The 576,716-nt window shown below is 45.8% G+C and overlaps 5 protein-coding genes, 2 long non-coding RNA genes and 2 other non-coding genes across 14 annotated transcripts in view; 5 read left to right on the top strand and 4 right to left on the bottom strand.

The window, feature by feature from the left end:
- Window positions 1-53,988, bottom strand: part of LOC126517972 (pancreatic triacylglycerol lipase-like) — a 116,117-nt gene extending 62,129 nt beyond the window's left edge. For both annotated transcript variants that reach the window (XM_050167807.3, XM_050167808.3), the window contains exon 1: window positions 53,202-53,988. In XM_050167807.3, the coding sequence (XP_050023764.1) occupies window positions 53,202-53,310 (109 nt within the window). In that variant the 5' untranslated portion in view covers window positions 53,311-53,988. The remainder of the gene's footprint in view (window positions 1-53,201) is intronic.
- Window positions 53,989-73,119: 19,131 nt separating this feature from the next.
- On the top strand, window positions 73,120-81,474 carry LOC140213982 (uncharacterized). Its single transcript, XM_072285186.1, has 3 exons — window positions 73,120-74,531; window positions 74,739-76,664; window positions 81,454-81,474. Exons 2-3 carry the CDS (start codon window positions 75,651-75,653, stop codon window positions 81,472-81,474), a joined length of 1,035 nt encoding a protein of 344 aa, XP_072141287.1. The 5' UTR covers window positions 73,120-74,531; window positions 74,739-75,650.
- Window positions 81,475-110,347: 28,873 nt separating this feature from the next.
- On the top strand, window positions 110,348-411,374 carry LOC126517967 (multiple PDZ domain protein-like). 2 transcript variants are annotated; one of them, XM_055064300.2, is made up of 35 exons: window positions 110,348-110,516; window positions 114,961-114,999; window positions 118,985-119,130; window positions 120,586-120,879; window positions 123,605-123,840; window positions 158,084-158,253; window positions 160,381-160,610; window positions 160,793-161,101; window positions 162,165-162,276; window positions 163,151-163,591; window positions 170,309-170,388; window positions 176,704-176,877; window positions 186,034-186,247; window positions 188,326-188,612; window positions 191,986-192,255; window positions 222,058-222,181; window positions 224,627-224,816; window positions 226,460-226,573; window positions 230,429-230,610; window positions 237,744-238,117; window positions 243,970-244,074; window positions 246,199-246,258; window positions 246,859-247,038; window positions 250,832-250,919; window positions 358,738-358,943; window positions 361,538-361,632; window positions 363,202-363,271; window positions 366,059-366,115; window positions 367,598-367,771; window positions 370,307-370,451; window positions 387,806-387,948; window positions 388,392-388,475; window positions 393,979-394,185; window positions 395,427-395,638; window positions 404,142-411,374. In XM_055064300.2, exons 2-35 carry the CDS (start codon window positions 114,978-114,980, stop codon window positions 404,509-404,511), a joined length of 6,165 nt encoding a protein of 2,054 aa, XP_054920275.1. In that variant the 5' UTR covers window positions 110,348-110,516; window positions 114,961-114,977; the 3' UTR covers window positions 404,512-411,374. The 2 variants fall into 2 exon arrangements, with proteins under 2 accessions (XP_054920275.1, XP_050023748.1); XM_050167791.3 differs by having other exon boundaries at window positions 387,674-387,948.
- Window positions 121,353-121,426, bottom strand: TRNAS-AGA (transfer RNA serine (anticodon AGA)). The gene has a single exon. It is a non-coding gene; the product is annotated as a tRNA-Ser (tRNA).
- TRNAT-CGU (transfer RNA threonine (anticodon CGU)) lies at window positions 140,022-140,094 on the bottom strand. The gene has a single exon. It is a non-coding gene; the product is annotated as a tRNA-Thr (tRNA).
- Window positions 351,077-355,583, bottom strand: LOC126517976 (uncharacterized). Its single transcript, XR_008609618.2, has 2 exons — window positions 353,646-355,583; window positions 351,077-351,144 (listed from the first exon to the last, which is right to left on the bottom strand). It is a non-coding gene; the product is annotated as an uncharacterized lncRNA (long non-coding RNA).
- A 1,213-nt stretch (window positions 411,375-412,587) lies between the features above and the next one.
- LOC129381557 (uncharacterized) lies at window positions 412,588-440,054 on the top strand. The gene is made up of 2 exons (XR_011891227.1): window positions 412,588-413,605; window positions 437,936-440,054. It is a non-coding gene; the product is annotated as an uncharacterized lncRNA (long non-coding RNA).
- Window positions 440,055-466,073: 26,019 nt separating this feature from the next.
- Window positions 466,074-550,308, top strand: LOC126517969 (deubiquitinating protein VCPIP1-like). 3 transcript variants are annotated; one of them, XM_055064423.2, is made up of 16 exons: window positions 466,074-466,211; window positions 497,685-497,956; window positions 505,429-505,874; window positions 509,652-509,982; window positions 511,339-511,581; window positions 513,640-513,849; window positions 516,503-516,590; window positions 518,528-518,671; window positions 524,375-524,508; window positions 527,234-527,445; window positions 531,104-531,355; window positions 535,547-535,769; window positions 536,831-536,899; window positions 539,172-539,371; window positions 541,486-541,917; window positions 549,683-550,308. In XM_055064423.2, exons 2-16 carry the CDS (start codon window positions 497,719-497,721, stop codon window positions 549,758-549,760), a joined length of 3,300 nt encoding a protein of 1,099 aa, XP_054920398.1. In that variant the 5' UTR covers window positions 466,074-466,211; window positions 497,685-497,718; the 3' UTR covers window positions 549,761-550,308. The 3 variants fall into 3 exon arrangements, with proteins under 3 accessions (XP_054920398.1, XP_050023752.1, XP_050023751.1); XM_050167795.2 differs by lacking the exon at window positions 466,074-466,211 and adding an exon at window positions 487,614-487,859 and having other exon boundaries at window positions 527,249-527,445; XM_050167794.3 differs by lacking the exon at window positions 466,074-466,211 and adding an exon at window positions 487,614-487,859.
- Window positions 550,309-556,926: 6,618 nt separating this feature from the next.
- Window positions 556,927-576,457, top strand: LOC126517974 (probable rRNA-processing protein EBP2 homolog). Of its 2 annotated transcripts, none has more exons than XM_055064736.2 (8): window positions 556,927-556,995; window positions 563,992-564,078; window positions 566,240-566,445; window positions 567,463-567,676; window positions 569,947-570,022; window positions 570,938-571,037; window positions 574,214-574,358; window positions 576,336-576,457. In XM_055064736.2, the coding sequence occupies exons 3-8, from the start codon at window positions 566,267-566,269 to the stop codon at window positions 576,384-576,386; spliced, it is 765 nt and encodes a 254-aa protein (XP_054920711.1). In that variant the 5' UTR covers window positions 556,927-556,995; window positions 563,992-564,078; window positions 566,240-566,266; the 3' UTR covers window positions 576,387-576,457. The 2 variants fall into 2 exon arrangements, with proteins under 2 accessions (XP_054920711.1, XP_050023767.1); XM_050167810.3 differs by lacking the exon at window positions 556,927-556,995 and adding an exon at window positions 561,433-561,664.
- Window positions 576,458-576,716: the final 259 nt, after the last annotated feature.

Below are 576,716 nucleotides of genomic sequence, written 5' to 3'. Positions count from 1 at the left end.
TATTTCAGAAAAACGTTTTTGCGTTTTACATGTATTTGAATAGGCCGCGTCAGAGTTTGGCACGAGCTAAAGCTTCCAAGAGGAAGCTTTAGCTCGATAATAAAATTTAAAGAATTGTATTATCGTTTTTCGTTTTAGAGTTAGAGAGTTGTAAACATTATAGTTCCTTTTTTGAAAATTTGCGATATTTGTCAATTTTTAATAAAAAATTGACGACCTAACTCGAGAATTGGAGACCAAAAGTCACTAGATTTTAAGTTCTTCATTTAAATGCAACAAACCTCGTCAAATTTGGTGCAGTGGTTGCCGAGAAAAAAGAATTCTCCTTTTACATGTATTTAGATAGGAGCACCCGAGCTTAAGCTTCCTCTTAATACGCCGCATCTCATGCACTGTCTAGGAATTCCGTTGGTCGCCAAACCTTTTTTTTTTTTAAGACAGCTACACTTTAAACCGATTTACACCCTTAAGGGTCATTAAGGGTGCAAATCCATTTACAGTCAGTATACCAGCGTCTGTCGCCGAGTATTTCCTTGACTGATCTAATAATAATAATAATAATAATAATAATAATAATAATAATAATAATAATAATAATAATAATAATAATCGTCTTGTTGCTGCCATCGTCATCATAATCATAATTACCGTCCTTTGAGTAGAAGCATCATTCGGAAGTGTTGGAATAAATAAACTGCATAAAAAGCAAGGGCTTGTTGTAATTCAGTCTGTACACTGGGAGAAACACAAGGGCGGCATAAGACGGGTACGCAGAATACCTTAAGGTTGTAACTTAAGTGAAACTAAATTAAACTATGCCTTACAGAGGCGCAAAAATATGCTAGAGTGTATAAGCGCGACTGAACGAGTATGTAGAAAGAAACAGATATACAGAGACAGCGCTCGGGGGTACGGTATATATTTATCGATGCGTGCGAAAATAAAAACCTATAGTTGAATGTGAAGCCCTGTCTCTGTGTATCTGTTTCTTTCTATGTTCTCGTTCAGTCGCGCTTGTACACTTTATCATGGATTCTAACCAACTAGGCCACCAACGTGTTTTAATCAAAAATATGCTTTCTTTTTCTTTTCTTCTTCAAAGGAACATGGAAGTTGGGATTACATTTCATATCAACAAGAAGGTTGCAGGAAATGATGTCGAAGGTCGAAACCAGCGCCGCTGCAATCCATTTCACTTAGATTCTCGTCCAGGGCCGGGCATTTTGCAGCGATGCTTCGTGATTCGTCAAGCGACGCCACAGGGCAGCTGGTTAGTCTGCCTTCCTTTCTTACATTTCTATCTTTCTTTCTCACTTCACTTTACATTTCCTTATACTCCGCGTACGGTCTTCACGCATGGGGCTGGTATGCAACGATTAATATTTATATGTAAAGACGTGTGTTGCCACACGAAAAAAAAAAGTTGTACTACATTTTGACCGAATTCTCTATCTATCTATCTATCTATCTATCTATCTATCTATCTATCTATCTATCTATCTATCTATCTATCTATCTATCTATCTATCTATCTATCTATCTATCTATCTATCTATCTATCTATCTATCTATCTATCTATCTATCTATCTATCTATCTATCTATCTATCTATCTCAATGTAGTGCTTTAGCGTATACCCACACTCTTTTTCGTACATTGTGTCAGCGCCGTAATTCTATCGCCATCTTCCACCAACTGATCCCAGAAGCCCGCGATTTCACACGTCTCCAACGCAACAGCGTAGATCACGCCACTAACGACACGCTTTTGGCTAACGCGGAAACACCCAACTCGCGCGGTGAGGATTTAGACCCGGCGGCGATCGAGTTTAAGCCGGCCTATTACTATTCTATACGTGGTTATAGACCGCGCGCTGTACCGGGAAGCTCTCCTATTGCGGCGCCGGTAGTCTTGGCGCACGCTTTCCTTCGATTGTAAAAACCGATTGAAGCGCGCCATACATACACCCAAAAGTTTCCATATCCCGATAGCGACTCTGATAGCCGGTCCTACGTGATCCCGCTCCCTCCCCATCGTCCTTCGCGAACGCTTGCTATATCGAAGCAGTTTATGTAGGCAAAGCTGCTGTTACGAGACGTCGCCTCCCGGGTAAGTATATACCGTTGATGGCCGAGGGCCGGGGTTTTTTTACGCCCGATAATGAAATGCGGCCCGTTATCGGACTGCGCCGCTAATGCGTGTGCCGCTCCCGCCAATATAACGTGTGATACGTGTACGTGCACGTATATAACCCGTTCGGAGCGCGCATATGTAAAGGGTCACACAGCGCATACAGGTCACACGACACGAATGTACGCGGCGCTAGGAAAACCCACCGACCAGTCAAGAAATCGAGCGCAACCCTGCCTGCCTGCCTCGTTTCCCTTTCGCTATTGCATGTTTGTCCGATCTGTACGCCTGCTAACGCTGTGCGCTGGGGAAAGGGGAGTGCGGAGGAAAACAAAAGAAAGAAATTGTGAGCGACGATGATGAAGGGGAGTGGTAAACGTTTAGTTAGGCGCTGTGGTGAAGCCCGCCGCCTGCGGCACTCAGGGACGCGGACTACGAGCGAAAGTAACTACGGCACGGACGGAAGGAAGCGCGGATTAGCGAATGCCGTGTTGTTTAACAACTGCTCATTCTGACTGACAACTGTCGAAGCTGTGTAGCCGCTACGCGTGTCCGCGCCCCTGGGTGACACGACCAGCGCAGTTTATCACTAAGGTATATCTTCGCTTGTGTAGCATGATAGTTTATCATGTATGAAGTATGCGGTGATGCGGGCTTCGCAGTTTGCAGATTTCGCTGAATTAAATACAACTTGCGTCGCGCCTTCTCGCGGGCGTAAAAGTGCCTTTCTGTCACATGAATGTTCGTGCCGGTGACGTGAAATGGAGTTTGAAACATTTAGCGTAAAATATTGATAACTAAAAAAAAAAGAGGCAGCAAAAGCGTAGACGTGTTTTCTGGAATAAAGCAAAGCCCAGCATATGATTCTGACGAAACTGCCTCTGTTTTTCAAGTTGACGCAGAGCCCAATTTGTCACGCTCCGAAGAAAGCGTGATGCATGTAATTATCTCTTTCTGACTTTTTTTTTCATACTTCTTGGGGATGGTGGGGAGGGCAGTACATATATGTTAGAGCAAGGGTACATGTTAATGTTTTGTTAGTGTTTCTTTTTTAGAGGAAATTCTTAGTTTCCTAAAAGTGAAAAGAATCATTCATTCATTCATTCAATTTGTTTATGAATCACAAGAGATGGTTACAAACTCTGTACCGATAGCCTACATTGGCTAGTAGTCGGTCCAGTGAAGAATATGTGAAACAGGTCAATAGTAAATATATATGTGTACCAATAATAAAATCTGATAAAATATATAAAAGGCATGTTCATAATCGCATCATTACAACATGTAATAGGTAAAATAAGTAGAATACACGACGACAGCAAGCGGAAAGGACTTCTTACAAATCTTGATATTACAAATGAAATGATATTACAAATCCTATACCTAAAATTAAGTATAGAATGACGCGGAATGACCTGGAATGACGCGTAAATGCACCGAAATTCTCGAGCGCTTTCGAGGGAACACAAGTAGCCACATGTCCAAGCGCGGCTGTCTGACCGGTTTTGCAAGTTACGAATGTCCGAGAATTACCTGTCTGTTGCGTAGGGATTATAGGCAAGTGTGCTGGTGGGGAAATGTATGTGGGTGTACTGTACAGGAATGTTCTTTGTGGAGTAGTCAGTCTTGGCGTCGGACTTTTTAATTATGAAAAGACCTGCATTGCGCGAAATGCAATCTCCACGGTGTGCAAAAGCAACATGCCCGCTGGTTCTATTTCTGTTCCCAGCTGGTGCAGCAACACTACACGCTTTGAGCAACTTGGTTTCGGACGTTCTTATTTGCAGAAGTCGGAACCGACAGTTTCTAATGGCTCACTAGGCGTTACGTTCAAGGACCCGTGCGCGTGTTGGCTTGGATCCGCACGCGTCAAAAGCCGAGGCACATATCCTTGAGTTGTCGCAGGAATTACTTTGCACGCACACGGCGGTGATGGCCGCTTCCGAGCTAGCAGTCCTAGAAAATAATTATGCATTCAGCAATCCATTCTCTGCGACTAGTTGAAGAGAGAGAGAGGGGGTATCCTCATTTCGATATCGAGTTTCTGTTCCCGTTTCCAAAAGACTTTTGGCACGAGAAACGCAGTCACCAACAAATTATTCGAGGAATCGATACATCCGTTCTCGTATATCACAGAAGAAAAAAAAAATCATACGGCGCTTTTTTTGTCGTCTGCTACGTCAAGTGCATTCGATGTGCGCATAGCGTCGTCTGTGATAGCATTTTTTGTTTTCCTAGAAGAAAGAAAATTGGCATCGGGAGTGGCGTGGCGGCTTCGAAAACGCGCGGAGAACCGGGTGCCTTCGTCTCGGTTCGGTAGTTCTAACCTTCGCGCGCGTTCAAAGACCCGCGCGGAAGGGGGCCCACACCCATAACCGGCGCCGCCGCCTCATACATATCGATGCCTCGAAGACATTTCCTTCGGAGGCTGCAGAGTTTGCCGTTATCGCCTCGCGAATCGCGTGCAACTATCAACTAAACTGCACTTGCGGGCCGGATCACTGTACAGCGCAGCTGAACGGTGCACAATGCGTTCGAAGCGAGGCCGAGGTCGAAGAGCGCCACCGCGAAGTTACGCCGATGGCACGCCCGTCTGCTGCGGCGCTCCCGCAATGGGCTCGTCGTTAATGCGCCGTCTGCAGCAGCGCAGGAATCAAGACCGTCTGGCCGTAATTGATGGGAGGACGTATTGAGGCCGACCTGCAGTGTGTGTACCCTGGGTGAGGCTGGACACCGAGGCGATGGAATCGCAGTGCGCGCATTTGCGCGACTTTTTTCGAGGACGTGTACGATTCGTCTGTCGTCGTGAAAAATTTTTTTGCCCCGACATCAGTGAGAGCCATGGAAGCTGAGTTTACTGGGTGTGTAGTGTCACCGCGACGACGATGGCCGTGGTTGTCGTTATCGTGTCCTTAGGATACTTCCTCGGCCTCATCCACGTTGTAGAGTGACGAAAATCGAAACTTTCCTATAAAAAGTAAATAAATATAAAGCGGAACCTCCCTGAAACGTGCGTGTGTGTACGTGTGCGCGCGCGCGTGTGTGTGTGTGTTAGATTTACTCCCCGAAGTTTCGTTAAGGGCAAGAATAAATGCAGGCATTACAAACCAGGGAAAACGCTGCCCGATTCCTGGGAGCAAGTGGGTAAGAGCATATCAATATTATTCGTATACACATATGTCATACATTCAGCACCTGCTGCCTTTTTGAGTGAGCGAAAGCTTGTTGCTTTTCTTGTAACCGCATTTATTACGCGAAATGAATTGGACAATGTCGCATCGCATCGAAATTCCCCCCACGTTGCACACACGTAAGCGGCGATGATACGTCACAAGGTGAACTGTAGCTGTGACGTTTAGAGGACGTTTTCTCATCGTTCAAAGAAGGGTCACAGGTTGAACTAGTTGGTATTCCATTGATTTTGCTGCAAGGGCGTGTAGAGCGAACCAGTAAAACAGGACAAGCGACAAAGACAAAACGTCGGACAGGTATACCTTGGAAGGAAAGAGAAATTCTTTTAGAGACGCGCATGGTATAATGCACGCCAACAAGTGCCGTTGTACGATAAAGAAAAGCATCGCACGTCTGAAGAAGTATGCCCGTGTGCACTATACTATTTGTGTTTCTTTCATTTTCTTTCTTTTTCCCTTCCTTTTTTTTTTGATAGGAAAGTGCAAAGAACAAATTATGCAAGGGAACCCCAAGAATGTTTCTATTTGTTGTTTTTGGTTATGTGGTTTCTTTCAGAAGTGTAAATAATGCCTGCCAGCGAGAATGTGCATACTTATACGTTCGTCACATAACTTGCAAACAGCTCTTTGTAATAGAATGTTCCTGTCACTGATTTGACTTGCTTGAGTACAAAACGTGTGTCCAGAAGGAGACCGTGCATTGCCTGCGTTAATTGTTTCTAAAAGTTACAATAATAAAATGATCCCGAATTTCGGGCTGCCAGACAACAGAAACTTGACCTCTCCTTACAAAACCGAGGAGAGGTAAAAAGAAATGATAATAAAAGAATTAATGAAAAATAAAAATGAAAAAAGCAGGACATAAGATCCGAAAACGAAGGACCATACAAATGCCGCATGGTATGTATAATATACTCCAAATCAAGTCAATGAAAATCAGGGGTTACACAAACGCGTTCACTGGTACTGGCGTTGCGCGGACATTTAACATTCGTATGTAGTTACAGAATGTATAGGGTTACAAAATTGGGGCCAATGGAGGGGAAGCGCAGTCGAGGACGGCAGAAAATTAGGTGGAGCGATGAAGTTAGGCAATTTGCAGGCGCAAGTTGGCATTAACTAGGGCAAGACAGGGGTAATTCGAGATCGCAAGGAGAGGCCTTCCTCCTGCAGAGGACATTAAAAAATATGATGACGATGAAGAATATGACGATGATAACATTCGTGCATATATATAAATATGCCCAAATAGGTTCGCCGTGAAACAGACCGCGACCAATCAACAGTAAGCGACAGCAGCTACGTCAAACCCCGGAGGGTATAGTATAGCCAAGGAATACTTCGCTTTAGTGACGTCATACGGGCAAGGCTGGAAACGTGTCTCTCGGGCGGTGGCACAGACATACATATGGATGTGTCTGTCTAAAGGTGCGGCAGTTACTCCATCAGGTGCTAGAATGTCTCGCGAGACGTTATGCATTATGGACGTTTCACGCACCACTGGATGTCGCGGATGTGTTGTTCTCGCTTGTTTATTTCTCTTTATTTGGCACCGGTGCGCAAGAAAGGTCGCGTGAACCGAATTCGCAGCAAGCGACTGTCGCGAAGCGTGTGGCTCTAATTGAATGTACGGGCCGCCGCTGGTCTTGTAGAGAATCAATGAGGAAAAAAGAAGAGCGAGCCTGGAACCAAGCCTGCAACCTAATAATTCCGTGACACGGCGGCCGCCGCAAACCCATCTTGTTTTCAGTTATATATATATATATATATATATATATATATACCGCAACTGGGAGGTAGAGTCTCGGCTCCGATTTTAGACCTTATATTTATTAACGCTTTATCCTCGCCTATCCAGGCTAATGTAGGGTTGTATGATGAAGATAGCGTCACATATAAATACTTCAACTGTCCCATTGATCACAACATAATTGATAGTGCTCTAAGATCAGTGTCAGAATGATTAACCTTGAGACAGACGGCATTAAATGTTGTCAACTCAGCTTTACTGTGACTAACAAGGAAACAGAATGGCATAGAATTTTTCCTACGCTGTCGGTGACGCTCAACTAGCTCTTTTTGAAGAGTACATGTACGTTGGTTTAATCATATCAGATGACCCAAGATCGGAGGCACAGCTAAACAATGTAATATCATCAGCATTTTCAGAGTCTGTTGTATCTTAAAAGACGTCTCCATTCGCCGCCACTGAAAACAAAGCTCCTGGCGTATAGCACCTTTGTCAAGCCAATGCTTAAATACGCGAACGTCGTTCGGATCCCGTCTACTAATAAAATATTTAATAGACTAAATGACGTTCAGAGAAAAGCTGTAAGGTTTCTATTTGACAAAGACCATTAATCTGATTTCCCCCCTCGGAATTAATTGGCGAAGCTGGAATCCTTACCTTACCTATAACCGCGCTAACCAAAAAAAAAAAAATGTTTCTACTTTTCCCATAACCAGCTTAACATTCATACTTCCAGTCACCTATCCAGCCCGCACACTAGACACCGCCACAAGCATCCCCAAACTCTTCAAGAATACCGATTAAAAACTGACTACTTTAAGTATTCATTTATTCCTAAGGCAATTAGGGTATGGAATAATCTGCCCGCATGTATGACTATAATTTGGACAACTTCCGGTCATCACTCGAAAGCCACGTATGCGTGTTTCGTGGAGATGAACTGCAACCCTGTAATTGGTCGCGCGCATCTTTTGTATGACGTGTTTAATAAGATGTATTACTGCTTCATACATTTTACTAATGTTCTTACTATATGCTCCTAACTTCGTGCAAAGCTCGATTAATAGATGAAACAATTTATTCATTTTGCAGCTACTCGATATTTCCTTCATATGTTTGTTATTTGCATTGTACATGCTTCGTGTTAAATTAGAACTATGCATTGCATGCAACTTATTTATTTTGTACATATGCTCGCACTGCCTTTAATATGTTGTGTGTGTGTGTTTCTGCTCTTCCTGCTATAACGCCTTTCGGGATTGTCAGTATGTATCAAATAAATGAAAATGTATTATTAAAATGAAAATAAACTATATGCAAGCTGAAGAGGACGTGACCGAACTTTGAAAGGAGCAAGCGCTACGTCGTTCGGTTACGACGGCACTGACAAAAATAATACTGACGAATTACGTTCCGGCGTTCGAAATTGTCAATACGCGAACGTAACACATAGCAGTTGCGCTATGGCATTGTCTGCAATCAGAGTTTGTGTGTTTGCTGCAACGGTATATATGTGCCCTATGTACGCGATATCTATGTACATTGGTGCTAGTGCATGTTGTCCCATCAAAAGCCTGAGCTGCGACAGAACTTTAACTAATCTGCACCCTTACGGGTGTAAATTAGTGTTTACAGTGAGAAAGGCGCCCCCGTGACCTTGTGATCGGAATAGTTACGCCCTCTCAGCGGAGCCAACATGGCGGGTATACTTTGCGTGTGCGTCTGTCTGTGCCTGCCATTACACCTGTCGCCCGAACGCGGATGAGGTCACTGACACTTGATGACATCTCGAGAAGGAAGTTGCATATCTATACGCGCGCTTTTCGGGACAGGGTATAGTCGCCGCGAGGACATTTAGTTCTCATCATCATAATCATCATCATCAGCCTATTTTATGTGGACTGCCAGGGCGAAGGCCTCTCCCTGCGATCTCCAATTACCCCTGTACTGCGCCACCGATTCCAACTAGTACTTATGCGCACTTATAAATGCGGATTTGCGTCCTGTCCTAACCAGTGCCATTCCATCGCACAGTGAGCTACGCGAAGGAAGTGAACTGCTGGCTTGGCGCTGTTATGGGCCTAAAATAAAAGATCACCTAAATAACTAACACTAGTGAAAGAGTATGCAAGCGTCGGTACAATTTTTTTTACGAAGCGTGTGAAATATTGTGCTGTAGAGAGAAAACATGCCGACAAAACTTCTTATATCGTTCTATCTCCCACGAGCTTATTTGCCACGTCCATTATACTGGGTGCTCCTCGTAACATGTGCGTACACTTAAATATATGCGAGTGCCACGTGGACGGCACCAAGGTAATCTTGTTTTTGGTTCGGGTCAGGCTATTTCTTCTATTTCGCCTGATTACATAATTAGTTATCATTAATTAATCAACCGCTCAAATATTATGTTCAGATCAAAAATGTACATGAAAAAAGTTGTAGACTGCCCTGAAAAATTCCCGATTAAGCTTTCTGTTGCTTAATACGTGCTATGCATACAAGTCTTTTTTTTCCAATCCTGAAAAAAATCCCGCAAAATACGAGAAAGCTTTCTAACTTTTTTTTCCCCCCGACCCGTATGTTAATATCTGTGAAGCAAACCTTTCCTGAAGCGGTTAAATAAAAAGCCACGCAACCGATTTTATTTTGCACAGCGCTTTCCACCATAGTAATTACCTTCCTGCCCTGGAGACGGCAAGACCACTTGACCCACGTGACCACGCGTTATGCTGTAACCGGCGCTGACCCCCTTTGCTATGACACCGTATCCACGGGTTGGCGCGCTGCTCCTGGAGATCGTGCAGCAATGAACTGCACTTTAATCGACGAAAGACCGACAAACCCGGAACCGTAGGAAAGTAGGCACAGAAAGGGTTGCTTCATTAAAGGAATTGTGCGCCTGAAGACCTGTATTTGTTGCGATGAGGATGTTTAGGTATCACGTGTTTTACCAGTGCGCGATTCCGTGGAAAACAAGAAGGCGAGCAGCTTGGACACCGGGAAGGGTATAGTAAAGATGGTAGTGCTGTCCTACCTATAGCGTATGAGCCGGTATGATTTATACGGCAAAGAACCCGGCAGCGGCAGTGGTCCAGGAAGTCCCCCTGCCATGGTGGCTTTGCGGCTATGACGTCGCACCGCTAAAAATTCTGTGCTCTAGGAGGACGTCTGCCCAGTCCCCACCCCCCACCACCTTCGTCAACGGTCAAGTGCGTGCTCCCCCCTCCCCCCCGAAAAATATACCTGGATATACACGCCACTGATCCCAGCTTTCCTCTCTTCCGGTCTTACGCGGAATGCGATCTGCGAGGAGGCGGCCTTGCCTGCTTGTCCGTGAGCGTGATCCAGCAATAACCGTGCCCTGCCGTTTCTTCCTTTATTTTTATTTATTTGGCCCCTTTCGGAGAGTTCTCGCGGCACTGCCGACAGGTTGCTGACGCCGCGTGTCAGAGGGCCTTTCCATCATACTTGCCAGTGTGCTGGCGCGCGGGCAGGCTGTCATTTTGGACGTGCCCTCGACGTCGTCTGCTCGCCGTCTGCGCTGCTCCTTCTTTCGCCCACCCTCCCTACTTATCCGTTTGACGTCTGCTTCGTAGTCACGGAATAACGCCTACCGGCCATCAGAATACTCTACCAGTGACGTCAACGCGAACGGTCGCCGCACATTTTGCTTTGCCTTGTAAAGACTCTGCGATAGACGGTGCTGGTTTCGGTTACTTGGTTACGTTTTGGACTTGAAGACATCGCTTACGTATTGTCTGTACACTCGTCCCTGTCTTTCGCGCTTTTGTTTAGTATTTATTAATTAATTGTGGGTAGTTCACACAACCGCCACGTCATTCATTCGCAGTGGCTTAGACACCGAATGAGTCCTTGAATGGAACTACTCAGGCGAAAGCCTTAGGTGTCTCATAAGTCGAAAAATCCGATGTCCGGCGTTATGGCACCATAATTCGTTACACCAAAATTAATGGGGAGTCCAACCCTCGACCTTCGGTGTTAATTAGGGCGAATTAAGCCATCAATTTCTTTGTAAGAAAGCGTGAAGCCGAGGTGAAGAAGCGTCAGAATGACCTGCGGTGTTAATTGAAGCAAGGTTAATTAAGTCGCACTAAATTAAGATTGAGTAAATTAAGACACTCGAACTGCAGGCGACCTTTGGCGGCAATTAGAACAAAGTTAGTTAAAGCACAGTTAATTATTCTAGAATTAATTAAGGCACTCGAGCCCACGACCTTTGTTGAGAGAAAACAAGCAATACGAAGCAACAACGCGTTCGAATGAATGTCAACCAATCTAATTACTGTCTCGCGAGCGCGTAGGCTTTCGCCCTCCTTGGCGCACGCTAAAGCGGCTGTCAACCTTTTTTTAATCAGTTGCCAACAATTAATTAAGGGAAAATTAGACATCCACCCAATCGTAGCAGTTGCTGCAAAGGAAAGCCATACGGGTTCCACGAAAGAAAAGCCTCGCAGTTGAATAAATATTCGTCCTGGTCTGGGACTCGAACTCCGGACCACTGCCTTTCCGGGGCAGCTGCTCTACCGTCTGAGCTAACCAGGCGGCTAGAAGATGGCAGAGCGAAGTCGAATTCGTCATCACCTCGAAGTAAAGGCAAGAGTTTGACGTAATAGTTCTGCGGAAACCCGCAACGTCGAGAGAAGGAATTAATTAAGGGAAAATGAGACACCCACCCAATCGTAGCAGTTGCTACAAAGTGACCAACAACAATGTCTTTCTAAATTCTCCCTGCGACGTGACATATTTCCACTTTTTTCCGCGTGACAAGAAGTTCATATTCGTGGGAATAACGGAAAGACACCAAGTACCGATTAAGGTACGCGCCAGTGGTGACGTCACTTCCGTTGCACCTGTTTCACGGTGAGTCGCATACAGCCACACGGGCCACTGGGGCGTCGAAGAGAACAAAACAAAGCCGATGCCTTCTGCCGGGTGCAGACGGCGGCCTTCTGCCGGGTGCGCTGTTCTTCCGCGCGCTTGCCGGGAGCGTGACCTCCTCGTTAAGACGTCGCCCGTCGATTGGGGTCGGGTGCGGCCGACGTGGCCTCCCGGAGGTGCCACGATGAAACGGCGTCCCTGTTAACGGGGGGCGCAAACCCCTCGGGCTGCGAACGATTACGGACTGCTATTATCGACCGGGGAGTCAACGCGGGAGCAACTCCGTGCGACCTCTGAGAACACGTCCACTGCTGTTTGCTTGTATACAGCGAGGGCACGGGACGAGGCTTAGCGAGGGCATGGGCGTTTCGGCAGCAAGACGACGCCTGCCCCCACACCGACAGGAAGTGAAGGGAAAGAGTTGTGAATAGCTTTATTTGCGAGGCAATGGCTTGCGGATATGGGGTTGCCAGCCGTCCCAAATTTAGCGAGGAAGTCCCGACTTTTTGAGTGAGTGTTCCGAGCCCCGACTTGACCTGCAGGCAATCTTCGGCGCTTTGTTATTTTTTTTTTGTCATGGTTGTAGTTCACGAGATGTCGTGGTTGTAGCAACACGAGATGTGTTGCTGGGCGATATAGTTGGTTCGGGGTACAAAGTAAATATTAAAGAGCGCAGAAGGACATCCGACTGCCGTGGTCTTCAGTCTTGTGCGCGACTTATATATACACATTTTTGTGTGCTCTCTTGAATTTACTAGTTCTGGTGTAAGCACTAACCGCTAGCAGTACCTCTATCTGTATTGTAAGCGGCGTTAGCCGGGCAGCTGCAGCACCTTTCTCGCACTGCGACGCGGTAGGACGGAAAAAAAAAAAATTGCGCAACTTAGTTGTTACGCGTCGATTGCGGCGGCTCCTGGCACTGAGAAGGCAGGTCGTCGCCAGCGGCCCACCTTGCTTCCAAAAGAAGTGCGTAATGACTCATCGCGGCGTGGCCTCGACCGAGCGTACACCAACGCTTACGTGCATTGCACGTCGTCCCTGGGGGACACGCTTCTCGAAACCAACTCGACCAGGCAATTCTCTTAAGAACGAGGCGACGCTGCAGAGGCGTCGAGTTTTCTGATCGCGGAATTCGACAAGGATTGCGCACCATTCCATTCTTCCGATGACTCGGTAAACGTCCACCGCACCACTTCTTTTCTTGCGGCTTTTTATCGGCGAATTCCGTCTCTGTCCTTTAATCTCCATCATCTCGCCCTAATCTGTACAGCGGCCTAGTGACTAATACCGACCTTGTTTGCCGCCTTGACGTGAGTTACTACACCTGCAATCTCGCAAAGAAGGTGATATATTTTAGAGCGAAAGTCTGCAATAGCACGATGTAGATTCTGCGCGAAACCTGTAAGAAACAACGCTGAGAACTTAACAAGCCTGTCTGCGTCTTTTGTTTTGTTACGCGCTCTAGATTTCCTGACCGTGGCGCCATTGCAATCTCTCCCCATAAATGCTGAATACAACTGTGCAGCGATCTATGGAGTCAACGAAACGCATTAAAAAAAATCATGATAACAAACGCAGTCGCCGCGTTTGCTGCGTTTTCTTGGGGGTGGTGGGGGGGGGGGGAGGGAGTGGGGAGGCAAAGCAAAAGCGCGCGGTTGCAACTTTCCTTCAGTGGGTCATGGCTACTAATTAGCGTGTTTGCACGATTCTACCGCGCCGCCGATCGTAACGTGAAGTCTTATTGCCGCCCAAATATCCAGAAAGAATAAGTTCGCGCCGAGTCTACCGCGCACATCAAGTAACAAAACCTGAAGAAGAAGAACAACTTTATTGAATCAAATCTGAGTGGTGTATATGGGTGGAGTCGACGCGTTGCGTCTAGAAACGATTTTATGGGACATAACAAAGGCAAACAGACACGCACACAGCTGAATCTCAGCGGCCAGTCCTTATCATAGTCCGAAGACACCTCGCTACTCGCTGTACGTCGACCACAGAAAGTAGTCTTCAGTTCTATTTAACGCATTAGAAATGCCGCACTTCTTGAAGGCTCGCGTCATTGACCACCGTCTGAGGGAGGACACTCCACGCATGGACTCACCTTGCGATAGTGTTACTGCATATGCTACCAAAGGTACCTTTCTTGGTACCTACTAAAGGAAGAACCCTCCCTTAGAAGAACCCTGCCTATACGATATACGGTGCCGAGGAAAACATACGTCGTCTTGAAAAAGGCAACTTGTCGAAACGTCGGCTGCCGCTTTTACCTTGTTCTCGTTTTGCTCATCGTCTTGAATTAATCTTCCGCTTTCCCAGAGGTACCATTGGTAGCGCATACAGTAACTCTACCTTCCGATGTCTCCGAGCGTCAATTTCTATTCAGACGGCAAGTTCAACGGTAGTTTGGCTAGCCACCTTGCATTGGGCTTCTTCTCTTTTTAGTAAAAAATCGGTTTCATTTTTGATTTTGAGTAGAATTAGTCACGATTGTGGCGCGCATGCAAATTTGGACGCACCTGTTATTAAAAAAAAGTGCGCGTTGAAATTGTGTAAATACGGCATTATCGCTCTTAACTTTCCTGACTTAAAGAGGGGACTCAGAGGTAGGAGCGAAGGTTATTCATTATATAGTATACGTATTTCGCTTGACATTTGACATTCAATGCGAATTTATTCTTACACTTGCGCAACATCTATATACCGACTGCGCAATTGAATAATTGTTTGATTTGTAATTAGTTTATTAATTAATTGGTTGATTGACCAACTTTAACTTCCCGAAGTAAAACAGGAGCTGTGAGAGAGGCCACAGAGCAGGTCCCTACGGTATTTTCTGGTAGACGGCAATCTGATTAATAAGATTTGAAACCTAGATTTCTATATGGACTCTGTGTGAATTGACTGTTTGATGCCTGGATTCTACTTGACAGGTTAGGCTCGCGTGTTATGCACGTATAGTAGCGTTTTTATTGTACAGTGTACACGAACTCTTAACGCGGGTACCTATAAGGTCGCTATTCTGAGTTTAGTTTGTTTTTATCTTATTTACAGTTATTTTTGCAGACTTAGTATGTTTTGTGTGTCTGTTATGTGTGTGAGAGAGAAAAGAATTTAAAGAAATAAAAAAAAATCTTAAAATTAAAGATACACATACGCGTACACACGATAAACACGAACTGTTTCTGAGGGCACTGTCACGCAGTCTGCGAAGGCGTTCCTAGTGTGACGCAGTGTCACCGTACCATCCTGCGTCACACAGTGTGCAGCCACGATTTGTCAGAAAGCCCTGTGTCTTTTAAGTACCTCTTCCCCTCCCCCAGTACAGGGTAGCCAACCGGAGATAATCTCTGGTTAACCTGTCTGTCTTTCCTTTACCCTCTCTCTCTCTCTCTCTGTGACGTGTCTTCGTGCGTACTTCTTAACTGTGTAATTTGATGACCGGCCCTTACGTAACATACCTCCTCATATGTGTTCAGTTATTAAAGAAACAAACAACAAGGGTCTAGGTTAATTTTGATCATCTGGAACTCCTTACGTGCTCTTTACGAGCATTTTTTTTTCATTTCACCTTGATCGGAATGCCGCGGCCGCGGCCTGGAATAGAACCCGCGACCTTGTCCTCAGAAGCAGAAAGTGATGGCCGTTGTCAACTCACGGCGGTTACACTTGTGCGACAGCATGAATTCACCCGCCGCGGTTGCTCAGTGGCTATGGTATTGGGCTGCTGAGCACGAGGTCGCGGGATCGAATCCCGGCGACGGCGGCCGCATTTCGATAGGGGCGAAATGCGAAAACACCCGTGTACTTAGATTTAGGTGCACGCTAAAGAACCCTAGATGGTCGAAATTTCTGGAGTCTACGACTACGTTGTGCCTAATAATCAATAAGTGGTTTTGGCACGTACAACCCCCATAATTAAAATATATATAGAGAGAGAGCATGAATTAACTGACGGACGCATAGTAAATCAGCATCGTACCCGGAAAGAGACGCTCGTTCGAACCTCAGTTACCGCCCTGATCAGTATGCTGACATGACCGTAATATGCTAATCATGATCTGCTGATCTGATTGGCTCACCTTTGTCACCACCAGCGCCATATTCATTCGACTTGTCCAATGAGAATTTCGCGGACGTCGCTACTTACGCCCTATAGACTGCTTATTTAGAGCCCACGTGAGCACCTGCTAAAAAACGCTATAGGAACAGCGACAGCACGCGCGCTCAATAAATAAATCAATAACTAACTAAATAAATAAAAGTGTGTTCCTGAGAAACAAAGGTTTCAGTGCTCAAAGGCGTGTTTCAGCTTGACTGAGGTCCAGATCTCCCTGTTACATGGCAACATTCGAGCGTGGAAGAAGAAGAACAAAACTTTATTTGCAGAAAGGGCTTCGTTGCCCCTAAAACGGGGTAACGCCGTGTGGCCAGGCCCCTATTCCAAGGCACCGCTGGCCCTCGCCATCCTTTCTACCCTCCGGACCAGCCTGAGCTGATCCCCGAGGGCTGAGCTGGATAGCAATGCCTCCCACCTCGCTCTCGTGTTATTCTCTTCTTGCTCTTCGGTGTGAGCCGTGCACTCCCATGTGATGTGGTAGAGTGTCGGTGGGCTCCCACACCACGGACGTATGTCCTTGTATGCTGTTGGGTAGTATGTGTGCAATTTATGGAGGTTTCTATGTGTCCGTTTGGAGCCTGCTGACGTGGCTGAGTCCACGGCTCAAAGGTTCCTATGCGGTGCTGGGTAGAGCCTTCTCGATTCCCTGCATAGTAGTGCAAGATTGCTCTATAACTTGGATCGATGGGTGTCAAGTCCTTCACGATGTTGCCATGGGCAGCTCGGCAATTAGCAAAACTCGAGCCGCCTCATCTGCATGGAGGTTCCCAGTAACACCCTCGTGTCCCGGGGGCCATGTTATTGTTTGGGTATGCCTGACATTGAGTTCTCTGCTTATTTCGGTAAGTATCCGGTGTGCCCTCGCGCCGATTTGTCCCCTCTGATAGTTCCTGCATGCGGCCTGAGAATCTGTGATTATTGTCAGTGGAGCGTCGCGCTCTATGCCTTCTCTTATAGCTAAGACGATGGCTATCTCTTCGGCTTCTATAATGGCTGCTCTGGAAACCGAAGCACAGGCTGTGATTTTGACAACTGCCACCATATTCTTTGCGTTGGCCTGATATGGTGAATCATCCGTGAGTATCGTAGTGTTCAAGTACTTTGTTGTTTTGCCTATGTATTCTGCTCTAGCTTTTCTCCTTCCTGCGTGTAATGTCGGATCCATGTTTTGTGGTATTGGTGATACCTCATACAAATCTCAAATCTGGCAGGTTAGACCCTTGGCGTTTTGGTATATACGTGTATGCATTCCCCATGGCCGACTTCTTGAAAAAGAGCTCTGCCGACTGTCGTTTGCGCCAATCGACTCCTCTGCGCTATGAGTTGGGCCTCAGCCAGCTCATGGAATGTATTGTGGAGGCTGAGGGCGAGAAGCTTCTCATTTGAAGTGTTGCGTGGCAGCCTCAGGGCTGTCTTATATGCCATCCTTATTATTTTATCAGCCTTTTCTTCTTCCTCCCTATTCATGGTATGGTAAGGTTAGGGAGCACATTAGTCTGCCAGTGACCAGGCTTTTCCCTAGTCTGAGCGGGTCTTGTTCCACCATGCCTGTCCGATTATGAGCCACATATGCTATCATCCGGTTAATCTGTTGCTTTGTTTTTCTGATCGTGTTTAAAGTGTGCAGACATCTGACATTCGATTACAGCTACATCCCCAACACCATTACTATTGACCTCTCAGGAGTAATTTTCCCTTCCAGCCTGATCTCGTGTTTGAGTTCTGATTTCTCCGCCAAGCACTGGAGTCCTCTTTGTTGGGTATAGTTTTCTATTATGTACAACGCATAATTTTACAACGGTCCCGTAGTATAAGAAAAATCGCAGTACAAGTAATATTCACTCTAAGGAAATCTGTTCAGATGAAAAATGTGAAATATATAAAATGTTCCCAGTGATACTAATCTTCCAATGCGTTGAAAGTTTGTTCTGACAAAACAACTTGGTTAGAGAATTCCGGTTATGAAAAGGATCACTTTTTTTATGGATGATTTAGTAGAGATTGTACAGAAACGCAATGACTGTTCAATGCGCAACAGTCCAGAGAGGAGCCGTCGGAAACTTCGTTCCTTCCGCATAGACTCTGGCCGGGTAAGTCACGCCGGATCACGATGTGAGATACGCTTCAGATGAAATAAATGGAATGAATCGTGTTCACCGCAAGCACGTTGCACCAGCCAGAGGGCGCTACGACACTCTCATCGGTCATACCAACGTCGCCGACACCGGCTGCTATGGATGCGAAGATAGCAAGACGACATTAAAAACGACAAAGATTCGCGTTTCGTCGTTCGTCTGACTTACACACCGAACTTCGCGCGGACGAAGCTCGGAAGTGTTTGGGCTTCCAATCTCGACAGCAAGCATGCCGGGTCGTTCGGAGCGTCTACAGTTGGGGAGTCACTCTCACATTCTGGTGCGCTCTTGTGCTCGTGATAAGCGACCGGAGACGGTCACAATTTCTTTCTCCATGATATCACGGCGAACGTTTATCGCGTCCCTAGCTCCCATTTTTCCTCCACCGCTCGCTATAGGCTCGTGCGTTCTGGTGCTCCTGCAACATGTGGAAAACTTCAGCGCAAGGGGGCCTTTAGCCTTCGACCAACTCTCGGCGAGGTGAGTGGCCTTCGGTTGGCGCCTTCTCTTAATCGAGCGGGTCGGGCTGAAATTAGGAGCGGCGGCACGGAATGCGGGCGTTCCGGAAAGAACGGAGCGAAAGCCCGTCCCTGATTGATGTTTGATCTTGAGCTATAAAAGAAAAGATAAGGAAGAAATAAATGAAGCGCGAAAGTGTTCCTCGCTGCTGTCGAGCCACGTACGTACACCATCTCCAACGAGCTTCCGGTTTTTTCTTCACCCCAGTTTTTTTGTTCCGCTGTCCTGCGCGCCGTCGGACGAGCTTGGGTAACGTTCTGAAATCTGTAGGCGTACGCGGGGGACCCGGACTACCTATCGCTTTCCGTCTCTCCCTCCCTCCCCCCCCCCCCCCCTCTCTCTCTCTCTCTCTCTCTCTCTATCTCTCTCTCTCTCTCTCTCATCTTGATTTCTCAGCTGGGTGCCGCACACGCAAGCGCGGTCTCGGAAAAGAACCGCGATTCCGTGACGCCCGCCAGCCCGCTTTGGCCGCAGCACCTAAATGAAAGCATCGGCCGCCGACCGGCATTGCCCTGGATATAAAACTGCGTTATCGCATCATCGATTAACTTTCGGTTGAAACGCGCACGCAGAGCGGTTGGGTTGGCGGCGGCGGGCGAGGCAGTGGGGGTGCGTTTTAGCCGCCGCCGCGCGACGTCGTTGGGCAGCGAAGGGGGTGGCGGGGAGATGATTTGTTCTCCCCCCCCCCAGCTAGCCCCCACCGGGCACGTCATTCAGCCGCGCCTTCGGACTGCCTTCACCTCGCGGGGCTGCCTGCTTCAGCGTGACGAAGACAAGCGAAACGGTGCGCCCAGAAGCTGCCGCGGCGACCCCATTTTTTTTTTATTTTTTATGTTTACCGCGCGGCGACAGCTGAAGGAGGGAGGAGGGGAAGGGGTTGTTTGTTCTTCGCGGTTTTCGCTGCCCGCCACGACTTTGATTTGGTTTTCTCCTGTCGGACATGCGCTCGTGTGTGTGTGTGTGTGTGCACCGAATTTTCCGGACTATAGCAGCGGCGGTGGTGTTGCTACGGGCGGGGTTAGCGATGACAAACTTGGCCGGCAATGGCTGGGCTGGATCGCTTGTTTTCGTGTCATGAATGTATGCGTTACCATGAGTGTATCGATCCAGCTGTTCTTTTTTTTTTTCAACGAGTATGTTGTTTTAGCTAATATCTCGTAATATGCTAGTTTAATTTTCTTGCTGCTTGGTATGCTGTTTAACCTGGCTCTTACTTCTCATCATGGGTCTCCCTACTGTCTTCGGACTGTAGGATCCTAAAGTCTGTAATATAATTTTTTTTTCGTGCACTTGCACTGTTCTGCTTATTGTAATAAATTCGGAGATGTGGAGTAAAATGCACGGACACCTCCGCGTGAAACGAAGCGCGTGGTGTATATATATATATATATATATATATATATATATATATATATATATATATATAATCAGCCTGGTTACGCCCACTGCAGGGCAAAGGCCTCTCCCACACTTCTCCAACTACCCCGGTCATGCGCTAATTGGGGCCATGTTGTCCCTGCAAACTTCTTAATCTCATCCGCCCACCTAACTTTCTGCCGCCCCCTGCTACGCTTCCCTTCCCTTGGAATCCAGTCCGTAACCCTTAATGACCGTCGGTTATCTTCCCTCCTCATTACATGTCCTACCCATGCCCATTTCTTTTTCTTGATTTGAACTAAGATGTCATTAACTCGCGTTTGTTCCCTCACCCAATCTGCTCTTTTCTTATCCCTTAACCGTTACACCCATAATTCTTCTTTCCATAGCTCGTTGCGTTGTCCTCAATTTAAGTAGAACCCTTTTCGTAAGCCTTCAGGTTTCTGCCCCGTACGTGAGTACTGGTAATATATATATATATATATATATATATATATATATATATATATATATATATATATATATATATATATATATATATATATATATATATATTCATGAATGTGCCGTGGAACTTGTTCGGAATAACTCGACTCGTTTCATTCTCTCTAACTACAATCGCACTGATCATCGCCATAAGGTAGGTATTCTATTTTGTAAAACGAAAGCATTTTCCCAATCTTTTCTTCGCGCACAGCAATCGAGTGGAACCACCTTCCTGCTGACATTGCATCAATCATTGATAACCGACGTTTTCGCGAGACACTAACCACCATTGTTTAAGGTCATGCCTGTTTGAAGTTGTTATTGTAACTCACTGTATCTTGTTGTTCTCTTTATGATTGTATATTTTCCCACTCCCCTCTGTAATGTCATTGGCCTTGAGGGTAAATAAATAAATAAACAAACAAACAAACAAATAAATATATAAATAAATAAGGTTGTCCTCGCGACCAGGTCGAGCAGCTAGATGACGCGAACAAGCATCGTGAGCAGCGTTCGCTTGCACACCGAGAGCTGCTGCGAGTAAATCAGCTGGAAGATATCGCTCGTGCCCAACCCACGATCATTGGAGCTGATTTCGCGCAATGTCATTTGACACGCGAATGAGCTGCAGGCGCATTCGGACGTCGTTGCGACCAAGCCTATTCACGATTTGACATAAATTGAATCGTGTATGGATTTGGGCGTACGCTTACGTTGCGCGGAGTTTTACAAAAAAAAAAAAAAGATGATGATGAGGAAGGGAACAAGGACGCGTACTGACGAAGCGCTTCGTCCGTCCGCGTCCTTCTTCCCTCCTTCTTCATCATCACCAACCTAATAATGAACGTGCACCAACTAGCCCCTTTCATCGATTTACTTAATGTATAGGTTTATACACATTGCATCAGCCGGAGGACGCTACGACATTTCCAGTTAGCACCCCAGTATCGCCCACACCGGCCGCTAGAGGCGCGACGAAGTAAATGGGACGCCATTACAAACGACAAGGACCCACGCTCTATGGGCTCGTCTGATGGTTACGCACCGAGCTTTGCCGAGCTCAATGCTCACGAATGTTCGCGCTTCTGATCTCGATCGCAAGTATGTTCGGGGCGTTGTATGCAGGTCATCCCCGCTTCGACATTTTCGCATCTGGGACGTTCTCGTCTCGTGATGAGCAGTCGAAAGTGTCACGGCAGATGTTTATGATGTCCCCACCCCCCATTTTTTTTCCGCATCTCGCTAGGCTGTGGGTTTTGGCGCTGCTGTGAACTCTGGAAAGCTTCAGCGCAAGCTGCGCACATATCGAATTGAGTTTCCTATAAAATCCACTAGAAGCAACTCTGGCGCTGCGATCATTCACCTGCCAAGGCGATGATGGTTATAGCGCGTGAATTTGCCTGATCTTTCGTGTTTGAGGCTTCAGATGTTGTCGTATATATATAGCTTCGTTTATTACGCAGTGTCTACCTTTGTTGGTCGGAATTTCTAAACGCAGAAGGCAATGAAACTCTGCATGCATGGATAATTTCTGCAAATTGTTGCGCTTCTAGTACAGCAGTGTGTTGAAAAATGATCAATATTGCAAAGCTGCGAAGCCTTATTTTCGAAGCCAGATAGCCAAAATTTAAGGTACTATATACTAACCATCATTCCCCGTGGTGGCTAAACTGTCATACTTACGACGTGCCGTGTACACCAGCGCAAGAGTTCTCTCTAGTAATTTTTGGAGGAAACTCTATGATCCACACACTCTCAAACAAAGTTTGAGCCGTTTGGGGCGCATCTTGACCTACAAGAATAATCGCCATCTGCCTTGCTTGCGTTTCCATTTCTTGAAAACTCAGCGCTGGCTACTTTCCTGACGAGAATGCTACGTCACGCTGGTAACGCGCATGCCGTTCGCGACTACACTCTTAGGCAAAGTTACACCCTTTGGCTTGCCCCTTCTGCCACACAACAATAATCGTTATCTCCCTTGATGCGTTTCCTTTCCTTAACGCTGCGAGCCCGGTACTTTCCAGTAACGAACGGCACGCGCGTTATCAGCATAGAACAGTTTGCACCCTTTGGAATGCCCCTTCTGATAACGCGCATGCCGTTCGTTACTGGAAAGTTCCGGGCTCGCAGCGTTAAAGAAAAGAAACGCATCAAGGCAGATAACGATTATTGTTGTGTGGCAGAAGGGGCAAGCCAAAGGGTGTAACTTTGCCTAAGAGTGTAGGAAGTACACTCTTAAGCAAAATTACACCCTTTTGCCACAAAACGATAATAGTTATCTGTCTTGTCCGCATTTCCTTTCTTTAAGGTACATTCCAGTAACGAATGGCATGCGCGTTATCAGCGTGACATAGCATGCTCGACAGGAAAGTAGCGAGCGCAGCGTTTTCAAGGAAGGAAACGCAAGCAAGACAGATGAAGATTATCGTTGTGTGGCTAATATACAACCCAAAGGGTGTACATTTGCTTAAGAGTGTACCGGGCTCGCAGCGTTAAAGAAACGGAACGCAAGTAAGGCAGATGACGATTATTGTTGTGGGTCAAGATACACTATTAAAAAAGTTAACACCCTTTGGGGCGTATCTTGTCCCACACTTTTAGGCAAAGTTACTCCCTTTGGCTTGCCCCTTCTGCCACACAACAATAATCGTTATCTGCCTTGATGCGTTTCCTTTCTTTAACGCTGCGAGCCCGGTACTTTCCAGTAACGAACGGCACTCGCGTTATCAGCATAGAACAGTTTACACCCTTTGAAGTGCCCCTTCTGATAACGCGCGTGCTTTCGTTACTGGAAAGTTCCGGGCTCGCAGCGTTAAAGAAAGGAAACGCATCAAGGCAGATAACGATTATTGTTGTGTGGCAGAAGGGGCAAGCCAAAGGGTGTAACTTTGCCTAAGAGTGCACAACAATAATCACCATCTGTCTTGCCCGCATTTCCTTTCTTTAACGCTGCGAGCCCGGTACTTACCAGTCATTAACGGCAGGCGCGTTATCAGCGTGACATAGCATTCTCGACAGGAAAGTAGCGAGCGCAGCATTTTCAAGAAAGGAAACGCAAGCAGGGCAGATGGCAATTATTGTTGTGGGACAAATAAACACCCCAAAGGGTGCAACTGTTTTAAGAGTGTAAGCCCCAAAGGGCGCAAACGTTTTTAAAAATGCACTGTAAATCAATTTACACCCTATAGGGTCCTTCATGGTGCAAATCGGTCTATAACTCACACCATTACTCCTATAAAGTGTGCAAGGGTGCGAGTTATAGACAGAAAGCACCTTACAGGGCATTCGCTTTACAGTTATACAGTTACAAATCGCTTTACAGGGCATTCTCATCAGTTATATACGCAGTCCGCTCATGTACTTTCATTTCTTTTTTACAGAACTGTGTTTCCCCCCGAGTGTCATTTTATTTACTCCTGTGCTCTCTTCAGTGTTTCTCGTGCTTTCACTTTTATTTGCCCTGCGAATAGGGCGTATAGCCGGAGGCACCTGCCAAAGGCGCCAACCTCTCATTTGCATTCATATCAAGGAAAATAAAACAGTTCGAAACACGCGCCATTTAAGCTTTCAAGAATGCACTATAGTCAGGGCGCACAATGGTCTAGAATATGCGGTATGCGTGTAAGCGTTTCTCGGAGCAACCTCCGTCACTCTTGCGTCCCGCAGGTGCGTGTATCTCTACATCCGCCGCGCGTGCGCTCTTTCACCTTGCACTCTTACCACCTTGCGCTCTTACCAGCTCGCGCTCTTACCACCTTGCGCTGTTGGCTTAATTCGTAGATATATCGCTCAGCTTTTTTTTATTCGTATCCGTGGCCCACTTCTCCGGGTATATAGCCCGGAAAATGAAGCGCTTTGCAATAGCGGACAAAATGTTTTCGTGTCCGACTCCCCTGCTGGCGACGCTGACATTATCGATAAGCTTGGTGGAACAAAAACGCCGAAGACATGTCCGCGCGCTCACATTCCCCGCTCAATTAAAGGAAACCGCGCAGAGCGCGGAGGGCGAAACGGAATGGGAACTCTCCAATACGGCATCAGCCGGAGTCGATCCTATCGTGTCGCGCGTTAAATGTCCCGTAATACATCGCTCCTTATCTGTGCGCTGCCTTTTTAGTCTTCACGGACGCAGCTGCGAAGGAATGTCGACTAGAGTTTGCACGTTTGATAAAAAGAACAGCAATGAAAACGCAGTGTGCTCCTTAAAGTTTTTCCAGTGTCCTTGTTACGAAGCGGTTTCCGCAATTCTGCACGATGGAACTACAAATACGCTCGGTTTCTAAGATATCGTATCGTGTTTTTTTTTTTCCGGGAACAAGAATGCCAAGCACAAGATCAATTTTAATGACCACGCATTGCGCAAGCACTGCGAGAGGCAACTAATTATAATTCTGCTTCCGTCTTTGACGATCCAATTGCGTCGAGTGAATTCTGAGAAGCTTCCATTTCTGTCCAGAGACACTTCTGGCATATGTAAGCGTTATAGGGTAATTGCTTAATTACCGCCGCTCTCTTTTTAAGGCTATAGGGATATTGCGACGAGTGTCCTCGCTATGCGCTCTTCAAGCGATAAAGCAAGAAAAAAAAAGAAAGAACTTCTAACAGTCACAAATTTGGCCAACGCCTATAGATTCCACGGCATTTCGGCATTGAGAGGTTTTCACATATGCATCGTGTGTCGCTTGCAAATGCGGAATGCTAATAACTTTAGCGAGCCGTTTCACTTCATTCAAGAGTCGTTCAAGGTATACTGGGTCTCTCAATTTGCTTACCATCGCACTTCGTGTTTGCACTGATTCGTGAAGCCTCTTGTCTGGAGCTATACTCGTGTATCAGATGTTCCTGAAACACTTGTAACCGTGAAAGGTTTTATTTGTGATAACATACTTTGATTGTGCTTGCGCTGGTTCGTGTCATTTTGTCTGAAGCCTTCTGTGCCTCATATGTCTAACCCTGAAAAAAAAAACGCGTAGTGGGCAGGAAAAGACGCAAGGGAAAGCGCGCACGTTGTCATTTAAATATTGCGAGGGGGCACGTCTGTGGCACTGTTGGCAAAAGAGTCCAGAACTTGCGGTAGCAAGTATTTCACGTCGCACTTCATGTCACAGGATCTTGCAAGGCTAGATCTGCCTACAGCCTGTAATATCGTTATCATTCTCTTCTTACAGTTATCTTGCAATGAGGCTGTCATATCTTTTTTTTTTCCTATGGAAACTAAATGTGCCGTAGCAAGGAACTTCAAGAGGAACTTCAAGAATATGTGTCAAGTCCATATGCATTTAGAAGAAATCCTGAGCTTAGCGCCAGAAATACGCCTTCAAAATCTCTGGCTAAATGCATTGATGCTCCACTTGACACTTATCGGCAGTTAGTTTTTCCAGGGTGCTGATAAGTGATAACTGCGACGTCAGTGTACCTCGCCCCTGATATAGAGGACGCATTTCTATACGGTTCTAAGCACATAATTTGTGATTAATGGCTACCGCTTCACCACTTACAACCCAAATTTAGTTTGACACTTGGGAGATGTCTTAAGGAGAATAATTAGAAAGTAATCAGCAAATCGTTGTCTGCAATTGTGGTTAACGTCCACCTCTTCACGTAATTCCAACTGATATATGACAGAATCGCACAATCCGCCAAAAGCAATTTTTGATGGTCAGTTTCCGCTAAAGAAATACTACTGGGTAGAGATCGTGCGAAAGCAGGTGAAAGATAAGGTCGGCAAACGCGCAAACACGGACACAGCGCCACACGCTCGCAATTCCATAAAGTACCTATATAAGCGCGCATGCGCGAACATGCACACATACGTGCAACTTAACTCTTTGACTGGTCGATGACGCATTAACTCCTCCTGACAAAGGTTGCACTACCTTGTCATAGTCTATAAATAATAAATAAATAATACACGATATATTTTGCAATTTCCTTTTAAACTAGAACAGTGAAACTGCTAGGCATTCCTGGTATAACAATCTTTTTTAGAAAAAGAAAATGGCAAAGAAATGAATGCAGGTTAAAAAGACGCTTTTCATCGATTTGTCGAAATTTCTTATGGCATGCAGTTAAGGGCTAAGATGCGCATAAATAGACAACTTTAGCGTTTGCAACCCAACGTAAACGCATAACGTGTCACGTTGCCATCAGTGCGCATGCTCTTCACGTTATTGCGTTTCGGCGGTTTACCAACGCCAGGTTTACGTGCGATATGATAACGTAGGTTATTTGGCGAGTTTAACGTTCGAATGTTTACGTACGCTAAGACATAGCGTTGTCGAACACGGCGGCACTTATATGACTCCTACTTCAGCGTGAATTCTCGTGATGTCGGCGCTCTGACTCGCTTTGATCGCCAGTAACCATTGTAATGAGCTTTCGCTTTCACTAAACATGTCCCTTGTCCTTGTATGCGCTGTAAGTGATGTTTGAAACAATGGAATACTAAATATCCCGTACCCAAACCTTGCTTCACCTGAAAGGTTAGTTATGAGCGCATAGCGCGTGCAGTTTCTGAGATCGTTCGGCGACTTTGGCGCCCGTATACGCCTAACGAGACGCGTCCACATGGAGGAAGGAAACTGCGCGTCCGCATAGCAACAGCAGTATGGTTGCTAATGGACCGTCTTGGCTTGGATACGTTTGGCACGAGCGACCAGACGGCGACCTGTTTTATAACGTTTTCTTTACGTTTGTGTTCCCGTAAGGCAAACTAAAAGACTTGAAAGGACACTCACCGTAGCGTCCCGCCAGGGTGCTTACGTTTAACGTACGTAAGGCGACAAACGCTATTCTAAAACTGTCCAATCTAAAACGGTCTAATGCGTGCGATCGACTAACGTTATACGAGCATGAGCGTTATGGGAACACGCTCGCAACAACTTGTGCGGTATCTGATGAGGTCCCCCTGCTCTGCAGTGGGCGGCAGACGGTCGCGGAACACCAGCCGGCAGATTGACTAAGCAGCTAGCACTTCTCGAGAAAGAAGAGCGTACCCCCCCCCCCCCCTCCTCATTGCTTCCAGTTTGACGTTCTAGTTACGCTCCATGGCATTGATAAACGACGGCCGACGCTATATGAGAGCTCGTGCCCACTCATTTCCGGGCTCCCAGCGCACCCGCTCGGTGGTTAGCGCTTAGCGATGCAGATGCGGCGCAACATATGTAACGTAGCGCTTCTCCCTCTCTCTCTCTCTCTCTCTCTCTCTCTGTCCAGGTAGGTCAATAGCGCGTACGCGAGAGCCTGCGAACGACGACGCGTACTCGCGGAAGCGGTCGCCAATAGGCCGTATTACGTATACACACGCACGGTCCGCGCTGGCTGCAGCGTCGCGGTCACTGGAGCGAGCGGACGTTGACGCTTGTGCAAGTTTATAGCGCGCGATGCGTTTAAGCGCGCGGTGGGGGCGAGCCTTCGGAAGCGCCTGCGCGCGCGTTCATATTGTTTGCTCCACAATCCAAGAAGACGCGGCCGGAAGGCGGGGGGAGGGGCGGCCGACGCGGCTTATTCCAGTTTTTGCCGGACAGCGCAGCAGTCAGGACTTGGTGTTCCTGTTCAACCCTCTTTCCATCACCGGTTCAGCAGCAGCTGATGAAACGCGCGATTGCGCTCACTGGGTCGTCCAGTGGAGAGAGAGAGAGAGAGAGAGAGAAATAAACCACGCGAAGAACAGCAGACGCTGCAGCGAAGAGCGATCCCCGCCCCATCATGGCGGCGCCTCACCCATTGCTGATCGCAGCGGTTCTCGAATCGCGCAGGCGATCGAGTTCTCTCTCTCTCTCTCTCTCTCTCTGTTTCACAGTGTGTTTGGCCCAAGCGACTTCCTGCGGTGACTCAGTTGCACCCATATAGCGTTGTCCTGCTGAGCACGAGGTTGCAGGTTCGAATCCCATGCCGCCACGACCGCATGTTTCGATGGAGAGCAATGCTATAAAACAGGCAGAGTGAGCTCGAGATTTGAACCAGGTTACAGAATGACCCATCGATGGGGATAAATCCGGAACACCATATTCCAGGAACCGCAATTTACTTCGTTGCGCACTTCCTTCCAGCAGAGTACGGTATTTCTTTTTTTTTTTAGCAAATAGGTTCCTTCTTTTTTTTTTTCATTCTCTTCAACCTTGATCATGATCAGCCCGCACGCAGCCGCGCCGTTGTTGCCGCGGGCGTTCGCTGCTCGTCGCCGATAATGATTCGAAAAGAATGCAATCGGATGATCGAAACAATCGAAACAATCGTTACAAGGTGCGGTGACGGGGCACTGGGTGTATCTCCATACGCTTTCGTTTGTAGATCAAGTGATTATTGTCGTGTAATTTCATCGGGCCTCCCGATTCCACCACCTGGCTGCGCCACTGGCTTTATATTGATTCAGGGATGTCTAGCATTTTGAAGCTGCACATCCAGGATGTAGACCTAATAATTATGGCTTTATAACGTTCTAGCCTCGGCGCGCAGAGGTGTTAGCACTTCCCTCGATCGAAACGCGGTCGTTTTCACGCCGTCGCCGCAGCCGAGGCGTTAAGAATACTTTCGAGATAAGAACATGAGCCGGTTTTCGAACCTTAGGCCTACCGCTTTGGCAATGAACGGTCCTAGCGACTGCACCGCCAGAATATTTTATTTCGTAGTCGTGTCATTTGTTGTACTGACAGTATACGCGCAGTGCCTGAAGTAGGCATGTCTCTGCGACCGTTTATTGACTTATAGCGCGCCTTACTATTGTTCTTTCCCTCCAATTCTCTCTCGATCTTCCTCCCTACGTTCCCTTTCCCTAGTACAGGTCGGCAAACCGGACGCGCGTCTGGTTAACATACCTGCCTCCTTTCATTTCTTCCCTTTCTCTTCCTGCGATGGCTGCGTGCATATCTCAAGCAAAGTTCAAGGTCTGAGAGAGAGATTGCCTTTATTGAAAGCCGGAGATATGACTGCCTGGCTGACGGTCAGGGTTGCTACATATTCCCAGGTGTTATATGTAAAAGTTATGATGGAAACACACACACACACACACACACTACTCATAAAGTTTTACTAAGGCCATAGCCAGTACCTCAAGTCGACAGGTCTCGGCAGCGACCGTTTATGGATTCGACAACCTCCTCCCTGAGCTCTGAGAGAAGCAGTGCTTCGTGAGGTAACCGTTGCAGGGAGAGAGAGAAACGAAGTTGGAAAGGTAGGGATGTTAACCAAGGACGTGCCCGGTTGGCTACCCTCCACTTGGTGAAGGGGGAAAGGGAAAGCACGCTGTATGCGGTGCGCTTGACAGAGATAGAACCGCGGCTCAGCAGAGAAAAGTCGAGCGAAGCCGCAGCGTCGTCAAGTGTGACTCAGAAAACAAAAGTGGTTCGGCTGGCAACGTATAGAGAGCTCCGCCTTCGAGTGGGCGACGAGCATTTGCCGTGCCTCCCTCCTCCCTTCAACTGCCCTCTCTGCTGCCAGTCGGTTAATTGGCGCGAGTTCGACTTCGAGCGCCGTCCGCATTCCGCGCAAGTGGTCGCGCCTGTGTGACACCGCGATGGCTCTGTCGGCGGCGGCTGCGTGTGCAACGCACCGGTGCGGTTTGCGCACACCGGGATTTAGGGCCGATTTACGCTCGAGCCGCCCATCGCCGCAAGCCGCACCGCACGCGTGCGGTCGCGCAAAAGATTGCACGTATCAAACACTTGTGCACAAATTTCGGTTTACAATGTATAAGGTATACACTGCGCACACAGTGTAAATGGTAATTTGCGCACAAGTGCTGGATACGTGCAATTTTTCGCGCGACCGCAAGCGTGCGGTGCGGCTTGCGGCGATGGGCGGCTCGAGCGTAAATCGGCCCTTACACTCGCGCGCGGAGGTCGGCGTGGAGAAGGCGAAGCATTTAGGAGATGAAACCTTCCATCGCGATTCAGTCCAATCGAATAACGAGGTAACATTACCCGAAGAAGAAGAACAACAATAATAATAGCAGTAGTAATAATAAATAAGCAAAGACGGTGCCTGCACGCAGTCTGGGTGACACGCAGCTGGAGCAACATTTTTGTAACGATTATTTTTCTCAGTCCCCTCCAACGTTACTAGTAATGTTGTTCCCCTCCACCATTTGCCTCCGAGGGCGCGTTGTATATAACAATTTGTCCTCCCTGTATTGGAACATAATTGAGAACGCAATCCAAGCGACGAAATACCCGATGGTTCAGTTTGGGCACTCGCGAGGCCTGTGGACGCAGTTTGATTGTTTATCTAAAGCTGGATCTGTTGTTTTTTTGTCCGCTTTTTATCGCGTTCTTTTTCATGACGTCTTAACCACTCCACATGATGTAAAGAGCGCAAGACCTGGAGACGCAGCACAACGGACCACAATCAGCTTTCATTAAACTCACTCTCCATTCCGCTACAGAGGCATTAAAAAAAAAAAAAAAACTCACTTCTTCATTTCACATTGCACACAGCCCGCGCCACAGCTACGTAGAGCTCGGGGAACGGCGTGCGGCAAACGCGCGTTTAATGGGCGCCACCTGCTCGAGGTCATCGGGGTCGCCAGACAACTTGCTTCCCAGCGAGCGCGCGTATGTGGTCAGGTTGACAGGCCGCAGCCAGCCGCAATGTCCCCCTGCGTGGCGAAGGCGCCTATTCCGTCAGCGGCAGGCCAGAGGACGTTACGAGGGACGTCATCACTTTGCAAGCTGGAGGCTGCGGAGGCTCACCCGGCATGTGGCGGAACCGCTGATTGAATGGAGCCACGAAAGGCGAGTCGCAGAACGAAAAAAGCACGAACGGTGGCTATTCGAGTCCATCTGGCAGAACATTTATTAGACAAGCTGTCCTGGCCCAGCGCCCAATAATGGCATATCGACGTTTGAAAGGAAAGCGCTTTGGCTGTCGCCGTAGCTGGGGCTATATAGCCCACGTGTGAACTTCCTCCTATAATGTAGCAGGGACAGCGGCAGGTTGGGAGCTTTGTGGTATACCTACGCCGTGAACTTCAGGTGCAGAATAGGCTATTGTTGGTTGGATTAGACTACACGGCAGAAGACACGACGTAGACACGAAACAAACAAACAAAAAAAGGATTGAACACGGCGCAGTGTTCGATTACAGCGCCGTGGTCGAGGTCTCCGGATGCCATGGTCGGATGCCATCATCATCATCATCATCATCATCATCATAATCATCATCATCATCATCCTGGCTACGCCCACTGCAGGGGAAAGGCCTCTCCCATACTTCTCCAACTACCCCGATCATGTAGTAATTGCGGCCATGTCATCCCTGCAAACTTCTTAATCTCGTCCGTCCACCTAACTTTCTGCCGTCCCCTGCTACGCTTCCCTTCCCTTGGAATCCAGTCCGTAACCCTTAATGACCATCGGTTATCTTCCCTCCTCATTACATGCCCTGCCCATCCCCATCTCTTTTTCTTGATTTAAACTAAGATGTCATTAACTCGCGTTTGTTCCCTCACCCAATCAGCTCTTTTCTTATCCCCTAACGTTGCACGCTTCATTCTTCTTTCCATAGCTCGTTGCGTCGTCCTCAATTTAAGTAGAACCCTTTTCGTAAGCCTCCAGGTTTCTGCGCTGTACCTGAGTGCTCGTAAGACAGAGCTGTTATACACTTTTCTCTTGAGGGATAATGGCAACCTGCTGTTCATGATCTAAGAATGTCTTCCAAACGCACCCCAGCCTATTCTTATTCTTCTGGTTATTTCAGTCTCATGATCCGGATCCGCGGTCACTAGCTGTACTAAGTAGATGTATTCCCTTACCACTTCCAGTGCCTCGCTACCTATCGTAAACTCCTGTTCTCATGCGAGACTGTTAAACATTACTTTAGTTTTCTGCAGATTAATTTTAAGACCCACCCTTCTGCTTTGCCTCTCCAGGTCAGTGAGCATGCATTGCAATTGGCCCCTTGAGTTACCGAGCAAGGCAATATCATCAGCGAATCGCAAGTTACTAAGGTATTCTCCATTAACTCCTATTCCCAATTATTCCGAATCCAGGTCTCTGAATATCTCCCGTAAACAAGCTGTGAATAGCATCGGACAGATCGTATCTCCCTGCATGACGCCCTTCTTTGTTAGTAGTTTGCTGCTTTCCTTATGGATGACTACGGTGGCTGTGGAGCCGCTATAGATATCTTTCAGTATCTTTACATACGGCTCGTCTACACCCTGATTTCGTAATGCCTGCATGACTGCTGAGGTTTTGAGTGAATCAAACGCTTTCTTGTAATCAATGAAAGGTCGAGTACTCTGGATTAGTTCTGGCCCACGTGGGTTTTGCTATGCGCGGCGCGATATAATTTCTGCGTCCCGCTTCGATCCGAACGCGGCTGCCGCCACCGGGAGCATAATCCACATGACCTTGTGCTCGGGCACACCATAACCACTACCGTGACGGTTCCTGCTGTCAGGCCAAGTGAAAAGCGTACTGTCACGTGGCCTAGGGACTCGCAAGCCGCCCTCCAGCGTCGTGGATTTAACGCGAAAACGGTGCTGCCATGCCTCTACCCAACTCAGCGCGAAGGAGCCGAGTCGCTTTGCGACTCGACGTGAATGTCAAACAGGTGTCACCACCTCGTCCGGCTCTCCCGCGTTACTTCTGCTGCTAGTTCGCAGGAAGAGCTCTCCGTTCGTTCCGATAAGTGGCGCATGCGCGTAACTATCGAAGCGCAATCTGCCCGCGCCTAAACCGACTTGACTTCACGTCCTCGAAGATCTTTCAAAATACGCGCGCGGCCTTCGACGAACCGCTGACACACTTTCGCATCTTCACGTAACTGTCTTTCGTCACTTTCTTTCTTTTATTCCATCTTTCTTTCTTTACGATAGTCGACCGCGGTCGCTAGTGTGGACCACCCCCCGCTGCGCGCATGCGCGAGACGGAACCGCAATCGGGACGAGATTCGCCACGCTTGTCGCTGCTCCACTTTCGCGTCACCGTGGGCGTGCGCGTACGTTGCGATTATCGTCGCTGACCGTAGCCGGTTCGTCAACACTTGTCGCGGAAGCGAAAACAAAAAATTCAAACTGAAAGTGCGCGACGTGACCGCTACACCGGGAGAGACCAACACGAAGGTGCGTGTGGCGCCCGGTTCGCCTCCTTCCGCCCTCCCCCGATTCTCACGCGCCGACGGAGGATCGAGCGCCTTATCGAACAGGCGCGAAGCCTAACTTCACCAGACGGCGCATCGTTTGTCCATCGCGTCGAGCATAGATGAGGTCAACCCGCGCGGGAGATCTCGCTGTGTCCCAGCGTCCTGCATATTCAGTGGGCATTGCCTTCGGGGCACTGTCCTCACCCCGCGTCGCCAACGTCCATTTACCACTCGAAACCGTACGAGAGAACTAGGTAGACTGGATAGACAGATGAGACAAGAGAGCCGCGGGGAAAACACGGCAGGGCGCAGGAGAGGGCGCTGCAGCGCCGATACGTTGTAGACTCTAGATACGTTGTGTGCGGTGCTGACATCTGTGCATATACAATGTCGAGGGCATTTTTTGTGCTTTACCTCAGTCAAGGAACGTGACTTCAGTATGGATCCGCTGCCCTAATTATTTCTGAGCATATCCGGCGTATATATAGCGATGTACTTTGTATTCGCGAACGGGGAGGTTGGTTTGCAGGCTATGAATTACAGCAGGTAGACTGGATGCTTTTGCGGAGAGTTGTGAAGGCCTAGAAGCGACGTGCATCGTGTTAGTTAATTAATGTAGGAGCAGCGAACAAATATAATGTTTTGTCAGAGAATGTAAATTAATTGCAAAAATCGTTATTCGGCAAGCTTTTCTTTTTTTAGACGCTGTAACATATCCCGTACGAAGAGCAAATTTAATGACTGTGCACGAGGAGCCTGACTCACAACAAACTATTCCAACAAAATATGAGATTTATGTCAGTTATATACTTTGATAGCATACATATGTCAATGCATATTTAAAACAATATAAAGTATAATGGCTATGCAGATGCATTATTATCTCTGATCAGGTGTCAGTGCTCATTCGATGCAGTTCTAGAGGACGTTGTCAGAATGTTGTCATCTGAATGGAGAAAATCGGGGAGCTATGCCACTGTACAGCGGGCTATCATTATATATATATATATATATATATATATATATATATAATGAAGTTCTCACGACGAGGCTTGCATAAAGTAAAATGCCCATCGATATTTCAATTGGAAAGCTTTCCATTATTTCTTTAGAGTACACGTCGGAAAACACGTGTATCAGCGTATAATGAGCCCACCGACGATTTCTGATGAAAATAAAATCCCCCCCTGGGCCCAAATATATTTTCCTACCTTTCCTTTTGTGGCATTCATTCACTTGACGAAGTGCGCTCCCAGTTAATTGCCCCATTCTTTTCATTTACCGCCCTTCTTTCTCGTTCTAGCTCCATTCTTTTTAAAATCAATTTCTTTCCGTTTCCTTTTCTATACTTTGGTATTCATGTTTCTGTTAGGTGTCACTTTACATTTTCCACTTTACATTTTCCTTTCTTTTTCGTCTTTCATCGCTCGCGTTACTTCGTTTTTCCTTCTATCTACCGTGCTCGGCTAGCGGCAAGCGGAGGCAAACCTTACGTTTATCAGCAATGAGCTTGACTGGGAGTGAAAAATTAACAGAGATCTGCAATGTCTTGGATGTGTCCGTGCGACCTCCGCGCTACACAGCTCTCGGTTCACCGCTGGCAATAAAGTGCACTATTATACTCCGGCGCTATAGCAAATGGCGACAGCACATATGTATTCACGAGTGCAGATATGTACTTCGGCACAAGGCTGTATTCCCCTCCAGAAGGCGTCAAATCCTCTCGAAAAAAAGAAAAAGAAAACGAGAATGAAATCAAAAGTAGGCGAAGTACGCACAAAGCACGTAGACCCCGACGGCGCAGACTTACAAGTGGCGTCTATCAAAAGCCGGAAACGCGAAGAAACAGTGGCCCGTAATTTTCTTTCGACACGTATACGGAAAAGAGGGAGAACTTCGCCTGACGCGCCGCCATTTGCATGCCAGGCAGCTCGGGAGGCGCGCGTTCGTAATCTGCTTAATCTGGCCATAGATAATCTGCAGGCGGCACGTATAGAGAGCCAGCCTGCTCGTTTGCACGCGACCGCGTTGACCTTGTTGCATACGCCGCTAACGCGAACGCCTATAGACCAACGCGCTCGCGTGGTTTCGTTGGAGAAAGGAGCTTCTCTCCAATTTATTGACGCGAAAGCGTCAAATTAAAGTGGCCCATTGAGAGAAAGAAAGAGCCGGCCTCTGCAGTCTGTAGCATCGAAACGGCACCTGAATTCACATTGGCTTCGACGCCACGTCACGAACGCGTCTCGACGGAGCCGAGCGGGGGAAAGGGAACATCTATTGCATTAGTGCGCCAGGTGTTGCGTGAGGGGAGAGGGCGTTGCCGCGACGCCACGTCACCCCTCGCTCTCGGAAGCCTGCGCACGGTTCGTCTCTCTCTCTCTCTCTCTCTCTCTCTCTCTCACCCCCGCTGGGCTTATCTTCTGCGCGCCCCTGCCGGCGTTAGTGGCCGCTGCTGTTTTCCTGGGTCTCTCGAAGCGCGGGACGTCGATGCCAAGTGGCGCTGGCACCGCAGGCTGCTGCTTGCTGGTTCGGGCAGCACGTATAGCTACAGCACATTACTCGCAGCACAAAACTCGAAGGACCGCTCGGCGGCGTTCAATCGGCCGCCTTCCTTAAGATTTGTGAATGCTCGTAAGAAGTGCTTGGCACTGTCCTCGGATCTCTGTGCCCGTGTATCTGCTCTTCTTTCTGCAAGCTCCTTATTCTCCTCTTTCTGTCGTGTTTTCGGAGCAGACAATCCTTCTGTTCCTCCTCGTTGCCACTTCCCGACCCGTACGTTCCTCTTGCAAGCCTATTTCTTTGCAATTATAATCTTGTGTTCGCATATCCCCCATAATATAGTAACTATTGTCCTAACCATAGGCCCCTGGACTTCATTGAACATTGCAAAAATATACGTGTGCTATGAGCATAACTTCGAACGCGAACAAATCGAAAGCCACTTCAGGCTACGTCATTGTGTTTCCAACTTTGCGTGCATTTGTATACAATGGCTCGATTCGAACCCCACAATGTGCATTTGGGTAAGTACCCTGCTTAATGGCCGGCATCGAAACGATTGCACATGGAACTTGGAAGTCCCCTTGCGGTTACAAAGAACAGGTGTCCAGGTTAGCTTTCGTTCTTTTTTTTTCTGTTTCACGTTTCAATTTATGCTGATCGTATACAGTGCTCAGCGATTCACGCGATAGTCGACCCGCACTCAGCGGCCCGCGCTTTTTTTTTTTTTTTTGCACGCCGTTGGTGAGTGCTGGGTTATCGCCGGGGGCCAAATGGCAGTCACAATGCGCCACAAAGGCGCTCGCTTTAATTTTACACCACAATGCACCTGCTCGGCGTAACCAGCTATCAGCGGTGGCTCGAAAAGCGGCGGCCGCCAAGCTGGCCGATTATCGCGCTTGAATCGCCGAGTACTGTATACATAAATAGAATGCATTCTTCACACGTCTTATGCCGCAGGGCACACTTTCGATTAAACAAAAAAGTGCATTTGAAAGGCGTTGGCTCGAATCCATGCGCGCCAAAGTTGTCACGCTTCTCCGAATGGGACTGCCGGGCACCGGGTGCGCTTATTGGTTAGGTTTTTTTAAAAAAAAGTGATAAATAGAAAAGGTTAGGTGCGCAGAGGTTGCCAGCAACTTGACCAAGACCGCGGGATGCTGGATCAATCAATCAATCAATCAATCAATCAATCAATCAATCAATCAATCAATCAATCAATCAATCAATCAATCAATCAATCAATTAATCAACATTTGTTTGTGCTAAAAGAAATGGAAAGAAACCTTTACTACTTAAATGAAAATTAACGTATGGAATAAAGCGCACAAATTCAGAAAGATGGGAGAACGCACAAGTAAATCTCTATTTGGAAAAAAATATCTCTACTTTATAGGTCTTGCGACTAACGGTTCACGCGTATTTCACATCTGCACTTCCTAACAGAGAACGCGAGGGTCCGAGGAAATGCCCTCAATGATCACCGCACCGAACAAAGACTATGGGCTCCGTAAAGAAGCTGTTTACAACTTAGGCACTGCATGTCACGCAAAGGCTCTTCGTAGGTTCCGGGATCCGCGCTCAGTTCGAAAAGCGCATTAGAAGTTATTATTATTATTATTATTATTATTATTATTATTATTATTATTATTATTATTATTATTATTATTATTATTATTATTATTATTATTATTATTATTATTATTATTATTATTTAGCAATGTCTTATATACTGTGGAGGTGTTTCCCGCAGTTTCCCAATCGCACAAAAAAAAAAACTTGTGGGCAGGCGCACATGCGTTAGCAGGGCGGAACAAGAGCTACAAATCGTGGATATGTGGTATCAAACGCGGGTATACGTATATGTTTGCAGTCTAGGTGAAGGCAAACACGTGTAGTCCGACAAGTCGTATAAGACGCAGAAGTAATCGGTTGAACGACTGAGTAGGAGGGCGCGTATGTCAATGGAAGAAAAATGTGTACAGTCGACCGATTCTTTAACCGTAAACCGCGCGAGCGTCGACTGGCCTGCCGACGAATGCCTGTTAACGGCGCGAAGCGACGCGATCAGCAAGAGCAAGGGAGGAAGGAAAAAGGGGAGAAGGAAGGCAGGGAGGTTTAGCTTAACCGGTTTGCTACCCTACACATGGGAGCGGGATGGGGAGGATGAAAGATGGGAAGAAGAGATAGAGAGCACATAACACGGCACACACATCGTTAGTTAGTCTGTCACTCTTGCGCGGTACGTGACATCACTGTCACAGCCGCTTGTCCAAGCCCGTCTCCTTCGTAAACCGAACTAGTCCCTTCATCGCCTTCAGCTGCGATGTCTTCTGTCGGCGATATGTGAAAATAGTTGCAAGTGAGATCAGCAAGAGATCGACAAGCCCTTCCTGATCCCGTCGCCTCACTCTTTTAGAAGGCACTGACCGGCACTGACAGGCTGGTCGACGCTCGCTCGCTTGGTGCTGTTAAAAGATCGGCCGACTGTGCGTAGCACAGCAAGGCTGTAAATTAGATGACGCGAAGGAGGAAGACAATCTGCGGCTATTTGGCTTACGGCTCAGGTAACGTTCGGTTAATTGGATATCTTCTTGGAAGAGGGCTCTGACGAATATATGACGAGGAGAATGTAGGCTAAACAGTCTCGCACGGGCCACCGTGCAAACCCATATCTCATCATAAGGATCTGGTATAAAAGTTGAGGAGTGCATTGAGATAGTTTGCGTTTCCCGTGACCTTACGCCATTCCGTCCCGTGGCAACGCTCTCTTTCGTGTGACGTCACGTGGAGGAGAAAGTGCCGTCCGAAGGGCAAGGGTTAAAAGGACAAACGAAAATCGGATCCCCCAGTTCCCCTTCTTCTCGTTCGGTGCACAGCCGGATCGAGTCTCGACTCGGGCATCTGTTGGCGTCATACGGTTTTGGATTTTAAAGAAACTTGGGAGAGGCTTAAGCTTCTCCCTTAAGAGTACAACGCGAATGCAATAAAGGGTCTCTGACTGCTTCTCAAGCTCTCGTTTCTCACCACGACATCACACATACACATGCATCCAGTCGTTTAATTTCATTGAACCGCCACATGCCTTTACTTCAGTTTAATTACTTCATTCCTAATTGACATACCCACAATTACCATGCATGCGTCAGTACGTTTCCCTAAGATACCTTACCAAGTCATAACACAACTCGCTAATCGGTACATCACACATACACACACATTCATTTGTTTAAGTACGATGAACCACCCCAACACTGGCATTAACTTCAGTCTAATTAGCCCGCGTTACTTTGGTTAACCTCCCTGCCTTCTGCTTTTCTCTTTCCTCCTCCTCCCCCGCCATACTCATTATTACCATGCACGCAACAGTACATTTCTCTAAGACACTTTACTAAGTCAAAGACCACAAGGCATTCACCATGACCCCGCCTAACACGTTCGGACCAACGAGCTTTCGTAGCCGTTTCGCATTCCGAAAGTCCTGGGTTCGATTTCGACCCAAACCCCATTTTCCTTTCAGTTCAGTTTCGCCCACTTGGCTTCGTCGCTTTTGCAGCCAAACGCACTGAGCGTTTTCTCGAGGCTTTCTAAACCCTCCACGAGCTGGCCGAGTAATGCGCGTCCACGCTGTGACGTCACGACGGTGGCGGCGCCAACGGCAACGCATGCGCCGCGCTCTCAAGGTATCGACAACACACACACACACACACACACACACACACACACACACACACACACACACACACACACACACACACACACACACACACACACACACACACACCACACACAGGAGTAAGAAACACCCGTGATGCGTGCTTTAGGTGTACGGTATATAGAATCTTACGTGTTCATAAGAGGGTAAACTGTGCAAGTAGCCTAAGGCCTTTCACACCGGCGACTCGGAGAGGTCGCGCGATTAAGTCGGTCGAAAATGGTCGCTTTGGTCAAAAAGACGACTGTTTTTATGTCAGACGCTCGCTGCGCGATTTTTTTCACTCACGGGACTGCATGTCGCGAACCTACTACTATAGACAAATCAGCGGCACAGGAGCAGGATGTCAGTATAAGCTGACGTTTGAGCTCTACTTCTCTTCACCGGCCGGATCCAGTCCGTCATCGCATTCACGCACTTCATTGTACCACGCGTGTGTAGTTCTAATCGGGAGCGTTTCGGCGAGATTTCCGGCTTGTCCTACGCCATTTCGGACTGCCAAGAGCCCCCCTCCCCCCGATCATGCGCCCTTTCCTAAATCGCATCGCCAGGGAGCGTTCTCTCCATTCGCGGCCGCGTTTAATGAGAGCAAGGATACGCGAGCTGCCCGCAGCTGTTCGCCGCCGCACCAACCTGAAATGCAGCGGACTCGAGCAACACTCGAGACGGTGGCTCGAGAAAAAAGGAAGATGGAGAGAGAGAGAGAGAGAGAGAGAGAGAGGGGGGGGGAATGAAAGAAACAGTCGTTGGAGACTGGGCCTGGCATAAAAAATTCTCTCCGGGGAAAAATTTCTCCGCGTCCCACGGCCTGGAACAAGAACGCTCGCCAGCGCGGCACTTTGAGGAGCGGCCATCGATGACGCCTTTAGTGAACGTTGGCGTTGCAATAGTCCCGCCTACCATGGGAATCGCGGATAGCACGCGTACTTGTGTATTGTTCGTGCTTGTGGGGTCGGTCGGTCGTTCTCGCGGAAACAATAATCGGGTTTTCTATTTCTACATTCCCAGTCACTTGGGAATGCATACACGGTGTTTCGTTGAAAAAGAAATGATCTTGTAAATCCGCAACGCGGTTTGAAGCCAGAAGGACAAAGTTTAGCCAAATCCGTGTACTATATAAACCCATCATTCACGTGATGGCTCAACCGCGATGCTGGAGCCTACGGTGGGGAGGGGGGATGCGCCTATTTTTGACATCGTCGAATTCCGTCATATTATCGAATTCTCTAAATGGCGGTATTTTGAGCCAATGAAAGAGGCCGTAGCGTCCCTCTGGGCCAATCAGGGCTGTCAAGATGGAGGATTCGACAATTTAACGGAATTTGACGATGTACAGAGTGCATATATAGCATGCCCGTATAAGCGCTATAGCGCCAGAGTTCTCTCTCGCAGGAAACTCCGTGGTGTACGGGGACTCGTGCATGAAACCTGTTGTGAAATTCTCGATTTATACTTAGTTTATCAGGACTTATTTGCGTTAAATGACGGTCCCGGACCTTCAAACCCCGCGAAAAGGATACTGACATGCCTCGGAACGCCCTCAGTAATTTACTATAATACCGAAATGGTGGTTACGTGGGAGCAGGACATTGCGACGTTTCGGCACTTGAAGCAATAAAACGACGGACACCGACCAAAAGTAGTACTAAAAAGGAATAAATGTAAAAGACGCTTCGGCTTCCCTACAGAAGCCTTGTTCACAATGGGATGAAGGAAAGTTCACGGAAGCTTATGTATACTTCAGAAAGGGACGTAAGCACTTGCTTTCGGCACCTGCTCCAGCTGGCTCGGCGATCTGTTGAGCTGCAGCATCGGGCCACTATACACCGGAGGTTCGCAAGCCTTGTGTGTGTGTGTAGCGTGCCAGCCGGGCGCGCTTCGGTGGATGCCTTTTATTATTCACGGGATAAGAACGTATAAGACTGCCGCTCCATTTTTTCTTGCTTCTTTCTTCGCTGTGCCTCCTTTACAGCGTCCCACGGCGCCGGCGACCTCGTATCGCGCCCCTGTTTGCTCACGCATCGGCGGCGCGCGGAAGCGTTTGTGGAAGGAGGAAGGAATGCGAGATGCTTCCGGTTTCTCGTCTCCTCTTAGACACCTCCCCCCTCCCCCCCCCCCACCCCTCCCCGCCCTGCACTACATTTTCACTCGCATCTCGAAGCACCGGTATCTGTGGCTTCGAACAGCAGACAAGTCTCAAGCAAGCGCGTTGTTATGCGACTATAGTTGAAACCGAATATAACGAACCCGGATAAAGCGAATTACTCTCTATATCGAACACACGAAACTTATTAACCGATGCTCGCGTAAAAACATCTTTCTGCTAACGAACTGGACAATGGTTATGGACAATGCTAACAATGGACAATGGTTATGTCGAACTCGGGAACTTTTCTGCCACCCGTAAAGGCGCTTGCGTGCCAAGCACGCAACGTTCTGAGTAATTGTATTCACAAAAAGATCTTACGTTGGAATTTTTCGTAAGAGCACATTTTAGCCATTCCTGATGCTCAACACATCTTTAGAGAGGGCTGTCGGCTAATGGCAAAGTACGCTTACGAACGAAAAGCTTTGTGAATGTGGCCCGAGGTCTGCGCAACCTCACGCATCGGGAACGCCATTCTTATATGACGCTGAGAAAAAATTCAAGGCGCAGGCAAAATTTACCGCCTACTGCGCGCAGTTTTGTTTTTCAACAAATTGATTCCTCGCTTGCTTCTCTTCTCCACTGGAGTTGACTTATCCGCATGTGGCTAACAAATTTCTAAAAAGTTCGTTTATGTGTGCTACAGGCGAGATTGGGCATCTATAGATGTGACGAAAAGGCCACGGGGTTAGCCCAAACACTGGGTTTTACTTTGCGTCGCGCACGCCTCCTTCGTCCTCATTCTCGCTGTCATCCTGCTCAACGACCGTGAACCGTTGCATAGAATTACCTGACACATCCAACCATCTCGAGATCGTAAGTCTGTTCGCTATAACCGAGTTCGACTATATACCTCGACACAAGCCACGCAACGATGTAACAGAGAATGAAAGGAAATAAAGAAAGGAATAATAGAGTGAAACGTTGCGATTCAGTTAGGTTAGTAACGCACATTGCAGCCTCGTTATGTAAGAACGAGCGTCCCGCCACATTGTGGCCCGTTGCGCAAGGACGGCGTGATGGAAGGTCCGCGGCAAGGCCACCGTCTCACCGCAGAAGAGCACATGACGTGCATGTGTCTCGTGGCACGCACTATTAAGCTCGTTGCATCGTACCGAGCCATTACTCATGGAATTCAGAGGCTGTTTTGCTCGCAGAACGAGAGACAACTACGATTGCGCTGGGTAAGCGGGGGGGAGTTACGAAACAAGTTCGCGGATAGTTTAGAACCCGGTATAGGGGGCGGGTAAAGTCCTGCCGCCCATCGAAAGAGGGCAGAGATTACTCTACTGCTGGCGCATCCATTGGCGAAACTTCTGAAGACACCACTTGCCCGCTGCTCAGAGGTTTCAAAAGAGACGTCTGCTCGGCACCGGCTCTGCTTTTGTCTATTAGTTCATTTGCTTTGTGGCTTTGACAGCCGGCGGCGTCATTGATGCTGTCTCAAAAGGTACGCATGTCTGCAACGTTAGACCCGTAACTTTGTGCAACTGTACGAACCGTGACCTCTGTTTAAGTTTTCCTTCGCTAGTTCGTAATGGTGCCCGCATATTTGCCGACTTACTTATCTAGGGAACAGACAGTCGGGCTGGTCAATTGGTGACGTTTCGTAGTATAACCAAACCACACAAGACACAGGAGAAAGTGGGGGGAGGGGGCAAGGAGGGGGGGGGGACTAAGCGTATGCCGTGCATAGCAAAACTCGTGCGATGTTTGAAAAACAGTGGCCGAGCAAGACACGCGTCAATCCTGGGACAAGGGTATTTGTCTTAACAAGTCCTCGTAACGGCCGCCAATTTATAGTAGACAATCACCCTGAATTATTGTAGTATGTGCTTGTAATTGTTGAACACTTGTGGGTTAACTATATATCGCAGCTTCATCAGCCAGGAGCCACCGCTTCGATAATGTCATTTGTCTTTTTAAGGTTAGTCCATCCCTCTTGTCGAAACGGCTCTGCGGACGTCTTTTCTATGACCATTGTCGATTACTTCAAGTTGCCATCTTCTCGGGACCTCTTGTTTTTATTTCAGGCGTTATACATAAGCCGACGTATAGGGCAACGCCTCCGTTTCCTCCGAAACTCTCTTTCGCCTCACTTTGGCTGAGTAGAAAAAAAAAATTTAGGAAGCGCCACTGAATGGAAAGCACTACGTGCCATCCGAGACAGCGACTGCACCGCTCGGACGTACGGTTCATAAAGAAGCCTGCTACGGTGACGCTTACGATCAAAAAAGATGCGTCACATCCGCCGCCACCACCTTGAGTGGCGCTGGTTAACACTCTCAGGGCTACATCCAGTACATATACTCAAATACCGCCAAAAATAAAAGTAAATGGATGGACAGCTGCAGCCATCTGCACTCGTAACGCGAACTATGTGTTTTGAGCTCCCACTGGGAGGGGACACAAACACAAACTTGCCCCCCCCTGCTCCCACCGTGCGGGCAAGTTATCTTTTCGTCCATTTTCATTTCCCATTTTTCTTATTATTTCTACATTCTAACTAAGCGTAACAAATGGTTTCCGCTATGCTTCCTCTGGCTTAATTGTCTGTTGTCTGCGTGGGGTTGTAACTTGCAAAAGCATCACTCACCTCCGCCCCCCCCCCCCCCCTCCCCAACCCCTCAGCTCCCCTCATAACTTGTTCTTGAAAGGCAACTCCGGCGATTTTTTTTTATGTCCACTGAGGTTACTAAAATTTTGCATATATGTTCTCTTTTGCATTCTGATTTTTTTGTGGCTAGCTATATGGCTGCAAGTAATTTAGTTTTCCTAAAAAGTGAATTTTAAAAGTTGGTTGCGTTCCGGACTCATGACTTTCTACTAGCCACCCTTTGTTTGCGACGCCAGAGTCTACACCCGACTCTCGCAGAAATCGTCGCTTAAATCGCCGGTGTCTAGTTCGGAAACTCTGTAAAAGCTCCCTGCGTCGTCGGGAGGCATCATTAGCTTCGCTACTTTGGTGTAAGCGCCACGTGTGCTGCGCGTTTAGCACGCGTTCTGCGTGTTTACATTATGGTAATGTAGGACCTGACGTCATTCACTCATCGTGACGTCACACGAAGCAGCTACCCGTTTCGGTATCTCGTTTATTGGTTACTTAAAATTATCGGTGAAGTTCTAAGCAAATTGAACCACCCTACAGGTGACAGGACTGTCAATACCACCTGAAAGTGACAATATCCTAATATGGTTAAAAAGAAAACGCCAGAGTTGCACTTAAATGACAACTGCCGCGATGTGACAACCATAGACGACAGAGCGTTCGCTCTCTTCTAACGCCAATCTGTACCGACAAGGGGTGATGTTATACTGCGGCATTTCACCTATCCCAACCGCACCGCCGTGCAGTCCGGCTTTGTCCTCTAATGCCGCCATGACGATGACAGTTATGACGGTGGCGCGAAGGCCAACGAAAACAATGAAAACAATGAAACAGCGACCCAAATGTGGGGAAAAGAGTATATGACGTCACGCCGCGTGGCTTGTGTCCTATATAGCTGTTCCCGGCCGTTACGTTACCGGTCTCAGGAGGTGCACCGTTAAGGGAAACCTTGAAATCACCCGCCGCGTATGAAGAACGGAACGGAATGGAAAGAAATAAGCAATTTGCTGATACAAATGATGGGTGGACGCCATGGCATTATGGCGTCGTGGTGTGGTCACTACGCACAGCGCTGATTGACGCGCCAAGTGGTATGCCGCATGATGACCGCGTTAGATTGCCCTGACGTCGCTCACGAACGACAAATTTCGTTCTGCGTTCGTTTGTAACTGGGTCGCGCTCAAGCATTGGCGTTAGATGTTCATCGCGTGTTGCGCAAGTTCAAGATTCGTACCGCGACTACTCAACGGACAGCCACTTGTTTAAGCAAAACAACAAATGTAAGGGCGAGACACGAAAGGTGGACGCGAGAGCTCGCTCAAAAAATTACGGATACGTTATAAGAATCGCAAGTCTGCGATAAGGCCGATGCCTGGCTAGTTTAAATGCATATTTGAACGGGCCAGCGTAAGCTGTACGGACGCAACAAATACAAGAGAGGGACCGCGCGGGAAGATTGTCCCTCGGTTGCCGTGTTTCGTGGTCCCTCATCTCTGTGTCGCGTCTGCGTCTTGCGCTGCCGTTAAAATATACGCTTACCGTTCTCTTTGATTGTCTATTTATATTAAATTTGGACATTGCCAAAGAAAAGTTCAAGCAGTTAGCTTAGTTCTCTGTAAGGGGGGAGGGAGGTTATTTGGAAAGGTACACAGGTCGCCCTCGGCCTTTGACCTGAAGCTTTGAACTCAGCGATCAAATTCAACAGCGGTCAGTAATGCTTCGCTCTATGCCCAGGAACGTCAGCGCTTTCTTGCTTTATCACGAGCAATGTGTTCTTTAGCACACACCACAGAAGCGTAGACAAGCTGAATGTTTTGCAACAAAGAGCTCTCTGGTACGCGGCCGTAATATACACGCAGTGCAGGTAAAAGTTGTAACGAATGCACATACTACCCGCGTTATTCGCAACACACTGTTTGTATGAACTCCATCCCTAAGTGCGGTATCAGATCCTGAAGTCCCTGCAACTGAACACTCACCCTGACTTTCGGGAAAACGAATGCGTTTGGAGTTGATCGCAGTTGTACAGCGACCAACACCTGCTCATGCACCCGCGTCATTCGATGAGAGTAGCCGTCTTCTTAGCATATACAGGATGCCCTAACTATCATGCACCAAGATTTGAAAATATGCAAATGCCACTTAGCTGGACGGAACCGAGGCAATGTTATTTGCCGTCGCTCGGAGCTGCTCAGGTTATATTTATCATTCTCACGGGCATCGGCTGGTTAGTGTGAAGATCCGTGTGCGAAGCCACGAAGCAGCCGCAGTCTTCGATGGTGTCGAGGGCGCTATTATTTTCGCCTCATTCACCGAACGTAAGGACGTCTGCTCGCGCTGCGCGAATGCGTTTTCTAAACGCACCGCTACAAAGTTACACGCTCTTCTCCGACGGTTGCGCAAGGCAGGGCCTCTGCATCGCCTAATCGCTCCGTTCGCCAGATGACGAACGGTGTATTGCAGAAATAAGCGCCGGCGGCCGCCGCATCTAACCGTGTCCTTGAAGAGAAGGCAACGGATAAAGAAAAGAAGAAATGACCACGGAGATTTGGAATGACTGGCAAAGGCCCGAACGGTTCACGATCGTTAATGAAAGCGCCATTTTTTTTTCTTTTCTCTGTAGCCCGGCTTTCCCGCACGTAGAGGCCCGAGGCGTGGTCCGTTGTCCGTCGGCGTGACTGATCCCGAAATCAGGACGTCTCAGTCACGCGTACCTTTCACCGAAAGGCAATCGGACCGCCGTGCATCGAGCGGGGCCCTTTTTTTATTGCACCCGGCGCGCCTTCTCATTTCCCGCGCCTTTCTCCGTGTCCAATGGGCGCAGGAATCGCCAGCGCCACCTGGGCACGACAGCGCCACCTGTGCGTTCTGCCGTGCCCTCTTTGTTGCCGTCGATGCCGTTCGCTCGATCGACCAGAACACGGCAATCTAAAGATTGTTCTTTCTCTCTCTCTTTCTTCCCTTCTCTCTCATTACCGTCCACCTATATCTGCGGACGAAAGGATAGGTGTGTTGGGGGGGGGGTGGGGGGGGGTGAGGGGTTATAGGGGTGATGTCGCAAGACAAGTGGACAGTTCCTGTCGTGGAATTGTTAAATTCGTGCGTGCGAATAGTTTCTTGATTTGCGTTACGGTTGAGTAGGTGGCAGTAAAATTGCAGGAAGTCTCAGCATGTTATGTCTGCTGCCAACATTTGCGATGCCTGCGACTACCCGCTAAAAGAAAGCATTGGGGTGGGATGCCCAGCTTCACGTAAGAACGTTTTGCCCCCGACAAAATTGGACTTTTCGCGCTGTCCCAATGATGACATGGCTAAAATTTATGTCGACCTGTAGTCGAGTATACTTGACGGCGGCCTAACAAGTGTGTACGAGCACTTGCCCTCTCTGCTTCCGCGCTTTACAAGATAGCTCCGAAGGGAGTTCGCCACCGTGTTGCGTCAGGGGGATTAACGAACGCAATTGGCTGGCACTTCTGTACAGATTCTCTTCCATTCAGAGTGTATTTGCCATACACTTCACTCTTATACTGTCACCGACTATAGTTACCGTAACGTCCCTCGAAGTGTTTGCGTTTAACTCGCGTAAGGCCCCTTGCGCTATATCCTAACACTGTTAATTCAAGTCGATCGTCCTTTCTTTTAATGTGATTGGCATCGTTAAGATAGTTCACAGAATTTCAGGTCTGACTGACTGTGTGTGTGTTTGTGTATCTAACCGTTTTCCCGCCAACTTTGGTCGCTTGAAATGCCATGCTCGAATGGGTAAAGCATTCGGCTGCTTTGATGACGGAACTGAGTTCGAAACCAGCCGTCGTACCAACTCGTACCACTGTCTATGCGACTGCCGCTCTTCGTTTAACTTCTTTCATCCGAACTTGAGTCACTGTGCATGTGTTGCCCTCCAATTACCGCCTTTGACACCAATTTGGGTCACTTGGCTTGCGCCTCTGTGTATGTGCCGCCTCCTCAATGACAAAAAAAAAATTAAAAATTCAGGCGTGTCCGGCGTTCAGCGGAATGGAACCCTCGGCATATATACATTCAGACAATCCTGTCTCAATGCATATTCACGCACGCTCCTAGCACTGACTTCACGGCCACGCCGCCAGATGGCGCAGCGTGTCCAGAGAGAATCGCGATAGAGGAGCCTGGATGCAGTAGACGCCTCACGCGTGGCGCGTTTCGCCGATGGCAGTAAGGTGTGTCGGCGCACTGCTTCATTGCTATAGCAAATCACATTGATGCCGACATTCATCGTGAAGTGCGTTTCGCCGCCATTCTTTTTTTTTACTTCACACTTCGTCGGGGCCCGGGATGTGTGTAGGCTTCTCTACAAATGCACTCCGAAGGATTTGTCCTATGCCTCGGGTGTGCCGCCTCAGGCCGCGGTTACGAAGGACGCCGGCTCAGCGACTTCGTCGCTTGCAGTAGGCCGGTTCCTGTTGCATGCAGCGGACTGGCCGCCGCGCAGAGTGCAGGGCCAGTCTCTGCGGCGGCTCCGGGTCGCCGTAATCGGTACGAAGGCCGTTGACGATTATTTGCCTCAGTTTGCGCGCTAATAGGGAGAAACGCACACCGCCGGGCGTCGGCCTTCGCACTGCGATATCGTCGGCGCTTGTACGGTGAGCAGTAGACTTTGGTATCTATTTTATTTTTATTTATTTTTTTTGTGTATGTGGGGGGTACTCTGTGTTGCATAAAGGGTCTCTCGTTCGTTATTTCTTCCTATTGGTTCTCGAATTCGTTTTCGCATTCGCTCCACTGACCTTCGCTGCCACAGAAATACGGAATCGTGCGAAAGCGGGCCATGAAAACTTAACCGGAGGGGCCACGTAAACGAAGGGTGTCAAGGTAGCTGGGCTTGAAGGATGCAAACAATGACCGAATTGCATCAAGGGCGAAGGAACAAGCCCAGAAGCATCTTTAGGATATGGTAAGTTCACAGAAGACCATGGAATGGTGACGATGAATTCGTGTGCGTGACATTATACGCGTGGGGCCGGCATTGCGTAAGCATGAATCTATAGGCACTGCAGTGAAGATTTGCAGTCGTTGAAACTTCCAACGTTCAGTGCTGCTTTGTTTTTTTTTTCTGAAGATAATTTTATAATAACAAAAATTTGCAGCTACTTCAATTATTATGTGCAATATTTTATTGCTTGCAACTATACTCTTAGTCACTTTTGCGTATGTTTGTTACAAAAATAAAGTTGACTCGCCATGCGGGTCCTGAGAAAGTGGGTGTCCTGCGTAGCTGTTGCAAAACTGCTGAGTGGGCTATGCAATGCTTTACTGATGGTTCAGATGCTTGTTTTGAGCTTGTTCTTTATTGAAACGTACGCTGTTCTGTGGGTTGTATTCTTTATTTCAATGAATGTATGCACTGTTCATTTCGCTTTTCTGAGTGCTTGTAGCCTAGGCATTACGAGGTGGGTGAACCATTGCATTTTTGCTTGCTTGAGGGGTGGAGAAAGGAGGGGGGATTATGAGCCATTATTGATGATAATTTCTGCTCTCGGACGGACAAGAAAAATGCCGTCCACCGAGAGGCTAACAGCTTCGCTGTAAAAACCGGGGCCTCACTTTAACTGTAACTCATTTCTACTCCTAAAGTGGGAATGACGAAAGATTGCGTGATTGACTCCTGTATGGCGAATGAGCGAAACAGTCGCAAGGAACAGCTGCCGAAATGTAAAATGACCCCTCAACTCAAGCCCCAAGAGAGGGCTTCAGGGAAGTCCTAAACATTTCTGTGTTTTTTTTTTTTTTTTGGGGGGGGGGGAGGTGATTACACGGTTGTACAGTGGAGCCCCGATTAGAATGAACAGACTTATGCGCTAAATATAGTTCGATAGCTCAGGAAATTGCATGTACCCTAACTCGCTTATAACGAAATTTCGCGAACTTTTATGACGCATTCGTTATAATATACCGATGTGTTAATTATGTCCGGTGGAAATAATTGTGGATTGTGCGAGCGCCAATGACTGTGTAATGCTGTCCTCGCACGTATTCCTACCGGCGCATTCCTTTTTCGCTCTCTATACCTTCTTTCCATTCCCATTTTCCCTTGCCTCAGCGTAGGGTAGCCGACCGCCCTCATGACTGTTTAACATCTCTTAATTTTTATCTCACTCACTCACTCACTAACTCACTCACTCACTCACTCACTCACTCACTCACTCACTCACTCTTTCATTCCGCTGGAGAAAATGAGCAAGAATGGACGGAATCTATTCATTCAAAAGCAAAACTACAACTACGCGTAGTTGGGAGTAATTTCTGCCTATTCAGAGAAGTAATTCAGAGAATGAAAAATGATGGTGTTTACATAAGCTATGGGATGATCCGTCCAACCCGGCGTGGTTGCTTAGTGGCTTTGGCCTTCCGCCGCGAAGCACGAGGGCGCGGGATCGAATCCCGGCCTTCTAAGGGGACTACATGCAAAAACTCCCATGTTAACCGTGCATTGTGCGCACGTTAATGAACCCCAGGTGGTTAAATTAGTCCGAAGTTCCCCACTACGGCGTGCCTCATAATCAGGTCGTGGTTCCGGCTAAAAAAAAAAAAAAAACAGAAGTTAATATTTTGGGGGTGGTCGGTATAGTGGAGAACTCCGGATTAAATTGGCCTACCTGGTGTTCTTTAACGTGCGTCCAGAGCACGGCACACTACAGCGTTTTCGCATTCCGCCGCCCTCAGAGGAACTCCTATGCCGCGGCTGATCAAACGAACCCGCGACCTCGTCGTGCTCAGAGTCAGAACGCCACATGCCACTGAGCCAACCCGGAACTTGTTCGGATTAATGGAACATTGCCAAATACCCACTAACCATCGCTCTTCATAAATCGCTTTAGCAGTTGTGTCGCCAAGCGGAGGATGAAGTGCAGGGCAGAGTGTTGCCGTATTTACCGCGCGGGGTGATGCGCAAAGCACTTGGCAGTGCCAAAACTGGTTAACATTGCCACGCGACGGGGAAATACCGCTGGATTCTTTTGCAGGCCGGTTTCCGGGACCGGCACGCGTCTATAAGTAGAAACAGGTAATAAAAAGTCCACTTATAACTATCACACAGGCCAAGATTCTGTGGCATTGACTGTACGGCTCTTCGCGTTTCGCCAGCTGTAACTTGCGTGTCCGCTTGCCAAACAGTTTAACGTATGCACTTCGCGGGACAAGGGCCCCGATGGCGCTAAGGACACTTTCTTCGTATCGGGAAATGCGCAAGCGTAAAACAAGTATACGGTCTTAAGCAGGAGCCTATATCAATTCAATAGGTTTTGAAAAAAGAAAAAGAAAAGGTACAGCGCGAACTGTGGTTAATAAAACCAGCTCACAATAGTGCATAACGCTGGTTCGGTCTAGTTAATAATCCGTAGGTAATACCGTTTTAGCGCAGAATTCCGCAAGAAAGCACGAAGAGACACGAACGGGACACGCGCTACGGCAATGGTGGATACGCGAAATACGGAAAGTGGGCTTTTCCACACTGTTCGGTGGTCCTACACAAGATGGCCAACTTTCGGCTCGCGGCAACTTTGAGTCGCCGAAGCTAGGCTTGCAAACAGCGAGATTGTAGCAAGGAAGCCATGGTGTCTAGGATAGCGGCGCCAACGTTCTGCTTTATTTCCACTTCTAGGGCGACGTCCGCCATCACGTACAGGTAAAACAAGATGTGCGGGAAAGCGCGCTTGCAGAATTTCGGGTATCTCCTTTTAATTTTTATCTTTAACATGTTCGTACATCCAGCGAGCGTAATATCTTTTTTTTTTTGTCTTGAAGGCGTTTCAATAGCTTATTTATCTTGTAGTCCTGCTTATGAACGAGTCATGGTGATCCGAGTGCAGGAAACGGGAGGGATCGCAGCCCTACTGTTAAAAAAAGAAAGCTTAATTGTGTACCACTGCTTTTCAGGCAATATGTAGATGCATAGGAAGCAGCTTGTTGTGTACGTCGCTTTGATAACTCAGAAGTTATTGTTTGCCCTTCGAAGACTTTAGGCGCTATTTCGTCACGACCCTTAGCCGCGGCCAGGCCCATGTGAAACGATCCGAGAAACGCCGACTCATCTTTCTTCTTTTTTTTTGTCTATTGAAGTGAATCCACATTGCCGCTGGCCCGTTATTTAGCGAGGTTCTGAGGCTAGTAGCATTTGAGCAATATGATATGCGGTCACGCACATGCGACAAAAAAAAAAAAAAAAAAAAAAAAGATCTTCCCACGAAGGAACAATATGTAGCAGGTCCGTAAAATAACATCAACATTATGCAGTGAGAGACATGTCCGTGTGAAATAGCTGCTATCAATTAAGTGGCGTACGTATGTCGCGTGCGGCTCACTAACCCCTTGAAATCACGACGAACAGGCGTGCCCATCTGAAGTTGCCAGATGGCAGACGCTTTAGAGGCTTGCTTCGCGGAGCAACGGAAAACGCAACTCTAGCTTACGTTCGATAATTAACTCCGCGCACGTGACAGATGCCTAAGGCCGCGGAATATTCTCTTTCGAGTGCAATACACCGGGATAAAGAAGTTTCAACTCACTCTCGGTCGAGTCCACTTGCTTCTCAAGCTCCCGACCATTCTGTGCAGTGACGACGGCGACGGCCGCTGTGGCGATGACCATCCAAACCAAACTCCTAAGGCACGACATGGCGTTTCGTTGCGTTCCGTCAGCGACGGAAAGAGAACGAGAGTTCTTTTTTTTTTTTTTTTTTTCAGGGGATCAGATGCCGTTCGGTGGACCACTGAAAAGCGTTCACTGATCTAACCAACAAGTTCCGTGCTCTCGAAGACGCTGTCACTCCGGACACCGGACGAGGAGTCCCTACGAGAACAGCTCCCGTCCCCGAAAATTCGCTAAACGGGAAGAAGGCGCTGCGCCGAGGCCTTTCCGGCAGTGCGCGTACTCGTTCAACTGCGCCGGCGAAACGGGCCGACAGATGAAAAAGAAAAGAAAAATGCAGTATAATGTCTCCCTCCTCCTGGACGCTGTCTGGGTCAGTCCTGGAGCGGTCGCGCCGACGCGAGTCTAGCAGGCGCGGCTCTGCACCACCGGAGAGGAAGACGACGTTTCGCTGGGAGAAGAAAACGGGCTCAGTCGAGCATCACCCGGGCGCGAAGGAGTAGATCGCGGAGACTGCGGCGGGACGTCCGGCGGAAGAGAGCGCGGTCGACGTGTTCGTGCTTGGCGCGAAAGCGAATCTGACGGCGGCTCTTGGGCGTCGGTGGTCGGCCAGGTGCGCCGGGCGACCGGTCCGGTGGCGGAGAAGGCTTTCGGGGGACCGTTCCCCTCTCCGCCGGCGGGCACCTCCGCCCCGAGAGACTTTCTCCGCCGCACGCTTTCTCTCTCTCTTTGATATCGGCCTCGGCTACCGGTGCTACCGGGGGAGGAGGGAGACGCCGCCGAGGCCGGCAGAGGATTAGATGGAACGATCAGATTAGGAAATTGGCAGGCGCACTGGGTGGAGTCGAGTGACGCGGCGCGGAAGGAAAGTGGGAGATCGGCTGGAAGGGCCCGTCGTCGTGGCAGTGGATTAAGCAGCCTGGTGAACGTGGTAATGATGATGATGATGTCCGGAAAGAAGTTCGAGGTGGTGGTGTACCGGCTGCGACTGTGCAACCGGCACGAGAGCGAATGACATACATGCCAGGAAATTTTTTTGTTGCCTTGGGCGACCGTGTCATTGCATAAGGGCTGTTCAACTGGTAGACGGACTTCCCGACCTATCGGTGACTGCTTCGTTCGCTGTGAACTTTGTTCGCCGGGTTAATCGGTTTTAGTGCTCCTGGGGGCAGTTGAGCTAAGCGTGCCCGTCTAAAATTTTATCACGTAACAGTCAATGGCAAGTTTCCTCGCTCGTAAAGACTGAAGGCGTGGGCATCGCAGGTGTTCGGATGGTTGTCCAAATAACCACATCGCGATTCCACGTCTTACAATGCCCGGAAGTCCAAGGCAGCCGCACTACGCGACGTGAATCCAGATTGAGAGTCGTGCCTACTCCCCGACACTGAGAGCAGTGCGCGAGTAACCTTGGTCCTCGAACTTTCGGTCCTCGCCTGTTACGCGTTGAGACCCTCGATTAGCTTCCGTGCGCGCAACTTCGTCGTAGAACTGGTGTAGTAGGAACTACAGTTTGCCTATAGGCAGTTTCCTTTTAATGCGAAGCGGTAACTCACGCGTATTTTCGAAGTACTTTCGCGTGTTTCTCAACACATTGGTCAACCCCGTCAGATTAACCGGTTGTCCACGTGCCTCTACGACAACTTCCACCGCTTCACTTTTCTGCCGATCAGGCACGGACGTGCAAGACCTCGTTCCCCCACCGTGTTACTGCCATCAAATGTTACTCATAAATGCGATCGTTACTCATTTTCCACTTGAAGACCTGAATTAAGAGAATATTAATCCATTTCATTAATATGTAATGACATTCTGACTGTGTTTCTTTATTACTTGAAGATTCACTGTGCTACTGGTGTTTACAGTAACCCACCCTTTGCGTAATGTTCCCAGTCAGTGGGGTCTTTAAGGTAATGAAACGAACTGAAATAAATGCCATGGATATTCTGAAGCTCGCTTCACGAAGCGTGTGTCTGGCCGCTGTCGATTTCAGCAGTGGCCTCCGAGCTTTCTATTTTGTTTCTCACGGTGTCCGCAAAGTAGCGCCCCCGCACACAGAGAGAGTAATGACCAGCTAAAATTTCTAACGTAAATATATTGTAAGCTGCATAGTTAATCACGTTAATTAGTATGCAGGCTGCCCTACCAATGTGGTGTACTCTTTCTCGCTCAAGTGCAGCCGAGTGTACATAGGGCAAACTGGCCGGTGCATCAATGTAAGACTTGGGGAGCACGAATTGTCCTTGGACAAGAATGATTATGCGCATGTATCTGCCCATTGCAGACAATGTAAGTGTAAGCCTCTGCTCAAATAGACGACAATTTTGTTTAAGCTTACTGATGTGTCCACCAGATTACTCGTGGAAGCAGCCCTCATTGAGCAAAAGGGCACGTGGGGCATTAGCCACCCTTCGATCGCGCTCTCTCAGCAGGAATTAGTTTACCTAGATAGCTCGATACGGTAACGGATGTCCTGTATCCACGTGGCCCGGTTGTGCGTACCTCGTTTGGTCATGTGATCGCCTGTGTCGCTTATATTCATTGGTGTGTGTGTTTCAGTAAGCTTAGTTGTGAGTCAGCGCTGGTCCTGTGTCCTTTCACTCCGTCGTCTTGTTCGCGCGGTTACCGTTATGAACTCAATAAATTAGGTAGAGTGTGTGACCAGTTGTACCCGCCTCGTTTCTAAGCGGATCTCAGTAAATATAATCAGAGTCCATCATCATAATCACCACCGTCATCATCAGAGAGGGAGCAGAAAGGCATGGTGGTCAGACATACTATGCGCAGACATACTATGACATACTATATCCACTGCAGTGTGAACGGGAGACCCAACTGGAAACTACGAAGTGGTTTAGGGGTGGCAACAGCAGAAAATCGCAAAAACGTGAACGGTGAAAGTCGTATACAGTTAAACCTCAATATAACGAAGTCGGTAAAATCGTCAATTTGCTTCGTTATATCCAAATTTGGTTGTATTCGAATCCGATCATTTATGCAAATAAATACAGTCGCCGATGGATTTTCGTTACGCGGAAGGAGCCGCACAATTTTCTGAATTATAGAGCAATCGCAGAAAGCAAACTTTAATGTGAAAAAACTCATTTTGTTAATTTGAGAGTCAGCGACGAAAGCGATGGTTTCATGCCGTGTCGGCGACATCTTCACATCGGCAGTACGAAGCGAAGCCAGTTATGCTTTCACGTCCACTAAGCCCCCGCCGCTGGTAGTGTCGCCCGCAGTGGGACGACGCTATCATGAAAAACGCCGGCAGCGAGAAGCGAATGCTTCGTCGGCTTCTCGCTTCAACCCGTCTCCAAAACTCGAGATTACGCAACCTCCAGTACTAAATGCGCGGAAAGACAGTGCACAAGGTGTCATGCGATCTCGGCACGCCCTTTCTTTGCACACACATCAGATTACCTCTTGTCGGGGACCGAGGGGTCGCAGCGGAGCGCCAGAGTAAGAGGACGCACGTAGCAGGCTTCTACAACCGAACACGTAGCAGGCTTCTAGAACCGAACCGAACAGTGCCGTGCTTGCGCATCGAGCACGCGCCGCCTATCTTTATTTCCCTGGTCTCTCGCAGCCGACTGAGAGCGCCGACCTTAGCGTTCCCGCGTTGCGACGTCGGTGGGCGCTACAGGGCACCCCGCCCAGACGGAACGGCAAGATGTACGGGTCGACGAGGTAGATATGTGGCTATCTTGGTGACGTGCGGATCGGTGGATACGCTGGCGACATCAGCGGGGTGCCCCGTGGAACGCTTCTCGATGTAGGCCGGTTTCAGGCAGTCTAACGCAACGACCTCTTCACAACCATTCAGTAGGATGATGGCGGACATCAACGTCGTGTGGAGGACCCAGTACGGACCATCGTGGAAGGGCGTATAATAGGCGCGTTTACAGCGTCTCGTCTGAGAAGAACGTGCATTGAAGACGCAAAGTCCGGATGCGCAAAGATGCTGGGGTCAGAAGATCGAGGCGGGACGGGGTGCAGTGGGTGAATGCAGTCATGTAGGCATTGGAGGTACTGCAGCGGCTGGGGCGAGGTAGCCGAAGGAACGAACAAGTCTCCAGGAAGCGGCAGGGCGGTGCATCGCAGACGAGTCCGGCAGCTGAACAGCCAAGGTCGCAACCAAGGACGGCGTGTAGGCCAAGAAGCACCATAGGAAGGTGGCCGACCCAGTGGTCTCGATCCGGGCGCGCACTGAGGGCAGCCTTTAGCTGACGATGGATCCGCTCAGCCATGCTGTTAGCAAAGGGATAATATGACCTGGCACTGCAGTGCTTAGTGCCAAGAGAGAGAGAGAGAGAAAGCAAGGACAGGAAAGGCAGGGTGCCAAGCAGGCTGTTGAGGGTAGGAAGAGAGTACATTCCAATTGCCGGCCGCGATCAGTTTGTAACAATGCTGGGGCATCCGAAACGAGACGCCCGTGCTAAAACGAAGTCTTTGGCGACCGCTTCTGCAGTGATGTCCGGAATGGGCACGGCTTCAGGCCAATGGGGGAAGCACTCAATCACTGCCAGAATGTACCGGTAGCCGTGAGAGGGACGAAGCGGTTCAAGCAATCCAAGACGGACTTGATCAAAGCCACAGCCTGGTGGTAAGAAAGACTGTGTGGGAGTTTTTGTGTGTCGGGTCACTTTGACGGTCTGGCAAGCGAGGCACAAGCCGCTGGCGAACATCGGTGTTAATGCTCGGCCAGACGTACCGCTCTGTAAGGAGGCGCTGCGTGGTTCGGATGCTGGGATGGCAGATGTGAAGTGATTGGAAAACCGCACGACGAAAGCCAATCGGAATGAAGTGGCGAGGTGCAGCCGCTGACATGTCGCACCAGAGTGAGCCAGGTACAAACGGGCTAGAAACGAGTTGCGGACAGAGGGAACGGGGGTGGTCACTCAGTGCTTGCAACTCAGGGTTTTCCATCTGCGCCTGAGCTAGGCGTTCTCTGCAGATGTAGAAGAGCCGAGGGAAGTGATGCGTGAAAGTGCGTCAGCTGCCATCATTGTCGATGCCTTTTATGTGGCGGATATCCGCTGTGAACTCAGATATATAGGCCAGTTGACGAAGTTCATGTGCAACGTATACTTGGAAGGGTTCGTACGGATGACGTACCCCAGAGGCTTGTGATCGATTAGAACGCAAAATGGCTGGCCCTCCAAGAAGTGCCGGAAGTGCTGCCTTTTGGAGTAGATGGCGGGCAGCTCACGGCCAGAAACGCTGTAGCGAATCTCGGCAGGTTGGAGCTTCCGAGAGAAGTAACCCAGTGGGTGCCACTCGGAGTCGGTTTTCTGTTGGAAAACAGCGTCGATGGCCACGCTGGAAGCATCCACCATGACGCGAGTGGACTCGTTAGTCCTCGGGTGGATGAGAAGTACTGAACCGGCGACTCTTTGTTTAGCAGTCCTAAAAACAGCTTGAGCGCCGGGAGAACAGGAAATCATGGATGAGGAGCTCTTGGTTGTGCGTAGAAGGTCATTCAGTGGGTGTAGAAGCTCGCTGCAGTGCGAAATAAAGCGGGATGGGTCGCCCATTTTAAAGCGAAAGCTTTAATGGCCGCGAACTTGCGATTTCGCCGTGGCCGTGCTCAGAGGAGGCACATGACGTCACACCGCGTTCCTCGTCGTTGCGTTCGCCTCCGCTCGCTTCGCCAGCTGCGTCGCATGCCTGATAAGATGTCGGAGTATAGTGAAAAGGAGAGCTCGCGGGCGCCGCAACCACAGTTGAGACGGCAGTATGGACGGCGGCAATTCTGATAAGCAGGAGGAGGCCTGAAATCGACATCGAAACGAGATGAAGAGGAAACGAATCGCCCAGGAAACAGCCCAACAGCGCGCCGGCTCCTGCTTTCACCTTGTTCTCGTCTTGCTCATCATGATAAGAGCTCTTAAATTTCATAAGTGCTGTGCAACTCTCGCCGTGGTTTTGAGCTCACATTATGAAACCTGGCATGACATTAAATCTACTAACAGTGTTTTACTTAATCGTGTGGTAATAATAGAGCTTTTAAATACGATATGACTACTCCTTTCTGTTCGATCTGTAATCTAATTCGAGAATTCCCTGTTCAGAATGTTCGAATATAGGGGATAACAATACTCACTAATGTCATCCGGTAAAAATACCGATGCATGTGGTGACTGTTCTCAATGATTTTCTGCTGCAGAGTAGATGCCGTGGTTCCTACTTGAACGCGCCAATTTCCTGAGTTAACACATGGAACAGCTAATCTCTGCACAATAATTTACAGTCGTTCAATACGGATGCTTCCCTTTTAGTATTGATCAATTTATCTAAACCTGCTTTCTTTGTTTTGTTCTTTAATCTCCAATTTAATAATTTTTGTATCTCCTTAAACCCATGTGAGGCGCTTTATTATTACGCATTGCTTCTTCAATGAATTCGAAACGATGGTCCACCGGTTATCTGCCCTACGCATTACATGGCCTCGTTTGCTCTCTGATCCGCACCGCTCTCTTCCTGTCGCTTAACGTTACGCCTAACATTTCTCGTTCCATCGCTCTTCGCGCGGTCCTTACCTTGGTCTCGAGCCTGTTTTATCCATCACTTATCAGTTTAATATCAATAGTATGACTAATATAAATAGTACCAACATCAATTAATTTCGTGATCACCCTTGCGGCGTCTGTTACATCTTATGCGCTTTGCTCCCAACTCAGCATTTCGTTGCGATTAGAGGCTACTCATGCTCGCCACATGTGATGCGCTGGCTCTAGACCACGACTGACAGGTGTTGTACCGTATATACTCGCGGAAGAGTCGCACTTTATTTTATTCGCAATCTTGACGAGGCGTTGCCCTTACACTGGGGTGGGCCATGGCCATCTAACTTTTTATGGCCGTCTGTAATACCCATGATTTCGTTGTGCAAAAAAACGAGCGCTATCGTTTTCACAATGCATTTATTTATTCAGGCAAGTACGCCACGCAGTCGGTGTCTGTCTATAATCCTCAATACGGTCGCTGCCACCGCTGCTCTGATTCGGTTGGGTAGCACACTCATTGATACAGTCGTCCTCAGTGCTTTTCATTGCGTTAGGTATGATTGTGACGTCAACGCTTTTCTTACAACGACGTCCGACGTCCACGCGCTCAGAATCTGAGAGCATACATACAATTGTTGCGACGCTCTCTTCAGTTTTCGAATTCCTTATCTCAAAATTTTTTTTTCTAATTTTGGGCTACCAAATTGGGAGTGCAGCTCTTACGTGGGTTTGACGTCCCCTTATTCGAGTATATACGCTATTCACATTTTTGCGTGATGTTAGAGAGTTAGTGAACTAATAGTGAACTAGTATAGAGTTCAAGTTCTTCTTCTCTTATGCAATTGTAAAAGGTTATAACTTTTTAAAATTTGTTTCTGCGAATATCTTTCTCTTGATTAGTGTTTCTTCTTCAATTGAAATTTTGGGCAAGCATATCCCCAGTCAAACTTGCAATTTTGTCGCGGTTCGTATATTTTCTCACCGTCACATACATCTTCTCGCGTAAGTCACCCATTAAATGCAGCCCGTGCTCATGCTCTTACTGTCACTTTCGCGTTTTCTTTTTCTTTTTCTTTCTTTTTTTTAACAAAGAGCCAGAAGACTAGAATGACCTTGATTACGATATTGTGGCCGTCACCAGTTCATCTACCTTCACGGAAGAAGCTACACCTCGCATCGCACATTCTAACAAAGGGAACAACATGTAATATTCTCTAATTCTCGTTTTGTGATGCTCCAAGAGGAATCTTTTAAGCTAATTAAAGAAAAGTGAAAACGGGCAGTGGAAAATTAAGCTGATGCGAATAAATGGAATGCCAAGAAATGACGTAGTTCCGAACGAGTACACAGAACCGTCAAATGTCCAGGAAGAGGCAAAGCCCAACAGGCACAGCGAATGACTTGTGAACGATATCTGCAAAAGACACTCAACTGCGTCGGCCCCAGTATTGTAAAAGTAAATAGTTTTCGCGCCAACAGGCAATGAGGTCGGCTCAATACGAGGTGGATGAACGGCGTGGAATATTCAGTTACGTTGTAGCAGTGAATCAAGCTTATGTAATAGTAAAATTGGCATTCTTAAAGGAGCACCTTGTGTGACTGCCCTCGCGTGTACATTGAACACAGTCGATCGCTCGCGGATGCGCTTGGAGGAGGAGGAGGAAAAATTTTATTGAATATTCAGAGGGAAGAGAGGAACAAGGAAAAGGCTAGGGTGGGAGGGAAGCTGGGTGGGTGCCTATTCCAGGACACCAGTGATCCTGGCTACTCTCTCCACCTGGTCCAAGAGGCTGTGCTATAGTTACACCAGACGAGCATCCTTGGTGTGTTAAATACAAGCACCCTTGTCTGGTTAATTCCCGTAAGAAAGGGTGTTTGGCTTAAGTAGAAACGAAATGAAAGAGAAATGTCGCCCTTAGAACGTTACACTTGCCACTGTTTATGAGTTGTTTATTACCATTTTTAGGCAAAAGGAATCAAATGACAAGCAATTCATCATTCAACAAGCTTGCACGGAAAATGCGCGGAGGTGGATGCGAACCCAGGAAGGTCACGTGGAAGTCGGGCACTTTATCCATTGCGCCGCACAGAAGCCGTGTTTCGACTCATGAAAGGTTGATGTCATTGTGTGTAAATTGTTTGGAAACTCAAATTGCGTCATGTTATAAGGAACCTCGCATAAGTTCACATCTTGCATCACAGCAAATGCGCTTGTTAGTCTTGAAGCCTAGGATTTCTCGTAGCTGCAAGGACAGTTTTCAACGGTAGGGAGCGGTAGGTATACGGACACCTCTAGTATATAGGGCGTTAATTGTTTCCTTAGGGTGTTAATTTTTTATTTTTATTTTTTTTTCACACACCCTTACTAGTAGGGTGTTTTTAAGTAAAACTGGCACTAAATTGGTGTAATTTAAGGTGTAAAGAAACACCCTTTTAGCACTCTTAAGAATTTTACAGAAACGTTTTGTGTATAGCGTCGATCACTAGCCGTCGTATTGGAATGCTGGCTTCGTAAGCCATCGCAGCAGAGGTCGACGAAGGCGCTGCTACAGTTCTTAAGGACAGCGAAACTGCACAAACAGCTTTAATCTTGATTGGTTATTCGTTGTCCTCATGTGATGCTGTGCTGTGATCACGTGCACGTCTCTGCTTCTGTATCTCTCTGTTTCCTTCCTATCGTCCGACCTCCCTCTGCCCAGTCCATTAGTACAGGGTCGCAAATCAGATTAACTGGACAGATTTTCGGTTCTGGTTCCATTTCTTCTCCCTCTGCCCTTTAGGGCTTTCTCTCTCTTTCACTCAGGTGGAGAAGAGGCTTGGAACGCTAGAAAGGACGCAAACATGAAAGACGGATGGCGACACCGTCTTGAAATTCTTGCAAAAGCTCGCCGCGAATTCGTGGATATTGACAACGTGCATTCGGGTCTAATTTAACTGTTTGTAGTTAAAGCAGGATTATATTGTTCTTCAGGCGAACCAATGAATCAGTCTGGCAAGTTTGGAGAACGTTTCCTGTGTCACAAAGCGGCGCAAATACGAGAATATACTTTCAAATCCACGATATCACACTGGCGTACCAGAGCTGATGTTCTGTCGAAAAAAAAAAGAAAGGTGTGGCTTAATTTTCTCCAGTAATCTTCAACCTTCTTGGAGCCAAATGAATCACAATGGAATTTCGAAGGCATACATTTGCAGTGAAAAAAGAAAAACGACAACAAATAACTGCTTCCCTGGGAAAGGGAGCGGGGAGGGGGTGGGGGCGCCGAAGCATAACCAAGATTCTTTTCGTTGAGTCTCGGAGTATTACAACATTACCTATCAAAGCTGATTTAGTGTTTCTTACCAGCGTCCCTTTAACAAAGGCCCCCGTATCGGTTAACAACGTTGGTTGTGCGGCGGCCAACAACCGTTTAACAGAACCCGGACCGTTACCCGTGTTCTCTTGCGGCCTCGTAAATGTTGCTCCCTTCTATTTGTCCTGGTGCGCATAATTACCAGCTATGAGGGACCATTACACAGGCTCACGCATACTTGGTCACCTGCTCCTCCTATACGGCACATTGCAACGCGCCTGTCCCGGTCGCGTACGCGAGGCACTTCCGAAGCGGGGTGTTGTTGTTTCTGTTACGCACCCTCAGGAAGTGATCGTGACTCACGCAGCACGTGACTAGCGGAGAGGAGGAGCCCCGCTCGCGCCACCACCGTCGCCGCAGTATAGCCATATGCGTGTTCTGCGGTATAGCCCCCGCGGTCAAAGCGCGGCGTCACTTAGCGAGCCGGCGGCCACTTTGCAGCCAACGACGGTCGGGGGCCGCGGTCACGAAGTGCATTGCCGTCGTGTAACGGCCGCCTCGCAATTACGACTGCGCTTGTGTCGTGTCCGTTTGCAGCCGACAGGAACGACCGAAGCGCGCCGCCCTCGTCCGAGGTGCGACAAAAAGAGAGCGAACCACATACGAAGCACGTGTCTTACTATACTGCCCGCCGGTGGAGACACCGACGGTGATAAATGAAGGCGTATTGTAACCCCTTCCCTGCCCCCCCCCCCCCCCCCCCTCCGCCGTAGACTTATAGGTCAGCCAACACAGCCCCCCTTACCCTTCTCCGGAAGTTGTCGTTCTGGGTTGAACGCACACACACACACACACGCACGCACGCACGCACGCACACACACACACACACACACACACACACACACACACACACACACGCACGCACGCACACGCACACACACACACACGCACACACACACACACACGCGCACGCACGCACGCACACCATTTTATTGCGTCACTCCTTTACAGAAAGCAAAATCTAGAAGAACATGCGCAGTGAGCACCATGTGCAGGAACCACCAACATCTGATCACCCACCAGAGCGCACTCATGCGGCAGAATCCAAAAAACCACATTCAGCGCTGTACAAGTTTAAAGGAGGCTCACTAATGCACTGTGACCCCAACGACTGTATGAAGAAATCTTGCGATAATTCTCGGGTGATGGTATCACGGCTCTTTTTTCAAAATCCTAGTATCACGAAACATACCTTTGCACTTGCATGTTTTACAATGTTGAGCCAAACGGGGACCTGTGCCTGTCGGTATGGATGGCTCATGTTCTCTAAGGCGCTCGTTAACACAGCGGCATGACTGCTCTACATACACTTTTCCACGTGACAATGAAATCTTGTATACCACACCGACGCTGCAATCTACAAACACTTCGCCTGGTTCTTTTCACATGTAATGTAGTTTTTTACTTGTTTTAGAAATACGGCTGCACAACGTTGACAGTTTCTGAGGAGTGTATATATATATATATATATATATATATATATATATATATATATATATATATATATATATATATATATATATATATTGTGAGCGCAAGCTTTGTAGTTCATCATCTTCGTCCTATATATACCCATCCTAATAATCATCATCAACGTTTTGTCTAGTTGGTACTGGTTGACTGGCTCGCGCGGTCGCGTTGAAATACAAGGGCTCTGCCTTCCTACCGGGTGCCAGGAGATACACGCCGAACTACTCAAAACATGTCCCATCAGCGTTTCAGCCGGTGGACCGGGCTTCGTCAGTGACTTGTGACAACAAGAGAATGCGTCAAGACGCCTCTGTACATCTTCCTCGGCTCCTAAGCGCAATCTTTTAGCGAACGGCTCTGATCGCGTGCGAGATAGAGGAGCCTCGTATGGGGGTTTGATTTCCGATTTCTAAGCCGCCCGGAGGTGCACCTGGTTTAGTGGCGTTTCGCGACAAGCCGGCACGGATATGTCGTCAGAGAACTTCGGCAGGTGTGCACCTCCGTGGGCCACGCTAGATGGCATCGCCGGAGGAAGTAGATACGTTAAACCATAGCCGGGTCTGGAGCGTGCGTGAGCACGCGCCACGACTAACCGTGGTTAAGCGCCTTCGAAATGAGCAAGAAACGCTGAGGCTCCCGTTAGATCGCGCTGACTGGGACTATCTCCAACCACGCGCACGTCACCTTGCGATCGGTTTCTTCGATCTTACAGCGCAAGCTAGCTAGCATCCGCTTTTGTTGTCACTTGGTGTGGTGCAAAAAAGAAAAAAGTTTTTTGTTGTTACGTGGATACCTTACTTCTTCTCTTATTGTTTCGTGAAAAAAAAAAAGAATTCGCTCGTTATTCGGACAGAAAGAAATAAAGCAAGGAGGAGGAAATCCAACGAATTTGAGTAAAGGTAATAAAAGTCTGGTCAACTATACCGCGCGCGCTGGAAAGGATGGGTCGGCTTATAGTAACGCGGGAGAAGAGAGCGATCGTGAGCGAGCAGTCGCTCAACACAATGCAGCGTCTGTTAGGCAGCCCCCGTACTATTTAGGAAGCGGCAGCGCGGATGTCGGTCACAACTTCCACCGCTGTCCGTTTTGGCCAGTGCACGTACAAGCTAAAGCACCTCCATACTGCATGGAGCGGCTTTAGTATAAGCTACTGACCTCTTTATCCCATCCACAGCTGGTTCTATCTATGATCTTTACTGCTGCACACTTCTTTCTGATGCTTGCACCTGTCCTCTGTGTCTATCTTCCTTTGCTGTTCTTGTCTTCCTCCTTGTATTCTCAACACTCGCAACGCGTGATTAAGCCCCGCTTTACTTCTGTTCTTCTCCACACTGTGCGCATCTCTAACATTAGTAACGATAATTATTTCTTTATGGACTTTTTAGCAAGAACAGGGCAGCCGAACTACAAATACTTGTGGGGCAGCACTCGGCAGCTGAATACATCAGCGTCTTATGTAGACAAAAAGATCAGTAAAAAAAAATAAAGAAAAAATAAAAGGCAACATCAAGAGTGCTATCAGAAATGTTAGATGTATTTCTTGCTACGCAAAACCAAAGCCGCCACCTCGAACAGAACCTTCTTCAGTCTATTTTATTTCCGCTCTCCGCACGTGCCTCATCCGCGAAGCATTCAGTGAGCCACCAAGATCCTAACGCTCGGACCCCCTCGCCCGCACCGCCCCACCTCTGCTGCTTTTATATCTATTAATAATTTCGAGGAACGACGCTGGTTGGCGACAGGGTATGTACGGCCAGGTGCGGGTATACAGCGGCGATGGTGTCAGCACACGCGGTCGCCCGGTCGTTCCTCGGAAGGAGATAGGCATCTAATAGGGCCACGCGCCGGCTCGGCCTTGCTGCGGGAGAGAGGTGGCGTCCCCCTTTCACACGGCGGCGGCTCTCTCTCCCTTCCTGCGACAAGCCGCCGCCGCCGCCGCTGCTGCCGCGCACATGCGAACACAATGCGGGCCGCGGAGCGGCACGGCGAAGCTCTGGGCGATTAAGTGTAAACCCCATGCAAGCGAACTTGCGCGCGACAGCGACAAGCGACGCGATGGAGATGGCTGTCGCGTTCGCTCGTCGCCTACCAGTCGTACCCCATGCGAGCGATGACTTCGAGCGACGTTTCCCCGGTGTTATCGGTACGAGGGCAGCAATACAGGCGCCGAAACTAGCGTGACGCGTGCTTTATTAACTAAAGTTGATGTGTTTTACTGTAAAAAGCAGCATAAAATATTTCTGAATGTCTTCCAGTAGGCTCTTATCCTTGCACTATAAAAATTCAATCGTTCGCTCGTTCCGTGCCCCAATCGGCAGTACTTGAGTGATGTATGTACATTCAGTTGCGGCTTCGCGCTATTGGCTAGTCGCTCATAGCACTTCCTGGCGACGAGCGACGAATTCTAGATTTGCAGAGCCGAGCGATCGCGCGGCAAGACCGAGCAATCTGTTCAAGCGACGGCCCGATCCGTCGCTCGTCGCTGTCGCGCACAAAATCGCGCTCATGGGGTTTAGCCTTTACTGGGCGAGCGGGGAGGAGGACCAGCGCAACGATGACGACGGGACAGAGGTCGGCTGCTCCTATAGTAGCCGCCGGCGTAATTTTTGTGCCGCCACAGAACGTACCGGTCTCCAGCCGTCGTCGCCGAGTCACCCACCTCACGTGACTCTCCTGCACCCCGCTCTGTGTATGCAGCCAGCTCGAGAGCCGCGCAACCAGGACAAGACGACAACAAAATCTCCCACAACTTCGACAACTCGCGTCGGGTGATGCGAATTCGAGATGTAGCGGTCGTGCCGAACGACGAAGTATGCGCCCTGGGGCCCGACACCGACGAATTAGTAAGAGGCGCGTGGTGATTCATGCGGACGACATCGGGGCGTCAATCGACCTGGGGGACCCCGTATCTTGTGAGAATTCTTGTCCTCTGACACTATTCGTTTTCTCGCTTAATCCGTATACCGCCTAGAGGCCGATCGCGGGGATAGCGGGGGAGGCGCAGCTTCGTGCGGGCCGATGACGAAGGACAATGCTGGGAATGGAAAATAATCGAAACAAAATACGGCTTATGCTTGACCTGTGATCTCTTGCGCGATAGGTATCGCGCTTACTCATGAGTAGAGACCGTTGCTTTAGGCAAAATGCATATTTTCCCCCCTTATGTTTTTATCGTGCGTCTTTAACATATAAGCACGAACTATGGGTCTGGAAACGTTTTTGTGGCACGTTTATCGTGCGTATAAATCCCTATTTCCATGTTGGTGCTACGCTGAATTTCAGTTCCTAAAAATGCCCTTTTCCGTGTTTTGCCCTAGCCTCAACAATTTTATATTGTTACATAACCCGCTCGGAAACTAGGATGAAGGCAGCCGATTATTACCGCAGACACTTGGCTGGAGTAAAGGCTGTTATTAACACTGCAGCTTTGGCAGTAGACGAGAGCGTCGCTGTGAAAAAGGGATCAAACGGCTCTACGGGACGATACACTTGAAGGTGGCTTTGCGTACTTGTGCGTTCGCTTGAATCATCTAGAAACTTGAATGTTCGGGCGACACTCTGACCCTGAGTGCAGGGCTCATTCTGGACGTTCTGAAAAGGTTGGCCACCGACACCAACGGACCCGTTGCTGATAAAGAAATTTCGAGTCTTCAACCTGCCTCCCCCCCCCCCCCCCCCAAAAAAAAGATAAAGCTACTCCGTCGTTTTCAGTTATGAAAGAACTGTCAAAGATTCTGACCGACGAACATGTCGCAATTTCAGAGGACAGTGGATCATCCAACGTGCCGAAGCACACGTAATTGCCGCTAAGTTCTGTGGATGTTGAACTTTCCTTTTCTTCATACGAACTAATGCTCAGCGAGAGGAGGCAAAATATGAAGGCCAAAAATCTTATTTTGACGCTTGCTTGTCACTGCTTTCACAACTTCTCCCACGGTGCGCAGTGACACTGGACTTCAGATAAATATATTTTAACCCATATGCAACCATGCCCGATTCTGTTTTTTGAGAAGCGCAAATTAATTTCACAAGACAGGAGCTTAATGGGCTGCGTTCTTTAGAAAATAATCGTTTGTCCTCAGATGCAGAGCGGAAGTTCTTAATAAATGAGCCTATACATAGATTTCTAAATTACAGTTATTGGCGCCTATATATGCCCTAAACCGCAGCTTTAGTGCCTTTCTTATATAGGCGCCTAAAACAGCCATTTTTAGTGTCTAAACATCCAGTCTCTACGCATGAGTAACGATCTCTACTCATGAGTTACTCATGAGTAACGAAGACCTGTATTGATACCGAATTGCACCCTTTCTTTACCTGGAAGAGAACAGTGGTAACAGCACGAAACCTTTTTAGAAAGTTGTATTTTGTCGCAGCGTCGCAAGATGTCGCTACCAGTGCTGCGCGGTATGGGTCCGCGGTTGTACTTCTGCATCGTGATCTCTGTTAGTAACTAATGAAACATGAAACCGTGTCACCATTGTGAGCCGACGACCATTCTTGTGAGCGCCACTTGTATACACATGCCGAATTCGCACTTCGCACTAGTTCGTCAAAAATTTCCAAAACGTTCCCCTGAAAGAAACTGCGGGTGGCTAAGAGGAGGATGCGAGATGGGTGCAGTTGGAGAGGAGGGAAGCGTATAATGTTGGGTAGGTGGTGTTGGTTATGTGCGACGCCGGTTGATTGGTTGTTTCACTGATGACGTCATCTCCGCCGCGGCGAATGCAAGCCCGCGCTCGGTCGCGGCAGAAGGGGTGTCACAGAGGCTTTCTGAGATGGCGCGTTATGTAACACTGCAGAGACAGCTTCAAGTGGAGTGGCTCGTCGATAAGTGGAAAGTGATGCAGCACGTGAAACTGCTTTAACCGAATGACGAGTTGTTCGACGGCTGCTAAAGGCGGCCAAGACAGTCGAACAAGGAGAAGCTTCTCACTTCGATAATCGTCGATGCATTCCCTACTCGCGATAGCAAGTCATACATTGTGTGTGCACTGATTCGTGAAATGCCTTGTCTGGAGCTTTTTGAGTGGCGTATGTACGTTCCAGACGTCATGTCACGCAAAACTTTACTTTTGATATCAAGTTAAACGGAGTGTTTTTGTACCGATTCTTGTTATCTTGCCTGAAGTCTCTTGCGTGTCGTGCGTCTAAACCTTGGAAAGAAATCCGTCGAGTGCGTTCTTGACGGCGCCATACGCAAGCAATAAGCATAAGCAATAAGCAGGAGACGTTCAGAGCATTAGTGGGAAAAAGGCAGGGAAGAAGTCAACAGAGCCAGGGTCGTTACAGGAACAGGTAACTTTACAATGTAGAGCCAGAGGTTTAAACGAAGAGAGAAAAAGATCGAAGGAAGATAGGCAAACTGCCAGACTGCAGTAGACGTAGTAAAACCTGATCAACTCTAGCACACGCTAGTGACTATATTTGTCGCCGCTCCGTTTCGAAGGAGGCGCCAACACAAATCGCTACCATCACGTATATCTGTGCCTTAGGGGGCGGCTTTCCCGCGCTGCGTCGTGGCTTCTCGAACTTGGAGTTCGCTCAACTCTGCTTCCTCTGCGAGCGTAGACAGCGACTCGTCGCTATACCTGGCGTAACTAAACGTGCCCCCCTCGTTTCGGCTTGCATTCGAGAGGACCACGAGCGAGAAAGGAAACCTGGCGCGCCGCTCTTCCACGATGGCAAAGTCGTGAAGGTAATGCACGAAACACTTCCGAGACATTGCCCGAAATGTCGTAACGAGCAGCCACGTTTCTTCTTCACCTTTGCCGTGTTTCGAAATAGTACTCCGCGCTATGAGCATTCGTAATAGCCAAGCCTGGCGCGGCGACGACCGCATTCCGATGAGCGCGATAATGCGAGAGAGCACGCAAGTGTGCGGGTTCCTTGCGTGCGCGCGAAAGGATGTCCCTTCGGGGTCAGAGTTAACCCCGAGCATTCCAATGCGGAGCCCCTTCTTTTAGTGTTTTAAATGTACGCAAACGAGAAGGTAGGCCTCTTGAAAGAGACGCTGATCATCATCATCATCATCATCATCATCATCATCATCATCATCAGCCTAGTTACGCCCACTGCAGGGCAAAGGCCTCTCCCATACTTCTCCAACTACCCCGGTCATGTACTAATTGTGGCCATGTTGTCCCTGCAAACGTCTTAATGTCATCTGCCCACCTAACTTTCTGCCGCCCCCTGCTACGCTTCCCTTCTCTTGGAATCCAGTCCGTAGCTCGTAGTGACCATCGGTTATCTTCCCTCCTCATTACATGTCCGGCCCATGCCCATTTCTTTTTCTTGATTTCAACTAAGATGTCGTTTACCCGCGTTTGTTGCCTCACCCAATCTGCTCTTTTCTTATCCCTTAACGTTACACCCATCATTCTTCTTTCCATAGCTCGTTGCGTCGTTCTCAATTTCAGCAGAACCCTTTTCGTAAGCCTCCAGGTTTCTGCCCCATATGTGAGTACTGGTAGCACACAGCTGTTGTACACTTTCCTTTTGAGGGATAGTGGCAACCTACTGTTCATGATTTGAGAATGCCTGCCAAACGCACCCCAACCCATTCTTATTCTTCTGGTTATTTCAGTCTCATGATCCGGATCCGTGGTCACTACTTGCCCTAAGTAGATGTATTCCCTTACGACTTCCAGTGTTTCGCTACCTATCGTAAACTGCTGTTCTCTTCCGAGACTGTTAAACAGTACTTTAGTTTTCTGCAGATTAATTTTCAGACCCACCCTTCTGCTTTGCCTCTCCAGGTCAGTGAGCATGCATTGCAATTGGTCTCCTGAGTTACTAAGCAAGGCAATATCATCAGCGAATCGCAAGTTGCTAAGGTATTCTCCATCAACTTTTATCCCCAATTCTTCCCACTCCAGGCCTCTGAATACCTCCTGTAAACATGCTGTGAATAGCATTGGAGATATCGTATCTCCCTGTCTGACGCCTTTCTTTATAGGGATTTTGTTGCTTTCTTTGTGGAGGACTACGGTGACTGTGGAGCCGCTATAGATATCTTCCAGTATATTTACATATGGCTCATCTACACCCTGATTCCGTAATGCCTCCATGACTGCTGAGGTTTCGACTGAATCAAACGCTTTCTCGTAATCAATGAAAGCTATATATAAGGGTTGGTTATATTCTGCACATTTCTCTATCACTTGATTGATAGTGTGAATATGGTCTATTGTTGAGTAGCCTTTACGGAATCCTGCCTGGTCCTTTGGTTGACAGAAGTCTAAGGTGTTCCTGATTCTATTTGCGATTACCTTAGTAAATACTTTGTAGGCAACGGACAGTAAGCTGATCGGTCTATAGTTTTTCAAGTCTTTGGCGTCCCCTTTCTTATGGATTAGGATTATGTTAGCGTTCTTCCAAGATTCCGGTACGCTCGAGGTTATGAGGCATTGCGTATACAGGGTGGCCAGTTTCTCTAGAACAATCTGACCACCATCCTTCAACAAATCTGCTGTTGCCTGATCCTCCCCAGCTGCCTTCCCCCTTTGCATAGCTCCTAAGGCTTTCTTTACTTCTTCTGGCGTTACCTGTGGGATTTCGAATTCCTCTAGGCTATTCTCTCTTCCACTATCGTCGTGGGTGCCACTGGTACTGTATAAATCTCTATAGAACTCCTCAGCCACTTGAACTATCTCGTTCATATTAGTAACGATATTGCCGGCTTTGTCTCTTAACGCACACATCTGATTCTTGCCTATTCCTAGTTTCTTCTTCACTGTTTTTAGGCTTCCTCCGTTCCTGAGAGCCTGTTCAATTCTATCCATATTATAGTTCCTGATGTCCGCTGTCTTACGCTTGTTGATTAACTTAGAAAGTTCTGCCAGTTCTATTCTAGCTGTAGGATTAGAGGCTTTCATACATTGGCGTTTCTTGATCAGATCTTTTGTCTCCTGCGATAGCTTACTGGTTTCCTGTCTAACGGCGTTACCTCCGACTTCTATTGCGCACTCCTTAATGATGCCCATGAGATTGTCGTTCATTGCTTCAACACTAAGGTCCTCTTCCTGAGTTAAAGCCGAATACCTGTTCTGTAGTTTGATCCGGAATTCCTCTAGTTTCCCTCTTACCGCTAACTCATTGATTGGCTTCTTGTGTACCAGTTTCTTTCGTTCCCTCCTCAAGTCTAGGCTAATTCGAGTTCTTACCATCCTGTGGTCACTGCAGCGTACCTTGCCGAGCACGTCTACATCTTGAATGATGCCAGGGTTCGCGCAGAGTATGAAGTCGATTTCATTTCTAGTCTCACCATTCGGGCTCCTCCACGTCCACTTTCGGCTAACCCGCTTGCGGAAAAAGGTATTCATTATACGCATATTATTCTGTTCTGCAAACTCTACTAATAATTCTCCTCTGCTATTCCTAGAGCCTATGCCATATTCCCCCACTGACTTGTCTCCAGCCTGCTTCTTGCCTACCCTGGCATTGAAGTCGCCCATTAGTATAGTGTATTTTGTTTTGACTTTACCCATCGCCGATTCTACGTCTTCATAAAAGCTTTCGACTTCCTGGTCATCATGACTAGATGTAGGAGCGTAGACCTGTACAACCTTCATTTTGTACCTCTTATTAAGTTTCACAACAAGACATGCCACCCTCTCGTTAATGCTATAGAATTCCTGTATGTTACCAGCTATTTCCTAATTAATCAGGAATCCGACTCCTAGTTCTCGTCTCTCCGCTAAGCCCCGGTAACACAGTACATGCCCGCTTTTTAGCACTGTATATGCTTCTTTTGTCCTCCTAACCTCGCTGAGCCCTATTATATCCCATTTACTACCCTCTAATTCCTCCAATAACACTGCTAGACTCGCCTCACTAGATAGCGTTCTAACGTTAAACGTTGCCAGGTTCAGATTCCAATGGCGGCCTGTCCGGAGCCAGGTATTCTTAGCACCCTCTGCAGCGTCACAGATCTGACCGCCGCCGTGGTCAGTTGTTTCGCGGCTGCTGGGGACTGAGGGCCGGGGTTCGATTGTTGTATTCATATAGGAGGTTGTGGCCAAGTACTGCACCAGGGTGGCCAATCCTGCTCTGGTGAGAGAGTGCGTTACCGGTTCTGGTCACCGGGATCAGGCCGCACTCCAGGCCTGTTTGTGCAATTTTCTCAACACACGGTTTTTTTTTTTTTTTTGTATTTTCCGGTGGAGAATAGCGCGGCACCGGGATTTGAATCACGGTCCTCTTGCACTGGAGACGGATACTCTACCGTCCCCGTAGGAGTTAAATTAAAAATTAATTTATGGGGTTTTACGTGACAAAACGCCTTTCTGTATATGCACGCCGTAGTGGAGGACTTCGAAAATTTCGACCACCTGGGGTTCTTTAACGTGCACCTAATTCTAAGTACACGGGTGTTTTCGCATTTCGCCCCCATCGAAATGCGGCCGCCGTGGTCGGGGTCCGATCCCGCGACCTCGTGCTCAGCAGTCTAACACCATAACCACTGAGCAACCACGGCGGGTCCCGCAGGAGTTGTACGCCTCATTTAACCTACAGTGGTGCCCTACTTGGTCAGTCAAGGTGGACCAATCTGAGCTCGGTTATACCGCATGAATGGCACTCGGCTGGAGAACCTGGTATTTATGACCTGCACATGTGAGTGTGAGGCCATACATATTTGAAGATATATATCTCTTTTTTTTTTTTTTTTAGGAGGGTTCTCGTACAGTGATAAAATAAAGGAAAAGACATTAAAAGAAAGAAAAAAAAAAGAAAGAAAAAGGGGCGGAAAAAAAAAAGGAACATAACAGGTGATTTGAACTCGTGACCCTTCGATGTTGCCCGGAAAGAAAGCTCAGTCGGTTGGTTCGTCAGGCCCCAGGCTACTTTCAAGCGCCACAGCTCCTGCTCCGAGCCTCACACTTACGTGGAAAGAGACTCATGTTGTCCGCGGTAGTCGGTAGTCGCACACGACAAACTGCCTTAAAATATTTAGACTTGAGGGAAAGCTTCGTTAGCAAACGATAGCACGGCAATCAGCACTCGAATATAATTATAACCCTAATACTAATTGTAAATATTCATCTCATCTATGGGATCTAATGCGCGCGCTGTTGCTTTGTCTCTGCGTGTAGTAGTTGAGAGAGCCAGTTTAAGGGCGGAGTAGTTGGAAGGCATACTTTATAGGAAAAATGGCCGCTCAAGGAGAAGAGCGAACTCGAGCGGCTTTAGAGGCTAGGAAAACTGCCTTAAAATATTTAGACTTGAGGGAAAGCTTCGTTAACAAACTATAACACGGCAATCAGCACTCGAATACGACGAGAGAAATTACTGAGACGTGGAAAATTGCCTTGAAAAAAAATCTGGTTTGCTAGACAAATGCTTGTATGTATTGAACCTCTTAAAAGATGAGGGGTGAAATATGCGCTCACCGAGAGGGCATCTTCAGCACGAGACATCCCCAAGGCACCTTACAGAGATGTGGAGAGCTTCGCGGCCGGAACGAAGCTCCCTCTCCGCCGGCCAAGAGCGGGAAACGCGCTTTCCGATCGCTCAAGGTTGCGCGGACAAAGCATAATTCTAGCGTCTAGGAAAAGCTTAACCAGGTGCGATGGCGGCACGCATGGCGTGGGAAGCTAGCCGCCAGAATAACTATACCAAGGACTGCTGCTGATGAGGGCGAAATACCTTCGTGTAATTATAATAACCCTAATAGGACTACTTTCGAAAAAAAAAAAAAAAGGAAACGGCCCAGAGGGCTATACTACGAGAGCTATGACTGATAGTTTTCTATATATTGTGGGAATTTATAAGCTATTCTTTGTCATCTGTACACGATCATCATCATATGGGGTTTATATGGGGTTCTTCTTCATCATCGCTTGTGGGGCTGGCTCTCGAGTGTGCTCCGTGCTGTGGGCGTGGTCGGTTCGCCTAATCTGGTGACGCGGAATAAAAGCCGTGATTACTGCTGCGTCACAAGTGGTGGAGTGTGCTCTTCGGTCCCCCGTCCTCTGACTCCCCGCTCAACCTCCTGGAGCTTCGATCGGGTCGCCGATAGTGCCAGCTGTCCGCCAACATGTCGCAGGACGAGCCAACAGGCACTTCTACTACCACCATCTCGGCCTCGACTACCCCAGCCTCTCCGTATTGGGTTGTCAGTGGGCACCAGCGTGATCCCCATCTGTTTGCTGGACTTCGCGGTGAAGACGTCGAGGATTGGCTGGACGACTATGACCGAGTGAGTTCGGCTAACCGTTGGGACGATGCGTCCAAGCTACGTCACGTCGCCTTTTATCTGACAGGCGTAGCGAAGACTTGGTTTTTCAACCATGAGGTTGATTTCACGAACTGGGGCGCTTTCAAACAGCAGCTCCGCCAAATCTTCGGTACACCGGCTGTTCGTTCTGCCCTCGCAAAAAAGACGCTCGACACTCGCAAGCAACAACCCGGTGAATCTTATACGTCGTACATCGAGGATGTGCTTGCTCTTTGTCGACGCGTGAACACGGCCATGACCGAATCAGACAGGGTTCGCCACATCCTCAAAGGCATCGGAGCTATTGCTTTCAATGCTTTAGCCATCCAGAACCCCGCTACCGTCGCTGATATCGTCGCTACTTGCCAGCGCCTTGACGAACTCGAATCAGTACGGTTGCAGCCGGACACCACTGCAAACACTAGCGCCGACGACCCTACGTTACGAGCAATGATACGCGCAATAATTCGAGAAGAGCTCCAGTATCTTGGCTTAGCAGCAGGACCTATGCCTTCTCATGCCTCCGATACCAATCTGCGAGATGTCATCAAGGAGGAATTGGCATCCATGGCTGGTGCAGCGTACACGGACCCTCTAACACCTAGGGCCCCATCGACGTACGCACAAGTAGCCGCAGCTACTCCAGTCATCGTCCCACCGATGCCTCCAAAACCAACACCGGCTCACATCGCTTCCATGACTACCAGCGCACCTACCCAAACCAGCTATCCGCAGTGGCGTCCTCCTCGTCCCATCTGCTACTACTGCGGCTATCGTGGCCACATTGCGCGTTTTTGCCGCAAGCGCCAGCAAGACGAGCGTCGCGGATATGACGTATACGAACGGGATGACTTTTCGCCCGGAGCTACTTTCCAACGTCTAGGGAGCTTCCATGACCAACGCCGTCCTTATGGTCCACCGCGCGGACGCTCTCCATCGCCTACTGCAGCATCCGACACAGCTTACCGTCCTGCGAGACGCCGCTCGCCGTCACCCCTTCGCCGCTCTACGTCCCCACTGAGACCTGCTTCTCAATTCGCCGAGCGTCGTCCGGAAAACTGAATTATGCAGCTTTTGGAGGAAAAGCTGCATCGAACGACAGGACAGAAATTCCTCCATCGCGTCCGTGCAATGTGATATTGGTTGTAGTAGAAGGTGTACAAGTAGAAGCTTTAATAGACACTGGTGCTAGTGTTTCCGTCATTCACAGTGATTTGTGTTCGCGACTTAGGAAAGTTACGACCCCCTATGATGGACCTACGCTACTCGCTGCTCAAGGGGCCTCCATTCGACCTATCGCTATGTGCACAGCTCGTATTTCCATCGATGGACTTCTACATCACGTACAATTTGCAGTGCTAAGTTCGTGTGCCCAGCAGCTCATATTGGGATGGGATTTTCTTTCTACGGCCTCCGCCTCCATCTGCTGTGGACAACGTGTTCTCCACATGAGCGACACGACCTATTCACTTCATGCAGATGACACACCCCTTCACTTCGTTGCTGCAGAAGATACCGCGCTACCTCCTCGCCATCAAAGCATTGTTACTATCACGTCTGATGTGATTGACTGCGGCGACGTGTTCGTCTTACCATCTGCACGCTGTCTTGCAAGAGGGATAGCCTTTGCATCAGGGCTCGTTAGGTTTGATCATGGCGCTGCACGTCTCTACGCTACAAACCCGACATCCGAAAAGATTCTCATCCCTAAAGGCACTACATTGGCTTGCGCCACTGCATCAGAGTCGATATCTGTTATTTCCTTTAAACCAGCTTCCTCTGAAGGTCCTTGTACCGGACGGGCCGCATCTCCTTCAGCTCTTGCAGCTGCCATCAGTTCCGACCTGACAGCTTCGCAGTCACAACAATTGCTTGCTTTGCTCCGAAAACATGAAGCTTCCTTTGACGCGCATTCATCTTCGTTGGGAAAGACTTCGATTACGACGCATCGGATAGAGACAGATGGTACATCCATCGTGCGCCGTAGACCATATCGCGTATCGCTAGCCCAGAGGAAAGTCATTGACGAGAACGTCACCGACATGCTCCAACGAAACATAATACGCCCCTCTGCTAGCCCTTGGTCTTCCCCCGTTGTTTTGGTTCGCAAAAAAGACGGCTCTGTTCGATTTTGTGTCGACTACCGAGCACTTAACAAGATCACACGCAAGGATGTATACCCTATGCCGCGAATAGACGATGCCTTGGATTCCCTGCAGGGTGCCGAGTACTTCTCCAGCATCGATCTGCGTTCCGGCTACTGGCAGATACCTATGCATGAGGACGATAAGGAGAAAACAGCGTTTTCAACACCCGATGGGCTCTACGAGTTTAATGTCATGCCATTCGGCCTTTGCAATGCGCCCGCAACGTTCGAGCGCATGATGGACACCGTTCTTCGTGGCCTAAAGTGGAAGACTTGCCTATGCTATCTCGACGATATCGTTGTTTTCTCGTCAACCTTCTCTCAGCACCTGCAACGTCTGGATGAAGTTCTCACGTGCCTTGCCAACGCTGGACTTCAGCTAAACACTAAGAAATGCCATTTTGCGAGCAAGACAATCAAAGTTCTAGGTCACATTGTGAGCAAAGATGGCATTCGTCCTGATCCTGACAAGGTTTCCGCAGTTCAGCACTTCCCTCGTCGCGAAAAGACCAAAGATTTGCGTAGTTTCTTAGGCCTCGCTTCCTATTTTCGGCGATTCATACGGGGCTTCGCCTCAATAGCGTCACCTCTGCACAAATTACTGGGTTCTAATGTTCCCTTTGTGTGGTCTCCCGAATGTGAATCTGCGTTCACCCATCTGAAGCGCGCTCTCACATCTGAACCAGTACTACGCCATTTTGATGAAGCTGCTCCTACCCTCCTGCATACGGATGCTAGTGGTCACGGAATTGGTGGCATTCTCCTACAGCGAGACGACACTTTAGGTGAGAGGGTCGTCGCATACGCAAGTCGCGTTCTGACAAACGCCGAAAAGAATTACACCATCACGGAGCAGGAATGTCTAGCTATCATTTGGTCTGTGCAGAAGTTTCGACCTTATCTTCACGGCCACCACTTTACGATCGTTACAGACCATCATGCATTATGCTGGCTTTCGACGCTGAAGAACTTGTCTGGACGACTTGGTCGGTGGATTCTTCGTTTGCAAGAATACGACTTTACCATTACCTACAAGTGCGGAAAAAAACACCAAGATGCAGACGCACTTTCTCGCTGTCCGCTTCCTACGACACCATGCAATGGAGCTCCAACTACCATCCGTGACAAGCTTTCGCTCGATCCCTCCTCAGATGCTTTCTTGTTGGCCGCTGTCGACGAGATGCCTCCACACGACAACAAATCCTTCCAATTTCATCAACTTGCCGACTCTTACTGTCGGCGCATCATCGACCACCTTCAAGGAGCTTCGCGCCCGCCTAACGCCCGCCTTCGTCGGCAGCTGACGCAATTTAAGATTGACAACCGCGTCCTATACCGTCATGTCTATCACCCTGACGGTCAACGCTGGGTTCCTGTTCTGCCACGCTCTCTACGTGCTTATGTCCTGCGGGCTTCTCACGACGACATGACTGCTGGTCACCTTGGTTTCCAGAAAACCTATGACCGCATCAAAGGGCGCTTCTACTGGCCTGGATTGTCCGCCAGTGTAGCGAGGTATGTCGCTTCCTGCGCTCTATGTCAGCGTCGAAAGCTCCCTACATCAGCTCCAAGCGGACAACTGCAACCGCTTCCTTGTCCGTCGCAACCATTTGAGGTCGTTGGAGTTGACCTATATGGCCCACTTCCTGTGACTCTCACCGGTAAACGATGGATTGTGACAGCCGTTGATCACTTGACACGCTACGCCGAAACAACTTGTGTGAGTTCTGCCTCAGCCTCTGAAGTTGCTGCATTCATACTTCAATCCTTAATACTGCGTCACGGTGCTCCTCGCGTCCTTCTGAGCGACCGTGGAAAAGCATTCCTCTCGCAACTACTAGACGAAGTACTCAGAGCCTCCGGAACCACCCACAAGACTACCTCCAGTTACCATCCGCAAAGCAACGGCCTCACAGAGCGATTTCATCGCACGCTGTCAGACATGTTAGCCATGTACATTGACCCGGATCACAGAAACTGGGACGCAATTTTACCATTCGTGACCTTTGCATATAATACCGCCGTTCAACGCACGACCGGTTACTCGCCATTCTACCTTGTCTATGGTCGTTCGCCCTCTTCCTGTCTTGACGTCTCTTTCTTCGCGCCAACTGTCCATCAATGTCCTTCCTCCTGCGAAGAATATGTGTCCCGCATTCTGCGTTGTCGCCAGCTCGCCCGCATCAACACCGAAGCACGGCAACAGGACCGCAAGCAGCATTACGACGCCTCTCATCGCGTCGTGTGCTTCCGCCCTGGCGAGGAAGTGCTACTCCGGACACCAGTTCGTACTCCTGGCTTGTGTGACAAGTTTCAGCTTCGGTTCATCGGCCCCTACAAAGTCTTGGAGCAGACTTCTCCAGTGAACTATCGCGTGGAACCAGTTATTGTTCCAAATGACCGCCGCTGCCGCGCCGCTGAGATTGTTCACGTTTCCCGTATGAAGCCTTTCACGAGACGTTCACCGCCCCTTTGAATTGCGGCCAGGATGGCCGCTCTCGCGCGAGGGGACATTAGTGTGGGAATTTATAAGCTATTCTTTGTCATCTGTACACGATCATCATCATATGGGGTTTATATGGGGTTCTTCTTCATCATCGCTTGTGGGGCTGGCTCTCGAGTGTGCTCCGTGCTGTGGGCGTGGTCGGTTCGCCTAATCTGGTGACGCGGAATAAAAGCCGTGATTACTGCTGCGTCACAATATATATATATATATATTCATCTCATCTATGGAATCGCATGCGCGCGCTGTTTCTTTGTCTCTGCGTGTAGTACAGTTAAGAGAGCCAGTTTAAGGGCGGAGAAGAAGAAAGAAGAGAAAAGCAAAAAAACTGCAGCGCCGTGGTTTTAAAGCGCACCCGTGGTAGAGAAACGGAATGCGATATAAGCGTGCGTAGCCATGATACGCACACGACAAACTGCCTTAAAATATTTAGACTTGAGGGAAAGCTTCGTTAGCAAACGATAGCACGGCAATCAGCACTCGAATATAATTATAACCCTAATACTAATTGTAAATACTCATCTCATCTATGGGATCTAATGCGCGCGCTGTTGCTTTGTCTCTGCGTGTAGTAGTTGAGAGAGCCAGTTTAAGGGCGGAGTAGTTGGAAGGCATACTTTATAGGAAAAATGGCCGCTCAAGGAGAAGAGCGAACTCGAGCGGCTTTAGAGGCTAGGAAAACTGCCTTAAAATATTTAGACTTGAGGGAAAGCTTCGTTAACAAACTATAACACGGCAATCAGCACTCGAATACGACGAGAGAAATTACTGAGACGTGGAAAATTGCCTTGAAAAAAAATCTGGTTTGCTAGACAAATGCTTGTATGTATTGAACCTCTTAAAAGATGAGGGGTGAAATATGCGCTCACCGAGAGGGCATCTTCAGCACGAGACATCCCCAAGGCACCTTACAGAGATCCCCAAGGCACCTTACACCTTACAGTCTGACAGGTCTGCGTCTGCCTGCCTGTCAGACGCTGATCACAAAATCCTAAATGCGCAACTCGGGAAAGAATGAAGGAAAAAATGAAAGCAAGACAAAAAAATATCAGCAAGGGGGAAAAAGAAAGCAAGCAGTACACGCGCGAACAGGAGTCGCGAGCACAGAAATATTGTGGGCCTCCAACCCCGGTACAGTGTAAAATAATTTACGCCCTTAAAGGTGATAAAGCATGTAAATTTGTACATAACTTACACCCTTAGGGTCTGAGTTATATAAATCCCACCCTAAGAGTGTGAGTTATAGTCACATTTAGACCATTTGTTTTCTTTAGTTTGAAGAATGTAAATGATTTTACAGTGTAGCCTGAGTACATTTGGGACAGCCGCCCATCACACAGAAAGAAAAGGGTGGGTGGGGGAGGACACTAATTATTTTACGTATTAACAACAGGGCCGTATATACAATGCTCAGCAGACAAATTGGCCAATGTCACTCACCGTCATGACTCGAGCGCGAATCTTTAGGCGCTATAGGAGTTCGGCGGCTAATTAAAACAGACAACAAAAATCTCATTTTAGGTAGAGTAGGGGCCGTAATAGGTGTTATAATTGGTCCCACACCGTCGCTTGCCTTCTGAATTTAATATTCGTTGCCGGTTTTCATGGTAAGAAACCTGAAGTATAGCGTTCCACTTGTGGGATGGCTGCCTTATTGTGCACGCAATCGATTCCCAGCAGGGCTCTGTTGGGCACACGAGATGCCGCTTCTTTTCATTTTTGTCAAGCTGCACGCTGCAACAAATGTGTTTAATACATCTGTTCTGACAAAGTGAGCCGGCATAGCGCATGTTCAATAGCCATAATTTCCTGCTTACAATCCTATCAAGCGGAGCAAGCGCTATAAGAACACAAAATACGCCAAGAAAGCCGCTAAGCGGTTAATGGGAAAAGCTAAAACTCATACCTATGGATTGAAGTCAACAAATGTTCCAGTAAGAAAAGAAGCGTTGAGTACTGTACATTTAGAAAAAATGTTTTTCATGGTTATGTCACAGCCTGTATCACATGATTATAATCTCTAGGTTTTGGTGGTCAACACGTTACCTCTTGTCACTGAATGAACTCGTCCAATGGATGAAAAGCAAGTGCTCAATATAGACACAGATGAACTGCGCGTTTTTTTTTTATTTCCGTATTTTTGTGGGCATGCATCACGCTCTCTGGGATTCTGGAGTGTCCCGCTGTGGGAACCTCGGAGATTTATTTGAACAGGAAAGAAAGGACATGCTTCTCGTTTAACACGTACAGAATGCCATATCGCGCAAACTTGTTCGACAGCTGCATGCGATCCACGTGGTATGCATTAAAGTTGTATTATGGTGCGGTATAGCTGCGTCACACAACTCGTGAACTACCCACAAGAACTGTTCCGTAAGCGTTTTCTTCTTCTCTATCACTGGTTTATACATCGCAAATATGTTCTTCATTATTATTTTTTCATTAATACAGCGGGGCGAGCGGAACAGCTCACCGCTTTGCAGGTGAACCGCCTATGCTTGAATTCTTTGCATACAACCACAAAAGAGCGGAATCGCTGAAGAAGGGTACACCGTGTAATGTGCAGTCCACAGTGGCTCCAGCGAATTTCGTGCGCTTTCGCCTAAAATACCCACACGCAGTGTGATCGGCAGTCAGTGTGCACTCTTTCCAATTTACAGCCAACAGTGTGCATCTCTCTCGAATTTCTGCGCATTTCTCTCTCAAATCGCCGCCTGCAATTTGACACGGAGTTGCGCGCCCACTGCTCAAGGAACAGATTTATCTTGTTTTTTTTTCTGTGCCATTGGCTAACCAGGGCCAGGCAGATGGTAAGAGATCCTAAAAAGATCGATAAGCGTTGCAACCTAAGTCTTTCTTTGCTAGGTCATATTGCCACGTGCGTTATCAATAGCAGTCTGCAGCAGCGTTACCGTTCTTACGATCGGCCTACGGGGCCCGGCGATCATCGGAGAAGCGACCTCCGAAGCCTTCCCAGCCGCTGCGACGACTCGCTTTGTAAGAACAACAATGCGCCGCTTCAACAGCCCGACGGTGCCGGCATGTCTAGTGACGGTCGGCGGACCGAGTATTGTTAGTTGATTCGCCGTCGCCTTCATGGTTGGCTTGGAGCAAGAGAACTCCTGGAACAGGGTTTTTTGTGGTGCGATCTCATGGGCCCCAGAAGTCGTCACAGTCAATGGACAGACGCGGCGGCTACTGACTGCGGGGTCAGCTCTGGGATAAAGAGGCGCCTGCTCGGGTCAAGACCCCTTTCTGTAAGAACCCTCTCATCTCGGTGTGTTCAGTGAAACCAAAGTGCGGAAGTGAGTGTGTGAACCCTCCCCCTCAAAGGCGGGTCGACCAGGGTGACTTTGGACGCTCCCATTGGTCGAAGGTTGAATGGCTGTTTTCCCTCACCTAGGGATCTAGGGAGGACAGAGTGTTTTTAAGCAGCCGTTGTCGGCTCTTCAGTGTGCATTCTCTTTCAGTCATGCTAGACTGATGAAATATAACTTTCTCCAACCTTCATGTAGATAGGGTAATTAAATCCCATATTCCTCGTTGTCGATGAGAACAAGCCGTTCCCTTCAACAACGTCCTTAGCGCGGATGAGTCGGACGACGGCATGGGCCAGCTACCATCTATTTCATGCCCGACCCCAACTCTTACACCGTTAGGTCTTGTAGGAAGAAGAATATGCTTTTGAAACAAAATGAGCCCCCCCCCCCCCCCCTAGAGAAAAGGCATTTACAGGCGCAAAAAGCCAAAGTATGCATGTATGAACACAAAGTGCTGTAATAGGCATTTTTCGGTAATGTAAAGTCAGTGCTAAGCCATTTTCTTAAACCATAATTCAGTTAACTTCACTTCAGCTGCTCGCGTGTTATAGGCGGTTTACGGCAGCATAGGACGCTGCGATACAAGCAAGGTCTAAGTGCCTTGTAAATAAAATCCGCCATTTGCAAAACAATTTATACTTCGACAGTATTCTTATTCGATTGAGTAAGAGGAAAGTACAAAATAATTTCACACCGTTGTGTATGTCATGAATCCAGCTAGCTTGTTCCGTCATATATCGGAAAAGCCGAACGCATTTATATGTTTTTCAGGACGGTTATTTTCGTTTCACATTTAGTGGCATATTAAGCAGCGGCATATTTTCTTTCAGCACACCTCTCTGAACATCGTATTGGGCGTTCTACAAAAGTGACAGTGTGCGAAAAGAAACTGGAGCGTTCCAAGTCACCGCGGATACGCGCAAGGTGCAACAGTTTCTTTTTGGCCTCAGTCCTTGTGTGGTGAAGGTCAGTCATGCTCTTGTTAAATCGAATCATTCTTCACAAGTAAAAGCCGATATCTTTAAATGGACTTGAACTTTCTAATGCACAAATGTTTCCAGGTCTTCAGAAGTGTGGAATACCATGTTCCACACTTCTTAGTACTACAGCATAGCTAGTCACCTAGAGATAGATATCCTCAAAGAACCGGCATTGAGCGAAAATTCAGCACTGTAATGAATTGGAAATATGTAGCTTCGTTTAATTGGAAAACTTTTTTTAATGAACATTAAGTGCTCCGAAAACTATGTTCCCATTCCATTCCATCTACATTCCGGAATGTCGGGCTCCCATCGCATTTCAATTCATTCTGCCCGACCGGTGTCATTTTTACATTCCCACTTGTTTCTTGGTGTTTTAATGTATGGAATCATTCCAAAATCATTCCAACTCCGGAGTTGCTACTCTGCGACTCTGATGGACAGTTACGGTGCGATCTACAGTAATTTTCTTTCTTTTCTTCGTTATACAGGGTGTTTTAGCGAACACTTTCAAAAGTTTTTAAAGGTTGCCTGTAGCAGATAGCTCAATTTTAGTTTATGAGCCGGTCTACTCTAGGCGATGGACACTACTTGCACAAAATATTAAAATACAAAATCGACTAATTAACAAGACTTACTAATTAACCTTCTAGCTAATTATCGTACGACTCATATTGCAATCTACAAATTCTAGCAGTAGACTTTGCAAGCGGATCCACTTGGAACGAATTCTCAGGACGTCACCAATATCGACATATAAATTCCCGAACTTTGCGGAGAAATGTATTGGTGTTCCACTTGTGTGCTTCAGTGCATGAAACGACGCCTTGTTAACAAATTAATTGGAACACTAATGCATTTCTTCGCAAAGTTCGGGAATTTATATCTCGAAACTGGTGTCATCTGGAAAATTCGGTCCAAGTGGATCCGCCTTGCGAACTCCCCGGCTAGAATTTGTAAATTGCAATATGGGCCATAATATAATTATTTAAAAACTTAATTAGCCCATTTTTATTAATTAGTCGATTTTGCATCTCATTTTTTTTTGCAAGTATTGTCCGCCGCTTATGATATCTAATTATGATAATTATGATATCTGCCACAGGCAACCTTTAAAGATTTTTGAATGTGTTCGCTGAAACACCCTGTATTTGAAATTGATAACCAAGTACTACTACTACTACTACTACTACTACTACTACTACTACTACTACTACTACTACTACTACCTTCTTCTCATATCCCTACGTAGCTGCGGAATTGTTTCTCCTGCAGACATAATGGTTGTGCAGTGCAGCAGCACATACAGGAGCTCCGTAACCGGCGGGGGACACTGGGTTCTCTTGCACGCGAAAACTGCCCCCTCCCCTCCCCCTCTGCGCCAACCTTGAGGGTCGACTGAATCCGGCGTACTCTCTCTACTACAGTCAATTACCCCTTGGCTTCACAATGACCAAAACGTTTCTGTAGGCGAAATGAGCCGTTTCCCAAATTGGCTGGTTTTCCCAAACATGGTGGGAAAACCAGCCAAAGTTACTTGGTCATGTGCAGCGCCGAGCTGCAGAGGAAAAAATAAACTGATCGCTTCCGCCATGCCGCTATATCCACACGACCAACACAGCTCGTCGCCTGTGTACGCTAGACGGCTCAGCATCCGTGTAAGAAATAACGAGCACAAGTTAGCAGCCGACTCTCAAAAAGTAACCTGAATATTTTGTTGGTACTTGATGAAACAAGTAACTGAAGCGCTAAATAGACAAAGAAGCTCGCAAGTGCGACAAAAAGTTGTACACGCCGCGGCTGCCCTAATAAGAAGCTTCGTTTATTTTTTGCTGCGCAATAAAAAAAATCAATAGACTATTCTTATTCCTTCATTGACAAATCGAAGGTTGGCAACTGGCTTCAGAAAAATATAATCGAAACCATGGAAAGTAGAAAATATACACTAGGTTCGTTTTTAGACGTTCAGAAGGCATATGATTCTACACATTTCGACTTATTACTCAAGAAATCATCAAGATACGGAGTGCGGGATACTGCATTAGACTTTCTTAATAGTTATTTGCATGATCGATATAGGTTGGTCAAAACTAATGACGCTCTGTCGATGCTTGCGAAGCTAAAACAAGGAGTGCCACGGGGATCTATACCGGGTCCATTATTATTTCTTATTTATATCAATGATATTGTTGAGAGAGATAGTTCCGCTCAAAATATAATGTATGCAGATGGCACTAATATCTCTTCTCTTCAGATAATCTACTGACACTACAGTGTTCTGTAAATACCTACCTTGTACACCTGTCTAACTGGTTAAGAAGAAATAGATTACGCTTAAATGTCTCGAAAACAACACGTCATAGTTCGTCCTGTCAATAAACCTGTCCATAACAAACTTAGTGTAAAATATAAGGACACTTTAATAAATCAACTTCAAGAGCAGGAGTTTCTCGGGAATTCGGTTTCACGAAGACCTGAGCTGGTCTGTGCAGATAAGGAACTTAAGTATGAAACTGTAGCCCGTACAGTTGGATGCCTGTACAAGATCATCATCAATATCATCATCATCATCATCATCATCATCATCATCATCGTCAGCCTGGTTATGTCCACTGCAGGGCAAAGGCCTCTCCCATACTTCTCCAACTACCCCGGTCATGTACTAATTGTGGCCGTGTTGTCCCTGCAAACTTCTTAATCTCATCCGCCCACCTAACTTTCTGCCGCCCTCTGCTACGCTTTCCTTCCCTTGGAATCCATTCCGTAACTCTTAATGACCATCGGTTATCTTCCCTCCTCATTACGTGTCCTGCCCATGCCCATTTCTTTTTTCTTGATTTCAACTAAGACGTCATTAACTCGCGTTTGTTCCCTCACCCAATCTGCTCTTTTCTTATCCCTTAACGTTATACCAATCATTCTTCTTTCCATAGCTCGTTGCGTCGTCCTCAATTTACAAGATATCTGACCTCATACCTCTCTAAAAAGGAATATTTATTTGTTTTCCCCTCTTTTGCTCCAAGTTAACATATGGTTTATTGGTGTGGGGGACCACTACGCAAAACAATTACAATAAACTCACTACCTTACAAAAAAAAAATTTTGCGCTGTTTTGAATCTTTTTATGGAAACGTACAGGATTTAAGAACAGCTCCTCGGTTCAAGCAACATAGTATCCTAAGGGCGGACCAGTTATATTATTTGAAAGTTTTGCAATAAATGCACCAAAAGAAACTTCACGAAAGTAATCGCTTTGAAAACGCTCAATATCTTCGAAGGCACCAAAAGCATCGAACCCCAAAAATAAGAACAAACTATGGAAAGCAAAGAATGATCTATCAAATACCTGCCATCCTAAACAAGTTTGAAAGAATGCTAAACTTTTTATGCACACCACGTGTACTTAAACGCCATGTTATGGAGAGACATTGTTGTCTTCTGGTATAAAGCACAATCAGGAGTAAACATTTTCTAATTTTTTTGCCAGTAATACAAAACGTGTGTAACACAGAAAATGCACTGTAAATCTTGTTTTATGTCCCTCTTATCCATTATGTGAGAGGTTATCACAATCTATAAGTGCAATGCATCTCTTATATTGTGTTTAAATTTAAATAGTGTCATGCAATGTGTGATCTGTTGTGTACTACTGTGCAAGTGGCCTGTTTTCGTCACTCTAGAACAGTGTGTAAAATGTCGCGTTGTATATCTGCTCTTGATCAGCACATTTTTTTTCCAGTGTTTTGTAACTGCATCGCTCCGAACTTCGTAGGGTCAGAGGCCTCGTCAGGCACCAACAGCTTTAGCTTCTGTCCCTTCATCAGACATTGTATTCGGTCTGCTGTGAAAACTGAAATAAATGTTTTCTAAAAGTGCACGCAGAAGCTGTTGCACCATGATAACCCAGCATTATTGAAATTTCGCATTGAAAAGCGGCCATAAGACTCCTTTGCAGAAATATAAAGTGTGACGCGGCGTGCCTGGCGATAATGCGTACGTGCGGTGCTACCGTCAGAGAGTATAACCGCCTGTCAGTAAAAGTACGAGATTATTCTCGCCAACAGTAGGCTTAAGCTATGTAGCACCACATTAGTGAAGTGTGGCAGGCGAAACTGCGGCTAGGCCGCTAACCGCGGTTGACCGCCAACCGAGCTTGGCAACCTCGGTTTAGTGTAACCGACGTTTCGGAAACGGGCGAAATGGCGGACGGCACTTCTCCCGAGTGGAGCGCTGGCGCTTCCCAGATATCTCCCAAAAAGCGTATCATGTGGCCTGGCACGACAACTGAGGCACTGATACGCATTTGGGAAGATAATCAGGCCGCTCGGCGCTCAGGTAGTCGAAACGCGTGCCTCTACACAGAGATGACGGCTACGCACAAATGTCAAAATTTAAGAACAGCGCAATCAGACTAGACATGTAAGACACACAAACGCTGTGTGTTTGTGTGCGTCTCACTTTTTTGTCCAGTTTGATGGCCCTGCTTTCAAACTTATAACTTCAGTATTTTAACATGTTCTTTTTTGTGATAATTTGAGCAATGGGAAATCGCAGTGTACATACATTAACACCTGAAAGCACTGCCTTTTCTCTTTTTTCTATTCATTTTTTTTTTGTAATTGCAAGCGTATAGTTCCAAAGTGCATTCGCCTAAAGTTGTACTCCCTTTAATTATGTAACCAATGTTTGTTAGCTTAAACGTTCATTTGTTCATTAAGAATTTTGTTTACCTCTTCGTTCAGTGGACTTATTTCTATTTTATATTTACCCATTTGTGGCCCTCAACTATGACTTTTTATATAGTTGTATGCCCACCAGGCATGCTCACAACTCAGAGCAGGAGTATCGAAAATTATTAACCTACGCGCGTAAAACGCAGTCTTCCACGTTAAAACTCACAAACATGACAATTGTTTTGCTGAAAAATAACATCTTTATACCACTGTAATCAAATGTCGAAGAAAAATTTTTCAAAATGAAGCCTGTATGCAAGAGATCACGTGACGCGTCATCAGACCATTGACCGCGATCGGGATAGCCCGTGTAACTCTGGCGGACTGCGGTTCGCGTTAACCACGGTTGAGCGAGTTAACCACGATTGAGTTTAACCGCGGTTAAGCTGCCCGTGTAACTAGGGTACCGAGGCGCCGTTTCGCACTTTAACGGTAAGATGGTGCTGAGGGCTACGAATCTGCGTATAGACTCTTTAGGTTACTTGCTCGGCGCGATCTTTAGCGATTGAGTCGCGAGATTGTGTCCCTCGTTGACATGGACGGCGGTGACTTTACGCGAGGCACGCAAAGCAGTTAACTTTTTTTTGGCCCATGTAATACTGACACTTATTAAATTAACGCAAAAATTGAATGGACAGTTGTGCTTCGCGAGCAGAATATGAAAGCGGGAGCAAACAAAGGAAAATGCAGCGACCCCAGCCGGAGCGTAGCAGACGAAAAATGAGTGACCCAGCTGACATCACCTCGATGACGGCTGGATGCTATGAACGTCCCTTTTGAAACGGAATGGTGGCGCTATTTTTCTTATTTTGCCGAATGTCCTTTTTCTTCTGACCGACAATGTACAGCGTCAAACTTTCTGAGCAATTATTGGGAACGTCGTTTATGTACTCCTCTGTTGTTTGTGGTCTTCCTACTTTTCTGCCATCAAAATTCCAACCGCCTTTTACAGATCTCTATTGTGGACAGGTTTACTTTTCTCATAATCCCTGAAACCCACTACTACAACGAGGCCAGCGGAGCCTATGCTGACAACCGGGTGTACATTAATGAATGAGTTAGCATTATTAGAGTGCTTCACGAATTTTCCGGGGGCTATCTATCTATCTATCTATCTATCTATCTATCTGTTTTCCCACTTACCTAGGTCGCTTGGTAGCCCGTTGTCGAATGCGTAGCGCATCGGGCTGGCGTTTTGAGGGAACAGGATTCGAAACCAACCATCGGAACAACTTGGGTTGGCGAGTATGTGGCATTGTATACATACGTGCCCCTCTTCAACGAACCTCTTTCACACCCAAATTGGTCACTGTAGGGGCGGGACTGGATAGGTGCCGGTGCTCGAAGAAACTCTTGGACGCCGACTTGGAGCACTGGGTATGTGCCAGTAGGTGTGTGCGGCCTTTTAATGAACCCGTTTGGCGCAAACATACCTTGTTACCTGGGTAACCGGGCATGTACCACGGGGAATGTGCCGCTCTACTATGACGAAGAAAATCGCTTAAATTTCTCCACTGCTGAGCGGAATCGAGCCCACGTCACAAGGGTTCCTCGAGCACAGCAACCCGACACATTAGCAGGCTGAGCCACAAATGCACTGGGTATGTGTCGCTCTTCAATGAACGCCTTTCACGCCGACGATTTAGGAAGCTGCGCCGTGAATACGCTGGATACATGGCGCTTTTCAATGAACCTCTTGCCAACTTGTTCGAATTAAGCGAAAGGTCGAATTAACCGAGATTGAATTAGCGAGAGTCGTCTGTAGTAAACTTGGCCGATCCGGGAGACAGCGTAATCCGCGATCGCGTTAATTGTGTGGCTCGCGTGCTAGGGTGCTTCCTGCGTCTTGCTGATTTGCCAGGCAGGCAACGTGATCGCTGTGCTGCAATATGTGTTGCTGAAGATCTGCATAAACAGGTAAAAAAAAGTTTTTATCTTTTTTTTGCTCTCTTTTTTCTTAAATTTTTCTCCTTTATGTCAATGGTAATGCGCACGCCCGCAAAAAATATCTGCCTTTCAGTAAAGAACTTCCTCCTCTCCATAAAACATCACAAAGAAACATACGCTCAAAGAAACACGCAGGAAAAAAAAAGAAAGAACCTTGACAGAATGCTCAATACGCATGCATCAACAGTACAAATATAAAGAAAAGCACTCATAAGGGCAACTTCATTATCTAGATTTGTGCACTTGATGATGCATAGCGAGCGCGCATGCGCAGACGCTGTTCAACAATGCCGTTCTCCCTAGCAATTATCAATCAACGGATGCAGTACTGCGACGCGTCACGTGGGCCCATTTCACCAGTTACAGTTCGCTTCGTAACAGTACGCTTTACAGTTCGCTTTGTTTTCTTTCAAAGTTTAAACTTTATCGCCTTACAGCATTCATCGTCTGGTACAACTAGGATATGAGCAGGTATCACCGTAGTGTGTCACGATGTGGTCGTTCGGTGCGCAACCACTAAATACATGTACGACGATGACAACTTGAAGCGCCGAACTGCATTTGCTTCGCACCTGTTACCAGGAGCCCCATCTGACGATGCGAGCTGAAGTTGATGACGCGGGGTATTACCTTCGAGATTGCCGCGCTGGTAGCTCAACCTGCCAGCGCGCACAGATCTCGCATGCCGCGTGCGGGGCTTCCAAGATCTTTGGTTGGCGTCAGTCACGGGAGTCGTGCTTATTGCTGCCGTTATTGCTGCCGCTAGTGTAACAATGACACATTATCGTGTACATCTGGATCGCGTCAGCACTAGTAACGGAGACGTATAAAAACAAAATTCACAACAGAGGATCAACAAAATTTGGTTATGGGAATTCATCGTGGTTTTTTTCTCGTTTTCCTTTCTTTTTTCTTTTTTAACCTAGGTAGGACAATAGGCAGTATAACAGCAAGTGTTTGGTGGCGCAACCCACTGCCCCGTTCCAAAGAGGATGCTCGTAATATCTATCCATCCATCCATGCGAAGCAAATGCAGCTCGGTGCTTCAAGATGTCATCGTCGCACCTCCTTTCCCTCATTAATTCCTCGTGATGTTCTTTCTTTACGGACATGAACAGAGAAGGAGATGCTGGCACCAACAGACGTTGCCAGCCGCTCCTTTTCACATGAAGAGCATGGAAATGTAATCGCAAATTCCACAACATCGCAACGCTAAAAGAAATACGTAAAATTACACGATAAATCCTCGATGCACCAAATGTCGCAACGCAAAAATACAATTCGGATGCATAAGATACCGGCAATGTCACACACGCATCTGAATACATACATGCATACACATACATACATACATACATACATACATACATACACACACACACACACACACACACACACACACACACACACACATGCATGCATGCATGCATACATACATACACACACGCACGCACGTACATACATACATACATAAATACATACATACACACACATACATACATACATACATACATACATACACACGCACACGCACATACATACACACATACATACATACATACATACATACATACATACATACACACATACATACACACATACATACATACACACGCACACGCACATACATACACACATACATACATACATACATACATACACACATACATACATACATACATACATACATACATACATACATACATACATACATACATACATACATACATACATACATACATACATGCATGCATACATACATACGGCTAAATGCACGGCACAACACGCGGAATTAGCAAGGAAGAACGTAGAGGAAAACGTTCGAGAAAAGAACTAAGTCACTTTGTGTTTTACGTGGTTTACTTTATTTATCAAGATTAAAGATTTCTAAATTTATTCTCTTAACATATACCTAAAGTATGATCGTTTCTTGGCCAATCTCCTTGGGTGTATAGGTTCCAATGATTTTAAGGCCATCATCATCATCATCACGAGTTCGACGCCAGCTCCGATTTATTTGCCAAATACATGTGAAACGAAGAATTGCTTGAATGAGACAACCACGTGACCGATTTGAATAAAGTCTGTTGCAGTTCAGAGAGCAAGTCAAATTATAGTGGCTCTATAGAAGGTTAATTATGATTTAGTGCCTATATTATTTTTACGAAAATTCTACAAAACTGGTTACTGTAAAAGAGGAATCAACCCTGAAGTTTAGAAATAATTAATTCTGCAACAAAGCAGATATCGCAGTTCCGTAAAAATAGAGGAATTAGATATATGAACTTATAGTTTACCCGAATTCGACACAACGTCTACGAAAGATTTGCAAAAGTCCTACTCACAAATTAGGGGTATATTTGAGAGCTGTGTGTCATACATCAATTTTGTTCGCTTTATATGTATTATTAGGCATGGTTTGCAGAATTTTGATATGGAATTTTTTTTGCCGAAGTTAAATAATTTAAAACTCTATATACGTGAGCATTTCTTAATTTTGCAATTTTCAACAATATCTGTAGAAAAATTCAGGGCCTCATTAAGAAATCACTTACTGTAGTCACTAATTGCTTTTAACTTTTAAATGCACAAAGCCTCATAAATGTCGGTGCAAATATTGCCGAGAAAAACAAATTCTCCGTTCCCATATCTCCTTAGATAGGAGCTTTAGTTTAGGACCAGCTCTGATGCCGCATATGCAAATGCACGTAAAACGTCAGAAATGATTTTATTAGACAAACACTAGACCGATTTGTTCTTGTAAGTTGTTGCATTTGAGAGAGCAATAAATTCCAGTGCCCGTAAGAACCGGTATTTGATTCAGGACGTAAAATATTTTACAAAATTTTCAAAAAATTCCAAAATTGAAAAAGATATAGCAGCGTGAACTTCACAAAGCTGTAACTCTGTGCCAAAGTAGATGTAACACTTCTGTAAACTGCATTCGTTAGAGCATCTAAAACGGGCGAATTTAGTACTATAAGAATCTCCAGAATAAGTGAATTCGTGACTTACGAAAGTTCTGCGAAAGTCCTGCTCACCTATTAATGGTATATCTTACAGTGGTGCACAGTGCGTCGATTTTGCCCGTTTTAGGTGTAGTACTAGGTGCTGTTCACAGAATTGTGATATGATTTTACTCTGATGAGAGACAGGGCTTTCAACTTGATCGTTTCGTTTTTCTAAATATTGCAATTTTCGAGATTTTGTTATAGAAACATCGACAGCCTAAATAAAGAATCAACTTCTTAAAGTGACTACATTTAGCTTTTTCTTTTAAATGTAACTAATATCGTCAAATTTGGGGGAATGGTTGCCGATAAATATAGTTTCTTCTTTCCCATGTATTTAGATAGGAGCCTGCGAGCTCCTGTTAAGGCCGTGTTGTCGCTGCGTTTGCGGAACTGGTTTGCTATGGTGCGAAGGCGACTGCGCCATTGTAATGGGGAGGTAGTCCATCCGAATATTTAGTGGCGGTGGTGATGGTGGTGGTACGATGATGATGATGATGATGATGATGATGATGATGATGATGATGATGATGATGATGATGAGTCTTCAGAACAGTGCTCGTGTCCACTATGGGGGATGAGGCCAAGAATCCGGTGGTTGTGCGCACAGTTGGTAGTGTTACGTTTCGCCTACGACGCGCGGTATAGCCGGCGCGGATGCAACGGACGCCGGGGCTTCGTTCAAAGCGGCGGACATTTTGGCCTGTTCGGAACTGCCGCAAAGCCTCCCCGCCAAGCGCGTCCAGGCATGTTTCAGTGCCACGTGTCTTCGTGTGTGCGTGTGTGTGTGTGTGCCCACGCTTGTCAAAGCGCGGCAGCCGGGGAGAGGAGCTCCCCAAGTGTGAAGCGAGGAGGTCTGACAGGCGCCGGCTTGGCGGATGCGTCACTACACTCGTCTCAACCTGTCTCTCAGCGTGTCCGTGCCCAGTCACGTGCGCATCTGACGAGACGTTCCTCCTTGCCCTCAGCTGCGAGACTATAAAAGCAGCTGCCCCCGGACGCCGAGAGAGGCTCCGATTTCTTCTGTTGAGTAACGTGCTCTCCCGTCTCTCCACTTCGGTCGACCTGACCGCCCGCTCTTTTGCGATGCTAGAATAAACAAGTTGTTCTGTTACCAGTCGACTCATGCTTTGCCAGGACCTTCGGATGCTTCCAGTTGTGCCCCAGGCCGCCAGGCCAACGCTACCCTTGGGGCTTGCGACCCATTTGCAACAACGGGTGTCAGCACTGAGGTTCCAACAACTCGTGCCAGCGGTGCGATTTCCAACAGTAGGTTAAGAAAATTCAGCTTCGTAATGTCAAACTGCGAATGAGTCGGCTGTAATTAGACAGGATGATTGGGCGATTACAGCGTATTTTAAAACAAATAAAAAGAACATTCATTGAACGTTTTAGAATGGAAGGAATTTAGAAAATTTACAATAGGAATAGTGAGGAAAGTAAGAATCAGTGTGTTATGAGTTTTTGTTGCGTGGACAAAAATCACGCACAGCGTCAAAAACGTCCATGTGGCTAAAACCCATTGTTGAGGCCCCAAGGAAGACTAATGCTCCAACACTTAAATTCAAGCCTAGTTTACTAAGCGGCGCTTCAAGAAGTCTTGTTTTTTATTACCCACTGGTGACAGGTTAAAAAATAATAATCAATAGATTCAATATCCTGGCATAATTTCCATAGGGCCGATATCACCGTGCTAGACAAATATAGGTTTAGTGGGGGAATACGGTATTGTAACTTAGTAATCGTAATCTCTATTTTTCTAGATGGGCACCAATAATACTTCCATTGTAACCTAAGATGTTGTAATTCTGTCATGGAAGTTTTTTGATGATTCGGCAGAATCTGCACGTACGGAAAATTTTCGTTACCTGAAGTGTTCGTGTCCGAGAAGCGAGCTTCTCCGCGCGAGCGCTCTTATTGTGGGAAAGCCAGACCTAACGAAGCATTTTCAAACGCACGTGCCGACATGTTTCGTCTCGAGGTCGATACATTAACATCGTGCTTAAGGAAACCTCCACATACGCATTATGACGCGAGTATAATTTAAAATTTGAATTCACTTTTCTTAAAGTCAGATCACCAGAGGACAGCTGTTTCTTAAGACCGACGGAAGAACGAGGCGAGTCCCAGGGATAACTACGTGAATGCAATTTAGGCGCACCACGGACTACAACAGTTCAATTCGAGCCCTATAAACAAAATCGAAAGCATTTTTTTCCTTTTGCGTCTTGAATGCTTATCGCAATAAATATGTTGTTCAGAGTGTGACAGCTGAGGTTATACGGGGTATCTTGCAGTTCCGTTATCAAAGCTGTAGTAGGCCACGCTGCTCGCATGTTAATTCGCAGTGAGTAGGGCTCACAAATGTAGAAAAATCCGATTGCATGGGAACGGTGAGTATGATATCCGGAGAACGACGGCCAGTTTTCTCGGGGAAGGAGCCATGTTGAGCCAGTATCAAGATCAGGCATCGTCGTGTTTTTCCTGGCAGCCTGTACCTTCTTGCACTTCAGTGCGAGTTGGTTCGGTTTCATTTCCACAAGACCAGTAACAAACACCGGGAACCCCCACGGTGGCGCAGTGACCGCGGAGCTCTGCGGCTGAGCACGAAGTCGCGGGTACGATTCCCAACCGCGGCGACCGCATTTCGATGGGCGCGAAATGCGACAACGCTCTTGTGCTTTAGAGTTTGGCGCCGGTTAAAGAACCCCAGGTAGTCAGTCAGCCCAGCACAGCACAGTCCGCCGTAGCGTGACGTGGACTCGACGCCGCACGCGCCTCGATGTGCTTATCTCTGTACTCCGTTCCAGGCATCAGGTGCAACGCCGTCATGAAATGCCTTTAGCTCCCGTTGTCGGAGGCCTTCAAGCGACCTTGAGCCAGAGCCGTCATCCGGGCACTCAAACGCGGAACATCCGAGCAAGTTGCGAGAAGGAAACGAAATCCCCCCCCCCCCCCCCTTCCTTTGTACAGGACCACATTACATAGGCTATAGTTGCTTCCAAACAAGTAAAAAAATATATTGCTTACGAGTTCTTCCTAATGTTCGTTCACGATATAACTCGAGCTTATTACGCTGAAGCTTTATTTGTAATTTCCAGTAGCGGCGTTCTAAAGGCAGATACAGGGCACCATGCACTTCAATTCTGGGAAATGGATTTTGCTGTGGATCTACTGCGCTCGCCCAGTTGTTGTATGGAGCGGCGCCGGACGCGTCTGATGCGCTCCTTTGCCTTCGTGGAGGAAGGAAAAAGTTAAGAGAGAGCGCTGCGTCACGCAGCCAGCCTTGACAAGAGTCCGTGAAGAAAGTCCTTTGCTCAGTGACTTCTTGCGTCGAGATCGCAGAGCAAGCGTCGGGATTCGCTTAGACGTTTGGTCGTGTCGCCTTCAGACGGTTTGCTTCTTCTAGCTGGGCAGCGTCCATATGGACCAGTGCACCGTATGGCGTGGTGCGGTGTGGTGTGGTGGGGTGTGCCGTTGCGAACGTACACTACACCCATTTTAAGATTGTGGCTGGTGTCATCTCCAACCAATCTGCTTTGCCGGTTGCCATTTCGTGCTTACACCTACTCTCGATTACGGGAGAGCCAGTTTTATTGCAGTGGCTGCGTCAGCACTTAGGATAGTTCGATGTTCTTGATCGCAATTGTGCGAAACTCTTCTATTGAATGAAAGAAGTTGTAATCCTTAGAAACAAATGCACTGTGGTATGCGGCGCCTAATTCGTTGATTTAGATCAGTTCGTTTTTCGTTGCGTTTCTTTCCGGGTTTTTTATTGGCAGACCGTAGCGGTAGCCGCACGCGCACGTTTGCTCGAGCAAACGCCCTTGGCGCGTAGCGGAACATATGGAGGGAACGCGCGGAGGGATACATTTTCGTCGCCGAACTTCTTGCGTAGCTGCCACAGCGTTAACGGAGTACAGAAATCTACGCGCGACACAAGCACAATATGCGTCTCTTCCACCGCGCTCTGTTGACAACAACGTTCTGGCGTCTGCCCGAGCAAATACAGAATAGGACTGTATTGGAGCGGACCCTCGCACTATCACAAGTTTAGCTGTTTTCTTCGTAGTGAATCAATCATTATTTATGCTAAAATGAAGATTTTTATTTCAGCCGACCGACAGAAGAGATTCTGCGAACGGGCTCTTTATTCAAAATTCATCAGAACTTAGATACCAGCACTTAGTTCTGCAGAACGCCAGTGATGCCATCAGTTCTGGGTGCTTGGCAAAAGCGGTTAGACACAAGGAAAGAAGCCTGGCCATGCCAAGATTCCTATTCTCATTCAACGTGATCAGACTTCAGCGATAAATTTGAAACTCAGCACATTTCCTTAGGCGGCAGCAAGCACCTACACAACGGACACGTGAGGTGTCCGTTGTGTCACGACACGCGAGCACTTTTTTGCCTCACATATTCACAGACATGTACACGTTCGACGCCAACAAAGATAATCGAGCTGTTTTGAGGATAATGAAATGGAAGGTTTACTGACGCATGCGTCCCCAAATATGTGTCTATAGCTTCTATAATCAAGCGCGTCATCTCACACCTGCTTCTACTCATGATGACTATTTCTTTAAATCTGGGTTTAGATTTGCATCTCTGGAAATGGATGGCAAGAAAGCCGTCGGCGGCCAAGTTATTTAGTTTGTTATTGGGTTGTCGTAGCGGGTCATTTATGCATCTACCTGTTTGACCAATGTAGGATCGTCTACACCCGAGAGGAATGCTGTATACCACACCCGCGATGCATTCAATGAATTTGTTTGTGTGTTTCTTTTCGCTCGCGGTACGGGCGATTCTTTCTGGCCTTGTGTTTCTACACAGGCTGACCAATTCATTAGGCGCCAAAAATACAACGTTGATGCCGCTCCTTCCAGCAACTCTTCTTTAATCAATGGGAGACGCCGTGTATGTAGGGGATGACAGCAACCTTTATTTTGTTTATGTCTGTGCTTGTACCATGCACCTGCTCCGAACTGCTTTCCTGTGCCTTCTTAAGCAGTCCTTCTGCAACTGACACAAGCACGTGGTTCAGGTAACCAGCGCCGCTTTAGGTGCTGGCATGATTTTTCGCTGAAACAGATCTTCGCGATTCCCCTCTTCGCAAGCTAAGTATGCGCGGAATGAAATGGTAAAAGTGGCTTACTTGCCTTAGGTTCGTAACAACAGCAGGTTTTGTCATCGGCCAGCCCAAACTTGATGTCAAGGACTCTAATCCTCCCGTCACATGGCATTTCAAAGGTCACTTCTAGTGGGTTAAGACAGTCACGAATATAGCGGTAAAAACGGAAGCACATTGATTACACGTACAGACGTCGGCACTCTCAGAGTATACACGGTAAAAATGGTTTGTCCCATAGAGTTTCATATTACTATAACTAGAGGGATATCTGGCGCTGAGATTATTCAACTATCATGGGAATGATGGGAAGCACAGGCTACGGATTGGTATTCCCTTGATTGGCCAACTATATACTGTACAGGTATTTTTTGGCAGTTTTGCTTTCGCTCCAAGCGCAATTACTATATATATATATATATATATATATATATATATATATATATATATATATATATATATATATATATATATATATATATATATATATATATATATATATATATATATATATATATATATCCGCACAGCGCGCTGGGCCAGCGGCTGTGCGGATGTTTGTGTCGCGGTGGGGTGACGAAACCCTGACAAGAAAGCGACAGCATCGTAAACTTCGAAAGAACGTGTTTTGACCGTTTTAACTTTCGTTTGTTAGCGCCGTATAGCATTACGTGCTTTATCAAATTTCAGAAGAGCAAAAGAAGGTGCTACTGATACAAGCACGATACTACGAACATGTTCTCTGCTTAGAACCCTGAAAGCACGTAGAAAACGCGGCGTGTCTACTAATAAGCTTAGGTGGGGCGTTCATTAAAATGCGTCGCGATTCTACATGCACTGATGCTTTCTTGTGGGATATCCGATCGAGCCGGCGTTTACCGGTCCACCGGTTATACGCCCTACGCAATGCATGGCCTGCAAGGCTCGATTATTTTCTCTTAATGTCAAATAGAATATCGGCTTTCCCCGTTTGCTCTCTGATCCACACTGCTCTCTTGCTGTCTCTTGCCGTTGCTGCTAACATCTTTCGTTCAGTCGCTCTTTGCGTGGTCAGTGTGCAGATGCAATTTACTGCTTTGCTACAGCTGTTTGGCTTCTTGTACATACTTATATTTGCAGTGCGAGCCTTAAAGCTGTAAAGTTTAGCTGCACACATGTGCTGGGGTTTTTAATAACCTGCCAGTAACATTTCTCTACTAGCGATGCAAAGTGCAATAGAAATACGGCGGACTGCTTGCGTTACGCATTTTGTTTACTACATAAACAATTGTACTTGTAGTGGCTGGACGATCAAGTTTGATTGAGGGCTTCATTACGCATTGCTCGTTTATACATGTGCTCATTGGAAGTGTGTTTCAGGACATTTTCGAACACAAACTTACTTGTGGTAGGAAAGGTTGCTGCTTCCTGGCTGTAGTCAGCTGTTGCAAAATGGGTAAGCGAAAAGCCACGCCATAGCAGCTGCTGGTGCGAGCTTAAGAAGAAGCGGTACGTCAACATAAAATATAATGAAGCATACTTGTGGGAGGCCACAAGCCTACCAGATAGCACTGCAGCAGATGTGCTTAAAAGTACTTGAAGACGTTTAGCAATCGTGACAGTCGACGCAGCCTTTCGAAACAGCGAGAAAGTTCGCAAGTGCCTGTCGTCTGCGAGAAAAGTCTCGCGTTCGCAGTGAGCAGGCGTCGTAGCAGGCGACACTTGTAGCATTCCTCTCAAAGGCATAACACTTTCTAACAATACAAAATTTTTATTTTACAAAATACACTACAAAATAACAATACAAAAAAATTTTGATGACTATTTTTATATAAGTACACGCAAGGTTGTTATTGCTGTTGTAAAAAAGAATAAATCATTATTCGCTGGTGCTAAATACGGAACAGAATCGCAGAACAATGCATACACTGATGTTCCCTGGTGGTGAACCGGATTATAGTGCCTAGAATATATTGTAGGCACTATAGCTGCATTATGGTGGCTAACCGCATGCATGAAGTGCTTCGATCTCAAAGTCACACAAAGATTATGTAGTGTGTGGTGCATCATATACGATACTGCAGAAATAAAATTAGATTTTGAGTGAAAATATTTTTGTATTGCGCCGCAAGCAAACGCCAGAGTCTAAAGATCGATGTCAATCCGAAGCCTGTACTTTCTATCATTCCCATGTAGGCTGAGGCAATGTTCAGGAGAGCCCCGTAGACACTAGCGCCAACTTCCCTCTAGGGTATTTATTTAGAAACTGTACGGTTTATGCTATGGCACACACCGTTACCCTAAAGACTATAAAAAAATCCTATTATAACGACAGCAAGCTAAAGCTATACCTGAAGGGAGGAACTCCGTAGTTGAAAACGGTGTAATCATTCTGACTGCCTGGTACACGCCGAATTATCTCACACGCGAGTTTGACAGTGGTAGCTAGTAATGTTTATTTTATGCAGTTTTTGTGTCGTCAGTCGCGGCTGTCATCATAACGAAAAAGAAAACTTCGTTTGACCCCACCGGGGATTCGGTCTTAGCCTTTCAGGGTTTCAGGGTGGGCGTGTTACCCCATCGGTCTAACATACACCCCTTATGCATCCATAAGGGCGCTACGCTCTTAAAAAACTTTGCACCCTTTGGGGCTTGTCCCACAGTAATGACCCCACCCCACCCTATCGACCGGGCCGGACGGGACCGGCCGGGGCTGGGGCTGGGCTGCGCGGGGCTGTCTTCATGTCCAGGAATTCTGGACATGAAGACAGCCCCGATTCGTTATTCGAAAGTTTTGAATATATTCAAAACTTTCGAATAACGAATCGAATAGTGTCCAATTCGATTCGGCCTTCGAATCGAATAGTCGCTATTCGTAAATGCGAATATTTTTCGAATACTTTTCGAATATTTCGAAATGTCAACTGCGCCTAAATAAGCATAAGATTGGAGCAACAGCACGGTAAATTTTCACTCCCTCGGGCATAGTGTAGACATAAAACATGAGAACCTGCGCAGTAGAGCAGGGTATACGTCACTTGGGCAGCCACATATTTCGCACGCTGTACAGCGTTCATTCCCACTCTGAAAAGCCCTCTGCTTTCGAAGAAACTACTCGTTTGCTCCTCATGTTCCATTTGTACTTTTATTAAACAACGCTTCATAGCGTAATTTGTAATGACAGAAACTTGCTAACTTTAAGACTACTTGGATATGAACATCGTTTCATATTAATTGTGATAACTGCTGTTCATTATTCGAACACTATTCGAAGAGTAGTAGATGCTTGATTCGCTTATGGCATTATTCGATTCGTATGCGATTCGGTCTCGAAAATCACGCACACCCTAAAAATTATATTTCAAAATATCGGCCGAGTATCTAAATGTTTCAACCGCCTACATCGAGAGGGTAGTCCCTTCTAACAACATGTGCATTTGTGGCACTTAGTCGGAACATTGGTGGTGCGTTAAAGCAGTGTTTTGGTCGGGGATGGGTGGTAAACTCACGCGACTGGAACAAATCGTTTTGCACCCTCCCGACAAAGGACGTTGGAACGGTAATGGCAGAAATACGTTGGTTGTCAGAAATACGTGAAAAAAAGAAAGCCATGGCCTAGAATATTTTCGAACCACATAAACTTATTAGGCAGGAAGTCTGGAACAATACAACAACATATCCTAGACGAAGATAGAAACAAATTGGAAGGGGACGCGGTAATAAATTATACATCCGAAAAATATCAGCCGAATCTTTCTCAGGCAAATGACCAGGTTGTATTTGAGGAAAAAAAGAGCGTGAAAGTGAACCAGGTGGAAATGGAGCTGCTGCTGACAAATTTAAACTGGAAGAAAGCTGAAGGGAAAATTCCTAAGCACACAGCCGACGAGACTAGACGAGGTTCCCGTTATGTTGATTAAGGAACTAGGACGAAGAAGTAAGAAGGCTCTGTTGAAAGCAGTAGAAAAAAGTTAAAAAAATAGACCAATACCAGACAGTTGGCGACAAAGTAGAATGAATTTAGTTTACTGAGGTAAGGGGAAGAAAGGTAGAGTTCACTCCCATAGAACTCATATACAATGATTGGCTCAAGTGCTTTCGCTGCCCTCGATAAAAGTAGATTTACCTTAAAAAGCCATGATGCGTATTCTTGATTATATTTCCTAAGCTTATTTCTTTTTCTTTTCTTTCCCGCATGGCGGAGTACGCCATGCGGGAAAGTTTACGAATGTAAGCCGCGTTATTCTCTTGTATTCTTCTTTCGTCCACTCGAACTTGCAGTTTAGTTCTGTTGAATGGAACTCTATTGATTTGACCAATGTTGCGAAAATTGAATGTGTTCAGCGACGTTTCATTCGTATCCTGTGCGATAGATTTCTCGGACGCCGTGTATTTTATGCTTATGAGCGTATACTGCGCATGTTTGATATTAGACCCCTAGAAACAAGGCCGAAATACCCTGATTACTTATTCTTATATAAACCAATTCACAACCACTTCTCCTGTCCGCGGTTACTGTCATCTGTAACGTTCTTCGTGCCTCGCCCTAACTTGCGTAGTCCTAGCATTTTCTACCTGAATTCCTCTTGCACCTCTAACGCTACAACACGTCTTGTAACACAACAAAATGTGTTGCGTCATAATCCTGATATATTCAGCTCTACTATTTGCTCATTATCTGAGTCCTGTCTTTGATTAATTCAATTTTTTGTTGCACTTTGTACCACTGTTGTTGGAGATACTCTGTTTTGCTTTTCGGTTTTACGTTTTTTGCGTAACACAAGTGCACCAATAGTAAGTCGTAAGGCTGTGCTTGGGCACTTTCAGAAAATAAATAAATGAAATGAAATTAAGTTAAATTAAATTAAATTAAATAGATGGCCAACGCGGCGTGGCCACGGAGAGCAAACCGCTGAACGATAGCCATTTTTCAGAGCGCTTCTCCTAGTTTCTCTCGAAGTCTATTTTCGAAAATATTCGTCAGCACGACCTATCGGAAGTTCACCATAGTTGTATCAGTGTCATTGAGCGATGAATTCCAAAATAACCTTTCAAACGACTGAAACAAGCGCGCGCATTCATTCTCCCACGGCGCCCGGGGGGCGCTGGCCCGAATAGCGGGCCGTGCGCAACACGCCGGTCCTTCGTAGAAGAGTGAAATCCGAGGAGGATAGAGGAGGAAAGCGCGCGCTAGGAGGAGAGTGTCGCTACTTTCCTGAATAGAGGGGTTCTAGAGCAACTGCGGCATGAACTGCGATCTCAAGGGCGCACGGCAGAGAGTATGCGCAACTTGCTGTGAAAGGCCACATCTAGGCTTTTGTTTTTGAAACCGCGCGCCGGTCTCGAAAGCTGTCTCGCAAGTTAGTTGTTCGTGTCAAGGAGCTTTGCATTGCAGAGGTCAGCTGCACAAGTCCCTGCAAAGCGGCATCACGCCGTTGCCGGTAAATTTGAGGATGAAACCAGAGTTTCGAGATACGAGTTCCCAAAGCGCGCGACGAAATGCCATTGGTGTTCCCGTTATTTCGAACTTCATGCGTAAAAAGGCGTTTTGTTTAAAAAGTAAGCGGAAGAGAATGGTGCAGTTCAGCCGCAAGTTTGACAGGCGCTTACCTCGAAACTGGTGGTAGCTTCAAAATTCGTATATCGCAACATTTGCACTAAAGTAATTAGTTAAAAATTATTAGTAATTTTCTTTAAAATTCGATTATGTATTTTGATTTCTAGTGCAAGAAATGTCCGCCTATTTTAGCAATCCAGCTCAATGAGTAGATTTTGGCTATATGCCAAAGGCGTCTAAGAAGCAGAAGAAGAAGCTTTATTAAAGAGTGGTTCAGCGGTTTCTGTTGTGGTGGCCTCAGGTGGCCTTGGACTCGGGCGGCATCTTCGGCTTGCCGGACGGCCCAGAGCCAAAGGCGTCTAAAAATATTTTAACGTTTAAAAAGCACCTGTTATATTTATAGTATAAATTTTTTTTTATCTTCGGCTTGTCCTTTCAAGGCGCATGTCTTGCTCACTTGCAGACCGTTAAGCTTCAGTTCTTTTGATTATAGATACCAACTTTTCGAGCGAGAAACTATTCGTAATATTGCAGTTATCTTCAATTAATAACCACATACATAATACACAAATTTGGAAAAAATTCCTTAATAAATGTATTGTTTATAACATCACATATAACGGGTTTCCCTGTTAACCTTGAGTAGTAGTATGTGGACTCTATGTATTTATTATCGAACACTCCCTTGCAGAATGTGTGTTTCACATTCACGTGTTAGTAGTTGCTTTAAAAGAGAGATACGAGGGCGAATAAGAAAACCTTTGCCCTTATTTTTTGTTAGTCAAAATAAGGTACATACAGGCAATTACAAATATACGTACTATTTTATGTGCCTTACACTATTCTTACACATTGCGCCCACACCGGTTCAGACATTTGTCCCATCGCAGCACTAAATTGGAGATGGCCCTTCGGTAGAATTCGTCGGGCTGACTGTGGAACCAGCGTCGGACTGCTGTCATGGCTTCATCGTTGCATGTGGATCGCTGCCCTTCCAGGAACTTCCGCAGCGGACCGAAAACACACCTTTCCCCATACGTGAACTGCATTCTCATGTGGATTTCGATGGACTTTTGTCCCTTGCTCCATAGAAAAGGAATCACACCTCGTTTCTCGCATGCCGTGGACGTGCGAAGCACAACCGCCGTCTTGAACAACTGACAGCAGCGCCGTGCCGCGGAGCTAGTGGCCGATTAGGCCGGGCAGGTCCAAGAAAGGTCCACCCAAGGAGGATATGGTCCACCGCTGGGAATGGATGTGTTGAATTCGCATTTACAGCCCTAATTTGGCTAAAAATATAGGGACAAAGACTTTCTGATTCTCCTTCGTAAATTATAAACAGTCAAATATAGTATCTACAAGTCTACAACGGCGCGACTGACCTTTTATTTCAGTATTAAGAATGTGATATTGTCATTAATACACTTCTATAGGCGTAGTAATTGTGAGACTCTGGCATAAGATACCGATTTGTATTACCCTACCCAGGCACCCTCTCCAGACACGTCACATAAGGTGGAGTCCTTGCTGAGGCTGTCTGGCCTCCGCCATATCCGGCATGCTGATTTTGCAAATTTTGCAAGCTTATTTAACATAAGTCAGCTGCATGTACAATTACAGAGTAAATACTTCCGGGACTCAACAAATTTGTTAAAGGGTACCTACCTATTCTTATTAAGGGAAAAAAAAACGCCTTTATGGCAGCTTCTATTTCTATAGCGCAATAATACATAAAGCAGAAACAACTGAAATAGATAAAACAAGAAAGCACATTAGTAGTCCGTGTCAGCAAGTGGACTGAAAGTCACTCACAATGCAGAACCTCACTGGATTGTCTGCATGATTCGAGATTGTCGTAGGTCTGTAGAATAAGAGGGTGCTCACTCACTCACTCACTCACTCACTCACTCACTCACTCACTCACTCACTCACTCACTCACTCACTCACTCACTCACTCACTCACTCACTCACTCACTCACTCACTCACTCACTCACTCACTCACTCACTCACTCACTCACATCCTCTCAGACTCGTCGACAGTCACTCTCGTTGGTACTCGCGTCCTTTCAAAATTACCTTCACATGTTCGTCAGTTCGCACTCTTATCAATCGGTACTGACTTCTGTTCATATCCACGTCTGTTCACAATCTCCGTCACTCGCTAACGCTTTCCCTCATGCCTGTGAAATCAGAGTGGAGGGAGTATATAATAGTCAGTGTATTTGTGAGCGAGTACGCTGACGTGTGGACATTGCGTCATTTATATAGTGTTTTTTTTATTACTATGCCTTAAAATAGCTCCCCTAAAGAATAGAGAAAATGAGAGATATAGATGTATAAGTGGGCGGTTTAATGCACATGACGCCCGTGGTAAGAGTTCCATCGATGTTATTGATTCAGAATTATTGAACACGGTCCATGCCTTATACACTCTTTAAAAAGTTTACACCCTTTGGGGATTATCTTGTCCCGCAACGATAATCGCTAAGTGCCTTGCTTGCGTTCCCTTTCTTGAAAAAATCTGCGCGCTACTTTCCTTTCGAGAATGCTGTGAACGCGCTTGCCGTTCGTGGCGAGGAAATACCGGGCTCGCAGCGTTGAAGAAAGGAAATGCGGGCAAGATAGATGACGATTATCGTTGTGATACAAGATAAGCCCCAACATGTGCAAAATCTTTTAAGAGTAATTTGTCCTATGGAGTATGATCAAAATTTGCGCTATTTAAGGTATAAGTACTCCTGTCCTTTGCGAGCGTTCCCACTCTGTGCATGTAGATACGTGACTCCGCAGTGCTTCAAGCAGGTAAGCGCCGGAACACACAAACACACAAACACACAAACACACACACACACACACACACACACACACACACACACACACACACACACACACACACACACACACACACACACACACACACACACACACACACACACACACACACACACACACACACACACACACACACACACACACACACACACACACACACACACACGCGCGCGCGCGCGCGCGCGCGCGCGCACGCACACACATTTTGGTGGTGGACCAAAATGACGCTCTACGGATTGCAGCATCTTTGAGAGCGAGTAATCGACGCCATCCTAATTGAGAACATTTGCTCTGCCAGCTGTGTTCCTTCTGGCCTCGTTACAGAGAGGACAGAGTATTCGGAGCACAGCCGTGTTGAGATAGATATAGTGATTTTTTACGGAAGAAACTGAGCGTGTTGACCACTTTGTGTCACCAGGTTCTGCACAGTATAGAAATTGTTCAATGATAAAAGAACGATAACTTGAGGGTGATATGAGAAACGTTCCAGCAATAAAGCACATTGTAAACGGGCCTAAACGTCAACAACAACGAAACGGTTCGTTCTGCTCTTTCGGAATGTAAACAGTACAAGTCAAACAGTCTATTAAATCAGTTGAACTTTACAAAATAAATAAATAAATAAATAAATAAATAAATAAATAAATAAATAAATAAATAAATAAATAAATAAGGATATACTAAAATCGCTTTCAGCAACGCAGGTTATTAAAGCTGTAGTTACGCTTTACGCCATTGCCAAAGCAACTTTTCTATGCCGAAGGACGATCATCAAGGCGATTCTGTGGATGATGGCGAGTAATATAGTGGAAAGAAATAAAACCAAGTGGTTAAGTACGAGAAACATATAGCAACGTTATCGGTGTACTTTTAATTACGACGCCGTGCGTGTGTGGAAATATCGGCGCACGTTTATTTTGGGGTTTATTGATCGTCCTAAAAACGGTACATCTCGCCGAGCTTCACCGTCGGATGGTAATAGCAGGCAATTATTGGGGGAAAAAATAAATAAAGGAAGTCGAGATGAAATACGTGTGCAGAGAAAAAAAGCGAAGTCTAATTTTCCCCGTTTCACGTGGCATTATATACAGTTCTCGTCAGCTCACGCTCATCAATTCCAGTTATAAAAAAAAAAAAAAAAAAGTTGTGAAAGTTTGGTGCAGTTACGAGCAGATGCACTTGTGGGCAGAAAGCATCGGGGGCGTTTTTATTCAACATTCAATATTTTCAGCTTTTCAGGCTTTAATTTTATGTCCTCATAAGTCTATATTCATATCAGTACATGATAATAACTAATAATAGAAAATATACTCGCGTTAGACGGAGTAAACCAGGCTAACGCAAATGCTGAGATCGTATGAAGCGTGATAACGAGGTGACTGAGGTTTGTTATGAATAACCGTACGTTTCAACACGGAACTGTTGGTCTACAGAACAATGCCGAATTGTGTATTGCTGAACGCCCTTACTATGGTATTACGCGTGACGCATCTCTGTAGAGGAGTCGATGCCATATTGCGGTAGCGCAAAAAAATAGCCGCACGACCGAAACCTTGTTTATAAATAGCGGCCGGAACACATATCGCCAGCATAAGATGTTATCGATCGCCTTATAATGCATATCTGCGATCTGGATGCGTGCGTTAACAGCATACTGATGTTCTTCCCCGCTCTCAAAGCTGTTTTATTACGCGATCAGCAAGTGAAAGGACCTCAAAACATAAACAGTCTTCGCGAATCTTTTGAGTGCCTTGCGAGAGCGCCACGAACTTAGTTTGCTCCGAGGGCAAACCGAGGGTGAACAGTAATTCTTTATAAGCCTTTGTGTTTATTAAAACACAAAATTTATCGTAGAAGCACAGTAAGCTGGGAGGCTTCGTACGATACTGCATCATGGAAACCAGCGTACAAACACAGGGACAAAGAAAAAAAATGACGACACTTCGTTGTGCTCGCAACTAAGTTTAATTGCCAAAACCAAAGAATATATGCATGAGAACTCGTGAGGTTCACGCTGAGGTGTGCGCAGTTAACATGTAAATTTATGCTGCTCTTTTCAGCGTTTATTGAACGTGAGTTTATAGATGAAACTGTCAACGCCGCTCCGACAGCCTAGCAGACGACAAAGAAACAGTGTCACGTGGGAACTACAATTTGACGCCATTAGACATTACACATTACATAAAAATATTACAAACTTTGTTTTCTAACGCTTACGTGGACAGTATTCAACTAGACCTGCTACGCTGCTCTTCTAAACGTGTTCGAATAGTTCAAATTGCGTGCGCCAGTTTTGTTGACGTAGTCAAAACGTCATAGTAGTGTTATTTTGACGGCAATTTCCGCGCTTTCGTGAGACGAGTCGAACTCGCCCGCGACATTCGCCGTTTCTGCTTGTTTATTTAGGTTGTGCCCGCAGAGTAGTGTAGGTAGCCTTATTGTTTTCGAGTTCGCTTTTGTTTGCCGCTTGTCGCACGCGCTTGTCTGCCGTGACACCTGTGCTATGCGGTGCCGAGTGCTGCTGGTGGCGGTACTTGCGCTCGGAACGGTGAGTACCATCCTTTCATTTTTCAGACCGCGCCTGTTCAAATTATGTGGCCGCCAGCTCCCCACGACCGAATCTCGCGTTCGGCTCCGTGCTACCTGCCTTTCGTACCGACGCCGATTTCGACAAACCTGCCGGACCAACTCGCAGCAAGCGACGCGCTCGTGTTCTTTTGTCGCCCGCCTCTCTGGCGATCGCCACCATCGACAACCGCCGCGAGCAAGGATCGCACGCGCGTATGCGACAAGTGTCAGCGCAGTGCCTGCCAAGAACAGCGCACGCGGGTGTCTCGAGCGCTGCACAGGCTTCCCTGTTTACGTTTTGTTCATCGCGTGCGCTTTTGTGCGCTTGGGCCCAGGATGCAAGCGGGGCCACATAAATGCAGTTCATTTCCGGGGTCTAAATTTATTTTCACGGGAGTTCCAGTCCTCCATATTCCGCGGTACGCGAACGGAACAAGCTGTTTAGTGTGCAATTAAAGGTGCGAGTGTATCTGTGCCCGGCGTATCACTAATTGACATGGGGACGGTGCCGACAAGTGCGACATGCCGGCCGGCCACCATCGGGTACCGCGAGTCCGGTGGTGTCTCGAAAACCGCGGCCGAATTCCACGGTACACGCCGACCTAGAATATCGTTTGCGACAATCTTTCCTGTCGACGGTCACAGCGTCTCTGCGCGTCTTTTCTTTTTTTTTCTGGGTTAGGCTGGGCTGGGTCTTCGCTTGCCGATGCCGTCTCGCCTCAGGCGCCCGCGATGTTTCCCGCCTACCTCGATAGTCTAGGGGCGCTTAATCGAAGTCAGCGGAGTTCTGTTTTAATTTCTGACGTGATTGGCCCCCATTTTTAGGAGCATTTGGCAAGACGTTCCAAGTTAACATGTTCCAATTCGTTCATGTCGTTCATTAACTTATATTCCGTACGTCGCGACATAGAATGCTTAGAATTTTTGCGCAACATAATAAACATATCTTATCGCTCTTCGAACCCATCCTTCTTATCTTTCGTCAAGCCATCTTTCACGCGTAACTTTCATGAACTCAGTGTACTCCCCCCCCCCCCCCCCCCTTTTTTTTTGCCCGCGCAGATACTTTTAATAAGAACAGCTTCTTTCCCCGCGTTGTCAAACTGTAGAATTCCATACCTGGCTGCATTCGTTCACTCCCAGTAAAGGAATATAAATGTGCTGTTTTTAAAATTTAGTGCGAATTAGTTGTGCTTCTTCGTTTCATCCAATGAATGATGTGTCATTTCCAAAACACATGTAAGCACATGTAAGCACAAAAACACATGTAAGCACTGCCACACCTCATACCATCTCTCCTCTGAAGATGGAGATGGTCAGGCTCCAAAACATCGGGTTCCTCAAATAAATGTTGGTTGGCGTTTTCCTTCTCTTTTATTTAGCATCGAATGAATTCGTAAGCTAAGTTTCATTTGCTCTGTGAATGAAGATCTGCTAGCTTACTTAAATTATGTATTTGTTTTTTGCTCAACACAAAATTTATGTCTGTATTAAGGAAGGCAACCACTTTCCTTGTATAGTGTCAGATGTATGTTCTGTTTAGGGTACACCACATAGACATGCCCAATAGCTACGCTTTGAGCTTCAAATGAAAAATTACGCTAAAATAGTTGCTGTGTGTAGCACTCTGTCCAGCTGGAACAATAACAGTTGCTAAAGTCTTGTTCGTACAGATGTAACCCTGGTTGTAACAACATGTCATTATTAAGCATACATGTTGTAACAACGTAGCACTATTAAGTATACGTGGCAGTGCCTCCAGGACACCAAAAATGGAACTAGGGGGGTTTTCTGTAAGTGTCCACCTAGTGGGCTGTCCATTTCAGCTGCTGTTGAAGTGCTGATTGGCTCAGCTGGGGTACGAGCGAGAACGAGGCAGGTGCGCGCGCAGCCTGCCTCCCTTGCTCATACAGCTGCAGCCAATCAGTGGCAGACGAAATCTGCCACTACTTCTACAGTCCACTAGTCGGACACTTACAGAAAGCACTCTTGGGGGCCTGTATTCTGGAAGTGTCCGCCTAGTGGGTTAACCATTTCGGCTGCCACTGATGGCGGGAGCAGTATGAGTGCGGAGAAGGCAGGCTCGGGGCGCCATCCTTATTCTTGCTTGTACCCCCAAGTAAGCAGAAATGCTGATCCAGATTGAATCCATTTGCTGTAGAAGGACCCCTTGGTATAGTAGGCAGCCAATCATGAAAAACTCACTGTAGTGGACAGCTGTGGCTTCTGAAAAGTATTCAGGGTCTGGGAATACATTCCCCATCAAAAAGGACACCTGGGTTGCTATTTTGTACTGAAACCTTTTTCGGTGATAATGCCTTTTCACATTCACGAGTCCTGTTCGACGCTCTGCCCTGGGTGGCTACTCCAGAAGACAATAAGCGCTGAAAAGCATTGTCATAGTAAAAGGTACAGCTACAATATAGCAGCTATGTACTGCTGATAAGACAATGCAGACAGGAACAGAAATGACAGCATGGGTATTAACTTCTAAAGTTTATTCAGTACATACCTGCAATAACATACACACGTGGTGACATGCACAGAATGGATAAAGGAGATGACCTGGTGTACAGAGTTCATGTATGTTAACAGGAATGCGCAAGGCTGCGAAGATGCTTGCACTACTGCTATAGTTTAGTTCAGTGTTCTTTCATTTTTTTTCTGACTTTCAAAATAAGAAAACGGGCACAATACTATTTCAGTAGAACGAGCATACTTGCCCCCTGGGAGCATACTGGATGTGCGTGCCCATCCCTGGTGATGACTGACTGCATGCACTATACCTTCTCTCATGCTTTAGCCATGAGCACTTGCATTCCTCTTAGCATGCCTGAGCTCTGTACAACCGCCAAGGTTATCGGAACATCTAGTTTCATCGCCTCGATAGCCACTCATTGTACCATTTTGTATGCCATGTAATTTTTATTCTCCATTCTGTGCATGTTGCCTTACGTTTATGGCTTTACGTTTGTGCACCGACTAAACTAATTGAAAGTTACCACCCGTGCCATCATTTCTTTTTCATGTTTGTGTTTTGGCTATTTAGTGGTAAACATGTCTTTTAGAAACTACTAATTAGTCCAAGGACATGTTCTTCCCTACCATATAAGTTTCCTGGTTGAAGCTGAAACTTGTAACATCTGTGCATTCTCAATTTTCTGTGGAACCTTCAGGCAGAAATAAAAATTTCCCTTTCATCCCTTATCTGGGCCAGTAGAACGTAAAACTATCCCAGTCTGTTCTTATTCCAAATCGACCATTAGCACTCCGTGATAGGTCAAAATGGCTTGGGCTCTGCCCATATGGGCATTGCACGTGCTCATATTGACTGGACCCGAACCATTCTGACCCATCAGGGAGGGCTAATGACCGATTTGGAATAAAAACAGATTGGGATAGTTTTACGTTGTACCGGCCCTGCTCTATATTTAGCTTGCATACTTCTCTCTACGACTGCACCGATAAAGATTACACAATAATAATAATAATAATAATAATAATAATAATAATAATAATAATAATAATAATAATAATAATAATAATAAATGACTGGCTAATGAACAGCTTGTTCTCTGAGCTGCGAATTCAGAGCAATATGACCAGATAAATTCCTTCCATCAAGGCAAACAGTCTTCTCAAAACGAGTCCAAATAGGCGTGGCTTGTCTGAAAAGTAGTGTAAAAAAGTTTAATATTTCATCTGAATGCTATTTTACGACATTACGTGATTCAATTGCAGATGCACACTATATGCCTAAAATAGTTTTATGTTGTCATGTGTTGCCAAATTTTTTTTATTGAGACCAGTATTAATAAAAGAGCCTCTGTTGTCATATGCTGGCGATGGCTGCTGATTTTAACTTGGTTAAAGTAATAATAAAAGGCTAGTGAAGAATACTTACCCTGTTAATTCTTCAAAAAACAGATTTGTTTATAATATTTCTAGAAATGTGAGAGTATAGTTAGTTACGATGTTATCTCTTGGTGTGCAGTGACAGCGATAACTTTTGAGCTCCAGTGAGAGTTATGCATACAAATGAATTAGCAGTTGTAGAACACAAACTTCCATCGAGTGAGAATGTCAGTAAAGGAAAAATAATACTTGGAGCCTATTTATTCATTGCAATGCAATTACAATAATAGAGGAATTACAAAACTGACAAGGCCTAAATGACCATTTTTATTAGCTAGAAAGTATAAACAAGAACAAGCAAAAAGCGACCAGAAAGTTGTACAATTAGTTTGGCTAAAACGACAAATTCCAGTCACTTATAATAAGCTGAACTGGTCACATTGATTTTAGTGACCGTTCCTGTATGTTGGCATTTAGCTTTGTCCTGAGTGCTTTGTTATAGTGGCATTTCACTGTAGCACACAACATTGTTGACTTTCACTCGCATGTGTGTGTATTGCATGTTCCAGAGGGAAGCCACCTCAGCATGATCACCAAGGAAGCAACAGGTGAGCTTCCTCATAGATTCACTTGGTAAATCACTAATGAGTCATTTGGCTCTTTTGCCATGTATGTCACCTGTGCTCCCCCTGGTGAGCTGTTGAGCATCGAACTATAATTTTTTGTAGATTTTGGGACGACCTTAGCACTTGACATTCGATAGTGCTGTACTTGTTGTCCTAAGGGACAGCACCTGATAGGCTGACTTGCGTCCTCATGTGACGATGTGCTTAGCAAACATGATGAGCTGCCTTCTCTCGAGGTTGAGCTTGTGCGCTAGGGACAGTGTTGCCAACCTCTGAAGCCAGTTTTCCCTTAACTCGGATAAAGAAATTTTCTATATTTACCTAGGTTGTTGTAAGGTGCGACTGTTCATTCTATCAATAGGGTTTCTTTAAAGAAATTTTTTGTTATGCAAATAGACTGCAAATTTTATAGCTCAGATTTATTTCTAAGGTTGTCTTAACATAGTATTTAAATAATAAAGTCGCTGCAGTCAAGCTGAAATGATGTTGCAGTATAAGCTGTGCTAACAACTCTTGTATGATAACATATTCAAAGAAGAAGACATCAGCACATTTATGCTTTGCTCTACATGTAAAACAAGTTTGAACAACATCAAAATGCCAAGATTGGCACGAAACGTAATTAAAATTGTAAGGAAGGTGGGCTCTTGGCCGCCCTTACAGAATGCAGCAGTGTCAGACCAGTGTGCTACTTCGCGATACAGATGTAAACATCTGCAACAAATTTTTCTTGCTTGCCATGATGTGCTGATTTATCACCACCACGCTTGCATACCTATACATCACGTGCAGCAGAGCACACAGATATGTGGCCTTTTCTTTCCTCAATGCCAAAACTCGTGCAAACACATTACCAATAGGACTCTACAATGTCACTCTGTCCAAGGTTGCTCTGCCTGTGGGCAGACCAACTGTATGTTTTATTGCATAGCGCCATGACCACCTTGTCATGCTCAGCGCTAGGTATATGTATCTGCTTATGCCAAGGTCTGCCTGTGCTATATTGTTTATTTCGCTGGCTACAGATAATTATTTCATTCAGAGGGCCCACAAATAATCAGCACACCTAGAGGTACCAACGGCAATAGTGCAGTAGCTGTGATCCCTTAATGAGCTGAGGACTTCCGCATATTGTTGTTTACTTCGCGAGATTCGTTCACTGCACCTCGGTACAATCGTAAGTCATACTTCACATTTGCAGGTAATTTGCGCCAACTTAAATCATACCATGCTGTCGTAACAGCAGTTCTGCGCAGTCATCATGGCATTGCAGAAGTGGTTTATCATGTCCGAATTTTTCTTTCATGTCCTAGTGTAAATTTTCCCTAGATTTAGACAAATGTTTATTTTCCTAAACAAGGCCTGAATACCCCTAGTTCTAGGGAAATTTATCTAGGGTTGGCAGCACTGGCTAGGAAGCGACCACCATTATGTGTGTTTCCTGTAATGATACAGGACTGCGACCTAAAATGCTTTCATTTGCGCATAAATTGTGAGTATTCCCTGTTTTGTGTATGTACGGGGATTATATGTCTATACGTGTATGCATATATTTAACAGGCATTTTTTTCTTATGTGGAACACACAGTAAAAAAAACCACCCCAGTTATACTTAGGTTATCACTGTTTTTTGCAGCTAGACTATGTGGCTAGAGTGAAGTTCGCAGCAAGAAAATGTCAACAATAGTTATGCTAATGAACTGTATGTGCTAATTAACATTCTAATTGCTCACTCCAGGACAGATGTTGAAATTGAGAAATTGAAGCTCGGGTGTATTAAAGTCATGTCTGTTTAGAGAAATCCTTCAACTAGTGCCACTTTTGATATATTTACCTTCAAAATTCTCAGATCATGAACAGCAGGTTGCCATTATCCCTCAAGAGAAAAATCTATAACAGCTGTGTCTTACCAGTACTCACGTACAGGGCAGAAACCTGGAGGCGTACGAAAAGGGTTCTACTTAAATTGAGGACGACACAACGAGCTATGGAAAGAAGAATGATGGGTGTAACGTTATAAGGGATAAGAAAAGAGCAGATTGAGTGAGGGAAAAAACGCGAGTTAATGACATCTTAGTTGAAATCAAGAAAAAGAAATGGGCATGGGCAGGACATGTAATGAGGAGGGAAGATAACCAATGGTCATTAAGGGTTACGGACTGGATTCCAAGGGAAGGGAAGCGTAGCAGGGGGCGGCAGAAAGTTAGGGACATCTTAGTTGAAATCAAGAAAAAGAAATGGGCATGGGCAGGACATGTAATGAGGAGGGAAGATAACCGATGGTCATTAAGGGTTACGGACTGGATTCCAAGGGAAGGGAAGCGTATCGGGGGGCAGGGAAGCGTAGCGGCGTAGCGAGCGGCAGAAAGTTAGGTGGGCGGATGAGATTAAGAAGTTTGCAGGGACGACATGGCCACAATTAGTACATGACCGGGGTATAGGGAGAAGTATGGGAGGGGCCTTTGCCCTAACCAGCCTGGTGGTGGTGATGGCGATGATGATGATGATGATGATGATGATGACCTTCAATATGAGTGTAAAAATGAACTGACGGACCATGTTAGATTGTCTCGAACTGATTGGGGACCGGTTTTAGGAAGCCGTTAGTTGGTAGCGCAATGTATGTTATATCACATTTTAAGGATGAATATCTTGGACAGTGTCATTATTAGCCTTAGGAATTTATGCTAAGTGGGCATGACTTCACTACAGCTCAACTTTGATTTTGCAATTGTAGCATGGGGCTGGAAGGAAATAATGAAGTTGCTAATTAGGACATCTTGGGCAATTAAAAAAGCATAATTAGCAGAGAACATTTTATTGCTGCTAATGTCTGAATAGCCACGTACCCCAGCGGTGTGAATGGCAGGGCCCTAGGTATAACAAGGTAAAAAAAAAAATAGATGTAGTGTTCCACAGAAAAATCACTCCGTATATCAGCTCTCAGGTTTTCTTAACCACCGGTAAAGTTAGCATCAGTTAATTTTATTTATGTGGTATTCTCAATGCTATTGCAGTCCATTGTCACTGAAAAAGGGGGCAGCACTCTCTGTCAAGCTGCATGGTCCAGTAGCTTGTCCTGTCTTTATTCCTTCCTAGTTTGCCATCACTTTTGGCACTTCATCTTTTGGAAACCAGTAGCTTCTATGCGACTGCTGCTTCCTTGCAAGCATGGAAAATAATCTGAATCTGCTTTTTTTAGCCCTCACAGTACAGCAGGCTTCCTTATCTCTCTATTCTTTCTTTAAGAAGTGGACTTGCAACTGAAAACAGATTTTGGTATTTGTAAATGAAGGGGTCGGAAGCGACCACTGCTTGCCCACAATGCACGAGGCCACAGGCACCTGAAATTTGCACATTAGAAGCCGTTGAAAGATGCATATCCTGTCTGCCACATTTTTTTGCTGCTAGTGGTCAGAAAAAACATTCATGGTAAGGTTTGTAACTGTGCACCCAAGACAAGGATAATTGAAGGAATAAAACGACGACACAGCGCTGACTTTTATTCCTTTAATTGTCCTTGTGAATCCCAACCAACTGGCCCAACTTGCCGTTCTGATGCAGAAAGAAGCATGTTGTGAAGATATATGGCAGCAATACAAACTGCTGGAAGGGGGGGGGGGGGGTGACTAATATGCTGAAGAGGGCTATCGTTGGAGCTTTCTCTGCTTGCTTCCATGACCTCCAGAAACTGTGACAGTTGTGCATAGCTAGCCGAGGGGACCAATTTGACAAGACCCAGGGTGATTTGTTTGGACGCTGAATGTGTGATATTTTACTAGATCTGTCCTGGAGTTTATTTGACAAAGATTATAGATGCTCATTTCTCTTTTCTTTAGCAGAAGCAGCACCTATTTTGCATTCAAACTTCACTGCGCTCATTTGCTTGGATAGATGTAGAGATGTGTGTGCATGGAACATCTATTCTGTTGCCATGTTGCTTCTCACCACTGCTTGTCTGATGCAGCGGCAGTTGCTGAGGCGGTGAAAGCCCTTGAGCGCTTCCGAGAGTCCCTGAGTCCCGCTGCAGCCGCCGAGCATGAAGAAGACCTCAATGCTCTGCTTGGAGTGCTGGCAGCAGACCCAGTGCTGGGTCGCGTTTTGGCACTGCAGGTGAGTCTGGTTTCTGATTGGCCTCCTCTCTGATGTTTACTGCTGGGCTTTTTTTTCCTGCCACAGTAGCTGTGTATGCCACTTGTCGAGGACTTGCAGCACTGGTATCTTGTTCATTGTATTGTCATGGCAACCAACAATAAAGAGACTCTAAAAGCCAATAAGGAAACTGCAGAAAGGTGCAATGTGGGGCAAGTTGGTTCATCTTACAAGATGTGGGAACAGTGCAGAAAATCGGGGAGACATGAAAGACACCACATGAGCACTACGTGGTGTCTTTTTCTTGTCTCTGTTGTCATCTTTTGTGCTGTTCACATGTCTTAAGGGGTCTAACCAATTCTGATTAGACAAGCATTTTTTTTAATGCTCCATTTTCTCGCATTTGAGTGGAAAATATCTGTTAATACTGGAGAAAGTGAAGGTCAAGCTTTCCTTCCTTGAATATTACATCGAAACCCATGCACTGGTATGTCAATGTGATGTAAAAGAATTCAAAGTATTTTCATGCATTTGGCTTGTTTTGGTGTAGAGAAAGTTACCAAAACTTGCTAGGTCGAGTCTTCAGTTCCTTTGGATAGCAGTGTTACCATGCTTTACTGATAAACAATGGACCAAGCACAAGTAGACAGTCTCAAAATACATGTCAGGGTGAGCTGGAGTGGGAACTCCAGGGGAGCGTCACCAGCTGTCTTTCGGTCTTGCAGCTTTTCTGACTTACCTAGCTTCCACACAGGATGAGAGCGGCTGTTTTGCTATTGTAAAATAATGAACTAATACACAACTTGACGTTTCTCTTTAGTGTTGCTTTTAAATGAACACTGTCGTGACATCTCCAGCTTCTTTTTTTTTTTTTTTTTTCACGATACGAAGGTCCCGAGCCTTGAAGCCATGGCAAAAAATACTGCCAAGCTCCAGATCCCACTAAATAATATTCTATAGTAGCTTTTCTATGAGCCAGCTTTGGTTTTGTTTTCTAAAAAAGCCACTGCGTCGTGTTCAGAAGGTAGTCACGTGAGAACAGGACCTCGCAACTTTGTTGGCACTTGCTTCCAGGCGTGTTTGGTAATCTGTTGTGCTGCTACATTGGGTTGTGCAATGAGTAGCAGCATGGCTGACGATTGAGCAAGCCGGAGTGCGTGCTGAAGCATAACAGTGTCCTGTTCCCATGTGACGACCTTCTACATTATGACGTCACAACAGATACGCCTCCTGGCAAACAAAACTGGTTCCTAGAAGAGCTTTAATAGCAAATTATTTGAGGTGCTTTGTGGCTTACCAATATTCTTTCCAGGGTTTCGAGATCCGGGACCTTCGTATGACGCAAAAAAATAAATAAATGTAAAGTTGGAAATGTCATGCCAGCACTGGTTTAATTATTTCTAAAGAGGCACACCCTCCAGTGTGTTGATTTTCTTTGCCATCCATAGATTGCAACGCATGCTGCTTGTCTCGCAGGACTCGCTGGCCCAGCTGCGGCGGCACTTGCAGCGGCACCCATCGCTTCTGCCCAACGACTTCGACTTCTGCCCGCAGACGGGCGCGCTCACCCTCGGGGCAGGCGCTGTGCAGCTGGGCGAGGATGAGATCGACCGAGAGGTCAGGGACGAGGAGGACGAGGACGAAGAGGAAGACGATAACAATAACAACAACAACAACTCTGACTCCTGCGAGCCGAGCTCCGAAGCCGACCAGAGCCTCTCACATTCGGCGTCTGCCGCTGGTGGAGCCGTGTTGCACTACTCGCCTGAGGTCAGTTCTATTCCCACCTCCATGCCTGCCAACTGTACTCAACTTTCCGTAATGTTTTTGAATTTAGACTCGCTCTATGATTTTGCGCATATTTGTTAAGTTCTATGAAACTTGTTTTGAACTTTAGTTCCTGAAGTTGCCAATCATAAATCATCATCTACAGTGAGCACAAATAGGAAACAAGCAGTGTTCCTTCCAAGTATGGAACAAATAGCCCATTTGCTGCCCTGGTGCGCTAAACCCTCTAACTTGATTATTTGATCTTGATTTACACCAATAGTGTGGACATTGTCCTTTCTTTTTTTTAAATGAAATGTGTGTGCACGAGAGGTTGGCGTCATGGTTGATTCCTGCTACTTATCTGTTATTATTGAAGGGAAAAATCAGACATCCACCCATTCGTAGCCATTGCTACAAAGGAAACCCATACGAGTTCCTCGAAAAAAGAAAGTCTCACAGTTGAAGAAAAATTCGTCCTAGTCCGGGACTCGAACCCGGGACCACCGCCTTTCTGGGGCAGCCGCTCTACCATCTGAGCTAACCAGGTGGCTAGCAGATGGCAGGGTAGAGCAGATGAGCCAGCCAGGCTTCACCGAGTCAGCCAGGTGACAGTGAAAAGCATCCAGGATAAGTGGTGATGCCAGCAGTGCTCCGGGCTGCTGGCACCACACATACTTTACCCATTCGAGCACCAGAGCTTCGTCCATCTACCCCCCCCCCTTTTTTTTGACAGCAGGCAACATTTCTTGGCAATTTGTCCTCTTTCGGCAGTCTTCCATTTGAACACCATGTAGGGTGGTAGCTTGCGACTTTCTGCCGTGCAGGACAACATTACAGTGATCCGCGTCTTCTCATTTTCACTTGAACTCACGGAAACTTGCCTTCAGCTGCATCATTAGTGCTGAGGGCATTACCAGATACACTAGTGTTTGATCAGCATTGCTGATGTGACCCAGATGAAAGTTGGCCGACTTTCGCACTGAAATCACGGTACGCTGAAAGGCCACAGGCAGCTCTTTGCAGCTTTCTTGCAGCTTCTGCGATACTGATGTGCGCAGACGTAAAGAAAATATAGCCCGGCAATAAAATGAGACACCTTGTGCTTGCTTGCCTTGTAGTCCGTCCGGAGAATGCCTTTTTCTCTAGCAATCTCTTTTTGCCTTTGCTTGCAGCAGCTCGATGTTGACAGCGAAGTGTGCAGCTTGTTGCTCTTGAACGTAGGGTGTCAGGTCCAGTTGAACTTCAGGAAACACTACTTTTTGGGCCCCTGGAAACTTCTCAGGTCGCTGCACACCAAGGGGCATTCCTTTTGCTTCCTCCAGCTGCAAACGTTGTTCTCATTCGCACCAAACTGCTGCCCTGCAGCACAGTTGCCGAAGGTTTCGGCAGCTATGATAATTTTTCTTTAAAAAGTAGCAGAATACTGCTTTCGTGGTCCTAACACCATGCAAAGCTTGGCTGTTGCAAAGTCAGCGTAGCTACAATGGGGACTGATGATGGCGCAAGAAACCGAAACTGAATTTGAGCTGAAGACTGTTGGGATCCACATATAGTACGGGGCGAAAATTTCACTTGGTATAATTAGAAAAAAAAAAAACTCAGACTATAGTGGGTTTCTACAGGAATTATCTGCAATTCTTGTCACTTACAAAAATATTTTTTAAGGTGCTGACTGCACGCTTTTGCAGTTCCATTGTTGGCTGTGGCCCCAATATTTTGCCCAATAAAATAGTCACTTGTCCAGAGCACACAGTTTATCTCATGATCTTTTTCGATGCCGAGCATGACTACTGCATTGCGACAAGAGATGTTCAAGATCTTTTTCTAGTTCTGAGCAAGAGCACACTGCACTTTCAGCTTGTCCTATTTTATGCAAAAAACAATTCATTAATCCAGTGCCTTTACGTAATTGGTGTATTACTCTTTCGAGAGAACATGTAACCGTTACTTTAATACTGAACTATGTCTGAATCAGTTTGAAATAAAACGGAGTTATGAGGACCATTTTCAAGCCAGCTCTTTCTCGATAATCGGACTAAATGTTGACGTAACCTTTTGCGAACATCACTATGTGAGAGAGGTGTCAGATGAGCCTCATCTTCGTTGTGCACCGCGGGTGCTAAACTGTCAGCCTCTGTGTTGTCTTGAATGCCACAGTGACTAGGAATTGACTGAAACAGCATTTCATGTTGCAAGTCTATCGCCTTTGTATAAATTTTTTGTACTTCATGTACTAGAGCATGATTATTTTTGTTCATCTGGTGGAATTATTGCTCAAAAATTGTGCTTGAGAGTCGATCAGCATGACCCATTATAAAGGGTGCGGTTGTGAGACTATGACAGTCAAGGCAGACATTATGGCCTTCAGTTCTGCCATGGTAGAGGTGAGTGGTAGTGAGCGGTAGACGGTGTGTAGAATGCACACGTTGAACTTTTAGATTGACATGAGCCATCTCTCTGAACTAGAATGTAATCTCCGTAAGTGTAGTAGATATGCGACAGTGCTAATTGTTTCACAGCTATTCCCAGTAGGTCACGTGTACGAGAGATGCCCCATACTTTGGTTGAAACTTCTGGAATTGATAGCAGCCATGACGGATACTTAGCTTCTGCTGGCCAAAGCTGTTTGAGTTCTGTATGACCACTTGCATCATGGTTCTTATTGGAACCAACAGTGTGTGTAAATAAATAAATAACAAATAAATAAATTTCGTATTTCCTGCAGCTGAGTGGGTCGTCTGTGGTGCACTGTGGCGGGCGGGCGGTGACGACGCCGGGCTACCTGGAGGAGTTTGAGCGGGCGATAGTGAGAGGTGCGGCGGGACGCCAGGTCCTCCACGTGGAGCTAGCCAGGCCGCCTGGTGCCAGCTTGGGATTCAGCGTCGTTGGATTGCGGTCACCATCGAGGGGTGAACTTGGGATCTTTGTCCAGGAGTTGCAGCCGAACGGCATTGCGCAGCGGTAAGTGCAAGCGGGATTGTATCGGAGTAGACCCGTGAGTAGACCCGTGCTGTATCGTGTACACCCAGCTTTCTTCCTATGCGTTGTATCACTACATATAGCAACAACTACGGCAACAGCAGCAGCAACAATGACAAAAAACGTGATGTGGTCATACTTGCTAACTCTTCTGAATTTTCCGTAACATGTATGAATTTCGAGTAGCCTTACAATTTTATGAATCTTGCTTTAAATTTTATGAAAATATTTTATTTGTGAAAAAAAAAAGTGAAAATGTAGTAACACTACAACCTGGTACCCTGCGCCGCCACGAGAGGGCAATATCTATGTGTGGTATTATCATCATCAGCTGCAAGGTTGTAGTGACTTCTGTCGTCTACTAGGAGGGTCACGAATCCATATTCAAAGCTCGATAGTGCTGATAGCACCTCTAGCACCTCCACAAACCTGTTGCCCATGCTGTTGGCTTCATTCGTGCGGGCACGTGGGTTTGGACTTCAGTCAGCTTCAGTCACTGCAGTGTTGGCCTCGCCTTTTGTGCGGCTAGCTGCCACGTCGGACGCAGTGCGACTTCGGCCTGTAGCGATTTCGCAGTGCAATGGCGGACTTGAAGCCCCGACAGTACTTCCAAGCGTTCTTGAAATCGTACAGGGCAGAATTTCCGTGCTTCGTGCCGTCGAAAAAAGGGAGAAGTTCCGATTCTGCACCATGTGTGCCTGTGATGTGAACATCTTGCATGGCGACAAATCTGACGTCAAGGTCCACATCGCTTCGATAAAGCATCAGGGATACGTGCGAGCCACGTACAGCCAGCCAAGCCTAGCAAGTTTTGTACGCAGCGACAACAACCTCGGTGTGATTCGTGCAGAATGCTTCTTCACGGCATTTTTAGTTGAACACAACATACCGCTGAGTGTTACCGATCATGCCGGACCGCTTTTCCGGAGGATGTTCGCCATGTGTGAAGAAGCGAAACGCTGCGCCTGTGGACAAACAAAGACTACATCAAGGGTGCGATCTTGTACGCGTTCCAAAATCGAACGGAGGCGGTCCGTTCTATACGTCTCGAAATAGGCAGTCCGTTCCGTTGCGTTCGTCCGATAGCACACAACAAGGAATGATTGACAGCAGATATCACATCACAGTTGACGTCATGGCATTCGTCACGGTTTAAATTGACCAATCGTGTGCGGCTCGGTGGAACGGAACGCCTCCGTTCTATTTTGGAACGCGTACAAGATCGCACCCCAGTTGTTTGGGAAATGGCCTGCATCGCGGAGACTCCATTGCTGGATGATCTGAAACAGCTAGTATTTTCGATCGCTGTGGATGGCAGTAACAATAGGGATACGCAGCTTTACCGTATTGATGCGACATATTTAGTTAAAGAAACGAGTCGAGTCGAAAGCCGCCTTCTTTGCTTCGGGGCAGTCCAAGGGGAAGTGACGGGTCACAAGATTGCAAATCTGGTTCTGGATGAGATCAAGTCTTGGCATTTGCCTGTTGGAAACCTGTTGGCTATGTGTTCGGACAATGCCAATGTCATGATTGGCAAGAAAAGCAGTGTGTGTACTGTATTGAGAGAGGCTTAACCAGGTTTGATAGGTGTTGGTTGCCCGTGCCAGCTCATCGACTTGGACGCCTAAAAGGAGCTTCATATCTTCCTGTGAAGGTTGATGAGGCTTTGGTTGACATTTTTTTTACCTAGAGAAAAGCTAGAAATAGAAAGATCGGCTTAAAGAGTTCCAAAAAATGCATGATGCCGAGGTCAGAAAGATGTTGAAGCATTTGCCGACACGTTGGCTGTCGTTGGGAAAGTGTTTGAAGAGGCTGCTCGACCAGTGAAAACCACTGCTCAGCTTTTTTTTTTATTTGAAACAAAGTAGTGCAACAAGCAGAGCTTGTTTTTGGAGTCACACCGAATTCCGAAGACTTCCTCACAAACCTTCAAGAACCCTGCACTGACCCCAAAGTCTGCTACACATCTTCACAAGACTGCTGCAGGCCTTGGGAAAGAAAGCACCAATGGAGATGAACTCTCGCTAAAGAGGAAAGGAACTCATTCCGAACCTCAAGCAAAAAAACTTAAACTTCATACCGAAAATTGTGGGGAGGCCAGCCACGTGAACCGTGAGGAGCACCTGTTTCATTTTTTGTCATCGGAGCTAAACAGGGCATGCTGTATTTTTCTCCAAAATGTTATACCGCTTTTTGAGAAGCCAAACTGCCTTCTTCAGGCACAGGCTCCTCAGATTCATCTACTGAGGGGCCTCTTGAACCGCCTTTTCGAGGATCTCCCGACTAGATTTGTGCGCCCAGGTGTTGTCAAGGCATGTCATTCATTGCTGGAAGTTGACTGCGGAGCTGCAGAGAACCAGAAAGGTGATGAAGACAGTCATTGGCAGCACAATTTACTCTGTGGTTGAGACACTGAGCTGCATTGAGAGAGAGCAGTTCTTCTCTGCTGTACATCTGTACCTAATGGCAGCATGCAATTACATTCCCCTCAAATTCCCGCTAGAAGACGTCAGTCTCAAGATGGCTGAATTCGCTCAGGTACAAGCTCTGGAAACTTCTTCATTCAACAGCGTACATCATTTTATTATAGCGTTCCCTGCTATTCTACCCCAGCAGAGTGGTGAATCAAAAGAAGAAGCAATCGACGCACTTGAAGTCGAGTTTGCCAACTTGCAAGCATATCAGGTTCCAGCCAATGTGGAACGAGCCAAGGTGCGACATGCGGTGGTCGCATTTAGGAAGCGTTCGAAGTGTCGACGGATCGCTCAGGTTCCACAGAATTTCAGTGGTTATGGTGGGTATTCTCTCCATTCCCCACAGCAATGCTGAATGTGAGAGAATCTTCAGCACTGCGAACAAAACTCGAACGGAGTTTCGCTCATGTGTGTGTGAAAAAACACTAAAAAATCTGCTGATGGTCAAGGAGGACCAGAGTGGTAGTTGCTTTGAGCGGACCTACATGGAGAAGTTTCTGAAGCAGGCGAATTTGGCAGCAGCGAAATAATTGCAAAAATAAATTGTGCCCCAGTGGAGTTTTCGGTCTTTACTCTCCAAGACATGGATTTCACTTGCGGTTGTGAAAACGTGAGTAAGCTTGTCGCAAAAGGTAAATCTCCTTTAAAAAAAAAGTGCTGCCCTCCCCCCCCCCCCCCCCCCCACCTCCCCCGCCGTGGTAGTTTTACCAATTTCCAAATCTGCAGGTTGGCAGGTATGTGTAGTAAACCTTAGAGTGAACTAAATGCAGACCAAGAAGAAAACACGTGCTGTGGAGGTCTCTTATCTCGCAGGAGTGCCCACCACTGCAGATTCGGGCTTAGCGAGCCACAGGGCCGCATAGGCCGTCATATCGCTTAATCTAGTGTGCTCAGGCTGCAAAAGGGGGTGGGGGGCACCGAGCGCTACATGCGCTAGAAAACACAGTATTGCCCTAAGTTAACAGAAACAGTTTGTCTCTAGTAACACCCAACACGGCACGGACACCCGGTGCTGGGCCGGTGCTTGCACAGTAATCAAAGGGACTCCCGCACCAAGGGGGAAAAATACAGACAAGGGTACCACTAGCACGTTGCTGTGGGAGGATGGCACCTCAAGACATAATGCGAAGAAATGTCTCCAAGGTTATGCTGCTTGCTTCCACGATAACCAATGAGCCCACTCTCAAGTGCTCGGGCAGTCTCCGTTAGTTTAAGACTTGATGGATATTCCGGACTTCATAAATGCACTGTCAGGGTTCCCATTGAGCTACTGCATTTTCGTGACCGATTTCTTGGACGAATTGAGGCCCTAAAGTTTGATTTTCTGGATGAAATCACTCATTCGGAGCCTCGCTACGTGTTCTTGGAGGCTGCCAGGTTGGATTTTTCGCTGGCTTGGCTATTTGTGGCCTGCTCTATAGCCTTCCAAGATTTGGAGGCGCATGTGATTGTGTTAGAGATAAATTGGAAAGGAACTGTGCTACTCGTGTAACTCATTGTGAGAATAACCGGGTGTATCTATCTAGTACACTGTCGCACAGCAAAGGGATGAGACACCGGGAGCTCAACCGTGAGCTGAGGGATAGCCTCTGAGTTTGGTGCGTCATAGCCGCCAAAATTGGAAGTGGTGGCTTCAACATGATCGTCCAAAATGAAATTTTAACTGCACGTCACGGTGACATTCAGTAGGCACCATCCATTGTGGGCACCACCCCGCTCCGCCTTAGCAGTGCCAGGCATTGAAGGAGGACCGGTAGCACCGCGACTGCAATCACAGGCGATCTTTGATGGCCAATAACTGTGCTTCTGCTGAACGCATTGAAGCACTTTTCGTGGCCAAGTATTTCTTGAGATAGTCTGTTTTAACGTCAGATGCATTTCTTGACTTCAATAGAAAGTGGTTCAGGACCCCTGCATGATTGCCATCCCTGACCATGTCAGTAGCGGCCACATATTGATCTGTAGCAGCTGTGGTGAGCAGTAATTTGGTTTTGATTCGGTGCAATGTATGCGCAAAGCCACAGACGTGATGGAAAACATCAAGGGTAGAAAACATTAAGGATGGAAAACAATTCTACCATGGCCTGTGTGCTCGTGTAAAACCCACCGTACATTGCGATATATGATCCGACACCAACCAGCTCACTGCAGGAAACAGTCGGTATGTTGACACGGTAGTTAAAAGCACATACCATGTCTACTCAGATGACACAACCATGTGCTGTTGTCGCACTGTGGAGAAAATCGGTGAGGTCCTTCTGCTGTGAGCACTTACCAGTCATGAGATGATGAGACTTGCAACTTCCATGCTAGCTTTATGCAAAATATGATACAAAATCTGCAAATTTTCCAGTAAATAGCAGCATGTTGATGTTGTACGCATTTATTTATTGCTTTTTTTAGACATTCAATTATTTGTCATTCGGTTAATTTAGGCATTTCTTCTAGTCTCGTGAAATTTGAATTAGAAAGGTTTTACCGTACTGAAAGGCGGGCGGGAAAACACGCAACACAGGTTGGAACGAAAAGACTTAAAACTCATGTGCGTGTGCTCAAGAAAAGGCAGCACCAATCCATCAATCAAAACATGTGGGGCCACAGGCGAATATCAGCCGATTAGCCTCTGTGCGAGATAATCGAGGGCTGACTTAGACACATGCTGGCACTATTAAGGTATGCCATGTCTATGTGCGTAAGGTGCACTTTGTTCTTATGTCTGAACAAAACTATACTGTCTGCAAATTTCGGAGTGCTCTTTCAATTGGGACAATGTAACCAAGAATTAGACGGTGTTCACTGGTCAACAAATGCTTATGCACAATTAATCTCCGATTGATGCAATGCCCTGTTTGCCCTACATGAAGGCGACTGCAACCAAAGGAATTTCATAAACTACGCCTATATGGCATTCGGCAAACTTGTTGGTACGCTTTATATAACACTTGTCTGGTCTTTGAAGGTTTTCTGCACTCACGTGTGAACTGGGAACTGGGTTATACAGTTGCCAGTCGATAACTCGAACAGCTCTGCAGCACTGCCTCTAGCCCCGTAGACTTAATGTAAAATGGTTGTTGGTCATGCCAACAATTTCGGCAATTTCGCAACCTTTTTGAAGCTGATACTAGCAAAGCCTAGTTGATCTAGTGATCATGGACTGTGCCCAAATCACAGGATAAGACAAACCACTAAGTCATAAAGGCTACATTTGGGATTGCACGATTTGTTCTGAGAGTTCTGTGGCATTCGTATCACCCACCGCTCATGGATGGCTGATCCCGGTGATAACGTGGGTGGAGCGCCGCTTTGACCACCAATGAACAATGAAAAGGAATATCATAAAAGGCATTGCTAGAAAATCGCGACCACGAGCCCTCTAGGCCACAGGCAAGCGTATGTGCGCATAGCAACTTGTTGACAAGCTCGGGCTGAATTCTCGGACGATGCTTTCGAAGATAATTTGATTTTTGCAATACAGTGAAACCTCGTTAAACCGTAGTCGGCCGGAGCTCGGAAAAAGTACGTACTAAACGGTAGTACTGTTTAACCGAAATAGCACGACATCGCCCACTTACCTGTAGAAAACGGAACTCAGACAGAGTGCGATGAAAGGGGAAAAAACATGCAGTATTTATTCACTTCGCGCGACATAAGTGTTATTTTCGTTTGATGCCGCGGCGGCCTAGCACGACGACAGCAGCCTCAAACTTACTCAAGCTGCGTGCCAGCTTCTCAGCCAGCCCCCCTCCTCTCGGCAAACACTCGCACGGCAGATTCCTCGTTGGCGTTACGTATTCTCCGTGCACGCGCGCACTAGTGCTGCATAAGTTCCGGGGCGCCTTTTTCATTGCCGGGTGCAGGAGTTCGGAAAACTTTTCGTTTGGAATAGTTACGTTATCGCGCCCCTGTTCTCGTTGCGACGATTGCATTCACGAGGCTGACGTAACGCGCAGCTTCTGCCACTGTCGGGCCTGAATCGCCCGTGCTGTCGCTTTCCGTGTCGTCCTCATCACTGTCGCTAGTCGACACTTCGGCAACAACAGAGGCAACGATGGCGAAAAGTCGAACCTCGTAGCCGACATCTCTTCGCGGTCGCAGCAGCGCTGCCGAGCAACTTCGCATTCCAAATGCCACACACTGTAGTCAACAACAGATCCATGTCGCGGGCCAGCGCCGACTTCTTCGTGTCACGTTCGATAGCACGGACGATGTCTAATTTTTCTTCTATGCTGAGCACCCGGCGTCTTTTTTATCCGAGCTTCGGCATGACGCGAGTCCTCGCTTGCACGACGCCATAACGCTCTCTCGCTCTCTGGCACGGCGTCGAAATGATGTTGATGTTGACGCGGCTTCACGTGCAAACGCACAGGGCGCTTGGAGGCCGTTGTACCGATCTCTGAGGCTTGTTGTTCTGCCGGACCGCCCGGTGGAGACGACGCACCGCCGTGTTTGCGCGACGAAAAGTGGAAACGCTACGTTTTAACCGATGCGTACGCAATAAGCTGGTACGGTTTATGCGGATACTAAATACATTATGTTCAATGGCCGCTGAGTCGGGGAATTGACTTTACTACTTTTAAACCGAAACTACTGTTTAAGTGGGTACGGTTTAACGAGGTTTTACTGTATGAGGCATTTTCGCTGGAGCGCCAATATTTCGCATGCCTGGCACCGGACACGTCGATGGGCTGCAGCAGTTCTGCACTGTGATAAGATAGCGGGCCTGGCACTCTGCCAAGAATGCCGTCGCTCGTAGACACTGATGCATCTTGTGCGAGTCACGCAAAATTGAAGGTATCCCTGAAAGTGCCAATCCAAGAATACGGCACACCTTTTCTTGGCCACTTCTGGAATAAAGTAACTTATTTTCTGACCAATCCGGTATTTTGGACTCTTGATTATTTGGACCTTTTTGGTGGTTCCCGTCAAGTCTGAGCTATCCGTCGGCGACTGTATCAGTAGTTCGTTATATATAGACTCGTCCTTCAAAATGTGTAAAATCTAAAAAGAGTCATTCTCCTACCACAGTCTTATTACAAAATGCTAAAGTTCCCTCCGCAAAAGTTAAGCCTTCTCGCTTCGTGAAGCAATGCCTGTTGCATGCTTACGAGCAAATTGAACTGTCTTTGCAATGAACTGAATTTGCCATTATCAAGAGAATCCATGCATGATGCCCGCGAAGAACTTCTCCAAGGTATCTTAGTTCAGTATGAACAGCGTAGTGGCCGTGAAAGAAATCACTATTTCACTACTTTCTGTTAGTGGAAAGCTTAAAATGCAGTGCCGTCATACTTCTGGAAGTTCCGCGTTGTTTTCTTCTGCAGCACTAAGATAAAGCTGGGATTTACCAATTTTCCGCCTCAAGGTAGCAGTAAGGCATGTTTGCACATAGTTTTCACAGTTTGCACATTTGCAACAGCAGCAATAATAAAAATAACATCATTCTATAGAATGAAATTTGGCATCATAGTTGTTTCAGAACGTCACCCGATTCGGGTCACCTGTCATTTCGAAACCGTGAGCGCTGTCACCATCTTTCTTCGAGAGGTTGTGAATATTTTGCAATCAATCGGTCCTGGGTGGATTCTGGGGTGGAGTTTTTTAGGAAACTGTACGTAATTCTGCTACGAGAAGAATGTGTTCTGGCTGGCTCGAAGCAGAAACTAGACTCTAGCAGAAATGCTGCGGCATACTTGCTGTATATTTAAAAAGGTTTTGTTTTTATGGCCTTACGGCTGCACATCAGTCACATGAGGCTCAGCGTGCCGAAAGCCATGAAGTTAGGTTTCCTCTGCCGCTTCGGTTGAAAATATGCGAAGGTCGTAAGGTTGAGTGTCATCATGATCGGTTATCAGCAACGACGTAAACAAACTGTCGACGAAGGTTGTGAAGGTCGATAGCAACGATGGCATTGCTTGCTGCTGCCGAAATCCGTGCACGGTGCTCGTTCATCTAGGAGGTCATATCTTTGTTGCGGTTGGACTGGAGCTGCGCACACACGCCTTGTGCAAGGCCGCTCTCGTTCTTCAGAAGGCCTGTTTTGATATCCCTTGTTCACTTCATGTGCACCGAATTTTTGCCGCGACCATGTCTTTAGTCTTCTTTGTAACAGTATGGCTCTTTAAAAAGTGCGCATTATACAGCATAGACCGATTATAACGCAAGTTGCTGGGGTTGCGAACATCTGCACTGTACGTGGTACTGCACTATAACGAATACAGAATTTTGCAAAAGCTGCACGTTCAAAACATGTAGACAAGAAGCCACATGTTTTCATGGATATAAATTTACGAACATTGAAAGGTTAAAATCACCGTTAATATCTTCACATGAAGCTGACAAAGTAACAGAGAAGAAAAAAACGATATAGAAGATAGTAAGTTGCTGACTTATTTTTGAGACCTGCTCAATTAGATATTTGAAATTAATTTTCCTTGGCTCTGCCACCAACTCCACAGTACATACTAATGTAGAATGGCAACGGAAATTTCACACATTGCGCAGTGCAACATTCAATTTCCAGCACTGATTTGTGTGCGTGATGTGTAAAATATGACGACCGCTATAGAAATTTCTGCCGCTCCAGTGTTGCACATGCCGCCTGTGCCCTCACATCTGTTGTCAAGGTGGTTGCCCCGCTTTCTGAGTGCCGTGCAGATAGTGCGAAGTGTTTCGCTGGCTCGACACCGAACTGCAACTTTAGTTGCAGGCTACCGACGAGGCAGTGCCGTTAGACCTTACTGGCAAGGGTGTCGGGCGGCATGCCGTTGCGAGAAGGTTGCCCTTGATAAGCTTATACCCATAGACAGTTAAATGGAGACTGTGCTCATGAGCTGAACTGAGGGCAGCATGCTTGAAGAGGATCGTGAAAGAAAGTAAGGCTTGCAGACATGGACACAATAGAAGAGAACCAGACAACACCAAAGTGAAGACGCGACATTTGTGTCGTCTGGTTCTTTTCTCTTGTGTCTGTGTCTGCACGCCTTACCTTCTTTTATGATGATTTTCTACCATCTAGCTCAACTTTCTGTGGTGCTTGAAGAGGAGTTCGGATTTGAGGGCGATTGGCAGCGGCAACTATACTGTGAATCACTACCAAGCTTGTATGTGCGCATACTGGTGGGAAGCTTGCATATGGACATAATGCCTATACGCTCCAAAACTAATTTGTGGACCACACCTTAAATTGAGGGAGTCATGGAGTCAAGACCGCAGGTGTGATATTTGCACTTCATCCTCGACCGCCACAAAATTTCGCACAGGTGTTATTTTCAATAAGGCACAGCATACAGCAAAATTCTGGAAGCTATTTCTCTATAATGTTGGAGTCATGAAAAACTAATTACTTTCCGCATGCAAACTGAATAGCCAAAGAGTGACAACGCGCATGAAATCTGTGTGGAGTTCATGCTGCTGAGGAGCGGCCCGAGCAAAGGCTTCTCCATGGTCCACATGGCCTAGGCAGCCCATGTCTGCTCGCAGAGTGCATTCCATGTAGACTCATGTAAGGGCCGCACCCCCAACTTGGCTGCCCAATATTTGGTAAAACAATTTCCAGCGGTGAAGCAATCGCGTTCTCTGTCCAATGCTGTGGGTGCGCATTGGCAAATTTTTTGCCTACTGCTACTAGATGCATGCTGCTACTTGATGCATGCTGCTACTAGATGGCGGGAGCTGGGGTGTGCACAAGATGGTGCACACAAGTCCCCGGCTGGGCCGGCACCATTTTGACCAAAAGGTTTGGTCCTGTGTGAGAGCCGCACCTCATAAAAATTGAAATAAAAAAAAGTAAAAGAAAAAGTGCAGCCCTTACAAGAGTCTAAACGGTACATACGATGTGCTGCAACATCTGCTGTGGTGTATTTAATTTCCCATTCCTTTTTTGTTTAATCTGCGTCTCCTTCGCATTCTTCGTGGCCACTTTACTGACTCTCCCCTTGGCTGGCGCACCTCGTTGAGAAGTGCACGGGCTACCTTGCGTGTCTGCGGAATTTGCCAGCAGTCGCATTATAACCACAATTTTGTCTCATGCAGCTGCATTATAAGCGGCAGTGCATATTCATGGGAGTCCTATGGGAGGGGCTGTAAACGAGACTTCGAAAAGACAGTGTTCTGGGCGGTTTTGCACTATATGCGCTTATGTTTTAAGTTGTCTGAACTGTATACGGATGCAGTTTTAAAAGGTAGGGTAGGAAAATCATAAGTGCACTGAAATATGGTCGTTATGACCAATATATTAATCTGTCTGGGATAATTATATGTGGGTTTGACTGCATGCCTTCTCAAGCATGTCAAAATACTGGCTGTGGTAACATGAAGAAAACCTGCTTCTAATAAACACGTTACTTGCATGCTGAAGCTGTCGCTCATTTTGTGCACATACGACTTGGTGAGGGCAGACTTAATGCATGACATGTCTATCCTGTTCTTTAGAACTTGGGATGTTGTTAGGCAATGTTTGTTTTGTCTGTTTTATTCGTACTTTTGTCTGTGTTAGCACCCCTGCTTTTCCATAACAGAAGTTACTATGAACTTGCTTAACTTCCTGTAATTTTACCGCTTTTTTGGATGGATGGAATTTATTAGCATCTCTCTTATAACGGGATAATGGCCGGTGCTATCAAGCTCATTATTTTTACCTTTCTTTGGTGCTTATCATCGGCCCACAAGACACATATTCATGTTAAATCATCAAAACTGATAAATATATATTGTCATAAAACCTGTTGTCCTTTCATTCTGCGTATTCCTTACCTTTATGTCACCAATACTCCAGCCGTCTTTTGCTACCCTCCACAGCAGATTCGTTAACCCTTTTTGTATTCTTAAAGCCCTAGACCGTGGACAGGCTAACTGTTTTACAATATAGCGCCATCTATGTCTGTATGTGTTTTCTTCTCTGTGGACATCTAGTTTGCACTATGGTTCACTACACTATGGTTTTGCTACACTATGGTTTACCACACTATGGTTTACCACACTGTGGTTTACCAATTCCCCCAAACTGCAACGCTTCTGAAAAGAAAACTAAGGGGCTCCTCATGTAACACTTGTGGGAAATGTGTGCTGTTGCAGCGGGGGTGGGTTTGGGTTGCTGTTTAACTTGATGGTGCTATACTTATATGCTTCTTGCTGCTGAGGGCTTTTCTGGACCTCCGCATCTCGACACCAAAGTGAGGCGCTGTCTCCACCTGTAGCTTCCTGCTTGCATGGATGCTTTTCCACTCCAACTACGTCCAAACATGGGATGCTTTGCTCGGGCTTCCTTGCTACATTTTTGCATTGCCTCTAGCTCTCCCTCCTGACACAGCATGACGATGACAATGGCATAACAATGATGGCGGGACAACTACAATCATGTGGTGATGACCCTCTACTGTATGATGATGGTGACACGATGTTGACAACAATGATGGCAGTGAAGCATGATGACTACGAAAACAATGACAGTGACATGATGGTGACTGACAGTGACGTCATCAGGATGACAACGTCTGCAACGGATGATGATGGTGTGATGAAGGCGATGGTGATGTCACATTGACAATGGCATGGCAATGACAATGGAACTCATGTTGTGCCATCTGTCGATGCACTATGTACATGCGGCCCTGCTCCTCCTTGGCATGCACTTTCTGCACTAGTCCAGACTGTTTTGTTGATGATATCAGCGCTCGTGCCAACCACTCGGGATGCTCCTCTCTCAGCATGTCATCTCTCTCTTCTCATGCCATTGAATTGTGCACCTTTTCATAACTCTGAAGCCCACGCACGTACCATTGAACGCTGCTGGATTTTAGAAATGTTGGAGTGGGAACAGTGCAGTGTTCAAATTGTCCTGTTCTTGGAATTTTCTGGCCAGATTTGGCCTTTGTATTATTAAACGCTACATATCATCATTAGTGCTTAACTGCTATGTGGCCAGCAGCTTCAGTGGCTGTTCTTTATGCGGCCATAGATACATAGGACTAATGCAAATGCTTTAGCGGGAAGAGGGAAAATAGAGGAATTCCAGATCAAGCTACAGAAGTGGTATACGGCTTTAACTCAGGAAGAGGACCTTAGTGTTGAAGCAATGAACGACAATCTTATTGGCATCATTAAGCAGTGTGCAATAGAAATGGTGGTAACTCAGTTAGAGAGGATACCAGTAAGCTATCGCAGGAGACGAAAGATCTGATCAAGAAACGCCAATATATGAAAGCCTCTAAGCCTACAGCTAGAATAGAACTGGCAGAACTTTCCAAGTTAATCAACAAGCGTAAGACAGCTGACATAAGGAAGTATAATATGGATAGAATTGAACATGCTCGAAGGAACGGAGGAAGCCTAAAAGCAGTGAAGAAGAAACTAGGAATAGGCAAGAATCAGATGTATGCTTTAAGAGACAAAGCCGGCAATATCATTACTGATATGTATGAGATAGTTCAAGTGGCTGAGGAGTTCTATAGAAATTTATACAGTACCAGTGGCACCCACGACGATAATGGGAGAGAGAATAGTCTAGAGGAATTTGAAATCCCACAGGTAATGCCGGAAGAAGTAAAGAAAGCCTTGGGAGCTATGCAAAGGGGGAAGGCAGCTGGGGAAGATCAGGTAACACCAGATTTGTTGAAGGATGGTGGGCAGATTGTTCTAGAGAAACTGGCCACCCTGTATATGCAATGCCTCATGACCTCAAGCGTACTGGAATCTTGGAAGAACGCCAACATAATCCTAATCCATAAGAAAGGGGACGCCAAGGACTTGAAAAATTATAGACCGATCAGCTTACTGTCACTTGCCTACAAAGTATTTACTAAGGTAATCGCAAATAGAATCAGGAACACCTTAGACTTCTGTCAACCAAAGGAGCAGGCAGGATTCTATAAAGGCTACTCAACAAATGACCATAGTCACACTATCAATCAGGTGATCGAGAAATGTGCGGAATATAACCAACTCTTATATATAGCTTTCATTGCTTACGAGAAAGCGTTTGGTTCAGTCGAAACCTCAGCAGTCATGGAGGCATTGCGGAATCAGGGTGTAGACGATCCGTATGTAGAAATACTGAAAGATATCTATAGCGGCTCCACGGCCACCGCAGTCCTCCATAAAGAAACAAAATCCCAATAAAGAAAGGCATCAGGCAGGGAGATACGATCTCTCCAATGCCATTCACAGCGTGTTTGCAGGATGTATTCAGAGACCTGGATTGCAAAGAATTGGGGATAAGAGTTAATGGAGAATACCTTAGTAACTTGCGATTCGCTGATGATATTGCCTTGCTTAGTAACTCAGGGGACCAATTGCAATGCATGCTCACTGACCTGGAGAGGCAAAGCAGAAGGGTGGGTCTAAAAATTAATCTGCAGAAAACTAAAGTAATGTTTAACAGTCTCGGAAGAAAACAGCAATTTACGATAGGTAGCGAGGCACTGAAAGTGGTAAGGGAATACATCTACTTAGGGCAGGTAGTGACCGCGGATCCGGATCATGAGACTGAAATAATAATAAGAATAAGAATGGGATGGGGTGCATTTGGCAGGCATTCTCAGATCATGAACAGCAGGTTGCCATTATGCCTCAAGAGAAAAGTGTATAAGAGCTGTGTCTTACCAGTGCTCACGTACGGGGCAGAAACCTCGAGGCTTATGAAAAGGGTTCTACTTAAATTGAGGACGATGCAACAAGCTATGGAAAGAAGAATGATGGGTGTAACATTAAGGGATAAGAAAAGAGCAGATTGGGTGAGGGAACAAACGCAAGTTAATGACATCTTAGTTGAAATCAAGAAAAAGAAATGGGCATGGGCAGGACATGTAATGAGGAGGTAATGGTGCCACGGCACTTGCCGAGGCACCAGTGGCTGTGGCCTCCTAATGTAAGGTCCTCGCACCGAATGCTAAATAATGACACAACAGAAAGAAATATGTATCTCACTAATAGTGTGCATTTACATTAGTACCACAACATTTGCCGTGGTATCCAGTGGCTGTGGCATTGTGCTGTTGAGCTTGAGGTCGTGGGTTCAATCCCAGACACAGTGGGTGCATTACGATGGGGAAGAAAGGCAAAAGAATCTCACATACTTAGACTGAGGTACACATTAAAAAGCCCCAGCTAGTCAAAATATTCCCGAGTCCTCCGCTACGGCATGCCTCATAATCATATCGTGGTTTGGCACGTGAAACCCCAGAAGCCATTGTACTTTTCGGTTCAATCAGATCCATGTCTGTGGCTGTCTACGCACTGTGACATATGACTCTGCATAACTTTATGGTGGAAGCACCTTAGCCATTACCAGCAATTCCGTTGTTGGCTGAACTTCTGTGGTGGCTGCAAGTTTTATCGCTCATACAATGCAAGTCATCTGGAATAGTCTATTAATCCCTGCATAACGAGCGTATTGCACTGCATAGTATTGTCTACCGCATGCGCTGCAGCGCATGGTAACACAGACATAAAAAACTTGCTGTAATTTTATGTATTTAGCATAGCAGGCGCCTCGAAGAGAAAAAAAAAAGAAAAAAAATGTGCAGGACAGCGAAGCCTTGTTCCAGCCTCGGCAGTCCCCAACCTTCTACCTCCCGCTTTACATTCCTGTATTTAGGTAAACCCACGCAGGTTGGGCATTGTAATGAATAAGTGGAGGCGCAAACCTGCACGGCCTGCATGGTGCAGCCATCTGGTGCTGCAGAGCTCAACCAAGCACAGCTGAGATTGCAGTAATCAAGTGCATTTTACTTTTCTGCTAGTGTAACTTTTTGGCAGAAACACGATTACGCTGCTGCCGCGAAAATTTTCACCAGCAGCGAAGTAGAATACACTTTGTTACTGCAGTATTTGCTGTGTTTGCCTGGTTGGGCTCTGCGCCACCACGTGGCTGCACCGTGCAGGTCGTTCTACACTCTTGAAAAAGTTTACACCCTTTGGGTGGTATCTTGTCTCACAACAATAATCGTCGTCTGTCTTGCCCGCATTTCCTTTAACGCTGCGAGCCCGGTACTTCCAAGTTGCGTTACGAACGGCTTGCGCTTTATCAGGGTGACACAGCATTCTCGCCAGGAAAGTAGCGAGCGCCGACTTTTCAGGGAAGGAAACTCAAGCAAGGCAGATGGCGATTATTGTGTGGGACAAGATAAGCCCGAAAGGGTGCAAAGTTTTTTGAAGAGTGTAGAAAGCCTCGGATGTCCTCCATAGCAGTGCGCGAGGAGGACATCGACTTACCCTATGTCGTTCACGTTTGCGCCTCTGCTCATACGGTAAAACGCCCAGTCCGCTTGCGTTTACCAGAATACCGGACAGGCCAAAGCTCTATAATCTCAGTTGCTCTCCTGAGGCCTCTGCTTGCTGGCATTTATTTTTCGCAAGCTAAATCATCTTTTAGCACCAAATGGCACAGAAAATGTAAATTCTTTCCCGCCACATGCGCGAATAGCACTCGAGGTCCTTGGGCGGTGGTCACCTCCTTTCCTTCTCGCCCGCTGCTTTCTCTCGCGCGCGTTGTAGCGTCGGCGGAATTCGAAATACGCCCCTTCATCATGGACGAGAAGAAAGGGAACCGAGGGGCCCGATGTTTATTAATCATATCTTAAGAAGCCAGCAAAGACACCAAAAGCAACACAGGGGAAATTACTTGTACTTACTAAATGAATCTTAAAGAAATGATAAATTAATGGAAATGAAAGTGGATGAAAAAAATAAACTGGCCTCAGGTGGGATACGAACCCACGTCTTCGCATTACGCGTGCGATGCTCTCACCAATTGAGCTACCGCGGCGCCGTTTCGTGTACGACCAAGCTTTCATGCTTATATGTCACGTGACTGCTCACGTGCTTCGGTGCGTAGAACTATTCCGGAGATGGGGCGCGTATAGCGATATTTATGGGGCTGCATTTACCCCGAGAGAGAGAGAGAGAGAGCGCGATCTTTTAGCTTGTCTGTATACTCGTATCACGATTCGTGGTGGCTAGCTAGCGCTTTGAGACGCTGTGTTAGACAGCAATGTCTGCCTTCGGAATCTGCACGTATCTTCTGCTAGACACTTCCAAAGGGGGTGACGATGGCCTGTAATGATATTGCATATATATATATATATATATATATATATATATATATATATATATATATATATATATATATATATATATATATATATATATATATATATATATTTTGCGCCGCGTCAGTGTTCTCGCCAAAGGAAAACCATAAGATGGCGTGGCACGTTGATGGCTACGTCGCTATACTGACGCGTTTAACTAGTATAGCCGAGTACAGTATGGTAGGTTACTGCAGTATTAGCTTTGTGTATTTACTACCTGGTCTGAATCTGCGGCACAAGGCGTCGCTACCAGCAAGGGTGCGCCCGCGAGGTGGGCTTTTTTTTTTAGTTTTTTTTTTTCAAGAACGAGCGCGCGCATCCCTTTTATCCCGCAGAGCCGTTCGCGCGAACTGGACTCGACGCTCTTGGCGAATGCTCCGTTCGTTCTTCCCTACCTGACTTTCCCGTTTTCCCTAACCAGCGTGCTTGTGCGTTTCCCTTCGGGCGACGTTTATCGACCCTTCGCGGCGGCTGCGGCTGAACGGGCATGCATAATTGGCGCGCCATTCGATTCTGTCACTTGCCATTTGGTACGACGTCGCTCTGCAGTTGCTGCAACGAACCGTGGGGGGGAGGGGGTGGGAGAAAAAGAACCTCGTTGCACGAATGCGGCCAGAGTACCTGCTACTCCCTCTTCTAGATTTTTCTCTCTTTTTTCTAGTCTCTCTCCCGCATTCATTTTCCTCTCGTTGTTCCTTTGACGCCTTATTTATTTATTTATTGTATCCCCCATGGCTGCGTTTTCTCGTTCTGCCACTAACCCCAGGCAAACACTGCGTCTGATTCGTCCTTTGCTTGACTGTTGCGATCTCAGTGCTGAAGAAGCTTGCGCAGTTCTTTGTATATATCTTCTAGAAGGATATAGTAGTTACCCGAGGCTTCTGTTCGCCACCTTTATTCCCGTCAAAGTTTCTTTCCTTATTTCTGGCGTTCCGCCGTCTCCCCACGTCCGGTCACCTCAGTTATTCGGAATTAATTTCATTTGCTCTTTATCGTTTCCGCCGTTACTTCCGACTGGCCGGACCCTTTCCGAAACTTTCGCGCTCGATGCCATCCCCCCCCCCCCTTTCTTTTTTTGTTTGTCGTCTGCTCCTCCGCGTCGTCTGCTACTTGCGGCGCCCGCGGGCAGCCATCTTGATTACGAACGCCGTTAATTCTCTCGCCGCACCTGCGGCACCCTCGGCCGGCTTTCTGCGGCTGCAGTGGTTTCCTCGCTTTCGGTTGTCTTCGTTTATTCGCGCCCGTCTGCAGCTGCTTCCAGCGTGTGCCGCATTTCGGCGGCGGCGCGAGTGAGAGTCTCTCATTTCCGCAGTTTTTTCCGCCCCGCGGAACCACCACTTTCCGCTCGCGCGTCTCGATCGCAGCGTTTGTTTCAACTTATGCATTTCTTTTTTTTTCCCCCAGCGGCACCCATAGCCGCTTTCTTCCGCAGTTCGTTGTATGGTAGGTCTGTTTCGGAGGCGCGTTTGGTCGAGCTATATAGTTTGTACAAAGGTGCGTGGTTCGGAACAGGCGAGAAAAAAGCAGGTCAACGAGAAGGAGTAGGCACGAACCTGGCGCTGATTGCCAACTGACCTTTTCATCGGGAATAGCGGGGAATAAATTGTTTAGCGTAGCACGTCAAGCCACCACGCGAGTGAGAGCGATCAATATCGACGAGATTCAGGCACAGAGATCAACTAAATTGAGAAATCGTGTTTTCTTTCTTCTGTTTTTTTTTTCTCTTTTTAAGCGAAGTTTCTTTTGCGCACCGATCCGGCGTTTGCAGATATTGACTTGGCTGCTGGGTGCTGCTGCCGCTGTCTTGGAGGATACCTCATGCGCAGAGCAGCGCCGTTAATAACGAGTCGGCCCGTATCACGTGTTTCGCGTAACCGTAACCAAACGTCAAGATTGAACTGGCACATTTCAAACGAGTAATGAGACCAACGGCATATTGTTCGTAGTCGTCCAGAGAAACTCAGGCTACTTTTCGACGTGCGATTAGTTAGCTAATTAGTTACGTCGTAAATGTGTAATCCGCGGTAGCGTGAGTCTCGAGGGGGGGAGTGGGGAGGGGGGGAGGGGGGTCTCCGCGTCCTGCCGTATTGCCCAGTAGGCACGCTGTCGCTATGCCGCAAAACACGTTGCATGAGGTGAATAATTTGTGGCACTTAAATAACCGCTTCACTAAAACTTTGTTTCACATAGATTCCAACATGGACATTGTATCTGCATAATTTATTTGTTCATTTCAGTTTATTCAAAAATAAACTTCATCTTCAACTCAAACCGTGAACGTAACTTAAACTGTTCTTTATTTATTTACTTATTCATTTAAGGTTCATCCTAATGATACGTTTGTGAACGCTGTCCGATTCTTAATAATTATCCCCCTTAATTTCTAAAAGTAATAACTAAGAGTGATCGCTATGTGTGACGGTTGTGGTTACTGTACTACGAACCCAATGTATACTAGCTATCGCGGCCCGTTGAACGAAAGGTAGTGCACAAATAGGCTTCTCCGCATAAAGACCCTTACGGTGGAGAAGCCAGCTTTAAAGGCACTGGTAACGCAACGCACAGGCTTGCTTGCCGAGATGAGGTTTGTATAATGGCAGTCGCTCGCATGTAAAAATTAATACGTGTTGCCTGGTCATATACATCTTATTCGAAAAATTCTCTCTGATTTCACCTTCAGATTCCGGCTTTATTTGTGGGGACTGTGGTCTTTTATTCTTCAAAGATCGAAGGGTCACTGTGCCATTTTCGTTTATAGAATCGACATTCGCTGGCGACACGCGTAACTGTCTTGGCTTGGCTGTGTAGCGCAAGGCCTTCGTGTCGGTGCTCTACGCACCAGATCAGCTGGCGTTGACTTTCCGCAAGTACATCTGGAATTTATTTATTCGTTCGTGTTATTCTATATACAAAATACTGCATAGTCTACAAAGTTGACGCAGTAAGGTCGAAACAAAATGGAAATTGGAGTGTAGTGATCACAAGTATAAAGAAAGATAAAAAGGTAAAACGGCGGTAGGAACACCTCCGTGTGGCTGTTAATAATAGTATAAGAAATTCTATAGAGCTTTTGCAAAATATTTAGCAAATATGACACGCTACTCAGGTAATTTATTCCAGTGCCTAAATGCAACGCCTTTCGCGCAAACCTCTTCGTTATTATTTCTTTTTCTAAGTTGGGACATCCTGTATATCGACGCGAGTTCATGGTTTTATTTTTCCCTTGACCGTTTTTTTCACTGTGTAACCACTCTTACACGATTTCTTACAAAATTACATGTGTCCGAAATTTCTAAAGTGCTGTCGCCCTATTCTATAGCTTAAGAGTCTTATCTAATCAGATTGCTTCCGCGACGCGAATAGTGGGGTGTATGCATGCATTCTCGAACATACGCCATGTCTGATCAGGTTTCGACCATAAACCACTGTGTTCGCCGCCATCTTTGCGCTTTGAGTATTGCTTGTTGTTGCTGGGCAAAAGATTGCTCAATATATATATATATATATATATATATATATATATATATATATGTATAAACTAGCGCTTTCGGCAATTTCATATTCTTCACCGTCACTATACAGGGTGATAATTAGGGGGTGCTTTTTTTACACCGTACATAATTTTTTAAAATCACTTGTGGCATTGAAGTCCTTGAGTTGAATTACTTGTGGCGGACATTGCTCGCAGGAGAAATTGAAATGCTCAATTGAATAATTAACAATAAATTTTGCTATGTAACTTTCTAATTAATTCAAAAAAGTAATCAAATATTTTTAATTGCTTACTTTACGGAACGTATTGCAATTTACGAGTTGTAACCGGTGAGTTCGCGTGGCATATTTACTTGCAGCGAATACTTAAGTGTGTGGCGCCGGTTTCGAGATATGCGCTGTCAAACCAGCGTCAGAAATGCGCTGTTTTTCCGCTTAATTTTTTTGCGATAGCAATTATATGGCCACACCGAGCGGATTTTTGCCGTCGTCGTCGTCGTGATGTTCCGTATAAAGTCCAAGGGCGATAACACCGTCGCCGCGCACCGTATGCTGTATGTGCGAGCGAAAGCGTGCGACGGTGAGCCGACAATCCCAGCTCAAATCTCGCGCGCGCAAGGGAGGAAAGTTGGGAGAAAGCGCGCCGTCTTCCGTCGGGCCCAAGGAACCGGGGGAAGGGGGGGCGGGCTGGGGGCGGGGCGTTGCACTTCAGCAGCAACTGCGCATGACCCCTGCCGCGCGCGGTCGGTATCTTGAAAGCGATCCGCCGACGGCTCCTAGCTTTGCCGGTGCTGTGTTCTCGCCGCTTAGTTATCGTTTGAAGCGATACACAGCACGAAGGTCGCTTCACTCGCTGCTGCTGCCGCTCTTCCTCGCGTCAGCGTTCTGACAGCGAGTGTCCGCGGTCATGAGTGTGATGTGTGCATGTTTGCCTGTGCCTGCTGACACCATGCTTGTTAGTTTAGTTAGTAATTAGCGAGTGCTTACAAGAATGTACGGCCGATAAAACTGCTATCATTACTTATTATGGCTGCCTACTAATTTGCTATCGCAATCAGTGCTTCGCTAAGCTTTCGGGCGAAACTGCTATTTTTGGAAGGGAAGCTTCGTTTTACGCATTGAAGCGCAAGAATAACCGGGATGCCAGTGCATTTTGTTGCCAACTTTGGGAATGAACAAATCGAAACGGGTGTCGCGCTTAAAATTCGTACCAAGTGGATGTGCCTTGCAATATGTGCCGTAAAGTAAGTAATTATAAGGTTAATTAGTGAACTTTCGCTAATTAGTTAATTTTGCATTTCGATTTCTCGTGCGAGTAATGCCCACCGCTTCGAGTAATTCAGCTCAAGCACTACAGTTTACAATGTCTGCCACAAGCAATTTAAAAAAATTCTGTATGATCAAAAAATAAGAAAGAAAAAAACGCCTGCTGTAATAAAACATCACTGTCCCGAGTCCACGGGTCGTTTTTCTGTTGTAGACGTCGTTCGAGCGACCGAAAACTGTACCGCGTGGCCGGCACCCGACGGATTCTCCATGCCCCCTTATATAGCGCTACCGCGGTAAATCCGGGGAAGTCCCGCATGGGGAGCGTTACGCTCCCTCGACGGGTTCCTTCCTGCCGGCGTCGGCTCGCTGGACGCGATGGGGAAATCCCGCCGCTAAGTGTCGGGAGTGCGGAGAAAAAAAATAAAAAAGCGACGCGAACTTTCTCTGTCAGGAGCCCTCTGTAACCGCTTCCGGAACGAACGTCTCTCGTTCATGTGTGTGTTTGACTAGTGGGCGCTTCCACGTGGTTCGTTGTACCGCTGCATAGGCGCATCTCACTCACTCGATCACTCACTCGCCCGGCCGCTCACTCACTGACTTATATATATATATATATATATATATATATATATATATATATATATATATATATATATATATATATATATATACGCACACATATTGCAGCAAGTATGCAGCTTAAAGGCACACTAAATAATAATAATAATAATAATAATAATAATAATAATAATAATAATAATAAGCTTTATTTCCATCAAAACCATGGAGGGGCCGTGGGTAAAAGCTGCTGAATAGCTTGACTAGAGCCCACGGTTCCCTCTACAAGGCAGTACAGGAGCATACATGAAACATATAGGAATCTAACAAAAGACAAACGCAAAATTTGTTCGATTTAATGCATTACAAGGAAATCAATATTAAAATTGTTCAAAGACATAACATATGTGGCGCAGTTCGCGAACTGTAGTACGACCTAAATCAATTTCACATTTATTCAGATTATTAAGAAGTTTAGGCAAAATATACGATAGTGTACCCATAGAATAGTTAGCACGGGGAGTGAACACCTTCCAGTATTCAGACTGGCGTATAGTATAGGATGTGGGCTTTATTTTCAGCTTGGCTAGGTTGCGAAAAAAAAATTGCGATTTTCTTTTAATTCGCGCTTAAAGGCAACGATTAGTCTATAGCTGCATAATTTCCAGACAGGCATTATATCTGCTTTAATGAACAGAGTATGTGTATGAGCATTGTAAATGAATATATTAAGCCGAGATCGGTGGATTATCTATATAGAAATCTGTCATCGTTTTGTGTGTGTGCCAATATATCAGTTTGTTGCGGAGAAAATTACCGCCTAAAGTCCCGTTATATATGTACTGCTTCTTAATTTGAACCGATCGCGTCAAGAATCAAGATGGAGGTGCTGTTGATGGAGGTGCTGTGCTGGTATGCCGCTGTTGCGTCATTTGGGAACACTTCCTTTAGCTCTTCGTACGACGCGTACTACTTGGCGGCTGCAGGCGTTCGCACGCAGGCACCCACGCACTCACAGAAAGAGAGACTAGACTTGTGCATGTTACAGCAAAACAGTAACCGATTACAATTACTTCATCGAAAAATGTAATTGATTGTAGTTACCAATTGCTGCCTCATGAATGTAATTGAAGAATTACTGAATAGTAATCGATTACTTCTACGTTACTTTCCTACGAACTTTTATTAGCATTAGAGAGTTTTAGATTAGGGGACGCAAGCGGCTTGCGTCCCCTAATCTAAAACTCTCTAATGCTATGCCTGACCATGGCGGAGGTCAGACCTGCGACGCGGCAGAGGGTCTCTGGATTCGGACAGGCAGCCATTGGAAACTGTACCTGGCAGTGTTCCACACGCGGACCTTCTCTAGCGAGGCTAGCTTACCAGGGCTCGTTGAAGAAGTATCAGGCATTGCCCGAGATATTATTGGCTTTAGTCAAGTTAGAAGAACTAGTGAGGCTTATACAGTGCTGACCATTGCAACAGCCAGTCCTCTGCTACAGAGGTCTTTCGCAGAAAAGAGAATACGAGGTAGGGTTTCTAATTCATAATGACATAGTGGGCAACATTTCTGAATTCTACAACATTAATGAGATAGCAGCAGTTATCGTATTAAAGCTAAACAGGAGATATAGAATAAAGGTATAGTACAATCATATGCTCCGGCCTCCAGTCATGATGGTGAAGAAATAGAACAGTTTTATTAAGATGTTGAATTAGCAGTGATAAATGTGGAAACTCAAGCATACTGCAGTCATGGGCGACTTCAACGCAGAAGTGGGGGAAAAGCAGGCTCGGGAATGAGCAATTGACAACTAAAGCATCGATTCAAGGAATAGTAGAGATGTTGGTAGGATTCGCGCAAAGGAATAGACTCCGAAAATGAATACCTTCTTTAGGAAGCGCAGTAACAGGAAGTGGGCCTGGAAAAGCCTTACCGGAGAAACAAGAAGTGTAACAGATTTCATACTCTGCCTATATCCCGGCGTAGCGCAGGATGTAGATGTATTAGGTAGAGCAAAGGGCAGTGATCATAGGTTAGTCAGATCTAGGATTGTTCTCTGTTTGAATAGAGAAAGAACGCAGTGTACCAAGAGTGCGCACATATTGGTGCACCATTGTGCGACATGTGAAATTTTTCGTTCGACCGCACGCGTGCGACAGGTGTGCGGTGCGGCGTGCGGCTCGATCGTAAATCGGCCTTTAGAGACCACGCAGTCAATCACTGAGGCCCGTCGAATTGCAGCAATGAATGTGCCGCATTTGGACCGTGAGACACGTATGTCCAGAGTCTAGGGATTTTTTTTGTCGGCAACCATTAGAGCATCTAATGCGGTATGTACGGAGTAGAAGGCGCCGGTAATTGCAGGTACAGATGTAGAGGAGATATTCGATACATTTATCGCACTCGCAGCGGTCGCATGAAAATGTACCACCCATCGCAATGAAAAACGAATAGGGCTTTCCGAACGCCACATCCAGCCACAAGCGACGCAGTTAGGTTGTATCGCAGTGGGAGATGCCTCAATTTGTATAGCTGAAGCTTCAGGGAAGAGTCGAGAGGTTGTAGAAATAACGTTAGGTTAGAGCTAACGTCGTCTTCGACTGCACATGGTGTCGATAAAGTATAGTTTGTGCGGCAGGCACCACGAGAAACGGATGAAGTACCCTAAACGACTTCGTTAAAAAAACAAAAGTCTGCGTTTCGTATGAAAGGCGGAAGAGCATCGATTGCGATAGCAAATTATTAGGGAGCTATACGAAGTAAGCATAGTTTCTGCCGTATAAACTTGTGGACATTCGGTTACTAACTAAATTAACAAGCACGGTGTGACGCGCAGGCGAACATGAACACAACCCACCTGATGACTGCGGTTTCAAAAAGCAGGCGTGAAGAAGCGCGGCAGCAACAGCGAGCGAATGCTGTCTCTTGTGCTGCCTCTCGCTTCAACGCGAACTAAGCGGCGAAAACACAGCACACACGAAGTTATCAGCCCTCGGCGCAGCTAGACTGTGTCCCCATCGCAGATCGCTTTCAAGATAGGGACCGCGCTATACGCAGCCGCAGCTGGAGTAGAACGCCCCCTTAGCCCCCCCCCCCCCCCCTTTCTTGCTGCCTTGCGCGCGATGGAAGACGACGCGCTTCCTTCCCGCCTTCGCCCCTTGCGCGCGCGGGATCGAGCCACCGTCATCGGCTCAGTCTCGTACGCTTTCACTTGCACACACAGCATACAGCATGCGGCGACGATGTTATCGCACTTGGACTTTATGCGGAACATAACGGCGACGGCGGAGTGTCCTTATAATTGCTAGCGCAATAAAAACTACTAAAATAAGTGCCCAGCTGGTAGTTATTGTCCTCGGTGTATAAACAGTACCAATTATTTTCCTGCGTTCTTGTCTTTAAAAAAATTATCGTTTGTTTCGTTTGCTCATATTTCACGGCAAGGTCACCTTTATTGGATACCTGTTGCTCGATAAAACAGTTCGCGTTTTTTATTAGCCTGGTTTGTCGAGAAAGAGAGATAACAACAAACAAGAACCGTTCCATACGCACTTCGCCATCGAAGAAGCTCGAGCTGCTGCAAAGACCTCGGCAGCTGTCGACCAGGCAAGGTTAGGACAAATAGGCGAGCAACTAATGTCGCGATTTTAGAGCGATGCGGACAAGGAGAGAGATAGAAAAAAAGAGAGAGAAAGAAATAAAGAAAGGAAAAGAAAAAAAAAGGAGTAATCGTGTTGCGCAATTTGAGCGAGAAGAAAGCAACGGAAAGCGCAAAAAAGTTATTTCAAAGGAAGAGTAATAAGGAAAAAAAACGCGGCTCATTGTAAAGAAGAAACGTAAAGCGGTGAGAGTGCCTTTCCGTATTTTGCTTCTTTTTCAGGGGTAAATTCGTGATTTTTGTTTTTTCAACGCCGGTCGGGCGGAATGACAGCACTGCACAGTGGACACCGCGCGGAGCGCCGGGTTGCAGTACGCACTCGGTGGGCCCCCTACAGAGAACATGCCGAGTACTTGTCGCTGCGGCGCGACAGATGACTCTCTAAGGACACCCTTCGTCCCCTTTTCCCTTCGTCCCCTTCGTCCCCTTTCCCTTCGTCCCTTTTCCCTTCGTCCAGTGTGGCTCTCTCTCTCGCACAGCAGCGCCGTCCGCGCCACATGTCGCATCGGCCGCGAGAGGTTTTGCTGGTAGTTCCTCCTCAAGCCTGGCTCGCCTTGTGGCCACGAAGGGCAGAAATGGACGGCCGTGCATGGTTGGGGGGATTCGGGGACATTAAGCGTCCCTGCTGTGAGGAAACGCGGGGAAACGTTTTGGGGAAGTTGGGTGCGGTTTACCGTATACACTCTGTTTCCGCGGCAGGTACGCAACAGAAGATCACGCACGCACGCACGTGTTTGAGTGCCTCTGCAGAGGCGTTCAAACGCATAGCCACGTGTTTGTTCACGTACCAGTTCTGTCTTCTTGAACGGGAGGGTCGTGCGATCTGTACGCCCTCTGAATGGAAGCCGTTAGGTCGGTCTGCTTTCTTGCCGCGGTACGAGCTTCACAAAAATGGCAGCGATGACTCTTTCCTTCTCCACGAGCAATGGTCGTATACCCGAACCGGCTTCAATCAAACGGGCGATATCAGTATATGGACCGTATGCTGCTCTAACGTGCGCTATGAGTAAAACAACGGGTAAGGCTGATAATCGCAGGGTGCACATACGTTTTTCCTGACGCTCGCCGTTGCTGCGGGCGCTTCGTCGATAACTTTCTTGCCTTTATATTATCCGCTCTCGTTAAAGGTATTCCTTTAAGTCAACTATACAAAGGTGGAGGACGTTTCGAAAGAGGTCAGCTCGACAGCGTTCACGACGCCCTCCTTAACCCTGAATACAAGCTTAATTCAAACATGCTGAATGTGAGTGATCACGTCGCCTATTTTCAGGAAAGTTGTTTATTCATTTTTTTAAAGACAGTGTCTTATTACCAAGCTACGTATAGCCCCACTTTTCCGTCCCAGGTGTGCGTGTTTCTAGCCTCTTTCGTGGGCCGATCTTGTAGGTATGGGCAGTGTTACAACTGTGGGCCTTTGCCGTATATAGTGGCCTAAAAATGTGGGCCGACCCCGAAGATTAGCACTACGAAAGCAGCTTAGCACTACGAAAGTGCTAAGCTGCTCCTGCCCCCCAACTCGCTCAAGAAGACATTATCTTTGATCGGCGTCAACTGGAGGTTCAGTAACCTTCCACCTCATCTCTCCCCCCTCCCCCATCTTTGTTGCCTCGTGCCTACACAACCACGGTACAAGAACGGACGTTTGAGCTTGTTGGCACTGCGTCCGAGCCAGTAAGAGTGCAAACACTAGGGATACCTGGATACAGAGTAGCATCAGTACGGGGCGGGCTTAGTGCGGTCTCGGCAAACATAACGACTGGCTCGAAGAACACAGTCACGACGCTGCAATAAATGCACGAAGCGTGGCTTTGAGCCCACTGCGAAACAGATGACTGCTCCCCGCTGTTTGTCCAGCGATTCGTTCTCCCTTATAGTTATCGACTCACGCGCGCTGTATTTGAAGAGGGGTGGGCATCTTGCAGAACCTTTTCCCTTTAGCTTTCGTCGCGAAAGAGCTCACATGTCAGGGAAACGCGCGCAGATAGTTGTCTGTAACGTTCTGCGGTGTGCCGTTCCCGCTGTTGTTCCGTTGCGTTTTCGCGCGCAGAGTTCCCCCTAGTGAATGTTTAGTAAGGATCGCCGCAGCAGCAGCGTGGCGCTCTCCGGTTATCGTCGAAACCATTGCACGCGCCATTTCCCTTCTCCATACTACGCATGGATGATCTTTACGACTTGCGACCGCCGTCTCGGAGGTCGCATCGCCGCTCTGCTCGGGTTTCGCTCGCCGCCCGGGAGGAGGCGCTCCGACACTTTGGCGCAGATGGGGGAAAAACGTGAGCTGGGGAAAGGGTGGAGGGGGGGTAGGGAATAAGGGATCGAAGCGGCGGTCCCCGCCCTTCCGCGCTTCGGCCGAAAGGACGATGTCGCGCGGCCTTTTGTGTTTTATCTGGCCGTTAGCTGGCTTTTTCGCCTCCTCTCCCCCCTTCGCATCCTGCCGCGTCGTCCCGATTTTCATAACCTTCTCGTTGGCTCGTTTTTCTCCCCATTGCGGGAGAAGCGCGTTTTGTTCTTTTGCGCTCTTGGCGTTGCTAGACGTTAAAGAGCCCGCTAGTTTGGCCGGCAGCGCTGACCGACTCGAGGCCGCTAACTGTACGACGATGAAAGGGTAGCGGGAGTGCCGGTGTTTTGCCAGTGAATGGCTATTTCGCGGGGGTGGGGCAAAAAAATTTCCCCGGCCGATCGGCGAAACCCGCGACCTTAAGCGGCCGATATAAGGGAAAAATTGCAAGGGACAGCCTCGAGAGGGTCTTCCCCCCCTTTCCCTTCCCATTTGTCCCGACTTCACTTCCACCTCGGCCTCGCCTACCTTCTTTCGTCCGTATGCGGCGCCCTCCGGTGGCGGCGCCGGGAAAAGGGCGGCGCGCGAACGCGTTTTGTTGTTGTTTGCGTTTTTTTCCCCCCATCTCGTAAACCTTTCCCACCGTCGCTGGCCAGGCCAGGTTCGCGCTAGCGACCCCGCAGCCGCCGCCGCTCCGCCCGACCATCGTGGAGAGAGGCACGCCCGCGCTTTCTCGCCGCTGCGGTCGGTGCGCCTTCGCGAGAGTCCGCGGCTCGCTCCACTTTGCCCCGTGTGCGCGGTCGGTCCGTCTCACCTCCGTGGCGTTTCGCGCGAACGCATCCTAGGGCGGCTAGTGCTCTCGTCTTCAGGGCGCCATCGAGACAGACAGACTGCTGCAAGAAAGCCGTCGCGAGAGATATATATATATACAAAAAAAGAAGGAAGTGCCTGCGCCGCCGACGCATCTCCGGACACCGCACGCGTGCGGGCGAAACCACACACACTGCGGCTGGATCCGCGGCAGGGAGCGGCGGACGAAGGAGCGTGCTCGTCGTTCGTTCTCCCGCGGAAGTCGTCCCGGTGCTTCGCCGCTTCCCAGCGTGGCGGCGGCCCGCCGCCGTGAGTGGGCCGAACGCGGCCGTTTCTCAACAGCGGGCCCGACCACTACCGCATCGCGCGTTCGCCGCGCGCTATGAGTCCGCCGCGGCCGGCCCTCGGGTGTCGTAACAGCCGGGCCGGCCCGGAGCGCAGGCAAAGCGGCCGCAGACCAAGCAACAGCAGCAGCAGCGGCGGCAACAACGTCGGACGAGGTCGGCGCTGCCACTATTACGCCGCTGGGTCGACGGCGACGCCCGCAAATAGCAGCCGCCGAACGTCAACATCGCCGCCGCGGCGCGCCCAGGAGCGCGGCGCGCCTGGAGCCGTGGCCGGCAGCTCGCCGAGGCGTCTGTTGCTCGCCCGTCGTCGCCTGACCATCCGGCCGTCTGCTCCGGTGGTGTTGGTGGCCTCTACTGCGCCGTCGTTTCGTCTGCCTGCCGCGTCCGCTATGGCCTGGTGGTGTCCAGCGCATCCGTCGTGCGGTGCGGAACCGTGCTCGCTGCTACCGTCGGTCGCGCGGTACGTTGCCCACCGTTGTTGATGGGCCTGGAACCGAACAGGTGGGCTTTTGCACGAGTAGCGTCCCACTGCTGCGATGCCGAGTTGAAGAAGGAACGGCAACGTTTCTTGAGCCGTGGTCGTCCTGCGCTCTCTGGACTGTTGGACACCGCTTCTCGTATCGACGCTCCCAAGTGCAACCAAGTGGTCGACGTGCAGGTTGACAAACTGTTTGAGGTGGTTTATTTTGAATTTGGTGCGCCCTCGTAAAAAAACAATTTAAAAATGTCACTAGCCAGGTGTAGTGAGCATCGTACTTCACCTCGAGCACTTCTCCATGGAGGGGCCTGTCGAGTGTGACTAACGGAAATCATCGGCGTCCATGGACGCATGAAGGCACCAACTTGAGCTGCTCAGGAAACGGGAAAATTCTCACGCTGAGGACTTTAAGGGGAGAAAACGAAAAAAAATGAATCGGCAGTTCTAACGCAAGCACTAGTTTGAGACCGTTACCGTCACCCCGCCCTCGGCCCCTCTCGAAGACATATCTCGCAACTGTTTCACGTAGTCTGCTTCCAGAAGCCGTCGGTGCACAGCACATCTTTATCTTATCAGCGACATCCTACAACGAAAAAAAATATATATATAGATATAAAAAAGGAAGACAACATCATATCGTTTTTGCGGTCAATCGCCGAAGACTCGCCGTCAGTTATCGAAAGGCCGTCGTCTCGTTCGCCGTTGCCTGCAGACAATGCGAGAAGCGTATTGTATTGTTCCCGTACGTCTGGCCGAGAGGTGTTCGTGCATCGCGTTGGGCGTGTAACGTTCCGCGCGGCTCCGAATCGCGCGTCTGCTCCACCGTTCGAGGTGGTTCCGTGTGAACAGTGCGCCGGACTAGGTCGTCAAAGACGCTGGCGAGGAACTGCGTCGACGTCCGAGCGCCGCGTCCGGCGGAGACGTGGACGTTCTTCGGCGCGGCCAGGATGGTGCGTGCCGGCGGAGGCTCTATTATCGTGGACGGCTGCGGCAGTGAAGGCGCCCGCGCAACGCCGTTGGTGACGGGATCCGGACTGATTGGACACGCGTGGCCGGCGATCCCGGACCCGCACCAATCTCGACTCGGGATGAGTGCCCGCGCACTGGCGACGACGATCAGGGTGCCGTCGCACTCGCGTAGCCTACGCCTTTGCCGGCTGTCCTCGTGAATGAAGTCCGCGTAGTTGTGCATCGTTCCCTGCTTGTGTGTCCGTGTTCTGTTCTTTTTTTTTTTTTTTACTCAAAATGTGATTTACCTCAACATGTGCAAGAGCCCTCGGAGATCAGGAGAGCATCACCGAGAATAGGTGGGTGGGAGCAGCAGTTCTGGTCCCTTGATGTATAGTCGAAGGGAAATTTGATTTCTCGTCGTCGTAATTTGTTTCCTTTTAGTGTTGCATCCTTTTCTTTGCCACGAATACACGATCGAAAAGGTTGAGCTTTGGCTCCTATGCTAGAAAATGGGCGGGTGGCAGGGCCATTAAAAGAAGCCCTGAACCACTTTTCGAACATAGTAAGAAAGTGGTGCCGATCTTTAGATGAGGCTCCTGTGAACATGTGAGCCAAATATCATTGCCCTGCATGCAGCTGGGAATTTATGATCTTGTGTCAAAAACGGGAAGAAGGGGGGCCCCATCTCAGTCCTGATATTACACGAAGAACGTGTATGAAGTTGGTCAGTTTAGCCCTAAGCGCAGTAACATGTTTGGTCCAAGAAACACTGCGGTCTACTATCACGGCAAGATATCTCTGGTGGGTGACTAAAGGGAGCGCCCTTCCGTCGACAACGATTAGATAATGTGACATTGATTTGCACGTGAATGCCATGACTGCACACTTAGTTGCTGAGAGTTGCAGGCCTCTCTTCTTGCTTGCTCTCTTCTTTGCAATGTTCTCATGCAGCCATGCTGCAAGCAGCCAAGCCCACCAACAGTTGGCTAATTGCGTGATCGCAAGAACATTCTCCATAATACTGTAATTGTTAAAGGGACACTAAAGTGAAAAATGATTATTCTGTATCAGTAAATTACCGTTCTACAACACCAAAACACCACTCTTACAACAATAAGACGTTTGGTAAGCCAGAAAACGCGCAAGAATTAAATACGGGTGGCGACGCCTACTTAAGTTCCCGCATCTGGGGGCTGTGACGTCTTGGATTTTGATGGCATCTTCTAGGGCCTACTAATTGCATATAGCGGTACAGATTGACTACATTGTGTTCTAAAGGAACCAAATATTAAACATAGAAAATTTCGAGAACCTTTATTAAGCCAACGCGGCCCAAATGCGAAAACATACTTTGGGATCCCTGACGTCACGCTGATGTACCGGCGCTGGGGTTTCGGCGCGAAATTCAAATACTGATACTTGGACCTTCATTTTCTCATCGAATAATCAAACTATTTTTTTAAGTGACTGCCTGCAGGGTTCTCAAACAATGCTTCATTAGTCTAAACAGATTTATTGTTTCGCTTTAGTGTCCCTTTAAGTCTTTAGTTAAATAAATGAAGAATACATATGTCTGCGATGTCAAAAAGACCAGAAAGAGTATTACATCTTTGCACTTCACGTCTACACATGCCGGTTCTGCGTAACTTCATTTTCTGAGTATAGCCTCTGAAATTGCACCAGCATGCATAGTCCTCTCGTTGGCGAGTCCATCAGACAACCACATGCACTGATTGGTCTCTGTAAGTGGTGTAGCTCCAGGCACCCGAGCGGTTATCTTGCCCCGAAAAAGTGCCACACATGCCTGAACTAGTATTTTTAGTAAACTTTACCTGAATCAGAAGCAGTGTGTTAAAGAAAAAACAAAAAATGAAAGAAGAAAGCCTTTGGTCAGGGCTTTGCCCCCTTGCATACCTTCCAGAACACTAGCGGAGACAAAAGGAGAGGGAAAGCCATGAACAGTATGATAACTACCTCTAACTCCACCTATATTTGAAGGATTTGAAAAATGTTTGTGGAAGGAGATTTGTGAGGCGATGTCCTTTAATAGTTAGGCCATTCTATGATTAGTTAATAAAGTGTTTCAGGGCTCGTTTAACCAAAAGAAAAAAAGCCTTGACTGATCTATGTAAACTCTTAGAAGGCATGGCTCAAAAGCTGCGTCACCTGAGAAGAGCCCTTAAGGCCGTCAAACATTTCCATATGTAATCTTTAGCTCATGCTGGATGGAATCCTCACAGGGATCTAACAACTACTCAAGTCTACATGAAGACTCGGAAACATTGAGAAGGCTCTCTGCCAGGCCGCTGTGTTGCCCACCCACTCTACAAAGGTTCATTTAAAGTTTGGTAAATGATCTTAACACATGCTCTTGTGCATGTACAGGGTGTGCAATGAACTTGAGAATGTGGCTTTTAATCGTCATACCCATTATTAACATTCTCATTCTATTTGCGTGGTGCCTAACTACTACTTTGCCATCCCTTCTGTAATTTATCTAGCACATTATTTCCAAGGTAGCAGCTTCCAGTGTAACTCGGGTGATGAAGCCATGCACTATTGTAGCTGCCCTGCATGCCGACCTTGAGGGTGTGGAGATTGCCACTTTCTTGAACATTGCGAAATCCTTTGTTTTTGTGATGAGAAAAGTGTTCCTGGCCAATTATCATCTGTGAATGCGGAACAACAAGCAGTGCTAGTGGTCAGACGTCATTCAAGCATCTCCAGCAGATAAAAGCCGCCATATGTGAGAACCCTGACAGGTATACAGCAGGCACATACACTTGGGCGACAGGCAGAAACTAATATATGGGATCTTATTTCGGAGGAGTAAGGTATATTTTGAGCAAGAAAACCTGGTGAAATACCTGCAAACATTTACAATTTTATCGTCAAATGTCTGATTTCTAGAGATTGTTGTATTGATGCCCATAACGTTACGATTTTTTATTTGCATCTTCTTTTGGGCTAAACTCACCTCAACAGCATGTAAATATATAGTCGCCAAACAATTTTTCAAGGCCTTAGTTTCTGGACACATTGAATTATTCTGGCCTACCGGCAGCAGTGCCACCACTGAAATTGCAGGAGAAAGTTGGCTCCCATTACATGGACATTTCACGAATAAACATAATCAACATTTCCATTTCTTTTGTGATGCGAATCGTTTTTTGATGGCAATATAGAGAAGCGTCCCTACAGAACAGAAACAGGTAACTTTTTTTTTAATGAACTGTGTGTCTTGACTGATGAAACAATGTTCAGTATTTTTCACAAAGCTTTAGTAGTTCCTGGCTTCGGCGGTAGCATATTTTGCATTTTAAGTTTGGCAGGTCTGCAATGGAATACAGGAAACACAATGATTAATATAATAAACAAGATAAAACTTTACTGAATCAATAAAACTGGGCGAGAAATACACAGACTACAGTTTGAAGACATGCAGGAACTAATAGAGAGGGAATGTGATGACACGAGGGAGTAGTTACATTACTCTATTACACGCTTCAGAACAGAACTGAAAGAGCACTGGTTCATCAAGAGGTAGTCTTATGTGCTTCTTAACCTGAGAAACTGAATACTTTCCGAGTGCAGGCCATCTCAAAAACGTCTGCGAAAGATGTATGCAGCACGTTTTCAACACCGTTATTTTCCTCAGTGTTAGTGATCCTGAGACATTGTGTCGGTGTGTACTGTTATAGAAGTAACACCCGAAGATAATGAACACTGAGGTCAGCAGTGTCAAGTAGTTGACATTTGCATGTCTCGCGGAGACTTGCGTCCTGCTTGAGCCTCAACCAAGCGTGATGTGTCACACAGGGATGGACGCCTCGAAGAAGGAGACCAGATCCTGGCGATAGACGGCCAGCCACTGGACAGCAACATCTCACACCAGCAGGCCATTGGCATCCTCCAACAGGCGAGGGGAACAGTGCAACTTGTCCTCGCCAGGGGGACACCTGTCAGTGCCACACCACCTGCCCCTCAGGGTAAGTGCAGACGCTACAGAAACGTGCAGGTCCAACACAGCGTTAGAATCTAAGTGGCACGAAATTTGTTTGAGGTAGCGAGGTAGCAGTAGCATAGCGGGTGTCATGATCACAGCCTCATCGCGTGTAATTTAGCTGCCTGCGCTGCAGTGACAAAGGCAATGTGTGGTGCTGGTTGATGGAAGAATGTCGGTGAGAGGTATATGCAAATAGAAGTACGACACACATGTAAATACATTCAAGGCATTAAAAGAAAGGTGTGCAGTCATTGTTGCATTCCACCAATGCTAACGTATGGGGCAGAAACACGGAGGTTAACAAAGCAGCTCAAGAACAAGTTAAGGATTGTGCAAAGAGCGATGGAACGAAAAATGTGTAGCTCAGCGTTAAGAGACAGCAAGAGAGCGGTATGGATCAGAGAGCAAACGGGGATAGCCGATATTCTAGTTGACGTTAAAAGAAAAGGAAGGGAGCTGGGCAGGCCATGGCCATGTGTTGGGCAGATAATCGGTGGACCATTATAGGGTTGCAGAAAGGGTGCCAAGGGAAGGGAAGTGCAGTTGAGAACGGCAGAAAATTAGGTGGGTGGTAAAAATAAGGAAATTTGCAGGTGCCAAGCTGGAATCGGCTAACACTAGACAGGAGTAATTGGAAATTGCTGGGAGAGGCCTTCGTCCTGCAATCGACATAAAAATAGGCTGAGCATGATGAAGGCCTTGCACAACTTGCATCACAGTGGCACATTTGTTCTGGAGTATTGGGCAAAAATGGGTGCATAGCCAGTGTGTCTACTAGACCACACAGCAGCGTGCAGCGAGCTTTCTTTTTGGGCACGCACCCACTGGTCCAGATTGTCTACATATATCCACAAATATATCCGGCAAGGAAATGACTAATGCCAAATGCTGAGGAAGTAGCAAAGAAAGATTTATGTTAAAAAATTGCAGAACAAAAGAATTTGCTGGGAGAGCCAGTTGTCCCTGTGGCCAGAGCACACAGATTGAGTTTGAAGGTACAGCTGCGAGCAGTTTGGAGGCTTGAAGGGGGAAAAAATGCCTTTTTTTTTTGCAGCCTAAGCTAGCACGCTGATTAAGTGGTATAGCACACGTGTGAGTGTTTGACCAACATGGTTGCGATTTCACGCTGAACGGCTGTGCGAAAAGAAAGTTTTAAGTTTTACTGGTTGCATCACCTCAGAACTTTTGCTTCTGAGGGTAGCTGAGGGAAGCCTCATGTGCAGGCTTGTCTACTGTTAGGGGAAACACCTCGCTGGTATTAAAGTGCTTAGAGCAGCGTAACATCAGCAAGGAATCCTGCAGAATAATCTTTTATTGACAGATATCCACATTAGGCATAGCACCGAGCACATTTTTTTCCATGATGTAGAATAAATGGTGAAGTTACTGGCCCGAGTATTATTCAGATGTGTCACCTCTAGAAGTGGGCTACTTTGTACAAACATAGAGTGCACTTTCGTTTGAACAGGCAGTAGTAAAGGCATCCCCTCAATAAAACTAGAATGTTGACAGACTAGGATATTTATCACTTCCAGTTTTTGTGACATATCCAGCCTCCAGCTTAACATCCGAAGCTGTGCTGCGTTTCTCGTGTGTTTTTGAGCTGGTTGCAAGAAGAGGTGATGTAATTAATGATTAGCCATACTTTGGATGCTAACAAAGAAACTTGAGAAGAAGCTGAGGTCCATGCAACAAGCACTGAAGCATGAAATGATAGGTGTAACACAAAGGATATGTGGATTAGAGAGCAAATGGGGATAACCAATATTCTCTTTGAGTCACAGAATGGGTTCCAAAGGAAGGGAAGTGGAGTCTAGCACATCAGAGAACTAGGTTGTGTGGCAAAATTAAGGAATTTTTCAGCTGACACAAAACGGGAGCAATTAAAGTTCGTCAGGAGAGGCCTTCGTCCTGCCACCGACGTAAATTAAGCAGCTGCTGGTGATAGTGATGACACTTATTATGGACTGTGCCAGCTACATAAAAAAGCAAGAAAAGTCAAGACGCAAGGTTTCCATTTGCACAACTATTGCATACAGCTGCTATCAGAGTGATTCATTCTCATGCAGCCTAACGCTGTGCCCGTCTTTCCTTGCGGCACTGGTTGTAGGCACCCCTCCCCCTCCACTGCCGTCAAGTTCCCTCTCCGGATCCGGGACTGCTGGAAGCACCAAGTCGGCAGCCGACCGCGAAGAAGCCATGGTTCTGGGCACAGAGTGGGCTGAAGTGGAAGCTGTTGAGCTACTCAATGACGGCTCTGGCCTCGGCTTTGGCATCATTGGTGGTCGCAGCACGGGTGTCGTCGTCAAGACTGTTTTGCCTGGCGGCGTTGCAGACCGGGTGAGTTGTGTGAAGGGACTTGAGGGGGCATTTCAGTCTTAGACAAAAAATTTTAATTTTTGATCTTCAAGTTATATGGGGCTGAAAACAAGGCCGAAAAACGTTTCAGGGCTGGTGCCACCATCTCTCCTTCTTGTAACGTTTGGTTGCTTACATCTGTCCCACTCTACCCTCTGTACCAGGATGGGCGGTTGCAGAGCGGGGACCACATTCTGCAGATTGGGGACGTCAACCTGCGCGGCCTGGGCTCGGAGCAGGTGGCCTCTGTCCTGCGTCAGGCGGGGGCCCGTGTGCGCCTCGTGGTGGCACGCCCCTCCGAGTCCGGTGACCTGCCAGCACCTCGGCCCGCATCGCTGCCGCCGCCCCTAGTGCTGCCCACCCGACTCCTTGCAGACGCCGAGGAGCTGGAGCGGCGCCTGCAGATCCACAGTGCCACAGTCGCCATGGCAACGGCTACACCAGGGAAGCCCGGGTCACCTCTACTTTCCGAAGTGAGTATGGAAGACACACAGTGATAATGATGGTGATAAGTTTTGATGCTGGAGCTTTTGTAAAGGTTGTTCAATGAGCACTCTGGTGGAAGTCCTCTCAGATCTGGCATTTGTAAAAGAAAGGAAGAAGTGTTTAAAGAAAGAACAAGATAAAGGCAATGCACCAAGTGGCCATTAGCTATTGTAGCCTCACGGAAACACCATCAAGGTCTCAGTCGTCGCCTAGCTATTTCTGCAGTTTACCGGCTTGAGGGCTGACTCTCCGATCGAAAGCCCAGCAGCACTGCCCATGCATATGATGCAACCACTATGGCTGTTGCTGTGTTGCTGCTGGAATGGCTGTCGCAGTTGTTTGTTAACACAGCCACTGGAGTTTCTAGACTCTTCTAGCTCGGTGTTGCTTATGGTTTATCCCACTCACGTTTTGTGAGCTCAGACATTGTGGAGAATTGCACTGATACCACATTCTTGATAACCATGTTGGAAAGATGCACAAGCAGCATGCGATCAGCTTGGCTGAAATGTGCAAAGGGGATTATCTTTCGTGAACTTGTATTTTGGTCCTTCAGAAATGATTTAGGTGCTGCAATGTCCTTTTCTGTTGGGAGAAAGAAACATTCCTAGTGCTCCCATGCACCTGCCTCAATGTGGCTTGCCAATGGTGCACTCTTATTTCCCTTAAATGACGCTGATCTAACAGGGCTTATACGTTTGATGTGTAGGTAGTTATCGACAACAGCAAAACCCGTCCATCTGATGGGGCTACAACACACCTGAAAACACTGTTTTGTTGTGGAATTGGAGGGAAAATAACGCAGCACTAAGCGTAACACCTCCTCTTAAAATTCTTGTACTGAGAACCAGGGCCATGGTATGCCATATCGCTGTGGCTAATCTGTTGCCCTTCATTCTGCCCCTCGGCCAGTTTATCTCTGGAAAGCTATGCTGTTATGTTTATGCATGCCTAGTGTAACCTATTTTGCACATTTTTTTTCACGCAAGCTTTTTACACATTGAGAGCGCATAACCACCTAACATGGTGTTTGCATGTGCTGCCCGCTAGATGGTGCTGGATGACCTTCCCGAGACCGAGACCTTCGAAGTGGAGCTGGTAAAAGACCAGCAGGGCTTGGGCATCACAATTGCAGGCTACGTCTGTGAAAAGGGGACGCAAGGTATGTTGCACTCTAGAATGGTCGTGCTCTCCCTTCTGTTTGCACATGCTGCACTTTTTGCTTTTTGGGGGTAACCTTGTCTCTTATACAATTCTGCACTGCATATTTATATGAATTGGTTATAAAATGGAGGGCTTTATTTGCAAAATACCTATAATAAATGAATGCTGCTTCACTGGTATTCAGTACTGCAGCATGTGATCACAGAGAATTCATATTGTGGAGAATACAGGTATCTCTAAAACAAAGGAATGTTAGAAGGAAAAGCATGTCTGTCCTGGGCCACCTATGTGTCAGTTCAAATGTGAACAATCTCATAATTGCTCATAAATTCTCAAATGCTCATAAATTCAAATGCGAATGATCTTGAAACTACTCCAATACATTAATTTGTTCCCAGTTTCAACTGCATTTGTAACAGTGGCTTAATTATGGCTCCAAAAAGTATACTAGGTAATTCCTCATCCCTATTAACAGGCTATTGAGCAGTTACATTTCGCAATTCAGTGTTATCATGTTTAAAAGGTGTTTGTTGCCTCTCACGTTTCAGAGTATGTGAACTCCACAACTTTGTATTGATGCTTAGTAGATCTTTTTAGTAGAAGTGTAATGTCCTGTCCCTCTCCAATTATGTGGAAGGTGTGCTTTTGCGGAGTATTTCTCGTGAAATCTTTTTGAGAGTAACATGTTAAATATTCTTAAGGTAGTCCCAGACAGGTGCGTAGCAAGTACCAGAAGGTTGCAGGCAGTCCACTTCGGATTGGCACAGGTCTTCCTGTTTGCCATGCACATGCACTGTTTAGTGTTTTTGTCTTTCGCCCCCAAGTTTCACCGGTGCCCATTCCGCTGCTACGTTGATGCTTCCTCTCCACAGACGAGATCTCAGGCATCTTTGTGAAGAGCATCGCCAAGGGGAGTGCTGCGGACGCTAGCGGCTGCATCCGCGTCAACGACCAAATTATCGAAGTGGACGGCCGGTCCCTCCAGGGTTACACCAACCACCAGGCTGTCGAGGTGCTCCGCTCGACGGGCAAGTGCGTGAAGCTGCGCCTGGCCCGGCACCTCCGCGGCGCCCGCTACCTCCAGCTGCAGCACGCCGTCGCACTCTCGGACGCCAGCAGCCTGCCACCATTGCCCACCACGCCAACGCTGACGCCGGGCGCCGTAACACCGGTGTCGTTGTCGGGTAGTGCCCCACTGACCCCTGAGCAGCCACCACCATCTCTACGGTCTCCCGTGGAGGACGGCCTTATCATCAGCGCTGTTACAGATGCCACCTCTTTTGCTGCCCTAGAGGATGAAGATATGATGTATGGTGAGTGCCGTTCTCAGCGGAATACCGAGTGGCACTGTTGGAACAAAGACTAAGAAAAGAAAAAAAAAAATCGGAGTCTGTGCACTGTGGGAATAGTTGTTATGTGGAGCATTTCGCAGGTAGCTGGTCATCAAGCATTGTTTGGCTTTCTGCAAAGTGTTACCAGGTAGACTAAGGTTTTTATCTAAGGCAAGCAATTGTGTATTTAATCTGAGCATGTGTCTGACGACAGCAGCAAGATAATGATGGTGACAATGGTATAGTATGATGGTGATGACACGACTGGTTTTTGTGTACTCTGGTGAAATCACAATAACATGATCAAGCACATGCAGTAGTGGGGTAGAGGGAGCAGGAGACGTGCGCTACGCGCGCCTATCTGCCCTCTCTCCCTCGCACATGCGTCTGCTCCTCTACGCTTACCGTGGTGGCACATGGCTGTCCACACGCGGATCGCGCGCCGTATCTTGGAGGTAATCCATGGCAACTGCAAAGGCTGATGGTTGGCACCTTGATGTGCATTGTGTTCCCGCATGCCCAGTGTTGGCAGTCGCGTAGTTTCCCAGGCACGGTGCAAAGCGCTTCCTTGCATTGTGACAGCAAGAATTCGTACTTATCGAGTGCAACACCAATAAAACTAAGAACCTTACTTCGTGTAGCCGTCTCTCTGCTATCGCAGTCAATGCTACGCCTTTCTGGCAAAAGTGCCGCATTTTTCTTTCTCGTTACGAATCTCCGTATCCTTCGACAGTTTTGTTTTTAATTTGTGGGTGCCATCTGATGATGGCTGCAAGCACTACGCCCGGTTGTGGGCATGCACCATTGTACCTCCCCACTTCTTGGCCAGCCGTATCTTGGAGGTAATCCGTGGCAAGTGCAAAGGCACCTTGATACGCATTGTGTTCCCGCATGCCCAGTGTTGGTAGCCAAGTGGGTGTGAGCCATTCTATCGTCAACAGTGTAATCAACATGCAATCATGCTGCTTGGTCGATTACCTGTTGAGGGTGGGGAATAGTATGGAGATCATAATCATCATCAACAGGCAGCGGTTATCTGAAAGAGCTAGTTGGCCTTGGCACGATATGTGCTGCTCACTCCTTGGCAAGTTCCCCGTTGTGGCTATGTACCATTATTGGAAATCGTCATCATGATGAATACGTGGTGACCATCTGAAAGTGCTAGTTGGTGTTGGCATGAGGGAAGTGCCTGTGCAGTTGTGGCCCAATGCGCACCCTGGTGCAGTTAATGTCACTAGTTCATGTACCGTATTTACTCGATTCTAACGTGCCTTCGATTGTAATACGCACCTGTTTTCCGTGACAGAAAAAAGAAGGGGGGGGGGGGGGTAACGTCCCCGATTTTAACGCGCACCTGTTTGCTGCAACCTAAACAAAGAAAAGTCCCTTACAGTACCACGCACCTCATTCTTTCATACAGGAATACCTACAACTTTCTCTCATTTGGGAAAACAAAGATTTACTCCCAATACACTAAAGTTGCGATAAATAAGAATCTCAGTTTCACCTGAAAGGCGAAGCTTCGATAAAGATAGCAAATTAGTAGACAGCTATACAAAAAGTAAGGGTTTTATCGGCCGTATAAACTTTTAAACATTTGCTTACTAACTAAATTAACAAGCATGGTGCTACGTGCACACAAGAACACATTCACGTCTCGCACAATGACCGCAGAAACTTTATCAAAATGCTGTAGGGGGGTAGCGCAGTAGCAGGAGCGAGTGAATTAACCTTTGTGAGGCCTCTCGCTTCAACACGCACTAAGTGACGAGAACGCAGACTGGTGCGCCTAGATGCATAGACTCTTGCCTGTATCGCAGATCGCTTTCAAAATAGGGGCCGCGCGGCCGTGCAGTATGTAGCAGCCGCCGGAGTAGAAAGCTTCTCCTGTTTGCACCAGTCCCACAGTGCAAGTTTTGGGAACTCCGAACACCCGTGATGCGCCCGATTTCCGTCTGTCTCCACAAACATGATCGCTTTCCTTTTAATTGCGGCACCGTGGTGAACTCGGCATGTCTTTGCAGTCGGCACTTCCATGCTGATAGAGCAAATGCGGGAGGCGTGAAGACTGGGAAGATGGACGGTGCACTAACCTAAGCACACGTACTACAGCACATGGAGAAAGCTACGACAGCTAGGTTCGAAGTGCGTGTGAGATGGCCATTTTGAAATGCTGATGGCAATATCATAATGCAGATTTAGGGTCGTACTCAATTCTGACGCGCAGGCTATTTTTGGACCTGTTTTATCGGAAAAAAAGTGCACATTAGATTCGAGTGGCATCATCGCGGCATAGCGTCTGTAAATATGAGCACCAATAGTTATTTTATCAGGTGGTGCTTCTTCATGACACTGTGTGCGCCGTAAGAAATACGATGAAAGAAAAGGAAAGGTTTTGGCCTAACGGTTAGAGCATCGTACTGCTGCGCTGGGGGGGCCAAGGTTCGAATCCTGCAATCGAGCGCAGCTCCATTAAAAGAAAAAAAAAGTGAATGCTAATCTACTCAGTAAGAGCCCGAACACACTAGTTCACATATGTGGAGTTGGTATCTCTGTGGCAGAGCGTCTGTAATTATGAGTACGAATAATTTGTTTATCAGGTGATGCTTCTTCATGACACTGTGTGCACTGTAATACATACAATGAAAGAAAGAAAAAAAGGTTGTGGCCTAATGTTTAGAGCATCGGGCTGCTATGCTGGTGGGGCCAAGTTTCGAATCCTGCCATCAGGCGCAGCTCAATTTTTTTTTTAAATAGTGAATGCGAATCTACTCACCTGAACAACAATGACCGACCGACAGACAGACTGATCTACACGCCCCCTGAGTGAAACCATGGAATAGTAGGCAAAGAAAGCTATAATCAGACATTGTGAGCTACGGTTATTGCTTGAAATTCTTCCTAGGGCAGGCCAAAAATAGGAATTTTCGACGGGAGGTGACCTGTTCAACGCATTCACTGTCCTCTAAACTACACTGAGACAGCCGCTGCTGCTGCAGGGGTCACCACAGGAGTCAAGCGCATGTGTGCTTGACTGGTCAGGTTTGAATTATCCAACGGAGGCCAATTTTAGGATCAAAATAATGAAACGTTGGGCGCATGCTTGCTCGCCAGCTGGGATCTTCGCTCGGGATTGAATTAGCGGAAGTCTGTTGTATTATTAGCGTTGTGCTAATACCAAATAATAATTGCAAATTGAATATTGAATTGAATAAAGAAAGAAAATCTGGATATATTGAATCAAATATCAGGAAATTTAACATAAAGTTTATGCGTACAAATTTTGTTCAAAAAAACACAGTGCTGCACATGCTCTGGAGTCTACTTACATTACGTAAGAAGAATGTTGCAAGCTATCAGCAACTTAGGTACCTATGAATTGAAATGTACAGTGTGCCTTACTCTTATTAAAGGGAACACCAAATTAGTATGCCAGCACTGATAACTCAGTTGGTATATGCAGGTCTGGAAAAACTATTTTATCAAGAGAATGTCTGTTGAATAGAATCAAGTGCTTTTTTTTCCTTCTGAAGCTGAACAAATAGAGAAGTTATGTTTTCCTGAATACCAACTGAGGTTTCAGTTTAATAGTGGCTCATACCGTGCTTAACGGTAATCTACTATTGCTTAGGAAGTTTTGATTTGTAGCTGTCAGACTGAAGGGTTTTTTCATCTTTATGGCAGGTGATTTCTGCGGCTTATCGTCAGGTTGTAAGGCCAATCTGCTTGACAGACAAAAGCGGGCACCGCGCATCACGTGACGCGACCCCGCTCCACACGGGCTACCGCGATTGGTGCCGATGGTGGAGAGCAGGTGCCTTTCCACCATCCGGATAGACGTCATTTGCTGCCTGTCGTAGGTTCTCAAATCTGGAGACCCATGGAAAGATAGATTGCACAACCTGCCCCTCCATTCAGCAATGCAGGTGTGCAAAGCGTATCGCAGCAATGCAAGAAATACAATCCCTGCTGCCCAAGCAGGAGGTATATAATAAGGAGGCATTACTTACATGGAAATGATAAGGAAACATTACTTGCATGACCGCCATTCTGAAATAAAACTTGGCATCAGCTGTTTTGTTGGACTTGCCAGTAAGCAGCTTAGACACTGACTAATTTCAGAAAGTTGGGTCACAAATGGCATACTTTAACCCGTTATTGACAGTGGGGGGGAGGGGGAGAGTCAAATTCCCCCTTGCGCCCACCAGTAAGCATGTCTATGCCGATGTTCATGTATGAATAGAATTCGGAATGAGGGGCCGCCGTGTTGTGTCTAGCAAAGATGTCGGCCGTGGACAACGGTCATCCCATGCACTCTCTTTCGTTGATGAGGCGGCTTGACAGCTTTGTGGGTGCCGTGCGACTGCTGTAAATATATCTGCGTTGATTTGGCACCAGACCACGCAACTTTAGTAGGCGACACCCAACAACGCAGCTCCGATTAGGCCTAACGGCTTAGACAGTGTGGTCGTGGCGAAAAGTCCCCGCCGGTCAATATGCTAGCAGGCCGGGAGCCGTCGCGGAAAGGGTGGGTATACGGGTTGCTCGTCAGCGATCAGTCGCAAAATCACACGTACTGGTTAGATTGATGGCTGTTGAAGCAGCGTTCGGGTGCACGGGTTGGCATTTACCGCGAGCATGCATGCAAAGTTCGTCTGTGTGCACTTGCATGTGGACAGAAAGCTCCAGACTGTGCGAACCTGCCTGCTTGAATCTGGGTATCTGATATGACCTGCGTGCCTCCGGCCCGATCTTCGCACATTCTTTCTTTGGGCTTTTCATGCGCACCGCTTTTGATGTTCCACTGTGCACGTCGTGTAAATGGTTTCAAGTGCTCCTGTCGACCTGGATGAACTTTGTATCGACAGATGACGCTCTTTGGTAATGCTGTGTACGTCGAGGCACCGATCAGGGCCGGGTCTTTAGCCAAATATACTGACTATTAGAAAATAAAACCTGAATGGTAGACACAGTAGTAGGCTTCCGTTGATACTGTTCTGGTTAATTCGATTTTTCGGTTAATTAAATTCTGAGTGAAGGTCACGGCCGGCACCCATGCATTTCTATGGTCCCAAACGGGCCGTATTTCGACCCAAAAATTGGCATTCGCCAGATAATTCGAACTCGACCAGTTATCATGCACGCCCCTGACCCCTCATGTGACTCCAGTAACGACCCCTTTAGAGGCAGCCTCTGTCTCGGCGGAGCTTAGGCAACAATGAATGCGTTGTATGCACGTCATCTCCAGTCAACAGTCTTTTTTTAGCCTGCCGTAGGAAGATATTCAAGCAAGAATGGTAGCTCACAATGTCTGATTACGGTATTTAACCGATTCTAATGTGCGCCTTTGTTTTTTACAGAGGAAATTGAGCTGAAAATTGCCTGCGTGGTGCAATTGGATATGAAACCAAAACTTCATTGGCGACGTTTGTATGCTTTACCACATGTCATGGCTGTATTACGGCGAAGCTGAGTTAAAAAAAACCGGCCGTCGTTGTGCAACGCATCTTATACTCGTGTCACACGGGCGTTTGGAAGGCCTTCCAACCTATAGTCAGTTGACTCAAAGGTCAAGTTCGAGCTGCTACACGGGCGGTTTCGAAGGCTGCCGAGTCAATAGTCTATCGAGTCAACGGAGCACTGTACAACTCTACCGAAATCTCGATGGCCTTTGAGCAACGGAAGCGGAAACAGCGCGAACATACCCTCTTGTTCACAGTGTGCTCGTACTCACGGTTAGAAAGAACAAATCAAACCAAAATGCTCTAAAGATACTATACATGAGTGTTATTAATTATTCAATAAAGTATTTTTGCCGCTTGATATGTGCGAACTGCACATACTCTCGACAACAGCGATGTGCAGCCACACAAACATTGTCGCAGTTTTGCTACTGAACGTAGAAACTAAACATATATGTCTGGCAATGTATAAACAATTTTTTTTAAATGTATAAACGAACATAAAAGAAATTATGGTGCTTTTAACCACTCAACGGCCTTTCGAAAGTGCCGCATAGCAGCACGACAGGTCCTTTGAGTCGATAGAGTAGTGGTGTTTTGAAGGCCGTCGACTGAAAGGTCTTCCAAATGTGCCCTTGTGACACAGGTATTAGACCATTGCCCATTTTTCTTGCTAAAAATTGGGTTCCCGTTAGATTTTTACTTTTCTTTAGGAGCCTTAATGTTTTTTCTGTGTTGGTTTTCTACTTTGAACACATAGTGAGCACGCACTTGATTTTGGGGTGTATAAGAATCAAGTAAATACTGCCAAATGAATCAGCGGTGTGTTTTGGTGTTTTTCCTCCATCTTGTTTAATGTAGCCCACCAAATAGTTTGATCAGTTTCGTTGGTCTTGTCAGGGCTGAATTAATGGAAGTTGACTGTACTTGGTTTGCGAGTTCAATTATTTGAAATTACACTATTTGGTTCATATTATTTATGTATTTACACACCCCTAATTATTATTATTATTATAAAGGAGGGGGGTTTTTGTACTACAGTTTTGCTGTTGCTGCTAACGGGCTCATGTTGAATAATTAGTATGGCTCAACTATTGGATACTGTCTTCTTGCAGATGCTATGACTCCTGAACCACTCGTATGCCTTCCTAACCATACATTTGCATTTAGTCTGACTTACCGTTTGTTGGCTTACACTTAGTCTTGTGTTCTGTTCTGTTTGCTGCTGAATATAAAGCGGGCGAGCTGGACCCGAAAACGGAAGCATCGATTGCGGCCCACTGGAGCAATGTGGTGGGACCGGAGTTCGAGATTGTGGTAAGTCCAACAGCCTTCTCTGCTCAGCTTCTGTCTCTTGCAGTTTTGAAACCTTCTGCACTCGATCACAACCTAAGAAGTGTGATTGATGGTTATGGTGGTAGATGGATTTATCTGGTCTTTGTGCTTTTGGCTTCAGACGTTCGTGGCTTTGTTTACAATGCCTTCGTCTGTGTTTATTGGCCTAAATTTCGAAGCAATCCTTTCTAAGTGCAGAAGGCAATAAGGCTCTGAGCAGATCCATAATCATCGCGAATCGCAGCATTTATAACACAATAATATTTTGTGGAAAATGATCAATATCCAAAGTCACAATGCCGTTTGAAGCCGGAAGAACAAACTTTAGGCAAATCCATGTACTAACTGTCGATACCATGTTGGCTGAATCGACATGCAGCGCCGCTAGAGGCTAGTGCCAGAGTTCCATGTAGTAGTTTTTGTAGGAAACTGTGGATCACCACGTTCATAGCACATGCATGCATAGTCGTGATGGTCATGCCAAAAGGTCGCACTGGTTCTGAACATTCTGGGCTCTGCGTCATTTCTGGCGAACGACAATGAACCAACGGGCGATGTTTTTGCCTGTTCCAGTTTAAAAAAATGCCGATTATTGCTAGCTTTTCGTGATGCATCCGCTTCTAATTGAAGTGCAAAATTTTTCTCAGTGTCTGCTCTATATCTGTTAGAACAATGGGCAGCTCGCCAATGCACATGCTTTGCCATCTGAAAATCTGGATCACTGTCAACTTTATGTTCTCAAATTACAACAAAACTACAAATTTTACTTCAACAAAAGCTTATCTTGGCTTCCATTTGCTGTAATTTCACCACAAGATTACATGTTTAGCACCTTTTCTCAGGCTTTACCACAATCCTACATGGCTTGATAAGTTCATTACAAGACCACATTAGGCATCCCACCCTGTTGATCACTGTCAGTAAGTGGAAACGGAGCCCTTACAGACAAATTTTTTCCATTCATTTGTGCTGGTGCGAGCGATTTGTGTGGATGAAATTGGAAATGCTGGCAACTATGGTGGTGCCAGCTTCAGCACGAACAAGAAATTGTTCAATGATGAAAGGCTGAAAACATGGTGATATTGATGGTGTTCTGGCAATAAAGCACATTTCACAAACATACTTAAACAGTCAGTGTAGAAAAAGAAGACAGCCACGGCAGTGAAAGCCGACGCGATAAAAGACAATGTTGACATACATGGTATATCTATTTATTTGCACTGACATTGGGGCAATAAAGATGGCGTGATACTGCATTAATTGCATGATATTCTTGCATTATTTGCATTACTGTCTTCATTCCATTGTCTGTCCTCAAATATTTTTGGGGCCCTCTATTTTATTCATGTCAAGTTTTTCTCATTCATTTTTTTATATGTGCATGTACGTTGACATTGTCTTCATTTGCATCGACTTGGGTGGACATGCTTTTCCTTTTTTTTTTTGGCCATGAGACCTGTGGGACAAAACTGCTCTGAGATAAGGCCATCTATGTTGCAGTGGGGTTAATTTCTGACGATGTTGCTGCTAATTACATCCGTACTGCTAATTTGACCTAATTTGGGACTAATTTTTGCTTCTTGTCTTGGTGCAACCTGCATTTTGGTACCTTTTGCGGCTTCCTACGATGCTCTGGAGGCGCAGAACGGCCGGTTTTAGACTAAGAAGCCAGCTAGGTACCCAGGTACTAGGTACGCCAAAACCGTATGAAATCGCCAAAGGAAACATTGTCTTGAAAAAGCAGCAGGATGGCACATTGTGCATTTTCTGCAGTTGAACACATATCAATCAATCAATGTAATACATAGATGCACCATCACTTTCAGTAAAAGTCATTAAGGCTGTTAGAGCAGATTGCTGTAATGATGCGTTACTCCATTAGCCAACCAACTTTTGTACACTGAAAGGATGATCATCAAGACGATTCTATTCTCACATGTTTATGGCTTCAAACAACCTTCCACCAGATGTTGTAGCTATTAATGATAACACCTCTTTTCTGTGAGGCTTTAGCTAGCATGATGTACAAAGAAACCTGCATTTGAATTTTTTTCGTGATACACTAGCTAGCTAATATTCAGTCGAAGCTTTCTTTGCCTCTTCCTTCGACTTTCCTGCTGCTTGCCGATTGGCCGATACCAGACCTAGAGCAAACAAGCACTGCACTCTTAAGCAAAATTACACCCTTTTGCCACACAACAATAATCGTCATCTGTCTTGTCCACATTTCCTTTCTTTAACACGGCGAGCCTAGTACTTTCCAGTAACCAACAGCATGCGCGTTATCAGCATGACATAGTATTCCTGACAGGAAAGTAGCGGGCGCGGCGTTTTCAAGAAAGGAAACGCAAGCAAGGCAGATGACGACTATTGTTAAGTGGCAGAGATACACCCCAAAGAGTGTAACTTTGCCTAAGAGTGTGGATAGGGTGCAAACAGAAGTGACCTGAGGGAAGACTATGGGGAATGCACGTAAGCATGTATGTCAGCTTTAGCACAAACATGCCACCATCATTTTATTGCCTTCATTTAATCATGATCATTCCTTTGTTGTTATACCTTTGCCATCGTTTCGTGGTCGTCACAGCATTGTCATGTTGTTAGAGCACCGCCGATGACACATCGTCACTCCACCGATGCACTTGTCGCTATTCCACAGTTGGTCTCACCATTGTTGCCATACCACCGTCATCAACCCATCATCATTGTATCGTCATCGTGTTGCTGTCAACATGCTGTCACCATCAGTCCGTCTTCGTCATGTGAAGTCATCAACGCATCTTCATAAGGCTGTTATTCGTTCGTGGATGTCGTGGCGCTGTCATGGTCGTGCCATCTTCGTCATCCCTCCGTCATTAAGCTATTGTCATCATATTGTCGGCGATGCACAGTCATTCTATCATCGTCGTGCCGTTGTCAAACTGTCATTACATCGTTGTCATACAGTTGTGATTCATTCATCAACGTAAAGTCATCATTCTAGTGCCGTCATATCTTGTCCTCATGCTGTCGTAATCACGCTGTCTTCATTCCAACATCGTCATGTTATCAGCATCGTTGTGTTGTATTTTACAGTCAACATGCAGTTGTGGTCATTCTACTGTCACCATCATGACATAGTCGTCATGCCATCATTGCTATGCAATCACCATTGTGTCATGGTCATCATTGTCGTCGACATTCTACAGTTAAGTCCTGCTACACTGAAATTGATGGTGCATGAGAAGAAATTTGTTGAAATGAAAATTCTGTTGTGAAGTTCGAAAAAAAAAATAGCTGACCTGTACTGGTAGACTGCACAAACCTTTATTTCCAAAATTTAAGCACTGTTGACTGCTTCCTTTTTCTTGCCAGAAGCGCTGCGACGCAATTTTCACATTTGACGAGTAGCTGCATGGCAGTGTCATCCTCGTGAACAGCCACGCAGTATCCGACAACATCAAACGCATCCAGTATGCATGGTGTGGCCAGCGGAGGCCGCAGGTCTGGCACTTCGTCTTCATCTGACTGCCTCTCGTGAACACTTTTTACAATGCCCTCACCACTCAGTTCCTCATAGATGATCACATCAGCGTCAACATCGATGAAATCTTTCAGCTCAACACCAAATGGTACATTTTCAGCATCTTGAAAGGCTGCCCAGGGCGCAATAGTCTCTGCCGACGGACGAATTGGAGTCAGCAGGATCCTCAGTGAATCGGCATCTGGGTCGTTCAAGTTCAAGCCTGCATGCGAAAACATTTCACAATGATTGGAGGTCCGGTTGCAGCCCATGTAGTGGCCATCATCTGCAGTGCCATATACAGGTCCAGCTTTGTGTTTCGGCAGGCCTCCACATTCAGAAGGAGACGCTGCATCACTCGCTGGCAGTAGCCACACTTAAAGCTTCTTATTACGCCTTGGCTGGATTATAGAAGTTTAGTTGGGCAGAAAGTACTTCAGCTCCACATTTGTGAACTCCACATCTGAAATATGGTGGGTGGAGCAATTGTTCAGTAATATGAACACTTGCCGTCCCTTCCTCCTCATGTTGCAGTCAAATGCTACGATGCATTCTGAGAAAATGGCTCACATCATCCCAGATGATGTGGGCTATTTTTTATGTGGACCACATATTTTACGGAGAGGCCCCTGTTGCCTTTGAAGCAATGGGGCCTCACACTCTTCTTGATAGCTAGCACTGGGCGCTTGTTGGGTCCGTCCGCATTAGCACATAGCAGCATAGTCCAGTGCTTTTTACTGTGTTTTTTACCGTGGCAATGCTGGCAAGTCCGGCAGTGGTGGCGGCATGGCTTGGACCGCAGTCAGCATGCCTGTGTACCTACGCTGCGCGATAACACTGATTGTATGGTTGCTTGTTCGTAGCAGTACAGGACACATGTAGCAATTTATCTTTGTTGCTGAGTCTGTCATTGGCATGGTGCAGATGCTGCCATGGGCCATAAAAATCTGTAGGAGGCCCTTTACCGACTCTTTGGAGGCATGCTTGTGTTTGTAGTGCTTTTTATTTTTATTTTTCTCAGTGATACCTGTGTGTATGTGTATAATAAATATTGTATGTATAATTATGGTATCATCATAGCTAATACGACTTTGTGATAACAATGTTTGACTGCAGTACAGTCAAATAATTGTACTGTGTTCTTGATGTGACAGATGGATTTGATCAAGTTATTCATGGGGTCGAATCAAAACAGGCAGAAAAAAAGACATCTTGGCACACGGCTCCATTTGGCAGTATTTATCAGGTTCTGTTATGCTCCCAGATATAATGGGCACTTAATTTATTAAAAGAAAAAAATCAGAAATAAACAGTAGCATTCCTCTCATTCCAGCACTCGGGAAAAATATGATACCTGCAAAGTTGACTTTTAGATAATGGAAATTTTAATTGTGAGAATGCTGCTCCAATTGTGCCAGTCTGCTTCGAAAGGTTATGCTTTAACCCAAATTGCGCCATTGTTGGGCCATGGCTTAGGTTTGACGGTGCTAAAGTGGGGAATCTACCAAGAAACAGAATACAAAGCATGACACCACTGCATTTATTGGCTGCATTTGTTTATGGCTTTACAGTTAGCAAGACAGCCATTGTCACAGCCAACAGAATACAATTAAATCCTATTTTTACGTGCCAACCATGACGCTACAGTGGATTAGGTATGTTAGGTGGCCATGCTGGCTCTGAGGCTGCATGGTTAACGCACTAGTTCTACATCGAGGGCTGAAGCGTGGTGGCACTCTGTAGTCTGAAAGCTAAGCAGTGTCCACTACTTACATCTGCTTCTTGCTTACAACTTAATTCACTGTGCTGTAGGACTTTGTTTATAAGATAATTTGAGGCTGTTCAGTTTAGCATCGAGCTTCAGGAGTGCACGCACAGATAGCGGGTTCTGCACCCCAGTGTATGCTCTTTGTCAACTATATCTTTGGTACTATACATCTGCCCTTGGCAAAGCTTGTGGTAGAGAAGTTGAGCACGGATGAGCAAGCAGCCTAACCCTTACACCACGTCGGCAAGCATATATCAATGGCGGAACAAATAACATTGCTTGCACTGATTATGATTCATAAAACAAAACTGGAGCGTGCAGAATATCAAGTTTGTGAAGCCGTCCTTCCTTAAAGGGACACTAAAAGGTAAAATAAATTGAGCTGCTTTGGCGGATTACCCATTTCATTACCAGTAAAGCCATCCTTACTGTGAGAACAGTCATGGCGAGCCAGAAAAAAAAAAATTTGAAAGGTGGGGGGTGCTGCCGCCTTGCGAGTTCCCGCACCAGCCACTGTGGCGTCGTCTAGATAGACGCTGCAGTTATTGTTGCCACGATTGGCATCAGGCATGTGTGTGCTAACCAGTCACATGTGAATTATCCGGTGAGTGTAAATTTTAGGATCAAGATAATGAAGGCTCTGGCCTGTGGAGAGTATGTGGCGAAGGTGGGGACCTTCGGTCGGAATCAAATCAACTAGGGAATTCACCTTCATTGTATCCATAGAGCAGGAAAAGAGGAGGAATGAAACACCAGCAATCATCATAACTAGCTTGCTATTTTGTGTACACCTGAATGTCACGCATGAATGGAAAAGCATACAGGGCGAAGGAATAGAGAAAGCCAAGAGGAAAGTTATGACAAGAGACATCGTAGTACAGAAAATGGGAGGACATGTGTTAGCGGTGGAGTGGGCAAAAGCGCAACCAGCATGTTGTGAAATGGTTCACGCAGTCCCCTGGCTAGTTCCTCGCAGTCTTTCAGTCTTTTCCAACTGCCCTTGCCGTGTGCCTGAAATGTTTTCAAGGTGGCCCAGCTGAGCAAGTTTGAGCCTGGAGGAGGTCTCGGCATCTCGCTCGAGGGCACGGTTGACGTCGAGGACGGCCGAGAGGTGCGCCCGCACCACTACATCCGTTCGGTGCTGCCCGACGGTCCCGTGGGACTCAACGGCCGCCTGCGACCTGGGGACGAACTGCTCCAGGTTCGGTGACATCTTCTCTTGACCCGTCTTGGAAGTCTCTGTGTCGGAGGCCCACCTACATTTCCTCCATATTAGTGGGCCGTCAATTGTATGCGCACCATGTTTTCATTTCCAGAAAAAAAAAAAATGTAATTCTTTTGAATGGGCAAGCAGAACAAAGGGATCTGAGGGGCTTAATTTCTTGTCGTTGATCACAACTGTACGAGGATACAGACAACGAAGCCATAGAAGATGGAACAGACAAGGAAGCCAGAGAAGATGCTGGAGAAGTTAATGGTGTTTAATTGATAACTAGAAATAACAAGGTAAAGTGAAATGAAAGTTGATGTAAACATAACTTGCCAGAGGTGAGAGCCGAAGTTACATCTTCCGCATTATGCATGCGGTATTTTTACCAATTAAGCTACAACTGAAGCCATCCTCCTGCCTGCTTTCTTGGGTATTTGTGTCCGTGTACAGAGTTAGCCCTTGTAGTGTTAGTCACTGCTGCCTTGGCCGAGAGCAGTGCTTTCATAAACTTTCATTTCGCTTTGCTTTGTTCTGTTTACATTTCAATGAACTTCCCCTCTGCTTCCTCTGGCTTCATTGTCTGTTATTTATATTGTTATTTTTATACCATTTGTTATGTGTGATGCGCATGCATGTTATTCTTTCAAGAATTAGCACCAAAATTGTCAAAAGCGAAGCCACAGAGTGAAGCGTCATCTGTCATCAAGCATTTGAGTGATGAGGGATTACTGAACTATAATGGAGTTTCTATATCGAAGGATAAAAACTGAATAGTGTACAGTCGAAGTTTGATATAACAAATATGGATAGATCAAATTGTTGAATATAACAAAACTAAATCTTGAATTTGTGGCTTTCTTTCACTGATGCCAGCATGCATGCTTATGATGAATGCAGTTGAACCCACTTACAAGAATATTCCAAGTGCCAAGAAAGTTCCAGTGTTATAACCGCTTTGTACAAAAAAAAAAAAAGACCATACACGGAGGACTGATATCACAGTAATTTGACAGAAAGAAGTACAGTGGAACCCACTTATAACATTACCGATTTTAACCCTTTCAAGGTCAATGACGTAAATATATGGCGCCTCGTACAAGCCCGAAATTGTTGATGCCGTATATTTACGACGCCGTCTGCATGTTTAGAAAGCGTGCCAATTTCCTTTTTTTTTTCTACTGGCATGTGCTGCCACTATGTGAGAATACAGGGAATTTTTTTCTTGCACCTCCCTCTCGGTTTTCGTTGCATGGTTTGTTTGCTCCAGTGCATCTATTACTACTGCTTGTGCATTGGCACGCGCACGGGCGGGCGCCGGTTAGTTTGGGTTTTGTTCCAAGCGCGGTTTCGGCTTCTTGCACTCGCAAAACTGATGGCTATCTCATTACTTATCACTCAAAAGGTGACCACCTGTTACTCCCTTGTTTATTTATTTTACAAGTACTGCCAGCCTTGTTACCAGGCCTTAGGCAGAAGTAGGCATTTGGAAAAAAAGAAAGTTTGAAATAAGATCAAACTAGATAACAGACACTGAACAAGAATCTGCATAACAATCAACATAAGAGAAACCTTTTCACAATCATGATTTGACTGATAAAAACGACGGATGCACGCTATGGTTTATTCACAAAGTGCAGAAAGAAAGGAATAAACCATTGGACAGTTGACAGTTGTGGCAGGTAGTGCATTTCATTCGGAAATCGTGCGCGGGAAAAAAGAATGTTTAAATGCGTTAGTCCTGCAGGAAAAATATCTGACCTTTTTGTTGTGATAAGAGCGCGTGCAGCGGTGGCTAGCCGGTAGAATATATGTTTCATCTATTCCTAATTAACTGTTCCAGAGTAAGAACAAAAATTTAATTCTGTCCCGGTAACGCCTTATTGCAAGGTTTTCCAGTTCTGCAGCTTCTAGAAGAGATGATGAGGATGTGCGCCAGCTGTACGAATTGAAAATAGGCCTGGCTGATTTTCTTTGGACTTTCTCAATTTTAGTGATGTTGGTTTGTGTGTGCGGATCCCAAACAATCGCAGCGTATTCTAGAATGGGTCGGATGAATGTTTTATATGCTAAGAGTTTTATTTCAGGTGAAGCGTTTCCTATCGATCGCCTTAAAAAGCCTAGTTTCTTCATTGCTTTATTATGAATGTATGTTACATGTTCATTCCACCTAAGATTTGATGTTATTACTACTCCCAAGTATTTTTACGTGGACACGACTGATGAAGACTGGTTGTTAATGCTATAAGTAGGGCTTAAGGGATTCTTTTTGAGAGTAATGGTCATTGCAACAGTCTTTTTGAGGTTAATACTCATCTGCCATTTCGAGCACCATGTTTGTATTGTAGACAGCGCAGTGTTTAAAGCTTCCTGATCATTTGAATTGCGTATTTCGTTGTACAAGATTCAGTCATCTGCAAAAAGCTTTATCTTGACGCGTATGTCACTGATGATGTCGTTGATAAAGATAAGAAAGAGGAGCGACCCTAACACTGATCCCTGTGGAATGCCTGAGTCTACAGTTGCGGGTGTCGAAGCTGCATGGTTGACCTGAACACTTTGTTTCCGTAACGAAAGGTATGCTGTAATCCAGTTAACTAAGACGTTCTTTAACATGGGTTTTAGTTTAAGAAGTAGTTTGGAGTGAGAGACGTGGTCAAATGCTTTTTCAAAATCGAGAAATATTAAGTCTATTTGGCCTTGTCTATCTAAAGCTGTCGCTAAGTCGTGAACTGTTTCTACGAGCGGAATTACAGTAGAAAAACCTCGCCGGAAACCATGTTGTCTTGCATCAGTTATTGCGTTGTCGTTAAGAAAGGCAGAAATGTGCTTGAAAATTATGTGTTCGAGGGTTTTTGCGCATGTGCATAGTAAAGATATTGGCCTGTATGATGTGAGGAGAGACGGATTTGCTGTTTTTGGTACGGGGATGACTTTCACGTACTTCCAGTCGGTTGGAATTTCTGCGCATGACAGTGATTTCCCGAATATTAGGGTTAAATACTTTGAGCACCATTCGGCGTACCGGGAAAGAAATGCATTCGCGATTCCGTCAGCTCCGGGCGATTTTTTAGTGTCGAGGTTGAGCATAAGTGCTAACACGCCTTCCTCAGTAATTGTGGCATCCCCAATCGGCAGAATGTGTTCATAGCTAGGGAACTGTGGGCTGATACCGTCGTCACGCGTAAACTCTGAGCAGAAATATTAGTTGAGCGCATCTGCGGTTTCGGCACTGTCGGTTAAAAAGGTGCCACCGATACATAGTTTGGGTGCAGCTTTCTTTTTTTGCGATAAGTGCGTAGTTTGTTTATTGTTCACAGGGGTGCGCATACGCGATGGATGCCGCTGTGCATGCATTTCCTTTCTTTCTTTCTTCTTTTTCTGGAGACTTGCGAAAAGTAATCGTCTCTGGTTGGTGATAAGGTGAAGATTAGCGGAAGTTTGTCACATGTTTTGCTTTTTTGACGAGCACACAACCACGCAGTTTTCTTGAGTGTGCTCACCTACACAGTTCGATTACGCTATGGACGTAAATATTAGTGTAGGAGCAGGAACATTTGAGACTTGCGAAATATTCTTGTGTGCGCATTTTCTAAGCCTTGAACTATGCGTGTAACTATGCATCAAATTTCTTATCTTATAAGTTTATTTCGTTTCTATTGTTATTCATGAATAAACAGTACATAGTTACCAACGCAAAATAATTTTTCTCACTTTATGGTCATCCTAGGAAAATTATGGTAAGTTTTTTTTGAAGTAGGTCCCTCTGAAGAACTTAAATCTGCAATAAAAAAAATCAACCGTGGGCGGCTGCATATGGTGAAAAAAATCGACCCTGAAAGTGTTAGTAATGCTTGAACGTAACCGTGAGCGGCCAAAACACTATGAACTTTTGAGTGTGTGTTCTATGGCAAGTGAAGCGCTTACCATATTGTTTCCATGCCGCGTTATTGGTCAGAAAAATTAAAGCTGGCTACTGGGTGTCTGCACTGAAAGGAAAAGGAATGCGACATCTTGGAAAAAGAAAAAAAAAAAAAAAAAGAAACGGGTCACTGAACCCCCCTCTGCATCACCAGCCTCGCACATCTCTGTTCAGTCTTTTTTCCACGCCTCCAAAACACGAGTCAACAGAGCTGGCAACGGACAATGGCCATTGGTGCAGTTGGCTCACGTTTCAGAGAGGTGGAAGGGAGGTGTGTGTTGCTGGCGATGTGGCGGGTGGGAAGCATCGGCGTGCATGGCACATACAAGAAAAAAAAACAAGTGCAGCAACTTTTTTTTTTTTTTTCAGGATTCATTGCCAGATTTTATTGTTATAACCAACAACACAACACAGGCACATTGTAGTAAGCAGTTTATTTTACCATAGAACACACTAAAGTTCACTGTAATGGCTGCTCATTGTTATATCCAATATATTGTTAAAACCAGTACAATGTACTTCCATTAATTCGACTCCGGCTAATTTGATCATTGTTCATTCGATCCCGACTGCAGGTTGCATTCGGTGCTCATGCATTTCTATTGACACAAACTATCATTATTTTGATCCTAAAATTGTCCTTCGCTGGTGTCTGTCTCGCTGGAGCTTGAGGGACTGTGAATGTGTCAACTTCCATTGAAAATGCCTATTTTTGGGCTCCTCTAGAAACATTTTCAGGCAGCAACCGTAGTTCCCAATGTCTGGTTAAGGTATTTACCCATTTTTGACACTCATTTTTTTTTTCTCTGTCTTAAGATCTTAACTAGGGCTGAAAATCACCCACACAATCCAAAAACCATCTTCGTGGCGTTCGTATGCTTTATGGCATAACACGGATGTATTGCGGCGTAGCTGGCTTGGGAAACATGTCGTCGTGTGACACATATTTAGATGACTTTTCTTTCTAAAAATGGGCTGCGCGTTCGATTTGTTCTTTGTTTAGGAGCTTTAATGTCATTTCTATGTTAGTTTTCTACTTTGGACACATAGAAAGTGGGCCTGTGTTTGATTTGGAGGATGTTAGAATTAGTAAAATGCTGCGAAATGAGTGAGCGGTGTGTTCTTGCGCTTTTCCTACATCTTGTTTAATTCGACTGTTGAATAATTCTATCAGTTCCGACGGTCTCATCAAGGTTGAATTAACAAAAGTCAACTATATTGTTAAAAGTGGGTTCGATTGTATAGTATGTAATGAAGAAATTTTCGTGCCCAGTTTGACTTTGTGATGTAATGAGGTTCAATCAGATTGAGTGCAATATTATTGGAAAATATGCAACAGTACAGAATTCGAGAAGTGAAAAGCAATGAGCCTTGCATTGATTTTGTTGTATTGCTGACTAATGCAGTCACAGGACATAGTGTGCGAATAGTATCATGCACTGCAGTATTGGTGACAGCAACTTTCTATTGCCTTGAAGCAGTACTGACCTGCCATTTTCATGTTCTCATTGTTTGGAGACCCTAGAAAAAATACTGGCAAGCATTGAAGCAGCATAATTTACTATCAGACTTGTTTCTATGAACAAGTTCTGGTTCGGCACTCAGGAGCGGCGGATGTGTCGTGCTGTTATGTACACTGGCTTGCCCTGTTTCCATGATCGCTGCAACTGCCACACGCACAAGTGCAGCTAGAAGCAATGCACACAGCACTTTTGATTATCTTTGAATGAGCAACATTATCGTACCTAGCCTCTTTGATACGAGACATCGTCAAATTTTGATGTGTGCCGCCATCATAATTGTGCCGATGACGTCAGGTCCGGTGCTTGGATACCAGCGTTAGAATAAATAAATACATTTTACAAGTGTTTCTCAGCATTCATACTTGCTTATTAACGCGACAGCGTTAAGGAGCTCGTGTCGCAGAAAAGCCGGTGTCGTCGGCGTCGGCCATGAGCGAAAAATCCCGGAAGGCAATTCATAAATAAAAAACAACTTGCAAGATGGGCTGGGTGGGAATCGAACCAGGGTCTCCGGAGTGTGAGACTGAGACGCTGCCACTCAGCCACGAGTTCGATAGTTCAAAGCGGGACAAAAGTGCCTCTAGTCAATGCGGTGTTGCCTTGGAAGCGTGCCGTAGAAAGTTATACTGCGGTGCATATTGGTAATTATGAGCATGTAAATTACAGAAGTCACAGTTACACGAGTAGCGAAGTACGTTTCCGCTACATTTCTTCTGCGCTCTGCACACACGCAGAGCCATCTTGCGGCAAGCACAGAAGACCCCCTCCTCGCAATGTACGGCGCTGCCCGACTCGTGGCGCCCCACTCGCCCCATGATCGCGTCCGCCTTCATGGCGCGTCGGGGCCCGGCTATTTGTGCCGATCGCGACGTTTGGCTGGCGTAGCGCGTTTGAGTAGGCGGTGCGAACGGGGTGCGATAACGCTATCGCGTTCCACTCTTGAAGGCGAAGCTTAAGCGTCCTCCAATTTTGTCATTCTGTTACGTGGTGGAAGTGTCTAGCAGAGTTTCAACAACTTTAAAGATGCGAGTTAGTACTCCTCTTGTAGAAACTCGTTTGTATCGCGGGAAGGAAGGAAAAGACGATGGTCAGGTGCAGTTATGCACTCGTGATAAATAAAGAAAAATAACTTTGTTCTCTTGAACAAATGATGCCGGTTCTGTCTCGTTCTCAAAGAAAGGGGCCGACAACTGCATAGGATGTGTCTTCAGATGTTGGTGGAAATGAAAAGCCTGGGAGTTATAGTGGTAGAACCGTGCATGCTGTTTACAGATAAAGTAGTAGTTGTTACTGTTGCAGAAAGGCGTTAAGAATGGTATGTGGCACGAACTGGAGATGAAACTTTCGTAGTAGAGGTGTACTCATTAGGAGGCTTTATATAAAATTTGGTGAACTCGTCAGCCACATGGTGCTGGATTGTGTGGGGGCAGAAGAGCGAACAGCGTGCCTCTGTTTCGCTCATGTGGCCCGGACTGGCTGCGCTAGCTGACGGGACAGACGCAAACTGCAGGCGATTGCCAAGGAGGTGTGTCAGAGAGAAGCAGGGGATGTATTCGTACTTATAGGAGAAGAAGACAAAAGAAATAAGTTAAGGGATTGGCCGTTCAGGATCGGAACATATCACTTAAGAATTTAAAGGGGCCCTGAAACACTGTTCTAATTAATCATAGAACGGCTTCACCATTAAAGGGACCCTGAAACGCTTTTGACGATTTTCTACAAACGTACTGAGTCGTTAGAGTAGGTCCTTCTGACCATTAATTGACACATCTAAGTGCTCCGCGTAAAGTGTGTAATTTATTATAAGGCTTTAAAAATGCACATCGCTGCCGATCGCAGCACACTGCTCGGCGGAATTTTAAGCCGCCTATACCCATATGACCGAAATCACCCAAATGACGTCAGTGGGGTGTGCTATCCAGTTGGCTGACCAGGGCGCGTGATCGATAATTTTTCCAACTTTATGGTAAACAAATGATCTTCGTAATAGTTGGAATGTTAGTTGATTTGTTTTTATAAAAATAAAGTAACATAAAGAGAATGCACAAGAACAATTTTTCAGTACACTTAAGCACTTCCGGCATACAGCAAGTGTCGTCTGCTTGTGTTACAATGTACTCCATTTTGACAAGAGCTCCGCGGTCAGAGTCAGTCTGTCTTTTCGCGAGCACTATGATTCGACTTTGTTGCCTTGCGGACTGCAAACGTAGTGACTGGCAATATGTCAAGCTGCGACATCGTGTCCCTCTGCAAGGCAGCGTACGAGCGAACTGGCTGCTGCGCATCGGACATCCGCTATCCGATCGGCGCCAGGATTTGCACGTTTGTGGCCGTCACTTTACACCGGAAGATTACTAACGCAATAGCGTTTCGCGAGTCCGGTATTAGGGCAAACGCAAGCGCAAGGGGACTGGGTCTGGCCGCTTGACTGTGCCGTAACGGGATGAGCCATAAGATGAGAAGAAGGGCAAATGTGAATGGTCTGCACGGTGCAGCCACCTGGTGGCACAGAGCTCAACCATACACAGTAGCAGCAACGAAGTGTATTCTTCTTTGCTGCTGGTGTGTATTTTTCGCAGGAGTGTAATCATCAACACGTTGTTTTTATAAATGTTTAAAATGTTTTACACTTGGTTAGAGCAATAGTAGCTCTTTGTTTGGCTGGTTAAGCGCTGTGCCAACAAGTGTCTTGACCGTGCAGACCGTTCAGGCCGCTCATGTACGTTTACGCTAAAGTTCCTTCATCAGCTTGAGTTCATGCCTCCAGTCATTTGCCGAAATGACCAGATCGCCTGTCGTTACCGGAATACCAGACACGTTCGGCGCTACGACAGAATGCTCGCAACGCACGCTGCTTCGATAGCTCTCGCTTGGGGTCGACGGCCAAGCGGCTAGCGGAGACATCTCGCGCGGGCGGGGGCGGGCTCCAAAACAACCGGAAGTGGACGATGTGATGTCGCATCGTGACGCAGACCAGTGAAGGCGGAGCTTAGCCCCGCTCGCTCGGCGAACGAGTTGAGGAGGAAAAGCATGGCTAGGGAGGAGGGTAACTTCTAATCGCTTGTAGCTCCATTAATACGTAACGGTTCACTTAAATTGTGGTGCGAATGTTCTACTTAAGCTGTACCCTACGCGTCTACAACATTTGCCCGAACCGTTTCAGGGGCCCTTTAAAGGACGTTACCTCATGAATCTCCTGACATAAACATTTTTTGAATCCTTCAAGTATAAGTGGAGTTGGAGGTAGTTGTCGCACCGATGCACGGCTTCGTCTCTCCTTTCGTATCCACTAATGGGATGGGAGCTACACAGGGCAAGTAGGCAAGGCCCCCCCCCCAAAAGTTTTCATTTGTGTTTTTCTTCATGACTCTACTTCTGGTTCAGGTGTGTGCACCGCTCTCGTGACATGAGATAGGCACTGGAGCTGCCTTATGTTGCAACACCCCTGGAGCGTCGTCACCCACAGACAACAATTGGAGCACGTGGTTGTCATTAGCCAGAGGGTTCGTTGCAGCACCCTGTAGCAGCTGTGGTATCTACATTACGTAGCATGCCGATGCGATCTCCGAGACCACGCTCAGCAGACGCTGCTGTGTGTAGACTGGAAGTGTAAAGATGAAATAATTTGATAAAATGTTTGGTGATTGTAGTAGGTGCCCTGCTTGCTTATTACTATGTTCTTTTTGTGTGTGTGCGTGTGTGCAGGTGAATGGGCGGCAGCTGCTGGGTCTGCACCATCGCGAGGTGGTGGGTGCCCTGAAGCAGCTGCCCCTGCACGTGCGGTTGGTGTGTGCCCGTCCCTTGCCCCCGCCCCTTCCCCTGCACGGACCACCACCAATGAGCAGCGCCCGGCGATCACCCTCGCGGGCTGCCTCCGACGAGCCAGACCCCTTTGCGTGTGATGACGTCAGCTACATGGGTGAGTCTTGGATCACCTTTGCAGAGTCTGTCTGTGCAGCAGAGATGACGAGTACTGTTGTTAATTTTATGTTGCAGTCGAATATAAAACCCAAATTGTGCTTATGGAGTTGGCAACAGTGTACCGTCAGAGCCAATGTATATAACATGTTTACTGGAGCTCTACAGTTGTACCAATTGCTAAGCTCACCATGGCCCGTGTTTCAAAATCCCATGCACAGGGATTGGCAAACAGCGGGGGGTTTAGTTGGCTGAAGACCAACTAGGACTTGAAGAATGTTGCTTCTTGAAGCCAAGGATTCTGTGTAAACCATCCCAAAATTTGTTGACTGTGGCTACCACTGCCTTGCAAGATAGATCAACACAATAAAGCATGCATGCCGTATTGACTCGTCTAACATTATTTTTCTGAATTCTTACTGGGTGCTTTGCACGAGGCAGGCTTAGAGATACTCACTGAAGACTCAACTGCGTCTAGATTGTTATGCAACATGATGCAACCACTGGCGTCTGACTATGAACACATATTCATTTGCCGATCAGTTTCGAACACGGACAATGCCGCAAAAATGGCCGAATAATTGGGCAGCGTGAAAAAGGGAATTGTGACAATAAAATCATTCCCATTCTTTTTTAGAGCACCAGCACATCAATAAATTTATTCGCAGACTTTTGTTCAGCGTTGTACTCCAATAAAACGACATTTACTTGAAATTTCATGATGGGTGAGGCTGCAGGTGCAGCCCTATGTGCATCGTGGGTCGTTGCAAAGTGCCAATCCCTCACAACTTTGATGCTCGCCACTCTCAGTTTAGGCTGTGCTGCACAAAATCAGTTTAAAGCTCTATCGCCTGTATGGCCACATGAAAGCTTATCCTGCCCAGTAAGCGAGCACACAAACTTGTCGGCAGGCATTCACGGTCGTTGTCAGCTCTATACTACTACTAGTACTACTGTCAAATATAATTTAGTGCTTTTTTCCCTCTGAAGCTGTGGAAATAGTGAATTTGCCCTAAATACCAATGGGGTTTTCAGTTTAATGGTGGGCCATACTGTGCATAGTGGCAATTGTGTATTTCTTAGAAAGCATTGCTTTCCAGTTTTACTCCAGAAAACAGGGGGGTTTATCATTCTTATGGCAAGTGGATTCTGTGGGTTAGCGTCAGCTCGTTATAAGGCCAATCTGTGCTACAGACAAAAGTGGGGAATGCGCATCCCATCACTCGGCACCTTCTGGCACCGCTCCGTATGGTGCCAGAATGGCACCAGTAATATTCCTGGTCTATCACTGTCACATAACTCGGCACCGTAAACACGCCGGCTTCTACGGGCAACAGCGTTACTGGCACTGTGCCAGGACGGTGTGCTTGGCACTGGGTCAGAGGATGGGTCTTAATGCAAGACTTGAAGCCCATCGTACGAAAAGTTCATAACCGGTTCTGGACATGCATACTGCTGACACTGCTAAAGTTTAAAGCGCACTAAACTTTGGATGTTTTTTCTTAGAAAACTGAAACTTAACCACGAGAAAGCTCAACTGTCACGCCTTTTAACCGGCGCCCACCAGGGACATGCCCCATCGTTAGAATGAAGCGAGTGTCTTTATGAAGCCGTGAGCTTGCTGCAACTCGACGCTATGGCTCAGATCCTCGCCTTGTTTGGTTGCAGTGCACGGACTGATTGTGCCTTTCAGTTCATCACTCTTATTCAAGGTCATAACAAACTGGCAGCAAGCAGGCAGACGAGTGGGGACAAGCAATAGTTGACAGAAAGAAGGGAGAAAGAGTAAGCAGTTGAACCGCATCACCGCGATCGCTCGATGCTGCTGCATGAAAAGCTAGTGCAAGCGGTGCTGCTCTTGTTGCCGAGGCAACCTGTACGCAGAGGGGTGGCAACAGGAGCTGAAAGTACTAAGACTCCCCAACAATCCTAGCTGCGGGCAACCCCAAACCTGCACCTTGCTTAATATTAACATATTGTTATTTGGCACTTGGAAACAAAACTCATAGTTCTAGCGTAAAAGCATTTCTTTTGTTTGCGTGTCAACACTCCCCGGTTCGCCCATTCTGTGTTCCGCAGGTATGGCGCAGAGCCCTCTGGCGCAGCGACCCTCGTCGTCGTCGTCAGCGTCCCCGCCGCCACCCCTGTTGTCAGGCTCGCTGCCCGCCCTGGTCAAGGCCAAGTCGGATGGATCGCTGGCCCAGTCGGACTGGGAGGAGGGCTTGCCCGGCGGGGGCCCCCTGGTCAAGCTGCGGTCGCGTTCCCTCGAGCCCCTGACGGGCCTCGCCATGTGGAGCAGTGAGCCCCACGTTGTCGAGCTGCTCAAGGGGGATCGGGGCCTTGGCTTCAGCATCCTCGACTACCAGGCAAGTGGCTGTGCTCCACCGTTGCTGTGCACGCTTTGTCGACCAGCAATGGGCAAATAGTTGATCCTCCCCAGGGTATATTTCCAGGGCAAATAGTTGGATGATTTTAGCGTGTGATGCTCGGCTGACTATGTTAAAGAGTTTGACATGTCTGTTCTGGCATCACTGCATCATGATAATGCTCCCTGTCAGTACGCTTAGTCGCCGAGTGTTTGACACAAAACGGCATTGCTATAGTTCCACAATCCCTGTACTTAAGACGATCTTAGTATGGTTGACTTCCCTCCTTTCCACAAAAATTGAAACTGATGATAAAAAGTCATTACAGCAATGCCTACGACATCCAGTGACACGTGACACACTGCTTGGGCAAGCTCACCGGGTGCAATTTCTAACCGTTCCACCGGCATCTGACCGACATCTACAGCAATATGTATAGCTTTCCAAGGAAACTTAGTAAACATCTGCTGGGCTCATGTTAACTAAACTTCTCTTACTTAAGAGAGTTTCCTCATTGACCAGCGTTCTGGCTCCAGCCGCAGACGATAAGGATTGGCATGATAAACTACTGTGGTGGTGACCAATCAGAGCAGTCACTTACAAAGGGAATTTGTATGAGCATAGGTCCTTGTGTGCAGTGTCGTCCACTCCTAGGGGAAATACGTGAGCACGCGAGCACCACATGCGGCCGCTGGACAAACTGCTTGCACATGCGTGTTGCGAGCTAAAGGAGGGGCCTGCGGCATGTCGTCTGCTACTGTGAAGGCGCGCGCGAAACCTCGCCTGATTCTGGCGTCATAAACTTGCTTACACCAGAGTGCAGCGTGCCCGGCGGAAAGTTTTTCGTATCACCGTATGTCAATCGCTGGCTGTTATAGCTTGTCGCAGAACAAACTGCTCAAAAGAGTAAAGAAGTGCTTGTAGAATACTTACTACGTGACATGTTGCGCATTTGTGAGGGACGTCCTGGCGTTTTTCCTGACTGTGTTTATGACACGTCTAAGGTCAGAGGAGCTGAGGCGCATGTTACAGCTCGAACGTTTCGTACAATGTTTTCATCGCTCCTTTTCCTTGCATGAATCGTCTTTCTCGCTGTCTTCCTTGGCTTAGTGTATGCTCCCTGCTCAGCCAGTCCTTTTGCTGTAGAATCACAAACTGTGAACACACACAACTTCGCTGCTATAACAATGCAACCGCACCATCTTAATGAAGAATGGCTAAGTTGTGTTCAGCGGCAAAACGACCTAACATGAAAACAGACGTTAACACGCACTACGTGTGTCACTGACTAACCTCAGGAAAATTTTCTACTGCGTCGCTTTTCCCTATTAAATACATCGCAGCGCTGCTGGTAAAAAGTTGGGCTGAGCAGTGCTGATATTTGTTAGGAGTTTATTAGGTAATTTGAGACGAGTGGCACATAGGCATACCCACCATGCATACGACATGCCGTCAATAATGCGTTGTCAGATAATGCGTAAGCATTATTTCCAGTCCCTCATCTTGCACTCAGGTTGATGCAATGTGCTGCAAGTATTGCAATTACATGTTGCAATTATCAAATTGGTGAACCTAAGTAGTGGAAATTAATCTGAGCTTGGATGAAGTGATGTAATATGACTTAATCTTCATTACCCTTAAATGTCTTGATTGTACTTAATGTAATGTAATTATTCTTAATTAGGCTTAGGCCATCTTAGTTACACCTAGTTATTCATGATTAACATTAACCAAATTATTGTTAACCAATCATAATTAGGTTTAATTGTTAAGTACACTTAACTAATCTTGGTTAACCTTAATTAATGAAACATTTATTACTGTTGATTAGGCTTGTTATATTATCCTAGATTATTGTTAATTGTCCTCGTGGTTATTCGTTAGTGATCAGTAGGGGTGTGGAAACATTAAAATTTTCGAAATTTTATTCGAACACGAATAAAATACGGATACTTAGAATGTCAAATCGAATATCGAATAAGGATATGCACATGCATTTATTAGCAAGTTGGGTTAATTTCTTATGTTGGGACACTGTAATTGCATTGTCAATGTTAAAATCTAGTCTAGTAAGCCGTTATACTAAAACATTGTGTATTTGGCTCACGTTAACTTGGAAAATTTAGTAATTCCCACTAGCTGACCTCGCCAGCTTCTGCCTTATTACACCTCATCAAGTGCCCGTAAACTCGGAGGCATTTGACCCTGTGCCAATTGTCACTCATCACTTTTGCTGTCAAGCAGTAAGCTCAAAATTGGGGGGGGGGGGGCACCTGAAAAAAGAAAAAGAACGCCAAAGCGCACTCCCGCTGTTCACAAACCTATGCCCCTTGCTACTGAGAGGCTGGCTTTCCCGCAAAGTTTAGACGTTCAATGGCTAAGTGTGCTTTACAGGCGAAGTTCCGCTAGCAGCACGAAATTCACAGCAATATCGCCCCAGTATTCTTAGTTTAAGTTGAAACAAATGCTAAGAACTGTGTTTGCTCCCGCACTGCCGGCAATCTATTTGATTTGATTCGAATATTTGTATCTAACCGATTATTTGAACATTGTCGGATACCTTTTTATTAATTGAATACAAATATTTAAAAAATATAATGTTCTATAATAATTGAATATTCACACGCCTCACTAATTAGCAGTGATTAGTAATAAATTTCCATTAGCTCTTTTTCTCCTTTATTAGTCTTAGGGAGTCTTATTTAGTCTTAATTCTTCATAATTAACCTTATTAGTGTTGTACCTTAATTACTCCTAATGCCTCTTCAGTACTCGCTATATATAGCCATAATCATAAATCTCAGTAGTCATACATAGTCATAAGGCATTCTGATATATACCACTATGGGACCCCATATATACCTATGAAGTGCATCGTGTCGCATGTTACAGACAAATGAACAGGTTTTCGATGGAAGTAGCTCCATAATGTTCATGCATTAAAAAAAATTTTCTTTCACTACTTGTTCACCACTTGAAGCAGATTGTCGTGCCATGTGCCATAAGACACTCAGTGCTTTACAAAGGCTTACACGAAAAACAGGAATTCGCGCACGGCGATGCAAACAAAGCTACGATGCCAGTATCAGGTGAGGCTTTGCGTCTGCCGCCAGAGTAGCAGACGACTTGCCGTAGATGCCACCTCTGGCTCTAAACTCAGTTACACAAGCAGCTGTCCTGGTGACCGTGTGTGGCGCACAACGGAGCGTGGCTACGTGCTCGCATTTTTCCTAAGAGTGGGCAACCCTGTACAACTGTTACCAACTACATTTCTGTCACTTACCTTGAAGACCTCATACGTCTTGTGCCCACTTTGATTACGTGAGGTTACCAGCAGCAGTCCATTACACTTTCCACTGCCTTCTGTTCTCAGGACCCAATGAACCCAAGCGAGACGGTGATCGTCATCCGCAGCCTGGTGCCCGGCGGTGTGGCCCAGCAGGACGGTCGGCTCATCCCGGGCGACCGGCTGCTCTTCGTCAACGACGTGCCGCTGCAGCACGCGGGACTCGATGCCGCCGTGCAGGCCCTCAAGGGGGCGCCCCGGGGCATCGTGCGCATCGGCGTCGCCAAGCCGCTGCCCCTGCCACCACCAGACTCCATGGGCAGCAGCGCGCCCGTGTCGTCTGCTTCCTGTACGCAGGTGGGTGGCGCTGGGGGCCACCATCTCCGAAGGCCGCCCCTCCTCAAGGCTGAGAGCTTCTGAGCCGCAGCGGCACGGCTTGTCCTGTTCCTCCTCCTCCTCTTCTCGTCGGCCGTCACTGGCATTGGCTTACAAAATATGCCTGGATTGAGTGGTTCGGTAGAGAGTTATAGCAGACTGGGAGCCCTGTTCCAGCATGGTGTGCCATGAAATTGTTTGCGAAGATTGCTGGATGGAATACTGACTGATGAATGAGAACAGTGCAGAAGTAAAATGAAAAAAAAAAAAAAACAGGATGGCACACATCTCTGTGTGTTGTCTGTTTGTTTCATCCATCCAATTTTTGCGCTGTTCCCATTAACGGTAAACGAATAGGCCGAAACTGGTTGATATATCAGACTATTGTATCCATGGCCAGCATTGCTTCTCCACCATTACTTGTATTTCACATTGTAAATGATTGCAGTCTTCACTTTCTTAGCTCCCTGAAAGTTATGTGTAGAATTGGCACAGTTAATATGGTAAACATGCAGTTACATTAAGGAAAGGTTGCACTGTAAACCAATGAACAAAATGGAGCCATAAAGTTAATGAACAAAAGCTACACAACATGCTTTCAACGAAGCTTGTGGGCAAGTAACAAAGGCACCATCCGTGATTCGCATTGTAGTTGAAGGATTGCAGCACTGTAATGACCTCAGGTAGTGTGCTGCGGGAAACTGTATGCAGTAGACAGCACACGCACGGTACTTTTCCGCGTACGCGCGGTTGAGTTTGACTTGTCCACCGCACGTGCACTCAGTGTCGAACGCAGGCAACGCGCCATGCCGAGACTGAACGCCCACTCTGCTATAACCTTGCAATAGCAGTCTGACCAGATATGGTTGTTGTTTGCTGCATGTGGTAAGCAAGGTGCCTACATTCATGGTACAAAGTGGAAGTGGCAAAACGCTGCTCTGGATTTTGAACACAAGGTTTGACAAGATGCCAAGCTCTGGTACATATTGGTACAGTATTGGTATTGGAACATATTGGTACAGTAGGTGCACATTAATCCTTGAATTGGTGTCCCAGTAATGCCGTTGTCAATTTAAAGGCAGACATGAAACAACATTTTTGACATTTCGAGATGCCTTTAGATTTTGTTTCTAGTATACACTCGTTGAAACGGCTTACGTGTGGCAGAAGGAGAGTGAAGTGCACTAAGGGTACATCATACGTTACCTTATTTTTCGCTTCTTCTTCTTCTTCTTCTTTTGCATAGTTAGTAGACAGAAATTATGTTATGTATGCATGTTTTAATTTTTTAATGTTTGTCAACTTTGGCAATTTTTGCTTAACGTTCTTAGACTCAATACCAGAAGACCGCTTCCATCTCTTTGTTGACTCTAACACTCGTTCTCGAATGCCACAAATATTCTTCCAGTTCAGCGGTTGCCTGATGAGAGCATTTCTGTGTTACACGTGTATTTGAACAGGAAAATCAGAGTGGGCCCTAAGCTGAAGCTGCCTTTCAAACCAGACATTTATGAAGTCCATTGTTGCGTTGTGCTCAGTATTTTTCTGCTGTGAATGTGTGAGCTCTGCTTACCTCAGAATATTGGAATGAGCGAGTAGAAAAGACGTGCTGGCCATGGGATTCCAGTTGCACTGACATACTAAGACAGTTTACGCAGTGGTCACAACAGCGAGGTCATCTCGTGCACCATTTGGGCAGGTGCCCGTGCATGGGCTTGTAGTCCGTGTGCTTGCTTTTTGCCAGGTTATTTTGAACCCTGATCAAGGCATTCTGGAATTTGGCAGCTGATCCAGGAGTTTTTCTTCCTGCAGTTAAAGGAAAATATCTGGGATTGCTCTCTCACGGGCAGACATGAAGTTCATGAAAGTTACTCAAAGGGGATTGCAGAATTCTTGCGCAGACTGCTTATTCTCTTCTCTTCTTCTTTCTTGAGACACTTCACATCAGCTTCAATCCTTTAAAGGGACACTAAAGGCAAACAGCAAGTCTAAGCTGGCTAGCCCATTTGCTTGCTGTCTCGGAAAGCTCTCTCCGTTTGTTCTGTGCCAGTGAATGACCTTCATTTGCTGATAAACACGTCTTTTGAAGGCACCTGATAACTCCAGGAAACAGGAAGGTACGCCATCCATACATTGAGGCAGTGCAGGGGGCTCTGTGTGCCAGTGATCTCTGAAGCCATGTTCTGGCAGGCGCTGCCACTCCCCATGAGTTGGGAGGCAGCACAGAGAGGGCGCCATACTGCCGTACCTAACCTTGCCAGACTGGTGCGAAGAGGTAGCAATAACAAATTCTGCCGAACAATCCCAAGAAATTTGGCCAAGGCACATTCTGTGCCATGTTCGTACGGAGCACAATTATTTGCTCTGCATTGGCCACTGGCAAGGTGTTTCCAGATGACATACACCGCTGGGAGCTGGTTCTGAATTTCGTAACTGGTGGAGCCACCCCACTTTTGCATTTTTTTGCTTTTCTGTTAGTCGTTTGTGGAAGCTCTGCTTCATCAGTGTCACTGGCACATTTGTTTATTTCAGATAATCAATCTGTCTATTTGGAGTTAATCTTTGCATTTAGTGTCCCTTTAAGAGAGCCCTAATGCTGATCGAGAAGCACACTCTTCACAGAGTGAGCTCGAAGATGCGTGCATGTGCTTTTTGGCAGGAAACGTACTTTGCGCCGGCTTCATGATGCAGAATATTCTTAGCTTGTTGGATCATGTGGTGGCTTCTTACCAGCATGAATGAACCTCGGCAAATTCAACTGCTAAAGCTTTCGACAGCAGCTGTTGATTGCGCCTATGTGGTGTTGAGGTTTGTCTTGGAGGGTGTGCGAGGAGGAGGCCTGTTTCCTCAAATTCTGCAAGGAGAGGTTTGTGTGGGCTTCCGCTTCAGTATTATGACTGCACTGGAACTGTGCTGAGAGCGTTCCGGGGCAGTAGCCAGGGAGCGTTGAAGAAAAATTTTTAAAATGAGAAAGCACTTGAAGCTTAGCAACGGTGTTTTAGGAGTACATGGTGGCTAAGCCGTAATCTAAAGCTGATGCGTCATAAGCAGTTGCTGCCAAAAGCTCAAATTGCAGCGTTCAGGAGTTCTGGTCAGAAATGCGGCAGCACTCTTGAAAGGAAAAGCTGCGGTCTTAGGTTCAAAGTTTATTTGCCTATTGAATACATGGATGGGGGCGAAGGGGGAGGGTTAGCTGTAGAAAACAAAGCTGCTTAGGCAGCTTGACAAGTTCTTCAGCGTATTTTGTATGGACAGCAGTCGGCAGCAAAATGGGCATAAATGCAGATAGATGATCTGATATCAGTAGCATGTCATTGTAAATCGCTTGAACTAATCGGAAAACCGCAGCAGTCTCTGCAGGCTACTAATTCCCTGTGGTGAACAACAGAATGAAGACAAGGCCTAACAGGACAATTTTGATAAGTCACAACAACATATGCGTGCTCTGATAAAACACAAGAGCAGCAAAAGCAAGCAGGCAAGCTTTCTTCACACATGTGGACAAGCATGAAGAGATATTGAAACCATATGGCAAAACTTGTCTTATTGTCTGCCTTATTCTGTGGGCTCACAGAAAACGAGCTCTGCTGCAAGAAATATGGGTAGCCTTCAAGTTCATCAACTGGAGCGCCGTCGGTGGTATGTGTGGCTCAAAGGAGCAAGCAAACTGCGGCATTTTAAAGCGAAGCTTTCTTTGCAAACCATCCCACATTTTTGCTGACTGTGACTGCAGCTGGGTGCTGCTGCTCTTTTTGAATACCTGACCCACAGGATAGCACTCGTGTATCGAATCGGTTTACACATAGCCATCGGTACTACCCATGCGCATATGCTGGTTTCTGGTTGGGGTCCTTACGAAATTGCACAGTGAAACGACAGACAGATTAAATATTTTCACTGTAATAGATATGCACACGACTCCATAATTCCTTTATTAAAGCAAGGCTTTCTATGGCTTCTCAGCACCTGCTCGGTCGGCTTCTTGCCGAGTAAGGCAGGCCAATCCTGAAGATGCTGCAGTAGTAAACTGCATCGATCCCTGAGGTCATGTAATGAAAGCTGGGTCGATTGTGGAGACAGTGTAATCCATAGTTACATGGGTTACGTGGTTAGGGGTTATGCGGTTAGGGGTTACGCGGTTAGGGGTTACGCGGTTATGTGGTGGGGTCTCTGCATCTTGCCGTCTTGACAGAGAGGCAAGTAATCGCTATGCTGGGAAATACTGTGCACGTGATTACAGCATTTTCAGCATTTAATTGGCCGCTTCACGAAAGCCTCGTTTCACATAGATTTCGAAAAGTGCGTTGAACCTGCGTAACTTTTTTCGTTTTTTTTGTCACTGTGTGGTTCTAGAACACTGTTGCTGTGCTCATAACATGGGAAACGGGCAAAGCAGACTGTTTCCACTGTCTGCTGCTACGTCACTTGTGAGACTTCTGTCAGTAGAGCTTTGCCGTCTTTGACTGGGATCTGGCTCCGACGGGGAGTGACAGGGTCGGAATTCTCAAGGTGCTACCACTCTCGACTCTCCTGTACTTCGAGGGCTCGCATTTGTCAGGGCTGGCATGCCCCAATAAATGTGACTTTTGCTCTGCGACACATAAAAAAAATATATATACATATTGTTTTTCCTCTGTTTTGTTTGGCCAACCACTTGTTAGCTGGGAGGTTTGTCACGGAAATGTGCAGCCATTGTGAAAAATTTTATGAAATTTTGTTCTTGTTCTTTTTTTACAGCACATCTTTCTATTTTAACATTTTCTCTTCCTGCATTCCATGCTCTCTGTTTTTGTTAGTGTTTTTATATGGCAGCTAATTGAAGGTGTTTGCTGGTCTTATTCCACTGGCACCAAAAGTAGCTTTCTTTTCCCCAAAGGTAGCTTTTCCCCCAAATGGTTGCCACTTATTATCATTATTTCTTTGTGTGCGTGCGTGTTTGTGTGTGGCTAAGTGTTCTTGACATTTTACTCAGTGCCATTGAATAGTTGTGTAGTTGTTTACGCGGGCTGAAGACAGACGTATTGTGGCATAGATAACAGGCAGCGCGATTCCTGACCAATCCTGAATTCCCGTAGATTCACGAATCATTTTTTTGTTTTGCTACTGAAGCAAGGCAGCAGCTATTTTACTCTGTCCGTAGGCAACGCGGTTGGACAATTTACTAAATGTAACATGCCTCTAACACGCTCCTTTCCCAAGCAGCCCTAAGCTCGCGCTTTAGACTTCTCATTTTGGGTTAGCCTACCATCAAGCTTTGTGTTTCAAACAAGCAGTGTCAATGAGCAAGTACAAACATGTACTCAGTTTTATTTGGTCAGCATGCAAACTGTGGTGTCCTTTATTTTGATGCGACGAGATCAGGAGGCATTGGGCATAACGTTTTCTACAAAAAAACTACCTGAGGTCACTCTGGTGCCAGTGTCTATAGAAGCTGCAAGTCTGTTGGTTCAGCTGGCACGGGAACAGTGGGCAGCACATGTTATTTGCCTAATCGAACTTCGCCCTTTTGGCTTCAAATGGCTTTGCGACTTTGCAAATTGATCATTTGCGAGAATATATTTCATTATAAATGCAGCAATCTGCAATGATTACACATGTACTATTCAGAGACTAATCGCCATGATGGGTTTAGAAAACTATGAGTGCTTGAATATTTAGAAAGATAAAGCGTAGTATGCAACGTCACACCAACATCTGAAGTCACAAGTGCGGGAATTGGACGAATAAATGTGCTGACCATCATGCCCGCGGTAGTGGATTGATCGCAACGCCCCAGTTCCCTCTAGTAATTTTTTGTCGGAAACTGTATGGCATTGGATGTCTTAGTCATTCCAGGAAGCATGTTGCAGTCTCGTCTATTCTGTTTCGCTTACTCCAATGTTTTTTCTGCAATGCGATGTATTTGGTAATTATGCAATATAGAAGAACGTTAATGCTGACAGGAGTGGAGATGCGTAGCGCAAAATTTCTTGCGCATGCCCCGCGAGGCCTTAGCTCAGGTTTGCACAGAAGTTCAAGATGGCAATATAAAAAAAAGCTGTGATCCAGGCGAGTGGAGACACTAGTGTTTGTGCAAGTTGGGGTCTGGCTTGGAGCTCTGTGCAAAGTGGTTTGATACACACAAGTTGAAACTGGAGTGACGGAAGAACAGGGCAGGAGTGCCACTGATGAACAACTGATCAATTGTAATCATGTGTAACAAAATACAGTCGAGGTATGACATGTGCACAGCTGTTAAATTAGTTGCACGGGTGATTGAACGAACAAATATCCTTTCTTTCAGCCATCACCAATGACAACATAAATTCTTAGCGAAGTACCTTTTTAAATATGCTTGTTCTTGCTGTACGTGCTTCCTGGAATGCGCTCTTGTGCTTACAAAGGGCTAACACCATTTACAGTTGCTACTTTCTTTGGTAATACATACCACGATGCAGAAACTGTTGCCTATCGTGGCTCACTTTTAAAAAATTTGTCGGCTTCATTTTCTCTTTTAAACTCTGAAGTCGTGCACAGCGTGGATGTTTTAGTAGTAGGGTGAAGAAAATTTCACCGAAGCTCATAGCTCAGCCGCCCATTCTCGCATGGCAGTGTCTTTTTACGGTGTTTGCTGAAGTTTTGTAGTGGAGTTATACTACTGTTGCTGTAGGCAATGCGCATTCTAGTGTGTGGGGCGTGCATTGCTGTGACACCCCTTACTCTTCTCGGTGATGTCCTGTCTCGGCCCATGGGCCCTGCGTGTGCGACTGCACATGCAAGTGTGGTGAGGTTTGTCATACTATAGTTTAAAGCACTCTAGCACAGACTGCTGCATCAGCTTTTGTAGTTTTGGCTAGCAAATTTTCTGGTGCTATGGGGGAGAAAGCAGGTAAGAGCACGCAAGGCGTCAAGAAAGCTGTATTATTTTTATTGTTATTATCATTTTCACTTTGGCAGCTATGGGCAGTCCCTAAAACAAGTGTGGGGATGACACTTTGGCGCCTCCGTCATCTTACAAAAGATGTCCTCCATCGCACGACATGAAACTGTCTGTCACATGCCACCATCCACCGTCACATTATTGACAATGTAATGAGAACACTGGCTTTTCATTGAGCCCAGGCATGTTCATTGGCTTGTGTTGACCATTCATTGCACACGAAGATATGGTGGCATGGCATTCATCACCATGTTTAGGTGACTTGGAAGAAACATTCTGTACAGCAATTTTTTTTAGTAGTTTGGAGGATGGTGCTTCAGATATCGTCAAAATGTAAGTGACTTTTTCTTCGCCTCTTTTAAAAAAATTAGTACATGACGATGACGACATCAACAGATGTCACAAAAACTGGTTCATCATGTGCCTTTTAGAACAGGTGCCACCGTAAAAGTTTTTGGCAGCCGGGCACTGTAGGAAATTTCATGCAATGCGTGTTCTTGCCAGCTGTCCTCTCGCCACATCACCAGCTCTCAGTGAGGTGTGCAGCTAGTGTGTTATTTCGCGCAGCACAATGTTCCACCCTTTTTTGCCACCACTTTTGGGGTGAGCCCACTAGGGGGCAGTGTGTGTCGACAACATTCCCATTTAGTTTTGTTGTCATTCTGTCCCCCTTGTCTGTAAGAGGGGAGGCAACCCATCAGCAGCATGTGCGTTCGTTCCCCTCACCGCTGTGGCCAGTCACCATCACCCTTGTTGCACAGCTTGGTCCCTCTTTGCACACTTCTCGCGCGGAAAGGAGGCTACCTGCGTAATTTCGGGGCCATTGGCGCTTTGCATGGAGGAGCCGTTTCCGGGATGATTTAAAGGGACACTTAAGAGAAAAGCGAGTTGAGCAAGTTGACAAAAAAAGAACCCCAAATTTCTGCAGAACCAACCCTATGTTCATACCTTTAACGATAGTAGTTCATAATGATAGTATGTGCGTTACCACAAGAGATGCACTTCAGATTTCATGGATGAACGCGTACCTCAGCCACCATGGTGTACCTTGCAGACAAATCGGTGCTTTTATTCAGCATTAAAATGTGTCCGATCACAAGGCAGGACGTGCTTGACTTTGTAGCAATGTGCTACAACGCCACAGGACGATGAGAGAAGCAGTGTGAGTTTACGTGATTGAACGCATCCAGTAACTTCCATCTTCGTTGTCAGCTAGAAGATGCGCGTGCTTTATTTTATAAGTTAATTGTAGCTATATTACATGCCTAACGTGCCAATCGTCTCAAGCGCTGGCTTGCACGAAATTATTACGCCTTTTCAAGCATGAGTCTGGGGTCTAATGGTTAGAGCATTGGGCTTATGGGCTGTGGGACCCGGGTTTGGAACCGACCATCGGTCATCTTTATTTATTTATTTTATTTATTTACACTGGCAACTAGTGACATACAGTGTCCTAACTTGGCCGTGAACGGCCAGAAACATAGCACATATTAGGAGAAGAGCCTTGTCTCTTGAGTGTCCTCTTAAATTCCTCTATCCCGACTCCATCGAGGACCCCCCCCTGTCATTTTTGCGTATTTTGGGGCTGCTGTGTTGCAAAACAAGGAAGCCTGTGTGTTACTGACAGGCACGGATTTGGTAGCCGTGGCTTAGCAGGTGCTGTAGGGAAGTGCAGGCTTGTGCTCATGTCAGCGACAATTGTTGCATTAAAAACAAAAGCAAAATGGTTCTACGAAAACTTGCCAAAAGGCATGTAAGAAAGGGATCAGTTGCGGCAGGGTGATGTGTGTATGTGTCTGTAGCATCAATTTGTCCTCTTAATTCTTGAGTGTTAATCAATTCACAGTTTCGTTCAGTAGGGTCTGCAATGTAAGGTCATGGCCAGTGTGGGTTGTAGGGCTGCCCAGACTTGTGGGAGAAATATGATTTTTGGCATTCAGTCCAACTTCGACATCTGCTCGACATCTGACATCGACTTCAGCTAGTTAAAGTGGCAGCTGTTATGCTACCTTGTGCTGATAACGAACAAGATTTGGCTCCTCACGGGTTTGTCTGTGGGCCTGCTTTCCAAATTCGTTTAGGCTATTATGAGTTCCTGAACACATCGTCACCATAGGAGTAAGCAATCACGTACTGGAATGACCTTATCATAGAATGAAATGCGACAGGGAGACTTCAGTGTAGGACAGTTGTTGCGCATTATTATCTGAGAGTGCGATGTCACGCCAATAGGCATCTGGTTGATAAAGATGCCATGGGTTTCACTCGAAGCAGAAAAGCAAAATTATGCTGATTTTGAGCAAACTGGAAATGGCAGCAACGAAAGTATGCGTACTAGTTCTCCCCAGGTGGACTCGTTTCATTCTGTGAGTACAGCAAATTGACCACATTCGGCAGTACTACGTAGCAGTGCAGCTTAAGATGAAAAATGATCATCTTCCACGTGGGTCGCGTCGACACTGCGTGGGTGACACAGTGTACAGGACATGCCTGGCCAGCTCGCGTTGCAGTTCTTATTGAGTGAGATGTGAAAACTTCTGGAGCTTGAACATCGCAAAGAAACTTAAATTTTTCTCATGGCTTCATTAGTAAATGTAGGATGCAGGGGTGCAGTGGTATCATCGTACAGAGGACCGTATGCTGCACCTTCCAGTTTTGAAAAATCGTCTTAGCCACGACGAAACTTTGTTCTTTCCGAAAGAACATTCTGCGGCCAGGACTCTATGCAAGTACGTCAAAAAGACATATGGCGTCAAGAAGTGACATAGGACGAGGACTGCCTAGCACTTTCCTCTACCCGAGTTTCCCTTATTTACTACCCAACTTTCATCTCTGTCCCTGGCTTTGCTCGCTTGCTTCTCTACTGTCCTGCACCAGCGCTGCTTGTGGCTGGGCTTTCTTGAATGCTTGCTTTGATTGAAAAACAGTCATAATTGCAACAAACCTCAAAGCATGCAGTTTGCGGACAGTGAAACGACCGCTGTTTTTGTATTTCATTTAGCATGTGGCACGGGTCAGCGAGCTTACTTCCCGTGTTTTGAAATAGGAGCCATGACTGGAACATTTCCCGGCTCATAGGCTGGTTGTTAGGGCAATAAAAAGCCTTGCTTCAATGAAAATGAGCGATAAATTCTTTGGCAGATCAAGCTTTGCTGCTTCAGTACTTTCTGACTGCATACGTGTTTTGCGGAAATAGTTGCATAATGCAGGCAGTCTGGATGACATGGTGTAGTCTATCACGGAATTCGTAGCGCCGTACTCCTTGTAGCCTGGCCTTACGTATTCAAGCCTTTTTTTGCCTGCCAGGATTCAGACAAGGCCTTTAATTCGGTCTGCCACAAGGATAAGCTTAAAAGAAATCATGACAGTCAGCATGCTCCACAAGAAATGCGCAGGCATGTTCCAAACGGTTTTGCATATCATTCTTGAGATGACGCCAGATTGCTTTTTGTTCAAAAGGCGTTGTACTAATGCTGCTCCTACGTCTGCCTTTGTGTGTGCGCGTCTTTTTGCTGTCCTGATGCAGGCTTTGCAACTATTTTTCTGGTTGTTTGCTTAAGCCATTAGGCACGCCTAATTGTCTGCATTGTGGGGTTTCGTGGTTATCTTCACTGCGCTGACTCACTTAAAGGGACGACAGAGAGAAGTACTAAGTCGAAGCTAATCTGCTAAGTTGCACTTTTAAAATGTGAGATAAGTGAACCTCGCCATTATCTGAGAGGCAGTAAGCCAGGTCACGTTGAAATTCCTGGTCTATACTTCGTTTCACGCATAGCAGGCAACATCACAAAGGCTAAGAGATAGACTTCTCTTACTGCTCGCATGTGCGACAAAAATATTTGTGTGTCACACATGAAAGAAAGACGTAGATACACATGTTTCAATTCATTGTAGCATTAAATCTCGTACAGTTACGTTACAAAATATTACATAATTATTATGTGGAAGGCGTCGCAGATCTGAAGCTATTTGTCACCGACCGAGCGGAAGGTCACGTTTCTTTGGCCAGCGGCCACAGCGTGCTGCTTGCACTTGTAACCAAAACATAGCATGTGGCATCCTGGAAGTTCAAAGATGTGAAAATAATGTTTGATTTTATGTGACCTTACGTCCACAAGCTTTAGTTACAATATTTGACCTAGTTATTGTGTAGAAACCGTTGCAGATGAAAAACGACTGCACTGTGAAGCATACGAAATAAGACTTCTACGACTGCACTACCACTTGCGTAGCTTCTGCAGCATTACCTGCTAAGTATGAAGCAAGTGTAGAGCTCCCTCACTGTCGAGGACTTTGACAGCATTGGCTGAAAGCCATTTTATTTTTATTTATTTTATTTTTTTCTCTCAATAGAGTAAGATGACAGTGATGACCAAGGCAACCTTTAGAAACTTTTCCCGGTATAAGACGCAGCCCGAAATGCGTGAGAATATGGTGACACGAATTATCTGCAACAGCGCTCCCTGGTGGAGGAAGTGGAAGCGTCTCTTTTGTAAATAGTTTCAACTTGGTCGGCACTGTGCGTTTGTTTTCTTTTTAGATACAGGGAAATCATTAGCATTGTGGTTTGAGCGTAATACCGGAAAGGAAGAAAAAAAGGGGGTGGGAGAAAAAAAATTCGGCCTCCATTTTCTCTACTGATGTTTGGCCTTCTTTGGTAGAGAAATAAGAAGAATGTTTTTACGATATTACTCTACAACTCTATGCTGACTTGGTCTTTCTTCCTAGCGTCCCTTTAAGCACTTCCTTGCAGTTCCTTCAAATGTGAGCGTTTTGAGTTTTCTGAATCTGACTTATCAGTGTCCTGCATGCACCTCAATACATCACTACTTTCCTGAGCACTTGCTAAGTAGAAACTCGTAGGTTTTTTCTCTCTTTCTTTTTGAAGTTTCTTCGGGGGCAGTTGCATGTTTGCATTGCTAACAAGTGCGTCGTTTCAAAATTGGCACTCCTAACATTGCAAGAACGAGCAGCTCCTTGTCATTGTCCTGGCGTTTGATAGTACTGTAGGTGCGCAATCTTGATTGTAGCAACATTTATGTAGTAGTGAAATCCTTAGTAGAATGAGTGCTCTCCTTTTTGGTTTGTGGTAGAGTTGATAGGGCCTTTTTTTTATGTTTTCGCTACCAATGTTTCACTCGGTGCCTGGCCCACAAAATTGTCACCCAAAGCAACAACGCACGTGCGGGATGCGTTAGGCAGCGAACGGAAAACCTTGTGCTTTATTGCATGCGGGAAAAGCCAACTTGTGCTGACAAAGCCTGATGCTAAAAGCCGAGAAACTTTAGGTCGTCGAAACCTGTGGCCTGCTCTAAAGAAAAACCAGGAAATCATGGGAACAAAAGCGCATGCTGCTAACAGTTGTCTCTCCTTATCCGAAAACATCAGTGAGTAGTCCATAAGTGAAACTTGCATAAAAGGCAGTGGGAGAAAAATGATAATTAAGCAAGCTTGTGTAGTCTGCGCTGTAATTGTTGGTTTTTCATGTCTAAGCTTTGGTTCTCGCCTTGTTAAGCTGGCGCCATATCTGCTCTCCTGCAAGTTGTCCCGACCCTTGTAAGAGACCTAGTCGAAGCAAATAAAGAGACAAGTTTGAGATGTGGCCTCGACTCTTGATTCGCGCGGGCCGTCTTTCTTCCTGTGGCCTCGCCCTTGGCTGCCGCATGCTTTTGAGCACAACGTTTTTCTGCTGTTCGCCGCCTTTGGATGTTGCCACGGCCTCTCGGTGTACTGCCCGCACTTGGCTAGTCGCTAGTGTTCCGCGGGAGGGATCGCGTGTGCGCTGCCAGGCTTGCCTACGCAGACTGCTTTGAGGTAGTCGGTTTGAAGTGACTCCTGTGATAGCCTGCTTTATATACCCAAGCGGTTCCTCTGAAGCAGAAGCACAGAGAGATCAAGGCACCATTAGCACTGACTTCTTCATAAATCTTAACAGCAAAAGGTTGTGGTGCGTATTGAAATTCCGGAAAATACTGAGTGCCCTTAAAGGAACCTGCAGACTCGTGTCAGTAAAATCTACAATCAGGTTTCACTGTATGGCTGTATGACTGTAACAATCAGGTTTCGCTGTAAAACCGTAAACCTTGTAAGAAGGGGAGCAAGGTGGAGCCTAGGTGTTGAAAGCGAGGATGCAAGCGAGGACCACGCAAATGCTTTGCCCATGTTGCACACACTTGGAGCATGAGCATTTCCATCTTAGTGGTCGTATATTTGTGTTATGTGTTGAAGCTTGCTTGCGGAGTTCTGCGCGTCATCTTTCGCGCTGAGTGTGCTGGAGACTTGCCTTCTGCGGGCAGTCAGATGAGAAGCTATGGCGAGATGCTGTGTCCTGGCAAAAGTGGCTGACGTGATGGGGCTCGTGAGGCATGGGTGTGCAGCAGTTCCTTCTCTCCCCTGGCACTCACAGCACTCTCCTTGCCTCACTCTTTCACCTATTTCTTTCTTTCTTTATTTTCTTTTTTTCTACATCTTCGCATCATGTTCCTCATGCCTGTGCTTCCCAGGCTCTCTTCCTCCTGCTTTTCGCACTATTACATTAAGAACACCACAGCGACGTCACAAAGCACAGAATGTTGCGCTAAAGAGGGGGCAGGTATGAGTGATCCTTCTGACTTAACCGCTGCCAGCTTGTTTGAAATAAGATTTGGGGCAGAGGTGAAGTTTTCTGGTGCACTTTGTCAAACGCTATGGTGAAGTGCAAAGTTTACCGGTTTCTTCTGGACTAAATTAAGTTCATGTGATTTGTGGCAATGCTTGATTAAATATATGAAGTTTATTGATAGAAGGTATGCCACTCTATCTGTAAGCATAATTGTGACACCATTCTTTAACCAACCGTTGTTGCTTAGTGGCTATAGTGTTTGGCTGCTAAGCATGAGGTCGCAGGATCGAATGGCCGCATTTCGATGGAGGTGAAATGCGAAAGCACCCATGTACTTATACTTAGATTTAGGTCACATTAAAACCCCAGGTGGTCCAAATTTCTTGAGTCCCCCACAACAGCGTGCCTCATAATCAAATAGTGGTTTGGGCACGTAAAACCCCATAATTTAGTTTATTTAACCAACCTTCACATTCTTTTTCATCTAAGATGTTTCAACTTTATAAGACAGATGGCGCTACCATTGCTTTCGCTCAGAATATTACTTTGTTGACACAGATGGCATATAGTTCTAATTTGTTCTGGAACGAGCTGGCAGAAACTGCAGTCTGCATGAAACTCTAGTGCAAACAAGCCAGTTGTTCAGTCAAGAGGATCCATTTATACCATGTCTCTATCAGTGTGACATTTAGTATCTGCAAAACTGAATGCTAGCATCATATGTGGGCCAGAATTAAAGTGTGCTGGTTGTTTTGTACTCGCATTGTGCCATTTTGAGGCCATATGTGAAATGACAAGAATATGGGCTGGCGAAGTAATGCCAGAGGTAGTTTGAATTGTCCTGTCTGAAAAAGCTGTCATTTATTTGACATTGGTAGCATGGTGCACACTTTGGCGCTCAGCATTCATTTTTGCAGGTTTCCAGACCAACTCAAGCAGTAGTGCTGGGAGCGAGAAAGTGACACAAAGCAATGTGGGATTATAGCCTGCCATGGCCTTTGTCAAGGTCTGTGACAGTACGACTGAAAAAAACCTGCCGCTGTACTTTGATATCCTTTCCCGCTGAGACAATTCCTGAGAAGTGCAATATGATTGGCTGAAGCAGAGGAAACGGACAAGCTAGTTCAACTGTGATAAAAAGCGTTGACACGCTGGCCATCAACATTCTCTGGCCTCCGAGATGGGTGGCTTGACTCCTGTTCGAAAGGCCAGGCTCACACAACCTAGTGTATCTCTGCGATGGAAAGCACTGCTTAAAAGTGGACTTGCCATAGTTGCAGAGAAATTATAATTGTAAAAAATGATTCTAGAATTGTTTTTCTTGCTTGCAAGCAATATTCGCTTGCTAAGTTCATTCCATTTAGATGTTTTAGATGATTCCATTTAGATGTGATTGCAAAGTGTTTTGCAGTCTTAACGTGAGGCAACCACTTGCATAACTATCTACACAAGGAAGGTAGTGGATATGGTTATTTATGGTAAGGGTGATGAGAGAGAGTGCTGTCACCAAGCTTGCACATCTTGCCATACATAATTGGCTACTGCTGTGACTGCTGCTTTCTTCAGTCAGGTAGGGTTCTGCGAGGATTGTCTCTGTAAGGATGGGAATCGGAATACAGCTCCTGCTATAACCAGTCCTGGCCCAAATTTAGTTTTTGAAGTAATGCATTTATTTTCTGTGTAACTGGAGCAGGAAAAGATAGAAATAAAAATAAAATTCCCAAAGCAGTCTTTTATGATATGCAAAAGCCGTCTATGACAAATTTACTGTTCCAGGGAGCTTGTGGAGTACGAAGCTTATATATTGCAAATACACTTGAGTGAGAAATGGGTACAAATTATTCAAAGGTTGCTCTCTTGCAGTGTCTAAGACACATTACATGACTCAGGCAGCAGGCTTCAAATGTGCAGTTTAATGCCTAACCTCAGCACGTTTCAATATGTTGACTTTTTCTAAAATTTCAGAGAGAACCAATGATCTACGGTGGGTAGTCAACATATACTATGTACTAGTTAGAGTTGCTGGCACTGATTCCTTTGATTACTTTCAGCTTTTGTTCTTTTCCGTCTCGGCCATTTCTTGTAAAGCGTTATGATTCCCACAGAAATCACTGGACAAGAAAGGGTTAAACTGCTATAACAGGGAACACATAGTTGTCATTCGAGACCATCAGTTGTTCTTGCTTCAGCATTGAAATTGAGAAATTGATACAGGCAGATTCTTTAGCAGGAGGACTTTGCAAACAAACGACAGTAGAATCACCGCAGAGGGAAATTGCTTCAATGAAATTGCTGCTTAAAGATACATTGAATAGAAAAATGATTTGAGCTGTATTAGTGAATTACACATCTACAATACCAAAATAAAAAGCCACTCTTACCACAAGAGGAATCTGGGGCAAGCCAGTGAACACAGAAAAATAATAGACAGTAAAGTTCCCTCACCAGCTAGTCGTCATATCATGGATTTTGGCACCATCTGTTTGGGCCTAGTCAATTTTTTGCCGATAAAGATGCATTGCGTTGTATTCTGAAAGAGCCAAAAACTGGATTGAAAAGAGAGAAAAAAAAAATGGAAGAAAGTGAAACTTAAGTTTCGAGAACCTTTACCAAGCCATAATGGCTCAAATAAGAAAAAAATACTTTGATATTTGTGGCATCACACTGATGTACTGGTGCTGGGGCTTCAACTTGCAAAAAAAAAAAGGAAGCTTCTCTCACCTTTTTCTTCCAATAAAAATAAACTTCCAGGGAATCAACCATGTTCTTAAAGGATGCTTTTAGTGCTTTCTTTAGTGTCTCTTTAAATGAAACAACCATCTCTAAATTGGCTTGCTTTAAGAATGTTTGTTAATTGGAATACAAAATTTTATATATGCGCTAACGAAACCGTAAGAAAATGTTGCAAAACATGAGCAAGAAGAATTAGCAATACAAGCTCTAAAGAATTTATTTCAGAAAGAACCAAGCTCTGAATTTTTTTTGTGTGTGAATCTTGTCTGTGAAGAAAACCATCCTTAAAAAGTGGTGCAAGGGTGCAAGCAAGCAAGAACTGATTAATTTTTAATGCCAGGGCAGATAGTACTACCAAGATAATTTCTGTGGATGCTGTTCTAAGCACTGTGTCATGCATCAACATTTTGATTCTTAACGTTAGTGAAAACAGGGTTCAGAGGGCATATGACATATAGTGTGACAGTCCTGCACATAGTCAAGAGTTTGACGAAAACTCATCTGGTCAGGTAGCGTATTCAAAATTTAATTGTTTGCAGTCCAGTTAACATAAGGTCGTTTCCAGTTTAAGGGCACAGAATGTGGCATAGTCCTATTCATAGTATTCCTGAGCTCTATGTCGCATACTACATATGTAAACTGGCGATCATTTTATGGAGGACGGTGAACGGGGCTATTTGGTATTTTTTCACGATTGCTACAGTGCAAATGACCAAAACGAAGGGGAGAGACAGTGCACCTATCACTGAAACAGCCTCATCTTCGTCTTCGTCTTTTGTGCTGTAGCAGTTATGAGCGACTATGTCCACTGCATGTTGAACAAAGAACCGATACAGGTCTTGAAACATCAATTAGCCCTTTCTGGTCGAACGTTTTCTACAAATGCTTTGCAGCAAATATCCGACATGGAGAAAAACATGAAGCAAGACTAATCTTAGAAATCTTAGTGTCAGCAACTCTTCAGTACGTGACTTGTCAATTTGGTGCCACAGATGAGCATGGTTTTTCGTGACGTTTTGTAAACTGCCCATGCATTGCATCAAGTTGAGGTTAGGACTTTGTGCGGTATCTTTAAAGCATGCTGCCTAGGGCATATCACTTGCCTAAGGTGGTACAAAAAAGTTGTCTTTAGATATTTTGTGGCCATGCTTCCACACCGGTATGATTGTGAATTAAGTTCGAAGACCCATGCACTCCAATGCTTTGGTTTGTTGACGTTCATGGGAAAAGCCCTAATCTGGTCACAAAAAGTGCACTGAGGATTCTTTCTTTATTTTTGCCTGTGGTTTCTCATCCAGGTGAACAAAACACATTTCTCACTTCAGTAATGAAATTCGCACTGCAAAGGGGTCATGTTTTTTTTTTTTTTTTTTTTTTTTACTAAGGAAAACTTCTGTCAAATAGAGCAGTTTTCTTCTGCTCGATTGAGGTTCCATTTAATGATATTCTACTGTACACGATTAAGTATCTGCAGACGAAGCTTTAGTTGTGTAATTTCCTGCTCGAATGCGAATGTGCTCCCTTTTTAACTACTCTGTACATGAAAAGAGAGAGACTGCACTGCTGCCAAGAAATAGCGCATTAAACAAAAACAAGAACGACTTTGTGCTGACATCAGCACAAAAACTGGCAAGAGGCCTTCTTTGCCATGACAGGTTCGTCAGTAGGGTGGACACAGACAGGGTCCCACAGTCCACGAATTAGCTGGAAGTGCCTGAAAGCAATGTATACCATCAGCATAAATTTAAATGCGAACAGAAAAAAAAAAAACGTCTTACTGTAGCTCATTGGCATATTCCTATTTCTGTGCTATGGAGCTTCAATTAATCCATTATATGGTTAAAGCCTGTCTTTAAACTTATTACCATACAGGGCTACTGGAGCCATTGATGGAAGTAGCAACAATGGTAGCAACATCTTGTGTTTTGTCCAATCGTGTTAGAAATATCTTAGTAACATGACCATTTCTTTTTGAAGGAAGGTAAGAATAATAGATTACATGTTAATGATAATGTTTCTGCCGACTCTTTACACCAGCGCCTAAGTAAAACATGGTTATTGCAATATTAGCAGTATTCTCTATGGTTAAACACTGCAGCACAAGATGGCACCACCGATGTGACCACTCACACAAATGTCTTCGATAACCTGTTATTACGTCATCTGCAATACAGTTTATACGCAGGCTAACTCTCTATTACAAATCCAGGAGAATTTGAAAGGCAACATTCTAGCCATTCTCGACTTGTTCTTGTTTGAATTTATGCTGATAGTACACGCTCCTTCATCGTTAAACTGTAGCGTGCACAAAAGACCAAGGACACAGGCAGAGTTAACAAAGCTCGGGGCTTGTTTATTAACTCTGCCTCTGTCCGTCGTCTTTTGCACGTGCTGCAGTTCAACAATGAATCATCAGCAACTCGGCCAACCTTCAGTTATGTTACGCATTCCTTGTTGGTTGATCCCCCCAGTCTGACATGAGCACAGCCTTTCTTCTGTTCAGCATCGCCGACAGTACTTTTGTCATACTTTCTCCAACCGTAGAGTGCATAAACAAGTCGGGAACAAGGTAAGTCTTGCCAAATCACGCTCTGGTGTTGAAATCATCCTGGAGGTTCTTTAGAAGGCAAGCAAACAGAGGCAAGCTAAGCAACGAGTGTTGCTCGAGCCGCATCTCAAATGTGATGCTTCACGGTTGGTTCGTGACAACATTGACTTTGGATAAAACAGACGGGGGCGCTGTTCAAGAAGGGGCCAAGTTCAAGTTGGGTAACTGCCACATAAAAACAACAAATACTCAAGCTAAGGAAAGCATAGAGATGCTAAATCTTTATTTATTTATTTATTTATTTATTTATTTATCGTATATTCTTTGAACTACCGGGGGCACTACAGAAAGTGGTGAGAAAGCAAAAAATGTGCAGGAATCTTTAAGATTTTCTCTTAAGCAATGTGGTAAATTGCAGTCTGGACTGAAGATGCATCTGGGATGTGAATGATGGAAATATTTTAGTTAAGTGTCATTCTTAACATTCATTCTTGATCATTTTTAACAAAGGGAACAAGATGTGATAAGAAGCAAAGGCAGCGTTTGACTGATGCAGTCAAACGCTGCCTGCTTTCACACAGTGCTTGCAGTGCTTTACAAATTGAGCTTTTGCAGTGGCTACCCCCACTACACTCGCACATTTTGTGCAGTTGCATACAATATAAATTGTGAGGAACCAGTAATGAACACAGTATGCAGAGGAGTAGAAGTATGACCAGCTTGTCTCACCGTAGTTCTGCTTATTTGTGTATAGCATTCACTGCTGGTTCCCTTCAATCCAATCATGCACCAACTGGCTCTGCTCTCTACCCTGTCATGTGCTGTATAGTCTGTTCTTGAAGGGAAGGCCTCCTACCTGGTAAACAAAACAGTGTAATTGCAACATTTCTTCAACTTGATTGGAGAAAAAGAAATGATGGATGTGTTGCATGCCAGGTGTACATCTATGCATAAAATTTGCATGCCTTCCTGTCGTATGTCACTAGTATCAGTGGTGGAACACTTACTGGGCGTTCCGTCGAAGAGTGGACTATCGCACGTACATGTGCCACTGCAGCCTTGGAAGTGTTGGCCAACGTCACTCACTGGCTTGAGTGCCTGTTAACTGTAATAGTAGCTGCTGAACCATTAGTTGACCAATCAGTTTTGTGGATATATGCAAGGTGGATTACATTTCATGAAAGGGAAATATTTTCATCTACCTGATCGCTGCGCGAAGCTACGAAGGAAACCAAAACAGGTGCTTCGGAAAGAAAGCTTCAAAGTTTAAGAAAAATTTGTCCCGGTCAGGGAACCGAGCTCGGGACCAACGCCCTTTCCACCAAGATCACTCTACCAAATGAGCTAACTAGGAGGCTACGAGATTGCAGAGCGAGGCCAGATTAATAACTTTAAGCACTGGGGTGCTGGATATAGCAAACCACATTTGCACAAATCTGTCAAGTTTCATAAGGCGTGAATATTGGCATCCTTCAGAGAATAGCACAGAGGCTGCAGAACAATTTGTAGCTTTGTGTTCCTTTCGGGCAGATGACAAGATTTCCCTAGCATTAGTTGACTACTGTGCATCATTGTCTGTGCTTCGTTAGCCCTGACAGAGGCAAGTCTCCTTGTCGAAACGTTCACCCCTTGTTCTACTACTGTGTTAATTACGAATGTGTTACCTACACCTATTGCACCTACCCACACACCTACACCTACTGCTCACCTTCAGCAATGCTTTGAGTAGCCATAGGATGGCTTGTTTTGCATGCATCTTGTTGCAATCTAGCAGTCCATCTTGTTAGACACAACTGCTACTTCACTGTGCCATGAGTGATGCGAGGAGAGAAATGTGCGCGAGGAGAGGAATGTGCAGTACATTGGCGGCTTATTGGGGTCTGCTGAAAATTGTTTGGAATTTGATAGACATTTTGTTCACAAAACTGGAAATTCAGCAAAAGTAATTCAGAAATTTCTAGGAGTTTGTTTTGCCAAATGACAGAATAGAAGAAGCAGATTTGGCTCACTGGTAGCAGTGAGCCAAGTCTGCTTCTGGTAGCAGTGGGTTTTGAACCAGATCTACAGTGCACAGAAGCCGCCGGCACTGACTGCTGACTGAGTACATCATGCTCCCTAAAGGGACTTTAAAAGAAAAGTTATTTGAACTGTATTAGTAAATTATCTTTCTACAATAGAGATCTTTAGCTTGTCTGGTAAAGGCAGGTAGATTGGGCGTTTTGTCAGTTTGGCGGAGATGTAAACATGAGCAGCACAAGCGGTGCAGCCACCTGGTGGCACAGAGCTCAGCCAGACAAACACAGAGCTAATATTGCGGTAACCAAGTGTATTCCACTTCATTGCTGGTGCAAATTTTTGCAGCAGCATAATCGTGTCGCGATTCAGCGCTCCTGAAAATTTATACTAACAGCAAAGTAGAATACACTTGGTTACTGCAATATTGTTGTTTGTTTGTTTGAAACTTTTGTTAGAGAGGATGGCCTGTGTCCTAATACGGGGGTAAGGGATCAGGTGAAAGGAAGGATGCCTGCCTCCTTAGTGTAGGCAAGCAAAACGTCAATTCTTCTGGTGGTGTCTCCTTGTGGTGCGACCCAGTTGCCGTGCAATACCACCCTTGGAGGCCCGGTGTGCTTGTCCCCGAGGCTGGCTGTAGCACACAAGTGGGAGGAACGAAAGGGGGATGGCCCAACTGCCCTGCGATCAACGTCAATTTCGTACTGCAATATTAGCCCTGTGTTTGTCTGGTTGAGCTCTGTGCCACTAGGTGGCTGCACCTCTGGGGCTGCTCTTGTTTACACCCTCACCCATTTGGCAATCTACCTGCACTTCCCGCATTTGCAGGAATACCAAACACACTAAAAGTCTGTTTTACCAAGAAAGCTGTACTTGCCATAAGAGGAGGCCTGGTTACTTAGCACAAAAGCAAAAAATGGATAGCAATGCCACCTTGAAGTTCCCGCACCATCCCATCCCACCATGATTTCATAGATTTTAATGCCATGTGCTTGTGCATAATTAATGTTTTATCGGTAAAGATACACTAATTTGTATTCTGAAAGAGCCAAACTCTAAACTTGGCAAGCCTCAAAAACTTTTGCAGCAGCAAAGCGTCCCAAATATGACAAAACATATTATTACGATATCATCGAGCGATGCTCAAGAGACGAGCCGCCGCGAGAACGACAATGAAATTGGTGGGTGCCTTTGGCGCGAGCAAGTGTTGGCCTGGCTGCCTGGCTCCAGTGTAAATAGCCGGCAAATAGCCTCTTTCGTCTGTGTCTTTCCACACGTAACAGTATTGAAGTCCGAAACGCCACACTGACCTACCAGCACTGCGGCTTTGGCGTGAAATTCAACAAATGGAATTCTGAACTTCATTCCCTCTTTTAATAATCAACCTATTACTGTGAAATTAATGAAAATAGAATTTTGAATGTATGCATTATTAGTGTTTCTCATAAGTGTCACCTTAAAAGACCCTGTAGCAACTTTCTAAAGTAGCTACTTGTTCCTACTACCTACTACAGCTACATACTCGGCATGTCAGAGATGTAATGACAAAAGCAGCTATGCTTATTGAAGTGGCACAGTGGCTGTGGTGTTCTGCTTCTGAACACGAAGGCGCGAGTTTGACTCCCAGCTGCGACAACTGCATGTTGATGAGAGCAGAATATCATACTGGTCATGCTTAGATCTAGGTGCGCATTAAAAAAAATTTCAGGTGGTGGCCAAAATTCAACGGGGGCCTGCATAATGTAAAATTCCTTCCGCTCGATTCTGTTCCACTCTTATCATACACCGTCGACAAGCCAGCTGGTCCCCGTTCTAAGGCAGGCGGAGCACCACTCTGACTAATGAGGAAGTGCAACAAGGAATGGCACTGGAACAGAATTGTTACAGTATCCCAGACCAGAGTCCTTCGCCCCCCCCCCCCCCCCCTTCAGTGGGCTGTCGCCCCAGTACTGCTTCAGGTTGTTTAAGCCCCATGAATTCCTTGAAAAGCAAAAGCAACTACGAAATTATTACGAAAAAACTGAAGCTATTTGATCAGAAACTTCCCAGAATACAACTAAACAAAGGACTACTGTCCATTTCAATTTTGGGTGACTTCCACTTTCGGTGGCAGTTCTCAGTGGTGCAAATGACAGCATCACATTGCAGGTGCACCGAGCAAGTTATAACATGTCGTGATCGTAGAGTTTTATGTGTAGAATAACATAGGGGAAATAGGGTACTAGTGTGCCTGCACATGCTGCCAGTACGGCTCTACAGCCAACACGTGAAGCATGAGAAGCACAGGCATACTTGCTAACTCTTTCGAAATTTTCATAAAGTTTACGAATTTGGACTCGTCTGATTTTGTAAATGTTGTGTAAAGATCCATGACAAAAAAAAAATACATTCTGTTCGGGAAAATGTTTTAAAGCTCTTGATGGATGGGGTACAGCCAGATTACAGAAAAAAAAAGAAGTTCACATAGAAAAAAAATTGTGGTCGTACTTACACGATATAAGCCAGAGAGTACTTGCATCAAGCAAGCTTATTCAGAACAGTTGCTTACGTATTCAGAATCAGCGACAGCTAGATTTCTGGAAAAGTCGCTGTGATCTGAAGACAACTTGTTGCTTGTCAGTATGTCCTGTTGTGAGTTTGTTTCTGCTTGTCTGTGACATTTAAAGGTGTGTGTGATTCCAAAAAAAGGCGTCTACACTGAGGAAATTTTTTTAAAAAGTGGGTGCTATTCATCCACCCTCTCCTGTTTTTTTTTTTAACAAATTTTCCAAGCTAAAGTTTCGGTACATGTGTGTGTGGAGGCCAACATCTTCTTTTTCTGGCTTTTTTCTTTTTTATATCTTTTGTGAGAATTGGCAGAAATGTTACAGTTTGAAAACATTAAAAGCATTCAGTGTACTATTCTCTAAGCAGCAACTTACAGAGCATCTAAGCAAGCAGATTCGGTGAATTGTTTAAACAGAATTCTTACTTAAATAGAAGAGCAGCCGCTAAATTGGTCGGTTTTGCACACTTCGGTAATTAAAAAAAAAGTGTTAATCATAACCAAAATTTTCGCAGCTCTCTGTAAATGGAACCACAGAAGCAAACCCTGAAGGATATTTTCAGAAGCAGGGTATGAAATAATTTTTTTTTGCAACAGCTCTCATCTGATCAGAAAGCCATCCTTAAGGAGTGGTGTAAAGGATTCAAGCAGGGAAAAGTTTGATAGATTTTAATGCATGGCATGTACAGTCCAGGAAGCCTAGTGGCACCACCATTTGCCCCCTAGATGCGACAACCCAAATTTCGGATGCCTTGCAGCATGCCTTTCGATGATTTGGACTCCCCCTGCACCACCGCATGTTGTATGGCCACCGAATGAGCTATGTTTTTGTTTTGATACATCGTTGGTGCCTCCTCAAAACCAAAACTAGCAAATCCTAGTGAATCCAATAGCCATAGATCACACCCTAGCCACGGGAGAAATTAGCTGCTGCATTCACTTCTTTATGCTTAACATATCTAACAGCATTAAGATAGTAAACGAGAAAGAAGGTGGTTAACTGTGGGACCCGATTTTTATTAGTCATATCATAAGAAACCAGCAAACACTGACACCACGGACAACATAGGGTAAATTACTTGTGCTTAATAAATGAAATAAAGAAACGATAAACTAATGGAAATGAAAGTGGAGGAAAAAACAACTTGCCGCAGGTGGGGAGTGATCCCACAACCTTTGCATTAATTTATCATTTCTTTATTTAATTTATTAAGCACAAGTAATTTCCCCTATGTTGTCCTTGGTGTCAGTGTTTGTTGGCTTCTTCTGATAGCATTAAGATAGTATATGACATATAGTGCTGGACCTTTTCACTTCTCAGTAATTGGAACTCCTGCTGATAAGAACATATTTCTCCAGTACCTTGAGGTTCAGTTTAACAAGATTACACTGTACTACAATGTTTTATGTTGACATAAATAAAAGAAGCAAATTGGGTAAACGTAAGTTAATATAGTAAATGTGTCTGCGATAAATTTTCTGCTAGTCTGCATACGGAATTGGGGTATCAGTATCCATGAAGAATTTTGCAGAAGTCGCAAAAGTTATGCTCTAGTACTTTTGACACCTTTGCGTTTTCATGAATTTTAGCATAAAGGTTTTGACGTGAACAAAAAGTCTGCACTCTGGCAGCCCGTAGAGCTTTAATTTCCTTTTAAATGCAACAGACTTCATCTGAATTGTCATTACAATTCAAATGCACAGTGCAACCCTAAGTGAAATTATTTCAGTCTCTAGTTTAGGCTCTGTAGGCAGAGGCTCCAATGTTGTGTCAGTGTGGTGCCAAGGGCTACTTTATACAACCAAGCTATTAGCTGTCTTTTTGTATCTGCTGTTAAACTTTAAAAAAGTGTGATACTTGCATGGGCACATTAAGGTTTGAACATTTTTTGCTAACAGTAAATACATATACTGTGGAAGCTCATTATAATGCGTCGCATCCGGCATGAATGTACCTTTATTATATCCGAATGTAATTATTAGCATATAATTGGTTACACCGTTGTCAGTGAGACACACTTTGAAATTGTTCCCTTATTATCCGGGAATTCGTTATGTTCATGATTTTCACGTTTGACTGTATTACATAAGACACACAAACAAAATGAGTTAATTAAGCACACCTTAACCATTTAACTTCCTAGGTTCAGTTTTCTAAGAAAGTGTAAAAAAATTTCCATGATTTTTTTTTTATTGCAATGATCGACAGCTTCTCTAAATAAAGAGGCTTTTCTTCAACAAACGCGCAAGACTCGAATGTAATTATCGGGATAGATGGTAGTAAAAGGAATTGAAAGGATTGAAAAATGTGTACAAGCATCGAAACTGAAATGTACGACAAGAACTGAGTGGACAAGCATGGCTCATTTCTGACAAACAAGGCAGAGGAAGCTGGGGCTTGTACAAGTATGGCTCGCCTTTCACAATATTGGCACAAACAGGTAGAACGAATACTGCTTGGGCTTGGTAGTGAAAGGTTAAACATTTCAGTATTCGCCAAAAAATGGGACCACCTAATTCTCACTTGTTCAGGAACAAGTGAATGGCAGTCACTGACCAAGTCTGAAGAAGGATCCTGAATGCCAATCCTTCTTCAGGCTTGTTCAGTGACTCTCATTCACTTTAACCCGTGCCCGACCAGACAAACTTTCGTTGAACCCTTGATTATGTTGAGTTACAGCTAAGAGATGAGTCATCTACTGCTGAAGCATGATAGATCAGAAAATTTTCGTTCCAGTTTTCTCTTACTCTACATGAGAAAGCATCAATTTATAAAAGATGTTGCAGACCCCATGCATTCTGGTAATCGATGTCACGCAAAGCATATTGCAAGCAGTTGGTTATCCGGCGCCACTAGGAAAGTGTTATGATGAGATGGACTAACATGTTTGTGTAAGGCGAGCGATTGGGTGTGTCACACGAGCATCTGTGTGACGACAGGAGCAAGACAAAATGACGACAGTGACAACAATGGTGTGACGGTGAAAGCATGATGACTCATTTGTTGTACACCGGCGCAGGAATGATATGGTGTTTTGCTGCACAGGTCACAACAATAATCTCGTACAGTGTTCATGCAGCACACTGCTCACATGGTGCGCTTAAATGCAAACACCAAATCCAGTAGATGCTCAGTGAGGGACATAGATGCAGCAGTGTCACGAGGGCTAAGGCGATATTAGATGTTTGTTGAGGAAGAAGGATGGTGATGAGAGATATATTCACAAAGAAGTACATGTATCTAAACATAAGCATTCTGAAACGCTTGTGCCGCTGTGGCATGTACCCGGTGGCGCAGAAGTGGAGAAAGCCCAAAATATTAAATGTAATAAAAGCAAGGAAGCTGTTGAATTTAATGTGCTTTTCTATTAAGAGATATGCTCAATTTAGAGACACCCGTAAGCTGACACATGTACAAGTTTTATCTCTTGATTTACTGTTTGATTACGCAGAACAGAAGTGTTCTCAGTGCACTCATTGTGTGTCAAAGTTCCATGCTGCATGAGCTCGAGCATCCGGTGGCATATACCAGAATGCTGGAGGACAATTTGCTGGAACTCGCATCCAGCGTGCATTTAATGTTTATGTACATGTCCACAAATACATCCAGTGAGATACTGACTCACCGGCAGACTGGACAAATTGTGCAAAATTGTGCTGGGCTAGCTAAAACATGTTCAGTTTAAAAAAGAAAGTTGAGGCAACCAAATTGTGACTTCGTTACTCTGATCCAAGGACAGATGTCCAAATTTTGTAAGCACCAACTGATAGAGTGTTTGAAGCAAACAGATTTCTTTGTCAATTCAGAGTTTAGGTAACATGCTTGCAGCTTGGCATTAGGTGTCTCTTCATGAAACTTATTGCATGCAGAGTTTCTGAATACACTGTACAATTTGAACATAACCCTAATATGAATATAGTACGTGAATACTTGCTTAAGTGATCATAATTAGCTGCTTGAGTGCATTACAAAAGAACATTCTGAAGTACTTGGTGTAACTGTGAGCAATTTTCTTATTGGTTTCACCCGTCTACAATATGCGATTCTTCTTGTGACTGCTCAGCAGCTAAGGCATCCATCCTGCTGCTGAACATGAAGTTATGGGTTCACTTCTCAGTCATAGTGACAGCACATCTTGAAGGGGTGAAATGGAAAAATGTGCCTGCACTTGGATTTAGGTGCATGTTAAAAAGGCCGCAGGAGGGTCAAAATTATTTGTAGCCCTCCACTTAGTCTCTCATAGCCGCTATGTTGCTTTTGTGCATTATACCAAAGGGATGAATGAATCAATCTGAAGTTTGGCTGAGGTCACGTGAAACATCTGGCATATACAGAACACTGCCTAGCAGTTTCCTGCTGGCTTCCAATAAAAGCTCTTTACAGATGGCGTGAGACGATGACAACTGTGCATGCCACCCATGAAAGGGTTAAGCCCCCTGAGGGGCTCTGTAGACTGCATGCCAAGATAGTGCATCAAACACAAAGGCACTGATAAAAAATAATGTTATTTAGAATATGTCGCAAAGATCTTGAAACACTTCTGACTGGGCTAGGGCTTCAAAATTAAATAATATGTGTGAGTTGTTTTGGCAAAAAAAGTTGGAGGGTAGACGTCTGGGTATTTGCTTTTGGTGTCAGTTTGTCATGTAATGGGTTCACTTCTTTCATTGTTTCTTTGCAATGTTTTACATCCAGCATTTATTTTCAAGTGGCTGGATGGGTGTTTTTTGGGTATGCTGGACATAAAATAGTTGACACTCTTACATCCTTCATTCCTGTAGAGAGTTATCGCAAGGAGTCTGCATTCTTTGAACCTGACAAAACACACTGAAGAATTAAAAACTCTTAATCTTTATTATAGCACTACGAGAAGAAGGGAAACCGAAGGGCCCAATTTCGTTTAGTCACAATCACACAAAGCGAACAGACAATGAAGCGTTGTCATTGTCTCTTGGCTTCATATGACGTATGCCATAAAAAACGTAGCACTACGCTTTTTATGATTCTTTGTGTGCAAACAATGCAATGAAAGTAAATATTCAATGGACATAATTCATTGGCATCTGAAGGGGCTAAAATAGAAGTTTTTTAATATGTCTTGGTGCTTTCTTGTCTTCAAGGAACGTATGGTTTGATGTCTCAAGGTTGACCTGCAAGGAGCGGGTCAACTATGAGATCAACTAATAGGTCTACTGGAAAGGAGGCAGGGGCTTTGTTTGGTACCAATTATAGTCCTCAAAACTGGTTTTATTAGCAAGTATTATGATGAGCATACTAAACGCATAAGCCCATCAAGCCTAACATAACCTCGGTGGTGTAACATTGGGACAATATTTTATCTTTGCTAAAACAGGCAGGTATTGCTTGTTCTTTTCTTTTGCACAATAATTACACAGGAGCCGCTGCATTGTTCGTGAAGTTTTGATATAAATTAGCTCTATGAGAAAGAAAAACAATGTCCTGCATAGAAGAATTGTTGAAGTTGAAACAATTTAGAAGTATAGTCGAACTTACTACTTTAAATACAGCTTAGATGCAAAATAGCTATTTGAGTATGATATAAAAAAATGTATGACTATGAGTTGAGGCTATGCAGTCTAAAGTGGGAAGAGATTAGGAACGTTCTGACAGATGTGATAAACGGGGACGTGAACTGTTTTGGACAGCACTTCTTATTGGAAACGGAGGAACATATCCTGTGAAAATGAAACGACTTGGGACTAAAAATAAACATAAACATAAAGATTTAAGTGCGCAACTGCCATGGTAAGTCTTTATAACACATGCGTACAAATGTACACAATGGCGCCACCCTTGTTGCAATTTTCTTGTGGTACCCAAATTTTGTTGTCATGCTATTGTCAGCAAAGGGGTCCTAATGATTTGCAAAAGTGACCCAGTTTTCTCGGCTAGACCACGAGCCATCGGCCATCGTGGTTTGTTATAACTCAAGTTGTTTTTTTTCTTGAAAACACAAAAGATGGCCCTGAAGCTGGTGTAAGTTGTCATGCAAAGATTGAGAAGCAAGCTAATAGGTGCCTACGTTACAAATATACATCTTATGTGTGTATAAGTGGCCAAACAAGCAATATACAGTGTCACTACACTTGAAGCTCTTAATCAAAGAAAACGCATGCTCAAGACTGATTATGGATGTATCACATTAAAGCCTGGAAAATAACTTTTTATCAATGGATTACTTGTATAACATGTCACGTCATCAATATTTTTTCCTTCCGAGTTCGAATAAATTTGTAAACTATACATAATTCAGTTTTAAATAGCAGTGCTCTTTGAGAGTCCATCGTACTGTACGCAATTCTTTACAAGGCTTCTTAGAAGTTTTAAGGAATGTGACGTTTATTTAAGGCTAGTGGTCACTTTATGGCATTAACTTCTTTTCCATGATGCTTTTCTCTTGCAGCTCGAGCGACCCGAGAATTCTATATCAGCCGACTCGGATGAAATCAGTGCCATTCAGCCGCCAGATGAGCTATGGAAGGCGTCTTCTGGGACCGTTGTTCTGCACAACACGGGTGGATCCCTGGGTGAGTCGGAACTGCAGTTTACAGGATCTCTAAATGTATTCTGTGCACCAAAATATCGAAGGCCTCCTGCGGCCATTGGGTGCAGTCGACGACTTGATTTTTCGGACGCCTATGTTTTCGGGCATGCTTGATTTTTCGGACTTTTTCCCGGCCCCAGGACTTACCTCATAAGGTCAATGTATTACGTGGGTCAAAATTTCGGACACTCTAGGGAGGGCTGTTCGATATTTTGGACTTTCCAAGCGTCAGCCGGGTCAACTGCCGTGCATTTTGAGCTGTGTCGCCGCCATCTTGTTTGTTTACATTTTCCTCCCGTAGCCTCGAAACCGGTGCAGGTCTTGCATGGCAGTTCCTCACTACTCGGGCGCTGGATTGAGGCTATATGCTAGCAGCTTCTGCTTCCGCAACTGCGTCACAACCGTAACGCAATGCTTTTTATTTCCCTTTCTCCCTTCGATTGCCTGTTTGTGTTTGCCGTGTATTGACGAGCTTAGCGAGCAGGCCAAGTCGTGGTCGTGCTGCGGAGACGCGAAAACCACATTCTGTCGGATGAAGAAATCATTGGCCAAGTGCTTGCAGAGTCCGAGAACGATGACGACGGCGACTCGCCTGCAGAAGCGCAGTCGTCACAAGCTGAGCTGATGCAAGCGCTGATGCAAGCGCTGATGCAAGCGCTGATGCAAGCAGCTCTTTCGGTGGCTTACGGTGACACGACGACTCTCGCCGAAATTCAGGCGGACCTGCTTGCACGCAAGCGAAGCATGGTTCAGAAGACCATTAATCACTTTTTCCAGCCTCTAACTCAATAGTAAGCAATAAATTGAGCTTTTTGGGGGCACATTTGTTTTTTCGGACTGCCTGATTTTTCGGACATTTTCGCGGTCCCTTGAGGGTCCGAAAAATCAGTCGTCGACTGTACTTCACTTCAATTTGGTGCCACGTAGCTGATGCTCTTTGTTCTGTGGAGCACTGAGTGATACGTGATACTGAGTGCTACTAATAACATGGAAGGACACCTTAGGCAAGAATGACAAGGCACGAGCTGCCAACTGGTTTATGGTCATGAGACATTGCCCATGTACCGGTGGTGGTCATGTGAGCATGTGGAGAAGCCTGTCTCTCCCTTCTTTTTTTTTGTCATATTTCTAACCTAGGCACATGTGCACGCTCACCCATATGTGGGCAATATTTAACCGGCAATAAACCAGGTGGTAGTTCACACCTTGTCGTCCTTGTCTGGCGTGTCTTTTCGTGTTACTAGTTGTACTCAGTTTTATTTAGTGTATTACAACATGAATGAACATCAACTAGCCAAATTTCTTGCTTTACTCGGCAGGTCCTTTGTTGCATGAGCTTACCTCTTGACAAACTTGCAAGTGATTAAAACACTTTGTGTCAGTGGCTGTAAACTGCCATGCAAGTGATTTGTCGAACAACTAAGGAGTAAAACTTGTGCAAAACTCTCGTCAGGTCCAAACTCAAATGTGGCTAATGTATGTGGGATCCTTGTTCTGCTCTATCTTCTTCCCTTCGATCAATTCAAAATCGATATTTTATTGTGCCGGCTATGCCTGCAACATAAACATGTCAGCAACCAAGCATTCTCCCCAACTACCTGGCTTAGCAATTAGGCGGAAAGGTGCTTGGCTCTGCCTCTTTCATAAAAATATTTTATTCTATTCCAGAGCTAAAATGTGAACTTGTCACTACCCCTTGACACATTTCCTCCTGCATTGATCACAATCTGAAAGTCCATGTGCCCAGCCGCCACACACTCTATTGTGCAAATTCCTCCACGCCAAAGACTGCCTCTGACTGGAACCACATCCCTGCCTCCATCGCCAGCAATCCCAACGAGTCTTCATTCAAGACTGCCATTTCTGCGTTGTTATTTAAGCGCTAACCACTCCTCTTTATAATGCCCTGGTGGCCTTGAGAGTATTTAAATAAATAAATAAATAAATAAATTAATTAATTAATAAACTCTTGGCTTCATATAACAGCACCTTTGGCATTCGGCAACTAACCGCAACTGACAGCAACTGACAGCAACTGACAAAATCAAGCTAATGAGTTCTCGACTAGCACATATTTATTGCACTGCGCGAATTATTAGACATGTACAAGCATAACTGACCATTGGCTGCATTCAAAGGGCAACTCTTATGCATCTTATGCACGTTACTTGGATGATGCACTACAATATCTTATTGGTGGCGAGAATCAAGACACAACATGCACTGTGTCTTTTTTTTCCTGTCCAGCACATCTGTTTGGCCAGCAGATGCTTTCACCCTGCCTCCCTTGTTGGGTTTGCTGTGCGCTCTCTTGTTGATGACTGATTGATGCTGTGATTGATGCTTGTGTGCCTTGAAATGATGTAAGCCTTTAGGAGTTGTTTAGATATGCATATTTTGTTGTTTTTATTGTGATGGGGGCGAGCAGGTCTGAAGCTGCGCTGGCAGCATGGCATTTGGACCATCTCGGATGTAGAGCCCGGCTCAGCGGCAGCCAGGCACGGAGAACTGCGCGTCGGGGACATCGTGCTCTCTATCAACGACCAGATGCTCTCAGAGAAGACACAAGGCGAAGTGGCTGCCATCCTTGCCCTGACACAGGATCTCAGTGTGGTCTTGTGAGTTGCCTAATGTTCTACAGGGTCCATTATGAAAGCAATGCGCATTTTCTGGGAAAAATAGATTTATTGACCGGACCTGTACAAGTGGTTAAAATTCTTCAAAATACTCTCCCCTGCATCATTACACTTGCGGAGACGTGTCTGCCATGCCTGGAAGGCACTGTGAGAGTCCTCGACGGGAATGTCTCAGGCACGCTGTAACATGCTTTTCTATGTTTTCTACGGTCTCCCAATGCTTTCCTTTCAGCTCATTCTTCAGTCGGGGAAACAAAAAAAAGTCGCATGGAGCCAAGTTGGGACCGTAAGGGGGATGGGGGACCACCGGGGTGTTGCTCCAGGCCAGGAAGTTGGTAATGATGAAGGACGTGTGGCTGGCAACATTGTCATGGTGGAGCTTGACTGTGTCTTTGATGTCAGCCCTCGCGCCCGACCCGGCGTTTCAATCTTTTGAGCACCTCCAGGTAAAAGACTGAGTGGGCAGTTTCTCCCTGCATTACAAACTCAAAATGGACTATTTCTCGGGCGTCAAAGAACACAAGGAGCATCGTTTTGATGTGAGACTTGCTCATTCGCACTTTCTCGGGGCGGGGGAATGATTTTGAGTGCCATTCGCTGCTCTGCCTTTTCGATTCTGGGTCATACTCAAACATCTAGGATTCGTCTCCAGTTATGACAGAGTTAAAAAAGTCCGGCTCATTTTGAATCAAATCCAACAATTCTTGACAGCTCAAAACTCAAAGTTCTTTCTAATCTTCCGTCAACACTATCGGTGCAAGCTTCATGCAGACTTTGTGCATTTGCAGATCCTCGGTCACTATCCCATGTACCGCAAATGTGCACATGTGTGGGTGTCAGCAATTTGCTGGATGCTCAATTGACTGTTGGAATGCAAAACTTTGCGCACACGATCCACGTTTTCATCGGTTCTGGTCGTTGTCCACAACAGGGTTCGTCGGCGACCTCCTCTCGGCCCTCCTTCAACACTTTGTGCCACCTCCCGGACTGTGACTTTGAAATGCAGTCGTCCTTGAAGGTCTCTTGAGGCATCTAGAATGTTTCGGTTGCATTCTTTCCGAGCTTCACGCAAAACTTTGTAGCGTATCGCTGTTCAATTAAATGCTCCATCGCACCGTGTTATCCGCTCACACTGGTCGGAGTAAACTGGCGACCGGCTGCGTTGGCAGGGCAGAACCCTCGCCACCGACCGGTTTTACCGCGCTGCCATGGATAGTCGCATCACAATAAAATCACGCGCATTACTTTCATAATGGACCCTGTATGAGTGTATCTACTAGTTACAATTGTGTGAACGAAACAGGCAATGAAGCCGAAAAAGACAATTAAGTGTTATGTTTTAATTGAAGTCAACTAACAGTAATAAGGAGATTGGAAATGAAGGTGTATGAAAAACGACTTGTCGCAGGTGGTAGCCGAACCCACATCTTTTGCATTACGCATGCAGTGCATTACTAATTCAGCTACCGCAGCAGCCATCCAGTGATGTGACGGAGGCGATTAGGCAGTGAAAATTGATCACGGACAAAAAATAGAACAGCAACAAGAAATCCAATATCGTGTTATGTCTCATATGCTGGAAAAGTGTCATCACAGGCTCTCTGATTACACAATCCTCTTTGTAGCATCAACTACCTCAGGGAGGTGGAAGGGGAGGCGGTTGATGCGCCACCAAGTCCATTGGTGGAGAAGGTCAAGCTGCGCAAGGTGAATGGCTTCAAGGAGGAGGTCGTCAAAGCGTGAGTTCTCGTTATGCCTGTCGTCACACATCATGATTTTTGCAAACAAGAGATGTATAAATCAGTCAAATAAGTTCTGAAGAACTCTTAACATAGTAGTGGTTTAGGCAAGTTGGGTATACTTAGCCATTGAAGACAGATGGACGAACAATGGGGCAAGACACGAAACACAGTGAAACAAAGCACTGTGTCTTACGTCTTTCTTATTCTCCCTCTGTCTGCTCCCAGTTGTGCACTGTCTATTATGGCTATTAGAGAAATCTGTTATTGATGAGAAGTTGCGCTGCATGGTGCTAACAAGGTGCATACTATTAAAACACAATCACACAGCATAAGGTGGTGTCTTAATTGTGTTTGTCATGTTAGTACCGTGCAGCTCAACTTCACATACATGACCAAGAACCAATTAGCCTATATGCAACTGTTTATCAGGAATTTGCTATGGAAAGAAAGTTTCATGCATTAAAAAAAAAGTGGCTTAACTGCAATATAATGCTGTAGAGTAGGCAATTTCATTCTCCTCATGTAGCAGCCTTCACAGCTGAAGAATTTTTCTGGTGTCAACACCTGCCTGTCTAATGGAGTCACTACATTGCTTGAACCACATTTTTGACAGATGGCATCTTGAGGCCGAGTCACCTAACAGTTCGAAAAATGGAACGTTGGAAACTGGGAAATATTGATGTAATTTCACAAGTTCTTTTATTGCATGGATAGTTTTACATTGGGCATATTATAAAGGCAGGACCCCTTAACTCCTACATAGAAGAGGTCATTAGACTATAGACTAGATCATTTGACATAAACATAGTGAGCGTGTTATGAAAAAATATTGTGACGATATAAATCTGTATTGTATCTCCATTTATTCAGTGATGAAAACGTGACAGTGTGAATGTCCATCCACCTAACTTCAGCAGTATGCCTACACTTTAATTTAATATGTCCACTTTTTAGAGCTTGCACCAATAAATTTGAGATTTTTATTCGCATCCAGTTTAGGCCGAAATCAATTTCAAAACAGTCTCCGACTGATTTCTCAGCCAGACTTTTCATATCTGTTGGATTTATTGCCCGCAGCAGGGCCAGCCACTCTTTAAACAGTGTATAAGAACAACTGAATTTTCAGCCACCATTGCATGAATATTTCACAATTGCCCTTTACAAATATTTGTCTGTGTTGGTGCAGATCATTGTTACTGTTACAAGAGAACAGAGTGTGTGCTCACAGTGTTTATACAGAACAAACTCATCCAAATTAAAAAAAAGATAAACATTTACCATCTTGAGTAACAAAAACAATTTTAGTATTTCTTTCACGTATTTTTTTTGGTATTTTACGCTTTGACCATAGTATCTTACAACTGGTAAGGTTGGCAGGTCTGGGAATGTTGCAAAGTTAGCCTTTGCATTTGCCTCAAATAGCAAACCTTGCAGCTTGCAAAAGATAAGAGAGGATTGTCTCATCAAACTGAAACTACCGTCTGGTCGCTCTGCCGTGTTCAGTTGCTCTAATGTATGAGGTTATAGGAAGCCAGCGTGAGCCAGCCTGTGTGAGGCCACCAATCTGAGAAGCTTAGTGGAAAGTAGCAGGGCGAAACTTCAACTTGTGGATTTCTGATGAACTTGCTTAGGATTCATGGTATCAACATTTGACTCCTTAAGTTGTTGAATAATTCAACCTTGAGCAGGAAAACATGATATCAATTTTATACTGTGTAATTACAGAGTTAATGTTTTTGCATGACTTTTTGGTACAGTTATGCTATCTTTGTGAAACATGTTTATATAGTATGAGCAGCCTTGTCGTTATGCCTTCTGAACTATATTTTGGTTAGCATGTGTATTATGGGATGTAGCTTTATGTTGGGCATGTTTGCGTCAGAGGGTGTCTTTTATTTTTCTTTCTTCCTCCACTGTTTGGATTAAATTTACAGCTAATTAGTGTACTGTTTAACTCTTTCCGTACCATGGGGAAAATAGGTGTCTTTTTTCAGGTCACGCCAGATATTTTTGTCACAGGGAACTACTGCACTCAATATTTTATGTAATACATAAACAAAAAGCAGGATGAATGCACTTTTCACACATAAAAGTTTATTAACGAGATGCATGTCATAAAAGAGATACAAATTGCCAAAATGAAAATTGTGGGATAAGATTGAACAAAGTTTGTAAAGACATGCTTGTATATAGTACTGTAGTATTGTATATAGTACATGCTTGTATAGTACTATAGTACAGTACGGAAAGAGTTAAAGGGCTCTCACCACGCCACATAACAAACTTTGGCTATGTGCTGGAAGTTATGTGCCCTCTATGGAGTGTCCTACCGCAAGAAGTTTTCAAATTGGTTCATTAATAGCAGAGATAGAAATATTTGGAGTCCCGTGAACCCATGATTTCAGGAGGCGAGCGTCATCGCCAACATAGACTCTCTCCACTTTCCCTCATCTAGCCTCTGCAAGTGAAATTCCTTCCCTGCATTCTCCCATACTGGAGCTGGAGGAGTGCGTGACGCATACGTCACGAGCTCCGTCTTCTTTTCTTGTTTACTTTCCCTCTCTCGCGTTTTTGCTCAGCGGTACACTTCCGGTGACGGTTTATCATGCATTTGGGTGAGAACGCTTGATTAGCGGTATAAGTCAGAGCCGCAAGCATGAGCACTGAGGCATACGTGATTGGATGAAAGAGCGTCATCGCGGTGCTGGAAGGCGGTAGAAAATGACATAGTTTCGTTCTCTGTGCACGTGACTGCACGACATGGGAACAAGCAAACAAAACAGAAGTACATATCTCTTGCTCCAGTGCGAACTGAAATAAAAACAGGCAGACATTCGGTTTCCGTTTTATTACTTCTGTAAACTTTAATTCGTCTCTTGAAGCAACAGATTAAACAAATAACTGATGTTGCCAAGAATAATTTTCAAAGTTACGTGTCACTGTGAGTGACATCACAGCACTGCCATGTACATAGGCGCACTTGTGCGATTGACGTCGGTTCTCTGACTGGGATTGTGGCGCCCACAAGAAGGCTAAACGGCATTTGGATTGAAATTTAAGCTCTTTCTGTGGCATGTAGGGATGTATTACTTGGCAGGCATGATCGTTAATGCTCATTGTATGCACTGCGCTTGTCAGTTCAATATGGCCAGACCTGGTGAGGGGCCCTTTAAGGCCTTGAGCCACAACTGGTAAAAATTTACCAATAGTTTCAGATTTCTATTTTTTTTTTCATTCCAGCAAGAAGAGTGTGGAACTGGAAACTATGAGGTCAGAGCTTCTAAAACTACAGAGTACCAATCAATCAATCAATCAACTGAGCAAACATGCCATATGTCAGCTAGATGGCAGCTGGGTTGAAAGCTCAGCTGAGTGCAGTTTAAAGAAATTAAATAAACCAAACTATTAGCAAACATAAGTTTTGTTCTGCAGTGTCTGCACTCATCAAGAACAGAATTTGCAGTAAGTCAGTGTTCCTGCATGTAGGGCAGCTGTACACAGCTTGAGCTTTTTTTCCTTTTCTTTCCTGTCTTCTTTTTTTTTTTTTTTTTTACATATCTTCGTTTTTGCTTTCAGCAGTCTTCACTGCAAGGACACCGCTGTACTCTACCTGTGGCATTCTTCTGTGCTTTATTTAGGACTTACGGTGGCTGTTATTTGTGTGTTTTTTTATTTGTGTGCATGTGTTTTGTTGAGCTGGCATGCGAGAAGCCACGAAGGGCCTCTCCTCTTAATCTTGTTAGATGCTTGCCTGGCAGTTGGCTAATCCACCAGCGAAGCTGAAGGATCTGTGTTTGTGCTCATCTTGTTCTCCCCGGGGTGGTATGTGCGTGGGCTGGGGGGGGCATACAGGGGTACGTCGGAGCCGGGACCTCGGCGGACATCCCTACTTGTGCCATCGACCGGTCTGCTGAGCCTATCGCTTCCGCGGCGACACTCAACGGCTCCCGACATGGAGACGATGGTGGCTGCAGTGCACAACATTGCCTCTTCGTACGTGCCTTCACTTAGGGATTCCATGTCATCATCGAAAGGTGAGCGCGGCACGTTTGCATAGTTGGCGACAGTTTGACGTTTGGGACGTGCTGAGGGTAGAGCAGATGCAGTTTCCACAAAGATATTGAAGGCTAGCCCAAATTATCTCTCTGGTCTACTTGTTCAAATGACCCTTTTTCTAATTTTCAAGTGGGGTTCTCGGCATTGCACATTGGCCAAGTAATGACAGCATTGGTTAGGGTTCACAGGCTGAGGTTTGTCTTTTTGCGCCTGGTTTCATCACGAGAATAAAGTCTACATTTTTCATGTCATAAGATAGCATACTGCGCACGTACATGATAATTGCAGAAAAGGAGGAAGGAAAGAGAAAAGCAGAAGGCAGGGAGGTTAACCAGAATAGCGTCCGGTTGGCTACCCTACTCCGGGGGAATGGTAAAGGAGAAAACAAAATAATTGCAGAAAAGACTATACTGCCATAAGCATGCAAAACTGTCTTGCCAGAAAGCTAGCTTTACAGCTATGAAAAGGTTCCATTGTCAAATGCAGTCGTATCCTGCACAACTTCTTTGTTATTTAAGAGTAAATAACTGTGCATGGACACTACTAATGCTGATGCATTATTTAAAAAGAAACACATGTGAGTAAATCTCTGAAATTAGTCTTTTCTGTGTGGTGCTGGACGAAATTAATGGGTTTTTCTTGTTTTAAAGAACAGTAGCAGCAGATGTGTTTCTCTATCTTCTAAGCAAGCACCTAATTTATTTATTCTTTTATACCAAAATTTATTTATCCAGACTACAGTACATGTCAACAGGGCATTGTTAGCCCTCTTTGATACTCAGGCCTAAAGTGATTGGTCGTAATGAAAGACTATCACAGTAATAATTTAAAGGATGAACACTGTTAAGACATGAGTGCTTGGTTTTCACAGTGTGTCATTTGTACCTTTGCCAATAACACTGGTGCACCTCACTACCAGTAATTCAGCCGTGGCAGGACCTACAAAACTGATAGAATTATTAGATTATTTGAATGCAAAGATGCAGCAAGAAAATAAAATTAAACAAATAAAACTCAAACACAGCTGTGCTTCATTTGGCAGTATTTACCTGCCTCTAATGTGCCGTGGAACCTGAGCATTCTCGAGTGTACGTCAGTTTGTTGTTTGCTCACTGCATCGTGTATCTGACGTGTCTAAGTCTGAATTTGTCCAAGAGGAGGCATTCTTGGTAAATATTACCTTTATTTTACCTTCACCTTCTCACTTTCATTGCATACCGATATGTTATCATTTGAATCCTGTGCTCACAGATGCATCTGTGACTGGGTTATCGTGCTGCATGAGCTTGTGCTTGGTTGTAGTATTTGCATTGACCTTTTGCATTTGGGAGCCCCTCTGCACAGTTTACCCATATAAGAAACATGCTTAACATTCCTTCTTTTTAAGTCGTGTTTGAATTGCTTCAGGTTTTTGTTCTCTGCATTAACAATTGAAATACAGTGCAACCCCGGTTATACGTCCCCCGGTTTTGCGATGACCCGGGTTTTACGATGGATTAGCGCAGTCCCGGTGAAGCCCCCATAGAAGCAATGCATTAAAAACCCCAGTTATCCGACGCAATTTTACGCCTGACCCGCATTATACGACAACCCTCGCGAAGTGCGGGACAGAACGGCGGGCAAAAGAGAAGTGCCGTGGGTCTCTTTCCTCGCTCCGTCTCTGCATGCGGAGCGCTTGACACCCCTCGAATGGTTCGCTACAGTGCAGCTTTCTTCCCTGCCTCGTCTCATCGTTCGTTTCTTTCTGCCCCCCCAGCAGCCCGCAACGCTCATTGTGCTGAAATAGCGCCTTTTCTTCTCCAGAATCACTTTCTTCCTCTCTTCTCGGTGCCGTCTGTGTTGGAATTAGTTATGTGTTCTGCTATGTACGCGCGACGCCACAGGAGAGAGGCAACGCCAACAGCATCTGTGTCTGCACGGTGGATCACTTGATGCGCGGAGCCTATATGATGGTCGTTCACTGAATAAAAGGGCTCTCCTCGATCACCCCAAAGCCAGCGTCTTGACTGCATTTTTGGGACACGGGGTCTCATCTCAATGCTTCTCGTCGCGTTGGGGAAGCGTTTCTCTACCCCCCCCCCCACCAGCAGTTGCCCGCGACACCCGCTGTGCTGAAATAGTGCCTTTCCTCCTCCACAATCACTTTCTCCCTCTCTTCTCGGCAGTGTTGCCTCTCGTCGCGTTGCAGAAGCGTTTCTCTCCTTCCAGTTTCCCAGCAGCAGATCGCCGACAAGGTAGCGCGGAGAGGCCTAGGTTTATCGCACATGTTCTTCGTCATAATCCTAGTGACTAGCATTCAGCGGAGGTTTTGAGTTGTGTGGAGCAATGCGACTCACGATGTCCCGAAAGCAGACAGTTCTGTCGCTCAGCGATAAGCTGAATATTATCGAGGAAGCGGAAAAGCGGTATGGAGCCACGAAAGCCAGCATTGCCCGGGACCTTAAGATACCCGAATCTTCGCTTAAGACAATCCTGGCAAACAGAGCGGTGATATTGCAGAATGCCAACAAGTTCGGGCTCAAGCGAAAAGCGGCAAAAGAAAGACAGCATGAGAAGTTAGAAAAAGTTCTCGTCAAGTGGCTGCGTCAAGCACGGAGCTCTGCGATCAACATTGACGGCGCTACTCTAAAAAAAAAAGGCGGACCTTGTGGCATTGCACCTGGGCATCGACAACTTTCAGGCATCGAACGGGTGGCTGGATCGCTTTAAAAAAACGAAACAGGATTGTGTACAGCCGCTCCTGCGGAGAAAGCACCTATGTGGACGTTTCGACAGTGAATGAGTGGATGGAGTCGCTGTCGGAGATGATCGCTGCATACAAGCCCTGCGGCGTTTTCAACGCCGACGAGAGCGGTATTTTTTACCTTATGCAGCCCGAGCAAACCCTTGCGTTTAAAGGTGACAGCTGTCACGGTGGCAAGCGTAGTAAAGAGCGTGTGACGGCACTATTCTGTGCTAACGAGGATGGTTCCGAGAGGCTGCCCGTGCTCGTTGTTGGAAAGTTTGCAACGCCACGGTGCTGTAAGAACTTTAAGACGCTGCCGTGCAGCTACAACTTCAACAAAAAGGCGTGGATGATGTCTTTGCTCTTCAACAATTTTTCGCAGCAGCTGGATAACAAAATGGGTGCTAAGGCGAGGAAAATATTGCTTTTCGTGGACAACGCACCGTGCCGCCCACCCGATACGTCCAGCCTGAGGAACATAAAGGTTGTTTTTTTTTTTCTGCCCAACTGCACAAGCCGGCTGCAGCCGCTGGATGCCGGCATCATTAAGTGCGTCAAGCAAGGGTACCAGAAGCAATTAGTGCAGCGTCGGCTGGCGGCTATGGAGCGCAGCGAGTCGGAAAAAAAGATCACTGTGCTCGACGCCATGCATTTTATTGCCATTTCATGGAACACAATGTTGCAAAGCACAGTCGCTAACTTGTTCAAGCACTGTGGCTTTAAGCGAGAGACTGCCTCCTCTGCTGGTGACGGAACAACCTCAATGCTGCTCCAGGTTGATGCAGGCTTCGCCAACGACGATTTCGAGGGTTTAAACCTCACCACGACCTTCGCCGAGTATGTGGAGGCCAATGGCAACGTTGCAATCTGCGGTGAAGTGTCGCTGGATGACGCCATCAAAGAGGCTTTGCCTAGTGCCGACACCTCTGCGACATCGGATGAGGACAACAATGTCGCCTCGGATGCTGTGCGTGTGCCTACCACGTTCGCCGAGGTGCTACGGCACATAGACTGCATCCGGAACTTCATCTGTTCACGCGACGCCGCAGAGGACCTCCTTTTAGACGTTGTCCAGCTCGAGCGAAAGCTCTTGGTTCACGGATGAAACAAGGTCCAAAAGAAACTTACCAACTTTTTTTAAAGTTCGCGCCAGCTGGTGGGAATCGTAGCAGTGGGCAGTGGAGTGCCGTAAAGGTTCGTTTGAATGAAGCATGATTGGTACCTGTACTGCAGCATTAATTCTTATCGCATTTGCTTTTTCGGTAATTTGGGTTTCCAAGCCCTGCAGAGTATGTTAGTAGTTTACATTGAAGTTTCTCGGCAATCCGTTGTGCGAAATAAGTAGTATTTTATAGGTATAATTTATGTTCGGATTTTACGACGCCCGCATTTTAAGACGCTTTCTCGCGGTTCCAACCAAGAAAGTTGTATAATCGGGATTCCACTGTATAGAACAATCTCAATGCTTTGTTGCGAAAGCTATCATTTCCACAGTTTGCGAAGGAATTGGTTCATCATGTTATTTGTAGGTTTTGATGTAGTTTTCTTATTTCTTTTTCACTGTGTCCACCCTTGCAATGTCTAAAGTTTTAGACATTAGTATATATGTAAATAAACACGCACCCAGTTTTTTGGAGTTTGTTGTAGAAAACAGTGGTGCACCTGCACATGGGCAACCTGTTATATAACGAGAAAAATGTAGCATGCCTCCTATTCTTGCAATCAGAAGTAAGAGTAAACATGTCGAGTTACATGTAGAGTTTACTTACACAGAATGGAATTTTATTTATGCCTAATGCCCGTTGTTATCAATATTCTACTACTTTTTATCGCTGTCTATTGACCACAACCGACTATCCATCTTACAGTCATTGAATTTACAGGGACATAATTAAAAAAAAAAAAGAGAAAATCTAGCATGCCTGTAGGTGCAGTTTGCCTTGTACTGGCAACTAGTCTCATGGCTATCAGTACAGTTAATATGTACAAATCTTTGTATGTTCAACTACTAACGCTGATTGAATGATGGGTTGACTGAATTTGATATCCTGCATTTTTCTAACAATTCTGCTAGAATCACAAACAGTTTGGTGGCCCAAGGCAAGAAACTAGCCACTTTCCCAATTTGTCCTGCAGTGCATGCAAGTCTCTGCACATAATGCACATAAGCACATAATGCACATAATGCAACTATTCTGCTGCCAACTTAGAACGTAAAAGAACTTATCTTCTGAATTAGCCCTTGTAACTAAAGTCCGGCAGTGGCACGTCATTGTTGCCATCTGATGCAACAACTGCTCTGACAGTAGGCCGTTGCTAACATTGCGAACAGGGTTTCAGTTCAGTATCTGATTGTAATGCGCAGCCAATCTTCAGACCAATTTTATCGGGAAAGGAAGTGTGTGTTAGAATCACATAAACACGCAGTCATTAATTGCAAGCTGCCATATTCATTTAGAAATCTGCTGAAGGCAGTTGAAAAATATGTATGTCTTCGTCAAAGCGTAAACATGTCTTCGATGCATTCACTGTTTCCTGGCGCCACTAAGATAGACCCTGCTGCCATTGTGGTCACCAATGAAGTCAGGTGTGCGTGTGCTCACCACTCAAGCTCTAATTATCTGGCGAGGGCTAATTTCAGAATCAATAAAACTAATATAATGGCCAATAGACATATGTGCCAGTTGGGAGCTTCAGTTATGATTGAATAAACTGAAAAGCTAAATTACCGTGGTCCGATTAACTGAAGTCTACTATAGTTGTACGCAGTCAGTGTTCGTGGTACCATCAGCTTTGTAATAATAATAATAATAATAATAATAATAATAATAATAATAATAATAATAATAATAATAATGAGCCTATTTTATGTCAACTGCAGGACGAAGGCCTCTTTCTGCGATCTCCAATTCTCCCTGTCCTGCGCCAACGGATTCCAACTTGCGCCTGCGAAATACCTAATTTCATCACCCCACCTAGTTTTCTGCCAACCATGACTGCACTTCCCTTCTCTTGGCACTCATTCTCTAACTCTAATGGTCCACCGGTTATCTATCCTATGCATTACATGGCCTGCCCAGCTCCATTTTTTTCTCCTAATGTCAATTAGAATATCGGCTAAAGCCGTTTGCTCTCTGATCCACATCGCTCTCTTCATGTCTCTTAACATTACACCTAACATTCTTCGTTCGATCACTCTTTGCATGGTCTCTAACTTGTTCTCGAGCTTCTTTGTCAATCTCGAAATTTCTGCCCCATATGTCAGCACTGGTAGAATGCATTGATTGTGCACCTTTCTTTTCAATGACAGTGATAAGTTTCCAGTCAGGATCTGGCAATGTCTGCCGTATGCACTCCAACCCATTTTTATTCTTCTGTAAATTTGTTTCTCATGAGCTGTGAGTAATTGACCTAGGTAAACATACTCCTTCATAGGCTCTAGAGGCTGACTGGTGATCCTGAACTCTCATGTTCCCTTGCCAGGCTACTGAGCATCATCTTTGTCTTCTGCATATTAATCTTCAACCCCACTCTTACACTTTCTGTGTTAAGGTCCTTAATCATTTGTTGTAACTCGTCACCAGAGTTTCTGAACAGGACGATGTAATCTGCAAACCAAAGGTTGCTGAGATATTAGCCGTTGATCCTCACTCCTATGCCTTCCCAGTTTAATAGCTTGAATACTTCTTCCAAGCATGCAGTGAATAGCATTGAAGAGATTGTGTCTCCTTGCCTGACCCTTTTCTTTATAGGTAATTTTCTACTTTTCTCATAGAGAATCAGGGTAGCTGTGGAATCTTTGTAGATATTTTCCAAGTTATTCACGTATGCCTTCTGTACTCCTTGATTACCTAATGCCTCTATGACTGCTGGTATCTCTACTGAATCAAAAGCCTTTTCATAATCTATGAAAGCCATATAGAGAGGCTCATTCTACTCTGCAGATTTCTTGATCACCTGATCAATGACATGAATGTGATCCATTGTAGAGTATCCCTTCCTGAAGCCAGCCTGTTCTCTTGGTTGACAGAAGTCGGGTGTTGCCCCTATTCTATTGGAAATTACCTTGGTGAATATTTTATACAATGCGGAAAGTAAGCTAATGGGCCTATAATTTTTCAATTCTTTAACGTCTCACTTTTTGTGGATTAGTATAATGTTGGCATTCTTCCAGTTTTCTTGGACCCCTGCAGTCGATAGGCACTTCGTATATAGAGCCACCAGTTTTTCAAGCAGTAGGTCTCCTCCATTTTTGATTAAGTCGACTGTTATTCCATCTTCTCCAGCCATTCATATGTGCTCGTATGTTGCTATATATATAGATGCGATCTCTCCACACTACTGTCTGAGGTACTAAGTAAGAAGTCCATGGGATTTTTTGTGCAGAGCTGCTGGTCCCATCCAGCCGGAGCCTGACCTCGACACCCAGCCCGAGTGCCTCCCCGCAGCCCCCGTGGCCGGCACGGACGCCATCACCACTGCTGTCGCCGTCCGTTGGCGGCCCCACTCTGCAGCCGTCCTCTCCCCTGCACCAGCAGTGGGGACCCGAGCGCGAGGTTGAGCTGGTGCGCGAGCTGCCTCAGCAGCGGAACCTGGGCATCAGCATCGTGGGCGGACACGTCGACCTGTTCCGGCATTCGCAGGACGGCGGGCACGTCGACAGCCGCAGCGGTGTATCCGGTATCTTTGTCAAGAATGTGCTGCCAGACAGTCCAGCAGGAAGGCTAGGCGCCTTTGGCCGTGGCGATCGTATCCTTGAGGTCAGTGGAACCCGTATTTCATAAGCCGTTTACATACCTGCCAACTCTCCCTAGGAAGGAAGCAGGCTAACCAGTTCTCAGAATGGCTGGCTACCATATGGTAGGGAAAGGGTGTAAGGGGAGTAAAAGATAATAGAAAAGAGATGTTACAAAAGAAGTAAAGAAGAGCAAAAAATATGCAGGAAAAAAAAGTCTGTCTCTAAGACCAGTTCTCCGCAAGAAGCGCAACAACGCTTTCACAGTCTTCTGTGCTGAGGAAAGTCTCGACCAGAGTCCCAGGACCCTTTCTTTCGACAAAGGGTATTAGTCAAGATTCTTTCCTGGGCACACCGAAACGGGGACACTCACAGAGAAGATGGGTGATTGTTTCCTACCAGCTACAATTATCGCATGTAGGGCTGTTGGCTATTCCGATCCAAAATAAATATGCATACGTGAAGGCCATGCCAAGCTACAAGCAGCTCAGAAGCGTCTCCTCAGCTCTAGGTAGTCCTGATGAAAGACGTAGCTGTAGATTCGGATTCAAGTTGTTGAGACAGGCGTTAGTAAACTTAATCAAGTTACACTGTGAAAGTGTAAGTTCACATGCGGGCAAACAAAAACCTGTAGTTGCGTCTGTTCTAGATAACGGTATAGCTACATAGTGGAGGCCATCATGAGCAGATCAGGCGGCCTCATTTGCACGGTCATTTCTGTAGATGCCGCAATGGCCTGGTATCCACTGATAAACTATGTTGTGTTTTTTTCTATTGCGTGGTGATGAAGTAGTCTACCTAGTTTTCCGTAATGTTTGCAGGAACAGCGCACCACGACAAGACATCTAACCTCGACGCCTAACTGCCACCCGTTTCGGTTTGGGCTTGTGCGCAAGCCACAAAACGCGCATCTTTATTCTCTTTTGCCTGTTATGCTTGCTAATTCTGCAAGTCTCCTTAAGCTGTCGGAAGCAGCCACTACAGGGCCCTCTGCCTGGATGGGACATCAATACATACACGACTGTGAGGCGATGCCAACTCTGCTGTGCACGGGGAAGTGACTGTGGTGACATCAATACCCACTGATGAGGTGTGATGAGGCATCTCTTGATAGGCCAGTTTCGCGCTGTCCACACTGACGACTTCCTCGCGACCATTCTGAAGAATCTTTGCCGATTTGGCTGTTCGTCGAAGGATCCAAAACAGCCCATCGTAGGCATGTGTCAAACGTGCCTTGAACGCATCACGCCGGAGAAAGACTTGAGTCGCAGAAATGAGGTCAGGATGCACAAAGATGTTGCGGCCTAATATGCAAGGAGGTGCAGTGCGTAGAACCTTCACACAATCCTGGAAGCACAAAGGTAGTGTTGTGACTGGGGTGACGTGTCCAAGTACAGTTGGGAGCCTGCGTATCACCTCAGTGATAACTGTTGGGAAGTTTGCGCTCTGTTGCGGAGTCCATAACGCATCCGCACATACTCAAGCAGGCCAAACGGAGTCGGTTCCAATGAAGGGGTGGACTACGTGGGCAGATCGCATTACAACTACCTGCATTGACCATGCTAACGTCCATGCGTCGGACATTTCTTCTGTGTCCGGAGCTGTAATCAGACAGAAACTGGCAGATCACTATTACATTGCGTGTTGCCTTATGAAAACAGACTCTATGCAGCACGCTAACTCTTCCAGGTGTGTTGTGACCATTCTAGACCAAAAAAAGTTCGATAATCATGTCACTGAATATGATTGGGATTCATTTCCTCATCATAACACTAACGACATTGCGTACAATAGCTTGGTCAGGATATTAGGCGAAATAAAGAAAGCGTGCAAAAAAACTTTGGTTGTGAAGAAACGTAAAATTGACTGCCAGTGGCTGACTGCGGAAATCCTGGCTGCTATCAAAGAAAAGGACACTTTCTGGTCTTGATGCCGCAGGGCGCCAAAAAATGACAAACTTCGAGCAGAACATCGTTGCATCAGAAATAAGGTAACTGCGCTTATCCGCTTATCAAAGAGGAAGTTCTTTGCTCAGCAGTTTCACAACACTCGTCGCGACGTAAGGAACACTTGGTCTCTGATAAACCAGTTACGTGGTAACATACGCTTGTCCGTCCAAGAAGCAGTGGAGCATAATTTCGGTGTAGTGACGCCTATTTTGGCTAATGAGTTCAATAACGTATTTTCGGCTGAGCAACGGGTCGCAGTCCAAACTTTGAGCTTGACAAAGATTAAAAACAGTGTATCGCCATCAGCCTTCCTTCCTCTTATGACAGAATCTGATCTTTTCAGCATTTTGTCTAGTCTGAAACGTAATAAATCCGCCGGACATGACAACATTTTCATAGCTGATATGATAAGAAACATTACAGCTCTGAAACATGTTCTGCTATTTGTTTTAAATGGCATAATTGCAACTGGTACATGGCCAGATTCACTGAAGAGTGCTCGCGTTGTTCCTCTGTACAAAGGTGGGAAAAAGAATGATATTGCCAACTACCGCCCTATTTCTGTTCTTTCTTGCATATCCCAGATTTTAGAAAAACACGTACTTTCTGTGATGAATGCATTTGTTGCTAAACATGACCTAATGAGTGTGAGTCAGTACGGATTTGTTAGTGGGTCTGGAACACAGGTGCTATTAGAAAATCTCTCTGATTTACTGCACCAAAGCCTGGAAAACAATGAGGTGGCATTTGGGTTTTTTTTGGACGTGAAAAAAGCTTTCAACACAGTACATCATCAAATTTTAATCTCTAAACTGTATTCATATGGATTTAGGGGTCCTTTTTTGTCACTAATTAAAAACTATCTTCACAATCGCTCACAAGTAGTCATGTTTGGGCCTATCTGCAGTGACGCGGTAAGTCTGGTGTGCGGTGTCCCGCAAGGGTCTATCTTATCTCCTTTGTTGTTCAACTTGTATGTGAATGATATATGTGACCACGTGAAAGCATCCACCGTATTCCTTTATGCCGATGACACTTTACTAGGGTCAAGCAACCCTGAGTTTTCATGTGCCCTGGCTAACCTTCAAGAGGACGCTATTAAAGTTAGTGATTGGTTTGCCTCAAACTTAATACAAATAAATAGCACCAAATCCAGACTTGTCTGTTTTCGTAACCCGCACAAAGATGTACCAAGCGTCGCTTCCATATATTTACACCCTTCATATTGCTCTTTGTGCTCTTGTCAACCTATAGCTAGCGTCCAGTCGGTTAAGTATCTTGGTGTGCACATAGACAGTGATCTGACGTGGAATACTCATTTGACCCACATTTGTAAGAAACTTAGAAGTGTTGCATGTTTGTTGTTTAATTTAAAAACCATGATGCCTTTTTCTACCAGAAAACTAATCGCCCAGGCTCTGGGGTATAGTGTTTTAAGATACGGTATGTGTTGTTTTTTTAACTGCTCTTTCACATGGAAATGTCGAGTTAATAGGATTTTGAAAAACATCGCTACAAGTGTCCTCTACATGCCACAGGAGAATTTGCCCAGCAGTGTCTTTAGAACAGCCGGTTTGCCTTCTTTTGAGAATCTTTTTAAACAAATTGTAGTACTTAAATATTTTTGGAGCAGTGCATACAGGCACATAAATACGAAACCGGTACCGTTGAGACATGTTCCTCGTTATCTTAAACCGAGAGTGCGCACTCACTACGGTAAAGCAACAAGACGCTATTATGTTCCTGCTATCTTCAATGAACTACCGGACGATGTATTTTCTTTGTCCACCCGCAAAACACTGAGAGTTGCTGTTCAAGCGTTAGAGAACCTGTAATATGTACTGATGTTATCAGTGCATCTTTGATAATGTGTGATGGTTGTGCAAATGCACAACCAGCTTTGATGGAGTTCTGGTGTGGCGCGTAGATTGCCGCGGCAGCCGGTTGTCGCCGCACAAGCCCTCTTGTGGCTTCGGCGCTTCCGTTTTGTGTACTGTTTTAACTATACTGAATAAAGATTATTATTATTATTATTATTATTATGAACACCAACTGAAACGTGCGACGTAGGCCCTGCTCAATAGTTAATAAACAGAGGCTGTACATGGCTATCAATGAAGTGTTAGTGGCACGTAGCGTTTGTCCTGTAGACCTTAACCGGAAATCCACGTTGATGCTTACAGCATGCTTACTTCTGCTCCTGTGTCCATGAGGAACCTCGTCCTGGAGATTCGGACAGTAATTATGAAGAGGCAGCCAGGTTGAGGAGTGAGGTCACAGGCAGTGACCTCGTTTGCCGTTTACGGACTAGCTGCAAGGCGAAGTGAATTTCCTGGCATTGTGCTTGAACATCCTGTCGCACTAGCAGATGGAAGAGGCACTCGATAGGCATCACAAGTCATTGCATAAAGAACAATGCCTTGGGCGCAGAGAGTCTTGGTAACATGACGTCGTCTAAAGAGCAGCTGTGGAAGCAGCGAGGTGGTTGATATGCTCCTCTAACCTTGAAACAGCAGAAAGGTCTGGGATCTTGGAGACAGCTGTTACAGTTGGAGAGACGACCTCATATACATTGCCAGCCAATGCAGCAAGGCGATTGTGGGACAGTGCCCCCGCAGCAGCCAGAACGAGGCGGATGGACTGGGTTATATGCTGCAGGGACAACTCTTTGAGCAGGGTGCTGTTCATGCTAGTTCTACGCTCGCCCAAAAGCATCCGCATGCTGCTGGTCAGCGAGCTGTTCACCAGGCAAGAGCTGCTAGAGGCGCACACGCTTGGTCGTCGTTGTGCGTGCCAAAATCTTCTGCTTGAGCCGTTGGTAGCAGGGCATGTCACCTTGTGGCTCGGCATCAACATCGGCCAACTCTTGAGCCACATCTGATGGCAGAGATGAGAAGAGTTGGTAGTATTGTGTGCTCTCCGAAGTAATGTGGTGAAGAAATGGATGTTTGGCCAACTGAGGATCTTGTAAATAAAAAAGAACTAGTTTCAGTTTTTAGGCACCCTTTGACACTAACTGTAAAAAATTGGCAGTGGCTTAGTTCGGCAATGCCGGGATATACGTAGCGAAAGCTAAGGCATAGCATGGTTAGCCTTGGGTAATCTTGATTGCAAGTTCAGGTTAGTCTGGTTGTCTAGCTATGTTGCGGCGTTTAGCCAGTCGTTCGGCGCGCTGTTCATCTGTTTCCTGGGCGATTCATGTCCTCTTCATCTCTTCCGATGTCGGTTCCAGGTCTCCTCCTGCTTATCAGAATTGTCGCTGTCCATACTGCCGCCTCAACTGTGGTTGCGGCACACACGAGCTCTCCTTTTCAATCCTCCGACATGTTATGAGGCATGCGACGCAGCAGGCGAAGCGAGCGGAGGCGAACGCAACGACGTCATGTGCCTCCTCGGAGCACGGCCACGGCGAAATCGCCAGTTCGCGGCCAGTAAAGCTTTCGCTTTAATAAAGCAATGAAACAGAATTTCACTAGATGCACATAAAGTGTTGTGTTCATTAAGGACAGAAGTGTGAGCACAGCACTGCACATTGTGTTAAAAGGATGTTATGACGGGTATGTGGGCTTCATTCTTTGGAAACAAGGTTGAGAACACTGTACACTAAATGTGCAAGTGTGCAGTGACATAACTTCTTTCATATTTTGCGAGGTTTCTTCAGAGCACGTAAATGAGATCTGCACGAGTGCGAGTGAATAGACGTGAGTATGAATGGAAGTGATTGCCAATGAGTGTAAGTGTGACTATGAGCGTAAGTGAGTGGTAGTGAGTGTAAACAGACATGGTATGAGTGTAAGTGAATACTCATGTCTAGATCATAGTGAGTAGATGCGACTATGAATGGCAGTGAGTGCCAGTGAGTGTGAGGGGACGTGAGAATGCATGTGGGTGAGTACCTATGCTCACGAGTCAAATGCTTTCAACGCAGGTGGACGGCATTGATCTCCGAGATGCGACACACGACCGAGCTGTAGAGGTGATTCGGAACACTGGGGCCCATGTCAAGTTCAGGCTACAATCTCTCCTACCCACGGTGAGAGTTGCAGTAAAATTTTGGCGTGTCCTTTTACCACGAAGGTGTTAAGAGAAGTTCCGCAACGGTTTTCGTGCTACGGTGGCTTCAGTATCAAATCACAATCAAAGAACAGCTGGCAACACAGCCTGTGTTGGATCACTGAGGAGACCGTATGACCAGTGCGTCAGTGAAAATGCGCAGCCGGATGCCAGTGCTGTCACTGAGAACCAGAGTTTCTCACTGTAACACCTAGAGGGAAATCTGGCGCCACCGTCTATGGGAGTTTCCTAAGGGGTGCTATGCCGTCATGGGAATGACGGTATGTGTGTCTGCGAGGCTTGTGTTGGCTGGTGTTTTAAGAGGCTTCATCTAAAACGTGGATATGGCTGCACAAATAATGCGTTCCTAAAGTAAAATCTTCATAAAAGGTTTTCATTCCCCCATATTACATCTTCTAATGAAGTTTACTCACCTACACTGTATAACCAAGTGAAGAAAAACAAGAACAGACGACAAACTGTTCCAAAGCAAGCGAGAATCTTGTCGTCTGTCCTCCAACTTTAGCAGCCCGCTGATACTTTTTACGTTTCATGTAATTGTACATGCAATAACAAGTTCTCATAATTAAACAAAACATGTTTTTGTGTAATAATAAAGCTAAAACAGCTTATTACGCGCTGTTTTAGTAAAGAATGAATCGCTGTGAGAGACGGAACGGTGCTTGCCAGGTGCGTCTTCAAGGTGTCCTGGCTATCCGAGAACGATGCCGATCCGAAGTCACAATATACCGGCATTCCCAAGCATACCACAGTTCAGTAGTGCCAGATTTCCCTCTAGGTAATATAGTGAGAAACTTTATGTTGAGAACAGCTTGTAACACACAGCACTCTTACTTGCCTGGTTTTTAAGAAAAAAATTTGAGTTTGGCTTCATATGCGGGGAAGCCAGCTGTTGGAAAGACTCGCTAGCATGTACCTGTGTCACCACCTATCGGCAGCTGCTAAAGGGCAAGCAATCGTTTCAGCAGGGTTGCCATGTGAGAAGGGCTGTTGGTTTGAAAATGCCTAGGCCTAAAAGTTACTGACGATCTCTAGTGTGGCGGTAACCCCCGCTTGCAGAAAACTGTTGCCGCTGGATGACGAAATAAGGACGATGACAAGGATGGCGAGAACATTGTGCAGCATGTGTGTACGTAGATAGAGAAAAACAACTAGCAACAACGAATTTCGCGCACCGGCATTTGCATCACAGTTTTGTACGATCACGTGACCACCTGCGTTTACAGATGTACTGTCTTTCTGGTTGCTCACTGAAATTCAAACTTGGGCGATTCACTATAAACAAGGCTCTATATAATAAACCGTTGCACACTGAAGCAAACAAGGTGTCATGCCGTAACAGCTGGATCATTGGCTACTTGTTGCAACAGAAAAGACAAATCAAAATTGCTGGGCCAGTGCTTTTTTTAAACTAGCCTTTTACACGGTCCAAAACTTTGATGTAGTTGGCTTTTAACGTCATTTTCTGTGCTGCCCGTGTCAAATGAACGTTAGACGATTCATTGAGAGAAAGTGTATTCGGACTTTTACTTTCATTATTATGTGGTTTCTTTCAAAATGGAGACCAAAATTAGGAAATAAACTTTACGAGTGCTGCTTCTTGGACAAGTTGGTAATTCATACTGTACAGGAGGTGCGCTAACTGAAAAATATTTGGCAAGGCACACAAAAGCACATGTGCTCCCTCCCGTATGTGTCCTTGCATGCCTCACTGAGTGCTCATGTTTTAGTGCACCCCCTACACATTAGGGAATAAATTTTTCATGCATTGTTGAGTTCTATGTTGGACTGGTCTTGTTATCTTTTTTTTTGCGTTACAGCCGGTAACAAGATGAAGATAATGTTTCCGTGCGTCGAAGTACCGTCGTTGGAGGGGCATTGTTTTTGCTCATGTACCGTAGTACCTACAATACATGCCGGTGTTGAGTGGGGAAGTGACGTGACTTGATAATGAACAATTGAAGGGTATATATATATATATATAAGAACACAAGCGCATGGCTGTTGTATTTGAGCTGTCACATTGTGTGCAATGCCAGTAGTGCTGTCATCACCTTGCCAATGCGCCAATAACTATGTGCAGCCCAAAGACAGCATTGATGATGCAAGCCAGGAGCCCTCACCACGGTTACTCTCACCTCAGGTGAGGTACTCGTTTTGTACATCTTGACAGAATAAGTATCCTCGTTAGTCTACGTATAACTGCCCTTTTTTAAAGCGAAGCTCTATTTGCTTACCACCCCCGTAAATTGGCATGTTGTCATTGTTGTGCTGGGGATCCTCGTGGCCATCGTCATCATTATTGGCTGTCTTGTTGTCTATAAGCTGTTTCCTTATCGGGGTGATCACTTTCCCAAAGCTTTGGGTGACTCGGCACTGGATGTGTTGACACATAAAGCTGACAGAATTTCTGATGCTGTGCTATCTTCGCACAGTGCCAGAGATGCTCTTGGCTGTGCACTTTGATGCGTCCGGTGGCAGGACACATGTGTTCTCGTGAATGTGATAGTCTCAGCAAAAGTGGTCTTTGAAAATGATTGCCCTTGATTAAAGCTTAACTTTGCTCTGCAAGGTATGCCACTTTGGCTGATGGCCATTGAGAGATGCATTCGTCGCCGAAATCCTCCGCTCATTTCTTGTGGTGTTGGCCACTATGTATGAAATGGAGTAATAGAGTCATTACAAACAATCATGCAGTCCTTCCGACAGCCATTGCATGTCTGCCTTCTTTTTGTGCGTGCAGCCTTCGCTGGAAGCTGTGAGCCCCCAGCGCAGTCCTCTGGCGGTGACCAAGTCGGTGTCACGCGAGTCTCGCCTGAGTGTGACATCTCAGCTGAGCCGAAGTGCCAGCCAGGGTAGCCAGGAAGGCCTGGAGCCACCGCCAGAACCCACCAAGAAAGTTCTCACCGTACACGGTGTGGAGGTGACTACTTTTCTTGTCTCTCCTTCTTTTTCAGCTTTTCACATGTACAGTTGAATCCCGTTCATTTGACCCCTGCGGGTCTGGAAGCTCTTGTCAAGTTATCCTGAAGTGCTAATTAACAAATGGCCTCAAAATGAATGGATGCGAATCTTTTTTATTGCTTGAAGTAGTCTGTTGTCATTGTCATATCACTCCGTTACAGTAATACAAGTACTACATATGTCATTGTTGGTCAGTGTCCCACAGACCTAAACACTATCCTCAATGCTGACAACATCCTCAGAAGAGACATCAACTAGGACATGAGACAAATCGTCATCATCAGTGGAGGACAGGTTGCTCCCTTCACTGTTGTCGCCTAGGGAATCGGTAGCACTGTCTGCTGAATTTCTTGTATTCTTCAGCTTTTAGTAACCACTTCGTGCATGAGGAGGTGCCAGTGGGTGTTGAATCAACTAAAGCAGCATGCTTTTGCTTTAGAACTGAAAATGTATCTCCTCCATAGCCAATGTATGGTTTCACGCAGGGACGTTGGAGTGCCTTCGAAATAAGGGAAAAGTCTAATTACTTGATGTCGAATTAATGGCAACTGACTGTAGTTTTATTTATCTCTTTTCATTTATTTACAAATACTGCATCATATGCAGCAATGCATTGCAGGAGTGAATACACCTGTGATCAAAAGTACGTTAACCAGGGGTTCGATGCCTTGGCATGTAACCTCAAACTGAAGAATGAAACTGAGACTTGGCATTCCAACCATCACTGTGCATTTGCCATTCTCATGTTGTCAGTATGAGTCACCAAGGAATTCACTTTTTTTTCCGTAAAACCCCTGGTCCGCACACTTGTGACCACGGGGCTATATAAAGTGCTTCAGACCGGACAAAAAATGGAATCGGAGAGCGAAGCTTCGGTAAAGACATCAACAGAAACAAGCGCAAAACACTATAAAGAAATTTAATCTCTAGATCACAGATGATAGCAAGAATCAGTGTCACAGCTCGAAGAGTCTAAAATAAGGGAAAACAGAGATAATTTGGTGAGAAATTCGTCCATTGGCAGTTCACGCAATGTACCATCAAGACCATTCCAATTATGCTTACAGAACAAGACTAAATGTAGACACAGAAGGAACAACATGGACAGTGCTATTGTTTCTTGTTTTCTTGTCTCTGTCTACATTTAGGCTTGCAATTAAAGCACATTTAGGATGACCCACCAACTAGCCTAAATTTTTTTCACCTTACCATTCCAGGTGTCAATTGCGTGGCGGAAAATGGAGAATTTGTAACAGTCTAGTGAAGATCTTAGCAGAACAATGTTTATGGAGTGACCACGTCAGGTGTGCTGCTAGGAGGAGCTTCGAATGCTTGGGGTCCGTGGGATTTTCTGAAACCGACATGGTCATTGCAAGGAATGCCTAGATGTGTGAAGATTGATTTGGCTCGAATGCGACTTAACTGGAAGCATTCAGGTTATTATAGCTATGCGAGGTAAGGACACATATTACACACTAAGGACACATATTAAGTTTAGCTGTTTTGCAGTAAGTTTGCAATAGCAAAATAGCCATTCTTACCGTGAGAGGTGACTTGGTAATAAAGAGAGGAGCGAGAATAGAACACAAATGGCAGCTTCAACCTGAAGTGAGTGTGTCGGGGCAATGTCACATTGTGGGTTCTGACAGCATCTACAGAATTTACATCAAAGCTCGATATAATAAGCACAAATATAAAGAATTACTAAATGTAACGGATTCAACTTAAAATGAACTTTTTGTCAATATGAGCATGTATGCTTATAATAAATGTTTTGTATAACGAAGGTATTTTCATGTTGCACGGAAATTTGTTATGAGGTTTTTAGTGTAGTTAGTTGTTTATCGGTAAGGAACGACTACATTGTACTCTAAAGAAACAAGAGACTCAGCCTATCAAGTTTCGAGATGTTTTCATAAAACTGGGATGGCCTGAATACGAGAAAATGTTTTGGAATCTATAGTTATTGACATTCCAGTGCTGAGGTTTAAGCCAGAAAATCAAAAGTGGAATATAAATTGCCCTTCATTTTTTTTTTGTCCTTGTTATAAACAGCCTCTTTCTTGCAAATAAATAAAAATAGGGCGTATAAAAAATACTTTACTTGTTTAAACTGAGTTAGTGTTCATCTTCAATGCCCTTTAAGCTTTCTTGGAACTCTGGCCTCCAGCTGTACCGTCTGTGGCTAGGCTTTGCCTTTACGAACTCATATGCTTTCCTTATTGGAATGGCCCAGAGCCCCACATGCAACGCATGCAACAGCGACAAGACGCTCGCACACATTATTTGTGTCTGCCCGCGATATAGTGCTCAGAGACAAGTGATGTGCAGAGTACTGGACCAGTTAAACAATCGTCCACTATCAGAACTGAAAGCTTTAGGTCAGTGCTCTGAAAGAACATCTGCGTTGAAGGCCTTACTCATGTTATTAAGATTCCTGAGGTCTACGGCACTTAACGATAGACTTTAAGAACGCCGCCCACTACCGCTCTATAGTGTACGCGCTTTGTTAGTGCTCGTCTCACTTTCTCTCTATCCCCCCTTCTACTCTCTTTCTCTTTTTATCCCCCTTCACCCTTCCCCCCGTGCAGGGTAGCCAACCGGAATTACCTCTGGTTAACCTCCCTGCCTTCCTCTGTATTCTGTCTCTCTCTCTCTCTCTCTGTTCTCCAGCAAAGGCTTTGATTCTTCAATAGCACTTATCGATAGAGCATCATCAAAAATTGATATATTAAAAGAAAAAAAAAAAGCTGGCAGACTTTAGAGATATATTTCTGGCCCTGAAATCATTTAGTACGACAGCAGCAGCTGATAGCCCTTTGACTGCCATGCATTTCTGGCATTCCTGCCTGCTGTACACCAGAGGTATTTTTGAAGATGAATATAATTTACCTTTTTGTTGAAGTATCCTGACTTCAAATGCAAATTGTATCATTGGCTATTTGTTGCTGAGCATTTAACAAAATTTCTTGCCTATAGTAGTCAAATGAAAACGAAGGAATATACTAGTTCACAAACTATAATTAGGGTAATATATCAACAAGAAAAAATTTAATGTGGTTAATTTTATGGAAGAGTTCCTGAAAATCAGAGTTTGCCAGTTCTTGAATTCAGACATCACTAAAAACTGTGTGAGCTTCTTGCACCGATCTGCCATGTCAGGATTGATGTAAGATTTTTTCATTTCTCATTAAATAATTTTTAATAACTACTTATTTCATAGTTAGCTTAATTAATTATTGTTTATTACTACAGATCTCTGGCATGCCAAGGCAGGAGGGGTGAAACATGATGAAGTAAATTAAAAAAGAATATTTAGCACACTATAATGGCTAAACAGGCATAACCTTGAAATCACATTTGACAATCACATGAACAGATGCATTTTCATGTCAAGAAAATCATGACGGCAAATTAAGAAAGCTCTCATGGTTATTTAGTAAGTTTGGGAGCAACTGATCCTAGTCAGTCACTGTTTTGGGGCAACCATGCCATCCGAGCAACAGATCTGCGTCATTCAAACAGCATTCAGTATTCTTGAAATCCTGTAATTGTTCGTAAATTGTTGTCGAATGTTCTGTACGAACCCTGACTGTCTTGGGCAACACGTTTATGTTCCTTACGTCGTATGGCTACAGCATGCAAGTAAATAGCTTTTATTTTTCTCGCCTCATTCTTTGTTTTCTGCGTGGTATTGCACTGTCTAGTTATTTGTAGGGAGCCAGCCACTCATTGCTGCCTTCTCTGCGCAGATCGACATGAACAGTGCAGGCAGCATAAAGCGTGAGGAGCTCTCAGACGGCGAGGGAGAGGAGGAAGACGTCTACGGCTACACCATGAGTGAGTGGCCGCACGTTTGACCAGCATGCTTGGGCGAGGTCTCATTGGCTCTGCGATTCAGGAGTGGGATATTTGCGGTCACAAATGTAACAGGCGTGGTATATACCGTATTTATTCAAATATAAGGGGAGGTATCTTCCCAAAATCTTCAGCCTCAATGTCATCCCCCCCCCATCGCTTGGTTTTACATGTGAGGCTTATAGGTTCACTTACTGTTTCAATATGGTGGCAGCTGTATCACACTTTTGGCTATCCGGATTTTAGACAGCAGCGCAAATTGTAGCTGCTGATAAACATTGCCAGGTGAGGCAGTACCGTATTTTTGATCGTATAACCTGCACCGAGAATTCAAGGACTTTGACAGTAAAGGCAGGGGTGCTGGTTATGTGGGAATTTCACCTTGAGCTGTGACTTCACACAGCACGGCACACACTGCAGTAAAGCCACACCTTAAGAAAGTGTTTTTACCAATCCAGTTTTATTGTTTCCTAAAAGGGGTGAGGGGGGACTTTCGATTATTTGGTATTTCGGGCAATTCCCACCGAATATGAATAATTTGTCGGCCACTATATATCACCTTATATTGGTTTGCCTAGTTAAGTTCTTTTTCTAGAATTCCTTAGCTGGATGAGGGAGGGGTGTACTCCCGCCTTATAATCGAATAAATACGGTAATTAAATAGGCAGCACTGCATGCCTGTTGATGCACTTACAATAGATAACCAGGCACGAATGGCTGTCTGCCTCTCACCGCTGGGTTACACCTTTGTGATTAATATCCCTCTCAGATGGGCAGAAACTTTAGTGTCAACGACTTTTGCATTAGCGTTTATCGCAAGCTGCCACACTGAAAGGTTTAGTGATACTCGGGATGTAACCAGTCGCCTGCCACTGCGCTTGTGAAGCTCACTTCACTGCGTTGAAGCACGCAGCCTCGATATCAGTGCTTCAAAAATAACAAGGGAATACTCAATGTTGGGTCACCACTAATTCTGAAAGCATTTCTTTTGGTGCGTGTGCGATTTGAAATTTTATAAGCACCCACGTTTATGGAAACTGCCATTTTTCCTCTGCCAATGAAAACCGTCTCGTTCGTTAGGCGCTAAAGCTCCGCCATTCTCCCCATTTCCAAATGCACAACACATCGCTCGGGTGTTGGATGCAGCGACGTTACGTCTTCGTCCCTGATGATTAACCAGCTTAGTGTTATTTTGCAGATATATACACTGCCTGAAATAGCTAACCGATCAGCATTTCCCATCAATTTCAAATGATGCTTTCCTTTCCTGCATTGTAGCACACCACCAAAGTGACATATGCTGCAGCAAAGTTCACTTGCTCAAAGTGTCACAAATTTGCCTATCTGATGGGGTTATAAATCATACTACATATTACTCAGTGTTCCAGTGCTGTTTTCAATAGAGACATACATGATGGGGCCTAACAGAACACGTCCTGTGGAGTACACTGGATGTTAGATTTTGACTTTTTTGGCGTCAGCCAGTGGCTTCTCTTTTGCCTAGGAAAGCTCATGTCAGAGCTGATATTTCTTGATCAGTATGGAATGCGTGATGGTGGGAATGTGGAACCATAGAAACGTAAGGCTTCAAATGTAAATGAGCTTACACACACACTTTCCCGCACGCTACTTTGCCACACATATGTACCGAGAGCTGGATTGACGGTTGGAAAGCTGTCATGCTCAGTGAGATTGTGCATTAAGTGGTAGCCAAGCTCAATTATAAACAGGAGCTACTGGACGTCAGATATCACAATGTGCCACTTTGCTCATTACAACTTTGTTAGAATGTGCAAGCACCGAAAAGTCATTGTTAAGTCGGTGCCCACACTTCAACATCTGTGCTGCCAAGGTAAGTCCTTGTCTCTGCCGGCTGTGCCTTGATGGCTTTTGCCCAGTCACTGGATTGAATAGGTTTTCTGCAGCTGGAAGCGCCCAACAGTGCAACCGTGCGCAATGTTTTGCGTTGCTAAGTGCTATCAGCCAGCTGTTTAGCAGTCGCATAGCAGTCGGGATGGCAGGGCACGGTTGCACAGCATGCAGGAAACGTTGGCCTTGTCTGCTAGTTTTCTTTTGCGCTTTTCTTTACCTCACGTCATCTTTGCCATTAGAAACCAATGGAATTCACATAATTCAGGCTACACATGAACCTGAGTTTGTTTTTGGTTGGTCCTCGTCTGATATCTATGCAATGGTCTGTCTACGCCAAACAATGGAATTCTGAATGGCCCACTCCCATACTATGCTATATAAATCAGGCATCTCGAAACATATGAACTGCGCAGGCCACAAACACCCTGTGAAGCCTCCTTTTCTTTTGCAGCCAACTAAACTGATGAGTAGTCATGCCTGCCGACTTTGAGATGACCAGGTGCCATGGCACTGCCCTGTACGGCATAAATTTGGGTCAATTTGTTTTGCTGACAATAATGTATCATAAAAAGGTGTTTATCCACAGCTCTGCACCCTGCTTTTCTATCTTTTTTTTTAAAGCGAAGCTTTCTTTGCCTCTTTCTTCAACTTTCCCACTGATTCTGCTGCCGTTGTCTGGCGTACCGCATATAAGACAGGAGCAAGGTCACGAAAAAAATCTTGTTTGGACCCCACGACGTCCAGTGTGCAAAATGCCCTGTGGAGCTCCCTGGGCGTTGCCACATTAGCCTCTTGACAGCTGTAATTATCCGTGACCCCCCTCAAAAGTATTGCAGAAACTGCAGCACTTCCCTTTCTACTAACGTGCGTGGCCAGAGGGGGCGTAGATAGAATTGTAGAGAGGAGGAAGGAGAAGAGGCAGTTCCCATAACAGGGGGAGCGGGAGAGGGAACAGGTGACGTGGGAAGGCAAGGAAACGCTACTACCATAGACATGACAGCGGTTGCGCGGAAACTGGATAAACTTAAGTTCAAGGTACAGTACAGTACGTTTCTGCTATTTCTGAAAAATAGAAACCATGCAAATATGCCAAGCGGACAACTTATGCAGGGCCTGCAGAAGCAGAGCCGCATTAATTAAAGTGCACCGCATGGTCCAGGCAACACTACGGAAGCGGTCGCATGTCAAATCAACACTTCTGTGCCCACCGTGGTAGCTTTACGGCTATGGCATTGATCGAGGTTGCGGACTTGATCCTGACAGCAGCAGCCGCATTTCGACGGGGGCAAAATAGAAAGTCACAGGCACTTAGATTTTGGAACATGTTAGGGAACACCACTGTGTCAAAATTAATCCAGAATCTACCACTATGGCGTGCCTTGTAATCCGATTGCGGTTTTGACATATACAGTCCCATAATACAATTCAAGTTTAATACTTCTGCCACAATGTGACGTGCCATGTGAGGCAATGACGATGCTCAACGCTCTCAGAGGTTATGAAACATGGCGCACAAGTACGCCTTGAGCAAACACCTCTCCCTGTGTGTTCTGTGTACTACACAGATGAACAGCAGTGGAGCACGCAAGGTAGCGTTTAACATGTACTTACCACTCTCGTATTAGACTAAATGTTGAAGAAATTAAGCTTTAGCCGTCAACGTCACCACTAATTATCATCTATCAAAGCATCCAGCACGGAAAGCTTCGCTTACAGCGATTCCCACAGTGCATGGGATCTGCGCCATTTTTGGGATCTGCACAAGCGTGGAAGAAAAGCATGTGGGGCCAATAGTGGGGCATTCTGCATGGTTGAAACTTGAACAGGATTGAGCTTAAGAAATGAACACACTGTTAGGCTTTCGGATGTGTGTTTATTAATCCATTCTTTGTGCCCTCTGGTGTTTATCAATTACGGAGATTACGGAAGCTGCATTATGTCCAACACCTCTCCACTACTGCGGAGTGCTCCATATGCTGTTTGTGTATTTTCTGTCCACCTTGTTTTTAGCTTTCATTTGGAGTTGGTTACTGATCATAAAGTTGGTTTTGAATTGTTTCTTTCGTTTGTTTTTTATTTTTATTCTTTTATTGTATATCTTTCCACAGTACTAGATGTTCACTAGTAAATGTTTCAGGACCATAAGCTAAGGTGTCACAATGAAAACTTTAAGCCCAAAACTCATGAGAGCGATTTTGTGCACGACAGCAACAAGTGACGACTTCGAGCATCGAAATGGGCCATCGCGTAAACAGATTGGTTGTCCTTGCCGCTCAGTCACTCATTTCTGGAAATCTAGAATTCGTCGCTCGTCACACAGAAGTGCTATGAGCAACCAGCCAATAGCGCGAAGCTGGAACAGGATGTAGATCAGTCAAGTACTACTAGTTGTCGCACAGAACAAGCGAACAACTTAATTTTTATATGTGCAAGAATAAAAAACCTACTGCAAGCCCTTCAGAAATATTTTATGCTGGTCTTTACAGCTTAAGAAATCAACATAGGTTACTAAACATGTGTCAAGCCAGTTTCGGCGCATATTTGCTGCCCTCATATTCAAGACACGTAGTTCAATATCATCACTTGCATGGGGTTCGACTTGTAGGCGACGAGTCGATGCGGCAGTCATCCCCATCACATCGCTTGTCGACATTGTGTGATAGATCACTTAGAGGAGGTTTATTCTTTACTGGGATATTCAAGTTCTGCAAACACTACAACAAAGATGTCAAAGTTCACGTGCAGCAGAATGTTGCAATTCAGGCATGAGTTCCCATACTTTTGAACTCATACACAAGTTCATGATGTACTTGCAATTAACTGATTCCAGTTTGAACAAAATTGTCTTTAGATAGAAAAATAAGATTTAAAAGAGTGTAAGTTTGGGCATGTTGGCATTCCATAACTTTTACGTTTTTAGCACACGAAAAGGGATGAGAGATGGAAGTTCGACGCACTGTGCCTGCGTCGAACTTCTGTCTTTCGTCCCTTTTCATGCGCTAAAAACATAAAAGTTATAAAATAAGATTGTTTGGATGTATAAAGGGGCAAATCTAATCGTGATATTATGGTGGGTGGTATGGTCCCTCGTGTTTATTTTTGCTGGTGGCCCGACTTTCAGTGTCTCTTTGACTGCCTAACTGTCATTTTTCTTTTCAACTCCATAAATATTTAAAATTAAAGCAGCCGTTTCTTATTACACGTAGTGCTTTGTTTTCAAAATATTGTTACGTGTAGTGTGTAGTGTTACGTGTAGGAGAAACATCCGGAGAGAGGTGTCGCCAGGAGTTGACTCTAGACGGTCGATGAGGGCTCGTAATGAAGGATCGCGGCGTTGCTCGTTGCCGATTTGAAGCAACTGGGACACAGAGAAAACGCAAGCGATGGCATCCGCATCAGCCGGTTCGTCGACGGGGTAGCGGGACAAACAATCGGCATCCTGGTGCAAGCGTCCCGTCTTATATACCACAGAGAAGGTATATTCTTGCAGGCGTAACACCCAGCGAGCGAGTCGTCCCGTGGGGTCCTTGAGCGAGGATAGCCAGCAGAGAGCGTGGTGATCAGTGATGACACAGAAGGGGCGTCTGTACAAGTATGGACGAAACTTCGCAACAGCCCACACAAGAGCGAGGCACTCGCGCTCTGTGATTGAATAATTGCGTTCGGCGGGTGATAGAAGTCGGCTGGCATAGGCTATAACGTGATCATGTCTACACTGGCATTGTGCTAACACTGCTCCTATGTCGTGACCACTGGCATCAGTTCAAACTTCCATTGAGGAAGGCGGGTCAAAGAGGGCCAAAATTGGAGGCATGGTAAGGATAGTAGTCAGCTGCGAAAAAGATGCGGCATGGTCAGCACCCCAAGAAAAAGGGGCGTCTTTCTTCAAGAGGTCAGTAAGGGGACGTGAGATGGGTCGCAAAATCCTTCACAAAGCGCCGGAAATAAGAGCACAGCCCTACGAAACTACGAACGCCCTTGGTAGACTTCGGAACAGGAAAATTCGGAAAGGCGCAAATTTTGTCCAGATCGGGTCGCATGCCTCTAGCGTCCATGACGTGTCCAAGGACGGCGATTTGGCGGCGAGCCAAGTGACATTTTGATGAGTTCAACTGGAGACCGGCGCGGCGGAACACGTCAAGAATCGCTGAAAGACGGTCTAGATGCGTGTCGAATGTGGGCGAATAAACGATGACGTCGTCCAGATAGCACGAACAGGTGGACCACTTGAACCCCTGAAGCAAAGAGTCCATAATTCGTTCGAAGGTAGTGGGCGCGTTACAGAGACCGAAAGGCATCACCTTGAACTGATAAAGGCCGTCAGGGGTAACAAATGAAGTCTTCTCTCGGTCCATGTCGTCGACGGATATCTGCCAGTAGCCGGACCATAAGTCGATAGAGGAAAAATAGGTGGCACCATACAGGCAGTCTAGAGCGTCATCAATACATGGCAAAGGGTACACGTCCTTTGTTGTGATTTTGTTCAGGTGGCGATAATCTACGCAAAAGCGCCATGTTCCATCTTTCTTTTTGACAAGTACGACGGGAGATGCCCAGTGACTACATGAAGGCTCGATAATGTCCTTTGCAAGCATCTTTTTGACTTCCTGTTGGATAACAGCTCTTTCCGACGCAGAAACACGATATGGACGTCGGTGAATAGGGTTCGCATCGCCAGTGTTTATGCGATGGGTTACGACGGACGTTTGACCTAAGGGTCGATTGTCAAAGTCAAACATGTCGCGATAGCCGTCAAGAACGCAGCAAAGGGCTTCAGCTTGAACAGGTGTAAGGTCAGAGGAGACCATCTTCTCAATGTCGACGTCAGTACCGTGCGATGACGTCACGATATGGGCTGAACTGTGACGATCTTCCACTGTGAATGGCTCGATCTCATCATCCTGTAAAGCGCTAATTATAGCCAATGAAATTCCCTGAGGCAGAACTTGCGTGGTTAGCGCGAAATTGACAAGGGGAAGGAAGGTGCGGTTGCCAGTAATTGTTAGCACAGTGTGCGGCACGGTAACACCATGTGTAAGTATAACTGCCGGAAATGGTGCGACCACGTAATTACCGTCAGGTACAGCTGGTGAGGACAAGTTGACGTGTGTCACAGAGTGAGGCGGTAGGCGAATATAATCCATGCAGCTCAGACGGCTTGGAGGCGGGCCCACAGGGTCGGCAAGAAGAGGCAAGTCAAGGCAAAGTAAGCCGGCCTAACAGTCAATGAGGGCCGAATGATTTGCAAGGAAATCCAGACCGAGAATGAGTTCGTGAGGGCAATGCTCGATGACCGTGAAGAGAACGACGGTTTGTCTCTCGGTAGTGGTGAGTCGGGCAGAACACATGCCAACAATAGCGACAGTCCCTCCGTCGGCGACTTGTACAACTCGGTTCGGGGCAGGCGTCAGGACTTGAGCCGGCGGCAAAGAGCAGCACTCATAATTGACACATGCGCCCCGGTATCAATCAACGCGCACACAGGAACATTGTCGACGAGAACGTCCAAAAGATTCTTGTTTGTGGGTAAGGTGAAGCAAAGATTTCGTGCCAATGTCGTCATTGCAGCTTCACCTCCAGAAGCTGCACTGTCTAGTTTTCCGGTGGGGGGTGCAGCGAGTAGGTCGGAGAAGGAGCACGGCGTGACGGGGGCGAGCGAGATTGGCGGCGGGAGAGAGAAGGCGAGCGGGAGTAGCGGGGTCGTGTCAAAGACGTCGCCTGGTCAGATGATGGGGCGGGCATAGCAGGAGCGAAGGAAAAGGATGTGCTAGAGGGGTGAGGGTGGTAATCAGGAGAATAGCGTGTTGGAGAAGTCCAGCGGCTGCGGCAGTGGCGAGCGACATATCCAATGCGTCGGCAGTTAAAACAGATCGCCTTGTTGTCCACGGTTCGGCATTTGGAGGTGTTGCGCTGTCCATGAAAGGAGTAAGAAGAGCGGGGTGGGAACGGGTGTGGAGAAAGAGGTTCTGAGCGTACGGAACGAATGGATTGCAGGCCGACGTTGGACAACTCTTGACGGACGACGGCCTGGATCAAGGAGATTGTCACCGGAGAATGATCAGATAACGGGAATGAAGGGGCCGCCGGTTGTGCCGCTTCGACCTCATGATGAATGATGTGGGTCAAGTTGTCACATCGCGACGGCTGGTGGAAGAGGTCGTCACAGGATGACGTAGCGGCTGTGTTGGGAAGTCGCGTGATGTGCTGGGTTACCCGGCGGCTTTTCGCATGCTCAAAACGGCGGCACTCCTTGAGGATGGTATCGATGCTGGTGACGTTCGTAAACACCAGTAAATTGAAGGCGTCGTCAGCACTGCTTTTGAGGATGGGGTTAACATTATCGTCCTCAGGCCTGTTCGGGTTAGCCTTGGCACAAAGGGCCAAGACGTCGAGAATGTATGACACGTAGGACTTGGTCGACGTCTGTACACGTGTGGCAAGGGCTTTCTTGGCATTGACTTGTCGACCAAATGGATTGCCAAAAAGGTCGCGGAGCTTGTCTTTGAAGAGATCCCAGCTCGAGATCTCCTCTTCGTGAGCCGGAACCATGCCAGTGGAGCTCCTTCGAGGTAGAAAAACACGTTGGCAAGCATAATAGTCGGATGCCACCTGTGACTGGTGCTGACACCTTCGTATAAGCGGAGCCAGTCGTCAACCTCAGGACTGCCGACTCCGTTGAAAACACTAAGATCCCGAGGTGGGGAAACGGCGACGTAGGTCGAGGTTGCAGGCGGAGACGCTTGCGTAGATCAAGTGCCGCCAGCAGGAGCCGAAGTTGCATTGTCGCCATTGCGACCGCTGCGAAGCTGCATGACGGGTACGGGGAACGTCCACCTCCACCAAATTAATGTTACGTGTAGCTGAAGCTGAATGCTATTTACAATTTGTTTACAAGGAAGCTAACAGAGGCCAAAATGGCGACGCTATATCAAGCCGGCACACACGTCGTCTTCTTTCTCCTCAGTGCAGCCACACTGTGGCGGCTGTTCCGTAGCAATATTATCTATGCTGAAATGCAGTTGTACCTTGATGAAAGTACTGTATAAACCAGAATATACGTTGACCACTTACCTTAAAATGAAAAAAAAAAAAGAAAACCAACAAAAATTTGGTAAAGTGCATTGTCATGATGGTGCTGTAGCTTTGCAGCGAATTAACTGCGCTGTCGCTACCAAAGAGCATGCACGATGCTCCCACAGAAAGTGTGCAAGTATGTCCACAAGCTATGGTTACACTGCACGATGCCCACGAAATGGCGTTTTATGTCGGTTGCATGCGAATAGTTTTACTTTTTATGCCTGCCAATATCGCACACTTCCTTCAGAAATGCTCAGTAGCCTTGTTGCAGTTTGCTTTGGCGAAGCCTGCCGATATTATTGTGAACGCCGCTGAAAACTGTCTCCGCGTGCCGCTACTCATCACTGATCAGACAGAAAACAAAAAAGGACAAATCACACGTGCAGTTGATAAGGCAAGCGTGCGCAGGAAGTCACAGCTACAAAAGAAGTAAAGAAATACCAGCAATCACATTTGCATATGGATACTATACTTACTATATGCTGGCTATGCATTAGCCAACATGCATGCTGTAGGTTGCCAGATGATGAGTTGCATTCTGCTAAACACCACTGTATAAGACAAGGGGTAACTTTAGCGGACTCTTTAAAAAACAACATATCTCGTCTTATATTTCGGTTTATATGGTAATCTTGTTCTGCCATTATGGTTTAACGAAGTCTACACACTTTGCGTGCATGCACCTGGAGTGCCTGTCACGAGCACAAAGGCTGACAAATAATGCTTGACAGTAAATCTTTCGTGTGCACACCTTCTTTTGGATGCAAATGTTGCCAGCAAGCAGCAAAAAAAAAAAAAAAAAAAACAGACTGTCAAACAAAGGACATGACACACCACTTCCCCGCATGCCTTGTCAGTATGCAGCAGCTTGTTCTAAACAGTACTACTGTTCACTAGTTCACTTGTTCTAAACAGTACTACTGTTCAACAGTGTACTGTTTAGAACAGTACTAATGTGGCAGCCTAGTGTTGACTGGTTGTGATGACGGTTGGTTCATGTGCACACATTGTGTTGTGTGGGTTTTAACTTTGCAGCACCATATTTATTTGTTTATTTATTTATTTATTTTATATTTATTTACATCCCTAAAGGCCCATTTGGGCATTACAAAGGGAAGTGAGTTACCAGGGTGTCTACCAAAGTGAAAAACTAAGAATTCTCAGGGATTTTGAGTAGTCTGGAAAAACTCAGGGAAAACTCAGGGAATTTGTGCCTCTATTAGGGAAAATTAGCTGTAATTTTATTGAAAGGGTCGAAAGTCGCGGTAATGCTGGCTCGAGTAGCAGACAGGAATTTTAATTAATCATCTTTGACGTCCTGTCGTCGGCTGGAAGAGTCCAGTGTACAGTCAACGACCAACTTTCCGGATTGCCGATAATTTGGCCGGCTTCGCGGCACCACCACGTATCCCATAGAGCCAATGTACCAGAATGTCTGAAATTTCCGACGCAAGAACTCTTCGCCGTCCGATTTTCCGGACAATGCCGTGACCACAGGTCCGAAACGGCATTAGTCAAAGCCACCACCGCTGCCATTTTGATTACCTCGCCTCCTCGAACCGGCGCTCTCGCACGCAGACCCCTGGCAGCAGTAACCACCACTGCAGCAACGCTAGGCCAAGCTGCTTCAACCTTCGCTATGAAGCTTCTTGCCGTTGGGTGCCGTGTTTTTTATTGAAAGAATTCGCTGCTGTCAGCAATGGCACGGACTCCGCTTATATGGTCATCGCGATTGGCTTAGAAGCTTGGAAAGCACGGTGCGTTGCATAATGCCGGTTCCCGAAAGTCAGCTTCGCCTCGGTACAGAAATGTTACTTGGTGAAGCATATGCAAAAGTATTGCAGTGAAGCATAAGCCTGGGAAGGGGCTATTGCCATGGGACACAGTATGTATTCCTTAATTATACACGCGTGCACCCGGTATTTCCTGTCACAGTACGAGCACCGATATGTTTAATACGGGTACCGACAGGCTTTCAGAGCGTTTTCGAATGTGCCTGTGGCGGTTTGAGTCCTTAAGGGCAGTAAATGACATGCATTAATTTTTCTCAACTGGCCAATTTTTCGGACGTTTTCGCGGCCCCTAGGGAGTTCGAAAAATCTGACGTGGACTGCGCAACTGACCAAGAAGATGCTTCAAATGGTCGGTGGGGCGAACGAGTCGCGGAAGGAGGACAAGAACAGAAAGGACCTACACATTGAGGAATGAACGGGAGAGCAAGCGTTCTGCCGCCGTTTTGAAGGAGCTTGAGCTCAAAAAACAATGTGTTGGCTGATGCCGAGGTGCAGGTGTCCTTCATCCAAACCAAAACAAACTCTTTAAGGCAGTGAAACACAACACAGAGGCGTCGTGCGCGGGCTGAGAGTATGTCAGGACAGTTGACGTTGACTTACGAGCTGTTGAGAGAGAATCTCACTTGTGACAAAGTTAGGGCCTCATACCACTGAGCTTGCTATCAGTTGATAGAAATAGCTCATATTTGAAAATATTTACTTCTGTATGCATCTCCTTTTTATTCGTATTTGAGAATGTCCAACTCCATTTGCAATTTTTTTCGAAGACATTTTATTTGCTGTGCATTTTACTAATCCCTTCCTTCTGTTCTCTTCTTGAATAACATAAACACTAGTCCTTAGTATTCAAATTGGATTAAGTCATCTTTTAAAATTTTTTTCATATGCTTACTAGAGAGTGACAGCATCGGGCAATATGGTTTCAGCCTGTCATGACATAAAGCATAGTTCTGCATCACTCAGGGAATTTTGCAAAGGCACTCAGGGAAAACCTGGAAAACTCAGGGAATTTGGAAATGTCAACTTGGTAGACACCCTGGTTACAACAATAAATTCACAAATCAAAAACATTAATAAGCTCTTGCGACATAATTGTTTACAATACATATGGGAGAGAGTACTGAACACAAAAATAATCACACATTTAGGAAAAGCTTAGACTCACAAGCAAAGACACCATGATCAATAATACATGCAATCTTCTTTGTTACATCAGTATGATTATATTTCGCAGAGTTCTGTGGATGGGCCACAGAGCTCTGCGGCTGCCAAGTGCCTCCAGATGAATGGACATTTGATTCTATTTAATATTGCATATATTTTTTTGCTGAGACTGGATGACATGTCCGAGTTATCCTATTTTCTGAACTAAAGAGGTTAAAAATTTTTACACACATGTACCATAGCTTATACCTTAAATGCAGCGTTGTACGCATTCCTGATGTTAAATTTAGCACCACTGTGCATCCCAGTGCAATACCAATGGTTCAGAAAAGGGTTTGGTGCTTCTGTGTTGTCATGGGGGGTTTGCGGATTTGAAGAATTTTGTCAGCATTCTCACAGTACAGCCTTGGCAGGAATACCACTCCCGGCTAGAATCTTGGTTTAAAAAGACTTAGTGCTGTTTTGCATTGATAGTGGCAAAGAACTTGCCCAGTGTGAGGCTGAGCATGAGCCTGAACTACACAAAGGGTTCACAGGAACATGACATATCAGCAGTGGATAAATAAGGGACACCACAGGCTTTAGCCAACATTTCGGCAAGAAGACAAGTCAGGACAACAAATGTTTTTGCAGTTCAATGAGGTACCATTGCAACTGCTGCTGCAATATTTCTGCTTTAGCAGCTTTTGTGCAGTTGCTGCCCTGATATTGCTTTAGCAGTTTCAACACTGCTGCTTTAGCAGCCAACCTTTCTCAAGGTTGTCCTGACAAAGACGAGCATTAGCTATCGTGATGACGACTGATGCATGCACACACATGGCACCGTATGATCAATCATTTTGTGGAATCTCATAAGCAAGATCACAACTGCTCTAGCAGTTAATGTACTGTAGCATGGTGGACACAACTAGCAGAAGTCGATACGTTGCCATGGCATTTGCACGCCTGGCACCATATCAGCGATAACTTTGTGAAATCTCATAAGCATGATCACAACTGCTTTGGTAGTTGATGTACTGTAGCTCAACGGTCACAACAACTAGTAATAGCTGTGTCTTGTGTTTTTTTTTTTTCATTTGGTGAATAGTTTGTTCCAGGCTGAGGCTTTCCTTGCTTGAAAACTGTTGATTGCTTCAAGCAGAGACGGCATAAAAACAAACCTAGCATGTTGCCCATAAAGAAAAATCCAAAGTGAATATGTGGATATCACATTATGAAAGCACATTGAACAGGTGTGTTCACTATTGTGTTCAGTCACCTGACAGGATCCGCTTGAACTGCTTCAGACTGCCAAAATTTTAGCTTTAAGCCAGCTCTAAGCATTCTTCCGATACGAAAAAAAGTAGATGTTATTTACTTTTTTAAATTATTGTTTCTGTCTGTGTCTTTTTCATAGGGCTGCCAAAGCACTGAAGTAGAAGGCACGACAGTACTGCCGCCAGTTTGTTGCTAAAAGCTTTCTTTTGTTCTTCCTCAAAACGACAGCCATCATTCAGATCCACAAAAATGGTCAAACCTTTGAGCACACACACTTAGTATGGTAATCATTAAAACCATCCTGTGAATATTTTTTGAAGCGGTATCATCACTTAGATGAAGTTGTCATCACTCCCACATTATATATGGCTTGTCTCATAAAAACTGAGATTGATGTTCTCAAATAATTATTTCCGAAAATGATTCATCAGCACTTTAATTATACGCTCCCCAGTTAATGAAATGCACACATCCCACTGTTTCTACCAAGCCTAAATCTTTTGCCACCTTCCTAAAAATCATCTCCAATGTGTTAGCTATGCCTTGTTTCTTATCTTGTTGCAAGTCAAAGCAATGTGCCTTTTTTACCGTTTTTCAAACCATCTCAACAATCCCTTTATTCATTTTATAGTCCAGACTTGGCACTATGACTTATTATGTACCTCACGGTAAAAAAGGGACATTTCTTTGACATGGAACAAGGTGCTAGTCAAGCCATTGGAAGCAATTTTTAAGTAGGTGCAAAAAGACGGCTCTACTCACGTTACCTAGACTTGGTAGAAATGGTTGAATGCATGCATTTCACTTACTGGTGACCATATAGATAGGTAGAAAACTGCCGATGAATAACTTTCAGAAATAAAGATTTCAGAGCATCAATCTGTCTTTGTTGAACAACTCTCGTATAAAGAAAAAGCTTGCGTAGCTTCCTAAAGATGAAGCACTTTGCATTTTACCTTCACCGTGTGTCATGTATGTTGCACAACATAACACCACATTCAGTCCCAACCAGCGTGCTCCCAACTTTCTGTTCCTGCCAAATCTGTACTCACAGCATGCGCAGTTATTGATGGTGGTGGTCGTCTCACATTCTCAGTTCTACCTTTTTCCCCTTTTTTCAGTGTCGAGCCGTTTTTAATGGGCCAACCCTCCCCCCTTCCCTAGGTGAGAGTGAAGGCAGTCTCAGGAAGGAGTACAAAAAAGAACGAAAAATTATCCACTCTGCATCTAGGGCCCAAGTTTCAGCTAAAACGAAGATCTATAGGTTCTCTAAAAAGTGCTATTTTGGAATAATAAAAAGTATTTGTCTGCTTTGTGTGCATTTCTAAGCTTTGTACTTCTAAATCTTCATTACTTTTGCTTGCGATTCATTGTCCCAGACAGACAACACTTAAGCTTATTAGGTTTCTGCAGTCTGCTTCTGGTTCGCGAAGTTGCACTCATCATAGCATGGTATGATACAGACTACTGCATTCTTGTTTGGAGTCATTTGTCACTTCTCATGGTAAATGCTTAGTTCATTTGAAAGCTTCTGTGCAATACACTTATTATGTGAGATTTCAAAGCCCATAGTGTGATTACTTCAAAACTCTTAGTGGGATTACTTCAGGCAGTTGTCTTTTTGAATTTGCTGTTGCCTTCACTATGTCGCCAAGGCTGTGATAAGTGAAGCATGGCATATCTCGAGTAAGTAATGGCCCGTTTTATTTTCTTCCTGCTCATGACGCGCGCAACAGCACTATGAACTCATCAAATTTTGTCAATATCTTTCTTTTAATATATAATTAAAACGTGACATTGAGTTTTGAGTTAGAGGGGCCAACGGTTGGCCTAAACGCATGATAAATGTGCGGTATGTTGATAGAATTGAACCGGATGTTAGCAGTTTATTATAAATTCAAATCAGTACTAAAGTCACTTAAAGCTGCATGCCGCGAGGCTCTACAGAGAAGTTTTGTACTAACGTTGGAGCCGCCTTCCATGATCACAAATTGGTGCATACAGGTCAGCTCTCGTGCACTGTGCTTGCTGTTCTTTTTTTCTTTTCTTTAAAGAAAAGCTCTCATCTATTTTAATGCATTTGCATGCTTACAGATGCGCGTCTCACTGTAGATATTAGAAAGTTTAAATTTGTAAACTTTTTCATGTTTGCGCATATCGTATCATCATTCATCTGTTAAAAACAGATGATGATGATGATCTATTGGCATCCCGATTGAAATGGTGTGGTAACAAATAGTCACCTAGCCTGCTTGAGTCAATCAGTTATGCTATACGGGCTTTTCATTCTGGCATTTTTCTATACAACTCTCAATTTTTTTTTTCTCTTCTTCAAAGCTTCTCTATCTACCTTGTACTGTTACCTATGCCTGTAATAGATCCGATCGTATCAATCTCTTCCCTGCTTTTTTTCCAGCTATATTCTAAAGCTCTCTTGCTTATCTCGACTGCTGACCGGTTGATGCTTCCGTCCACTTTAAATCCAAGCACTTCCGGAAGGTGCACATTATCTGCGGGTCTCACTGGATGACACCCTTCGCATTCCCTTAATATGTGCTGGGGGATCTGCAGATTTTTGCTGCAGCATACACGTTCCTCATCTAGTTACGAATATTTGCTCCGGCATGTTTTTGTCCTTGGGCAACCAGCTGAAGCCTTAAAGAGGAAGGCACTTCCCTTTGTGTTATCGTACAGATTTTCCGTTTTGATTTCTTTCTCCTCGCTCTTGTAAATCTCCATGGTACTTTTTGTTTCCATTCTTTGTATCCAATTCACTGTCTCTGTTTCCTTCACTTTCTTTCTGATGACTCCTGGTTGTCTATTTACACTTTCAATTACCCTGTACTTGGTTGCCAACTTTCTTGACCACCACTTCCTCCATTCTGTGTCCACGCTTTGTACAGGTACTTGTGCACGTTAGCCGCCCATTTATTTTTGTCCATGTTGTGAGTCTTCCTTCAAAACTAGTTATACTGCGAGCTTCTCTGACTTCAAACGAGACCCAACCCATGTCACCCTGCATTGCCTCATTTGCGGTTTTGCCATGACTCCCAGCGCTAATTGGCCTATCGAGCCTGGGTAACTTCCAGCCCCGACAAGATGTGCCACGTTAAGCACAGAATGGCATTTGCAAGCATTAGCGCTTGCACCACTGCTCCTTTCCAGATTCCTCGCACCAGCTTATATTTATTGTGGCCCCAATGTGCTCTATGTTTCTTTATTGCTGCCTTTTGCTTTCCCTTTATTTACTGATTATTTTCGTGGGTGCTTGAATGTCTGTCCTTTGTTTATGTATATGCGTAGGTATCTATATTGCTTGACTATGGTTATGACTTGCTGTTGAATCTACACCACATAGTTACTCGTATCTTCATTAAAGATCATAATTCTCGATTTCTCCGTGCTAAAATTAAGGTCTTGATTTGTCATTGTGTTGCCGCACATATTCGCAAGTGTCTGTAGATGTTTAGAACGACAGAAAGCTGAGCTAGTTGGTAAGGATTCATTATGCAAAAATTCATTATGGCGTTCGTGTAGTCCACTTCTCTACTCTTGTGTCCTGTCTGCACGCCTCACCTCTTTTTTGCATTATGTCTGTAGATGTCTTGCATTGTCCACTAGTAGCACTATGTCGTCTGCATACATCAATCCGGGGACCTTCTGTTGCACCATTTGTCCATTACGCATGTATGATAAACCAAACTCTAATTCACTCTTTTCCAGCTGTCTTCCTATGTCCTTAGCATAAAGTGTGAACAACAATGGAGGGAGAGGACACCCTTGCTTCAGGTGAATTTCCCCCACTTCATTGCATTTTCGACCTTCCCATACAATTTCTACTCGGTAGCAAAGCTCGGTGGCTAACGGATGGATGGATGGAAGGTAGGAGCGTCCCCTTTGAAACAGGGTGATGACAGTTGCCACCATGCTCAGCTTTTTATTTTTGTTTGACTGTGTTATAAGTTATTAAAATTCGCCATTTTTTTAAAATATGTTATCCTACACTTTTAACCTTATGTCACCTCTCTGCTTTTGAGCCACCAATCCTCCAATCGCTTCTTGCTAATTTCCACCGCATATTTATTTACGTGACTATTGTTATCTCTAAACCCTAGGGCCTCAGGAAGCGTGACTGCGCCCGCATCGACATCAAGATGGATACCATCACGTTTTAGTATGAGGTGTTCTATTGTTTCTGCAGATTTACCACACACAGTACATGTCTTCTTCGTTAAATTTCTTTTTATAGCTGCGCGTTCTAAGACATCATGACCTAGCTTCAAAGAGTAGGGCTCTGCCTCTTGAGTTATCATAAAACGCTTCCTTCCTGGTCTGCTGTTTCGAGTATTGATATTATTACGATATTATCGGTAGATGCCCGAGAGACGAGCCGCCGCGAGAACGACGACAAAGTGGGCCTGTGCCCTTGGCGCGAGTGAATGTCGGCTTGGCGCTCTGGCTCCAGTCCAGTGTAAATAGCCCGTAAATAGCCTCATTCGTCTGTGTCTTTCTACACGTAACATTCTGGTGGAGGTCAGCGATCCCCGTCCTCGCCACGGAACTCCGGAGTGGTCGGTACATCGAGCTTGTCACCATGCCTCCCGCTGACGAGCCCGCCTCTGCAACGGCTTCGGCTGGTTCGACTGCTCAAATCGTCACGGTTGCCCAACATCGCGTCCCTGGTGTGTTCTCTGGCCTCGAGAGACAGGACGTTGACGAATGGATCAAGCTATATGAACATGCCAGCGCTAATAACAGGTGGGACCCAACAATTATGCTCGCCAATGTCATCTTTTATCTTGGCGGCACCCCACGCGTGTGGTACCAGACGCATGACGACGAGATAAGCAGTTGGGACACTTTCAAAGAAGAGCTCAGGGAACTGTTCGGCGACCCCATTGGCCGCAAGGTTGCCGCGAGAAAGGCTCTTGCGTCTCGTGTTCAGACATCTACAGAGCCGTACGTTTCATACATCTTCGACGTCTTGGCTCTATGTCGCAAAGCTGACGATGCTATGTCTGAATCAGATAAAGTGTCCCATGTTCTAAAAGGCATCGCCGACGACGCTTTCAATTTGCTTGTTTTCGGCAACGTCTCGACAATCGACGCCATCATTAAAGAATGCCGTCGCCTTGAACAGGCTAAGAGCCGCCGTATCACGCACCACATCTACCCAACACCGCTGCTACGTCGACATATGAGGGTCGACCGCGTCAGGCCACCACCTGTGACGACGTCACCCGTATTGCTCGCCGCGAGCTCGAGGCCGCCTGTTCGCCAACTTTCTCCACGACGCCTCCCGATCCGCCAGCAACCACTATTGCGCTGATTCAGGCAGTCGTCAGACAGGAATTTGAGAACATGGGTCTCAACTCCGTGTGTTCATCGTCTACACCCACGGTTCCCCAGTTCTCTAGCGGCAGTCCTTTTCTGCCACATCTCGCCGCAACCCGGCCGAATGGCGTACCCCTGATGACAGGCCGATCTACTTTCACTGCTGTCGCATCGACCACGTCGCTCGTCACTGCCGCAACCGATGGCCACCGCCTCCTTGGACATACGCCGCCACTTATTCCGCACCTTTGGACCTTCTGTTCCCTATGCCACCCGCCATGAACCCACTGCCGCTGATGCCCCTGCTCCGAACCTCCGCTACAGCCGCTCGCCCTCACCTCGACACCGTCAGTCTCGTTCGCCCCAACCCCGCCGCTTCTCTTCGCCGCCTATCGCCTCCCGGGCCCAGCCGGAAAACTAGGCACTTCAGCTTCTGGAGGCGAAGCTGCGTTGTCGACACTGCCCTCAAATCCTCTGCTCACGTTAAACACGAACCAAAACCTTCTTGACGTTGACGTTGATGGCTATCCTGTCACGGCACTCATCGATACAGGTGCACATCTTTCTATTATGAGTGCTGCCTTCCGACGACGACTGAACAAGCTCCTCACACCAGCGTCGGCACGCGTCGTCCGCGTTGCGGATGGCGGTACTGTGCCTATCATCGGCATGTGTACGGCACGTGTTAGCATCGCCGGCCGCCACACTCCTGTCCTCTTCACCGTGATTGCTCATTGCCCCCACGACCTCATTCTCGGCCTCGATTTTCTCTCCGCGCATTCTGCTCTTATTGACTGCTCTTCCAGTACCCTTCGCCTTGAGTTGCCGATTCTCGCAGAACCTTCTGACACACCCCAGTGCCGCCTACGCCCCACCGGCTTTATTCGCCTGCCGCCAAAATCAATCGCCTATATTGAACTTGTCTTCCCCACCAGTCCCTGATGGCGAGTACCTCGTCACTCCTCTGCCCGACATTCCACTACAGTATGACGTTACCGTGCCTCACAGTATATTTACCATTACTGCAAACCGCACTCGCATACCTATCTTTAACTTTGGATTGGCAAAGCAAATTCTACCTCAAGGTATTTGCCTTGCCAACGTTGATTGTCTCGGCGACTATCAATCACGTGGCAGCGTTATCAACCGATGCTTCTTGCGAGCTTAGCAGGCCCATCGGGCCAGCCTCGGCCGCCGATCCCAAGATACAGAAAATGGTTGCGACGGACCTGTCTTCTGCGCAGGCTGAAGACCTTTACCAAGTATTATCGTCCTACAGAGATATTTTCGACTTCGACGATCGCCCTTTAGGCCAGACGCTCGCGGTCAAGCATCGGATTCTTACTGGCGATGCTACTCCTATTCACCGACGACCGTATCGAGTTTCTGCGTCGGAACGCCGAGTAATTCAAAGCGAAGTCAACAAAATGCTAGACAAAAACGTCATTGAGCCTTCTTCGAGTCGCTGGGCGTCACCTGTAGTGTTGGTTAAGAAGAAGGATGGCACTTGGCGCTTCTGTGTAGACTACCGCCATCTGAACAGCATTACTATGAAGGACGTCTACCCGCTCCCACGTATAGACGACGCCCTTGACTGCCTCCACGGTTCCAGCTATTTCTCTTCTATTGATCTTCGTTCTGGATACTGGCAGATTGCTGTTGACGATATGGACAGAGAAAAAACCGCGTTCATCGCACCTGATGGCCTATACCAATTTAAAGTAAAGTCGTTTGGATTATGCACCGCCCCTGCCACCTTTGAGCGTATGATGGACTCCTTGCTCCGTGGTTTCAAATGGTCCACTTGTCTCTGCTACCTCGACGACGTCATCGTCTTCTCGCCCTCGTTCGACACTCACCTTGAGCGTCTAACAGCTATACTTGATGTATTTCGAAAGGCGAAGCTGCAACTTAACTCGTCGAAATGTCGTTCCGGCCACCGCCAAATTACTGTTTTGGGCCACCTCGTTGATGCTTCCGGAGTACATCCTGATCTCGACAAAACTCGCGCTGTCCGAGACTTTCCGGTTCCGAAGACAGCCGCAGACGTTCGAAGTTTTGTCGGGCTATGCTCGTACTTCCGTCGTTTTGTTCAAGATTTTGCAGCAATTGACAGACCCCTCACTAATCTTTTGAAGAAAAGCGTACAATTCTCGTGGGGTACTGCAGAAGCCGCCGTCTTCTCTCGTCTCGTCACTCTTTTCTCCTCACCACCCATTCTCTCCCACTTCGACCCTGATGCCCCTACAGAATTGCGTACAGATGCTAGCGGTCATGGCGTAGGTGCCGTCTTAGCCCAGCGTCAGCGTGGCCAGGATCGCGTTATTGCTTATGCAAGCCGCCGCCTCACACCATCGGAGCGCAACTATACTATTACGGAACGAGAATGCCTTGCTGTAGTCTGGGCGGTTGCGAAGTTCCGTCCTTACCTCTACGGTCGCCCTTTTTCCGTAGTCACTGACCATCATGCTCTCTGCTGGCTCTCATCCCTAAAAGATCCTGCAGGCCGGCTTGGTCGATGGGCTTTGAGACTACAAGAGTTTTCGTATTCTGTGGTCTACAAGTCTGGCCGCCTGCACCAAGACGCTGACAGCCTGTCGCGTTACCCTGTTGACGACCCTGACTCCTCCAATATTAACAGTGCTGCTTGTGTATTCTCTGTGTCGCAGCTGCTTCATTTCGCCGACGAGCAACGCCGTGACGCCCACATCAGAGGACTCATCGACCGTTTTGAACACTCTCCGGCCGACGCCACTCTACGCCTCTTCGTCCTCCGCGACGGTACTCTGTACCGTCGTAACCTTCATCCGGACGGCTCTGAGTTCCTACTTGTCATACCTAAACACCTCCGCTCAACCGTTCTACAAGAGCTCCACGACGCACCAACGGCAGGACACCTCGGCGTATCTCGAACCTATGACCGTGTACGTCGCCGTTTTTTCTGGCCGGGCCTTGCCCGTTCCGTACGACGTTACGTCGCCGCTTGTGAACTTTGCCAACGACGCAAGAAGCCTTCCCAACCCCCCGCTGGTTACCTGCAGCCGCTCGACATCTCTGCCGAGCCCTTCCATCGTGTTGGCTTAGACCTTCTCGGCCCATTTCCGGAATCTACATCAGGAAACAAGTGGGTTGCAGTTGCGGCTGACTACGCGACCCGCTACGCCGTAACCACGGAGTAAGACATATAGGAGGTGAAACTCCCGTCAGCGCGAGCGGGCGCGGGCGATCAGATAAAGTCACAATTGTTGCATGCGCCGACGCTACCGTATACAGTGGCGGCACCATGCGGCGCGTCGTAGAAGCCGCAGCGAAAAAAAAAAAAAAAAGCAGCGCCCGGCAGGCGGCTCGGCAGCTCCGGCCACTCCGTGGTAGAAGTCAGGCGCGCGCGGCCGAACGGGAGCAACACGCTCAACCGGTTGCCCTGGCAACCGAAACGGCGGTAATTTCTTCCCATGCCGCCAGGTGCCGCCAGCATGAAAACATATCCGCGGGCTTGTGACCTTTACTGGTCGCCGCAAACAGCGGAGTTTCCACTCCTAAATATTTCTTGCTCCGTGGCCGTAACCGGCACTCTTCCGACCAGTTGCGCAACTGACGTTGCGAACTTCCTTCTACATGATATCATTTTGATGCATGGTGCTTCGCGTCAATTGCTAACAGACCGTGGCCGTACGTTTTTTGGCGAAAGTCATTGACGACATCATGCGGGCCTGCTCCATTCAGCATAAATTTACTACCTCCTACCACCCTCAAACGAACTGCCTCACTGAGCGTTTGAACCGCACCCTTACAGACATGCTATCCAAATACGTTTCAGACGACCACCGTGACTGGGACCGGGCTCTTCCCTACATTACCTTTGCATACAACTCTTCCCGTCTCGAAACTGCCGGCTTTTCCCGTGTTTCCGTCCACCACAGCTTCAACTAGCGCTTACGCCCGTGATGCAATCGCCCGTGCTGACCATGCTCGTCAACTTGCACGCGTTCGTCTACAAGTCTCTCAAGACAAACAGAAGCGACGCTACGACCTCCATCACCGTGATGCACATTTTGCGCCCGGCACCCTCGTGTTGCTTTGGTCACCATCGCGTAAAGTTGGCCTTTGTGAAAAACTGCGTTCCTGTTACACAGGCCCATATCGCGTGATACGTAAGGTGACCGATGTCACCTATGAAATCGTTCTAGCCACGCCCACTACGTCCTCCGCTGTGACAACCAGTGACATTGTCCACGTCACCCGACTCAAGCCCTACAACTCTCCACGTGCCTTGGATATTTAAAAGCACCGTGGCGGCGCTTTTGCCGCCGGGGGGTAGTATTACGATATTATAGGTAGATACCGAGAGACGAGCCGCCGCGAGAACGACGACGAAGTGGGTCTGTGCCCTGTGCCCTTGGCCTGGCTCCAGTCCAGTGTAAATAACCTGTAAATAGCCTCTTTCGTCTGTGTCTTTCTATACGTAGCAATATAGTTCAATACTATGTGTCTTTTCCATTGAATTTATCCAATTTTTACCTTCCGCGTTTTTAACTTGTCGTTTAATTTCTCCGTCCTCGTATCTGGCATACTTACTGGTTAGCTTCCTAGTTCTTTTCCGCCATTGTGAGTCAATGCTCTTTCCGTATAAGTATTTAAATTAGCAATTACTACTAGCAGCTAATTAGCAAAGCTAGTAGCGACATATTGTGGTGCTTTCTCTAACTACAATTTGTCTAAAAATATCAGCGTTATCGTCGAAAAAAAAATCGTAAGCATACTGCACATTGCCTACTATGTCGCTAACAACGTTTTACACCAGCACTGAAGTAGAATATTTAAGTCACTGCAGTATTAGTTTTGCGGGCTCTGCGGTTAGTCGCTGCGTCACCAGATGCTGGTACCAGCACTGTTGCTGCCGTACGCCTCTGCGGCAAACGTTACGGAGTTTACGAACAAAGGCAGACAGCACTGCCGTCGCGGCAACGAGGGAAACGGCGGCACAACGGTGCTTGGCACTGTCCGTCATTGCACGGCGCCGCGCGGAAATACTTTTGCACGCGCCCAAGTGTCCCAGTGTTAATCATCACTCTTCTCTCTGATCAAACCAAGCCAAGTTTTGTATAACTTGTAAACGTCTGTAGCACATTGAATTGTATCTGTGGCATAAAGGACAGTCGCCCGCGCACACTCGCTAAATGTTTGAAACCGGCCGCCCATGACGTGTTTCGGGCTCTTGCAATCGTTTATGGTACATGCAGCCAGCCGAACCACGGCCTTCCATATCTGTTTCCGTTTCCCACGGGAACCTGTCTCTGGGGCGGCGCTTTTATTACGATAGCAATTATATGGACACTCGAGGCGAGTTTCCGCCGTCGTCGTGATGTTCCGCATAGCGTTTAAGTTCGATAACATTGCGGCCGAGCGCCGTATGCTGTAAGCGCTAGCGAAAGCTTGCTAGGGTGAGCCGAGAAGGATGGTGGCTTGATGCGGTGGTGTCTTTCCACGCGCGCAAGGGGGGCGGGGGGCGTGTGCGCGCTAGGGGGGGGGGATGGGGAAGGTCAGTGCACATCTCTTCTACTCCAGCTGCTGTGGCTGAGCGCGGCCGCGCGCGTCCTATCTTGGAGGCGATCTGCGCTGGGTTCGAAGGCTAGCCGTCCTGAGATAGCTGATGGCTTCGCGTGCGCTGTGTTCTTGCGCGCCTATAGTTCTCGTTGAAGCGAGAGGCAGCACGAAGAGGAATTCGCTTCCCGCTGCCGCCGCTCTTCACACCACCGTTCTTACAGCGAGTGACCGCGCTCATCGAGCGAGATGTGTTCGTGTTTTCCTGTGCGCGCGTGACAATTTCCTTGTTAGTGAGTGAATGTTTACAGCGGTTTATACAGCTGTCTAGCCTTACTTGTTACAACTGTCTAATAATTTGGTATCGCAATCAATGCTTCGCCTGTCAATAAGACTTCAACGGAGGCTAGTAGTTGTCACATCGTTCTGTGACTTTTTTGGGCGCCACTTCATCATTTCTGAAAGCATGAGCCACATGATCATAAGCAAATTTATTATTATTATTATTATTATTATTATTATTATTATTATTATTATTATTATTATTATTATTATTATTATTATTAGCTGGGGCCGCACTCGGCAGCTTTAACACAACTTACAGTGCAGTGTAAAGCGTAGTCAGCGACGACTCTCTCTGGGCAACATAACCTAATCTCGAAGGTCATGCTTTTGCTAATATGAGACCAAAGCAAGTGTGATCACGTCATAGACGCCATGTTTTAGACATCACCTATCGTGCAACGGTTACCGTAACACACCGCGAAACTGTAGTTAAATTTCTTACAATCGTTTGTTTACTTGTTTTGTGTTGTCTGTAGCTAGATCGTGGTTATGTAGCTCTATGCTGGAAATTTCCCATTCGAGTGAAACCAAGAACTACCATAATCATACTACGATAATACATACGATAATTTGCGATAAATAAGATTCAACATCTACGACAATACGTACGCTCTTTGTTTTTGCTATTTCCTGCCGAAGTGTCTTTTATGCGCAATTCATTTCCCAGACAAGCAAAGCTGAAATCCGTCTGCAGCTCATCAGGCACAACTCGCCATGAAACTATTCCAGAAACAGTTTGAACGCTTCTTCTCGCGAGTTTTTGGCTTTCGCGGATCACTTATAGAACCGCAGTCGACAGTTCGCGACTTGCGGACGCTCTCGATTGCGACATCAACCGTTCGATCGTTCTCGAACCGCTTGGCGGCCCCGTGATCGTCGGTGGATTAAAACCCCTTAAACGTAGTAAAGTAGCGACACTCTCCACCTCCTCGTTTCTCCTCTCTCTCACGCTGCCTCCTCGACCGTGGCGCCGCCTACACCGCTCGAGTGTAGCATACGAAACAACACAGAATACGGCGCCAACATGCTCTCCCCGCCACTCCGTAGGCGCTTCTCAAGCGAAAATGGCGCTGAAGCACGACTGTAAACAAGCGAAGCCGGCGTGAGGGCCTACGTGATGCTATCAGGCCAATAGCGACGTGGCGTCGGCCAGAGCGCGCGAGGAGGAGGCGGTATTCTTCAAAGCGTGGCGCTACTTTACGAAGCTTTAAGGGGCTTTACGGTGGATGACCGCCGCGCGGGGAAAAAAAAACTCGCTTCTCCGTCACGTTCACCTCGCCCCCTCGGCGTCCGTGTGATGCGGCGGAGTGACATTGCCGTTGCGCTCAGGCTTGGGCCACGTTCGTGCACGACCCATTGCATATTTAGAGGGAGCCCGGAAAGTACCTTGCACCGACGCGGCCATTTCGTGGCTTTCTCTCTGTTTATTATTTTTTTCTTTCTCACCGTCATTGCAATGGCGCCCGGTCTGAGGTTGCGCGGCACTTGCAACTGGCTGCGTCTTTTTCTGTGCTGTGCAAAAAAGCAAAACAAAAAGGAGAAGAGGGAAAGCGAGCATGCTTTCTTTATTTTTTTTTTTTGGGGGGGGGGGCGGTGGAACCAGACGGCGTTTCCCCCCTATTTCCTCGAATTCGTGTGTGTGGTGGTCTGGCCAGGTCTGGCCGCGTTGCTTCGCGAGGGTCCGCCAGGAGGCGTCGCACGCTTGCAGTGGCTAAAGTGACTTTTGCAGGGGCCTCTCCGATTGGTGCGTGCGCGTCAGACGTTTCGTCGCCGGGTAACGAGGACGATCGCGTTCCGTGTAGAATCCGGCATGCAACGTTGTCAGTGTTCGCGTAGCTTCAGGTATAGAAAGAGGCATTGTGTGGTTTCCGCAGTAGCAAAAAAAAAAAAAAAAAGAAAGAAACACAGGCGGTGCAGCGGAAGTTTGTGCGCTCTGATGACATCTAAAGCACAACCAAAGAAAACTGTAAGTTCGAACAAAGATCACATCTTTGATCGACCCGCTAGAAATATTTGCCTTCGTCAAAACTCCGTTAACGTTTTAAGCATTCCATCCTAGTAGTCTTGCTGGTTCGACAGATGTATTTCAGTGATATACAGAGTTGCAGGGATAACTTGGCGGGGTCAGAAAGCTAGTCGCTTACTTACATAGGCAGCTTCGGGGTTTTCTGGGCATGTTTTTCATTCGTCGACGAACGGGCTCTACTGCAAAAAGTGAAAACGGCAGCTGCCAGGGAGAGTTTTCGTGTTCAGTGACGCGTTTTCGCTTGACGATCCTAACGCGAACGGGTATCAATCAATCAGTCAAGCATGGGTACTTAATGAAGGGACTCTGTAAATAGGAATATCAAGCTCCATTAGTGAAATATTCTGTTTTTCCAATTGCAAAAAAAGAAAAAAACGGGAAAGTGGTACTGTTATACAAGCAGGCTTGGTTAGCTGGAAACAAAAGCAGAAATATGAGTGGCGAAGCATTAGGCTCCCGCACTACTTCCCCTAACGTCAGAAATTTTGACAACGTCACGTAGGTCTAACTACTTGTTTATCGGTAAAGAAAAAAAAGGGTTGTATTGCATACTGAAGGAATCGAATACATAACCTAGCAAGTTTCCACGACGTCTTCTGTCCTGAAGGGCCCAAATGCGAGAAAATACTGAGATGCTTTTAGCTCCCGTTGTCGGCGACCTTCGAGTGACCTTGAGCCAGAAGCCAGAGCCGTTATGCGGGAAGTTGCGAGAACAAAATAAGATCATCCGGGCAACCAGTAAAAACTTGGGAATATGCGGTCCCTGGCCTCCAACCCTTTGTACAGGACCGCATTACATGCATGCGCTAGTTACTGCCCAAGCAAGTTACAAAAGATATTGCTTCCGAGTTTTTCCTAATGTTTGTTCGCAATATCACTTAAGCTGTAACTTCTAGTACGCTGGAGTTTTATTTGTGATTTCCAATAGCGAAGTTCAAAAGGCAGATACAGGGCACCAATACACTTCATTGTCATCTCTTGTCGCTGAACGCCGGCGGTCCGTGAGTTCCGCAGCGCGGGTTTCGCATCGCCTCGAGAGATGGCGCCACACTGCATGGTGCTTCCTTCAGGCGCTTCTGGGTCGGCAGTGCGCTGCCTCCCTGGCGCATTTCGCTGCCTGTCGCGCCGCCTTCAGTCGCTTTTCTTCTAGCTAGGCAGCGTGCGTATGGACCAGTGCACAGTATGGCGTGGTGCGGTGTGGTGTGCCGTTGTGAACGTGCGCCACACCAATTTTGAGATTGTGGCTACTGTCATCTCCAGCCAATCAGCTTTGCCAGTTGCCATTTCGTGCTTGCATCTTCTCTCGATTACGGGAGAGCCAGCAATTTTCTTTTCTGGGTTTCACTTCTTGTGCTGTTCCTTTCGCCCATTTCGTTGCGTATTCCATCAACTTGCGCAGGAATTGTCTTCACCACTTCACTCTTTTCTTCCACAGTCGTTTTTACTGTGTTTTTTTTTTCCTTATTATTATTGATTTTTTGTTCTTATGTAAGGCCGTTCTCATTCAAACGCCGGCGCACCGCGATTTCGCTTCGCGCGCGAGGGAACCCGGCGTAATCAACTCGTGAATATTCACGATGACGTTTCGCCTTGCGGTATTAGCGGAACAAGAAGACGACGAAGTAAAAAAAAAGAAACAAAGAAAGAAAAAAAAAAACAAAAAGAAAAATGCACTCGGCCAGGGCAGCTCCGATGTACGGGTGCATGCAGTCGGCACGCGTCCAACGTCGTCGACGGTTTTTCTGTGCCTTATCCTCCCTGTATAATACACCGCCGTGGGCGCCCTTCCCAAACTGCGCGTGAAAAGTTTATGACCCCTCTCTGGCTGGGCCGGTGCCTCGGCGCGGCCTCCGGTCTCGGGAAGCGACCGACCTGCAAGATAACACGCCGGGGAGGGGGGGGGGGGAGGTTAGGCTGATTGGGGTGAATATTTCAGGTGTCGGCCCGAGCTGGCGCCTGCATGGCAAGTCGTGGGCATAGCTCGCATCGCCGAGTTGAGCGGTGGCGCGAAATTTTAGGCTTAGCTTAATATTTCAGGGCTCCGAGGCTTCGTAGAGATTTCTTTGAAAAAAAATAATCACAGTGAACTCTGGCGCTGCGGCAGTTGAGCGATACCATATATGAGAATGATGGGCATGTATGTGCATGGTTTTGTGTAATCTTCGTACGTGCTTGCGGTTTCGAACTTTCTTGCGATGTTGTACTTAGTACGCGCTTTTATATTTCTAAATCTCGAAGTACTCGTAGTTTTCTAAACGTAGCTAGGCAGTAGTTGTCGACCCGCAAGCGTAATCGGTGCGGATTGTTGCCTTTATATATAACGTGGCAAGTCGATTTTCACTGTCACGAAGCCGCTTGAACCGAGAAGTACGAAGTTTGTGAGGCACGTGGACGTAAGGCTTCTTTTTTTTCTTCATTGTTTAACCTAGGTAGGATATTAGGCAGTATAGCAGCAAGAGGGACGTAAGGCCCTTTTCGAGGACAAATTACGGCCATCAAAGGGTCGCAAAACCACGGCTACTAAATTCTTATCTAGAAGCCGGCATTGACATCCATGCCTTGACACCATCGGAGCTCATCTGTCTGGTGAAAACTACCATTTAAATCGCCATGGTTCCGTAAAACCATATGTATTCAATGAAAGATATGTAATTTATTTGTTGTAGCCCACTGTTCTTTATTTTTTCATTTCTGAAAGTGTTCTTTGCCACCGGTCTGCCAATATGTAAGGGGGGCCAGGGACCACTCAAGCTGCCAATAAGCAGCTTTTACCTTGGCCCCCTCCATTTGCTTGTAAATGGGCACAAATAAAATGAAATGAAATGAAAGGCTCATTATTCCCATGCTGGCTGAATTAGTGCCACGCTTGCAACATGGATGGATGTATGGATGGATGGACGGACGGACAGACGGACGGACGGACAGACGGACGGACGGACGGACAGACGGACGGACGGACGGACGGACGGACGGACGGACGGACGGACGGATGTTATGAGCGTCCCCTTTGGAACGGGTCGGTGGGTTCGCCACCAAGCTCTTGCTGCTATACTGCCTAATATCCTACGTAGGTTAAACAATAAAAAAAAAACACTATGAACTACAACGCCCAAATTTTCTGATCCCCTATGGCGAACTGTGCTTTTGTACGTCTCCGTCTTTTGTCGCTTCCCTACTTTTCTTCCACCAATCCTCCTATCGCCTCTTACTAATGTCTATTGCGGACATGTTTGCTTTACCACTGCTCCCGCTGAACCCAAGGGCTTCAAGGAGGCCAGTGGTGCCTAAAACGACCGCTGGGTAGACGTCTTCACATTCTAATAAAACATGCTCCCTCGTTTCCCTAGCTTTACCGCAGCAAGCACATGCTTCTTCTTCCTTCTTATATCTCGCTTTATAGGTGCGTGTTCTAAGGCACCCCGATCTCGCTTCGAACAGTAATGAGCTTCCTTTTGAGTTATCATAAATGGTTTATTTCCTGATTTCGTTTTTTTCCTCTTAAGTATTTACTCATGGCAGGTTTCTTTTCTGTTGCCGCCACCCATGAGATTAATTCAGCCTCTCTGACTTTCCGCTTGACCTTCTTTGTTGCTGTGTCGCCCACCCTACAGGCCGCATACTTGCTGGTAAGCTTCCTATTTCTTTTCCTCCACTGTGAATCAATGTTTTTCCTGTACAGATACCTGAACACTCTCCCAGCCCATTTACTTTCTTCCATATTCCTCAGCCGTTCTTCATACTCCATTTTACTGCGATCTTCCCTCACTTCAAAACTAGTCCAGCCCATATCACCCTGCACATCTTCATTTGTAGTCTTCCCGTGAGCGCTCAATGCGAGGCGACCCACTGACCTTTGGTTCCCGTCGAGTCCTGATTGTACCCCTGATTTAAAGCAAACAACCGCATTTCCAAAAGTAAGTCCTGGAACCATTACACCTTTCCACATGCCTCGGAGGACCTCGTACCTATTGTATCCCTGCCCGTTGACACTAGCGCCCCTGGTGAGTTTTTTGCGAAACTCTGGGCGAGGCCTGGAGGCGTGCCGTGGTAGTGCTGGCTGGCTGCAGTTTATGTAGAGGCCACGTTGAGGCATGTGCGGGGTTTTCGAAGTTCACGTCGATTCCACTGAAGACGGGTGTGTCTCATTTGGCTTGTTGATACATGTATAGATGCGGTCTGCAGCGCCGGATGAACACCCGCCGTGGTGGCCGACTCGGTGGACGTTTCATTCGGCTGCCCAGAGCGAGGTGACAATTTCGAATCCCTGCCGCAGAGGCCTCATACCGATGGCGTACCTGCCAACTTAGCGATTTCTTATCGTAAAATGCCAGATTTTAGGGCGTAAGCCTGTAGTGGCTCATGAGTGTCCGGGTGCAGTCCGTGGTGGACGCAGGAAAGCGGTGATGACCGGCGAGAGCAGCAGGGAGAGGAGGCGCCATGCCAGTAGCGCCGTACGAGTGGGTGCGTGGGAGAGCGCGGACATGCGCGTGGGGGTGCGCGCACGTCGGCGACAAACCTTGCAGCCATACGGCTGTGATTGCATCCCATGCTCGCGGCCACGGCAGCGTCCGTTCGCAGAACAGTTCGGAAAACATCAACAGAGGCAGTCATAGGCAGGCTTTCGTCTATCACAGTTTAGCTCACCAAAGTGCCCATAGATCTTTTTTATAGGTTATTTGATTGGTTGCGTCGGAAGTCGAACCCGAATAGAGCGAATTATTCTCGATATCGAACACGCGAACACGCGAAACACGCGAACACGGTAACCCCAGTGTCGGTACGTATACGCACCAGCACTTGTGTTACGCGCAACGCCGCCTAGATATCACAAGGCCTGTACACTCTGCATTATGACGTCATGCTAATGGGGCCCAGACTTTCTATGCCAAGCCCGGCGTGACAAAAGCGGTGACGTCGAAATCATCATCATCATCAGCCTGGTTATGCCCACTGCAGGGCAAAGGCCTCTCCCATGCATCTCCAACTACCCCGGTCATGTACTAATTGTGGCCATGTTGTCCCTGCAAACTTCTTAATCTCATGCGCCCACCTAACTTTCAGCCGCCCTCTGCTACTCTTTCCTTCCCTTGGAATCCATTCCGTAACTCTTAATGACCATCGGTTATCTTCCCTCCTCATTACGTGTCCTGCCCATGCCCATTTCTTTTTCTTGATTTCAACTAAGATATCATTAACTCGCGTTTGTTCTCTCACCCAATCTGCTCTTTTCTTATCCCTTAACGTTACACCTATCATTCTTCTTTCCATAGCTCGTTGCGTCGTCCTCAATTTAAGTAGAACCCTTTTCGCAAGCCTCCAGGTTTCTGCCCCGTACGTGAGTACTGGTAAGACACAGCTGTTACAAACTTTTCTCTTGAGCGATAATGGCAACCTGCTGTTCGTGATCTGAGAATGCCTGCCAAACATCGAACGTCGAAATCAAGACGTCGAAATCACCGCCGCTTATAGTCGGCAGCATTCTGATTAGATTCTATGGCAGTTGGCCCTATTAGCATGGCGTCATAAAGCAGAGTGTACAGGTCTTGTGCTATCTAAGTGGCTTTGGGTTACGGTAAAAAAAAAAAGAAAAAAGGCCGGTCTTGATTTTTTTTTTCTAGTAATCGACCTATTGCAACGGAATATGGGCGAAAATTCCGGAAGAATATACTGTAGTTTTCCCAGTGCGAACTGGTCTAGTGTTTCTCCTTTTAGTGTCGCTTTAAAGCCCACTTGGCATGCCAACCTCGTTCCGAGTGTGCGTGTTTTGGGCAACCACGTGCTTAGTCGATAATAATCCAGAGAGTTCATCTCGACGTCATTCGGCGACCACTCGCGTGAGCCGCAGCACCCGTCACGTACCCGTCTCGCCCGGCGCGGACGTCTTCACTGCACGCCTCGATTAAGCGAGCCGCATTTCTCGGTGAAGTGGGCCAGCTTTAATTTTGGGATTCGAAACGTATACCAAGAAAAAAAAAAAGAAAATCCGCGTAGGAAGAGCCTAGGGGATGACGTTCCAGACTTGCTTCATATTTTTTTTCTCCAGTTTTGCTTTCCGCTCTATGTGTATTTTTATCATCTTTCTTTTTTTTTTTTTCTCTGTTTACCCCATTGACCTTAGAGATGCTCCGTCAGTACGCCGCCGAGGGGGGCAGAAATTGGCCGCCGGCCGAAATGCTGTTTAGAAAGAGGGGCCGCCTAATCCGTTTCCTGCCTCACTGTCAACCTCTCGGTCCCCTTGCCCCGTTCCTCTCTCCCTCCCTCTACCTATCCCAACCGGACTGCTCGACCCGCTGGAAGATATTCCGCGCGCTCGCGTTAAAATTAATCGGCCAGGAATGCGGCGCGGCGACCGGCAGCGACGTTTTAAGACAGCTCTCTCGGTGTGCGTCCTGCCTGGCTCGGCCTTGCCTTGCTGTAGTCTGTAAACGGCTTAGTGACACCACTTACGGGGCTCCGTAGTGGGCCGCCGACAGTCCGGGAATAGAGAATGACGCATGGGGGCGTATTCGTCGGCTGTTGTGTGTGTGTGTGTGTGTGTGTGTATATATATATATATATATATATATATATATATATATATATATATATATATATATTATGGGGTTTTACGTGCCAAAACCACTTTCTGATTATGAGGCACGCCGTAGTGGAGGACTCCGGAAATTTCGACCACCTTGGGTTCTTTAACGTGCACCGAAATCTAAGTACACAGGTGTTTTCGCATTTCGCCCCCATCAAAATGCGGCCGCCGTGGCCGGGATATATATATATATATATATATATATATATATATATATATATATATATATATATATATATATATATATATCAGCAAGGAGCAATGGAGCAAGAGCGCGCGCGCGTAGCTAGGTGCAACTGCAGTCATTCAACTATACCAAGCTGCAATTATTTAACTATAGTATAGTGATGCGTGTAGTTGTACGAGACTAGTATGCTATACTATATAGTCAAGCGTTCGACGGAAATCCGTCTGGTCAGGAAGCACGTTAGACAGAATAAGATGCTGCCACGCAGTTACCGACCATGTCAAAAAAATGTGAGGAGGGCGCCCCGCGAACCCCTACGAATTCCTAAACACCGTCCTTGCATTGTTTTTCTTTTTTTTTTTTTACGCGGTCGGTGACTGCATTTTATTCTGTCTGCACTATACTATGTCTAGTTATACTATTGTCACGCCGCAGTGGCAATAGTGCGGTTGAATGATTGCACTCGCCTAGACTTGTAAATTTTATCCGGAAACTCGGCGCGCGCGCATTTTCACTGCGGCCTCCGGGATTCGAGACTACCTCGTCGAGAGGGTCCCGGAGCGCCTGCCTGCCGGCGGTTGCGTTTCTCCTCGCCCGGAAGAGAAGGAGTGGGTGAGGAGGAAGTGGAGGAGGAGGGTCGGGGAGGAGGGCGCGGCTGCTCTCCTCCGGCGGCACACTGACCGCGTGCCCTTTCGCCGTGCGGCGCGCGGCCCACACTCCGAAAGGGCAAAGGACGCGCCCGCTGACGTAGAAGAAGAAGACGCTGCACTTTCCTCTTCGCCGCTTTTCCCTTTCTTTCTTTTTTAACTTTCTCGTTGTCCTCGTCTTGTCGCATAGGCGCGGGCGGCGACCGTTGACCTGGCAAAGAGGTTCGCATTGCCACGCGCGGCTTGTGCCTCTGCGAGACGTGCGAGTCGTCTTCCTGGTGGCAATGTGTCGGTGACGCTTTTCTTGATAGAGACGCTCTTTTGTGGTGTTTTGTCTTCTTCTGTTTTTTTTTTTCTCTAGCCGGAGAACGAAAGCCAGCGTGCTCGGCCGGTCACGTCCCGGGCCGCGGTGCAGTGACCGATGCGACGGTGGCATTCGTTGCTGTCGCGGGCAGTGACACCTTTGATGCGTTGACACTTCGTCGCGTCGGAGAAAAGTAAGATAGAGACGGTTTTGCCGAGAGGTGGGAGCGCGTGAGCAGAGTGAGAGAGAGTGTGTGTCGCTGAACTAAAACTTTGTGCCGGTTTACCCGCTGCAATGCACATGCGTATCATGTATGCGTTACGTTGTTTTCGTGCCCCAGTATTCTGATTGAAACGCCGGAAACTTCAAACTCACGGCTTGTGGTAGCCTTTTTGATGCGCTGGGGCAAGTTTTCTGTTGTGCACATCTTTCAGCGGAGCAATTACTAAGTAAATAATTACTGTACTAGTTAAGTTTTAGATCGAATAACATTTTTTTTGTTTTTTTTTTTCTACGAACGTATACTCCATGGCCAGAAATGAAGAATCGCAAGTTGTTCGAATTTTTCATTGATGTGGAACTGTGTTTGGGCATTACAGGGTTCAAGCGAAAGTTTAGAAAGAAAGCAAGAGTTATCGAAGGTGGAAACCGACGACACTTCCGGTGTGGGTGCAAGACACGGCAGTTTTCTACGCGGCCGCCCTGGGTGTACTACCCATAAATGAGGAAGGGCGTAGGTGTTTAGAGGGGAAAACATAGCTTGCATATTGTCGGGCCCGCGAGAAAATGAGAGAGAACGAAGGTATCGCGAGGTAGGTACTCGTCAGCGACACAAACCAGCTAGAAAGTAGGTTTATGGCAATGGTAAGCCGGCAAGAAGGAAATGGCTGTGCAAACACATCGCGCGGCTCTGCCCGAGATTTGAGGCTGCCATGGACAGGCGGCAGTGAGGCTGTGCGCTAGATCTGTATTATTATTATTATTATTATTATTATTATTATTATTATTATTGACATTGCTCAAGTTGCGCAACGCAACAGAGATGCGAGTGATAGCCATGGAGATAAGAGGGCTTTGCGACCTTACACATTATCCGCTGCATCACGCACAGTCGTTTAGAGAGCGATAACCGTCCCCCGGATGAGGCTAACTTCACGATAAACGAGGCTCTAAATTCACGGAAGCTGTGCGTAAGGTGCCTGACTACTCTCTCTGTAAAAGACAGCGCAGGAAGCGACGCGTTCCAGTCGGTCGACCGCAAGCGGCACAGCCTTTCAAGTCCGCAGCCATTGTATTTCAATTCGATTACTGTTCTTACGTTCTTTTAAAGCGACGCTGATGCATCGTTTGCCGTGAATCGTAGCTTCCGGCATTCGCGCTGCCTCGAAGGTATAACCGCCGAGGCGGGCTTCTCCTGACTAGGAGTCATGTTGCGGGGAAGCCCGCTTTAAAAGGGCTGCGCGGACACGTGCAGACGCATTTCGGAACAGACTAGACTTTCGCGTGCACTGCTGTGCAGCCAGTGCCTGTTTCCGTCCGACGTATACCAGTGTGTTTTGGTTTTCTGAGTGCAGTGAGCAACAAAATAAAATACCGTGGATCCAGCGTTTATGTTTTCCCTTCCCCTGCGTAGACTAGCGCGGATGAGAATGTGGGATTCTTCTTTTTTTTCGATGGTGCTCTTATACTCTAGCGGGCTCTGAAAACTCCGTAGCGTCCGTTCCACTACGGCAGAGAGGTGTCCGCGAGCGTGGTAATTTTCGTAGTAAGCTTTGCGGCGTGGAGAGAAACGCTGCGTGCAACGGTCCGCCAAGACGATTCCGATCCGCCTCTCGATGCGTCAAGCCCCTGTAAGAACCGGGCTGCGCGCTGGCATCGCGCTCCCGAAACCCTCTCCCGAAACTTCCTGTTTTGTCGCACGTTTCTTTCCGTTCGACTATTGGGCCGAAAGGCGCCCACTCTGCGTGTGTACCCCGACTGCGCCAAGTCGTCTCGAGCAGCCTCGGTATAGTTCCGAGCAGAGTTGGGGACCGGGGGGGCGGGGAAGGGGGGGCCTGCCGAAGCTCAGTTATAGGGGAACCGCGCTGTCGATTGCCGTGGCGTGCGCGTGCTGCCGCGTACGTGCGTTTTCGGGTTTTTCTCTCTCTCTCTCTCTTTCTTTCTCTGGAGGCGGTCGTGCTGCAGTATATCGATGGGCAAGAAAGGGGTTGCGGCAAAGAAAGGAAGCAAGGGGGGGTGGGACGTAGACAGATGGTCCGAGCGCGCAGCCTCCTGCCCTCCCCCTCCCCACACTTGCAATTTGCCCCTCCGCGAGACCTCTGGTGCGCGCGCCTTAATGGAGCGCAGCTTGCTGTCTGTGCGGCTCGACACAAAATACGTAGAGAGAGAGAGAGAGAGAGTAGGGAAGTGCACCGCGGAAAAGAGATCGGCGGACCGCGCGTCGGCGGGCGCCCATTCCACCTTTTTTTCTCCGATTTCTCCTTAATGCCCCCCTCTTCTCCGTCGATCTGACGTGCCGCGCCCACCGTTTTTGGAGCAATCTTTTTTGCTATTACTCGACTCGCACCGCCGGTACCCCCTCTTCTTCTACATTTTTTTTTTTCGCCTTTGGCGCGTTCGAATATACCTGCGCGATGTGCGTGCAGACATCACTCTGGGCATGAGCTTCGATGGTGTAGGCAGCTACGCGCGCACGCGACCGAAATGGAAGACAAAATGCACGCGTTTGAAGTGGCGCCTGCCTCGCAGCGCTGTCGCGTTGGCTATACACTGACGCATATATATATATACCTTCTCCGAGAGTAACTCTTTCTCTCCCTCTGCCCGCAGTGGTGCCCCAGTCGCTATGAGGTCCTGCTGCCAAGCACAGGTTGAGGGCTCGATTCCCGCCCGCGGTAGCCGCAATTTAAAAACAAATTGGCTGCGGCTTAGCTCAGCGAACCATGGACATGCAAAGCGAAAGCTTGGTTTAGCCTGGTTGAGTCTTCGTTCCACTTGATTAACCTTTGATTTAGCCGTAATTATTATACTTAGGTATACAATCGTTAAGCCAGGTATGACGGTGGTACCTAGGTCGGTGGCTAGACGTAGCTGTGGTTAGGCGCGGGTAGACACGCATTGTTCGACGCTGCGGCGCCTGTTGTGCCACAGGGAAAGCGCAAGTGCTAGACGTGCAAGGAGACGCCGCGAACATGCGCACCGTCGAAAAACACAAACGGAAAGGGCTCGAACGCGTTGGCTACGTTGATCTCGACGGCGCGACGTCTGTTGCATTCCGGACTCTATTCAGTCAAGCAGCTCGCCGGGCGATATCCGCGAGGTGGTCACACGCCGCTTGGCGACGACGGCTCAAAGCCTCCAGCTCCCGCGCGACGCTCGGACAAGACGTCCCGGCCTCGCTCTCATCCATGGCAAAGCTCGCACTGACTAGGCGAGCGCGGCGCTCCTCTTAGTCAGGCACGCGGCGAGTCACGTGGTCAGGCGGCGACTCAGCTGCGGAGAGCGCATGCGCCAAGCCGGCGGCGGAGCTCGGCGCGGCGAGTCACGTGATGCGTTACCAAGGCTACGGCGCAGCTGCGGTCAGATGAAGGTCAAATTATTGGCAACGGCGAAACTCGGCTCGGCGCGGCCAGTAAAGCTATCGCTTTAAAAAGAATGCTCGTGTGCATATAGATTTAGGTTTGCGTTTGAAGAACCCTGCAAGTTGTCAAAATTAATGCGGTGTCCTTCACTGTGGCCCCACTTATAGCACGAGTGTTCCTTTGGGACGTTAAATCCCACTAATCAATCAACCAATCAATCAATAAAGTCAGTTTTTCCTCACCGACAATTCTGCAATAGTGGTTGAAATGTATGTACTTGTGGAAGCCAAACTCTTTATTTGAATATGTGAATGGCAGAGCTTTGTTTACCGGGAGGTCCTTTTTGGCAGGGCTGGGCAGTTTCGGAGATACATACATCGTAAATAGTACCTTAACGTACTGCTTGGGTGTCTTGCATCTACATCATGATACGTTCGGCAAAACGGATATCAGTATCTGCATTTTCGATTCGTCATGTCGTAAGGTATAAGAAATACACTAAGCAATATCCGCGAAAACACACAGAGTCATGGCTGGAGTAAGCAGTTGACGGCATCATCCTTGAGAGAGGACACTTCGATGTTAACTGATCTTTTTTATAAGCAGACACAATCGAGAAAAACGGGATTCTGCCTGGCACCTGTAATAATAATAATAATAATAATAATAATAATAATAATAATAATAATAATATTACTCTATAAGTTTTTTTTTATTTGTAGACACTAGGTAGAATGTTGCAACTGCAGAATGGGAGTCAAGCCAGTTATCATAGAGACGTACCTTCTTAATTTGATTTTTAAAAAAAATTGTTAGAAAGTTTGGGCTTAGAACCATTTTCGGGAAATACGTTCTGACCACGTGTCGTGATATACATTGCCGGGCCAACTAACAGTTCCGCAGACATTTTGCACAGATTTCTGCTGTTTTCTTTCTGTAAAGCTTGCTCTGAACTTACAGGCAACAGCAGACTAAGAACAGCGAAGATTGACAAGGAACATATTGCATTTAGATCGCATTGACTTTTTTAGCTGTTGCTGATGTTGTTTCCCTTCCTCCACGTGTCTGAATAAGCTTGGTCCCAGCATGTACCCCTCTAGCGTCCTTTCACCTTCAGGAGACTTCCCACATAAGGTTGGAAGATCGACTAGCAGATCTTTTCGCCGACAAAATTTATTTTTCGTTAAGTTAGACGCAAAGTTAGGAAAATCGTAAGAACGAGACCAAAGTGGTAAGCTTTCACACACACACGCAAAAAAATAGTTCGCAAGTATATGCAGTAATATGCAGATTACGCACTGCAGCGTCGTGCGGGACAGTTAAAAAGAAAGAAATTCTGGCGTGCCAGTAAGGGAAATTTTGAAGGAACGAGGCTGCTGGCGGGAGATGAGATCAGTTTTCAAGTAAGCATCTATAAATTTGCAGCGGCCCCTATATTGGAGTTATAACGAGGAATTAAATAATGTATCGAAGTATCTTGAGACACACATATCAGGTGTCGTATCGAATGAAATCAATCCGCTTGTATTTTGTGTCTGTATCTCAGATGCTTGTCGGCTCGTATCTTGTACTTGTGTCATGATACATTTGCAAAGTATATTTGCCCAGTCCTGCTTTACGTCACCACGCTGCACTCGTTTCGCCTCGTGCATGTCTGGTGTTGCGGCTGGATCAACGTCGCGATTTCTTTGCAGTTGGAAATTACGCTTACTCTTTGGGTATACCGGGCTATCTGATTACCGTTGCTTATAGTGGCTGTGATGTTGAGGTGTTAAGCACGAGGTCGCGGGATCGAATCCCGGCCACGGCGACCGCATTTCGATGGGGGCGAAATGTGAAAACAACCGTGTACTTATCGATTTAGGTGCACGTTAAAGGAACCCTGGTGGTCCAAATTATTCCGTAGTCCCCCACTACGGCGTGCCTCATAGTCCAATCGTGGTTTTGGCACGTAAAAAAATCCCATGATTTAATAATTGTTTTATCTGATTATCGTGCACATGGTGCACCTTCTCCCCACGTTCTCGTGTGATGTTTCGGCGCTAGGGAAAACTGGTGAATGCGTTGACGTGGAGAGCCTACAAATTAACCCGGATTACGTACGTCAATATAGATAAATTATCGCCCAGGCAGACATCGTTTGCAAGGAAAACCAGCCAACGCAATCCAGTCTGCTCGTTAATTAAGCTATGCTTACATTACTTAATGTCTTAGTTACAAACTTTACAGAACATATTTATATATTGTAAAGTTGAAAGAAATCGTTACGCGCGTTGACTTCCGTGTTTTCTACGCTTTCGAGGTCGGTGATGTGGACCGAAATAGCCGCCGTCAAATTATATGCAAAACAATTGGCAGCTTCGCTCAAAGAGCCAAGAGTTGACAACGAACGATAGCAAGGTGTAGCGCGATGTGCTCGAGCTGGTTGGTGCCGGTGCTTCAAACGATACGCGGGGCGACATGCCGGTACAACGCATCACCCGATGCATCCATAATTGGGGCGGCGTGAACTGAATCTTCGGCATACCGCACGATCAAGTGGTTTGTCTCGTCTATATGGTGAACCAGAATACTACTATATACTGCTATAGTACTGTAGAATACTGCTAGAACGCTGCTATGGGGAACTAGTATTGTCTCGCCCATGGAGTGACTGACGCGTTCGATCGGGAGCTGCGCGCGAAGAGCCAACCGATGTCGGCTCGCGGGAAGAGGGAGAAGCGTTACGGCTCCTGCTTCATCTTTTTTTTACGCAACACGCGTCTACGTCCCACGATGCGTTGAACGACGCGAGCCGTGCTCTTCGCCATGCCGCGTTCGTAATCGGGTGAATTGAACGAATAATTTAACGCCACCTATTTTGGTCGACATGGCCGTTGCGAAATATAGAAACACGCGACTAGTGTTTTTCGCTTCCCTTCAGCTGTACGACATAAACATGGGCTGTAAGGTTCGTAATTTGATGTCTATATGTTAACTGACGTAATCGGTTTTAGTCGTTAAAAATTGCCTTGTTTCTTTCTTTCTTATTTTTTTGGTGAATAATGTCCGCTTTGTTAGATGATTCATCTGTAGTTGCGTGATTGTAATATATTTCGTAGGTTCTCCCCCCCCCCCCCCCCCCTAAAAAAAGAAAGAAACTGTGTAGCTCCCCATGCATGGTCTGCTGACTGCGGGCCCGAAAGCGCCAAGCGTAAAAGCCGTGGATACACATATAAGCATTTTTTTTCCTGAAGACAGTTCGTAGGGAAGTGCTTCTCCTCCCCCCCCCCCCCCCTCCTCTTTCGTCGTCATCGTCGATCAGCCGTCTCGGCCTTCGAAAGGGTACGTGCCGAAGCCTGCTCAACGTTAGGGGGTGAAAATCTGCGCCGAATTTAGCGACGTGAGGATTAAAAATGGCGGCCGCCATCAAACCTTCCCACGCGCCCCCCGCCGTCGCGAGGCGTTTAAGCTATTTATTTATTTGTGTCAATGACCATTGTAACAATGCTGCCGCCCACCATTGACGCGAACGCATGTAACGTAAAAAAATCGCCTGTCAAAATAATGTAGCCAGTGAAGCGGGCTTCTCCTTATATATCTTCTTATTGCGGGGAAGCCACATTTGACAAACGGCCTCTCCCCCTCTGTTCTTTTTTCCTTTCTTTCTTTCTTTCTTTTATTTATTTATTTTTTTTCAAAGAAAACGTTGTGGGTATGGCGCGTACTGAAAAGGTTCTGTTTTAATACAATCCAACAAACCTACAATGACCAGTGTGCGTGTGGAGGGGGAGGGACGGAAATCCCAGAGGGACGAAATTAATGAACAGAGCGAAAGCTTTATTTATTTATTTTTTGCGCTCTTTGTTCTTTTTCTTTTATTGTGTGGTCGCACGCACTTCAGACATTTGCGACGTCTCTTTGAGGCGGTCTTAGGAAAGCCGCCCCAGCGCTGTGTGACAAGTTGTGTCTACTTAGGCTTAATCACGCTTCTTTACGCTTCGCTACTTTGCTACTTTTGTCGAGTTGCTTGTAAAATTCGTCAGACGCTTGTCGCCGTCTTTCTAGGCTTCGTATAGCACGAATAAGATGCTCGACTCTGGGCAAGGCTTGTTTATTAGGAGGGAGTTAATTACAGCAGCTGTGAAATTTACTGTAAAGGATCAAGACCTGGCTGGCTTTGAAGTTCCGTCAAGTTACTTACTGTCGACAACAGTTTGAAGCTCGCATCAACTTCGCAGACTACATACTATACGGTATCTCCCTGCTAACATTAGCCGAGCTGAAAAAAATAAATAAAATAAAAATAACATGTTACAATAAACGAATACTATGCAGACTTACGTTGTTCGGTCGTTACACCTCTTGCGCCACTAAGATCAATTTTGCGTGCCAATTACTTAGGTAAATAGGACATATTAATCGCACAAGTTCTCATATTTGAATTAAGGGCGTCACTTTTGATGGGAAAGCCATTATTGCGTCCTTAAACACTGTATTCCGCTATATTGAGCGCTTTATGTCCCTTGCGTAATTATTTATTTCCCGCTCTGTACCCTTAGCTCGTAACAACAGTTATTCAGTTGTTCTCAGTAGAGAAAGAAAGAAAAGGGAAACCGAGATAGACTAAAAAAAAACCAGCATTTTGATCCTTATTATCGGATTCTTGACTTCTTTCACATGGTTGGATATCGAGGTGGAGCTAAATGGATCGTTCGTTTAGATCAATTAACTTTATTCGGAGGCAGAAATAGCACAAAACATATGGTCGTCATTACTTTTCTCAAAGTGCTGCTGTCAGCAGAGATGAAGAAGGTTGTTAGTCCTTTTCTTTTTGTTCGGTGTTTCTACGATGTTTATTCACACCCGTAGTATTGAATTGAAAATGCGAGATATATAATGCCTTTACGGAAACTGTGATAGACGTGAGCCGGTTGTAAAAAAAGAAAAAAAGCTTTCAAATGAAACGTGCCGCTGGTCTTGCGACATCTTAATGCACACCATGGCGCCTATCCGTGATATTTTTAATTGGCATCGCGCTACCGGCCTAAGTGTTAATAACACTCACAGTTAGATTGTGTGCTTAAGGTTTTCGTGCTTGCGGTTTTTAATGTCTTGATAGACATATCTCTTGGCTGCAGCAGTCATTCTAAACAGCACTTTCTTGTTGTTGTTGTTGTTGATAAAAATTATGATGATGATGATGATGATGATGCTCTATCGGCATTCCTATTGAAAAGGGGCGGTGACAAACAGTCACCTAGCCTGCTTGAGTTTACCAGGTATGCCATACATGCATTTAATTTTACCATTTTGGTATGCATATCCTTCATCTTTTTTTATGCCCCTCAAAATTTTCTTATCTACCTTGTGCGGCTACCTGTGCCTGTAACGTATCCGGACATATCAATCTCTTTCCTGCTTTCTTTTTTTTTTTTTCACCAGTACTCGAAGCGTCTCTTATTATCTCGACTGCTGACCGGTTGATGCTTCCGTTCACTTTAAATCCAAGCGCTTCTGGAAGGCGTACGTTACCTACGGGTCCCATTGGGTGGATACAATTGAATTCCATGAGGATATGCTTAGTGGTCTCCGGATTTTCGCTGCAGCATACATATGCCTCGTCTTGTTGCGAATATTCGCCATGGTATGTTTTTGTGCTTAGGCGACAAGCTCGAGCCTCGAATAGCAAGGCACTGCCCTTTGTGTTCATCGTAGAGATTTTCCCTTCTATTTTCTTTCTTCCCACTGTAAATCTCCATGGTCATTTTTTTTTCCCCATTCTTTGCATCCAATTCGCTGTCTGTTTCTTTCCCTTTCTTTCTGATGAATCCTGGTTCTGTACATACAAATTCATTTACCCTGCTAAGCGTCACAAATTCGTATGTTATTGAAAGGAAGTACCCTCTTGACGTTGCTATATGAAGCTTGTTGAAAAATGACCGATGTTCTGAAGTAATTTTTTTTTTTTTATGTTGCCCAATGAGTTGCGCTGGTGTGTTGCGGCGAAGTGTTCAACAGATTTCCAAAGGGGCAATGTCCAAAATTCCTGGGTATGAATCGGGAAGACGTATTATAGCTAAGAACGAATTGGCGAGGCTTTATGCTATTTTACTAGTTTATTCTTTTTACGCTGTCATGACGTTACCGCCTTTAAAACTTCAATAACGAACTTTGCGATTTTGTACGTGGCAGAATTTATGGCATTGATTTCATTTGTTTATTGTTCTATCTCTCTCTCTCTCGCTCCCCCACTTTTTTTAGTACTGGAAATGAGGCGAAGTGCATACGTGAATTAAATCACGAATGACGAAATGGTGCAACTAGAACACCTGTTTGCTTGTTTCACGGTTGGGAGTCTGCGCGTGAGGCGAGCGCAGTTCTGACGGGTCGCTGCAGACACGCACGCCCGCGTAGTGTGGCTGGCACAATTCCACAGTGGGACACGCTTATTTGGGAGATCGTGCGCGGTTGCGGTGCTTCCGGGCCCGCTGGATGCAAAGAACGCCCGTTCGCGCTCAGCCGACGACACGAAGGACCGCGACGGTAGCGCCCCCGTCGCTTCGATATCGAAAAGCGCTGCCGCAGCTTGTGCCGACCTTACGTCTCTATCGCCAGCTGCCTTATAGCGCTTATGTTTCCGACTGTGTATTAACCTCGATCGTACTCTGTCGCAGCCACCACTATAGTTTTTTTCGTCAGCGCGGCCACCCCTCTGTTTTTTGTGGATCTGCTGGTTCTGAGAATAGGTTTGTTGGCCTGTTCACTCGCTCGGGGTCAGAGTTGCTTCCCTCTGAATTCCGGCAGCCAGACCCCGCGGTAACGCGCGCTGGCGGACGCCGGGCGCGGACCGCTGCGCGACGCCGTTACGGGGCGCCAATCTGCGCCTGACCGCGCAGGCGCCCGCAGCGCCGCCCTGGCGGTCGCCGTGAAATCGCTGCGCGCTCTCCCGGGGGCCGCATCTAGCGCTCCGCACCGCCTCCGCGAGTGTCTGTGCGTGTGCGTGCGTGCTGAGTGCGCGCGTGTGGCTGCTGGCGCTTCGAGCGGTTCGGTTTCTCTCGGCGTCGTCGCCGGCTACTGAAGGAGAGAGTCAGGACCCCGGGCTTTCTCTGCGTCACGCGCCCGTTGCTGCAAGGGACCCTCGGTGATCGGCCCCGATAGCAGAGGGTTTGCCCCGCGCCTCGCGTTGGTGGACCGTCGGGGTTCCGGTCCATGGCGGCCGGCGATCGTCGGAGTCCTACTCACCGCCGCAACGGCCCGGGGCTCCGCTGCGGTGGCCGCCGGCGTCCGCTGCTGCGGCCCTGCGCCGCCGAGTCGTCCTAGCGCGGCTCCCTCGCGGCTCGGCACGCGCGTCTCTGCTCGTCCCTGCGAGGAGGAAGAGGAGGTCGAGGGCATCCTCTCGGCTCGGCGTGCTCGCTCCCCTGCTCGGTGACCGCCGAGTGTGCGTGTCGCGGCGGCGAAAGGGGGAACATAGTGCGGCGAGTGCGACCACCGAAAGTGCCCGGCACGCACGGCCCCGTTAGCCTTGCCGAGCGTCCGTGCTTCGAGCCTACCGTGCGTACACTGTCGACCCAGGCCGGTGCTGCTGCCACTGCTGCTCGTGTCTCTTGTTTAGTGCCGCTTTCTCGCCGCGACCCCCCCTCCCCACCCCGGGGGGGAGTCGTACTTGTGCCGAATAAAGAAGCGCGGTGCCCCGCGATCAAGAGGAGATTGCCGGAACCCGAGAGGATCTCTCGCTGTCGGCGGCGCCTTCGCCTGACGTGCCGCGCGGTGCCCGCCGCCGGAACGCCCCTTCCCCGATCGGGAGCGCCGCTCGTGCTGCAGTCCGGGGCGCGCGCGCTTGCGTGCGCGCCATGTGGTTGGGATGTGCGCCGTGCTCGCGACGGTAGACGCCGCGGGTGATCGTCCCATGGAGCCGGCGGCCAAGGCGCCCGACCCACTGCTCGGTGCGTATTACACACCCTCCCCCCGTTGTCTTCTCCCTCCCCCGGGTGTTTGTCTGTTGTCATCGCCGCGCACCTGGCACCGCGCTGCGTTCCTGCTGCAAGGTCTCGCTGGCCCGCGCGCGTGCAACCCGATATAGGAGCGCGACCGCGCTCTCCAGCCAGAATGCTGGAGAGCGAAAGCGTCGCGTCGCGCTGTACGGCGCCGGCGTGCGTCGTGCGCGAATGGAGTGTGCATACTTTTGCGTTTATGTCCGATCGCTCCTTCGTTTCGCGACCAGCGTAATGTACAGCCATTTCCTTAACTAGTGAAACCGTAACAGGCACGCAGGAGAAATTGCGCACTGCGCGCAACACACTCGTGTGTGTTGGGTGCACGGACCTCTCCTTCCTCTTCGCGTTAGTTTGATAACCATCGCCGAATCGACTGGTCCAGTCTACCACGCTGTTGGGACGCGAAGCCTCAGTCGCACTTAGCCCGCGAGCGCTGCGCTCTGTGTTGCGTGGACAACGCTTAGTGCTGATTGCGGACGGGAAACAGCCTTTCAGCGAGCACGTATACTGTCCCGTGAATGTTAACTCATCGCGCTCCATCATTCAACCCAGCGGAAGGTGGTAATTGAAATCGTAGCGAGACTTTCTTTCTTTTTGACAAGGACGTAAACCGAAGTGCAGGCGAGGACAAGGGATACGAAGTAGCGCAATGTTTGACGGTACTGTATAAGGTAGCTGGAAAATGTTACGCCACTCATGCACGCACGACTGCGTCTGTACACTCGTCGCCTATTCACGTTCATATTCGCCTCGGTACCCGCCCCTACTCGCACTCGAAGGAACACGTGACGCTTATACTCTCGTCGATTCGCGTTTGCCGACACTGATTCGCGTTTATATACTCGCACTCTCCAGTACTCACTTGCATTCGTATTCACGTCGATCAACACACACTCAACAGCAGTCACTCACGCTCACTCGCACATCGCCATCGCCTACACTTATTCCCGCTTCCACTTAGGTCCGTTCAAACCCTTATTCACTTTCAGTCGCACTCGCACTAGCGTGTGTAAGACCACTGTAAGTATGAGTGAGTTCATACGCACGAGGAAGCATGTTGACCCCGTGTGCTTAGATTTAGGTGTGCGTAACTTAAAGAACCCCAGCTGGTCCAAATTTCCGGAGTTCCTCACTACGGTGTGCCTCATAATCAGATCGTGGTTTTGGACCGTAAAACCCTATGATTCCCATCTCCTTCGCGAACGTTCCCCGTATGAGGCGGTTATGCCATAGTTATCGTGATCTCACTTTGTCGTGCATAAATAGCAGCCGGCCGAGAGCCGCTTCAGGTCCGATTGGACGACCGCCTATACCGTGCTCGCTGCACTCATTTACAAATCTGTATTGTTGCTTTGCTTTATGGGTGCAAGTTCGCCCCCGTAGGAGAGCGTGCGACTATTTATTAGTTCTTTCATCACAGTCTTTCTGCCTCTTCATCGTGCGGGATTGATGGTGGTGGCGATGTCGCTCCAGGCCGGGTTTTAGTCCTGGCAGACTTGGCCGGCAGTTGTTCAGCCTGGGCGTCTTCTTTCTGCGTCAAATGTGTCACCAAGAGTCATTCAGTCCCGTACTCTCTCGCGGCAATGTGAGAACGCGTGACACTTCTCCGCGCACAGTCAGCGGTACGTCTTTCCAAAAAAAAAAAATTAACAGATCTACACGTTCTCGAAGAAGCTCTCTTCTTCTCGTGGCTGTCCTGCCAGAACGAATGCGCTGCATGAATGTTTGTCTTCGGACGTGCTACTTCTCTATCCCCCACTTAGTGCAGCGAAGTGGACAATATATATATAGAGCACGTTGCCCGCTGTACACAACGTGACAACGTAGTCCTACACTTTCTTGTTCAAATGGATTCAGGGCGGCAGTTGACTCTCGTCGTGTAGACAATCAGGTGTCTATTACGCATTAGTCTATTGTGCGTTTAGATTTCTCCTGAAAGTCGTGCCCGCCTCTTCGAGTACAGACCAGCTGAAGGACTATAGTGTGGCGCTATCTGCCACACGCGATTTTTTAAAACCCACTTTAGGTTTTCGCAGAAACACCTGGTGTAGTGTATAGTCGGTTCCGAAAGTGGAGTCTTATAGGCGAAATAGCGTAAGGTCGCATGCGTCAAACATAGTTCACCTTCTTCATCTAATCATACATTTTCTTCCGCGCCTTTTCTGTTTTTTTTGTCCGTTTTTCATGTTCTGCGCACAGTTCTCTGCTCATGGGCGTTTCGTTGCATGATTTCGCTTTCCCCGTATATATTCTGACGAAATCAGTCAGTTGCTAGAAAGGCTCTCTCGTCCACGTTCGTCTTTGGTTGTGTCTATTTTACCTCTTCAGCGCTGTATACCCTATATATGCTACTCCAACGAGCCCGGACCCAAGCCTTAGTTATAGCGTTTGCGCGCTCGGAAAATCTTGAGCGCCAACTACATGAAACGTATACTCCGGGATACTTTACGCGCGCCGCCGCGTTTGCGTCACTTGACACGATGCCTTCGAATGACATTCGTGTGATGGTAACTTAATCACCCACCGCGCACAAAACGCGCTTCGGCTTTGGTAACATGTAGGCCTTTACGTGGTGTTGCCACGCAGAGATAGCCAGTCGCCATCATCAGCCTATTTTCATATCCGCTGCAAGACGAATGGCGTTCCCAGAGATCTCCCATTACCCCTGTCTTGTGCTGGCTGCTTCCAAGTTGTGCCTGTAAATTTCCTGATTTCATCACCCCGCCTAATTTTCTGCTGTCTTCCGAGTGCTATTTCCTGCCCTCGGCACCCATTATGTAACTGTGATGGACCATCGGTTGCGCATTACATGGCCTGCCCAGCTCCATTGTCTGTTCCTGACGTCAACTATAATAGATCGGCTATCCCGGTTTGCTCTCTGATCCATACCGCTCTCTTCCTGTCTCAACGTTACGCCTAACATTTTCCGTTCCATCGCTCTTTGCGCGGTCCATAACTTGTTCTCGAGCTTCGTTAGCCTCCAAGCATCTGCCCCATATGTTAGCACTGGTAGAATGCACTGATTGTGCACTTTTCTTTACAAGTGTGGCGCTACGCTCCCGGTCATGATTTGGTAGTGCCTGCCGTATGCGCTCCAAGCCATTTTTATTCTTCTTTAAGTTTCATTCTCATGACCAGGGTCCACTGATCATGAGAAGCAATTACACGTACTCTAGAGGCTAACTGGCGGTCATGAATTCTTGTTCCTTTGCGAGACTATTGAGCGTTAACTTTACCTTTGTCTTCTGCATATTAATCTTCAACCCAGCCTTTACATTCTCTCGGCTAAGGTCCAAAATCATTTGCTGCAATTCGTCCCCGGCGTTGGTGAACAGGGCAATGTCTTCTGCAAACGGAAGGTTGCTGAGATATACTCCGTTAACTACCACTCATAATACTTTCCAGTCTAATAGCCTGAGTACTTCTTCTAAGCACGCAGTGAATGGCATTGGAGAGATTGTGCCTTCTTGTCTGACCCATTTCTCGATAGGTGTTTTTTTTCGCTTTTCTTGTGGGAAATAAGCTAGCTGTGGAGTCTTTGCAGATACTATAGGGACCATGTTATTCACGTTTGCTTCACGTATTCCGCCATAACGCAATGCTTCCACCACTGCTGGTATCACTACTGAGTCAAATGTATTTTCTTAATCTTTTAAATCCGTATGGAGAGATTGGTTGTACTGTGCAGATTTATCGGTTACGTTTTTTTTTTATTGCGACAGCGTGCCTCTTTGATGGTTTGGATGGGATTCATCGTTGAATACCTTTTCCTGAAGACAAGCCCGTTATCTTAGCTAGTACACGCGCTCCAAAACCTTTTACACTATTGATTTGTCCAATAGCTAACACCCTTACCCTTAGGGCTTTAAAACAAATCTTTAAGAATATTACAGAAATCTATTTTATGTGACAGCGAACTCAAACTACACCTGAGATGAGAGAAGCCGTAGTTGAAAACAGCGCATGGGCGTTGTTTCTGGCCGCCTGATGCGCACCGTAATAGCGGACACGAGAGTTTGACAGTGGTACAGCTATCAAAATGTATCAAATTTGAATTGTGGGGTTTTACGTGCCAAAACCACTTTCTGATTATGAGGCAGGCCGTAGTGGGGGACTCCGGAAATTTCGACCACCTGGGGTTCTTTAACGTGCACCTAAATCTAAGTACACGGGTGTTTTCGCACTTCGCCCCCATCGAAATGCGGCCGCCGTGGCCGGGATTCGATCCCGCGACCTCGTGCTCAGCAGCCCAACACCATAGCCACTGAGCAACCACGGTGGGTGATCAATTTATCAGCTATCAAAGCTCTCGCAGCTGTCGTCACGTTTACACGACACAAGAAGTCGCGGAAAAAGATTATCGTTTGTCCCCATCGAGGATTGTATCTTATACGCCTTAAGAGGGCGAGGATGTTAACCATGTGACAAATCAAACACCCTTTATACGGCCATAAGGGTGTCAAAATGTTTAGTGTATGCCTTTTGTGTTGTGTCTGCCTTTAAAGTTTCCACGAGGGTGTTCTTCTGTACGCTGTCAAACTCCGTCATGTGTTCGTCATATTACCACGTTGGCTTTTCTAGCCAATCAGAGAAGCCGTAGCAGCAACGTGAGCCAATTAGAGCTGACAAGATGGCGGGTTTGGCAACATATGACGGATGGTGACAGTGTCCACGATAGCACGCCCCGGATAAAACGCTTCCCCCAACCCCTTGGCTTCACTACCGGCCGGGCCAGTGAATAGGCAGTTTGATAGGCCGCGTTTCCGTATTATACCCACTTCGTCAACGACGCGGGAGCCGTTTGGGCGGCTTAACGATCGAGGTATAAATATTTGTATATGCGCAGTGTTTGTCGAGCACTCAGCGTCGTGCGCGCAGAGATAAGGTACTATACGATTGATATCTCGTGCCGCACCGTCCTCTTGGGGCAGGTAAACGCGACTGCAGTTTGGAGGACCAATACCTTTTGAGGGGTTTCATCGCTGCACCGGATCGTTGCGTGTGAAGTACTTGAAGAGTGAAAGAATATACGTGTGTTTTGAATATATATACTGCCGATGAAGCATACGTGGATGGAGTAGCGCAGTTCTGCACTAGCTATAGGGCCCATTTCTCAAGCTCGGTTATAAGAATGTGGCCGAGGGCAGGGTATCTAAGAATGACGTCAAGGATGGAATATCGCAGTGTATACGTATAGGACTGAGAGCCACGAACAATAACTTACAACTGAAAGTATGTTGGGAAACTGTGGATTTGTCAGAAGATGTCAAACAGTGTGGAACAATGTGTCTCGCAGACCGAAAGCAGAAAGAAGGAAGGTACAAAGGGATATGGCCAAAGGAAACCACCTATTGTCTAGTATGCTCTTCACCGATCGGCATCATCATAATCATCACCCTTTTTCATATCACCACTGCAGGACGCGGATAATCGCCTATTGTCTACCACGTTTTCCTCCTCTTCATTATCTCATCAGCAGCAGCGTGAGCCCATTTTGTATAACCGCTGCAGGACGCAGGCCTCCCTCGGCGATCTCCAGTTGCAGCTCCGTATTGCGTCAGCCAGCCCCGTGCAATGCAGTGCCTGGGAATTTCCTAATCTGAACACACCACCTATTTCTTTGCCGTCCTGGAATGCGTTTCCCTTCCCTGGGGACCCATTACGTTTCTCTAATGGGCCGCCGGCTATCTTTTCTGCAAATTGCAAGACCTGCCCCCAACTTCAAGCTGCAGCTTCTTAATCTCAACTATAGATAACGGCCGCACCACTTTACTCTGTAATCCTCAGTGCTCTCTTCTTGTCTCCTATCGGTATACATCTAGCACTTTGCGTTCCGTGGCTCTTTTCGCAGTCCTGAGTGTCTTCTGCAGTTTGTTTGTTATCCTTCAAGTTTCTTCCCCGCGGGTGTAGGACTGCGAGAACGAACCGATTGTACACTTTCTCGAATATAACAGCGTGAGATGCTGTTCATGGCTCGAGGGAATGCATGCCGTGTGCGCCTCCAACCCATTTTTTATTCGCTCGGAGATTTCCTTCCGGTTCCACAGTCTTTCGGTGACTATACCGTTTCACACGCGGCAAGGCAGCGCTGTGGTAGGTACGCAAGTAGTCCGGTAGTAGAAGTCTCACATCGCGCGTTTCTTAGTGCAGCTGTTTTTTAATATTCGACACTGTCTACGGAGTGACTATTTCACATATTACAACTCGTGCGCGTAAGGTTACGCCAAACCACGTTTTATTTGTGCGCTTTTGTTGTTCTTTCCTGCATGCGACGTACTATGTTTCTGGTCGCGAGCGGTGCGCCGCGGCTGCTGGTCCCAGAAACGTGTCACTCCGCTCGTTCGGTGGGTAAATAGGTTCACACCTGCGACGTACGTCTTCCGCGTAATAATTGTCATAACTTGCGACATACAAACTTGCGACATACAAGTATGAAACCGAATGCTACATCTAATTACAAGACGCATATATTGCCTATATATTTCTTTCATATGCGACGAACTATATTTTGGGTCGCCAATGCGAGCAGTGAGAAAAGTCTTAGCGTCGTCTGCTACGTAGTAAATGGAGAAAACAGTGAGCGGAGCTTCGTTAAGTCAGAGAAGATGCAAGAGTGAACTACATGCACGGGCCAGCTGCAGGTGACGTCACGAGGTTTGGAGAGCGTCAGCCTGCGAGTAGTTGATACTGGTTTATTAATAGAGTTTTAGAATAGGGGCCCCAATAGTTTGGCGCCCCAAAGCGCTGTGCGGGTGTCAGCGTTGGGGCACGCAGGAGGGAAGAGCTTTAAAATAGGGCTTTGCGTTTACGGATAGTGTCTTGCGCTGGACAGCGCTACTACGACGTCAAAAACAAAAAAGCTATTAGAAATAATGAAATTAAATGTGCCATTTTATGAAAAGAATTGCAATTTTGACTTTCGTGTTTTAGCGTTTATTTACAATTAAAAGGTTATTAGCAGCAAGCAGTTGCGCTTTGTTTTGAGTAACCAACTTTACGTGCCTTCAACAGCCAAGCTAAGCCGTGTTAGGCGTACGAGCCATGAAATCCACAATCGAATTCGGAATAAGCGGCCTCTAATGAATCAATCTTCACAACACACACTAGTTGAGAGAAAGCGATAACCGCAGTCACTTCCCCTAGCTTGCGAACTTCACGCGTTACCGCGAATCGAGCCCAGTTTGGGGCTAGGTTAGAGCCGTCGCTTCGATGGGCGCCGCCATGGTTGTTTACGCAAATCTTTCTGGGCAGCTTTTGGGGCTCCCGCTAAATCAGTGAAATAGCGTGCCCGACGCAAAACTCAAACGCACTTTGCGTCTCGCGCATGCGCAGTGGTTCCGACGCTAGTTCTTTGGGGCCCGTGTTCTAAAACTAATAAACATTGACGACGCTGCATTCCGAAGAAGCTAAGGGCCTGGTCTAGCGAGTTCTAAGAACTTCTGCTGAGCAAAACATGGGCGGCCAGACATGCGAAAATTAGTGGGTATGTATGACGTCAAACTGATTCACTGCCGCTGCAGTCTAGGCACGGAATTCACATATCCTTCTTGGGGCCCCTTGTATACATTGTTTTCAACGTTGCCTTAGCACCTTCTCATATGTTGCTGCGCAGCGATTACGTAACATACTCACCCTGCGTATGATGTCAGGTGCGCGTGAAACTGTGAAAGTGGCTTAATCATATTCTTGTCGCCAACTTTTCGAGAAAATTGACGCTAATTCGTCGTGTACCTAATTGAAACTAATCTGACGCTACAGAGACACTAATTGACACTACATCGACAGCGATATAGTGCCACCTACAAGAAAAGCGCTTAGATCTGAAGTTTTGCAAAGGCCACAGACACCATACGAAGCTTAGCCAAACTAAAACCTAATCCGAATCCGACCTCTCGTTCAGCAAGTCGTACCAACCACTGGCCTTTTCCACGACCCCGAACGAATTACGGTGTCCAGCGCCTGCACCATTGCCTACCCGTGGCACACCTGACAGGTTTAAATTGGCGGACAAAACTCCGTGCATGCTTCACGAAGAAGCGCTATCTTAAAAATGTCGTGTTGAATATTATATTATTTAGTAAATTTCTTGTATATTGTAATGAAATGACTCTTTGTGACGGGCATTTGCGATAATTTGTAGCTGCTGCGTGTTTCGATCCATACAGCTGCACCGCTGCAATTGCTGCATCTTTTGCGTTTTCCAGGTGTGGTGGGGCCAGTTAACTGTAAATGCAGCCCCCCCCCCCCCTTTTTTTTCACTTTCATTGCCACACATGTGTACCCACCGGTGTGGTAAAATAAAACGTCAGACTAAAATAATTTTACAGAGGCTGACTACTAGTCTCCAACTGTCGTGTAAGTGAGAAGGAAAAGGCGCAGAAAAAGTTGACAGTGGGAGAGAGAAGAGAAACAACTGCGTTGTCACACCAAATGGAGCGCGTAATGGTCGCACTCGGCGCGGTATCATTTATAAAACGCAGCGGCTCTTTTCGCGTCCGCGAATCAAAATTGGCCTGCGAAAGTGAAAACTTTGAATTACGAACTATAGGAAGAAAGCATGGCGCAAAACCATACGAGTCCGTCAACCTGATGTAATAAGCACTTTCCACTAAATATATGAATTGCAAAGTTAGTTACTATAGTGTATTACAGTTTCTTGTGCACGTACGTATTTGTTGATATTTCTTTACGGCTAACGCGAAAGTACTTATCAATCTATGACAACGTACTTATCTACTTATCAATACAGCTGTTTGTGAATAGTTGACACAATAACGTGCTGGGATTGTTACCTAAACTACGAGCAACGTTAATCTGGTACTCCATTGTTGTGGCTAATTTCACAACCCGGAAGCCCTATCGCAGCAATGGTCTATAAGTTCTGGTGGTTCTGTCTGTGTTGGCAGCTTGTGTATTTGAAGCTCGTCACGATAGTAAGAGCAAGAGCAAAAGTACGTGCAAAACAAGTTGAAAGTCGTGCACAACGCTCAACGCTGAAGCGATAGCCAAAGAAACGTGACTTGTCCTTATTTTGTGCGTAGTTTTAGCTTCGGACAGAGTCGTCGGGGACGCGTACACCAGCTATGTGCGCCCCCAGAGGTGACAACGAGGTTGCCGATGACAGCGACCCTAACGTGGCAGCTCCAAGCTCCTTTGTAACTAGTGGCGACGCCGACAGCTGTCGCTCTAAGCTTTGCGTCAATATAAATCATCATCATCGTCATCACCATCATCATCATCATCATCCTGTTTTATATCCACTGCAGGACGAAGGCCTCTCCCTGAGATCTCCAATTACCCTTGTCCTGCGCCTACCGATTCCAACTAGCGCCCGCGAATTTCCTAATTTCATCGCTCCACCTAGTCTTAATCTGCCGTCCTCGACTGCGTTTCCAATCATGCGCAAAAACGTTTAAGGACTGCGGGATCTGGTGAATAAAAAAAAAAAGAAAAGCTGAATATCGCCGCACCCTCGAAACGCAGTCTGGTATTCGGAATTCCAACTTGTGCTGCGCGCATTTGCATATACTGTGCATATTATATGCGAACAACGCCACGTTGTACGACCCTTTTACTGGCTACGGTCACAAATTGCTGGGAAAGAACTCGGCGTCTTCCCATAGCCCGCGCACCGGAAACTTTCGCGGCCGAGTGTATACATGTAATCTGCTTGCTTAAACTTGGTTCACCACCCACCGTTTGCCAACGCCCAAGGTTTTCCGTGGCTGTGAAGAGATTATCACAGCTGTCGCCGTGAAACGAACTGTTGGAGACAGAAAAGCACTTTATCTCAGAGGCACACAAGAGATTAACACTTCCATCAGTTAAGACTGGTGCAGTGTTCCTTCAAAACAACTAGTGGGGCGAGTTGATTCAGCACTGCAGGCGTGTAGATGCGCCTAGAAGACAAGCACTGAAGAAAGGACAAGACACGTAGCGCGTGCGCTACTTGTGTCTTGTCCTTTCTTTTGTCCTTGTCTTATAGGCGCACTTACACGGCTGCATTCCTTCGAAGTTCTATTTTAATTGTTGTGACGTAAAAAAAGAAAGAGAAAGGAACCTCGATCACTACCCAGCGAAGGTGTTGGCTATACTTTCCTTTCTTCAGTTTCGCGTGTGCGAGTGTGACTTCATGGATTTCGAAGCGTCACTCTAACGTAGAGAACGAAGCGCAAGCACTGTTGTAGAAGGTTGTGAATCTTGATAACGTCTAGAGCTCGCAGCAGAACCATAGAAGCAAAGCATCCTAGCTAAAAAAGAATAATAATGCAATATTTCAATGACCCGATAGCAATCGTCGTCTTAACGTTTCCAAGAGCATTGCCTCACCACTCCGCGATGCTTCGATCATCAAAACACCGCGAAAGTGCTACGGAGAACGCCATCATTTTTTTGTCTCGCCGGTTCGTCCGATGCATTTCGAGTGATCCACGAAGTTGCGTGGATAGTTCAGCAAGTTCACAAAAGATGTTAGCTTATTGTACTTTGAATAATCACGTTCGACGGTTTCTGCATTATTTTTCTGACGCACTATTGGTGCACATTGACATTCCTCATCTTCCCCTGTGTACAGCAATAAGTATACGCGAGCAAGCCTTGCGTGGACGCCCCCCTCACACAGCCTTCTTGCTCGCTCGCTTGGCGATCGTGAGCGAAGTCTGTTGGAAGACGCGGTTCGTCCCTGTGTTATGTATTGCGGCTGAGCTAGAAGCTCCCCGTGGCACCACATCGCCTCTGCTTCTACTCCGACCCTCGCCAACTCGGCTACTGCCTATAACTCTTTGTTCCCGGTGCACACGCCAGAACCTAAGCAACAGATGATGTCTGTGTTCACTGAACAGAACTGGGAAGCTACAATTAGATTCATTCATTCATTCATTCATTCATTCATTCATTCATTCATTCATTCAACGTCCTCACAGGCTCCGAGGTGGAGTATTTGTGTGAGGGGAGGTTAGGAACGGTTAAGCACATTGAAAAGGAGCGGTAGTCAACTCTCGTTACGTGAAATTTAGCAGTGTGAAACCGAAGGTTATGCAATAGTTAGCGGTAGAGGTCACGATATCATTATGAGCGAGAGTAGTGATGGGATCCGAGGGGCTCGATGTTTTGTAAAATTTGGAATGAAAGCGGACGATAAGGTAACTTTCCGTAGGTGGGGATCGAACCCTCATTACGCGTGCGTTGATTTGCCAGTTAAGCTACCACGGCGGCCATCCTTCCGCCAACTTTTTTTGTGTGTTAGTTCATGTGTACAAGATTATCCCTGGCAGTGTTAGCCAGCGCCGTTTCTCACGGCCAACCCGGCGCACGTGGAACGTGGCACTCTTAACCGAATTGTATGTGAGCTTAGGAGCAGGCAACCGGCCGACAAACCCGCGTATGCTGCTTCGTGGCACAGCGATTGCCAAGTGTGAGGGCGTCACTTCTTAACACGACGATGCAGAAAGGCGTAAAACTGTGCCAATTTTTCTGGCCAATTGCCTGCTCTCGAGTTCACTTACTACGTGACGCCTGCAGTTGAAAGGATGAACAGCACACAAGGAAAGAATGGGCAGATAACATGGCTTGATTTAATTGCCGTCAAGATGTGGCAATTCACAGATAACGCTGTTGATGGACGTCTTGCGCACAGCGCAGTGTTCTCAATGTATAACGCTTCGCCAGTCGATCATGGGCGCCACGACTTGCACGTGCGGGCAACTGAACGCACGCGCGCGGATTGGGTCTTTCGCGAGCTGCAGGTTGCTTAGGGCTTTCATGTTTGAGATATTGGACAGCGCTTCAGGTGCTAGAATATGTCATATTCTTTTTTTTTTTTCATTTCTGCCAACTCCAACATCAAATGGAACCCACCTGGCAGACGGCGCTGTCGCCCGTCATCCCTTGAGACAAATTCGGCGCAATGGCCATTGAAAGTTATTTTATCTCAGTCAATTGATTGCGTATGGCAACCTCGACACGACTAGAGCGAGACTGCACGTATGTAACGGATGCCTTTAAAGCTGGCTTCTCCACGATAAGAGCCTTTTTGAGGTGAAGCCCGCCTCACTAAATTTTCTCTTTCCGGCGATTACACGTGTATAGAGAACACTTCGTTTCGTTATACCGGCCATCTCCTGCGAAACGAAAGGTGTGAGTGCAACACCGGGAACACTGCCATGGCAACGACGAGGAAATTTACAAATGAATAAATCAACGAAGACGCGTCAGCCTGGATCGAACCTCGGTGCCCTCGACTCGGACGCTGGACGGATTGCGCCCATCAGGACAATGGGCGTCTGCGTGCTCCAGGAGGACGCGATTGCCTCACGTTATAGCGTTACCGCGGGCGCGAGCTGCGTGCTAAACGCCAGTTATTAAAGCGTCCAAGTAGAAGCGGGGTGTGTAGCGGTGTGATAAATGGGGCGTGTCGTAGACGCGCCAAACTGCGCAAAACACTCGCGAGGTAGTGCGTTGGGCGAGCCTGATGGTTGTCGGAAGCGTGTTGCACCAATCGCGGACACGACGAACGCAAATTAAACCGAAGCTTTTACGTCGTCTGGGCGAATCCAGATGCTGACGGTGGCGGGCGGGTCATCAATCAACAAAGTCGGAAGTAAACTTCGTTGCACGGCACACGAGATTTCGAGCGCCTTTCTGGCTGTATTTTTGTACGTCGTGTGGCGACAAATGGCGAAGAAGCCGCAGTATTGCGGTCTCGTATTACGAGATCCTCGTCTCGAACATGTCTGTACTTGCGTAGCTAACCCCCTCCACAGCTGGCTTTCCCGCAGTTAGAGTCTCTGTGGGGAGAAGCGTAGCGGCCACTTGCTGGGGTGCTGCTCCAGGTGTATTGTCTCCAAGTCTGGAGCAGTCCCTTCAATGCGTCCCGCGTGCTGCGAAGGCCCTTTTAACAGGGCCAGTGTGATCGCGCCTTTGACCACTTGACATTTCCTTTGTACGCGCATGGTAACCAGGATCTTTTTCTTCGTTTCATCTTTCTGTTACCTCCTCAACCTTCCTTTGGGAAGGGTAATAAGCCAACCGAACGCTTTTCCCGCTAACGCTCCAACGTTTCTTTCTTCATGACTTATCTTGCTCTGCGGTATAGAGGCCCCCAACTGCATATACTGCGATCGTATTTCGGACTGCGGACTTGTGCATGTTGTGCGAGTGCGACGTACTTTTGCGCGTGTCAGTGCTTTCGTCAGGAGTCGCACGCTAGCTCGGCGGCTCTCCGAGCGAGCCTCTCTTGGCTTTCGTTTAGTGTTTCCCCTTCTGCGCAGTGTGCCCACGCACAAGGGTATATAGCCAGTCGCGGCAGCCTGCCGCTTCCCCTCCCCCCTCGCTCCCTCACCCCTTCCCTCGTTCCTTCAAACACGCACTTGTCGCAGACGCGTTCTTCCTCGCTGTCGATCGCGCGCGGATCCGAGTCGAGAGACAGGCGTCGCGTGTGTGTTTACCCTGCATGCACGCGTCGCGACTGGCGAGACGCCGCTGAACCGGACACGGTCCGAGCGCGTTGCGCGCGAGTGGTCGATACACGGCGGCACCGCCGCGGTGCTTGGTGTTGCCGCTGTACGCTTGACTGCGCCCCCCCCCCCCCTCCATTCCTCAAAGCACTCGCACGCACACCGAAAGGTGGTGTCGTCTTTCCCGCTGTCCTTGCTCAGTGTGTGCGCTACGCCGGTGGCGGCGTCCCTGCACCGTGTGCGTACCTATTGCATGCAACTGAGGACGGCGTATTGCCGCGTCTCCACTGTTGTGTTTCGTCGTCCGCATTTATTTCTTTTTTTTTAGACAGTTTTAGCTGTCTCTTTATCTCCCTTCATTCTGTTTCCCCTTCTCCCAGCGTAGGGTAGCCAACCGGACTCTTGACTGGTTAACTTCCTTGCCTTCCTTTTATCTCTCTCCCTTCCTTCCTTTAGCTTGTCCGTGAACATATACGCGTTTGCGGAATACCGGATTTACCGCAAAGGTGTATAACAATCTCGTGACGCAGAGCTTAACCGCAGAGCTCACAAAACTATCATACTGCTGCGACTTGCCAGATCCTTCTTAACTGCCGCGTCGGTCGCCAACATTACCGTTAACGCGCAGTCCGTTTATGATTTTCCTTCGACGAGAACACTCGCGCGGAATATAATTAAAGCGCATCGTAGTTGGACAAGGCGTCGCAAGATCTCGTCAAGCAAGTCTTTTACAACTGTGCATCGGCTGTTCAAGGCTCTGGTTACCCGGTGACCCGAAAACTGTAAAACAAAAGTCTACGAATAAGCAATAAACTTTTTTATTGTGTTTTTAGTGGAACATGCGAAGCGCGCTTTTACGTGACTCCTCGCGCGTGTAAGCGTGCGCGTTCGAGCTTGCATTGCGCGCGCCTGGGCGTTGCGTTCCAACAATCAAGTCCGTGTACTATTGCAGACTGTGGGCATTTGCCTGTTCCCGCTTTGGCGCCGCCTCCCCCCCCTCCCTTCTTGAATGAATCGCTCGCTGGACAAGGCATTGTCTTCGAAGACGCCGGCGAGAAGCCCGCGCAGCGAACAATTGTCGAGTGTTCGCGGTGCGAAAGCCCTGACGCGTCCCGCACACAATAGACCCGGTCGACGGCGGATGGCATGCGTCAGGGGCTTTCGATCGCAGTATTCACTACACCGTAAAAGCAAGACACGAGGCCCGCGACGTCGACGACTAGCGGCAGTGGTTGGACCAGCGTCGTAGCGCATTCTTGCCGGGGCGAGGGCTGGTGTCGCCCTCGGTCGGCGGACGGTGGAAGCTTTGGAATGTGTGGGTTCGTATATGCTCGTGTATGGAACGTGTGTAGTCTGGGGTGTATACGGAAATTCGCCATTATCTTCTTTTGCTCTCCGTGCAGGCGAGGTGCACATAAAGTGACATATTAAAATACTTTATCGAGCGCAAACTCGAATGAATTATATCATGAGTTATTAAGGTCCCGCGCGAGATGCACAAGAAAAGAAAAAAAAAAGAGGACCGGACAGAGCGCAGCTATTCCAAATAAAATAACGAAATTAAAAATGATTCTCTTCTAACTTTAATTAGCTCGCAGTTTTCCAGAACTCGGCACAGAAATTTGATATGGCAGGTTGTCCTTTTTGTGCGCTTAAGAATTCGATATTCCTGCGCCCACATCAAACAGGATTTTCTTTTCTTTTTCGTTTTTTTTTCTTCTGTTTTTTACTTCTCTTTTAATGAACTTTCACTTGATCCAACAGTCTTCCGAGGTCCCTTGCATTTCGCTCACTTTTGTCAGCAAGTTATTGCACTTACTGCAGAGTGCAGGATGCTTCAATGCACTGTTGGAACAAGAAATCTGGAAATGTAATTACATGATTTTTCATTTATTTCTCCTGAATAGTTTGAGGCCATTACATGAGGCAAGGATTGAGTACATATTCTCTTTCTTCGCAAAAGAACACAATACTATACTTGCTAGCTGTCGGTTGCGTACTTGAACTTATGATAAGGATTTGCTAACGTGAGGGACCCATCATCGATATGTATGTTCATATAGCACGTATAAGTATGGGTGGTCCAAACTATGGCGAGTTATTGCGTGTTATTTCAATCATATGGAGAAATTGTGACGTAAAGTATGGTTTACTATTAAAGGGAACACATAATTAGTATTAAAACCATCCTAACTTGAACGTATAATCGATTTCACTGTAAAAGGAACGCACTTGAAATGCGACGCTGTAGTAGAAATAGTTAAACAGGTAAAAAAAGTTATTTCATTTGCTTTCGTGCCCGAACTGAGCCGCATTTGGTCTCGATGTACTAAGCCTTTAAGTGTTACCTTTAACAGTGGGCCATACCTCATTGACCGTTCCGTAGATGCTGTTGAGTACACTTTCAGGCCAAAGTATAATACATCAGTTTTTTGTCATTGTCACATTGTTAGGTGCGGTTTACTGAATAGTAACGTCATTTTTGTTGTTGTTGCTGAGTTACATATTTGTAAACTTGTTTTTTATTTTATTTTGCTTTTAGTGCGAATGGCATGTCTTGCCTGTTCCACATATTTTGAGCCTATCTATCTATCTATCTATCTATCTATCTATCTATCTATCTATCTATCTATCTATCTATCTATCTATCTATCTATCTATCTATCTATCTATCTATCTATCTATTCTTTTACGCTCACTCCAGTAATGTCATGGCACTGTCATTATGACGTCGTCGTCATACCGCCTTCGCCGATCCTCTTCGTCGTTATATCGTAATCGCACTGCCATAATTCAATCCTGATTGTGCCGCCCTTGTCATGCCGTAGTCATCAGACAGTCACTGTCATACATCCGTGCGCTTACAGTCGTCGTTGTGCCGTCGTTGTGCCATCATCGTCACAACGGATTCGTCATCCGACTCCCATTATGCCGTCGTCGTCATATAGGTTTCGTGACGTAGTCATTCTTACGCCATACGTCATCATACACTCGCCATCATCACATTGTCCACGTGCCGTCGTCATGCCATCGTCGTCCTTGCTTCGTCGTCATACAGTCGCTGTCATGCATTGATTGCCATACTGCCGTCTTGACGCCGTCGGGATCACTACGTAATTGTAACTTCGACATCCATCTCTCGTCATGCTGTCGACGTGAGCCACGTGCCGTCGTCGATCCATCGACGTTATTCCTTGTTCGTGATTCTGTCGTGTTCATGCTGTCGTCATTGAATCGTAATTATGCCGTCGTTGTCATGCCGTCGTCATCATTGCATCGCCGTCAGACAGACGCCATCGTGCACCCGTCGTCGTACCATCGTCGCCATTCCAGCTTCATCCGGATGTCGTACGTCGTGTCGTCGTCGACGTACACATTCGTTGTCATCTCATTGTCGCCGGTATTACACCATCGTCGTCATGCCGCCTTGCTCGTGGGTGACCTTGGTTAGCGAATGCCATAGAAATGTGGGACGATAACGCAGTGTGTGGCCACGTAGCCGAAGCAGCGAAAGTCTCAGAATTGCCAGCTAACCGTGGTAAATAAATGTCACTTAAGGAATGCGATCTGTCGCCACAATGCTCGAATGCTGTCGGCAATATACCGTCGACAGTCATCGTCAGACGAGTTCTGCCGTGATTTTATTTGAAGGATGAAAAAAAAAAAGTTGATGTTCTATAAACCAAAAATCTGCTTCCTACAGTCCCTGTATACTGGGAAAGCTACGGGGGCGGAGCTTCTGCACATTTGTGTTGAGTTTACAGCGCTTTCGAATTCTCGGCAGATACACTGAATCGGCGTGGCATCCACGTGCTGCGGTTTCGCATTTGGCGAAACGCGGAAGAGAAAAGCAGGAAAAAGCGCAGTCAACTTTAAGAGTAATCGAGTGTGGGTAGTAACTGTTATTTCACTCTTGTAAATAAGATGTTTATGTTTTTTCTCTTCTGCAGCTTAAAACTGGCACCAATTAGCATTCGGAACGTCTTTTTCTTTCACATGAAGCGCTTTCAGTTTGGTTGCGTCAGAAAGCTCTTTTCCTTATTTTGTTCAGACTCTTGAATATGTCTGCACCCTTTGGGGCCTGTCTTGTCCCACCGCAATAATCCTCGTGTATCTTGCACTGCATTTCTTTTCATTAACGTTGCGAGCGCGATATACTTACAAGTCACGAACGGCATGCGCATTATCGGAGTGACTAGCACTCTCGACAGGAAAACAGCGAGCGCAGTTTTCAAGAAAGTAAATGCAAGCAAGGCAAACGACGATTATTGTTGTGGGACAAGATAAACCCCAAAGGGCGCAAACTTTAAAAGTGTGCAACGTCTTACCTATATTATTTTTTATTTCCTTTAAAAACAAAAAAATACCCAGCATCAAACTTTCTTAACCATTGTTGGGAACTTTGTTCACGTACGCCTTCGTTGTTTGTGGTCTGCAAACGTTTCTCCCGTCAAACCTCCAATCGCCTTTTACTAATCTCTGTTGACGACGTGTTTACTTTCCTCCGGCCATACCTTAACCCAGGGGCTTCGAGTAGGCTCAGAGGAGCCTGAACCGACACACATTTCTAATAAAACGTTCCCGCGTTTCCCTATGGCTTTACCGCAGGAAGCTCATGCTTCTTCTTCTTCTTCTTCCTTGGTGTGCCTCGCCTTATACCTACGAGTTCTAAGGCATCCCGATCTCGCTTCAAAAAGTAAAGAGCTTTCCTTTCAGTTATAGATTCTTTCTTTCCAGATTTCGTTTTTCTTTCGTTTTACCTCTCATAGGTAGTTATACTCGCAGCCAGGTTTCTTTTCCACTGCCGCCACCCCAGGAGATTGTCCTCAGCCTTTCCGAACTTTGTGTTTGACGTTCGTTGTTGCCGCGTTGCTTACTGTATGCCCGTCGCGCACACGCTCGTAGGCTTCCTAGTTCTTTTTTCCTCCGCCGCGAGTCAGGTCGACAGCTTCGCTGTTGGGAAGCGCCCTCTGGCGGCAGTCGTCGGCCCTCCCGCCAAGTCTGTGGCGCGCAGCGCGCGAAGCATGTCCGCTTGCCTCGTCGCTGCGGCGCCGAACCGGTGGGAGACGGCTTGCGGGCGAGTGAGGGACGCGTCACTTCGTTTAATAAGTCTGGTAGCCTTGGGCCGCGCGGCCAGATAACGCGTTCCTTTTGCGCGCGGCGCGCTTATTACGGCGACCCCGCCGACTGCCTGGCTGCGGTGTTTTCTCCCTGCTGCTGCTGCTGCCGCCGCCAACTGCTGCTGGAGCCTGTACATGAGAGGATGCCTCCCTTTTTCGTTTTTGTCTTTTTTTCAAGTGCCAAGCTTCCTAGGTGAACCCCCCCGTACTTTGCTGAGCGTTGCTGCTGCTGCTATTTATCTAGATTGCTCTCATGCAGCCAGGACATCACTCGTGTAACGAATCGGCTTATACATGTCTAGCAATCTACACTGCACAATGCTTACACCCTTAGTGAGGGTGTAAATCGGTCTGCGATTCACGTCCTTACAGTCAAGCAAAATAATTTACACCCTTAGTGAGGGTGTAGATCGGTTTGCGACTCACGCCCTTACATCCGAGCAAAATAATTTACACCCTTAGAAGTGAGTACACTCTTAAAGCGTGTTGCAACTTTTTGGGGTGTACATTTGTCCCACAACGATCAGTAATCGTCATCTGCCTTGCTTGCGTTTCCTTTCTTGAAAACGCTGCGCTCGCTACTTTCCTGTCGATAATGCTGTGTCATGCTGTTAATGCGCAAGCCGTTGGTGACTTGGAAGTGCCGGGTTCGCGGCGTTAAAGAAAGGAGATGCGGGCAAGACAGATGACGATTGTTGTTATGGGACAAGGTACGCCCCACGGGGTGCAAACTTTTTTTAAAAGTGTAAGGGTTTGAGTTGTAGACTTCACTGACGCCTTTATTTACTTTTAAGGGTGTAAATTACTTTGCAATGTGCACTGCCCCTATACAGACGTGCCGTTTGCCGGCTCCTTTCTCTGCGAAATTACGCGGTAACGGCTGTACCCTAAATATTCTCCACTGCAACAAATGTACGCTTTCCAGCGTATTATTTCTTTGCTAAAGTGAAGTTTTCCGTGCCTTCTTTCCCTGGGATTGGTGCCTGCTCGGTTGGGCTCATGCCTATTTAAGGTGGGCCGCCGATCCTGGAGATATACTAGTTCAGTAGTAAGATCTATCCCATTTATTCATTGATTCATTCACGTTTAATTCATGTATAAATGCGCCGTACAAGTATCCGTAGAGTGTTTGAACTCGTAGCCAAAGGCTCGTGGTGCCCATGGGCCTAACTAAATACATTTGAGGTTAGGACATTGCTAGACACCTACCAAGAAGAAAGCATACAGAAAACATTTGACTTGTACATTTTCTTTACACGCAAAAGAATGGTGTACGAGTAACAAAGACACGTAAGTAGTTTAGATAACATCGTAGTAAGTTACAGCAGTGAAAAGAAATAACTATACATGTGCGTCGCTAGTGGCAGTGCAAGATTGCTTTAAATGTAACCGTAAAAAATACTGTTCCATATTTTCACGCCATTAGATCCAGAAGACTGCGTGAATGTTGTGAATTAAGGGTGAGATGATCCCCGAGGCTGCATAATCCACGCGATCGCGTACGTAGCGGGGAGGGGGGGGATTGTTCCCGCGTCTTGCTGATTTTTTAAGCAGGCATGTGATCGCCGTTCTTGAAAAATGCGTTGCACATATAGATGAACTGTTTTTATAGCAATCAATAAATTAGCCTGTTCACGAAAGGTTCGCTTCGCTTAGATTCCAATATGTGCATTGGTATCTGCGTAATATTTTTTTTTTTTTTGCTTTTTATGCGACGGCAGAGGAGCGCGAAAGTGGGCATGGCTTGCTGCATCCAGTCGTCCTTGCCTCCACAGCGTCGCCATCGTCAGGCTGTCGCCTCATCCTCACCTTCGCCATAAATATGCTGCGCCAGCACCATCTCTATACGAATGCAATCTTTCAATAAAAGGGGGCGAGGGGGGCATCGTAATTAGGTGGCTTGCGGGTCATGGTCGCGCGGTGTGCAACATTTGTTGGCAGAGAAGTGAAACTTCTGAAAGAAGGGAGCCTTGCGCTCCTGCTTGACCTAGGAAAAGAGCACGTGGCCAGCCGTCTTTCGCTTGCTTATCGCCGCCAGTTTCGGCTCTTCTCATTGTGCAGCTTTGTTTATGTATATTCTGTGCGTATCTGGTGTGCGACCTGCGTTATGCAGTGCAGTTCTTCCCGTCGTTTCCTTTGATTCTCGCGTCTCGGAGCAATTCGTTCCGAGACGTTCAGAGCGACGTTCTGGACAGCAACGTTGCCTTGAAAGTTGCGTTCCGTTTGTTGAGGTTGCCGCATCTATTCGCATCGTCAAGATCATCCCGTTTTGCTCCACGATGTGTTTTTCTTTCTTTTCTTTTTTTTTTTTCTGAAGTGGTGCATCTGGGGCTGCAGCGCGGACGGAATGAGCCGCATTCACGACGGACGGGATCAGAAAATTTTCGCGGCGGACGGCGTATCACGTGACGCGTGCGCCATCACAACGTGCACACATAGCTGCAGAGTCCGGATTTCGCTGCTCGGGGGCCGGATAGAGAACGTGGGGCGGTATTTCCGTCCGTTCGCCTTGGCGTCGTCTGTCTCGCCTGATCAGCGTCAAGTCTGTCAACGTTGGCCGGATTGGTCTGGCTATAGCTACATACCCGACGTGGGATCGGATTCGCGATCGAGAATGCGAGTCTTTAGCTTTAGCGGCGATAAACACGCGCTGGGATTGTCTAGATTGCGCGGCCTAATCATCTATCATGTGCGAAGTGCAGTAAGTAACGTTCCGGTCTCCGATGGTTAGGCGACGGGTATTGACTTTTGGAGTGGAGAGTAAGCATCCAGATTCTTCTGTTGCGCTACATTGCGCTCCGGCCATGTAAATGTCTGCCACAGATTTTACTACTAAAACCGCTGGAGGAAAATGTGGCGCTGCAATCTTTCAGCCACTGTGGGAAGGACGGTTAATTAGTGCATGGATTTGACTGATTTTCGGGCTCGTGGCATCAGACATTATTGTGGTTTTGTTTAAATACGCTTTACATCCGCCTTTATTGCGCTAAATTTGGAAGCAGTCCTGTATTTTCCTGAATGCTGAAGGCAATAAGACATATGTATAATCGCTGCGAATTGGGGCTCTTATAACGCGCTGTTCTTTGCTGAAAAATGCTGAATTTGCAAAGACGCAAAGTCGTATGAAACCGTAAGGACGAATTTTTAGGCAAATACACGTACTATAACCATCATTCCCACGCTAGCCACCCTATGGCCACGCTGGCTGAACCAGCGCGCGCTTGCAGATCCCGTAGACACTAGCGCTTAAGTTCATTCGATCATGTTTATTATTATATGAAACTGCATGCTGTCGTGGCTGTTTGGAAGCGCAAACACAGACATCGAACAATGAGGCGCAACGAGTGCTGACTGGAAGAAGAAGAAGAAGAAACTTTATTAAAGAATAGTCCGGCAGTTCTTGCTGTGGTGGCCTCAGGTGGCTGCTCGAAGTCCTTGGACTCGGGCGGAATCTTCGGCTTGCCGGACGGCCCAGAGCTGGTCTGCCAGCTCTGAACTTTTGATAGCCGCCTCCCAGCGGCGGCGACGCCTACGGAGAAGGTCCCCGGCGGCTCCCGCATCCGGGGCGGCGTCGGGAAGGAGCGAGCTCGAGCCTTCCCGTACTCTGGCAACGGCCGCGATTAAGGACGCGTCGCGAACGCAGCTGGTTTGATTACCGTTGTTGCCCGCACATTCCCAGAGCATGTGTCGCAGCGTTGCTCTCTGTCCGCAAGAGAGGAAGAAATAGAAAAGGAGAGGTAAAATTACACTAAGAACCTCGTTCACTAATCTGTACCAATTGGCCCGGTTATATCACTCTCCTGCAACTGTATGCTGAACCAACGGCCTCCGGCGTCTCGGAGGCAACGATGAATGCGACCTCCTTGCGCGTTGGCGCCTGCGTGACGTGATCACGTGACTGCTCGGCCCCGCGTGATCACGTGTTCATGGCCACGCGTGATCACGTGACAGGCGGTGGCGGGCCATTGCGACTTCGCGGTGAACGATTTCGAGATCGCCGGGCTCGTTTCTTGCGCTATCGCGGCCTTCGCTTGATGGTGTGGCATGCTTTGCAGTCTACGCAGGGGAATTTTTTTACAGAATTGTAATATCGCTTTTGCTGTTGTTGAGTTGTAAACTAGATGCTTGAGTGTTTCTTGTTTTTTCAATAGTAAGCTGTTGGGCTAGTTGGTTTGGCATGATTTTGCAAAAATCTTTTTAAATTTTCAATTTCGCAGTTTTCAAGAATTACAGCGAGTCGGCCTAGTTAGAACAGATTCATCTTAAAACTTTGTGTGCGCAAACAAACAGGGACACAGCGCAAACAGCGCTCGTCCTTGTGTTGCCCCTATTCTTTGTCCCTGTTTGTCTGCGCACAAAAAGTTTCAAGTATTGTATTTTTTTTTAACTGGCACAAATTGAAGATCTTCTTCCTACAGTTGCTGTACCCTCTTTTAAATGCAACAAACCGGGTCGAAATCGCTATTGTGGTTGCCGAAAAAAAAAGTTATGTCCGTTCTCATGTATTTATATATGCTATATGTCCCGAGCTAAAGCTTCCGCTAGAGCCCCCCTTTTTTTTTTTCATGTAGAACTAACTCGCGTCTTCTACTAATAAACTACGACAGTGTCGGCCATCAACGTCCACCACGGCGTTCCCTTCTCTGTTACAGCGTATAGTTTGAGAACGGGACACGCACTATCGACCGCGGAGTTCCAACCCTTCCCCGGAACCCTTTGTCTCTTCCCGTACACGGCGCAGGGCACTTCCGGCACCCTGAGTGCAGTTACACAAAAGGGCCGCCTTCACGTCGTTTCTTGCCGACGCTGCCGCGAACCTGCCGTTTTCGGCGGCGCATTTTTTTGACAATGCGCTGCCTTCTAACGAACGTATATCGACACGCCCGTTCGATCCAAGGCGCGACTTACTGGGACGGGGTAAACCTGAGACACGCGGGCTTACATCTTTCTTTGCACGCTCGGACTTTGCTTTGGCTTGCGCGGCTGCGACCGGTTAGTCTATAGCCGAAGACGTAGTTACGGTCAAAGCATCGATTGACCTCTCGCCGCTCGCTTTGATCGCTCGGTCGTGGAGCTGTGCCTGTCCGGCAAGACACGTGCCGATTCTCCTCTTCTGTGAAAAGTCGAGGGCGTGCAGCGAATCGGGGTCGAAAAGGGAGAGTGTGCTGCTGTAGCAGAGGCGGCTCTCAAGGGCGAGGGGGCTGACGGGGGGTCGACACTCCCAAAACTTCCTTTTCGTAAACCCCAGAATTTTAACGCCGTGATACCACGAATGAAAACGTATACCGCTCGCTTAAACGGTCTTGCCATGGAGGGACATGCGCGGAAATTTCGTTGAGCTCACTGAGTATCGAGGGTGTAGACGATTGACATCTACGATGGCGATCAAGAAGTTCGATCACGATTGAACGGATCCGGATGAGCAAAATCGCGATCGGACGTGATCGTGTAGCAGCACTCTGTCCGGATCGGGCTCGGCCGTGATTGAAATTGCCACTGTAACGGGCATCAATCGATGCGGTATAGGAGGCTTGAATGCTTGTTCGCTATACGGTAGCAAGTCGCTGTTCGCATACTTCACGCTAATCGAATAGAATATGTCAAGCAGCCTATACGCAAGCCTATACTTATCACGCGCTGTTTTCATCACGTAAACGCTAACGGGACTGCATTTGCCCTTGCCCCTGCCTCCTGTGTTCTCGCTCTAAGTTAACATCATCCAGAATGAAAGCAGCAGGATATCACTGCCAAGGCAGAAGCCGCTTAGTTCTAGTTTTCGAGAAAAAGCGCGAGGGAATTCCACACATTCTGTCGGCGTACGTCTGACCGCTGTGATTAGTCGCGGCGCATTGCCGGCGCCCATGTTTATCGCTTCTTGTCGTCTCTTGGGAAACGTAAGAAAGCCGACCCCAGTGCCTTTTTTCCCTGCGATTTACGCATCCAACCGCGCAATGACAACCAGCCGGCATGACGAACTGGCTCGGTGGATGTGCACAAAACACACACAAGAAAATCCGAGGACACCTAAGCACTTCTTATGATTTGTGAGTGCGAAAGCCTTGATGTCCGCTTGAACGCCGCTGAATGGTCCTTCGAGTTATGAACTCCTCGCGGGCAAGCGAGGGCGTTGAGGCGCTTGGCGCGCTTTGATTACCGAGGCGCAGTTTTAGAACGCAGGCGCGAGAGCTTGCGCGGACAAGAAACGTGCGGATAACGCATGCAAGCTTCCTAGAGCAAGAGCGAGGGTGACGTGGCGTCGAGGCGATTCCCTCTCCCCTCACGCGATACCTGGCGCGCTATCGCTGCAGAGGTGTACCCTTTCGCCCGCCCTGCTCCGGCGAGGCGCGCTTGGGACGTGGCGTCGCAGCCAATGGGAATTTAGGCGCCGTTTCGCTCCTACATGTCACAGCCGCTGTCTTTCTAGCTCAGTGGGCCATTTGTTGCTTTCGCATAAAAAAAAAGAGCACCTACGACATGGGAAGCTGTCAGCGTATCCCGACAGTCGGTGCGGCGTGCTTTTTGCCCACCAAACACTCCCGTCTGTACCGGAAGATCACGCGACCGACTCGCCGTAACGTAGGCTGGCAGAGGTCTATTGGCGAAAACAATAAGGAAATTTCGATTAGAGTGTGCGCGTCTTAAACGCCTCCTATGCATAGCAGGTCTGTGCAGTCTATTTTACGACGTCACGCTACTAGGACCGAAACTCCCATTGCCAATCCCGGCGTGACGAATGCGGTGACGCCAACGTTACCGGACTTACTCGGCAGCGTCCCCATTCGATTCTGTGGCTCTCGGGCAAGGTAGCATGACGTCACAGGTCTAAGTGCGCCGACCTTGTGCTATCTATAGGAGGCGTTGGGCAGTTGCAGTCCAGCTGGCGATCAGCCGTTACCGTGCGGCTGTGAGGCGCAAACACATCAGCGCTAGGAAGGAAGCAAGGAAAAAGTGGAGAAGGAAGGCAGGGAGGTTAACCAGTTTAGCCTAACCGGTTTGCTACCCTACACATGGGAGGGGGATGGGGGGATGAAAGATGGGGAGAAGAGATAGAGGGCACATAACACGGCACACACATCGTTGGTTACAGTCTGTCACTCTTGTGCGGTACGTGACATCACTGTCACAGCCGCCTGTCCAAGCCCGTATCCTTCATAAACCGAAGTAGTCCCTTCGTCGCCTTCAGCTGCATCTGACCGGTATCCTGCTGTGCCGAACTGAGAGCCCTACAGCATGCTTCCGATACCGCTGGTGCACCGATACACTGGTCTGCACCGACGCGAAGCATCTCTTCTGTGTCGATTGTGCCTTGGAGTTGCCTTCACGAATGCCTACTCAGCACTAATCGGAATGGCTGGTTGTCCTGCATGTGATGTTTGCGGATGCGAGGAGAACATTGACAACTTATTGTGCCACTGTCCTCAATTTCAAGCACAAAGGCAATCTTTGTCCAACACATTGAGTAAATTAGATGATCGTCCTCTGAGTGAACAGACAGTACTAGAGCATTGTCCCCATCGATCATCGGCTCAGAAGGCAGTGAAGGTACTTTTGTGCTTTCTCGGAACGTCTGGTTTGTGCGAGTGGCTTTAACTCAAGTACTGTCCGTACACGTCTCTACACCTTCTCTCTCTACCCCTTCTCCCTTCCCCCAGCGTAGGGTAGCCAACCACCCTTGACTGGTTAACATCCCTGCGTATATTCCTCTCTCTCTCTCTCTCTCTCTCTCTCTCTCTCTCGCTGGTACATTGCACTGGGTGTACTGCCCAACTTGTGCCATAATTTGATAATATGCAAGTGCCACGTAGTTGGACAGAACCAAGGTGATCTTGTTTGCCGTCGCTTGGAGCAAGTCAGACTTCGTATTTGTATTTTTTTGTGTATTTCGCTTAATTGATTAATATGAATTAATCAATTTCATTAAAAAGAGTATCCGGAGTAAAAGTGTCGATGGGAACATTGTAGACCAACCTGAAAAATTTCTGATCGTGCTTTCGGTTGTTCACTACGCGCTACATAATTTTTTTTTCTTTTTCCAAGCCTGAAAGAAAGTCCGCGAAACATGAAAAAAAATGTGTTGCGCACAATAATTCGACGCGCTTCTTTATCGAACGTAGTGTCGTAACTATAGTAATTAGGGACGCTCTAGAGGAGCTTGGCCGCTCCACTGCAGTATGCGCACGACGTATGCCGCGAGCTTTTATCCCTTTACTGCACAATTTTTTTTTTCCTCAAAATATTATTCATGGAGTTGTAGGGAAGCATAACAGTAGCTGTACTCCCATGGAAACTTACTTTAGCGAATTTTGGTGGTTTGAATTTGCAGGAAAAGGGTATGTTGCGTATTTGCAACAATGTGCAAATAAAGAAGAAGTTGAAAGTGAAAGACAGACTTAGTGTGATTCATACTCAGATGCTTATTTGCACGTGACACTCATTGGTGCACCTATGATTTAGCGTGGAACAAAAAGAAGCACTTGTACATGCTTGTGCAGCACAGGTGGTTCCTACACTTCGTGCAGTACGTCATGCAGATTCCCGTGCAGCCAGGAAACCATGCAGTGTTTTCGGGTTATTGTCAAAATGTAGAACATAGAAGCACAGACGTAAGGCTGTGCCCGTGACGACACGACACGGCAACGTGCGGATGCAGAGCATCCTTTTTGAAGAGAAAAAAAAAGGAAATTCGACCAGAAAACATCTTGCCCACGTATTGGAAACGGACTTACACTCGTGGTTGTCGCGACTAATTGAAAGGTCACTGCCTTCACTATCAGGAAGAATTTCTCGCCCCTACCAGCGTTTGGGAGCCATTTCACTTTTCCGAAGAAAATAAACCGTGTACACGTTGTTGCATTTGCGCAGCATAGCAACGTTCCGTCGCCAGGAACAAACTATTTGAGATAACAATGTGTTTTTTTTAATTTACAGAGTCGGGATGATGTGGAGCTTAGCGTAAGAATCCTTTTTGCGCTTTGTCTTGTGGACAAATGCATTTATAATTGGCAAAACTTGCCTATATCACTGCTCGCGAGCGAGCGCAGCCTCCGCCATGTTTGTTTTGGTAGGAGATGCGAAGTATGAGCAGACGGCAGCACAAGGCGGCGCGTTTTACAGACCGATGTTGCCGAAATGCAACAACGTGTGCAGACAGCTCCAAACGGAATTTGCTTCGGTTTTTAATGCCGTTCATCAGAATGCTGCGTAAATGCAACAAGGTGCAGTAAAGGGTTAACCCTTTACTGCACCTTCGAAATGTCCGCGATGACGCAGGCAGTGACGTGGGGAACGCCGTGTGAGGCCGGAATAGGAACAAAGTTGCCATTCACGCGTGGCCCGCCGAAGTCGCGAACCGTGGCAAACTCACGTTATCGACAATATTGGTGGCCGTTCGTCGAAACAGCTATGCGGCGGCGGCCCCCACCGAACTCGCCAACTCGATTGCCAGCATGTCGTCGTATTTCTAAATTTGCATTTCATTTTTGGGACCGTTGCGAAGACGGTAATTCTAAATCGGGTCAACGTTTTGGTCATTCTGGAATGCGCTGTTGCAACGAGGCGAAAGCCGAGCCGTGGAACTTTGTGAAATCACTGGAGCATTCTGATCAACGCAGATTATTTCCCCTGCAAAAAAAAGGGGGGGGAGGGGGGGGGAAGTGAAAGAAACTTCAATATAAAACGACTTTCTATAGGCAGCCATATTCTAGTCTGCGCGCAATTTGCAATTTGGAACGGTTTTTTTTTCTTCTTTTTTTTTGACCGCTAAACACGGTAACACTCATGTATCGATGTCGCCATCGTCAGCCTATTTCTGTGTCCAGCGCCGCAGGGCCAAAAGCATCTCGGCGGTCTCCAATTACCGGTGCGTTGCGTTAGCGGACTCCCATCTTACATGACTGCAGATTTCCTAATCTCGTCGCACACCGCCTAACGCTATACGTGTACGCGCCGTCCTGCACCTCGTTACGCTTCCCCTGCAAACCATCCTGTTACCGTGTCGTTAACGAACCACGCATTACGTCACCCGCACAGTTGCGTCTTTCGCCGTTCAATCCGGGACCTTCCGCCGACTTCTTCAGCCGTTGGCGCACGAAACTTCTTCGCTGTACACACGTGCTGATCGCGGTTACACGAACGCACGCAGATGTCAGCTTTATAATTAGCGGCTCTCGCCGAAGCCGGGGCAGAATGCTTGACGTTGGAATGCGATGACGCGTGTATCGCGAGTGCGGGGTCAACGAGAGAGAGAGAGAGAGAGCTTGCTGGTCACTCCGACGCGGATACACGCTTTCGTATAAGATTAGCGACGCAGTTTGGAGACGCCGGTCGATGAGCGGCCAGCGCGTTGCGCTCGAGCGATTTGCGCCTGCAGCTCCTCAAGTCGCGATTGCGCGACGAGTCACTGCGGACGGGGGATTAAGGCGCGTGTGATTCGCGATCCATTTAATTCACGAATTCATTGTCGCAGCGTAACAGATCGAGGCGCTCGGGACACAAGTAGCGAAGAACGCGGGCAGAATACCTGCTTCCTTTAAAGGGCCCCTCGGCAGGTCTGGCCGCGCTGAGCTGACAAGCGTAGTGCATACCCTGCGCGCTAACGATCGTGTCTGCTAAGTATTACATCTCTACGCGCCGCGGAAAGGTGAAATTTGAAACAGGACGCCGTCTGCCCTCCTCCTCGCGGGCGCCGCGCTCCCATGCAGCCGGGGAGTCGACGTATGCGTACAAGTGCGCCTATACGTATGGTGCAGTGGCAGTGCTGTGACGTCACTCGCAGTGGCACGTGATTCGGTGAATTATTCAAGGCAATATTTGTGTAATCTGTTGATTCGATGGACGAATTAAACCTTAGAGAAATAATAAAATAGACAAACCGAATGCCTGCGTGTTTTCGTTTTACTTCCCACCGCAGCATGAGAGATGCACTTCTGTTTCGTCTGCTTGTTCCACATCGTTCAGTCGCGCGCGCAGACAACGAAACTATGTCATTTTCTACCGTGTTCCAGCGCGCGATCATGCTCTATGATCCGCTTGCGTCTGCCTCAGTGTTCGTGTAGCGCGGACTTATGCCGCTAGTCAGGTGTCCTCGTGCACAGCGTGCAAAAATCGTGCGCTGCCCAAAACCAGGCAAACGCAACAGCTAGCGCGCTACACCGTCAGCGGAAGTGCGTCGCGCAGCAAGAAAGCGAAGAAAAAAAAAAAGAAGGCGGGGCCTGTGACGTATTTGTCACGCGATCCTCGAGCTCCGGTATGGAAGAAGGCAGGGAAGAAATTTCGCTTGCGGAGGCTAGACGGGGCAAGGGGAGAGAGTGCCGATGTTGGCGGTGAAGCTCGCCTCCTGAAATATTTCCATCTCGACTATTAATGAACCAATTTGAAAAATTATTGCCGTAGAACGGTCCATATTGGGGGCACATAGCAAATTCCAGCGTATAACCGAAATTTGCTATGTGGCTTGGTGAGAGGCCTTTCAACAGTTGCGCTTGAAGAACACATTATATCGCTTGAATTAAAGGGGAGCGATTTGATTCGGCCACGAGCCCTGTACGTACTCTGTTTTCTAAATAATATCCTGCATATGGCTCGCAAATACTACGTGCCCTGTAGAACAATGCATGTAGCTTTGTAGATAGTGTTATTCCGCTGTTCATACACACTTCACAAAACAACACAACTTCGCTGCTCAGCACACTGTTCTTTTTGCCATCCTCCCAGTTCGTTCCTACCATACCCCTCACTCCGCATGTGCTGTCCGTGACTGACAGTTGGAAGGGCGTGTATGACGCAGGTGTAAGCCCAGAGGAGGGCGCGTTCAGTTAATTGTCGCTATTTCGCAAGGTGTCGGAGCCATCAAATACAAGAACCACATTGCGAATTATCTCGGCGGGCACAAAAACCAGTCGGTAACGCTGTGTACAAGATGCTGTGCCTCATGGGAGTAATGAGCGAAGACTACTCGTTCCTCCCAAAGAGTATATCTAAGTGTCCAAATGATTTCGATCGCAATAAAAGGTTCCCACTGCGGGTGGCGCGGTGACCGTATGGCGTTCTGCTGCTGACCGCGAGGTCGCAGGTTCGATCCCCGGCCGCGTCTCGACGGGAGCGAAACGCGAAAACGCCCTTGTACTTAGATTTATGTGCACGTGAAACAGCCCCACGACGCTCAAAATTAATTCGGAACCTTCCGCCACTGCGTCTCTCGTGGGGACACTGTAAACCCCTCGAATCAATCACAATAAAAAGCATAAATAGCTCCGGAGAGTATAAATTTGAGGAGGTATCGTGAAACCACGTGTGTAGCGAAATTTCGTCTTGATTCGTGACCTTTCCTATAAAAAAAATGGCGTGGTTCTGTAATAACGTGGTCGATTTTTGTTCGCGTGCCCCCTCTGGAAGAAGCACAGCTTATGTGCGCTACGCCACTGCTCGGCAGCCCTTTTCCCCTTCGCTATAGCTGAGCGCTTAACCTTACGTTCGAACGAAGCGAACAGACGCAAGAAGGGAGGCAGGAGAGCCGAAATAAATTGTCCTCACATAGTGTACGCCTCTGGGCGCATTCCTGCACCGGTGGTACCGTTTCCGGGTGAGCCGGCATGAGCAGCGCGCTTTCGCCTGACCGGTGCTGGGACGTCGGAAGGGGGGGAGGGGGCGCCGTCGGGACTACGCCGGTGCCGAGTTGGAGGCAGTGATCGAACATTCGCCGCGACCTGCGAGCGTTCAACCACGCGCGAGCGCACCCTGCTTTGTGCCGCAGGTGACTACGGCGGGAGGCGAGAGAGAGAGAGAGAGAGAGAGAGAATTCAGTCGACGAAGGTTAGAGGTCGCGGCCGGAGCCAGTCTCTTTGAACCATGCCGATGTGGTATCAGCGGAATGGGAAGAACGGAAGTGTAGAATGGATGATGGCTGCAAATAAGGTGGATGTATGTATGATTGACGTGCGTGCGCGTGTCGTCACATCGGTCGTCACACGGTCGTCTTTACGGGTCGTTCCTTTGTCATGCTGCCGTCGTCATCTACGTAACCGTCATTGCATATTGTCGTCACACCGTCCTGGTCGTCGTTTTCACGGGTCACGCTCCCGTCGTCATCTCTAGGTAGTCGTCGTTCCAAGTTCGCAACACCGTCGTCGCCATCGCACTGTCGTTATTTCGTTGACGTCGTACCGTCCTTGTTATACTGCCGTCGTCGCCACACCTCGCGCCGCCATCTTCGCCTTTCCGTTGTCGTCATGCAGTCTTCATCGTACTGCCGTCGTCCCACCGCTGCTTGTGATGCACAAAGAAAGGCGTTACCTTACTGTCACGCGCTCATGTACTGGTGAATGTGACGTTCACTCGTAGGCGATGGTACATGTAAACGCCGCTAACGTCTCAAGGTGACAAGGAAGGTGGCGCGGAAATATTCATTTTAAGACTTGATTTGATTGAGTGGAATGAGTGCCTATCTTTTGGGGCACATAATACCTTTGGAGCACATAATTTGTGAGATGTATCGGAGCAGTCGCCGTGGTGGCTTATAGTATAGCTTTGGCGTTGCGCCGCTATAGGCCCAAGGGCGCGGCATCGAATGCAGGCCGCGGCGGCCGCATTTCGGCGGCCGCATTTTGACCACCTGGGATTCACCCAGGTGGTCAAAATTAATCCGGAGTCCCCTACATCGGCGTGCCTCAACATGGGCATCGTGGTTGTGGCACGTAAAACTCCAGAATTTAGTCTGCATCGGGACGCGTCCAGCGAGGTAACCTGGACGCAAGTTGTACTTTTATATTTTGTTCAATTTCTTCCGCCCGCAAGCATTTTATTAGGAGGTCCTAATTGTCTTTTATTTACATTGTACACCTTGTCCGAATATCAGCGTGAAACTCGCCTTCTCTTTAAACCAATACCGCGCTCAGTTACAAGTATTCTGGTTTTCTGTAAGAAGCTTCGGTGCCCTTAAGTGACGTCACGTTCTGAACACACGTACTTGAGGCTTCCGTGCACGCCTCGTGTTGTCTCGCAGATGCCCACCGAACGAACGCCGCTCAAAATTCGCGCCTGCTTTGCGTACTTGTAGTAAAAGTCGATGTCCGTGCGCTCGCGTTCCGTTTATTTTGTTTCCATCAGTGCGCGAGCGTGCCTTCACTTTTTGCGCTGTCGGTGTGAGTGCCATCTCCAGCAACCAACAAGCCCGCCCCAAGGCCGCCAATACAGTCGAGTCGGCCGCGCCGCAGTGCCGCTCGATTTGCTATTTGTCGCAGAAGGCTCGATCGTGAGCAGTGCTCGCGCGTTCTTATTGCGAGTGTACCGGGCTGTATGCGCCGGCGAATCTTGTCCTTCTCGTGTGTCAGCTGTTCGTACACACGCGCGCGCGCGCGCGCGCACACACACACACACACACACACACACACACACACACACACACACACACACACACACACACACACACACACACACACACACACACACACACACACACACACACACACACACACACACACACACACACACACACACACACACACACACACACACACACACACACACACACACACACACACACACACACACACACACACACACACACACACACACACACACACACACACACACACACACACACACACACACACACACACACACACACACACACACACACACACACACACACACACACACACACACACACACACACACACACACACACACACACACACACACACACACACACACACACACACACACACACACACACACACACACACACACACACACACACACACACACACACACACACACACACACACACACACACACACACACACACACACACACACACACACACACACACACACACACACACACACACACACACACACACACACACACACACACACACACACACACACACACACACACACACACACACACACACACACACACACACACACACACACACACACACACACACACACACACACACACACACACACACACACACACACACACACACACACACACACACACACACACACACACACACACACACACACACACACACACACACACACACACACACACACACACACACACACACACACACACACACACACACACACACACACACACACACACACACACACACACACACACACACACACACACACACACATGGCGTCGTCTGCGCGTTCACCGCCACCGTAACCGAAGCTGCATCGCAGGTTCAGCAGGCACATATGCGCAACATCACGGCGGACCGCGCTGCTGCAGTCTTTGTGTGTACGGCGCGCGCCTGCTTCCGAGATCCATTTTACGTCCTCTCTGCGCGCGCTACGAGAACTAAAGATAGGTTAAAGAGAGGAGAATGCGCGCGAGTGTACATAGAAACTCGGCACATAAAACGGGGAAATGGGGGGGAGGGGTCCCTGCAGGACCGACAAAGGAAAACAGCCGAGTCGAACCATTGGTCGAACTCGCTTTCGCAAACTTTTAACACGCTTTCGGGGTTCTCTCTTTATTGTCATTATTGATATTTTACACTTGTGTCGTTCTTTTTAAGCCCGTGTTCGACGAGAACGTTATCGATGGTGAGGCGAGAAATGCGCTTTCGAAGGGACGCCGCAGTGCCAGAGCTCTGTGTTGGTTTTTTTTTTTGTTGTTGTTTTGTTTTTCTTTTTTTGCCACTGCGCTTTGCCGTCTGCTTCCTGGGAGGTACAGGCCCCGCCGTCGAGTTTTCGGACGCCGCCATCAACGGTCTGCTTTCTTTGTTCGCGGCCGCAGAAGGCCCTGCCTATGTATACGCACGACCCACGGGGTCGTCCCGCCGTGTTTAACGTAAAGTTTGATACAAAGTTGAGTTTTTAACCTGGCGGGGGGGGGGGGGGGGGTGTAGTCGGAGTATACACTATCGGCGTGCCACTGGGACGATAAAGAGTATGTAACTTGTCTGTGTCCGTATTGCCGTTTTCTGAATGTCGGGTTATATCTGCAGACGAAGACGATAGCAGCCGCGCTGGTGGCGCCATCTGGTGGTGCAGAGTTTAATACGTACGTTTAAAGAAAACACATACATACCGCTTATTCGTAAGAGTGTGTACGTATACCGATATGTTGCAAAGCAGACTTGTACGTTCACCTAAATAAAATTATTTTTGTTATTATTTTACCTACCCTTCCCGGCTTGCACGCGTTACCGGACACGTCGACGGCCGGCAGGGCAGCGCTAGTTGCGTCGTGTTGTTACACGTGGCGCTTTGTTAAACAATAACGCGTAAGAAACGTATTGTATGTTACATGGGTGTTCTCATCGAAGCAAAATAAAAAAGAAAGACTATGTAAACACTGTAGTTGCTCGCTGCACTAATAGGACATTAGTGCAGTGAGTAATCATAGTCTACTTAGCTTGTAAAGCTTTGGAAGTGACGTAATTCTTCATATGTTATGTCCTTTATTTATTTTCCTTTGACAAGCACACCCATTTAACGTAAGAATGTTTCATATGCATTGTACTCCGACAAAGTGTCACAAGATGGCGCTACCTGCGCTTCTGCCGCCATCCACGTCATAGGCAAGGCGGTATTCTGGGAAAGGTAATACGTACGCAGATAAGCTACAACGCTGCAATAGAGTGTCCCAACATATTCGTGAACTTAGTTATAAAACGGCAGCGCTTTAGAAACGTATTTTTCGTTGTGCACTTGTTTTGCAGGAGAGAGAGAGAGAGAGAAAACATTTATTTCGCCCAGGGTGCGCGGCTCCCTTAGTACAGAATGCCGTTGGCGATCGCTGATCTTCCAGGTCTGACTCTCTCTCTCTCTTTCTCTCTCTCTCTCTCTCTCTCTCACACACACACACACATACACACACACACACACACACACACACACACACACACACACCAGCAGTGCGATATAGCTAACAGTCGGGAAATTTCTCACTGATCACCGAAGAGGCAGAGCACTGTGTGAGACGCAGATGGGTGATGATGATAATGATTATTTCTACACCGGTATCCCCTTCAAAATGGGGCGACGACAGGTAGTCACCTAACCTGCTTGAGCTATTCATGTTTTACTACATCTGTTAATGAAATAATTAAATTATCAGTTTTACGTGCCAAAACCAGGGATCGGATTATGAGGCTCGCCTTGGTGGGGGGCTCGGGATTAATTTTCACCACCTGGGATTCCTTAGCGTATCATCATCATCAGCCTGGTTACGCCCACTGCAGGGCAGAGGCCTCTCCCATACTTCTCTCCTTAGCGTATACGTAAATCTAAGTACACAAGCGTTTTTTTCATTCGGCACCTTCATTCCCTGTTTCTTTATTTAATGTTTTTTTCTCTCTCTCGCGCTATAATCCCACGAACACGGCTTTCGTGAGTCACTATATCGCTGCATATCGTGTTAGTGTTTTGGTTAAATTGCGTAGTATGTTGCCACTTTTTAATTTTTGGTTTTATTTTTTTAGCGCGAACTTGCGTCGCAGTTTAGTATAACGTTTGTGCGCTCTCGTGGCGTGTGAGAAAGCGGAGCTCCGCGGAACGACGCCTCCGTGCACACCGGAGCCTCCTCGCCTCGTGCTCACTCTTGACTCTACCCTCCTCCCCCCATTCGGGAGCAAAACACGCTTTTCGGATCGATGGAGCCAGGTGCGAGCACCTTACGCCCTTCCCCTCCCTCCCTTCCACCCCCCCTCCGCCTCCCTTTTCTGGTCCGGCCACGATTTCGATCTTCCGCGTCGTTAATAGAGGAGAGTAAGGCGCGGTTGATCATATATATCGTAAACAAATAAATAAAAAAAGAAGGTAATAATAAGAATCGCCACATATCGGGCGCGTATATTCCGCTGTAGGTGAGTCCTACAGGGGGAGCGCGATCGAATATTCGAAACTTTCGAATAACGAATCTAATGTTGTGCTATTTGGATTCGGTCTTCGAATGGTCGCCATTCGTAAATGCGAATATTTTTTTTTCGAATAGCTTCAGGATACTACAGAATCGTAAAGTGAACTCAATCGAACATAACGTTGGAGCGAAGGTGCGATAAAATTCGACATCACTCCGCGGCCATACGGTAGGCAGATAAAACATGGAAACTTACGTAGCGGAGCAGGATGCGTTGGCTTAGGGAGCCGTGGCACGCGGCCTGCTCCGCTTCATAAAAGTTATTATTTTTTTTCCGAGCGTTAAAGAAGCCCGTGAATATACACGCAAAGTGCCTCGAGCGGCCAGTCGCGCGGCAATCTTGCGCGCATTTGCGGGCTTCTTTCACGCTCCGCAAAACAATTTTATCTAGCACGTATCGAGCAATACAAAGCTTTATCGGGAGTTTTTCACGTCCCTCTACAATTTTCTGATTGACACATTTATCTAATTATAATATTTCAGAAGTTGATTATTAGCACTAATTATGTAATTAGGGAGAATGAAAAAAAATTAGGTGGGTATCCCCAAGCGGTGGTAAACAACGTTACCTTGGTGCGGTCCACCTACGTGGCATTCGTATATTTTTAGGGTTTGGCTAAAGTTACGTGGGACACCCTGTACAGACGCAGGACACCTAGCGCAACCAATGATGCGTTCAAATACAGCCCTCTTTCAAATTGACGCTGCCTAGCTAATGGTAATAATAATAATTAAAAAACACGAAAACTTCGGCTTTGCTTTGTGTTAAACCCATCGCTTTGACACCCGTTTTATGCCTACCCGTTCACCTCGTTGCACCCCGTTTACACCTCTCGCCAATTTCACCCTATTCGATGGCGAGAATTTAAGCTCGCCTTGAAAACTCGCGCAGACGGGGCAAGTTCGAAAGCTCTCTCTCTCTCTCTCTCTCTCTCTGAAAGCTTCACACACCGCTTTCGATTGTTGCATTCACGTATCGAGGCTGTAGAAGGAAGGAAGGAAATCAACTTTATTCAGGTCCTGCAGGCCACGAGAGCTTTGGGCTCTCATGGAGTGGGCGTCTCCCACGACGGAACCGGGAGGTTGAGTTTCCTGGCGGCGTCGTGGACCTGCTGGACGGCCCAGAGTTTGGGAGCGAGTTCTTCGCTCCGGATTGCCTCTTCAAACTTGCGCTTGTCCTGTTCGTAGTTTACGTGAGCTTGCGAGCACGGCCAGAGTAAATGATAAACGTTAAGGGATGTATTGCAATTGGTGCAATAAGATTTGTCGTAGAGCTCAGGCATGTAATGGTGTAATCTGTTTTGAGTGGGGTATGTGTCTGTTTGTAGCATTCTGAGCGTAACCGCTTGAGCTCGAGTGAGCGTGCGGTGTGGCGTGCTATATTGTCTGCGTTGTAGGTAGTAGTGTTTAGTGACTTCGTTGTATGTAGTGGGCGCGTCCTTATTCTCCGAGTGGTCGGGTGAAGCCGCGCGGTCTGTAAGCGCGCGCGCAGCCTCGTGTGCCGCCTCGTTAAGGTTGGGGACGTCGCCGAGCTTTGGTCCTAAGTGTGCCGGGAACCAGTATATGAAGTGTTTCTTAATCTCTTTCTTTGAAACAATTTTGAGAGCCTGTGCGCAGACCGTGCCCTTCTGGAAAGCTCTGATAGCGGCTATGGAGTCGCTGTAGATATGGGAAAGATTGTCGTCGGGGAGCGCAACAGCGATCGCAACCTGTTCGGCCTGTTCAGGCTTCCTTGCAATTACCGTGGCTGCATATCTTGTGGATCCGCGGCCGTCCACAACCGCCACTGCGAAAGCGTTGTTTCCCGTGTATGCCGCCGCGTCCACAAAAGCTGAGCGTTCACGGTTCGCCAAGGCTTGGTTAAGAAGGAATTGTCCTCTCGCTTGTCGTCTGCCCCTGTTGTTTTCGGGGTGTACGTTTCTGGGTATAGGGCGGACCGTGATCCTGGCGCGTATGTCCCGTGGGAGGTCCGCAAAGTCTTTTTCTATGTGTCCTTGTGCAAAGCCTAGCTTCTCTAGGATCGTGCGCCCCGGAGGCGTCGTCGAAAGCCTAGCAAGCTGGGCGCGCTGCTGGGCTTCGGCAATTTCTTCCAGGGTGTTGTGCATGCCCAGGTGCCCCAGCTTCTCGTTGCTGGTGCTGGTTGGAATGCCGAGGGCTTGCTTGGTGACCTTTCTGATTTGGGCATTCAGTCTGTCTCTTTCGGATCGTGTCCAATTGAGCATTGCCGCAACGTATGCGAAGTGACAGGTGACGAACGCGTGTATGAGTTTGATGAGGTTATGTTCCTTGAGGCCCCTGTGTCTATTGGCAATTCTTCTGATGAGCCCAATAGCGTTGTTGGTTTTGGTGATGAGCTTCTGAACCGTAGAGGCATTGACGTCTTTAGTCTCTACGATCATACCCAGGACTCTGATTTTGTCGACGCACGGTATGGCGTGTCCCGAAGTGGTTCGTACGATAATTTCTTGATTATAGTCAACTATAATATAATGACGTCAGTCCACGTGTATTGCATGACCCCGCTTCCGGTGGCGTGAAAAAGTTTCGCCTGAGACATTGTTCGTGCACCTTTCCAAGTGGCGAAAGCAAAAAAAAAAAAAAAAATAAGCACCAAAATAAATAAAAGGAAAGGAAAATGCGGTCTTGCGTGCAGCCACGCCGATCGCTGCGTTTCCATTGCGTGGGAACCGTCCGTTTGCTTATCCGGCCGTCACGCGAGCGCCTTTCTCAATTGATCTGCGAATCGTGGTGAAGTGAATAAATAAATTGACAAAGGAAACGCGAAGAACACAGGCGGAGCTGAACGGACACTCGCATTTCCTACGTCCGCCCGTTTGAGCACCTGCTTGGCGTGACCAGCGTTCGTAGCACATATATGTGATATGCCTCACGCTTGTTCCGTGACTGGTCACTCATGTGTAGCGCACAGTGAGACTTGGAGATCTTTAGCTCTGTGTGATGCGTTACCACGTGACATCGATGCGTTAGGGCTTCTGCGAACGCGTCATATCTCTCCGTACGTCTGCAGGAAACATGCCGAGAGATCAACGTTTTAGCACAACGTTAATACCGTCATCGCGTACCGAGCGTTGAATCAAATTAGTGGCGCAGTGGCGATTTAGGTCGTTATAGAGCGTTCCACATCGGCGGCGCATCACCAACGCTAATAATACTGTGGCGCCATTTGCTAGGTAGAAATCAAAACAGTTTCGCGCGGCTCGGTAAACGTCGCCGAAAGTATAAGTCGCCCGGTGCGAATTCGGTCGAAGCGGGCAGTCTGGGCGGCTCAAGGGGGCTGCCATTTTGTTTTGCAACCACGGTGACCGGTATAGTCATCGGTAAGGACGTGCACGCTCAGTGGGCCTAGCGCAGCAGTCGCGTATCGCGAGTGTGTTGGGTATGCAACATTTCCTAAAGAGCCCCTCACAAGGGCCCATAGCAAATTGCGGTTATACGCTGGAAGTTGTTACGTGTCCTCTAGGCAGCGTTCTGCTGCAATTTTTTTTTCAGATCGGCTCATTAATAGCCGAGATATAAATATTTGAGTGCCGCGAACCCATGATTTCAGAAGGCGAGCTCCACTGCAAAGCGAGACACTCTCTCCACTCGCCCCGTCTAGCCTACGCAAGCGAAATTCCTTCCCTGCGTTCTCCCATACCGGACCTCGAGGATCGCGCGACGCACAAGTCACAGGCCCCGCCTTCACTTTTTTTTTTTCTGCGGCACCCTACACTTCCGCTGACGGCGTCGCGCGCTAGCTATTGTGATTCTCTCGTTTCTCGCAGCGCACGATTTTGCGCGCTGTGCACAAGGACACATGACTAGCGGTATAATTCAGTGCTACACAAATGTTGAGACAGACACGAGCGCACCGCCGCGCATGATCACGCGCTGGAACACGGTAGAATATGGCATAGTTTCGGTACCTGCGCACGTGACCGCATGACCGAGGAAACAAGCAGACAAAGCGGAACTACGTCTCTCTTGCTTTGGTGCGAAGTAAAACAAACAAAAGAAACATGCAGAAATTCCGTTTGTGTGTTTTATTCATTCTCTAAACTTCAATTCGTCAATTCAAGCAACAAACAGATCACACAAATAACTGACGTTGCCTTGAGTTATTCTCGAAGTCACGTGTCACTGCGAGCGTCGTCACACTGCGGACACGAGTACGTAGGTGCAGGGACACGAGTACGTCACCGTCCGGCTTGGAACGCGGTCGCCGCGAGAAGGGAAAACGGCGTTCGGATTGAATTTTCATACCTTTCCGCGGCGCGTAGCGATGTAATGCTTTGCAGACACGATTGTTAGAGCGCATTGTACGCTCTGCGCTTGCCAGCTCAGGATGGCCAGACCTGGTGAGGGGCCCTTTAAAGTGAGTCTAGGTAATTTTCATACGGAATGTACGGCGTGCGGAACGACGGAACTGCGTTAGCTCGGTACTATTGCTATATAGCTTTGTTCCCGAATATAGGTCGGTATAGCTTATTTTGGGTAACGTTTTCAAAAAATTAAAAGAAGTAGACCGATATTCGAATAAACATGGTAATTTCTGGTCACCAACGACTGGCGCGTTATCAGCATGACGTAGCGTATTTCTTGACCAAAATGTAGCGAACGCAGAGTGCTTTTTTTTTTTTTTTAGGAAAGAAAACTTGAGCAAGACGGATGACGAGTATTGTTTTTGGACAAGTTACTCCTCAGAGGGTGTACACTGTTTTTGAGCGGATGCTGTTCTGCGGCACTGAATAATAAAAGTGGACCTCGGGTATTTTCTTTCAAGGTTATGCCCTATACGAGCCACTAAAGGTGCGCCAAGAGCGTTTTACGCCTCATTGCGCACCCTTAAGGGTGTAAATTCTTGAACAGTGTGTGTTCAGTGGCTCTTCGCGACGAAAAAAAAAAATTTTGCATTGCAGCTTTTCAACGTTTTAGCTCATGGTACAAGTCAATAAGGGCTGTGCACTCTGCTCAAAAGCAGTCACCAAACGTGCCGCCTCCAGCGTTGCTGTGACCGGTTGCTACGATGCAGCTAAGAAGCTATATAATGCATTTAAACGCATTTGCGTTTCATTCGAGGCCTTACGTATTGTCGGAATAGTTCCCGGATCAGCGCGGTCGCGGCTTTCTCGGACATTTCTGCCACATGGACAGTGCTGCCATTGTCTTAATCGGATAAGCACGCCCCATGTACTCGTCGCGGTAGCTTGCTTAGTGGGCGTTGAGCTGCTGAGCCCGATGTCGTGGGTTCGATCCCAACGTTGGTGGGCAGCATTTCCATGGAAGTGTAATGCAAAAATAAAAAGAAACGCTCGTGTACTTACATTTAGGTTGCACTTTATAAAGAGGACTCCAGGGTGTTGCAAAACTATAATCTAGTGTCCCCCAGCACGGCGTGCCTCATAAATCATAACCAGATCATGGTTTTGGCACGTGAAACCCCACAGGTAATGTTTTTTCTTTTTTTTTAATAATTTAAACGCGCTGTTTTTCACAGAAATATTGCTTTAAAATGGGACGGAACACACACAACACGCAGCGCAAACTAACGACCTTTTATTTCTGACGATTTGTTGATACAGTTTTGTATACACGCGTGTTAATGAGATGATCAGCAGAAAGAATGTATAACGCAACTGTGCAATGTACGACGTACTGGCCCAAATTTACAGCCGTATACTGCTATTGGCAGCGATCATATATATGCTTTCGAGTAGAGTAGTATACAGAGTGTAAACAAAGAAAGAGTTAGAACTTACTGAAATGATTTGCTTGCGCTGAAATTTCGTAGCAGGGTCTGATGATGGTTGCAGCAGGGACTATACAACGCAGTTTCTTATTTCTTCATCTGCAGATTACTGTCATGTACAAGCCATTTTTTTTCATCAGTTTCTCTCACACCTACACGAGGTACTAGGCTGAAAGTAAACAAAACTTTCCAAGAACTCCCAGTGTATACAGTAAACGCTCTCTATATCGTTTGTCGGGGCAAGAACATGAAATACGCTGCTTTGTTAAAAAATAACTTACACACATTGTGTCATCATTATGACATCACTTTGAAGCATGCACGTACCTTAATTAAACGAGCTATTTTTTGCCTTGGATTATATTTCTCTTTAGAGCACAGCTCTTACCTGCGAGGAGCGTCGGCGTTGTTCCTCGAAATCGAGCGAAGGAGTGAAGTGAACGCGCAGCACAGCGTGAAATGAGACTGCCATAGCGAAGAGAGTGCGAGGAGGACAGCGGAGGAGGAGGGTATGGAGAACGCGCGAGAACAGCGCAGTGCCGCGCAAGACGCGCTTTGCGGCGACGCTGCCCACGAGATGGCGCCAGAGTAGCGCGCATCGTCTGTATGGAAACAAAGCGCTGCATGAGCGGAGGTAGCTGTCTGCGGCGGCGGCTGCTGTGAATCGCGTCCACTCGTCGCCCGCGCGCCGCTTCTCGCGATCTCCCGATTAGCGAGGCAGTCGCACCACACATCGCTCCGTTTGCAACGTGCCGCACGAGACAGGTTGTCCGCGCGCCAGCCAATCTATCGCGAAGTAAAAACACACGTACACAGCTGCCCACGAATTCCGCATTAGTGAGTATCGTAATCGTCGGTGCAATTTTTGTTGATTTTTATGTTGTGGATCTAAAGTTACCCATGTAGGTTAAGGATACAAATGCTATTAACAACCCTATTGTAATTCTTCGTGGTGGAATAACCTGTTTTCTTTTTTTGGTCGACATCGTTCAGTAGGATACAGCGTCGTTACTTAATTACCTCGTTCTACCGGAAAAATAAATAAAGACAGAAAAACAACGTCGTATGCGTACTGCGTCATCGGAGAAGCAGTATATACGAAGCGACCTGGGGGACCACGCGGCCGTTCATCGTCTGCTATAAAGAGTACTATGCGCATAATTGGACGTGGAGCGCTGAACACGAGATGGGCATGGAGTGGACGGGGTACAGCGCTTGTGGTGTGTCCGTCTCATGTTCCCGCACTGTACATCCAATTATGCATCACCGGCAAGCCCAGATTTCCGCTCTCTTGGCGTGCATGCAGTGTGGGTATTGTTGGTTCCGCGCCACCGGCAGTTGATGTTATTTTGATACGTGTTTCGCTATGGATTGCAAAACGGTGGTTGAAAATTGAAAAGGACGCAGCCGAAACAAAAAGTGCCATTGCTTCTTGGAATGCACGTTTCACTTTCCTGTTATGGCCAATTCCTCTTAAAGAGGGATGAATCGTTTTTTTTTTTTTTTAAAGCTTGACGGTCCATATGAGAATTGTCATTTGTTGTGGCCACTAGCGAAACTAAATTGAAGAGTTTCAGACTGCCCCCTCCCCTTTCTTTCCTTTTTTCTTTTTGCTCGGGTCCTTCGAACTTTTACCCCACGTCTCAATTATGTGGCTCGCCGCTGCGATCCGCGCGTTCGACGTCGTGCCGTGAGACATGCCGCGCCGCACAACTTCCCGCCGCTGCCTTTCTTTCTCTCTTCTCAGTTTTCCGTTTTTTTCCCTCCGTCCCCAGAGAGCGCGCGTCCGGCCAAGTGAGGAAAAACTCGGTTACGTACTTGCAGCGCGGCTTCGAGGGACGCCGCGCGCGTCGTCTGCACGCCCACCTCCCTCCCCCCCCACACCCTCGCCATCCCGTCGATCGTCCTTGGTCGCCTAAAAAGATACCGAGCACGGCAGCCTCCGCACTCTGCCTCGCCAATTCCACGCAGTGCGGCCAAACCCGCGGGGAGCTTCGCCAAAGCAGGACAGAAGGTCCAGAAGGAGGGATCCTCCATTTGGCCGCCTGCTGTCGCGCGACGCCAACTGCACGGAAGCTACACGGAAGGATTAGCAGCGCACAATGGGCGATCCCTTCTCCCTTCCGAGAACGCGCAAGAGGCTCTCTGTCTGCTGATTGGCTAGCGCCCTAGCCTTCGTGCTGCACTGCACGGTGTTGGGCGAAACGGAAGAACGAAGGAATAAGCCGCGGCAGCGCGCGTGGGGGGTGGGGGGGGGGGGCACTTGCCGAATTCGATTGGTCTTCGCCGCTCGATCGTGCACCGTCGCGGCGAGGGAGCAGCGGGCCAAGAGGTTGCGACGGGGCTACGCGCGCCTCGCCTTGCGGCGTCGTGGAGGCGACGCGCGAGTCGGGAGCGAGAAAGTGGAAGGGAGAGGGCGACGCCGGGTGGCGAGGAGGCGCGCCCAAGAGTAGTGCCGGTGACTGTGTGTCGCTAGCGCTCCGCCCCCGCCCGGCATCGACTGGACGTAGCTCTGTGGTCGGCCGGACGCTCGGTCTCGTCAGCGTCGGCAACAGCGGCGGGAGCAATTCCGGACGCTAGCGCAGGAACAAAACATAAACAAAAAAAAGAAAGAAAGAAAAGAAAGTTCGCTTCGTGGGCGTTGTCATCGGGCGCGGCGCCGTGATTGTGCCACCGCTAACATACCTCGTGTGTTTTCTATTAACCGTTTTGTTGTCCCACGTGTTTTCGTCTTTCTGCCATATCCCTGTGGTCGTTCATTACGTTCCTTGCAATTGCGTAAAATTTCCTTTTTTTTTTCCTTCCTCACCAAGAACATGTTACTATGCCATTACTAAGTAGTAATCGCACAGACGTCTGCCCGAAGGAAGACGTTCACAATGAACCGTTTTCATGAGGCCCAAACGAGATGCTTTTGTACTTTCTACATGAAATCGTAAGCCATGCATGACTTTTCGCGTCGCATCGTGTTTTCTCATGCTACAGCATCTAAAACAACTTCGTGCCTGTTTTTCGTAAGCGTATAAATTTCCTCGAGCGGAGGCCTGTGGTGGGCCTTTCTAGTAAGTACATTATGCCCACCTTTACAAATGCAGTGCACTAAGCTGGATTATGAGCTTCGCTATACTGTTAGGCATACATGCAAATATGGCAAGTGCATTCTAGCTTTCATAGCAGACTATGTTTGATACAAAAGACAACTGTGCACTTCTCATGCTTGTCCAGCAAACAGTCACTTTCTCCACTTCCATGGAAAAAAGAAGGAGGGATCACATCTCTGTTAACTAGGCTTATGTAGGTTAGCAGCATTTGATTTGTAGCAGTGAGCTTATTTTTATTTCACCAGTGCAATCATAAATAAACCTAGGCACTGCCTTGGAGTGCAGTTCTATCATTACATGTCGTCATGCATCTTGTTGTTGCGCCCCTAAAAGAATGAGAATGGAGCTTAGTGCCATCTCTGTCTGAATATGGGTACAAATGGCCAAAAACTTGCAAGTACACTGGGTAGCTTGCGCCTCTCTGTTTGCACAATCTGCTGCTGAGATTTCAGGAATTATTGGAACATGCTTATAACGGTAATAGTATTCTAATACCTTTGCAGGAACTATTATGTTCACATGTAACCGAGAAAGCAGTGCAGCTTGCATTGTCCTGAAACAAAGGTCTTGCAGTGTTGTAGACAGTTTATACATGCATTTGCAGCGACCTGCATTTTTAACGCTACGGTGAGCAGCTACACCGCACACCTACCAAGCATTGCAGGAAAAGTGTTATCGAGCTCCTTTCCTCCTTACCTTGCAACATGCTGTATGCAACTGTTAGAGGAAAAGGATGGGCTAGGCCATCTCCTGTCTGATTGATTTGAGCAACATCGGTGCAGTCAATCTTGTTCAGAGAATGCACACTCGGCGCATAGTCAGCGGATCAGGATATATATGCACTTGTCTCTGGTGGGGTTGGGTTTGGCTCCCACAGTGGTAGATTAGGTCTAGCATCATTGTGGCTGGTATTACATTTGGCACAGGTGATCCTGCCTCTTGTGTTCTTTATGTTCAGTTGCACTTTTGTGCTGCTTCATTTGAGCAGTTAGCTAGCACTACCAGCTAACGATAAAGATAGAAAATATAGAGGTTTATGGTATCGAGACACAAGGCAAAACCAGCACTGCATAGGCAAACAACAAGAAAAAAAGGAAAGAACAGATGCAAGTGAAGTTCCTGTTCCTGTAATACTTTGTATTCGGTGCACATTCTGCATTATTCTGCATTGAAGAGCCATGATGTACGGTTCGTTAAGTTTACACATCGTTAGAGGCTTGATCGTGTTTTATTTGTTCTGGTTCATTGGCCATTTATTCATTGTGGTTCTGATTTTGATCACTTTTGATTTTTTGGGGGGGAGGGGAGGAAAGGCAGGCTTTCTGTTTTCTATTTTGTTTGTTCGTCATAATAGCAGCTTATTTCCTGCTCAATATTTTATTTTTTTTACTATGCATATGTCATCTGAGACAGCCACTGGGCTAGGGTGAATTGACAGGAAACAAAGAAGAGCACTCACACGTGCTCTTTACAATGCTTGCATGTGGCTGCTGTCCAAAAAGTTAAATGGCTTTGCAATTTTCAGTCTCTAGAGCTCATAAAAGGCATTTGCTGCAACAGGTAATTTATTATTACATTTTTTTATTACTTTCACTGTTTTCCATATTTTACCCATGGCAACTCTGACCTCACTTCTACTGTATCAAATTGCAGCATCAATTACATGGGCTTTAAAAACATGTTTAGCTTTCTGTTAGCGCAGTGAAAGGGAGTTATTGGATATGTAACGCTTTGATGTAGCTTGCTTCTTCACGTTTGAATCGCATAAAATAGAAACCTGGTCCGTAATGATGTATGTTGGTTGCTATGTGGGTCTTTCTTTCTATTATTTCAGCTTTCATGTTTTGTTTTGTTTTCATTATCCATTTCGTAACTAAACATCATCCACACAGCTCGTCAACCATGGTTGGATATCTTGTTCCTGTAATCAACCCGGCTTTAAGCCCCACAGGCTTGTGTAATGTAAGATTAAAAGCATTAAGGTAGCATTAAACTGCACTGCGTACGCACCTTTCAGTTCTTTGCAAAGAAGAAGATTCTGTATAGGCATTAGCAAATTTGAGACATATTTTAGCTATATTTTGGCTTTCAGAAATGTGCCTGAATGCATATAAACAGCACAAGCATTTCTAGAACTAGACTTATGCCGCCTACCTTTACCATTTAGTATTTGGATTTCTTTATTCAGGGTGGTCACTTACGACTATGGTTATCTAATGAAAAGTAAGTCAACAACCGCTGCTTAGGTCCTGTTTTTCTTGGCTCCTGTGCATCTTAGCAGGTCTCTTCACTTGAGCATCTTTTCTGGTCTTCCAAGTTGCTTTGAAAGCCGCTTTATATTGGCCGGTTCAAAAGGCACTCTCGAGTTTCTGCTGGGTCCGTGCTTTTGTGCTTAGGAAGATGCGAGGGTACCCTTTCTTTTTAGTATACTGAGTAAGGAAGTATAAGTGTTTACATATAAAAATTGTTTTCTTCAATGTTAATATTCCTCCTTTTTGGTCTGTTTTATTTGTTCACATTGGGCAGTTTCCATGGGGGGTTTTAGCAGGGTAGAAATAAAAACATAGTATGGTAATAGCACAAAGCAGCAGCAACAACCACGGAAAAAAACAAATAAGAGGATGAGATATAGCAGGCACTAATCAATGCAATACAGTAAATGGTATCGGCAGAAACAAAATCATTGCTCTAAGGCACAAAAGAGGAGATGGTATGTTGTATGGCTTCACTGCTTATTGTGTTATTGCAATTATTTAGTGTTTGTGGAAAAAAGAGAGCATATTGTAAGTCATGCCTCTGTCTGAAGGCGTATCTGGCCAAAAAATATATTCCTGCATCAAGTTTGCAATATCCTTTGACGAGCAAATACAGATCTCGGCAGCGACACTTGATTTCTTTGAGACTGTGGTTGCAACCTAGTGATAAAACAGCAACAAATAGAAAGTGCATCTGTATATTTGACAAAGAGCTATGGCTCAGCTGGGTTTCTTGCTTTCATCGCTAAAAATGTCTTCGTTCACACCCCAAGGGTTAGGGTCATGCCCCTATTCGTCGTGTAACTAAAAAAAAAAACATTTTAGAGAAATATGTCTAATGCAAAGTTCTATGTATGACTATTACATGAGTGCGTACATGCTAGGTTTCTTTTTTTTCTTTTTCTATATATATTGTAGAGGCGACATTCAGCTTCTCATTTTTGCACAAAGTGGCAAGTTTTGTGGAAGGTCAAGTGTGTGGCAGCATTTATGGCATTACAGTTTTGTGCTCAATACATTGGGAATGTGGTTCGATACTGCAAGTGACTTCGCCTGCAGGTGACAGATTTGTTGGCACAGTATGGCACACCTACAACAGTGACAGCTGTGACTTGCTCGCATGCTTGTCCACTTCGAAGTGTGGCTCTCGCAATCACAAAACCTGTCAGTCATTCCTGCCATGTCAGTACATGTCCTGCCTGCTCTCCGCCTTCACGACACCATGAAAGGGCAGCATCAAAACAAACCACTACCAAAACAAACAGCTCTTTTGACATCACATGATTTAAGTAAAATAAAGATTGTTGGAGCCATTTGAAGCAAAGCCATTTGAAGCGAAGCCATAGGTGCAGCCAAACAGGGCTATGTCTACTGGGTGACAGTGACTGACAATGAAGGCGACAACAAGGAAATTCGGACAGCATGACACTAGCACTCCTATGACTGCTATCTCATACGGTCCATGACAGTGCTATCAAACATTGCATTTTACTCACTAATACCATCATGGCCTCCAGCTTCTTCTACCATGATTACCGTAGAAAGTATCCCTTCAGCATATTATTTTTTTTTTTTTCTCTCTCTGTTGCCAATACAAAAACATGCAGACAAGTTGATGCCTCACTAAAGCTATAACAGCTGAAAATATGTTATTGACTCGTTTGCAGAAGCAACGATTTTAGCTTATAGCTGTACATGCTGCTTGCACTCTGTGAGTGGGCTGTAAAGGCTGCTGAACGTAGAACTTATGTTGTCCAGAGGGCATTTATGTTTAGTAAGTTGGCATGTGTTTGGGGCATAAAAAGGCTTAGGCTAGCTTAGGTTAGGACATATTTTATTTCACACAAAAATGTACACTGTTTGTACAGATTGTGATGAGGAAGACAGGAAATAAGCTACATCCACAGCAGCTTGAATGGCCTGTCTTCCCATTCACCCAGCAGCAGACAGCACAATTCATTATACAAAATCACTATACAATATCAGCGATATTCAACTCTGTTAAACACCCGCATTAGTACACAAAATATGGCTCAATGTGGAGCACTGAAAAAACTGGGATGATATATATGCTCCCCTTTTCTCAAGCAACGAAGTGTACAGTGCATGACAAAAGTTTGTGGACAGTAGAATCAATGCGAAAGCTGAATATTTTTGTAGCTTTGGATTTCTAGTCTGTGTGAAGAACATATTATTCTATAGTTTACTGGCTGTGGGCACAAAAGGTTAAATAATTCAACTTTTTTGCAGAACCCACGCCCTGTAAATGGTACAATAATACAATAACTTCAGTTAATTATAATTAATATAAAAACATAATTAAATATAAATAAATACAGTATACTTCATTCTAATTAATTATCCAAATAACAATTATTGCATTAGCTTCTAGTACATTAATAATTTTCACTTGGCAAAAGCGCCTTTACTGTAGTATCATGAACTCTTGCAGCGATAGATTGCCCTGCAACCCATTTTGGAGATGTTAAGTAAACCTTCCTTGTTGCTAGATAATATTTTCATAAACATCTCATCTTAGCCAGATACTATTCTCGTACTTGCAAGCAGGAAGCCTCTACAGTTTCATTTGAAAGACGGCCTGGTCTTTATTTTCCATCAGCTTGCTGAATTCTCTGCCACTTTTAAAGTATATTTCAAAACTTTGTTAACCTCCCAAGACTCGAAGAAAGCCTAGCGACATCATACCTTTTATGTTTAGTTTTTACTGCCAAGGTGGTCTGCCAAGTGCCAAAAACCGTTGTTTGGTTAAATAGCATGCAGCACAGTCAACCAGGAAGGATCGCAGTTCACAGGATCTGGAAGAAAGCTGAGTATCTCCACAGCCTTGGAATGCAACCTGTTATTGGAATGTGATACCAGATGTATTTAAAAGCTTCTTGTTTTGGAAATATTCGTGAGAAGATTCCCTTTAACAGCAGCGCTGGCCAGTTCAGCCGACAGCTCGAGGGCCAGAGAGTGTTCGTCGTCTTCGTTGGGGTGCCTGCATGCATCAGCCACAAGAAACACGCAATATGCATCTATCAATATATTGATACGTGTACATGTTTATCTTTCTTGGGTGACCACGTTTCACCGCTTAACAAATGTTATCACGCAGCACAGGACGCGCCTGCATGTATCCGAAGTTTATTGAATGTTATCGATGCTTCTATCCGCTGTCTGTTGTCGCCGAACCTTGTGTTATGTGATTTCATCGTGTGACGTGAATGGTGTAGAACTTTGTGGAAGACACGCGGGTTCCAACGATTAGTCTGGAACATTCGACGATTGATGTATAAAAGCCGACGCGCTTGACCCGTTGATCAGATTTTCGACGATTGCCGACCGTGTTCGCCGCTATCGTTGTGCTATAAGTGTAGCCTGCCTTGTGGGCACAGGTTCGCCCAATAAAAGTTAGTTTTGTAGTTCACAGTATTGCTACTGTGTTCTTCAATGTCACCACCACATGACAATATTTCACATCCCTTGCAAAAAAAGTTTGGCAGGGAACTCAGTGTAATCATCTGCAGGCACGAACATATCAAGGATGAGCCTCTTGGGACTGCATGCCACCCGTTAAGCTTACTTTGTCAACTGTTGAAGCAGCAATGAGTGCTATTTCCTGTGAAAGTGTTTCCTATGGAACTATCTCCTGTGAAAATTAGCACTTGATATTACTGCAAAGATTCTCAAGCTATAAAGGAACTTTACAGTTATGCAACACTTTTGTCATCGTGGCACATAGTGATGTTAAGTGCAGCCTGTCATCACCTCTGAACATGACATTACACAACTGAAGGCATTAGATGCTTAAGGGGACTGAAACACTTAGTTAACAAGGCAAAAAAATTTTCCTGGTGTATAGACAATGCTGCCGTGAACATGTGGGCCAAATACTATTCCGCTGCACGCAGCATCAAGTCTACAATCCCACATAATAGATTGCTTGGTCTTGCCTGCGGCGTTCGAGGTGCCTTTTCTTTTGCTGCCACCAATGATGTCACAGCCAGTGCGACAGCCCATATATGCCAGCCGTTTGGTAATTGTTTATGACCATGAGTTACTTCCAAGCGAAAGCTCGCAGCACGCATGTGCACCCCTTTGATCCTTTAGCAAACTGGGAAGCGGTGGTGAATAATATTGCATTCAACCTGTCCTCTCAATGCTCCTTTGTCGCTTTCAGGCACATGTCAGGCATGGACCTTTAAGGGTTACTTTAAGCAAACTGCAGAAAGAATAAAAGGCATGCAAGGAGTGGTAGGTAGTGTATTGCTATTGATGGCACCTCAGCTGAGAGGAACCAATGAGTTGAGGGAGAACAAGGAAATTAGTAATTGTACTCGTTATATCTCAAGTCAATATTGTCTACTTTGAAAAGCTATTCAGGAATATATTCCTTGAAAGGCATTAGGCCACTCTTACATATTGCTCAGGTTTCAAGAAAAGATGTCTTAGGGTCCCTTTAACCTCATTTTTTTGTGGTCTAGGTGAGCGGTTAGCATCCTAGTTTGTGCTTCTGTTGTTAGCGACAAAATGTGGAGGCTGCTCCCACACAAAGCATGTGATGCTACCTATGCAGAGAAAAAGCTCTCGCAAGCACGTTTGTTCCATGCTGCGGTTGCTGAAACCGACCTGAAATGCCCCCAGTTGGCACCAATGAAAGCCCCTTGAGTGCTCTAAGCTCACGCTGGCATCTCCTCTATAACAGGAAGCGGGGAGCACTGAGGTGTTTATTGCTGCTTTGCTGACCCCCCTGTATAAAGTGTGACTGGACGGTGCCTGGCCTCCGGTGGTGTCTTTGTTTGTTGGCATTTAAAACAGCAGCTCCAGGGGTCAGAAGGGAGTCCAGGGGTGGGGTGATGCTTTTATAGCCTCTGGCCTGTTTGTTATTCCAAGGAGGCGAGCCAAACAGCCGCGGCAGCCACAGCGCAGGGCTGCCATGGATTCCTAGCCCAGAATTGGCTTGGCTGTGAATGAGCCGAGGATTTGGTTTTGCAGACGCTGGCTTTTTCTGTCTGCCAATTATACCTCTTTACTTTAAATTTTTGTTTGCTTGTTTGTCTATTTGGAGTCCTTAAAGTAAAGCAGCTTCTAAGGTGCCTTTGTTGCATATGAAATACATCTTTTTGGCACTTAGAGTTGTCACAATGTTACAAATAATGGGCACTCTTATAGCAACTTGCTGTGTGCTGCTGTCCACAGGATCTCTTGTAATTGAAGCTGAGGTTGATTTATTTCTCGGTGAAATTCCATTGAACACGAACTCTAAGACAATGCAATTAATGTTGTCATTGTGTCACATATTTTTATTGCCAAGTAGAGTGAGGGAAAGGTCATCACATCCTCACAAATTTTTTGGATAAACTTCGTTTGAAAGTCAACACTTCACTCTGTTGTTGCTTCTCTTCAACTTCATCTTTCGCAATGACATCATATAAATGAAGCATTGATGAAATAAAGGCACATCGTGTGGTTTGGAACCCGGGGATTTTCACTCCACAAGCTGATGCGCCTAAGGAACTGAGCATTCAGGAAGTCAGTGGAGTGCAAGCACCAAAAAAATGTGCCCTACAAGGCAACCTCTTCTTTTTTTTGCACACTCTGGCAGATGAAAAAGACCAAGAAGCTTAGAGGTCGGAGAGGTAAGGGGAAGCTGGAGGTACAAAGTGGAAAACTCGATGGAATATCAAATACAAAACAAAAGCGGTCGTAATCCAGAGGTGCTGAAAACTAGATTGCTGCACAGGTGCACCACTCTGGGCGAGAAATTGGATCTAGGGGGCCTGCTAGAGAGCATAATGTGACATTTCGTTTTTCGTTCTCCTGAAAGCCTGGAAGCCTATAAAAGACCTGTCCATCAGGCAGGATGTGGGCTACAAGTCTCTACTTTGCCCTGGCCTCAAGATGGGCCACTCCAGAGTGCTGTCACGTGTTGGCAGGCCACATTCAGAGCTCGAGTTCATATGGACAGTGACGCACAGATTGCCGGCATGTTGCTCTGGATGTTTCCTGCAAGTGATGTTGGACAAAGCACTGCGAATCCTACTGGATAGAATGCTAATATTGTTCCTGTAGTCAAAGCAAAGATTTGGACGCCATGGTGAGGACAGAAAATTGTTGGGCATAAAGCAGGTTTGTTTTATGCAAAACAGGCGTGACTGACGATCAGCGGGTGAATGCTTACTCCGGCAATGTACAAAGATAGGCTGCCAGTGCCATGAATGATGATCTATACACCACCTCACTAAAGTAGTACAATTCCGTCAACATCAGGATCATGTCAAGAAATCAGTAATGAGAACCAGGAAAAGGGCTTAACCAGTTTCGCATTGGGCTCTTTATGCATTGTTAAACCATCAGTGATCCTTTCATCCAGATGGTGTCTTGCACAGTATTAGACAGGATTTGACAGGATTAGCGCAAGCACTGGTCATATTCTCTCGATACTCATTTGTGATCTTCTGATCTGATTCTTAGCTTTGACTACACTGCACAGATTTGGCCACACAAAGCATGTTTTGCTTGCTTCCCTTCCTTCCTCCCACTTCTCATTCATTCATTCATTTGTCTAAAAATCTCTCTGGGGTTACATTACTCGAGCACGTTTTGCACCAGTCAGTAATGAGAGAATATGTAAATGTGATAAACTGCCATGCATAAAACACAAAATCAAAGCAAGAAACCAAAGTTGTACATTACCACAATCACAGGACAGAAGACACATTGAAGCTGGAGGGTAGCAAAAACAAAAATAAAAGCAAAGCTTGTGTTGGACACCACTTCATTTTGGCAGTTGTTCCATGCTATGAGCTGTGCCAGCTGGGGTCTTGCAGTTTTGATGCTGCATCGCTGGTTACTTTGTATGTCCTGACGGCAGGGAGACTATTTGAGGCTCTCAGTGCAATGCTGTTTATTTTTTCCACCTTGGCATCCACTCAGCCATGACAGTGAAGAGTCCCACCTGTGTTTTTGAAACAATTGGCGTGGCCTGAAGTGCGACATGCTTTCGACAGCTGTCCTTCATTCATTGTCTAAGTGAGAGACCTGTTACTGTACTGAATATTTTTACACTTGGATGCATGTTTGTGCCTTTCTCATTGTGAATGAATGCATCTTTGTGAATGAATATCTGCTGAAGAAGATTGAGAGATGCGCAAGGCTTTGCTGATTGTAGACCTGTCTGGGAAAACAGGGTCAAGGTGGAATGATGATTGTGGGTTATGAAGGTGGCGTGTGAAGGCTTTTTCTGTCATTTGTTCAGTGTAAGTTTTTCAGTCATTTGTTCAGATAAACAAGTTTTTCTCAAATATCTCTATTCTGCTTAAATAAAGAAAACCTTTTGCTATTTGAGAGCCACTAGCTGCTAAAAAAAAGCACTGTACAATATGACAAACCCTAAGAGTTATCGGCACCGAGGAGACGCAAATGGTGTCATCATAATAACTGAGATGGCTAGATTCAATATGCGTATGTTAAGTTATTATGTAATTCTCTGCTGTGAGGTCAGAAAAAGACCACTTTTCTTTCATTTACGTAGCAGCTGTGCTGCAAAATAATACACCTCAAAAGAAATTCAAACACAACAAGACTGTTTTTGTGTGGTCATGAAGGCTCGCAGCAGCATGCGGTGGTGTGCTATGTCAATCAAAGGCGAGCCAGCAGCGCATACTACATCAGAGCCACAAACTTTCCTTGGAAAGTAATTATGAAGAGTTTTAGAATAAAGGTTTCTTTGCACATGACTTACCCAAATAGGCAATACCTATTTTGCATTTTTAACTTGACCTGTAGTTCGTTCAATTGTTTCTCATGTCACATTCAACTGAATCCATTTAGAAGGCTGTGTAAAGTTCGAAGTGGATAGTGGGTTAGTAAGCAAAATCTTGCTGTGGACATTGATTCGACAAGAGGACATAATTGTTTTTGTTGCGTAAACAAGTCCCTTTGTTGCTGCAACGAAATTGTCTTCATGGCAAAGAAAAGACGCCTTTGTGACAGACTTGTCTGCAGGACAAAGACAGGACACTGCAAAGTTTTCCTGACAGAATTGACTTCATGAGAGACTTTTCTTCTTGACAAAGACAAATTTCTTTGTTGAAATATAGGTTTCAGAATCGGGCTTCCTTTGTTCACCCACTTATCACCTCATCCAGAAAGACGATCGAAACTTATACCATCATGGAGCTACTAACACCGTTTGCTGATTCACCGCTTTTAGAGAATGTAATTCAGCTTCAAAGTAATTTTTTAACATAAGCAGCACCATCACGAAATAAGCTCTTTGCTGAAAATATGGCATGTGCTGATTTCGGCCAGTCTCCACATGGGCTAATGAGAGTAGACTGACCGCACTATTTTTGCAAGCTGTCTTGTGAGTACTCAGCCTTTCTGTTTTAAATGCAGTAGTATCTTTAGATATAAATCTCAGCACGCATCAGTTGTGGATTTCTCCCACTGACTGTGCCCATTGTGCAAAGGTATAAATTGAGAGGATGCATACAGTGTTAGAATAGCGTGCACTCTCTGGCCAAAGTAAGTTAGTGAGAAGGCTTGAGACAGCTTTAGCTTAACATGTATGCATCACTGTTACCATAGCATAGTGATGTGAAAGACCTCGACAAATGCTTGTGGGGACACATTCTGATGCTGCGTTCATGCAACCATAAAGTGAAATTCTTATGTTACCCAGCTCTTCTCGTTTAAACAGTAAGCTAAAGATGCCTTCACAGAGACTGTGCCTGTTTCAGTACACTTGCTTCCTCCAACAACAGAAGCACTCGTGGCACTACAAGTCCTCATGCTTTAAGTTCAGCACGCTGTCACCAGATGTCACCACCATCTCTGCTGACCATGCCTAGCATATACAGCCTCACAATAACACGTTAGCTACATTACACATCAGGCTGAGTGCTCATTATTGTAGCAGCTGTGGAGTCACGGTGAGGGAGCTTGGCACATTAGCAGGGCAATGGGCGTTGCACACAAAGCTCTATACAAGACGTCCATTTCTTGCAATCTCGATCATTACTTGTCACTCCAGTCGTCCGTGTCAGCCAAGTGCCCTTGATAGAAGCCTTTTTGTAGAAGTCGTGAATGCAAACAGTAACTTGGAATGAGATTTGTTTAGAGCACTGTGTCTAATGACAGCATTTTGTTAGCAAAAGAATCTAGCAGGTGCCAAATCGAATTGTGGGTGTTGAATGGCCCAAAGCAATGCACAGGCTATGAGAGACACTTTAGCGAGGTGTTCAATCTTGATTAATTTTCAACCACCTGGGGCTCTTTAACGTGCACCTAAACCCAAGTACAGGAGGGTTCTTGTATTTCACCCCCATCAGAACATGGCTGCCGTGGCTGAGAACTGAACCCGTGACCTCCTGTTCAGCGACAGAATGGCATAGATCTTGCGATTACACTTTGTTGAAATTTTCAGACAGCAAAAAAGGAATTGTGGCCATGCACATATGTTTACCTTGGAGTGCAGCTGTTATGCAAAAGGTGGCTCTGTTCCTCATATCAAAGCAGAGGCGTAGAAGATTTGCCAGCGGAGGGGGCTTCTGAAAATTTTTCCACCACACGCGAGCCACAGGAGCAGGGTGTTGCTTTTCGTTCATTCTGCGTCAACTTTGTAGCCTTGTACGTCCAGCCTGTCCCTTTTTCTTTGTTTCTTTTCCTCGCTCTTCCTGTCACACAGGTGGCCTCACATTGCATTTTGACATTCTCCAGTTTCATTGTCTATCTCTCTTTTTTTCTTTCTTCTTTGTCTTCCTTCAGTGCTGGGTTATTCACTCTCGTCTCTGCCATTTGTGTTGTGTTAGGCCCTTTCTATGCCCTCGCTGCAGGTGGATTTACCTCTCTTCTTCAATTCATCTGTCATTTTTTGCTCTTCCATCTGTTTTTCTCTCTCTCCCCTTCTCCACTCTTTCTGCACGTCTGGTGGCCACAACACCTGCCGCCGACAAAGCATGCGTGCCGCGTGCAAAGCCTGGCAGTGGGGGGAGGTGACAGACAGTGTCGTCTTTTGTTTTGCACCCACTCCGAGTGCGATGAAGGCAATCTACACGATCTGGTTTAGGCTTAACAATCATGGTTCCTTGAAGTCCCTTGGCGGAGTAACGGAAAGGAAAGGTTGGAAGTGTTATTTTATTGTTTTTTTTTTTACTGTTTCGTTTAGTGCTTTGCTGCATCTGGTCATGTTTTGGGATGGGAGTTGGGTATGCAGTTGCATTCCACGCACTGCATGCACCAGCTTAACACTTTAGCAAGCGCTGCATATTTTTCAACTGAGCCACTTGTTGTAGGGCAGTGTGCAAGTGCTTATGTCTCCAATTGTCATGTCGGTGTCTATGTCACGAGGTGCATTCCTGTAGATGTTTGGAATAACAGCCGAAGGGGAGAATGGTTAAGATTTTGTAATGTGGTATATACATATATATCTATATATATACACACAGCCTCGCTTTCAAATTAGAGATGTGCACTATTGTTATTGCTTGGCTTTATCGTTCGTGCTATTAAGAACGTCACTTGAAGCCATCAGGCTGGACTGACACTTGTAAGATTAGTTCACATGCAATTTTTTTCTTCCACCCATAAAACGTCACTGCAGCTCCTAAGCTCTGTCTGAAATTTTAGCTCCTGTATGAATTTCTGTATTGATTTTCGGATCTTTGACAATTTCTTTGCAAATGTGGTGTTGAAGAAATCACATTTTGCCACCACATGAAAGCTGATGGTGTTAAAGTATGTGTCAATAATGACTTACTGTGTGCTTCTTATAGTTGCTGATTGCTTCCTTTTCTTTGTTTTTGTTCCGCTAACCTCTTGAAGACCCATGAAAGCAATATTGCGCACAAAGCGTTTGTCCATGCAATAGATTTGTGGTTTCTCTTATGCAAAGGCCTGTCTTTTTTTTTTCACCAAATGACTGCTGTTATTTACACAGTATAACTTCATTCTTTCAGGATCACATTCTTAAGGCAAACATAAGATTTTATTTTCTTGCTTACCTTTGCTTGTTAAAATTACCAATGCAACTTTGTAGCGCACATGTGCTGTCCCTCTCTTTGATATTGCGATGTTGAGCTCCCAGCAGCCTTGCCTGAACAAAAGTGCAAATTCAAAGGAAAGAGGGGTTGCACTCGGCTTATTTCAGGCCGATTCGATGTTGGCATACATTTCCTCGTGTAAGGGAGGTGTTTTCGTTTTCTTATTAGCCAGTTTGGTTTGTTTTCATTGCGGCACAGGCCTTTCTTACTGAAAGGTAACGGGTTTTTTTGTAAGCTAAGTGCAGCTGTACCTCGACAGCAGGTGGTGCGCACTTGTCAGGCTCAAGTGCCAGGCCCGAGCCTGCCACCCTTACGCTTGGCCGTGCAGCCAAGTCTCAGCCACACAGGGCAGCTGCGCTGCCCCTCGTTGTCTTGCTGCATGGCGCAGCTGTCTCTGGGGAAACCCCCGCAGTTATGTTGAGCGAAACAAACTACATCGTAAAAAAAATTGTGTGCCGAAACCACCAACAAGGATTGTCAGTGTAAGCGAACAGCTGAACACTTTCATAAAGCTATTCGCTTTGGTAAAGGGATGATGCACTTACTGCGTGTGTTTGTTGTAGTGAGGATACTTAAGTGACGTTTGTTATTTCATTGCATAATCCTGTGGAGAACCGAACTGTTTGCCAGCAAGCACATTTGTAGTGTTAGTGTAAGTGGACAGCACTTGAATCTCCAGAAGCTGTATTAGTTGCTGTTCGGCTACAAAATAAGGCCAGCAGCTCAGCTGTGTGAAGCGCTCACGCTCGTTGCATTGGCACATTTGTAGCGAGGGTGAACGTGGAACCTGATACCACCAACAAGTCCGACAACCGACCACCAACCACGAAATGGGGCGAAGGCACCAAAGAAGGGTAGTTGCATTAACAATTATCGACAGCTTAAGTTACTTGAGTCGACTGCAGAATGAATGCCTCACCTGGAGTCTTCAATTATCCCTGCACTACATTAGTTGCCGGCACATTTTCTAAATTTTATCTTGCCATCAGACTGGTTACAGTTACTGAAGGGACATTGTTTATGACTAAATTATCATTAAATTACTTTATTACTCCAGCATTGTCATTAGCACATCCAGTGTGCCATTGCTTTTGGAGTTGGTTGTGCAACATCTGATGATACACCAGTGGGCTATGCATTTTTGTACTTTTCTTGAGCTCCAGGCAGGTGGCTAACATACTTGCAACCTTAAGCAATAAGAACTTTTCACCTCCCCTGTGGACTTTTTGCAGATATATCGCTTCCGCAGTACTGGAATGACCTGTATTTTCACAGCCACGCATGATAATTAACGGGCTAGAGTCACTCATGTCGCATCAAATATATCAAACAATATTGTATTTCAGTAAGACTCATACGGCCTCATCATCAAACAGGAAAGCAAATTTCTTCTCACTCCATGGTAAACTTTTGCCTTGTGTGCTGGTTTGACATAGAATAAACGACAGAACCCATTGTGTTAAAAAAGAGTGTTGGCATGGCCTGTGAAAATGTGCTGTCGGCAATGCTGATAAAGTGTGACGCAGACATGCAGATTGCCCTATCACAGATAGCTGTGGATGTCAGTGGCCACTGACCTCCTTATCAGTATCTGTTGTGAAGACAATAGAAGCTGTCACATCCAGCAGTGGTTTCACTCGCTAACAGGAAATCTTGTGCGCGTGTGATTTTCCAGGCAGCTATTGCTGCGGCTAGTAGGAGAGAATGAGTTTTGCTTGAAAATGCATGAAAATGATGTCAAGTGACCACTGGGGTTAGCTGTGGGCCTCCCTGCCTCTCTTTAATGTTCATGTTCACTTTGCAATTTTTTATGGTAGTGTATGCAATGTGTGAATGTGGTTGTGATACATACATATATATATATATATATATATATATATATATATATATATATATATATATATATATATAGCCAATGACACCCTTGATAGACACGAGAGCTATTGCTGTTGCTGCAAACATCATGAGAGTGGGTAGAACCTTCGAGGTCTAATAAAAAAAGTAATAAAACTGTACCTGGACCAGCAGTATACTGGAGTGTGTTCACAAGTCCACCTTGTTTTCTTAAATCTAGTTAATGTTGTAGTTACAGTTATGTCTGGAAGTTTGGTGGTCATTGTTGGACGCTGTCTCCTGGCAGTGAGCATAACTGATGTGTCATGGCTCATTGGATGATGTCGATACTGCATAATGATGACTTATGTCCTCAGCTTCAGTTTTAGTAAAAGGAATAAGCAAACCAGATTAAGATATCGTGGGAATAAAAGAGTTGTGGAAACACAGAAATGCTCTTTTATCCAAGAAACTCCTTGACTGAGACCGAGCATTGTGACAAAGGGTATTATTATGGTGCAACTTTCGTTAGTTGACTCTGTTTAGGCAGACGTGTGGAAATCTTTCTATTTTTCAGTGTCTGTAAAGCATCTTGTGTTAAAATGCTGGCTAACTGTTTGACCTGGAAAAACAAACTCCTGGTAAACAATGCCACTTATGTCAGAATGCAAAAAGAAAAAAGAAAATAATAAAAAAACAAGTTGAAGGCCCAGCTATTTGCTAGGATGTAACCTTGTGAGCCTTAACTTCTGAGGGAGACTCGACAGCTGGGTTTGTTGAGTTCCGTTCGTCATAATAGTAAAAGCACAATTGAATTGTATGACACAAAGGCGAAGGCATGACTGGCAACTCAGGCACTCACTCAATACTAATGTTTATTCTGGGAAGCATTCATGGATGCTTACCTAAGCCAATACAGCAACAAAGAGAGGTATCACATTAGAAGTGGGACAAGACAGCATGCATGATTACATTTGCATTAGGGTTCCCACTGAATAGCTGTGTCTGTGCGCTGGTCTGAGTGGAACGTACAGTAAGTGTGAAACTATCTAATACTTTCGTTGGGCGCTCATTGGAGCCATCTCATGCATCATTGAAGTAAAACACTGCACTGTTGCTGATGGCACTCCTCATCAAGCCAGCATTGTGAGATTCCTGATAGCTGCCAGGGTGCTGTTTCTGCTGCAGAGCAGCAGTTGCTTCACATGCTGCTTAGTACCATGTTGGTGCGCACATTGTTAGAACGCTATCCTAGGAGCTTGAGCACAACGCCAAACTTTGCCACTGCAGGCAACACTTTGCTGTAAGGTGAAGCTGCCATTTCCTTTCTGTGCCAGAGGCACGGCATAGTTGCAACATCTAAAGTTCGGTCAATAGCCATCGCGCTTATTCATTCATCACGATATATGTGGGACGTTGTGGAGATTTCAAGAAGTTTAAGGCTAGGATAAGGTTTTTGTTTTGAGCGAAATCATGGCTTCCCTTAATTGTAGCCTCCCCGTTGCGTGCATTGGAAATATATGTTGCTAAGGTGCTTGTGAAAGCACAGTCAAGTGACTCGGCATATCTGTTTGTCATGTTCAAAAGGCGTTTGCAGTGCCGCTTTAAATTTGCCTCTTGTTTTTGAACGCAGTCATTTACCTTTCCCTCTTCCCCCCCTCGCTTTTTTGCAGAGAAGATCGAGCGCAAGTATCAGGAGCTCAAGCTGGCTGGTGGCGAGCTGCTCCTGGTGGAGCTGCAGAAGGGCCCCAGCGGCCTTGGCCTCTCACTAGCCGGCAACAAGAACCGCAGCCGCATGAGCGTCTTTGTATGCGGCCTCCACCCCAACGGCCAGGCTGCCCGCGACGGCCGCATACGGGTGGCTGACGAGCTCCTTGAGGTGTGTAACCGGATGATGTCACTTGTGTATAGAGCATTAGGACGCGACATGCTGTAGTTTGATACATGGGACACAAGACGAAGGTAACACACAAATGAAGCGCTATTCGTCTGCGTGTTGATCGCGCTAGAGTACATCGTGTTCAGTCAATACCAGCCAACCCAATTTTCTGTCTTACAGAGTGTCACCACTGCTCGAAGCCCCTGCTAGCAGCCAAATTATTGAATTAAATTGAATGGAATGCTTATTTTTGATCTTGAATACAATTTCAAGAAAGGCAGCCTATCAGAAGGTAGCTGCCACAAAGTAGTGGCAACTACCCTCTTATTTTTTCTGACCCTGAGTGCTTTCATTTGCTTCCTATTTCTGTGCTGGCAACAGTAGTACCATCTTGAAATTTCTGGGGTTTGATGGGTGGCTGCTTAAATGTTAAACGTTAAATGCAAGCTGCTTAAATACCAGCTTATGTAATGTCTTCTGATAGCCATTCTTTTCCAACAATATTGAAGTCAACATGGGTGCTACAGCAAGGACAAGGGGAAGAAATAGTAAAAATAAATTAATATAACTGTTGCTACTATGGAAGACTAACGAGATAACAGCACAAAAAACAGCACTTGGTTAAACTTGGCAAGTTCTAGGTCTAGTGCTATTTGACCTTAGTTGTCCTGGTGCCAGTAAACCACTAAATTAATCATTATCAGGTGCAAAAAAATGAGAATTAAATAATGAGAAACATATAGTTGCGTGGAACACTAGTCTAGAAAGCAGTGGCGGAAGTGTGTTGCATTTCCAGTGTTGCCACTAGATGTCACTAGCATGCAACAAATTCTAAAGCCTTTAAAAAGTATGATGTAGTGACATTTTTTTCAATACTGCCGTCTCCTCCTTAATCACCTTTTTGATTGAATGAGTAGTACTCTGAGGAGACAATTCACTTCTTTTGCAGGGTTTTTTTTTGTCAGTGCCAGTCATTATACTCTAGAACTCTGTTGCCAAAGTAAAAAAAAACATGAGAATAGCTATAAGCAGACAACCATTGCTGCAGGGTTGGTGCCAGGATCTTTCTGGGGGAGGCACAGCATGATTCTCCATCTTTTAAGGGGGTGCAGGGAAAGCACTTAATCACTAGGCATTCTATAGAGGTAGGAGGGGGTCGATGAGGCACTCAGGAAGAAATTTCGAGGGGGAAGTGGGTTTGGCCATCTCTCTTCGCCCCCCTTGCAGAGCCACCCCTGCATTGCTGCTGGGGGAGGTTAAGTATTTATACTGTGCTGTGGACTGCTGGATAATTTTCTCGTAAGTATGCCCAGCTTGTACCTTGCAACCACAGCTCCCGAACTGTCAGCCTGATCAGCTTCTGTAATCAAAGCTGATTTTAGATGGTTCACCACTGTAAAGCAGCGCTACAAAGAACAAAAAGCATGAAGAAGCATAAGCATGCATCACAATGCTTTGCGTCTGCCACTTGTTTGTGTTTCTTTCTTTCCATCCTGATGTTGTTGATAGCTTATTGTTCAATGATCAACACGAACCAACTTACCTAACCTTTGCTGTTGTGTCAGTTCAAGCTGCACTCTGTATTGAATGATTAGCCCTCAGTTCTCACATATTTTGAATGCAAACTGCTGTGTAAGCTCTTCCACTTTTTGTGGTTTTGCGCTTTTTCTTGAGTGCTGGGCCAGCTGTGTATGCTGTGGATGTTTCAATTTTTCTATGGAACATGTTACTACCATACACATAAAAGCACTTTATGACATGTCAGAAAAACAATAGGTCTATTCAATTCGCCTGCACCACAGTGAAGCAGTTCACAGCGGGGCACCTGAAGTTCAGAAATTGTTTGGCTCAATTTCAGTGACGCAGGCCCAATGAGAAACTCGAAATGAATGCCATGGTGTAGACGTAGTGGAGGCATTATGTTTTGTCCAGCTGAAGTGCGCTGTTTGCGACAGTTTGAGAGGTCCCAAACCACAGGTATGGTCAACATTTGAGCCATAAGCACGACCCGCATTGCGTAGACACAGCAGGCATGCATAAGTAGGGTTTCAACGGTGCTCATGCATGTCTGCATCAAGTTGGCAATGTCAGTAGGGAGGGTGTGGAAAAACCGTAGACAAACCTTGAACCTTTCCTGAACCTTTTGAAATGAATGGTGCACTTCAGAGGCCATCATTGCTGCACTGTTGAAATGAGTGACAGGGTGCTGCATCTCGTGAACTGGTTTGGGTGATGCAGGTGAATCGAACAGACCTATTCTGCCCTCTTCACTCTACCCACAGTGATTCATTTTATTGAGATATGATGTGCTTGCAGTATGGTCAGGTTTGAGCTGGCTCTTCACGTCACATCAGAATGCTGAGGATAGGTTTGTCGCTCAGTGTGTTGAAAAAAGCAGCACTGAGACATGGGGCAAAGGAGAGAAGCAGACAACGCAGACACTGCCTGTGTGAAGCACTATCCGTGTCGCCTGTTTCTGTCTCATGTCCCACATTTTAGGACTGCTTTCCTTGAATTACTGAGTCAAGTGGACCCGTGCTGTACCTTAACACTGCTAGACCTTTGCCTTCTCTCTCTTTTGCGCTCTGCCAAAGGTGAATGGTGTCGTGATGTACGGCCGGTGTCATCTCAATGCCTCAGCCATCATCAAGAGTCTTCCGGGTCCCACGTACAAGTTTGTCCTTCACAGGTAAACCAGACCCTAGATGTCACACTTAGCACATCATCCAGTTGTGTACATTGTGCAAGAAACATTTGGTTGCTGAATTTAGTGTCTCATTAAAGTGTTTTGTTCTTCACAACACCGAAACAAGGCTGGGAACGCTAATGAGATTACTGCAGTGTCATCTTTTCATGGCAGTGTCATCTTTTCATCTTTTGTCTGTTGATTGTCCCCTCCCTTATACTTGTATAAAGATCCCTTACCTTTCTAATTGCTAAGCCACTCATCTTCATAATACCAACGAATAATCAAATCCAGCTTTCTAGCATATCCCAACAGGTTCTGCCAATAATTAAAAGAAGTGGTACCTAAAGAATATACCTTTTCTTTTTCTGACATTGTGACTGCAAAAAGAAGCATTTCTCAAGCAAACCTATGCTGGGAAAAGATTTATTGGTAGATGCTCTTTGGCTTTCTTTCATTTTAAGTTAACCATAAATATGCTGAGGCTAAGCTTAAATAAGTTACTGCCCGCACTTTTGCAAAAATCACTTGCATTTTCTTACTCCGACACCACACGCAGGACATCAGCAGTGTACAGCGTCACCATGTGCATACAAACATTACTTTGTTTATGTTTTCATTTGCTTGTTTTTCACTTGTGAGAACACCAGAATAAACAGAGTGTTCTTGCTCCTCAATAATGGCGAGGAGGAGCATCAAGGTTTTTCACACCTGGTGTTATGCCCGTTAAAACCAGGCGCTGTATTCTCAATGATCACCTTTCGAGGTACTTTTGCTTTTGCGAGATTTTGTGTGACTAGCACCAGACGTGTCAGCACCTATGGGTAACAGTGCCCCTTGCGCGATGCCAAGCATTGTCTTGGAAAGTGCCAGGAAGGCTGTCACCCATGGACACCGATGCATCATGGCATTTTAGTAACGTGAAATCTCATGAAAGTTACAATGTTCCTGAACTTATTTAGCTCAGAATACCACTCTTGTGCAGACAACCTATGTGGCCTTTTGAATAAGTTCTCTAGCACCCACAGTTGCGCTGCAATGGGCCACCCTTGTGAAAGGACGAGCACAACAGAAAGGAGCCGTGCTCACAATGCACAATTACCTGTGTGTGGAATTCCTTTCTGTCTGGGCATTTACATGATTCTGGCAAAAGCATGTTCAAGTATACTTGGCAGTATGAGATTTGCCTGTTATGGCATTGTAAAAGCGAGCGACTTGCAGCCTGGCCTACTTTCAGGGTGGAGGTAAACATGGACTGGTCACATTTGCAGCTTGCAGCTAGCAAGAGAGACCCAGAAAGAGCTGTCCACATGCTTTATTTAATGTCACCTCAACGTAAGGCTGCCACTGCGATCTTGACCTGATGATTATGAGTTCACATAAATGCTGTCAGGTCGGGCTGCGTGAGCACAAAAGCAAACTCACACAGCTCATGTTGGGTCTGTATAAATGTTGGCTGTGTCAGCCATCTCCTTTTGTGTCATATTAAAATTGGCATGTACAAAAAGAACGATTGCATGCTTTGCGTGACCTCGGGTGATAATGACTCCCTGTTTCTCATGCTGTTCACAGGAGAGAAGACGCGGTGGAGGACATGGCCGTGAAGCCCCTCACTCAATACCCAATGCAACTGGATGAGCAGGTGAGGAATGGAGAACCTGCCTCATGATCAGTGACACCGTAAAAGACTGCACAGTCGCACGGAAAACTTCACGGAGATTTGTACAGCCTTTAGTAGGCATACACCAATGGCAATGTCAGTTCTTAAGCAGACCTCCTTCTCAACTTTTTTCATCTGGGTGACTGGGGACAATGAGACACAGTCTGTGGTGAGCCGGGACACAACTGTCTATTGTGCCATGCAGGGTCCTTATGTTTGGCATGGCAGGAGAGTGCATGCACAGGTGGCATTCATGCCCAAATTCTCCGGCTGGTTGTTCGCGGTGGTCAAGGCCATGGGTGGTCTTGTACCGTGCACGAGTATGCAATAAAGTGCTGGACACATCTCACCTCGCATCCCCATACAAGTCATACTTCGTTACGAAGTCGCATCCGACATGAAGATAGCTTAGTTATATCCGATATTTGTTATAAGCATATATTCGTTACTTGCTGATATAGGGAATAAACATAGTAGATTTACTTCGCTATATCCGCATTTGTGATATCAAAGTTCAACTGCACTACGAAAACCACAACCTTGAGCATGATGTCCACTCAAGCATGCTTGTGCTTCGACATTGTGTCAGGCAAGCCCCTCTTCTCCAATTGTTTTCTGGCTTGCCACTACCACCCTTCAGCAGCTGAGGGCTCTGGCTTAGTAACTCATTCTAATTAGACCTTTTGTTCAAGCAATTTCAGTTGTCTCATCAATACTTCATAATTACTGTCAGCATCAGGGACTGCCCAAGCGCTGTATAATTTGTCAGCCATCTAGCCTTTCCTGCTTTCTTGTAGCAACTATTTACAAATTTTGCCAATACTCCAGTGCTACTCAAGCAGTGTGCCGTACAGTCTCTTAATCTTTAGCAAATAGCCAAATCACTTTTATCTCTTCCCCTTGTATCTGCACTAGAATTCCCAAAACTGCTGCTCTTTTTTTATCGAGATATATTACTTTATTTTCTCATTACAAGCGTTTGCACATTGAGCATCACGACGCAGGACTTGGCATGCTGGAGGCCACCGACAATCGCACAGGAAACCCTAAAAGCCAGAAAGCCATTCATGATTGGCTGGCACTTATATGCAAGGCACTTATGAATGCTCTTTCATGTATGTGGGTAGTGTGAAACTTTGGGCCATGGTGTCTGTGGAGGTAGTTTAAAGCCTGTTTCCAAATAATTTGTTGCATTGCTGTTTTTGTGAAAGAGGCCTACACGGCTCAGCATTCCTTCGATATTGCCACTTTTGAATTGTTTTACTTTTTACTTTGGGCGTGCGAGTATTCGTCCTTTTAAATATGAATTGAATAGTCTTTGCTCTTCCGATTTGTATTCCATTCAAGAATTCACTTGTACGTTATGACGAATATGTCTTAAAGCATTATTACTTGGAAGCATCAGAAATGAGCACATTTCTATCGGTAAGGCAAGATTGAATGGCACAAGCCTCACCCTTGTGGAACAGGTATAAATTGTTGACTGTATTCAAAATTGTCGAATATTCACTATTGCTCGAATAACAACGCATACCGGAGTCTCGGGAGCGAAAGGCGAATGCAAGGGTCTTCCGAATGATTCTATGGCAGGACAGCTGCGGTTGTTGCACCAGTTCTTGAGCAGAAGTGTGGAGCAGATAATTTCTGGCCCATAATTTCCAGGCCTTCCATAAGAATGTCTAAATTAGGCAGCCTATATATGAATCTGTTGTCTTGATTTAGGCAAAGTAATTTAATATTTGTCCAGTCTCATACGTGTTTGCATTCCATTAAAGAGATTAGTAGTTCTGTAGTATCACACAATTTTTTCTGTCGTGGTACGGAAAGGCAGGCATGCAAGTATGTACGAAAGTAGAACAAGGACAATGCAGATGAATCCCTACTAATTTGTACAACTTTCAGCCATTCTAAACACTTCTGTTCTTCAGTGAACACTGTACTCTTTGTGCATCTGGTGACGTACTGTTTCTTTGTTTCACTACCGTCATTGCCGTGGTGCACCGGATAAGTGAAAGCAGCTGTCAATCATTTACAAGCTACTCAGTAGAACGGATGTCCACTTGTGAACTGCATAACACACATGTATCAAATAGTAATGTAAAAAAAAACATTTTCCTTTTTTTTGCCCAAATAGATTTCACGCAAATGTTATTTCACTTTGTTCAGGAATGAGAAAGTATTCAGTATTTGATTCGATATTCAAAGGTTGTTTTTCTAGAATATTCATACTCAATTCAGTTGGAAAACTTCACTATTTGAACACCCCCACTTGTTACAAAAGTTTGCTTTCATATAGTTATTACTATTATTGTGTTATTGCTCATTTGCAAGATGCATATTGTATCAGAAATAGAGAAAATGCGCTGCCACTCTGGTATTTAAGGGTAAGACAGGTCAGCCTGATTATATTGTATGGGCACTGGGAGTACTTTAGCAGTATCTTTTCGAATCAATGCAAGCACCAGTGACTGCTCTGGAGCTTGCAGTGCTTTTATAAATATTGAACAGACTCTAGCAGTGTCATTCATTCCAGCAATAGCTGACTGTGTTTTTGGTATTGCTACTATTTCTGCCTAGTTGTGCCTCTTCTTGTGGGCAGAAGTTGACTTAACATTTGCGACTTAACATCAATGACAGAAACTTAATAGTTTCTGTCATTGAAGTTCATTACTTGGTTTTTGACTGCACCTTTTGCAAGCACAGGCCGATAGCCTGTGTATCCGTCTAAGGGGCAATGATTGTTTATTTTGCATGTTGTTTTTTTTGCAGGGGCACGAAATAAAATATGCAAACTACCGAGGGGTCAGGACCGTAACCGTGAAAAAGGTCAGTGCTCTATTGTGTGATCTACTACAAGTGCCGTGTCAATTTGAATGCTTAGACTTTTAAAAAAGTACGGTTGAGCCTTATTATAATGGCATTGCATCTCACACAAAAGTACCTTCATTGTATCCAACGTTCGTTATAAGCAGATATTCATCACTTTAAATGAATGAAATAGTGATAATGCCTAGCAAAGAGGGCAGGTTAAAAACTTTTAAGAAGTTTTTGTAAAACGTTTTACAAACTTCTGAAAAGTTTTTGACTTATCCTTTCTGGCCGGCGTTTTCACTATTTGATTGGTTCAACATGCCCGTCTCGCCCAGATAAGATGTCAAGCCATTGATTTCATGTATTTATCACATGCTGATAATGTCATGAAACATTTTAGGTTTACCTTATTATATCCGATAATTTGTTGATTATATCGAGGTTCAAGTTTATTCAGTATTCAATTCAGTATTTGTGGAAAGTGGTTTAAAATATACTTGTGTTCAATTTTATTTGAAAATTTCACTGTTTGAACAAAGCTAACTAAAACACTGAAAAGATAACATGCTATATATTTTCCACATGCGCATTCTTATTTTTGGTAGTGAACTACTGAGAACACTGCTGTTGATTATATGCTGAGAACAAGTGCAATGCCTAAAGCATAGTGTCGTGCTTAATGTACAGCTGTGGTCAAATAGTTCAACAACCATGCTCGCTACGAAAAAGAACTTTCTTATTTTGCAACCTGTATAAGGACGCAGCTTCAAATCAAGTGACACAACACATGCGTGCACGTCCAACCAGTGCAAATTGAAATACATTTTGGTGCTACCACGGTTTCTGAACTTTTGCTCATGGTGGTACCTGGCAGGGTAGTAGAGCAGCTTGTTATTCCTGCAGACCCGAGGACCGCACCCTTGACTGCGCCGATGTCACCTCAAGTTTCAGCAGAGGATGCTATGACAAAGGCTGCCGGTAGCTGTAGTTTTCAGAAAACTGAGTGGGAAATCTGGTTGGCACATTTTGTTTATGAAAGGATGGATTTGATGGCTTTTTCTTTTACTGCACAGTCGCACCTTGTAGTATAATGGGCACATCTGTGAATGTCTCTTAGAAACTGCAACAGCACCACCAAAAGTTCCTCAACATATTGTTGGGCTTCAGGTGATCTCAACTTAAGAACATCTGAAGTGTCGCCTGTCGGTTTCTGCTGTTCTGAATTTGCTGCTACTTGTGTGCTGCATCATATAAAAGTAATTCATAGTTTTAAGAAAGTGCGCCATGTATCCCACAGAAGCCTCGGACACGGGGCAACAAAATAATGCATGCCAGCCTCCCTTCCTCCTTATATCTGCAGGATTTTTACTAACTTTAATGCTCGCAGGTTGACAGGTATGCCAGTGTAACATTGACCAATCTCTTGCCATGAGCTGTGCTTTGTACTAGATGCTGTACCTGAGACTTTGCTAACACCTAACACATTATTATGTCCAGGGGACGCATGGTCTCGGCATCATGATCCTGGAAGGCCGCCATGCAGAAGCTGGGCTCGGCATCTTTGTCTCGGACATTCAGGAAGGGAGCCCTGCCCACCAGGCCGGCCTCGGCGTGGGTGACATGATCCTCGACGTCAATGGCACCGACATCACTGGCGCCGACTATGACACGGTGAGCCTAGGACTGCCGTAGCGTTGTCAGTAGGGCTGCACAAATAGTAATTTTTGAGACCGAATTGAATATGAATGGAATAGTACCTGAAATGAATCAAATTGAATGCTGAATACCTCTTTTTGAATTAAAAACATCCACTTTCACCATTAATGTAAAACAATATTCGCATTCGCGTGCATTCATATTGTTCTTATTCACAATATGAACAAGTTTCTGTTACAGTATTGCACATTATAAAGCGTTGTTTATTAGAAGTCTAAAAGGAGCATTCGGAAGAAATAAACTGTTTCTTCATGTACCGGGGACTTTTTGGAAAGTGCCAATGATAGCTATTTAGAAAAAAACATTTGGAAGCAAACTTCCCGAGCGATGTGCATTGCACTCCACTACACAACTGCACTCATTTAAGTCTACTATGGGTGCCAGGATGAAATTTATCGCACTTTAGTTCACTTTTTTGTTTAGTAGTGCACACTTGAGAGTTTAAGCTATTATAAAGCATATTCTTGGTTTGTAGCGTGAAGAGACACAGACGAAGGCTAGAAAAAGACAAGACCTGTCTTCTTCTAGTCTTCGTCTGCATCCCTTCACGCTGCAAACCAAGAATATGTTGCCTTACCAACTTGCCCAACTGTCCATCCTTTTGTATTATAAAACAATTTGAAAACATACGTATCTACAAATTCTGGCTATTTGATACATTACAGTAGCTAAAGGTCTGGATAAACTAGGCAAACAAATACGCCAAGTGTTTTATTGAATGGTGCTGCTACCAATCACCGGCACAAACTATATGGACCGCAGCGAATGACAGTGGTGCTAATGGGACCAAGGAGACTCGTGGGCTATCAGGAGGGCTGAAAAAGTAAATACTTGAGCTGCCATGGAGAGAATCAATAGCGGTCAAACAAGGCATGTTGCTGGAGTGAATGTTTCGACGAAGAGACATATGTCTTTGTCAGGGTAGCAACTGCTTTCCTTGGCAGATTCCCCTGTATTATTATTATATAATCTACTGTATTAGTTAACTATGTGGGAACAAATGTGGAAACATTACCCGAGAGAATAAATAAGCAATGAAAACTTTTATTGCACGAACTTACCCCTGAAAGCAAACAGCGCTAACATGGCCACAACATGGGTGATCACAGTTGGCTGATTGTTTAATTAAAACTGAACCAGCTCTTGGCCAGTCGCTGTTTGTACATGAAGCTGAGAGTCCCAGATTTGCCTTCATATAGCACAATGAATGTTCCTGAAGGAGCTTGAAGCATTGCATTCAATGCGTGCAAGCAGTGCAACGACTCGCATTTCGAAACATAAAAAAGATAAGCAGCACGCGTCGGGGTCGATAAGATATCAGAGTAAAGTGCAGCAATACCATGCAGCAATATGTGGATCAAAGGCAGTGCCTGTTTCCAGCTAAAAAAGTTCGAGGTTTGCTAAAGCGGAACATGCTCGATGGTGCAAAGGCGTTAATTAATGGTAGCAAACAAAGTATTTTTGGTGGCAAGTGAATCTGTTCCTTGTAATGACAGACGTGTGCATTGAGGCTCTGTCACATGGTAAGAGTTGTACCTCATCATTCACAATGCTTCGCCTCCAAAACGTTACCCATGTTACTCTCTGCACATCTCTCTGTACCAGTTTAACAATCTAAATCCTTATTTATTTGATAAAATTATGCACTTATCCTTAACTGTGAGATGTGATCTCATCAATTGTTTGTTCTATGTTCTCATTGTATGTTGTTGGTGGTTGTCGGTTCCTTTAAAGGAATTTTTCTGAAAAAGGTGGCAGCAGTGTACTATGTGTGCATATGTATGTGCATATGTATCTGCACACCCAAAAAGTTCAGCAGGCTTTGGCATCTGGTGCTGCAACAATTCTCTCAACAACTCGCATTACATAGATGTCAACTACAGCTGAGTTTGGTGAATTTGCTGGTTACTTTGGGTTGTATGTTCTCCCGGTTAGTACGTTTTTCCTCACATTTTTTTTTTCCCGAAATGTATGTACAAGGTCCTACTGCACTTGTAATTCTGTTATAATCTTGCAAGCGGACGGTATAATCTTAAGGAGATATTGGTGAGCTACTATTGGTTGACCATTGCTCTTGTAGACACAGCCACTATTAGACTCATGTACGATCGCATAAAGTAACACAAGCACTGCCTTTGTTAATTTGTTTAATCATCTGTGTGCATAGGGGTGCGCTGTGTCTAGAACGCAGATGGTATCAACTAACAATGCACAATCAATAAAATATCAGTTAGTGCAGTGTATACTTTTCATCCTGTTTGTGCTTGACTTATACTGGTATCACGAGGGCACTTCCGATCACGATCAGGCCCCATCGAGATTGAATGTCTAGACTGCGATTGGCTACCTTCCGCAGCTCGTGTGAATGAGCCAATTGCTATCGGGAAATTCGGTCCCAATCAGGCTCAATCCTGATCGAAAGGGCACCACGTGACACTCGTGTTAGTGAGGGATCGCTCACAGCTGACGCCCGCTGTGACGTGCATGCAGGTGGCGCAGCTCTTGAAGCAGGCCGAAGGGGTGCTGACGCTGATTGTGGCGAGGCCCATGGGCAACGTGGTGCCCTTGCTCAAGAAGAAGGCCGCATCTATTGAAACCCAGGAGCCCTCACGAACGGTCCCCTCCAACCGCAAAAGTGAGTGCCCTGCAAAGTTTGTTGCCCGCACCCTTGCACCGTCACGCGGAATGCCACTTGCATGTTTACTCCTTGCATTCTTCCTTTTGTGCAGAAGTGTGTATGCCAATCCGTCGACATAGGATGGTTCAATTGGGGTGTAATTAAATATGCTCGAAATGATCGCTGTTTGTGCATGAACGTGAACGAAGAGATGGTGTGCGGTAAACCTCCTCATGGTTATGAGCAAAGCAGAGCCACAAGGATAGAGTGGGAAGTAGAATTGATAGAAGATGCTCGCACTGAAATTCCAACTGAATTTTATTTACAGAAAATTCTTGGTCATGCATAAATGCAAACAGAATAAACCAATTTCTTTCGCTTGGGTTTTCATTGCTGCAACATGCCTTCTTTCTATTCTTCACTGTAATAGCTGGCTTATTTCCTGTGTTTTTATAGAACCAAGCATTTTTTACCAATAAATTATAGATGGAAGATCAGCGTTTATCCTATTTAAACTTTATCCACTACTTCGTCCTTGTGGTTCTTCATTGCTGATAATCGTAGACCTATTCTCCAAATTTTCTGTTTTTATAAACCCCTACCTTCCCCTTTTCCCTCAAGGCACTTTCTGCTGTTAGCTGTCAAACCGTTGTGACAAGCAGCCTGACCACAGTTAATTGCTCTCACATTCTCCAGCATTGGAACCAGCAAATGTGGGTTGAACATTGGCATGTGTCCACGAGAGGCACTGAATAAGTACTACACTTCCATCTATTTAATTCGGCATTTATAAAGAAAAACGAATTTGAGTTTATGCTTACTGCTATTGTGTTATCTACTTGTCCTCCTGCATTTGCTTATTGGTCAGGGGCTTTTCATGTGTCAATTATTTTGGTGGGTTTAACGATTTGTAGATTGAATGTAAAAACACTGCATATTTAGTTGCGCGCAAGTGCGTATTGCAAAGCCTTTCACCTGCTTTATGAGCGTCAATTCACGTGTCGTAGAAGTAAAGCGGGCCGGAGCTGACTGTTTAGAGAAGCAGGCAGAAAAGGATTTGCACAATTTCTCGGGAAAAGTGTCTATGATGTTGGCTTGAATGCTTTTGCACGCCTTGCAAAAGAAAAGTGCTCCTGCGCACATAGTGGAGGGCAATCTGTGAGCATCGCAGAGTGGAGGCTGAACGACATAGTAGAAAAATAAGAATGCAAGCTTCATGGCACTGTTAGCTTCCTTTATTCCAAATTGCTAGGGATCGCACTATTCATCAAGGGAATAGAAAACAATCTACGTATGTCTAAGAAATTGAACGACAGCAGTTTGCATTAAAAAAAGAAGACACTGGTTGATGATTGATTAACAATTTACGCCGGGCGTTTTCCCAAAGTGCTACAAAATCAACTTCTGGCGACGTAACACATTGCGAGGCTTTAAGTCAAATGCCATTTATTGGCGATATGTTGCTAAACATTTAGCAATTCTTAAATCTGAAAGTTCAAGGAACAATTAAGGTTTATGCTAATTAATAATTTGCATAAGGATAATGAGTGTTCCTCAGGCAACCTGGCTTCTCCGTCGCTATCATTGTCCCTTGATGACTCCTTGTAATCAACATCAAAGTCCTCTGAATCAGAGTTCATAGGAAGCACTTGAATTTCTGCCTTGTGCAAAGTTTTTTAATTTTTCCGTCATTAAAAAAATGCATGGAATTTTTGCACCAATTCACCATACTGGAAAGCGAGCACAACAGTGACAGTCACTGAGCTTTGTCACGCCATCTGTCATCTAAAGACAAAGCCTACCATAACTTTTTAGTTTAACCAAATTCTCTGTAGATGGCGCAACCAGTCTGCAGATGTTTCATGTTCACAAATTATCACTTACACGGCCAGGAGTGTGCGTCGGTGGCCCGACAAGTATACTTGGGCACACCGGATTAAGCGACAGAGGTGGAGTTGGGCAGGCCATATAGTGTGCAGACCGTATAGCGGATGGTCCAGAGACAACGGATGTAACAGATGACAACAGAGAGGAGCAGATTGGGTGCCAAGTGAAGGTAATTACAGCTGAGGGCATCCTGGAGTGATGGCAGTAATAAGTTTGTAGGCATTAGGATAGCCTTGGCAAATACGAGTCTGGGTTGACTGGGAATCACTGGGAGAGGCTTTACTCTGCAGTGGATTTAAGTAGGCTGCTGCTCATTATTATTATTATTATTATTATTATTGGTTATTATTGTGCTTGGTTCTTTCTCCATAAGAATTAGCCGACCATAGTTTCAAGCCATGCATCAACAAGACATTACTTGTAGAGGGCTTTCTTGTCATATGCTCAAGTACCTTTCCTCGTTGTACTCATTACCACTGCCTCAATGTAGATATTAACAGGTACTGGAGGTGATGCAAACATTGATGAACTAACATCATTACTCATCAATTAGTCGCAAGAAAAAAAGGCACATACTCACCAGTTCTGCACATGTTGCTTCAGAAAAACATGGGGCAATCACATGAAGGTTTATGATTGAATAATACGGCAATGGGAGTAGACAGCCTGTCCTGCGGAGTTTAAGTCTTCATTTCTTGCTTGCTGGTGTCATCCTCTCTAGGACTGGGGACAATACGCTGGCTTCACGACCTGCTTCGGCGCAGTTCGACTGATGACACCCAGGGTTATCTGTAGCACTTACCTGGCTGTGAATTACTGTACCCTCAGCACATTGCCTGACCTGTGATCTGCAAACTGTTCGCAGTGCACTGAAGTTCCAAATGAGGCTCGCAAGAACTGGCTGGTAGGAAGTAGGATAAGAGGAAACATGAGAAGCTGCGATGCAAAGTTTTGTCTACATGCACCAGTTAGCTAACAGCAACTGAAGAACAGTACTGTTGGCATGCGATGACAGCCAGAAGAGTAGGATTAAAAAGTGACCCAACTGGTGAGCGATCACCGCGGAGAACACAGCGCAAAAATGAGCCAGGAATGTAGATACGGATGCAGTGCTGATTAACGGCTGTCATGTTTACTGCGCTCAATGCAATATATGCGTGCAGAAAGCAACAACACATACAGTACCACAATGCCCTAAACATAGCAAAAATGGTTAGAAACCATCATAAAAAAATGCCACCAGTCAATCTGAAAGATACGAAATTTCTTTGTCATTCAGCACAGATGAAAGCGTGTTCAATGAAACATGCATTGTTAGTGGATACCATAAGCAGTAAACACGGGAGATTATCAAGGCTCTTAGAATTCTCAAAAAAGTTTTCTTATGCATCAGCTTGCCTTCACTATTGAAGGATGATGTTACTGGGGTAAAAATGCTTAGAAAATCACCAACTAGTTGTACAAGGGGTCCACTGTTAAAGGGAACGCTCAAGTGCAGAGCATGTGTGGGTTTCCCTCTCTCGCAAGAGTACAATCGCTCAGATTTGAAGCAGTTAACTTGTGGTTGGTAGCTCCGACTCCTTTTGGCACACCTGTGCAGTTACATTGCTCCGCACCCACTTGCACCTTTGGCACCAGCCAAGTGAGAGCTGCACATTTGAGCGTTCCCATTAACAGCGGACTGCACTGTACAGTCGAGCACCTCCACAACAAATGCCTCTACAACAAAACGACCTGCATAACAGAGGAACTGTGGGAAGACGTGTGGTTTATGACCTCACACATTCTACATTACTCGTCGGTAGAACACACACGAAATCACTGAACGCAGCTGGTTCGATCGTTTCTTGTTCGAGAACCGACTCCAGCGTGCGGTGCACGGAGCTGCTTACTTAGGCGCTAGACTTCATTATCAGCAATTAAATGCTGATGGCTCACCATAGAATAATTCTGTCCCAGTTCTATTATAAGCTGTGCGGTGTCCGACCTTTACAACCAAGTGACCTGTATGATGAATAACTTCAAAGGTCCCAGGCACTTGGTTATAAAGGCGTTTGACAGTATTTAGACACTTCATAGAAGTACCTAATGGGCACTGATTGAAAACCTTGTGAGAGTCATTTGGAATTTCATCTACACACATTCTGTTTCCGTTTTGTCCAATGCCTTCCGTATTGCACATGTGTTCACTGGCACTGAAGCACTTGCATTTGTGTGAAGTCATTTGTCAGTGTGAATATAATGTGTGTTCATGCACTGACTTTGAGTCAGTTTCCTTTGAAGCAAGGAAGTGCTCCCAATATTTAAGCCTTTTGTCTTCAGGCTTCATGAGTGCCGTTTTGGACCAATCCATCCTTGTGTGAGGATTGCACTGGTGCACATTCTGCACATTGCGACGAGTCATGCAGCGTGCTCATGGCACATTATGTACCTGAATTTGACGTGTTTTGCTAATTTACAGTATTACAAAAAACATGCAGATCTTCACCACTGCATAGCACTTAGTATTTAAGACAGCGGACGAAATTTTATGTTATTGCAAGACTACAGCTTAAGTCCATGCTGAGAATTTCACGCATAGATACGTGGCAATACCAGACATAACTTCGTTTACAAAAGAGACATTTGAGTACTGTGTGAACATCCAGCCGATGGCTTGTTTCTATTGAGTCATCGTTCGTGAATTTTTGTATGGTAGCATTTGCTTGCAATGTTTTAATTTTTAAGCATTTAATGACTCAGCTCTTGATAAGAACAGTTTATCTTGCTTTAGCATGATCTGGTGTCCATTCTTTCAGCATGGATTGTTAATTTGCGAACTTGTCCCTGTATTAATTGCCATCACTCTAATGAAATCGGCAGTAAACATATGTTACTTGGCAGAGACAGCTTTCAAACTCAGGCAAAAGAAATTGGTAGCCTATGCTTGTGTTTGATAATCTCAAGGTTTGTCTACCCTTTGATGTGTTTGGCTTGCTTGGTGCTGGCAGCTAAAGTTATACACGAGCTGGGAAGTAAGCCAGCCATACTGCTCACAGAAGAAATACACCACAGTTTGATAATCAGCTGACATGGTATGCTAGCAGTAATGTCTCGGCATGGTCAGCACATCTGTCCGAGCTCGCAGGCTAAGCGAGTACCAGTGCAAATGCAGAATAGAGCCTGTCTCATTGCCAACATGATGCATCACACATTGGCATGTAACATGCTGTGTGTTGCCAGTCAACATTGTGTAGCTGACCTTGGTTCAGCCACTGGTTCCAAGACTACCAAACATGTGCAACTAGACCGCATTTTTGCATATACAACCCACCTTCGCATATAATTTATGCCACAGTCGTAGCCCTAGGATAAGGAAGCAAAAGCTACTGCTCTGACACATGTAAGTAACCTATTACAGCATTTACATTTTTGTAAATGCAACCTGCTATTCAGTCTTCATGGCCTTTACTGCTGCTTTCTTCTGAAGCGTGCCGCAGCTTCAGAGCAGCGTGGAGAATTTTACATGAATTTTGCATTGCAAGTGTCCTCATGACAACAGAAATTTTCTTTTCAGGAGCAACTTCATGGCAATGAGAAGCACATTGCCATGAAGCCGCACCTGAAGGCAAAGTCTAGTCTTAATTTATGCCTCCTGTTTTTCTCAAATCGCTTGAGTCTCTTGTGTTGGTTATACATGTCAATATGCGGTAAACATGCCTTGAACGCCAGGCGATCACAAAGAGCGCATATAGAGACTCCTGTTTCTAAATAGCTTGAGAGTTTGGGACTTTTCAAGCACTTGGGCCGAAGAAGAAGCCCTTAGGAAAGGACATAAAAGACAACAGGACAGGCAGGAAATGAGCACTTTTCCAGCCCTGTCCTTTTGTTTGGATGTCCTGCCCTGTGCTTCCACCCTGGCATTCATTGTCCCTGTCCCGTCATCTTTTCTGTTTTCTTCAAAGGTGCTTTTTCTTTTTTAAAGCAAATAACTTTCTTCTCTGGCTCTTTTATGCCCATTTTCGTTGTCTATATGGTCAAAGTTTCACCACCTATACAAAAAGAGCCGATGCAAATGATACGAGCTCTAGTGTAGGTGAGTTGTAGGGCACATTCGTCACTGAGCACCAACTATTATAGCTTTGAGATGCAGGTGTTATCCACCTATATACTACTGCCATAGATGTGCTGGTTAACGGTTTTGTTCTCTATGGAACTAGGCACTGATGCAACAATAACTACCTAGATATCTTCACTGCAACAAAAATGTGCAATAAAACGCACCATTCCTTTAATAAAGTGAGTAGCTTTCTAGACTGTCGATGCTAGTGGCACAAATGGTTGGGAAGAAAAAAAGAGACGGACAGAAAAAGCTCTTCCTGTCAGAAAGTGCTCCAACAGAAAGTGCCTTTTCTGTCTGTCTCATTATTTTTTCTCAACCTTTTGCACCACTAATGTCGACAGCAATGCTAGTCCAACATAGTATGTTGGTAAGCTTCCTAGAAGCACTCTGCTAACCACTTACATGATTGACAATCATAAGCAAAGTTTCCTGCACAGATTTCTTTTTCGTCCTCCCTAAGCTCCGGAAACTGCTCAAATATCTAATTTCTAACTAGCCCAGCATTTTTCATTAAGTACATTGAGAGTTTTCAGCCATCTTGCAGGACAGAAAGGTAGAGGCTTTTGGGGCAAGGGGCCTTTGCAAATCAAGCAACACGCTCTTTCTCGCTCGGGCGCACGCTGGTGCCTTTTCTCTCTCTCTCTCTCTTTCTCTCTCTCTCTCATCTACCCTGTCCCATGCTGCCCTCTACCTGCCACCTCCGCCACTTCTACTTCTGCTGCTGTCGTGGTGGCGATGGGAAAAACTGTGCGTGCCTGCATGCGTGGGGCGGCGGGCCTGTGCTTCGTGAATGCCCCCTCATCTTGTTGCCTGCTGTGCATGCTTCGGCTCTGGCTTGCCACCTTTGGCCGCCGCATGCCCTACTACTTAACCCGCTTGATGTCCCTTGGAAACGTTTGCTTGTAAGTACCATCTGGCCAGTGGCAATGCTTTCCTCCATGTGGTAGTGCTGTTCCTAGGAAGTGCTGTTCAATTTACAGATCTCTTCCTTTACTTTCTAAATCTACATTATTTTTTTGCCATGTCAACACATTTCTGGGGAAATGAAAGGCTACAGAATGGATACAGCCAAGCATGATGGAGTACGAGGTTTGTCCTAAAAGTTTGTACAGTGTGCTTTAAAAACAGTTAACTTTGCAAATTTTCCGGTGCGTCGATGTGCTGACCTTCAGAAGAATCTTCATTAGACACAATGCACTGGTTCCACCTCTTCTTTCATTGCTGGAAGCACTCTTGGACGCTTTTTTCTCTTATATGCTTCAGCAGCAATGTCAACACTATCAAAATGCTGCCTCTACAGCACCAGTTTGCATTTAGTGGACAAAAAGAAGGTTGCAGGAGGCCAAATCTAGCATGGAGGAAATGTGCTCATGTATAGTGGTGAAACTGCTTGCCAAAATCTCACTCCCTCTTAATGGAGAGTGAAGGGGTATTGTCATACTTGTGAAAACAGTGCAGAATAATAAAGGACGAAGTAGAAGGCTCGAAGAACACAGCACTGTGTCCTTCTAGTCCTCTGCTTCATTCTTTGTTTTTTCATGTTGTTTTCACAAGTGTGGGATGCCAACATGCCCAACGTACGTTTCTTTTAAAGCACTGTCGTGGTGGATGATCCAACTGCCCCTTTTTTATTTATATGAACACTAATTAGTCTTTAACATAGTTTGGCAAAATAAACGGAACTTACTCAGACTTAGTTACAACATATATATATCAGATTTGCCAAAATTGTACTCTGCCGGGCTCACCCAGACTCAAACTTATCAAAGCGTTATTCAGCGGGGCTCACTTGGGCTCAGACTCACCACAATTTTACTCAGCTAAGCTCGCTTGGGCTCGTATTCACCAAAATTTTACTCAGATGGGCTCACTCGAACTCAGACTCGCCAAAATCCTACTCAGCCAAGCTCTCTCAGAATCACATTCACCAGTATCGGACTCAGGCAGACCAACTTCGACTAACGGACTTACACATTACTCAGGCTGTCAATCATGTTGAACACCTGTGCCGCGTCCGCACAAGGCAACTGCGCTGACGCTCACTTTAAAAGCATGCATGCACGGTACAGTGAAAGAAGGTTGAGTGAGTGAACCTGACTGAACCCACTAAACTTGTCACTTGGCATCGATCCCGCTTGTTTCGCACGATGCCACTGCCACCATAGGTTCAGCCATCCCTCACCTTTTGTCACAAAGGTGAAAGCAAAAGCGAAAGCTATGCTTGCATTTCACACAATGCTTCACGCTTCCCGTGAGGCTTCCCATGTTTCCCTTGCAAACTGCTTCCACCGTGCCTCGGAGGCACGAAGAGTGGACACAGTTTTAGGAGGAAAACAAGATCAGGGCAAGGAGGGCGATGGGAGCGTTGCGCCATATGTCTAGAGTGAGTGGCAGCGATACGTACTTGCATTGCCGGCATTGCGACGACTTTGGACAAATGCTACTGGGGCGTACATAAAGCTGCTGTATGTGTGTAAGAAAGGGTAAGTGTAGTCACCTTGAGGAGGCAGCAAAGATCCATACGTGCTGCCTATAATGCAGTGGCCACACTATTCTGCTTTTCCTGTTCATACAGCCGGTCGAAACGTGGCACACACTACGGTTGTATCGATGGCTTTTTCAAAGTTGACAGTTCGGCGGCAAAATAATCAGAACTCGCTCGGACTGACAAAATTTATTGTTTGCTTAAGGCTTCTACTGAGCCGGGCTTCACTCGGACTCGGACTCACCAAAATTTAGCTAAGCCAGACTCACTCAAACTCAAACTCATGGGTCAGTCTGGGTGAGCCGACTGATGAGTCAGGTTGCCAACCTCTTGTCTTTATTGAGTGTCCAAAGCGAGGAGATTGATCATGATTATACTGATCATGATGCAGTTACAATGATCGCATCTGGATATGGGCAAGTGCTGTTCCAAGGCTGAACTAATTATCACAGACAAATTCTGTGCTAAAAAGCATGCACTGGTCTGTGTGGCAAAACTTTGTAGTTATGTAATTGGATGCATGTTTGTCTTGCCTTTTGGCACAATTCCTCTGGATATTGACTTGTTTCACTTGCAAATATTCAAAATTATCAATGCAAATTGAATAGTCTTACTATCCCATTTGTATTCAGTTTGAGAATTCACTGTTCAAAGTTTTGATATACAGTTGAAGTTCACTATAACAAAACAGGGTACAACTATATGATGGATAAAATGAAGCAAGCTAAATTTCCATTGAAATCCTCATAGAAATTCATATTGCAGTACATGCAGTAATGGAAATAAGAAAGTAATGGATGTAACAAACTTATTCTGGGTCCCCTGTCAACATCGTTATAACGAGGTTTTATTGTATTCTTTCTGTTCGAGTGCTATGTGGGACAACCGTTGTTGCGGCCAACAGGGCCAGAGGAAGAGGAATGCAAATGGCTTCTGAGTGATTCTGCTGCAGGAGAACTGTGGTTTGTTGTTCAGATGAACCAGTGCCTTGAGGGAACCCAGAGTGGTACAGCTGTGCCACTTGTGCCAAAATGCTACATTTACATACTGCTGCACCAAGCTGTCCATAAACCGTAAAAATGCCTCGAATTTCACCCGAGTTGCTCCAAAACAGTAAGCGTGGCCACTAAGGTTTCGTGTTCAAGCCAGCTTCAGAACGATATCCTTGCAGCAACTCCCTAGCTGCAGAAGGCTTATATACACCATACAATATATCTGATTCCATAGAAAACTCAATGCCAGGTCAGCTGAGAGGCTTCTAAATGAGGCACAAAAAAAACCTGATCGTATCTGTAGCATCATGACAATGACGGTAATGAGACAAAGCAGCAGCAAGTCACCTGACGCTCTTAGTAGAGCGCAGTGCTTGTTGAGTGAAATAAGTACAATACTACCACGCATTGTTGGCTAAATTGCACGAACAAATTCACAGGCTGCCTAAGGCAAGACAGGCTTATTTACCAACTGAAAACCATTGAGCTTAATTTATGTACGAGTGTTGGCTACAGGCAACACACAAGGGAAAAAAAAAAAAGATTTTTTTTTTTGTGCTTGGTTTTGGTATTGAGTATGAAATTTCTGGCTAAATGTCTTTGGCCAACACTGAATGACAGGCAGAAAGGGTCATTTGTTGAGCTGGAGTGGGTACGCAGGACAAGAAAGAAGTTTGGAATGCGATTCGCATTCTTTTGAAAGCACGGTAAGAAGAAACAGACCGATGCAAGAGGCCCCGGCAGCAATGGCATCACGCAGGTAATGTAAAGCAAATGCAACATACAACCGCGTTTCACATTCGACGAGAAGCGCCTGTACATGTTCCAAACAGAGCCATAGGTGGCTTGGCGTGAAGGTTGCTTCCAGTGTTCTCCTTGGTGTTGCACTCCCCGCCCCCCCATTTGCTAAAATAGCTTCTTCAAAAAATATTCTGCTGCAGGCATTGAGTACCATGCCATTCCAGCCTGCATGGTACTGCATTCACGTGCGATCGCATTAGCACTTTCGTGTTCGTGTTTTGTCGGAGACTTCTGAATTGCACATCTTCAAACTTATCTCGTGAGACGCCAACACGCAGGCATGATTATTTCTGCCAGCAGGGGTGGTAGACCAAACGAGCTTTGGCTCGGTCACCTGGCCAGCGGGAGACATGTTGGGCACGTAAAACCTCAGAAGTCTTTCTAGACATCTTATCACGTGACACCTGTTAATACTAATGCAAATAATTCAATGTGTTTATTTAATTTTGTGCGCTTGTTTCGCTTACGGTGGTGCAAGTAGACGTAAAATGTAAAGGCGAAAGCTTCCAATGGGCTGTGCGTTGCCTGCGAGGAACACTGTGTAGTAGTGCACGCGCTGTATTTGAGCCTGAGGACACTCTGTCTAAAGTCATTTGAAGCACCCGTGTTGCAAGAATGTTACTGCATTTGCTTTCATTTTGTGCTGCGCTAGTAGTGCATTAGTACACCGTTTGAGGCCTCGCCGCAAATTTTTTGCCCACATGGAGGCCGCGGCGTCTATGTCATTTGGTCACGAAAATAAGTTATTTAATGTGGAAACAAAAATGGAAACAAGCGAAGTCCATAGACACGTTTGTGTCAATCAAAGGTGACGCGGAGTGAAGTACTCACACTGAGGATCCTCATTGGCTTGGTAAAGTACCACGAATGGCCATTTTTGCCGTGGGTAGTGATGCATGTGTTGAAGATGCCATTAAGAGGATTCACTGCAGCAGCAAGTGCACCCAGTCATTCACCGCGTGAATGCCAAATCGCCCCGCATAAGCCACGTCCATGGGGGAATAGGACGCCTGTAATTTGGCAATGTCATTACTAATGGTGAGAAGCACATTGGTTTGCAGAGCATTTTTTGGTGAATTGTAATTCGAATTATCAGAAGAATGCCTACAGCATGCAAAGCAACCATGTAGCGAAACATATATGTAGCTGCAGGTTCACTGTCGTACCAGTATCATGTGGTCTCAGTAGATCACGCCGTGTATCAGCTATAGCATACGCCGGAGCTATGCTGGAGCTGCACCAGAGAGCCTGAGTGTTGGTGCAAAAAAACAAAACAACCAAAAATAGTGCATGCACCGCAGTAGTGTTCAGCCAGAATTTTTCAACTTGTGTTTGGCCATCAAATGCAATAAGCGATGGGAGGGTAATGGGACTTTTGCTTGAACTACCCATCTTATGTGTTGCAATATTGAGAGCTTCTCTCCACGTAAATGTCTGCCACCGCAACGTGACCCAAAATGCAGTTTGAGTTATCCGTTAGTTTGCGTTGTGGGAGCTGTAATTTTTGGGACTTCACTGTGTGTGGTAGACACTAGAAAGCAGAACAGAGCAGTCTTTTGTGCCCTTTGAAGCTGGTTCTATGACAACTGTAAGGCTGTTTCTAAAGACGCTTCATGTGCTAATTCAAAAACTTCGACTCCTGAGCTTGTCGTTTACTGAAATTGCGATAGCTTACTTCTTTGAGCTGCCCCAGATTTCGAGTGTTCTGTTCCAAATTTTAGATCTGCGACTACTAAAATGCTCTCCCTTTCCTCTTAAACCTGCTCCAATTTCAACATATTCTGCTCCAAAACCACAATTTTTATGCTTAAAAATACGCTCCAACACTTGTTCGAGGTCTTCCGCCCCTGGTGAACGCATAGGGGAGATTTCTTGGCCATTTAAGAATGAGAGAAATAAATAATCAAAGGAAAATTTTATTTTTTTATCTAAATATGCAAAATACACCAACAATAAGCATGTTCAACGAAAAGAAAAAATATTTTTTGAAGAAGCTTTTTTAGCAAATGGGGGAAGGGGCGGGGAGTGCAACACCAAGGAGAACACTGGAAGCAACCTTCATCCCAAGCCACCTATGGCTCCATTTGGAACATGTACAGGTGCTTCTCGTCGAATGTGAAACGCAGTTGTATGTTGCATTTGCTTTACATTACCTGCGTGATGCCATTGCTGCCGGGGCCTCTTGCATCGGTCTCTCTCTTCTTACTGTGCTTTCAAAAGAATGTGAGTTGCATTCCAAACTTCTTTCTTGTCCTGCGTACCCACTCCAGCTCAACAAATGACACTTTCTGCCTGTCATTCAGTGTTGGCCAAAGACATTTAGCCTGAAACTTCATACTCAGTACCAAAACCAAGCACCAAAAAAAAAAAGATCTTTTTTTTTTCCTTGTGTGTTGCCTGTAGCCAATACTCGTACATAAATTAAGCTCAATGGTTTTCAGTTGGTAAATAAGCCTGTCTTGCCTTAGGCAGCCTGTGAATTTGTTCGCGCAATTCAGCCAACAATGTGTGATAGTATTGTACTTATTTCACTCAACAAGCACTGCACTCTACTAAGAGTGTCAGGTGACTTGCTGCTGCTTTGTCTCATTACCGTCATTGTCATGATGCTACAGATACGATCAGGTTTCCTTTGTGCTTCATTTAGAAGCCTCTCAGCTGACCTGGCATTGAGTTTTCCATGGAATCAGATATGTTGTATGGTGCATATAAGCCTTCTGTTGCCACACAAACTTGGTGAAACCTTTATATTTCACTTTGCTTAAAAATTACAAATATTCAGAATGGGATTCAGTATTTAAAGGCTATCTTTCTTGCATATTCGTATTCAGTATTAGAGATTTCGCTATCTGAACACACCTGTTTAAAAACAAATATTCATAAACGAATCTTGTGTGCTATTCTGTTTCTATTACTCTCTTTCCTTTTTTTTACATTTCATAAACAATGCTATGGCCTTTTGGGCAGTAATGCATGTATTGCAAGATTACAGGCTTTCTCTCACTGTACTGTAGTGGCTGAAGCCATTTACCAGCTTGATATAGACTAACTCAGAAAGTGCATGTGAGAACAGTCTCGTGAGTAACTGCTGCATTGCTGTGCGGTCTGAAATTGTTTTGGTGAAACAGTGAACGTTGTTGCTTAGCTATGGCTGTGCACTTTGCCTCTTGCTAAATCCGTACCAGCTGTGGACGTGATAGCAAGAAAGCAAAGTGCCCTTGGGGGTTGCATTGTTTCGATAACGTAGCTGTTTGAGTGTTCCAAGCTGGGCTCGTTGGCTTGTGTTTGACATGGCCAAAAGCGCAGATAACGAGACAACAGATCTCTCCTGCTTGCATATGAGTCCCTTCGATTTGGCTTTACTTTCGGCGTTAGTTCAGTTGAGGGCAAAACTGGTGCCCTCAGTTTAACAGTGCAGAAAGCACTGCGTGCACCGCACTCCTCTATTTGACGTCGTGTAAGGCCAGTCCAGCATGAGTTTACGGTTCGCCTACACTCGCTTGCTTTGGAAGTGAAGCCATTGTGCAAGATCTCGGCAGCAAACAAAATGGCACAGGCGCTAGCCGATTCAAGTGGTGAGCGAACGTAAATATCCCCCACTTTGGTTACAACTGTTACTTTGTAGTTGGATTAAGAATGTGAGGTCCAGTTCAATGCCTGAATGGTTGTCAGGGCATGTTTGCAAAGAGTAATACACTAAAATGCTTTTTCTTGCAACAAGATAACATCTGTGGCTACCATTTCGTTCCCGTGACTCAGCGCTACCACGATGGCGATTATGTGTTGTGATAACAAAAAGAAAATACTTGCCCTTTTGCAACACGTGCATTTGTAGAAATTAAGAAACCTATTTTGTGTGCACTGCAGGACAAAGGATTCTCCCAGGAACCTCCAATTACCCCTGTCTTGCATCAGCTGTCGCCATTCTATATGCCTGCAAATTTCCTGTTCTATTCACACCACCTAATATTCTGCCGTCCTTAAATCTGCTTCCCTTCCCTTGACACTCATTCTTTAACTCTGTTAAAGAACCCCAGGTGGTCGAAATTTCCGGAGCCCTCCACTACGGCGTGCCTCATAATCAGAAAGTGGTTTTGGCACGTAAAACCCCATAATTTAATTTTTAATTCTTTAACTCTAGTAGGCCACCAGTTATCTTCTTCCTATTGGACTAAACGAATGGATGAAACAGATGAGCAACGAATGACAATTGTATTACTGAACGATGCAGGCTGGGAAATGCACTCTCATTGTAAAGTGCAAGCAAAAACAGAGAATTGGAGTGTTGTAATGAAATTGTTGCGACATTCCATCCTTGCCAGCACGCATCACCCAGCTGACCAAGGGCCATACTTTTCATTCGAGCATATTCACAGATACTCTCACTTTGGTGTGACATTGAGCTCAGTACAGCATCCCACTCAAGTGAAAGGCAACCTAATGATGTTTTTGAGAGCCTGTACGTGTAATGTGAAAATAACCTGGCACATCTGGCATTCCTTTCTGCATTACTTCCGCTTTTGTGTGACGTTGAGTTCAGTACAGCACCCTGATGAAGTGGCAGGCAAGCTGATAGTGATTTCGAGAACTGTGCCATGTAAAAATAGCTCTCATGGCAAGTCTGGCATTCCTTTCTGTATTACATCCACTTTTGCTTTGCTGAGCCATCAGCACATACGATAAGTGACATTCCTGGAATTCATAGAGAATGCAGCTCCAATTCTATTGGCCTTTGGTAGTCTTGCCTACTCCTGCTTGGGCCCGAATAGGGCCTGCAGTATTTGTAAATAAATAAAAAAAATATATTATCTCGTTTCGCCTTGCAGCAGGCTGGCATCATTGTTCCACTTACTGATTTCATTCTTGTCCTATTGTCATCTCTCTATGACAACCAATTTGTCAGCTCAAGTGGCAGGAGCAGGTATGATTATTAGCAGGAAGATGTAGTGCCATACTGTGTCACATATGGGGAGCAATGTATTAGTGCTAGTGTTACTGTGGGAGAGTAAAGGTTACTTCTAGTGCTACTGTGCGAGAGTACTGTGGGTGATGATGATTATTATTATGTAAACAGCTTTGTAGCTTGCTGTTTTGCTTAAATGAGAGCACTGTTTTTGGCACTGCTCTTCATTTTCAAAAAATGGGAGAAGATTTTTCTTTTCTTTGAAAGCTCTTAAAAAGTATTGCTTGGTAAAGAAGAAATGAGAATTGGTGAAGCTAATGTATGTCCATGACTGGAAGAGTGCAACAAGACCATAACAATAGAAAAAGATGATGTTGCAGACTGGTGAGCATCAACTCATGTTTACTGTAAGTATTACAGTGCATAAAGTCAATATAAATAGCGGCCATATTGGACGTAAATTAATGAACTGGTGAGCAGAAATTAAAGAATGCGAACAGCACTCGGCACATACCAAACTAAAATTCACCACCATCAATTGGCAGGAGCATAGCCGAGCTTGCTGCATGGGAAGGACATCTCCTAAAGCTCGTCAGTTGTACTGTGCCAACCGCACTGACTGTACTACCACAGGTTGCCTCATTTCACCACTCAATTTAATTTTCTGCTACCTCTCTGGCATCTACAGTTCAAGGCTGACCCATAGATATAACAAACTATCAGGTATACTGAAGTCTTATAGAATTTTTTTCTGGTGATATCAGTGTGCAATGAATAAATGCTTGTAACAAAGATTGGATATAACAAAGGTATTCCCGTGTCCTATGTGTCTTTATTACAATGAGTTCTGACTGAATTTCACAAAGTCAAGTTCTGTCTTTGATTGCAAAGGTTTGAGTCCTAGTTTCAAATCTTCGATTCCAACTGGTGCATTGTGTACAATTCAAATTTAGCAGGTAATATGGTTGTGCGTATTATTACATATAAACAACAAATGCAGTTAGTCATTCATGTAAGTTCAGTAATCAAGGAACCATTTCCCAGTCCCACAAAAAAGCATTTATGCTTGAGTGCGCTGGAAAAGCTCACTTTGATGAGGATGATGATCATAGTATTGATGATGATGAACTAGATTGCAAAGGTGGGGAGTGACTGCATGTATGGAATGAGATTCATTACAGTTTTGTGTGACATAGTCTGCTGTGTTGTACATGAATTGTGACTTTTTTTCGGTAATCTGTTTCACCATAACTCAGAAGACAGGTTGCTGCTTATCTTGGAGACTCATCACTACAGAACTATGATCACCTGCGCTTGAGTTTATTTCACCAGAAAATTTATTGACAGTTTTCACTGTCTAATAATGCTCATTTACCAGAAGTCTTTCTTATTTTTTTCTTGACAATCCCCAGTTCTTTCTTTTTGTGTTCACATGTGGTGCAATCTGTCTTTTGGATTTGAATATCTCATAAGCACGTTAGCCCAACAATTTGGCACACTTCTTCCAATGCTTCCATGTTTGCCTTTTGAATAATGCCTGAAGTATACCAAGCACCTGTAAGCAATATTCAAGCACTGGTACAGTCTGGATAAACACGATTTCTGGTGCATATATGGCACCACAGTTCTGCAACTACTCGGCATACGTAGTTAATTGAAAAGAGCATTTGAAACTTATGTTTCCGAAAACCAGATGCGACATACAGAGTGACACCTTGCAAGCTAGCATGTGGTCAGTGTAAAAATGCGACCAAGGCCACACTGATGCACTGTAGTATTAGGTATGTGTTACAATCTGTGATGAAATTTTAGTAAAGCAAAGAACTGGGCTACTTGGTCATCATTCATTCTGAGCTGCATTGAGTTAGACTAATTACAGGAACTAACACAAATATACACACCAGACTGGACGAGAAAGCACTCTCTTGTCCTGTCTGGTGTGTCTGTTTGTTCTAGTTCCTGTAATTAGTTTCATTCAATGCAGTTCGAAATTGAAATATTTGGTGTCCTTAAGTTGCTTTCTTTTTCCACCCCATGCCTCTGCTAAAACTGTGTGTGTGATGGCAACAGGCACGGTGGGCTCCCTGGCACTTTCACACTGCTCGTCGAAATGCCGGCCATCCCCGTCGTCTCCCGATGGCCGCCTGCCATCGCCCTTGCTGTCCCCACTGCGGCCGGAAACCGTGGCCGAACACACGCCAGACCAAACGCCCCAGAAGCCAGACAGCGGCACCACCTCGCCGGGGTCGGACGTCATCCGGCCGGGCCGCCCGACGGCCATCGAAATCACCAAGGAGAAACTTGGTCTGGGGCTCAGCATTGTTGGTGGCTCGGACACGCCTCTGGTGAGGAACATTACTCATCTCCGGTCCAGTTGTTCACTATTCGTTCTGCGATGAGGGGAGAAAGAAGCAAGGGAAGGCGGGGAGGTTAACCAGATGCATATAACAACCCGACCTACAGGAAAGCAGAAGGGCGCACGGCTATAATTCATACATACATTGTTTAAAGCCAGTTTGAAAAAGTTACGCATGGAGGGCTGTCAAAACAGAACCTCAGCGTCACTATAAACAATGGAAGCAGTTTCCTCACATGGTTTCAAAGCTATGAATAAGGTTAGCAAAGCAACAAGTTAACCATTGTGATAAGTCACAGCCACGAGACATCAAAACATATTGTTACGACAGTGGTGTCTGCATGCACGCATGTGTGTGGCCTGTTCTCAAAGATAATAATATTGAAATTGACCACAATCTTATGTCCGGCGTTTGCTTTTTCTCTTCTATAGGGTGCAGTCATCATCCACGAAGTGTATCCTGATGGTGCTGCTGCGATGGACGGTCGTCTTCGACCGGGCGACCAAATTCTGGAGGTGAGTTGCCGCACAGCACAAGCAAAACTGCAAAACTGTAGCAGCAGTGAAAAGGCAATTGCCGAGGAACAGTTCTGAAATGGAAATCTTTCAGTGTCGTGCAAGGATTCACTGAGCACTCTCTGTGTAAAGCAGGAATGCTCTTATTGTGTTCGTGGCGGGAATCGAAAAAGCAGTGCATAAAGGGATGTACACAGGCAGAGACGCAGAGGAGAGGACAAGACAAATTCTGCACTAACAAATTAATTTTGTTGAAGCGACGCAGGATAAATTTACAGCGAAGCATTATCACAGAAGTGAGAACACTGCACAAACTTCGCGAAACAGAAGATCAAAGAAAATACCCTGAAGTAGAAACAACAAAGTAAGATTCGTGGCAGCCGACGTGATATCACCCATATTGCGCGTTAAAATGAATTTCTTTATGCGCGAGTGTAACCAGCACTTCACTGATACAAACGTCATCTTGAGTGGCAACATTCTTCATGCTCTTTTTTAGATACCAGCCCTGATTACATACAGAACTCCCTGACTTCTTGATGACTCTCGTGTTTTACACATTCTGCCACCGAACATATTTAGACAGCGGCAAGAACAAAAGAAAATGAGAACAGAACTGCACGGGACAAAACAGTAACTAACAAGTCGAACCTTACTGATAAAACATTGAGTGTGATTGCTTTTATGTTTGATGACCTTTTTATTAACTGGCCTTGCGACTAACACTGAAAATTTATTCAAGTAGCACTGGTATGAAATGTGAAAGAGCTTATGTTTAACTTTTTTTTCTATGAAGTAGGTAAGAGTGTTGTCAGTCAGTGCTTGTCCTCTGTAGTTATATTTCTCTTCTTTTCATTGTTTATGTTGCCGCAGTATGTTCGATGACTGCCAGCTCTCCCAGCTTTCTCTTCTAGTGACTAATTTCAGACATTTCTGGTATTCTAAATATAGATGTGTATAAACTTGATTTGCCTGGTGGTTTTATGCACTATGTGCCCTATTCTTCATTCCATCGGGCAGTTCAACAGAGGCAAGTGACTGAGTGGAAAGTCGGCTCATAACATGCTCATGAAAAACTTAAAAACCACTTCTGAGAGTTGTGCAGGCATCTAAAGCTGAGTGCCATCTAAGCCCAACACAACCTAAAGGATATCAATGCAAGACCACAGAATGTATTAGCAGAGTTCTCTGGCATTGGGGCAGCTCATTGATGTCCCCAAAAGCAGTTGGTTTTGCAGTCTGAAGTTGCCTGATTACTACCGAGCCATTCCTTCTCCATGTGCTCCTATTTCTCCATCTTATCTCTTTAAGTACTCTAAGAAAGACCACATCTGGAGGGCTGTTGCAAATGACATTAAAGGAACAGTAAGGAGAAGGAAGAGGAGGAATAGGCATTTATTTTCGAAACAGTATCTCGGGGTAAGCCCTGGTTCTACACGAGGTGGGAGGTCTCCTCATTCCAGGAACCCTCTGGCCTTCACTGCCTTCTTGGCCTTGGCAACGAGGCGTCGTTGTTGTTCCAGGTCTTCGGAGACGAGCTTCAGAGAAAAATTATTTAAGCTGTATAAGTGATTATCTTTGTGCACTACCAAAAAAGTCACCCTTACCACGTGAAGAGGCTTGAGAAAGCTAGAAAACGCACATAGACAGGTGGTGATGGGGCCTTGAAGATCGTACACCCATTCACCATGATGCCATGAATTTGGACAGTGCCTGCTCGGGCCTAGTTCAGTGTTAGGCATCACTAAAATCTCAAGCTGCATTGTATTCTGAAAGAGCCAAAGACTGAACTTGGCAAGTTTCAAGAACTTCTTTCGAATTACAACCACTTAAGTGCGAAAAAGAACACTTTGAGATCTGTGACATCAAACTGACAAACCAGCGCTGGGGTGTCAGCGCGAAATTTAAAAATATAACTTTTACTGTCATTTTCTATTCTAGGGTTCAAGCACTTGATCACCACGAAATTAATGAAGATAGGGTTTTGAAAGGATACTTTGTCAATCCAAACTTATTCACTGTTTCTCATAAGTGTCAAGAATTTTTTCAGTTGCAGTAATTGTGATGGCAACGTTGAAGCCACGCCCGGAGAAATTCAATAGGGGATACGTGCATTCCTCCCAACATTGCTCTCTAGAAGATGGCTGACTGCACACTCGTTGCACTGTTGAAGCTGGGGATTGTGCACGAGAAGTGGGGTAAGCGAGGGTGGGAGTGGCACAAGCATAGAGTTTCCTACTAAAATTACTGGAGGGAACTCTGGCACTATGATTGTTCAGCTGCCATGGGAATAATTGTTAGTACGCGGATCATGCTTGTGGCTTCAGGCATTCTTGTGACTTTGTTTACTTACTTAGGGTTGTGCGAATAGTGATTTTTCAGACCGAATCCAATGCGAATCGAATAGTGCTGAAATCGAACTGAATCAAATATTAAATAATTTTCAGATAATGAATAGCTGTTATAACAATTAATATAAAACGATGTTCACATCCTAGTATTCTTAAGGGTAGCAAGTTCCGGTCTTTACATAATACTGTTAAACCTCAATTAATGAAGTTGGTAAAATGGGCAATTTGCTTCATTACATCGTAATTTCGTTGTATCGCAATTTTACCTTCTATACAAATGAGTACAGTCGCCAATCGATTTTCTTACACGGAAGGGGCCTGTGGAATTTTCAGAATTATCGGACAATCGAAATAAGCAAATTTGAATGAGAAAAGAATTCATTTGGATGAATTTGGGAGTCGGCGACGAATGATACGGTTTCATGCCACTTATGTCGACGATATCTTCACATCGGTGGTACGAGTTAAGCGGAGCCAGCCACGCTTTCGCGTGCACTCCGCCCCTGCAGCTGATAACGAATGCTTCGTCTGCCTCTCTCACTCCGAGTCAACGAAACTCGAGATGATGCAGCATCCAATACTAAACGCGCAAAAAGACAGCTAACATGATGCCACGCCATCTCTCGACATGCCCACTCTTTGCACACGTGGAAGATTACCTCTAAAGCAGGGTGCGAGGCTGCATATGCGCTCAGCCACACTTATAGCCATGTGCACGCACGCCAATTTACCCACCTATCGTGCGTGCTTGATCGCGCTACCGCGAGCTCACTCCCCTCCCCTCTTTCCCTTTGCTCGCCCGGGAAGGCGGCACTCGTGCGCAAAGCCACTATCCTTCTTTCTCACCCTCACAAACTTTCACTCGCACCTAAAGCACGAAGAAGTGCGCGGGGCACAATAGGATCTTATCCCACTTGGACTTTATACGGAGCATGCTACGGCTTCACTTTGGCAGACACCCTTGTCACGCCATGCGCGACTTGAGAAGTGCATTTGCAAGCAGTTGCTTGTAATTTAATCACTTGACCATCTGCGTCTGCAAAAGTTTCCATTTGTTGTCTCGGAATTCCTTTGCTGCGGAATTAAAATTTCTTCATATTGAAATCTCATATACAATTTGTTATATTGAGGTTCTGATTACATGGTGTTCTTTGGACTAGAGGTTACGAAAAGTTAAATACTTTGTTATATTGAGGATTTTGTTATATCGAAGTTCGTTATATTGAGGTTTAACTGTATGTTATTAAGTGCTGTTTATTAAAAGCACAAATGGAGCATTAGGAGCAGAAAAGTAGCTTCTTCACATGCACAGGACCCTTCAGAGGCTGCGAATGATTGCTGTATAGCCTGTAAAGTATGGTTACCTAAGTGCTTGCTCCACTACTCAAGTTCTCATGCTTAATGTCTATACTATGATAACAGGGGTGAAAACTTATGTTACTTTTGCTCCAATCTTATGTTTAACTGGATGCAGTTGACATATTGAAATGCCCAAAAAGTATTTAAAAGATATTTCCATTTACGAATAGTGACTATTCGATTCTAAGACAGAATCGAATAGGGCATTCTTTGATTTGTTATTCAAAGGCTTCGAATATTCGCACATCCCTATTTACTACACTTCATCTGCATTTATTGGCTTAGATGTTAAACCAATCCTATTTTTCTAAATACGGAAGGCAATAACAATCTCTGGAATACACACAGTCGCTGCGAAGTATGGCATTTATAATGCAACATTTGCTGAACCTCAGCAGTCATGGAGGCATTACGGAATCAGGGTGTAGACGAGCCGTATGTAAAAATACTGAAAGATATCTATAGCGGCTCCACAGCCACCGTAGTCCTCCATAAAGAAAGCAACAAAATCCCAATAAAGAAAGGTGTCAGGCAGGGAGATATGATCTCTTTAATGCTATTCACAGCGTGTTTACAGGAGGTATTAAGAGACCTGGATTGGGAAGAATTGGGGATAAGAGTTAATGGAGAATACCTTAGTAACTTCCGATTCGCTTATAACATTGCCATGCTTGGTAACTCAGGGGACCAATTGCAATGCATGCTCACTGACCTGGAGAGGCAAAGCAGAAGAGTGGGTCTAAAAATTAATCTTCAGAAAACTAAAGTAATGTTTAACAGTCTCGGAAGAGAACAGCGATTTGCAATAGGTAGCGAGGCACTGGAAGTGGTAAGGGAATACATCTACTTAGGGCAAGTAGTGACCGCGGATCCAGATCGTGAGACTGAAATAATCAGAAGAATAAGAATGGGCTGGGGCACGTTTGGCAGGCATTCTCAGATCATGAACAGCAGGTTGCCATTATCCCTCAAGAGAAAAGTGTATAATAGCTGTGTCCTACCACTACTCACCTACGGGGCAGAAACCTGGAGGGTTACGGAAAGGGTTCTACTTAAATTGAGGACGACGCAATGAGCTATGGAAAGAAGAATGATGGGTGTAACGTTAAGGGGATAAGAAGAGAGCAGATTGGGGGAGGGAACAAACGCGAGTTAATGACATCTTAGTTGAAATCAAGAAAAAGAAATGGGCGTGAACAGGGCATGTAATGAGGAGGGAAGATAACCGATAGTCATTAAGCGTTACGGACTGGATTCCAGGGAAGGGAAGCATAGCAGGGGGCGGCAGAAAGTTAGGTGGGCGGTAGAGATTAAGAAGTTTGCAGGGACGACATGGCCACAATTAGTACGTGACCGGGGTTGTTGGAGAAGTATGGGAGAGGCCTTTGCCCTGCAGTGGGCGTAACCAGGCTGATGATGATGATGATGGTGATGATGATGATGGTGATGATGATTTGCTGAACATGGTTCAGTTTGTCGCAAAGTTGTTAGAAGCCACGAGAGCGAAGTTTAGGCAAGTCCATTTACAAACCACCCTGCTTGCAGCTTTTGTAGACACTAGCACCAAAGTTCCCTCTAGTAATTTTAGCGCGACACTCTGTGGGCATCGGCTTGCGCACTCGTGCACTGTTTGCTCTTCTGGAGCAAGGTTGTCGTCGCCTCATGGTGGTCAAGCAAGAGGTGTCGAGAAGCACGTTTTCAGGGTTTGGGCATTTCTCCGTTGACCGAGCATGGCAATTTACATACTCTGTTTCCTGTAAAGCCTTGCACGTGCGGCTCGCTCATGTGTGCAGGTGAACGGCGAGGATCTGCGAGAGGCATGCCACGAAGCAGCCATTGCCGCTCTGCGGCAAACTTCGTCAGTGGTCCGGATGCTGGTGCTTCGTGAGGAAGAGCCGCAGCAAGACATTCTCACCGTTGAGCTGCACAAAAAGGCTGGACGTGGCCTCGGCCTGAGCATTGTGGGCCGGCGCAATGCACCGGGTGTCTTTATCTCCGAGGTATGTCCCCTCTTCTGGTTTACAGAGTTGACATGCTATGCAACTTTTATCCAAGACGACAGCATCAGCTGTAACTGCATAGATGCCATGCAGTATTGGGTCTGTGCTGAGGCATTGAGCAGCTGGACAGAGTTGTGTATTGCTCTAGGTTCGACCCCCTGTCTCGTCTAATCAAGTGAATGTGATGGATGCTGACAGGACAGCGAACTGAACAAATTTTAACTTTTTTTCTTTCTTACCAAACCAGCGGTCATTACAATCAGTCTTAAAGCAACTACATGCATGCAATAAGACAGGCCTGTCTTTTTGGAAGCGATTACATTATTCAATCAAAATTTTGTAATGTCGCAAGTGCTTCTTGCACAAGAATGGAAACACACAACATTGGTTGCCCTCAGAATGCAATAGCGAGTAGAAAGACAAACCACATGTGGCATTATGATGGTCCTTCCCTGTTCATGTGTATATCTGACTGCAGTGCCGTTTTCCTTATTTTCTTCCTCACTTTCTTAGAGAGGTAATTTTGTTCATCTTTGCTTTTTACCAGTGTGATATAGTATTCAGCAGCCCTGTAGCTGGCTTGATTTCTAGAGGTGTTATTTAGCCCTTTCATTGTTGTGTTTTTTCGGAGTTGACACACCTCCAGTCTCAGTCTTTTCCTTTTTTCCTCTGTTATTGTAAAAGAAGAACACTGGTTTAATTTTGGCAATGTGAAAGCACAAAATGACACGCATACTGGCAAATGCTCCCTTGGTATGGTTCTCAATTGCTTAGCGTAACATGACAAAAAAGGAAACTGATTGGTTCATGGGAGGAAGGAGCGTCGGCCATGAAAAGATAAAAATTAATTTACATAAAGCAGCTTCCACACCTAGGGATGAAGTAGCATCCTCTGCTGAATTCTGTGTGTTTTGCACGCTTACAGTAACTGCTGTTTGCCCCAGAGGGCACCTGTGTGGGTTTGTGGGGATCAAATTAATCGAAACAGCATACTTTCAAGTCCGAACTGAACGAGTTTTCTTTCCAGAGCAATGTATGGTTTCTTGTCGGGAAGTTTCAGTGGGTCCGACTTAGGCGATAAGGCTAACCAACCGAGGTTGAATTAACGGAAGTCGACTGCATAACATGCTATGTTAATTCAATGCCTGCCTTGTGTGTCTTTTTATGTGGCCTGGTAATGATGGCGATGGCTTGTTAGGATCGGTGGAGCTGACAGTGATGTGTCCATGGTGCCCTGGCAGGTGGTTCGTGGTGGAGTAGCACAGCTGGACGGCCGCCTTTGCCAGGGCGACCAAATCCTGGAGGTGAACGGCCACAGCCTGGCGGCTGCCAGCCAGGAGGAAGCGGCCGCCCTGCTCAAGACCACCATGGGGCGCATCTGTCTGCGTGTGGGGCGCCTGCGCCGGGCACCCTCACAGCGCGCCACCCAGGTGCCCGTCTCACGCTCCGACTCGTGAGTACTTCACCCTTAATTCTTCTTCTCACTGACAACTCTGATCGTGAATGTTCTTGCATGTGTCAGCAGAAACTGATGTTGAAGCGCCAGCTTGACCAACGGTATCGTCGACAAAAACAACAGCGAGTAGAGCGTACAGCAACTAAATTAGAAAACTGAACTGGTTTGTTGCAAGTACACTGATACACATTATACCAGTGTGAAAATCTGACAGGACTGTGTAGGATACATCCAGTAAATGTGCAGATCCTGCATGTATCCCGTGTGTACCCTTCAGTGCTTGTCCTGTGCGTCTTGTTTTGTTATGTCCTGATATTCCGCCGGTAAATTTCTGGTGTCTCACGTGCTCTTGGGAACAAGCAGCACAGCATACAGTAGTGTGAACACACAAAAAAGAACATTTATCGCTTCTTTTGTATTAAAAGGCAGCTGGCTGACGTAAGAGGGATACTAGTTAGTTAATAAGGCACACTGAGGAACTTAGCAAGATTGGCTCACCATACAAGCTTACCGAGCAAATGTCTGCCTCTGCCCAGCCTAGGGCTCCGTAATGCAAGTAAATGAGCATCAAACTTCAGATTTGATGTAGTAGTCAATACGAGCAAGTGTCACTCGCACCAGCACGCCTTCTCGTCAAAACAGCAGTAACTTGTTAATATTGGCTGCATTGACAGCTGCCGAGAGTTAGCTAGCCAGACGTAGTCAACGGCTGGGTCGAGATGGCCACAAGCATCTCCGTTGCCTGAGGTGACTTGACTGTGTCTTGGGGCGGCAGGTGGCAGCGCGCAGATGACAGCAAGCCAGGGCTACTCTGCTCACACTGAGTGCACTCAAATACTCCACAAACATTTGAGGTAGAACAAGGGCTAGCAACAACCCTGAATGCGCATCATCCATGGGAAGCATGCTGAATTTGGCTAGCAATCTGGTGTCTCCTCAGATGATGAGTTTGCGTGGACAAAGCCTACTTTCTTTAGCGGAACAAGTAACTTCAGCTTGTGCAAGTCTAGCTAGAAATGCAAGGACAGCAAAGTGCAGCCCCCGCAACGCCATGGTCCAGCAGGTTGTCTCTCCCCATGTGCAACAGGCAGCTCTGAAAAGCATTAGGCATCGCCCTCACTTCGGTTGTTTCTGCAGTTGACTGACAGAGGAAAGCAGGTCAACTAAGCACTGGTACAGTTCCAGTCCTGGTGCCCCCACGACTTTTCCTGTTGCATTGTGTGTACACATTTGTACGAAGTATGTATGCCACTTGGGAAGAATATGGGCAAAAATATGACAAAGAGAAACGACGAAACCATGGAGACGAAGGACCAAAGGCACTTGTCTGCACGTAACTAAGTCCCTGTCCCTAATATCTTGTACATCTGAAAAGGGGTGTGCAAAAATTTGAAACTTTAGTGTAATGAACCATATGATGTCTTTTTCGATTCAGTCTTCAAATTGATTAGCCACTGTTCATAAGTGTGAATACTTTTCAATAGTTTTCGCCTATATTACAGCATCAACTGCGAGCAATCTAACATAAATATTGATGATTTTCTTCCTGGTGAGTGTATCATAGGCACAAAACATGAGAACCCAGGTAGTGGAGCAAGCTACGTCATTCAGGGAGCCCTGCTTGACCCGTTGTGTACAGCGATCATTTGCACTGTATGAAGAGCTGTGTGTGTAAAAAAAAAAAGCTGCTTATTTGTTCCTAATGCTCCATTTATGCTTTTAAAAACAACGCTCTATCACATGCAGTGTAATGATACAAACTTTCTAATGTTATATATACTGTAGGATGTGAATATGTTTTACATCAGTTGTGAAAAAATGGCTGCTCATTATTCATAAACTATGCGATATTGGATTTGATTCATTTAGCTTCTGACGCTATTCAATTCATATTTGATTAGAACTCAAACATTGCTATTGACACTCTCCTACACTCGACCAGCAATGGCCGCATCATGTTATCCTTTCACAGGTTTAAAGAACACTTAATAAGGCGTATGATTTGTCACTACATCAAAATCAACTGAAATATCTTGACAAAAAAAGAAGGACTGGTAATTTCACGTATAAACAGCTGTTCAATCTGATTCATGTAAGTTTATGTCTACATCTGGACATGGGGGAGGTTCTCATTTTACAAAGGCTGCATGCTTGGCGAGATCAGTTCCTGGTTCATGTAGCGGGGCTTCTGTAACATATCCAAAGCGCCAAATAGTGACCATTACCCCCGTGATATTAAATTACAAACAAAGATGCTGTAGTATAGCCAACAATGCAGTCTGAAATCTGTTTTGTGACTTGCAGTTAGCCCTTATTGTTAATTGACAAAGGGAACACCTTTTCGCGTCATACTTAAAGGGCTCCTCACCAGGTCTGGCCATTTTGAGCTGATAAGTGTTGTCCATACAATGCGTACTAACGCATTGTGTGGACAGTGTGTGTGTCTGTTAAGTATTACATCGCCACGCAGCGTGCAAAGAGCTGAAATTTCAAACCGAACGCCGTTTGCCCTTCTCCTCGAGGGCGCTGCGCTACAAGCCAGAGAGTCAGCGCATATCGTACAAGTGCGCCTACGTACATGGCATTGGTGTGACATCGCTCGTGGTGACTCATGACTTCGAGAATTATTCTAGGCAACGTCTATTGTTTGTGTGATCCGTTGCTTCAATAGACAAATTAAAGTTTAGATAAACAATAAAACACACAACCCGAATGTCTGGGTGTTTTGTTTTGCTTCATACAGTAGCAAGAGAGATGTACTTCCGTTTCGTCTGCTTGTTATCACGTTGTGCAGTCGTGCGCGCAGACTACGAAACTACGTCATTTTCTACCGTGTTCCAGTGAGTGTGCAATCATGCTCTGTGGTCCGCTTGCGTCTGCCTCAGCATTAGTGTAGCACTGACTTAATTGTACCACTAGTCAGGTGTTCTCGTGCACAGCGCGCAAAATTGTGCGTTGCGCGAAATGAAACGAACACAACAGCTCATGCTCGACACCGGTAGCAGAAGTGTGCCGCACAGCAAAAAGGCGAGAAACAAAAAAAAGAAAATGAATGCCCGCGACACATGCGTTACGCGATCTTCGAGCTCCATTATAGGAGAATGCAAGGGAGGTATTTCACTTGCGGAGTGCTAGATGGGGCGAGCCGAGAAAATGTCTCGCTTGGCATTGGAGCTCGCTTCCTGAAATCATGGGTTCGTGGCACTGAAATATTTCTGTCTTGACTATCAATGAGCCAATTTGAAACATTCTTGTGGCAGAACGCTCCCTATAGGGCATGTAACAACTTGCAGCATATAACCGAAATTTGCTATGTGACCTGGTGAGGGGCTCTTTAACATCAAATTAGCATGTATTGATAGTAGTTTCTTGTACCTAAAGAAGGCCCAAAATAGTTCAGGAAAATATTTTTGGCATTCATGTCATGCTCATGTACAGGCGCTTGGATTTCAATGCAAAATTGAAAGAAAGGGAAATTTGGCCGTCATATTTAAAAAATTATTAGACCTTTTTCCACGAGTTTTGAAAGAATACTTTACCAGTCTTAACTAATTCAGTGTTGCACATCAGTGTCCCCTTAAGTTATTCATATATGGTCCAATGACAGTTTGTCATTGGAGAACACTTCCAATGGTGGCATCAAAAAGTACAGTGTGTAACCCCCCCCCCCTTTTTTTTTCTTTAATGGGAAGTTGCCAGCCTTCATATGAGACTGAATGAAACCTCAGAAGAAAAAAAAATATATATGGAGACAGTGTCAAGCCATCCAGAACTCCTCTAGGGCTTCTTAGTTGGCTCAGAGCTGGCAGAACACCTGGAACTTAAACATTCCTGTTGAATATTGAATTGTCGCATCAGAAACAGACCAGAATATCTGTCAAATTTCTTTGCTTGTGGGTTAGGAACCACCACTGACTGAGATATTTTGTGCTCATTTCTTTATGCTGCATAGGAATCTCAAGGTAAGTACCTAATGCACGTGGTCTTTCACTTCTTCACGTCACTTTTGCACATCAAACATTATGTGCTAAAACTCATTGTATTGGTCGAAGTTGTCTTAAGAGGAAGTTTTACCCCAGGAGCTCCCATATAAATTCAGGGGAACAGCAAAATTGTTTAGCTCAACATCTACTGCACCAAGTTTGATTAACTTTGTTGCATTATAATGAAAAAGTTAGACTACAAGGTTTATTTTTATTTGCTCCATCCATTTCTTTCTTTCAATAATTGTTGTAAATCGCAGAGATAAATGCAACTCTATAATTTGGAAATAAGAAAGATATTACAATTCTGCAAAGTTCATCTGTTGAGACATCTAAAGCAGAAAAAAAATTGATGTATTTATGCCACCCTAAAGTATATCACTAATTTGTGAGTAGGACTTTTGCAAAACCCTCATGAACATTGCGTCAGTTTCACATAAGCTGTAAACTTGTATATCAAGTTTGTCCGTATCAAGCGCTCTAGCAGATGCAGTTTACGGAATTCTGATATCCATTCTTGGTGCTGAGTTATGGATTTGTAAACATCATGCTTGAATTTGTTCGGAACTTACTGATTTGTGGTCACATCTATAAAAGAAATTTGGCACTTTAAATAGATTTCTTGTTCATTAGTAGTTCGTCAGTAGAGTTCATCTTTCTATTCAACAAATTACCTTGAAATGTGTTCAGTGGTTGCCTGATGATAGCATTCCTGCTTTTCACATGTAATTTGAATTGGAAAATTATCGTCAGCCCCAAGATAAAGCCTTCTGTTAAACCCTTTAAATCTGAAGCTCATTCATAAAGGAGGTGATCAGAGCCTACCAATTGTTTTATTCCAGCAATTTATTGCAAATTATGTCCACACCTGAAAAAAAATTTATTACATATGCAGTTTAGTTCTTATGTTCACCCGAAATATTAATGAAACACACCTGCTCTGAAAAGGAAACTTCCGCGCCATACACGTGTAAGGTTTCAGTGTAACTGTATGAACAAATGATAACGAAAGGAGTCAAAATCATCAAAGACTATGTTCAATTGCTGAAACTCAAATTCCTGACACATATAAGCTGACACGCTCTGGCCAGCAAAGCAGGAGCTTTGGCCTGGACGAGTGGAGCTTGTCTTTGGCTATATTGGTACTAACAGCGCAGGAATGCGCAGCTCAAGCTTCCAGTTAAAGGATTAAAGGCAAGTAGAGTGATGGCAAAGATATCCTGTAGGGAACGCTTTTCATGACAGTCCAGTGGAAAATTTTATGCTGAAGTTTTGCTCTTGCATAAGTGAAATCTACAGCAGTCATGGATTTGTACACTCAATCACTCATGGCAGCCTCACCTAGAGTGGGATCTCACTTAACACTGAGCAGTTTTCATTCATCCAAAAAGTTTTGCAAGAAGCCCGTGAATTTGCACCTGCTTGCAGTGGCCTCACCACTGCGGCCAGTTTGGTTAGAATTGATGGCATGAATTGCGATGTAGCACGGTTTCACAACAACCTGATAGAAGCTGATATACTCAAACAAAAGTCCTGCTGGTTTGTGCACCGGAAAGTTGGCAGCTAGGAAAGTAGGGGAATGCAATGTTTGAATATTAAAAATCAAGTACTCTTTGTTATTTAACCGTATTTGGTTTGAGAATTTATGCAAAATTTACAATTGCTCATCAGTGGGTGGGATGGGGGGCGGGAGCTCAATTTAAAAGTTTGTACCCCTCCCCTCACCTCGGAGAAAAATAATTCTGGGTGCACCGATGCTATGGACACCATGCCAGCCAGTGCTGCATTGGCTGTTAAACATAACCAGTACTGCCTCGCCGGGTGCTGGTGGCCAAATTTATGGCTGGTTACTGAGTCGAGGCATACCTATTCTATCTATTCTATCTGCCTATCTACCTATCTATTCTGTCACGCTCATTACCAAAGGACTTTAAAGTCGGCAAGGTGGTTCCATTATTTAAGTCTGGCGACATGCATTCACCTTTAAATTACAGGTCGATTTCTCTAACAAGGGCGCCATGCAAAATTCTAGAGCATACTCTAGTATACTCTAATCTCATCAACTTCCTAGAAACAAATTCATTTTTTTCATCTCGTCAGCATGGGCTCCATAAATCGTTTTCCTGTGATACTCAACTTATTTCCTTTACACATGAAATCTGTGCCGCATTGGATAATAGATTTCACATTGACACCATCTTCTTAGACTTTTCTAAAGCATTTGATCTCGTCTTTCACCAATTGCTTTGTCTAAAATTAAATACACTCAACATTGACTGTAATATTATCTCATGGATTGAACACTTCTTAATAGAACACAATTTGTCTCCGCTAACAATTCTGACTCTTCGCTTTGTCCTGTCAGTTCCGGGGTGCCGCAAGGTTCTGTTCTCAGACCCTTGCTTTTTCTCATTTATATTAATTATTTGCCTAACTGTGTAGCGTCCTCCATAAGGTTATTTGCAGATGATTGAGTCATTTACAGAGTAATATCATCAAATTTTGACGCTCTAAAACTACAATCTGATCTAGACAAGGTAACTAACTGGTGCAACACTTGGAAAATGCGACTTAACTGCCAAAAGTGCAAACTAGTGAGGATTTCCCGCAATACTACTTCGTCTAACCTATCCAACTACCACTTGAAGAACTCTGTACTCAAAGAAGTCAGTTCCTATAAATACTTGGGCATCCACGTAACATCTAATTTTTCCTGGCAAACACACATAAACCACATCACTAACAATGCTAACCGTACGCTTGGTTACCTCCTTCGCAATTTCTCTATGACGCCCACTAAATTAAAGCTACTTCTATACAAAACACTAATACGTACGTCCTAAGCTTGATTATGCCTCTTTTATATGGGACCTCTCTTGGATTACTTAACAAATGCAATGGAATCTATACAAAACCGTAGCGCGCATTTCATTCTTACTAACTATTCTCGGACATCAAGCGTAACATCTATGAAGGCTACTTTAAACCTCCCTCTCCTCTCATCCCGTAGGAAGTTAGCGCGCTTATCACTGCTGCACAAAATTTATTATTACAATCCGGAATTAAAAAGTGAACTTTTGTCTGAACCTGCATACATATAATCTCGTACTGACCATCGCCATAAACTGAGCTTTCCACACTGTCGCACAAACCTATTTTTTATTCGTTTCTTCCTAAAACTACCAATGAATGCAATCATCTGCCAGCCTCAATTGTTAACATAACCGATACGTCTGCTTTTAGAACTACTATTGAAGAATACCTTTGTTAATCTGCACTTTCTAATTGTTTTTTTTTTATTACTACACCCTGTTATCTGTACATGCTCTGTATTTCGTTCCGCTCCCTTCTGCAACGCCTTCGGGTCTTGAAGGTACAGTAAATAAATAAATACCTATGGACAGCAGCCACACAGCTCTTGAAAGCCATAAAACCAGGGAAGCAATAGTGCAAGGGAGAACCTGTATGGCAGCCAACCTTCTTCATTGCTGCCACTTTTCTATATTGTACGCGTTGATAATTTCCAAAAAGTCTAGTGAGACACCGTGTGGCATTCAAATTTTTTGGTCATGGTTATAATTGATGCAATAGGGAGGGTTCGATGGTGGTGCTGCAGGGTAGGTTGAAAATCGAGCAGGTCCAAAAAATTTGTTTGCGGCTGTAAATGAATTCTTTGGCTTATCTGGGCCACGAGCCATGTAAACGGCAATGTAATTTGCTCACCGAAAGTTTTGATGGTACATTTTATCAAATCTATATTCATTCATCTGGAATACTAAAAAATTTTAAATATCTGAGTCGGAGCGCATACTGAAGAGCATGAACATTCAGTTGAATATTGAAATTATTGAATATTTGTACAAGTGGGGAATTTCGGCCATATCGAACTATTTTGTGATTTTTGTACCATTTGTTATAACAAAGTTATTTGAACTGGCTCATGTCAAGTATTCCAGTCGGTTTAAGTCATCAACTTCTCTATTTGAACACACCTGCAATAGAGCATGTTCTGTGAGCTGGGGTTCCTAGCTATAGCCACAATACTGGGGCAATTCTAATTTTCAAGGTCGCTCACCGTGCATGCTGGGTGTTCCGAAAGTAAGGCTAGCTGCACGCTACTGATGGCCATTGCAAATTCGAATGAGCACCGAGCTTGAAATGGACCAAAGTTTGACCAAAAGCTTCATTAAACATGAAAGTCCAGCGTGCTTTGCCATTGCACGCCACATGAATTACTTTCGAACGTCAAACATTGTTGATCTTGCAGCTTGCAGTCTCCCTGAATGGTTGTTCTATGAACAAGTACAACTGTAATGAATCTTGCTAATAGCAAACACTTCTTTCAAGTCAAATCCTTGTAAGCCGGCTCAACTTTATTCACGTTACTTGAAAATGTGCAGGCACACAAAAAAGCTAAAGGCATAACAAGTCAGCCCTGTTATAGGAACTGTAGACTCGCGCATGCAATGCATGCATTTTCATGTGCATTGTTTTGTTGTCTCCTTTTTTGCACACAGCACTGCTAACGGACCCATGACTGTGGCCCTGGAGCGAGGCTCGGAAGGTTTGGGCTTCAGCATTGTTGGCGGTGCAGGATCGCCGCATGGCGACCTCCCTATTTACGTGAAGACAGTGTTCGAAGAAGGTGCCGCGGCTCGCGACGGTCGGCTGCGCCGCGGACACGCTATTCTCTCGGTCAACGGCCACTCGCTGGAAGGACTGTCGCACCAGCAAGCCGTCGAACTGCTCCGTGACGCCCGTGGAACCGTCGAACTCGTTGTGCTTGACACGTCGGTCCTAGAGACAGCAGCCCCGAGCCCTGCGCAAAGTCCGACGGCAACAACGCCGCCAGCGTCGCTGTTCACCGTGACTGATCAGTTGTCGTGATGGTGGTAAAGACACACTTTACAGTGTGCCACACAGTGAAGTGCGTGCAGCAACGTTGAAGTGTTTTCTTTGTGCACGTTGTGGCAGCAGTGTTATCCACTAGCAAGGCCTTGTGAAGCCTTTCCTCGTGCAAAGAAAAAAAAAAAAAGAACTCTGAAGTGAGAAAGAAGCCACTGCCCACCCAACGCGCTTGGGAAATCTTTTCTCTTTGCAAAAACAGGCACGCCTGTGGTGCATACGTTTTCAAGGGTACAGCTCGCTTTCTTCTCCACCTCTGTTTTGATCTTAACACTCCTACAAACACAATCCATGCAGCTGTGTCAAGCGTGCCTTTATCCAGATGAACGGGGGAAAAACAATATGTCTCTTAATTTTGTGTATGCGACTGAAGTGAGTGCTTGAATTTCTCGTTTTCCTTCTGGGCAGGTTCCCGGATCATGCGGAAGCCATGGCTTTGCAGGTGCCATTGAAGTTGTGTCATTTTCCCATGTTATTTTTTTTTTTTAATCTTTCACCAGTCTCACTGTAGTTACCTCGCACCTTCTTTTAGTGTCTTGTCACTGTCATTTTAGTTGGAACATTGTCACCTGTACCATTGCATCATCTAGAAACTGGTGCCGTGGTGAAGTCAAGAACTGCAGAGTGCTTGCTGCATTGTTCGATAGTGTTCAAACAAGCGTTTTCTCTTGTTAAAGGCCGTGGCATCTCTTCTGTTGTTTCTTTGATGCTCTCGCATTTCCTTCCTCTGCTTCTTCAGTGAAAGGGCAGCTGCGTCTGAATGCATGCAAAGCTCATCGACGAGTCTCAAGCAGAAGGCCCAGTGCATGCAAAACAAAACTTAGCGCGCCAAATTTGTGTGAACAACCTCAAAGAAACTGATTGACACGCCAAGAACAAATGTGCTCTAGCCAGGTGCATCTGCTTGAGCAGCTGGGCAGAGGTGGAACAAAGAGGTGCACGAGTCCCTCCGGCAGGCTTCTAGTGTAATCAAGAGCGATGAACGTCAGGACGTGCAAGGCACATTTGCATGCACGCATGGGCGTCACTCCTTTCTTCTTCACCAAAACACAGACTAGCATAGCTTTTTTTTTTTTCTTCTAATTTTATCGGAGATGTCACATGGGACCATAGAAGTCGAGTCGGTCAATCCCTCCACCACCGGTGAATACGTTGGCAGTTTCGTGGCATTTTCCTGGCAGGCGGATGTACTTGCCCAGACGGCGCGACTCATCTTTCCGGATCATGTTGTTGTTTGTACCCTTTGAGATGGTTCGTCACGAGAGAAGTACTGCACGAAGGGTTATGGGGGTGACTTTTCGAGTGCTTTGGGGCCCTACGCAGAGCGTCGTGGTAGTTATCTCCCGGTTGCCATGTTTCGGGCCACCCCTCTTGCAGCTTTGCACTCAATGGGACCAAAACCAAGTTGCACACGTCAAAACACTCCACACATAGACACATGGACACTCGGAGAGTGCACTCTACACTGGTGACACAATGGAGTCGGGTAAGCAGCAGTCAAAGGGCGCCAGATTCTGCGTCCCGAGTTCGTATAGTGAACAAACATTGCAGTTCTTCATTAACGCCTTAAAAAAAATCTCCCATCACTTGTCTTTGTCCTGTTAATGCCAGTCGGTGAAAAGAAATTAGTAATTGCCAAAATCTGGTGTAGTTATTCATTTGGCATGGACACATGTGAAGGGGAGGGGCGGCTGGTGTCACGGTCGTTTCCTTCCTTAAAAGCAGTCAAGGACCAAATAAGTACGAATTGCATATCGTGTCTGCTGCTCAAGAAGCCCAGAGAAGACTCTTCACGGAAGCTTTTGACATAAAGGCTTTCTTTTTCCTCAGCAAAGTGAGCTTCGTTTAAAGTTACAGGTGTCTATAATGAACTGCTGTATAAAACCACAGAACCAAATATGCAGTTATGTAACTTGTCATTGAAAAATCTTGTGCATAGAAGGCTGTATGGTGTATGCCAGCTGCTTAATCAAGTTTCTATTATCTGTACCACGGCATTTACAATTTTTATTATGAGAGCATTGTCGGGGCATAGTGTCCATTGAATGTGCTGTTTTTTGTGTAAAAAAGATTGTGAATGCCCGTGACTGCCATGGCATGACCCGATAAAAAAAAAAAATATTGAGAGGTAACTGCGCATCTTGTGTGCGTAGCATTCATTGCTGCAAAGTTTCGATCTTGGAAATTGTAAGCCGTCTGCACTTGCAATTAATTTGATTACTGTCCTGCTTTGCCCTCGAATTTTCATTTCTGAGAGGAACTGTGATTTTGCATAGTGTGCAAAGGTTGTGGAGTTGGCGTCTGTCTCGCGGTGCTTATGAACGAGAGCAAAGGCCGTGCAACTTGATTCCTGCAGAAAAATAGCATAGTAGTAGCATTTATGACCGTCATCACTACATCTTATTAAATGTTTATGTTCGATGTCAAGAGCCCCACTTAACGACAACCTTTTTCCTTGTCTTATAGTTACTCCCCGAGATTTTACAGTTTTCTTTTTCTGTGGTGACCATGGCTTCACATGCCATGTGGCTTCACACATGGCATGAATGTGTCCGTTTCATTTTTTACTCTTTTTTAATAACTGTCGAGAGGATGCTTTAGGGCAATCTAGATTGGCAAAATGTGCTAGGGTTTTTCTTTGGTCATATACTGCCATTATAAGCATGTACACGACGACTTGGTGCCATCTCATTGGAGCGTGTCACATACTTGAGGCAGTGTCTGGTTCATATGCTATTGAAGTGCGTCATGACAACTGTGGCACACACAAACAACTCGTGCAGTGTACATCTATGAAAATTCGCTCCGTCACAGCCGAAAACTACACATGCGACACACCTGAGTAAGTTTTTAGAACTCTGTGCGAGCCAGGAAGTAAATTGTTTTGCAAGGGTCATTGTTAGGGGTGTTCGAATGGTGAAATTTTCATATCAAATAACAGTGCAGTTTACTGCTGTTTATTTCACCTTTGGAGAAACCAATAGAACCGATCAAATTATTTGCTGGGCCGAATTTTAAAAATGCACCAAGAAACGTACAGACACACACCACATTCGTTTGACAGTATTTGCCCGATTCTAATGCACACCCAGTTTTTATGGGCTCGTACTAGAAAATACCGCGCATCCAAATTTAGTGCGTGCATACTCGATTTTATAACAAAAATGCAGCATGCCTCTGTTTTGCCAATAAGAAATAAGGTGAGAACTGCATAGTTTACCTTCACAGAATTGAAATTTGTTTGCACCTAATGTCAATTGTCGTCACTATCAGACAGCTTTTCATTGCTGTCTATAGACCACAACATGATACCTTTGTTATGGTGCATTACATCCTATATTCTGCATTTCTCTTACCATTCCATTACTATTTTCAATGGGATGGTGGCCCACGGTTAAAGTGACTACTTGGCCAGTTCTTGCAATGCACGCTTCTCTGGAGTGCCGAGAAGACGTGACAAAACTCTGCTGCCACTAGCTCATGCAAAACAACTTACCTTTCGAATGAGTTGTGGTAATTAAAATTAGGGGTGTGCGAATACATTCAATATTTTGAATACGAGCAGAATAGTCCTTGCTATTTGATTTGTATTTGATTCGAGAGTTTGCTATTAGGTGTCTTGGAATATTTGTTTCGTTCAGATACTAGTTAAGGGACAGAAAGAGTGGTGAAACTCTACAGGAGGAAAGACTGATAAATGTGGTGAGTCTTCCGAATGACTGGCACTGGAAAACTGCTGCTGTTGTGCAGACGCACGAGTTCTCGAGCGAGTGCATGGAGGAAATAATTTATGCACAATAGTTTCCAGTTGTTAAACATGCATGTCTCGCCTTAAGCAGCCTACCCATTTTCTCTCCAGATTTAGCCGAATCTATGTTTTATTTGGGCAATGTCAGTATAAGTTCTTGGATCCCTTTAAAATAATGTGCACTACACTGCACAGTAATGAGCTTTGCTCCTTTAAGGAACGCTAACGTTCTATGTGCATCTGGGGACATGCTTTTTGTTCATTTAATTAATGTCATTGTCGTAGTGTGCCAGATACGCTCGCATTTCCTTTGTTCTCAATTATGAGCTTTCTAAGTGAGCTGAAATTCAGTTGATAGCGGCATTAGATGTGCCAAATAACCTAAATAAGCCTTCTGTTGCAAAGCAGACTAGATGGGAGTTTTGAAGTTTTACTTTGTTTAAAAGGGATAAAACATTTGATAGTCGATGCCCGTCTTTTCTCCAGATATTCGTATTCGATTTGATTAGAAGATTTTACTATTTGCACATCCCTAATTAAAAGCTGAAACCTTATGCAAAACTTGTTCTGCCACCATCTTGTAATGACAGTGACTATGACATGGCCCTGATGGTAGGCTGTTCTTGACGCTGTGAACTCTGCTTCAATTTCGTATCAGACTGTAGTGCGCGTGCTACTTACAGACCAATTTTTTTGTTTTTAAAGGTGTGAATTAGAATAAGGTAAATATGGTGATCATTCCTTGCGATCTGCCGTTTTGTCTTCAAAATCTCGTAGAAGCAGGGCGAAAATCTGCACATTTGGCAAGAAACTGCGTCTTCGACACATTCACTGTTCCTCAGTCCCATCAAGACAAATGCTGCAACCATTAGGGTCTCAAGTTCAGTCAACCTCGGAGTCGTTCAAGTACGTGCTGAATTATGCAGCAAAAGCAAATTTCAGAATCGAAATAACAAATGTTTTGACCCATAGGAATGCATAGGCATCGGCCGGTAGCATCATTTTGTGGTTGAATTAACCAAAAACTCAAATTAACCGAATTTGAGTTACCGAAAGTCTACTGTACTCGAAAAAGAGCGTTTCTAACATTCAGTTGAATGCTAGATACTTTAGGCTTCTAACAGTAGAAAAGGACACCAAGGGAGCATATTCAAAAGTAAATCTGATTTATTTCTTTCGATACACAAAATGCTGGCAGTCTGGTCAACTAGGAAGCTTAAAAACCAGCAAAACATGAAAGACCAGCACAGGTCTTGGTTGGCGTAAAAACAGGCACTTGAAATGTGCACCATATGCACGGGTCCTTTTGCGTGGCAGGCTGCGTGCGATAATCTTAGCAACTCTTTACATACTCGAATACTTGGAGAAACTATACACAAAATTCTCCGAGTCGAATACACTGTATTGAAAGAAGTGTTCAGTGCTATTCAAAATTTCAAACATTCGCACACCCCTAGTCATTGCGTTCTGACACCATATACTCGTTATTCACTTTTTCTAAAGATAACACCTGGTTCCTAGCAAATCTAACATGCTATAATCCCGTGATTACAAGCTACACACAAAGGTACATGGATGTGTAATTCCAAAACTACAGTGCCACAGCACAATCAAATTCTGCACCATTTGCAGACTGGGCAGCCTACATATGTATGCAGTGAAACTGTGTTAAAAAGTGCTTGGTAAGATGTGGAGGTGGGGTTTTTGGAAAAAAAAAAGTGTGACCACATTTTGTTAACGTTTTCATGGCCGAGAACTGCAGCGAGGGCATGTTCTTGGCCGGTGATTTCAAAGGCACTTTGCTTTGCCGCACTTTCGGACTTGTTTCCATCGCCGCACTAATCAAGTATCAGTGCTTCGAGCACTGAGAGCGTACATGCCAACGACATTGTAGATAGCATCACATTTTATGCTCTTTCGTGCTCAGCTGGCGAGAACACATCCTGCTGCAATAGCATCTTGTGTGTGTATCATGTGCGGGAGGTGAGCATGTGCTTCTTGTCACGTTATCCTGTTGCCAGATTATCGAGTTGAGCATGCTGTTATCATGTGTTTGGTCCTGGCTGTTAAGCAGATGTGTATCAGCTTTTCAGTGCAAGCTCATTTGTTTATGCACTAGCATACGAACTGCCTCTGCTTTGTGCAGAGTTGCCAGCGTGGGCTGAATTCATTGCTGGGGAAATGCTTGGATGAGCACAAGCACAGAATACAGTTGAAGAAATTAATGTTGCGCTGGCATTTAAAAGAAACTCTAGAAAGCAGTGATAGGTTTACAAGTAAATGATTATGCCAAAATTTTTTTCATTCTTTTTTTTATAAGCAGTCAGCGGAACCAATGAAGGATGAAGTTTGCATGTTTTAATTCCTCACCCAGACCATGGCATATATTGGGGGGGGGGGACATATTTTGGGGCTTTTATTATGCATGTCATGTTGCCAGATTATGAGTCCGCTTACTTTTTAAGGAAGCTTAATCCTTTTTTTTATTTGTGAACACTTACACTGCACAGAGGAGACAAAATCTTCGTCACGGAAACTCTTTCTGCAAAAATGTCAAGCTTACTCACCACTGGTTTTGTGATTTTGCGTGCTTGTGGCACACTTAGCAACATTAGTCTATTCATAATCGCAAAGTGTAATTTCTTAACCGGGATCAATATAATATCTTTTTTGTGACCCTTGTAGCGCTTCTCGCTAACACCAGCGATGTGCAGTGACAGAAAAGGTAAAAGATGCAAGCAATCAAAATTTATTTTCTGATTGGCGTGCAAATAAACAAGATGTAAAAAACAACAAAAGAAGGAAAAAAAAAACAAAAGGGAAGGAAAATCTATGTTTACTTCATCTTGTTATTGCATCCACTCTGTTAATTGATACATTGCTGTTATCAATAAAACACTTGACCACTGTCCAGTGCCCTGTTCGTTGCATAATTTCTTTTTACGGTGTCCTGCGCTTGTGTTCATTTTAAGTATTACTCCAGCCAAAGTTAAGATAGACTTGGGGAGCCCAGAGAACTCTGTTGATTCGATGCTAGAAGCGAGTGTTTTATGGAATTGTTTCACGAAGACTTAAAATAAAATGTCATGGTGTGGCAGTTGTAGTCTTGTTTGGTGGCTTTCTGTCAGAAAGTGCCTCCACAGATATGTATTTCAATGCGACAACTAATACATCAAGGACAGCACAAAGCTGTACAAGCGAGTTCTTACCCCACTCGGAAGCACTACGGAGCTACGGATCTCTATGTGCTGGCTCACGGCCTCACTCAAACGCAGCTGTGTTGCTGCGTTTGAGTGCAGTTGTGGCTGGCTCAGCGTTCTGTGACACACCCATGCAAGCTGCGCTGTTGCTGCATTTTAGCGCACAGGCTGCGTTGCAGCATTGCCGTCACACCATCATTGCTGCAGCCATACAAACTCCTAGCTGAGCTCAAACGTGGAGCCGGCATAACGCAACGTGAGAAACTCTAAAAAGGAATGGGCTCCAATCCACACTGTGAAAGTGGTCGGCCAGCGAAGCTGGTATCAGCTGATTGGACTCGCGCATGCTTACTGTGTTAGCATCAGGTGTCAGAAAAAAGTGTATGTGTGGGAAGGGGTCACGTGGTGTGTGTGTATATATAGCCACTAACGTCGGTCTGCACTGGACCACCATCACTTGCGCTTGAATTCTTTCCTCGAAGAGACAGGACGTGTGTTGAGCGCAGTTGCAGATTGGCAACTCTGGAATTGGAATGATTCCAGAATCATTTCACATTTTCAAACACCCGAAATGGAATCGGAACCCCAGGATTCTGGAATGGAGTTGGAATATGGAATGGTCTGGAGCGCTGAATGTCGATTTAATGCAAGACTACGAAATGTTAAATTTTCCAATAAAGAAATTATATAAACTTTGCCCAATTTATTTGTTTCTCAATTTTTACTCAATAGCGGCTCTTTCAGTATCTATATCGTTTTGTGGCTATCTGTGCAGCGGTAATGATAAAGAACGTAACAATTAATGCCAAGCATTTATTTAATTGTACAACTTTGTGTGGCAACGCAGCCGAAGCGCACTTTTGTTACTACGCGCCTGCAAGTAGTCCTCAAATGTGAATATCTGTCGAATGCGCAGCATAAAACAAAACATACCATCTATTCTATCATAAGGATTTATTTTTTGTAATAAATAAGAAACTTGCTGTTGTATAGGATTTTTCTCTTTACGGTGTTCACATCTGGTTTTCCTTCTCCATTAAACAAAGATGGCGCCGCGCAGCTGCAGCAAGCGGACACAGATATTGAAAACTTTGTACTCACTAGCTCCAAGTCATTTGAGAAGTTTACGATTAATATGGGTACCTGGCCACAAAGGCATATTTATGAATGAGGTGGCAGACAGCTTGGCCAAGGCTTCTATCAGCGGCCCAGTGCTTCCCCTTCTTCCAACGATGGGCTTTATCACGTCCGCCAGGTTCAGAAGATACATCCTTTTAACATCTCAATCGAACCTCAAATCATCATTGGAACTACGCCACTTACAATTCCCTTGGAGCAGGAAGTTTTGCAAAACAAGACAAACGGAAGTTACATTAACGAGACTACGTTGTCGAGTCCCATCTCTAAATTTTTACATGCACCGATCTGGTCTGGCAATATCCCCATTGTGCCATTTTTGCAATGCATTAGAGACGATTGAGCACTACCTACTGGAATGCCGGCGTTTCTCCTCCATGAGGAAAATGACATTAGAAATTACGGTGCGACAGCTTGGTCTGCCATTGAACACTCCGGTACTGCTGTCTTTCGGAGCGTCTGTGCTTGGGCACTCACACAGGAATGTGTGCTTCGCCTTAGAAAAATTTATTATTGAATCAAACCGATTTCATTGATGACCATATTATTCTATTCATTCCTCCTCTATTGCCTCATTGATATATTAAATATAATTATTTTTTTTTTCCCTCTACGTAGCATGACAATCTACTGAACCGTTTCGATTTTCCCTCGCCTAAATTCATGTAACAAAATTTTAGATTTTTACCTCCTTTTCTGAACACACAAGCAAAGTCTGCCCGACTCTTGGCCAATCCCCGCGAGTGGGTAAGCGCCAAACTCAAGGACATCATCATCATCATCAAGCGTGAGCGACTGCTTGACAGCGGTGCGCTGTGGAATGTTTCGTCGGCTGCATGCGATAACAGGGAAAGGTGCTGTGTAGTGTGCGACTGATACCGCTAGCGCAACTGCGTCGCCTGTCGCGATGGCCAATCACCTCGACGTCGGCAATTTCTGACAGTCTTCCGTGAGTCCGCCAGCCGTGCAAGCGCATCTGCGACTACGAACAGTACGTAAAAGAAAAAAAAAAAGCCAGTTTCATGAATTCCATGGCATATACAGCGTCGATACTCCCGGTTGTTCATTGTCGCGGATGTAATCATGTCCGCATGTATATATGGGTTTAGAGTACTCCTTGCGCTTTGCGAAGACAGCGTTCAACATCGGGAATGCACTTGCCTTCGGAAAGTTTTGCTTGTAGGCCTGTAGCACCAGACTCATCGACAGAGGCGTTAAAACGCTAGCAGTGTCAGTTGCACGCTCGCGTTCCGGCGCAGCCGTGGTCTCCTACCATGTCTACTACAGGGTCCACTGCGTTCGTTCCACTGTGCGAAAACAGCGTGCCAGAAATACTGCTGCCCCGTGGATGCTGACGGCGTCTCATGCCCGGCACGCTAAATCTCGCGAAAGTTATTGTATCCACCAGCGACCTTGACGGTCCTCCCTTTTCTGAATAAATGAATTCATTCATTCATCCCCGGAAATGGACAACAGAGAATGCCAACCTTGTCTGCCATGGAAGTTATGAAATGCTTTTTTCCTTTACGTACAGTTCCTGCATGCTCTATTTTTTTTTTTTTTTTCTAGAGATAAGAAATGCTTGCTTCAAAAGAGTACTTCCTACGCTCCATTGCTTGCCATAAGACATACGTGCAGTTCACTGTGTTTGCACACGTAGTTGAACAGCGCGCGGCTACGCGTGTTCACTAGAAGAGCACCACCAACAAAACCGAAACTGCCAGCAAAACGGTAGGACTACATGGCAGTAACACAATCGCGGAAGCATCCACCCACGTAACTTTGTTAAAATTATGGGGTTTTACGTGCCAAAACCACTTTCTGATTATAAGGCACGCCGTAGTGAGGGACTCCGGAAATTTGGACCACCTGGGGTTCTTTAACGTGCACCTAAATCTATGTACACGGGCGTTTTCGCATTTCGCCCCCATCGAAATGCGGCCGCCGTGGCCGGGATTCGATCCCGCGACAATCGTGCTTAGCAGCCCAACACCATAGCCACTAAGCAACCACGGCGGGTCCACGTAACTTTGTCTGTGCCGCCCCAGAAAGTTGGCGTGCGTCTATTTGTCGTACAAAAATCCCTCACGTGACCTGATCCTAGGTGCCTAGGGACAGCATCATTTAGGGATTTTTGAGAAGGCGCGATGCTGGCGCCGAGCGACGCCGTGGCGTGTTCGTCCTCGGCGTGATCGTTCTCTGGGCCGCGCGTTGTTCAACATTGCTCATGTAATCGTGCGTGCGTTGCTTGTGTGTTGGTTGTAGGTTCTGTGTTACTTGGCGGAAAGCCGTGAGTAGTGGCGGTGCGGCAATGCGGCTTTGGCCTCGATGAGGTCTGGCACTACAGAATCTGCGTTGTGTGACACGTGCTTTCTTGAGAACCCGGCGGTGGTGACAATTGAAATATCGAAGTGGTCTAGCGCCTCGGCAGCGAAGTTCTGCGAACCGCGATGTGGCGTCGCCGTGTCCGACTTTGCTTAACGGACATCGAGGGATGTGCTGCTCGCCGCAAGTCATGTAAATGCAACTGCGTCGACCGCCCATTGTTCAGCGCTGAATGTGTGTTTGGTGTGCTGTGCTTGAAACGATTGATGCAGCCGTGCAGCGGGGGTGGCGGAGGAGCAGAGTGGCTTAGGGTTTGCGCGTTCACATACATGTGCTCCCGTCTTGGTCTCATTAACGGCTGTCGCGGGATTGTGGTGTGCTAGCTCCTTGCCTAGTATGAAGTTTACGACGCTAACACACAGCATGTTCACGTTTTTCCGCGCTATATGTCATTTGCATGACGGCCGAGTTGAAAACGAGACATATAGTGGTCTTTGCGTTTGTGTGTTGTAAATTACTTTCTATTGTGGAAGTTCTGGGAGTCTTATTACGCAAGGAGTGCGAACGTAAACATAAACACATATGTGTGTCTGCAATTTTGAATTACCCATAATACCCTTTACAACTGATAAGTGGGCTACACGGCCTGTGTGAATTAGCTACCGTATATTGCGACGCTCTTCCGTGTGGTAGACTGATGCATGGTGCGCGTTTACTTCTTGCTGTTGTAAAAACCACTTGTTTATTCACTCAATACAAATGTACGGCTTCTTCGCCGCAGTACATTTTAGTTACGCGGTGAAGCATACTAAAAGTGGGAGGGGGCCGCTATCAGCCAGCATAGTATGTCCACTTAGGTGACCTGAGAGGCGGTGGCTGCGCAAGTGTATAATTGAAGAAGTCTTATTATGTCCAGTGACAGTGGCCCCTTTTCACTTTTAGTATGCTTCACTGCAGTACATTGCTTAGGCTTCACCGCGAAATAATAGTGTATTGCGAGAAAGATAATCCTAAAAAGCCTAATTATGCAACGTTTCTTTTGTAGCTTGCTACACCGCAATACAGGGGTGTAAATAAGTATCGTGCAGTAAAGCATACTAAGAATGGAAAGGGCACATAGGTTTACACTGTGCTCATTACTTTCAATTGTGACATAATTTGCAAGTGCATCTGTGCTCGTGGTAAGCTTCATTGACAATTCTTTGTACATTACAAATTAATATTGCAATGAAGCTTACTAAAGCACATTCGCCATTATGGTACGTGTTATTCACCTTCAATGCAGGAGCACAATGCGGATTCTTGCCCCTGCTTTTGGCTGGACTGCACATGCTCTTTGAGAATTGATTCATTGTTCATATGCGCACTGGTACTTTACTCTAAACTGGAGGGCCCAAGTTGATATGAAAGCACAACTTTTATTAAGGGGACAAGATGTTGCCAAGATGGTTGCAGCACAGCTTTTTTTCTTTCTTCCAGGCACCTTTTCTACTTGAAGCTTCCATTGCAGTGTTTTGAACATCATTGAACCAGCACATAGTGTATATAAATATTGGACACTGATTGGGAACATCACCTAAGTTCATGCCTATATATAGTAAAAAGATGTAGCACGACCAGACAAAATAAAAGAAGGGGGTGGGCTGTAGCAATACTAAGTGTTAAATGGTGCTTTATCCTTTCCCTTGAGTTTTCTGTTTTTGTGCTTTTTATGAATCCTCCGCAGTAACCATGCGAGTGCTGAGCTTGAGCTTGTTGGTTTCAAGTCTCATGGTTGTTACTAACAGAACAGTGTCATAAACGAACAAGGGCTTGGAGGCATCCATTCACCTTGCTTGCCTCATGGTGCTGCTTCATAAGCACCGTGAGCATCCAGGCCAACTAGGAAGGGAGGTTTGTTGCAATTGCTTCTGAACTTTATTGCCACCAAACCAACAGTGCTCTCAATGACAGCTTTTGGACAGTAGAATGCTTGCACCCAGCAAAGTCTTAAGAAGGAAGCATTCAGGATGTGCAAAATAGGCTTTTGAAGCTGGCAGCATTACTGAAGGGGCTTTGCCCATCTGCCCTCTTTATGGATACACAAAGATGATTTCCTCTTTAAGAGGGATTGTTTCAGAGGTCATTACATGGCAACAGTGTTGGGTGTTTAGTAGCTTGTCTTTGCCCACTGTTAATAACCTGTTCCTTCTCCAGTGCCCCTGTGAAGTGCCTACTTTTTGGACACAATGTGCTCTCCATGCATTCATGCATTTTTAGCTTGTAAAGACGTCTATTACCCCTTGCCTCAAGCTGGTCTTTGCTGATGTCACCCAAGAAGGCATTGGGGAGTATGGCAATGTACGCTTACAAAACACAGTCGATACCAGTGAAACTAAATTAATGGAGCTGCTGTTCTTTTTTTGTCCACTCCATCCTTGTTAGTTACAATGAGCAATGTCCGAACAGAAGGCATATGTAGTTGGTCGTGCATAGCCTGCGCACTAAGACTTGTTGGCATGTTATGACCTTAGCACAGTGTTTATATGTAAAAACCTTCTGATGTGTTGATGACTTCCTTCTCTTTATTATACTTTGCCTGGTGGAGCCAGCAAGTGGGTCAACCAGATGTTCAACAGGCTTCCCACTAGTTTTCCCAGAGTCTCCTTACCAGGGTGCTGCTCATAGATATCTGTTTTCTTGACCTTGCACTGCACTTCAACCATGGCCACACTTGCTAAACCTATAGCATGCGATCAAAAAAGTGCTATACATCATGTTGCTCCAAACTCGCAACATGTGCTACAAGGCCTTGAGGAACACCCTCATTTATTTACGCCCTCATCATACTGTATGAAGCTTCGCATGATAAGTGCGACAATTAACATCTGCTGGTTTTTCAGCGTTATTCCTGTCCAGCTTGCTGAAAGCTATCCTGAGTGTTTCAAAAAGCAAACGACCGCTGCTAGACAAGAAGTGCTTAAAACAAGGGTCGCTATAACCACATATGTCACACGAAATGAAGGCCACCGAGTATACAAGCGGTTTACTTCATATCCGACAAGCTTGGTTCTCCCTTTGCTAGTGAGTGAACTCAACTTGCCCCGAATACATGGCCTGTGACAAACTATGTGCCAGATGCTGTGTCCCCTGCAAAGCTGAAGATGTGTATGAGATCCCGACACCCTGCAGTGGCTTCTACACTGGGCAAACAGGCTACTATAAAAACGACTGCCTTTACTAATATGCTAGTAACATGAAAACGGGCAGAAATTTGGCTATTCATTGGACCCAACTGCAGGTGCAAGCCACCCTTCCACCGGATGTGTATTGTTCACAGAAACTGGAGCTATAGAAATGCAGATAAAAACAATGTTGGTTGAAAGTAGTAGAGCTGCACTATATTCTGCACAAGCAGTGCTATCTGCAGCGCTGGTACCTTATAGCCACAATTCATGGCTGGACCACCATGCAAAGGCACTATTCTTGAATTATTAACTTCTATTATATTTATGGTGGCCATATATTGCAATTATATATCATCCACATTGTGTGCAATATGGTTAAATGTCAATTATGATAGCCATTCCTAATCTGAAATGCAACAAAAGAGCAAATATAGGCAACAAATTGCAATTCAAAGAGACAAAAGGCAACCAGTGCACAGGATAAGTGACAGACTTCCTTTTATTGAAAAAGAAACGTGGCATGTGTCATGCCACCACCAGTGGGTAGCAATCTTTCAAGCTTGGGTGACAGAGGCAAAACTTAGCAAAATGCTACAATCACGCTGTAAAACGGCCTTGGACACAAAAAACCGATATCATATTGTACAGAATGAAAGGGCAAGACTTCATCTAAGAACAGTCTATGGCACCACATACTTGAAATGGTGTAAAAAATGTTGACATGCCCTACCCATAAAGAAAAAGCAACAAACACAGAAAACATGCCTTAAAATGCAATGTGCAGAGTCTGAAACCAAGAAAAAACAACCCGAAAAAGGTTTCGCTAAGTCTTTCAATGATTAAAATTGTCAAACTGTATCATCACTTCTTAGTGAACCTGCACAGCTGAAAAGGAAGGAAGGAAAGCTCAATAGCAGGGCTGCAGAAAATGTCACCGAATAAATATACTTTGCTTACCAACGATACCTGTGGTTTAGTTGTGGTCTGTATATAAACTAATTGTGTATAAACTTTTCTTGTTTAGAATGGCTGAGCGGATAGGGAAAAAATGACCATAAGAGCACCAGGTGTATGCATAGTCTACGCACAAAAAGCCACTGCTTTCTTACTTCTTTTTTCTCTGTATGACTATTCATCGGAGTATTTAGGTGCCTTATTAGCACTGCTAACATCCCACTGCAAAACACAAAATTGGGCAAGTTGTGGCATAAAGAAAATTGCAGTTTCACTCATAATGTGAAACAATGATGCAGTAGCTGGTGAAATATGCACAGGAAGCTTAGTTCATGCAGTGTTTGCTGAAGTGTTGTGAACACTTGCCAATGCAAGTCGGTAATCTCCTTAAAAAAGTAAAATAAGTAAGAGTCCTATTTATTTGTGGGAGTTGTGCCTCAGTGTTGAAGTGGAAAGACTCGGCTTTTCTTCCTCCTCTTTCATATCCGGACTTAGCCACTGATCTACACCAAAACAACCCTTTAGCTTCTTACTGCTGAATTCGTTTTGGTTTTCTCAAATCTATATTTGGGCTACGCATTGCTATGTCTCGCGCTTTGCTTGAGGAAAACAAGACACCAACAGCTCCATCCAGTAAATCTGAGAAGCCAAGCACTAGAAGAAGATTAATGAAGCAGATGCACCCAATCATTGTCATCACATGCAAGAAGAAAACTTAACATAGGACTGCCTTCACAAGTGGGAAAGTGATGTGCAAGAACTTGAAGGTGTGGATGCCAGCTCTATATACAGTATGCAGACATTGAGCAGGTGTTAGCCAATCTAGGCACCTGTTGGCTAGATCACGCTCTCCAGGATCAGTATTCACCACGACTGTACCTTCAGCAGAGTGGCTGAAATGTAGAATTGTGGACTGCCACTCTTTTGATCGTATGTTTAAATCCTCGCAGCACAATGAGAACATTATTTGCAATACTCTAGCAAGAAATTCGGGAATTCCAGTGACAACACCAGTAGACATCAGAACAACCAGGGGAGTTAGCCCATAGCAGCTATTGCTGTAAAAAATAAGACTGGCATAAGCACAAGAATTGAGATGGGCATACTACATGCCTTTGTTCTGGTAGTGGTCCACTACTTTGGTGCTACAGTTAATGATCTCCACTGTCACTGGACATAATAAGAGTTCTTAAATTATACACTCGCGCACCCGCCGCCTCTCAGGTCACCTAAGTGGACATACTATGCTGGCTGATAACGGCCCCCCTCCCACTTCTAGTATGCTTCACCGCGTAACTAAGCTGTACTGCGGCGAAGAAGCCGTACATTTGTATTGAGTGAATAAACAAATGGTTTTTACAACAGTACAGAAATAAACGCGCACCATGCATCAGTCTACCACACGAAAGAGCGTCGCAACATACGGTAGCTGATTCACACAGGCCGTGTAGCCCACTTATCAGTCGTAAAGGGTATTATGGGTAATTCAAAATTTCAGACACACATATGTGTTTATGTTTACGTTCGCACTCCTTGCGTAATAAGACTCTCAGAACTTCCACAATAGAAAGTAATTTAAAACACACAAACGCAAAGACCACTATATGTCTCGTTTTCAACTCGGCCGTCATGCAAATGACATATTGCGCGGAAAAACGTGAACATGCTGTGTGTTAGCGTCGTAAACTTCATACTAGGCAAGGAGCTAGCACGCCACAATCCCGCGTCAGCCGCTAATGAGACCAAGACGGGAGCACATGTCTGTGAACGCGCAAACCCTAAGCCACTCTGCTCCTCCGCCACCCCCGCTGCACGGCTGCACCACTCGTTTCAAGCACAGCACACCAAACACACATTCAGCGCTGAACAGTGGGCGGTCGACGCAGTTGCATTTACATGACTTGCAGCGAGCAGCACATCCCTCGATGTCCGTTAAGCAAAGTCGGACACGGCGACGCCACATCGCGGTTCGCAGAACTTCGCTGCCGAGGCGCTAGGCCACTTCGATATTTCAATTGTCACCACCGCCGGGTTCTCAAGAAAGCACGGGTCACACAACGCAGATTATGTAGTGCCAGAGCTCATCGAGGCCAAAGCCGCATTGCCGCACCGCCACTACTCACGGCTTTCCGCCAAGTAACACAGAACCTACAACCAACACACAAGCAACACACGCACGATTACGTGAGCCATGTTGAACAACGCGCGGTCCAGAGAACGATCACGCCGAGGACGAACACGCCACGGCGTCGCTCGGCGCCAGCATCGCGCCTTCTCAAAAATCCCTAAACGATGCTGTCCCTAGGCACCTAGGATCAGGTCACGTGAGGGATTTTTGTACGACAATTAGACGCACGCAGAAAGTTGTCGCCGGAGCCAAGGTCAAACGCGAGGCCGCTCAAGGTCGCGTGCGTCTATTCGTCGTACAAAAATCCCTCACGTGACCTGATCCTAGGTACCTAGGGACAGCATCATTTAGGGATTTTTGAGAAGGCGCGATGCTGGCGCCGAGCGACGCCGTGGCGAGTTCGTCCTCGGCGTGATTTTTCTCTGGACTGCGCGTTGTTCGACATTGCTCATGTAATCGTGCGTGCGTTGCTTGTGTGTTGGTTGTAGGTTCTGTGTTACTTGGCGGAAAGCCGTGAGTAGTGGCGGTGCGGCAGTGCGGCTTTGGCCTCGGTGAGCTCTGGCACTACAGAATCTGCGTTGTGTGACCCGTGCTTTCTTGAGAACCCGGCGGTGGTGACAACTGAAATATCGAAGTGGCCTAGCGCCCCGGCAGCGAAGTTCTGCGAACCGCGATGTGGCGTCGCCGTGTCCGACTTCGCTTAACGGACATCGAGGGATTTGCTGCTCGCTGCAAGTCATGTAAATGCAACTGCGTCGACCGCCCACTGTTCAGCGCTGAATGTGTGTTTGGTGTGCTGTGCTTGAAACGAGTGGTGCAGCCGTGCAGCAGGGGTGGCGGTGGAGCAGAGTGGCTTAGGGGCTCCGTTGGCGCGTTCACAGACATGTCCCGTCTTGGTCTCATTAGCGGCTGTCGCGGGACTGTGGTGTGCTAGCTCCTTGCCTAGTATGAAGTTTACGACGCTAACACACAGCACGTTCACGTTTTTCCGCGCTATATGTCATTTGCATGACGGCCGAGTTGAAAACGAGACATATAGTGTTCTTTGCGTTTGTGTGTTGTAAATTACTTTCTATTGTGGAAGTTCTGGGAGTCTTATTACGCAAGGAGTGCGAACGTAAACATAAACACATATGTGTGTCTGAAATTTTGAATTACCCATAATGCCCTTTACGACTGATAAGTGGCCTACACGGCCTGTGTGAATCAGCTACCGTATATTGCGACGCTCTTCCGTGTGGTAGAATGATGCATGGTGCGCGTTTATTTCTGTACTGTTGTAAAAACCATTTGTTTATTCACTCAATACAAATGTACGGCTTCTTCGCCGCAGTACAGCTTAGTTGTGCGGTGAAGCATACTAAAAGTGGGAGGGGGCCGCTATCAGCCAGCATAGTATGTCCACTTAGGCGACCTCAGAGGCGGCGGGTGCGCGAGTGTATAATTTAAGAAGTCTTATTATGTCCAGTGACAGTGGAGATCATTAACTGTAGCACCAAAGTAGTGGACCACTACCAGAACAAAGGCATGTAGTATGCCCATCTCAATTCTCGTGCTTATGCCTGTCTTTTTTACAGCAATAGCTGCTATGGGCTAACTCCCCTGGTTGTTCCGATGTCTACTGGTGTTGTCACTGGAATTCCCGAATTTCTTGCAAGAATATTGCAAATAAAGTTCTCATTGTGCTGCGAGGATTCAAACATACGATCAAAAGAGTGGCAGTCCACAATTCTACATTTCAGCCACTCTGCTGAAGGTACAGTCGTGGTGAATACTGATACCGGAGAGCGTGATCTAGCCAACAGGTGCCTAGATTGGCTAACACCTGCTCAATGGCTGCGTACTGTATATAGAGCTGGCATCCACACCTTCAAGTTCTTACACATGACCTTCCCACTTGTGAAGGCAGTCCTATGTTAAGTTTTCTTCTTGCATGTGATGACAATGATTGAGTGCATCTGCTTCATTAATCTTCTTCTAGTGCTTGGCTTCTCAGATTTACTGGATGGAGCTGTTGGTGTCTTGTTTTCCTCAAGCAAAGCGAGAGGCCTAGCAATGGGTAGCCCAAATATAGATTTGAGAAAACCAAAACGAATTCAGCAGTAAGAAGCTAAAGGGTTGTTTTGGTGTGGATCAGTGGCTAAGTCCGGATATGAAAGAGGAGGAAGAAAAGCCGAGTATTTCCACTTCAACACTGAGGCACAACTCCCACAAATAAATACGACTCTTACTTATTTTACTTTTTTAAGGAGATTACCGACTTGCATTGGCAAGTGTTCACTTCAACAAACACTGCATGAAGTAAGCTTCCTGCGCATATTTCACCAGCTACTGCATCATTGTTTCACATTATGAGTGAAACTGCAATTTTCTTTATGCCACAACTTGCCCAATTTTGTGTTTTGCAGTAGGATGTTAGCAGTGCTATTAAGGCACTTAAATACTCATTAATAGTAGTACAGAGAAAATAAGCAGTGGCTTTTTGTGCGTAGACTATGCATACACCTGGTGTTCTTATGGTCATTTTTTCCCTATCCGCTAAACCATTCTAAACAAGAAAAGTTTATACACAATTAGTTTATACACAGACCACAACTAAACCACAGGTATCGTTGGTAAACAAAGTATATTTATTCGGTGACATTTTCTGCAGCCCTGCTATTGGGCTTTCCTTCCTTCCTTTTCAGCTGTGCAGGTTCGTTAAGAAGTGATGATACAGTTTGACAATTTTAATCGTGGAAAGACTTAGCGAAACCTTTTTCGGGTTGTTTTTTCTTGGTTTCAGACTCTTCACATTGCATTTTAAGGCGTGCTTTCTGTGTTTGTTGCTTTTTCTTTACGGGTAGGGCATGTCAACATTTTTTACACCATTTCAAGTATGTGGTACCATAGACTGTTCATAGATGGAGTCTTGCCCTTTCATTCTGTACAATATGATGTCGGTTTTTTGTGTCCAAGGTCGTTTTACAGCGTGATTGTAGCATTTTGCTAAGTTTTGCCTCTGTCACCCAAGCTTGAAAGATTGCTACCCACTGGTGGTGGCATGACACATGTCGCGTTTCTTCTTAAATAAAAGGAAGTCTAACACTTATCCTGTGCACTGGTTGTCTTTTGTGTCTTTGAATTGCAATTTCTTGCCTATATTTGCTCTTTTGTTGCATTTCAGATTAGGAATGGCTATCATAATTGACATTTAACCATACTGCACACAATGTGGATGATATGTAATTGCAATATATGGCCACCATAAATATAATAGAAGTTAATAATTCAAGAATAGTGCCTTTGCATGGTGGTGCAGCCATGAATTGTGGCTATAAGGTACCAGCGCTGCAGATAGCACTGCTTGTGCAGAATGTAGTTCAACTCTACTACTTTCAAACATCATTGTTTTTATCTGCATTTGTATAGCTCCAGTTTCTGTGAACAACACACATCTGGTGGAAGAGTGGCTTGCACCTGCAGTTGAGTCCAATGAATAGCCAAATTTCTGCCTGTTTTCATGTTATTAGCATATTAGTAAAGGCAGTCGTTTTTATAGTAGCCTGTTTGCCCAGTGTAGAAGCCGCTGCAGGGTGTCAGGATCTCATACACATCTTCAGCTTTGCAGGGGACACAGCATCTGGCACATAGTTTGTCACAGGCCATGTATTCGGGGCAAGTTGAGTTCACTCACTAGCAAAGGGAGAACCAAGCTTCTCGGATATGAAGTAAACCGCCTGTATACTCGGTTGCCTTCATTTCGTGTGACATATGTGGTTATAGCGACCCTTGTTTTAAGCACTTCTTGTCCAGCAGCGGTCGTTTGCTTTTGAAACACTCAGGATAGCTTTCAGCAAGCTGGACAGGACTAACACTGAAAAACCAGCAGATGTTAATTGTCGCACTTATCATGCGAAGCTTCGTACAGTATGATGAGGGCGTAAATAAATGAGGGTGTTCCTCAAGGCCTTGTAGCACATGTCACGAGTTTGGAGCAACATGATGTATAGCACTTTTTTGATCGCATGCTATAGGTTTAGCAGGTGTGGCCATGGTTGAAGTGCAGTGCAAGGTCAAGAAAACAGATATCTATGAGCAGCACCCTGGTAAAGGAGACTCTGGGAAAACTAGTGGGAAGCCTGTTGAACATCTGGTTGACCCACTTGCTGGCTCCATCAGGCAAAGTATGATAAAGAAAATGGAGTCATCAACACATCGGAAGGTTTTTACATATAAACACTGCTAAGGTCATAACATGCCAACAAGTCTTAGTGCGCAGGCTATGCACGACCAACTACATATGCCTTCTGTTCGGACATTGCTCATTGTAACTAACAAGGATGGAGTGGACAAAAAAAGAACAGCAGCTCCATTAATTTGGTTTCACTGGTATCAACAGTGTTTTGTAAGTGTACATTGCCATACTCCCCAATGCCTTCTTGGGTGACATCAGCAAGGACCAGCTTGAGGCAAGGGGTTAATAGACGTCTTTACAAGCTAAAAATGCATACATGCATGGAGAGCACATTGTGTCCAAAAAGTAGGCACTTCACAGGGGCACTGGAGAAGGAACAGGTTATTAACAGTGGGCAAAGACAAGCTACTAAACACCCAACACTGTTGCCATGTAACAACCTCTGAAACAATCCCTCTTAAAGAGGAAATCATCTTTGTGTATCCATAAAGAGGGCAGATGGGCAAAGCCCCTTCAGTAATGCTGCCAGCTTCAAAAGCCCATTTTGCACATCCTGAATGCTTCCTTCTTAAGACTTTGCTGGGTGCAAGCATTCTACTGTCCAAAAGCTCTAATTGAGAGCACTGTTGGTTTGGTGGCAATAAAGTTCAGAAGCAATTGCAACAAACCTCCCTTCCTAGTTGGCCTGGATGCTCACGGTGCTTATGAAGCAGCACCATGAGGCAAGCTAGGTGAACCGATGCCTCCAAGCCCTTGTTCGTTTATCACACTGTTCTGTTAGTAACAACCATGAGACTTGAAACCAACAAGCTCAAGCTCAGCACTCGCATGGTTACTGCGGAGGATCCATAAAAAGCACAAAAACAAAGAAAACTCAAGGGAAAGGATAAAGCACCATTTAACACTTAGTATTGCTACAGCCCACCCCCTTCTTTTATTTTGTCTGGTCGTGCTACATCTTTTTACTATATATAGGCATGAACTTAGGTGGTATTCCCAATCAGTGTCCAATTTTATATACACTATGTGCTGGTTCAAAGAGGTTCGAAACACTGCAATGGAAGCTTCAAGTAGAAAAGGTGCCTGGAAGAAAAAAAAAAAAGCTGTGCTGCAACCATCTCGGCAACATCTTGTCCCTTTAATAAAAATTGTGCTTCCATATTAACTTGAGCCCTCCAGTTTAGAGTAAAGTACCAGTGCACTTATGAACAATGAATCAATTCTCAATGAGCATGTGCAGTCCAGCCAAAAGCAGGGGCAAGAATCCGCATTGTGCTCCTGCATTGAAGGTGAATAACGTACCATAATGGCGAATGTGCTTTAGTAAGCTTCCCTGCAATATGAATTTGTAATGTACAAAGAATTGTCAATGAAGCTTACCACGAGCACAGATGCACTTGCAAATTAGGTCACAATTGAAAATAATGAGCACAGTGTAAACCTATGTGCCCTTTCCACTCTTAGTATGCTTTACTGCATGACGCTAATTTTCACCCCTGTATTGCGTTGTAGCAAGCTACAATAGAAACTTTGCATAATTAGGCTTTTTAGGATTATCTTTCTCGCAATACACTAATATTTCGCGGTGAAGCCTAAGCAATGTACGGTGAAGCATACTAAAAGTGAAAAGGGGCCACTGTCACTGGACATAATAAGAGTTCTTTAATCATACGCTCGCGAACCCGCCGCCTCTCAGGTCGCCTAAGTGGACATACTATGCTGGCTGATAGCGGCCCCCTCCCACATTTAGTATGCTTCACCGCGTAAGTAAAATGTACTGCGGCGAAGAAGCCGTACATTTGTATTGAGTGAATAAACAAATGGTTTTTACAACAGTACAGAAATAAACGCGCACCATGCATCAGTCTACCACACGGAAGAGTGTCGCAACATACGGTAGCTGATTCACACAGGCCGTGTAGCCCACTTATCAGTCGTAAAGGATATTATAGGTAATTCAAAATTTTAGACACACATATGTGTTTATGTTTACGTTCGCACTCCTTGCGTAATAAGACTTCCAGAACTTCCACAAAAGAAAGTAATTTTATATGTCTCGTTTTCAACTCGGCCGTCATGCAAATGACATATAGCGCGGAAAAACGTGAACATGCTGTGTGTTAGCGCCGTAAACTTAATACTAGGCAAGGAGCTAGCACACGATAGTCCCGCGACAGGCGCTAATGAGACCAAGACGGGACATGTCTGTGAACGCGCAAACGGAGCCCCTAAGCCACTCTGCCACCCCCGCTGCACGGCTGCACCACTCGTTTCAAGCACAGCACACCAAACACACATTCAGCGCTGCACAGTGGGCGGTCGACGCAGTTGCATTTACATGACTTGCAGCGAGCAGCACATCCCTCGATGTCCGTTAAGCAAAGTCGGACACGGCGACGCCACATCGCGGTTCGCAGAACTTCGCTGCCGAGGCGCTAGGCCACTTCGATATTTAAATTGTCACCACCGCCGGGTTCTCAAGAAAGCACGGGTCACACAACGCAGATTCTGTAGTGCCAGAGTTCATCGAGGCCAAAGCCGCACTGCCACTACTCACGGCTTTCCGCCAAGTAACACAGAACCTACAACCAACACACAAGCAACGCACGCACGATTACATGAGCAATGTTAAACAACGCGCGGTCCAACCAGGATACAACGCGCCGAGGACGAACTCGCCACGGCGTCGCTCGGCGCCAGCATCGCGCCTTCTCAAAAATCCCTAAATGATGCTGTCCCTAGGCACCTAGGATCAGGTCACGTGAGGGATTTTTGTACGACAAATAGACGCACGCCTCAAGGTCAGTTTTTCGCCGATACGCGTGCACCCCCCCCCCCCCCCCCCCCCCCCCGTGCGCCCGCTCGCTGGCATTAGCAGCATTAGCTCGGCCCAAGCCTCCTTGCTCCACGCGCATGCTCTCCCACCGCTTCTAGCGGCGCGTTCACAAAATAGAGGTGAGTCGTTTGCGCTATGTTGCAACGTGGACTCCTACTCGCAGGTACAACAATGGGCCCTCGAAAGTATCAAGCGGAAGGGGAGCGCCGGGGTGCAAAGTCTCCGCAGGGGTATGCGATGCTATCTAAACGAGGCAGGATGCGAAGTGACGGGCGGACGAGCTACGCACGGCCGTGGAGCGCGAGCAAGAATCGAAGCGCGGCCGAAGAACAGCGGCACGCCAAGCAGATGGTCGCTGAACAGGTCGCAGAGACCGAGCGACCAATCGCCGCGCCGATTGGAGAACCGCGCCACTCGCGGAACGAAGACGCGTACTTTCAGAGCACTTTGTCGAAGACAAATTTGGTGCGGCGCGTAGCGTCCGCCTCTGGTTCCGGTCGTACTTCGTAATGGTGTCGCGACACGCGCACGTGGCGGTCCTCGAGCGAGCGCTTCCCCGGGATGGCGTGAGTTCATTCGGGCTTTGCGCCTCGCAGGTGCACGGGAGAAATACTCCGCATTGACTTAGGTTGGTTTCTGCCATAATTCTTTTTTTTTTACACATTCTGCACTGCTGAAGACCGCCGAGATCGTTCTGCTTTACGAGGTTAAAGTTCATTTTGAAAGATGCAGCAACTTTTGGTTTTGAAAAGTGATGCGGTTTAGCAAGAGCATCCATGAGCTATATACGACAGCAGAATGGAGACAGAAAACGACGTTACATACGGTTACACCTTGCGCGAGTCTACAGTGTTTTGGAACGAGCACCATATTTTTACGCACTGTCGATTATATCCAGACGGCGCGGCAACAGGCGATCAGAGAGTTGTACTGTCGAAAATGGTTCCCGCAATTGGTATAACGTTAAATGCGAGACAGAAGATTGTCTTGCAAAACATGGCCGTGCGTTTCGCTTCCATGTTCATCGAAGTAACAGAATGATCTTGATGGATGCATGCACAACGGCGTAATATTAATAATGCGTAGCATTATATATGGAGATGTCAGTCGGAAGATTTCGTGTGAAGCCAGAAAAACTGGCGGATCCCCCGCACAGGTGGGAATCGACGTAAGGCGAAGCTTTCAACGTGCCACGCATTGTTCCGTTTGCCGCATCTGGGCGTATAGTGCTCACGACGCTAATATAGCGCTTACGCTGCTAGTACGATGTCTTGTCGCCTTTCATGGCCGCCAAGCGTCGTTGCTTTGCGTCACGTCTTCGAGCGAGCATACATTCGCGGTCTGCAACACGTTTCGCTGCGCAGTGAAGACGCTCCCGTTCCGCGCGACGCTTCTTTCGGGCCTGGGTGTCCTGGACGCTGAGTGCACGCTTTGGAGCCATTTTGCTGGCACGTGTTCGCGTGCTTCTTCTGCATACGTCGCCAGCACATGTAGTGTTAGACACCGGCTCCAAGCGCCCTCTTCAGGCTGTGGACGATTGTAATGTACGGTATCACAGCCCAGCACCTGCATTTTTGTCGCATAGGAAAGCAAGCACAGCTAGCACGTGCCATACGCACATACCGTGAAACGCTTAGAAATCATATTTAGCGACAGCAAACAAGGACAGAAGGGAGACGACACCACAATGCGCTAACTTCAACAACTTGATTTTCAGAAAACACACCTATTTAACCCATGCACAGTGGCGCCACCTCATCCAAATATCAACCAAGAAAGCCGTCTCCTTATCTAACAAGTCGACCGAATGGGCACTAACACACGTATCGCTATTCCGACAGATAGCCTGAAGCTCAATAATCTCGCACGTACGTCGTTATCTTTGTGCTTCGCAAGAACCCGGCAGGATCCATACACCGGCGCACAGCCGCATTCCTGACAGTGAGATGACAGATGACCGTATTGCTTATTTTTCACGTTTATGCTATGTTCCCGTAATCGGTCATTAAGACACATTTCTGTCTGTCCGATGTATTTTTTCCCACAGGACAGCGGGAGCTCATAAACAGCTTCTACGCAACCAACTGGTGCTTTACGATGATTCGTAGAGCATCCGACAGCTGGCTTACTCCCGTAAGTCTGGGTGCCTTCGAATCATGTTTAGTGCGAAGACGCACAAACCCGATTGCCCATTAAGCGTAATAATTTCAGAAACCGGGTCATGGGAAAAAAGTTTGCTCTTGAAAGAAAAGCTCAGAATTCTTAATATTGACGATCCATTTTTTGGTTAGAAGCTCTGCATAAATCATGGATTTCCTGAAAGAAAATTCTGACAAAAGCTTATCAGCTTGCTCCTTTGACATAAAGGACTTGTAATGCTTGCCTAAAAAAACTAACAACTTGCGTAGAAGAGTGCATAGACGAGTGTATGGCGTGGTTTCATTTCAAAATTCAGCCGGTTTATCCGTTCTTAGGGACCGATAGGCGGCGTCGAGGTGTGCAGCAACACCCGTTTCGAGCTCCGCAATTTCCATGTTTTTCGTTGGTTACAGTTCCAGTAACCAACCGAAATTGTGTATCATCAGAACCGTGAACGTCTACGGAACCCAGGGACACCATCCTCTTGGACCTAGGCCCGTTTCCGGTGGCTCCACAATTTCAAGAAGGTACCAGGTACGCGGCGTCGGAGCTAGCATGCATCAGAGCTAAGGCGCGGCGGCGGCCGCCGCGTCGCGTCGGTGCAGCGTCTGGCACAAGACACCGACGCATATGGCGTCTCAAGAAATCGCTTCTGTTGCGGCGGGCGCCTCAAATGGCGTGCCGTCCCAACCGAAACCCGGTACGGAGGAAGACGGCATGGATTTTTCCGAAGCCTTAACTCCTCGTAAAGATGAAACTAATACAACGCTTCTCACGGACGCTGAGGACCTGCGGCGGTTTACGAGAGAACCCGACGAAGAGGGATGGCAGACGGTGCTAACGCTCCGCCAAAAACGGCAACAAGCGAAGGAACGCCTGCAGGCAAAACGGAACGACCCTTCGCAGAAGGAACAGAACTCGCCCCCCATCCGCCGACGCAAGGTGCGACGGAACAAGTTACCACCACTGCCGCGGGATGACTTCAAGATCATTCTCCGCCCGCACCAAGGACTCCCGTTGAAAACTCTAACCAGTCCGATGCTCGCAGAAGCAGTGATCGCGGCCTGCCACAACAAAGTAAAGGGTGAGCATTTTGTACTGCGCATAAAACAGGGATCAAACATCGCAATAGTCTCAACGTCTGAGGAAGAGACAGCTAATCTCCTACGCAAGATCACAGCTCTCACAGTCAATGGCAAGACGCACGCGTTCAATGCGTACGCTGCCACAGGAGAAGGCGCCGTCAGAGGTGTCATTCATGGGCTGCCGCCGCACACGCCCGGAGAGACAATCAAGGCAAACCTCCGAGTCCGTACCCAGGGCATCGAGATAATCCAGGCAAGAATGCTAGGGGACTCGAAGAGCGCAGTCATCACATTCCTCGGCACGGTCCTACCGCGGTTCGTCTACTATTGCGGTGGGGAAATGGCGTGTCATCCATACCGCAACTCGGTGCAGGTTTGCAAGTTTTGTCACAGCGTCGGCCACCGCACGGACGTTTGCCCGCAACCGGACACAAAAGTGTGTGGAATCTGTGGGGCGCTCGAGCCGGAAGACGGACACGAGTGCTCACCGCGATGTGCCCCTTGCGGGGGGCAGCACCTCACGGGCGACCGAAGCTGCAAAAAACGCCTGAAGCAAACACGACCACAAGACCGACCGAGAAGCGGAGCGCACAAAGCTGCTCAACAACACCGACCCCGGTGGTTTGCAACAGAAGAAGAAGAATTGTAGCTCAGTGACTTTCCGGTGCTCCCTCAACGGCAAGAGAGGACCCCCTCCAAATTCAGACAAGGAACATCGAGATCCAGATCGAGATCGCGTACCAGGCGGCGGAGTCGTCAGAGATCTAGGTCAACGTCCTTGGCACGCAATGTCAAGCCTCTAGCCCCCAAACAGGAGAGGGCTCCGCAGGCTAAACATCAGGCGGCGGCCATCGCCTCACAACAGGTAAGCTGGGCGCGAATAGTGTCTCCCACTGCCGATCCAGTAACTCAGAGTCCAGCCTATCAAAAGATTTTAGAGGAGAACAGAATTTTAAAGGACAGTTTTGCAGAAATTCGAAGGGAGCTAGCTGATTTCAAACAAAGGAATGAGCCCCACACGAACAAAGCCAAGCCAAGAGAAACCAAGAACGCGAACCCTCAGGTGACAGGAAAAGGCGATAAACTGGATACCATAGCCCGACAAATCCAACTTCTTTTCGCAGAGCTGTACAAGCTCAAACGACAGATAGAGGTCTCCTCTTCTCACGCCACGAAAGAGGGACCGAACAAACGAAAATGTGCAAGCCCAGGAACTCCTGCATACAGACCTAAAGAGAGAGAGCTGACTGACAGCGAAAGTACTATAGATGGCAAATCGCCACACGAGAGTAGCCGAAAACCTCGAGGTCTGGCAGTGGAACTGCAGGACTCTTAGAACTAAACACGCAGCACTTTTGAGTTTTATAGATGCGACGCCTGTTCCCCCGGATATAATATGCGTACAAGAACCAGGCAAGAACATACCGAACCTCAGAGGATACAAGATGCACACGCACCCTGACCATCCTCAGATAGCAGCACTGACACGGGCGGACATAGCGGTGAGCGTGGACTACATCCCTAACTACGGTGTCCAACATCAGGTTCTCACGGTCTGGCCATGTAGACGCTGCAAGCCAAAAACAGTTATTGCCAACGTCTACAGCCCACCTAGAGATAAGAAGGCAAAGTTCGACGTGCTAGTGACGGCCGCATTGCGCAAAGTGAAAAGCAACGACCGGGCAATTATCCTAGGGGACTTTAACGCTCCGCACTCTGATTGGGGCTATGATCGAGGCACTCCTAAGGGCCAACGGCTAGCCGACCTCGCGGAGGAGCGTAAGCTGGTCCTGCTGACGCGACCGGATGAACCAACCAGAACGGACAACAGTGTAGTCAAAAATACCACGCCGGACCTAACTTTCAGCAACAATGACAGAGGTGTTACCTGGACCAACCTAGGCGAAGACCTTGGCAGTGATCACTGCATTATTATTGTCTCAGTTAACACGACGCGGGTTCGCCATAAATTAGGAAAATTGCCACCATAACCGATTGGACAGCTTATAGACAGAAGCAAAGGCAGGCCACACCGTGCGATAGTGCTACAGAATGGACGGAATTCATCAGGAGAATACACAGAAGCACTATAAGGGAAATATCGACAACAGTCGAAACACCGGCAGTAGACGGGCATCTACTACACCTGTGGGAAGCGCGGAGAAGTCTGACCAAACTTTGGAAGAGACAGAGACACAACAGAAAACTCAGGATCAGGATAGCCAGACTTGCGCAGGAAGCCAGTGAGTACGCGCAGCAGCTGCAAGACACCAATTTCCTTCTGTTTTGTGATGCACTCAAAGGAACGCTTAGCACACAGCGAACATGGGCTATTCTGCGCAGTATGATAGATCCGACCGGAACACGGACCACCACAAACAGAACACTGAAATTAATTGAAAATGAATACGATGGCACGGTCGATGCCCTCATTGAGGGCCTTAAGAGCGTCTACATAGGAGTACCGGACACAACATCAGTGCAATACAACTATGAGGGACCAGACAACGCGGAGCTGACGCACCCATAACAACGGCAGAGCTCTATGCAGCCGCACAATCTTTCCGTAAGAACACCGCACCGGGTCCGGACCACATTACAAATGCGATGCTGCGCAACCTGAGTAAGGAATCACTGCGGCAGCTTGCAACCTATTTCAACGATAATGTATGGTCCGACATGTATGGTCCGATAATGTATCGTCCTATATCATTAACTTCATCATGTTGCAAGTTAATCGAACATATTATAGCTAATGAAATAACCAAATTCCTAAGTGACAACAACGTACTGTCTCCTCATCAGCATGGTTTCCGGAAAGGTTTCTCTACTGTGACACAATTAACCACAATTATTCACAACTTTGCAAGTGCTCTTGACAAGTCAAGCCAAATTGACGTAATATTTTTAGACTTTAATAAAGCGTTTGACCTTGTACCTCACAATAAACTTATAGAAAAATTACAGTCAATAGATCTTCCAGCCTATATTATTAAATGGGTGGCGGCTTATCTGTCTAATCGCAAGCAGTTTGTTTCAATTGATAATTACTCTTCTAACGAACTTTCAGTAACCTCTGGAGTACCTCAAGGTAGCGTGCTAGGACCTTTACTATTTCTAATTTACATAAACGACATCACTAACGAAATTTCTCATCCCGTTCAAGTTAGACTATTTGCTGACGATTGTGTGTTGTTTAACGAGGTTACTTGCCACGATGATCAATTAATGCTTAACTGTGACCTTCAAAACATTCTTTCCTGGTGCAGTCGGTGGGGTATGGAATTGAACAGAGAAAAAACTGTTTATATGTCCATAACAAAAAAAAAAAAAAAATGTCGTTTGTCTATAACCTCGGCTCCGAACCGCTGACCAAGGTCAGCCAATATAAATATCTTGGAATCACAATAACCAGTGACCTCAGCTGGAATAGCCACATTTCTAACGTATGTAACTCGTCTTTCAGGAAGCTTTGTCTTCTCAGGCACAAACTAAAGCACGCTCCCTCTAGTACTAGATTACTGGCTTACACTTCACTCATCCGACCGAAACAGGAATATGCATGCATTGTGTGGGATCCCTATAAGAAAATTAACATTAACACTTTAGAGATGGTCCAACGTAAAACTGTCAGGTTTATTTTTTCTAAATATAGACTGAGTGACTCTCCTACTAGCCTAATGAATCAACATAATATCCAAACGCTACAACTACGCAGGAAAATACAACGACTGAAATTTCTTTTCTTGCTTAAAAACAACTGTTTGTCCCTCCAGCCACAGGCTTATGTTAAACCACTTACAGCGCGCCGAACACGGCATCGTCACGCTGATTCTTTGACGCCTTATAACACCCGAACTAACCTTTTTAAGTTTTCATTCTTCCCTCGCACTGTAACAGATTGGAACAGCCTGCCATTATCACAATTGATAAACACCGATTCTATTGACCGCTTGTGTCTTTGATACTGGGAGTGTTTCCATATCGGCAAGCCTTGTTACTGTTTTCTTTTTTACACGTGAACATTGTATAATACTTTCCACATCATCCTTATTTTATTATTTTCAGTATTTTGCAATGAGCGCTCGTTCAACTTCTGATGTATTCTTTTTCTCCCCTTTTTTTCCTCTTTCGATAGTGGTTGCCATTGCTCAAATATGCGTGTGATACTATTCTAATGTTTGTCAAGTTGCCTTCCTTCAGTGTACCTTCTCTTAATCTTATTAGTCGTCGCTTTCAATTTTTTGTTTTCTTATATTTCCATATGTTGCATTGCTTTTGTATTTTCTTTTCTTGTCTGTATGTATCTTTACGTGCATACGTAAATATTTATGTATTCTGCCCCTCCTGCTTGGGCCCTCATTTGGGCCTGCAGTATTGTATAAATAAATAAAATAAATAAATACAAAACGGAGACGTACAAAAACAAAGTTCACAATAGGGGATCAGAAAATTTGATTGTGAGAATTCATCGAGGGATTCTTTTTTTTAACCTATGTAGGACATTAGGCAATATAATAGCAGGAGCTTGGTGGCGCAACCGACCGCCCCGTTCCAAAGGGGACGCTCATAACGCCCATCCATCCATCCATCCATCCATCCATCCATCCATCCATCCATCCATCCATCCATCCATCCATCCGTCCGTCCGTCCGTCCGTCCGTCCGTCCGTCCGTCCATCCATCCGTCCATCCATCCGTCCGTCCATCCGTCCGTCCGTCCGTCCGTCCGTCCGTCCGTCCATCCAATTGTCCCCATGACGGAGGCAGCGCGTAACACGAAGTTTCTTTGCATTGTAACTAGCACTAAACAGTGTGCGAAGCGTGTGAACTATAACACACTGTTTTTAGAACAGCAACAACAACAACAACAAAAAACATGCAGATACAAGTGAAGCGGTTTATTGTAATTTACATGACTAAATGTACTCTGTACGATTGCGTTTATATCCTACAACATTAAACCTCGCAAATGTTTGTGTATGCACCGCACTGTTCACATCTTTAATATCGTGCAACGTTTGTGTTTATGCACAACACCATTCACAAGCTGGGGCGAAATGCAAGCACTAGTTGATTCCTCTTTCAAATAATAACACACTGTTTGGTGCTATGAATATGAATGAAGCACTTTTTTTTTAAGATGTACGACCTCATGAAACATTTTTGGTATGTCGCCCATCTCTTTAAAGGGATGCTAAAGGTTAATATTAAGTCAAACTGTTGAAATACCATCCCAGACACCTCTAAACGCTTGTTTCGTGCGAAGAAGAGACTTATTTTAAAAGAAAATGCGTTCTGAAGCGTCCGCGTACCTCTAGCGCAGTCCAAATCGCCAGCCCTCCGATCGAGGAGTGGTGACGTCATGGTCTCATAGTGACGTTGTGCCGTTGGTGAGTAGAACGGCACCCGCAGATGGCGCTACGGCTTTTCTGCGCAAAACGCAAACTCGCGGCCAGAAACAGAGCCAAGACAGAGCCGACATCAGTGCGAAAGCGGAACTATGGTGGCTAGCGGAAGGGAAAGCGCGCGACGATAAGCAGGTTCTTTATTTTATGACGCCAACTTCGAAGTTCGTCGCAATGGACCACCCAGACAACGACACATTGGCTCGCGATGCTGGACTCGACTTCAGCGTTTTAAGCACTGATGAACGTGACCTGCTGCTGAGGGCTCGCGCTGCCGGCGTCGTTGCGTACTTACTACGACGGCGGCCTGCTTTGAAAGGCACTCACACGACTTCAGTAAGTCGGCGTTGAACTCATGATCCTCTGGACGAAAGTGCAGCGAGCACACCACGTGTTTATTTGGCTCTTTCCCAGCGCACTGCGGCAGAGGTACGGCACTTAACCACTTCGAACGGAGAGGTTCACTCGTTGGCACACAGTGATAAGTAACGTTGGATTCGCCGCTTCAACTGCCCTTGGCCAAGTTTTTTGGACCGTTCGCGCATCCCACGATATCACATGGAGGTGGCATTCTCGCTGCTTGTTCCAAATGCAAGTTTCACGAGCCAGCAGGACCACCGCAGCACGACGCGATAACGAAACAACTGAAAATCCAAAGCGCGCGCGGCGCAGAGTCGAGCGCGCAGAGTCGAGCGAAAACGAAACCTTTTGATCACCCATACCACTCAAGGGTAACGTCAAAATGTTATTTTTTCTTAAGATCGCACAGAAGTAGAAAATTAGCATTTTGTTCCGTCTTATAACGTAATGAAGTGATCTTTTTATTACGAGTAGTTGAGTACTAGTGACATAAATTATGATGAGGAGTGCCTTCGTCATCGGCCTAGTACCGGAATGTCGCTGGAGAGCCTCAAATCGTGTCATGCATTTACCTCAATTTCTCGGTTACTAAAGCTCTGTTCGCGATTTTATTGACGCCTTAGACGTTCTAGAGCTTTGCTTTATCACTTTAACTTGACTTGATAGCAACCTTTAGTGTCCCTTTAAATCGAATCAGAGAGTCACCAGAGGGCTGTGGTTACTTTTTTTCATTTCATGCGCAGAATCAGAGAACGACCCCAGTTACCATACACGGTTCCTCGTAACATCCAGTCGGAGGAAGGTGAGGACGCCAAAAGCCTGCAGTGCGTCGAGTCGGCTCGCCGGCACAACAGCAGCTTCACCGTCCATCTGCTGTCAGCCGGGAGCATCGATCAGCGCCTCCGAATGTCCCTATACCACGGCGTACTTTCGAAAAATGCCAAATTTTCGGTCTGCGGTGATAAACGCGAGTGCCATATACTTGTGGGTACACCGCCGGCATAAGCGGTGCTGCACAGAACATCTGGGTGACTTTCTGCGCTTCGCCTTGCTTTGGATCCACGGTGGTGTTCGTGTGGACTTAGACGTGAGTTTAACGGAGTCGCTGGAATTCGGGATAAAGAATATATGTTCTACGAGGCCGACTGTATTATATAGAGAGTCGGCTAGCACTGTACTATTCTTCGACAAGCGTCATCCCGCCCTCTGAGCGCAGATCGACGAGTGCGCACGTATGTACACAGTCCTGATGTATGGAAGCTTATAGCAGGACCTGCATTGGTGTCAACGCTTCTTTCAGACGCTGTATTCTCTCGCATCGTAAATATTGCTAGTTTCGTCGGCGTTCATTCCTGTTTACGTATCCAGGACGGGAGAGCTTGTTCATTCCCGGACATGCGTCAGATGTACTAAAAAGGATAAACGGCAGCTACGGCGTCCGCTTCTGGAACGGCGCGAGCAGAGGGAAACGAGCGGTGCCTCTGCTGCGGGTCTGGTTGTGCGTTGGACCTCCTCGCTCGTGCCCGCTTGCCCCATCGTGTGCAAATTAGCGTCCTCTGATGGGGAGCATTGAATCAGTCGCGTCCCGCAATGACAGCCTATATATACTCTGTGCCTGCTAAAGGAAGCCGTCGTGATGATTTTGTTGTTATACTCTTCCGGGACTGACGCCATTGCTCGGTCGCAGCACATGATGGGCTACAGCAATCAGTTCTAGCACACTTCGCGTTACTACGCGAGAGATCTGGCCAGTAAAGCGGCTGTCATAATTTACCGCAGTTGAAATCCCGCGTGCATATTTCGCAATATGTGGCATTCTATGAATTGCTTTCAATCTTTATACTTTGCAGTAATGCCTTATCGAAAACGAGATGTAAGGCGGACTTTCACGATGCTCGGTGCGCATCATTCGATGTCCGCTATTTACAATCTATACGACGAACGTAGTCGCGAAAAGGGTATTAGGAGAGACGCTTCAATGATGAAGTTTGCCAAGGAAAATAAACCCTGCGTAGAGTGCTAAAAAAAAAAGGGGGGGGGGGGAATGCGCTGTAGTTATTGCTTGCGTGTTCATATTTTGCATCATTGAAACTATTCCGTGACGTATCAGGACAAATCGACGTATCAAATGTTAGAGGTCCAAAAGTATAGCGCTGCGTTTTGAGCTGGGTTATGCAACACTCGAAACCGTCTATGCTCAAAACAAGCTCCTGTGAGGTGACTTACGACGACTTAAGGCGGAGTAAAGTGAATTAAAGTGAGATTAATGAAGATGAATTAAAGTGGATCAAGTTGGATTGAAGTGGATTAAGGTTGCTAGAAATTAGAGAAAGGTAGAATAAAGAGGATTAAGGTGGATTAAGGTTGGCAGAAATTAGAGCAAGGCAGATTAAGTACAGTTGTGAAGGACACGTAAAAATGTTGGACGTCACGTATCACAGACGTAACCAATTAATTGAAGAAATTAAAATGCTTTGGAATTCAAATCACGTAAGGATACTTAAGAGACTGTCAATTTTTCTTATATGCGCCCAACAAGAGCGGCTGTTTCAATAATTTTCATTTTTCCCCATTCAATTCTTTTAAGTTCTTTTTCTCCTGGGCAATATACTGGCAAACACTTATGTTCTCGATAATAATATTGTGCTATCGGGATTTTCAGTTTTTGTTTGTTTCGTGCCGTTGTTTACGATGTTACAGTGCCACTGCTATGTATGTATGAAATTGTCCTTGCAGATATTTTTTTTATCTTGATGACATGTTACTCGCTTAACTCACTTACCCATTGTAACATCCACTCTTACCGAAGGCCTGGTAATAAAGCCTGTAGTTATAAATAAATAAAAAAATGATGAAACCCTACGCTTCCAAGTCATATTGAAGTGTTAATATACCGGGCACTGCCAGGGGCGCTATAACGTAAAACTATTCTAATGCGGTTCTATTACATTTCTGCTACTATAGCCCTCCGCGATTGGTCAGACTGTTTTCGGGGCACCAAAACATTGCCGATCTGTCACGCGATGTCTCGAAAAACGCGAGGACTCCCCATGTTGTATGATCTCTACACACTGATTATGCATGGTTTGGCCGAACAAAAGAAAAGAAAAAATTATTTCCGATTCTACGCCTTCTTTTCCGCCATTAGGCCTCTACTATTGGTCAAATTTTTTGCATCTATGTCCATTTCGCCTCTCTGTCACGCGACGTCACGAAACCGCGAAAACACCACATCAAAGATGCTAGATGTACTAAAGTACTAAAGATGCATTATTATGACAAAAAGTATTTTTCTGAATGGCCGGTGACAGCCCTGTTTTGAAACAAAAAGATGGCTGTCCGCCGATCACTCTGGCACTGGCTAATCGGAGCTGGCGCGGAGAAATGGATTTCTCTGCGTATAATGAACATTTCTTCGTGGCACTATTAAGTATAAACCCCATGCAAGCGATCTTGCACGCGACAGCGACAGGTGACGCGATGGAAATGGCTGTCGCGTTCGTTCGTCGCCTACAAGTTGTACCCCATGCGAGCCATGACTACGAGCGATGTTTCCCCAGTAATCCCGGTATGAGGGCAGCAATATAGGCGCCGAAACTAGCGTGACGCGTGGTTTATTAACTTAAGTTGATGTGTTTTACTGTAAAAAGGAGCGTAAAATATTTTTGAAAGTCTTGCAGTAGGTTCTTATCCTTGCACGTATAAAAATTCAATCGTTTGCTCGCTCAGTGCGACAACCGGAAGTACTTGAGTTATGTACATCCTGTTCCGGCTTCGCGCTATTGGCTAGTCGCTCATAGCATTTCCGGGCGGCGAGCGACGAATTCTAAATTTGCAGAATCGAGCGATCGCGCGACAAGACCGAGCGATCTGTTCACGCGACGGCCCGATCCGTCGCTCGAAGCCGTCGCTCGTCGCTGTCGCGTACAAACTCGCGCTCATGAGGTTTAAACGTTGTCGAACCCTTTCAGTGCGTATGCGACATCCCTCTGCCAACTCTTCGCTGAGAATCCCTGTTGGCTGCATTTTTAGCCTTCGGTTTCACGCAGCCGCGATTTTCGACCAGACACTTCAAGCTCCAAGCAAGGGGAAGCGGACCAATCCTCATCCAGTTATCTACTTTCACTGTGCCAGCATGAACCCACCCAAACCCTCTCCACTTCTGCGCACTCCTCCCCTGTTGTCAGCCAATTAGATGACAAAAATATTTCAAGGTAAGCAATGCCCTTTGCTTTCAAAGCAAACTAAAGTGACCGTTTATAAATTAGGAGAGTGATTGGGCTGTTCAGACAAGGCTGTGGGTCACTGCCCGAGGCTGGCGTCGCGTGGTCACGTAAATTCGACGTCACGAGATTTGAATAAAGTCAGAATGAAATATCGCAATCCTTTTGTGCTAAATCTTCTCAGGTTGAAACATTAAAAGTGCGAAACAATAACGGAAACCTGGAAATGATGTAATATTTTTTGGCACGGCTGTGGGGGAGGGGGGGGGCACTACCTCCTGGATTGGCCTGCGCAATTAAGAGGCCGCGTTTCTACCAGAAAGTTCGCCTTCGTGCGCGAGCGTTCGCTGCCAGCGTTTCCGGGTCGTGCAGTTGCCGGGAAGCTTCAGAAGCAGTCAGTCAGGGGACCTTTTTGAATGCTATCGCGTTCCACTTTTAAAGGCGGAACTTAAGAGGAAGCTATAGCTCGATTGCTCCTATCTAAATACATGTAAAAGGAAAATTCGTGTTTCTCGGCAACCACTGCACCGAATTTGACGAGGTTTGTTGCATTTAAAGGAAAAACTCAAAATCTAGTGACTGTTGGTTTCGAATTTTTGAGTAAGGTCGTGAATGTTTTATTAAGGATCGGCAAAAATCGAAAATTTTCAAAAAACGGAGCTATCAAGTTTACAACTCTGTAACTCAACAACAAGAAAAGATAACACAATTATGTGAATTGTATCTAATAGTACATCTAAAGCGGACAAAATTGATGTGTTGCACATAAATAGAAAAAAAATTTAGTAATATGGAAATACAGCTTTCGCAGAACCCTTGTAAACAACGTAACAAAATCACGTAAGATGTAAAATGACATATCAAATTTGTCCGCTTTAAATGATCTAGTGGATGCCGTTCACAGAACCGCCATATCTGTTCTTGATGCAGAGCTATGAACTTGTAAAATACGTGCTTCTATTTCTTTCAATCGGTCCAATATTTGAAAATCTTTTTAACAAAATTCAGGCCCTAAATCGAAATTCCGCTTCAGACAGTCGCTAGAACTTAACTTTCTCTCTCAAATGCAACAAATTTCATTAAAATCAGTCCTGGGGTTATCTCAGAAAAACGTTTTTGTGTTGTACATGTGTTTGAACAGGCCGCGTCGGAGTTCGGCCCCAGCTAAAGCTTCCTCTTAAGCGTACTCCAAATTTTTTTTCTGTGCTGCCCTGATCGGGACAAGCATACTACTTGTCGGAGACGCTATATGCTGACGAGCCACGCGATCAACGACGTCGTGGGAGTGTTTTGTATGCGTTGCGACAGCGGAGGAACTTTTGTCAAAAGGCAGAATGAGGACGGCGACTAAACCAAAGGTGCAAGGGGCTGCAGTCTCGCTGATTGCTTTACGCCTCGGCAAAGACGAGTTTTGCATTTTTTTAATTCAGCTGAGAAGCTGTCTTTTTTTTTTCAGAAAGCCGTTTTAGTTTTCTTTCTAGGTGCATGCCACTGACGACACAGTTCTTCCCTTTCACGAAACCTCCTCCCTCTCGCAGATTATTCATGTGCCGTAATCACCCTTTGAATTTGTGACAGCAAGGTGGCATGTGCAACAGACAGCTCGAGTTAACATTAGGCCGCATTAACCCTACGGGGCAAGCAGGTCTGCTGGCGTTGTTCGAAATTGGCGGCTTGTGGGCGGCCACACCGAAAAATTAGGAAAAGAGACGGAAGCTTCCATCCTACACAGGATGTCCCAACTATCAGGCACCAAGATTTAAAAATATGCAAATACCTGTAGCTGGACAGAACCAAGGTAATGTCGTTTGCAGTCGCTTGGAGATACTCAGGCTATTTTTTTTTTGCGTGCCCCTAAATTACATAATTAGACTTCATTATTGAACTTCTCATGTATTATAATTGGATGAAATGTGTCAATGAGGAAATTGTAGAGCAATATGAAAAGCTCCCTATGCAGCTCTATGTTGCTTAATACGTGCTATAGGAGTGCTTTTCCGAGCGTGAAAGAAGCCCACGAATAATCGCAAAGTGCCTAGAGCGGCCAGTCGCGCGGCAATGTTGTTAGTCCGTGTTTTTTTTTTTTTTTTTCATACCTTTGTGCACCATCGCTCGGACACCCTGTGTATGCAAATGAAAAAAAAAAAAAAAACAATTTGATTTGCTACCAAAGTGGACTTCGAAATGTCGGATTTGTGGTCACCAGAATATCACCGTAAAATCGGTGCTCAAAGCAAAATTCACTGCCGCCGTGCCGCAGTACGGCTTGATACGATGACGTTGCACATAAAATGTAGCCAATAATGCCGCGCGCATTTTTTTCTGACTGCATGCACTCGCTTTTGGCAAGCGCAGCGATCGCATGCAGCAACAGAGCGAGTCTATCTATCGTGACGTCATTCGCGTCTATGTCATAGGTACAGAGACTGGGCCCGTATTCGAAAAAAGATCTCTTGGGCTAGAATTGTTCGTAAGAGAAAAATTCCAACCAATCCCGATGTTGGACATATTGCAGCAACGGTTTCGTCTGAGCCCATTTGGTTCACGATCACTTGTAGCCTACAACCTAAATTTACGCATGGGACTTTTTTTTTTGTTTGTCGCGTCTGTAATTTCAGGCTGTGCATTGAAACTAATTTGGACATATTAGTAAAGCTTGCAGGCCAACGGCAAACAGATTTGTGCATTTGGTCCCCAACGCCGTATTAAAAAAAAAAAGCCTTGCTTTCGCAAGTGCTCCTCGCCTGCTGCCTTCGCTGTTACCAGCATCAGGATTGGCTGGCATTTGCTCTTACGAACAATTCTAGCTTAAGAATTTTTCGTGAATACCAGCCCTGGTTCGTTGACATAATAAGTTATATAGGGTACTCTGAGGATTGTTAGCGTTTTTACCTGGCATTTACGAGGCTTGGATCTTACTTCCCGAAAAGAAAAAAAAAACGCCACATAAGTCATGTCACTACTACTTTAACGAACCACCAAGGGAAAGGAGTCGGTGGCATAGCCAGAAATGTTTTTCAGAAGGCGAGGGGAAGGCAGCATCTTGGCGTACAAGAATTTTGGAGCGGCGGGGGGCACGCGCCTGGTGTTGGCGAGCTTCACCGCCATACGAAGCTCGCCAACAACAGGAATGCGTCCTCTATTGGAGCCCACACTGGAACACACTACCGAAAGCAGCAGTCTGCCCTGCTTCGGTTGAATCTTTCGTCAGTATCAATCTAGATAGGAGCTTCGACATGTCTCGCCTTCATGGCACGCCTGCGACAAGAACCTATAGTACACATTTCCATTTACGATTCGTTACAAAAGCCTCCTTTCGTTGACCACATAAATTTATGCTTACGCAAACCCATTAATTTTGTACTGTTTCTGAAGTCTTCCCAGTATTATGTGTGGCTAAACGAATCACAAGAGCAGCGCTTTCATGCCAGTCGCAACGAAATCAGCTTGAAAGCAATGTTATAGGTGACAGAATTGCGATACACATTCTCTTGGGCCAGGTGCTGTGTCTTTTAGTTCGCATGCTGGCAGCCGCGATTCGTGAACGTGTTGATTAGTTGCGCAGAAAGAAGTACTCTCGTGGGCGACTGGCCGGCTCAAGAAGCCTAACGTGGTTTTTGCCAGCAATGTCACTGCTCTCCGCGAACTTAGTCGCAATTTCATCGAATGACACAACTTCAAGCACAGCACAAGCACAAAAATATGTATTCATATATATTGTTCTTTATTGTAAAAAAAAAAAAGATCCTGTCAGGGACGCACTAACGTGTTACCTTCAAGTGTCTTCATCAAATTTGTTGCCTAAGCATCTAAAAAAAGACGTACATGTTTGCTGACTACTCAAGGTCCTCACACCTTCAGTCCAATGCTGCAAATGTCTCTTAGTTCAGTATGAACACATACAAATGAACACACGCATAACAAATGTAATGAGGAGGACCACGTTTTGAGCGTTCCTGCCGCAGCGTCGTGCACAATTCTGGTTGCTCATCCGTACTGTTCAATTGATGGCGAAACGAAAACAAGGTTGATGAAATGACTACGTCCACAAAACGTGCCGGTTTGGTCTGGTGATGCGAGGCATGTACACTGTCGAGGCGGAAAAACGTTCGGTTTTAGTCCCAGGTTGAATTTTTCCGAGCACGGATTGTTGTAGGATGACCTATATCGGCTGTTGGTCGAAGGCTCGAACTTTGTCTTGCGCCGCTCCTCGCAATTCAATCACCGCGCCTTTCAAAAGCCACAGCATCCGGTAAATTTGGCCTCGGATGTCAAAAAAAAAGGCCGCACCGCGCGATCGTTTACACTTGGACCAGAGCAGCGTCCGACGTTCCTACTTCACTCAGTGTACTAAAAAAAGAAATAAAAAAGAACTGCCACCATCGGCCCCATGAACCCATGAAGGAGCGAACTGAACATGCAGAATATATACATAACAGATGAAATTTTGAATAGGTAACATCTTATTTTCTTTTAGTTCAGAATTAATTAGCCGGTGATCTCTTATGAAAGGTTAGCGCGCATTTAGAGGTACTGTTATAAGTCTGTCGAGAATTATGAACAAATCTGGATTTCGAGGCATGTGGACAGTGGTAACCGTTAGAGCAGCAGTGCGTCGAAGCTGTCTTACTCGGAGTTAGCGATGCGCCCCTTTGGCTATAGATTGAGATTTCTTTTCTTACCCTGGGGGCAGATCGAAAGAAACGTTCGTCTTGGGTCAAAGCAACGCTATTTGTTGTTTACTTGAACTATTTGTATAAACTTCGGGAGACCTAACGTTCCATCTCTGTGGTTCCTCTATTCGCTTTCTTTTTCTCTCTTTCTTTAGGGCTGTTAGTAAACGTAACGAGAAGTTTTAAACAGATGGGGACATCCGTTGTCACAGAAAAGCCAGGGTGGAAGTATGTAGTTGAATTTCACTTGGTGGTCTCGGCGAGCCACATTGGATGACTCCGATGAATAATTTAGGCGCGCAATATCCTACAGTGGCGATAAGAGCGAAACCCACGAGCAAAAAATTCAAGCCGGAAGGCTCGCGGCCAATTCCGAATCAGAAAAGCTTCAACGCACCGTGAGGATTTTTATCGTCTGGTTGCACTGACTGGTACACGGGCCAATTCTACACACGCTGCGCCCACACTGGACAGGCGGGCAGTGTTCCGCAATCAGCCCCTCCTCTTGACCGCGATGCGAACTGCGTGCAGTGGTTCGCCGTGGAACAGCGTCATCTGGTACGGCTTCGGCGGCGGGCTCTGGTGATGGCGACGTACGGCGATGTCATGTTGTAGTCTGCGGTGCTTGGTCGCCTGGCCGCGTTCGCGGTGCCCGCGCCTCGCGACGATGTTGTGCTGCAGCACGGGCCGCAGGGTGGTCGTCGACTTGCTCTCGAAATGATGGCGGCGGCCGAAGAGGTCCATGATGGCGGGCCTCCTGGGTGTGGTGCTCGGTCGTCGTGTTATCTTCATCATGGGGAAGTGCAGCCTCGCCTCGTCCTCTTCGTCGTCGTCGTCGTCGTTGCCGGTGTCGAACACCAAGCTTATCGGTTCGTTGGTTGCTGTGGTGCTTTCCGGGAGCAGGACTTTTGGCTGCGTTGAACGAAGTTCCTCTGGAGAAACGTTTTTGGAGGTCGTCTGCTCTTCAACCGTCGTCTGCACTGTTCGCATCTTTTGGTCGGCATGCGTCCGCTGCTCGGTACGCGTCGTTTGCGAGACTACAACAATATGCGGCTTTGTCACCGTTCCTGCGGATACGTCAGGTCGGGGCGACTCGAGACTGGACGTCGACGCTTGTTTGTTGGGCAATATATGATCTTTCGGACCAAAAGTCGACTTTACTATCTTGTCCTGCTTCTCAAGCATTCCGAGCATGTCTTCGCCAGCGCCCACTTCTGGTATGGGTGTTTCACTGGACGATGTCTCACTGACCTTTGCAGTAGGCGTTCGACCTGTAGTGGAAGTGGTTACAGGCGGCAAAGAGGTACTCTTGAAGGTGGAAGCTCTAGTTTTATTTTCTCCACGTGCATGCGTTGTTTTCTGTGATGTTTTCTCCACACGCAAATGCTGAGATGGTGAAACCGTCTGTGTGGAAGACTTCGTGGCAACACCTAATGTGACGGGTTTGCTCGTCTTGTCGTGAACGCTGCTATCTGAAGGTACATTCTTCGAGTCATTATGCGTTGTCTCCTTTCTCGGTCTGTCAAGCTTCCTTGTGGTTGACCGTTCTGTTTCCGGTGGCCTCTTGTCACCGGAGTGCTTTGAATGCCCTTCGACTTCTTTCGTTTGACCTATCCGTTTCTCTGTTGACGCGGAAGTTGTTGCAGAAACGGTGCGCGTATAAGCCACGTTGGCGCTCATTTCTTTTCCTGAATGGCTTACACTCGGCGTCGGTGTTTTTCCGCCGCCAACAAACACTCGATTATCCTCTGTCGGCCCTCTTGTAATATCCCTCTCTCTTCGGGGACTGGTTGTAGCGCCCCCTGTGGTTGCAGTTGGTGGTGTTGTACTTGACATCTTTTGTGTGACGCTTCCCGTCAAGGCACTTCTATTCTGCGTTGTGGTTAGTTTGTCCTCGCGAAGTGCCCTGTTATCTGGCTTGATATCTGAATCTCTAACATGTTGGCCGGTGATTGGCGAGGGAGTACTACCCGTAACTGACAGCCTCGATGCACCGGTGCTCGCAGAAGACTTCTCTTCACTAGTTCTTTCTTTGGACACTGTACCCCTGGATGAAGGCGTCATCCTTTCAAAATGCCCCCTTTTATCGGCTAAATGCGTCGGAGGCTGGGTGAACTCTTCCGAACGTGCCGATTTGTCCTTCGCTTCTGGGATCAACTTCTTGGTAGGACCGGCTTTCTGGGTGCTCTTTTTTACCACAATTTTTGTGCTGTCCGAAGGGTGCACTGGAGTTGACGACTCCTCGGCGAGCGCTCTTTTGTTGACTACGGGCTTGGAAACGCCGGCTGTTGAGGCCGCGTGACTTGCATTCTTGGAAATCGTCATTGTTGGGCGACGACCAGAGCCTGTGGAAGACCGCACGTCTTTGCTGCGTCGGTGGCTGTCGAACCTCCTTGGACGATGACCCGCTCCCTTTATCACCTCAATCGTAATGCCGTAGATCTTTCCCAAAGTCACGGTATGCCTTGTTGGGCGTGTTGCCAGGCTCGAGCGACGTTCAGGAGCTGCAGCGGACACCTTTTTGTGTCCGAAGGCTTCCGAAGGCTGCGATTTTCCGGGCGCGTCTGTGTTGAAGAACCGTGTTTTCGTCTCTTTCCTACCTTCGTCTCTCGAAGCGTTTTCGACGGCTGGTGATGGTTTCAAAGTTTTGTTATCTCGCTCTGCCGGCGACCTGAGCGTGTCGCCTGTTCTTCGGCGAACTTTGTCACTCGGGGTGCTCGGTTCCGGGAATGCCTTCGGCGAGCTGCTAATGAATCCCGCCTTCTCTCTCTGTCGGGTGGAAGTACTTGTGTGTACTGCAGAAGGTCTCGCCTCGGTCTCCGCTTCTCTTCTCTCTGAGTAAGCGATGGTCTGAGGAAAGTGCCTGGCGGTGTCACGCCCAGCGGAAGCAACGTGACCACGAGAAATTTTCGGTACTCCTACTTTTGGAACTTCGTTCAAGACCACAGCTGTGGTTCCCGACTTACCGCTCGCTGCTACCTTATTCTGAATGACTATGTCGACGTTAGATGGTTCCGTGAACGCGTCCACCTTCTTCACAGCTCTGGCGTCAATGCGGATATAATTTTCTTCGTGGTTGTGAACGTCGTCCAAGTCGTTGTCTGTTTCGTTTGTGGTAAGGTGGGTGGAGAGAGGTCCACGCTCAGGCGACGCGGAACTCGACAGCGCGCCTTGAGAGCGCGTGAGCTCGCGCTTTGTAGGGCTCGCCGAGCCCATTCTCGGTGGCGTCAATGCCATCACTTCGGGCTCGAAGTTTTGCGCCTCGTTGTGCCTTGGCGTCGGCAGGCGCGCTGACGAATTGTCAGCGATGGTGTCTTCGTTTATGTGGGCCGCGTTGCGGCTGTGATTCAGCGCCGACTGAAATATGTTGCGCTCCTCTTCTGGCACCATGTCTTCGTATTCCTTTCCATGTTCACCTAGGGCAGTAGAGCCGTCATCAGGCCCAGGCGTTGTCATTTTGGTGGCGTTGGCGTCTCTGACTGCGATAAACTCGGGGCGTTCGATCGGAACGGGTTCGATGTTCACCAGCCCTGGACGCACCTTGCTATTATTTTTCGAGATTCCTTCACTGGCGTTCAATTTGGGGACGGCAGCACTGACTGCCGAAGCGCTTCCTTTTGCGTTGTCTTGAGTAAGCTCAGAGCCCCCGCTTTGGATAGGTGCTGAATCTCGTTCAGGAAGCCTGCTTCCAGCAACGCTACTCGCATCGAGCCACTGAACTGTGGCATTCGCACTACTAGTTATTCCAGCAAACTTGAGGCTTACTACTGTGTTCTCCGATTTCTTGTCAGCCTCAGACCCTCGGCTGCCTGACGATGGCAATCCTTCATCGTGTGCCCCTGTGTTTGCTTCATTTTGTGTTTCCTCTCTCTTTCCCGGCTTCTGGTGTCCTCTACCATCTTTCATAGCATTGCTGCTTGTAGGGGCTTCGCTTTTTATGCTTAGTTTACCACGATCGCTTGTGGGATTCACTAAGTTTGGTAGCGTGTCACTGGAATCAGGTCCCTTGCGGTAATCATGTCTCTGATTGGCCCCTTTTTCAGAAGAATGCGCGGTAATATGGGCAGCGGCACCTATGTCTGACGGCAAAGCCCTGCTGCGAGGCCTCTTATCTCGACTTAAGCTTCCGAGAGGAAACGCTTTGTTATCACCTCCGACAGAATCGCCCTCGTATCTGTTGGGAGCGCGGCGCTCTGCTTCCATAGATGAAGACTCCGCCTTGGCAAGACCACTGTTAACGTCGGCCAAATATTTTTCCGATCCATTTGTCGTGCCGCCAACAGCCTGCTCATCTGGATATCGAAAAACAGCGGGCACGGGGCCCTCAGTCCCGTCGTAACGGTGGTTGAGATTCGGCGACAACTCGTTCTTAGGAGAGCCTCGACCGATGTATTCAGCCTTCGTCTTCTGGCCGGACAGGGCATGGCGAATCGCGGTGGAAACTGCTGGTCGAACGTTGGCGAGCCCTCCTGCCGCACTTTCGTTTCTGGAGATGGCGCTTTCAGTGTCCTGTCTGGAGTCTCCAGAGAATCCTTGGAGCGAAGATTCGTTGAACCCGAAGAAAGGGACGGATGTAGAGGGAGGCGCGGCCAGAAACCGCCCTGCCAGCCGACGCCGCAACTCAGCAGATGGCTTGTCAGGGGAGTAAAACTCTTGCTCGGCGAGCTCCTTGGCATTGTTCCTCTCCGTGGCTGGTTTCATAGGATCGTAGAAGTCCCAACCGGCGCCGCGCCTGGCTATATAAGGATGGTATGGATCCAGAGTATACTTGGTAGGCGGAGGTTCCTCCGGCTTTTCCGGCCAGCCGCCAGCGGCAATGCCTTCGTCGAGGGCATCCTTGCCCTTTTTGTTGGTCATGTAGTCGATCATCAGCCTTCGACCCTGGAGAGCGTCGATACCTTCGTGCACTTTAGAGGGCCGCTGTTTAGGGGAGAGGTGTTTCTTGAAGAACTCGGCGAAGGACAGCACTTCGTTGGCCTCCTTGTTGTTGGACGGTATTCCGTCGATCATCCTCTGCTTGTCACTGTTATCCGCCGAAGACGCGGCCGAACCGTTTTGTTCGCGCTTGGCGCCGAACCCGCTGCCCGAAGCCCGCACCGGCGCCCCGCTATTTCGGCCCTTCCTCTCTGTCATCTGAATCAGTTCCTTTTGCAAGGCAACGTCTACTTGCCTTGCACTTTCGTGGCCATCTTTCCCAAGGACGTCGCCTAAAACGGCGCCTCGCTTGGCGCTGGGGTCTTTGGATTGTCTGGCCATGTTACGAAGCTTCCTGAGCTTGAGCATTAGCTTTTCGGAGCGTAGACGCCGAAGCTCTTCGGCAGTTCTGCTTCCTATTGCCGAGGAGAGCGCGCGTCCGCCCTTGTAGCCTCGCCTGTCCTGTCCGGAAGCCTTCGCATCACTCGAGTAGCGCAGTGGCTTTCTGTCGATAAGCGCGGCTCCTTCGTGAAGGACGTCCACCTTGTCCTTCCCATGCCGGTTCGAATAGACGCGCGGATGAACTCCTCCGGATGCGTCGTTCTCGATGGACTCCTTGTAACCAACGTAAGTCCTTTCTCGCACCTTCTCCCTGATCATTGGTGTCTTCTGTAGCGTCGGCCTCTCCTCTTCACCTCTTTGGGCCGACTCTTTACTCCCGATAGATTGTAGCTTCTTTTCTGAATGTCGAAGGCTCGCATCGTTCTGGGATGACGCTGAAACCATTGCGCCGGCGACGTCGGACGTCTGCCTTCCGCGCCCACCATCTTGGTTTGTGCCGGAACCGACCACTCCGCCACCTGCTTTGCCGCCGGTTATCGAAGCGGGCCTTCCGCGAACTTCGTCGTTGACCGAACTTTCCTCCGGGCCTCCTTCTCCGACGGCCATTTCCTGGCGTCCGATTTGCACGGGCAAATTATTAATCCCGTTCGCTGCTGACGGGTGACTTCCTCGGCCCGCGCTTTCGGGCTTGGCTTGGCCGCCAGCTTCTGGCTGCTTTCCCGGCTCCCAAGGCTGCTGCTTTTGTGGCATAAGACTCCGTGCTGCTACACCTGCTGAAACCCCGGTGGAAGCTGGCCGGGAATCATGGATGCGGTTATCCTTGTCAAGGATTAGCGCAGCCTGCGGCTTCCGAGGACCTGACGGTTGCTCCGCCTCGACTCCGGCGGCTTGTTGAAGCCCGACGACGTTGGAAGGTGGGTGACTGCCGCCCACGCGTGCCGTCTTGTTGACCTGCACGAGAATCGGACGTCCAGTCGTCAGCTGAACCATCAACACATTCGCGCTGCGTGAGTGGAATAGCTATGTGCTTGCCGCATGCGAGGCAATGCATGGAATTAACGTCGCTGCTTTTCGTCGCCTACTTAGCCCCGCATCTCTTAAAAGGTAACTGCAACGAAATTTCGAACCACGTAAAAAGCCTATTTTAAGACAGCGTAGATACACAGGAACCTCCGTGCAAAATTTGAAGTTTGAAATACGAGCAGAAGCGTCACGAAAACGCTCGCAGTGATTTTATTATGAACGCGAACGACTAAGTTGGTTGTGTTTTAATTGCGCGCGGCTGCTACTGCATGCAGCTAGCGCCGCTGTAGTGCAACTGGCGATTCTAATAGCGATACTCAATTGATTCAAATCGGTTAAGGTTGCACAATATACTTGACTCATGCATTAGTAAAAAAAAGCGATATTACATCTTTCTCACTAAGAAATTTCGCGAGTAATTAGAAACTCAGCGCAAATATATCTCCCGCACGTGCGCTATGAGAAGGACAAGCACGTGAATATCGTTGGCATTAATAGCAATCAGGATGATAGCGAATGCGTCAGCGGATCACTTATTCCACTTATGCTCGAATCAAACGAGGAATATGTCGCTGAAGCAAACGTTTCGGCAAGGTTACTTGTCTTCGCCAGGGCTTACAGAAACAAGTCCCTTTGTCGAAACCAGACTTGCACGTAGCGAATTACATGTAGTTAATTGCTTGTTATCAGTCAAAAATTTTCGGTAAAATTGTAATTTAACGATTACTTTGTTCACGTGGTAATGGTGGCTGTTATTCAATTACTTTCATTTTTTTTTATTCAGCATTGATTTAGACACAGTGAAGGTCTTGGATGGCAAGGCTAAAGGCAGTACATTGTCTGCCTGACTAAGGCCCTGTCACCCATACATTGCTCAACAGTGCGGTAGCATATAACGTACAGATAGTATACACACATATCGATAGCGTGGATTAGACATACATAGCATACATTGCAAACATACGTGCATTAAATACAACAATCACTATACAACTTTCTAAGTGGAAACAGTTTAGGATCAACAGAGTAATATGAGCACGAAAAAAACTTTATATATTACAAGCACAAAATGAAACGCACTTAAAATAATTGTACATAAAACACACAAAAAACCAATTAGCACAATGTCAATCAGAAAGGGAAAGCAAATATTTTTTCATGGCACTTTTAAAGCAGTTTAATGATCTGAAGTTTTGCGCGATAGTGATCGTGTTAGGATGTGCATTTATGAAGGATGGGACTAAGTATGCTAGTTGTTTTTTACCGTAGTTCGTCCTGCAAAATGGAACTCTAATATGGTCATGCCTGAAATTGTGTTGGGTGTAACTTGAGAGGTGGTTTTGATAAAAAATGAGTGAATTTTTCACGAGTTCGCCTCGTATGTATATAGCGAGCTTAAGTTCGTACAGTTGATTAATTTTTAAAAGTGCATGCTTTATGAAAAAAGGTGCCGTGTGATCGCGGGGTCCAAGGTTCTCAACACAGCGAACTGCTTGTTTTTGGAGACATATCAATCGATCCAAGTTTGATTGGAATGTAGTCCCCCATACCAACAGGCAATAACTAAGATGAGACTGAATTAAAGCATAATACAGACGGCGTTTCAACCAAGTAGGAACAAGGTATCTAATTTTAAACAATATGCCTATTGACCTACAAATGCTAGAATGAATCTTCGTTACATGAGGTGTAAAACTCAGGTTCTCATCAAAAAGCACACCTAAAAATTTAAAAGCTGAAGTCCGCTCGATTACACTACTATTGAACCTTACACAGAAAGCACAGTCATCAGGCCTATTTCTAGGCTTAAAAACCACATATTTTGTTTTATTGACGTTTAACTGCAGGTGGTTTGCTGATAACCAAACTAAAAGTTGATCTAACCAATTATTAGCTGTAATTTCTAGCACTCGTAGACTGTCACCTGAGAAAAACAAACTTGTGTCGTCAGCATACAAGACTATGTCTGGAGTAAGCGGTATGTTTACAATATCGTTCACGTATAGAATAAAGAACAGGGGACCCAAAATTGACCCTTGAGGGACACCGAGTGCAATTTCTTTCTTGTGTGAACAAAACCCATTATAACACGTGTATTGCTGTCTGGTAGTGAAGTAATCTTGAATCAGTTTCAGGGCCACTCCGCGAACTCCGTAGTATGACAGTTTATTAAATAGGATGGTGTGTTCAATGGAGTCGAAAGCTTTTCTAATATCCAGGAAAAGACCAACCGTATATAGTTTGTTCTCGATGTTACTGAGGAGTTTTTCTTTGATCTTAACAAGTGCCATTTCAATAGATCTGTGTTCACGGAAGCCAAACTGTTGGTCCACAAGGGCGTGGTTTTTATCTAGAAATGTAGTTAGTCTGCACTTTACGAGTCGTTCCAACACTTTTGAGAAAAGAGGTAGTATGGATATCGGTCTATAATTATTTAAATCAGCGACAGAGCCTCCCTTATGCAATACAATCACTTTGGCAATTTTCATAGAATCGGGGAAAATGCCATTCACGAAAGCACTGTTACAGATATGGCATAATGGAGCCGAGACAACATCAGCAACAGATATGATTGGTCCTGCTTTTATGTCATCAGTCCCTGCTGCAGTATCTTTTTTTAAAGCCTTAAGAACGGAATACACTTCCATTTCAGTGCAGGGAGATAGGAAGATAGAATTGGAAGTCTCGTGGTTTAGAAATCTTTCAGGTGGCAGTAATGAACCACTAGAGTAGGATGACCCACCACTAAGTAAAAAATGATCGTTGAATTTATTGGCCAAGGAAGTTTCACTGTATTCAGGGTCACCAAACGTTAGAGTATTCGGGTTTGTGTTATACTGGGTTCCTTTTAACCTGCGAACTGCATTCCGTAATTTCTTTGGATTGTTTGATACCGTAGAAAACATATGTTCGTAATACCTGTTTCTAGCTTTTTTGAGGTCTGAAGTCAACTTGTTTCTTATTTTCTTGTATTCATTTAGTATCGCAAGATTCCTGTACCGAATAAATGTATCAAATAATTTGTCACGTTTCTGCATTCTTTTATACATATCTCGAGTTACCCACGGCCTCCTAGCTTTCTTGTAGGTCTTTATTTGTTGTAGTGGGAAAGCAGCATCATAACACGATTTTATTATCTGAATAAACGTATCATACGAAATATTCGGATCATTTTCGCGATACACTGTAGACCAGTCTGTATTCTCTATCATGGAGCGAAAGGAACTCATATTCTCATCGCTAAAGTGGCGACAGAAAGAAAGTTGACTTCGAAAACGCCTTCTTTTGTTTTCATGTCGTGCCAAAAAACAAAATACTGGCAAATGATCACTTAAATCAGAGGTGAGAATTCCCGAAAAAACATCATTTGGATCGTGGTTCGTTATACATATATAAATTAATGATTCAGAATCTGGCGTTATTCTGGTTGGCGAACAAATTGTGTTAGTGCAATTACAAGAATGTAGTACGTCAATTTCACGTAAGTCACTTAATTGAATAGACATGCTGTAACAGGCGACGCCGCTATGAGCTACTAAACCGTGCACTGTTAAGTTTTGACTAAGAGCCTATTCGTTCAAGTCCCAATTTTCTTTAAGAAAATTGGGGCAATAGGCTGATAATAGGCCGATTATTGTGGTAATAGGCTGATTATTAGGATAAAGAATAAAGACTAAGATCCTTCTTTTTTAAATGCTGCACCCGATTTCTAGCAGTGGTGCCTCGATCATGACGTCATGAATTTCAAAATTATTTCTTGGTATAAGGGCCTTGCATTGAATCCCCAAGCGCTCGTGTGTGAGTGTGAGGTCACGGATGTCATAGTTTTTCCTCATATTTTGGTTCCCGTGGATCAGTGATAGTTCTCGAAAGTTGCTAAGTTCAGTATGTGGCGCCTATGGAATAAAACGTAGTCCGTATTTAGCGATAAAGGATTACCTATAGTCCCGTTAGAACTATCTCAAAATTCATGTCGTCAAGGTGAACTGGTGTAGAAACTTCACGCTTGGTGCCACCAAGCTCATTTTTATTTTTTCGTTTCTCTTGCGCTTATTTTCGGCCCCTGAAAACATCTCCTCGAAACCTATGAAACACAAGGTAATAAGTGCAATGTCCCTCAACAAATATATTCCCGAAGAAATTTTCGTAGAATACCTAATGATAACGGATATGTTAGGGATCTCTTCGATTTCGTTGTGCAATTTGAATCAGTTCTTGAGTGTGCAGTGCGCGGTGCGCACGGGTTCACGTCACGCGAGTGGAGTGCGGCATGTGAGCTCATCATAGCCCTTCCAGATTGCAGCGACGGGCGAGCTTTGCCGTCTGCTGCTACGTACGACAATGGTATTCGCGTATGAGAATGGTGAATGTACTTCTTATTGCAATATATGGGCACTCCCGGCGCATTTCTGCCGTCGGCGTCGCCATGATGTTCAGCATAAAGTCCAAGGGTGATAACGTCGTCGCCGCGCGCCGTCTGCTGTATGTGCTAGTGAAAGCGTGCTAGCATCGTCGGCTCAATTTCGCGCGCGCAAGGGAGGAAAGCGGGGAGGAAGCACGCCGTCTTCCGTCAAGCGCCATGCACCGGGCGAGGGGAGGGAGGAAGGCGTTCTACGTCGGCGGCAGTTGCTTATGGCGCGGCCTTGAAAACGATCTGCGATGGGGACAGAGTGCGCCGAAGCTTCGTGTGCGCTGTGCCCTCGCCGCTGTTGAGCCGGAGGCAGCACGGAGGGCAGTTCGCTCGCTGCTCCTGCCGCTCTTCCTCACGCCAGCGTTCTGACAGCGAGTGATCGCGGTCGTCGAGTCAGGTATGTGTTCGTGTTTGCTTGTGCGCGCGTGGCACCATGCTTGCCGATTTAGTTAGTAAGCGCATGCTTACAAGTTGATACGGCCCATAAAACTGCTATCCTTACTTCATATATCTGTCTACTAATTTGCTATCGCAATCGATGCTTCGCCTTTCGGGCGAAACTGCGACATTTTTTCTTCTTTCCCCGATGTATACAGTGCGGTACAAATTTAAAGGGAACGCTCTCAGATGTGTGGTTCTCGTTCTGCTTGCGTTCTGCAGGTGCAACTGCTGGATGAAGCTTTGTCAATGTACTGACACAACTGCGCAAGAATTGCGATAGCACCGCCAACTATGCAAATCGTCTGCTGAAAAACGAGGCGAATGTGCCCTTGCCAGGGGCGTAGCCAGGGGGGGGCTTATGGGGCTTCAGCCCTCCCCCCCCCCGAAATTTTTTCGTGCTGTCAATGCACCGCCGACCAAAGCAACCCCCGGCGCCAGAAATCATTCTGGATTTTGTCTAGAATGTCTTTTTCATGCTCGAAAAGACATTTCACCGCGAAAATTGCAAACTGGGGCTGGATTTCGTTGCAACGCCGATGCACCGGGAGTCACATAACGCAAGCAGCCCCATCCGAGCACAAAGTTTCAATGGCGTTTTAATGACAAACGGGCTCACGGTGGCATCTCGTGGAGTCCGAGGAATCTACGGAGCGCATGGCTACCAATTCCGAAATTTTATGGGCATAAATCTCGTAAACTTTTGATGTGAAAGGTGCATTGACATTTCCAAAGTAGTGCTTTAGATTTTCAGTTGCGGAACATTGTGGGTCTAATGCTGTTATAAACATTTGAAGCCAAAGGTGCATTGATTGTTCTAAAGTCTTGCATTGAAGCAAACAACGGGACAAGCCAAATCAACACACTATCAGACAAGTTGACAAAGCACGCAGCGAGGTCCGATGAGACGAAGCGATGTGGTGGTTCATTTGTGCCGTCATGTCACATAAAAAAATACCAAAACTTTTTTCACCTACGCCAAAGCATCCTTGTTAAGACACTAAAAGCCAAGGTAACTACGTTCTTATTTATTTTTCCTACTTTGGCTTTTATTTGCGAGGACACATTGAGCGTCTTCAATTTTTTTGGTCTTGCTACCCTACCCGCGGGCTGGCAGAGCCAGCCAGAGCGCATACGTTTTTCTCGTGTTGCTCCGACCACCGCGCGGCGCACTTCGATGCGTGTTCGGTTTGCTCTGGCCGAGTGAATTTTCGCCTGGCAGAGTTTTAGACGCTTTCTGGCTAGCAGACGAGAAAAAGAAACAATGGTCGCTCGCCACCATCACTGTGGGGACTCAACGGATTGCACAGCGTTCGCTTGAGGGCAACCTCTCCGGAAAGTCTTTGCTCGCCGTTGTAGGATACCGAGCAGTATGCGTATGATTCTCTGTGGACCAAGCGTCTTACGTTTTTTTCGATATTCCTTCGGTAGCCACATTAGGTGCGCAAAGTAAGCATTCATTTGTGGCCAACATATCTTCCTTGGTTTTTTTAAATTTCGGTGGCTCCCGCCCCACACACACACAAAAAAAAACATTGTTGCGGCGCAGCGAATTGTTGCATGATGAAAGTTTGATTTTGTTACTTCTTCCTTTGCGGAAAGTAATGGGCCACGGGACGCTTCAGTTGCCGGATACTCTTATTATATTATTGCGATACCAATTATATGGACACTCCAAGCGCATTCCTGCCGCCACCGTCGCCCTCGTGTTTCTTATAAAGTAGAAGGGCGATAACATCGTGACCGAGCGCCGCATGCTGTATGTGCGAGTGAATGCGTGCGGGAAGAGGGGGCTGGAATGGGTGAGCTGACGATGGTGACTCAGTCTTGTGTGCGCAAAGGAGAAAAGCGGAGAGCAAGCTAGTCATCTTCCGTCGCGCGCGATACATCGGGGGGAGTGGATGGAATGGGGGCGGTATCTAGGATTCTGTGAATCTGTGATTGCGCAACATGTATATTTGCTTCGTTTGACGCATTATACACCGTGACTTTTTCTTAGATACGTACATATATTGGAGACTTATAGGTATGTTTAAATATCTTGTTGGGAGATTTTGTGTGTACTTGAAGTGACCTTTGTTGCAGTGATCTTCGCATTTGTATATCCCATTGTATCTTCGCATTTCCAATGTACGAGGGCGAGTCAAATGACCCCCCCCCCCCCCTCCCTGGGCGCAATAACAGTTCGGTTCATATCCGCGAGGCATGTGCGTAGAAGAGAGCGATGTCTCATTTACAAAAGTGACACGCAGGTGTGAGGATAAAGGTTCTGTAATGGTCTCATACATTCGGTTGAACATGGTTGCGTGACATATTGGAAACTCCAAAAGTTGAACAGCGTGGTGCGTGAAGTTTTTGACTACTGAAGGTATTTCTTAAAAAGAAATTAGTCGCCGTATGGCTGCCATGTACGTTGAACATCGCATTTCGTTGGCCACTGTGAAGCATTGGAGCAAACGGTTCAAAGGACGACGTGAAAGTTGCAAAGGCGATCCAAGACGGGACTAAAGCCATCGTGAAATCTCTTAGCAAAATTGCAAAAGTTGATGAGGTGATGAGACAAGAACGGAGGGTAAGCATCGATGAACTGACAGAGCGTCTAACATCAGTCACGATTCGGTTCACGCCATAATTCATGAGCATCTCAATTATCGACTCTTGTGTGCGCAATGGCTGCCCAATATTTTGAACCACCGCCAGAAGATGGAGAAGTTCGGCGCTGCCTTGACTGATCTGATCCAGTATCAAAATAAGGGTGACGACTTCTTGTCTGCAGTTGTGATCGGGGACGAATCATGGTGCCACTACTACGAGCCTGAAACACGACGGCAAAGCTTACAGTAGAAACATTCGAATTCACCACGCCCAAAGAAAGGAAAGGCGATCATTTCTGCCGGAAAGGTGTTGCTGACTTTTTTTTCGATCGTCAGGGACCATTACGGATAGAATTTGCTAAGTCTTGAGAGGCTATCAATTGTTTCCGATACTGTGAAACGCCGGAACGGCTGCGTGTTGCAATCAAGAAGAAACGATGCGGAAAATTGACAAACGGGGTCATCTTGTTCCACGACAATGTAACGTCCCCACATCGCTGGTGTATTAAATACAAAACTGGCAACGTTCAAATGGGAAACGCTGCAACATCCGCCACGCAGCCCAGACCTGTCGCCTTGCGACATCCACATTTTGGGGCAACCGAAAAAAAAAACTGCTGAAGGGAACCACATTCGTGTCGGACGATGACGTGAAAGAGTCAATTGCGGACATTTTGAAGCAGCAACCCAAGGAATTTTATGAGACCGGAATCACGCGACTCCTTAGTCAATGGGACAAATGTCTAAATGCTCATGGAGACTACTTTTAAATAAAGTACACCGTTTGTCGTATATTCGCATTGACTCACTTTCATTTGACTCACCCTCGTATATTTTGCAGAACTCCTGCTTTTTACACGTGCTCTCTGTTGCGACTATAATTTCGGTGCAATTACTCACGATACACGACCGGTGACAGCTGCTCCTGCGTAATGCCTTGCAACAAATGCCGGCGTCATTGATATTTTGCACTGGTCGTTGGATACGTACATGAATGTAAACATGGTTCTTGAATGACAAAGTTTCATTAACATATTTCTCCTCAACTTTTTCATTTCATGGCCTTTACATTTTTCATATCAGCGGCATGCACTGCGTTGCTGCTTTACAACTGATATAGTTCTAAAGTTTGTATGATATTTTCTTTACTTATTAAATAGACAAAATACATGGAAGCATTGATATCAGTTATCTTGGACACAATTTTTGGCACATACGAGTATATTCTTTTAAGATGAAAGATATATTTTACTTGTTTTTATGGTGCGTAGCGTTCAAGAATTCGTTTGCAGCATCTTTGGCAACGGCAATGCAATTATATTATTCATGTAGACCACCACTTTCCGAGTAGTCCGTCCCATTTTATGGGGCAGCTATGGTACATATTATGTCGCGCGTAACGCAGAAATGAACATGGCGGAAGGACGAAAACAAAATAGAAGGAAGCATTACGGAACAAAACTGAAGCCAAGAAAACTCGGCCCAACACGTGATCATGTCACGTGTTGGGTGACTTCTATACAGTGCATGCTCTTCCGAAAAGACAGCCGGTGTGACGGCAACATGCGGCTGTCACACTTTCACACTGCAACGAAGACGATAAATTTTTGTCTGTTTGTTTGTTTGTTAGCCCCAATAGAGCGCAATTGCAGGAGTGAAAATACAGCTCATAACAATTGACAATAATTTCCCATGCATCTTTCATAGTTTGCAAAGGTTTGCATTGACGGCACTTCATACATCGCTCACTTGACATAAATGATCGCAACAATAAACAGACAATGAAGGCACTGCTCCGCGTAAAAGAATGATTAACTCAAGGCGCTGCCTTACCACAGTAAATAAATGAGTCTAATTCGTTAAAGGGCCCCTCACCAGGCCACCCAGTAAATATTTTATACGCTGAAAGTTGTTACGTGTCCTTCTAGGGAGCGTTCTGCCGCAACAATTCTTCAAATCGGCTCATTAATGGCCGGGATAGAAATATTTCAGTGCCGCGAACCCATGATTTCTGGAGGCGAGCTCCACTGCCAAGCGAGACACACCCTCGCCCCGTCTAGCCTCCGCAAGCGAAATTCCTTTCCTGCGTTCTCCCATACCGCACCTCGAGGATCGCGTGACGCATACGTCACGGGCCCCGCCTTCATTTTTTTTTCTCCTCGCTTTATTGCGGCGCGGCGCACTTCCGCTGGCTGCGTCGCGTGCGAGCTGTTGCGATGGTCTCGTTTCGCGCAGCGCGCGATTTTGCGCGCTGTGCACGAGGACACCTGACTAGTGGCACACGTCTGTGCTGCACGAATACTGAGGCAGACACAAGCGGATGGCAGAGCATGATCCCGCGCTGGAACACGGTAGAAAATGACGTAGTTTCGGAGTCTGCGCGTGCGACTGCATGACGTGGGAACAAGCAGACGAAGCAGAAGTACATCTCTCTTGCTGCGATGCGAAGTAAAACAAAAACATGCAGACATACGGTTTGTGTTTTATGATTTCTCTACGCTTTACTTCGCCTATTCTAGCAACATATTACACAAATAACAGATGTTTGGCTAGAATAATCCTCGAAGTGACGTGTCACCACGAGCGACGTTACAGCTCGAACACGTGTATGTAGGCGCACTAGCACGTGTACGTCATCCTCCGGCTTGGAGCGCGGCGGCCGCGAGGAAAATGGAAAACGGTGTTCGGTTTGAAATTTCAGATCGTTCCGCGGCGCGTAGCGATGTAATACTTAGCAGACACGATACTTAACGCGCATTGTATGCTCAACATGGCCAGACCTGGTGAGGGGCCCTTCAAGAAAAGTAATAGTAGAAGAGGAACTAACCAAAGGATCAGGAAGCATATGTTACATTCCATGATTACTCTTGAAAAAAAAAAGTTATATTTAAAAGCGCAATTTCGTGTCAGTGGTGGGGCAAAAATGCATGCTCTGCCCGTACCTGACATACTCGGGAAGAGCTGAAAAAGAAAACAACCGTTAATTTAACTTCAATATGAAGGATACGGAACAGGAATTTTAATCGGCTTAATCAATGTTACATACGTTGCAATAAACGACCGAAATTGCGCAAGCATATCGGGAGAAAATGTGCACGGGGCGCTTGGCAAAGCACTCGGACCACTGTGCGTCGATCAAAACCTACCGGGAACCAAGCACACAGGGCCAGGTCCGCCGAGCTGGTCGAACGCACAGTCACGTGTTGGGCGAGCTTTCTTAGAGAGAAAACGAGAAGGGGGTGGCTTTGCGGTGAGTCGGCTCGCGAAAGAGGCTGGCCAGCGTGACGTAGTGCTCCAATCCTAGTTTTTTTATTTCCTTCGCGCACGCTAACAAACGGAGCTTACACTGGGCGAAAGATTGTCCTGCTCAAGCAGCGAGTGTACATTGACTAGGAGCGTAGTACCTGGCAGCTAGTGCGTGGACTATTGGCTCTCCATGCATTGCCGACGAGCGGACAGGCATTATATAAAAAAAATATATGGGAGGCCACGGCCCAGTAATTCACTCCATTCAAGGCGTCCCCCTGCTTTCGTGGCCGATCGTGCATTCCGCCGCGCCCCCATTGCACCTACGCACTCACCTTCAAGCTTCGCTTGCGGAGGAAGCTCGCCACGCTGTCCATCTGTCTGCCGGAGGAAGTCAGGTCCGAGTGAGTGTCGTTTGCGTGCGGCAACGGCGCGGACCCGTTGGCGGCGCCGTCCCGGTGTCGCCCCGCCCTGTTCAGGGCGAAGTGGAGCGACGGCAGGCGTCGGTTCGCGCACGTCTTGTCCTGGTCGGCCGACCCGCCGTGTCGCGGCCGGGACAGGTCGGGCGCGGCCATCATGTAGTTCCAGATGAAGTAGCCCATCACGGGCGTGAAGATGAATATGTAGGCCACCGAGGCGCCGATCACGATGCGGCGCAGGCGCTTCGAGGCCGCAGTGACGCGCAAGTCCTTGATGTCGAGGTTCTCGAAGGTCCGCGGCCTCATGGTGGACGGGGGAGCGCGCCTGACGCCCAAGCGCCGGGCGCGAGGGCGCCTGTTGTTCGCTCTTTCTCTCTCTCTTGTGTCCGATATTCGGGCCCAGGCGCCGAGTGGCCTGGGCGTGGCACGGAGACGCGGCCTTCTGTGCTTCACATAGCCGTCCTGGTCGTGACTTCCGGTTCTTCACATCGCGCGGCGGCTACGGCAGGAACGCCGCGCTGCTGTCGCTCTCGTCGTCATCTTCATCCTCTTCATTCCTCTCGGTGTGGGCGGCGATCGACCCACCACGCGTGCCGTAGATGATGACGATGATGATTTTCTTTGTAAAGCGGCCGTGGTAAAGATGACACAAGCCCACTGTTCGGGACAGGCCGCGAACTAGAAGTCTTCAAACAAAATTGACCAGGAATGGTATTTACCTATATATGCCTGTGAGCCCGTCTCCATCTCTCCATTTATCTTTCTTTCTTTCTTTCTTTCTTTCTTTTTGCGAATACTTAAGTGGTCTTTCTTGTGTCTTCATCGCTCACTTTACATTCGCATTAGCTTCAAGCCCCACCGTTTCTGCGAGGCAGGCGTGTTCTACGGTTCTGGCTGGATGGAGGTCTTCGAATGGTGCTTGAGTATCTCCGGATTTTTTCTGCAGTGGATACAGGTCTCAACCGGTTGGGAATATTGGTATATTCGGTCTAGGTAAAGAGACGACCACGACGGGAAACGATCAGATAGATAGATAGATAGATAGATAGATAGATAGATAGATAGATAGATAGATAGATAGATAGATAGATAGATAGATAGATAGATAGATAGATAGATAGATAGATAGATAGATAGATAGATAGATAGATAGCGCCTGAAGTATGCAAATAATGCTAATCGCTTTGAAATGTGAGGCGACAGTGGGCGCTGGTGATCACTGGCACCGTGACTGATGAGCGCTGTTAATGTACACCAATCTGTGCAGCGTATCGCTGCTGTGTCATGGCCTGCCTGCCTCTACTTTTCCATAGACCGACAGACACCACTGACCTAAATTTCGCATAGAAAGCAGGTTTAAGTGGGCAAAATTGCTTATAATCAAGAATAAGTTCCTGGGATGCTGCGCAAACTTCCCTGTGAATGTATACACGAGTGTCAAAGCTCCAAATTAAAAAGAAAAATACAGGAATTTTGACATTCAGACCAAATTTTGCGAACGGGGATTGCAGAGATTCTTTTTCGCAGTATATAGTAAAGCGGAAGCACGACAAAAAGGGGAGATCTTTTTTTGTTTCTACCTCATTGCAGAAAATGCCAAAGAAGGTAATGCATCGAACCATATCTGTGTATATAAAAACTGAGAAGGGGAATCCGACAGCGTAATCTCGTGAGGGATACTTCGAAGCTGCGTTTGTTGAATGAGGCTCTGCGCCAGGGAAGTAGGGTGTGTTGAATCACCTCGTCTTCATCTCCCCGCGAAACCAATTGTTTCGTTGGGCGGAAACCACAAGCCCGAATCTGCTTTGAAAACGAGCCTGTCTAAAACGAAACTGGTTACTCTGTAGCCGCGTTGTTACAGCTTTCGTCCGAATATTTGTCGGTCACTGGAAGTTGCTAGCATGTGACCGAGACAAAACTACTAATGCACAAGAATGCTTGTCAGAAAATGGGGTCGGAAACCTACCTTAAGTGTATTTAAAACAAAAAAAGAACATATATATACCGAAAATCCTTTGGTGAACAGAAAATTGGGCGAGTTCGTATTCATGTCGACCGTAACTAACAGTAGCGTGAAAAGACGGAGCAAAGCAGAGGAAGTAGACACGCATGAGTGAGTGAGTGAGTGAGTGAGTGAGCGAAGAAACTTTATTGCAGGTCCGGCGACGGACGCGAACTCGTCGCGCACCCGGCTTGTCCCACGTCGGGACCGGCAGGTCTAGCCCACCGGCCCGGTCGCGGGCACGCCGGACAGCCAGGATTTGCTTTTCTAGAGCGCGGCTACGCAGAAGCGAGTCCCACTCCTCATTGATGAACTTGGGGTATCACTACATTTAGTGCGGGCAATGCCCCCTGTGGGTACGCGCCATGTTTTCAGGCAACAACAACAACACAATATAAACGTTTATTAGGAAACCGCGATTTTAAATGAAACCAGGAGTATACGCGTACGCTCAGCGTGTATACACATAAAACATGTCCCTTCTATTAAAATTTAGAACGTCGCAGATGGCTACAGAAAGTCAATTAAGGACAAAGACGAAACTTGCGGGTTCAGCTTCTTTCCATAAGAGCGCCCGAAGCGCCCCTCGCGGGAATAGCTGCCGGGTGACCATGCGACCACGGTTCGGCTGTTGGCCGATCCAAGTGTGTACTGTGGTGCGTTTGCACATTTTGACGTCGTGCGCTGATCCACCGGTCCGGCTACTCGGCGACCCTAGCTTCGCACTCATCGCAGTGAGTTGAGCCAATTCCGCGTCTTTGTCGAGAACGCCGCCGAAATGCTCCGAAAGCATCCTTCGCCGCCAGCCGGTCGTTTTTTTTTTTTACTAAAGCGTGCGAACTGTCCGTTGCGGCGAGACCGTCGTTTAATTCCAGCGTTCATCAACGCACGTGCCCGTTAATAATTGAGTTTTCACGGACGATGTTAGCGATATTGGAATGTAGCGCTTCACGGAGACATGCATGCGTGTGCACAGGCAGTTGGCATAACCGATAATTTTTTTCTGAGGGGCGGGGGTAGGGGGCACGTTTTCAGTTTGTCCCCCACCCCCTCTTTCCCCCTTCCGGATACGCCTCTGGACACAGGAACGAACGACAGCCACACAACGATTTCTTTCAACAACGAAATATATCGTTCTCAGCTGTGTTGACGTACGTCACAGCTGGGGTACGAGCACGTGATCCTACCCTGTCTCATGTGAAATATACATATATCGCAGGGTGGTTTGTGTTGGCTGGCGCTTTCGGCAATTACTTTTTACAGTCGTTCTTGCGTATTTGGAATTTTTCCGCCCGAGAAGTGTATTGACGCGTGTTTTTTATGACTCATATAGCTAAAAGGGTATAAGCCCAGGCCAACCCGAAATAACATTTCGTTGATGCTGTGCGTTTCGTAGTTCCTTCCTGTGTCCATGTCCCGTTGTTGCCACGCGTTTGATAGCATTTAAGTAAGCTTGAAAACTGCCTCGTCTGCCTGCTGATACGTTACGTTGTCATATACGGGGTGATCATATTTGAGTATTGCGGAATTTTCCAAAATCGCCTTTGCAGATAACAAAATTCCAGTCGTTGAGCTGAATTGTTCAGAGAGGTGGACATTACTTGCACGAAAAATAAAAAAAGAAACTGATATTCAATTTTTAAAAATGCACGTATTAACCTGCTAATAATTAGGTAATTTACGGCGCATATTGCAATTTACCCATTGTAGCCGCTGAGCTTGCAGGGCGTGTCCATTTGGCATGAATATCCAGAATGACACCACTTTGAAGATATGCGCCATCAAACTCGCCGTAAAACTGCACTGTTGTTCAACTTACTTTTTCAACAAAACACTCTTGTATGCATGGGAGCACATAGACAACTGAATTTGCTGAAGGCCGTGTATATGTTAGATATGGCACATAAATGGAAGAGTAGTTCCAATAGGCAAGTGTTCGCTTCGACGCGATTGTAAGGGCGCAGGCTCGCGAGTCACTTCGCAAGCGTATCATCCCCAACGAAAGCCGAACGCCGCGCCAGGGTATGCTTGTGTCAGTTACGAAAGAATCTGTGGGTGCCCGGTGGCGGTGGGTACCTCCCACAGCCGAGGCTGGCGCTCTACCACTGGGCCACGAGCAGCACCAAGGGCGAACACGGTATATCTCAAGAAAAGAACAGGCACGTGACCTAACAACTCGAACGTTATTGCAAACACAGGCGTATTGCAATCGGCGTGACACGCGGAAAGCTCTTCTCGACGAAGACAAGAAAATAAGTAAACAGCCTCCGAAGTTTGGTGGGCAAGATAAAATTACATGTTCAAAAGCACGACCAACGCCGGGTGACACATGCGCGATGGTGGCGAACGGTGTCTTTTTGGTGTCGTCATCTGCATGCGTAATTACATAAGCCCCAATATTCCCGGGTTGGTGGCTGCGGCCACTATCTGTTCACTACATGCATGGAATATGCATGAAATAACGACGCCGTTAGCGAAGGACACTGTTGCTGAAGACCGTTTCCAACAAATGACTGAGGACCTTAACCGGCGGTGTATAAGCGTAGCCTTGAAGAATGATATGCAAACTACTATAGGGTGAGCTTGGCAAGAGAACGAGATTTCGTGATTAGTAGTCTGCTTGCGCAAGGACGCATTTATGTAAGCCAACTGATGGCAGGGGACGCGGACCATGAGAAGAAAATTTGATGAAGGATACAAATGGGATTGGGACACCACTACCAAGTCATGGCCGGCCAGTTTACCGCTATCCCCGGAAGGGTAACTCTACAATCAATGCGTTCTACCTGTGTTAACTAACAAATGCAGAAATACATCTGAAAGGGTTGTTTTAATGAAGAATAATTACCAAAGCGATGCGCAGTTATCTTAGGAAATATCAGTTAAGATTGCACAGCTACCCTAACTCATCACAAGAATTAAGAATAGAAGAATACCGATCTCGAAAAGGGTTGGGCAAAGAAACGCGATGTCTACGATGCTATTCACTGCATGCTTGGAAGTATTCAATTAATCTATTATACTGAGGAGGTGTAGGAGTGAGGATCAACGACGAATAGCTCGCCGACCTGCGTTTTGCAGATGTAATGATAGTATTCAGCAACGCTGGAGGCGACTTGCAACAAATGTTGAGGATGCTAGCCGACAAAGTGTAAGAGTAGGGTTGATGAATGACATGCCGAAGACAAAGACAATGTTCAATAGCCCGGAAAGAGAACTAGAATTTATGATTGGCAGTCAGTCTCTATAATCTCTGCAAGAGTTCGTTTTCTAGGTCTCATAGGAGACCCTGATCGTGCGGTATCATTCGTTTTTTTTCGACACCCGGGGTGACTTCCATTCTTGTTTTCCGTCTTCCCTCCTATTCGTTAACGCACATTTTTTAAAGTGAATAAGAAATCATTTAAAACGACGACGCTTCTATTCTAGCCGGTAATTCGGAATTTATTTGTGTTTGCAATTCGGTCACTTCTTTTATCTTATATGCCCTGCAAACAATTAAATTTGCTGTTTGCGACTTCATCGCTGAACTTGGCGTTTGCTGCAGTTTCAGGCGTTGAATGCAGCACTGATGAACGTTGCTGCATGAACACCTTGCTTTGTATAGTTCAGTAGGAATTAAATAAGAGAAACCGTGCTTCAACGCCTGTCCCATAATTTCCAGGAATTAAGAGGCCATTCTACCAGGAGCACAAGCACGCCATTGCCAACATTGTCGAATTCCGCCATGTTGTCGAATGCGCTGTCTTGTCGGCGCTGATTGGCCCAGGGGCCCGCCACGGCCTCTCTGATTGGTTCAAAATGGCGGAATTTGGCGATGTCCAGAGTAGGCACCCCGGAGCTCCCCCGATGCCTCTGCGAAACCCCTCCTTCTTTCCCTGTTCTGTAACAGCGGCAGGAAAAACCAAACCCATATTAGAAAAAAAGAGTCGCAGTTTCGCCTCAAAGACGAAAGCAACGATTATGATAGCAAATTACTAGATAGCTATACGAATTAAGAATATTATAGTTTTATCAGCCGTGTAAACTTGCAAGCATTCGCTTACTAACTAAATTAACAAGCATGGTGCCACGTATGCCCAAGCAAACATGAACACATCTCGCTCGATGACCACTGCAACTTGCTGTCAAAACGCTAGAGGGAGGAAGTGCGGCAGCAGCAGCGAGCGAATTGGCATTCGCGCTGCGTCTCGAATCAATGCGAACTAAGCGGCGAAAACACAGCGCACACGAAGCTGTCAGCACTCGGCGCTGTGCCCATCGCAGATCGCTTTGGAGGTACGGCCCGCGAGGCCTCGCCATACGCCACCAACAGCCGCCGGAGTATAACGCTCTTTCCCCCTCCCCCTACTCCCTCCGGTGCCTTGCGCGCGACGGAAGACGGCGCGCTTCCTCCCCGCTTTCCTCCCTCGCGCGCGCGAGATTGAGTCGAAATCGCCGGCTCACCCTCGCACGCTTTCACTTGCACATACACCATACGGCGCGCGGCGACGGTGTTTAAATTATGGGGTTTTACGTGCCAAAACCACTTTCTGATTATGAGGCACGCCGTAGTGGAGGGCTCCGGAAATTTCGACCACCTGGGGTTCTTTAACGTGCACCTAAATCTAAGTACACGGGTGTTTTCGCATTTCGCCCCCATCGAAATGCGGCCGCCGTGGCCGGGATTCGATCCCGCGACCTCGTGCTCAGCAGCCTAACACCGTAGCCACTGAGCAACCACGGCGGGTCGCGGCGACGGTGTTATCGCCCTCGGATTTTATACGGAACATCGTAGCGACGGCAGAAATGCGCCTGGAGTGTCCATATAGTTCCTATGGCAACAAATATAAACATTGCATTGGTAATATAGACTAACGCATGACGTTGGCTTGCACGTGTATAGGCTCTCACCTGCGGGCCAGTCACCGCATTATCTCTCTGGTAAATTAACTTTTATTTACCTTTTTCAGTTAAAACGGAACTTTCTCTCGATTTAAGCCGAATATGTTGACCGCTAGCTATAGGTGGTGTCCACATCGCATCCCCCAGTGAATAGTCATCATCATCAGCCCATTTTATGTACACTGCAGGACGAAGGCCTCTCCCTGCGATCTCCAATTACCCCTGTCCTGCCCCAACCGATTCCAACTAGCGCCCGCGAATTTCCTAATTTCATCGCCCCATCTAGTCTTATGCCGTCCTCGACTGCGCTTCCCTTCTCTTGGCACCCATTCCGTAACCCTAGTGGTCCAGCGGTTATCTAACCTGCGCATTACATGACCTGCCCAGCTCCATTTCTTCCTCTGAATGTCAATTAGAATATCGGCTATACCCGTTTGCTCTCTGATCCAAACCGCTCTCTTTCTGTCTCTTAACGTTATACCTATCATTCTTCGTTCCATCGCTCTTCGCGCGGTCCTTAACTTGTTCTAAAGCTTCTTTGTCAGTCTCCAAGTCCCTGCCCCATGTGTCAGCACCGGTAAAATGCACTGATTGTAGGCTTCGCTTTTCAATGATAATGGTAAGCTTCCAGTCAGCAGCTGGCAATGTCTTCCGTGTGCCATCCAATCCATTTTTATGCTTCTATCAATTTACTTCTCATGATCAGTGTTCCCTGTGATTAGTGAAACGTACTCCTTCACTGACTCTAGAGGCTGACTGGCGATCCTGAACTCTTGTTCCCTTGCCCGGGCATTCATCATTGTCTTTGTCTCCCGCATATTAATCTTCAACCCCACTCTTACACTCTCTCTGTTAAGGTCCTCAGCAATTTGTTGTAACTCGTCGGCAGTGTTGCTGAATAGAACAATGCCATCGGCAAACCGAAGGTTGCTGACATACTCGCCGTCGACCTTTACTCCTAAGCCTTCCCAGTTTAATAGCTTGAATACTCCTTCCAAGCACGCAGTGAATATCATTGGAGTGATTGTGTCTCCTTGTCTTACCCCTTTCTTTATAGGTATCTTCCTACTTATCTTGTGTAGAATTAAGGTAGCTGTGGAATCTCTGTGGATATCTCCCAGGGTATTTACGTAAGCGGTCTGTACTCCTTGATTACGTAATGCCTCTATGACTGCTGGTATCTCTACTGAATCAATGGCCTTTTCGTAATCTATGAAAGCCATATAGAGATGCTGATTGTACTCTGCAGATCTCTCGATTACGTGATTGATGACATGGATGTGATCTATTGTAGAGTATCCCTTCCTGAAGCCTGCCTGTTCCCCTGGTTGACTAAAATACAGTGTTGCCCTTGTTCTATTGGAGATTATCTTGGAGAATATTTTATATAATAACGCGAGTAAGCTAATGGGCCTCTAATTTTTCATTTCTTTAACGTCTCCCTTTTTGTGGATCAGTATAATGTTTGCATTCGTCCATGCAGTGTTCTGGGACCCTTGCAGTCGATAGACACTTCGTATAAAGAGCAGCCAGTTTTTCAAGCATTATGTCTCCTCCGTCTTTGATTAAATCGACTGTTATACCATCTTCTCCTGCCGCTTTTCCCCGTTTCATTTCTTGCAAGGCCCTTCTGACCTCATCGCTAGTTATAGGAGGAGTTTCTGTATCCTGTTCATTATTGTTTCGAATGTAGTTATTCTGAGTCCTTTGGGTACTGTACAGGTCAGTGTAGAATTCTTCCTATATATGTCTCCTCCATCTTTGATTAAATCGACTGTTATTCCATCTTCTGCTGCAGCTCTTCCCAGTTTCATCTCTTGCAAGGCCCTTCTGACCTCATCGCTAGTTATAGGAGAAGTTTCTGTATCGTGTTCGTTACTGCTTCAAATGGGAGCCTTCTGACTCCTTTGGGTACTGTACAGGTCAGCATAGAATTCATCCGCTGCTGTTACTGTGCCAGCGAATAATAACCGAAACTAGTCTCGAAGGCCGTGCTTTTGTGTACATAGTGCGCCGGAAGCGACTCCCTGGTCGCCACGTTTCGAACGTTTCGCCCATGACCAGGTACGCTCATAAATATGGCCACAAACATGGCTCGTAAATATGGTCTTCCTTCGATCGAAGTGGCTGCACAGTTACCCCTAAGGATGTTAAAGGATAACTTTTTCTTTACTTTTTTTCTCTAACATCTTTAAATACGCCCGTTTTACTGGGCATGAACCAGCAAATTGATAGCTTGCGTTAGCTTGATTTCACGCGCTCAAGTTAGATGCGAGGCTTCACAGCTATACAGCGGAGAACTCGAAGGCAAGATCAAGATAAACGCCCAATCATATAGCGGGAAAATTTATTCATAGAAGGGTGGCCTTGAGTCCCTTCTTCAGCTACTATTCACAGGGGGAAGGCAAAGGAAAAATATGTAAAAGGTGACTGTGAGGGCACATGGAAGATGTGAAGTATAGACGATGAGCCAGTCTACTCAAAGCATACAGTCGAAACCAGTACTCCTAAATAATAATAATAATAATAATAATAATAATAATAATAATAATAATAATAATAATAATAATCAACCAATCAATCAATCAAGGGTGTTTATTAAAGCGCCCAGGAACAACCTCGTGGGTCTTGTTGCTGGCGCGCTCGGCAAAACAGTACACACACACACACACACACACACACACACACACACACACACACACACACACACACACACACACACACACACACGCACACGCACACGCACGCACACACACACGCGCGCACGCACACGCACACACACGCACGCACGCACACGCGCGCACGCGCACGCACGCACGCACACGCACGCACGCACACGCACGCACACACACACACACACACAATAATAATAATTTCGCGAATGCAGACTTTAACACCATAAAATGTGTACGCGAAGTGAATACAAAGCAAAAGTGGAGAAACAAAGAGGATTACAGAATGACAGAACACACAACAGATATGAGTGTTTTTCTTCAGTTATTGAAATTCCTCTGCAACTCCTTTGAGGAAAATATTAAAGTTAGGCATGGAAATATCCATGCAGGCACTCTGAATTCTGGGGATGCGCGACTCTACGCATCCCCTGATATGTTGTTTTCCCGCACGGCTCGCGTGGCCTGGCGCCCGCGGCGGTCGGAGTGGTGCAAGCGCGGTGCGAGGGATGGCGCGAGTGTCGCGCCGCAGCGGGGTTACTTGGGTGCGGGGAAGACAAGGCGCTCTCTCTTGGATTCAGGACAGCGAGCGGGACGGACGTGCCGTGCCGCGCGTGCGCCGACCCATGCTTCTGCGAGACCGTCTCGCGTGGCCGCCTTGGAATGCGCCACCGTTCGCGTGACAGTACGCGCGAACGACCAGGCGTTGGGATCCAGCATGGGGCGAACATATTCGCTCGCTATCCGGTCGCGGTGAGTCGGACTTCTAGATTTGTCGCGTGCCCATCGGCATGTTTTGTGGATAGCAACTCGGCTAGCTGGCATTGATCTATGAAAGGTGCAATAAATGCCCTTGTGGTTGTTTGCACTACTGTGTTGTCGTTCCTTTGTCCCAAGAGCACGGGAGGAGAACACCACAGAATAGACGCTATATGTCGCCTGCTCGTCAGCACTTATCGTCAGTAGCTTCTTATCAGCGCTGTGACAGAGTGGTGCAGATCAAGTTGCTTCAACTTTAAAGGAGGATTTTGTGGCATACAACATCAAGCGCCTTAGAGGTCAAAATAAATAACATCCAGCTGTCCTTTCTTACACACTGCGTGAAAGGCATGCATCGTGAAGTTAATGTGGAGCGTCCCAATATGAAACCATGCTGCTGAGGAATGATAGTATTTTTAATAGAGGATTGAAAGTATTGAGTGTGGAGTTGACTTGAATAATTTAGATGCTGCGCATAGGAGAGAAATAGGCCTGTAGTTACTCGCAGCTAGCAATACCCCTGACTTAAAGACGGCAACGACCCGCGCTACATTCCAAGCCTTTGAGAACGTGTTTGTCTTTAAAGCAGAATTAAAAATACAAGTAAGCACTGGAACAAGCAAGGCACCGTGCGTCTTAATCAAAGCAGGTGTAATGTCATCAGAACCACGCGAAAAAGGCGGTTTTAAGTGTTTTATGCTCTTAAAGACAAGGTCCTCTGAGACCGACAGACTTGAATCTAAGGAAGGGTGATTGTAAAGCTCACTAACTCCTTCACTGTACCCTTCACCGTACATGGACCCGAAGTGTTGGGCGAAGGCGCCCGCGACATCTGGAGCAGGTTGGCTGTCGACTCTGATTAGGGAGATACCTTGTTTCGTATTGTTGGATGACTGTTCACGAACGTGTCCAGTGGCGTAGCTAGGTCGTCTGGCACCCGGGGCCCATAGGTCTTCTGTAACCTCCCCCCCCACCGGTGTAGTCGAGGAAGGCGAGGATATCGACAATTTCCAGGTGTCTTCAGACGTATATGACACCCCCCCCCCCCCCTACTGGCCCCTTGCACCCGGGGCCCACGGCCCCCCTGCCCCCCCTGTTGCTACGCCACTGAACGTCTCCAAAAAGATTTTGAATTTTTCGAAGTACCAGCCTCCACGTGAGCTATATAGATGGAATGATAACGCTTGCAAAGACGTTTAGAGAGTGCCCTGTACATTTTAAAATCTATATGCCAGTGTTCCTGATTTGCACTCTGTACCTTCCTGTGAGCACGACCTCTAAGCTTTAAAGCTTTTTTTTTTTCAGTTCAACAGAAAACAAGTGGGGAAATTTAGAGCGTTTAGCACCTTTTAGTGGTATAAACTACTTCATTCCATCATGAAGAGCATTCGTGGATGCCGTGACTTGCTCATTAACATCTCTTAGTTCTACTACTGAAGACCAGTCCGCATTATTAGGATAGTGGTAAAGACCCACGTAATCTCCGCTTGACAAATTAAAAGAGCGAGGTGTTGCTGTATCCCTTAATCCCCTGCTACTAGGTATCACGAATTGTAAGGAAATATGAAGCGGGGGGGGGGCGATATTTATCTGGCTTGACAAGAGGGAAATCGCCACAAGACACATTCACAGCTTCTGCGTCACTAAGGAATAATAATAATAATAATAATAATAATAATAATAATAATAATAATAATAATAATAATAATAATAATAATAATAATTATTATAATAATTATTATTATTATTATTATTATTATTATTATTATTATTATTATTATTATTATTATTATTATTATTATTATTATTGACACTTTGTAGAGGATACAGAGAGGCTCAGGCCCATCAAAGCCAACAGGAGGCTTGAAGGACTGGGCCTGGCAGTTTACGGCAGAGGTAACAATATGGGCAACAACAAACAGAACATTGATTGAAAGGAACAATAGGTTCAGCTGAAGAAATAGAAAAACAAAGCAATCACAAAACCAGTACCAAGGACAGCAGTGCTAACTCCAAGGAAAGAAAACTCAATATATATAATATCATACTTCTAAGCACAACTGTAAGAGAATGCAACAATCAACACAATGTTTTCAAATATGTTTTTAGGTTTCGCATAGAGGTTCCATCAAAAAGTTATTTTGGTAACCCATTAAAAATGTCCGGCACATAAGCTTCTTGCCTTTCCATACCTTGTTAAGCTCCGCGGTACATGAAATAGAATGGTTTTTCGCAACTTCCGGTTAGCGTCATACTTAACTAAAAAGTCTGAATTCTAAAAGTGGCGATGAACAACAGTTTGTACGAAGAGAGAATGGAATGAAGGAATAAGACGTAAGAACCGGAAAATGTCCGCCCTGGATGGGATATGACAATTATACGCAATGCTCTTTAACATGTTTTTTTAAGATGCTTTCAATTCGGCAATGCCAATGGGAAGGACATGACGCAAATAAGGTGATTCCGTATCTAAGAACACTATACGCAAAGGCATAAATTATAGTTTTCTTCGCATACATTGGAGCCAAAGATCTGATATTAAATAGTAACCATGAAACCTACCGTAGCCTGGCACAAACGTAAGCCTAAGTGGTCATGCCATGATAAACTGCTATCGAAAACCACCCCGAGATATTTGTACGAATTTACATATTCAACGGGTTCGCAACGACAAGAGAGAGAATCATGATCATGTAAAAATACTTGTGTGTCTATAAGGGCTGTCTGTAGCGGATTTCTAAAACATATTATTTTGGTTTTCTGTGTGTTCACTGAAATGCCGTTCTCAGCGAACCATTTCATTACATGATTTACGTTTTCCTGCAACACATTAACTGCTGTCTCGTAGTTTATATGTCTGTGAGCAAAGCAGTGTCGTCCACGTACTGAAATGTTAAATACTTAGAAGTTATTAAGCTCAAGTCATTTGTAAATATATTTAAGAGTAGTGCAGATAGAATGGATCCCTGTGGTATACACCAGCCTTCACAGGTAGCTTGCTACTATATTCTGATTGATTGTTTAAACTAACAATTTGAGAACGACCGCTCAAAAATTTCTTGAGAATGGCAAACAAGGGACGTCGAAAGCCTAGTAAGTAAAGATTTTCTAAAGAAACACTATGGTTAACCGTATCAAAAGCTTTCTTAACAACTAAAATGAGAGCGCAGCTAAACGAGTTTTCCTCAAACGCTGCGCACAACGGGTCTGCAAATTTCTCCACAAGATGTATGGTGCCCCTTCCTGGAATAAAACCGTATTGGTGGTTTCAAAGGAAAGCAAATTTATTTAAGAGGGACATCATGCATTCAAATAGAAATTTCTCCAGTATTTGGGAAAGGATTGGCAAAACAGAGATCGGTCGATTGTTCTCAACTGTGTTCTTCTGACCTCCCTTGAACAGTCGTCTTACAATAGCTGTCTTCAAATTTTATGGCAAGACGGCATGTTCTAAGAAATAGTTAATCAGAAAGAGCACAACGTCCGCAAGAGCGTCCTTTGATAAATAATAATAATAATAATAATAATAATAATAATAATAATAATAATAATAATAATAATAATAATAATAATAATAATAATAACAATAATAATAATAATAATATCTTTATTGCCATAACACATATACAGCATTATAATCAGGCCTGTCAAAGCCTACAAGGGCTTGTGGGACATGGCCCTGCAGAATTGGCATGGCAATACATTGAAATAGGAAAACAATCACATATCAAAGAAAATAATGACGCTGTTACATAAAGCGCGCGACACTACATTTGACTGCGCAAATTTATTGCAGCAGTGCCTAGAGTTCAAGCTTACATAAAACGAACAAAACATACAACACAACATGCAAGAATTCGAATCTTGGAAGCAATTTCCTCATAAGTGTTACCTGAGATGAGAAGGCAAAGCAATGTGAATATGGAACATGTTTAGCCTACAGAGCACGTATCATCTTTTTCAGTGATCTTTTCGAAGTTGCTGTGAAAATGCCCTCTGGTAGATTGTTAAACAGATTAGGAACGTACACACATCGCCGGGCCTCACCGTATTTAACAGGGATAAGCGGGCTAGTTGGTGGTCGTTAATGGAATGCATCATGTAACCGCACTGAAAAACAAGGGACAAGGAAGGAACACACAAGACAGGCGCGCCTGTCTTGTGTGTTCCTTTCTTGTCCCTTGTTTTTCAGTGCGGTTACATGATGCATTCCTCACCGTATCTCGTTGCGGAACGAGGCACAGTGAAACGCAAGCCCGAACGGAGCATGCGCACAGGTTTATGCTCAACTTTGAAATCCGAGTTCCAAAAATGACGTAATACCACTGTTTCAACAAACAATGAGCGGAACGTCGGAAAACTTACGGCGGTAAATATGTTTCGAGAAGAAAGCAGAGGCGAATTATACGCTACACTTTGGAGCATGTTTTTTAAAAGAGCGTCCATGATAATAATAATAATAATAATAATAATAATAATAATAATAATAATAATAATAATAATAACAACAACAATTGATGTAATTTGTCCAGGAAAACAGGAAAAACACCGAGGACTGGGTGCGGGTGCACAAAAAAAAAAAAAGAAGTAATATATATATATATATATATATATATATAATATGCAGATCCCGCGCACAGCGGGAATTGATGTAAGCGAGGCTCTCTTGGCTGTTTTATTTGACTGACGATAATTAGCGGTGATTAGTGGTTGACGGCAAATGTCTACTTTCTTCGACGTTTAGTCGAATACGAGAGTGGCGAGTTGATGCTAAGCGTTACTTTGTGAGCATCACTGGTGTTTGTTTGCGTGGTACACGGAGCACTCAGCGGATACCTGTTTGCTTGAGACGTTGTTGTGCGCCGTTGTTCATAACCTATGATAGGGTTGAGCATTGTCATTGCCTCACATGGCACATCGCATCGCGGCAGTATAATATTTAAATACAATCGGCGTATGGCGCTGTACGTGCCAAAATCACAATCGGCTTATAACGCGTGCTGTAGCGGCGGACCCCGGGTTAATTTAGACACCGTGGTGTCCTTTATTGTATCCCTAAATCTAAGCGCACGAGCTTTTTTTTTTTTATTTCGCCCCCGTCGGAATGAGCCTGCCGCGTTCGGTATCAAACCCGCAACCACGAGCAATGCCATAGCCGCAAGGATACCGCAGCGGGCACAGAAGTGTTGAATTGACGTGCGACCGCTTCCGCATTGTTGCCTAGACCCTACGGTGCACTTCAATGCGGCTGCCGTTTCTGCACGTCCTGTGTGAATTGTCCGCTTGACAAATTTGCAGTGTGCTTATTTTTCCGAAATGACAGAAACATAGTGTACCGTACCTTCATCATACCGTACTGGTGAAGCAGCGCACTGACACGGACACAGTGAAGGCACACAAGAAAAGACGACACTCGCCGCACTCGCAACTATTTTATTTCAGAACACATACTTCATATTTATATACCTGCGCACCCTCAGGCGTCAAAGAAAATCAAGGCAAGACTAAAGGCATTTTTTAAAAATCATTTGCCCGCGCACACGCGGGCGTCAAAGATATGGCACCTATCTATCATGGTGTGCAGTCCTATCGTATTTGTTGCAACCATAACCATTTTGATTACACAATTTTATTATTTTTTTATTTTAGTGTACTTCCAGAAAGGCAACCTCACCATGGCTTAGATGTACAGATGGCTGACTGATACAACCCTCTCCCCTCTTGTGAATATGAAAGGCTTCGATTATTTCCCTGGTTAGCTGATCCTTATGGTGCGATAAAACTGAGGTATCATTGTAAAGCGGCCAGCACCCATGTTGTGAGCAGTGTCCTTTAATGTGCGAATGAATGTTCCCCCCAGTGACATTTTGTGCTCCAAAAGTCTTGTGTTTACACACCGACCTGTTTGGCCGATGTGTACTTTTCCACACGATATGGGCAAACAGTAGACTACGGATGACCTGCACTCGACAAGTTTTTCTTTATGCTTGACCGTGCACTTACGACCATTTACTTTTATTTTTGTTGAAACTCTACGATCCAGTCCGGCACATATTTTTCCGAGTTTGTTCGGTGCTGAAAAAATTACTCGTAGACCATATCTGCCACCTACGTTTTTTTTTTTTTTTTTTTTTTTTTTTTAAAGTTATGCGCAATTTTGTGTGCATATGGTATTGACACTTTTTTTTTGCTGACAATCTCTTTTCTGTTGCGCTCTTTCTGATAGCCATTGCGCACATAACGAATCAACATATAGGCTGATGTACACAGTACATGTTTTTCATATCCTGCATTCTTTAGTCTTATAACTTGTTGGCTGAAAGTCTCCTTTATTTTTTCCGGGCAAGACTTAGTTAAGGCCGCCCTCAGGCACGAGAAAGCTGTGGCACTTTTTAAGGTTTTTGAGTGTCCCGAATTATAGCTAAGCAAGGGTTTTTCTGATCGTGGATTGTATGACCAGCAAACGTGGTCCGGTGTGGTAGTAAACGCCTAATCTAAAAACTGTAGCTTGCCATTCTTCGGCAACTCAACAGTGAAAGCCATGGTGAGGTTGCCTTTTTGGAAGTTCACTAAAAGAAAAAAAGAACAAAAATATTCTGTAATAAGAATGGTCGTTAGGGTTGCAACAAATACGATAGGATTGCACACCATGATAGATAGGTGTCATATCTATGACGCCCGAGTATGCGCGGGAAAATGATTTTTTAAAAAATGCCTTTAGTCTTGCCTTGATTTTCTTTGACGCCTGAGGGTGCGCAGGTATATAAATATGAAGTATGCTTTCTGAAATAAAATAACCCGCCGTGGTTGCTCAGTGGCTATGGTGTTAGGCTGCTGAGCACGAGGTCGCGGGATCGAATCCCGGCCACGGCGGCCGCATTTCGATGGGGGCGAAATGCGAAAACACCCGTGTACTTAAATTTAGGTGCACGGTAAAGAACCCCAGGTGGTCAAAATTTCCGGAGTCCCCCACTACGGCGTGCCTCATAATCAGAAAGTGGTTTTGGCACGTAAAACCCCATATATTATTATTATTATTATTAAATAAAATAGTTGCGAGTGCGGCGAGTGTCGTCTTTTCTAGTGTGTCCTCACTGTGTCCGTGTCAGTGCGCCGCTTCACCAGTAAGGTATCATGATTACTCACCAACTAGCCCAACTTTCCACTTTACCGTACCTTCAATTCGCCCGCAACCGCCTGTAGTGTAGCGTTTCCTCGCCTTCTCACGTCGCCTTTTCCCTCTCCCGCCCTCTCCCCTATGTATGGAAACTGCGAGCGAAGAGTGGCAAGGCTGTTTTTCACTCGTTTGCGTCGGTTGCACCCATTCTTTGCCTCCTCTCGACCATTCTATCATTCTGTCTACTTTCCTTCTTGACTTGCACGTTAGTAAGCGCTGCAGTTGCTGCTATGCTTTTCGGGGGGTCACGGATAATTACAGTTGCCTTGAGATCAAAAATAAGTTCTAGTGTTTTACGTGCCAGAACCACGATATGATTATGAGGCACGCCGTATTGGAGTCTCTGGATTAACTCTGACTACATTTTTTTAACGTGCACCCAATGCACGGTACAAGAGCGTTTTAGAGCGCAGCTCCCGTTCCTGCGTCAAGCCTCTGCTTCGGCGGCGCCGGCGGCGTGATCGACAGAACGAGCACAGCGAAAAATGAAAGAGCGAACGTGGAGCGGGAGATGAAAGACGCGAGCCGCGAACGGCGGAGACTAATGAGAGCGGCCCCTTCGGTGACGTGCGCGCGGGAAACCGGTGTCATGTGGACCCACCCGACCGCTCGATGCGTACTCGTATCTGGTATCAGCCGGACCGCTCATTTCGTACTATATCGTCTGCTCGCGTCAGCTCTTGCTCGCTCTTGTTTGGTTCGGTCATGTTCGCGCTTCTTTAGATTGTCATGGTTTGCGATTGTTTTGTAATATGATTGTATGTGCGACGCGAATTGTGTAGTATTTTCTGGAAGCCACGCGGCATCAGCGATTACACTGGAACATTCGACGAGTCGTGTATAAAAAGCCGATACGATTGACCCGCAGATCAGACTTTCGACCATTGCTGACTCAGCTGCATGTCCCTCTCAAACTATTCGCATCAATATATCGCCAAATGAAAACACGTATAGAGCTGCCCTAAGATTTCGCATTAGGGAGTGTCGTAATCGTCGGTGAATTTTTCTGCTTTCCGCCCCCATCGAAATGTGGCCCCCGTGGCCGGGATTCGATCCCGCAACCTCGGACTTAGCAGCGTAACACCAAAACCATTACACCGCCACTACGGGTCAGCTGTCAAGGGGCTAATGTGGCGATGTACAGGGAGCTCCAGAGGGCTTCGTGCACATGCGATACGATGGAAAGGTCCGACCGAAATTCTCGCGTTGCCTTTCCTCTCTGCCACGCTCCCTTCATGTATGCAAACGCTCTGAAGCACCCGCCGATTTGACGTGCAAGACAGCCACAGTAGTAGCAGCAGTAGCAGTGGAAAACTTGAAAGAAGAGGCAAAGAAAGCTTCACTTTAATATATAAAAATACAAAAACAAGAAAGAAACTGTAATATATAGCTACATAATGAACAAGGATACTATAACAATAACTTTCTTGACAGACGGAGAACAAGTACGGAAGGAGAGAGAAAGTATGAGAAGTCATGGAAGGAACGCGACTAAAAAAGAAAGTCTCAAGAGAATGTTCGACGCTAGGAACAGAAAGAAGACAACACTTCTTGAAAGATATCAAGATGAAGAAAATGTCAGCTATGCAGAATTTGCATTCTGCGGAGAGGCGAGTGTCCGCTGAAAGAGGTACGAACGTGGAAAGGGTCTACGTTCCCTGGTAGTCTTTCTGCGGAACCCGCAGTGAAACAGAAGCTAGTAGATCCTAACATGTAGTAATTCCATGAATGATTTTGTATCAAATGAGGACGTCGGTGCGACTATATGTGTACGTCTGCAGCGAAGTGACGGAAGTGTAGGATAATTATTCGAATTTCAAAAGTTGTTGGTGCGCGAGGTCCGAAAACGATGTTTACATATGCACCTGAACTTTTTTCGGTACACGCTAAATTAGTATGCTGTTTGAACTGATTGTGCCATTCCACAATAGTGAGGCGTATTCGAGTAATGGGAGGCATATGAATGTTAACAATTTGAGGAAGGGGGTGTGGGTACGGAAATCTCTTGTAAGTCTGCAGACGGAGCCGATCGTGCGCAGGCCTCAGTTACAGTAACAGTAATAATATTAACAATCAATCAATCAGTCAATCAAATATATATTAGAGGGTCCAGGAACAGCTAAATAGCCTTCGTACTGGTGCATTTAAAAAGCTATACTCAAGGCAAAATGTACAGAGAAGACAAAAGGGATCGACAAAACAATGTGAGGTAAGGAAACAAGGGAACAGACAGCGAGGAAGCCTGCGAGTTCAAGTGAGTTAACATTACAACATGATTATCTACACATATACAAAGCACAAGCAATGAATTCTCAAATATGGTAATATGGGCAGAATGCTTATCACATTTTTTTAGTCGAGCCACGGAACAGTCTCTAATGCAACAAGGCCGCGCAGAAAGTGCGGAATGCTGCCTGGTATATTTTTGCGGTACGGAAAATTGTACATGATCAAGAACCTTCGGGCAACGTATAGTGCCACGAACCCCTTATAGAGGAACAAAGAGTCTCATTCAGTACATCTTGATTTTGGAGGTGTGAGTTGAGGTATATACGTGAGGGCTGTAGGGCTGGGACTATGGTCGCCAGCACGGCAAAAACGATATACTGGAGAATAGATATCAGTTTATTCCGAACGCGTTTAGTGAGGTCAGAACTCGATTTCCACGTTCCGCCCCAAACTACAGAGGCATACTCTAATAGTGGACAGCACACATTAGAATAGAGTTTCAGAAAGTCAGCAGGCGAGAGGAAGTCATGCGAAACACGACAAACGCAGAGGATATCATATTGACCGCAAATAAACACGGGGACTGCGGGAGAGAACACATAAACAACACGGGCGGTAAAAAAAAAAAAAAAATATCGCCCGTGTTTTTCTGTTCCCTCCCGCTGTCCCCATCTTTATTTGCGGTCAATATGATATGCAGTAAACACCAACTAGGCCAAACATAAGTTCTTCTGAAACACAGAGGAAGAGCGGGAAGTGCAGGTTGTTTCGCATATTTAGTGTGCGAAAAGAAGCATAGAGCTTTGTCGAAGTACACATCAACCTCTTTCATTTCATCGACCCTGGGCAATGGAGCATCCTGAAGGATGTACGAAAAATTGCTCATGTTGTGTTTTCCATATATAACTTAATACCATAGCATTGTCTTTGCACCAGTTTGAGAGTGAAAAAAAAAAAAAAGGTATTTTCGGAGGTCAAAGCAGTCGCGAACACTGTTGACAGTCTTAAATAGCCTTAAGTCGTCAGCGTATAGAAGAAATGAAGAGTGTTGAATTGCTGACGAAATGTCATTTATGAACAGTAGGCAGAGAAGATGGTCAAGAGCGCATCCTTGGGTGACCCCAAAGAGAAGAGCGCTCTTTCCATTAATGCCAACGAAGCACGATCTATTGGTTGGGTAATTATATACCAGGACAGTGATGGAAGGAGGTATACGTCCATTTGCGGGAGGTTTGTAATGGGGAGCTCATGGCAAACTACATCAAATGCTTCACTTAGGTCAAAGTAAGGAGTGTCTAATTGGCCCCTACTATGCATGGGCCATAGTAAATGTGACGAAGGCTGTTTATTTAATAAATGAAAATCAAATAATAATAATAATAATAATAATAATAATAATAATAATAATAATTTATTGTTCCTAAGAGCAACACTGAGGTCTCTGTGCTAAAAATGTAAGACAACTACGACAAGAAGTTATGGGATAAAAATGAAATGAGAAAACAAAAACAAGAAAGGACTGGAGGCAGTAACGTGGAAGGGTCTGTTTCCGTGGTAGTCTTCTGCAGAATTTGCAGTGAAACAGAAGATAGTAGACCCGTACATGCAATAATCGATGATGAATTCCGGGGTTTCACGGGCCAAAACCACAATCTGATTATAAGGTACGCCGTAGTGGGGGACTCCGGATTCATTTTGACCACCAGGGGATCTTTAAAGGGCATGTAATAATTCCATTAATGATTTTGTACGAAAAGAGGACGTCGGTACGACTACGTCTGCAGCTGAGTGATGGAAGTGTAGGGTGATTATTCAGAATTGAAAAGCTGTTGGTGCGTGAGGCGAAAAAAATTAAAAAATAAAATAAAGAGATGCTTATATCTACTCATTAACGTTTTCTGCACATGCTCAATAAAAATATTATTTGCTTTGATTGTGCAATTCCACGATACTGAGACATATTCAAGTAAAGGGAGACAGATGGATGCCTGAAATTTGAGGAAGGAAAGTGGGAACGTTAATCTGTGGTAACTATGCAGACGGAACCGAGCGCGCGCAATAATGTTTAATTATTTCATTAATTTTAATACTCTCAGGACCAGAGGGTATTGCAGAGAGGAGTGTTCTAACAATAAATCGTTAATCGCAACTTTAAAGGCGGCAGGGTCTTTGATTGCAGCGACGGAGGTGGAAAGGTGGTTCCAACCACTGCTTGTTTGCGGCAAAAGAGAGGCATGGCGAGGGTTAGTGCGACATGAAGGAATTTTAGCCTTGAGTTTCTGATTGACCCGCGAGGACACGTAATCTGGAGGGAGAAAAAGATAATTTTTAAGTGTTGAGTTAGTTTTGAAAAAAAAAAAAATGTGATAGAGGTTCAAGCGGAAGCACTTGCGGCGTGACCGAAGTGTCGGTACACCTAACTCAGCTTTCATTGAAGAAACGCTGGCGTAGCGAGAGTAGTCAGAGAGCTCATATCGGGCAGCGCGGTTATGAACGGATTCAAGGGGGGTGATCAATGCGGAGCTAGATGGGTCTCAAATAGAGCAAGCATATTATAATTTTTACCTAAGTAGTGTTGCGTACAACTTATTCTTTAAATCGGAGGGAACGGAGGAAAAATTTTGGCGTAGAAATCCAAGCATGCGATTAGCGTTGTTAATTGTGTGTTCAAAGTGTATATTCCATGAGAAGTTGTGAGTCACATGTACGCCAAGATAGCGGTAACTAGTAACGGGAGTTAAAGCGGAGTTATTAAGGTATAAGCGAAGTTGCCATTATCTTTATTGTGATGCATTACTCTCACGACCTTACATTTTGAAGTATTTAGCTTCATAAGCCGCTTGTCGCACCAGTTAGAAATAGCGTCAATGTCGGATTGCAAGATAGAAACGTCCTGTGGGTTATTAATTACACGATAAAGCACACAATCGTCGGCAAAAAGTTTAATGCGAGAGCTAATGCCTACAGGTAAGCCATTAATATAAATAAGAAATAGTAATAGGCCCAAAACCGATCCTTCTGGGACGCCTGAAGTAACAGGAACAGTAGGGAGTCAAATCATTAGCGTGAACGTACTGTAAGCGGTTGGTGAGAAAGCATTGAATCCAGTCTAGGATATCATGATCTATATTGAGTTTCCTCCTTTTTTAGGAGGATAAGGTTGTGTGACACGGTGTCGTAATCTAAAGAGATGAAGATGCAATGGCTTACCAAATTTTTGTCAAAAGCTCCAAAACGATCGTTAGTAAAAAAGAGTGAGTTTCACGAGAGAAGTGCTTCCTGAAACCGTGTTGACAAGGAGAAAAAAACGTATTTGATTCAAGGAAAGATACCAAGTTTGAATAAATTATGTGTTCGTGAAGCTACTAAGAATTATTGTACCAATATAAATCAAAGCCTGGACTGACGAAAAGCTGCTTTCACAGCCCCGTCATATTGATAATGAGCACTTCTGTCGATCGCGAATGTACCCTATCCATGGCTTCAAGCGCAATGACAAACTACACTTATTTAAAGGTATTCATAATAGGGCGCACGTAAAATCGTTGTAAGTACCAGATTGGGCACAGAATACGTTCAGGGGTCTTACAGTGCGCTTGAGGGAAGCATCAACATTGTAGTGACGCGCCAGCTGAAAGCGGCTAGGAGGACGCCACAGCGATTCGCTTCAAATTTCGCGGGTTTTCTCTCTTTTTTTTTTTTTTTAAACGTGCAGAGAAGATCCGCACAAGAGACAGCGCGCCGCAAGCAACCGAATCTGATGCTTTAGAACGTGCTCTGATATTCAGATTTGTCACATCAACTATAAATAAAAACATAAAAACGATCGTTTCCTCTACAATAGCGAAACTGAAACCAATGCCCCAAAAGGTTGGCTTTCCTGTTGGCTTCGACTTGACTTTTTGTTTAGCTGGCGCGTTCGTCTTGTCGTCTGTACTGCCGTTTTGCAGTGCGGGAACGACGGATGAAGGAAAGATTGCTTTATCGCTGCTATGGGCTGCTATCTTGTTGCTCTAGCTGTACGAGGCTGATTACGCAGAATCTTATGTGCAGCTGACTTTGCGTTGGTGTAAGTATTTGTCTCCCACAGAACGTTTCCATACGTGCGATAGAATGAGGTCTTATGCCAGAAGCACCCAAAAACGTGCCTAATTATTAAGAAATAATACATTATCAATAATCAGAAGTGCTTCAAAAGTGTGCGCAGCAAATAATTACCACTTAGTCACGTTAGTTTTAGCAATTTTGATCGGTGGAAATTATGAGGTTTCGGTTTCTTATATTCCATACGTGGGCACTGCAAAAAGGAACGTTTATGGCGAAACGAAAAAGGAGGGAGGGGTTTGAGAGGTGAGTTAGTGACGTCACATAAAGTGACATAGAAGCTGAACGATTACATTGACAGTGTATTTCGAATGCACCCAAAAGCGCCTGGGCCCTGGCGTCGCTCTTTGCTGTGGCGGTGACTCGGGAGCTTGGAGATTTTCCGGTGCCCCTGTTGGATAACCGCATTTTCCCAGCTGGTTGCATCCCCACCGTTCGTACTAGCGTGTGCGTGCGGGGACGTTGGTCATCATTCAGTTGTCATGGGACGGACGAGTCACCACTGAGATGGATACGACGGACTTGCATCTGCAGCTTTCACGATTGTCGCTACTGGCGTAAGTTTTGTTCGCGGGAGCAGAAATGAGCCCGTGAAGGCTTTGCAAGTGTTTTTCCGAGCCGTGTGGCCCACAAACGCGGAGCTTGTTTACAAACGAGATTTAGTGGTTGGGAACTTCTGCTTTTCGCTGGCCGCCGTAATTGACTTAAAGCGATGCTGAGAATTTTGTTTTCATAACAGTCGCTGCGTCGTCGCATGCGACATCTGAAATCGCTTTGTTTGCGGAGCACGCCTTCAGTGTCCCGACGGAAGGAACTCGCAGAGGAATTCCGCGGTCTGTGTTCTCGTTTTGTGGTGTTATGCACTTCGCGCGTGAGCGCGCTTCCTGTTTTCGCCTCTTTAGAACATCGCGAGGTGTTCTCGCCACGATAAGGAAGCTGCGAAGACGTGCGTAAATAAAGCTCATTTACATGTGACAATTCCATTGAGAGACCCGCGTTACGTTTTGGTCTGCGATTCAGCTGGGGGCGTACGTCTTTTGTATTCGTCTGTCCAAAACACCTTACGGCAAGGCGGTGGAGGGAAAGCCTGAACTAATAGCGATATATGCCGTTGGCTGGAAGGGTAAAGTTCTCGAATTGATAAAGGCCTGTGCTCGTAAACCAGCTTACGACTTGACACACGCTGAATTTTTTCAGGCTCTTTTTGTTTTTCTTTTTGTCGCTGCCGCTTCGGTAAAGTGGAGACCCCATCCCCGTTTTCCTTAACCAGTGCTTCCTGTGGAAATGCGTATGGAACGTTGACAGCGGCGTGTTGAACGGTCCAATAAATAGTACGAGTCGCGACGTTACAACGCAGCGCATAAATTCGGCAGCATAGTGACCGGCCCTGCGCAAATCCCCGCAGTTGACATGCGCGCAGTTTCGAGGACACGAACATGTGCTCCCTGTCATGTCTTAACTCGTTCGTATACGTGACATCACCAGCATTAGTACATTTTTCATCGGCGTGGTCTATGTCCGCTGCACGATAAAAGCTGCTCCCAACGATTTTCACTTTCCTCGGTCTTGCATCCGCCGAATCCATCGTGTGCCGGCAAAGTTCCTGTCATACCGCCTAATCGTCTGTCACTAGTGACTGCACATCACTTCACTTTTGGTGACCGTTATGTTGCACTTGTAGGCCACCAGGTGGCTTCTCAATACATGGCATTGCCTTCCTAAGTCTGCTTGTTCACCGTAAGTTCAGTGAAATATGAGGCACAAACGTTTGGCCTCTAAATCCATACAACTCTCTTCCTATCTGTTTATGTTGCACCTATGATTTTTCCTTTGAGAGATAGGGACTCTGAATGAATCCTGAAGAGGTTTGCCTGACAACGTGCCTAACATGCTATTCAGATGAGAAAGGAAATGATACACACAGTGCAAATCACAGACACAACATACAAACTAAATTAAAGGTGCTTCAGAGCACTCCGAGCTCGGAAATTCGTCATATAGTGGCAGCTGTGTACCACTCTACAATGAGCATGCAGCTACAAGAATTTTTTTGAACTGATGCCATAATACTGGAGTGGCAGGCACTTAATCATTTACTATGCTGCTACCACCATTTGTCCCTCGCATTAGCTAACCCTCCCCACAGGCGCTCTCTCTTCCTCGCTGCATAACTCTCACCCAAGTCCATGAAATGTGGCGAAAGGTATGGGTCACACCGATTCCCCAGAAAAAAATGTTCCTCCATTGTCCGCCCCTAATCACCCTCTGCATGATGCCAACTGAATGGCAATTTCACGGAAGGATTAGTGACTCGCAATGGGTAAACCCGTGTCCCTTCTCGAAACACACAGCCAGCTCTTGTCACAGTGCTGTTGTCCTCTGCCAAGTGACCAATTCGAAACTTTTACCCTACTGAGGTCGCATGCAGAACCCTGTATTTGTCATGGTGTGTAAAGCAACCAGGAAAGTCTGGAGAACAGTACAGGATTGTTTTTTTTTTTAATTTGTGCTTCCCTGCTATGTGCAGTGCTGCCGTTTTCGCCATTGATGATCATCTCGGTATTCTGCACACGATGTATGTGTATACTTAAATACTGTTCAAAAAGCAGGGGCGGTTTTTCAGTCCTTTAATGTGACTGACTGAGACAAGTGTCTATGTCACAAAGGTTCAAAGAGCAGACATCAGACTATCGTGCCTTGAGCTACGCTATGTACTTGCTCCATTGACCAGTGCTGTGTATGCGTCCGACACAGTTTACGACATTGCAATGCATTGCACAACTTTTTGCTTGGTTCTTAGCTGCTTTATAGTACATTGCTGCACACTTAGCCGAATAGCTTGTCCTCGCATTAAACTGCACTTGCAAATAGAATGGTTAAGGGGTCCCACGACATCTTAAGAAACACTTGGAAGATGTCCGAGGCCATCCCCTAAAGAACGTTATTGGAGATAGTTCTTTTGATTGGTTCCATGTAAGTGAAGTTATTGGCAACCAGACATTGCCCCGCTGACTTTGCAACTGTCTCTCCCATTTTTTCCACTCATTGTGAACTTGACACTCTGCTAGTGCAGAACAATGCCTCTGATGCCCCTCACACTTAAGTTTTTCACGGATGCACAGATACCATAGAGTTCCAGTTCATGAGCTTGTAATATATGCAGATAGAGCACAAAGATCAGGAATAAGACTTCAGTTTAATTCATCACTATCAGAGGGCACCACCATCTAGGCAGTGAATATAGCAACACATCAGCAAAGAGCAGAATTGGACCTTGAAGAGTTAAGGAAAGGTGCACAAAGGATAAGTATATAGACAGTCAAATTTGTTACGTAAACGTGCAAGGTGGTCGCAGGCAGGAAAAGTGGCTGGAAATTCAAACGCAGCTGAATGACAAAGCTATTAGCATGTATGCCCTGACCGAAACGCATCGAGATTTGGAGCAGCCGCCTGTTACTGACAATTTCATATGGGAAGGCTGCAACAGAATGACTGGGTCAAGGAAAGGCATAGGTGTAGGCATGCTTATTAGGCGAGGTATGAAGTGGCAAAGGGTAAAAGAGACCTGTAAGGAGCATTTATGAATTAGCAGCACATGGGAAGGCAAAAAAACATGCCTTGGAGTAGCTTACCTATGAGCAGGTAGTAATAGCAGAGATAAAGTAAAGAATTGATCGATTGCATTAGAAGCAATATTAATAAGTTCAACAAATCAGACCAGGTGCTATTAGTAGGAGATATGAATGTGCACATGGAAGATTTAAACGGATATACTGGTTACAGCGGTGCTCTAGTGCTGGATCTATGTGATGAACAGAATGTTATGGTAGTTAACAGAGAGAATAAGTGTCGTGTACAGGTACTGTGGCAATGCAGAAATAGGCAGTCATGTATCGTAGTCAAGTATCCAACCAATACCACTCAGAATTTCTAAAAATTTTTGAAGAGCAAATAACAGAGATCGCAACAAACATAGAGAAGAAAGTGGAGGCTTTTCCTACAACAGTCGGGGCATATAAGGAACCGGTAGATGTTATGCAGCAGGAAATAAAACAGACACGGCAAAAAAATTGTTGGATTGGAAAAAGGGAACCACATCACTGGTGGAACAAGGAAATGAAGCAAGCTATAGAAGAGAGTAAACAGGTGTCTAGGAATCATCGAGAAGCCAAGAAGTTGGGATTACACGAAGAAGAGGTGATCCCTATGTGGAACAAATACCGAGAAATGAAAAGCATGGCGAGTGAGCTCATGGAAGAGAAAGTTATATGTGCAACTGAAAGTTGGGTGCATAATATTCGCAAAAGAGACAAAGGCACCCCAAAATGGTTCTGGAACCATATAAGAGCACTCGGAGCTCCAACTAAAAATTCAGAAATAGCTATGAGGGATGAACACTGTTAACATCTCTGAAGGAGACGGTGTAGTACATCGCATACATTATTAGGGATAGCTAAGGCCTGAAAGGAAGCTAGTTCAGACTCAAACAGACCCAGCAACAACAGAGAAGCCTGAAAGATCAAAATTTAGCATTGAAGGCTTTTACTGGAAAAGAGCAGAAGAAAATGTCCAGAATAGCATGGCAGCAAGATCCGATGAAATCCCAATACAGCTAATCAAAAACCTCTGTCAGAAGTGCAAGGCACTGCTATCTCGTGTTATTGAGCAAGTGATTAGAATGAAGAAAATTCCGGTTGGTTGGCGTGAAAGCAATATGAACCTCATCTACAAAGGTAAAGGTGATAAGGATAAGACAAGCTCGTACAGGCTAGTTACAGTAACGTCGGTGATATATAGAATGGCAATGCAAGCCATAAAATTAGAACTGTTGAAGTGGATGGAGAAAAAATGATGTACTTGGGGAACTACATAATGGGTTAGACCAAGCACATGCTTAGAGGATAGTATGTTTGTACTAACTCAGTGCTTAGAGATTTAAGTAGCTCAGAACAGACCTTTACCGGTTGCATTTCTAGATATTAAAGGAGCCTACGACAACGTAGACAGGGAATTGTTACGTGATATTCTTTAGTACGAAGGCATAGATTACGATTTTGTGGAGCTGCTGAAAGTACAAAATGTAATGAAGTGGTGGAAATTCATGAAGGACTGAAGCAAGAATGTCCTCTTTCTCTCCATTGTTGTTCATGCTTTATATTAAGGGCATAAAAAGACAACTGGAAAACAGCGAATTGGGGTTTGATTTATCCTGCATGCATAATGGACAAATGATACAACGGAATGTCCCCGGACTGATGTATGCAGACAATGTAGCTCTGCTAGCGGGCAATACAGCTGATTTACAGACACTTGAGAATTTCTGTGGCATGGCAGTGACAAATCTAGGCCTTAAGTTTAGCACAGTGAAGCCAGGAATTATGATGTTAAATGAAGAGAAGAGCAATTACGTGGCGTCAATTCAACAACGTCATACTCATAGTCAAGCATTATAAATACCTCGGCGTATGCATAAATGACTGAATGACTTACTCAAGCACCCACCAAGATAATCTGAAAATAAAGGGGAAGCGGAATGCAGCAGTAGTGAAACATAGAGCACTTTGGGACCACAATAAGTATGGGATGGTGCATAGAATCTGTAAAGGAGTAATGGTGCCATCGCTAACGTTCGGAAATGCCATTCCATGCTTAAAATTGGATATCTTGTCAGGGTTGGACGTTATCCAAAGGTCAGTAGGCCGGTTGGCTTTGGGAGCCCACGGTAAAATCACAAATGAGCCAGTGCAGGGTGACATGGGTTGGGCCTCTTTTGGAGTCAGAAAAGCGCAGAGAAAAATTCGTTTCGAAGGAAGAGTCAGGAACATGGATGAGAATACATGGGCAGCTAAAGTGCACAAGTAGCTGCACCTGAAAAGCGTGGATACAGAATGGAGGAAGAGGCCAAGAAAGTTGGCAGCCAAGAACAGGGTAATTGAAAGTGTAAATAGACAACCAGAAGTCATCAGAAAGAAAAACAGACAGCGAATTGGATGCAAAGAATGGGAAGAAAGAACTTGTAAGGGAAAATCTGCATGATAACACAAAGGGCAGTGCCTTGCTATTTGAAGCTCGAGCTAGTTGCCTAAGGACAAAAACATACCACTGCAAATATTTGCAACAAAATGGGGCATGTGTATGCTGCAGCAGAAATCCGGAGACCACTCAGTACATTCTAATGAAATGTGAAGGGATTCACCCAGTGCGACCTGTAGGTTACGTACACCTTCCAGAAGCGCTTGGATTTATAGTGGATGGAAGCATCAACCACTCGGCAGTCGAGAGAGGCAAGAGATGTGCTTAAGAGTATTGGCGGGAAAAAAAAAATCGGGAAAGGGATTGACACGACCGGATGCATTAGAGACATAGGTAGCGGTATAAGGAATATAAACGAGTTTTAAGGAAGAGAAAAAAGATTAGAGATGTATACAAAAATGCTAGAATGAAGAGCATGTATAGCACACCTGACTAACTCAAGCACGCCAGGTCATGATACGTCATTGCCCTGTTTCAACGAGGATGCCAATAAATCACCATCATGGAGTAAGTTTTGGGTGAAAGGAATCCAAAGCATGCTGGCTTACTTCAGCACTAGTGGGACCATCATGCAATAATAAGTCAATAAACTTAGTGTCTCTTGAGACGAGAGACTTCAGCATCTCAGAAAGAGTCGCATTGGTGCAGTTGAAGTAATGTTTTTAACATACGCATCCCATCGGGAATCATGTGGCAAGGTTAAACCTAAATATATCTAGACTCAGAAACCTGAGTTAGGGGCGTGTCATCAATAGTATAAGTTTTGTTTCTTTCTAGTTATTGTTAATGTTGCAGTTCTTTATACATCCTGAGCCACCTGCAACCCCTGATACCAAGTGGAGGCACACTTCAGAGCATTATTTAGGATTTTGTTATTGTTATTAGAATTGATCTTGTGGTACAAGATGCACTCATCCCCCCAAAAGAAGAGAAACTGATATACATGACATTTGGAAAGAAAATCATTTATGCATATAAGGAATAAAAAGTGGCCCAGGACATTGGCCCGGGACGCACAGGATGTCGAAGGGGCTAAACTGGAGGCATCATTATCAATTTGTACGAACTGTGAGTGGTTAGTGAGGTAGTTTTTCAATTCGTTCAACTATGAGACCATCTGCTAATATCAGCTGAAGTTTTTTGTTTAATTTTGTAGCTTCTTCTGTTGCACATAGTGAAAGGCCTTTGAAAAGTCTACTCTTATCTGATTTTCATTGTTTTTATCTTGAGATACGTCATGTGTTAGCTCTAGTAGCACTGTCAAAAGATTTCAGTGGAAAGAACTGTGAACATTGCATTGACATAGCCAATAACCGTGCGGCACTGACAATCTGCTGGCCTGGACGCAGAGTGGGCCGACATGATGACAGTATGATGGCGTTTGTTGGCGGTGCTCTGATTATTGAACTCGTTTGAAAAGCATTGGATCAACTATAACCTCTGGGTGTCGGTGGGTCCTAATGAGCGTGTGGGTGGCTGTCATACTTTACCGTATAAACAAAAAAAAGAAAAAGGTATCTCACGGATACTTATGGTACACATGAGTGACAGTAGGGCACCAGCTTTGTGCATCATCATTTAATGATTGTTTATCCAAGTCCACATGTACTCGTCTTTGAACGGTTACCCATCAGTTCTCTGCCTTTTCGTCTTTGTCTACCTCTGTGTCTCTGCCTACCTTTCTATCCATCTCTCTCCCCGCCCCTGCACTATTGGCGGCGAGGAGTTACGGAGTCGCCATCTATCGGAAGCGCCTCGCTGGCGTAGTATGAGGGATCACGTGGCGCGCTCCTCATAGGTTTTGCTGTCAGCGCTCACTGAAAACATCACGCGCGAGCTCTCCCGGACATTTCTGTAAGTACTTTCGAAACGAGAGAAGTTTCTTACTGTCTAAATAATAATCTTGGGCAAACTGAAAGCACACAATCGTTTACAAACGCTATCTCTTTACCGAATACGTACAGTGAACGCCACTGCGCGCGGTCGCCGCGATAGTCTCCCGAACCGGCTTCTTGCGTGAAAGGTAGGTAAACGCTGAGAGCAAACTATGTGAAATATGTTATTATAGTGTTTGTATAACTAAATGGAGCGTAATAGAACGAAGCCTCAATGCAGCGATCGCGCAGATTCGCAGCGACTGACTGCGCGTCTGTATGCTTGTCCGCGCACTGTTTCGCTTTCTCCGCGCGCGCGTTTTCGCACCGTGCCATGAGCTTTACGCCGCAGAATATGAGCATTTGACAGTATACAAGCAACCATTGTTGCGTGGGCGCTATCAGAGCTGTTCAAAAATAATTTCATTGTAGAGACTTCGACGCCTACGGGGACTGTGATGTGCCGTCGCGACGAATCAATCTTTTTTTTTCTTCTTCTAAATTCTTTGACCTCTCAATATTATTTCTCGAGTTGCGTCGCACTGTATGTTTATCGGTGTTCTCAGCGTGCAATTTCCCGCTGCTCCTTTTTTGTAATCCAGTGCATTAATTCATAACGCGAACATGACAATATACCATGTTTTTTTTTTAATGTGCTTCTTACCGCTGCCTTTCCACTCCAGTGATCTTGCCAGTATCTATAGCATCGACAAGTTCATAGACCAAACCGTCATGACATTAGTCAGGTAGCGGACTCGGGCGAGCGTCTCAGTGCGCGTTTTCGGAACATCGCAGACCGGGCGCCGTAGCAGAAATGTTCCTCGCGTTTATGCTTGCTGCATACCCGAGTTGTAGCCGATGACTGTTTGCCGGTTTTATGTTTCGCGAGCCAAGCTTCACGCAGCTTCTTGTCCTGCGGCTACGTGTGAATAAGGCTGACACCGGCCTCCGTTACGTGCTTCCGGCCCTGCGGCACCGAGCAGTAGCCTACCATGTTGCGCGCCTTCAAAGGCAGCCACTACCTATTGTAGTACTTTGAAGCGTTGTAAAGGAGACACTCGAAGCGGGAAAGTTTCGCCACTAAATGAGGACCGCAGCGTACGAGGGAATTTAAACTCGTTTTCAGCTCCCTTCGGCGCGCCCGAAGCAGCCGACGCGGCCGCTGTGTCCACGTGATCCCTCCTAGCACGTCACGCCGACGGTGGCGCCAACTTTTCCAGTGGTGGAGCTCGAGGCCAATACCTTTGTTTGCCTCTGTTTCGTGTTATACTGATACTGCAGTCAAGCCCAGCTGTGACACACAGGCTTGCGCACAAAAAATAGATGTATCGGGTAATTCATTCTACCCATACTTGCCGATAACAAAAATAAATGAACTTTTGTGATGTGTTCATTATATGCAAATAGGGGGGGGGGGAGGCAGAGCTGTTATCTCTGAAGGTCAAAAGAAGCAAAAAGAAATGTTTATTCAGAACAAAACTTCGCATAGTAGGCGCTAATTTTTGCTTGTGCCTTGCACTGTTTCCCAGCATTACTAAGGATGGCATTCTCAGTGCATGAGATTATGTTGGCATGCTCCAGTCTACACCCGTTTATGGCTTTAGTGCACTTTACGCACTTTATGCATTCATTTGATCCGGGCTTGTTATAGTCGGATTTAACTGTGCGGTGCTGGTACGCCAGTAAGGCAACAACACATTTGTAGCCAGTGCACCAAATGTGTGATTAATTATACTGCATTCTGACCAGCATATGTGGGAGTGAGCATCAAGTGCCATGATCAAAACAAACTGCACCATACTGTTGAAGGGACCGGACCGTTGCCTTGTTACAGGGACAAGCGCACTTCTGAGGTTCAAGAATCTATGCTGGTATATCTGTAAACTTTAGTTTTCTGTTGATCGGTCTGCTCCCAACCTGTTGCACACTCTTCCTTTCTCACACAACCTTTTACTTTTTCAAAGAGATTGAAGTAATGTGATGTCATACAGCCTTGTGGCAGCCTGCCGAGTGCTTATTGACATGGTGAATATTTCGTGTGCCACCCATGCCGGACTTGTCTGAAGGAGCAAGCACGCGCTTGCAGATGTCGATGTGGTAAAGCGAAAGGGTGCATGGGGGATATCTCCAACTGGGGCATGCCATTATCTGTAGAGGTGGCAATAGCTCTAAGTGGCTGCAGCATGTATAGTTATAATGCAAGGCATTTATATGATCATTCCTGGGATTTTGTCGTCTATCTGGTTAGCCTTTGTGACTAGTGTTGCCTATGTGTGTGTGCATGTGTGTGTGCAAGTTCTTTCCTCATTCTCTCTGTACTGATGTGTCAGGTGTTGTACTCCAGATGGCATTGGTTCCTGTGTGCGCTCTAGTCTAGGCCATCTGGGCTGGGGCTTCCCTTGCTTGCTCGTGGTTGACCAGTGGCTGTTTGTTCCCGATCACCTTTTGAATCGCTGCCTTCCTGTCACCACGCAGCTGATCCCGCTTTCTCGGGTCAACAGCACCAAGGATGATGGACACACCGTCGGCAGGGGGTGGTGCACCAAAAGAGCCCGCACAGCCGCGTGTGCTGAGCACAACGTGTCCCGATGAGGCTTGCTGTGCACGCCTCTTCTTTCCGTCCTACGACCAGAGTGTCGAGTGCCCCCAGTGCGGCCAGCGCCATGACCGGACAGCCCTGCGCGACGTCCAGGAGGTGTCCAACCCGGGCATCGCCTTCCACTCGCTCATCCGAAACATCCTCATTAGTGAGCATTTACATTCCTCGGATTTTGTGAGCTTGGGACGGGACAGCTTCGTTTGCGGTCATTTCAGAGTGGCCTTACACACACAAAAAGAAAATCTTGCGCCTTTAGGGGCTCATTTTGGGCACAAACAGTGTCTATCTTGTGTGCCTAGAGATCCTAGTAAGTAAAGATTTAGGAGCTCCTATATAAATCCATGGGAACAAGGAAATAGTTTTTCTTGGCAACTTTAGTACAGATTTTGATTAACTTACTGCATCGAAAAAAAAAAAAAATACTTGCACACCTGAATCATGCAGCATTTAACCCACAAAAGAAGAGAGAGAACCAAGGGGCCAAAGGAATAAGATGAGGGGGGCAGTCTAAGTAGAATAAGATGGAGAACTACATCCGTTAGTATTAAGTTGTGTGTTTCCTTTAGTTGCGTTGATAAGGAACGCTGTATAATTTGGCGCAGCCCATCAGGATGTGGGTTACATTCTTTGTCGGCGAGACCTTGTCGCAGCGCATTATCTTCACTGGCAAGCAAGTGCAAGATGAGCTGTCTGCATGTTGTGACCCCCACGTCAGCTCCTCTGACCTCATCGACGCAGTGCTCAAGGAAACGTCCACATGCCGTGAGGAACTTTGGAGACAGGATCAGTCAAGGTGAACCTGCAGCTATTGACAATAGAAGAGCTTGTTTTGGCACCCTTGTGCTGTGGTTCTCAGACAGAGCATATGTCAGCTGAGAAGGTGAGCCACGTTTTGCAAGTTTTTGAAGTGTAGCAGTGAGCGATGATGCAACAAAGTTGGCTTATGGCAGCACTAACCGAGTCCCTGAGGAATAGAAAATGAGTGCCGGATGTCGTTGAACCTGATGGATTTGAAGGAGGCTCCGAAGACCGACAACATTGGTTATGGTAATATGAGTGTGCTTCTGACAATCACAGATGGCTATCCGATGAAGAGAGAGTACAGAATGTGCAACCTTACGTTGGTGTCACTGCCAGAAAATGGTACGATCTGCAGATTCTGGATCAAAAGCCAACATATTGGGAGAAGTGGAAACACAGCCTCCTGGTGGCGTTGGCACTATGCTTCAGGCGCACACGTGGCTTTCTACTAGAGTACTGCCTTGAGAAGTGTCGTCTGTTGCACATGGCAGAGTTTGAACGCTCATCATTAGCCATGGTTACACTGGGGCTCTCTGTCAGTATTCGAAAGCAGGTCCAGCTGAAAGCCCCAGATGCAATAAGTGACTTTACGCAGTGTCTGGAAAATTTACCAGTGGAACCAGCACAGGAAAGTCATCCTTGGGGAGAAGAATTTCTTCTGGACAGCAAGGAGCTCGTAGAACCTCATTCGCATATATGATCAATCAAACTTGTAGGGAGCCTTGAGAACAACTTTTTGAAGTCTTTGAATCGCTGCTCGAATAGTCCTGGTAGCACTCCTTATGTTTCGATTGTCTGTAAACCTCGCACAGAACTGGGTAAAGACGACCGGCCTCTCGTGAAAGACTGCCACGAAACTGTGTACTTGGCATCTTCTAGCCTACTTCATGTCCCTGTCAAGATTGATGGTGTTGAGATGAACGCACTTGTGGACGGTGGAGTGTCTGTGTCCCTCGTCAAACAGAGCAAAATAGATAGCAATCGTCTCCACAGTGTGAGGACCCTACGTGTCTAGGGTTACGACGGGGCAGTAACCTCCCACAATGAGTGGGTGTCTATGGTGATTGAACATCAGACATTGTGTAAGGAGTGATGTGTTGGCAATAGCCGACGTCACCTATGACTTCCTTTTGTCTCGCCTTGACATGAAAAAGCTAAAGATAAACCTTTGTCGGGATGACAAGGTCTTCGTTGAAGAAAATACTGAACTGACGAAAAGCGCAGGGACACCAAGCCGTCTAAGGCGTCCACTGGGAAGAGGACATCAGAGCCAAGTATCCAGAGCTCGTATGCATAGAAGACTATCCTCCAGCAATGAACTCGCATGCAGTTCCCTTTGAACATGCAGACAGAACAGTGGTGCAGAAAGCCCCATATAGTATGTCATGAGAGAAAAAGGCTTGTTTGAAGAAGAGAGCTGCAAGCACTGTTGAATGTTGACATTATCTAACCATCACTTTCACTCTTTGCTTCGCCTATAACTATTGCTCCTAAAGATGGTGGGACTTTTCATCTTTGCACTGATTATAGTATTATAAATCACTAAACAGAGTTAATACCTTTTCCGATGCCGAAAATTGGTACTATTGTTGATGCTGCCACTGGTTTTCATGGTTCGACCATAGAGAAAGAAATTTAAACAAGAGTGGACGCTCCCATAGAGCCCAGCGGCCGAATTGACTGTAGCACACCAAGCGGATGGTATTAGCACCTTCCGGTTTCAGTTCTGGGCGCGCGCGTTTTGAACACCAGTTGGTACGCGTCGTGCCGGCTCCGCTGACCGGCGCGGCATTTATGTACCTTTTTTTTTTTGCTTCTGCTGAACCCCGCGTGGCCTTGGCGTGGAATCGTTTCATTATTTAGTAAAAATGATTGCGAATGACCTTTACAAGACTCCGCCAAATCTGTCAGGTGCAATTTTATAAACAAAATGCAAGACGTCTTCTGAAATGATGAAATGCTTATTTTGCTCTATATAAATGCTCGTTCCAGGCTTCTGCATGCATCCAAAGTTGTGGCACCAGGTAAGCAGCAGTCGTTGTCGTACGAAGCTCCACCGGATGCCGTCAGCTGAAAGTAAATTACAAGCGTGTATCATTTTGGTATATTGACCTAACAGGAGTATTGCATGTAGAGGCGAAACGTGCATAAGTGGTGAATGAGCGGCATTACAGATAAATTCACTTTTACATACATTTCGCAGCAAAGACTCCTCCCAAACAATGCCATAAAATTTGAAGAAAACATCCGATCTTCAAGCATCCTTCCCTTCCCGGGCATTATTTCCTGCACATTAAGAGCACAAATACACGGGTGACTGCACGTTTCCAAAACAACTTGGCCTCAGTCGACGCGATGGTACGCCAAGTACACAGAGGTGGCTACAACACAGGCTCAACCAGACCATGTTACACGCTCGCATAATGCCTTCTAGTCGCACTCAAGACAGATTTGTGGCTGCAAAGCCTGTTTTCAGTCACTCGGAATACATAAACGTCAAGTTCTTGAGCTCCGTGTTATCTTTTATGCGTCCTGCCACCACAAGCAACACTCCCGTGTCATCACTCTCGGCAATCGCTCGTCGCGTTTTCGACAAGCGTGAGTACTGAAGTAAGGTATATGTTGTTGCAGGGCTATAGAATGCGTCACAAACTTGCCCACTAAAATTCAGTACACGTAAAACTAACTCACTATGGCCGGCTTGCTTTTTTACTAGCAGCTTCACAACCCCAGGTGCGGTGAGCATGCTTCAAGATATCCCAAGAAGTTACCAAATGAATTACAATACTTTTTCGGGTCAGAGAATGCGTCACCAACGTCTACCAGTAAGATTCAGTACACGCGAAACTAACTGCGGCACACAGCCGAGCTGCTTTTCGCTAACTACGCCACTACGCCGAGCGCTGCCACTGTGCTTGAAAAGTACCTCAAAAAGTAGCGAAATTAGTTACAATAATGTCTGGGGTCAGAGAAAGCGCCAGAACTTTTCCCGGTAAGATTCAGTACACGCGAAACTGCGTCACACGGCCAAGGTTCTTTTCGTCACAAAGCCAGGTGCGGCGAGCGTGCCCAAAAACTACCGAAACAAGTTATAATTATGCTTGGGCTCATAGGAAGCGTCGCAAACATCTCCCAGTACGAGTAATTCACTCAAATTAACTAGGCTTGGACGACGGAGCTGTTTTTCGATAACTGCGTCACTATGTAGGTTCAGTTTTGTGCAGTAAGCCTAAATGTACTTGAAGTGCGTCGCAGACTGTCAAACAAAATTTGTCACCTAGGTGTAATCCAGTAGTGCAGCGGTGCCGTGTCGAAATGCAGATGGAACGCAAGAGAACACCGGGAGCCCAAAAAAAGGGCTACATCCAAAAGAGATGGGTCGCCGAGCACGTGAGCTTCACATGCGCAGCCGGCCTCGCTCCCTCCTGCGGCTTGTCTGGCGCATGACGTATGCACGTGTGTCTGGCATGCCGCTAGCTTGTTGCTAGGCAACGCAACAAAAATAAGTCGCAAAGTATAAGTTCATTTAATGCAAAATTTTTTCACTTTTAGTAGGAAAGAATAAAAAAAATAAAACGTCTGTAAGTTTATTTCACATTCTTTTTTTCTGATGCTTGCGTCAACTAACGGATGGAGTTGAAACTAGGCGTGACGTGTTTCCTGTTGCTAGTTTTGAAGAGTGTCCCCTCTTGTTGAACTTCTTTCTCTATTGTTCAACCTCTGCGGAGACCAAAAAGTACACTTGTGGTCAAATATATTCGACTGCCTTTCGGATAGAAGAATTCCCCAGTGTGGTTTCAGATCATGAATGACATCCTGTAACCACAATTGGGCAGCTTTTGCAATGCTTATATAGATGTCATCATCATTTTTTGGACGACAAAAGAACGTAAAAGTCAAATTTCCAAAGTTCTCCATGCCCTCAGCCTCACACATTTCAATATAAACTTCAAGAAAACTGTAATCTTCCAACAAAAAGTGGCAGTTTTAGGAAGGCCATGTGACGGCTGTACCCAAAGCACAAAGCAAGAATCCAAAATAAAAAAATTCGAAGTTGGTGAAGCTTTATGATGTACATTCCTTGTGTGTCTTCCTAGGCCTCTTTGGACACTTTAGGTCTTCGATAAGAGACTGTGCTGTCAAGACAGGATGCCTCACACGACTGGTACAGAATGACGTACCATTCTTGTCGAATGACGAGTGTGAAGGCGCCTACCATAAACTAGCAAGGCTTATGTCATCTGACCCTATTCTCCTCATTCCCGACTTTTCTCTGCCATTTGTGTTGACACTGATGCAACACATTTTGCAACTGGGGCAGTGCTCTATCAGAAACTCTCAAATGAACCTGACCACCAAAGGCATCATGTGGTGATATGCTACAGCTGTGCATTGAAGCCCGCAGAAGTGAACTACACCACCACTGAAGAAGTAGCACTGGCTGTCTTGAGAGCTGTTCAGTATTTCTGAATTTACTTAGAAGGAGGTAAATTCACACATTTTTGACTGACCATCAGGCATTGAGACACATTCTTCGTATGACACAACCATGAATATGCTTTGCAATGTGGATTAACTACCTGCAACTATTTGATTTCATCGTGACACTTGGAACAGATAAATTACATGAAGCTGTGGGAAGGCACAGAAGAAATGAAAGACATTGATGGAAAGTACCACGTGCCACTGACTATGATTCCGAAGATCCTTCACCTTTACCATGGTACTCCAGAGTCAGATGGTCATGATAGGTTTTGGTACATGGACAAGAAACTAAAAGTCGTTTATATGGCCAAGTATTTACTCGCCCAATCAGCTGCCCTTCTATAAAAGAAGACATTAGCAACTAGTATGTACTGACATGCCATGCATATCAAGTAAACAGTCAAGTTCAGGTGGGCATCATGATATTCCCGCAGCATTCATGAGTGCCCTTTAAAGGAATTCACTTTGATTTTGTGGAGCTAAAGAAAGCGGGCGAAGGTCTCAGGCAAACGCAAGCGTTTCTATTTTGCATAGACGGATGCGCCAGAATGATTACAGCGAAGGCAGGAAAGGAAGACACCGATAGCGTCATTACTCTTCTTCAAAATGGACATTTTAGACATACATAGTACAAAGACTGCAGTGTGTGACAATAAACCTGCCTTCTGTAGTGCTAAGCAAGTGAAGTGGACTCGAGATTACGGCGTAACTATCAAATTTTGCTTGCCCTACCACCCTGCTGCAAAAGGCCTTGTGGAGCCTGCCATCCATGATGTGAAGCAATTTATAAGGACGTACCCACAGTTTGCAAGGGGGTGGAAATCCTGCCTAGAGGCAGCATTTATGCTGTAAGGTGCCATAACCATTCATACACACGTGGCTCGGGGTGCAGCCCTCTTTTTGCCACCTCAGGATTCGCGCCGACACTTCCTGCTGATTACGAACTGGATATCCTGGGCAAACTTTCATCTTACCGAAACAACGAAAGGCGTGCAGGAGAAGGAAATCTACAAATAATGCACGAAGAGAAACTTGGGCGGGAGGCGCAACGACGAAATACCATACATAGAGGTTGATGACAAGGTCCTAATCAGAAAAGGCATTGGAGCTTCAAATGTGAAATTTGACAAGCCCTTTTCTGTGGTAAAGACTGCATCACAGCATAGCATATTGAAGACCATATGGTATCTGGAAGCCTCTGGTAAAGACGAGTGCACCTCCATCGAAAATGTTTACTTAACTACACCAGGAGGTGTGAACAGAGTGTCAGGAGGGTGAAGCATACTGCATTTAAGCGACGAAAGAACAGGAAGAACCAAGGGGACGAAGGAAGAAGATGAATGGGGCATTTTAAGTAGAATAATATAGTGAAATACCTCTGTCAGTATTAAGCTATGCATTTCCTTTTGTTGTGTTTCTAAGGAATGCTACAATGCCAATAACTGCACCCATAGGAGGTGCAGTTATTAGTTTGTAAACTGTACCTGTAGGAAATATTCCAAATGCATAGTGATCTGGCAACACTGACCACGGCCGCCATCTCGGAGTTGTAGCTGCAAAGCACCTGTATGGCCTGTATGTTGTGCGGCTCGGTGATTGTCGCCGTGATGCTGTTCAGGACTCTAAAATGCAACAGTCGCCTTCATATTCTATCAATTCGTGAACGAACTTCACTGTGCCCCCACGAATCAATGGAGCCATGCTTGCTGGTTTTTGTGCACTTGGATATCTGTCCAGGCAGCGTTATCAAAAGGTGTACTGCTTTGAAATTGAAACCTTTGCCGAGCCTCTTTTCCCAGTGATGTGCACTTTTAACATGAGCGAAGTGCCCCAAACAATTGCGCATACACTCTTGAATTTTTTACTGAAGCCTCTAAAACAACTTTGCATTACGTCACAGCCCCCTAGATTCAGTCTCATGGGAAAAATCGGAGCACCGGTACTGTTGATACTCACACAAACTGCCATCTTCAAGATACGTGCAGTAGTTCTTGTACCATCCGCGATGTTCATGGCGCACATGTGAAACAGTGCAATAGTTAAGCTGGGAACATGTGTTCACATTGCATGTGCCATTGCAGTATTTGATTTTCTTGTGTAGGACATCAGGAAAAAAAAAAAAGGGGGAGGGCACTCGAAGAAAAGCAGTGTGCTTGGAGCTTCAAGCAAGACTCTTACTTGGCTATTTGCCCTCCCCCAACACCCCTAAAAAATTCTTTAAGGTACTTTCTTTGAATTGTGTGTTGTAATGCACCAGTAGCCTTACATGAAGGTTACGCTGTAGACAACTGAGGATGTAGTTAGCTTCATTAGTTAAGCTCCACCATCTTGCAGGCAACCTTGTGCCCAAGCATGGTGAGGACACCATCAAAGTGCGTGGTCTGTCCAACTACCACTGCAAGCTTGTCTCGCCGCTGCTCACCACGTATGGCATGGATAAGCAGACGGGCAAGGCCCGGCTCCTGTCGGAGATGGGCGCGGGCGCCTACTTCGACTGCAGCGTGCTGGCCATACGTGCCTTCCGCATTGACCCCGAGCTGGTGGACGTGGCAGGCTATGGCAAAGACGTGTCGGGGAGCCTGTCGTACCTGCGCGGCACCCTGGCCCTGGTGCGGGCCCACAATGACGGCGAGGACCGGCTGCTGCCGGTGCATGTGGACGGGGACGGCCACTGCCTGGTGCATGCCGTGTCGCGGGCCCTGGTTGGCCGGGAGCTCTTCTGGCACCCGCTACGCTGCCATCTCAAGCGTCACCTGGAGGAGCACCTCACCAAGTACAAGGTGCGTGTGTGTGTGTGTGTGTGTGTGTGTGTGTGTGTGTGCGTGTGCGTGCGTGTGTGTGTGTGTGTGTGTGTGTGTGTGCGTGCGTGCGTGAATGTTAGGTGTCACATATTAAAGCTATCATTAAGCCTGTCTGCACCAAGTGTTCTGTAGGTGGAAGTGGAGGTATATGTGTGTCCTGTGCTGAAATTTCTAACTCCATCCATATGTCTGAATGAGTTGAGGAAAACGAAGGGATGAAAACGAAACGTTTGGCTTGCGTCACACATGAGAAGCCACATGCCAGAAGGTGTTCGGAGGAAGTCTGCCAGTGTGGCAGAGGTGTGGTAACAGAGATTATGATGTTTAGGATCTGAGCGTCGTGGCCCACTGAGTTTCTGGTCCAATGTCACTTCAGGCTCTCCACACCTGTACACATTGAGCTTCTCCTGTAGCCTGCAGTTGGCAAATGCCTTCCATCGTGGGCTGACCCTGTGTCTTCAGTGTTGGGCCTGAGCCCTGGGTGGTTAACGTTCAGTTATTGCCTTTTTGCACCAAATTTTGTGCTACACTGACATCCATCTGTCTCCACTGGCATCTGAGCCCATCTCGCAGTACCTGTGTGCAGTCGACCGATCCTTTAACAGTACTGCGCAAGCGGTGACTGGCTGGCCAGCCAGTGCCTTCTAACTCCGTGTAGCAACGAGACCGCCAAGAGTATAGTGCATGTGCACCAAGTTCACTGGGAGCTGTCATCTCCGATAATGGTGGATCCACACGACGAACTAAATCCGTCTCTTCCGCGACGGACGGTGCATCATGTGACTATGTGTCACGGATTTGTGCCGTCCGCACGTTGTCCGTGACCCCCACGGACGGACAATACCGAGCTATTTTTCGCATCTGGATTCTGGGGTTCGAATGCTGCGGATTTAGCCGAGCATGCTCTACAGTCTGGCAACAAGCGCGGCTTTGGGATCTTTCTGAAACAGCTTCATCCCTGTTGACACCATTCGTGTCTGCGCGCGCGACTCGGGCAAGAGCGACTGCAGTGAACTTGAGCGACGAGGCAAATTTCTTCTTCTTGCATATCGTGGAGCAGTTCCCCGCGTTGTGGGATATGACTACCACCGATTACGCGGACACGAGAGGGAAAGAGACGATTTGGCAGCAACTGAAGAAACGGCTCTCTTGTCACTCGACACAGCCTCCGGTATTCCTCAATGTCACTGACCAACAGCTCTCGGTACAAATGTTTTTGTATACCGAGATGCTTGTTGGCGATATAGTCCTTTTGCCAACAAGACCTCTTTCGATATACCAAGTACTCGTCATGATCCAATTCGGACAAAGCAGCCATTGCGGCCAACCGTTGTTTCCTTTCGGTCTCCATCTTCATTCAGAGTGAAAAACATGTATGAAAGTCTTTATTACACTGATGACGCCATCTAGAGTGAGTAGGAACTAGCAAACATGTGGAACTTATGGCCACTGAAATCCGCCCGGGCCACCTCAGCATCTTAGAGGCCATGTTCAGCCAATTAGCCACTCTAAGCCTACACGCCGAGAATCTGAGTATGGCTTTCGGAAACTGTGCCCACTAATCACGAATACCTTGCTGTCGAAGCTTCTGGACACCAATATAAACCAAATAGAAGCCTCAGTTTGAAAGTTACAGGCCACACAGTGGACGACGACAACTTGGCAGGTTCGAGGCGGACAGCAGTCACTTTGGGCGGTGCCGTCATCTTTATTTTTAGTAGTAGAAAGCAAAAATGGCTGCCCACTATTGATGGCTTGAAACGCCGCTTTCAAGACCTTCCACACTGCTCACGGGCACTCTGCACCATCGGACGTGAAGGAGGAGAACTATATTCTTGTTTTCTAAGCAGTTTGCTTTTCCCCTGCCAGGCGTTAATTGCGAAGTTATGCGATTGTCAAAGTAGAAAACAAAAATGACCGCCTCGGGGGGCGGCGCGCGTGCTTAGAAATATTGCAGATCTCCTGATTACGTTGCGTCTGTGGCTGATTTTATCGATGCATCAAGCAGCAGCAAGTCTGAGGAGGCTGCCTTTTCGTTGGACTTCAACCCCAAGAGCAACGACGACACAAACCAGCCCGGAACATTGGCGGCCACAGCCCGGCATGCCGAACTGTAGTGCTTGCAGTTAAATTTTTGCAATGGAATACCTGTTCAACTGAAATTTTTTTTATTTTTTCGGACATAGTGCCTATTAGACGGCAATACATTTTGTATGCCTCATAATTTGTCACATTTTTTTTAGATACAAGCGTGTCTTTATAAACATTGCAATTCTATCCCACAATCTGGATTCTGGCAATTTATATCTTTTTTATGACATACATCATGTTAATAAAACTTTTATGCATGAAAAGTGTATTCATTCTGCTTCTTTTTTAAGTATTACATAAAATACTGACTGCAGTAGTTCCATCAGAAAAAAAATCTGATGTAACCTACAAAAAGCCCGTATTTTTCCCATGGAAGGGAAAGAGTTAAGGCACAGTTAATTAAGATAGAGTTAATTAAAGCACTTGAACCCGCGACCTTTGGTGGGAATCGTACCTACAACCCTTGGTGATAATTAGGAAAAAGTTAATTAAGACATAGTTAATTAATTTATACTTAATTAAGGCACTCATACCCGCGACCTTTGGTGGGAGAAAACAAGTAATAGGAAGTAACAACAACGCATCCAAGTGGAAATGTCAAGTAATGTAATGGACGTCTCGTTAGTGCTGTTGTGCCATGCTACTAGCACTACGTGGCGACTGCTGTTATGCCATGCTACGAGCACCACGTAGCGGCCACGAGGTGATGGGAGCTGCCATACTACATGCACCACGTGGTTACCACAATGTGCCGAGAGCCCCCACTTCTCCGTGACGAATCAAGAATTCGACACGGGAGGCGACTTCAAGGAATGCCCAGCCATCTCCGCGACGAATCAGGAATTCGACGTGGGCAAGGTCATCACCCTTCCTGCTGGCGACAGGTCACCCAAACCGGTTCTTGCCAACGAGGGGTCGCCGAAGAGATTTAAGGGAGAATCGGCCCATTGTGAAGACAGAGAGAGTCGCTTGCAGCCGCGCAGTTAGTCTGATGCGCTCCTACTGCTACCTGAACGCTATCATCCACAATCTGTAAATATTGTATAAAGCTTTTCCTTTCTTCTTTGTCTACGGAACGAATCCGTCTTATGTCCTCCACCCCGAAGTCAACAATACGCAGACTTTCGCCTTGATCCTCTTTAGCGTATGCTAAAGTCTGTCAACCTTTTACCTGCAAATACCATATTACTTTGCTGTGATGTTGGGTGCCAGAATGTGCAGAGCAAGGAGAGTACAGCATGGCATGGTTTTAAAATGTTTGGGGGACACAGTGGCCAGCCTCGTACTCCTTGATGTCACACAGGCTATGTTAAAGGGGTGGTCGTTGAGAGTGCCCTAGATGCAGTGACTTCAAAATGTAAATTTGGGTAAAATTGTGCGGAGAGCGCAGTTCTATATGTTATTTTTATTTTTTAAAAGCCATATTGACCTCTTTATTCTCAGTTACAATCATACACAGAACAGTTGTACGGCTATGTCATAGCCTCTTTAATCTCATCGAAGGTCAGACACACTCATGGACTTTTCTTAGGTGCACTGCTGTCGTCCCGTCTTTATATACGTTACGGCTATTCTCTTTCATTCCATCTTGCCCGTCAGGGTGGGCAGTGCACTCGAAACCATGGCAGAGCTTGTCACCCTATAGCGCTGCCGTCTACCATGCAGGAGCTGCTCAAGGACTTTGTGGACGACAAGGAGTGGCCAGCGATCATCGCTGAGTGCGATCCCGACTTCCTGCCACCCGAGGGGGAGCTGCTGGGGCTGCGCAACATCCACGTGTTCAGTCTGGCCAACGTGCTGCGGCGGCCCATCATTCTGCTCGACTCGCTGGCGGGCATGCAGAGCCCCGGCGACTATGCCGCCCTGTTCCTGCCCAGCCTGGTGGCACCTGAGCAGTGTCGCGGTGGGCCCCGCAACCGCCGCAACCCGCCCCTCTGCCTCTCCTGGAGCTCCTCAGGCCGGAACCACTACATTCCGCTGGTCGGCGTACGCATGGGTGAGCTTGGCGGCAAGTGCAGTTACCAACCGATCGTTTGGACTTGGTGGGGATTGGTCGAAAGAAAGTCCAAGTGTTCAGAAGTCGTGTCTTTGGGAACCAAGTGGATTGACTACACAAACCGAGAGGAGAAAGTCATGTCACTTTGCTGGATTCAACGAAATCATTCTCTAATGCACCATATCATGAGAAGCCAACATAAGGGAAATTACTTGTACTTACTAATTAAATTAAAGAAATTATAAATTAATGGCAATGAAAGTGGATGAAAAAACAACTTGCCGCAGGTGGGATCGTTCCCCACCTGCGGGAACGATCCCTGATGTCTTCGTTAGCTTCTCATGACACGATTAAAAAAAGATCAGGCCCCTCGGTTAACCACCTTTCTTCTCATTCTCTAATGCACCAGTCATATAGAGCACTTCCGATCGCAATCAAGCCCAGTCGTTATTAATCACAATTTAAATTGTTAATGTGGCACTGGTGTTAGAAACATGAAGATTGAAACATACATAAAATGTTACGCAATACATGCTGAGGTGTTCACAGATCACGAACCAAGATCAACCCCAGGCAGCAAAACAAAAGGACTACAATCACCCTACAGATTGAACGGCACAACTGCGCTAGTCAGTAAAAGTTTTTCTCGAGGCATAAAAAATCCTTTTTGTGCATATTGAACAAAGTCCTGCCACCACTTTTCTGTGTTGTTTGTACACTGATTCCCTACAATGCGTCCATACCCACTTGCCCAGCTAACCGTTCTTATATGAACAGAAATCTGAAAACCGGGTTTCTCATACCATGAACACTGCAGATGACAGTACAAAAAAGAGGCAGAACACATCTCGTCCTGCCGTTTAAGTTGTTCACCATGGTACAGCAGACTTTTGTGAATTCGACTCCGGATAATTTGATTTTTCGGTTAATTCGATCCTGACCAAAGGTCCCAGCTGGCACCCATACATTTCTATGGGACGAAACTTTCATAATTTTGATCCTTAAATTGAATCTTGCCGGATAATTTGACCTCCACTGCTCATCAATAACTCCTTGTACTGCCCTCGGCAGTCGAAAAATCCTGTTGGGAGAGCTACTGCAAGGGACCTAACCATTGCTGAAAGGGTCCAGAATCAGCTCTAACTTGATGCATGGGCGGCTGGCGAGGACCGGAGTTCATGCATTTCATCTTCGAAAGCATGTTTCATTTTCACATAGGGCACAAATAAATACAAGTGCAGGCATTAGCGCAATGCATTGTCAGCAAAAGCAATATCGAAATTGCTCACTCACCTTTGAACTCGGAGGGGTTTAGGGGCAGTATAATTTAAGTTTCTGGCTTTCTCCACTGTGTAGGAGACAAGCTTCCGCAGATCCCGCGGTCACTGCTGCCCAAGGCATGGGGTGTGCCGCACAGTCTGGTGGACTCGTACATCGACTTTGATGCCAACGGTTGCTGCGTAGTCGGTGGCGACCACCAGCTGTCCGAGGGCTACCTGATGCGCCTCACTGTGGCCATGGACGAGGTTTTCCAGCACAAACATGGCGTGCACCCAACTCTTGTTGCTGATGTTCACCACTATGTCTACAAACGGACAGGTAAGGGAGGGCTTTCATCCGGCCTTTGGCTTTGTTAGTGAATGTTGGTTGACTTTCTCCAAGCCTTCCTACCAATGGCAGCACCTTTAGCGGATTCTTTTCGATCTCTGTCTTCTCGCATTGCATGCTCTCATGTGCTCTGAGCCCTGTCGTCCGAACAGCTGTCGAGATGGACAGCATTTACGGTCACATGATCACAGCACAGTGTCACAGAATTGCTGCTGTTGGTGACGGTCCACTGTAATCCAGGCCACTGTATTCTGGCATTCTGACAAACACTGGGCGGCTGCCGTTTTACTCAAAGCTTTCGGGCGTTTTGGCTAGGCTTCAATGCATGATCAAACCTTTGTTGTAGTCACATGGTTTCACCTCAGTCATTTCGTCCTCTGATAGCAAGTTGCACATTCAGCTTGTGTATTTGTTCCCTGCCTCTGAGTCTGAGCAATGCTGGGTCTGCCCGACTCGGAAGACAAAGGCTACCAGTCAATGATGCCACTAGTTTTAGCACCCCGTGACCTTTGCTCTTTCAAAGCCTGGTTATGACAGCATAATTTTAATACACTTTGCGATGACATTGGCTTAAGCAATGATAGCTGATCTTTGAAGGTGGAAGGGGAGGGGCCCTTAGCCCCTTTCGTGCCTTAAGGCGAGCAGGGTTCATCCACGCGTTTCTGATAAAAATGGCCAAGGATAAGCTCAGCTTGTCAGTGGTACTTATAATTTTCTAGAAATGACATGGACAAGCTTAGTTTTGTCTCGGGGCTTAGTCATGCTTTTGATAGGTGGCAGTACACAATTCATGCGACAGCACTAGCAGAAGCCAATTTATTCCTTCTGAGGGGGTGAAACATGTTGGCAGCTGGGGTCACACGAAAAAGCATAAAAAGCTGCAACAGTATGGATGCAGGTAGCACTGAAACAGCAAAGATTGAAAAAGAATTTGGCCACTTTTGGTCAGACTTTGAATTACTAGCGTGGCATGGAAGGGGTTAATTTGCACACATATTTCTTTAGTGCTCTTCTACTTTCGAAGACAAAAGCAGGGTGGGTTAACTGTGACAGCTTTTGTTTGAGATTGGGGGGTATTTAATGTGTATGCAAGGTGTCTTTGGCTCCGTCAGGTTCTCCTTCTGTTTTTCGAAACGTGTGGAAGGTGGAGGAGGCCTCTTTCCAAGAAAATGTGGCATTTTTCTCTGGGTATGCACTCTAAAGTAAAATGTATGCCCTTTCAGGTTTATCCTGTCCTGTAACAGGCAATCATCACTAATCTTGTGGGCATTTGACATTGTCTACTTGTTACTTTGCTTTTAGGAATGGCATGCACGTCTGAGGATGCTGTACTTTTCGTAACAAAACAGGGAGTGTAGAGTGGTGGCTCAGTGGTGATGGCATTTGTGGTGTGTCTTGGCATGCCTTGGCTCTTAGCAACAAAGAACACAACATGCAGTAGGTTGAACATACAAAATGGGCATTTATTAGTTTTTCTATGCAGCAACACCAGCTAGCCAAAATGCATGCAAGGAATACCCTATTTACTTGATTCTTATGTGCACTTGGTTGTAACAACGCTCGATTTTTTCCATGGCCAGAAAGGGAAAGTGTGATGGACTTGATTTTAATGCTTGAAAAAAATGCGTGATACAATACCCTTAATTGTTCCATCACCAGATTTTCCTCATGAGAGAGAGAAGTAGCAATTTGTTCTCACGTGGAAATAGAAAAATTGTAGCATTTGAGCGACAATGTTTGTTGAGCCACACCATTTTGTTGGAGACGAAATGCATTTATGTAGTTAGATTTAGTTGCACATTAAAGAATTCCAGGTGTTCAAATTTATTCCGAGCTCTCCACTGGCAATTCCATCATACCCTGTTTTGTTTTGGGATGTTGAAGCCCATGAATCAATCACTCGGAGTGGTAAACAAAGTAAGTGCACACTAGATCGATGACAATTATTGTCATTTGACAAGGTAAACCTTCATAGGGTGTAAAATGTTTTTAAGTGTGTGTTGGCAGAACTTCCCTGGTACCAGCATTTCCCCTACGCTTCTTCTGCAGGTGTGGTGGGCATCCACCCTTCGCTGGTTGTGCGGGCAACGCAGAAGGCTCTGGCGGAGCGGCGCCTTTACCGCTGCCTGACGTGCAACGCAGTCTGCGAGCACCACGTGTCGCCCGAGTGGTTCCGGCCGGGGGGCCTGCTCTACACAACCCTGCAGGAGAGCGTCAAGACCCCGCTGCCTGAAAAGCTCTACACCTTTCGGCAGTACGGTGCGTGCTTCTTGGATGACGACTGGTTTGCTGTAGCCCGCCCGCGAAACCCTTAGGTGCAGACACATACAACGCTTGTGTGCGTCACCTGCTGTTGGGAAAGAGAAGGGGAACCGAAGAGAACCGAGGGGCCTGATTGTTGTTAATCGCGGCATGAATCCTGGGAAAGTGTAGGGGAACTTAGCGGAGGTTTTAATTGAAATGAAGAGATAATAAGAAGTAGGGTAATGAAAGTGGACGAATAGGCAACTTGCTGCAACCTCGTAGTGCGGTGTATCATCTGCTCTTGTCGTATTCTTGTGTGCTGTTTATTTTGTAGTCCAGGTGTGTAACAGCCAGCCTAAATTAGCTCTTCGTTGCAAAAGCCATGTAATGCGACCATCACCAGGTGTCGGCACTACGTTATTGATCATGAACTTTATGGTATTACTTCTGCTGGCGGCACTATTTTAGTCACAGCACCTTGAAGAGGCAGGAACTTCTGAAGCAAAGAGTACACATAGTTTTGAGCGAACTTATAGTCTCTTTGTCGCGCGCACAGCAATAATATGTGCTCAACTGTCTTTTGAGAGCATAGGTCGGTGACTGGATGAGTTTATTTACCAAGTTCAGAAGATAATGCAAGGTCCTCTTAATATGGTGATATTTGTTTTTGTTGAAATTGCAAAGGCTGTCGTGTCTTCGTAAACATGGCAGACAGTACAGATGAATGTACCTCAAACAGTAGACAGGACTGGAGGTGTACCAACTGGATAGATGTGCTTTTTGTGTGTCTCTGGGCATCGCTGCAGTGGCTGTGGTATCCTGCTGCTGAGCACAAGTTGGTGGTTACGATGCCCGATTCCGGCTGCAAAATGTTGACGGGGACAGAATGTGAAAACATTTGTTTACCCTGCTTTGGTTGCATGGAATTTCAGATGGTTAGAATTAATCCGCAGCCCTCCACTATGGCACTTCTCGTAGTCTATTAGCTCCTTTGGGATATGTTAAACATTTATCTGTGGTCTCAATACCTGGGCTATTTGCTGCATTGGACGGAAACCAAACTAGAGCAAAACCTTGTTCATATGTCCAGAAAAAAAAAAAAAAAGAAGAGTGAGAAAACTGCACTACTTGGTAATATGTACTATCCAAAGTCTACTAAAATATTTGGCAGACTCAACTGTAGTTGACATCTACGTAAGGCAAAGCGTTGCACTAATTGTTGCAGTACGATGCACCGACACTTGCTGAGCTGGTGGGGCCCGAGCTACCTTAGACCTACGTTGTTGTTGTGGCTTTGGCAAGCTTACGTATGCGCTCCTCAAATTCGGTCTGGGTGGCTTTGGGCGAGAAGTTTTCATGTGCCCAATCGGTGAGAATCATCGTGGCACATAAGCCAATGCGCATCAGGCTAATGGGGCTCCAGTGGCTGGAGACGCATTTTGTTGTTGTCCTATTGCATAGTGTTTTAAGATGGCAAAGGGAAACCAAAATGAGATCAAGCTGGTGGGCAGTGCCAGAATACGATGCCGCCGGCGTGAAACACGACACTTACTTGTACGTCCTGCAGCAAGGAATGGTGGCGCATGGTGGTTTCGCCTATTTTTCGTTAGTTTCGTTAGGGTTCGCATTACCTATGCCTTTCCTGTGCTACAGCCGCACAAGCTATATTGTGATCCTCGTTGACATTGATTTGTATGAAGCATTTTGAGCGCAAGTATAGCATAAAACAAACTACAGTTTAAAATGATGCGGCGCTTGATTCCTAGTCTGCTAGAAGAGCCTGTGTGACACTGGTATCGATTTCAACATTGTGTGTGAATTTGAAAGCTCCAACTGCTACTATTATTTATTGTTCACTGCCATAAGTATGTAAAACATGAAGAGCTTTTCATGCTTTCTACAGCACGTCAGGCAGCTACGAGTAAGCAACAAACAATCCTGTCAACGTTTCTGATGAGCACGAGATGCGCATCAGCTGGCAACGTGTAAATGTTTTAAACATTAACACTGCTTCTCGAATAAGTGTAGTGTACAGATGCGTAGTACCGACCTGCTATATTTACCCAATGAAAACATAACATATCGGAAAGGGAGGCGAATATGATAGCACACGAGTTCAAGTGGCCATCCGATCAGCCATCTTGCTTCATGTGTTTTGGCTACAATTTTACCATCCCACGTACCCTGTACAACTTTCTACCACGCATTGTAGATGCAGCAACTCGTCTTTTAATTAACGCACAAATAAATGCATCGATCTGCAATAATATAAACAGCAGTAAGTGAAGCCACACAGCTGAGCTGTGTCGGAGAGACGCATTGGACTAAATTTGGCAACAGCAGCAGTTTCCTGTGCATGCACTGGTGGTAGTGGTACTTGCCAGGTTCCAGTGGCTTTAACCGTCATTAGTGTTCTTGGATAGGACTCGCCGTGTACAGGGACACTAATTATTGTTAATAAAGTGTGTACGTATCATAAAATGTTTGTGCTCGGGGCAAATAACAAAGAAAAGAGAGAATGCATGCTATTCCTGCCTCTCCCCCCCCCCCCCCCCCCCTCTCTGGCAAGCCGCAGGATTTTTCACTGATATTGAGGTTGGCAGGTATGAACTTGCTCAGCTTTCTGCCATTCCAACAATAATTGCAGTGCCCCTTTGTCTTTTCACAGGCATCACTTGCTGGTACAACCGGGAGAAGGATGAACTGGTGCCAGTGATTGCAAAGAACACGCTGGAACACTGTACCTGGTGCAAAAGGTTGGTTACTTGGCTCGCTGGTTGCGTTGTACTCTCCCGGCATCTAAGAAGTGTTTGAACGGGCACCTTGTGACTAGCATTTTCTCTGCCTTTCACTGTCACTTTCTGAGGGGGTCATGCCCCTCCACAAACCAGCGGGGGACACTGATTACCCAAATAGGGGTGCCGATGTCTCGTGGCGAATTCTGCTGGTCATTATTATCCTCAGGCCAGCGTTTAGATCGCACTAAGATGCTTGAAATGCGAGTCTGTCAAGGAAAAATGCAACACTCTTCATTTGTTCATACTGTGGACTGCACAAGGTGTGCACAAACAAACAATGAAAAAAAGAACGAAGGCATGGACAACACTTAAAATCATGTCGTCTACGACTTTCTGTCCTGCCCGCTTGTTCGTTCTTAAACCCACAGTGTGAAGCTCACCCATCCTTCAGTTCTGCTGTACACTTCGTGTTTGACCTCAGTGGAATCCCTCACATGCAGCATGCAGAAGCAACCTGGCAGTCTGTGCTGTGTCTTGCCTACTCCATGCAGTGTAGCGAATGCTTGGGCTCGTGCCAGTTGAAGTACAGTCAAATCTCGATATAACGAATCACGCGGGACTGCCGAAAATCGTTTGTTATTTTGGAATAGCATTGTAATAAAAAACTTGACGTTATAAGTCGGTGGACAAACCTAGGAATGAAGATGACATACCTTGGCAATAGACGTGTATGCAGACAAGCATACTCTCAAATAAAAATGTTTCACTAACTGCGAAGCTGCTTTATTTGAAGAAATCAGCGATTTTCTTTTGGCGCGTACAGCACACATGACCGATTAGGAATGCGCCTACATTTTCCACTTTGTGTAATACCTCATCGGGTACGTCATTGCACTGAGCCATGAAAGTTTTACTTTTAGCTGAATTCCTAATAATGATGTTCCGTGATTATAAAGGGGAAAATAAACTATGTGCGTTATTCTGAAATGTGTTCTGTATTGAAATTCGTAGTTCTGAAATATTTTTACATTGAAAATATTGGCAATCTGGTGGGGATTTTCAAAATATTTGTAAATTTGAGAAATTCGTTAATGTGGGGTTCGTAGTGAAAAGATTTGACTGTATAATGAGAGCCAGTTGGGTGTTCTATTCAATGAAGGAAGGAGACCACAAAAGCTTGTGGACTGTGGGGTGTGAGAAAACATTGAAGTTCCAGGTAGCTTGTGTAACTAGTAAAACCATGCAACATTGTGTTTTTCACCTATGCTACTGCAGGCTGCAGATCTGAATACTTAGCTGCGTTTTGAGGCTGCAGAGGTATTTTTCGAACTGCCTAGGGAGCACGAAAATGTACGAAAGTTCAGGTGTTTGAAACGTTTCTCATTGACTGTATTCAGCATTTTTCTTAGATCCTGCAGTCCATAAATTTCTTTTGATCGAGTGTGCATGTGAATTTTGCGTAAGGAGTATTAATTTGTTTGACCTGATTAAGGTGCTTGAAACGTAATTATAATTGTACCACTGTGCTGTAGCATGGAAGCTAGGAGCAACTTTAAACTGCAGTTATCCCATTTTGAAACATGTATGTAAAGTACTCACTGTAATTAAGTAATTGTGCTTATTCGGTGGTCTCTTTAAAATTTCGCTCTTGCATTTCATACCGTGAGTATAGTACATGTTTGGAACAATAAACTTCAAAACTGTCATGTCTGTGAGAATTATTATTGTAATGCAGATCACGTCTTTTTTTCCTTTCGCAATAGTTTAATGTACTATAGATGTGGCTCTCGAAGGGTCATTGAAAAAAAAGTCTGTCACAGTCGCCTTTCAAATGTTGTTCCAGTAGATTTGGCATACCAGTGTAGTTTTACTTGGCCAACTTAAATTTGTGTCAGTTATATTTTGCACAAGGCACTAGTGACGCTCAACTAGATTACTCTGTTGTGTGCCACCAGCACCCATGTCCGGCATCTTCGTGGCGACGGATCCTTGGAGCTCCGAAACGGAGATCGCACCCGCACGCCGTCCAACTCTAAGTACTGCAGCTGCGGCTTCAAACACTTCTGGGACGGCAAGGAGTATGATACGCTGCCCCTGCAGTAAGTGGGATAGCTGCCTTTCTTTCTCTCTCTCTTTTTTGTTGCTTTAAAGACTCTACAAAACTAGGCGACATGCTTGCGCTTCATCAGTGTTCTACTGCCCATTCATTCAAACATCATGGTAACAGATCACATTCAACATAAAAATACGTACAGTTTTGTTGCAGTAAAAGCTCATTAATTCACAACTTGATAATTTGAAATTTTGGGTAATTCGAAGTAGCTGCTGCAGTTCGTCCAACAATGTGTTGAATTAACACATTAGCTGGGTGAATTGGTGATTGAGCATGTTCCTATTGGTGGGCAGCGCAACCCGGACGAAAGACGAGAGGAAGTACACTAAACGAGCGCAGTATCGCTGCGCTTGTATCGTGTACTTCCTCTTTTCTTTCGTCCGGGTTGCGCTGCCCACCGATAGGAACATCAACAATATGTTGAAAGCAATATGTAACGCATACCACTAATCCACACTGAAATCTGCACCGCCACCGATAATTTGAACTCCGCGCCATCGTGGATGGGGAAAGTGCTAGTGCATGGGAGCACGTTGGTGACGCTAGTGTTGTTGCGGGAGCCGCCCAGCTTGGCTCTTTCCATCTGTGGCCCTTTGTTTAGGCCTAACTGTAGAGAGACGAGCTTGAGCCGCCTGGCCAGGCATGGCCAACGCCTCTGTTGCAGGTTGGTTCTCTCCCTCTCTCAAGACCTTCAAGATAACAATGCGAACGCAGCGCTGTGTGTTTCTCCTTTCTTTCTTTTTTTTTTCTTACTTTTTTCATGTTAAATCTTAGAGGCCATGCTCTTTCTCTATGAGGTGTTCTGCCGAGAAGCGGCATCAGGCAATGTCTAAAACACGGTGGCTGTGACGTTTATCGGCGCTTGCAGTACCATAAACATAGCCGTTGAGATTTGTGGCTGTTACTCAAAGGAAAGCATCACTGGGATACGTGTTTAGACGTCACCTATACGTATAGTGGAACTCCACAGCATGCAGCTGGTGCAGCTACGAGAGTACAGCGGAGACCAACGTCACAGCAGGTAGCGCTGTGTTTCACGAGTGCATTTTAGAGCGCACCTCTTGTTCCTCAAGCGCACGTCGCTTGCGGCCGGTCATGCTACGCCACTAGACGATATTCCGTCCCCTCTATGCTTCGACAATGGGTGCTGGCGGCTGCTTTCTTCGGAGCATGCACGGAACGATCCCCTACCTGCGCGCTGCTTTGAACGGCCGTCGGCGAAGTGGCGTGGGCACCTTTTTCCTCTGCACCAAGCATTGTGGGTCGGCGCGACGAACACTCAGATAGAACAAGAGCCATCTCGATGTCCGGCACGTGGGACTGCATTGGCCATATCTGGTTACATTGGCTGCGGCAGTGCATCGAACTATAGACGTTGTTCTGACGTAGCATGTGCATGTGCACGTTCACACTGCATCAGACTATATACACACGTTAACCAAGCGATTTTTTTCTCTGACTTTCATTAGTTCCAATTTTTATAATTTGAATTTTTGTAGCATCCCTGCAGAATTAGAATTAACAAGCTTCTACTGTATAAAGTTATATTCATTACACATTGATATCAGCAAGAAATATTCTAGATTTACTTTGTTACATAATTTAATTCACTGCATCGTTGTTCATTGTATCGAAGTATGACTGTAGCTGGTGTTTTAGCGATGACTGTCTCTGCTAATAGAAAACAACTCAAAGGGACACTAAAGAGAAGGACTAAATCAGCTTAGCTAATCAGGTAATCTGTGAGAGCTTCATTTTCATTAAGTTTAATATAAGGTGATTAACAAAAAAAGGAAATAAACATCTTGATTTTTCTTTTTATATACATCAACGCCAGTCCGACAGTGTGTCTTCACAGATACAGTCAAAACCCGATGTAACAATTGTTTATTTGACAAAATCCACGATGTAATGAACTATTTTACTTTCGCAATCTCAATTCCATTGAAAATGTAGTTGCTGACCAATTTTCCAGACGTCATGAGGACTGAATAGTCTAAAAACTCGAACAGTCTAAAAAATACGTTCACACACAAAAAAAATTGTTATTCTTAGAGTGCCTTAAAGATATCTCTGATAATGCCTTGCCTCATACTACGCTTCAGGGCAATCATGTTTGCTTGGATTTGTGCAAGAGGGACATCATTTCCGTATATACAGTGCAGTCCACTTATAACGATATCGAGAAAGACGAAAAATATGATCGTTATAACCGATGATCGCTATATCTGGACTGCGTTACCCCCAAAAAAAAAAAATTAAACGCGTTTGCGCTCTTTACCTTTGCAGCTCTGAACTCGAATTCGCTACTTGCTCTAAAGAATAGATGATGTATACAGTAGGCCGTGAAAAACAAACTTTATTTCTAGCGCCAATGACCGTGTCAAGGATTAGGCGCGCCGAAATAGTCCGAAATCCGCACTTGCTTTTGCGGCAGCTTCAGCTTCACAACCGCAGTGTGCATGGATTTCAGCTGCTGCGCGAACACTGGCGGCAATCCTTTAGCATGCATAAAATCAATTAAGGAGTCGATCGACGACAGTGCACTTTGCGTGGACATCGTGGTCGGGGTCAAGGAGCCACTGTCGATCTCGTTGTCACTGTCGCTGATGCCGTCGCCACCATCGCACAACTTTGCGTCTGTCGAGACAGCACATCTTCGGCGATCGCCTCGTCGGTGACCTCATCGCAGAACGAGGCAGTATTGTCTGCAGTCAAAAACTCCTCCTTCGACACACCACCTGTGTCACCAGTAGGAACGAGCTCCCAGAGCTCGGTTATGTCAGCGACTTCCACCGGGTCGGTCTCAGCGGGTTGGGGAAGTTCGTCCTTACGCACAAAGCCCGCCTTCTTGAAGCAATTGGTGATAAAGCGCCCCTTCAACATCGGCGTACAAAGGGTCTCTAACCCCTTTTCCGCTGATCGGAATGGCCGCTGATAGCTCCTGCCTTCACAATCGCGGTGCTCCCGGTTTTCAAGATGGTTGATATCGTTAACTGGACGAGCTCATACTTCTTCACGAGGGCGCTCACCTTGAAGCCGCATTGAGAGTCCTGCAAAATATCCATCTTCGTGTCAAGCGACACAGCTTTGCGCTTTGTCGGCGCCATCTTCGAACTGGGTTGAACCGTTGGTTGCACGCTGCTTCAGTGGCGTCAGCCTGCTATCGCGAGAGAGACGCGGGACGGGTGCCACCGCGCCGCTTTGCTTGTCGCTTCGTTTTTTTTCTTTCTCTCTCTGTCGGAGCGACTGTGGCTGACGCGCATGAAGCAGCTAGCGCCATCCTGTGGCGCACTGCGCCAACGTTGGCTGCGCCTACTCCTGCGCGGGCGGGACGAGACACGCTGCGCCACGGAGGAAGGAAACTAAGGAGAGGTCCTGTGACGTCAGGGCCTCTCCTTAGCGCGACGCCGCGCTGCGCGTGGTGTCGCGCGCGCTCGCGCATCATCTGGCAGAGCACGGTGCAGGTAACACAGCGCAACAAGACACGGTGACTAACGCAAACCCGCCCACTCAGCGCCTTTGCCACGGCCCGAAACCTACCAGAGCAACACGTGTGAGCGCTCAAAACCATAACAACGCCGCCATTGTGGCCCAAAAGGCGTGGCCATACAAAAAAAAAAAAAAAAAAAAAAAAAAAAAAAAAAAGCAAAAAATGAGAACCTACTACGTCATTTCCGCCACACTTTTCTCCTAGCGCGCGGAGGGGGTAGGCTCTCTCCTTAGTTTCCTTCCTCCGTGCGCTGCGCGGTAATGGCGGCAGATACGAACTTATGGAGGTAAACATCGCCTCGTCTCGACATCGTTCGTTTCAGGGAACTAAGCAATGCAAACGTTACGATTATTTGGCACGGAAAACGCCGTCCAGACTGCAAAATTTTGATCGTTATATCCGATATGCGGTGAATAACCTATCGTTATAAGTGGTTTTTTTCCCCATAGACCTAATGCATAAAATGACACTCTCATGTCGACCCATCGTTATAACCGATATATCGTTATATGTGGTATCGTTATAACTGGACTGCACTGTAGTAAAGCCCCTGCATATAGTCGACAAGGACACCACCGCGTTGGCGATCTCACCTGGCGGTGATTTCCACGGAAATCGAAGAAACAAACTATGTTGCTTTGCGCCACTTGGCTCTCGCGAAGGCGGAGGAGCTGGCGCCGATCACACAAATGTGAAGCTGTACACACACACACGCACGCACGCACGCGCTCACACACACACACAAAGATGTAAAAATGTCTCCGAAACACACCATGTGCAAAATAGTAATTGAAACTTTAAGAAAGAGAAAAAGAAAAGTAATTATGATGATAGTGCTGGTACCATTGTGGGAGGGTACTGAGGGTCAGTATGAAACATTTCATCATTTGTAATTGATTGGCTCTCGATTTTAACCTCGAAACATTTCTTTGAAATGAATGCTAGGAAATTTGTGAATGAACTACGTGAATAGTGTACATGACACACCGTCATGTTAGCAGCCATCAGCAATTCATTTTATGGAGGCCTGCTTCAGAGAGCTCTGAAAGTAGCAGCAAACTTTTTCATACGAAATGCACGCCTAACTCTTTCTTTTATGCATTAATAAAGTGGCCGCATTCGACTAGAATAACTTGCCAGAGTAATAAGAATCATGATGACAGCTTCGCTGGACAGTCTTTCTGACACGGATAACATATTGACGCCAATTACCAAGATTTTTCTTCCGTGTAAAATGCAATATCTCCCATTGCTAAGTACTAAGGGAATGTTAAGTGCCTAGCGATGCATTATACACAACTTCGCGTGTTGAATTTGCAGACATTCTTTTTACACAAAATAATGGACAGACACGGTACATACATTCATTACAAAACCAGTAGACGCCTTCAACGCTACATAGCTCGCTATATTTTCTCGTGTCACACACTTTTAAAGAAGGAACTATGGTACAGGCATGGCAGCCGAAAGGAGCCGACATATCCTTCAATAAGTATGGCTCGAGCCACCCATATTTCAAGGATACACAAAGGGAACGAGTGCACGTGGCAGTTAAGCGGAGCCGGAGCAAGCGGCATCCTGGCCGTGATGTCACTCGCAAGAGGGCGCCACTCCAAATTCTCCCGCCAATTGTGATAATTCATGCAGCTGGCGAAATTTTGCCTGTAAAGCACGCTTAGCCACTGCACGTCTAAGCTGTGCAGGAAATCCAGCCTCTCTGTTGCCAGAGGGGGCATACAGTTTGCATACAGCAAAGGGGCACAACGCCATCCCCGATCTGAGCTTATTGCTTGGCAGCAAATGCGATGAGGGACGGCTGCCACAGAGTCAAATGCCTCAGAGTTTTCAGGCATCTGATGTTGTATAATAAGGCACAAGTTGGCGATAACTAACAGCTAGTGGGAATTACTCAATATTTCAAGTTGATATGAGTGAAATAACATAATATTTAGTATAATAGCTTACGAGTCTAGTTTTTTTTACCATTGACAGTCTAATTGCGATGTTCGAACATGCTAAGATAGCCAAACTTACTAATAAATGCATGTGCATATCATTATTTGATATGTGATTCAATAATAGAAGCTAAGTATTCATATTCGATTCGTATTCGAAAGTTGTGGTATTTGAACAACCCTAACAAAAACCAGTAAGTGTATCTTTGAACTCTCATCTGTTTCATTGCTTCCCTCACAGGATCACGGTGTCCCTCGAGTGGAACGACAAGGTGGTCAAAGACACGGTGTTCTGGTTCCAGCATGAAAGCGACGCTGCGCTCAACAGCAACGTGTACACGGTCGCCTCCGAGGTGGTCAACAAACACTTTCCCGGTGGGTACTGTGCTTGTGGTCTTGGCATGGCGACAACCAACTGTCAGAGCCAGCATCATGGTCATTGTCATCGCAAGATTTGGCAACACAACAATTTTTTGCATACGTTGGTGACGACAAAGACAAGGACATGTTACATTCATTACAAAAGCTCATTCAAAGGTTTAGGGATTTTACATACTGAGCTAGTTGTCAAAGTAGTCTTGTCACATTGTTTCTGGCATTTTGGAGACTTGTGAGCATCACAGGGTGAACTGGCGGAGTTTTTAGTCAACACGTGAGCTACCATCCTGTTACCAGTTGTCTCATTGAAGAAATGTGGAATATCAGATGCCTGGAGGATAAAATGTAGTCCACAGACAGCAATAAACAGCTGTCTGATGCGGAAGATGATTAAATGTAATAAATTTGTCTTCCGTGAAAAGTAAATTGCTTAGGTTTCATCTTTCTCTAATTGCAGGATTTGGAGGCATGTTGCTTCTTTCTTATAAAATTGTGCACACATTACATATGGCTGCACATTGTTTATTAACTTTGAAACCATAAAAACTAGGTGCATTCTAGATTTGGGGGTGCATTAGAATTAGAAGCTGTGTGGCAAACCGGACACCTATAATTTGGATGTGTTCGATTATTCAGATAGCTTGGTGGCATCGCCAATGGCTGTCTGAAAAGTACAGCTGAAATTTCAGACACCTTACAGTATGCTGTTTGTTAATTTGTATTCTGCCCCCATCATCCTGAGCTAATTCAGCCATCAAGTATAACAGAAAAGGCTTTTTTTTGTTATTTTTTTAATGCGTTGTTAACATGGTCATCAGCCATATCGCCGGAGCCTTCTTAAAACCAAAACTAGCAAAGCCTAGTCAATACACTAGTCGCTGGCCATGCCCAAACTACAGGACAAGCCATGTCCTAACTACATAGAATAGTTTTAAAATCGTGTTGGAAATTTCACGCTAAGGCATAGCTCTGTACTATGCATACATGGTGTTTCACGTAACATGAGCCAAATTTCAAAAATATATGCAGTGAAACTTCGTTTAACCGTAGTTGGCCGGAGCTCGGAAAAAGTACGTACTAAACGGTCGTATTGTTTAACCGAATTAGCATGAGATTGCCCACTTACCTGTCGAAAACGGAACTCAGAGAGAGTGCGATGAAAGGGGAAAAAAACATGCAGTATTTATTCACTTCGCACGACAAAAGTGTTATTTTTGTTTGATGCCGCCGCGGCCTAGCACGACAGCGGATTCAAACTTACTGAAGCTGCATGCCAGCTTTTCAGCCAGCCCCCTCGGCAAACACTCGCATGGCAGATTCCTCGTTGGCGTTACGTATTCTCCGTGCACGCACGCAGTAGTGCTGCAGAAGTCCCGGGTCGCCTTTTTCATCGCCGGGTGTCGGAGTTTGGAATACTTTTCGTTTGGAATAGAGTTACGTTATCACGCCCCTGTTCTCGTCGTGACGATTGCATTCATGAGGCTGACGTAACGAGCAGCTTCTGCCATTGTCGGGCCTGAATCGGCCGTGCTGTCGCTTTCCGTATTCTCCTCATCACTGTCGCTAGTCGACACTTCGGCAACAACAGAGTCAACAATGGCGAAAAGTCTAACCTCGTAGCCGACATCTCTTCGCGGTCTCAGCACCGCTGCCGAGCAACTCCTTCGCATTCCAAATGCCACACACTGTAGTCAACGGCAGATCCCTGTCACGTACTAGCGCCGACTTCTTCGTGTCACGTTCGATAGCACGGACGATGTCTAATTTTTCTTCGATGCTGAGCACCCAGCGTCTTTTTTATCCGAGCTTCGGCATGATGCGAGTCCTCGCTTGCACGATGCCACAACACTCTCTGGCACTGCGTCGAAATGATGTTGATGTTGATATGGCTTCATGCGCAAACGCACAGGGCGCTTTGAGGCCATTGTTCCGATCTCTGGGGCTTGTTGTTCTGCCGGGCCACCCGATGGAGACGGCCCACTGCTGTGTTTGCACAACGAAAAGCGGATACGTTTTAACCGATGCGTACGCAGTAAGCTGGTATGGTTTATGCGGATACAAAACACATTATGTTCAATGGCCGCTGATTCGGGGATTTGACCTTACTACTTTTAAAACGAAACTACTGTTTAAGCGGGTACGGTTTAATAAGGTTTTACTGTATGTGCAAATGCCACGTAGCTGGATGGAACCAAGGTAATGCTGTTCACCGTTGCTTGGAGATACTCGGATAGTTGTTTACATCCTGCCTAATTACATAATTAGTCTTAATTAATTAATAAACTTCTCGATTACTGTAATTGCATGAAAAGTGTAAATGAGAAAATTGTAGAGCAACATGAAAAGCTCCCGTTGCAGCTTTCTGATGCTCAACACATGCTTCATAAGTGTTTTTCCAAGTGTGAAAGAAGGCCGCAAATACACAGCAAAATTGCCGCGCGACTGGCCACTCGAGGCGCTTTGCATTTTGTTTAATTCGACCCTCCGGATAATTCGATCAGTTTTGTCGGTACTGCCAGGGTCGAAATAACAAAAGTTGACTGTACTGTTTTTTTTGTCTTGAGTTTGCACACAACACCAATCAATTTTGATTTTTAACTCAAGCATGTAAATCCACAAATCTGTTTCACGAAAGAATGTAGTACAGGTTATGATTAAGCAGCTCTAAATTTGTAATACCGTTGTCAAAGACATGTGGCATTTTCGATGATCAACCTCGCAGGCGTATTTGGCTCAGAGCGCCTGTTGCAGCAAGTGGTGGACCAGATCCTGGAGCAGACACGCCTGCCCGAGGATTCAATGGAAGAAGACCGGACAGATGGCAGTGACGGAGAGGCTGGGGGAGGTGGACGCTGCCGTTCACCCCATGGACCTCTCACCACTCCATCGAGCTCCTCTACCACAGCCTCCAAGTTCATTATCAAAGGCTACAAGGTGAGTGATTGATATCCACTATTGTGGGTCGCTGGACCGACAAACCTAAAAATTGAGTAAATTCTGGGGTTTGTTGGGTTCTCACCCGTGCTCTTAGGACAAAGGAACAACAACACAATAGTGCAAACAATCACTTGCACCTTTCATAGACTAATGCCTGCTAGCTTAGTTGCTATCCACAAAACATGCCGATGGGCGCGCGACAAATCGCGGAAGTCCGACTCACCGCGACCGGAAAACGAGCGAATGTGTTCGCCCCATGCTGGACACCTAATCGTTTGCGCGTACGGTCATGTGAACGGTGGTGTGTTCGAACGATCGTGTTCGTTGATTCCCTGTGTAGGCCTCACGAGACGGTCTCGCAGAAGCATGGATCGGCACACGCACAGAACATACACGCCGCTTGCCGACCCCGAGCCAAAGAGCCTTCTCCTTTTTGCACCTACGTAACCCCGCCGTTAGGTGGCGTTGGCAGAGCCACACTCGCAATGTGCTTCAACCACATCGACTGCCGCGGGCACCAAGCCACGCGGCGAAGCCGGGTTACAGAAGACGGGAGCTATGCGGGAAAACAATATATCAGGGGATGCATGAGTCGCGCATCCCCACAGGTTTTAGATGCCAAAACCATGATATGATTATGAGGCATACAGTACAGTAAAACCTCGACAATTTGAAATTTCTTTTAATTCAAATCGACGGATAATTCGAACTGCTCCGTTGGCCCCGGCGAAGTCCTGTGTATTTGAATAGAGAAAACCTCACCCGAATTCGAATTCTGAAAACCATGAAACGGTTATTTCGAGCAAGATCTCTCACTTCCATGGACCATTTTCGATCAAACTCGAGCTGAAGGCGAAAGTTCAATGTGCCACGAGCTACTGTAATGTCACGTGCCACAAAAATGACAATCAAGGATGTCCGGGAAGCCGAGACCGAACTGCAGCAAGCAAAGCAGCGCCCACCCTCCTTTCTCATCCAGCTTAGAAGGAGCAGGAAGGAGACTCCAGCACGCGCTTGCCTACGCCCCCCTTCCTAGTCTGCTCCCGATCACATCATCTCCAACATTGGCAACAAGGGAGTACGACGGGAATCAAGCCACCATCCCTCTCGGTTCGCCCTCGCATGTTTTCCCTCGTGCCCACAGCAAATGGCGTGCGAGGCGCGATCTTGTCGCACTTGGACTTTATACGGAACCTCCACCTGCACCATTTCCACCATGGTGGTGTGGCAGTGACGAAAATTCTCCACTGGCCGATGTGATAAGGAGTCGCAAACCATCGCGGATGCCAGTGTACCAGTGGATGTTGCTAGTGTTCACTACGGATGGTTCATCAGTGACTGGAGACGAGATCACGCGTACGGGTCAGCTTGACGGCCGTTGAAGTAGCATTGGGGTCTGCAGTCGACCAGCCAGCGACTACCGCGAGCGCGCATGTGAAGTTCATCTGTGTGCTTCCATGTGGGTAGAAAGCTGCCAACTGCATGAATCTGCATGCGTGAATGCTGAACTTGCATATCCGCTTCTTGTCGGAATTCCTTCTAGTGGCTAATTGGCCCGATCTTCTCACAAGCTTCCGTGCTTTCTACAGGCATTGCTTTTCTTGTTCCCTCCATTTGCGTACTGTTAATCGTTTCATCCGTTGTTAATTGTTACTGTCCGTTGCCTACAAAGTATTTACTAAGGTAATTGCAAATAGAATCAGGAACACCTTAGACTTCCGTCAACCAAAGGACCAGGCAGGATTCCGTAAAGGCTACTCAACAATAGACCATATTCACACTATCAATCAGGTGATAGAGAAATGTGCGGAATATAACCAACCTTTATATATAGCTTTCATTGATTACGAGAAAGCGTTTGATTCAGTCGAAACCTCAGCAGTCATGGAGACATTGTGGAATCAGGGTGTAGACGAGCCGTATGTAAAAATACTGAAACATATCTATAGCGGCTCCACAGCCACCGTAGTCCTCCATAAAGAAACCAACAAAATCCCAATAAAGAAAGGATGGGGAAGAATTGGGGATAAGAGTTAATGGAGAATACCTTAGTAACTTGTGATTCGCTGATGATATTGCCTTGCTTAGTAACTCAGGGTACCAACTGCAATGCATGCTCACTGACCTGGAGAGGCAAAGCCGAAGGGTGGGTCTAAAAATTAATCTGCAGAAAACTTAAGTAATGTCTAACAGTCTCGGAAGGGAACAGCAGCTTACAATAGGTAGTGAGGCACTGGAAGTGGTAAGGGAATACATCTACTTAGGACAGGTAGTGACTGCGGATCCGGATCATGAGACTGAAATAATCAGAAGAATAAGAATGGGCTGGGGTGCGTTTGGCAGGCATTCTCAGATCATGAACAGCAGGTTGCCATTATCCCTCAAGAGAAAAGTTTATAACAGCTGTGTCTTACCAGTACTCACGTACGGGGCAGATACCTGGAGGCTTACGAAAAGGGTTCTACTTAAATTGAGGACGACGCAACGAGCTATGGAAAGAAGAATGATAGGTGTAACGTTAAGGGATAAGAAAAGAGCAGATTGGGTGAGGGAACAAACGCGAGTTAATGATATCTTAGTTGAAATCAAGAAAAAGAAATGGGCATGGGCAGGACACGTAATGAGGAGGGAAGATAACTGATGGTCATTAAGAGTTACGGAATGGATTCCAAGGGAAAGAAAGCATAGCAGAGGGCGGCAGAAAGTTAGGTATGCAGATGAGATTAAGAAGTTTGCAGGGACAACATGGCCAAAATTAGTACATCACCGGGGTAGTTGGAGAAGTATAGGAGAGGCCTTTGCCCTGCAGTGGGCATAACCAGGCTGATGATGATGATGATGATGATGATGATGATGATGAATCGTTTCATACGGTCGGGTCGATCTGGTGGAACCTTGACCCGAAAGATATTGTGCAATGTAGAAACGCTACGAGGCGTCCAGGCATTGACCATGGCCAGGTCATTCACCAAAGGTACCAATATTCGAAAGATTGAATATGAAATATTCAATCCAGACATTCACTATTCGATTGGACATCAAATATTCGAGTATTCGAACACCCCTAGTTACACGAGTGCCAAATGTGCGGTAGTGACAAAGACCAGTGTTGCTGGACAGTGCATTCGACATGAAAGTCAACTACCACAACAAATGAGTGGTATGCCTGGCACGCAACAGTCTGGTCCTGAAGTCGAGTCCTGACAAATCTAGTTCAGTGACAAATCTTCGTGTTATCTATTGGCATAACAATTTTAATTCGTTAACGAGGATTTAAGTTGATAGATTTGTATACGAATATCAAGTGGAATTGCATTTGCTTTGGCATATCCATTATTTTATTATAATGAGGTTTGAGTGTAATATATGATCATGTAAGACATGCACTGTATGATGCATGGGAACATTAAAGTATTTGTGATATTCTCACATGTTCGTATAGGGCACTCCCCCCCCCCCCGCTCCCAAGTGGGATTAGTGGGGCGGAGGTAACGGGTAGCTCAGGGTTGCTAATATAATGGCAAACATGACAAAGACATACGTTGGCTAGTTTTCATCTGCAAGTGAGGTCATGAAGGGTCAAGACAAGATTTTATTGCAGGAATACTGGCTGTAAGTACGAGTTTGTTGCCATCTTTGTGCCTTGCCATTCCAGACGCTGCACAAGGAGGAGCTGGGTGTCAGCGAGACGGAGCGCCGGCTCCTCGAGCGGATACAGACTCATGCCACCACGTCCAGGAGGAAGCACGGAAGTGGGTCGCCTGAGAGAGACCGCCATTCCACTGTGTCCGGTGCGTCAGCCGTGTCGCCCATTAGCGTGGTCTCCAACACACCACTCACCTTGGCTCAGCCTTCGTCTGTAGAGCGACCAAACTTCGTGAGAGTGGTCACCTCTGATGGACGCCAAGTAAGTCGCTTGTGCAATCTCTTTTGCAGGAACAACGCTTAAAGGCACACTGTAGCAAAATTATCGACCACATAGCTTAGCTTTAGATGCTGTGCACATAAGGCAGCCTCCGTGCAAAGTTCAACTGCAGTGCAAAATTTTACGTTATAGATGCAAGCAGATGGGTTTTAAAAAGCTTTCCAAAGTAATTTTTTTATACTAAAACTAACAAAAAAATTGCAGCCACTAGTGGTCATTGGAAATGATGGAACCTGGGATGTCAAGAACCAGTGTGGGCGTGAGCAGCGCCTTCAATGTGTTGTAAATCTTGGAGGCCATTGTATGAGATTGGATCAATGGTATCACTGAGGTTGTGCTGTGTATGCTGCTCATTTATGAGCAATTGAGACAAAGAGAAATTTTATTACAGTTGGCCTTTTTAAGAGCTCGAAACTGGGTTTGGCTGTGCCTTTCCATCTGTCTGTGTCTGTCCATCCTTTCCGTTACAGTGCCATCATCATTAACATGCCAGTGTTGGTAGGCCGCCTCTTTGCTCTCACCTTCATCCTTACCATTTGGCAAACAAAAGAAACTTTGCCCATCATTCATCACTGTTGATCGAACTCGTGCCCCTCTGGCAAAATGCAGTTGGGAGATGGACTTGCTGACCACTGAGCTGGCACATGACATTCGCATTTGGCCATTTGTGCTGGGTTTTGTGCACCATGCAGACTCAGGGAGTTCTGGTGTCCCTGTGTGTGTGTTACTGTTTTTTTTATTCACCAATTTTTTGTATTTGCCATTTACTTTGATTTTTTCTTATGTAAAGGCTATTCCTTTCAGGCATCAATTTATTCGTTCATTGAACATAGGTCTTGAACACAATTCTTGAACCTTCAGCAACATTGGAAACATCAGCAACAGAACAGATTAATGGTGTACTTGACTTGGCATTTAAGAGCACCCTCATGGCTTTATGAAGGTCATGTAAGACAGCAGTTAAGTGTTACAGTTGACAACAGATAATTTGGACTCCATGGAGAACGTAAATAAGTCCGAACTATCGAATGTCCGAAAAAAAAGACGAAGGTATCCAAAGAAGATAATTTAATTACAGTCAACGACCAATTTTTCGGACCCTCTAGGGAACGTAAAAACATCCGAAAATTCAGGCAGTCGGAAAAAATGAATGCATGCAAAAAACGCACTTTTTTTTCTTTTTCTCGGATCTAGAGGTAAAGGGCGAAGTACCAGGTTTCCGCAACCCTGCCAAAGCATCAGTGAAGTGGCTATAAAAATACGCATTCAAAAACTCTGTATGCAGCCGACTGCCGGTTTATTATGTACATGTGCATCATCGGGCAGCCGGTTTTATTGCTGCAGTGGCTTGAAGAACTTGTTGATTGTTGTTTGGACGGCGTTCCGGTTGCATGCGATCATATTCACCTCGATCTGAGCAAGGGTCATGTCAGCACTGTACACCGATGAAAGAGTCAACAATCCTCGCGTCAACTCGGCGCTTGTAGGCGGTGCAGGCATTGGCTCCTCATTTTCAACATCGGAGTCTTCTGAATCTCCCACAACCTGACTCCTTGCTCCATGCCGAACTCCTTGCTCACGTCAGCCTGCGATGGGCCGCTCACGACTTGCTTTATAATGGCGGCTTTCTTCTCCATCGTTAACCGACGGTACTGCTTTCCGCGCTTCGATGCCATCGGCGAGGTCGACGAAGACGGAGTGGGGAGCCATCGAAGGCAAGCGAAATTCTCAAGTTGCGAACAGTGGAGTTCACAGACGAGCGTCGAATCACCTAGGCCTAGCATCGCAGAGCACACTTGACACAACAGCACAACCACACACCACGCTAGCCAAAACGTGGCCTACGCAAACAAATGAAATGGCGTCGCTCCGGAAACTCCGCCGGAGGCGGAAGCGAAAGTGCGGCGATGAACATAGCCAGCGTGGCCAGACCAAATCGGTGTGTGACGGCTAGATTTGGGTAGTTGTGGTTCAAAGCGGTGATATGCTTCGGCTGCAAGTCTATTTCCTGTGCAAGGGCGCTGCACGAGGAGCCAAATGACCTTCCGTCGCGTCAAAAAGTCCGGAAAATTGGACGGTGGGGGGTTCGAGCGTCCGAAACTTCAGATGTCGTTATACATTGATTCTATGGGGCTCGTGGCGGTGCCGCGAAGACGTCCGAAATATCGGGCATGCCCGAAAATTTGGGCGTCCGAAAATTCAGTCGTTGACTGTATATAGGCCCCTGTGCAAGGAATAAGTGAACGATTCGTTGCTGCACACACTTCTGCTTACGTGCAACCAAGTACGCCTGTATTTCTGCCAGTCTTTTGCTGACGCTGTACGCCAATGCAAGGACTGCAAAGGCTCGAGTCCACATGTGAAGGCTCTGGAGCAACATCATCGTCATCCGAGTTAGTTAATGTTTGATGGTGGGAGAGCTTGCTCAATTACTTCGTCATCGTTCAGTTTGGCACACAACACCACGCTGTCGACGTCTGCAAAGTCTTCAAATGTAACAACAGCAGAAATTGGCACGCCGCAGCCTAGCAGGTCATCAATGACATCTGCATTTGGGCACGCTGTAGTAGGTGGCAGGTTCAGGCTCTTCAGTTGTGGAGTCATTTGCACTGCGACTCGAGATTCATTCCGAGTCGGGCTGCGAGGGCACCACTGGCGCCGTTTGACGTGGCTTGTCGATAAGTTCAGAACAAAGACTTCTTGGAGCCAGCACAGCGCTGTCTGGAATGCAAACTAAACAAACAAGCACAGAATAGCGGAACGGCGTCCGAAAGGCAAACTCAACAAACAGAACGGCTAGAGCAGGCCATGTGCGGGGTTGCCGGAATAGGATATGATGATTGCGATGTTGCTGCGATCTGTAATTCAGGCAAAACCTCCAAGATCAGCATTTTTAGTTAAATCTCTGAGGCATAATGATGCGTACAAGGCAATGCCTCAGAGATTACCATCTAATGTGTAATTTCTGAGGCCACACTTGATGCCTCGGGCCTCTAAGGCCATACTTGATGTCTTGTCGAGGTTTCCAGAGGAGATAATGTTGGCAGAGGCGGTGTACGCTACAGCTACGGACGGAGTCTGGATAACCGAATGTTGAGCTGGCGGCTGTCCGAAATATTAGTCGTCTTTACACATTAAGTCTATGGGGCCATTGGGGGTGCCGCGAAGCTGTCCGAATTATCGAAAGATGTCCTGATTATCAGTGTCCGATTTATCGGTCAGCTATTATACTGCTAGAGTGAAGTTCTCTTCCCAGATCTAGACACCTACGAGCTTGTGGTGACACCAGCTACCAGCCAAGCTCCTTGGTCCTTCACCACTTCTTTGTCACTGTCCAACCACACTTTTCACTTAGAGAGGTCAACCTGCATACGAACAGATTTACATGTCTGCCAACTCTTCCGAATTTTCTGTAGAGTTTGCAAATTTGGGCTCGTGTTACAATTTTATGAATCTTGCTTCAAGTTTAAAAAAAAATAGTGTCTGCAAAAAAGTTTAGCTCATCAGTCTACATAACCTCGGTTGGAAATCTTCCAATCATGAGAGGATGCCAAGTGTGGTAGTACATGCTTAGAGAAAGCTTATACGGACAAGTTGCTGAAGCAGGCAAAATTGGCGAAGGCAGTGCCAGTAAAAAAGTAATCATGATCTGAAAACAATGTGTTGCTTGTCAGTCTTTGCTGTTCCAATTTTGCTGCTGCTTGTATGCTGCATCAAAAGGTAAACCATCATTAATGAAGTGCATATATATCCCACAAGAGGTGTTTGCTCAGTGCAAGAGTTAACAAAATGCATTCTATTCCTTTGAATAGCTATTGAATAAGTATGAATGAATTACTTCAGCTTTAAAAGCTCACGGAAGAAATTACTATGCCTTTTGAGACCCGTAACCAGAGGGTAGTAGTTGGTCATAACTGATAATTATTACTCAGAAGCAGGGAAACTCGTGAGGGATGCAATGGTAACAAGATTGTAAACAACAGGAAACTATGTTGTACAAAAATATACGCTACAGAGAAACAAGTACAATAATGAAGTGGTAGAAGAAAGAGGTGTGCCAAGGTGCAGTGGTATACAGAGAAGTAAGTCGTGCATGCTAATTAAGGCTCTACTTGTCAACTATTTTCGATTATTGCTGCTTTGTCACATCTATTGTCATGGTGTCTTTTGCAGGGACAGCTAAGGCCCAGTGCCTTGGGCGTCACCTTCGCCGAGCTCCAGGCCTGGGTGACCGCAGAGTTTGGGATTCCTGCCGAACGGCAGCTTCTGAAGAGCGGCATCCCGCCTAGGGTATTGGTGGCGCCCCCTGATGGCGACGCCCTGTCACTTTCTCACGGCGACCGCGTCATCGTCGAGGTGGTCGGGGCTGACCCCTCTGCCGGTGCCGTTGCACACGGTATGGTTATTGCCCCGGAGGCCGCTAACCTTTGGTTAATTTCGGTGCAACAGGCCACTTAGCCGCCTGCTGGACAGCCACCTTGACCCTTTCAGAGGCGGTGGGAAGCATGCTTCCTACCTGTTATATGTGTGCAGAAAGGTCATCGGAAGCATTATGCTCACCACGGGAATGCATTGCCGTCTTAAAAGAAACATTGTAAAATTTAGAGCAAATGTGGTGCCCCTGTTGCCACAAAAATTGACCTACAGTGCTTCGCATGCTTTGAACCTGTTTCACAGATACCGTCTGCTTGACAATTTTCCATGCGTTGTGGCCTTAGACATGTAATATTGACAGGACTACAGTGTCAGTTTGAATAAACCCAAAATTCGAATTGGCCAGATTCCACTGTGTCAGAACTTTGCCTCCGAGATTTTGCAGCTCATCATGAGCAGCTGCAGGCTCAAAAGCAGTGCCTTCAGAGTCATGCGTTGCTTCTGGTATATGATAATGGCTGTGATATTTTGTTTTGTGGCCTTTTTTCTTTCCATCCATAATTTCTGTACAAAAAGCATTCGTTTTTGTCAGCCTTTCGTGACACATCTACTCATATTTCAAGTGTAAAACTATGCATAAAAGACATCTACATTATAGTTCATTATTGTAGCAATTGCTACGAACGGGTGGATGTCTGATTTTTCCTTTATTAATTCTCTCCACCTTGCGGGTTTCCCCAGAACTATTATGTCAAACTCTTGCCTTTGCTTTGTGTTGTCGACAAATTCAACTTCGCCCTGCCATCTAGTAGCCGCGTGGTTAGCTCCGATGGTAGAGCGGCTGCCCCGGAAAAGCGGTGGTCCCGGGTTGGAGTCCCGGACCAGGACGAATTTTTCTTCAACTGTGAGGCTTTTCTTTCGAGGAACCCGTATGGGTTTCCTTTGTAGAAATTGCTACGAACGAGTGGATGTCTGATTTTTCCTTTATTATCTGAAAATAGGCTTATAACATGGTTCAAAATTTCATTGCGGTTGGCCTTTGAGGCTGAACTGGTGATGGTTTACCTGTTGTGCGATTTCCAGGGGGCCCGCTCGATGCGGCCATGACAAGTGATGCCACCCTCGAAGGTGACCTGGCCAGGCATTTGCACGGTGAGTGTCAACTCTCCTCCATATCATTATTGTCATGATTTTATTTACTCTATTCACCCAGTTTTAATGCGCACCTTTTGTTGAAAGACAGTGGCTCTGAATATCGCCTGCACATTAAATTCAGATAGAAAACTGAAATTGCGTTCGCTGCATTGAACACCGTCAGAGCCAGCATCAGTGCCATTGTTGCCGCAAGATCAACCACAGCGTACTGCTTTAAAAATTCATTTGAAATTGTTATACTATATGGTAAGCTTGCGACAAGAAATCCCTGTCACATGTTCTTGCCGTTCCAAAAACTTGCTTGTGTCTCACAAGACGAACTGGCAAAGTGCTTGTTGAAGCATTTGTTTTATTTAAACAAATGGGAAATATCAATTGCCGTGAACTACGTGGAGAACTACGTGATTGTCTAGACTGCCATAACAAGCTTTCTGACAGTGACAACGATGGACGTTAAGCGTGAATAAATTTGGAATCTTGAAAGCATGGTTGTGTTCGCTTAATTTTTACCGCTGAGAAGATATCATTGAGGTACATAGAACGAAACTGTATCATACATCGCCAACTCCCGAATTCATCAAAATAAATTATTTTCGCTTTCAAATTTGCTTTTTTCGATTGCCCGAGAATTTGGAAAATTCTGTGGCCCCTTTTTGTCCAAAAACATATCGACCGATGACTGTACTTGCATAAAAGGTTGAATTTCAATACAATGATATTTCAATATAACGAAGCAAATTGCCAATTTTACTGACTTCGTTATATCAAGGTTTAACTGTGCTTGTAAAATGCAGAAACACTTTTCCAAGATAACCACTGAACTAATTTTAATGAAATTTATTGCATTTCAAAGACAACGTTAAATTCTGGTGACTGTTGGAAGTGAAATATTGATTTAATGCCTGAATTTCTTTTAAGACATTTTCAGATATTGGTAAGCTTGAAAAAAATAGAAGCATGAAGTTTACTAATTCGTAGCTCTGCATTAAGAACAGCTATCGCACTTTTGTAAACTGCATCCGTTAGAGCATCCAAAACAGACAATTTCGATATATGAATTTATAGCTTACGTCAATTTGTTACATTGTTTACAAGAGTTTTGTAAAAGTCCTACTTGCATATTAGGGGTCTATTTGAGAGTAATGTATAATGCGTCAGTTTTGTCCACTTTAGATGTACTATTAGACGCAATTTACAGAATTGTGATATCTTTTTTTCTTTGCTTAGGTAGAGTTGCAAACTTCATGGTATTGTTGAAAATTAGCTATTTTCAGCAATGTTTATTAAAAAATTTATGGCCTAAATAAAAAATTTGCTACCAGCAGTCACTATATTTTAACTTTTTCTTTTATATGTAACAAACCTCATAAAATTTAGTGCAATAGTTGCTGAAAAAAAATGATTTCTCCTTCTATGTATCCAGATGGGAGCCCCCAAGCTAAAGCTTCTTCTTAAGATCCTGAAGGAACGCTGGGGCCATGAAAGACTTAAAAGCTGAAGGCTGGGAAAGAGGGAGGGACACGTGTGAGGCCAGTTCTGCGAGTATGAACAGTTAAGGCGAGATGGTTGGTTGGTGCCTAGACGCACATTCTTTTTGTGAATTAGCTCAACACGGTGAAATGCTAAAGGCAGTGGCAGCACGGAACATTCACTTCCAATGCATTGGCTGCGTGACGCCGTGCTCCTTCCTGGCTTCTTTAATGCCACGCCTACTTATGTTTAGTGAAACGTATGCTTTCCATACTTTGAGGAGAAGGGGAACCTAGGGACTCAATTTTTTGTTATTTACAACCATGCGAAGCAAACGGAGAATGAAGTCAGGGAAAGTAGTGCATAAGTTACACGTTCATTCTTCAAGTTGAATTGTAGCAATGATGAGGAAAAGGAAAATGAAAGTTTACGGAGAGCCAACTTGCTAGAGGTGTGAACCGAACTCGCACCTTCTGCATCGTGCTTGCGGTGGTGCTCTGCCGTTAAGCTGTACCGTGGTTTCGGCGCCCACTTGTACGAAGATGTTTTTTCATCCCCTTTAATTTCCCTTTATTGTTTCTACATCTCAATTAAAAAATGAACAGTTAAATTGCCCTGTGCCTTTTTTTTTTTTTTTTTTTGCCTTCATTCTCTGTTTGCTTCTTGTGTTTGCAACTAACAGCCTCACTTGTGCCGTACTGTTCTACTAGCTTGCTATCGCTGTTCGCCTTTCTGGTGGAATCGAACCGAACTGGAAGTTCTCGTCTCTGACCGCCTCTCGGGTGCCCTCGGCTTGCAGAGGTTCAGAAGATCCTGTCACTGGAGTCAGGCCTGCGGGCTATGCTCGGCCACCTGAAGCGGACGGGCGCGTCGGTGTGGTCGTACGCGCAGGAGAACGAGTGGCTGTTCTGTCGCGGAGGCCTGTTCTACGCGCAGATGCAGCGAGACGTGGGCCTCGTCGACGGCAAGCACTGTCACCTGCCGCTCATCCCCGACAAGGTGAAGCACACACGCTGCTGATGATAATAAATGATATTTACTTTAAAACAAGATTGACAGCTGTCCGACAAAAAGCACTGTGCTTTGTGTTTATCTTAAATATGTAATTATATGTTGTATATACGTAGTAGTTGCCAAGATAATTGATAATTACCTTCTACTGTTTGCTGAAACAATTAAAATTTACTTGCTGAAGGGAAAGTTGCAAACAACATATAGTTGGACACCGCAGTTCATAAGAATAGCAATGCTCGAAACAGATTCGAAATTGAACAATTATTTGTCATTTTACATCCCATTGAAGTTGTGTTCACAGTATCAATAATAAAAGCAAATGCAAATATAAATAAAAAAATTGTAGCTGGAAATAAAAAAAGATCTGCTCTCAGAGTTGCATTCTCAATACATTTAGCTTTGTGCTACAAAAAAATAATAATAATAATAGCTCTAGCTGTCCTAGGTCCAAAGATATTGATACAGCGAACAAGCAAAGTGACCAAAAATCATCTTTTGAGAAAAATGAGAAAAAAGAAAAATATTACTCAGTGCAATGCCGAGCCATTGCTGTTTACATATTTCCATTCAGAATCTACTCGTACGCCTCGTAGTAATCTGCTTGCAGCACTTCAAGCTTAACGCATTTGGCTTCCTATAGCAAAAAAAAAAAAAAAACCCAGTGTAGTCTTATTGTTGCCACAGGCAGGCAGGCTGAGCAAAAAGTTTGTTTTGAGAAAAACAGACAACTCGATTTATTCAGGAATATAGTGAAGTATTTACATATGGTTACCGGTTGTAAACGGCTGGTATGCCTCTAACGCATGCCCCAGTGTGAAAGGTCTGTTATCAAAAAAAAAAAAAAGAAAAGAAAAACGTCGTTTGCAGATTACCGGTGCTCCGCGTGGCGCGCTTCGAGATTGTTCACGAGGAATGGGTTGCACGTTTGGTCGACGCGGCATCACTGTAGATCGCCCACGAAATGAATATCCTTAATTGGAAAAAATTTATTTAATGCCATTTCTTAATTGCCGGTGCTCCGCATTTCGTGCACAGCAATTACAGAATCGCGGCTTATGATAATGAAGCGTGTCTACAACGCATCCGAGCCAGCCACGGGCGCATCAGCGTGAGCGAGAAAATCCAATTTTCGCTTGGTTGCTGGCGTTGAAGCAAAGTCTTATCGTTTTTCTTGTTCCTTCTTCACTTTCTCCAAATCATCGGGTTGCATTAGTAGTGCTGGAATGCTGCATGAACACCGGCCGCTGCCAAAAGCACTTTCATCTGCTAAGTCTATACCGCAGTCACGGGGGGAGACTCCGGCCGGGCTCGGCACGGGCAGCGAACTATTGCCAGCATCTTCCAGAGCTAGTGCGCTCTTTTGAAAGTTTAAAACTCCACTTTTCTTCTTCTGTTCGCAGAATTTGTGGCTTGTAGCAAACTGAATTTGACATCGTTTTGTGCCGAGTTTCGCACGCCCGACTAGACGACGGCAAAAATCCGCCAATGGCATAGCTTTATTACGGTCACTTGTCTCAGTCGACAAATGGAATTGCGCATGGGTACTACTTTTTTGCAGGCTTTTTCTTTCATAGCCATTCAGCGCACAGAGTAATGGTGGCGCGAAAACTAAACGAGAAGAATTGCTCTTTCAAACAAATCGGAAACTTGGGATGGCAGCTGCGTGTCACAGAAAAGGACATTTTTTGTGCGTTCATCAGTAAAAATACAGCTTGCCAACGTGATATAAAACTCAAATACGACCAAAATATTGGTCCCAGATGCGCGAAAATTTCTTAGATAATGCATCGAACACTGTTGAATAAAAAAAAATGTTTTAAAAAAAAGTGATTTTTCAGCAATTTTTTGGTCTCTAAGACCCGTGTCCTCCCTTAAAGTTAATTCGGAACACCCTGCTGCAGCATGCCTCATAGCCTGTGTATTGATTTAGGGTGTTTTTTCTACCACTGCATGCCATGTTTCTCGGTATTGGACTCAGTCGAGCATTCTACAAGCTTTTCGTTCATGCCTCAACTATTGGTGAGATGCTCAATGAGGACTAATGACTAGTCCCAGAATTCATTATTTGTTTGTACTTTTTCTTGACATTTCTGCCACAGGTGTTCACGTACAACGCCAAGCATGACCGCCTTGAGCTGTGCTTCGAGCCCTACGGCCACTTTGCCATTGGCCCCGATGTGGAGGCCAAGATTGCAAGCGGTCAGGTCGGCAGCACAGGCCAGCACCATCAGAGCCCGACTGCATCGCCTAGTGCGGCTGCAGCCTCGTCCACGGTCACCGAAGGAGCGTCCACCTCGGCAGATAGCTCGAACGCCGGCGGCAGCTCCGCAGACGAAAAGAAGCCCGCAAGCGTTGTCGCCAAACCGAGCCGGACTGTGGTGCGAAAGGGTCCTGGCTTCACAGTGTTGGCTCCTGCCTCGCCAGAGAAACCGGGGAGGCTGGCAGAATCGGGTTCCGGACAGTGTGTTCAGGAACGCGCACTGGAGCAGCTCCAGACAGTCGTGTCCATGCTCCAGGACCAAGGGAGCAGGGTAAGAGCTGTTTACGCTACCCCCTGCGGTGTCTCAACGGCTATGCCATTCTCATGCTAAGCATTGGAGCTGCTGGTTTGATTCCCAGATGTGCAGGTGTAATGGCTGCAGTCTGATGGTGAAACAATTAAAAAGTATATATGATTGGTACTTTCCTCGGCAAGGCAAAGCACTTATGGCAATAGCAGTGTTCAGCGGTGCGCTCGTGCTCATTGGCCAGTGTTCTAACGCTACGCTGGGTGACGAGTTGCCGCAACGTAGAACCCGATGTAATTGCTGCCGCGTAGTAGTAACGGCACCCTGACAGGCATTTCACAATGCCGGCGTGATGAGAAGGACCGCCAGTGGCATTGAAGGCGCCGCCCAGCAGTGGTGCAGGGGATAGGCGCAATGAAAAAAAAAAGAAAAATGTTTGTATTTGCAGCTTCAAATTTACTGTCCGTTCAGACCACCGTGATGTACGTAGCTGCAAAGCAGGAATGCAGTGGAAGGTAGACCGGTGCCCTCGTGTTAACAACAAAACGCACTGCGTGTCTCTCTCTTTTCTGAAGACCTAACCTTCCACATGCGGGACCGTGCATGCACCGTCGGCCATGACAGAACGACGACGGTGGTGCACAAATGTACCTCAAGTGTCCCTATGATTGTTATCACAATAAAATTGAGCAGAAATCACTATAGGATGACTGTCAAAGTCAAGCAATAGCTTTCTGTTAGATCTAAGATGTGCTGCTGGAACACCTGTTGGTTTGCACAAGCGGTTAATGCTATGATGCGTGCGGGTGCTGAGGCGTATGGACCTGTCAAAATGCACTTGGCAGAATGTCTTCAGTCTTGCCATGCAACGAGACGAGAGGCACATTGGTAGAAGTGAAGCTTTCTTTGCGAATCCTGCCGCAACGATTCTTTCCAAGTGGGAACAGCACGTCTATACCTCCTGCCAAAGTGCCCCGCCCAAAGAATGTGCTCACCCATGCCGAATCCAAGGAGTGCAAGCATAATCTTGCCAAAGTCGCAAAAACGACAATTTTTTTTTGTGATTTTAGTTGTACGTTTTCCTGATTAGTATGTTTCTTTCTTGGATTTTATTTTTCCGAAATGCGTGAACTAGTTTCAACCAGTAGAATCTTGTTGATATGATCCCATTTCCTCAGTGGCTATGGTGTTAGGCTTCTGAGCACGAGGTCGCAGGATCAAATCCCGGCCACGGGGGCCGCATCTCGGTGGGGGCGAATGCGAAAACACCCCTGTACTTAGATTTAGGTGCATGTTAAAGAACCACAGGTGGTCGGAATTTCTGGAGTCCTCCACTATGGCGTGCCTCATAATCATAAAGTGGTTTTGGCACGTAAAACCCCATAATTAAATATTGATCCCATTTCGTACGATTTGAATCTGCGAACATTCTTGATCGAGAACACAAAAATGACCCAATACAGTTGCTCTTCTTTTGTACTAGCTAATATGTCGCCAGAAAACTACCTGTCGGTGCCAACGTTCAGTACACCGCCAAACTGTGATTGTAGGATGCGTTTTTCGGCCACTAGGTGTCAGGTGAAGAAGACAAGGTGCGAGGCATGTACAGTATTGAACATATACAATGTGGTTAGTGATATTTATGTAAAATAGATTCTTTAAAATTAACTGGGCATTGCATGTATAAAACTCCGAGTGCCTGTAACATGCTCCATAAAACTGCCCGCAGCAACTTTTTTTTTCTTTCACGTATGCTTTTCTGAGCCTGTATATATATTTTTTTCCTGGTAATGCGGTTGAGCATCATGCTTGGTGGCATGCTCACACGTTACCAGGTAGGGTGCCATACTACACTTAACCCGACAGAAAGCAGTGCGTAATCTGACAGGTGTTACATGTGCTACTGCCAGTCGGTCAGGTTGCCAGAGGGTGTTTCAGCACTGTCGCACAGCTTTGTTTTCTCAGACTCTTGAAAATTCATAAAGGTTTGTTATAGTACCTTGGCTCAGACGTACTGAATTACCGTATTTTCCAGCGCATAAGACGGGGGTCTTTTCTTTCATCATTTTTGTCAGTGCGCCTTATATATGCACAAAACGGTGTGCAACAGCATTCTGAAACACATTGCATCTTGTTTTAACAGTTTGGAGGGACTGTGCCAACATATGTTGGCTTGCCATGCAGGCATTGTGGCAGGTACGTCCACATTAAAGGTCACCATTGTGACCTTTGTGATTGGAAGTCACGTGATCTAGTTTACTGTAGGTTTGTTTCTTCTTTCCTTTTTTCCTTTTCTTTTTTAAGAAAAGACCAAACACAAAAACTGACGCATTGAGTAATTAAGGGACACTACAATTTTTCATTGTTACATTGTGATGCCTGACATCTACCCAGCTAAAAAAAAGAAAAGGCACCACTTGGTTATCATCATCATTAGTGCTCGTGTGAGATGTTTCCGCAGTCCAGCAGTAATCGCAATGCTCCCGACTTCCAGTTGCCACTTTGCATTTGTGCACTTGTGAAAGAAGAATGATGGGTGTAACGTTAAGGGATAAGAAAAGAGCAAATTGGGTGAGGGAACAAACGCAAGTTAATGACATTCTAGTTGAAATCAAGAAAAAGAAATGGGCGTGGGCAGGACATGTAATGAGGAGGGAAAATAACCGATGCTCATTAAGGGTTACGGACTGGATTCCAAGGGAAGGGAAGCGTAGCAGGGGCGGCAGAAAGTTCGGCGGGCGGATGAGATTAAGAAGTTTGCAGGGACGACATGGCCACGATTAGTACGTGACCGGGGTAGTTGGAGAAGTATGGGAGAGGCCTTTGCCCTGCAGTGGGTGTAACCAGGCTGATGATGATGATGACTTGTGGAAGGCAATGTGATGGGCATTGTGCGTGCGCCATAGTAGAGGAGTGCACAAAATGCCATGAAAATATTGATTGCTGCTAAGGCTGCTCGTGGTGCTGCCGTCGTTGGGAGCACGAAGGGTTCACAGCACGGCGGCCATGCGCACTTTGAGCCAGCGTGCAACGTGTTGATGGGATTCTCCACTCGCACCATTTATTGAATGTGCTACTTTGTCGTGCGAGCTTTGCAGAAATGAAATGTAGCAGGGCCATGCCTCCAGAAGCGGGCACGTGTCTTGCACGCGGCTGAAAAAAAGAAATTGGTACAAATCACGTGCAGCAAAAGAAAAGTGTTGTTTTCGAAGAATGCTTCGCAGAATAAGTCGGCACCTAACGTAAAATGAAGATGCACAGAACTTGTGACTGCACCACCTGAAAGTGGCGTTCATCAAAAGAACTCATCCCCACGTGATCAACGGTGAAATTATGGAAATACTGTGCGATCAGTCAGCTGCGCCTCGCAGAGGACACCGTCCTGTGTTTTTCCAGATGCGCCGAATTGTTATACAGAAGGGAAACTGGCATTGTGTAAGCTGGCATTGCTGGCTTTCAGGGAACATTCCATGTTACTCACCACAGTAACCAAGTTGCTATGGTGTAGTGAGTTGCACGTCACGGGTTTGGTCCTGGCCACGGCGGCTACATTCCGATGGGATCGCAATACGAAAACCCTTGTGTAGCTTGCATCAGATGCACATAAAAGAACCCCAGATAGTCAAAATTATCTGGAGCCCCCACTGCTCTGTGCCTGGTAATTACCAGATTTCTCGGCAGGTAAAACCCCAGAATTTAATTTAGGACATTACCTGTCATGTCTGCATTAAGATAACGGTTAAAAAGTTAGGAACACAGTGAAGGCAAGCGACAATGCAGATGCACTGACTCTGTTTATTCTGAAAAATGTTTTGCTGTATTTACAGTGTCACACTGTGCACATGCTTAACAGATGAAGTGAACTGGATACTGCCACAGAATGCAGATCAGTTACAAAAAAAAAAAAAAAAAACACGCAAGAAATGTGTAAAGGTCAAATGAAATTTATTTATTTATTTATTTCATAATACCCCTAAAGGCCCCCGAAGGGGTATTACATAGGGGGAACCGATACATGAAGAAATGCGAGCTTTGCGCGTTACGGAAAAAAAACAACTAAAGTACACAAAAGTTATACAAAATTTTTACAAAAGAAAACACAAACGTTATACAAAAGTACGATACCTAGGAAAATACACAAGTAAAACAATATACGAAATACATTAGTCAAGTGAAACTTGAATAGAAAATACAAAACTGCCTGAGAAAACAAATTAAGGGAATTAAATAGGCACAATGTAAAAGAAGTAAAACGAGGTGTTGCTCGAAGCTGCGTCAGTTGTCACCTTAACAAATTAATGAGACATGAAATACAATTGTACAATGTGCACGCAGAACAGTAAGACAAATGATCAAAACAATATATACACTGAACGACGTATGAAGAAACAGTACATGATGAATATTTACAAGTCACTATTGCGTAAAAGTTCCTGAAAGGTGGCGAAATCGGTTTGAGTAGCAATGTGTGATGGTAGGTTATTCCATGCAACAATTGTTCGGGGAACGAAGGAGTTAGCATAGTTAGCCGAGCGACAACTGATGCGTTTTATCTTGAAGATATGGTCTGTGCGTGGAAAGAAGGCTGTCGCTGGTTCGAAGATACGGTGAAGGTGCGGATGATGATAAAGTTTGTGCAGCAGCGACAGGCGGGCAATTCTGCGGCGATGGGATAAGTCGTCAAGCTGAGCACGAGCTTTTAGTGCTGAAATGCTAGTATATGGTGAATAATCAGAAAAAATGAAACGAGCCGCGCGGTTTTGCAATGATTCGATTTCTTGGGCGATATATGTTTGAAAAGGATCCCAGATAGCTGATGCATACTCGATCTTGGGGCGTATTAACGTGAGGTATGCTAGTCTGCGTAGTTTAGCTGGAGCATGCTTAAGGTTGCGTTTGAGGAGGCCTAAAGAGCGGTTAGCTGATGCCAACGTCAGGCGGATGTGATGATGCCATGTTAGATCAGACTGTAAGTGAACACCAAGGTACTTATATGAAGTTGTAAGATCAATTATGTTGTTAGATATTATGTACGAAGTTGGAATACGGTGGTTGCGCCTAGTAAATGATAATAACTTCGTTTTAGCTGTATTAAGAGTCATCAACCATGTTGAACACCATGTGTTAATAGCGTTAAGATCGGTTTGAAGAATAACTTTGTCATTGTCGCATGAAATTAATCGATATATTACGCAGTCATCGGCAAAAAGTCTGATGTGGGAAGACACACAGTTAGGCAGGTCATTAATATAGATTAAGAAAAGTAAAGGGCCAAGAACGCTGCCCTGCGGAACACCGGAGGTTACTTTGGTAGAAGAGGAATTACTGTTGTTAACAGACGTATATTGAACTCTGGATGAGAGGAAATCCTTAATCCATCCAATAACGGTTGGATGTATGTTAAGGTTCATTAGCTTCAGTACTAGTCTATGGTGAGCAACGCGATCGAAAGCTTTCGAAAAATCCAGGAAGATAGCATCAACTTGAAACCCTAGGTCTAGGTATGAATGTATGTCATGTAAAAAGCCGGCTAACTGTGTTTCGCATGAATAACCACGACGAAAGCCATGTTGGTAATCAACAATAATTTTGTGCTCTTCTAAGTAGTTAATGATTTCAGTATACAAGATGTGTTCAAGTAATTTACAAATAGTACTGGTTAAGGAGATGGGGCGGTAATTTAATGGGTGAGTTCGGTCTCCGGACTTAAAAATGGGTATTACTTTTGCCACCTTCCAATCGTGCGGAATAGTGTTAGTTGATAAAGACTGCGAGAAGAGCGCACACAATATAGGTGATAAACTAGGCGACAAATGTTTTAAAACTTTATTATTAATGCCAGTGTGATCAGAGGCGGAAGAAACTTTAAGTTTATTTAGTAAAGAAGAAATGCCTGCTTCGCTAACAATTATTTCTGGCATTGATATGTTAATGAGATTTTCAAGGGTTGGTGAAGATATGGTGTCTTCCTGTGTAAATACAGATGAAAATGCGCTATTCAATAAATCAGCACATTCCGAGTGGTGGACCATAACACCGTGCTCATCAACTAGTGTTAAATCGGGATAGCTCTTCGGGTTTATTACGCGCCAAAAACGTTGAGGATTGTTAGTGAGCATAGAATATAGGTCATGGGCAAAGAAATGTCGTTTAGATGATTTTAGCAGTGATTGATATTGCTTATCGCAGGTCTTATAACGGTGCCAGGAATCTGAGTCGCGGGCTTTATCGGTTTTACGATATAAACGCTTTTTCTTATTATTAAGGCGCCGAAGCTTTACGGTAAACCACGGCGCTGTCGGGGTGCAGGCTATTTTTGTTAGAGGGACGAATCGATTAATTAGTTCAGTAAGAATGGTTTTAAGTTCAGCCCAATTATGTTCGATGGTTTGAAATTGGCATCTATTCAGGAAATGTAAAGAGAAGTCAGATAGTGCGGAGTTTATGCTGTCAAAATCCGCTCTATTGTAACATCAGTTCATCATGCAGCTATCACTTAATCACGTAACCTTAGAATGATAATTCTATTTCTCTTGAGCTATTCAAGGCCGATTGAGACAACTCGAGCTTACCTTTTTTATAATAGATGCTTAACTTAGTTTGCTCGTCAGTTGGTCTGGGTGGTGCAAAAACAATTTTTGTCAGCACAAATTCCACAGTGCACCCGAGCGGCAGCAAAGCATTGTCAGACATGAGGTTATAGTTCTGAAATTTCTTTAGATTCGGATGATGTGACTGCAGTATAAGTTTGAACTAAAACAGGAATAACAGTATTTTTATCCACTACTCTGCTTTAATACTCTGTCCGACGCAGGGGGCGACAAAGAAAAGACGTGTGTCGTGTAGATTCCCAACGCCAGTCACCGACATGACAAATGCAGTGCGCCCCCGGCTGTCATTGCACCGCTTCTTGCACTTTTCGCATGCACATGTAAAACTTGGCAATATATGCGAAATTTATAAACTCGCAAAGAAAAGGTGAGAAGGTAGCCTGCACCTGGTAGGCTGCACCTGGCCTATTGCTTACACCGCTGAATAGACTGAATGTACTCCCGGTGTACACTGTGCCACATAAGACAGACAGATGCCATGTCGTGCTGCCGTTTCGTGTGGCTCTTCGCTCCCGCCCGTCGCACTGCCCCTTCTGGCCTCCATAGCGTGCGTACGAGCATGATTTGATCATTGTCCACGTGCTTGTCGAGAGTACGCCACTCTGCCGAGGCAACGGCAGCAACGTGCTTCAAGATGCTTACAACGTTGCATACACTTTACATTCGGAGGCTGGCAATGGTAACTACGGTAACCCAGCAATGCTGCCGGCAACATGGCCAAACTTTTGCAGCCACTTTGCGGATGTGGCCTTCGATGGCTTCAAGTGAACTGCAATAAATGTCGGTTTCCGATGCCCGAGAGGAGCGTTGTTTCAAGTTTTACTGTACTAGAATTTTGCAGCACCTAAATATTTTTGTTTGTAGAAGTTTAGTGCCATGAAATGGGTGAGTGCAAAATTTCACGATGAGTGTACAATTGTGCATAATCACGTTTTTCCATGCCGACCAAGTTAATATAGAAGTGTCTTGCATAGCGATTTTTTCTTCACTGGTCATGAAAAGTAGGTTGTGCTTTTTATACAAAGGTGACTTAACTCTAACTGCTTACTAGTCTATTTTTTTACGACTGATAGCATAACTGCAATGTGTGAGCCAGTTTATTATAACCATACTGAACTGCAAGCAAGTTGACAGCCGGAGGAGTCACTAAAGCCTGCCGATTGTCTTTTGTTTTACAGGCTGTCACGGAAACAGACCCCGAACCCAGCTGGAGGAAAGGGGGCAATGAAGATCCCGATAGCATGGACACAGACTGACTGGCCTCATCCATGTTCTCCTTTCTGGCAAGGGAGTTTCGTGAAAAAGAGAAAAGAAAGGAAAACTGCTGCGTTGTGATAGACTGTCGTTTTGTACACAGAAGTTCTGTACGTCATTGATAATGAAAGCGCTTGTAGTAGTACTAAATCTGAAAAAGGGCTTATCTAGACCACTCAGCAAGTGCTAACGGGGCATGGTGCCAAACACACCTCGTTTCTGTTGAGAGAAGTGTTTGAAGAGGAGGGGACGCCTCAAGCCGCGTGCGTGCTATTTATGAACGTCTAGTCCGTACCACCGCAAGTTTTGACAGCGAGATTAAACGGGGAGCAAGCCCTTTTTATAGGGCCAAGGAGTGCTGACAGATGTCTTGGTCCCCAGCTGTGCATAAATGTATGTATAACTGCGCTTTTAAAGGGCTGTAGATTCTTTTTTTTTCTCATGTGTACAGGTGCATTCAACTTCGTGCATTCAACACGAGGGTATGTTCAACTTTGTGCATTGTAATGTGATTTGGTTCTTTGGAGCTGAATAAAGTGATTGATTTTGAGCTCCCAGTGGCTATACTTTGGAACATTATATGGGATGCCCCCTCTCCCCCCCCCCCACCCCAAAAATAATTCTGCACCTATTTTAAGATTAAGAACTACTGGCAAGTATGCTTCACTGCAATAGCTGCCATTCTGCCATTTGCTTCGTAACCCATAGCTCCAAGTCCAAAAGCCACATTCATGCTGTAATCGTTCTTTAGAGGGCACAACTTTTTCACGTGTTTGTTTTGTGCATTGCTCGCAGCATAGGGTTTCATACTCTCAGTAATGCAAGAGGAAAATTCGCTGTGTTCTTTTATTGTCTGAACGATGGGCAGTTCAGGTGGCAGACAACTATACTTCTATTTCTCCTAGTAATTCATCTGCGGTGTATGTTATTAATGCAGCATTGCATATAGACTGTGTTTCAGCGAACACTTTCAATATTTATAGGTTGCCTGTGGGAGATATCACAATTCTAGTTCATGAGCTGGTCTACTCAGAGGCGGACATTACTTGCAGAAAAATTGGAAATGCATAATCGACTAATTAAAAATTCAGTTGTTTTCAGCTAATTACCTTATGGCCCATATTGCAATTTACAAATGTTAGCCGTGGAGTTCACAAGGCTGATCCACTTGGAACGAATTCTCAGGATGACACCAGTTTCGCGATATTGATTCCTAAGCTTTGCGGAGAAATGAATTCGTGTTCTAGTTAATTTGTTAACAAAATGTCATTTCATGTATTGAAGCACACAACTGGAACACCACTGCATTTCTCTGCAAAGTTTGGGAGTTATCTTGAAACTGGTGTCGTCCTGAGAATTAGTTCAAGCAGATCTGTCTTGCCAACTCCATGGCTAGAATTTGTAAATCGTAATTTGGGTCATAAGGTAGTTAGTTAAAGTTGGTTAGTAAATGTGTGTTAGTCGATTTTGCATTTTAATTTTTTGTGCTAGTAGTGCCCACCACTTCAAGTAGACTACCTCTCGAACTAGAATTGAGCTACCTGCTACAGGCAACCTTTAAAAAATTTCGAGTGTTTGCTGAAACCAGAGCTGTGCAGTATCGAAGATACACGTATCTTAGATAGTATCTTAGATACTCGGGTGACTTCTACAGTGCAACCTCGATATAACGAACTTCAGGGAACCGCAGTAGATTGTTCATTATTATGAAAGATCGTTATAGTGAAAGCCCCAAAATAAACCATTCTGCCCATCAACCCATCAGTTAAATTGTCACCATATGGGCTATCCACAAAAACTTCACTGTTAGATCTCGGCACATGCAGTTGCTATTTTCCATGGATTCCACTGCCACCCACCACTGAAGCATGGTATAATAAGAGTGCTGCTCGCAAGACAGACGTTGACGCCGAGGAAACTACCGACAAAAAAGTAGCTTCATCTTGCATGCAAAGTGAAATGTTTCTTGCTTTTTTGTTTTTCCCATTTCTTGCCATGGACACCGCAACTGACTCGCTGGAGGTAGACACCTGAACTTTTGCAAAGCGAAATCGCACGTAAATGAGACCGTCTGGAAAGTGCGAAGTGTGACCGTGTGGCATCCCTAAGGGTACGGAGGTGGCATTTCACTGCGCGTGTAGCTTGTACGGCCGCAGAAATAAACACGAAAGAAAGTGGCGTGCGCAGAAAGAAGAAAGAGACGCACCTCCGTTGCTAGGCAACATTTTTTCTGGGCAGAGCATGCGCTCGCGAAACCTGATGCGTCATCGCCTCCGCTCGCCCGCATTATTTTCTTCTTGAGCGCCGTTTCAGGTTTTGCGAACCAGTGCGCCTCGACGTCCGCTCTCTGCACCTTGTCGTCTGCTAGCCCACTGTTTCGGTTGCCGTGAAGGATACTAGGAAATCACAGAATCCCCAGATTTCTGAATATTAGTTCGTAGTACTGAGCTGCTGTTTACATCACAGGGAAACTGAATAAAGATTTTTATTCTGAAAAGTTCAGCATTCTGAAGTTCGTAGTACTGAAATATTTTTACATTGAAACTATAAGAAGTCGGCAGGGGATCTCTGAAAAGTTTGTTAATGTAGTGTTTGTAGTAACAAGGTTTCACTGTATATGTATCATGAAATACAGATACTGGTACACGTCTGGCAAGACGTATACCAGTATCTGTATTTTGGATACATGGAAGACTGTATTGTGTATCTTAAGATACTACAATCACAACATCACCATGCGAAACTATAACCTATAACCGACTGAACTCTGCTTCTCAAGCTGATACTGCTGCCACTTATCCACCAGAATAGAACTAAAGGCAGTGACATTCTTTTTATCTTATCGCCAGAGCCCTCCAGGGAGGGCAGGTGTTGAGGTCTACATGTCCCCATTTCTAGAGTGCAGTCATGTGGTGGCACTCACGCTGCCTACGAAAACAACCCCACAGACGTCGGCGTGCGGACAACCTTTTGTTTTCTTGATTTTTTGTTTTTAGCGTCGGTGCCATGACGCTTACTCGTAGCTGCCGTACTGTGTTGCGTACGCCAACGCATGCGCGTCTTTCGCACAAATTCTGATGCCACTATAGTGTCATTATTGAAGTCTCTATTGCGTGGTGCTCTGTTACGAAGGCTGAAGCATGCGAGAATGGGGTTGCCTTGTGTCTAGCTGTTTTCACACATCAGGGATTTGAAGGATCTCGTGGATGCAAGTTTCACTGTTGTGAACCAAGGCGTAGATGGCGCTACCTCTGGGATGGCGCTACCTCTGGGCGCTACTTGTGGATAAGGCAGCTATGTTGTGCACATGATTGTTGCTCACAAGTACCGAAAGCAATGTTTTGGACTACATTATGTGACAAGAATTCTACGAAATGTGAATAATCTAGGAAAGCTGCACATCACAGACGGATTAGCGCTCATTTATACATTATGAAAGTTTGATCTGCTCGATCTTTTACAGTCAACGCACTCCAAACATAAGATGGCTATTTTTTTACTCTCAAAGTGCGAAAATTAGGCAGACAATGCTAAGAAGTTACGTGTTAAAACTGTCAGCTTGGGCCCAAACAAACCATGTGCCGACCGCGTTACAAGTTTGGTCAGAGAAACATGAAGTTGGCAGCAGTTAAGAAATTTTCAAGCAAACATTTTTGTGCATACATGTTTGCTGCTACGTTATATAGATCTATTAAAAATGTGTGAATATATCGAAGTATCCTAGGATACAAGTGGTAAGTATCATATTGGATACAATTGCTGTAGTATCTTGTATCTGCATCTCAAATACTGGTTGCCCAAGTATCTTGTATGGTATCATGATACGATTGCAAAGTACCTTTGCCCAGGCCTGACTGAAACACCCTGTATAGTGGACCGACGCCCTCACATAATTTTCAGCGCATAAAATAATTGATAATACGAAATAGAACGTATTCGTTTGAATATACATTCATTGCATATTAAAGCCTGAAATAAACATTTCAGATTTTGTTATATCTGTGTTCATTCCTTGTATCGAGCTTAGACTATAGTACTATAGTCTACCAGCACATCTCGTCAACCACCTTTCTATCCAAGTTGATACATTCAAGTTTGGTTTGAATACTAGTTGGCTGTACAGGGCTTCAATAGGATGTACATATGGCTTAGTTCTAAAGGGTGTTTTCTTGAGTAATCTTCGTTTAAAATATTTCAGTAGCAGTATTTCTTATAAAATCAGTTTTGTTACTTCTTTGACATGCCTTGTATATTGCTCTTTAAAGGCTGTGATTTTTCTAGTGTGCAGTAGAATAAGCGGGGATATGCAGTTTCGTGCATATCATATTGTGGCTTTTTAGGGCCGAACAAGAATTTCGATTTCAACCCACCACAGGGGGGGAGTGTGGCAGAAGCTGAGGAGGGCTGTCCTCCTCCAGCACTCCACCACAGCATGTAAATTTTCAAATGTCCTGGCGCTCTCGTGCATATACATAATAGTTGGCGTTCTGCTACAGACTTGCGCCGCTACTTCGTTGCATGAAAGCACATACCCTTGGTCGGTGCTGTGACAAAAGTCTTGACTACCACTGACCACGAAAAGAGGTGAAAGAGCCGAAGAAACCTGTTCGCTTTAAGAGTTGCATAGATCCCACGCACTGTGGTAATCGGTCAAAGCGAAGCTTTGGTTAGCCGGTAAAACAAAACGTCGCCTCATGACAAGAAATGTGAAGCATATTTCAGTGATGAACGAGTCGCATAATGTTCATCACCCAGGGTGGCAGTCCCTGTAGAGCAAAGGTAAGTTTTATTCAGGGGCATTATTCTTGAGCGGTAACTTTAGGTGATATAATTACCTTCACGAGATTTCGCTTGACTCGGCACTGGACGCGTTGAAGCTTAGACGGCCGGGAGCGTTCTTGGCACTGGTGCGAAGACTGCAAGCTTGGCACAGCAACAAACACTGTCAGCTGTATACTCGCACGCCTTCGGACAGCTGCTACTTGACAAAACAGCCGACAACAACAGCAGGCCGAATTTCAGATAGGTAACCAATTAGAAAGCTTTGCTTCAAACAATTCTTGATATGCGTTCAAGTAGACTGTATACGATCGAACCTAGATATAACAATCAAATGCATATAACAAATTATGGGAGCTAACGAAATGTGAAATCGTTATTGCTAACGGCAGCATGTAACAAACATACAGTAGACTCTCTTTAAATGGAATCTTAGGGACCACGGAAATTGGTTCTGTTTATCAGGAGTTCTATTTACTGAGAGAGAAAGCTGAATACAATTTCATGAATACAAAACAAACCAACCATGAGGATGGTGTTCCATTTAAGAGGCAGTTTCGTTTAAGCGATTTCCGTTTATCTAGATTCCACCTTATGCTTACAACGAATATTGGATTATAAAGAAAGAATTTTCGTGTCGGATGCAACATTGTTATAACGAGGTGAACTGTATACTAGCAAAAAAAATTAGATGGGTTGCACGGTGAAGCATAGAAAGCGTGGTGTGGTAGAGCGGTGCGCTCATGTCCCTTGCATTGCGTTCTAGTAATACACGGAGGCGACTAAGTGATATGTCTAATGACTAATGAAAAGACTAATGACTAGTGAAGGAAACCAAAAAATGCTGACAGTAGCGTTACAATTGTGTTGCACCTCGATGATGCACGAGATGAAATAGGTGGGACACCACTAGTGTTTGTTAGAGCCCAAAGAAAGAATTACATATAGTATTTGGTTGTTTTGCTCAGACCAGTGTACGCACCACTATGTGGTATGCACAGAGCTGCTCAGCATGAATGCCTCTTGGTGTGCCGCCGGGTGTCGAAGAGGCATCTATTTGAGCGGTATGCATCATGGCTCAGCCTGTTATGTCTTGAAGCACAACAACAGGTAAGATGAACCAAAGCTCCACCTCACCCCACGCTCAACAGGCGAGGACTGGCGCCAACTACAGACTAGCATGTACCCACACTTACATAAGACTGCACAAAATTTTTCCGAACAGACAGCGACAGATGTCTATGGTGCAATTCCACCCCAACACTCGAATACATAACTTACCAATGCGCGCAGCGTCCGACAGACACCATCTCACCCCAACTTAACGATGTAACTCAACAATCAGTCGTGGGAGGCGTGGCTCTCCGAACGGGACTTGGGGAGCCAATTGGCAACCCTCAACCAGGCCCATTAAGCCGCAATAGCCAGTGGGGCCTTGAAAGAGGCGCTCCACATGCCAAGCACAATCTTTATTTCAATAAACTTGTTTCTCTCTCTCTACTAGCATGAATACTAAATTGTGTGCTCTCAACGCTTGTGTCAGCAGCGAAAGCCAGAATGCTGTCCTGGCTTCGGCTGGGCCAAATTAGCTGAGCATGATGGTGGGTCCACTTGGCTTTTGTTTGTTGTATCCAAATGTACTGTGCATCTCTGGAGGCCTTCTAATCTTCCACACCACGCATGCATGATTGATTTGTGACACTGATATGATATCAGTACCATCAATGGCAGCACAAACATGCCTCGTGTATGCAATAAAATTATCGCCAAGGTCTTTGTGCCAAAACTGAGCTGTAATTCGTCCTGAAATACCAATTTAATGTTCCCTTTAGCATTGGACCATACCGAACATGGATTGAGCTTAAACTAAGTATACTAGAGGGAAATATGAGGCTAGTCTCTGCATGTGCTACCAGGGGGAGGTATGCTGTAAGTGTCCACCTAGTGGACATGTCCATTTTGTCTTCTGCTGAAGTGCTGATTGGCTAGGAGTGCCTGTCTTCTCCTCGCGCATATCCCGGCCGAACCAATCGGAACTTCAGCAGCAGACTAAATGGACATATCCACAAGGTGGACAGTTAGAGAATAGCACATCCCCCTCCCCCATAGTACTGCACTTCAATGAGCACAGGGATGATTAGTAGCGCACATGTGAATTTGTCTAAACATTTCTGTTTTGGCTTCAAATATTTAACCTTGTTTGGTATATAACCTGGTTTCATTTTCTAAGCATGGAAATTTACCTTGTACATCTTGATCCTAGATGAAAATGTTTTGATGCCTGCAGCACTGCTGCCTCTGGACAACATCGTCTCTGATGGGCACCAGCCCAGACTGGTTTTACCCTGGTGAATCATCTGGGCCTTAACAGCTGACCATGTTTTCTCACGGGCCACAGGGCGAGGCAGCTTGGCTAGAGCATGAATGGACAACCCTTTCATCTTAATTCCTTTTGCAGGTAGGAAAGTGTATTGGAAAATATTTTCACTCAATTGAGCTCTACCTAGTTGTGTTGCTGAGCCCTAGGACACATTTTGAACTGGTATGCATGCAACCTGTCATCGTGTCATGACAGGAAGCTTTAACTCATAGCCAGCTTCGATGTATCACCTATTCAAATACGTGTAGAAGTGCAGAAACATTTTTCTGAAATAACCCCTGGACCAATTCGAGAGAGGAAGTTCAGTTCTAGTGAGTAGCGACTGTAGGAAGCGAAATTTTGAATGAAGGACTGATTTTTTTTTTATAAATATATTACCAAAAAATTGACGAGCTTGAAAAAAAAAATGTAAGTACAAGGTTTACAAATCTGTAACTCTGGACCAAAATATAGATATCGCTGTTCTGCAAACTGCAAGTGTTACAGCATCTAAAGCGGTCGAATTGGATACACGAGTTAACAGCTGACAAGAATTTGTTGCAATGTTCAATAGAGTTTTGCAAAAGTCCTACTCACATAAAAATGGTATATATTCCATAGCATTGTACAATACATCAATCTTGTCCACTTTAGATGTGTTATTACGTGCAGTTTACAGAATTTCGATACCATTTTTCATTGTTCAGCTACAGAGTTGTAAAGTTGACAGTTCCATTTTCTCAAATTTTGCAAGTTTCAACAATTATTTAAAAAATATTGACAGCCTAAATCGAAAATTCACTTCCGACAATCACTAGGTTTCAACTATTTCTTTTAACTGTAACAAACCTCATCGAATTCGGTGCAGGGGTTTCCAAGGAAAACAATTTTCTCTATTCTCATGTATTCAACAGTAGGCCCTGAGCTACAGCTTGCTCTGAAGTACTATCTGTTTTTGTTCACTGGTGACTTCGAAACAAAGCCAGATCCTGACATAGCTCAGCTTTGACTCCAGCTGCATTTAGTTGCAGACGATATTAAGACAATGAAGCAAGAGAGAATGATGTCGAACGATGAGAAGCTAGACAAACTGACCTTACCAGGATCTACAGAGTGTCTGAAAATAATACAGAATGAAGGATCCCGAGAGCATACTGTGAATGATAATGTTGCAATGCCATTCTTAAGCTAAAAGCTATCTGCTTAAATGCATCCATAGCTTGGGAAGACCTGCCACAAAGAAAAATAGGCCAATCAAACTAAAGCTTCTTGACTACCGGGATAAGGTTGAAATTTGAAGTATATATGATAAACCTAAAGAATATAGATTCTAGCTTACTAATTAGTGAAGATTTTTCACCTCAGGTGCATGCTATAAAGAAGTCGTGAAATAGTGTCACATTAAGAAAAGCGTCCTGTGACAAGGTCACCCTAGTTTACGACAAAGTATGAATAAACGGTAACTTGTACTGCTGGGCCCAGAACAATAAAGGTGTATCTTTTCTTTCGACCAATCCTAAGGATCCAAGACACGGGATACTTGCATTTCGCTGTCAGCAACAACTTCCCAAATAACCTTTTTGAATGCGAATGATTACAATATAATTACAAGCTTCACGCATCTGAACGCTCACGTGCTCAAATTTAGTGCCCCTCTTAAGTTGTGAAGATTAGTTCTTAAGGCTCTGGGCCAGTCTGTGCTCAGATATGGTATTTCCGTTTATGGTTCCTGCATGCAAATGAAAGTACATCAAGTGGATAAGCTATTTGATAGGATAACTGTGAGCATACTGCATGGTACTGCTTTTGACTGTTCAGACAATACTGCAAGAAATAATACTGCAGGTGTTGAAACCTTTACGGGTCTGTTTTTGCAAGTGATATTCGTCATATTTCTTCCCAACATTTTCTCAAATCATCTTAAAATGATACAGAGTAAGCCTAAAATGCTAACATACCATTATAAGTTACCGCATATAATACGAACTATGGTAAAAAGTGTCGAGAATATCACGTTCCTTTTAATTTTAACCAGTTGCCCAAAGAAATAATTGGACAACATTCCCAAAAAATAAGCCAAACAACAAATTAAAGCATGGTTGCTTTCTCGTTAAAATATTTGTGAGATATTGTGCTTTCTTTTCTTTAATAAACTGTTGCTATTATTTTCACCCTTGTCTTCTAAACAATGGAAAGATTGAGTTAGTTTCCTGTATGTATTTAACAAAAATTCTTTTTTACTTGTTTCCCGAATAGCGGGACAGCATTCAAGTGAAAAATTTAACCAATTGTTTTCTTTATTCGCTATTAACACAGTAAAATACTTACGTATACCGTGTTTACTTGCGTAATGATCACACCCCTGAATTTTGTCACCAAAATTATTATTTTTTTCTTTCACACGTGATGATTGCACCCCGACCTTGCCGCAGTGATGTGCCATGTGCCATGTCTAGCTGATGATGATTGTGCTTAAAATCTGTCTAATGCTACGCAGACGTCTCTTCCAAGACTTACCAAGCGGTCAGCACGCACCAAACAGATTCTTAAGCAGATAGTACTCTATTTCATTCCTTTCATCACTTTCTGCATTTGCAAGAAAAAAGAAATCTACAACCAAACTCGCCTTGCCTTTATTATTTGTAGGCTTTATAATGGTTGTGGTAAAAAAAAAGAGAGAGAAAAAAGAAAGAGCGCCTTTCGATTTCTCTCATCTGCACTCATGGGCATGTAGCAAATCACGAGCAGCAACGACAGTAGCCACATTTACATTGATAAGCTATAAGTGTACCTTATTCACACGCTGGCACTTGTAACACAGCTAAGATATTTGCCCACCCTTAGCGGAAACGTGCAGTATTAGGATTTTAGTGAAGACAAATGCCGCAGTTTTTGCAGCATGCCCGCCATGTGTTTGTCACTGGCAGCTGAGTGCACCCATCTCCGTTTCTGTCACCTCAAAGTAAACACGGCTATGCTATTGCCGCAAACTTGCCGATATTAATGATATTATTCATTACCGATACGGAAGGAAATGTTTCAATGCACATAATCTACTCATGACAAAAAAAGGGAAAGAAGGAAATAAATCGCGTTAGGCGCGTTCATGATTTGTCGAGAAATGCAAAAGTTGTGTAGTGAAGAGTTATGTAGAGCATATATGCTGTAGTGTTTATATTTAAAATAAGTAAAACAGAATATTCAGTGGTAAGATATAAAACTGAAAGCAAACTAAAGTTCAGTGGTTTTTAAAAGGGTCTGTGCCATGATTTGCTTGCTGCTGCTGCTGTCATAACGTAAATACCCTGTGTGCTATGGATGTAGCCTGCAGTTTTGTTCTGTGCATATTTTTTTTTTACTGGCATCACTGACAGTTCTTCGCTCACCTTGTGCAATGAAGGACATAAGCATTTGTCTCGTCTACTGAGGCAGGGAAGCTCACAGAAGCCAAAACGCACAGTGCATATCACACTTTGCGCTCCATCGAACGTGCTGTTACACGTACACCTTCTAGGCACTCCACCGTTTTGTCTCGCAACAACTGCAACCTTTCTCCCGACTGACAAATGTGCCGTCCAGCTGGTCATCCAACAAGTCAAATGATGTGGCTCCTGTACAGTGGATTTAGTTAGTCTTTAGCTTTGTACGTGTCCAAGCAGCTCCCTTAGGGAATTTAAAATTGCACAAACTGCAGCGGGAACGGTAGTTCATCGGCGTATGCAGCAGAATTTCATTGGCGGTACAGCACTAACACGCACTTTTATTAACCCGTGGGTTTGGTGACTTCGTTGGCTAGTGTACGCGTTTCCATCAATAAATTGGCAATTACTCTTCTTGAGGCGACTTCGACTGCACTTATTCGGCGATGTCACATGTATTCATCGGCAGAAAAATCACAACGGCATATGCAGAGATTGCACTGTGTGGATTTGTTTGATATAAGTCTGCACTAACGACGGGTGCTTATTATTCAGGTACAGAAGCAGCATTGCGGCAAGGGTAGAATAAAAGAAAACCATCGAGAGATCGCATCACTCAACAAAATTTATCGGCTAGTGAACATGAGCTCCACGTCATGTAAATGGCGTTCATGGCATTTGTCTGCGCGACGCACCTTGCACGTATGTGGACCATGTTGTCCCAAACACCGGTAACATCGTGTTCATACCCGCTCGCACAGAGGTCAGCATCTTCCCTACAGCTGTCACCGCAGAAGAAGCAGCCTGGCACCCGAACAAAGAAGAAATCGCAGCCGCGAACTTCAGCCATCCTTGCTGCAAAGGGTTGTCGTCTGCTACTGCTCCCGCGTGTACCGTTAGAAGCGTCCGCTAGGTGGCACGAGGCGTATAGTCAAGGTCGCACCCAATATAAGATGCCATTAATTCGCATAACGCTTCCGCTTCTTAACAATATAATCTGCATAATTTTTTTTGTTAATATAATGGTGCTAATTAATTTGTTTTTTTTTCTCCGTGGAACAAAACGTGGCAGGCAGCGCCACCATGACTGCTCCTGAAACTTATTTGGCGTGTAGTGGCGCTAGCTTACGCGGCACTGTTGCGCTGTCAGTTTGAGAAAAAGAAAGGTTTACAGTTGATATGTTTAAGGTGGTTGCAATAACCGCGTGCGCTTGACGTGTGTGCGGTGTGTACAGCGAACGTTTTTATTGTGCGACTACCATATCGTGCTGCAGGCGATCTTTTTGTGCCGTTCCTAATCGCCAAAAGACAAAATGTCCGATTCGGAGTCGCTTGACTCAGATGAAGAGGTAAGCACGCTCATCATTTTTCTTTTTTTGCGTTGCTGACCCGCGCCGCTCACAACACGTGCACAAGCAGAACCCGCTGCCCAAATGCGTTCAACGAACAATTTTCCGAACGTGCGATTGATTACTGCGTAGCATGAAAATAGTTGTTTTTGAGCAGTGCGCGCTTTACGTTTTGTGTCACAAGTATGAAGCCTTGTTGCACGTCTATCGCATACGAGTGTCACCAGATACATTTTCGATCGCGATATAGGCCGACCGACATCGAATTTCTCGATCGCGACTGGCTTCTTTGTGGAAGGGAGCCAGCCGGGGTTGAGAAATTAGATCCTGAGCAGCCTCGATGGCGATCGAAAATGCACCGTGTTCAGACGTTCGTATTAAAAATGAGTTGAAGCCGAACGGCGCACTTGATGTCTAGTGTGTATTTTGCAGTGCAATTGACGTGTATCGAAACAGGGAAGAGGCGATCGTAGCAAAGGCTGCGACGGTTTCTCACCGGGTGTAGAGCTGCGCAGAAGGTCGCAGGCCTCATTTCTGGCCGAATTTGCAAAGCTGCTGTGTGTGTAAGCACCTGTGTACTCGAGTTAAAGAATCCCAAGTGAGCAGCAAAATTGAACCAAGCCCTCCTCTACAACAACATTAAGTTAGCTGTCTAGAGTGCTATAGGCTTGTAATGTAAAGAAGCATAACGTTGCCGGAAACACTACATTCAAGGTACGGTGTGCAAGTAAATGTGACTTGCCTTGAGCCCTTGCACTGTCCGTCAAACCCTTCTTCGCTCATCAGCACAGCATTCCATCGCTCTAGGCAGAATAGTTACAGGGAATAAACAGTAGGAAGCTCATTGGTTTGAAGGCCGATGGTGCCGTGAAGCTCTTTACAGCGGTAGCTGTTGTCGTATCTAACCCTTAGTCCTTTTAATATGTCCACTGGTGGCCTTCGCGGAAATCCCAAAGTGCTTTGCGAGTTCGTAATGAAATGGTGAGAAAAAAAAGTGAAGCGCCCCAGTGGATTTGAACCCCAATCCGACAGAGTAGTAGTTTTACCTGTCAGGCCACTCTGCTGATACTACAGGAGAGAAAAATACTCCACCTGGAGTCAACCAGTGCTCATAGTTCATGATGTTCTAAAGGTATAAGCATGTTAAGACACGAAACATCACGAACAGTGCTACTTACAAACAACGGCTTTATTTTTCAGGAGTGTCACACTTATACCATGCTTTTCAATGCACTCTTCGTGTGCCATATTGACGGAGCTACACAGAAAAGAGAAAAACATGACTGCAATGGAGGGATTTAGATTGAACAACCTCCTGGCATAGAAGTTAGCCCATGTGCAAAGACTCCGGCTATTTAATTTACAAGGCCACTGTAGGTTTGCTAATGCACGAAGCTCCAAAAGTGGCAATGCTTTTTGGTTCAGTAATCAACTGGGTCACCTCCGATTATGCTTGCCTAGAAACGGTGTTCCTTCAAACAGGAGACAACAGGCACGTGTCTTGCAGAGCAACGACAAGAAACCCTCGGAAACCACTATGCGTACCTTGTTGGCATGTTCGCATGGCCGTTCATTAATACATAATTTTGTCTGACCATTGTATGACTTACCACATGACAACGGTGTGCTGTATATAACTTTGATCATTCAGCATACCTTTGCTTGTGTCTTTTTGTCTTCATCTTTTTTCTTAACGGAAATCATATCATAGATCAAAGTTGCACATCTTTAACGACCAACGTCTGGTGAAACAGTGCAAAATGTGCATAATATTACACCAGCTATTGTCGCTTCATTGCCATATGAGCAAGTCTGCACTTTTTTTTCTTCGCAGCTGGGTCACGTCGGCAGAAATAAAGTAGTTCAGATCCAACCAGTGCCATGTATTGGAGTGATCCTACATTTTGAAGCTGTGATAGAAAAAAAAAAATTTTGTTGATGTCGTGAACTCCAAACTTTCAGTCGTAACTGAATATGTTTCATTGCTGTAGGCAAAACCTCCACTATCCACATTTCCCCCCCTCCCTATTTGTAGCTAATTTTATGTAGCTACGTAGAAACACAAAGCACTTTATCAAATTATATGGAAAGAAAAAAATCTCTGAAGGTGCTAGTGCGGCTCAATAGTTTTCAGGCAATGCATTCCAGAGATCAAACTTCATCAGGCGGTAAATAGATTAGTCTGTCCAAATGTTGCTTTTATGCTGTAGTGCACCCCAGAATGTATGTTCTCACTACCAAAATATGCGATCATGTTGTGATACATGTGTTTTGCATTGGCAAAATATTTTGAAAATTGTGATCGTTTCATTACGTTTACATTGCAGTTGCAAGAGAAACTAGCAAAGGGTGAATTGAAGCCTGGACTTTATGCCATCGCTCCTCATGTCAAGAAAGAGTTCATCAACAACACGGTAAGGGAATCCTTTTTCCATTACCCTTTGCTACCCTTGAACCTCATCTCAGTGGCGGGATCGTATTTGCAGTACAGTCTAGAGTTCACTCATGTGAAATGCTGTGCATAGGGTAGTGTTTCTGGGGGCTCTGTTATTGTAGGCATCACATACGTCTTTTCTGTAAGCAACATTGTTTTGTATTCTTTCCTTGGAACACCAGAAATTTTGACCCAGTGGTGTAGTGCGACACGACCGTCTACAACCTGTCACAAAATGTTTTACACTGGTCAAACCAGCAGCATTTTCTACACTGAGTGTGCAATATTTATGCAACCTGTTCAGCAATTTCGGTCATGGCCACCTGTGTTTTTACAGTGCCTTCACTGTGGTTCCTAATTGGAGGAGGGGGTGGTGTAGAGGGGACCACTTCCCCAGCCATTTTCGGAAAGAGTAATTGTGCCAGTTTTAATATTTGTAAACACTGTTCTATGCTTAAGATCCAAGGTCTTGTTGTGGTTGGAAGTTGATTGAAAGGTGGTGGCCGGGCATAATATACAATGCTGGGTGTTAAATTTGAATTGGCCTTTTTTTTTTTACACTTTGCTCCTCTGCGTTTTGGCAAATGCGGAACTGTTGAGAGTAGTGAACTGCGCCGATCCAGTATCAGCTCCGAGAAATCGGAACAGAATGCATTGTTAAATCAGTCTTGCCGAAACCTGCAAGGTGGAGGAGCATTCATGAAAGGTAAAGAAAATTGTCGTCTGCCCAACTGGAGCAGGAAGCAGACAGGTGGATGATGATTTTCCCTTTCCTCAACCTTCTTTCACTTTGTGGGCTTTCACGAAACTGATTTTCCATGTTCAGTGTCCTTGTGGTTTGAGTTTGTCATTAATTATTGCCTTGCTCTGCGATCTGTTAGCATCCTGGTTACCTCAGACGGTAGAGTGACTGTTCTGGAAAGACGATGGTCCCGGGTTATAACCAGGGTGAATTTTTCTTAAACTGAAGAGCTTTCTTTCACAGAAACCATGCCTTCGTAGTTTTGCGTACATTTGCACAGAATTTTGTCCGTGAGCATAGTTGCCCGGTTTCCCTCTAGTGATTTTTGTAGGAAACTCTATGATGCTTTGTGGCATTACCTTGAATCTTGTTGGTAACTTAGCAAGAAGGGTGTTAAATTTAACCATTTATTGGCCATTTTAACCCCTTAAGGCACCAATAAAATATGTCCATAGAACATAAGTTTCATCACATTTCTTGTAGTACCTTCATAATCATGAAAACTGTGCAGCTACAGAACAAATTGGGAGTTTTCAATTGGTCAGTAAGTTTTCCCAAATTTGCACAATGCGGACTTCATGTGAGAGCTTTGTTATATAGGAACGCCAGATATGAGAATCTCAACTATCTTATGTCTAGCATACCGGAAAGCATCTGTCTAGACACTTGAAATATATGCCTGTTGTAAAACATGAAAACAATGAAAGAAGTGAACCGCTGCGTGAAAACAAACTGACAAGACAAGGTTTAAACATCCAGGCATCTACCTTCCAATTCAGTTTACTGAATAATTTTACACTATTATTCAAACTTGCAGCACATGACCAATCAGAAGTGCTTGAATTTGTTTGCGGAATAATTTAAATATACTACAATTTTAACGTGTACTTCTGATTTTGATGCACTACCTGGCGTGCGCGATTGTGTATATGTGTAGCGCCTGAAAGGGTCAAAACAACTTAGCCTTTTTGGAGCCTTTATGACATTTATAGTAACGTAAATGACGAGTAAAGTTCCCTGGTGAAACTGCTCCAGTGACTTTGGAAAAGTTCATTACCTCACCTACATTTTATCCCAAAGAGGACATACATACCTTATTTGGTACTGCTGTTAAAGACATACTCAAGAGTTTGTTACTGAGCCATCAAAATTCAAAATTCATCAAAATTTCTTTTCTATGCAAAGCACAATTGAGATCGATACTGTTTTAGAAAATAGGGGGTTGTTTTCCCTTTTCAAATTCCAACCGTTAACTCACCACGTCATCATCAATATGTCCAAAAAAATGAATCTATCAACACTGGCCTGAACCTGGTGAGGTCAAATACCTTTTTGCAGTTCTTGTTGGTCCACGGCAAACATTCAAAGTGTTTTTTGGCTCCCGACTTTGCAATTTCAGGCAGCACTGAAGCAGAAGCTTGCCGAAATGGAGCTCGACTTGGACTGGGTCGAGACTCTTACCATGGTGAATGGCTTGGCGCCCCTGACGCCTGAGCTGTCGGAACAGTTTGGTGACATGGAGCTGCAGAAGAACCGCAAGGGTGGCCTGGTCAGGAGTGCCACCGAGGACGCCGTTCACCACGACTTCAAACGCGAAATGGCATTGTGAGGGTCCTGTCCTCTTTCCTTTGTTTTTGTTTTTCTTTTTCCTTGAGAGTCTGGTATTTGTTCCATGTTTGCAACTTTTTTGCATGAGATGGCTTCCAGTAATGCAGAAACCATGTTGCTTGGTGCAGTGCTCCAGAAACAAAGTTTAACATCACAAATGCACTATAGCAGCATAAATTTAAACGTGAACAAGTTGAAAATGACTAGAATGTCGCATGTTCAGGTTTGCCTGCAGCAGGTGTGTTGATAAGTTTTTCTTGTCTAGGTGTCACTCTGTGCTGGTGCCCAGTCAAATTTTTTGACAGCATTACATGAGAAGTTGGCCAAGCATACAAGCACTCCATGTAGGGGCAGGCTTTGACATTGCAAATGAACACTCGACCACTTTCATGAGTTATTCTGGCCACTTTTTATTGACTGTCGGATCGTTTTCGTAGATACAACAGATTCAGCCACGTGACTCAATTGATTATTGCATGACCATATTACTGTGGTAGCTAGATGCATCAATGTCGTTAAATGTAATCTTGCTGTTTGTCTCTATGACATAACATAAATGTACTTCAGATTAAACCACCAGAATGCTGGCTTGACTCCATGTATTTTGTCTGCTAATTGCATGTATCTTCATTTTTACATTGATAATCGAACTGTACATTCAATAACATGTCTTCTAAAGTACGTATGGTGCGATTTAGCTCAGATCGGTTGGTGATTTTGCTTGAGAAAGTAATTTTTGTTCCTAGCAGTTCTCTCATCATTGCATGTACTTTTTCTTGTAATTTATTGGAATTAACTCCTTTGTATTTTGAAGCACAAGCCACGCGGTTGCTGTGGGCAGCGATCTTTGTCTTTGCCTCTGTCTGGCTATTTATTGTACTGTCTGCCTTTGCTGGGTCATCTGCTACAACCTCCTCTGGAGTGTTTATGGTTCTGTTTAAGTCCTGTGGGAAGGCTTTGTGACTCTGGATTGGACTCTGGATTTGACTCAAAGTGGCTTCTTCTTTTCCGCAGCTACCGGCAGGCCCAGGCAGCGGTGCTGGAGGGCATTCCACGCCTCCATGAGTTGGGCGTCGTGACAAAGCGGCCTGAGGACTACTTTGCTCAGATGGCCAAGGCAGACACGCACATGACGAAGGTGCGTGAGAAGCTGCTCTCAAAGAAGGTGGCACTGGAACGCTCCGAGAAGGCCCGCAAGATGCGCGAGCTCAAGAAGTTTGGCAAGAAGGTGAGCGCGGTTTCTGTGCCATCCTCCTTGCATGCTTAGCAAGGCAATTGTGTTTTTATTGTGTCAAAGGGACTCTGAACCATTCTTTGAGCTTCGCAAGCATGTTCTTCAGGTAGAGGATGGCACTGTGAAAATTTCAGCCAAGTTTTATGGTGTTGGAGGCAACAAAATGGCATGTTAAGACAGCTCCCCTTCTTTCAAACAGAGTTGTCTCAAATAGGGTCACTCTTTGCTACAGTCAATGACCGATAATTCGATGATAAATGGTCGATTCATTGCTACATGCACTTCTGCTTACGTGCAACCAAGTCCACCTGCATTTCTGCCAGTTTTGTGTTTCTCTGTATGCTGGTACAAGGACTGCAACGGCTAGAGTCAGATCCGCATGTGAAGGCTCTGGAGCGCACGGAACATCATCATCATGCGAGCTAGCGTTGCAGTTTAACGGTGGGAGAACTTTCTCAATTGTTTCATCATCGTTCAGTTCGGCACACGACGATACCGCACTGTCGACGTCTGCAGAGTCTTCAAATGTAACGGTGACAAGAATCAGCAAACCGCCGCCTAGCAGGTCATCAATGATGTCTGCGTTTGAGCTCGTTGTGGTAGGCGGCAGTTCAGGCTCTTCAGTTGCTGAGGTGGGCTCATTCGGACTGCAACTCAAGACTCATTGGGAGTTGGACTGTGAGGGCACCGTTGGTGCCATTTGACATGGACTGTTGATAACTTCACGAGAAATACTTCTTGGAGCCAGTAGAGCACTGCTTGGAATGCTGCTAAACAAACAAGCACAGAATGGTGAAACGCTGTCTGGAAGGCAAATTCAACAAACAAGAGCGGGCTATGCGCATTGGTACCAGAATGGATGTGATGATCGCGATGTTGACGCGACCTGACAATTGAGGCAAAGCCTCCAAGATCGACATTTGGAGTTAAATCTCTGAGCCGCAGTGCTGCAACGAAGACAAGGCCATATGTGGTGTCTTGTGTCTCTGAGGCCATACTTGATGTCTCGTCGAGGTTGCCAGAGGAAGTAATGGCGGTAGCGTTGGCGTTCGCTGCAAACATGGACGGAGTCTGGATAATCGAATGGAGAGAGAGATAAAACTTTATTATGTCCTTGATGGGGTCCAGGGGTGGCGGGGGTCAGGAGACTAACCCCCAATCCCCCTCTTCCTCAGACGGCGGCCAGTCCTTGCCTCCTGGCGGCTTCTTTGGCCATCCGGACGGCCCAGAGCTGCTCCTCTGGGTCTAAGCTGAGTTGGCGGCTGTCCGAAATATCAGTCGTCTTTACACTTTAAGTCTGTGGCGGTGCTACAGAGCTTTAATCAACGAATTTTAATCAATGCGGACCTGCGAGAAGCCTTGCGCACCGCTGCTGCACTGGTCTTTCAGCTAAGTGCAGACTAGGCGTGCAGTGGTTTTGTTAAATTCAAGCTGTAATCTAAAGATCCGTCCAGGTGGAAGTTGGGGCTGGATACGTTTTGAACTCCTAAAATGCCGTTTGCAGAAAGCCCTTGTCTGCAAGAAAAACCCAGCGGCGCAGCATCTCCAGTTCGGAATCCCATGTCTGGTGCCACTTGCTGAAAAGATTGATTGTCATACACGCTTTCTTGTAGAACGTGTACCTGAGAGGCCTTTTGTCTTCTTGACTCAAAGTGGTGAACTGCTCTTGTTGGTAACAAACTGTCACAGTTTGCCCAAGTCATCCATATGTGCAACGAGCAACACTGAGAGCACCCTGCTCACTTTTTCTCTGTAGCATGTGCTGCCCTTGAGATTAAATCTCTTGTTTGACAGCAGCTGCCTAAACCACGCCATTTAAAATTTGGCGGCATTAAAGGTTTTCGGTGACGGGAGAAGTGACCACGTCTCCGTTTGGGGAAGTGCACTTGCAGGGGCACGGGGCACCGTTTGATGCATTGAATATTGCGGTGAACGGGAGTTCAGTGTACGTGAAGCACATTGCTCTACTTTTGCATGGGATTTTCACGTGGGTTTTCAAACCGTTTGATACACACAATAATTCGATATACCTGAGTTAGATATATCTGGAATCAACTGTACTGCAGGGAAAGCCATGCCCTCTAAGTTATGCCTGGTTTGGGCAGTATATGGCAGGCATTGAAAAAATAAGGGAAGCTATGTTCAAACTTGAAATGGAAGCTCTCTGGCAGGTTACTGCATGGTCTTTGTCATGTTGCTACTGGCTGAAGTTGAGCTCACTTGAGTGCTGTTTGATAGACACTTGCTGATGGCGCCGTTTGCAGGTTCAAGTGGAGGTGTTGCAGCAGCGACAGAAAGAGAAGCGAGAAATGATGGAAAATCTGAAAAAGTTCAAGAAAGGTGAGTGAGCTCTTTTGCCAAGCTTGATCTCTGGGGACCACCCCAGCGGAAACATGGTGGACATGGTTAAGCGCACCGAAGCTACTTTCCCATGCAAATAGTGCTTGTTTGGTCGGTTTACCAGCACAGAGTTTGCCAGTGTTAGTTTGCAACCTTTAGTTTCTTCAGCCAGCTGTACTTGGCACTCGGTGGCACGCGGAAGAATGTTGTGGCTACAGGCTTGCTTTATTTGCAAGGATGCCATGCTAGTGTTCTTCATCAATGTTTGGCCGTTGCATCCGCTAGGCTTTTTTTTTTTTTACCTGGCATTTGTGGGGGGAGTCTACTATAGCTACTATAGAGCTCGGACCCATCTGCAGTCCTTGTCGTGTCGACTGGAGTTCCCGGTACACACCTCATCTTAGTGGCACGTGTATAGGACAGTGACGCTGTCGCCGTGTGTGTACATTGTAAAGTAATAAATTAGCCATTGGAGATGCCTGATATTTCTTTGTTGTGCACACATATTTGTTATAGTAGTCTGCATTGTAGAGGCGCTCGCAATACATAAGGAAGATGGGAATTTGTTCGGGACATATGGAATTCATTGTTGCAGAAGTCATATTGTTATAGAGGCATTTTGCTGTTCATGATTTGACGCACTTGTAAGTTGTACTTGTAAGATATGAAATAGCTGTGCCCCTGAGAGCATCGCAAATAAAAAACAACTGCACTGTGAAATGAGAGGAGTGTGACTTCTATGACCGCACTAATTGCTTAGTGTCCACAGCACTGCCTGCTAAGTGTGAAATGGAGTTCTTATAGACTTAGGCAATCCTGTAGGTTGTGTAGGTGTGATGACAGATAAGCCTAGACTTTTGGATTTCTAAGTAGGTTGTCTGACGTCATGCCCTCAACTGCTACTTACAATTTCAGGCCATGGCTCCCTGGATTTCCTGGAGAATAGTGGGAGACAGAAAGGCCAAAAGCCAGGTGCTAGCGGAAACCAGCCAGGACGGGGCAAGGGCCCCACAAAGTGAGTAATCTGTCTAGGCATTCTTCTCCTATGGCTGGAATATTGCATTGTGGTGGATGATCCAGCATGATGTGCTAACCAAACTAGCACATGTTGCAGGATAGGCAAGCTATGCATTTGTAAACCAGCAGGCGGAGTAGTGACAAGGAAAGAGATGACTAGATTGGCAGTTCTGTTCTTCACTGTTCATTGCTTCAAATAACAATCTCTCCTGAAGGACTTTTGAAGTCTTGCCATTGCCATTGTGCGAAATACTGTAAACAGGCTTTTCCCCATTATTAAGTGGGGATGCAGAAACTCGAATGTTCAAGTTAGTCAAAAGTTTCGATTTTTCGGTTAATTTTTTTTATTTCGCTATTCTCTGACATTCCTCATCTGCCTGGTGAAGTATTATAGCAAAACAGACAGTGGATATCCAAAAAAAGATCACTTTCTTACTGAGCTGTCATCAAAACGTGCGAGAAAATCTGGCTTCGGGAGGTGCCAACACACTGCAAATCATGTGGCCTTGCGTTAACGCAGCGCCGCCATCTTGATATTACCGCAAACAGGAGAAATCAAAGCTGAAGGTAGCCACAGTGGTGTATTTCCGCATGCAAAAATAAAAGTGATTTCGAAAAGAGAAAGATGGCACCATGATTCGTTACTGCAGTCACGTGGTGCCTGCGGAAAGCTCCTCCTATTGGCTGACGTATATTTGAATCACTGGCGCGCTTGTTTCGCGTGCGTTTCGGCAGCGCCGACCTGTGCATTTCGAGTGTTTCCAAGACTGACATTTCAAGAACGGCCTGGTTATTTCGCGTTGCTTTAGCTGCTCCATCCTAGCTGCTGCCCAATCATGATCGGGCGCCGATTTGTGCAAGATAAGATCTGTTTACTTTTCTTCGCAGAGGCGAAGCTATTTCTGATAGTTGTGTGACTTTGTGCGCGAAAAGGTAATTTCTGTCAACGGGCACGGTAGATAAGGAAAGCGTGGAACGCAGAGATAAGGCTATCCACGGAGGTGAACACCACCGGTCTTGACGCGGCACGACCAACTGACGCGTGTGATTGCGTCTGTGACGGGCCGCTCGTTTGTAATTGCTGGCTACTGGTAAGATTGCAAGGATTTTGAAGACGGTAGACAGGCTGCGTGATACTGCAAAATAATGCCAAGGATTGCATCGAAATGTGAAGAAAACGTGACTGCACTGGTAAAGGACTACTGTCCTGACAGGTTTCAAGTGCTCTAAGGCTTTTTCACAATGATTCACAAAAAAAGAAACAAAAATTCGGGCAGCTTCTTCAGCTTTTAATTTTCTGGCGGTTGCTGTCACTTATCCCTTGGCCATCTTGCAAATAATGAAGGTTTAATAATTTTATTTATTGCACATAAGTCCGTAATGAAGCATTGAGAAGTGCTATAAAGCTGCTCATTGTTGTCTACATGCCATGCATGTCTTTATAATTAACATTTTGCAAAAAGAATTTGTAAGGCAATATGAATGATAAAGTTTAACAATTTCTTTTTCATGCATAAAACACAGTAAAAGTGCTGAACCTGAAAATTAATAGGTGCCTGCTCCTTACCATTGAGCCGAATGCATTCAACCGACCCGCACAGCACCAACAATGCGCGCGGAGTAATCATCAACTCACGTGATGCATGGTACATGTATCATCTGTTGTGCAGAATGGCTTTACAATAACTCACCTTGCAAACAAAGATGGGGAAAGCCGTCTCTGTTTTGGAGGGAAACTGTACAGCACAACTTTCTATGCCGTAAACAATTGCCACATAACACAGGATGACCATTAAACGAACAACCTCATTGGTATTCCATATAAAATGTCATAAATTGTTTTAGCTTCAGAGGTAAAATGAACACTTGATTCTGTTCAGCAGAGATCCTATTGGTAAAAAAAAAAAAAAAAAATCTTCCATACGTTCATGTACTAGAACAGCTGTAATCAGTGCTAACTTGAAGTTTCATCTAATAAGAGTAGACTGTATTGTCTATCTTGATTTCTATTTACCTACGTTACTGATAGCTTGCTACATTTTTGTTATGCAATGCTAGAGACTTCCGGTCATACGCAGCACCGTGTTTTCTTGCTAGAATTTGTAAGCATTAAATGTTGTGATAAATTTTTTGTTATTTGATTTGATATCTGTTTTTTTTTTTTATTCGATTCGAAGTCTACAAATTTAGTACTCACACACCCTTAGTAATTGCTGTGGTGGTAAGCCACTATGTGCTTTTTTCAACCATACAAAATCGTAAAAGAATCTATGTGCTACCTGTCATATCCATGGGTGTTGAACAGCTTCAGCACCAGATTTGTCTCTCGTAGTATTGATATGAAACTTGATAGTTAGAAAGGGACATTGAAGGACGACACTAGATAACTTTATATACCGGTGTCGCATGGGAATTTTCAAAGGCCTTCGAGCAGGTAGTCCATTGACTCAACAATGGCTTCAACAGTGGAAACAGTAGCTTCAACGGGTGTTGAGTCAATAGTGTATCAATCTGATGCAGTTAGATGGAATTCTGTAGAAATTGTCGAAGGCCTTCGAGTGATGAGCGTAAGGACTTTTGTCAACAGTGTGTTTAAACTACCATGGATTATGCATTTAAAAAAAAAAAAAAAAAAAACGAACAGCATGAAACTGGTTTCATTGTAAAAATAGCAGTGTGAACACAAGACCTACACCATAAAAACATGGAGAGAAAATAATATTGTGGCCAGCAGTCGTAATGTTTCCAGGGGGTTCGAATAAATCGGACAGCAATCTGCACAAAATGCACGAATGTGGCAATAGCTTAACTATAAATGATGGATTATTTGAGCCTGACATTTAAAAACCCTACAGCAGTGAAAATGCACTTATATATTTAGGCTGATTTTCAGGGCTCGTCACTTTTGGGGACGCAGAGTTGTCACCTTGCAACGATTGTGTCGCGAGGACTCGGTGCCACATTACTGAAGCATTTCAACTGCCATCAAGTTTGCCAATCAGCGTTGATAGAGCTCCTTTGAGTCGACAGAGTTTGGAAATAAAATTTGAAGGCTATCGATGACTTGACAGCCATTGAAAAGTGCCTGTGTGACATGTGTATCCATGCCTTTTCTACTCTTGTCTCACTCAAAACCAAGTGGTCTTGAACGCTTCTGTCTTGTTCTCGTTACAGATCAGAGATGAAGCGACAATATAAAGACAAGAAGTACGGCTATGGCGGGCAGCGCAAGCGCTCCAAATTCAACACGGCAAAAAGCTCAGCCGACGTGGAGGGCTTCAGCCGAAAGAAGCACAACACAGCTCCCGGCGCTGGCAAGGTACGTTTGCATTGGCCTCTCCTTTTCTGTTAGTAGGATTAGCCTGTTGTACAGTTGAACCTCTTTAATTCGAACTTTTTGTTAATTTCAATTGACACTGGTGGTCCTGTCAAAATTATGTATATTTCAATGTGTAAAATGCACAAGCGTTAGCAACACTCAAACATATCGCGCCGCCAACCATGCTCTCAGCAGCGTGCCAACTCGTGTAGTGGCACTTCCGACTTGGCACTGCGGCTGATACTCCCACCTACTGTTGTAAGTACTGTATTTTGGCTCGTATTACCCGCAGAAAAATAAAAAAAATTTAACTGTAAGGTTGGGGTTGGTTATGTGCAAATTTTGTCTTGAGGTGTGGCTTCACAGCAGCGAAAATTTAGTCCTAGAAGTGTGGCTTTATCACAGAATGCACCACAATGCTGTGAAGCCCCCTTTCCGGTACTCGTCACTGATGTGTTAGCTCAGTGCACGTGGGCTGCTTATGCAACACTTACACAGAAGTCCTCCATTCAGTGAGCTTCCTTTTAATTTGAGCACATTTTCTAGCCCCTTCAAGTTTGAATCATTGAGATTCTACTACGTGCTGTATTTACTCTATTGTTATGCACACCCAGTTTTCGTGGCCTGAAATGGAAAATGCAATGCCCGTGATTGTTATGTGCACTGCTATTTTTGTACTTCAAGAAGTTAAAAATGCAACACCATTGAATGTTCACTCAGTAGTTTTGCATGGTGGGAGAGTAGTGGCAATTTCTTTAGAAAAAGGAAATTTATTCTGTTGGAACTGCGGTGGAGCGAGCGCAGCTCATCGTTGCTGTTGGAGGCTTCCTTATCATTATCAAAGGCTGTTGATGACTCGACAGCCATTGAAAAGTGCCCCAGTGACATGGGCCCAACACATTTCATCTGTGGTGGCTTCTACAGGCATTTAGGTACTACATACGCCTTGCAGGCCACGGCAGCCTAAGAAAGTTACAGATCGGGCACAAAGCTATTGTGGATTCCATAGTTGCAGCAATGTGAAAATTGGATTGGAATACAGAAACCTTCAATGCCACTGATGATAGCTTGCCACTGCCCTAGTTTTGGTTTCGTATTCAAATTTGACGTGCTTATCTGTAAACAATTTTCCAGCAAGCAAATGCACTTTAGTATGAATACAATACCTCTTTCAAAGGGCGCCAATGCATTAACCTATGAAGGTGACAAACATTGAAGCCAAAAAAGGCATGGGAGAAACAAATTTTTTTTGAAATTTTGAATTGTCAAAATAATTGCATGAAAGAGGTATATTTTCTACAAAACTTGTATTATTCTCAGTAAAAGGAAACGAAAGTGGAAGATAAGACAGATTTGTGACCGGTGGAAGCCAAACCTACAATCTCAGTATAATGCATATGCTGCTGCACCAATTCAGCTACAGCTATGACTGTTTCTAGATTATGATAAAGAACTGAGCTGTAATGGTCCTGCCATACAAATTTGGTGTTCCCTTTAGTAAGAGTAGACCGTGATGTACATTTTGATTCTTAGGTACATTACTTACCACTAGCTCGCAACATTCTTGTTATGCAATGCCAGTTGGCTCCCACTGTGCTTTAATTTTTGCACAAAATTTGTAAGCATTAAACTGTGATAAACACTGATATTTGATTTGACATCTGGCTTTCGTTTTCTTGATTCAATTCAATATTTGATTTGAAATCTGCTGTTTGTTATTTGCATACTCCTACAAAAGAAAAAAACAAGCTGTATTTTTTAAACATGAGAATTAGTTTCTGAACTTGGCTTTAAACAAGTTATCATGGCAAGCAAGCTCACTAGCCATTGTAGCTTGTCAGATGCAGCTGTGTTATCACTAGGTGCGACTGTATGGATAGCACAAGCAGAAAGAGTCTGGCCGTAGCTGTGAGTGGTCATTCGTTTATCAGTGTTGACATAGATTGCATTTCATGTAATGCACTTTGTCTTTTGCAGAAGAAGCGTCTGGGGAAGTCAAGAAGGAAAAACACAAAAAGAAGGAACTGATTGTCATGTCATTGACTATTTGTATGTGCCTAAATAAGAGAACGAGAGATAATAAACTTTATGTACAGTTATCTTGTTTTGCTTCCGTCTTGCAAAGAGCTGTTCATTTATTTATACATTATTTATACATGTACCTACAGCGCCCTCTAGGAGCATTGTTGTAGGGGGGTTTACTATGCAAAGAAAATCATAATACAAGAAATCAAAATACATTATGCAGTAAAAGAGAACAATTTGACAGCATGTGATAGATGGTACAAAATACATTGGCAGGACAATTCTCCTTGACATCAAGAATCGTCATGAAAAAAGCGGCACTAGGTCAAGACA

The sequence above is a fragment of the Dermacentor andersoni genome, chromosome 11 (genome assembly GCF_023375885.2).
Source record: "Dermacentor andersoni chromosome 11, qqDerAnde1_hic_scaffold, whole genome shotgun sequence".
NCBI classification, from domain to species: domain Eukaryota; kingdom Metazoa; phylum Arthropoda; class Arachnida; order Ixodida; family Ixodidae; genus Dermacentor; species Dermacentor andersoni.
This window is presented reverse-complemented; position numbering and strand designations above follow the sequence as displayed.

Bases quoted from the DNA above. Each gene is read 5' to 3' on its own strand.
- LOC140213982 (XM_072285186.1), top strand. From the start codon at position 75,651: ATGTCGCAGGACGAGCCAACAGGCACTTCTACTACCACCATCTCGGCC. The intron at 76,665-81,453 runs GTATACGAACGG...CCTGCCTGTCAG, and splicing joins ACGAGCGTCGCGGATATGAC to ACGCTGATCACAAAATCCTA.
- LOC126517967 (XM_050167791.3), top strand. From the start codon at position 114,978: ATGATCACCAAGGAAGCAACAG. The intron at 162,277-163,150 runs GTATGTTGCACT...TCCTCTCCACAG, and splicing joins CTGTGAAAAGGGGACGCAAG to ACGAGATCTCAGGCATCTTT. The intron at 163,592-170,308 runs GTGAGTGCCGTT...CTGAATATAAAG, and splicing joins GGATGAAGATATGATGTATG to CGGGCGAGCTGGACCCGAAA.
- LOC126517969 (XM_055064423.2), top strand. From the start codon at position 497,719: ATGATGGACACACCGTCGGCAGGGGGTGGTGCACCAAAAGAGCCCGCA. The intron at 505,875-509,651 runs GTGCGTGTGTGT...TCTACCATGCAG, and splicing joins AGCACCTCACCAAGTACAAG to GAGCTGCTCAAGGACTTTGT. The intron at 524,509-527,233 runs GTGGGTACTGTG...TCAACCTCGCAG, and splicing joins GGTCAACAAACACTTTCCCG to GCGTATTTGGCTCAGAGCGC.
- LOC126517974 (XM_050167810.3), top strand. From the start codon at position 561,629: ATGTCCGATTCGGAGTCGCTTGACTCAGATGAAGAG. The intron at 561,665-563,991 runs GTAAGCACGCTC...TTTACATTGCAG, and splicing joins CGCTTGACTCAGATGAAGAG to TTGCAAGAGAAACTAGCAAA. The intron at 567,677-569,946 runs GTGAGCGCGGTT...CGCCGTTTGCAG, and splicing joins TCAAGAAGTTTGGCAAGAAG to GTTCAAGTGGAGGTGTTGCA.